The sequence below is a fragment of the Orbicella faveolata genome, unplaced genomic scaffold (assembly GCF_042242905.1).
Source record: "Orbicella faveolata isolate gen_17 unplaced genomic scaffold, um_ofav_v1 contig_13, whole genome shotgun sequence".
In the NCBI taxonomy this organism is placed as follows: Eukaryota; Metazoa; Cnidaria; class Anthozoa; order Scleractinia; family Merulinidae; genus Orbicella; species Orbicella faveolata.
This window is the reverse complement of record NW_028301540.1, coordinates 2,697,501-3,105,000: the sequence shown is the minus strand read 5'-3', so window position 1 is coordinate 3,105,000 and position 407,500 is coordinate 2,697,501. Positions and strand designations below refer to the sequence as shown.

The 407,500-nt window shown below is 38.7% G+C and overlaps 19 protein-coding genes, 2 long non-coding RNA genes and 2 pseudogenes across 37 annotated transcripts in view; 10 read left to right on the top strand and 13 right to left on the bottom strand.

Moving 5' to 3' along the window:
• Positions 1 to 33,200, bottom strand: part of LOC110069288 (uncharacterized) — an 83,465-nt gene extending 50,265 nt beyond the window's left edge. Inside the window, exons 1-24 of one of the 3 annotated variants that reach the window (XM_089284070.1) lie at positions 33,010 to 33,200; positions 26,897 to 27,028; positions 26,022 to 26,056; positions 23,421 to 23,459; positions 20,746 to 20,799; positions 19,480 to 19,623; positions 18,591 to 18,662; positions 17,905 to 17,949; positions 17,749 to 17,802; positions 16,909 to 16,962; positions 16,043 to 16,096; positions 14,257 to 14,310; positions 12,736 to 12,789; positions 11,538 to 11,582; positions 10,508 to 10,561; positions 9,383 to 9,427; positions 7,837 to 8,034; positions 6,397 to 6,450; positions 5,668 to 5,712; positions 4,382 to 4,435; positions 3,743 to 3,796; positions 2,766 to 2,819; positions 1,543 to 1,596; positions 980 to 1,033 (exon numbers count right to left, since the gene is read on the bottom strand). In XM_089284070.1, coding sequence (XP_089140196.1) covers positions 980 to 1,033; positions 1,543 to 1,596; positions 2,766 to 2,819; positions 3,743 to 3,796; positions 4,382 to 4,435; positions 5,668 to 5,712; positions 6,397 to 6,450; positions 7,837 to 8,034; positions 9,383 to 9,427; positions 10,508 to 10,561; positions 11,538 to 11,582; positions 12,736 to 12,789; positions 14,257 to 14,310; positions 16,043 to 16,096; positions 16,909 to 16,962; positions 17,749 to 17,802; positions 17,905 to 17,949; positions 18,591 to 18,662; positions 19,480 to 19,623; positions 20,746 to 20,799; positions 23,421 to 23,459; positions 26,022 to 26,056; positions 26,897 to 27,028; positions 33,010 to 33,079 — 1,572 coding nt within the window. In that variant the 5' untranslated portion in view covers positions 33,080 to 33,200. Of the gene's footprint in view, positions 1 to 979; positions 1,034 to 1,542; positions 1,597 to 2,765; positions 2,820 to 3,742; positions 3,797 to 4,381; positions 4,436 to 5,667; positions 5,713 to 6,396; positions 6,451 to 7,836; positions 8,035 to 9,382; positions 9,428 to 10,507; positions 10,562 to 11,537; positions 11,583 to 12,735; positions 12,790 to 14,256; positions 14,311 to 16,042; positions 16,097 to 16,908; positions 16,963 to 17,748; positions 17,803 to 17,904; positions 17,950 to 18,590; positions 18,663 to 19,479; positions 19,624 to 20,745; positions 20,800 to 23,420; positions 23,460 to 26,021; positions 26,057 to 26,896; positions 27,029 to 31,890; positions 32,015 to 33,009 lie in introns of those variants that run through there. The other 2 variants (XM_089284072.1, XM_089284071.1) reach the window with 2 other exon arrangements.
• A 20,637-nt stretch (positions 33,201 to 53,837) lies between these two features.
• LOC110053871 (cytosolic Fe-S cluster assembly factor NUBP2 homolog) lies at positions 53,838 to 58,656 on the bottom strand (annotated as a pseudogene). Its single transcript, XR_016205844.1, has 8 exons — positions 58,520 to 58,656; positions 57,507 to 57,638; positions 56,990 to 57,078; positions 56,362 to 56,495; positions 55,700 to 55,771; positions 55,150 to 55,240; positions 54,560 to 54,669; positions 53,838 to 53,924 (listed from the first exon to the last, which is right to left on the bottom strand). The product of XR_016205844.1 is annotated as a cytosolic Fe-S cluster assembly factor NUBP2 homolog (transcript).
• Positions 58,657 to 66,250: 7,594 nt separating this feature from the next.
• LOC110053903 (uncharacterized) lies at positions 66,251 to 80,040 on the top strand. Its single transcript, XM_020760212.2, has 12 exons — positions 66,251 to 66,696; positions 70,546 to 70,616; positions 71,127 to 71,213; positions 71,732 to 71,810; positions 73,176 to 73,255; positions 74,652 to 74,763; positions 75,539 to 75,597; positions 75,740 to 75,859; positions 76,779 to 76,864; positions 77,036 to 77,127; positions 77,289 to 77,375; positions 78,348 to 80,040. Exons 1-12 carry the CDS (start codon positions 66,600 to 66,602, stop codon positions 79,022 to 79,024), a joined length of 1,647 nt encoding a protein of 548 aa, XP_020615871.2. The 5' UTR covers positions 66,251 to 66,599; the 3' UTR covers positions 79,025 to 80,040.
• A 2,018-nt stretch (positions 80,041 to 82,058) lies between these two features.
• LOC110053883 (chondroitin polymerizing factor 2, non-catalytic subunit-like) lies at positions 82,059 to 94,788 on the top strand. Its single transcript, XM_020760194.2, has 8 exons — positions 82,059 to 83,476; positions 86,208 to 86,436; positions 89,238 to 89,371; positions 89,816 to 90,018; positions 90,749 to 91,012; positions 91,607 to 91,802; positions 92,734 to 92,949; positions 93,706 to 94,788. Exons 1-8 carry the CDS (start codon positions 82,466 to 82,468, stop codon positions 93,931 to 93,933), a joined length of 2,481 nt encoding a protein of 826 aa, XP_020615853.2. The 5' UTR covers positions 82,059 to 82,465; the 3' UTR covers positions 93,934 to 94,788.
• A 2,107-nt stretch (positions 94,789 to 96,895) lies between these two features.
• LOC110053876 (bromodomain adjacent to zinc finger domain protein 2B-like) lies at positions 96,896 to 121,592 on the bottom strand. Of its 6 annotated transcripts, XM_089284064.1 has the most exons (42): positions 121,336 to 121,591; positions 121,051 to 121,123; positions 120,590 to 120,699; positions 118,701 to 120,380; positions 117,275 to 117,338; positions 116,498 to 116,612; positions 115,400 to 115,492; positions 114,651 to 114,774; positions 113,552 to 113,644; positions 112,885 to 112,977; positions 112,257 to 112,331; positions 111,914 to 111,975; positions 111,404 to 111,469; positions 110,788 to 110,832; positions 110,529 to 110,594; positions 110,374 to 110,436; positions 110,138 to 110,215; positions 109,501 to 109,612; positions 108,506 to 108,639; positions 108,012 to 108,119; positions 107,444 to 107,556; positions 107,194 to 107,268; positions 106,542 to 106,797; positions 105,994 to 106,053; positions 104,751 to 105,843; positions 104,177 to 104,249; positions 103,961 to 104,043; positions 103,286 to 103,467; positions 102,838 to 102,892; positions 102,275 to 102,377; positions 101,879 to 101,937; positions 101,633 to 101,666; positions 100,991 to 101,129; positions 100,353 to 100,442; positions 100,047 to 100,103; positions 99,698 to 99,810; positions 99,397 to 99,436; positions 99,007 to 99,222; positions 98,486 to 98,559; positions 97,882 to 97,963; positions 97,668 to 97,756; positions 96,896 to 97,325 (listed from the first exon to the last, which is right to left on the bottom strand). In XM_089284064.1, the coding sequence occupies exons 3-41, from the start codon at positions 120,660 to 120,662 to the stop codon at positions 97,682 to 97,684; spliced, it is 6,216 nt and encodes a 2,071-aa protein (XP_089140190.1). In that variant the 5' UTR covers positions 120,663 to 120,699; positions 121,051 to 121,123; positions 121,336 to 121,591; the 3' UTR covers positions 96,896 to 97,325; positions 97,668 to 97,681. The 6 variants fall into 6 exon arrangements, with proteins under 6 accessions (XP_089140190.1, XP_020615842.2, XP_089140192.1 ...); XM_020760183.2 differs by having other exon boundaries at positions 107,444 to 107,553; positions 108,009 to 108,119; positions 121,051 to 121,591; XM_089284066.1 differs by having other exon boundaries at positions 107,444 to 107,553; positions 108,009 to 108,119; positions 120,596 to 120,699; positions 121,051 to 121,590.
• A 4,766-nt stretch (positions 121,593 to 126,358) lies between these two features.
• Positions 126,359 to 130,615, bottom strand: LOC110053938 (uncharacterized). The gene is made up of 5 exons (XM_020760254.2): positions 130,036 to 130,615; positions 129,835 to 129,887; positions 129,224 to 129,344; positions 128,244 to 128,492; positions 126,359 to 127,173 (listed from the first exon to the last, which is right to left on the bottom strand). The coding sequence occupies exons 1-5, from the start codon at positions 130,327 to 130,329 to the stop codon at positions 127,030 to 127,032; spliced, it is 861 nt and encodes a 286-aa protein (XP_020615913.2). The 5' UTR covers positions 130,330 to 130,615; the 3' UTR covers positions 126,359 to 127,029.
• Positions 130,616 to 131,907: 1,292 nt separating this feature from the next.
• On the bottom strand, positions 131,908 to 145,079 carry LOC110053881 (uncharacterized). 4 transcript variants are annotated; one of them, XM_020760191.2, is made up of 5 exons: positions 144,948 to 145,079; positions 141,340 to 141,454; positions 134,935 to 135,304; positions 134,454 to 134,518; positions 131,908 to 133,655 (listed from the first exon to the last, which is right to left on the bottom strand). In XM_020760191.2, the coding sequence occupies exons 3-5, from the start codon at positions 135,295 to 135,297 to the stop codon at positions 133,280 to 133,282; spliced, it is 804 nt and encodes a 267-aa protein (XP_020615850.2). In that variant the 5' UTR covers positions 135,298 to 135,304; positions 141,340 to 141,454; positions 144,948 to 145,079; the 3' UTR covers positions 131,908 to 133,279. The 4 variants fall into 4 exon arrangements, with proteins under 4 accessions (XP_020615850.2, XP_020615851.2, XP_089140188.1 ...); XM_020760192.2 differs by lacking the exon at positions 144,948 to 145,079 and adding an exon at positions 141,782 to 141,976; XM_089284062.1 differs by lacking the exon at positions 144,948 to 145,079 and adding an exon at positions 141,595 to 141,619.
• A 915-nt stretch (positions 145,080 to 145,994) lies between these two features.
• LOC110053882 (synaptotagmin-6-like) lies at positions 145,995 to 155,755 on the bottom strand. Of its 2 annotated transcripts, XM_089284061.1 has the most exons (6): positions 154,489 to 155,755; positions 151,523 to 151,777; positions 150,929 to 151,023; positions 149,574 to 149,928; positions 148,298 to 148,418; positions 145,995 to 147,650 (listed from the first exon to the last, which is right to left on the bottom strand). In XM_089284061.1, exons 2-6 carry the CDS (start codon positions 151,754 to 151,756, stop codon positions 147,346 to 147,348), a joined length of 1,110 nt encoding a protein of 369 aa, XP_089140187.1. In that variant the 5' UTR covers positions 151,757 to 151,777; positions 154,489 to 155,755; the 3' UTR covers positions 145,995 to 147,345. The 2 variants fall into 2 exon arrangements, with proteins under 2 accessions (XP_089140187.1, XP_089140186.1); XM_089284060.1 differs by lacking the exon at positions 154,489 to 155,755 and having other exon boundaries at positions 151,523 to 152,199.
• Positions 155,756 to 155,884: 129 nt separating this feature from the next.
• On the bottom strand, positions 155,885 to 163,949 carry LOC110053865 (proton-coupled zinc antiporter SLC30A8-like). The gene is made up of 7 exons (XM_020760171.2): positions 163,595 to 163,949; positions 161,977 to 162,123; positions 160,674 to 160,839; positions 159,185 to 159,332; positions 158,527 to 158,632; positions 157,491 to 157,625; positions 155,885 to 156,882 (listed from the first exon to the last, which is right to left on the bottom strand). The coding sequence occupies exons 1-7, from the start codon at positions 163,764 to 163,766 to the stop codon at positions 156,713 to 156,715; spliced, it is 1,044 nt and encodes a 347-aa protein (XP_020615830.1). The 5' UTR covers positions 163,767 to 163,949; the 3' UTR covers positions 155,885 to 156,712.
• Positions 163,950 to 165,565: 1,616 nt separating this feature from the next.
• On the bottom strand, positions 165,566 to 173,060 carry LOC110053940 (synaptotagmin-1-like). Its single transcript, XM_020760258.2, has 6 exons — positions 172,461 to 173,060; positions 170,754 to 171,022; positions 169,288 to 169,334; positions 168,425 to 168,779; positions 167,762 to 167,885; positions 165,566 to 167,529 (listed from the first exon to the last, which is right to left on the bottom strand). The coding sequence occupies exons 1-6, from the start codon at positions 172,537 to 172,539 to the stop codon at positions 167,033 to 167,035; spliced, it is 1,371 nt and encodes a 456-aa protein (XP_020615917.1). The 5' UTR covers positions 172,540 to 173,060; the 3' UTR covers positions 165,566 to 167,032.
• Positions 173,061 to 176,046: 2,986 nt separating this feature from the next.
• Positions 176,047 to 183,473, top strand: LOC110053875 (uncharacterized). Its single transcript, XM_020760182.2, has 4 exons — positions 176,047 to 176,385; positions 180,199 to 180,297; positions 180,846 to 181,079; positions 181,998 to 183,473. Exons 1-4 carry the CDS (start codon positions 176,323 to 176,325, stop codon positions 183,339 to 183,341), a joined length of 1,740 nt encoding a protein of 579 aa, XP_020615841.2. The 5' UTR covers positions 176,047 to 176,322; the 3' UTR covers positions 183,342 to 183,473.
• A 1,531-nt stretch (positions 183,474 to 185,004) lies between these two features.
• LOC110053877 (bone morphogenetic protein receptor type-2-like) lies at positions 185,005 to 194,901 on the top strand. Of its 2 annotated transcripts, none has more exons than XM_020760184.2 (9): positions 185,005 to 185,163; positions 185,705 to 185,792; positions 187,347 to 187,709; positions 188,015 to 188,370; positions 188,646 to 188,820; positions 189,578 to 189,735; positions 191,277 to 191,424; positions 191,945 to 192,081; positions 192,554 to 194,901. In XM_020760184.2, exons 2-9 carry the CDS (start codon positions 185,729 to 185,731, stop codon positions 192,848 to 192,850), a joined length of 1,698 nt encoding a protein of 565 aa, XP_020615843.1. In that variant the 5' UTR covers positions 185,005 to 185,163; positions 185,705 to 185,728; the 3' UTR covers positions 192,851 to 194,901. The 2 variants fall into 2 exon arrangements, with proteins under 2 accessions (XP_020615843.1, XP_020615845.1); XM_020760186.2 differs by lacking the exon at positions 185,005 to 185,163 and adding an exon at positions 185,170 to 185,300.
• Positions 194,902 to 195,581: 680 nt separating this feature from the next.
• On the bottom strand, positions 195,582 to 201,077 carry LOC110053878 (cyclin-dependent kinase 2-like). The gene is made up of 7 exons (XM_020760187.2): positions 200,561 to 201,077; positions 200,183 to 200,260; positions 198,611 to 198,731; positions 197,583 to 197,855; positions 197,414 to 197,475; positions 196,696 to 196,837; positions 195,582 to 196,283 (listed from the first exon to the last, which is right to left on the bottom strand). Exons 1-7 carry the CDS (start codon positions 200,674 to 200,676, stop codon positions 196,176 to 196,178), a joined length of 900 nt encoding a protein of 299 aa, XP_020615846.1. The 5' UTR covers positions 200,677 to 201,077; the 3' UTR covers positions 195,582 to 196,175.
• A 1,756-nt stretch (positions 201,078 to 202,833) lies between these two features.
• Positions 202,834 to 216,261, bottom strand: LOC110053918 (origin recognition complex subunit 4-like). Its single transcript, XM_020760230.2, has 13 exons — positions 215,997 to 216,261; positions 214,625 to 214,715; positions 213,699 to 213,774; positions 212,513 to 212,598; positions 212,179 to 212,227; positions 211,426 to 211,574; positions 210,884 to 210,987; positions 207,516 to 207,585; positions 207,183 to 207,269; positions 205,915 to 206,023; positions 205,123 to 205,218; positions 203,831 to 203,898; positions 202,834 to 203,186 (listed from the first exon to the last, which is right to left on the bottom strand). Exons 1-13 carry the CDS (start codon positions 216,137 to 216,139, stop codon positions 203,004 to 203,006), a joined length of 1,311 nt encoding a protein of 436 aa, XP_020615889.2. The 5' UTR covers positions 216,140 to 216,261; the 3' UTR covers positions 202,834 to 203,003.
• A 1,684-nt stretch (positions 216,262 to 217,945) lies between these two features.
• Positions 217,946 to 277,664, top strand: LOC110053899 (uncharacterized). Of its 2 annotated transcripts, none has more exons than XM_089284058.1 (67): positions 217,946 to 218,186; positions 222,527 to 222,552; positions 223,241 to 223,279; positions 224,807 to 224,860; positions 225,358 to 225,453; positions 226,190 to 226,252; positions 226,945 to 226,989; positions 227,282 to 227,335; positions 227,894 to 227,947; positions 228,582 to 228,635; positions 229,612 to 229,665; positions 230,056 to 230,109; positions 231,926 to 231,970; positions 232,264 to 232,362; positions 233,187 to 233,384; positions 234,522 to 234,575; positions 236,015 to 236,059; positions 236,594 to 236,647; positions 237,668 to 237,721; positions 238,196 to 238,249; positions 238,740 to 238,793; positions 239,530 to 239,583; positions 239,828 to 239,872; positions 240,436 to 240,489; positions 242,919 to 242,963; positions 243,683 to 243,736; positions 245,603 to 245,656; positions 246,510 to 246,563; positions 247,322 to 247,375; positions 247,811 to 247,864; positions 248,366 to 248,410; positions 248,632 to 248,676; positions 249,839 to 249,892; positions 250,566 to 250,619; positions 250,859 to 250,912; positions 251,144 to 251,197; positions 251,823 to 251,876; positions 252,138 to 252,191; positions 253,420 to 253,473; positions 254,781 to 254,834; positions 256,072 to 256,125; positions 256,764 to 256,817; positions 257,934 to 257,987; positions 258,658 to 258,711; positions 259,443 to 259,496; positions 259,646 to 259,699; positions 260,297 to 260,350; positions 261,035 to 261,142; positions 261,483 to 261,536; positions 262,292 to 262,345; positions 262,972 to 263,079; positions 264,917 to 264,970; positions 265,414 to 265,521; positions 266,660 to 266,713; positions 267,166 to 267,219; positions 268,174 to 268,209; positions 269,085 to 269,102; positions 269,639 to 269,656; positions 270,256 to 270,291; positions 270,832 to 270,861; positions 271,200 to 271,262; positions 271,907 to 271,930; positions 272,412 to 272,544; positions 273,894 to 273,997; positions 274,653 to 274,733; positions 275,945 to 276,151; positions 277,018 to 277,664. In XM_089284058.1, the coding sequence occupies exons 1-67, from the start codon at positions 218,117 to 218,119 to the stop codon at positions 277,174 to 277,176; spliced, it is 4,191 nt and encodes a 1,396-aa protein (XP_089140184.1). In that variant the 5' UTR covers positions 217,946 to 218,116; the 3' UTR covers positions 277,177 to 277,664. The 2 variants fall into 2 exon arrangements, with proteins under 2 accessions (XP_089140184.1, XP_089140185.1); XM_089284059.1 differs by having other exon boundaries at positions 269,639 to 269,657; positions 270,275 to 270,291.
• Positions 277,665 to 283,185: 5,521 nt separating this feature from the next.
• Positions 283,186 to 289,298, top strand: LOC110053869 (uncharacterized). Its single transcript, XM_020760176.2, has 3 exons — positions 283,186 to 283,609; positions 285,160 to 285,242; positions 286,644 to 289,298. The coding sequence occupies exons 1-3, from the start codon at positions 283,317 to 283,319 to the stop codon at positions 286,805 to 286,807; spliced, it is 540 nt and encodes a 179-aa protein (XP_020615835.2). The 5' UTR covers positions 283,186 to 283,316; the 3' UTR covers positions 286,808 to 289,298.
• On the bottom strand, positions 289,251 to 300,283 carry LOC110053885 (PTB domain-containing engulfment adapter protein 1-like). Its single transcript, XM_020760196.2, has 10 exons — positions 299,190 to 300,283; positions 299,000 to 299,073; positions 297,576 to 297,647; positions 296,291 to 296,401; positions 295,831 to 295,968; positions 294,448 to 294,666; positions 293,273 to 293,723; positions 292,831 to 292,985; positions 291,827 to 291,890; positions 289,251 to 291,143 (listed from the first exon to the last, which is right to left on the bottom strand). Exons 1-9 carry the CDS (start codon positions 299,242 to 299,244, stop codon positions 291,861 to 291,863), a joined length of 1,305 nt encoding a protein of 434 aa, XP_020615855.2. The 5' UTR covers positions 299,245 to 300,283; the 3' UTR covers positions 289,251 to 291,143; positions 291,827 to 291,860.
• A 4,551-nt stretch (positions 300,284 to 304,834) lies between these two features.
• Positions 304,835 to 318,287, top strand: LOC110053897 (deoxyribonuclease-1-like; annotated as a pseudogene). Its single transcript, XR_016205843.1, has 10 exons — positions 304,835 to 304,915; positions 305,886 to 306,003; positions 306,739 to 306,827; positions 308,310 to 308,399; positions 309,548 to 309,633; positions 314,747 to 314,776; positions 315,348 to 315,615; positions 316,523 to 316,619; positions 316,845 to 316,896; positions 317,486 to 318,287. The product of XR_016205843.1 is annotated as a deoxyribonuclease-1-like (transcript).
• Positions 310,138 to 314,224, top strand: LOC149114638 (uncharacterized). The gene is made up of 4 exons (XR_016205842.1): positions 310,138 to 310,384; positions 311,832 to 311,972; positions 312,887 to 312,955; positions 313,463 to 314,224. It is a non-coding gene; the product is annotated as an uncharacterized LOC149114638 (long non-coding RNA).
• Positions 318,288 to 320,379: 2,092 nt separating the features above from the next.
• On the bottom strand, positions 320,380 to 336,373 carry LOC110053880 (activin receptor type-2A-like). Of its 2 annotated transcripts, none has more exons than XM_020760189.2 (6): positions 336,234 to 336,373; positions 330,024 to 330,362; positions 327,324 to 328,048; positions 324,038 to 324,176; positions 323,067 to 323,197; positions 320,380 to 322,118 (listed from the first exon to the last, which is right to left on the bottom strand). In XM_020760189.2, the coding sequence occupies exons 1-6, from the start codon at positions 336,310 to 336,312 to the stop codon at positions 321,921 to 321,923; spliced, it is 1,611 nt and encodes a 536-aa protein (XP_020615848.1). In that variant the 5' UTR covers positions 336,313 to 336,373; the 3' UTR covers positions 320,380 to 321,920. The 2 variants fall into 2 exon arrangements, with proteins under 2 accessions (XP_020615848.1, XP_020615849.1); XM_020760190.2 differs by lacking the exon at positions 336,234 to 336,373 and adding an exon at positions 333,262 to 333,375 and having other exon boundaries at positions 320,384 to 322,118.
• Positions 336,374 to 351,260: 14,887 nt separating this feature from the next.
• LOC110053896 (TGF-beta receptor type-2-like) lies at positions 351,261 to 356,388 on the top strand. Its single transcript, XM_089283931.1, has 5 exons — positions 351,261 to 351,459; positions 351,905 to 352,671; positions 354,269 to 354,413; positions 354,886 to 355,013; positions 356,047 to 356,388. The coding sequence occupies exons 1-5, from the start codon at positions 351,261 to 351,263 to the stop codon at positions 356,161 to 356,163; spliced, it is 1,356 nt and encodes a 451-aa protein (XP_089140057.1). The 3' UTR covers positions 356,164 to 356,388.
• A 1,267-nt stretch (positions 356,389 to 357,655) lies between these two features.
• Positions 357,656 to 407,500, top strand: part of LOC110053893 (uncharacterized) — a 64,295-nt gene continuing 14,450 nt past the window's right edge. Inside the window, exons 1-54 of the mRNA XM_089284056.1 lie at positions 357,656 to 357,988; positions 359,752 to 360,315; positions 361,365 to 361,393; positions 361,701 to 361,739; positions 363,136 to 363,189; positions 364,282 to 364,425; positions 365,419 to 365,490; positions 367,129 to 367,173; positions 368,595 to 368,648; positions 370,351 to 370,404; positions 371,539 to 371,592; positions 372,621 to 372,674; positions 373,989 to 374,042; positions 374,613 to 374,657; positions 375,540 to 375,593; positions 377,270 to 377,314; positions 377,938 to 378,135; positions 379,688 to 379,741; positions 380,485 to 380,529; positions 381,355 to 381,408; positions 382,472 to 382,525; positions 382,602 to 382,655; positions 383,925 to 383,978; positions 384,261 to 384,314; positions 385,072 to 385,116; positions 385,427 to 385,480; positions 386,226 to 386,270; positions 386,985 to 387,038; positions 387,964 to 388,017; positions 388,286 to 388,339; positions 389,034 to 389,087; positions 390,745 to 390,798; positions 391,427 to 391,471; positions 391,975 to 392,019; positions 392,990 to 393,043; positions 393,140 to 393,193; positions 393,627 to 393,680; positions 394,466 to 394,519; positions 394,611 to 394,664; positions 395,201 to 395,254; positions 396,239 to 396,292; positions 397,236 to 397,289; positions 398,291 to 398,344; positions 399,277 to 399,330; positions 399,566 to 399,619; positions 400,758 to 400,811; positions 401,789 to 401,842; positions 402,819 to 402,872; positions 403,065 to 403,118; positions 403,642 to 403,695; positions 403,843 to 403,896; positions 404,631 to 404,684; positions 405,470 to 405,523; positions 406,287 to 406,394. Of these exons, the coding sequence (XP_089140182.1) occupies positions 357,865 to 357,988; positions 359,752 to 360,315; positions 361,365 to 361,393; positions 361,701 to 361,739; positions 363,136 to 363,189; positions 364,282 to 364,425; positions 365,419 to 365,490; positions 367,129 to 367,173; positions 368,595 to 368,648; positions 370,351 to 370,404; positions 371,539 to 371,592; positions 372,621 to 372,674; positions 373,989 to 374,042; positions 374,613 to 374,657; positions 375,540 to 375,593; positions 377,270 to 377,314; positions 377,938 to 378,135; positions 379,688 to 379,741; positions 380,485 to 380,529; positions 381,355 to 381,408; positions 382,472 to 382,525; positions 382,602 to 382,655; positions 383,925 to 383,978; positions 384,261 to 384,314; positions 385,072 to 385,116; positions 385,427 to 385,480; positions 386,226 to 386,270; positions 386,985 to 387,038; positions 387,964 to 388,017; positions 388,286 to 388,339; positions 389,034 to 389,087; positions 390,745 to 390,798; positions 391,427 to 391,471; positions 391,975 to 392,019; positions 392,990 to 393,043; positions 393,140 to 393,193; positions 393,627 to 393,680; positions 394,466 to 394,519; positions 394,611 to 394,664; positions 395,201 to 395,254; positions 396,239 to 396,292; positions 397,236 to 397,289; positions 398,291 to 398,344; positions 399,277 to 399,330; positions 399,566 to 399,619; positions 400,758 to 400,811; positions 401,789 to 401,842; positions 402,819 to 402,872; positions 403,065 to 403,118; positions 403,642 to 403,695; positions 403,843 to 403,896; positions 404,631 to 404,684; positions 405,470 to 405,523; positions 406,287 to 406,394 (3,690 nt within the window). The 5' untranslated portion in view covers positions 357,656 to 357,864. The remainder of the gene's footprint in view (positions 357,989 to 359,751; positions 360,316 to 361,364; positions 361,394 to 361,700; positions 361,740 to 363,135; positions 363,190 to 364,281; positions 364,426 to 365,418; positions 365,491 to 367,128; positions 367,174 to 368,594; positions 368,649 to 370,350; positions 370,405 to 371,538; positions 371,593 to 372,620; positions 372,675 to 373,988; positions 374,043 to 374,612; positions 374,658 to 375,539; positions 375,594 to 377,269; positions 377,315 to 377,937; positions 378,136 to 379,687; positions 379,742 to 380,484; positions 380,530 to 381,354; positions 381,409 to 382,471; positions 382,526 to 382,601; positions 382,656 to 383,924; positions 383,979 to 384,260; positions 384,315 to 385,071; positions 385,117 to 385,426; positions 385,481 to 386,225; positions 386,271 to 386,984; positions 387,039 to 387,963; positions 388,018 to 388,285; positions 388,340 to 389,033; positions 389,088 to 390,744; positions 390,799 to 391,426; positions 391,472 to 391,974; positions 392,020 to 392,989; positions 393,044 to 393,139; positions 393,194 to 393,626; positions 393,681 to 394,465; positions 394,520 to 394,610; positions 394,665 to 395,200; positions 395,255 to 396,238; positions 396,293 to 397,235; positions 397,290 to 398,290; positions 398,345 to 399,276; positions 399,331 to 399,565; positions 399,620 to 400,757; positions 400,812 to 401,788; positions 401,843 to 402,818; positions 402,873 to 403,064; positions 403,119 to 403,641; positions 403,696 to 403,842; positions 403,897 to 404,630; positions 404,685 to 405,469; positions 405,524 to 406,286; positions 406,395 to 407,500) is intronic.
• Positions 360,553 to 361,705, bottom strand: LOC149114637 (uncharacterized). Its single transcript, XR_016205841.1, has 2 exons — positions 361,628 to 361,705; positions 360,553 to 361,415 (listed from the first exon to the last, which is right to left on the bottom strand). It is a non-coding gene; the product is annotated as an uncharacterized LOC149114637 (long non-coding RNA).

Sequence of the window (407,500 nt, the reverse complement as noted above, 5' to 3'; positions counted from 1 at the left end):
TTCAATTTTCTGTGGACCCCTGTGCATAGAGATACAAGTACAGCCGAACCTGTCAAAACCAGCCACCTTGGGGACAGAGGGAAGAGTCTGTTGTAGAGAGGTGACCGTTATGGGGAGATAAGGGTGTAACATGACACCAGTAGGGTACCTTGCACGGTACAGATCAAGTTTCGTGACCTTTTACAATAACAACACGGTTTGTTTACACCTTTCGTCAGTCATTGTTTAACTGACCATTGTCGAGAGGTTATTTCAGTTGGAACACGTTTTAGTGGCCGCTGCCGTTGTGCAGAGGTGGCCGTTGTTGAGAGGATAAAATAAGAGTGTATGTATAAACTGTCCGCCAGGACCAAAATAAGTGGCCGTTGTAGAGAGGTGGCCATTGCATAGAGGTGGCTGTTAGTGGAAGTTCGACTGTATATCACTTGCACCAGGCAATTTCAAATTCTACTACATGTCTTAAAGTACATTAAGATACATACATGTATGAACTGTACGCGATAAAATAGACAGGAGTAGAGAGTTTTTGGTTTTTCAAAAGCATAAAGGCGTTCAGTCACGGTATTTTGAGTTATTTTGGCCATGTATAAAATTACCATTAAATTGAAAGAACCCTGAAAATAATAGTTTACCAAGATAGAAAAGCAACAAAGAGATAATAATATACCATAAAGGAACAAGGATGGTCGAGGATGGAGAAGATTAACACAGATTTCAAAAACTTAAAAACTTAACATTTAGGATAAATTTTTCAAGAAGCGCAAGCCATAGCGTGGCTCCTTTGATAACAGGCACATTTTGACGCATATATGGTCTACTCTGGGTTTACAATATAGGCAGTCGCACTAGGATCTGGGATGTCACTTTGCTCTCTAGCCTTAAGATAAATATATATTAAGCTGTTAATATACAGAAATTCTGGCCACTGCTAAGAGAAGCAACTATTATAAAGGGCAGCAGTGCCATACATTCCACACACCTGTTCTCCTTTTGCTCCATCGCGTCCAGCAGCTCCATTCTTCCCTGCATCCCCCTATGATCGTCCATAATTAAGAGATTAAATTACGAAATTTAAAGGACGTGGTTTAAAGAAGCAATTGCTAATTTTGGCCTCGATAGTTTCTTACTCTTTTTTGTGTGCAATGAGGGTCTGACTTTACATCTTTCTGATTTCATATATGGAACTTAAAATAACTGCATCTTTTTTTTCGCTCTCTCTAATTTCAAACAGTGCGGCTTCAACATTTTTCATCGTTAAGCAGAATGCGGGATGTAAAGCCACATATGAACCTACTACATGAACTTTACGGTCTGTCCGTTTCTTACTTTGTTACTTCCCTGGCCTGTCTGTCCATTTATTTTTCTGTTTCTGTTTGCTCGGCTGTACATAAACCTACTGGCTCGCGTTATGTTCTGTTGGTTTGCCGGCCTATTCCCTAATCTTTCTGTTTGTTCTTTCTTTGATCTTATTTATTTAATATCTATTTTTTTAACCCTGTTCGTTTGTCAATTGGACAGTTGCGCTGATCATATCATGCTCACCTTGATTCCTGGCTTTCCTTCTGCACCGTTGTATCCGCGAGCTCCAGATGGTCCCTACAGTGACAACAACAACAACTTTATTTTCTCAATATAAATATAAACAATTACTATCACGATTTTAGTTTTATTCTTAGATGAGGCAACTGTTATAATCTTGTTTGAATGAGACTGGAGGCTAAGTGAACCGTCAGGTTTTCGATTTCTTTTCAGGCAACAAATCTGTGGAAAGAACTTCCAACCCATTTCAATTTCAAAAATTTCATTTGTCCTTAAGTGGGGTTTGTGTAAATTTTGTGCAGCTGAAATTTGTGAAGTGAATTCATTTACTTTCAGCTGTAAATTATTCTTATTTGTCTTGCCACCTTTTAAAACATGCCTGTAATCTAAAAATGTATTTCAATCTCTATGTTTTTATTTTAATCTACATGGGACAGTTTTTTTTTTTATTTAATAGTATTTTGTAGAGCGCAATTGATCTTCCAAAGGAAGCTTGGCAAAATCTAGTCAATTCAAGTTACAAGATTAAATCGACCTCTACTGGTAACAGGAATTATAGTTGGAATCGCAAGTTGCATGTATCGTATTGCGGGTGACACCTTAGAGAACAACAGCAGTTAATAAGTATCTATTGGTATGAAGAAAAATGCAAGTTAACACTTGCTGCGTGGTTTTAAGCTTCCTTATTAAGCTCAGTGATCTAGTCATTTTAAGCTCACAACCAACTTACTACTGCAGACCCCATCAGCTATGAACTCGTAAATTACATGACTAGCTGGTTTTATGAAAACAGTTTTATAGCTAAGTTATTAACTAGAGTTTACAGAGTACCGTAAACTGCCATAAGTCGTGGGCTTATACAACTCTGTAAGGGCTTTTAGTTAGTCTTATAAACGGAGGGGCTAAATCCGAGAGGGGCAAATAGGTTTTTCATTTACTAGTAATTAAGCTTTAAAACATGATAATAAAACAAATTTAAAACAAGGAAAGCTAGAGGGGGGCTTATAACCAGATGTATGCAGGAAGACAGGCCTATAACCGGGGGGTTACAAGCGGGGGAGGGTTTATTATAAGAGGCAGGTTACAGCATGCATAACCTATCAATCTGTAAAATGTTCCAGTATCATACCGCTAGGAGTCTCGCACTCTGATATGATTGCAGAGCCATGATATTAACTCAGCAAACGCAGCACTAAGTTAAAGTTAAACACTGGAGATCAGCTTACCCTTGGACCAGGGGGACCTAGTCCACCAGGACTTCCTGTTCTACCGGATGGTCCCTAGGTAATGAAACAACAAACATTAATCTATACATATCTAAGTTGATCTCACACCTTAAGACCAAATCCGATAGGAAATCCTGCAATTTCAGCTTTTAGTGGACAAAAACCTTGTACCAGTATAATTTTTGGCACTTCACAGTCCTTCTTACATTTTCTGAAGCTGACATAACACCGGAAACAATTTCCCATGGGAACTTGAGAAAATAAATTTCAAAGTTAAGAGAATTTGTGAAAACACAGGTAAAATTTATTCATCAATTTCACTTCACCAGTAATTGAAGAGTTTCATATAAACTTCAAAATTTGTTTTCAACATTTGGTGTAGTTGGAAAAGATTTGTTTTAAGAAGATATTTAAAACAGAGGCACAGAAGTTTGCAAAGCGATGTAAATAAGCTTCGTACAAAGTTTTTGTCCACTTGTTACTCAAACTTCTGGTGGATTCCTTCTTAATGTTTTTTTATTCATGCTTGAGGGTCTGAGACTCGACTCAAATATTCCATATTTTATAATATTGAATTAGAAAAACAATTCCAAAGTTGTAGCTCTGCAGAGATCCAAATGTTGTCTTGAACTGGCTATTTTGTGTGTGGAATTCAAAATTCTGACAACTAACCAACACCAACTCTGCTTGGCTGCAGCTTCTTCGTCAGGACAGAAATTATGGGGCTGAATCTCAAACAGCTCAAAGGCTGCCAATGAAATTTTTTATTTAATTTATATCATTTATTTAGCCTAATTACAAAAAATGAAATTTATTTGCAAGTATACGGCTTTTCACATCGCCAATTCAATAAATTACTAGACATCTGCAGTTGGACTGTAGACGTGATAAAAATCTCTCAATGCTTCAACGCAATATATTTTCCTTGTTATTTGTCATCTGGGTAAAAATACCATTATTGAACTTATTGTAGTTACCCGTTTTCCACCAGGCCCAGGCTTTCCAGGTCCACCCGGGCTTCCACGCGTGCCCTGCGTATTGAAAGAGATAAAAACAAAAACTTCAGTACAATCAGAACAAAATTAGTCAGTTAAGATCATATACCTACATTTTACAGAGGTATGAAAATTCATCACCATCAGAGATTTGAAGCCAGCGTGACTCGCAAGGAGGTACATCGTACGTAGACACCACGAAAATATAATGCAGGGAAAATTCGTTGAAATATTGTTTCAAGCGAGATTTCTTCAAACCCCAAAATCCAAGACTTTTGTTGAAATTCACTTGCATTACTTTTGCGCAATACTGTAGTTTGCTGTGGTTCAAAGAGCATGTTTTCTGCATCGTTTGCATTGTTGGTTTGTTGGTTTTTCTTAAGGTTTGATCTTTTCTTTTTGATTGAAGAGGAGGGTAAAAACAAGCTAAATTGTGAACAATCGCCCTTTATTTCTGAGTTATTAACATCATAAAGAGTAACAACATTTCAGCATCTCTCTCCTCTGAGGGGTCGAGACGTCATGACTTTTTATCATTAATGTTTATTACAAACTCGATAAATTTCTAAGAAATTACTCACTATCAACATCATATAGTATTAAGTGACATTTTTAACAAACCCCAGATCCTTTGGCTCCCTCCAGACCTCTTCTGCCAGGTTTTCCGGGAGCTCCCTAGAAGATGATTGTATCAAAAGTAGCAAGTTCACGTATTTTAACTAATTCTTTGTTAAGTTTAATATCTGCTTTTATGCAGGTGCTGTAATAAAATAGTACCTTGAAGATTACAAAACGGGGTAAAGTACTTATATCTTAACTTGAGAGATCTACCCATCAGAGGAGTGTGCAGGCAGGTAGCTAAATGGTACTCAGTTTCAAGCGTCCCCATCAACTTATCTTCATTTGTTTAATTAAGAAGCCTAGAGCTAAGCCATGTTAAGTTTCTTGTCCACATATTTCAAAATCAAGATATTCTTCTAGCTATACACTTTATCTCTGAAACAAATTCGGTGAACCCCATTTTGTCTCTCATTTTTGACATTTATGTATAACCACAGTACACAAGTTTGAAACAATCTATATATCAGACAGTTTTCGTGCCAGTGTGCATGTCTTTAAGGTGGCCGAACACAGTTTTCGCGCGCACAAGGATTGCAAAGAGCGATCATTTCATTTACTCAACATCCGCACTATCTGTGCTATTTTTTCTCTATTATTGAACGCAGTGTATTGATGACTTTAGTCTTTTATTACAAAGATATGTTAAAAATGGTAACGACGCAAAGAAACCAGCAATTCTCAGCTTTCTCTTTGTTACCGAAAGAACCCAGTTAAATGCAGCGCATGCGCAGTTGCTCAAAAAATTGAGACCAATTGCTTTTGCAGAAACTTGCGGATTTCTGACGATCCAGTCGTTAGAATTTCAAGAAATTTAGCAAAAAAATAGTTCAGAAACCACGTGAATGATCTATCGCAAAAAATCTGAATTTTGACATGGGGAATTTTTAATAATACAGAACATGCGGTGAAAACGATTTACGGCGAATTACGAAAATCGCCTATGTCAAAATTTTATTAGAACAGTGTTGACAGAAGGGATTTAATGTCAATTCGTAGTGGGCAAAAGATGAAAAAAATCTAACAACTGGATTTTTTTAAAATAAACAAAAACCATTTTTTAAGCCTTGTTTTTAACCAGCCCCGTTGCCATGGCAACAGCACACACCTCAGGCAAAATGCGAGAATAAACTTTTCTGTGGTTAACCTTGACTCTTGCAAAAAACGAGCGCCAAAGCATCAATAGCTTAAAAGTAATGGTGAATTAAGCATAGGCTCTTGAAAACTGTGTTCGGCCACCTTAAATACAGTATTCTGCAACACTTGATTACTCATTTTTATTTACAGACCTGTTCGCCACGGCGACCAGGAGCACCAGGAATACCAGGACGACCCTTAAATAAAATAAAATAGACAGTCATACAGCTGGAAACAAACATAACTCATAAAATGTCCAAAAATGCACCATGGGTTTGGTATCATATACCGTACCAATGTGCGTTCACTGATCACACTTGAGTGTTTTTAAACATTTCTTGACTTTTCTTCAACAAAGTGTGTTTTGAGACATGTTCAGCATTTTCATTACATGTTTTATCTAATTATATAAATATACATCACATGCACATATGCACACAAGATTGTTTTTGTTTTGCTTTTTTATCTTTAAAAAAAAATCATAACTTCTGGTCATTCAGAACACAGAATCCAATCACTGTTAAAACTTACACCCTCCATACATTGTGTATCGTATTAACATAACAATAAAGCAGACGTCCTTACACCCAGTTTCAGCGATTCATTTCACGGCTTTTATAACAAATGAAGCAAACGCGCTCTTCATGCAACATCAAAAAACATCTCTGCATTTGTGTGTTATTGATTTGCATCGTATGTCGTAATAATTATTAAGCTAACTGTTCTTCCATACAGCTTCTTGCCGGGATTTGCTGCAACTATTTGTCATTATTTTGACTGATATAATGAACATTGTTGTTGTTGTTGCCACTGTCTTGTTGTTATTGTTGTTGCAGTACATTGTAGTTTGACATGAAATAGTAGCTAGCATTTTCACTTACATCTATTCCAGGATTTCCTATCCGGCCAGCTTCCCCCATAGCACCAGTTGAACCCTGACAGATTATGTTATTTAATAAACCAAGAGTCAAATGTCTCACACAGTACACATTTACTGCAAATTACCTTTCATGCAATAAGTAGTATATAATGGTAATACATTTAAATTAAGTTAGTTTTATTAACATAATACAACAATAATTATCCCTATAGGATTAAACTTTCTGTATTTTAGAACGAGCAATCTGTATTTTAATAACAAGCAACCTTTCATCGTCCTCATGACAGCATTGTCAAGTTCAAAATGTCTGGTGCGATGATATTTGTGAATAAGATTATACATGTAGATATAAGTGGCAGATAATTCATGGTAGGCCACATATAATCGCCTTCCCCTTTACTCCTTAAATGCTAACCACAAGCAAACAGCAGTAATTAAATGTTAACCGCAAGCAAACAGTAGTAAATAAATGCCAACTGCAATTTAACACAATATTTAAATGCTAACCGCAAGCAAACGGCAGTAAATAGAAGCAAACTGCAGGGAGACTATATGGGTGGCCTACCATGAATTATATCCCATATAACTTGAAAAATGCGGTTAAGTATTTATGAATGTAATTAAAATCAGAAGTACATTGTAAATTTGTAATGATGTAAATTTATAAGTAATTGTACATGTAGGTGTAATTCGTGCACAGCATTTAGAAAGAACATAACTTTTGTAATTTTTGACAAAGCAACCATTTGTAAATAAAATGTTCTAATCTCACCGTCACCCACTCTGATCCACAAACCCAAGTAATCATTATATTAATTAATAATTAACGCAAGTTACCATCATGCAGCCCAGACCCAAGTGGTGTGAGTTTTTTATTGTGCATGTCCTACTAATAATGAAGTATGAAGAGGGGCAGAACCCAAGGCTAATACCCATTAAGGCCCATGAGGCAATGTCTAATATGTCCAGTGATGTGAGCAGCTTAAAGGTGTCAAGGATTTACAGCATCTCTCATGAAATACACTGGGTGAAAAACTGGTCCATATATAACTCCACAAATTACCAGCAGATTTCCACAATAGTTAGTTATTACATTGTATCTTTGTTTATAAATCATATGGCCGCAGGCTATGAGATTAGTTGAAGCTAAATATGCTGTCCAGTGTATGAGCAGCAATTTAAAAATGCCTCCTCCCCTTTACCCACTAACCAGAGGCAGGCTCTTAGCTAGGATCTACTGAAATGACCAAGTTATAAAGCAAATATGAATAATTAAACAATTTTCTTTTAAAAGTGGGTGTCCACAGGACACCTGGATGTCCATCTGGCTAAACGCTTGACCAGAGGTTATCTTGACTAAGAATTGTTAGCTGATTCAGCCTTAGACCTCATCAACTAGAATCTCCTAGAAATCCCCAGCTCAATATTATCTAATTGTTACCTGTTCTCCTTTGAGGCCAGGAGGGCCAGTGGCACCATTAAGGCCAGGATTGCCTGGTTCACCACGTTGGCCACGTACACCATCGGGTCCTGGCTCGCCCCTGGATCCACGAGGGCCTGGTTCACCTTGAAAGCCATTGTTCCCTTTTGGTCCGATAGCTCCAGCAGCACCTTCAGCACCCTTTAGTCCAGGAAGACCCTAACACAGAGAAGTGTGACATTGTCAATTCTGCCAGGACAAACTGAATGCATTTTATAGGCCAGTCATTGTTATGAACATGTCTGTGGTTGACTTGTGTTACCACTGTCAGATTTTTACCACTTTACCACGATTTGTTGTTTACCACAATCTGTGGACTTGCTCGGCTGCGCCTCGTGAGTCCACAACATTTTGACCAACAATGTAATGATGCAAATCGTTGTGGTAAAATTGCTTTTGTAGACCACGCTAAACCACATTCAATTTGTTAAATGTGTCTGTCCTCTAAGTCTTATTGATGCTGACGACTTTAGGAATCTACAATGTACAAGTTATTTTCATTTTCTCCATAAGGAAAAACCTTTAAATTTAAAATTGTCATCAGCCTACATCGGTCTGCAGAGTCTATTAACAAATTGACGTCAGCTTTTTATGGTTCTGTCCTCTTATTGATAATAAATTGCGTCATAACATTGTCAAAGTGGCTGTGGAACCACGAGCCACAGGCGAGTGGTTCCGCAGTAAACTTTGACAAAGTTATGACGAAATTTATCATCAATAAGAAGACAGACACAAAAAACTGATGTCAATTTGTTTTTTACAATGACAAGACCCCAAAATGGTCAAATGTCACGAATAAATGAGGGAAAAAGACGCTGTAAACTTGCCGTAAACAAAGATAAGTGAATTTTATTCAAAATGACGCGAACATTGTCAATAGCTTTTCTCGCTTTTTGATTGCTACTTAAAAAAGTCCATAAAATCTTATTGTTTAAAAAGCTGACAGTTTGACAGCTGAAAATTAAACTCGAAAGCTTGCATAAATTAAAATTTTATCTGTCTGTACTCTTATTGATGATAAAAATGAGCCAATCAGCACACAAGAAATTAAACAGTTATTGTAAAATTTATAACTGAATTGCACATTGGGAACTTGTTTAGTGGTTGGAGGTACAGAGCCTGATACCTATTAGAATTTACCTGTTTGCACTACCGACATTAAGCAAAGGCATTTTATGATGAAATGGCACTTGACAATGTGGAATATGGTTAACCCATACAATTGTTGAGAGCTAGCCATCTTCAGGTCAGTGAAATTTAGGCCACGCTAAGCCCTACTTAGGCTAACTGGATTACCATTTAGGCTAACCTAAAGCACTATTTAGGCTAATAGGGGAGCTATCTGTGCCATCCATAGTGACAATTATTTTGTCATTTCAAGCATGCCCTTATCTTCTCAAAAAGAACTCTCGTGTGCTTACACAAGAACAGACTTGATCAATTAAAGTTGCATGAAAGTAAACCTGAATTGCAGTGTTCATTTTAATATATTGAATATTATACATACCGCTGGTCCCTCTGGTCCAGGTGATCCTGCAGGGCCAGCATTTCCCTTCAAGCATAAATCACAGTTTTTAATTTCAGAGACATATTTGTGAAGCCATGTTAAAAAGATTTTTAATTTTGATATGTTAATTTTCTTCTTTTGAATTTTTATTTTTACACCCCCCAACAAGCAAGGGGTTTAAATGAAGACCATCATCTTAAGTGTCAAGATATGTAAAACTCTTGCCAGGGTGGGGTAAATTAACCTAATCCAAATTGACTTAGATCTAGTGTGTCAACCCCTACCTGCATCCTTTGGTGGCAAAATATTGCTTATGTTTTATCCTGTAGCATCAAACGACTTCTCAATATAATTACAGGACTTATATACCATGCCATAGAAAATACAACCAATCAGAATACAGGAAGGCTGTTGTTTATTCAATGGTATTACATTCAACCTTCCCATCATGCGCCATGTGTATGTCCCTTTAATTGTGTTGCCCACTGTATTTTCTATGGCATGGTATAAAGTAGTTATGCAATGCTCTCTCGTGATATACCATGGAACATCCCACTTGTCACTTGCATCTTCTTGGTAAACACACTCCCCTAAAGGCTCATGTGAACAGCAAGAAAATTCAAGTGACTCATGGGTCAAATCATGGTTACATCACTTGAAAGCATTGCATAACTAGTACATACTCAGACATCTTAAGAATCCGACAGACAGCCTCCACCATTTTCAATGCCATCAAAATTATTGACATTGCATGGTGAAGCAAAATCTTATTGCTTTATTGTAAGTTGTGTTCCTGAAAGTATGTTTAATTATCTTTCGTAGTTTCACGGTGATTTCTTTCCTTTCGACATACTCCAAATAAAATATAATAGCCAAACTCTTTAAAGAAAGCTTTTTTGCATTTTCAAATTTCCAAGGATCTGGCATAATTTGAGTGTCACTTTTCCAACCCTGTGAAAACAATGATAACAGTGTCCTGATCAATGGTTTTAACATAAACCACTGTGCATGGTCTATAGCAGGGTAAGCCCAGGTAAGCAATCCTTGTTGTTGTTGTTTTTTTATCCTTCATCAATCTGTCCAAGTTGGACAGAACAGAACAAAAATGCGAATACTCATCCTTACAACTTGGCCAAAATCACCAGGATTTCCTTGTCGTCCACGCGGTCCTTGGTCTCCCTACAAAAAAAAAGCATTCAATAAATTTATACTTGACTCCTGACCCCTATCTAATAACTTAAATCTCGCACTCAACTCAAACCAAAATTGACTGAAAAACAACAGCATCCTTTATTTACCCTCGGCAGTGTTTATAGCACAAAGGCTAGTGGGGCCGAGCAAACAACTGAAACAAATAATTCAAATTGAACATAACACTGTCAAGAATCCCAACTGGTCGAAGGCAAACCAGTTGGCTACTTACAAGCGTGGCCAAGGATTTGTACTCGAGGCTACTGTGAGACAAATCCAGGTAGTTTTCAGAGCGGGACTTGAACCTAGGACCGCTGGATTGTAAGTCCGACGTGCTGACCACTCAGCCACTCTGCCTCCTGTGATTTCCCCTGGGTTTGGTTGCTACACTGTACATTTATTGCCATGTTACCAACAGTATCTAGAGCCTCTCACTGACTCAAAGTGAGTTTTTTAATCCATTCAGGTCATTTTCTCCCTTTGTTTACAGAAACCTCACATGATGACAAAGCATCATGAGTCTAAGTTCTCCAGAATCATTGACAGAAATAAATTGGCTGTTAAGCATCAGATCATTTCTGATCAGAATGAAAAGAATGGTACGTTGTTGAAACTATGCTCTGCAGTAGACCACTTAATTAAGTATTTGTATTCTTCTGCTGTTTTCCAATGCAAATTATTCCCTTCAGATCATGATATGATTTGCTATGTTGGCAAATATCATTTCAGGTTTTCTTTCTCTTTGGAATAAGCATGATCGAAATGCACACACCATTTTGTTCACTAATTTCTGGCCAGTAACATTCACATACATGCATCTCTACCACCTTTAACTACCACCTTTCTTCACTTCCCTAAGCATTACCAGAATTAAGCCAACTATATATTTATCATTGATAATCTAATAAAAGCTAACATGTGTACTTTATAGAGATACCAAATAGAAACGAAAATGAACACAAACCTTAATACCATCAATACCATCCCTTCCTGGTTCACCTGTTGGTCCCTAAATAACAAAACATCTCAACATTAAAAAGTGCTCTAGATACAGTTTACACATACCTAACTACATAAAATTTTTGCTACAACTTACAGGCAACAGGTATTTGTACTACACAAATTATTTCGTACTGATCGGATAAAATTGGTACTTGTGTCCACTTTTGCCTATGCTAATGGACCACGAGATGAGAGAGGTAATTCAAGCACGAGTGACAATTGAAACAGGCCTCAACAGGTACCAATTTTATCCAAACCATACCAAGAATCCTGTGTGGTCTAAGTGGGTCTTTAATTTCATGACAATGAATGGGCAATACTATTTCAATACATTTAAATCGACCAAGATTTAGAAAATTTGTTACAGTGCAACTACTCCAACAAAGGCCATCCCTGCAATTTTATTTATTTTTTATTTTTTTATAATTTTTTTGTTTTGTTTTGCAAAGAAATAAATATCAAAAGGCTCTTTAAACCAAGTCGTAACATTGGAAATGGACATGTTCATAAAGTAAGGGTCAGGTCAAATAGACTTTGAGGAGTTTGTATGCTGCATGCATCGCAGCATAAATTTTTCAAAAATCATTAAAATCTACAAATAATCATTAGGCTATTTTAGGCGGATGACTCAACCTGTTTTGATTGTACAAGTAATGATATTGAGTAATGAGTTCAAACAAAAAATTGAATGTGTTTTACATGTATACAGTACTTATTTGAAGGTAAATAACTTCAATCAACTTAATTTCTATCATGATCTCCTCAACTTAAAAGTTGCCAGCTAGTGAGTCAAGATATTTTCTAATACAGTGGAACCCTGCCTAATGACCACCCCGTGAATATGGCCACCTTGCTATTATGGCCACTTTATTCTGACCTCAACTAAAGCCCAGTCAGTCATATTCTTATTTAAAGAACCCCTCAAATACAGCCACCCTGTTAATACGGCTAGATTTTTGTGGCCCGCTGGTGACTGGATTAACAGGGTTCCACTGTATCTACTTATCTGTCCTTAGGACTTGAGTTGTGATAATTGTAATTAGTGAGTGTGTTCAAAATTCAACTGATTGTGTCAAACACAAACATACACCTCCATGTTGGAGATCATGTATCGTTCATGCACATGTTGTTGAACTTCTGGTGAATTGTCTTGTACTTACACTAACGCCAGGTTCTCCCTGGTCACCTTGGTCACCGCGCTGTCCTTGGGCTCCCTGTTGCATGAATAATACAATATGTTTAATTATAAATATCTGATATCCAGGTAGAAGGACCCAGCATCAAAAGTGGGTTGACTATGTGTTTGGTTCACATCCTTGCTCCAGGGGTTTTTCTCCAGCTCTTCCCACCCCAAAAACAAAACTCTTTGGCTTCCAATGACTTTGATCTAGAATGACTTCAAATCTAGACATGTTATGGATGTGCCACTCCTAATTCCCATTTATCAATTGTGTAATTAATTGCATGCAGTGATTGATTTATTTAAAACTAAAGTTTTTAAATTTTTTAGTGATTTAGACAAGACTGATCATAAATGCAGTGTTTAGATTATTCAATTTTTTTTTTTTTTAGTATTGTTTGATTGATTATTGTTTTTTACCATGTAATTTATAGATACTGATGATGGGTTTATACCAGCGTCTTCCTCCTGGACTTCGCTGATCGGTCTTTCAGTTTTAAATAAAGCTTTTATTACTGTTATTATTATTATTATTATTATTATTATTATTATTTAAATTTTTTAGTGATTTAGACAAGACTGATCATAAATGCAGTGTTTAGATTATTCTATTTTGTTTTTTTTAGTATTGTTTGATTGATTATTGTTTTTTACCATGTAATTTATAGATACTGATCATCGGTTTATACCAGCGTCTTCCTCCCCGACTTCGCTGATCGGTGTCCTGAGAATTTTTACAGTTGTAATTTTTTATAAGCCACTAATAAACATTATTATTATTATTATTATTAATTATTATTATTATTATTATTATTATTATTATTATTATTGTAAATTGATTATTGTAAACCGTTTATCGTTTTTTCCACTCTGTAATAATCTCCTTTTTCTGGCCTAGACATGTACTGAGCCATCTCCTCTCTGAAACCACCTCCCAATCTTTAACCTATAATGCATTTTCCTTCATCAATATCACAAACAGCAGGCTGTACTTTTATCATATCAGTCCAGGCAACACTTCATAAACAACACCAAAGACCTTTAGCAAATATTTACTGAAACTTAAACCTAATATTAATTGGAACCATCCCTATCCATAAAGCACCCCCCCCCTAATGTGATCAAAATAAGTAAGCACTATGCACCCCCCCCCCAAAAAAGAACACAGGCATTAATAACAGAAAAGTCATATGTGCTGACTTGAATGTTTTCATCTCATTGGTGTCATTTTCTCAGTCTACTTTGTAAGATACAGTTGACTGGGCCACTTGAACTATTTCCCACAGCACAAAACCCACAAACAAATTAATGTAGCAAAAAAAAAAAATCAGCTAGCTAAAACTAGACCATAAGAGGTATTTTCTTTTACCCTACAGTGCACAGGGACAAGCAACATTTGAGAGCTACTTGCCCAAAAGGTGAGCGGGAATTCAAATATTTTTCAAGCCCTGAGAAAGTTGACAAAACTACCCTAATGAACTGAACTATCAGAAATTCTTACCTGGTCACCCTTTACGCCACGAAGACCACGTACTCCAGGAATACCAGGAGATCCCTAAACAAGGTGGGGCATGGTTAATAACATATAAACATAGTAGTTAATACCATGGTTGGTAACTCAGGGCAGTTTTCATTGGAGTGTCATAATAAATTAAGCAAAACCAAAGTAGTCACTGACTGAAGAATACATCAGTGTTGCTACCATGAGCACAGGAAAATGCATGCAATTGTAAGAGAAGATTGGTTTTGGTTTTACTTCTAAGTGGATGACTAATTAAAGTGGCACAAGTTTATTTAAGCCATAATAATGAAAACTAAACAAATGCCAAAAACGTTTGTTTAACACTTAGTAAAAACCACTCTAACTTCTAACATATATCACAAAATCATAAAAATGCAAAACCCAGTCCTTTTTGTGGTTACTGGCTTTAGCCAGTCACCAGTATGTCTTTAGGTCTGTTAGCAAGCAAGTAAGGTAGTCTGCGACTTTTTGGAAGTTTTTGGAACATTATGAATCTCACGAATGTATCTGAGAGCGAAAACACATCAAGATTTAATAACTGGTTTTCGCCTTTTCAATGCAATTAGTTTAAATGAAAATAACTGCTTTTTGTCTACAGCTTAAAATTGTAATCCTTTTGTTCAATATCACATTTTGAGTAAAACAATTTCGAGTTCAGTGTTGAGTTAAGCAGAAACACCTGCTACAAACCTCTATGATCTCTCACAGCTGACTGCTACGATAGTCAAAACATAGGACATTGCAGACTCATTTTCCCACTCTCTGTGACATGACGTGACATTGTTTGGATAATCATATATGTTGCCAGTGAGTAGCCACAATGCTTTCTCAGTTTTCGATCTTTCTTTCTCATTAACTGGGCACAGCTTTCACTGAATGTGCAAAATTTTTTTTTTTGAAGAATCTTGCCGGAGTTTGAGCAGTTTCCGAAAAGTTTTGATTGGAAATACAATTGTTGCGGCATGTCCTAAAAGCAACTGTCCGTCAAATGAATGCACATTCTCAAGTTGATGTTTATTTCATTTTTCCATGCTACCCGGAACTTGATGTAAAGTTTGTTTTATTATTACTAGTTGTTTCAATTACAAATGGAAATTGAAATATTCTTCAACAGAACTATAAAACCCTCTGCTGGCAAAAAGCCATCTGAACCAAGTTGATAAGATCATCAGCATAATTTCTTCATGCGGAAATTCTGGATCCTTGTTTATTAAAATACTGACAGATCAGGGATGTTTGCTTCTTAGAAGCTTATATAAAGAAGAATAATTTCAGCCTTGTCTGTTCATCATCATCTAGGATAAGATTTATATTTCTGCCATCTCTAAAGGATGTCATTGGTTTTGTGAAAAGCTTTTATGTAGCTCAAGTCATCGAAGGCGTCGTCCTATACGCAAAATACAATATATTAAGCATTTTGTCTTTGGCAGCACAACAGGACTAGTACAAGTTTCCCGCATCCACTGCCATTTCTGTTCTGGCCGGTTCCCATCCAGACATTGCAAAAGAGGTATATTTTATCTGCTCTTAAGCTACATTCTGGGCATTACTAAATGGATTTTCAGGACAGTGGGGTTTTTTTTCTTCATTTCATTTTGCATTCCTTGTGTCTGATAATTACAGAAAGCTGCTCTGAAATACAGTAACCTGACTTACATGTAATAATATTATTAACTAGTGTGCCATCTCACAATGTGACCTAGTCCCTTTAAATGATTAGGGCACAGGTACAAGGTGCCACAGCTCATGATCAGTAATGACTTACCGGTTCGCCACTGGGTCCTGGATCACCAGGATCTCCTGTTGGCCCAGGTTGACCCTGGTGACAACAAAATGTAAAGTGAGATTAAAATACTCAAAGAAACAAAGGTCCATTTTGACCAAAATCCTTTATCACTTCAGTGAACAGGCAGGGTTCATTATTGCTTTAAGTTTCCCAGGGTTCAACCATCTAACTGTAAAGGTCACTTCACGATCATGTCAATGTAGCAGCTGGTTTAATTTTGAATTAACCTGGAGTTGTAAGGGGCAGGCATTCTTGCTAATAAACAGCATTCAAGCTACAGTAATCAGTCTTTGTGACTTTCCGACTCCTTATTTTTTAAGCATAATTGCTATTTCAGTTCAAATTTTGATTTAAGTCAAGTTTACTCCAAATTCTTTACTTTTCCCTTATATTGTTCATGATTCTTTTAATCAGTTTGAAACACTTTTGAAATCCAATCCATAATTTAAATTGTGGCATTCTGTGATAACAAATTAAACTGGACATGTAATTATCACTTATTAAGTAAACATGTTTTGATGCTTAATACTCTCCATATAAGTTTTATTTATTGGGTGAATTGTATCATTTCATTTAGAAGTAGGGTGAATATTCTTGGAGATACACAAGGGAGGAGGCAAAAGTGCCCCACCCCCAGCTTCATGAAAGAAATATCAGTGTACAACTGTACCTAGAAATTGTTTGAGCGGTTGTGATCATTCACCAGCCAACTCGTGCTTAGTTTCAGTACTGAAGTTCAGGGATGTCAAGGGAAAAAAGTTAAGATCTAATAATTCACAATCCTGGGTGTTTAACCAGTTCTCATGCCAGTATAATAGAAGATAATTTATGTAGTGCATGCTTACATCATTGCCGTCTGACCCTGCTTCACCAGGGGGGCCATTTGCACCTCGAATACCCTGCAGATCAAAAAATAAACTTTATCGAAATATATCAGAAATTATCCTTTAATTGACACAACCATTCCTGGAATTCTAGAATATTTGGAAGAGGCAAGAGGCCAACCAAAGAGCAAATTTATTCAGTTTCCAAAGGAATTGTTGTGCTGTGTCAGTTAAAAGCTCACATTTCTCGATGATTGTTAAGCTTTCATCAGATCTCTATCATGCAGGGCAAAAACGGAGGTCGCTTGAACCCAAAACCAGAGGGTATCTTTGCCATAAATTTCAATTCCAAAAAAAAAGGATAGAAATTTATAGCCATTCCTTGAATGAGAGCAGTACAGGATGGATCACACAGCCATCACTTTATACACATAGTCCTTAACAACGGCCATTCTTAAGTTTGTTAATCTAGAGAACTAAATAATGAGATCAGCAATTTAACAAATTGACGTCGGTTTTTCATGCACCTGTCCTGTTATTGACAATGAATTTTGCCATAACATTGTCAAAGTAGCTGTGGATCCACGAGGTGATAGCTGAGTGGATCCGCAGACTACTTTGACAATGTTGTGACAAAATTCATTGTCAGTAACAGGACAGAAGCATGATAAACTGATATCAATTTTTTTTTTTTTACGATAACAAATTGACAAATTGTCCGCTCTCGCTCATTGACGTATCACATAAATTATAAATTCATGTGCCTGTCCACTTATTGACAATGAAAATTAACCAATGAGCACACAAGAATTTCTGCAGTTATCATAGAAAGTCTATTTTAAAATGAAATTCAGAGCTTACCGGTGCACCAGCAGCCCCAACAAGACCTGCTTCACCCGGTTCTCCTTGCGATCCCTGCAAGTTAACATGACTTCAATTAAATATATTCTCAATGCACAGCCAATTACAAATCACATGTTCAACAAGCACAAAACAAAGCAAAAATGTTATTCCTACATCTGGTCCTCTGGGTCCTGGTATTCCAGCCTGTCCAGGTGGTCCCTGTTGCAACCAAAATAGAATGTATAAATAATATATTATATAATAATAAATAATAATATATTAAATAATATTAAGCATTTAAATATAAAAATAAATGCAAATAAAAATTCAAGAACAAAGCTAACCTGATATCAATAAAAGCTAACTTAAAACAATATGTCTTTTATACAAATACAGCTGCTTAAACCAATTAGCATCCGCCCCGTTCCTAACTTCTAAATGCAGTTGATTCCATATCCTCAGCGCTGCTACCGCAAATAATAATAAATATAACTATAATAACAAAAATTACGACTTTCCATCATATGATGAAGTACAATTTACATCATAAATTTACAATCATATGGTTTTTAAATATTACTAAAATAGACACAAAAATTCAATAAAAACTCAATCACCAAGCTAACCTCATATTCTCCTAGAGACTTTTTTCTTACATCCAGATGCTAATACCAATATTTAAATGGTAGTAAAAGCTGCACACCAACAAACTCGAAGATTCAAATCAATAAATTAAATTAAATTCTCACCTAAATTGACATCTACAATAACTTATGCTGATGATTTTCTTTATTCTTGTCACCTGAAGTGCTTGACAATAACTGACAAAATTAGGAGTAAAAAAGATGTTGATCACTTACAGCATCACCTTTCTCTCCCATAACCTCTCTTACTGCACTTGCTGGACCTTTAGAGTCACTAGGTCGTACGAGCTAAATAGGAGGGGAAAATGTTGTAAGGAAATAAAGTAACACCTGAACATAATTAGGTTTTAATTATATCGCTGCCCACTAGTTGAGGGATGAAAGACATGAAACACGTTGTTCTCAGGTTACTACAAAAACCACCAAACCATGGAATGGACCCAAATTTTTGTACAGTGACCACTCCCACTTTCTTTTGCTGACCCGCTGACTCCTTCGTGTTGTTGCGACTTGACTGTAAGAGAAGTTCAAACTAAAGGTGTGGAAAGGGAGAGAAGCAGGTAAATGTACTATAAATAAATGTCCATGTTGATCATACAGGAGACTGGAGGATTCAGTCAATCAGATGATCCAGGAGAGTAAGGATAGATAATTTCTGTAGAGCAATATTAACAGCATGGACATTTTCTGCTTTAATCTCTGATGTCAACTCAGGGGAAGAACTGCATGGAAAGATCGGTGTCCATTTACTCCAATCCCAACTAATGAAAATTTGAACTTTTGAATAGGTAACTATACTGTACATAAAAATCATCAACGAATTGAGTCTGAGAGCCAGCACCTTAAAAAAGTTTGGTGAAGCCAGGCAGCAATTGGGCATGACCCAATTAGCCTGGCCCTTAAGGAAACACCTACATATACTCAAAGGCCTGCAAGCAAAAAAGTGTGAATGCATTTGCATTAACCACAAGGTGCCCCTGACAAAGGGCTCAAAGGTCACATCTGAGCCAAGTAGGGGGTACCCTGCTGAACAGCATTGCCTTGACATTAACCTCGCCTAATTATATTTAGCCACATAATATATTACAAAAAAGCAGTTTCTTACCCTTCCAATCTCAAGAGGATCTGGTCCACCATCGGGTCCAGGGTCACCAGTTGGTACTGCAATAATATCCCCAGGGGGTCCAGGAGGCCCTGGCGGACCGGGAAGTCCTGCTGCTCCCTGTGCACCATTGTTTCCAGGAGTACCCTACAAAGGGACAACAAAGAGCTACACGTGATGCACACAGCAGAAAATGTACCTTTATTCTTTGAAAATCCTTCACTGAAGTTCTTTTAAAAGAGCTCATGATTAGGAAAGTTCAAGATGATTTCCACAGAACATTCGAGCAATAATGGCAAAAACGAAGTTACCAAAAAAAACCTCATGGCGTGGTAGTATTCTGAATACAATTAAGAAGACCTTATCGAGACTGTAGCTCTCAAGCTGACCCCACAAGAGAAAATTGAACTTGAAGTTATCGATATTTCAATTGAAACAGACATTTCATGTTAGTTATAAAAACACTTAAGCACACACTTATTTAACACTTAAGCATTCTTACGAGGTTTGACATTAACTTTCTGGAGAATGCTTGAGAGTTTAATCTCAGGGTCACTTAGAGAAATGAACTAAAGTGAGCTGTTTTAAATAGTATTGTGCAGTACCAGAAAATATCCATACTCCTCCCACAGAAGGGAATTGAATTTCCTGGGGGGGGTGGGGGTTCTTTAAGACTGTGGGGGAGGTATGGATATTTTCTGGAACTACACATTTCATTTTATTCATTCATGAGTACATTTTCAGTAAATGTTTGCACTTATGCCACAGCACTTAAATGAGTGTTCCAAAAATTGTCACACCATCTTAATAATGGGGTAATCTGTCATGCATGTTGCTTAAGATCATTTTTCGTGAACCAAAATAACAAATCACATTTTGCTTGCATAAATGACATCAGCAATTCAGAGATCAAACATGTTGGATAACAGACAATGAAAAAATAAATAGCAGTGTCAGCACAGATCTTAACTATACAGAGTTCATTGCAACCAATTCAACTTAATGGAAAAACAATAACATTAAATTCACAAAATTACAGAACTTGCATGTCTTTGCATTATCATTTTGGTATGCCACTTATAGGTATGACAAAATATAAAATTTATATGGCTGCCAAAAAGCTAACAGGAACATTCCAGAGGGCTGCTGCGACCAAGAGCAAAAAACTCCTCTGGGCAGGAGGAGGAGTATAGATATCCTGTTTCCTGAATGAATATGTCACATTTACATGTACTCTGGGTGTACAAAGTAGACACTATTTTTACTTACTGGCTCTCCACGGTTTCCGACTAATCCCACTACACCTGGAGGGCCAGGCTCACCCTGCAAACATCCAATTACCAAATAGGTCAATAACACATGAGAGAAAAATGGAATTTATCAAAGGACATCATAGTTTTGTGAAAACAGATCCAATATAAGTGTGCCAAAATGGGGGACATGTTGTCACTCGAGGACTAAATTTGTGTCTCTAGTTTCTGTAACTTGTTACTGCAGAATCGTGCATGACCTGCATAAATTTATTTTCTGAGAGACATTGCGGTGGTACAGTCTAGGCCTAGCCTGAAGAGCCTGGATGACCACACTAGCTTTTTGCACAAATTTTCGTAAACAATTTTTCATTATACATTTTACAGTTTATATGTTTAATACAGCTTCATGGACTTTGTAATCTCTATGAGGTGTTTGCAATGTTTCAAGGACACAGATGTAAGTTTTAAATATACTTTGAGTCATTTGTTTCCTGTATTCGTATCATTTTAGTTAGGACATTGTGCCCACTTTTAAAACACTAGCCTTAGCTTTTCTAGTTTTTGTTATCGCACCGATGCATTGACACACTGCATCGCACCTCATCATACCACACCTCACTTTATCTTATGTATGGTTCTACCAATGGTGTACGTAAACAAACTCGTAACGTTATAAGTTGACAGTTTTGCTATCATATGTGGCAAGGGCTTCAACACCTTGATTGGAATAACCTTTAATGACAATCACCTAGTACTGAGGTTTTGACTTTATGGACTGAGGTGATCGTCTGACCTCCCAGGTCTCATTTCCTATGCATATATTTACCATTAAGAAATGAAAATGTTGCACTTAAACAATGACCTAATAAATGTGGTTCCAGCTTAAACAGAAAGTTTGAGACAAAGTTGCCCTCTTCATCTTTGTCATATAAACTTTTGTAACATACCAAGATAAATCGTCTCTACTAAAGAATGTGTCATCAATTTTATTGTCAAAGGCATGGATTTATTTGTGGACGAATTTGAGATTATTTGGTGAATCCCTGGGTTTATTCCAAGTCATCTATACGAGAAACATGCTCACCTAAAAATTACCCAGCCCAGAAAAAAGGCCAATCTTGATTTTAAAAAAGGGTAGGAACTTTACATGTATACAGTACCGATCAGAAGAAACCTAACAGGGAATGCTTGACCGAACGCGTTCTGTTTCCGTTCCACACGCGTTCCCATTCCCGTTCTGTATCCATTCCGTATCCGTTCTGTATCCGTTCCGTATCCGTCCGTATCTGTTCCGTTCCCATTCTGTATCCGTTCTGTGCTGTTCTGTTCCTGTTCTGTCAGCATTCCATCAGTAAGCATTCTTGAAACTCGTTCAGAGGAATAAGGTTTCCAAGAACCCATTTAAAAGATTAGTAACACTCATTTGCATTTCATAGCATGGGTTAAAACTGTTGCCTTTATGCGAGAATACGGACAGTAAACTTAACTTTTCGTGGTGAGAATATCAGTCCAGTTCCTCGAAAAATACGGGAAGATGGTATTGTAACTTCAAGGCTAGTTTATAGTATGTCTTTTTCCAAAACGATACAAAGTGACTGGTAATCTGTGTGATTGCCCGAGGAAAGGAAGAAGTAACCCAGCTTGCCAAGCACTTTTAACGCCATCGATGAAAAAATTCAAGCAAAAGATGAACTTTCGGCTCTTGTATTTACACGAATACCTTTAGTGAGATTTAACTTCGAAGTATCGGCGAAAACTGTTCGGCAAATACAAATGCGGTAGAAACTTAGCTGGAGGATGCGAGCGGTGCAAAGTACTGACAAAAAGCCGAAGCAAGCATTTTGTGATACTTTCACTGATGTTATTTTCACAGGCAAATTTTCAGTTAAGACTGAACGTTATCCTCGCCGATCCTTCCGCAAAGTTGGTGAACAACACCGTAATAAAGGTCAACCAACACATGTTTTGTTTTGTTTCTCTCCACAAACAAACCTTTCAATCCCAGTCTAACTCGACTCATCCATCCATTTCCTTATTTGGACATAAGTTGAGCTTGTTGACAATAACAAAATGGCCGCGATGAACACAAAATAGACAAGAAGATGCAGGGAGGATGCTTGCTTAGTGCGTGTAAAAAGAAATCAAAAAAGACATAACATGATTCGTTCTGTCATTTTCTCAAGATCGCCGGGCTGGACAAAAATTGAACAAACGTGTATTTAAAGTTACATCATTTCCAAATCCTCGGTAAGCACTCTGATAGTGTAACTTACTACCGTGTGTTCTGAAGAACGCGTTCTCTTATAGTTTGCGTTCTGGAGAATGCTTTTTTCCATTTTTGTGATTTGTAACCGTTCCGTATCTGCTCCATTTCCATTCGGTATCCATTCTGTATCCATTCTGTATTCGTTCTGTATCCGTTCTGTACCCGTTCTGTATCCGTTCCATTCCCGTTCGCAAACGCGTTCCCTGTTAGTTTTCTTCTGATCGGTACTGTACAACTTGTATGTTGCACACACAGAGCTTGTTTTGCTTGTTTTGGCCAGTGTGGTTGTTTTGGGGCTTTTGTTTCAAACGTGTCAGTCAGTGGCTTCATTTCTGCCTCAGTCGTTCCATTTCATTCTTTCTGGTTTTGCTGGTACATGCCAAATATATACAAAGACATATCATTAGCCATGCATATATACACACCTTGTCTCCTTGTGGTCCAGGTTCTCCTGGGGGGCCAACCTATCATTCCAAGAAAATGAAATTCTATTTACAGATATGTATTAAACTAATTATAGTTTGTTAATATACAAGAGAATTCTTTAAATTTTTCTCCAGGCTACTAAAACTGAAACATGCTCAAAATCAGCACCTCCAGGATAACAATCAACTATTACATAACTATATTTTCTTGATTAAAAGCTGGGTCCCGAATAAATGCCAGGTCTTGTGATACATACGTAAATAAGACCCTCAATTTATTTGTATATTGATGTATAATAAACTTATAATTAGCTCGTAAATGTAATGAAAAAAAAGACTAATTAACTCCAGGATCGAATGAACTACAAAAGTCAAATAAGCACTGGATCAACAAAGCTGAATTTAAAATAAGTACAAGAGGCATTTAATTGAGACAATATATTTACTCGTTAACAAGTTTGGAGGGCTTTCAACAAAACACTGACCGCTGGTCAGCAGACCCCCTACTCACCCCCTACTGATGCCTTACTGACCCCCTACTGACCCCCCTACTGACCCCCTACTGACCCTCTTACTGACCCCCTATAAATCAATGGGAAAAAGAAAATTTAATTAATAAGCCCACATTTGAAACATAGAACAAGACGATGCCAAGACAGGAAGTATTTCTCCACTCCCTTGGTACAAATTTCCTCTATCGTGTAATGCACTCGTCATGGTATCTCCATATCAGCAGTATGGCTTATCATGCATCACGTTGTCCCTGCAATGCTAAGCTTTAGTTAAGAGTTCATATAAGATGGCCACACCAGCCTCTAAATATCGCGGCTAAATTCAGAGGTATAGCAGGCTTTCCCCTTGTCGCAGGATGCATTGATGGAACTCATATCCCTCTGAGCCCACCTCATAATAATGAAGAGGCCTACGTCAACCGTCATTATCCTAAATCTCTGAATGTCACCATGGTAGCACACCCCGATTACACCATCTACTTCTGTAGCAGTCAATGCCCTGGAAGATGGCATGATTCACGAGTGATTAAAGAAAGCACTCTGTGGACCACCTTTGGGCCACAGGGGCATAGACCATTTTCAGAAGCACTTATTCTAGGTGACTCTGCCTAAACCTGCAACAAGTGGTTGAACCCCCATTTCAGAGGAAATGTAGAAGGAGCTCACCTCAGGTTTAATAAGGCACATAAGAAAACATGTTGAAAGGGCATATGGCATTCTCAAGAAAAGGTTCCACGCTTTACAGATGGGAATGAGAGAGAGAAACATGAAAATAGTCGCCAAGCATGTCCAGCGTGCACATCACCTCTGCATTCTATTTAGTGACAACGGTGATGATTTGCTTGATGATTCAGATCTCAACATTGGTGATGATGAGCTGCATGGTAGGACAGACGGCAACAGCTGCTAAAACTCAAACTGTTTCAAAATCATTGACAGAGATCAGTCCACAGACAAAATACACCCCTTTTTTAGATAATTAATGCCGTGTTTTCACGAGAGAGGTTTACTACGGTTACTGCTTTCTGAGGTTTCGTAACTTAACTGCAGTTATTAGAGAAGCTGTTTACACGGAGCTAATTAACTAAAGTAGGCCGCATACAATGGACGGTTTGACGTTTTCTCGGAAAGCAAGTGCTGCAAAGTTGCACAGAAACTATTGGAAAATTATAAAATTTCTGACTTTACTCCAATGCCGAACGCAGGTCGTTGTCAGTTTGCTTGCAGTGATGTCAAGCCAAACTCTCCTTTAATGTTAAGCTTTGTAGATGAATAGTGGAAAGAAAATTTTGATATCTCGCTGGGTCTCTTCACACAAAAAAACCTGAAACGGCATCTGCCATGGAGCCCAGGCTACGTTAATGTTTACCGATACTTCTTCTTATTTGGGGCAGCCTAAATTTTAACATTTGCTTTTCTTCGCCATAGAGCACAATTATGATTTTTTCTTTCTCTATATATATTTGTGCTAGTTCGTCTTCTATTTGCACCTGCCTGTACACTGCTACTAAACTACTGAGCTTCTAACAAAGAGGAAACACTTACAGCACTTGATGAAGAACAGGAAACAGCAGTCCGGGATTTCTTTGCCTAAACATGAGTTTATTTAGCTTTTTTGCCCATTGACTTGAAACCTTCTTACATTAGGAGGAATCTTTGTCAATTTTTCTCTTCTTTATGCACTGAATGCGTGAACACTTGCTGCCAAGATATCCCAACGTCTGCTTTTCCTTGGTTATCGTCGGTTACTAAGCTAAACCATACCTGATGAGGCGTTCAACTGTCGACAAACCAAGGTTGGCTTACTTTTGATTTTGCCATCATTTACCGAGGTTTGCTACTGTTTCCACGTTTAAAAATTTCACCTCATAAAGTTAAAACAAAACCAAGGTAAACATCTCTCGTGAAAACACAGGCTTAGTTATCGGTGGCATGCCAGATTAATACACTATTTGTTACTCAATGACAATGTTCATTATATATGTGCATTGCACAAAGGGCACATCTACCTAACTTCAAAAGCAATCAGAGTTGAATGCTGATCACACACGTCTGAGGAGATTCAGTCATCGTAAAATTAAAAACTCACCCTTTGGGGAGGTGGCTCCTGAGGTGCGTCAGGTTCTATATGTGAATAAGGAAACCAAACAAACAATTTTACATAGCAGTCAACTCTCTCTAATAACCACTCTTGTAAGGGACTACTTCCTATAAGTGACCACTTTGTAACTAACCATTTTCAAATACAAAGCGTCTCTGTCAAATTCATTAAGTGACACAATAACCTTTTGAGGCAACAAATTCGACAAATTTGTTTCTTTGTGTTTCCACGTAAACCATAATGTGAAGAAGGAATCACCTATTAGTAATTATTTTGGGTTCCTTTTTATGATCCACTACAGGTTTTGTCAGTCTGATTGGACTTAGGTTTAGGTTTGGTCAGTCAAACAGGACTTGGTTTAGGTTTGGTCAGTCAAACAGGACTTGCTTTAGGTTTGGTCAGTCAAACAGGACTTGCTTTAGGTTTGGTCAGTCAAACAGGACTTGCTTTAGGTTTGGTCAGTCAAACAGGACTTGCGTTAGGTTTGGTCAGTCAAACAGGACTTGCTTTAGGTTTGGTCAGTCAAACAGGACTTGCTTTAGGTTTGGTCAGTCAAACAAGACTTGGTTTAGGTTTGTTCAGTCAAACAGGACTTTCTTTAGGTTTGGTCTGTCAAACAGGACTTGCTTTAGGTTTGGTCAGTCAAACTGGACTTGCTTCACAGTAACCGCGAGTCTCCCTTCAACATAGTCACTTAAAGCTTACAATGTTCATCATCTTGACTTGGAGTAAGTTGTGCATTCACGAGCAAACTAAAGAGAATTCATTAGACTTTTTAGCACCATTTTGACTTGCTTGTAACAAAATGCATGCACAGTTAATTGTTAATAACTCTTTAGTACAACCTAAAATTCTTAACTTACCTACACAATCCATTTCACAGCCAGTATCACAACATTTCAGCCCCTCTACACAGTTACTGTCATCGGTACAAAAGTTTTCAGCTTCCGCTGGACATTCAAAATCTGATCCAAAATCTGGACATGTGCCTGGTCCTGGAAACAGATTTTAAAACTCGCTTTATGTATGTGTCTAAACCTGTTGTAAGCATATTTACACTTGAACCCAGACAGTGTTCCTAATTAAATAAGGAGCAGTGTGGTAAATTTCTTTGTGATTGGGACCAAAAATGACCTCAAAAAGGAGGGTTGGATAAATGTAACAAAATTCACAAAATGTGGCATTGGTTTAAACCAGCAAGCTAGCCTGATCTGAGCATTGATAGGACGGTTTTAAGGTCATGTCACATTAACTTTATACAGTTTAACTGAATAATACATGTATGTTCCTCTCTTGGTTGGATAACCATACATTATATATAGAATAATTAATGTGGTTAAATGTAATTTAAGCTAAGTTAAATGCAAAACAATGCTGGTCAGCAGCCTTCCCCTGTTTTGGACATGCGCAGTGGTGTGGGGTCTGCTGGGGGGTCGTGTGGTTTTACAGTGTGGCTTTTGAGGTCAACTCATTCTCACGTGCATTTGTGCCATTTTGACTGTGCTATGTATGAGAAGGAATAAGCAGATTCTGGCCACCGTTTGACACTTTAAAAATATTTAAAGGAGAAGGTCACTCCAGAAAGCTTTCTTTTTTTCACCACCCAAAGCAAGTAAACATTGAGTTTTTCCACTCGCCAAAGTTTCGGCCTCTAAAGTGCCTGCTATCTTGGAGAAATTCGTCTTGAAAGGAGCCCAAAATTTGACTTTAGAGGCCACCATTATGAAACTGTACTTGGCAGCCAAGCCATGTTTATGTGACGTCATTCCATCAAACCTGCAAGGTCAGCAGAATGTATTTTTTTCAACTGATTATCCACTTCACTATCTTCACTGCTATCATTTTTGTCTTTGGAGCACATTTGGTTCGAAATATTACCACTCAAGAGCAGCTATAACCTAGAGAGGTAGTTTTAAAAAAGGCTTGTCGAAAGCCATGGACAAAATCCCTAGGACAGAATGACATCACAAAAACATGGCCTCGTTGTTCAAGAGTACTATACAAAATAGCACAACAATGTCGAATTTTGGGCTTCTTTAGAGGCAAAATTCATAAGGAAAACCTACACTTTAGAGGCTGAAACTTCGGTGAGTGGCTTAACACAGTGTGAGGTTTTTATTAGCATTGACAAAAAAAAATACATTTTTTGGAATGACATCCTCCTTCAACAAATGACAACTACACTCTGACGGTGTAATATAGTACATCCAAAGACATATCTTTTGATATAAGCAACATGGCAAGAAGACACAGGAATTATGGGAATTACATCACGAGTTACATCATGTTACGTCTGCCATCTTAGATTTTTTATGTCAGAAAACCTCTATAGACTTTGAAAAAGTAATCAACATCAATGGAACAAAGTTAAAAAGTCCTAAAAATGTAAAACAAATAACTGCATGAAAGTTAAATGTTGCTGACAAAACTGAAAAACCTCAAATATTTTAGGAAAACATGCCAGTCTAAGTCTGGCACCTTCCAAACAGTACAACATATTTATCTGAAAAACTAGCTGATATCTGTCAAAAATTATACTAAAATCGAACTGTAAACATGTACCTGCAGATGATGTAGTGCACGTGCAAAACAAGTGCAAGATACGCAAATGTTTTACTTACTGGGGAGGTGACAGGAAAGAATGTAACAGGCACCAAAACTTTTTAAAAAAGATGAATACATTTAAAAAATGCACAGTTACCCCTACATTTTATGCTATGAAATGGAGGTGCAAGCCTATATCTATTCAACAGATGATTAGTTTCTGATTGTGAACAAAAGATATTTTGACTGTATTTTAGCTGAACAAGAAGAAGGTTGTCAGAGACGCTAAAAGTGCTGTTGCAACGATTTTGTTATTAAAAACATACCAAAAATGGTTTTTATGTTGCCATTTACCATGTAGTTTTAAGATCTTAATTTATAAATGTGTTTGCTTTTCTGTATGTGAAGGCAAATTCTAAGGAAATCTGTGCAGAAATATCCTTTCCTTCTTTTCTAGAAAAATGCTGATGTAAGCATTTTTGCTAAGATTCAAGGCTAATTATCTCGAAAAAATGTGTGACTACCTCCATTTTTCTTTGTGGGTGCCAATAGCCCTTACAAAGATCTACTTTTTCCGCATGATCCCAACTGGGCGCAAAAACCTTTGTATTTAGTAGGCACCGTCCTTAAAACGACCCTCATGGTCAAACAAATACAAACACGTACGATAGTCCAAATGACTTGCTCATATTTTCTTGCAAAATTGTCGGTTTTACAAAGGCAACACTTGTAAGTAGTCGGTGTTTCTGTTGCTGTTGTTATTGCATAGGCTAACACTCATCGTTTGCCAAAAAAAAAAAATGGCCAAATTGCCATCTTTTTTAGTTAAAACCATTCATCAAATCAGTGCAAAGCGGATCGCTTTCCAGCAAAACTTGCCCAGAAAATTCCCACAAAATCGGCTGTTTTTTACCAATAGTTTTTCAGTGAAATTTGCCCCAAAAATTCCCATGAATTTCCCGCAAAATCGGTCATATTTCTGCGAATTCATCTCTGAAAATACTGCGAAATTTTATTTTTTTCTGCCACTTTTCAGAAGCCCTGCATAGTTTCTCTACGGTTTATCGTGTTTCAGAGCCATTATCAGAGGACACAAACTTTTCGAAACCGTACAAGTTGCATCATACAAACCAACCAGTTATCGTATATCTCTTCCCCGGGGAGGTATTCTGGGAATTTCTGGGTGGGGATGTGCTGCTGGGACCCTGGAATCCTTAGCCTATACCAGAGCTAGGTCAACTGAATTTTGCTACCCTATACTAGAGTAAACTTCCCAAATCCCCCCATCTATCGACACTATTGCAGCTAATTTGCGTAAATTTAAACTTGCCGATTTGATTTTTTTATATTTTTGAGTGGCAATTCCTGGTTTCCTTAGTCTAGACAAAATCTTCAACCAAATCGTCAGTTTTGGAAAAATGATACCCTATTCTAGACCCAAACGCTCTGATTTATATACCCTATCCTAGAGTAAACTGCTTGAAAACCATACCCTTCACAGCAGCACATACCTATATAGCCTATATATGGCAGTTCCTCCCCCTGGGATCTCTTCGTACGAGGTCAAGTAAGGTGCAAGTAACGTCGAGATACAAGCATTTACTGTTATACAAGCTCAAGTTTATATACCATCGCTTAGTTATCGTTCTCATCATAAGCTGTGGATATAGTCATCGAATTAAGTCTTTGATTCTGTACGCATCTTCGAACTGTGTCTTCCATGTGAGTAAAGCATAAAGGTAGTAGGGTTTTGTTTGTTTGCTTTGGATCGCTTTATGTACTCACACACTTTAATATTCAAATCCTGTGTTAGATCTCGATATAGTTGGTTTTCAGTGTCACGCAATTCAAAATAGATCAAAATCAAAATCAAAATCGGTCAATAGATAAAGTCCAGAATCTGGAAAATGAAAGAAGGTAAATCTCGCCAAAACTCTGGTCACAGCAATTTATCTTATGCGAGATATGCAGAGAAATTTTTTACCCAAATTTATAGAGATTTGCATGGAGACGCCATGCTGGTGCCCATCTGTATGGGCACCAACATGGCGGCCGGAAACCAGCAGAAACATCTGTCACTGAGTTTTGCTACAAAAGCATGAATTTATCCCTCGAGGAAATCTGAAACATTAAAATAATACTTTTCCTAAGACATGAACTGTTCAGATAGTGAAGTTCCCCGAAATAAGTCACTTTTTTTAACCATAATGACAGCTCTCTAGGCAGTCCAGTAAATGCCGCGTCACGCAAAAGCTTAGAAATTCAAGCGCAGTGTACCACAAAACCAAGAACCCATTCGGAGCGAAAATTTGTATGAATATTAGTTTCCAGCTGCTCTTATACATCATTTAAGTTAAATCCAGGAAGAACAATAGTTCTGTAGTTCGAATTTTAGTGACGTCATGTGAAAACCAACAATTCTGTCAGACTCAGTAATTTATGTCATTGGTTTGTTATTTAAAACTTATATTTCGTTTTCAGCTGGTGTCTTGCAAAAAAACTACAATTTAAAAACCAACCACTTGCTTCTCACAAATTACAAAATGGCTCCGAATTGATCGAACTACTCAGTAATCCTCCGTACGAAAAAAATATGGCGGCTCTACATTTCACCTCACACAGCCCATAAAGTACAAGGAAAGTCATATTTTTGCAATCTTTGTCCCTGTGCTAACGGTATTGTGCATACCAGGTTTGAGGATGTTAGAACTTTTTTGCACGTTTTCATTTGCGTTGTGAGAGTCTTGATGCGCTACCGGAGTTATGGGTAAGCTTAAAATGTACCCGAGTCGCCATCATTTTTCCGACTCAAGTTATTTTCCAAAATTATCTTCCCAAAGCGTCCAGTTCGTAACTTAAAGATTTAGCTGAACTGAACGAAGTCGAAATAACGTTTGGTCGGTAAAATTATACAGAGTTGACAATTAGGTAAGCCTAATATGTACCCTGCCTACCGGCCGTTGAGGGGCTAATCGACTTCTGCGCAACCGGCTTTCAAACTTTTCAACGGCCCCACGAACTTTGAGAAGTAAGCTTACGTTAATTAACATAAGATACAGCGCACTGGTTCCCCAACATGAAATTCCGTTTGAGCTAAAAAGTTTTTTCACGCAACAAGGTTTCTGGGTTTGATGTTGCCGCCTCCATGAAGAAAGCTGAAGAGATGATAATGGTTCCTGTGCATGTGACTCGTCTGCGTGAAAAACTCGCGACTTAGAATTTGCTAATAAAATGTCTTGACTACTTCGAAATGGTAACCATAAACGTAGCAGTATCGAAAAACAAGAATTACTTTCTTATAACAAAATCTTACCCGGCTGATTCTACAACAAACATTCTTTCACTGGTGATCAAAAGGTCGCAGTTCCTCCTCGAAGATTTTTCGTCTTCACAAGCATTCATGTGCGAAAACCTAACATTATACTATTATTCTTGACATAAATTTCAAACCACTAAAACAGCAATTCCATATACATACTCCGTTCTCTAAAACTGAACGGGTAACGAAAGAAGCATTCGTTTCCTTCGAAAAGGGTTCAAGTAACGTCGGCGAATGAATACCCTGTTGTTTTGTCACGCTGTATCTGTCGTGACAGCAAACCCAGATCCGAAAGCATTCCTGGTATGTCTAACAAGAAATCCTTCAAAATGAAACAAACCTTGAAGATCTCTGGTCTTTCGAACATTCAAAGCTTGAGAGTATTTTAGCTTTGCCATTTCAAGCCGAAAAAGTCATCTGAATAAGAATTTTAGCCTATGATCTTTTTACAATAGACAGTGTGAATAGTGAAGGGCTGACAAGTCACAAAGACGTATTGTTGTAGTCACGAATGCTCTTTTTGTTAGTGGAAAATAAAAAATGAGCTCTTCCAAACAGTCCTACTTTGCCTTTCTTGACGATTCTTTTGGAGACAAGGCTTTGTTTACTAAAATCGCCCTTACCCGGAGAGGAGCAACCGTTTATTATGTCAAACAGTCCCTGTGCTCTGTGTCGACGCAGCGACGGCTGTTTGCGTGCGTATTACCTGCTAGATATTTGGAGATTTACAGAAATGTTTTCACATTGGTAACTACCCCAATAATCTGCAAAATTAGTAAATATTTAAATTCCCCGAATAGTAATACTCAAACCTTGAACAAAATATCATGGTCCCATTAGGAACTAGAAATTGCCGACGTATAACCTTTGCAAAACCAGTGGACCTACGCTCAACTCAGTCTTGGACAATCCCAAACCTATTTTTGGATAGATACCACGCAAAATCTAACATCCAAGCAACAACAAGTCATTCTTGAAGATTGCTTCAGATCTAACATCTTTATACTAGCACAAAAGAGCAAAATACGAAGAAGAGACGAGGTAGAGCGAATGATCTAGTCGACGCCTTACACAATGAATTGATTATTGTTAAATAATTTGAAGCGTACTTACTCTGAGACAGTGCGAGACTCGCAAACAACAGCAATAACGGCAAAATGACTAACGTGCGGGTACGGGCCATGTTTGAAGGCTTTAAAAGGTCCGGCACTGTGCAAAATGCTTACAGCACTAACACACCAGTGATTGGACCTTACCTTGTGAGCGACCAGAAATTTGTCTTCGGTGCGCGTGTAAAGGCAGTTCTGATGGGAAGCGTATATCGAATGTCCATTGTTCGACCAATGAATAAAGCTTTTAACTTGACGAAATATGATAAGCAATCTTCCACTCACAGCCTACTGTGCGTGTGGTTTCAGAATTGTCTAGACAAGGTAACGCTTTCAAAATCCACTTCATTCTTCAGTGCGAACACTGAATCAAAGAGCTACAGTTAGTCGAAAGACTTCAGGTACCTTCTTGATTCGCAGTTAACATTTATTGATTTGGTATAACGTCGCTAATAGATTCTGGGATACTGGATCTGGCCTGTTTCAACTGTTCAATTCTAGGCGCCAAGTTTGATGATAGTTGGGTAGGTTATCATAACGCAGGAGACTTCCATGTCTTCTATCCAACGCAGAGACAATCTTCTCGTCCGTCACGCACTCCTCCGAACAGGTCTGACTGGCTAAGGGCTAAGAGTAAAGTTGTCGAGTGGAGAATGGGGTGAGGGTTTGGGCGTCTCCCCTCTTCCCTCTCCCCTCCCCTCTCTTCTAGCCTCTTTCTTCCCGATTTCTCTTCATCCCATCCTTGACTAGAGAGCCTGTCTACCGGGTACTATAGGGCGTAATCTGAAGCACCGCTCGAGCTACTAGACGCTGCACGGACCATTAGTTGAGGTACAGAAGAACGGCAGAAACGAACAGTTCTAACGTGACTGGTATTGTGAAATCTCTTTGTAAGCCAAAACAGACTGAAAGCATATAGATTGGAAGCCACGGCTACAGGTAGGCTAGAACTGCAGACGGCAAGTGAATCGAACTGAAAATACAAGTCATGCGTTCAGAGCAAGAGTGCAGAGGTGATGGTAAGTGTTTAAAATTAGTAATCGACAAATTGGAAAAACCCAAACCTGGATTTAGTTGGTGTAACTGAATGGGGCACAAGTCTCTCACACGCTTTCATTGAAAAAAATTTCTTCTCAGTTCGCTTGCGTAAACAAGCTTTTTAAACACTAACCAAGTCTCTCACACACGTCCATTAAAAATATTCTCCCATTCGTCTTGCGTAAACAGACTTTTTGATTAACAAGAATAACTTTATTTACAAGTACTTTTACAGTTTTTTTTTTTATATATCAGTGAAACGTAAAGACAAATAAAAAAGTGTACTATATGAGTCTGGAGACTGAAGTAACCAAGGTTTTTTTAGTCAGCCTCCAGTTATTATGTTTCTATGGAGATATAACCCTTTGAATACCACCTACGCATATATGCGTAATTAATGGTCGTGCTCTTTGTACCACTTGTGACGTCATCAATTTAAATGTCATCAGATATTCTTGATAAGCAGATAGTAGTGCTAGGCTAGCCCTTTCCGCACAATGGTCAGGTTTAGATGTCGACGACATTCCGACGTCGCAAATCGAAAAACAAGGTTATCAGTTTTGGTGCAAAAACGGTGGTAAAATGGTCCACAACGCCTATGATTGATCAAGGTCCATTTCTAGGCTTCGCCCGTAATTAACATCCAACTTAAGAACATACAACGCAAAAGGTAGCCAGTGTAAAAGGGCCGAGAGAAACAGAAAGGAAAGGGGGCAACAAACAAAATTGAGAACGGTTAATGGCAAAAAAAAAAAAGTCCAAATTTTGGCTTATGCGCATGCCCGGAATTGAAATTTTGCTCAATTTTGTGCCTAATCCTCGAAAAATCTCTCCTTTTGGTAAAAAAAAGCTTTCTTAGCACAACTTAGGCTTATTTAGCGTCATGGCAGCTAAAAAACCTGACTAAACGGTTAAAAACGGTATTTTTTGGCTAAAGTTTGGTATCCAAAGGGTTAACCGAAGAAAAAACAACCTCGTGCTCAACTCGAATATTTCACTTGACTCACTTCGCCATTCCAACACCTTTGCCACAACTTATCGTAAATTCAGGATACGGATTTACAAGCGTATGAGAGGCAACCTTGACACAATCTTTGACTAAATTGACTTTAAAGGATATAGTATCCAATGGAATTCTTAAAATGCCGATATGTCCTTTGAAAAGGGCCAGAGAAGCGAAATGAACCCGACATTGTTGCCACTACGGGAAAACATCCCGACTCACGTAGTCAGATTTCACGCTACGGCAATCTCGTTCCCAGAGTCTTCGTTCCCCTTGACCAGCGGTCGGAAAACGAGAGCTGTGGGAGCAACCATTTTGAAATAACCGACTGTCGAAATAACCGAATTCTGGTGATTATGCCTATCCGGTTTCACTGCGCAGTCTGCATCTACGGCGCATGCCTGAAATGGTTGCTCCCAGAGCTCTCGTTTTCCGATCACTGGTCAAGGGGAACGAAGACTCTGGGAACGAGATTGCGCTACGGCTGGATGCAACCGACGTACATGCGCAATGTCTCATTCTGGGGAACATTTACTCGCCGTATCAGCGCCAGCCGTAGCGATTTGCTTTAAGCCCCTAAATACTCCGTGTCCGGCAGTGAGACTTAGGAATTTTTTTCAGTGAGACTTAGGAATTTTTTTTTGTTGTTAAAGTAAAACAACGAACGTAGAATGAACGTTATGACAGGCGACCCCAAGAGGAATTGAACCCGCGTCGCCGGCCTGACGAGCGATACTAGTCTACGTTATAAATCCCGATATACCAGGTGCCGGGCTCACCAAAATTAGTATTCAGCCATATAAACAAGGATTTGACATTATTAACTGAAATTTTAAAAAAAATAATTTTGACTGCCGGACACGGAGTATTTTGAAAAACCTGTCCGGCTGCTGGACATAGAGACACAGCGTAACCGCCGGACATAGAGACAGCGTATTTTTTGGAAAAAAAATATCTCTTAGACCTCTCAGTCGGTGAGTCTGGGGTATGTTATTATCGGGTCAATAGGTCAATGGGTGAGTGAGAGATGTATGTATGTCACACCAATCAGATTGGAGCTACTATAAACAACCAATCAAATTGCCGCTTGTTAAGGTGAATCATGTGCGTGGAAATTTCCTCCTGATTTTAGGTCGGCCACCTTTGTTTTTCTACAAACAGAAGCAGGTATTCTTCTGACATTTCCGAGGTTACTATAGGTTGAGCCCAGAACTTTGTGGATGGGTTTCAAAAGAGTTCAGAATTACTCATTTAAAGTTCAGAATTCGATAATCAGCCGAAGAATCATAGTCTTTGGAATACACTAACTCGTCATCAAGGCTTTACCCCGGGAAATTTCGAATGAAATGAGTCTTGGCCGCTTGGTAACTTGGTGAATTCTAGGACAGGAACGATTGTTTTTAGTGCAAAGATTATCACTTCAAAACACTCCATGAAGATGAAATTCCGACAAATTCGTACACGTTTGAAACGAAACGAACGAATGCTTAGCGGCCAAGCTTTCAAACGTGGAGAGGAGTCTGGGTCTCGGCAAAACAACACAGAAGAGAACATGCAAAGATGCCATTACAATATTTATTCCACTAATTAGTATTACACCTCTAAAGGATAAGCGAATGATGTTTTTGCGAGTACAATCTCTAAAACTACTACTGTTCTTCGTGTGAACATCGAACATTTTCTTGGAGTAATAAAATTCTAATTAACAAATGTCTATTTACTACAACCAGGAGCCATAATCGGGGACGGAGACCGTAAGCGCGCGCCATTTCTAGTATTGGGGTTGTCCCCATGATATGGGACAATAATTCTATTTTTAGAACAAATTGCGCCATCGCCTGAGGCACACGCGCGTACATGCTGCGAGGATTTTTGCGGATGTCGCGCGGGGGAAATGGCGTCCGAAATTCCCGAAATTTTGTCATGTTTTTGGCCCACAACTCAACGCGTTTAGGTCTGTTGGAATTTTGCTTAAGTATTTTCGTCGTAAGCTGCTCCAGTTTGAGTGAAGTAAGGCAGTATCGAATTTAGGTATGTTCCGCTTTAAGCTTAGATATGGTATCGCTGACCAACTTGTGTTCCGACGGATGCTTCTTTTACATGAGCTGTACATTACTCCACTCTAAGTTTCACATATGTTGAAGATTAACAGCTCTTCGAAACCACAGCAGAAAACTAGTTGTATGTTTGGATATAGCAGCGTTTCCGGACTTCAAAGTTTCCCTCCTCTTGCCACAGGCTTGCGAGGATTTCGCCAGAGTCTATCTCGACCGAAAAGTAAAACAAAAAAAAGTAATTGCAAGTTTGAGTTTCGCCTGAATTGTAAGCAACGCTTCATGTTTTATCAAGGCCCAATAAGCGACAATAAAGTTTATGTCTGTAGATGCTGCTCAGTTTTGTTTGTGTAAAAATAATTGTCTGTTGTCGATGAATAAGAGCGCCCGCCGATGCGTGTTTTGTACAGTCAGTAAAACATGACAAATTGGACTTCCCACTTTTGTGAAAACGTACATCGAACTCATATAATATCTCTAGTTTTTAAATATGTTTAAGGTTGATAAATGTTTGAGAACATATTAAAAGCTTAGCTGAAAATATGTGAACACAGCAGAAACAATCAGCAAAATTACGACGACGCTTTCTTTAATCAACTCGAATAACGATTTTGATTTTTTTTTTGGTTGAGTTATCAATTTTCCTTGTTTCTTTTATTTTCGCCGCGCAAAATTTCACTATGTCAAAGAAACACACATGATAATATATAGATTTAGGCCAGCCTAAAAGCGTAGCTCCTGGGCCGGGTTGTTCAAAGCCCGATTAAGCTAACCCAGAAAAAGGTAGAATTTTGATTTGAGTTTTGTAACTTTGCGGTGAGGTTTCTGTATATTGTTTGGCCTTCTGTTTTGAGTTTTAATAATCACCATATACACAAAACAAAACAGCAAAACACATTTGTATAGAAGAAAAAGTTATAATTCGATTAACTTTTAATCCTGGGTTAGCGTAAACTGGCTTCCGAGCAATCCTGCCCTGTTTCCAACAAGCTAACCCAATATGAGCCCGCGATCCAATCGATAACCAGCGCTTAGTCAGCGGTCAACTTCAAGAAAACACGTAACCTCGAGGAGCTGTAAACCTGAGCCCGCGATATGGTCACGTGATACTGGTCAGCGGATACCTTGTATTGACAGGTGTCAATTGATCATAACATGGATGTCCAATATCAAGGAAGTACACGGTAAACCAAGGCTGCATGTCCTTGTCAACCTATTATTTGGAGTATGGCCGCCATGTTGGGCAACTCCGCCGTCGTCGTCGTCGTCGCGCGTACGCGCCCACGAGCAATACCGCTAGCCATGATAACCATGAGAAAATCAACTCATGGGTTTCCTTTTCTTTCCCATATGAGTATGGGGCTCCGCTTGGCGGCCCTTCGGGCCGCCGGAGCTCCGCTATTAGTGGCCTTTTGGCGTTCGTGAAAACTGTTGCAGCGTCTCGGCACAAAAGACCACGAAATAAATCTTTGTCAAGGTTTGTTGACAATTGAAAACAACGACTCGGACTTGAAAGAGCGCGCGCTGCACAATGCAAATGAGCTACTGAATGTACGCGTCAGACTTTCCTTTCAAAAACTTTTGCAAACTCGCCAAACAAACAGAAACCATAAGAAACTATCAAAAACAGGGTTTGGTTATGATTAAGCATTTTTGGGGAAACTCACAAATAAACTCGATACCAGAGTAAAGAGTTTTCTTACATAACTTTTCTTCACAGAACAAACGAAAAACTGACGCGTACAACTAGCGCGAGCAGATATTATTCATTCACAGCGCGAAAAAAAAAAAAAACTCACCTTTTCCATTAGCTCAGAGCATAAAACTACATTTAAGAGTCCTGGTTCTTATTCCCTGCCTTATTCCCTGCCATCGCTGTGAAAAAATCTGCAAGAGAATCTCGCAGCTCTCACCATTTGATCACTCAACGTGACAACATCCGCGCGAGAGCCCCCGACACGTGCGCGGATCCGCGCGGATATATGACGTCAGGATGGCGCAATTTGTTCTAAAAATAGAAAAATTGTCCCATATCATAGGTGCGCGCGGATCCCAAGACTTACGGTCTCCGTCCCCGATTATGGCTCCTGCTACAACTATATTTACAAGCGATCGGAAAGTGTTTGTCAAAGTTTATAAGAATGTTCGTCGTCTTAAAGCTTAAAATCCATGAAAGTCCTCACTATCACTATCTCCAAAGAGATTCTGATAGCCTTCTGGATCAATGTCTGCTTGCTCTCTCTCGCAACTGTCGGCGTAGTGCAAGTCTGCGTCATCGTCATCATCATTGATACCGGCGAATGGATCAGAGTCGTCGTCGTCTTCATCCCACATTTCATCATCCTCTGTGCCATCCAAGGCATTCGTAATGCAGCACTTACGAAAGGACTTCTTGATCAGCTGGATAGGGATGTCCTCCCAGGCCTCAACAATCCACTGGCAGATCTGATCCAGTTCCACTTTTCCAATGCGGCCGCTGGGGGTGAACGTGTGCTGATCAGCCAGCATCCAATCCTGCCACTTCTTCCTCATTCGATCTTTAAACGGTTTGTTGATCGCAACATCTAGGGGCTGCAACATGCTTGTCATTCCTCCAGGAATAACAACGGGCTCTGCATTCAGGGACTTCAGCGTGTTACGTATGGGTTTCGACAAATGTGCCCTAAACGAATCCCACACCAGCATGGATTTCTCCCTGGTCAGACCTCCAATCTTACTCCAGAGGGCCCTCAGCCAGTCCTGCACCAGTCCTTCGTCCATCCAGCCTTTCCCTTGGCACCTGACGATAACCCCTTTTGGGAAGTTCACCTTCTTTGGTAGTGTCTTTCGTTTAAATACAACGTACGGTGGGAGCTTCGTTCCGTCTCCGAGACAAGCAAGCATGACAGTGAACCTGTCCTTTTCGTGGCCCGTGGTTAAAATTGACACGCTCTTTACTCCCTTCTCTGATACTGTGGAACTGGTCGCAATGTCGAAGGTTTGTGGAGTTTGGTCTGCGTTTCCGATGTACTTAAGTTCAAAGTCATGTTTTTTCCTTTGTGCAATGACATAGCGCTGGAACTTGATCAGTTTCTCTTCGTAATCCTGGGGAAGTTTTTGGGCAATTGTTGTTCTTCGTCGTATGGAAAACCCGTAGCGTTCCATAAAACCATAACACCAGCGTTTAGAAGCTTTAAATGATTCTTCGGCAATACCAAATTTCTGCGCGACTGACTTTGCTTTGAGGCAGATGACATTAGTCGATACACCGATACCACCTTGGCGTTTCTCGGTTATCCACGCTGCAAGTTCCTTTTCGATGTCGGGAAACGCTGCAGGGCGATAACGTTGCGCTCGTTTGTTCCATGGAGTTTTTAGGAGACGTTCGCGTTGTAGTTTCCAGCGGCGGACACAACTTTCGTCTACAGAAAACTGTCTGCCGCTGTCGCTTGAAAGAACTGTTGGAGAACAAGATACGCCGGTGAATGTTTGAAGACACGAACACTGTACAAACGGCTCCTTTAGGAGCCACCACTCGTATAAAAGTCAATGAACAACATCAACATGCTTTCAGTTTGTGTGTATCTTTATTCAGTGACATCGTAGGACGTTTTTATGAATATTAATTAGGCTTTTAAGAACTCCAACCACAGATGTTTCCGTAGATAAGCCGCACCCCCGATTTTTGACTTAAATTTTGAGGAAAAAGGTGCGGCTTATACATGGAACTTAGTAACGCTGTTAACGGAGTAATACTGTCTTCTGACTCTTCTTGTTGAAACATTCCTTGAAATAATACTCATTTGAAGTGGTTTTCTCTGTCAAAACCAAATAAATTACGGACGGCTACTTATGAATGGGAACACTGCTGAGTTTTGAAATTTGTTTTTGCTGCAGATAAATGTAACAAGATATTTTTATTTGTTAGTTTCAAATGGTAACTTGACACTTTTGTTTTTCACGTACGAGTGGTTGCAATTAAGACTGACCAATCATTGACTCTTGTTCACCTGGTCAGAATAAACAAACAAGCAACCAATCTAACGACACATCCAGAAACTTTGGGTGCGTTCCTTTGGGATGATCTGGATCAGGAGCAGTGATCTAAGATCACTCGGATCATAGGGTGTGTTCCTTTGGGATAATCTGGATCAGGATCAGTGATCCAAGATCACGGCAGATCATGGTGCATCAAAGGAACCGATGAATCGGTGACCAGAATGGATTCGTCAGTTCCTTTGATGCTCCATGATCCGAGTGATCTTGGATCACTGATCCGGATCCAGATCAGCCCAAAGGAACGCACCCATAGTTCATCAGAGGAACCGATGAATCCGTGACCAGAGTGGATTCGTCGGTTCCTTTGATGCACCATGATCCAAGTGATCTTTTTTTATTTATTTATTTATTTATTCATTTTTTATTTTATTTTAATTAATTACTACTTACACTGCTTACAATACAATATTAATGTAGTTACTTACACTACTTACAAAAAACTTATTACTTACGCCACTTACGATACTAACACTTACTCTATATAATACGCATACTCACGCTACTAACAATACTAATACTTACACTGCTTACAATACAACATAATTAGATCACTTGCGCTACTTAATTACAATTCTAGCACAGCAAGATCATACCAGTTTACTCCTGTCAGTAATGTAAATTCCGAATTGCGAATTACAGAAAATATGTATGATATATATGCGCTGGTTTCTTTTCCTTTCATTTTTATTTTCGTTTTCAGAGGACTAGGGTCAAGCTGTCAAGTGATTACAAAAGAGGCAACAGAGGCTCCCAATTTTTTAAAACGATTGTAGTTGTATTTTTTTTTTCCATTTCATAGATATTTTTTAAATACAGTAAGAAATCATTTAGTTTTGGAGAACATTTTTTCTGTCTACATAGCCAAATGTAATATTTAGCATTTAAGCAGCAGAAGTTAATTTGGAGTTTATGTTTAGCGCTATCCGGCCTCAGACCCAGTGCTCTATCAGGTTCTAAGGATGTCTCTTTGGCAATGACTTGGCAAGACTGTAACCATACTTTAAAATTGGTCCAAAAATATTGAGTTTTTGGGCAAGCCCAAAATAAATATGCAAGTTTCTCTGTTTCTCTTTTGCAGAAAGTGTATTTCTCGCTATCGACAAGACCAATTTTTTTCAAGAAGTTGTTTGTTGATATTCTTCTATAAAGAAATTTAAAATTTAAAGTTATAAGTTTTGTGCTCTTTGTACATTGAAAAGCCATTTTGTAAACCTCTTTCCAGTTCAGCTCTTGTTTCGTTGTGAGAGTGACGTCTTCCTGTCACTTTTGTTGACTTTGGTTGGGTGGTTCACTTTTTCCTGATACAAGTTTCTTATATACTAGTCTACTAGGTTTTTTTGCTTTTTAAAAATTTTGACAAGAAACTTTCATGTTTAATAGAGGTTCTGATGTTATGGGGTATATATCTTTGAAGAAGTTTTATTGAAGAAATGATTCCAAGAAAGGTTAAAGGTCGGGCTGTCAGGTCATGTATAGTTTGGAAAGCAGTCAGCGAGAGAAACTTTCCGGAGTCATCCATTAAATGTTCTACTTTTGTTATTCCTTTGAGGAACCATTCTTTAAAAAACACTGGTCTATTCCCAACTCTTATAAGTGAATTATACCAGAAGGGCGCTGACCGAAAGTGATAATCTGATACAATCTTTTCTTCATAATTGGCTTCTGACCAGATTTCAAGAATTTCTTTGAAAAAAGGATCTGATACTTTAATAATGTTACGACTGTCTTCTATGTTTAGATTTCCAGTTAGTGTTACTTCACCTCCATATTTTTCAAGTTCTGAGTCAAAAATCTTTTCCAGCTTCCACAGTTTTCCTTATCTAGATACTTCTTTATCCATGTGGCTTTGAGAGATCTATTAAAGGAAGTTATATCAATCATTTTAAGTCCCCCTTCTGAGTAATCATTAATCATTACCTTTCTTTTTATTTTGTCGCCTCTGTCATTCTATAAGAAGCTGTAAAACATTACATTTATCTCCTTTATAGCTGTATGATTTGTTTGCAGAGGAGAAAAAATATATACCAGTTGTGAAGCTATGACGCTTTTTAAAACAGTAATTTTACCTAAAAGGCCAAGTCTGCGAAGTTTCCAGCATCCCAGAATCGATTTAATTTTTTCTATTTTATCTTTGTAATTCAAAGATATAGTTACATCGGGGTCTGTTGACAACCATACCCCTAACGCTCCGACTTTTTTTTTGGCCATTTGAAGTCTTTTTCAGGACAAAGTTTAAAATCCCAATCCGCACTCGCACCGATCCACAAAGCTTCTGTCTTTTTGCTGTTAAGTCTGAGGCCGGATATATCACCGAAATAGTCTTTTATCTTTAAAGATTCTAGAAAGGATTCTTCGAAGCCGTCTAAAATAAGGGTCGTGTCATCTGCATATTGGCTAAGTTTAATTTCTTTGTCCTTTACAATTATGCCACGAATTTCTTTTTTTTGGCGAATTGCATTGGCGAGTACTTCTACAGAGAGAATGAATAGATAAGGTGACAGAGGGCAACCTTGCCTAACTCCCCGGTTGAGCTGAAAGAAATTACTTGCCCATCCATTGTTTAAAATACAGCTTTCGCTATTGCAGTAAAATACTTTTAACCAGGTCAGCAATGATGGGCCGAAACCAAAGTATTGGAAGGTTTTACGAATAAAGGGCCACTCTAGGGTATCAAAGGCTTTTTCAAAATCAAGAAACTGAAAGGAGCAGTCCCGGCATATAGTTTGCTTTTGAAACTTTGATGACGCTGTCTATTAAACGAATGTTTTCTCCGATAAATCTGTCTTTAATGAAGCCGGTTTGATCGTCAGAAACAAACTTTGGCAGGAAAGTTTGCAATAGCTTTTGTTGCGACTTTGTAATCGCAATTCAAAAGCGTTAAAGGTCGCCAGTTCTTTATTGAATTAAGGTTAGCATCCTTTCTTGGTATGAGCTTAATGATGCCCCTCCTTTGTGATATTGAGAGCTTTCCAATTTCGTAGGAATAGTTAAAAGAGTGTATCAAAATTTCCGCCACGTCATTCCAAAACACTTTGTAGAATTCGCAGGGGAGACCATCGGTTCCTGGGGATTTATCTGTCACCATACTTTTCAGCGCTTCTAAACATTCATTCTTCCTAAATTCACCCTCACAGAGAGGTTGTTCATCGTTATTTAAAACCTTTTTGTTTTCTTGCTGTGGAAAGAAGAACGCCTCTTCTTGGTTGTCAGTAGCTACTTTAGAACTGTAAAGATTTTGGTAAAACGATTCACATTCTTTTAAGATCTCTTTGTCTGTACAAATGAGGTCGTTGTCATTGACTTTGAGCTGGGTTATTGTTCCTTGTTTACGATGTCTCTTTTCCAGATTGAGAAAGTATTTGGTATTTTTCTCACCTTCATTGCACCATTGAGATTTAGATCTTAAAATTGCTCCTTTTGTCCTGTATTGTATTATTGCCGCCAGTTCGCGTTTCTTTGTTTCGAGGTCCGACCACACCTGTTCTCGTCGAGTTTCGTCGCCATTAAATTCGGGTAACCCGAAAACACTGACCCCCCGTCCGTGGACCGCCACTACGGACCGGATCGGCGGACTACCTATCGACCGGTCCACGGACTACCCCAACAGACCCCTCTACGGACCACCCCAAAATAGTGTAAAAATAATAAATAAAGACTTCACTTATAGGTTGTCTAATAGATTACCCGTGTCAGTGAGTTTTCAAGTGTTACACTGTGCAAATGTAACAGACTTGGGTTTTGAAGAGCCCCCCACCCCCTTCCCCCCCCCCCCCAACAAAAAAATGCCTAAAAGCTCTTTTCAGCGTAAGGAGATGCCGATGGCAAAAATAAGGAAAGTTCGTACCTTCCATTCGTGGCTCAATCTGGCTATGGAAGATATAGTTTAGGCCTTTTATTCTTGTTTGCATCTGTTATTCCACTGAGCAAATTGTGAAGCCTGGAAGGAGTTCACGAATTAATCCACGGGAGAATGGGCTGAACAAAATGGCAGAGGGGAAAACGCACAAATTTCGAGGCTTCCCCGGGGGCTTCGTCTTTCATATACTTAATGGCCACAGCAAAGGAAATGGCAATGTGTAATGATAGAAATTGCACCCAGACCTGAATCCAGGTCTGTTACATTTGCACAATGTAATTTTCGAAATTTCGCCGTCACGAGTAATCTATTAGACAGCCCGTAACTGAAATATTTATTTATTATTTTTATTCTATTTTGTGGGGTGGTCCGTAGAGGGGGTCCGTAAGGGTAGTCCGTGGACCGGTCCATGGGTAGTCCGCGGACCGGGGATCAGTGTTTTCGGGTTACCCATTAAATCCAGGAAGACGTTTTTCAAGAGTTGCGATTGCTTGTTCTATTTCCTCTTTTCTCGCTAGTTTCTTTTTCTTAGAAGTTCCATATTTCAAGGACTCCTCCCTTGCTTTCAATTTAACCATTTCCCATAGTAAATTAGGGTTAGCAGTATCATCTTGCGCGTATTCAACCTTGATTACGTTTGTTTTATGATTGATTTTATCCGATTAACATACTCAATGTCATTTAAAAAAAGAGCTGTTAAGTTTCCAAAAGCCCCGCCCTCTGTTGTTAGAATGCAGCGAGATTTGTAATGTAATCATGGAACAAGACGCCTTGCTGCGTGTACCCAGGAAGTCGTTATACTGACAAGCAATGGCTGCGGCCGCACTAAGAGAGTTAATTGGTTTTTTTTTAGAAACCCGGTTAAAAATTCTAAGCAACCTAACTCGGTTAAAGGTTGGTTATAATAAAATAACGGGGTTATATTTTATGAGCGGCCGCACTGAAATGGGTTATGAAGTGGGTTAACTCAATTGACGTCATGAGATAAACCAACAAAATGGCAGACTTCGAGGACCATGTTGTAATATTCTCGATTCTTTTTCTTTGTTTTCGTTTCCTTTCTCTCCACTCACGGCTAAGGCAGTCTCTCTTCCTTCTAATGCGCACTACGCAAATTTCTAAGGCAGTTCTTTCAAACATGATGTTAATTTCGCGTAGACGTCAGAGTGTTCTCCATCGCCGTCGAATGAATCGTCCTCGAGTCTGGGTATATCCGAGAGACCAGCGATGGTTTGGGGAAATCCATAGGAATCCTGCCATGCATGGCTTTTTTACAGAGCACTTTCGAATGAGCTTCGACTCCTTTCAAGCCCTTTGTCGTATTCTGTCGCCATTTATGGCAAAAGGAAACACGCGCCGGACATTTCACACGCAGACCGTGATGATTGACACATTTTGCGAAAAAGCCAATGCACGGTGCTGATCAGACTGCTGATAAGAGACCACTGACCTGGGTTAAAGCACGGGAAAGGGTGGTTTAAAATTAACCTAACCCGGTTAAAAAATCTATTGTTCATCAATTAATTTCCATGGTAACCGTAAACCCGGTTTAAGTTCCACGAACAGCCGAAATTAGCGGACGCATTACGATTTTTCGGTAAGCCGGTTAACCGTAATTACTTAATTAGAAATAACCCGGTTAACTCTCTAGTGCGACCGCGGCCAATAGCTATCTTGCAATTGAGCTAAATGTTCTGCATTTGAAGTTGTACGAAATTCAATCGAATTGATGTGCTTAAGCTATTCTGCTTTTGATTGCATTTCTTGGAATCGATTAATAGCTTATTACTCGTTTGCAAGTCTTTAGGGTGTGAAATGACTCAAGGTCTTTATATCAACCTATAAACGTTTCAGTCTATTTTCCTTAGCCTTTGTCGTTGTTATTTGCGTTTCTTCAGCAAGCGAGACATTTTGAATGTCATTGTTATGGCGATGCGTGACATAGGCCTACGAACGCGGTTGTCGAAATCATATACTTATCTCGTGATTTTTAGCCCATTTAGAAGTTAAAGTATTAGGAAAAGTGCTTCTGTAAATGCTTGTTTGTTCAGTACAGATAATCAGTCGCCTAGATAGCCAAAGTAAGTTCCAGATGTTTACAATATTCTCCGGCCGCAATGTAGACGTACCGCGGAGGTACACCAACATGGCGGTTCCATATTGGTCTCTGTAAATTTGTGCAAAATATTTCGACGAATATCCCAGCTTGGGAAAACGCACAGACCTAAAAATTCGAAGAGTGTCATCTTTATTAATCTCCCGTAACATCACAATTTCTTGATTTTACCCACTAAATGGTTTTCGAATAAATTTTTTACTGCGTCAGGATTGCGTGACAGTGCAAGCCAAGAATTGTTTTGCTGGGGTCACTGACATACATTAGTTTCTTTCAGCTTAAATGTACAATAATTCGCTACATGAGTTTCACTCTTGTTAAGAAACATAACTCTGTTACAAGCAAATAATGAGAGAATATCGTTTAGTTCGAGATTTTACCTTTATTATACTTCACGAACTTTCTCAGAGCATTTTACTTAGGTGTACTCGAACAGATGAATTCGTGAACAAATTCTCTAACCTTTCTGCTCTTGTTGCTCAGACGTTCTTGAGCTCGTGCTGGGATTCTGCTTGGTTCTGAAGATGCTTTTTACCAAGTTGAAGAGTTGATAGCCCCGGTTGATGACTCCTTTGGTATAACATGATTCATGATTCACGCAAAATGTTCGCTCGTAAATTGATCTCTCGTAAGGCTTGCAGCGACCCGTTCCGAAAACGCTTAACGTTCTTTAGTGTTGGTCTACCTTGAACGGTGTGTTCGTTTGTATGTGATTTCATCGCCCTAGAAATCATCGAATCCGTGCTAACTTTCCTCGACGACAATCCCTGTAAATTCCATGTGCTGTTCGCATGCACAGGTGGCGCATGCGCTTTAGAGACCAGACGGCGATTTGTGACTGAACGCGGAAAAAAAGCAAGCCGAAATTTAAGCCCAGGCCTCACTGCCTGGGTAATGATCCGTTTTGTATCCTGGTAATACGTCCGCACTGACGGTGTTACAAAATGTGGTCTGATTTATTAGGAAAAAGTCGAGCCAACAGTGAACCTCAGGTTTCTTTTGTCGCCACGTGAATCTGAAACTCTCAGGGATTAAAACTCTCCATGCATCTATTAAGGTGGTCTTATACCTAAATTTTTTTTTTTTGCAAAACAACGCTGTGGAACAGTTTTGGTATTACGTTAAAGGACTTTGCATTCTGACTTCAAAAATGAGCTTTTCCAGCTCACGTGCCACGATAGTTAATGAGTAACTAGCTTCTTAGTGTTAAAAAGTGGTGTTCATTATAAACACGATAACGTAATAATGAATGGTTCGAGAAGTATGGAATTAAGTTCATCCTGTCCATAAGCAAGTTGTCCAGGAGACAAACCTCAGAAAACAGTGTTTTGAGGGGGGTTTTCTCGTGAAATGTTGAAAAAGTATATTAATATTAACTAATATTAACTATATTAACTAAATAACAGGAAAAAATTTCACAAATTGCAAATTTTGGAGGTTTAAGACCTAGATAATTGTGTCCTTCATCAATGTTGAAAATTTGACAACATTCGGTTAAAACCCAGTGGAGATATCGTGTGCGAGATATTGATGATCCGTCTATTTGGTCATTTTGAGAAATAAGGCTTTAAAGTTTTACTTCGGTCTCTGAGAACCCAGATTAGCCCTGTGAACTAGGGGGGGGGGAGGTTAGGGGAAGGGGGAGGGGTATATTTAAAGGTTTTACATAAATGTTTCATTGAACACCCGAATACACACCAGTCATAGAAATGTTAACCAAGTATAAGGAGCGTATAAGATGGTAGAAGAAATAATGTTCAGGACCATGATGCAAAATTCTCATAACTACACATCTTTAAAGCGTTTGTGTAAAGTATCATTAAAATGTACTGAATTGAATCCATTTTGTGAGTACTTTTAGACTGTAAACAATGGTTGCTATGGGTGTTGCTATGTTGAAATATAGCTAGAAGTGTTCAGATTTCTTAATTTAAACGTAAATTCGGGAGTAATTAGAGGAAAATCGTTTCAAAATACGATTTACAAATGGACAGGGATGTTGAATCTTCATGTTCCAAAAAAATGGTTTTCTGGAGAAAAATTTATATCTGAGAGTATAAGACCCCCTTAAATCCAGGTTTACAGAGAAATCGTTCATCACTTCCAGCGATTTTTTGTGGGATCTGGCAAGACCACCTTTTTTGTCCTTGTCAACATTCAGTACTAGGTTAAAGTCTCCACCAACAATTATCTCCTCGCATTTAAAGTCGAGTAGCTGATTGAAAACAGAGGTAAAGAAATTTGGATCATCTTCGTTTGGAGCGTATATATTTGCTAAGGTTATGTGTTTTCCCGGCGTGATCAATCGATGAAACCGATAATCGATAACAATCAATGGCAATCAATATCAATCGATAACAATTAATCGATTGATATCGGAAATCGATGACCAATCGATGGCCAAAAAATTTGTGTTTTTTAATTGCCATCGATTGTCATCGATTGTCATCAATTACCATATCTTTTGGGGAGGTAAAAAAATGATTTGACATGAGAAATATGGTGACATGTAATTGTGAAGATCATTGTTACCATCAACAACAGTAACAATAACTTTATTGATCTCTCTAAATGCGGGTATAATGCAAGAAAATTAACATTGTTAACACAAACTAAACTGGGATGAAAATATTCGTACTCTTTCAAGTTACAACAGAAACCTACGGTTTAAAGTTTTCTGGTTACTGGCAGTCCATGGGAAGAAAACGCTCATTGCCATCGTACAAAAATGAAACAAGATTAATACTTGCGAACATGAAGCTTGCAAATAACAATCTCAAGACGCGAGTCAGAACAAGTTAGAAATACACTGACCCTACCAGACACATTATGGCCCGTATTGACGTGACTACATAAAGATAGGTTAAAATATCAAGATACAAGCCAAGTATTTCTAGTTAGAACAACAGGTGAAGCAACAAATAATAAAACCTTTTCCATTTTTCGTCATCATAGTACGGACACCATACGAGCGCACTTTTCCGCAATTTCTCGTCGCACTGATCCATAGTGAAATGTGCACCAAAAGAGTGTGAATGTTTACTGGTCGTTGTATCCTCCATAGAACCGCTTCGATGGCAAACGATGACATTTGAGGACTCGAGCTTGTGATTATCGATTGGTCATCGATTGGCCGATAGCAATCGATAACAATTAACTAATTGTTATCGATTGATATCGATTGATCGATTGGTTTCCGATGATCGATGTTTTCCATCCGATGATCGACGATCGATGTTTTCCATCAGGGATAAGTTAATAAAGATGGTGAATTTTAAGCTCGGTAATGAAATGTGAAGGTGAATTAATCAACATGACACGAGCTTGGGACAAAGAAAAATTCTGAGTCCCCGACAGGAATCGAACCCATGACCTCCCGAACACCGGGCGGGCGCTCTATCCACTGAGTTACGAGAACTCATGGAGAGCAAGGTCATATAACTGAGTTCACATATGATAGGTGTCCTGCATACTGCTAGGATCAACGCTATCGAATTCATCCATGAGTTCTCGTAGCTCAGTGGATAGAGCGCCCGCCCGGTGTTCGGGAGGTCATGGGTTCGATTCCTGTCGGGGACTCAGAATTTTTCTTTGTCCCACGCTCGTGTTTTCCATTTGTAATCAGGTCACATATTATGAATCGTTCCTTGGGATCGGTGTAAGCTTTCAAGAGCTGAAAACTGAAATTATTGTTAAAAAGTATGGCTACACCTGCTTTGTTACTAGACTAACAGCTGACTAATGCCTGGTAACCCCATTCAGCTCTCCAATCATGGATATTGTCTTCCGTACAATGGGCTTCTTGGATGAGATATACCGACATTTTTTTACATTTGAGCCAGTTGAAAATTTCCCATCTCTTAAACTTTTCTCCTAGTTCCCGAGTATTAATCGATCCTATTCTGAGATCCATTTTTCTCACACATTTTGTTAAAAATAATTTGATGGAAGGCGCTCAAGTGCATTGCTGAAATAAACTTTGAAAGTGTAAGCTGGCAAAACAAATCAAAAATACGAATATTTTCATATCTACACATAAAAACACTTAAAATCAATAATATTAGAAGACTGCTGATGGAATACCAATCCTCCAAGTGATCTTGGATCATTGATCTTGATTCAGATCACCCCAAAGAAACACACCCTTGTCTTCAGCGGCATTTTAATATCTTCCGTTAATGGCATTCTTATGAACCACAAATTAATTAGATTGGACTTTGAGGTGCTTTCCGAACCTGAGTTCACTAATCTTCTACTATTTCCGCCATATTAAAGTGTTAATTCCCAAGGCCTCTTCTTTTAGCCGACTTCCAATCACTTCTATTTCCGGTTCCTCATCTTTTAGTTCTATCGCACATCTTTTAGTTGTATACGGTCACGCACAAATGATTCAGGAAAGCGCTATTTGCTGCACAACATCGATGTAAGACATTCAAAATCTCTGTATCCCATACAAAATTGATTTATGTTATTTTAAAATTTTGCATTATCACGCACAACAATAATTAATTTAACAAAACAATGATGTATTTTGTCCATAAAGCCCCATACGTGATTGTCCGTCCGTACGTCCGTACGCCCTGTCATGTAAATCAATGTGAAATGTCACTCTGCAACAACCTAGTTCCCAAGGCTTTTCCCTTGGAGATCGGGGGGGGGGGTGGGGGGGGTACAGCATACAACTTTGATATTGGGTATCCATGTTATGTTCAATTGACACCAGTCATAACTAGGTATCTGCTGACCAGTATCACTTAACCATATCTCAGGCTCATTTTTAGAGCTCGTCGGTGATGTTTTTTTTAAGTTGACCACTGCCCAGGTACAGGTTTTCAATTGGATCCCAGGTTCAAGCAAAGTTAACTTATTGTAGTTGTGAGCTCTGCTCCTAGACTTGGCTAGATCTATGTATCACTTAAATTGGTTCTCATTATAAAATGAGTCAGAACCATTATCCAGAATCAACACCAATCTGCTGTTTTTACAGACTGCATGATGTTTAGCTGTCTTGCTGGAAACAGTTCCATGTAGTCCTAATAAACAAAGTCACTGATCATGATCGCTTGTTAAAATCAAACCTCATAAAGTAGGCTTCCCGCGTTAATTTCTCCTACACGTAAAAGTAACTGAAATGTTGATTATTCATGCAATTCTTACAATCACAAAATACCATGCAGATAACTGAGGCAGTACCACTTGTATTTATTTCCATTTTTATTTTTTCATTGACCTTTCAGCTGTAACATTTTATGAGTTTCTGAACAAAGAATCTTAGGTATATTATTGGCCATGTAAAATTATGATTTAAAACTATTTGGATTAGGAAATGTCTCATTCAAATTGTTTTTCTGATCATAAATCATTTCCGCAACATCAGTCTGCTTGTCAAAATTAAAGTACAATCATTAAACGTCACCTTGATCACAAAAAACTGCATTCAAATCTTATTTTCAACACACAGTTACACTAATATATACAACTACAAAACTAGTTTCGTTTATGACCTCTTAATCTGGCCCCCATAACAGATTTAAATCCAAGGTGACCTCATGTAACCATGCATGAAACATAAACCTTGATACCGCAAGTATAACTATAAATAATTTTTATTTTTTATTTCAGTCTATGTATTTATTTATTTACTGGTTTAATTCTATCTTATTATTATTGTTTCTATCTGGTTATATTATTGTCAGTTGTTATTATTTGGTATCAAGTTATATTTTTCGTGCATGGTTACATGAAGTCATCCCAAATTCAAATCTTTACTGGTGACCAACTGAAGAGGTCACAGACTAAACAAGTCATGAAGTTGCATATACTATGTAACTATGTATCGAAGGAAAATTCGAATGAAGCTTTCCCCAAATCAAGATGCTGTTCAGTAATCATACTTCCTTGCTTTAGCAAGTAGAACTTTGTGAAGGAGGCTATTGTGCATGGTTTATATGCTCCCACAACAATGCAATGCTTGGTTTAAGTGAGTGGCAAAAGCGTCCATAGGAGTGAAGCCAAATTTTTCTATGTTTTCTTCTTTAATGACTAGAGCAGGGCTTGATTGATGATTGCCGTAATTCCCACCACTGGTTTGATTGATAAGAGACCGGCACTGTAAGGAGAAAACAGTGGTTGATCACTTGGCCATCTTAGTCACATTTGTCCAGCTGTATAAATGCCACATACTCAACAGCCATTTTTTGAAAAAAGAGTACTTGTTCCTTCAATCACTGATCTCCATTGCTTTCCATTTCTAACAGTTTGGAAGTGATTACGTTTACTCCATTTAGTGTTGGTGAGTTAGCAAACAAGTCAATAAAGGCTTGACCGTCTTCTGAGGATTGCGTTAGACTGGGATCCAGTGGAATAGAACCTACAAAGAAGGAAAAAATTATTCTTTCAAGAGCTGAAAGCAAGATATAGCTAGAAGACTCTCCTCTGTAAAAACTGACTGATATCAATGTCAAATTGAACACATTACATCAATGGGAATTTTCTGCAATTTGCAATGACCCCTAGGCGTAGACTAGTTCACAAACAACCTGTACTGCTCTTTGATAAGCTTGACACAACAAAAAATTTGATTGACATTCCTTAAGCTTCCAGCAAATGAGACCATTACATTTCCAGAAATATACTTCACTGCTTGATACTAAATTTAAATATAGACAAGTGCAATAAATGGTGAAAAGACCATTTTCCATGACACATGATCTAGATTGCCCCTCACCCCTCTATCCCCTTCCTGTGTAAAATAGAATGTCGCAGCTCTTTGCCAAGGCTTCACCTCCTCCTTTTGAAACACATTTGTGCATTCCTAAAAGAAAGAAAGTGGAATATTATTTCACACTGAGGATGAAGGTACACTAGAACAGTCAAAAATACAACAAGTCATACATGTAGTATATTAAATATTCTTTTCAATGTCATATAAAGGAATAGCCTGCTCCACACATGCATTTTGCATGGACCTGTCAGGCAGTGGTTCCTCCCAGATACCCATAGGTGTGCAGTGAAAGGTCTTAAAACCCTGACCGTATTTAAAGATGAAGCAAAAGATACTGATACCCTGTTTAAGGCCCGAAACAAGAAATTCAAGGAAAAAACAAAAACTATGAATGGCATGAACGGGTCAGCTGTATTTCACTTTTGTGACACTGGAAGTTTAAAAGCATCAAGTGTTGAAGTTATTTTCTGTTTAGCTGGGCATTAATACAAACTGCAATGTTAGCGGACACAATTTAGGTAGGTACCCTTTCTAAAGATCACACTGTCAATGCAATAAATGTCAACAAGGGAACAAATGATACACTATTTAAGGATTGAGAACCTCAAAAACTACACCCTATCCCATGACACAAACCGATATAGCCCACATATGGGAGTACCCCCCCCCCCCCCCCCTTTGGGTGTTTCCTCCAAAGAGCATCTGTCTAGGAGGCTAACACTTACAACACAATGAGGACAGACAAATCCACTCATGTTCTCCACCACTCTAGGATTGGGATTTTAGTTTTCTTGCAGAATGTCAGTTCTCTTCTGACCTCAGACACTGCCATACCCTGAGAAACAACAGAAATGTCATTCAAAAATCCATCAAAATACGAAGTATTACATACTAGTTCATTCTGGTAAATTTCTTGCAAATCTTTTATTAAGCAATTGAAGATGGAGAATTATTCCATGCCCATTAACAACTGCTGATATTTTTCTTTGAGAACAAAGGGAAAAAAAAGAGGATTAAAATTTCAAAACTGGAGACCAGTTTTGCCAATCAACTGATACTAAACTAATTTTAGGTTTAAGCCAAACAATGATTAGAGCGGATTCCACCTGAATTGATTGACTATTAAAAGGCTAGTAAATGCCTAAAAGAAAGGCTGGCCTTTCTTCAATGCTCTCAGGGCTAAATCAACAAAGTATTAGTCAGAATACACATATTTTAGCAAACGTAAACTTTCCAAAATCCAAATAAGGCTTACTAATAATTGACAACATTTATAGAAAGGTTATTATAAAATAAAATACTTTAATATGCATACCTAAGGGTTAGTGACAAAAATTGCTCCATCTAGATTGTAATGTCGCAGATTTTCTACTAACTGTAATCATTCATGTGCTCATCAGATGTTCCTGGATTGAACAAAACCAATCTTAGGACAGAGCAATAATGATAGGATTACACACTGCATAATGCAAAATGAATGTGCCCTATTGTACTATCAGCAAAGTCAACAATAATCTGATCCGATCAAGGGAGGTCAACTCCAGTCTCCTAGTATGGAGTATTGTTACCTCTCCCTTAAATGTTCTTAATGAGGAGCTAGCCTATTGCTGGATACCCCTTAGTATCCCCATATTTTTGCAGTTCAGGTTGGCCAACAACTTGTTAGTACTCATTTCTCCTCCTATGTGGTGAGAGGCATTGCAAGTCAAGCCTCTTACCTAAGTACACAGTACAAAGATCCATGAACAGGCCTTGAATCCAGACTTATTGGTCTATAGTGTATGATGTTAACCACTGGGCCACTGTACCTCACAAATTAGTACATCAAAAGCCTCTGAAAATAACATTTTATATAGTCATCATACCTGGAGGTGTATCAATAAGCTGGTAATCCAGGTCACCCCAGCACAGATCCGATAGAAACTTCTTGATCATTGCTAAAAAAAAAATCATACCGGTAACTGTCACTTGAAAACTCAAGGAAGTCTACTGGAACATCAAAATATTTGTAGCACTCTATGGAATTTGCTCCATTTCAAAAATCATTAATAAAAGCTCATGGCAGACAGTATGGTGCACTGGCCTGGAACAACGTTTTGCTGATTTCAAACATCTTCCTTTCATTCAAAAGCTCAGAAAAGCTACAGTGTTTCCGGAAGTAGCGGCATAACTTTTGTACAAATAGGGTGGTGTCACATAAAAAATTTTGTACTTTATATATCAACTAGACATAATACTGCCCCCAAAAAAGAAAATTAAGTATTGTTTGCTCACTATCAATAAAGCCTAATTATAGCTACCTTAAGTTAGAAAACATTTTTTTTTGAGGTTTCCTACATTTTAAACCACAGTAATTTTGTGCATTACAAAAAATGACTCAACATGTGGTGGCATAGCTCCTTGAAGTGATTTCAGTATAGTTTCACTAATGGTGAGACACTCAGATGTAGCTTTGATTAACAAGCTTGAACAGGTCAAGGTAAGTCAAAAAATATATATTAAGTAAAGAGCATAAAGGAATAAATACCATCTTTCTTAGGTCCTCTCCACAAGACGGCATCATCTCTGTTGTTTATTAAGAAACCAGTTGACATAACAGCCAGTTGTTGGTCCTTGTCTATGTAAACTGGAACCCAACGAAAAAGAAAGGTTCACAGTGATCTTTAGAAAATACTTGTAAACACCTTCGGCAAAGAACATAGGCAAACTTTGATGTCAATAACATAACAGCTGATCTTATAAAAAAAAGTTTAGAAAAAGAAGTATGAATATGAAAAGTATAATAATTAAAACACAGGTCTGGAGCATTTATACTGCAAATAATATAAATTTTGTGGATTAAAAAACTTCCCCAGATCAAGCAAGTTCACCCACAAAAGTTACAAGGACTTGAGGTAGTGGCCCCTGTCAGACCAGTATTTCATGTACAAGAAGCTGCAATACTTCAAGTCAGTATCTTGCTATCACACTGGAGAAAAGGAATTCTCCTGTAATGAGCCACTAAAGTTCATAGACACTCTTTTACTGTTACACATTAAACACAAGTGTGAGTGTTGTTACACTACATAGATTAAAGTATATTTTATATCCATTAAGTAGTGAATGGCTCCCACTGAAATTATGGCTTCAAGACAATCCTTTATATTATGACTTACCCAGCAGAACACTGGTGTATATCTTTTCCCTCTACATTCATCATCCTTGGAATACTTGGTCCACCTAAGTCAACATCCAGTACGCCAACCTAGAAGATAACAAGATAACACAAAGATTAGCCATTTATTGTGATCAAGGTAGTACTGCTGTAACAATACATTCTTGAAGACACTTCTCTGTTACCAGTGGCAGATCCACAAATGTTCACCGGGGTGACTCTGGGGTGGGATGGGGAAAAACAGAAGGTGCTGGGGGAAGGCAAAGTGAACAGTTTGAATCCTAGGCAGGATTTTTCCTAAAGTGTCACCAGTTCACATATCATGTGGCCAGTACTGTAAATATTCTGATAACAAATCTCTCTCCCAAACATAAAACACGAAAACAAGACCAATCCAAAACATAGAAAATCATCTGATAAAGCTTCTCCCCCACCTCCCAAGCCCCTCCCACTGTGTATGAATCAATGACTTAATGCGGGTAAAGGTAAGTCAACAGAACGCAAAGATTTCAGCTAACCTTCTTTCCTTTGTTGTAAAGAGTCCATGCTATCTGTGTCGTAAACAGTACTTTTACCAACTCCTCCTTTACCAACCAGAATCATGTGCTTGATAGATTTTAACATTTCTTCAAGAGTTTGCTCCAACTGACCTGAAATTTACAAACAAAAACCACATTGTAACTCAGTGAGAATTACAGCCAGTGCCTTCGCTGTACTTGCCTACTTGGACTCTAGAGAGACAGGACAGTTCCAACAATGTCACTAAGCATGCATCTTTAGCGGTGATGGACAAAACACTGACCCCCAGTCCATGGACCACCCCAATGGACTACCCTAAAATGAACTACCCTACAATGGACTAACTCTAAAAATAATAAAATAACACCAGCATAATATAATAATAATAAAGCCAGCAACCAGTGTTTTTCTCAAATGCATTGTAAACATTCAGATTCAGGCTGTTTGCTTGCAAATCATTTTGGAACAATTTAGATGGAAAGGAGCTGAATGTTCTGACTAGCTTGTTAATTTGTCATTGTTCCTGGAAGGTGTTATACTATTCAGTCCTTATTCTTGTCATCTCCTATCATGACATTTTTTAGCTTGTGCATGTGTAGTGGCTGACTGAATAGCATGGAATAAAATTGAAAATCACTGTGTGACATTTACATTTAGTAATGTGCTATTCCTTTAAGAAATAGAAAACATGTACCGTGTTTCTATCTAGTTTTAGTATAAATCTACTAGCTTTCTATCACGAATAACGTTCTCTGATTGGCCACGCTACTCACTATCTATTCTGTGATAGATAGTGAGTGAAGTTGCAGTGTACCCGTGTTAACAAAATGACGACCGCTTCTTGGCATTTTCGAAGTGTCTCTGAAGAGGATTTAGATAGCTGGAACTGTATTCGAAAAAAATTCCATAAAAGGACTTATACTTCGGTTAGTTTTACTTTAAAGAAAATAAATAAATACACCGTTTGTGCAAACAGCAATTTTTAACACATTCGTTGCACTACGGTACTCACCATCCGCCATCTTGAATTTGAGAAGGAAACTGCTGATCATCCTCTCGTACAGTCGGCTCAAGAAGCTTTCCTGCATGCTAGCTGAAAGGTCATCCTCGGAGACCCAGGGGCAGTTAGTCGGGACGACGCGATATTTTCGGGCCACGCAATATTTTTGGGCGAAAGTTTACTTGATGTAAACTTTCGTCCGAAAATATCGCGTGGCCCGAAAATATCGCGTCGTCCCGACTAACTGCCCCTGGGTCTCCGAGGATGCTGAAAGGTTGGCGTCAAATGTCAGTTATCTTCCGCCTTCAGCATAATCGCCCGGGGATTAAGCTGAGGGTGGGAGATTACTGGCATTTCAGGTTACTTAAAGATTTGTGCAAAACCACAAATGAAGTGAGGGACCGCGGAGGGGGAGGAAGGACTATAGCCCTACCGCTTACTTGCTTGGGTTGAACTGTTTAGGGCTCCAGTCCAGATGACATGAATAATGTACGAATTTTGCAACTGGAAAGTAATAAAACGGCGGAACAGTGATCCCTTATAGAATAGTTGTATCCCACGAGTCATTTGAATTTTTCGGTATAAACACAAGCCTTTAGGCGGTGAGTGTGTATACCAAGAAAATACAAATGTCTCGTGGGATATTCCGTGGTATACCATTCGAAAGCGACAGATAGTGCTCGACTTGCCGAAATAGTCAGATTACCGAAGATGTTCGAAAAAGTACGATTTTCCTAGAGGTTACCAAAGGTCACCGAAGATGCTCTATTTGCCGAATTAGTCGGATTTCTGAAGATGGTCTTCTTTGGCAGTAAATCGATTTTCCGAATCACTCGGATTTTCGTAGAGTTTACCGAAGGTTACCGAAGATGTTCTCTTTGCCGCATTAGTCGGATTTCCAAATGTTATTGACTTCTTGGACAATGTTCGATTTGCTATATAAGTCGTATTTCCGAAGCTATTCTGCGCATGATTTGACAGTGCTCGATTTGCCAAATTAGTCGGATTTCCGAAGATGTTCAGCAAAGATTACCGAAGATGCCCTTTTCGCCGAACTAGGCGGACTTCTTCGACAGTGCTCGATTTGCCGAATTAGTCGGATGACCGAAGATGTTCGACAACGTTCCAATTTTTTAGGAGGTCCGAAGTTTACCGAAGGTCACAAAAGATCGGACGAGTAAATAATGAATGATACCGTGAGTGAGTTCCTGTCTTCATTTCCAGTTCTACGATGCGTTTAGCTACAGTTCGGAGGATTTAAACACCGATAACCAGGCTTCGATTGACTCCGGAATAAACGTGGTATAAGCCCAATCAAAAGTTAGAAATAGTCATAGAGAACTATTTTCTCACGCATTCCAAGACTCTACAACCCTAAATTGCTTGACATAGCCACACATGGGCCTATATAGCTCTACATAACAATACATTTTCATACAATTGAGCTGATATAGCCCTACCGAGAGCCCTACATCTTCCTGATAGTAGCACAAAGTCCTTAGTAAACTCATGTATATAACCACATATAAGCAAACTTTGAGCTTGGTCAGTTACATTCCAGAAAATAACTTTAAAGTACAATGTCATTCAACACCTTACAAAGTCCTACAGAGCAATACGTAATTAGATATTCCCCATTGTTTTACATAGTCCAACATAGCATTACATATAGGTTATTGACTAAGCGTAAGGTCAAGAGAGCTGGATATTAGCCAAGTTCTTTGTTCGTTGAGGCCAAGAAATCGCACAGGCTTCGTCGTAGAGAACATCGCAAGGAAGCAGCAAGCAACTTTTTTCTGTCTTATGTAATTTATAACAAGTCAATAAACTGTTTAGAAACAACAAAAGAGAATAATTAGTAACTTCACCACAACCCCACAAATTTTAGAGCGTAACTTCAGCACTACCCATAAATTTTATTTTCATGAAGAAGTTCTTCTCATTCTCGATTTACCCAATAACTAAATATTTATTCTTCATGCAGAAACAGCAACAGGCAAACGCTGCTTAAGCACACTTGTCCACTTTGATGTAAGAAAGACTCCAAACCAGTCTTTATCCATGACATGCATTAGGTGAAGCATTAATTCGACATAACAGCTACTCCTGCCCTTGTAAGTGCTTCTAGAGATAAAAAATGTAATATCAATTCAATAGCCAATGGCGTTATTGCTGTATAGGAACATGAACTGCTTAAAGCTCAAAAAGCTAAACAGGAATAGAAGTTCATCTGCTCCAATTCGTAGTTCATCATACAATCCGGCGGATATTGTGTCCACATTTCTTTCTTCGTCCAAGTTATTTTGAAGACCAACTAGCTCTCGAAAAACCCACATCAAGTGTTTATTCATGCATTCTTTTAGAATTGTGACTGCAGGAAAAAAAAAAACAGAAACTGCAACCTGCAAACCCAGCTTGAAATACAGACACAGTCCTCGGGGGGTTCATATGAGCCAGAAGCGCTGAGGCAGTTCAGGCCCGGTCAGAAATCAACCACCCTATTCCGACACTCCACCCAGACTCATGTTTCCAGTGGATTGTCGCATGGTACTCATGATACCTGCGTGCTGTGCCCAACAGGATAGGTTTCCAACTTGCGAGCACGGAACTGGACTAGTCGACTTCTCGAATGCAACCACACCTCTGGACGTGAAAGTAAAACAAGCACTAAGAGGAGCGCGCGAAACTCTCCACCCAGCTTAGGAATGCGTGATTGCCGTCTGCGATCATTCCGATTTCAAAATGGACGTTTCATTAGCTCGTTTTAGCGCTGATCTCGGATTTTTGTAAGAAACAAGTCGATACCTGTGTCCTTATTTACCTATCCTATCGTTACCAGAATTGTCCACAGCCGAGTTGCTCTCAGGAAAGACTTTTCCGCTTTCCACTCCCACTGGAAGATTTTCTCAAATTTCCTGTTTCCCTGAATTCATCTGTTCGAGGCATTTCTCCGGCCAGGAATTACCCCAGTTCTTCCATGGTATGGATCCTTATAAGCCACAGCTGAACCAGGCTGATGATCAGTAGACTGCCGGGGTTGCGACACCGATATGCATGTGATGTACGTACTGCACAGTAATCAGCACTTCAAGGACTAATCTAGAGAAAAATAGGTGTTTAGATTGATAATTCACAAAGGAAAACTAAGTTTAAACGTTTCATAATTACATGTTGTCTTCGGTCTCTTCGGGTCTTATAACAAAGATTTTTTATCAAAATTTAAACTTATTTACAAAGAGTGTAAGGTTAAATGTGCGAGAGTCATCTCCTCGGATAACGTAACTACTTTCCATGCACTCGATTTCTAACTCAAGCATTTTAATATAATTTTCAGATCATTGTTCCACAGTACTGGTGTTGAAGCTTTTCTAGGAAAATTAAACATCGAGTTTTTGCTGGCACTGTGAATTGTTGCTGAGCCCGAAAGTCACTTTCCTAAGAGATTGTTTAGTCTTTTAAAATATCATATGACCAGTAAAATGTCCAGAAATGGTTCTAGAATAAAGTTCAGTCTATTTGCTGATTATATAGAATGAGAAACTCGTACTTACCTCTAAGAAGGCTTTTTCCATCGCCCTGCCTCTCTTATCTGTCTCCGCATACTTCAACATGGTGACTGTAGTCTAAATGTTTCACCGGTGAAGAAGAAATTAAGGCGGATTGCATCTTTCAGCATCGTTTATCCTGTTTGTCGGTTGCCACTAAAGATTAGTACAGTGCAGTCCTGAAATGTCCTAAGTGGTGAGAGCCACAGAGCCCAGCAATGCTTGAATGAAACCGTTTGAAGGATCGTTGCCATCTTGTCAAGCGAGCTTTCAGTCTCATGGCTTCAAGAAACTTGTTCACGTGAAATGAAATGCTCAATGTTTAAACAAAACTCGCTGTATCCTTTTAAAGGTTCGCTCGCATTGCTAAAAGTAGGCAAACCTGACGCGAAGTGGATACAGCTCAAACTGAACTAAACGTCGGTTGAGAAATTTGAAAATGAAATTTGGCTTAGGTGCGCATGGACAAAGGAAACTGCGTCGTTAAGTTTGAATTTCATTATCAAATGTGTGAATTTCTCGCGCATAGCAAGGAATTGATAATAAGTTTTGCAAAGTATCAAATCAGCGCATTTAAGTTTTCATTGCATCATTTGCATAACAGGCAAAGTATTACTTCAGAGACCACTGATTGCTTCTTAATTCTCTTGGCGTTAGTTTCTAAATGTACTGGTGCATTTTTCACCTCGCTTTTGGCCGCATCACATCCATTATGTTGACACTGAAAGCGCGGGAAAACGGGAGATGGAGTTGTTGCGTTGCCACAAGTGTTAGACTCACGTGGTCCAGCGTACGAAGATTCTACGAAGCCCCGAAATGCCCCGAAATCAAATGGCTCGACATTCGGCGAAAGCGATTTGATGGATCACGAAACAAAGAGACAGACACGTTCTTAACCACGATCAAGCGGTTAAATCTGATTCGAGTATGGAAACCGGCCATCAATAATTTAAGAACCCTAACTTCCAACGGGTTTTCCAAAAGACTATTTTAAGACACAAGATTGATGCATTGACCGACTGGACATTGTGCTATGAGCAGTCTTTGATCGCACACTGTATTACACTGAGTTACAAAAGGGTTAATAGTTAACTATTCTTACAGAATATGTTAGACCCTGCATGCTTAGAGCACAGGCAGACCACTCTATGTGTTCGTGATTACTAACCGTTTTTTTTTTTTTTTTTTTTTTTTCGGGCTTAAGGGCTCGCTTCGGTTGCCGGATTTCCCCCCCCCCCCCCCCCGCCGGATTTTTTTTCCCACCGTCGCTGGGAGCCTGTTCACAGGCTAATTCACTTTCTGTGCGTTCAGCCGTTCGAACGGATACCGTAAGGAACGTTTTCGCGTGAGAGGTCACATATTTGCCGATGCATTTTTGTGGTTGAATCGGCAAAGTTCTTCTTTTAACGACGCTTTTAGAGTCGAGAAAGTGAAATTGGCGATGTACTTACTTCTTTTTACGTGACGCGTGATTGGTGAATAAAATTCTCCGTGATGTGTAATTTAATAGGAAAATTCAGCGTGATGCGTGATTGGTAACCCACCTTTGCCACCCTCCAATTGTATGAGAAGCGAAGTACTCATTAAGAACCGCACTAGTTTCAGGAGCAATTGTGCCATTTTCAATCAAACAAATTTGACTTGAATTGTCACTGGACTTGCTATTTGGTTAAAGCGGTCACAGTTCAGTTTTTCCAGAATAAACCGACCGAGCCTCTGGAAGAAACAAACGCAGCTTCCGAACTGTGACCTTGTTTCTCTGCAAATGATTGTTGTTCCAGTTTTCACTCGTATTTTCCATACAAATGATTTCTGAAACGCATTTCTGTTTTGAATAGTCTGGTCAGTTAAGTTTGTCATCGATGGCCACTCCAAGTGATTTTGCGTTAGTGACCTGGCTAACTTGAAAGTCATTAATTGCAAGTGTCGGAGATTCTGTGATCATGAGAGTACTTAGCCTCTGCCTATATCCGAGAAGCATGAATTCGCTTTTAGTCGTATTTTAAGTGAGTTTGTTTGCTATCGGCCAATTGTGAACATTTTCTAAATCTTGATTTAGATGCCACAGTAAGACCAAGGACTTAACTAAACATGCCAGTTAAGTTAGCCTATCAGGAGACAAGCTATATTCTTCTTCTGCTCTTCTCTCCCTGTTTCAGGGCTGGTAAAAATTTGAGTTTTGATAGTTTGAACCGATTGTGCCTGCAAGTTTTTGGAGCAGAAACTGAGGGAGAATAAGCAATAAATAGGAGTTTTGGACAAAATGAAGCGTGAATTGCAGAGGCGAACAGTTTTCCGAGAGCGTAGCTCGAGCGGTGAAACTGTTAACCCTTTGAATACCAAACTTTCGCCAAAAAATACTGTTTTTAACCGTTTAGTCAGGTTTTTTAGCTGCCATGACGCTAAATAAGCCTAAGTTTTGCTAAGAAAGCTTTTTTTACTAAAAGGAGAGATTTTTCGATTATTAGGTACAAAATCGAGCAATATTTCAATTCCGGGCACGCGCATAAGCCAATTTTTTTTCCTTTTTTTTTTTTTTTGCCATTAACCGTTCTCAATTTTGTTTGTTGCCCCTTTCCTTTCTGTTTTTTCTCGGCCCTTTTACACTGGCTACCTTTTGCGTTGCATGTTCTTTCTGGTTGCCGTGAAAAGTTGGATGTTAATTACGGGCGAAGCCTAGAAATGGACCTCGATCAATCATAGGCGTAGTGGACCATTTTACCACCGTTTTTGCACCAAAACTGATAACGTTGTTTTTCGATTTGCGACGTCGGAATGTCGTCGATATCTAAACCTGACCATTGTATGGAAAGGCCTAGCCTAGTACTACTATCTGCTTTTCAAGAATATCTGATATAGTAATAATAATAATAATTAGTGAGGGAATCCAACTCGCCAAAGGCGGTTTTCAGTGGAGCCCTCCTAAATAAAAATCACCTAAAAATGACATAAATAAGAGTTATCTAATAAAATTACTACAAGCTAAAATAAATAAGAGTAAAAAGAGTTCGTATTAGTTTAAAAAATGATGACATTTAAATTGATGACGTCACAATTGGTACAAAGAGCACGACCATTAATTACGCATATATGCGTAATTGGTATTCAAAGGGTTAACCAAAAATGTATGAATTCCTTCGTTAATCTCGTTCGCAGATTCCTCTTCGCCCACAAGAGATCTGGGAACGAGATTATGAAACTGTGAGCTTCGAGGAGACGATTATGTCCAAGGACATATATCCGAGATCATAATCCATCAAATATTTTCGCTCGCGCGCGATTGGTCTAAACGCGTCACGTGACCGAATATTCCCCAGCTGAAACTGGGAAATATCCGAGAATATTCTCCAATTTTCGAAACTGCGCGTGTTGCGAAAAATATTTGAAGGGTAATAAACACAATAGCCTCCATTTGACTTTGAAAATATGCTCGGATATTTGTCCTTGGACATTATCTGTTCCTCGAAGCTCACAGTTTTCCTCGAGCTTCGCTCTCGGAAAATTGTTCGCTTTTCGGAACGGATAATGTTCAAGGACAAATATCCGAGCATACTTTCGCGGCAAATGGAGGCTATTGTTTATATATTTTCGCGCGCGCAACGTGCAACGTGCGCGCGCTGGATATGAGATGGTAGATAGCAACGAGCCGCGTAGCACCGAGTTGACAACAATCATCTCAGGCTTTAATTGAGTTTATTTTTAAGTACCAGAGACGGAGCAAATTAGAGCTGAGATTAAAAGTATAAGCGGTGGGGCCATGGAGAAATTTTTTGATTTGTGGGGATTTTTGTCTATGTTTTTCTTTCTTTTTTTTGGCGTTCATGCAACGCTTTTTATCTATATTTCGTTTTTTTCCGGTCGTTTTTAGAGTACAGTAATTTGAACCATCACCCACCCCTTTCTGGCCTGTGAGCAGGCTCTCAAGCTTTGCAGCACGAGCAAATGCGAAGGAATGAGAAATGAGTCGGCGCGCGAAACGGGCTGGTGAGGGCGGCACGAAAAGAGGCTCTCGTTTTCGCCGGCTCGCTTCCTTCGCCCACTCGTCTCTCGCAGCTTCGCGTGTGATGGTGCTGCGTGCATGAATGCGGTTTGAATGAGGTTTTTTCCTAAGATGACTAAGATCAGGAGCCCATTGCTAAGATAGACGGGGATCTTTCCCGCGGATCGACTGTGTCCCGAATATCGCTCGCAAAGACTTCTGGGTGATAAACGAAAAGACCTGTGTCTATTGGAATGACCACACTCTTAACAGCGGCGATCGATCGAAGTTCACTGTTTTGAGTTGGAAACGGAAAATCAAGTACACACCAATAAGCCATAAGAAAAGAAAATCCATTACCGCACACGTACATAAGCTGCAGTAATCTTGAACATGGCTTCATGGCGCAACTAAGCAAAGGAGTATTCCGTTCCATGGTCTGTCGACTTCACGTGAACTCTCGGTGCCATCATCGCACTGGTGATTAACTGCTCTTTTACAACTCTCTAAACTTCCTGATTTTCCGGCGGCGGGTTTTGATGTACTTCCAGAAAGCTTTTGTTTTGAGATGGAAAGAGTGCTGGATGTTCGTCGACCGCCAGAACAGAGTCAAACTGGGCTGTCCAGAGCATCGAAGATATTCTTTGGTTGCGACATTTTTCAAGGTAAAGTTTACATTTCAGATTCGTACATCTGGATGGGTAATTGATAAGCTAACTGGAAAATGAAATTCCTTCGACTCTGTCTGTTGCATGTAATTAGGCTGTTTTCTATCTTATTCTTTTCAAAACCAAAGGCTAGACTGTTTATTAACCTACTGTGCTGCTGCCAGCGTTGAATTTTAACTTTATAATTTTTTCTCTTTAGTAAACAAAGTTTGTTTCATTGATGATTGATATACGTATAAGTTACCTTCAAGAACTTCAATTCATTGGTTCGATTTAATATGTCACAACCATTAAAGCTGATGAAAGTTTTCATTAGAACACTTGACACACTTGTGTCGCTCTGCCGCATAATCCAACAGCACGTCTAATCTTCCGTTTGAATCGATAAAAGGGCACAATTTTCAGTTTCTCCTCTTCAGGTGTCCGGAGGTCATCAGAACTTTATGAAATACGAGAGATTTATTGCAAATCGACTTTTGAACTTCGGGCCAATGCGTAGCGATCGATATAAGCTTGGTTTCAGGTAGTTACGAAATGATATTCTTTTTGAAATAAGTTTTTATTATCATTACAATGGCTCTCCTTTAGTAGTTTACTCCAAAAAAAAAAAAAAAAAAGAAATCCGTCTTAGGGGTTCAGTAATTTTTTTTTTTCATTTTCGCTTCAAAATTTTAAAATTCGGCTAGAGAATTAAGAAAGAAAAGCACTCTTTCATCTTTGTTAGACCAGGTGAGCAATTAAAACCGCACAATATTTGTTTTTTGGCAAGCTTATTCACTGTGGTCCAGTTAATAAATAATTGTTTAATTGCCAGTTTTATGAAGCCAAGTTTAAAACAGTTTTGGCTTGCCTCAAAGTTGTCATAGCAAAACATTATTTTTGACTTAGTAATTGTTCCAAATTGTTTTGTAATGGAAATGCAGATATTTTCATCTGTACATAAAAGGTTTAATTATATGGGACTGACACAACACTTATATAATTATGCGTTATTGCAAACTTTCTGAATTTTCGAATCAGTAAAAATAGTGTTAATTCTGTACAATATGCTTTAAATTTTACTTTGAGTCTTTGGAGGTGATTGTTTTGATGGAGATAAGTGACAGCCAGAAATATGTCTGCCTTTGCAGACTGCAGTGAAAGTGGTAATTTAAATCTTTTTTGTTTGGTGGGACAGGTGTCCCATATTGTTTGCAAAAGGTGGCAGTATTTTCAAAAGTTTTTCAAAAGTTATTGTCTCAATGTTTTGTCTTATTAGTGATAGGGACAGAAAATTTCTATCATTATTGTATTGTTGAATTTGCACAATGTGCAATAATTCAGAAAACGTTTTTACAGGCAGAATCAATATTGTTTTATGTTGTATACATTTTTATTGAAAGTATTTAACAGTGTTCATTGCAGTGGCTGATATACTATTTCTTGAATGAGTAAAAGGTTCATATTAAATTTTCACATTTACATGTATCTAGCCTTACATGTATAACAATATATATATATTTTAGCAATTCTTAATTTGATTAAAAATTTAAGAAACTGATGAGCCCACTCAGTTATAATTTACTTTTTACAAGTGATGTTTTTATGTGCACTTTAGTGGTATTAAATCCTTGAAATGAGTGTTCTTTGTATAAACTGCATCTTTGTTGTATTTTTTAACTCATTCTTGAACACTTTGTCACTTTTCCGTTTGATTTTTTCAATGTTCTGGTCATTAATATTGGCAGTGGCAGATCTAGGGGAGGGGCTGGGGGAGCCTGACCCCCCCTATTTTGGGTACAAAAAAGAAGAAATCACAGAAGGAAGAAAAGCCCCTCTCACCCCCCCCCCCCCCCCCCGCCAGCTCAAGGTCTGGATCCACCACTGATTGGTGGGCAGTCTTAACATTTTTTCAGTTATAAATATAAACTTATATTTAAAAATAACTTTTTGTGGTATAATTTAGTTTCTTATTTCTTACAGTTTAAGAATTCTGCCTGTTACAGAGAGATTATAGAATGTCATTTTGATCTTGCAACATCTGTTTAGACACATACTTTTCTGCCATTCAGCAACCCAAATCTTAAAATTACGAACAATTACTTTTTTTCAAAGTCTGCAGAGTTCTTGAAAAATACAGATTTTGTTAGGTGGAGAAGATAAAGAGACACATCTGATTCAATAACAATACCGGTAGAACTAGGCTTGGACTTTTAATACAGCCATCTTCTTGAGTTGTGTTCTTAGAAGGAGCATGGGCACTGTATGTATCTGTTGTAGGTAATTTTTTTCTTCAGGTAAATTTGATTTTTACCTAGGTAATATTTTTTTAACTAGGTAATTTTAAAACAAATTTTTTTACCTGGATATTTTTAATCTGTTATGATGTTCTTCATTTTCACATAGTAGATCAACGGATATTGACAAAGCTGGAGTGCCGGTTAGCCAGATTTTACCCGTTAGCCCGTGTCGGTTAGGGGTGACACTATTTGGCGCAAAGACAGAATATCACTAGTTTGCTTGCGGTTTGCTTTCACTTCAGTTTGCTTGCGGTTAGCTTTTTTTAGGTAGTTTAGGCAATATTTAATATTATTGTTGTTCCGTCATTCCACCTCGAATGGGGTCACGTTTTGCATAAATTAAGTTTGGACCGAGGTGAGTCTGGGACCCAAAAAAGCAATAATTAGGAGAAAAAAAAGAAATTTTTTCAACTTAAGCTGTGTAGTCTAGTGGAGATCGAGATGGACATGTAATCTGAAGGTCTTGGGTTCAACACACGGTAGGTACTTGTATTTTCCTTCTTCCTTTGAAATTAATAATTAGATAGGAAAATAAGAAGAGGTAGGTGTAGAATAGGGAGATAGTGAAAGAGAAGAAGAAGTAGGTGGGAGCAGGGAGAGATGAAGAGAAGAGTAGGAAATGAGATTTTTCTCCTCCTTTTTACCTGGTTAAAAAAAAAAATACCTAGTTAAATAATAAATTTACCTAGTTAAAAAAAAATTACCTACTGAACATTTTTAACTGTCACATATCCATGACTGCAAGACATTGAGACTAACAAACTAATCTTTCCTTCAAGTCTGATATACTTTCTTATAGTTGAAAAGGTGACTGGCACTGATTTACTCCACTGGCAAATACAGTTAATCTGAAGCATAGGTGTAGGGGCACCTTCTGACTTGGGGGTTTGACCTTTTTGCCCGTAAATCAGGATACAAACGCACCCAAACTGCAGTAGCAACAAGAACGTTGTTCACAATTCGCGCGTCTAATGAAACTGTTATAATTCCAGAAATAGTTATGTATTTTGAAACCTCTAATACTCTTTGACCGCAATTAACAGCTTAATAAAATCAAAAACTTACAGAAGGAAAAGTTATTTCTTCCTCTTACAAAATGTAACGAAAAAATTTTAAAAAGCTCTTTGTGGAACTGTTCAAAATGACTCTTTTCAAAGCCTCCACATAGAAAGGTCTCTGGGCCTCATTTCTTTGATCCTTTTGTCGTTGTTTTGTTGATGGGAAATTGGGAAAGGAAATAACATCCATATCATGGATTTCCATGATACACATTTAACCAATATATGGCTTTTCCTAAAACAGAATGCCTTGATTCCTCATATCAATTGTAATGACTTTAAGTCTGTTTTGGCAAGGCAAACATCAGAGAGAGTAGCCCTTGAAACCTTGAAACTTTTTGGAATATTTTCTCCCAAGTCTTGTTGTGTCTTTTTCTAAAACCAGGGGGAGGGTGGCTGCAGCTTAAAAAACACAGACGAAAATCCTTCAACAGCTGGTGATGTGATACAGTACATGGCTTAGTTTTGTGTTTTTTTTTATAATAATATAGCTTGTTCTTTTTTTGTAGTCATTGCTGTAGTAGTGTTTCAAAGTTCAATGATTGCTCTTGGAGACTTCAGTGCCTACAATAATACCAAGGTAGTTTCTGTGATATATAAAAATAGATAATCCTAGTTTATTTTCCCTTATAGTCAATGTTCGTAGTACAAAGGGCATAGTGGCCTGGCTGAACTATTAAATGTTTAAAACAATTAATTCAAATTAAAAATAACAAAATGAAGGATGTAAATTGGTCAATAAAGGATAAAGACCATCAGATAAAACATCTTTGGGACAATTTCGGCAACTTAATTTTGTCTTTATGCATCTGAGTCACAAGATATGAAGGAAATGGCATTTCACAGAGTCAAACCTCAAATTTCCCTTCAGATCAGTAGCAGCATCATTCATTCTGTTGGAGAGTCATGACCCTGAGACATGATCCTTCCTGTGTTCTGACATTTAGTAATTTATTAACTCCTCCCTTTGATGGTCACATCAAGAACTTTGGAGGAGATTTATGTAACTCTATAGCCTTTTCTTATACTGGTCTAGTTATCTCAACTCATGCTGGCACATAATATGTATTGTTTGGGTCTATGTTATTAGCATCCTGGAATGGGACCAGGTCGCAGGATTTATATGGTAATCTACATGGGTGCTGTTTTTTACACATGTCTTCTCTGCTTATTTGCTGTAAGTCAAACTTTATAATTAAGTTATCAGATTTTTATTGTTTGTCTTAAATTTATATTGAGTGAATTAAATTGTAATTTACGGTTTCATGTGATAGATTTGTTTTAATTTTCATAAATTATTTGCCCAGAATAACTGACTTCTTGTAACCATTCTCATTTGCTCTGTTTAAACTCGCTCTCTCCGAAAACTTGTCTGTTTTTAATTATACCTTACTTTTTTTTATCTTATTTCACTTTAATCGTAATAAGGTTTGTTCATTTGTAGGTTTAGTATATCTATTAGTTTTATTATGTTCTCCGCTCCTTTCAGTGGTTCCTCACCTGTACCGAAAGTTAACTAATTTTGTAAAATTATATGGGGGCCAAGTAGAAAACCGAATGGTTTACTTAATGACCCCCATGCTCTCACTTTAACATCTAAAATGTATATTGTAAACATACGAATTTTATCTTTAAATCTAAACTGTGAGGAAATAAAGTATGTTATATTAATTAAGGTTATGTTGTCCTCAACAGGTTAAGCGACAGAACTTTATGGAAATTATAGCCTTTGATTTGCAAAACTTTGGATTTCTTGCATACAGCTTCATCCAACGTGAGTCATGTTTCCCCATATCTGTCTATTTCAGATATGTGTGTGTATGAGCATGAGGGCCATATTTGAGAAATATTGGTTGAGTTCTTTTTTTTGTGCATTAACTTGCAAAAAGTCCAATATTCTCCCATACTGACTGAACAAACTAGTTCAATACAGCGTTTATTATAAGGGCTCTTTTTAATCTGGTGATAATTTAATGCATCTGCACGATTCACTCTGAGTTTCTCTATAATAATTGTGAACAGTTAACTGAAATCGTTCTCCTAACATAAATGTAAAAAGTTTCCTACCTAATGAAACAATTTTTATTTTGTGCAATGAATTGAAAAAGCAATTTTCTAAAATTAATTCACGAGTGCTTCAAGTAAGCGCTCTGTAGTAAATTGCAATATTCGGACCACTAAGGGAACCAATCACAATTTTCCTTTTCATTGCTGACCAGTTAAGTCATATTATTATATGGCTAGCTCTGTGAGCGGGCAAGATGAATCAAATCCTGCACTGTGATTGGCTACCCGAGCAGCAAGATGGAGCTATCTTGCCTGCTCGGGACTACCCACCATGTCCCACAATAAAAATTTCCCCGAAAGCCATATAATAAATCCTTTATTGACCAAGCTTGTTTGGTCAAGATGGCTTGATATTGGCCTTGTTCTTTTTTTGCGAGTTTATGGACCAAGACAGAGTCAAGGTCCGTAAACAGACAAAAAGAAGAACTTGGCCAATATCCAGCTGTCTTGACCTCACACTTGGTCAATAACCCATACTTAATGCAGTTATGCTAACAGATATAAAATACATCTTTTGCTTTTATGTTCTTTCTAATAATTGAAAAATAATATTCCATTAGTATAGGTAATCATGCGGTTTTGAGTTCAGTTTGGAATTAATTTGCATGAGTGAGTTTTTCAAAAAGCTAAAATTGCATGAGCCGCTTCGGCAAGTGCAATTTAAGCTTTTTGAAAAACTCACAAGTGCTAATTAATTCCAAATTGAACGAGAAAAACTGTATGATTACTTATTAATGATATAAACATGAAAAAATTTGCATGGAGGAAGCCATTTCTTCTCAATTTCGAGAAAACTTTTTTCAAAGTTTCCGCACTAAATTTTCGTCATTATTTTATGTGATATCATTGGCTTAGAAAATTTCCTATTTTCTTTCAGCCAATCATAATCTAGAATTATGATGTGTAATTTGCACTGGTGTTACACTTTTTGCACTGATGTTACACTTTTTGCACCAGTGTTACACTTTTTGCATTGGTGTTACACTTGACCTGCACCACTCTCAGCCAATCAGAATCCAGTAATTTTTTCATGTATATTATTAACGAGTTAATTTGGCATTTCTTGTTTCAGTTTATCATGTGAGATTCAAGAAATATAACGGATTAAGAACCAGTGAGAGTGATGCTCTACCAAGGATTGTAATAGCCAATGTGAGTAAATTTTGCAGAAATGTTTGGCTTCATTGAGCCTTCTTGACAAGACAAAATATCCCAAAATATTCCAATCTTGATTTGTTCAGTTGATCAGTGAATTCTGATCAGGCTATCTGTAAAAATATAAAAATTATTGAAATAAAAAGTCTATAATTAAAAAAAATGTTATAGGCTTTTTAGAGTTCAAAGATGTAATGATGGGGAAAGGTTTCCCTTTTGCTATGGTAACAAATTTGCCAGTAGCAATCAATGTTAAAAAGTGAAGCCTTGGAGCCGACTGGGTCATAACTGCCAGAGCTTAGCCCAGTTTCTGTAGCATGAAGCGGTCAGGAGTGTTTCTGCTCCCTGCTCCCCTGGATGGGATGGTAGTCCATTGCTGGTACCCATTTGTACTCCTGGGTGGAGAGAGGCACTGTGAGAGTTAAGTGTCTTGCACGAGAACACAACACAGTGTCCCTGGTCAGGGCTCAAGCCCGGACCGCTCGATCCAGAAACAACCGCTCTAACCATGACGCCACCACAATGTTAAGTAAGACACTTAATGTTGCTGTGGACGTGATACTTGATTCTGGATTTAAAAATTGAGTTTCAGCGTGGCCTGTGACTTACTTTCAGAGTTACATGCATGTACTCTGTCCCCAGCCAGAGGAAATGAGTGCCAGCAAATTATTGTTTCAGGCTTACCACAGGTCAGGAAATGGTCAGGGAAGAAAATTCTTCAAGGTCAGGGAAATGTCAGGGAATTTTATTTTGAAGCAGGGGAAATTGACATTTTGAAGAAAAGCCAAGGAAATTTGAAATAATGTAATACACTGATTTAATACCATGGAAGGCTGTGAAGAAACATTTGGGATCACTGTGATCTCAACAGCGTTTTTCCATAAGGAAGAAGAAAAATTGTTGAAAATTTAATGCTCATAATGAATGGGTGGAAAGGATGGCTATAAGGGGAGGCTAGAAGCTGCTACTATATCTGACATTTGTATTTATTTGGTCAGTGAAATGTTATTGTTATCAAGGAAAAGTATGGTAATTTTGAAAAGTGATGTCTGTGTCAACCATGTGTTTGGGTATAGACTAGCGACACATAAGTAGCTTGCATCAAACTAATTGAAGGGGTTGGTCAAGAATCATGCTAAGTGCAAAATTTTTGTGGTTTTCAATTTAATAGAAAAACATTATTGCCTTGAAAATTTCCAGACTTTTTGAGACACATTTGAAAAAAAAAATCAGTTTTCCTAGCAGTATCTCTTGGTGAACTTTTTTTGCACAAGAAAAAAAGAAATCTTTTGTTTCCCCACCTGGGGGAAAGGAACTAAACTAAGCAGGTTGTCAATTTTTGGGGTAAAAATAGTTGATTTGCGTTTCATAACCAGGTGTTATTGTTTTACAGGCAATGACCCTTTTGATTCTTAATATTGTTTTTACGTACCTCTCATACAAACTGTACATGGAATTTGGATGGAAAATCTATAAAAGAGTGCGTTTTAACATCAGGCTGAGAGGTAGGAGGCAGTTATAAATAAGCTCTTTGCCTATGATTTTTTCTAAGTTATGAGGCACCATTATGTCAGCATAACATTTCAAATCTCCAACGTATAGTCAAGCCTTTGTCAAGCAGTTTCCCCATTAAACAGGCCAATTTTAAAGTTAGGTTGGAACTCTTCTTTGAGACAAACAAAGAATGGTCTGTAATAAGGGACTGTCCTTATTAATTAGGTTTACATAATGCATTGTTCCACTGTACTGTCAACTCTATACTGTATTAACTCAATCTAAAAATCACATCCTAGGTGATTCCTTATTTTAGCCGAGAAATTAAGCGTGAGAACTCATTTTTTGATGACCAGAATAAAGCTGTTGAATCCAAACTAACCAATAAAAAAAATGACAAAAGTTGCCTGAAAGGTCTCCAACGTGCTGTAAGTTTGATGGGTTACAAACTTGGTGGTAGAACCATCATCTGTTTTCTACAATATTATTGGTTCATTTGCAAAAAAAAAAAAAAAAATTGAAAAAAATATTGCTATCCTTTGTTTGCAATGTTATTAACCTTTTGATAACTGTTAACTTTATTCAATGTACCCAAGTTCAAGTAGTTGTGCTGTAATACAACTGCATTGTAAACGTTTGGCGGCGAAAACTTTCACAATATCTGACAGTTGAGCTACCAGGTAAAAAAAAATTTAATGTTTATTCCTATCTGTAGATTAATGCATGGCTATAAGTTAAAATTTGTTGGTATTTTTTTAACATGAGATTTTGTTAATATCTTCTCAGGAATTTATCAACTGTATGAACTTCTGTTTTGCCTTTTGAAAATGGAAATTCTTTACTGGGTGAGTAGTCTGAAAAGTTAGTTTATCATTTTCAGTTTTGTACATGTAATTATAGATCTTAGTTAGGTAAAATGATTCAAGCAGAGTAATTGTCATTACATTGTACTTAACAGCTTTTCTTTTTCATTCTTTCTTCAAACAGGGAATGTTTGCCATCGTTCACAGTTTTGTTTTGTTGCGGGACTCACATAACATTCTCTATTTCATGAGCCTGTCATTTATACCTTTAACATTAATGTATGCTGGTCTGGGCTACTATGCGGTGAGCATAACATGATGTCAACAATGGAAATTTAAAATGTGAAAAAAAAAATGATGTCAATTTTGTGGTAGTACTATAGATAGTTCTTTACCATCCCATAAATTATCAATATTTTTACATTTTGTTGAATTGAGTGGAATGCATAGTAAAAACTGTTTGCTTTCATCATTAAGATGATATCATGTAGACTACCTACATTTAGAAGAACAGTTTGAAATCACCGCACCAAATTGAATGATTCGGCCTAAATTCCTTGTCATCATTATATATCGGTTTTCAATTGCTGAGTTTCTTAACATCAAAGCCAAAGTAATATCACTCTGGCCAATCACAAGGATGCACACAATCCATTAAACCAATCAAATACAGGCAACTGATGCAAAGGAATGTGTGCGAGAAAGTCACAAAATTGTTTTGGTTTTACTTTTTATTGGATGACAAAGTAGCAAGAGTCTTTTTTTAAGCCAACTGTATTTTGAAGTTATGGCAAACGAAGCAAATATAAATAATATCACTTTCGACACTCAAGTGAAAACTACTCTAATACAAAGAATGATACACCGCAATCATTTGAAACATAATTATTCAATACTAAGTAATGTTAAACAAAGTCTGTGAAAAAAAAATGTTAAAAATGACGTTGCTGTAATTCATCTAAAAGTGCATTAATATGGGAAATGTGTACAATGAATTGAAAGTTAGACATTAATGATCAAATGAGGAAACTTGTAATTGTGAGAATGTCCAATTTCGATATATTGAATAAAATTCTAACTTGCATTGGCTTCAAGGCTTAATAGGTGATTGATTTGCGTGTTGAACTTCAACTTGTCTTGCACGCTCACGGAGCTAGCCATATAATAAACTAAAATGTTGGCCTATTGTAACGTGGCTCAAAACTTGTATTGTTTTTTATCAGGCACGGCGTGAGAACAGAGTGCTCATGATATTTTTCCTTACCTGGACCCTTGCTGGGATTGGTTACTTCTTGTACAAACTTTATGGGTCAGTATCTGTTCTTTTTAACTGTGAGTAATTTAAAATACGACACCTCTTAATTTACAATGCCAGTGCCTTGGAGTTTCTTGTGTTTAAAATGTTTACTTTTAACAAAGTTGTTTCAGCTGGTGCTTAACTTTATCAATTTGATCATGGATATTTTGTTGCGTGTGGCAGGTTTATTACTCGTACATGCAATGGCTGTGCTGAGTTTGAAGTCACTGGAAAAGATATCCCTTCTGAAGCTTTCATGCATTTTGTTTATTTAGGTAAGTTTGACATCAAAGTAACACTGTCAAAGCTCTGTTTATGTAAAAATTTTAACTTGTTAACTGACAATTAATAAATTTATACTATATTTGTTAACTTTTTTGATTTTGTTTTTTCAACTCCCCTATTTTTGTATTGCCTTGGTTTGTTTCTCATACAGGATCCATGAACCTTGTGGTTGCCATAATAATATTTGGCATTGCAGTAAAGGTATACCGTAATTTTGGTGGTGGATTAGCGCAGCATTGTAAGTACCAAAATTTTATTACATTTTCAAAATGAATGAAGTCTCAGGCATTGAAGTCAAATGAAATTCTCCCTTTCTGTCGTTTCCCTTCCATCTTCTTCCTGCCACATCTTCCTCCCTCGCTCCCTCTCTCCCTCTCTCCCTCTCTCCCTCTCTCCCTCTCTCCCTCTCTCCCTCTCTCCCTCTCTCCCTCTCTCCCTCTCTCCCTCTCTCCCTCTCTCCCTCTCTCCCTCTCTCCCTCTCTCCCTCTCTCCCTCTCTCCCTCTCTCCCTCTCTCCCTCTCTCCCTCTCTCCCTCTCTCCCTCTCTCCCTCTCTCCCTCTCTCCCTCTCTCCCTCTCTCCCTCTCTCCCTCTCTCCCTCTCTCCCTCTCTCCCTCTCTCCCTCTCTCCCTCTCTCCCTCTCTCCCTCTCTCCCTCTCTCCCTCTCTCCCTCTCTCCCTCTCTCCCTCTCTCCCTCTCTCCCTCCCTCCCTCTCTCCCTCCCTCCCTCCCTCCCTCCCTCCCTCCCTCTCTCCCTCCCTCCCTCTCTCCCTCTCTCCCTCTCTCCCTCTCTCCCTCTCTCCCTCTCTCCCTCTCTCCCTCTCTCCCTCTCTCCCTCTCTCCCTCTCTCCCTCTCTCCCTCTCTCCCTCTCTCCCTCTCTCCCTCTCTCCCTCTCTCCCTCTCTCCCTCTCTCCCTCTCTCCCTCTCTCCCTCTCTCCCTCTCTCCCTCTCTCCCTCTCCCTCTCTCTCTCTCTCTCTCTCTCTCCCTCTCTCCCTCTCTCCCTCTCTCCCTCCCTCCCTCCCTTCCTTGCTTCCTTCCTTCCTTCCTTCCTTCCTTCCTTCATTTCACCCTTTATCTTCTTTCGTTCGTTCGTTTCTTCCTTCCTTCTTCCCTCTCTTCCTCATTGCCTTCCTCTAAATTTCCTTTCACTGGGCTTTGTTTGAAATAGTGCCAGGCTGCTTGTGCTCCATCGTCTTTTCGTCTCTCGGTAGTTCGACAAAAGAAGAAACCTCAAGAAAAGTCTGCAGCTAGATTAAGCCTAGGACGAGGGAGTCATTGTTACACTGAAGAGAGTGTCGTTTCCGTGACGTCATACGACAGCGCATATGACGAGTTTGGGGAGAGCGTTAGGTTGGACCAAGGAATGTTACATCCTGTTCACACAGATCTGCCATTACTGACGGAAAACGGACACCTTCGAGTGGACAAACGAAGCTGTAGTTTGCCGAATTTGCTGTCAGACTCCTCGGCAAGGCCTGCTTGTTATCCGGACCGGCCATTGGATGGAGATGTTTCTTTATTGAGCGGTTGGCTGCAAGCGGACGAAGGGAAGCGAGACTCTGCAAACCTAGAAATCATCGCAGAAGAGCCAACAGTCGAAAATCCAGAAACATGTGAATCTGGAGCAAAACTAGCTCCCGATGAAACGCCTCTTCAGGCCGATGAGACTACACAAGGCTCCATATTCAATGCATTTACAAACGGTGTTCACACATCAAACAATAGCAATCTCTCTTCTTCTAACTTCCACGTACATGGTTGTGTGAATAACGCAACTGAACTGCTCGTATGTAGAGACACGCATCTGGTGCCTAAACATGGACAGAATGGCCATCTTCCCGGGAAAGCTCGCATGAAGCATGCCGGCACAAGCTTTGAAAATAGTTGAGGACTGCAAGTTGTAAATAGTTGTGACGGAAATGATGAACAAACTTCTTCTCAAAGCTCACCGCGCGATTTTAGTACAAGAAAACCATTAGATTTAAGTCAAAGAACAGCACATTTCGCTCAAGGGATTCTTTGACTGTGAAAGGATTCCGGTTGTGGTCATTTGCAATCGTTTCGCATTCAATTATCTGAAAATGTATTGGTGGGAACTCTGACCCGGCGGGGGAGGACCCCCGTTTAAAAAGGACAGGGACGATCGTCGTACCCTTAGGGGTTAAGAAGCGGGTTTGGTGCCTCTTGAGGTTTTCAGCATCAAAAGGTCCACAGGTGTTGAGCCGAAAAAAGTCAGTGTCAGTTAATGTGTTGTCTTGGAATAGACCATTTTAAAGTTGTCTGCTCAGTGACCTTTGCTGCCTTTGAATGGCAGCGAGGCTAGAGTTGATGTTGTTTTGATACAGACCTCACTGCTTTTGTCATGTAAATGCACCTAGTTAGCATCAGAACAACTTGTTTTACACAACAAAAGCAGTGAGGTCTGTATCAGAACAAGGTCAACTCCAGCCTCGCTGCCATCCAAAGGCCAGGTCACTGAGCAGACAACTGTAAAATGGTCTATTGGTACCTCTTAGGGGTGAAAAAATTTCAAGCCACGCCCACAAAACGAGATCTTGCTGCCTCTTGGGGGTTCTTTTCAAAATTTCCGACGAGCACCCCCGTCCTTTGTATATGGGTCCAACTGTATCACATATGTTCACCTTGGACAAAGCTGAAGCAAAAACCCAAAAGTCTCGTAAGTGCGTACTAAGACACGGTAAGATATATTTTGCACAATGTTCGTATTTCCCTGTAAATAACCCATCGCTTTCGTACATGTTTACGTGATCATTGCATACAGCCATGCACAATCAAACCTCGATGGTAGAAACTTCAAAGGGACAAAATTGCCTGTATTGGAGAATTAATCTGTAATAACGAGGGTTTTTATTATATAAAATAAAATGGAATTTATCAGTGGAATGTGGTGTCTCTGTGACTAAATCTGGTGGCTGCAATAACGAAGTCCGGCAACACGGATAAGCAAAGCCCAATAAGCCATTTCCCAGTTGCTTTTTACTTCTTGTTTCGTAACGAACCATGCTGCATGACCTGTCGTGTGGAAGTGAGATTGATTTGCAAGACAATGACCGTGCCAGAAAAACTCATTTCAATATGAACGGTTGTGCACCAAGACTCGTTTTGAAACAGAGGTAAGAGCAACTCTGAAATGATCATGAGCGTGATCTCACTTTCAATATGATCATGTGCAAAGAACTACAGTCAAACCTCTCCACAAAGACCACCTTGGGGACAGAGGAAAGTGGCCGTTGTAGAGAGGTGGCCGTTATGTGGAGGTAGGGGTAGCCTGTGTACAGCCGCCGCCCCCCCCCCCCCCCGCTCAAAAAAAATCGGGAAGGGGAGGGGCAGCTGTACACAGGCTAAGGTAGGGGCTGGGGATTGGGATGTAATATGACACCAGTTTTTTTCGGGGTGCAACATTTTTTTTCTTTTTAAAAAATGCTTAATTTAGCATGTCAATAAAAATATTTGGCGCACACAAGCAGTGTACAGTGATATACATGTGTCTTGTACAATGAGACGGTGGTACAATTCGGCGCTTTCTGTGACATCTTGTAGCTTGTATGAGTTCTACAAGAAAACAAAAATGATTATAGGACTACAAAAAGGATTGCAACAAAACTGCAAGTAACAGCCTACAACTTGTATGGCATCATCTCTTGATGGCATAGATTGCGCGAGAGGAGATTGTTTTGCCTTAATTAAATGCTATTATACTTGGAAGAGATTTGGAATCTGAGAAAACTCAGGTTCACGCAAAAAAAATACATGCGGAAACGATGTAAGGCACAAAATAAGATTTATAATTACAGTAAAAACAGAAAGACTGTGCAACAAAATACAAATTTATTCCCAACATTATAGCGGGCTTTGAAATCGGAAGAAATTTTATTGTAAATATGAAAGCCAATGGCTTCATCAGGTCCGGAGAGATTAGTGGGGAAAGCTGGAGATTAGTGAGGCATGCTTTTGAGGGCGGATAGGCGAAGGGGGATTATTGAAGTTTTACGGTATGAACCAACGATCTCGTATCTCTGGACAATAAAGCACAGCAAATTTTGAAGGGGAAGGGAAGTTTACAAGTTCTATAAGTGAGTTTGGTGCTCATATGGCGTTACAGCAATGGGAAACTAGCAGTGTCCCGTAAAACCTGTTACGAATCTCGCATGCCGATAAAAGCTGTTTCTGGTATACCGGCAATTTGATTTTAACCAAACTTTGACGTACTCAGGACGTCATATAGGCACCTGAAAGACATAAATCATGACGTGCTGAACACGTCATTTAGGTACTCAAATAGTTATAAAAGGGAGAAAATAGCCTCTGTCTTTCTGGATCACCTGCTGATCGCTTGTACGTTACCTCTTTGTGCTCATATTGCGTGACAATTCCAAAGAGCTTCTGCGCGGTGGACTAACTTTTACCTTTTCTCAAATCGCTAAAAATATTTTGGATTATAAAAAGTTAAGGGGGCTATGACTAACACGGTAAAGAGAACTGGAAAGTCTCAGCTAATAAACAATTAGATTATGAGCTCAAGATTTCTATCGCGTGATAGTTGACTCGGAGTGCGCCAACTAGCACGCGATAGAAATCTCGAACTCATCTTGCGCGACCACCTGCCCAGGGAAAGCAGCTAAATTTTATAACTGCCATTTATCGTATTCATTTTATTTACCGCTCTGTCTACTGTTCAAGCTGAGGCTTAGACTGTTCTCAGCCTTCTATTTTCCCATATTCTCTTTTCGATCCGGATCGTTGAACGCGCAGACAGCCGGATCGTTGAACGCGCAGACAGAATCGCGAGAGAACTGGACACCAGCGCAAAACGGGAGAATTGACGGGGTAGGGGGTGGGGCGTGCGTTGAATAGAGAGGTAGCTGACGGGACGTTTTCTCTGATTTTTTGCGTAAGACATGCGCGCGATAGCCCAGTCTGTCTCCTATATCCATCCGTCCTTAGGCTCTCGGCAGAGTTTCGAAGTGAATAACAGAAGAACCGAGTTCTTCTTTGTAAGAAAGAGGAGGTTATGGGCCACAACAACAAAACCCAAACAGCCAATATGTAAATTTCCTCGGTAACCACGAGTATCGATCGACACCTGAATCAACAACAAGCCGGAACAACAAAAGAGCAACAAATGGACAAGTGACTCATGAAATATTCATCAAAGCACGAGTACCAATGAAGCTCCGAGAATTGCTTCATAGCCGCTGCGAAAGAACAATAAGAAAGGGTTTCGATGATCTTAGGTAAATTGCTCAAATAATGTTGGAGGATAAATCGACAATTTTACTCGGCAAGGTCAGGTTCTCTAATAACCGTCATGGCAACATTTCACCGCAAAACTCACCCTCACGAAGCGTTGGATGGGGGTGTTAATCGTACCAGCGCATCTTTAGACGACAACAGTCGATATTTTTCAGGTTCAACTTCGTTCAGTCGGAAAATGAAGTCTGTTCGTGGAATGAGATTTCGTCCAGTTATACCGGCGATTATCGGCGTGAGCCTTGGGTTCGCTTTGTCTATGTTTTACATCCCTGTTGTGGAACAACAATGTTTGTACGATTTAGAAGAGTCGCAAGTTTTGATTTTGGGTCACCAAAAACAACCTGGCGACTTCGAATCAAGGAAGACAACAAGCGAGGAGTCTAAGCCGGTTGTACATAATACAGTGCCACCGAAAGTGACTCATTTCAGTTATGGTCTACGGCCTTTCTACGTTGCTAGTGAACTTGGTCATAGAGACAAATTACTTGTTGGTATTTTGACCTCTGAAGAAAACATTGACTCCTTAGTGCTCGCCGTAAATAACACATGGGCTCCACTTTTACCAAAAATTATATTCTTCACTCCTTTCTCTAGAGATGTTGACTTTTACGAGAAGTACAGCAAAGTGTTGGGTTTGCCGATTGTGCAATTGGCCGACGTAGAAGATGAGAATTTTTCGAAGACAAAAATGTCCTTTAAAATGTTAAAATATATGCATGATCATTATGCCAACAATTTTGAATGGTTTATGCGTGTGGAAGACGCGATGTACCTTAAGCCCGAGAAATTTGTGGAGCTGTTGAATAGCGTGAACAGTTCTAAAGATGTTTACCTCGGTAGACCCGGTTCATTCAGAGCTAACGGGGGGAATGGCGATGGCGATTTGTACACGCACGAGAAGTATTGTCAAGGTGGTGCAGGAGTTGCTTTGTCAAGAAGCGCGCTGATGAAGTTGGTCCCTCACTTGGACAGTTGTCTAGAAGACGCCTTGACCGAACATGAAGACGTAGAACTCGGGCGATGTTTATTCAAGAATGTCAGACTGCAGTGTACTTGGAGTTATGAGGTAAGGCCGGTGGGCAAAGGCGCAAACTTTTATTTACTTACAGTTTGAAGCTGTGAGTAGTATGGGAGCGATTTTACGATACCGGGCCACTTTATATCAACATATCTCTCAATGCTTCTAAGAACGAAACATATACGGATGCAAATGAGTGGCCCGGTATTATCTAGCCGTAGTCTGTTTGCGTGATCAACATTGTTGCTTTTCTTAGTCTTTGTTGTGTTTATAATTGATTCAGTTAATTGTGTTTTGCCCGCGAGAGTTTTTTTTTTTTCCCCGGCGGGCTTAAGGTGGTGGACTGGGGAGTTTCACCTCCTTAGGTAATTACAGACGCTGATGAGTTTGGGCCTTAAATCAACAAGAACTTGTTCTTTGTCGTACACTCATAGCTTAAAGACCTCAAACTTGATTCAATTCAATTCAATTCAATTCTTTTATTTCACTATATAGGGCATTTAGATACATTTTATAGGTAAAGTAATGAAAATAGTAAAAAAAAAAAAAAAAAAAGAAATATAAAGCCATAAGGAGATAAAATTTATACATTGAGCGGTGGCCGAAGTAGTTACCATGGTCAAGTAAATGGTAGCAAAAAAAAAAGTAATTCAGCTAAGGTACATGTAGATCTACATACACCATGTAACAACATACATACACTACATTCACTCTTGTATGAAAGTAAAATCAAAGACATGGCAGCAGCAAAATCAAGTTTGATTATTCAGAAGGTGGCATTTGTACTCTTTCTTAAAGATATAGCTAGACAAACACTTAATTCTGAGGGGTATAGGTCTATTGCAAAATCTTTGAGCCAGAAAACCCTTAGTTTGACTTACCAATATTAGTCGAGGTTACTAGCAAATCTCTTGTTATCTTTGTGACCATTGCTTGCTGGAGTCAGGACATCACCAGCACATTGGCTGTAGGCTATTTTGGCTAGAGAAAAAGATTTGGGTTAAGGTTTATAGCATGAAGCACAGCGAGGTCCCTTCCAAATGACTGATAACCAAGTATTTGCCGATCTTGCACAACCAAACTCAGTTTGTGAGCATTTTATCATACCACCTTTACTGAGGTTAATTTTTAGAACCCAAATGAAAATAAATAATAAATGACCTTTTATTTACCCTCGGCAGTGTTTATAGCACAAAGGCTAGTTGGTACCAGCTAGCTGGGCCGAGCAAACAACTGAAACAAATATTTCAAACTGAAGATAAAATTGTTAAGAATTCCAACTGGCAGGACGCCATGTGTCTTGTAATAGCAGGGGCATTCTTATTCTTGTAAAAGATCAGTTAGACTTCAAATTGTTGAAGTTGATTCGCCAGTTCACTATATTCTTCTTGAGACTATGATCCAGGACTTCCCATTTCTACTTTTTAACATCTGTGTGCCAAGTAAACTTGCCAAGTAAAGTGATTTTTTTCAAAACAATTTCTGAGGAGCTTAAAGGTTTGTTTACTCTCTCAGATTTTGCTGTGGTTGTTGGTGGAGATTTCAATGTGATTTTTGACCAAGACTTAGACGGGAGTGATGGTCTCAAGAAAACAAAAGACTAGCTCAAGGTTTTAGGAGATATTTGTTTGAAGTAGGATTTGATAGATATTTGGCATGTCAGGCATCCCAAAGAGAAACTTTTACACAATGTCAAAAAACTCAAATTATTCAGAGACAAGTAGACTTTTGGTTGAAAAGTGATGGTTTACAAGATGATGTCATTTCACAATATATAAAACCATCTATTAAATCCGTCACTCTGAGATAGTATTACTTATAAATGGTGTAGATGACAGCATCAATGTGGTCTAAGCTTTTGGAAATTTAATTCTACTTTAGTGAATGAAATCAATTATTGTGATCCTCTTGATGCAAATATTTAAAGTTGGCTGGAAGAATTTAAAGAGGTTGTTGATAAGTGGGTTGTTACGGATTTATTAAAATATGAAATTTGACAGCTAACTATCAATTATAGCAAAGCAAAAGCTCACAGTAGGAAAGCTAAGGTCAATGAGTTAGAAGAAAAATTACAGAACTGCTCAAAAAATGCAAATATGGCCCACTGAAAGAAAATGTTGAAGAGTTGGAATACTTTCAGGATGAATACAATGATATTTAGCCAAGCCTAAAAGCAGTGCTCCTGATTATATAAATTAAATGCTATTTTGAGACAGCAATACCACAATATATTAGTAGATAGTTAGATAAAAATATGTTCTCATATTGGGCTCTGTTGCTTCGCAACTCTATTTAATTTAATTTAAATCAATAAAAACTATAAAAAAAAACTGGCGGGAGGCAAACCAGTTGGCTTTTTACAAGCATGGCAAAGGATTTGAACTCAGGACTACTGTGAAACAAATCCAGGTAGTGGTCAGAGCAGAACTCAGGACCCAGGACTGCTGGAGTGCAAGTCCAATGCGCTGACCACCTGGCCTTGCTGCATTAGCCTATTTGTGCACATTGGCTTATGGTATTGTTTAGTCTGATACTTGTTGGTGGTAAAAAATATTCTGTGTTTCAATAAAATGGTGCTGGCAAAAAAACCAAGACATATATATTTCTATTGTAATAAATTTCAGTTATAAGAATATGTTTCATTAATATCATTTCTATTATTTTAAAGAAGTTTTTCTTTCTTCTCATTGCTTGTCTGCTTACCAGTGCATAAATTTCGAAATGAGAATTTAGATGTGTTCAGAATTTAGGTATTGATTTACTTTTTTATTTATTTCAGACATCAGAGCTATTTTACCATATTCCCAAAGACAGTGAATCTAATGACATAATAAATCTGATCAAAGAGAGAAGGATGTCTCGTGTTATAAGCTTGCACCCTGTTACAGATCCTCTGGTTATGTACAAAATGCACCGCTACTACACTGAACTGGAGCTTAATAGAACGTTTGTTGAGACAAGGACATTGCAGAATGTTATTAAAGACATGTTACCATATCTACCAGATGGTAAGTTAACAAGTTGCAGATTTACTTTGTCACACAGCTACCAAAGGGTAAATAATATTCATAAATATTGGCTTCTTTACTATAATATCACAGGTGACATATTACTCCTTAATTTTGCTGCGGAAGTTACAAAATTTCCATGGCAATGTTTGGCACAAAATTTCTTGCTACAATAAACATGTAAAAATCCCACAATTGTAAACGTAATTTGTCTCCTATGATATTGAAAGGTAACCAAATGACCAGTATACTCTTGAAATTAAGAAATAATTTCACTTGCATTTTTTAATATTAGAATTTTGACAAAATGCGCTTGAAATTGTTCCCTAATTTCACTCATCACCATTTGATTAATGGTGTTGATGACTCAATTTAGCACCTAGCTAGGTTAACAGAAGGAGTTAGCCTGCTTCTCAGCCTGCTTAGAATCATATTACAAGTAAATATGTGAAAGATCAGTTATTTATCAATTTAGATATATTTTTTAGAATCATATTATTATGATATAATTGATTTTTGGAGCCAGGGGTCTCTTGTTTGAGTCCATGCATGATGGGGTATTTATTTTTCTTTTTTTTAGCAGTAAATAAACTTTGATGTATAGGTGATGTATGATCATGAGCAATAAGTCTGCAATTAGCCACATCCTTAAAAAATATCCGCCAAAAACATGCATGATCAATATTGTAAAATGTTTTAGGAGGCGATTAACATTAGGAATGCTCTTAACATAAGGACACTTGTAGAACACTTAAAAAGGGGGCTAATATTGGAAGGAAGGCATTAAATTAAACATTAACATTATTTATGTTTGTTTATCCCATGTTCCAAAGACCACTATTTCTGCCATATTAATGTTTCCAGATCTGATAATTTAATGGTCTAAAAGAAAGTAGACATGTTGAAAGTAGGGAGTTTTTTCCCTCCTTTTTTTCTCTCCTATTTTTCCCCATCAAAATGGGCTTATATTCTACCTGAGAACGAAATATTGTTATTATAAGAGTGTTTAAGAGTTTCTTATATTTTGCAATTGTTTGGGTGTTAATTATCAAGGATTTTCATAGATATTGTACTACGACTATTTTAAGGGATGTTATTTTTACATATTTTGATATCCAGCTGAAGTGTTTTGACTGAAAATGGTATCCTGCTGCTCTCTCCCCTTGAAGGGAGGGAGCAGCTGTATACAGGCTGAAAATGACTGATATTACTCCAATATGTGGAAAAGATTCTTGTTTTCTCAAGTATCTCAGTGAACCTAGAATTTGATTGGCTAATTTCACAGGCATTTTTTCATGATACAGACCTCAAGTTACGGACTGCTCCACCTCACATCTCCTTGCTAGAAACGTAAGGTTTTGGCTCACTGTAAACTATTTAAGCTGGACATTTCATGAAATGAAAACTTAAAAAAAACTTACCCTGTATCAGTGAAAACGTTTCTCCTCACTCTTGAGTGTGTGCTGGCACTGAATGGCTCTTTTACTCTATGTATTCTCATGATTTCAAAATTTCTGGCTGTTGAAATTTTGCAAGTTTTATTAAAAGGAAAAAAAACCTGATATTTCCCAGAGAAAAACTTTGCCCTAATGCCCTAAAATGGCCTCGAGGCTGTACTCAAAACCTAAAGCAAGTTTTTTCTCCATATGGACTTCCCACTGGCAAATAACATTTATGTATTTTTCTGTGAACTATTCTATAATTTTACATAGCAAAGTAAACATTTGTATTATTTCCCTCTTTCAAGCGTAGTATTTGTTGATGTTGTTGTTGTTTCTTCAAATTAATTATTACACAGAATCTCAACCCTCAGAGCATTAGTTAAGGTCATTATCACCATTACCATCATATCTTTTTCCCCAACTAGGAAATGGGGCCTAAATCACAAACTCATATTGACACTAAGCTTAAATTAAGTTAAAGCTTAAGCTTAAGCTATATATTTTTGTCAATGACAGAGCAACTTAAAGGAGCTTAAATGTTTCAAGTTCCTCTTCTGTAATCCGTGTCAATCTTCTCCATCCTTGATCATCCTTGTTCCTTTATGGTTTATTGTTGTAAGTGCTTTTCTATCGTAGCAAACCATTATTTTCAAGTTTCCTTCAATTTAAAGGTAGTTTTGTACGTGGCCGAAATAACTCTAAATACGGGACACTGAAGTCACAATGCATTAGGTCCCAGGTGATTTGTGTTCTTCGTGCTCATTCGATCCATGGATAGTCAAGAGTCTTCTACTATCCATGTTCGATCACATCAAGATATTTGAGATACAAGATAAGATAATTACGATGAGCTGATAACCCTCTGAGTCTCATTTAAGCTTATCCAGGAATATTCAAACTGAAATGCTTTCACTAAAGAAATCGACAAATGAAATAAGCTTTAATAGAAATAGTCTTGCCTCCAAGAGGTGGATAGGTCGCTGGGTAGGAAGGCCATCTTTCCTCGGAATTGACCAAAAAGACTTACCTAATCTGTCTGCTCTCCTGTAAATTCCCTTGGCTTTCTTTCAGATTGTAATTGACAGTTTTTTTGAAAGATTTTCTTTCGATCATTTTGTAACTGCCTTCCTTGTCGTCACGAGAGATTCCAAAAAAGGAGATGGGAAGCCGCGCGCTTCTTTAATTTCGCGCCAAAATGTAAATTGCGCAAACTTGGGAATGAAAAGTATAATTTACTCGTGAGAACAAAATTTAAAAAAAACTGTATGCAAGCTTAGACGATAGACTGCTTGCAGCACTGCCCAAGGGAAATACACACTTATTTTTCTCTTTATTATACTGATCGCGATGTATTCTTAGGTGTTCCGGAAAAGAGACCTTCATGGCCTATCGGTTTCCGTCAACCTTTCAAACCTCAGTCTCGTTTCGAAGTGCTGCAGTGGGAATATTTTACAGATACTTCAAGTTATGGATTCACTGAAGTTAATCCCAAGGTACGTCACTTTTGTCGTAATTTGTGATTATTTCAGTGCTGAATGCTGACTTCCCAGTCTATCTTTCCGGTGAACGGAACGCGGGTAAAATGCAGACTCGGGGTAAAATGCAGACTGCAGACTGTGGACTTTTTAGCTGAATACCATTTCCATCATTGAGAGCTAATCGTAAACTGGCTAACCAGAGTGTTATTTAGGGTAACCTGAGTGATATTCAGGCTAACCTTAGTGATATTCAGTCTAACCGAAGTGAAATTCAGGCTAACCGGAGTGCAGACGTTTGCTGCGATCAGCCTGAATAACCTTGTTTACGGTCAGTACTCCATAGTGGAAATAACACGATAATACTTAAAAAGTCTGTAGTCTGCAGTCTTCGTTTTACACTGATCGTATATCTTCACTGTGTGTATGTCTTGTGTAGTTAACCTTAGATTCTTTTTCCAGGTTCCTTTGCGCGGTGACTACAAAAGAGACGTCGAAGATGTCAAGGAAACAGCAATTAAAATGTTATCACGAGAGTACAGCAGTGCACAGAAAGAGTTTCGCCTTATCAACGGCTACCGACGAGTTGATCCGAGACGAGGTGCTGAATATATCCTGGATATAGGAATCAAGAATACTGGAAGCAAGGAAGACTCGACTGTCAGGTGTGTTGCTGGTAAATGCCTCGCAAAAATATAGTTTACCTGGTAGTTTCCGCATCATTTACGTGTTAATTTCGTAAAAATATTTTTGCAAAGATGAAGCCCAAATGAAATTTCTTTTACGTTTAGCACCGATGTTTCAAGCTTTTGTAATACATAGATTTAACCATGCCTAAGAGCGGACCTCCTGGTTGCAATAATTAACCATAAAGGAAAAAGAGAATTTGTTTTTCTTGGATCAGAAACTCAAAAAATGATGTATTGTGAGCATGCAATTGTTCAGAGTGTAGTTTCACTATTTTTTCAGTTAAATTTTATCCAACTATACACAATAAGCGTACCCAATTTTTTCAAGATTGTAGAAATCATGTGCAACAACAACAGTTTTATTTCTACTACTGTAAACAACTAAAAGAATTTACAAGATTGTAATTATAAATATATAAATAAACAGTACAGTACATACAGTAGTGGGACACCCAAAATAACTAAAAAGCTAAACTAGTTGGGTGACCGTAATTATATTAATTAAAAATGTAAGAGTCAGGAAAGAGGCACAACAAATACATTGGTACACATAAGTATCACAAACTTGGTACAAGATTAAATATACAAAACAAAACAAAATAAATAGATATAAACCATCAAAATATCAGTAAAGATTAATAGAGACTAATGAAACAGGAATACGCAATATATCAGGAACTGAGCTCCTTTAAATATTTTCCTTCAGACGCGTTCATCTTCTGAGACCGTACACCAGGGTGGAAAGCATCCAGATGCCAACTGCCATTGAGCAGCGTGGAATACATCTTGTTCTTCCGGTCACAAGGGGAGACACGGACAAACTGGATGAATTTCTGCAGATGTATCAGAAAGTTTGTCTACAGACTGGTGAGAACGTCGTGTTACTTACTGTCTTTGTGAACGTTAGAGATGGAACCATTAAGAAAACCGGAGAAGACCCATTTGCGGGTGGGAAGGCCCTTATTGCACGGTAAGTAGTGATATACAGTTAAACCTCTCATCAACGGCCATCTTGAGAGCAATGGAAAGTGACTGTTGTAGAGAGGTGGTTGTTATGGGGAGGTGGGCTTGTAATACGACTAATGTTTTTTTTCGGAGGTGCAACAAATTTGTTTAAAAAAATGCTTGTTGTAGTGTATACATCCATAACACATTGAAAAGGTATCAATAAAACAGAAACAGGGACTAACGGCGGGTGGTACGGATCAAGTTTCGTAGACACCATTCGTCAGTCGTTTATTAACTGGCAGTTGCAAGAGGTTATTTTGGCAGTTAGGATGCGCTTTAGTGGCCGTTACCGTTGTGGAGAGGTGGCCGTTCCAGGCTCTCAGTAGTTAGGGCCGAGCGAAAAAAAGAGGGCGAGCGAGAGAAAAAAACGAGGGAGGACCTAACTACCGAGAGCCTGGAACAGGCTACCCAGGAGTGGATGGGCGGAGCTAGGAACTCTCCTAGTGTGTTCGCTCTACATGAAACAGTATTCAGCACCGGCAGTTGCGAAGACTTACCTCACCCCTGTAGTGATCTGTTAGACCCACTTCCCATTAATCCATGTCCTGATATCCAGGTACAAACAGAAGTACACGTGGGCTCAGTTGCCATGGATACAGATTGGAGTGAGGTACAATTCTGTGACGCTGCTAATGGACATAGTTACCATGAAGCTGCCTGCCAATGCTCTTATCTTCCTCACGGCTCTTAGAGTCGAGTTCAACGTCAACTTTTTAAACCGGTGTCGTGTTAACGCTCTCAGTGGTGAGCAGGTGAGTAAACTGGTAGCGTGGAAGTAAGTCCCTGCTGTCGCGGAGTTTCCGCGAATTTGAACTGTAGGAACTGGAAACTACCCAGAGGCCTGGTTGTAAGCCTGGAGGCCTAGCAAGCAAGCTCGCTAAGATCTCCCAAGAGGACGTGCAAGCAAGCTAATAATTTGTAGGAGTTTCATTAAGGGCAGGGCACTAGGCAAATTGACCAGTTGTGAGGACGATTTTTGCCCGGCTGGTTTAACCATCTACTGGAAAGGTTTTTCTTACAAACAAGTTCAGATCACATAATTTTGCCCTCCTGTTGCGAAAACGTTACTAAAGCACCTGAATTCAATTTATTTGCACGAAATTTGTACTTTTTCGTTCAAAGCTCTACGACCTTGAGCCTTCAGGAATTCTCTGAAAATGTAGCAAGTTTCTGAGCTAAACAAGTGTCAGACTCCCCAGGTCGCCCCAAGGCATCTTTTTCGAAAGTCTTGAGTTTGAAGTTACTGTAAAAGTTTTACTACATTGATCAGTTCGTCTCGAAAAGATACTTAAATAAAAGGATTCAACAATGGAAACTCATAACTTTCACCCCGAACCTTACATGTAATGATGGGAAAAGAGCCACGTTAGCCTTAGCAGATCGAAAAAGCTCTTTGGAAGCAGCTCTTTCCGCGGCCCAATTTTGTGCGGCTCGTACGGGAACGCTCGCAACACAGGCTAGGTCGAATTCGAATTTGGAGTTGTTTTGTTTTTTGTGGAGAGGGAAAACCGGGCAACCCAGAGAAAAACCCTCGGAGCAAGGCGAGAACCAACAACAAACTCAACCCACATATGACACCGGGACGGAATCCAACCCGGGCCAGGTTAGTGGGAGACGAGTGCTCTCACCACTGCGCCATCCCTGCTCCCCAGTGCGTTAATGCGTTTTGTAATCTTCATTTAGGTGTTCTTTCCCATTCCCTTCGCATACTACGATCCCAGTATTGTGTATCGTCAAAGGCCGGTCCCGGATGTGATTCCAGTGCACAGGGACACGGGACGCTGGGCCCAAGGACCAAGAGACATGGCCTGCTTTGATAACAAGGACTATAAAGACCTGAGAATGAGTAATGACGACTTCTTAAAAGAGCACAAAACACCAGCACTGGATTTAATGGAGGTAAAGATGAGAGTTGATTTATTGTGGTATAGCCCCCCTCGCAGACGCTCTTATAGCCTGCAGAGCAGGCGAGATTTTTTCGAGCGAGCGCTCACATCGTAAAAAGTTTAGCCGCCATCTTGAATTTTTCATGCAGTGGAAGACTGGGGAAAGAAAGAAAGTTTTACCAAGGGGGTGAATGACAGGGGAGGGGTGGAGCGAAGAAAATCTAGTCTTAGTTAGTCTTCTCATTTTTCCCCTCCCCCATCCCCCACCGTCTAACATGGCGGTCTAACATGGCGGTCTAAAAAGGCGGTCGCAAGGTTGTAACGCTAACTCGCCCCAATAAGACGCCTGCACTGCAGGCTAACGCTCTTAGGGATCGTCACGCGTTCTTTCCCACGTTCGTGGAGAGGAACGCGTGACGAGCCCTAAGAGCGTCTGCGTGGGAGACTAGGGTGGGTACTCCCATATGTAAGCTATGTGGGTATGTGCCGCTGTAAAGGATATGCTTTTTCACGCAGTTTATTTCTGGGTATAGAAATCAAGTAGAATAGAAATTATTTGGGCCAGGAAAGCCTTATAAACGACGATAGAAAGATGTAAATTACTTACAGGCGGCTTTCGACACAAGTCTCTGAAATGAAAGAAAAATTCGTGTCCCGAGCAGGATTCGAACCCGCGTCTCCCCGCATACTAGTCGCATTGTCGTGATAAACAAATCTTGATCGCAGATAATCTGGTATCATATCAAGCAATTTCCCTTTTCTTTTGCAGGTATTTTCCGCGAGTCCCTTGCATGTTTTCCAAGCTGTGGACATTGACTTAAGAAAACGATTTCAAAACGTCACGTGTGATCCGCATCTGAAGGAAGATGAGTACAACGAATGCCTCACAATCAAAGCAGAAGGAATGGCGTCTCGTTCCCAGCTCGCTCTCCTTATGTTCGAGATGGAACAGAAGATTCAGGGGAATGGGGCGACAGAAGTGCACCAATTACGTTAGTTAGTTAGTATCACTATTAGTCAAAGCAATAATTAACAGTATCTCCTTCACAACCTTTAAGAATCTTGAAAAAACACTTGCGTAACGACGCAATTAGTAGTAACCGTCTCCGGAGAGGGTCTTTGAACTTGTCACGCAATCTTTCCTGGAAAATCTGTGTACGTAGTTCTAATAATCGACAGTTAATATCTCAAATTTTTAATAGCAAGTCTCGCATGCGGGTCATGAAATGATAGAACTGGTCAACAGGAAAATTAAGTCTTACGTGTGACAAATGTTTACTGAGCAGCGATAATAATTTGTATCTTTGATTCTAAGGTTTCAGCGGTCAACAAATATTTCATTCCTCTTAATGCTCTTACATAAAAGCAAGTTGTTATTTAAAGATAAGCTTATGTCAACTTATTTAACAAGCTGTGTTCAATATTTAACCTCCCGAGGAGTGCTATTAAGTAAGGGATGCCACGTTCAGCAGATATTTGCGGTAACAGTATCAGCCCCTTGCCAAAGAAAATCCGAGAATGGATTGTAATTGTGATTTGTTTGGGGTTGGATCGCTCCTCCACAAAACGGAAAAAGTTCAAGTCTGAATGAATGTTGTTAGATTAGCATTCTCTCAATCATGTTTGTTTTTACTCCGAGTATTTGCTAGATGACAAACAGTATTTGTAGTTTTTACGATGAGAAGGAATCTGCCACATAACGAAAAGGCGACTAAGAAACTTTACAGTTTTTATTAGTCTAACAAATGGCTAACAATGAATGTTAACTTATAGGAATATGTAAGGAAAGATACGATAGATCTTCTAATTTTGTACAAGAAAATTACAATAAATGAGTTATCGGAGAAAGTGATAGTATCGAGAGTTTTTAATCTTTCCCTCAGATTATACGAGCCTTAAAGACCATTTTCGTATTCTCGATATTGGACTGGAACTAGCTTGGAACCGAGGCTAATGCGGGGAGTCTTCTCACATGCAAATGACTTCCATTTCTTTTTCATGATATTCCCCGCATCAGCCTCCATTACATGCTAGTTCCAGTCCAATACCGAGAATACGAATGTGGCCCATTGGCAAATCTTTTTTTTTTTTTTCAAAAGGAAAAAAATGCGTCAGAAACAGTAACGGGTAAAAGGGCTTTTTGAACTTCGTGTTAACTGGATTTTTTACCTCTTTGCGTGTAGTATTGAACGGATTATCAGATTTCAAAAACGGCAAAATTGCTGGATGTAACACCTTTTAATTATCCTAAACTTTTTTGTTTGAGTTTTAAATCCGTACGTAGCACAAAGAGTATTAAAATACATCGGGCTTAAATTTCTTTTCAATTAGCTCAAATTTTTCAAATTTCAAATTTCATTATTCAGAGTTGATACACGTAGCTTCTGAGGTAACGAGTGTAGTTTCTTGAGCCAGCGGTAAAAGACAAGAAGCAAATTCAGTGCATTTATAAACTCGCTTGGTCGCATGTTAGATGCGCGGTATGCTAATGAGGTAAATACCATAAACTGGGGTAACATAACCCAGTCATCATATGAACGTGCCGTACTTGGTTACGGTGTATTTTAAAGAACTACATGCAGACACAGCTAGCGTGAAGAGAACTTGACTGCTTGTGTTCAGTCTTGTTCGTATTACACTGATTAGGATTATTCTCATGTTTCTTGAACTTAGGCTGGCAGCATCGTCCGCAATCACGTGATTACATGACTGGTGATTCCAGATGACACGTGACTGGAAATGGCTCTTGGGTGAATGATGATGGGTTTCTTTCATAGTTAATAGAGGGGAATGGGAAGATTTTTGTTGTATGTTTTTGTTCGGGTTTTTGGCCTTGACCGTGCACAAAACACAATAGTTGTTTACTCCGTACTGAGGAACAAACCAATAGAAACGTTTTGGTTACGTAATTCATGCATAGTGTATGAGCGCAAAACAAAAACATGTGCACGGTCGTGGACCTTCCAACATAAATCTTGACATCTTTGTTTGCTCCTTTGATGTTTGGCGGGCTTCATAACCAGTCCCCTCTATTAACTATGGTTTTTGCCTGGGTTTTGCTACCAGCCGACTCTATAAATATCGCGTTCTTCGTCGAAGAATAGTGTGACAGTGTTCTATCAACTCGACTGAGATAGCAAAATATCAGGACTGGAGGGTGTGAGGACTGCACCAGACCAGCAGGCTCTAGATTGTTCAATAACAAGTACAGGAATGTGCGCGCGCGTTTGGAAATAAAAGGTGCGTTAACACAAGGCAATTTTTCCTTAGACGAAAGATACACTTGAACTGCCTATTGTAACACGCCGCGGACTGAACGTCTCGCCAAGTTTTCCTTGTGGCATTGAAAGCGCGAAGAGAAGTGGAGTTGATCGTTTGATCGCGGCAACGCTGCAACAAGGTTTTCTGATTTATCTCACAAGTTACTTTTTGTGAACAATTCAATGAGTATTCTTCATATTGGTGTTAGCCCCCGTCCACAATACACCGTAGGAGCTTTATTTCTCCGATTAGGCCTTCCGTCCTCCGGGGTTCCGTCTACACTAATCCGTCACGAAAACGTAGCTTTTCGAAAACGCTCTACAAACCGAAGAAATTCGAACACGCCGGTTTTACGTTTTATTGTGAACAGAAAACATTTTGAAAACGAGGCTTTTCGAAAACGATGACGTCACGATGATCATGATGTTTCCCTGACCGAGTGTTCCTCAAACACAAATCCAAAATGGCCGGCGATTATTGCGTTTTCAAATTCCTCCGGGGTAGTGTGGACGGAAATCAGCGTTTTCAAATTCCTCCGGGGTAGTGTGGACGGAAAACAGCGTTTTCAAATTCCTCCGGCGTAGTGTGGACGGAAAACAGCGTTTTCAAATTCTTTCGGCGTAGTGTGGATGAGGCACCAAACTTCCAAGTCACGCGCATGACAGTGGCAGACAGTTAATGGTCTCAGCCGAGAGCAGTTAAAAATAGCCAAAACATGTTTTTATTATTTCATCAAGCCTACAAGAGTAAAAATGTCATACAAAAGCGTTTACTTTAAAACTCCATTGACTGATCTCTGTGGGTACGAACGATTCCTAACTGGTTTAAATACGTATTGTCGGCTGATTAGTCAATCCTGTTATGTACAAGTTTTACAGGTTTCTGTTGATTGACAGATTACAACTGACGTGGCAGTTAGCGACTACATAGTTATTGATTATTCGGTACAAAACTCCAACAGTGACTTGCATTAACGAAAAAATTATCTCCATCCCCAAAATAACATCATGATCACGAAATTCTCACTTCATTCAAACTCTTAAACCTCTGCTTGTGATGCATTCAAAGAAAAAAAACAAAAGAAACTACTGAAACCACGTGCGTTATTCTCATTTCATCTCAGTAAATCTGTTGATGAAAAAAAAAGAAGAAAAAGACACACGTAAGTCAAAAAGGAAACTTCACCTGGGGAAGAAAGTTTGGTCGCGGATGAGAAGGTAGCCTGTAGAACAGGCGTTATTTTGGAACGGAACGCTCGATAAACCAGGTTCCCGATGCCGCCATCTTGGATTGTAATTGAATGCTAAACCGATAGAGGAATGGGGCTCACCTACTCCCTCGGCAAATTTTCTCTCGCCCCAACCCTCCACAGTTACCAAATCCAAGATGGCGGACTAATACTCGAGCGCCAAAAATACGCCTACCGAGCAGGCTTGTGGGAAGGCCAAGAAACTAAAAGCAAATTCGTACCTTCCCTCCCAACCTTAGTCGCTGTTTGGAGCCAGTTCCTCCCAGCGTCGCTCAAAGAATTGGAAAAGTCGTTTGCCAGCTTGACCAACCTAAAGAAATAAAAGAGAAACATTCGATCGTTAACGTATTAATCAAATGGACTTTAGTGTATCGAGGAATTTATCCAGCATTGAGCGCCGATGGCCACAGCTCCACTGCAAGTCACGTGACTCACCTCCGAGTCATCCTCGTTAAATTCTTCACAGTTTAAGAAAACTGTTCGTGCGTCATCCACAAAATCAGCGGGTCCTGGATACCTGTTGATAAGATTAGCCCGTGATTACAACTTTTAAAATATTTCAGCAGCATTTGAACAGTGGAGGAGGCAGCGTGACCGAGTGGTTAGGGCGACGGACTTGTAATCCGAAGGTCGCGGGTCCAAGTCCCTCTCTGACCACTAAGCTGGAGTTGTTTCTTGGTAGACCCCAGTTCAACTCCTCGGTCATATTGGTAAATAGCCACCTGGTCCGCCTCCCATCAGTTGAAATTTTAAGTATCTTATACTTAGTTGATATATTTGTTTCTTTCAGTTTAAGTGGCATGCTTGTGAACTAGCTAGGTGTAGCTAAGCACACTGACCGCTTTACACAGTCCACATTAAACAATAATGAAGAAATATGACCCATCTTGCTAAATCCGTCTCAATGTAGTTCCTTTTTGGTTTGGTTTGGTTTAAATTCATTTTTGGCGTTTTTGAACCCGGAAAAAACGTCACTTACGTTTTCTTCGATTTGAAGGAAATTCTAAACAATGCAGAAAGGGCCATACATAACACTTACTGACAGTCACGAAGCTTTATCTTCATTGTGTGGAAATCCATTGGTCTCCTTATTATCTTGTAATACTCTGGAAACTAAAGTAACACAAAGAGCATGTCAATTACTAGCGGCTTCAAAGATGTTAACGTGAGAATCTAAATACGATACAAAGAAGTCGATACAAAGACTGTGCTCTTAAGATTTTGGGCAAAAGCAGACGAACATACATTATTCCCTGTCTTTATTACTCTCTCCTTCTCTTCCCGCCCCTCCATTGTGAACAGTCTTCATTTTTTTCCCGACAAACTGCAATACTTGCTTGTGAAGCCGCCATATTGACTCACGCACTCATCCATCTCGTACCCAGTTCCTCGAGTATTTTCGTCATGGTATTCAAAATGGCGGCTCCCCTATCTGAGAAAATAGAGGGACGGCCAGTATACTCTCCCTCCCCTCTCCCTCTCTCCGCCGTCCACGAGTAAATTGAAATCAAGGGCTAACTTTTGACAAACAACTAGAAAACGCCTGATCATGGCTCTCACTTGTTTAGGGTTAACCGGAACCAGGAACGGCCAAGCATCCTCATGTTTCTCCATTTCCGCTAAGATCATGCGGCACGGTGCCATGTCTTTGGAAGCCTGTTTCCGGTTAGCATGTGGGCGTACTTCTTCCTTAGGGGGAGGGGTGAGAGGCCGGCTGTCGTCATTTTCGTCATCCTCTTCTTTGAACTTCCGCTTCCGGCGTGGCTTGCTTCGCTTCTACGGTTACAACAATAAGATCAAATTTTACCGAGCGGAAATTATTCAAGTTCGTCCTTTGTACTTCACTGTCAGTTTTTCCCCAGGAGAGCAGGGTTATATGAGCCTAAACTCGGCACCAAGAAAGAATAAAGAACTACAAGTACACAGATTTAAGAAAAACATTAAACTTACTCTTTTACAGTTTGGACAGGTCCATGATGCTCTCGGAACCCTACAAAGATAAGTTCATTAGGTAAGCAAAAAAAACAAACGGCTTAAGAAAGATCAAAACGTTTCCAGTTACCTTGTGTCTCTGTTTCAAAACGAGTCCGCGTAGAAAACCTTTCATATGAAAATGAGTTTGATTTGCATGAAAATGAACCTCTAGGCGGAACACATTTTCATCTGAATGGTTTCACACAGAGGTAAAAGGCAACACAGAGGTAAAAGGCAACTCGAAAATGGCCTATTGTTTCTTAACAGCAATCCGTACTTGCTAAGTGGCGGTTCAAGACACTGCAAGTGAAAGTTCCTTGGGCAGTTGTCACATTTGGCCATCTTGCCTGTTGCTCCGCCACACATACAGCAATTGTCACCCCCAGCGGCCTGAAATGACATCAGACAAATACAATGTGACCACCGAGACAAAATCCAACTCGTCAACACTAGAAACTACGTTGAAGAAATGTGACACTAGAAACTGCTTACACGTTTGCCCACGGGTTATGAAAACCTTATTTCATCTTACTTTATCAACGCACTACCAAGAAGCCAGGTTAGGAGAATACATGAGATAATCAACAAGGGAATGTTAACTGGCTTGATGTAACGCGCATACTCACCAGAACAATGCAGTCAGTGCAGTACCAGTCCCCCTCGGGTATCGACAACAGCTTGGGCTGTGGACAAACACAATGCAATTAATCGGAAACAGTCGTGGAGTCCACACAACATTAAACACTTCAAACTCAAACCAAATAACTATGAAATGACTGCAAAGAAAACAATATCTTGAAGGAATACCATGCTGCTATATGATTGTTGCAAGATGTCAAAGGAACTACGCTAAACTTCAAAAGTTTCAAAATTCTAAAAACAGAGAAGTCTACTATTTAAATTCTTAGCTTGAATGCTGTCACGCGACTCACCATGCAGCAGTACGTATGATAGCCTCTGTCACAGCCATCACACAGCAAAAGTAACTCCTCATTATCACCTTTGCGGCAAATCTGGCAGAACTTGAGGGAAAGTTGAAAACAAAAAAAGTTAAACAAGACACAAATTTGTTTGTATAGTTTCACTCTGCAAGCCTTGCTGCCTGGAAAGTATCATCAGTTTTCTCAAGTGCTGTTCTCCAAACCCACTACTCTCCAACACACAGAGCTCGCCTCGGCAGTCCATGCAAAGCCCAAGTAAACACACGTCTCGGGTGGTGCGCTCAATTTATCCCCCACCCCGCCCTTTCTGCTCAAGATTTGACCCGAAAAATTCCATAATTATGGCATAGCTCCGTAGAGTGCTATACGTCTGTTTATACAGGCCACATCATCATCATCATCACCATCATCATTAACATCATCATCGTCATCGTCATCGTCATCGTCATCGTCATCGTCATCGTCATCGTCATCGTCATCGTCATCATCATCATCACCATCATCATCATCAACATCAACATTATTGTCCTCATCATCATTATCGTCTCCTACACATGATGCACATCAAAAATAACACCCATGCCTCTAAACCCGGTGTTTTCAACACAAGTAGTTTTCAACACACTTACCACTTTCATGATGGACTTTTCCCAGGCTACACAGTCATACAGCATAAACAGGCACATGGCCAGCTGAGAGGCAGACTGTGACGTGACAACTGCATTACGCCATATCTTTAGTGCAGGGGTCATCATTTCCATATCAACCCTACAAATGATAACACCACTCTAAGTTTCAACAAATTTCAATTTGTTACACATTCCTACAACACTATATATTCCAATTTCCTCAACTTGAAACAATTTTCCAGGATTACCAGAACTAAAAGAAAGACTTTGGGCCCTTTCCATTTGATGAAAAATTCTCGTGTGAATTTACAGAAATTTCCTGTGGCAAATGGAACAGCATTTTCCGGAATTTCTGGAAAAGAAGATAACCTTTGCAAGGTACAGTTGTATATCCCAATTATTGTGAAATTTCATAAAAGTAGTTTCCATTCCATTTGATTTTAACCTGGAATTTCCAGAATTTTCGGTTGAATGGTTCGCTTTTCAGAAATTTCCGAATTTTCTGTAGAACTTTCCCAGAAAATTTCCGTACCATTTGTCCTTGTTTTAAAAATTTCGGAAATTTCCTTGAATGGAAAGCGCCCTATGTAAATACCGTGGAACATAGATTCAAAATCAAATACATAAATTAATGTCACTTACTCCATCTTTTCTGCTTCTTTTGGTTGCCCATCCTCTATAAAAATAAAACAAATGGAAAAACTATTCGCAAGTTGCTTGAAAAAATCTTATCACAATTTAAAAACAAAGAAAATAGTGGTGACCAAAATGTTACACCTAACAATTTTCCACAAGGGATAAACAAATAAATCAACCAGAACCAAGAAAACTCAAGTTTTCCCAACAAGACCCATGCAAAAAAACCATTGTTGACAGAAACAAACTTACCCGTAGGTACCTCCCCTGGGGCAGCTGCTGTACCAATATTTGCAGGAATGTGTAGTTTACTGGAAAAAATATACATTCACAACAGTTTAACACCTGAATTTGAAATTAATGTTCACATGTTAAATGGTACATTCAACCTTTAAATTCTATTAAATTCTAAACTCCTGCTGAAGATTAGACCATTTTCATATTCTCGGTATTGGACTGGAACTAGCTTGCAAATGAGGCTAATGCGGGGAGTCTTTTCACATGCAAATGACATTAATCTCTTTTTATTGATATTAGCCCCTTTTGAGCCTCCATTACAAGCTAGTTCCAGTTCAGTAATGGCCTATTTGACTTGCAGCCACAAATGTCTTGCTGATTACTGGATGGAATAAAGCAGCAGTGACTTACTCATTTCTCAGGGGATGCTTCAGATAGCGTCTCTCTATAGCCTGCTCCAATGCCAGCAGTCTTGTTATTGCAATTGCTAATGGATTGTCCTCAGAACTTGTTTCTATGTAAATTAAAAGGAAGTGTAATACTTAAAGCAAGAAGAAGGAAAACAATCTATTGTAAAAGATAAACATATGGAAAAGGTAATCTGTTCATGCCACAATTCTGCCAGTGCTTGAGAGGAACCACCACAAGGTGCTATGTACGTAGATCCAAAAAAGACATACATGTAATGAGGCTAACATTCTGCAACAGTTATTTTGCAAACTCACTCTATTTGCACCACCAAAGGGGCCAAAGTTTTAGCACTAGAGAATACTTGGTGTAGATCACCACAACTGAACATATATGTATAAATAATGATCATAAAACCAATTTTATTCCATGCAACATTACAAAAGTTACACAATCCTAATCAATACAAACACTGAATACCAATTTGGCAAATCCTTGAACAGTATATAAGCTATGATTTCTAAAACTTTTACCGGAAAACCTATAAAAGTGTATGATTCACTCACCAGACATTGGATTATGACTAAGGCCCTTTGAAGCTTTAGAAGGCAACCTCCAGCCCTGAAACAAAAAAGTTTCCTACTTTAGCTAAAACAACCTTACAGTAAAGAGAGAATCCGATGAGTGGACACCTCAACCATTCCAATTACAATCTGCTTGAATTTTCGCTTTTTCGTCAGTACTTCTTAATCGTGCTAACATTGCCATTGATACAGCAAAGCCAACTGAAACTGTTCAGGATCTACTTGACGATCAGTTGTACCAGACTTCATGTACATACCATATTGAGCTGGAAATACAATGCCAGAAGAACAGCAGTAAAACTGCCCAAAACATTTTAAAAACATTTTAACACCAAAAAGTCCCCTATAGAGCAAGATCTATTTACTTTATTTCTTTATATGTAAACAGGAGAGGTTCTGAAAGTTTCAGAAAAAAACTATTAAAAATTACCTTGACTTGCAAACTTGCTTGAAATACTTTCTCTTCCATTTCCTCAACTTCTCTAAGAATAGCTTTGTCAACCGCAAATGCTACCTCAGGAAACATTTTATCATCAATGGGATTGCCTTTGTTTTTCTCAGAACATGACAACTTCTCTGGTGTCTCATTGTCATCATCCGAATCACTCTCAACTTTAGTTTTCATGAAAAGAGAAACAAAAGATACTTGTTAATTGAAAATATTCAGTTATGAAATGATCAAGGAATTGAACTCAACTTTAATTAAATTGTTATGTCCATGCTTTTGTCTCGTATTTGTGGCAGCATGAAGGTATTGCATCATGACCCCCCACCCCCCCCCCCCCCTCTTTCAATTTCTGGTTGAGATCACCCCATCATCCCCAAAGAATTGTCTGGTTCCTCTTCAACAGGCATTTACTTTTCTACTCTTAGGTGGAGAGAAACAATGAAGAGTACAGTGCCTTGTTTAAGACCAAAGAACAATGAACTCTGCCAGAGTTTTATCCTGGACCTCTTGATCCAGAAAACAATGGAATAAGCAAGGCCACTTCACCTCATAGCAAATGTCACTGCAAGGTTTTAAAACAAAATTAACACAAGGCTTTGCACATGCCAGAGATAATCACAATTTACTGACATTTTTGTTACATTGAACTTTACGTACCTTGATCACCCTTTGTACATGAGCTGTTGGCATACTCTGAATACTTCTGGAAATTCTTTTGAAGAATCTTTTCTCTTATTCCTCTGCACAGCAAAACAATGCCAAACAAGATTGATTTAAAACTACCATAGCAGATTGTAAAAGAGGAGTTATAAGGTGGAAAATGAATGGTAAGTCATAAAAGGAATAAGAATTGAGCACGACTGTTTCACTTACCTTGAGTGTAGAATTTTAACAAGTTCCTTCAGTTGTGATGGTTCTGTTATTCTCCACCAGCCATGTTGCAACTCTAAACAAAGAACAAAACAACCAATAACACCTTCTCCTTCTAACTAACCTATTCACATGTCAAGGCAAAACATAATTTAGATTGGCTCACTATTGAAGGGCAGAGACTGGACAAACAGATAAAACTGAGTTCTCACCAGGAATCAAGGGTCAATTGCGGACTGGTCTTGTTATTGTGCCAATCCCTATTGTAGCAATTTTTATCCAATTACTTAAAAGATGTGCCACTAACAATATCTCCTTCCACTTTTGCTCATTGAGTTAGCACCATGAATATAGGATTTCAGCCGAGGACAGCAACATGTAGTAATATCATTTGTACACATGGTGTTTACCAATTACCAATGAGCAGTAATTTAACATCATGCTGTTCATTTCAAGTTTTCTTTAATTAAAAGTGTTGTTCTTTGGCACTCTCAGCACAAGAACAGGCTAAAGAGTAATATATTCAAGTTCCAAACTTAATTATTTTTACTAATAAAGTGTAAGTATAATCATTTACCAGGTGGAATTGGTGCAGGTTCCTGCATCAGGGACTCCAGTACATTCCTCTTCAACTCCTCAAATGACAGTGACATAGTTGAAGCTGACTGTGTGCTAAGTGCCAAGGTAGATGTCGGCATATTGCCCTGGGGATGCCCATCCACATACACCAAGTTCAAAGTTTGGTAAGATGACTTAGGTGGCCGTCCAGGGGGCCTCTTCATGGGTAGCTGAGGAAGAAACTGAATGGTGGCTGCTTGATGAACTACACCTTGTGACAAAGAGCTAGGGCCAGCTTGACGATTTGCACTTTCATAATTTGTATTGGAAATCCTAGGTGGTCGGCCAGGTGGTCGTTTCAATGGAGGCGCACTCATAATGTCTGTATCACCTCTCTTACTGTACGTGGGGACAAAGTGCCCACTGTTGTGGGTATGGGAAAGAGTCAGTGAAGATTCGTCGCAAGGCATGCGTGGAAGGAGACTAAACCAAGAATTTCTTTCCTGAGCTCGCTGTACATTAGAATGCTTTTGCTGAGTGAAGCCAGACTTAGAAGTTGATGCCTCATTTCTAAAGAGGTTTTCAATTCTCTGGATTTCCAAAGCGTTCCTATTTGCTGCAGATGTAATGTGTGTGTTGTGGAGCTTTGGCTGAGCGGGCTGGGTCTGTGAACCTCCGTGATGGTTATTTACCTCAACCTTGTTGTCGCCTGATGAGGCCATACCTGTATTATTGTCTGCTTTGAGAACACTTTCCGAGGAAGAACGAACAGGTGATTTAAGAGGAGATTTAAGTCCTGTTGGAGACTTCAAGCCTGCGTCAGCTCCTGTGTGATTTTCTGCCCCTGCATCTCTACATGGCTCTATTTTTTGTCCTTCCTTTACACCGTCAACCTGCATTCCTTCATGCTTGACCTCAGAGTGATTGATGTCTTCACCCTCGGGTTTCCAGTCGAGGACAATTTCTTTTTCAGCTGTGTCCATTCCCTCAACAAAGATTCCTCCTCCATGAGGCAGAATCCAGTAACGTCTCTTGTACCGATCCTGACCCAGACAAAGTGCTCGCAAGGCATGAGAGGAACCAAACAGTTTGGAACGAAACTTTGCATGTTTCTGTAAGGTAAGTTTTAAATTAAGTGTTATTTGCTTTATTTCAATGCAGCCAAGTTAAATTGTGGATTAAAAATAGAGTAATGCAAGAGGGGCATTTAACAAGAACATTTCACAAAAACTAAAAGTGGTCACTCTACATTCTTTTCTCACCTTCTCAAATTTCTTCAGCCTCCTTTCAAGTTCCTCTTGAGTTGTGGGCTCAGCTCCATCCTAAAAAATATAATTTCCTTTGCTTAAAATTTCTGTTTTTCTTTTAACTTTTTTCTTGTGCATATTCATAGTTTTGAGGTATAGAGTGGCATGGAAGCCTGAAGGTAGCCACACACAAAGGGACATGTTACTTTAACAGCAGAAAACCTCACATACACTCTATGTACTAAACACACAAGGAAATCTATCAGTTACATTTTGACACAACACATACCCTTGAGCCACAGGAAGTGTTGCTGCAACATATCGTTGCTACATTTTCCTTTGGTGTATGCAGTTGTGATTTTATCACTGTGACATGTCCCTTGGTGTATGTCAACCTTAATGAAAGTCATTAAGCCCTGGGTGTTCGGCAGCTGATTAATGTAACCTATCATGTGAGTTCTGGAGCGACAGCCTTCAGCAAGTGAAATATCCAATACAATAGTCTAGCAGAAAGCTCCTTCCTGACTCAACATTGATCACAATGACAACTCATCTTCACTCACATCATCTTCCTCAGACTCCTCACTGGACTGCGTTCCGTCACCACCTCCCTCCCCATCATCATCATCATCATCGTCCTCATCGTCCTCTTCTTCTTCCTCTTCCTCCTCATCTTCTTCATTCCCCTGCATACTGTCATCAGCTATGGAGTTGCTGTTCTCTCCCTCAGGGTCAGCAATGTTGACATCAGCTCTCGGACGGCCTGGAGGCTTCTTCACCTTTACAACTGGGTACTTTTCCGCTTGAACTGCTTTCAGCCTGAATCAGACAAGAAATCACAAGTTTCTCTCATTAATCTTAATATTAAGAGTTCTTACAGAACTATAGATTAGGACAAACAGTACCAAGCAGCCCTCCAGTAGACTTCGGAAGCCTTGTTTTCTAGAGAAAGTGATGGGCAGTTCTTGCTAATGATATTCCTCACATTATATTGGGGAAGTAGCATGTTAATTTAAGTTGTTCATGGTTTTATATCCATTGACTTCAAAGTTTTATTCTGGCAATCTGTAGAGCAAAAGATTAGAGATATGTAATACTGAGATACTCTTGTGGTAAAAAATACACCATCAAATGAGAGCTACTGTGTTCCCAAGTAATTCCTGCAAGTGAAATCATGAATAATTACTTCATTACATTAATACGTAAATGACTTACTTTCGTATTTTGCCTTCCACCACCCACTTTTCCCGCCGTAAATTGGACATGTGTTCGATGCTGCTTTCAATTTCCCTGAGAAATACATAGTAAAAATTCAACAACACTGACATTAACACTATTAGACACAATTAGACAGACTAAAACCAGTGACGGTAAATCTCTGATGCAGTACCTGTGTCAGAAACAGTAAATACAGCACTAACCTTAAATTATAGTACAGCAGAAGTAAAACTTATAATGAACATACCTGCAGATAGTTCTGCTACAAAGCAGCTCATTGCACAGGTAAGCCATAACTCCAGCCTTATCTGACATTGTTAGGGCTTGGAATGGGGTGCTCAGCAAAGCATCTGAGAGCTGGTAGATAGTATAACAGAATTAGTATCGCAGGGAATGTATGGACTGTCCACTGGGAGCATAAAGAAGTGGCCGTTAGTGGAGGTTCAACTGTATGACTTTCTTTTGCTGTCAATACCTTATAAATTTCTCTTATTCTTAGTTTGGATAATTATATCAAAACAAGCTGATGATTCTTTGTCATCCTTGTAACATGTTTCAGATAGACTATGTGTTGATATTTTTTGACATTTTATGTTTTTTTTTATCAGAATTTTCTTTGTAATTATATTGCAAAGCTCTGTAAAAAGAGCACAATAATGTGAAATGGACACTGTGGGTAACCAAGGATTTTATTATGTTATTATTTTATTTTATATTGAAAGCAGAAATCAGTTATATTCAAACATAATGTTTGCAAGTGTAAAAGAAAATACAAGCAGCTAAAAAAATTTTCAAGTAATGATGTTCCTCACCAGGTGTGGATCTCCAGCATTTCTTGACAATATAAAAAGTCTAAGAACTTCTGAGAAATTCGCCTCATTCAGCTCCACCTTGGCTAATGCAACCCCTAACGTTGTAAAAGACTGTTGAAAGATGACAAAAATGCCAGTCACAATTTAATACTGCATGTATTATGATGCTGCACTTGACAAATCCATGTTCACTTGGTAAGAGCCAATGCATTGACAACATTTTTTTACTAGTTGGTGATTTACAACTGTAGTATCTGTTAGTGCCTGTTAGAATAGATCCCATTTTGACATAAGGCAATATAATTTGACTGAACTTAAACATATTAACTAATCCAGAGTTACAAAAAGGAATATCGCTGAAATTGAGACATGTTAAAGACTTCAACGAAAGGGACAAGAAATACATTGCAGACCAAACTTTTTTTAACTCAACTGTTCTGGACAGAGTAAAGAAGACAACATGCACTTTTTTTGCCAAAAACTATTTTAATACTCACATTGGGTCCCTCACATCCTGGATCCTCTAAAGCAGAGATAAGTAGACTTTGACACAGAGGCACCAGAACATCCTCACTGCTGTCATTTAACAGGGATGATTGCATCTCCCACAAAGAAGGGATCTCAGAAGAATCTGAAGACAAAAATAAAATATTCAGGGCAACACTAATCATGGTGAGGGTGTAGGGAGTGGTTATCATTCTGGGGCAGATTTGGGGGGAGGGGGCAGATTGGGTGGCTAGCAACCCATTTTTGGAGAAGCAAAAATAAAACAAAATTGATTATGGCAGAAATAAAGGCAAACTCTCTGGACAGGTACCTCATTGTAATTTCTACTTTGTGGTATAGCTAGTATTTCTAGTGTAACAAGTTTTAACTAGGTTCCAATTCTCAAACTGAAACATTTGGAGAGCATGCGTCATTGATTCTGCAACCCCAAGGTACCAGCCATCACCCCCCTCCCCCTCCCCTCTTCCCCGCCCCCTTGTTAAATCCTGGATCTGCCCTTGTCATCTAATTCAACTGAGCTCTAAGGAGCTCAAATTTTCCTGGACTTACATTTGGTAATTAAGCTTGGCATATCATTTTTTTTTGTCAGTTCTAAGAATTTGGTCATGTTTCAATAAAAAGACAATCTCCCCCAACTGACAGAGGCAACCGACATACTGATTTGATGCAGCTGTTTTGTAATCCCTGGTTCATGACCTTCATCCTGAAACTTGCTGGAGTTGTTCTCGGCAGTCTCAAGTTCAACTTTGCAAAAAGCCAACTAGATAGCCTCCTAATATCTGAGATTGTTAACTATATTATGCTCAATTTATTTACTCTGTTTAAGGGTGCATCTGAAAACTAGCTTTAAGCTCAGTACATTTTCACTTCATTTGCATATTTCAATTTTTTCTTGACTTTCAAAATTCTTTTCACCTGTCTGTTTGACAATGCATTAGTAATGAAATGAGAAAGTAGCCATTGATCAGTCTCAATAAGTTCTTACCCAGATCTAAAGCTTCACCAAAATTGTGTACAAATTCTTGTACCATCAGTAAGTCTGCAAATGCACCTCCAGGTATCTGAAGACCTAAGACTCGTGCCAACTCAGGTAAGGCCTTAAGAAAAAAAAATTGAAAATTAATTTATTGTCTGTATAGTATATAGTGGAAAGCTGAATTTGTAAACTTAATGATAAATTGACAAACTGTGACAACTGTGAGAACACAAGTGAAACTGATGAACAGTACCATCCAGTTATAATAAAAAGGTAGTCTGTATTTGAGCCAAGTCGCCCATCAGGCCGGAGCTTATCTCGTCTTCTGTAGCATGAAGCAACTAGTCTCCCCCCTGGATGACATGCTAGTCCATCGCATGGTTACCCCCCTCCCCCAGCATTAAGTTCTCTGGTACCCATTTATACACCTGGTTGGAGAGAGGCATTGTGAGTGTCTTACCCAAGAACATATCACACAATGTTCCTGGCCAGGGCTTGAACCCAGATTGCTCGATCCAGAGTTGAACACACTAACCATGAAGCCACCACACCTTCCACACTCCAATTAGAGTTCAGAACTAGGGCACATTCGATATGCCCTCATGGCTTTACTTTATCTTCTTTCAGTTCAAAAATGAATTATTACCTTGCTATCCTTGAGTACCATGTCTTCTACTGGTTTCTTTAATTCACGAGCTAAGATCATTTCTCTTCTCTTTTGCTCCTATAAAAGATTGTTATCCAAACATGAGAAGAGGGTTTTATGTATGAAACAGATGACACAAATGTAGGTGGACAACAACCTCTACATTTATAGCAATAGAACAGCAAATTAAACAAAAAAGTGACTGGTGGTCAAGATATAACAATCACATTTCTTACAAGTTTTTTCTCTCTCAACAACTTCTTTTCCATCTTCTTCTCCTCCTTTAATCTCTCACGCTCCTGAAAACAAGCAGGACAGAGACTTACTTCTCAACTTTTTATTTGGTGTTGGTTTTTTTATAACATCAGGTAAATACATATGAATGTCACACCTCTTGTTTCCTTTGAGATTCAATTGCTCTTATCATCATTTGCTGCTGTTTCTTCTGTTCTTTTTCCTGTAGCAAAGATCAAGGCAAAGCTAAATCCAGTGAAAAACAACCTTACAGTAGAAGTACTATTAGAGAACTAAAAGTAAAGTTCTACATGATTGTATGCTAGTTTGTGTATGAAGTCTGCCCAAGCTTTATCTTATTGTGCCTCATTTCAGGCCAAACTATAAATAACATTTTTTAAAAGCATACTACATACCTGCTGCTTAAGTAGGACAGCCTGTTGTCGTTTAAGTTCCCTTTCCTGAATAAAAACAATGAAAATTAGAGACGCCATTTCAAACAAGGACACTTTCAGCAGAGAGGAAATATGACATGACATTCCATTACATTGTGTAATATGTCATATTTAGTTTCTGCTTCAAAGTCAAACCACAATCAAGTTATTAGGGAGCTTAAGAAAACCACGACGATGACAGCAACGAGAATGTCATGAAACAAAAGGTATAATGAGCAGAACAATGGCTGTGCATGTGCATTATAAATCTTTGTACATTTCTTGGCCGTCCTCTCCAAAACAAGAATATGAAATGACCAAGTTCTGCATAGTTTGAGAAACGCAAGCAGTGACATCTAATTTTTTATATTTCCATTTGGAATTGAACACTGTCATTGCTTATTAAGCCTGACCAGGTTTTTTAGAGCCATTGGCATACTGAACGGAACTAGACAATTGCAAATTTTGCTGGTAAACTATAAATTCATTTTGGACAAGGCATCATCCTCAGCATCTCTGTTGTTGTTGCTCAAGCTCCCTAATCTAAACAGAAAAGTTTGTTTTTCTAAAAGAACTAGACCCACAGCCTATTCTTTACCTTTGCCTTCTTCATGGCATCTTCATACTTGGCATTAGCTGCATCTTCCTTCTTTTTTCGACGAGCCTGATGAAATGATCAATTACCAGTCTGTATGACTACTAATGTTTACAGGGTGCAAAGGAAACCAATCTCCATGTTTGCCCTTCAAGAGTTAATTTGATAAACAAGCGTGCAAATCTTTCTCACTCGGCCCACCCTCCCCCCCCCCCCCCCCCCAAAAAAAATCTCTTAATTATACTTCCACAGACTTGCAAGTAATCTGAATGTCTTGAAAAACGTTCCCAAAAAAACCTTAGTTTACCCATCAGGACAGACCCACAAGACCAGCTATGAAATCCACCAGACCCTGGCTATTCAACACAAGTTTCTTTGCATTCTGGTTTTATAGTCACTGATATTTCTACCATGTCACCTAAGCATGCTATCTGATAAAAGTTTTAATTACATTAGGAGCTTTGCCAGTTGTGGAAACAAGCTAAACAGGAAGAATTATATGCAGTAGCTCACCAGCTGCCTCTGCTCTCTAGCCCTCTCTTTAGCGAGCCGCTTCTGTTCTGCAAGCATCCTCACTGAAAATAAAAAGAAGTAAACTCTGTCAGATCAGTCTGCTAAATACCATCGCTTCAAAAAGTATAAAAGATATGGCCACTTGGACTTAAGAGATTGCAGGGCAAGTAGCAATATACAGGTACACTCTTAACAACTGCCTCATAAAGTGGATGTTGGGTACCCGAGACACCCAGGAGTTTGCACTATTGGCAGCCAGCTCCTAGATGCTCCCATGGCTGGCAAATCCTGGCAACCCAACCATGAAAAATAAACAGCAAAGATCTATTTATGCATTATTTACCTCTCTCTTTTTTGGCTTCTCGTGCTGCTTGTAGAGCTTCTCGCTTCATTGCCTTATTACGCATCCTTGCCTCAGCTATGAGAAATCAAGCAGACGCGTCACATTTGTACCGTGATAAGGTTTTATTTTGTATCAATAACATTTATATTGTAACATGGAACATGATACGTCAACAAACACCACACAAGTCTCTTTCGTCAGATACATCTTGAAATGAAACAGGGAAGCTCATTTTACACCGCTGCATCCAAAGACACAGTTTGATGCCAGAGAAAAACCATTCTTGCATCAAACGAACAACATGACAAACCCAAACACTCTGAAGAATTCTGATGACACCAGCATCACTTGAAACATCATACAGTCGCTTGCTTCACAATAAACCATTGACGAGAATGACATACCAAACCTGTCTTAACTTGATGATGATTTCCAACAATTTTTAAATTTGGAATGATTAACATCACTGATCTGGGAGTGGTTTACAGTGACACAAGCACACAAAACAAAAATTATTCAATATTTTTACAATAATATTGCCATGCCTGCACAACAGTATTTTATTTAAAACTCTCAAAATTTTAAAAGCAATGCCAGCAAGCCATAAATACGTGAATTTAATAAACACCTCTCTCTCTTTTGGCCATCTTAACTGCTTCCAAAGCAGCTTCGCGTTGCACTTTTTCTAGTCGTTTAGCTGCAGCTGCTTTTTGGGCCATTTCTGAAATGAAATGGTCAGACATGGCCAAAAATGTAAAGTACAAGATTAAGTGGACAAGCATGTCTTAAGACAGGTGACACCGTCCTGATAAGACACACATGTTGGAATTATTTTGTGACGCACATACCATCACATTACATGATTGATGGCATATGCTTCTGTTAAATAACTAAGTTGGCATTAATCATATCAATAACAAAATTCTTGATTGTGATTGGTTCTCCACAGACCTGAATTGCTGTAAATTGGAGCACACACATCACAGGTGTCCAATTATAACTGCTGTAAATATTTCCATTGATTTGTTGGTTCTGTCAGTAGAACCAATGGAACATAACTAAGTTTTTTGGTAACGAAGGCTAATAAAGCATTCTTAGTCTTGAATTTTGTTAGTGATACGATTCATTGGCAATAGGACTTTGTGTCTTACAATTCAGGAATAATTGTACCAGCATTTTCAAATCAGCCTCCAAATTAACACCGGTTTGCTTTTAGTGTTACTTGTTGGGTTACTCCCTGAATTGCATCCACTCAGTTCTATTACCATTACAAATTAGCATTACTCTTAATTAACCTCTTTCTCTCTTGGCCATCTTAGCAGCATCCATGGCAGCTTGCCGTTGAGCCTTTCTTAAAAGTTTAGCTTCCGCAGCTTTCTGTACCATTTCTGCAGTGAAATTGAAATCACCTTCACTGAATCAAATTTGGAGCACAACTCAAACCTTTGCAAAAGTATGGAGCAAGTTTTTTGGCAGACAGCGCATGTCCAGTTTTCTCTCAAGGGAGTCAAAGCTTGAAGACAAATTTCATTTGTAGAGCCTCAGTAGCTTCGACTTGAAGGGTTTCATCTAAAGGTACTGAACATCAGCTTTACACTATCAAGAAACATGTAGAAGGTGTTTGGAGCCCTATTGAGGTAGATACAGCAGCATGTGCCAGTGAGAAATCCAACATTACACTTTTCTCATCAACTCAGTTATTAGTTTGATTCCTCAGAACAATCTGAACTGGGCAGTTAACTGTCAAAAAGATATTAAAAAACTTGGCAATCCCAGACGTACATCAACCAATCAGAAGGCTGGTAAACATTTGCAAAGTTTATCAGTATCACACAGATGGTAAATAATGGTGATCTCCTATCGTTTTCAGTATTCATTCTCGCAAACAAAGCAAGTGTGAATTCAAAGAAAAAATGCATAATTTGTAGGAAATATCATCAGTGTAATCTGCTTTATTCTCCTCAATTGATTAAGTGATATAAGTGATATCAACAATTCACCTTTACAGCTGCTTAAAATAACCAGAAATATTTCAGCTTTTTACTACACAAATTCAAAATACTTCACACCTAAGTAACACACTGTATTTCACAAAAGATCAAACTACATCACATCACCCTGTACTTGTAACATGTAAGCAGTTTACCTCAGCAAAACATCAATCAAAAGTTATGCATAAGTGTTCGACAGGCCAATTTCAAAATACTAAAATTTTTCTAACAAGGCTAAAAGGCTTAGAGGACTAAAGCTAAAGAAATCATGTTGAGGCTGAGGCATAAATAAAAATTTTCTTCTTTTGTTTTAACCCTCTAAGCCTCAGTGCTATCATTTTTATTAACATTTCAAAATTGGCCTATTTTATACTAAGAATTAACAAAGTACGTTAAATCATACCAGCTTGTTTTTGCTTCTTCTCTTGTTTTTTGTTTAGTTTTTCCATTTTGGCTCGGTTCTTTTCCTCTTCAGCCTGTTTTCTTCTGTGAACTTCCTCCTCCGGCAGAGGTTCAAAAACAGATCCCTGATAAGAAACAAGATAAAAATCCACTGAGTTTCAAGTGTATTCATCTCACATGTCTAACTTCTCCTTACAAGACACAGTGCTGTCAACAAGATAGGTGCTGAGAATAAACAAAACCATGAGCCTAGACCAAGAGAAGGGTGACCAGATGCAGAAGCAGATTCTCCAGATGAACTAACATAATAGTGAAGTGAGGAGAGTTAATATTTCAAGCTTGAGACCAGAAACGTTAAATCAACATTTAACAATGAACTATATGTCTAATTGTTTGACAAGTTCTTACAATAGCACCCAAAAAGGTAATTTCCGAGTTCCCTTCTGCCTCTGTTTCAAAACAAGTCTAAGTGCAAAACTATTCTTATGAAAATGATTTTGATTTATATGAAAATGAAATGGTAAGGAGAACTCATTTTTATATGAATGGTTTCGCACTTAGACTCGTGTTGATGCAGAGGCAAAAGGACACTTGGAAATGGCCTATTGCATTTGCCTGACTGATTGCAATCAACAAGGAACATGGCCATTGAAACACTCACACAAGAACCATATTTTAGTTTTTTAATGGAATAGTATAATGTGTTAGATACACTAAATGTGCACATGCATTAAAGCAAAACCAACAAACCTCTTTACATTCCAGAAACTCTCCAATATGGAGTTTTGTACTAAAACTGAAGTTTTCCAGAGTTACATCAGTGATGCCATTCTTGTTAAGGTACTATGGGAAAAAAAAACAATCTCTTTTTAATTCCTAAAGACTAACAACGATAGGCTCTTCCTGAGTTGGTTTTTACCTCCAATTCAGAAAAATGCCTGTTCAAAAATGATTATGGCTGGAAATTTTTGTTTTTAACACCTGAGTGACAGACAACCAGGAAGTAAATGTATGTATCAGTTGAAAGAACAAGATTGAGGCAAACCTATGCTAAAGCAATCAAAAAGTTTCTAACTTGGTAAATTTAGAAAGACAGAAATGGCAGCTTTGTCCAAGCTCCAATTTGGCTTGTACATGTAGGTTCTACATGTATTTCTTCTAGTCTCTTTAGCTTGTAAAAACAGCTATTCTTACAGTATTTGAAAAAATTCAAACTCGGCATACAGGTAGCTGCCATGTGATTCAAACTAAACACAAAGGTAAAGGTGAAATGTGGACAGCTTGAGTTTGTAATTGTTTTGAAGTCAACCTCTCTAATACCAAAAATTTAATAAACGTTTCAAGTCCAGATCTTAAGAGCAGTACCGAGGTATGCACAGAATACTACACCAAAACCTGACTAGTCAAAATTGTTTTGGCCAATAAAACCTGACATGTCAGCAGTCACTATGCCACCATATTAAATTGTTAGAAGTGAGTCTTGAGTACTGCTGGAATTTACCATGATCAGCTTTTATTTGTTTCCTCAACTGGCTTGATCATTGGCAGTGATAAAGAACATTGAACTCAGAACTTGAAAAAAAAATTGAATTCAGGCTTTCCCTTCACACAAGCAGCTCTCAAATTTTGCTTTCTCTACCAGGTCTTAGTTTACTTTTTTATTATTTTAGTTTTAGCAGATGACTTGCCTGAGCCGTTGTCCATCGAGCAAGTTAGAATGAAAAGTTACATGTACTTGCCAGCAGGAGAATCTACATGTCCTGGATGACCAGATAGTACTTTTTTTTGAGCCCTGAACATACTAAATCAAGTTCTCACTGGCAAAGTAGCTATACTCCCCATACTCACTCGGGTAACCTCGGGATATGTACGAAGTTTCTTCCCACAAGGAGCAAAATAGTACACATCGCCTCTTAGACCACCAGAAGCACCAACTTGACGAAGGCGGGTCTGACGTCGCCACCTACAAAACAAAACACAATTCCCACTTACCAAAGGAAGTCTGGATATCAATATGTTCTAGACAATAAATAAATATTCTGTCTCATGAACTTGAAAGATAAAACACGCATGGATATTCAAAATTAGACAAGATTAAAGCAAACTATTTAATATATATTAAATTCACTTCTGTGATCTGTTTAAAGCTAAGATTTATAGTTGATTAAATATCTCATTTCCATTTCTAATCTGCAAGGTTAGTAATTAAAGATAACAGAGAGAAATAAAAATAGAGTAGCTGAGCACTTTCAAAGTAAGATAAGCAGAACAAAAATGTTCAATTTGATTCAATAATAAACAGATTAAAGCTATTTAACAATCTAATACAAGTTTGAATATGACTGGTTTGGCATTTATCGTGAAATAAATGTTGCTCCTAGATAATCCTCTTGCTTACTTTGGGATTTTTCACTACATACTACAAGTCTCCTTAGAAGAGCACAATATACAATACCTTCTGCAGTCAGTAACAGAGAATAGTTAAAAATACCATGGAGTTGAAAAACTATGGAATTTTAAGTTTCTTAAATGATCATTCAAATAAGCATTAGTAGGAGTTAATTGACTTGATTATGTAAAGCTATTTTTAGAAAAACAATTTATGAAGCATTTTGTCACATGTACCCCTTAGCTAGAGGAATCTGGACTGCTTCTTCATCCACTGCTCGACGTCTTTTTCTAGGAGTCCCTACAACAAATTTTTTCAAGATGTAAATGAATGAACTGTTTTATTGAAAACTGGACACATGCATGCAGTTGCAATGTATCTAAATCAGGCAGATTAATACATTCTAAAGAGCTTAAGATAACAATTGAACTGCAATCCAATTACTGCATTCTACTGTTTCAGACAAAAATTTAAAGCGTTTAATCACAAGCAACGCCAGACATTTTGACATTATTTTTTAAGTGCATAAGATAGTGATTCCCAGTAAACTGCCAAGCAAATTCTTGCTGCTCCTACTGGAACAATCACATGTATGTATTTACATAAAGTTTAATTGTCTCAATTTAAAAAACCCTTCGATCCTTGACACCAAACACAATTACTTTTAAAGTTCAAGTGTAATCAATAAAATAAAATTCACCACTCGTAAAATTCATAGGAACCACATCCGGGACTCAGGCGTTGTATTTTCCATCTCCTCACTAGTAAAGATATTGATAACTTCACTGATGTCATGTTTGACCATTAAACTGTACTTAAATTTGTTCATGAATGATCAAAACATCTTCGGATCTTCCTTGAAAGTCTTTGGCAATCTTCCATTACCTTCAGAAATCTTTGGTAATCTTCTGAAATTTTCGGAAAATATTCAGAAACGCTGATGTGGGCTTTGGACAATTTTTTGGGAATCTTTGGAAATCTTCAGAAAGTGGTCAGAAATCTTCGGAGAATTGTCAAAAATGCTGTTACCGGTATGTTTATATAATAAACAAAATAATACATGGTTGCTTGAAGATATGGAAGATCTCTTCACAAGTTGAACTTTGTATCTCACTCATGTGTTGCGCTCACTCTGAGATATCGCATTGAACGTTCGAAGAGATATTCTGTATCTATACTTTCCCATGCATTTTCCTCTCTATACTGTTTAACTAGAAATTCATATTTAAATATCAGACAATGTAAGTGCAACTTTATAATCACAAGAAAAACATTTCTTGCTAAAAAGTTGTATCATGCAGCTTTAAATTTGTTTTCTGTATGAAATATTTCAAGCAAGTTTAGAGTCTCACTGTCTCATATTTATATTAGTAATAATCTGAAAAACAAGGAAAACAAACAACAAGCTGAACTTAAAACCAAAGCCAGTTATAAACCTCAGTCCTGCATGCGGTATACAACTTTAGCAATTTCATTAAACAGCAACATGTATGCTGCATTGCATCAGGTTCATGAAACATGACATTTTACATGTCCTTGATCCTTAACGTTCAAGAACTTTTTTTCTCGAGCGTTGCCCTTTTTAACAGCCAATCAGAGGAATCCCAGGTACTGTACATAACACTTTCAAGTTTACTGCGAAGTTAAATTGTGCTTAATTACCTGTAGAGCTTTGATCTGTTTTCCTTTTGCTTGAAGAATAAGGCATTTCCTCAAAAGATGCCCCACTTTCCTGGGTTTCCATAGTAACATCATCCTCATCCTCTTCATCATCGTCATCATCATGCTGTTCCCCTCCCTCTTCTTCCTCATCACTGCCATCACTGTCAGTGTCACTGCCGCTGCTGTCTACTTCATTTTCACCTTCCTCGCCTTCCTCACTTTCGTCATCACTGCCGCTTCCACTTTCACTGCCACTACTTACATTGCTGCTGTCAGTGTCGTCATCACTGCTATCCTCATTGTACTTTACATCGCGGAAGTGTGCTATTAAAGGTGGCTTACCTGATGGAACCTTTGGCTGTTTTGGAGCTGGGCCAGATGTCGGCTTTTCAACCCCAGGTAAACCTTTTGAGGAGCTTGCCAATTTCTGTTCTGAAAGTGTACTTTTTGACTTGCTCTGCACTTCACCAGAGACTGCGCTCTCTTTTGTATCTGCCTTCAATAGTACCTGTTTAGCCTTTGTCGAGTTTGTAACCACTTTTTTTGTAGGCTTCAACATTTCCTCTTTAAGTAAAGAGGAAATCGCTTTTCCTGCTTTAATGTGAGGTTCGGGTTTTGTGGGAACAATTCCTTCAGTTTTATTTAAAATTGAAGTTGGCACTTGCAGTCGAGGTGGGGGGCCAGATTTCACTTTTTGCAGTTTTGGAGGTGTTGGCAAAGACTTACTAGGTTCCGAAATCGAGGCAATACTTGGTGACAAGTGATCCGCTTCTGAAATTCTTGTTGTTGTCTTACTTTCATTCTTTTTCACTGACAAACTATTTTGATGAGTTTGAACACTGCTCTTTTCACTATGCTCAGAGTGATCCGACTGTTTTTGAATGTTTGAACTGTTTTTTTCTGAATTTCGTTCAGGCGGCAATTTATTTCCAGACCTTGTGTCTGTATTTTCAGAAATGTTGTTGGTGGCCATTGTTCTTTCAATTTTAGCATCTTTTGTTCTTTCTTTGTGATGTGATACCACATCACTTGGTCTCATTTCACTGTCTTTATCATTACCTTCTTCACTGCAGTTACTCAGTTTTCTGTTCAATCGTGGTATCATGTCCAGATCACGGCTGTCTCCCAGATCAAGAACGCCCTTTCCATCATGGTTGCCATGACTACTCCAATGTGATAGTCCACTTTTAGAGTTATTGGTTGTGGGACTAGCTTGATGAACAAAACTGTGCATAGACTGTGGACTTGTGGGTGGAGGGTAAAATATTCCCGAGCCACTTCCAAAAACACTAGAAGAATTAACACCATTCATCATAGTACTCCTGGACCTGGCCGATGGATATAAACATTCTTCAAGTCTGTCATGATTGGCAAGAGTACAGTCATGTTCGTGGGAAAGCCAACTTCCAGGGATGTGACTTGTGAAGTATTCCGGTGCAATTCCGTGGGCGTGAGGATGGGGCGGCATCCACCAACCAGCGCTGCCAGCACCACCAGTTAATGAACCATGCAGTGCTCCAGGGGAAGTCAGGCTGCTCTGGGAGCCCAATATTGGATCTAAAGACCCCCTAAAGTCTGGCAAACCTGGTCTTCTTCCCATCATAGAAAACGCACTGGGATGCATTCCATAAGAAGGATCGTGGGACAATGGGGGTGAACGAAGCACCGTGTTTGGATGGCCTACAACAAAAGATTCAAAAGACGAGTGACCAGTTTGCACCGAGAGACTAAACTACGAAAACTCTGAAACAAACCAGGCTAACTTTCAAGAAAGCATTCTTTGAAGAAAGATCACAAAACAACGAAAACGAAATCTCTACGAGGTTTGATTTGTAACGGCGAAATAACGCTAGGAAACCATTTGAACGAGACAGGACGTTAAAACACACCATCACCTGGATTGCCATCGAAAAAGCTGTGTGTATGTGCGGGACTGTGATTTGGGACATCTCGAGGATCCATTCCAGGGCTGCGAGGTATTAAGGACTTACAGCTATGCCTGAGGATTAGAAATACGATGTCAACGGACGAAACAATAGATTAAATAGGTATGTTGGTGGCCACGAAATGCGTGCTTACGCCGAATCAGGAATATCGAGCTATAAGGGACGTATTATGCGTTGTTAATACACATGTTTATTTACAACTGTTAGAAAAACTATTTTAGAGTATTGTTCGATCGACCAAAGTTGAAAAAACCGTCAAGATTCCACACCAAAGCGATTTGCTTCGCCGACTATTTCCCCGCCCTGAATTTAACGACAAAATTCAAGCGAAGTTCGCAGAGGAAAGTTACAAACTATTTGATAAGGATAGGAAGCCTGGAAATACATTAAAATCGAGTTCTTACCGGCAAAAGTTGTTCTTGATATGCTTCTAGCTTTTTCTGTAACTTCCAGCCTGTCCCCTACATATCATCTGGCCTTCGTCGGAGAAAGACAAAAACAGCCATTTTGGATGGCGTTTTGAGGGAATTTTAAGTCTCGAAAGCTCAAGAAACCTGCAAATCGAGCTCTGGAAATGCTGCAACACGTGTGCAAATCTAGTTTATGAACAACTTAAGAGTCTCCGAAGTTCGAAATACTATGGAGTATAGAAGAAAGCGGCGAAACTTGGAATCAACATGAAAATTTACCTTTTAGGGTTGTTTGGTGCGATATTGAGGAAAGAAGGGCGAAGGAAAGCATAAAGCGCATGTGGTACGTGACGTCACAGAATTGTAAAACAATGCCTCGTGAAATAATCAAAAGTAAACTGACTCGCTACGCCACGAGTTACGGTAAAGAATTACCACTTTCATCTCATTACTCCTCCCCTCGAATACTCGCCAGTCGGCGACCGGAAAAGCTTCGTAGACAACATTTTTGCTTATTTAGCATTCCTTGAGGGAATCTTTTGCGATCACGAACTTAAAGTTAGCCACGACAGCGAAAACACTTGCCTTGAAATTCGCCGGTTGGTAAAAATGGAGCCTGAAGGAAAACCCTTGGTTGTGACTATGTAAATTTGCCAAAATCAAACGTTTCAAAATTGAAAACTTTCAGTGGTATTCTTCTCCGTGTTTGCTGACGCGAGCGAAGTTATTTCGATTGTGTAATGATTTGGAGCGATCGGCCCGTAATCGGTGGTGTTTGAGGAACTTTATAATCGTACCCCGTCCGAGTGGTTTAGCCCGCTACGGTGGTCTAAAAATACACAAGATCACAGTATGGTGGGACGCAACTAGTGTGGAAATGATCTAAATATATAAGAGAACATTTCATACAGTTAGAAATGACGAATACACGGCGAAAATCAAACAGTCCATGTGAAATACCTTGAACATTACAGACTCCGCCACAGGACAGGAAAATGAAGTAGTTGTTTGCCCTCCAAATCTCAAATTACCGAGGAAAATATTGTCGCTTTAGGCGAATATAACACAAGTTTTGGTTTTCAAGATTCAAAGAAAACAGCGTAGACGTGTAACAATTAAAAAATGCGGCTTTTTCATTATTTAAACATATCAGTCAGGTAGGGTTTTATTGCGGAAATTTATTTCCTTTCGATGGCAGGAATTTTACAGGAACAGTATACAAACAGTAACAATAACTCAATGAGGCTATTTGCACCGTTTTCCGATCTTACAAAACATCCAGCCATCGATCGAACGCGAAAAGAATTTTTCTCCTGTCAGAGACGCCGCGCATTATTGGTTCCGCGAAATGAAAAGTTGATTTATGTAAAACACTCGAGAACATGAATTCTCTCAGGGATGTAAAAATATTACGAACTCGCGAGTCCGCGGCGACTGTTAAATAACAGAGTCATTACCCGTAAAACTATTGAATTCTCGTACGCTGATTGGTCAGAATTCAATACACGTATTTGCATTTTATGCACTTCGTTCATCAACTGTCAAAACGAGACAAAAACAGAATCCAGAAAACCCAAACAAAGCGGTTAATTGGAGCTCCATCGAGATCGGGTCGACAAAGCAAAGCCCTCGGCAAACCAGAAGTCGCTTACCCTTAGAAACGAACAGAAAAGGATTAAATAAGACACACAGCAAAGAAAAGAACCCTGTCTTTTTGGAAATGCAAATTTTGCCCAGGCTAAGTCAATTTCCTTTGAGATAGGTAAGCAAAATAAGGCAAATGGTCCAATAAAACGGGCGCACATGTAGTAAATTTGAATGCCGTGGTAGAAATTGATCAGACCGATTAAAAATAGCAAAATAGACATACTGCCATTCCCTTGGTAGATGTTTATTATTTTTCGGTTGAAAATTGTTTGCCAAAGGTAAAAATATTTTGTAGATAGCGCATACTATGCAATTCCTATTGTTTTCAAAATTGTATTTGTTATATATATATATATATTTTTTTTTTCATTCATTCATTTTTCTTCCTGCTCTGCGGGCGCTGGTACACTGCTCAAATTAATCACACATAACTGCTTGAAAACGTAAATCTCATATATTTCTAAACCTAACAAATAAGGAGAAAGATCTATTGTGGGAAAACTTGTTTTAGCACGTTTCTGAACGATGCTCTCATTTTATTATTCTGTACGTGCCGGTTTCATATTTCAAGTTACCTCAAATTTGTTCAAAGCGTGACTTGCGGTGCCTCTTAGAGAATGCGTGATATAAAGCTTTGTCGCGAATCAGGAGTCACGCGTCTGAAGTTATGATCCAAAGGGAAGTTTAGTAGGGATAAAGTTGTTGTTTCAATTATTTGATCCTTGATTTCCGGCTGAACCACCCCTACTTAGCGCGAAGGGAGTAAACCAGTTTAACCAGGCCGCTTTGTATAAACGTGTTGGGTTTGTTCCCAACTTAACACTGATTTAGACTGAATTCCATATTTTTATAAAAAAAAAAAAATGTCAGTGGTCATATATTAAAAGGTTGGTTAGATTATATGGGGCGCTGAGGTTTGCTTCGCCGGACGTTCAGAGATAGTTTGTCCGAAACATAGCAAAGCAATATTCGCGATTTTAGAAAGACTTTTTTCGTGAATATAATTTAATTTATTTGCGTAAGAAGACTATAGTCTAAAGGAAGGATTTCCGGTTTTAGCAAGCTGTGCTGCACGCGACAAAGTTGAACTATGTAGTCAAATCTGCCGCGTATATGGGGAGAATGAAGAGAGCTCGTCTGATTCTGAAGTGTTTTACAAGTAGAGCACTTTCGAGTAGGGAGAGAATTACGGAAATCGGAAAGGGATTCTCAACAACACTGTTTGAAACAGAGAATCGAGGATAAACCCGAGGGGGACAAAGGATGACACGTGATCAGGGCAAAAATTAATGTATGACGCGTCAAAAGACACTTTTTCTTTTATTTTTTCTTTTAAAGAAATACGTGATTCGTAAATTAAAGTATATGTGACGCGTGAATTTTGCTAAAATCGTGCGTGAAACAGGATCACGACCTACCCCCCCTCCCCGTCCTCCTCTCCTAACCCTTTTGGTCAGCTCTTGCCTGGTATTCTTTGCTTATTGCGTCCTCAGAGCCCGCGAATTTTCCCTACATGAGCGAAAGGAGCGCAATTTTACGGGTCACCAAGGAGAGAAAAAACTTACCACAAAGAATGATTTGGTTCTCTCTCGGATAGAGAAGGCCTATTGGCTAAGCCCTCCCCCCCCCCCCCCCCATTCCACCTGATGAGTCCAACTTTACACCTCTTTGCAACAAATGCATCAATGATTAATAGTGATATTTTTAATTTGAACTGGCAAAAAGTAGCGGCCCCTGTGAAATGGTAGAAATCAATGTAAATCGTCAGGGGCATATATATGCTACTAAACATAAACATTTTCAACACGGCGTCCTTCATGTCGTATACAGGATAATAAGTAATGCAAATTGTGTGTTTTTCTCTTATGGAGGCTGGGGACGCTTTCCATTCGACCAAAAATTCCGAAATTTTCGAAACGGGGACAAATGGCACGGAAATTTCCAGGGAAAAGTTCCAGAAAATCCGGAAATTGTTGAATTTCCGAAAAGCGGACCATTCAACCGAAAATTCTGGAAATGCCGGGATGAAAATCAAATGGAACAGAAATTTCCAGAAAAATATGTTCGAAAATTTGGGTATACCTCACGAGGTTGTCCTCTTTTTCGGAAATTATGCAAATTCGCTATTTCCTATTCATCAGCGCTAGTTCTTTTAGCCGCGATGACAGCGAGTTGACATCTCACGCAAGGATGACGACGACGGGTATTCGAAAATTGAAATACTTTACAATCTTTCCACTTATATGTCGATAAATACTAGCTACAGCTTAATTCGTGAAGAAAGCGTTTTTTAAAAATAATGCCCCTGTGGTGTACTCGTTTGTTTTGCATAGCTTGGCTAAGAAATGTAAGATTTATAACGCTCATTAAACCCTTTGTTTTGCGACGTTTTCGCTGCGCGCTGTTGTGGTCTATAAAAAGTCACGATGTCGACATATTAGTGTTCTGTTTGCTTCTATATTTGCGATTTAAACCTCGAAGTCATTGAAAAATTCCAAGCGAACAAAATTGCGCGGCTTGTCGTTTAATGCCCCCGTAGTGTACTTGTTTGTTTTACGTAGGCTGGCTAGGATATGTACAAAGAGTTATAACGCGTGCAGAACCATTGTACGACTCATTAAACCCTTTGTTTTGCGACTTTTTCGCTGCCGTTGTGGTTGGTATAAGGTCCCTGCTGTTGTGGTCTATAAAAAGTCACGATGTCGACATATTAGTATTCTGTTTACGTCTATATCTGCGATTTAAACCTCGAAGTCATTGAAAAATTCCAAGCGAACAAAACTGTGCGGCTTGTCGTTTTCCACACTGGAAAAGTCTGTACCATTCGCCAATGGAAATTTCGGGAAATTCCCACCGGAATTTTTGGTCGAATGGAAAGCGCCCTGACTCTCCATTCTCTGCTCTATAGCTATATAGGGGTTGACTGCGGGAGATGAGAAAGTGCAGGATAACTTGCACGCGCATGCTCAAAGCGAGCCAATCAGAGTGTGGTGTGTACGCGCGCGCATGGAGGCCGAACTCCTAACTCCGAAGCACTCTTCGAGAATTTAACCCAACCAGTCTAACCACACATGGCCAATTGATAACAAATAAATTTGCTGTCAGTTGTTTTCTATGGACGGCGTTGTATACGCGTGAAATACCAGTTATTTGAGCTCAAGAGAATAAGTAAGAACAAAGAACGACTTTTCACCGATTTCATCATGAAGTACGCTATCTGAAGGTACTGTAGTAGCTGATGATCACTGCATGCTGTTGGCTTTTAGCAGATAAGGGCTGCAATCATGGACAAAAGCAGTTGAGGCACTCCCCGAAAAAAAACCTGTTTCGTTGAACACGCGAGTTTTTCAGTCTCCAATTTCCACATTTCACCCCCTCTCCCTTTTTCAATGTTTTAACCACGTGACAGTGTCCACGGAGCGTATTTCAACATTGAAAAAGGGGATGGGGGATTTAACTATCGACAAAATTTTTTTTTCAATTACGGAAGGACGACGATAGAAAGCGCTTGGTTTGCTCAAACGTGTCAACACTTCTGTCCATGATTGTAGGTAAGATTTTTGACGTTTGTTCAGTTGTTTCTCCCTGTAATTGATATAGACGGTCACTAGGTGTGCGCGGTTCATAATGTTTTGTCATATATGTTTTTCCCCTGTTTTGGGGGAGAGAGGAAATGGCCGCGTCCTGAGCATGCGCATGCAAGTTAGCCTGAAATCTGCCGGGCTCATCTCTCATGAAGGGAGGGGAGGGAGAAATCAGGGACTGAACGACGTGGCCGAGTAAGTACATGAAAAACTAACTTGTTTTCCTTTTTTTAAACATAACAGTGCAGCCATGTTATTGCAAACACGTTGGTGTCACCCAGATCTTTAAAAAGTTATAAAACTTAATTTATCAAGTGGAAAAAAATAGTTCTCGGCTTAATTTACATCCAGATTTCTTCCCACTGTTGGGATGGATTGGATTCTCTACGGTTGCCAGCTTGACGAGTGTCGGGACGAAGAAAGTTCGTTCGAATAAGAAACGATGTTGTGTGACGGCCAATTAATAGATGCGAAGGAAGCTGTCTAGAGGGTGAGTGATTTTAGACTTGTATTCACGCAAACTCACTTCATAGAGCCTTCTAAGTAAACTTTTGAATTTGTTACCCATCCCGGCTCTTTGACCTCTTTTTTCTTTTTGGTTTTACTAGCACTTGTCTTTTAAAGGTTCATGCCCTTTATGTTGGTAGAATCATGCGATTGAAACTGTAACAATAATTTGAGCATTGTCAGGTCGATAGGCCCCAGGTTTCCTCTGGCGGGAAAGCTGTTATCGTGGTTTTGTTCAGGAAGCATAGCACTCAGTTTCCGTTGGTTGGCCGCTGTCCTTCGCAGGCTCAGCCTGACACTCTTCCTGTGAACGAGAGGGCTGTATGGTAGACAGATCCGGACCCGCAGCTGCCATTCTTTCACGTAATAATGATGAGTGCTAAAATATAACAAAACAGGCGAGGAAAATGAAGAAATCAGAACACCATATTCTAACACGAAAATAATTGTTTCGCAATGGTTTTAGTGGAACAAAGATCTAAAAGGCTTTTTGCTGTTTGTTTTTATATCTGAAAGCCTGAAGGACTCTGAAATAGGCTTTTATTTCGATGTTTTCACAACTAGTTTATCGTGGTCTTTTCTGCCATTTGTAATCAAGAATCTCGCTTTTATCTATTTATTTATTCATTTATTTATTTATTTTTCAACGTGTCTCTCTGTCCTGCTCAGTACCTGAATGCCCAGAGAAATTCAACTTCAAACATAAAAAATTTACTGTTGTGGATCACGTTTATTCAAACGAAACAGCAACCTTGATCCCAGGCTCTCTCTCCTGTGCCTCCTTTGTCGTTGAGGAGAGCTCCTCTTCTCAGCGACAAGGTAGGCAAAGAAGAGAGAGCCTGGAGATCAAACAGAGAACCGAATCGAAAATCGAATCGTCGAGGCTAACGAAACAAATTTGGCCATTTTACGTCATCAGAGACCTTTCGATTGTAGCACTCAATCACGTCCTTGTAGAATCTAATTTCGCAGAGGACGGCCAGGAAATGTACCAAGATGGAAAACGAACGTGCAAAGTTATTGAACTTGCTCGGTTGTTCTAAAGGTGGATAACACAATCCACCGACACGGATAAATCGCTATCCAGCAGATAGCCTGGTTTGCTTTGTTAACAATCATCCGCTAGATAGCGTTATCCAGCCTTTCAACAACTGGAGTCAGGGGCACGTTTTTCGAAGGTCCTGAAAAGTTTTCGCACCCGAAAAGCCGTAGCAAAACCTCAAACCTTATGATTACAGAGCTGTTCTTTTCGCATATTCTTAGTATAAGCAGAGGTTCCATTCCGTACAAGGAGTTTCAGGCGTATACACCATTCTGTCTTTAAAAAATACCGATCAACTTAAAATGGCTTTTCGGGACCGAAACGTTTCCGGGGCTTTCGAGAAACGGGCCCCTGGTCGTCTTTTGTTTGGCGACCTTTCTCGTTGCCTTTTTAGTTTTGTTATTTACCGGTTGACGGGTCTGTATGTCCCTCCACATGACGAGTTCCCTAGTAATATCAATTCCCTGGTTTGCAAGTTCAGCAAGTGGCAGTAACACATCACCGATGACCTTCTGTCTCGAGTACGCGTCATACCCCATGACGCAAAACTGCAATGTCCGCACTGTTAGTTCTTCATAGTCCATCTCAATCTCAAATGACCTGTGTCGACGGCGCCGGCGGCGAGACATCAAGCGTAACCGCTGTTTTGCCTTCTCCTGAAGAACAAAAATGATCAAATTCTTCTTTAAAAACGTTATTGGAGTTTTTTTTTTTAAAAAAGTTTTATACTGTACTGTAAATAGTTTGGACGGTTTTATTTTCGGACACTTTTTTATCCGCATTTAAAAATCGTGAAAAAGGACCCTCAGAAGCACAAAAAAAAAAAACAGCAAACAATATGAAGGTAAACAAAAAAATTGTTTAACCCAAGGAAGACCACTTTTAGTTGGATCACGAATGGCAAACCGTGAAAATTTGTTCCCTTCAAAATCTGCACTTTTTGTGACGAAGCTCTTTGAACTTTTACAACCATCTGCAAATACCAAGCACTGATGTAATTGAGGCCCTATTAGAGATTTTCGGGCATACGGGATATTTAGGTAAAAAAATTAACGGAATACAGGATCTTTGGGGGGAAAATAATAATACGGGATATCGAGTAGAAAAATCGTTAGTTTTTGCAATAAGCCCTTTGCACGAGCCGGTCACATGGTACGGAATTAATTATGCTGGGACGCAAGTTACACAGTGGGACTTTCAAAACAAAGGAAAGTCGGGCTGGACTGGTACGAGTTCCTTTGTTTGGAAGTCCCACTGTATAACTTGCGTCCCAGCATAATTAATTCCGTACCATGTGATCGGATCGTGCAAAGAGCCTATTGAATTAATGGGATGTGGAATTCTCAGATCCCTCTAATGGGATATCCACAATTCACCCCTCTCTAACCTGCTGAGTAAGTTGAACGTTGGCAAACAGGAACACCGAGGAATCATCTTCGACGAACTCCGCTTCCAGACTGCCCTCATAAAGGTTCTCTGTCTCCAGCAGTTGAATTTCCAGGAAGCCGCTGTTAATAATATATACTGGATCATTAGATAATGCAAATCAATAGTTTTCATTGGCTTATCCATCATGCATGAGCCATTATACCATGTTCTACAAATGTGGTAAGTGTGCGGGTAATTTGGGCGTTTTTATTTTTATTTTAGTTTAGTTTTCCATATTTTGCGTACGTTTTTTAATAAAACACTTATTCCACTCGCGCTTGTTGGATATTAGATGATTATCGCGAACTCGGCGCTGTATGCGCCTCATTGGCTATCTACCATCTCATATCCAACACACACTCGTTAAATATTGAGTAACCAAAGGAAATCACTTCAGTTAAGTGGAAAAAGAGAAGTTAGCCAATCAGATCGCAAACTTTGAAGCACACGCGGAAAGCGCGGGAAAACACGGCGGGAAAGCGCGGGAAGCCGTGACATTCGGCAGGCGCGGGAAAGTCATGCGAATCAAATCACGATCGATAACAATAAAGAAAGAACGCAACAACTTACCTAGCTTTGTGATACTGAACTGAAAACTTGAGCTTTGGGATTTGATCTTGATCCTACAAAAAAAAGTGGGATTGTCGTAAACTCTACCGCGTTACTGAACACTGATGAAGAAATCATAACGTCATTTGATTCATTCCTTAGTACTATGTTGCTGCCACAATATTTTCTCGATTGCACCTGACTGGTATACTAATTACGCACCACTTTGCCACCTCGTGGTTTTGGTGTAGAAAAGGTGATTGGCATCGCGAGGTGTGGCGAGGGCTGTATCTCAATGTCGATAAGTTCTCCTACTCTGCCGGGAACCCAAAATGGAGTGCTCTCAATCACAGGAATACCACTCTGCCTTAGCTCAGCTGAAGTCGGTTCTCGGCGACGCTTTTTCCGAAATCGTCCCAGGAGTCTCCTCCAGATGAGGACACTAGATGCTAAGCCACTCAACAGTAAGAACAGCACTATAAAAGGGATGACATAAGCGACCGCCGTAGTCGTCATCCGGACAGGAGACTGGTAGCTACGGTGCTGCCTTGGCCTTAGAAATGTGAGAATCTAGTGGCAACAAAATAACAGGGAATTTTAAATAACCCTACGTTCGAATACAAGGATTGGCGCGAAATGTGGTGACCGAAAGAATTAGCACTGTGTTTGAAAAGTCGCAGTAGTACTCCATCTCGCAATTGTAATCGGATCAAAACTTTCTTCCACATTACGCCGGTGAAAATTGAAAACGGAAGTTTCACTCTGAAAACGCATCAAATGTTTTCCGTCCACACTTGGCTGGAGAAATTTGAAAACGCAATAATAACCGTTCATTTTGGATTTGTGTTTGAGAAAACCTCGGGCAGTGAAATCGCATGATTATCGTGGTGTCACCTTTTTCGAAAAGCTCCGTTTTCAATTTTTTCCGTTCACACTAAGGCGCGTGGCAAGCGTTTTCAACTGAATTCCTCCGGTTTGAAGAGCGTTTTCGGAAAAGCTCCGTTTCCGTGACGGAATAGTGTGGACGGTAGTCTTAACCGCGCGTAGAAATTAAGCTACGTTTTCACATTTCTTCGGCGTAGTGTGAACGGAGCCTTAGTGTGGACGGGACCTAAATGGCACGAACGACGAAACCTCGTTCCCAGCGTCCTTTCTCTTCCTCTCTCGAGAGGACCTTGGGAACGAGATCGCGAATGGCAATGGTCAAGTGAAACGAAGTCCGTTTGTCATGAAATAAGAAGCATGTAACAGGGGTAAAGGAGGGGGGTTTCGCGAGGAAAAATGTGAACACCAATAGAGGAAATTCATATTAAAACGCAATATGCAAAGAAACCTTACATCAGCAACTTTAGACCACGCACGGACGTCAAATTATTGGCCAAGTCCAGTTTTAATCATATCACGAGTAACCTTTTGTCAATCACAAGCTTTGCGCATTCAAGCACAATTGCAACGCATGTAAATAAAGCCACAAAGCGTTAAAAGTTGAAAAAGATTATTTTCTACATAAGCAGCTACAGTGGACTTTTTAAAAACATTTTTGGGCAGAATTAATCTCATGCATCCCTGGCAACATCAGTTCTGAATTTAAGAATTATCGAGAAATAATTGTGTGTAGTTTCTTATTTCTTCAGGTTGTAGGGAGAGGAGAAGCGTCCCCTAGTTCAGTAACGAAAACTGTACGTGGTTTTAAGCAAAAAAATAAGCGCAAATTTAAAATATCATTTATCGCGACAAGCAATTCGATGGCGTACAATGCAACCACTTGCGGCAAATGCTTTCGCAAAGGCCAAATAATACAGAAAACAATTGTTATACAAAACACTTCTCACTAACCTGTGATTTCCAATAAAAGAATTTCACGGCCGACACCAGAAAAATTCCATCATCGAAAGGTGAAATTCTACAGAGAGTTATTTGTCCAACAACGTGGTCATCTACACAGGAATGAAGTTTTTACAAGTTTGCACGTGTACATCTGACGTGCGCGCAAATCTCATTGGTTAAATTATGCGTGAGTGTTTTGCGCCAATTGCAGTTTTACACAATGATCCTAATTCGACCTAATTCAGTCCCTTATAATTAGACACCAGGTTTTTCGTTGGATCGCATCATTTTATTTAACAAAAATAACAGAACTTCGATAATTGTTCACAACTCAAGCGCGTTTTACGCGCGAAATATTTTGAGTCCACACGTACCGGGATATTTCTTAAAACGGAGATTTTTTTCTCCGTTTTCAAAAAAAAAAAAAATACGCGTCCACCGTTGGAATGTTTTCGCCCGTCCACACGAAAAGGCTACAACGATGGAAATACGATAGCGACTTTATATTTATAAAGCTTGCGCGTTGCTAGCAATTTGGTCAACAAAGTTATCCCACGTGCACATGTTTGTCCTGGCGTGACCCAGAACTTATCTACGTGGTGTAGCAGGCCTTCTGGTCAATCGTTTTATAGCCCTTGTTCTCCACTCTGGAGAGCATTTTTCTCAAAAATTTATGTTTACGGTGCTCGAAAACGCCGTTTACGTGTGGAGGGAAGGCTAAAACGGAGAAAGAAATCTCCGTCTTCAAAATATCCGGATACATGTGGATGCGGCTTAAATTTTTTCTCTAACAATTATACAATTTATGATTGTGTCCCTTTTCAATCTATTTTTGGTGTATTTGTGTGAAAATATCTACAACTTGATATTATGATGTATCGTAAGTTAAAAAGCGATTTTCCCGTGGCTTGCAGAAACAATCATGGTTTCATTTTTGGCTCTTATAAAGACTCTGCACTGTGCAGAACGAAATACCCACTGGTACTGCCTGAGACTTTAAATCCTTAATTCCTTTCATGCAAACTTTGCTAAAACAAAGGCTAACCAACAACTCTCAAATAGTGCTCTTATAACAAAAATAAATTTTTACTAATTAGCTATGGTTCGAAAAGACGCAATGTGCTCTGACGTGACAGAACAAAAGTCTTTTCCGGCCAATCGGGTGCACTCGACTTGCAGCCGCGGCCGATGACAGGAGTTTCCGGCGCTTTTGCCTGTTATTCGTCACTTGAATTCTGATTGGCTTATTGCACAAAGGCAGGCCTGACGACAGGCTCATTTCTTTAATTTCACGTTCAAGATAGTCGCTGGAAAATCGCTTTCGTATATACATATATAAGGTAAACCTGCACCTAGATATCTGACAGAAAAAAACCTGAAAACAAGCAGGATATTACAAATATACATGTATTTACATTGTGGTGTAGTCGTCCCTGAACTGAGTAGAACCAGAACGTTTCCGCAAAACCACAGTGATAATAGTCAAATTCTCTCAAACAGACTCCCTCACTTGCGTGCTACTGGGTCCATATATTTCTACTTTATTGATGTTGGAACACTCTCTGAGTTATTTTGTAGTCGTTTAAAGATTCAGCCACGCGCACAAATAAAAATGTTTCACGTGAAAGATAAACAGACCTCAATAGACGCTGGCCGTTGATTTTCTCCGAGGCCTAGAAATATAGACACACAGAGATACCTCTCTTAAAATGTTAAATCCATGTGTACCCAATTCTGCCAAAAGAACGCTGACCTCGCCAACAGGCTTGTATCGAGACATGCAGTCATAGTCAAGGATTTGAAACAGCAGCTTCTGTTGTTGCAGTTCTTGATACTCGATGTCAAATTCGTAAGCCTCGTTAAACAGTGGATTCGAGCTTTCTCGGTGCACTTTTGAAATGTAAACTCGTTTGCGGCTTGGCACGAGTTGAGTTTTGACAAACACGTCCAGGAACTCCTCGTCATCTTTTGGCGGTAGGTCCTGGGCACTGATCAGCTTAACTAGCAGCACAGATCTAGGAGGATAACAAGTAGTAAAAATCGCTTTACATTGTCCATGGTCTTTAAGAACTCACACCACGTTACAGAAAGCTATGGCTAAAAGAAATTACACATTTTAGAACGGTTACTTGTAGACTACGAGTAGTCCCTCTTTCGCTCAGTCCGTCGAGAGTGACTATCAATAAACTTCGAGGAAAAAACGGCCGCGCGAAATCCTGGGGCGCGGAAATTTTTTGGGGGCTGTTTTCAGTCTTTTGCGTCACGCAAGACGGACCAAGCAAAAGAGAGACCACTCGTAGTCTGGGTTACTTGTAAACTATTACTTTCAAGGGTGATCCGACCTTAATTTCAAACCAGCCTCTCGTCAGTTTAATATGATGTTGTTCATATTTACTCCATTTTCACCCTTACCACCCTTAATTATTCATCTTCACTTTGTAATATAATCCTGTCATTTGTCTAGTACTGTTCTACAAAATCAAACCATTACTGTCGGGTTTCTTGTTTTCTAGCTATGATTTCTGTCTCCGTTTTCGAGTTAGTTCATATATAAGTGTAATCCATGCCCATCTTTGCTATCGTTAGTAATGCTCACTTTGCAGTTTGTTCTAGTCTATTGTCCAGTACTGTTCTACAAAAGCAAGCCAGTATTGATGGATTTTCTATGCCTAGATGTGTTTGTAGCATCTCCACATCACGCTAAAACATACGTTTTTTGATGTGGTTTATTTTTCTAAATTAAGAAAATATTCCGTACTTTTCTCACCAACTGCAGTCGTTCCATTATCGCAACAACAATGAAATCAACTTACGACTTGGATGCATACTGGTAGTGATAATGAAGTGTGAAAGTTAATCGGCCCCTTCCACCTTGTTCCTGGTGCAAATCAAACAAAAGAACTCAACACAAACTTCACCTTTTTAACTCTGATATAAATTTTAAGCAGTAATATAATGTGGTTAGGATCTGTAAATTTTATCTTTGTCTGCAAAGAGAAACAATGTCAAATAACTCTATCGCCTTAAATGAACGATAGCCTCAGTATTCAATTTTTTTCTTTGAAATGTTCTCGGTTAGTCCGTTAATAAAAAATCTTAATAAAAAACAAATAGTAAATACGCGGTTTGGCGAAAAAAAAATTCCTGTTTCCTTAACAGTGGTCTAAAAATCTGCTTAACGGGAAGCCACGATCCATCTAAGTCCGGAGAATCCATTTCGCGCTCGTCCTTGGATCACGCGAGGAAGAAGCAGCTTTACGTCAACGAATCGCGGTTATAGAACAGCTTACAAACCTTGTGTTGTTCCGGAACTGCAGGTTGAACCATTGTAGCCTGCATCATAGGCAAGCTTGTCTTCTTTTTCGGAAGCCACAAACTTTTTATCTCTCTTCGTTTCTCTTTCTTTTTTATTTTAGCCAGTTTTTCCTCTCTGTCTTTCGACGCAGCCCTCTCTCTTGCTGGCGAGTATAGTCTCCTTTTAGATTGTCCAGGACTGTCTGATGTAAGTATTATTCTCGGAGGACACAATCCTGTTGTTTCCGCGTCGCTGTTGTTTCGTCCTGCGTTTTTCTTGAAGATTCGTAACGCTAAATAGGCGAGGACCGCGAAGACACACCCACCCGCTATAACGGACGCAGCCACCACATATCCTTGCATTTTTCAGCTGAAAGAAATATTGTAAAACAACGTCTCAGCACGTTAGGGATCAATTTTAAGGCCTGATTATTCAAACTCAAATACGAATGAAATCTCCTTGTCTCTGCTTCCCTGACGTCTTGTTTACTAAGCACAGTTCTCGAACGAAACCTGACCACTGAAGATGAAAGAGCCAGCTGTCATCGTTACTTGGGTAGCACGGTTGCTAGGTAACTTGCTGTAGTCGAAACCCACAGAGGTTTGTTCAAGTTAACAATTTTTTGAGACAATATACTTGAACGCTTCACTACAAAACAAGGTTTTGCTCCAAAGTTAGTAAATGCATTTCAAACTATGATTTAGTCCAGTGAATTCGTACCTGGTTAGGCGGTATCACAACGCCACTGACCAACCCAATCACATACAAGGGAATTTAAGAAAACTACAACAGCAACGGCAACGGCGGGGAACGTCACTAAACAAAAAGTTGAGTGAGCAAAACAATAGCTGTGCACGTGCGTTATAAAGCTGTGTACATTTCTTGGCTGTCCTTTGCAAAACAAGAATGTAAAATGACCAAGTTTAAGCTCCCTAACAACGTGAAGTGACCAAATTCTGCGTTGCCTGGAGAACGTAAACCACGACGAAAAAAAATTAAAATTTATATTTCAAATCTAACACTGTGTTCCATGTTCAGTTTTGAGATAGTTTTGACAGAGAGAAACAAACTTAATAGAGAGATTCGTAGGTAAAATATAAATTAATTTTTTTACACGACGTTATCTTCGGCGTCACCGTCGTAGTTACTTAAACTCTCTAAAATCACTGTTACATTCTGTGAATCTGAATAAAAGTGGACCGTATCTTTATTTCTCGATTAGATATCGCTTATTACCCTACAACAATTGAGTTATAAGAGAAGGAACCTGGAGAACATGTTTAAAAATGCCAAGAAAACTAGGGAAGTGATAAATCATACAGAAATTCGTCGCAATTACCTTCCAACGAAATTTAAGCTTTGAGCTTCATTTTTAGGTTTCAACTCATTTTAAAATGTAAGTTTAATTTGCGTACAACTGATCAAACAGAAGACGTGGCAAGCAAATGCAGTTTCCTGTATAAAAGAGCATTTATATTAATTCAGTCGTTGAAATCGATTGAATATGCCATTTTGAGGATAGACTGAAAAGAACTTACACCGGCCCTACTGTACTAAGTTCAAATTACTTTAGCGGCGGCTCAGTCGAGAATTCTGCTCTGAAATTAATTGTCATTGAGAGTGGAGAATGGAAAGGGGTGTGAATTTAAAATGTTATGGCACTCTTAGCATTGTAAAAGAGTAACTGATTGTCGGTTGTACAAAAACTAACCTTGCTCACAACATTTTGTTTTCAAGCCACTTCAGCGAAGATCTCTCAGGGAACAGACAACAAACCTTGCTATTTCTATTAGCTTCTAATAGAGGCAATTTAATTGCAGCTAAGTCAATACTACTATACATATTTATTGGTTCAATGTGAATCAGTTAACAATTTATAATTCGAGGAAAAGGTTGTTGTTATTATAATTTATAATTCCCACTCAGTGTATTGTTTAACTGAGCAAGTGCTATCGTTCAGTTTCAAATGAGGGGAGACAAAGCTAAAATTCTTGAAGTCTTGTTCTCTCAGAGACTTTTGAGGAGTTAGATAAATTTCGCTGAACTCAGTCACTTCTCGAACGAACTCAGAATGCAGACAGCTTACACATGCAAATTTCTCATTACTTTTATTGCATTGCCAATTCAAATTTAGCTAAAACAATACGGTTAGTAGGTAATTTTCGATTCAAATGTAATTAACTTTTAACACCTTGTATGTATTTGATTTCAAGGCAAAAGTTAAAACTATATTCAACATGTCGCATTGATAGAGACAAGACTATTTTGTCCAGTGAAAAAAATTACTCTTCAAACGTTCAATGTTTATCACATACAACAATTCTTGCTATTTGGAATGTATTTTCAATTCAACTGTACCCAATAGTGCAAGAAAAAAAATCATTATTGATTCAGTGGAAATCAACTTTTCAGTCGTGTTCTTAAAGATACAAAAGTTCCAACCTAAAAATGCATTTGACGCATAAAGATAATCGTCCTACTTAAGCAAGGTAATAAATAAAGGTTTTCTCGCACGTTATCTTGCAATTTGTATCCGTCAGATTAGAAGGGAGAGTGTATCTAAACTAACAACACTGTGAAGCCGGCGCCGAACTACTCTCTTGTAATAAAATTTAATACAGGTACGACATAACCCAAATCGATTATAAATTAAAGAGATGCTTAAATTTGAAGAAAATCTTCAGTAGGTTCTGCGACTAAGAAGGTGCCGCATTGCTAAAAACTGATTATTTGCCGCCCAATAAATACCGCCACATCATTGCTGCACAAAACCAAATTGCCGAACGAACTGATTGATCTGTTTTGCCGCTCAGGTTTTCTGCAGCAGTTAATTCATCGTGTTTCAAACCACACCACTGAAGCAGCGTTTGGTCGGACCCGGGAAAAAACTTATTACTGATTCAAAGCAAATTAACTTTTAGTACTTTTTCTTTGTGGTCAATTTATTAAGGTATAAAAGTGGGAACACTTACAGCGAAATTATAAACGCTAATTAAACATGTTTTGAACCCCGACTAGCTTCACTTCATCTTTCAAACTGATCATCGCTGTAAAGACATGTTGGTCTGAATTTACAAGATTCCTTCGCGGAGTAACAAGAACAATTTGTGTGTGCGTTTCTTCTTTGTTAAAAAGTCAAAGATTTTTTAGATAAAGAGAAGTCATCAGAATTTGGGGCACTGTACAATTAAAAACATTTTAAGCCCGAACGGTTTTGCTTACATTCGGAGATTAATCTCGATATGTGGTCATTTTGACATGAAAGCGAATTTTATTCACAATATCAAAATAAATGACAACTAAAAACAGAATTGAGGCGCTTCATAAATACAGACATGCAATTCTGCGACTAGGTAACATCGGATTTCACATTTTTTGGTGCTATAAAAAATACTCGGACCAAAACTAGAACTTTATTACACATAAGGAGCGCACGAACTGCCAACTTTTTTTTTGCGTAGAGAGTTCTTTTTTTGTTACATTGCTATTCAATTTTGAAATTCAACGCACCGACCCCAGTGAAAAATAAAAATATTACACAGCCCTTATTTACATTGCAAGAAACTCGATTTCCAAGCTCGGAGAACATCTAAACGATATGGTACATCAGATTTGAGTCGAATTCCGTCGGATTAAAGCGCTATCGTCACTCAGTCATTTTCTCCAGCCTTAAACATCGGCTACATGTATTCCCCTTTATAAAAAAAATATGGCCTTTTTAAAACTTACTAAAATACTATTTTAAGGCGAGAGTTCTCCTTATTGAGATCATATTACTTACTGCAAACTATAACGCAAAATGATACAAAAACCATTGAATATAATTGAGGTTAAAAGCGAAACCAAAAACTGCTACACTTACAACTCCTTAGACAGCGGAAAAGAATATCTTCAATCTGTTAGCGACTAGCTTGGTCTAGCTTCTGGCGATTTCATCTTTCCTTTGAATTTTCCTTGAGCGGAAACAAACTCCATTCATTTTAAAAAGAAGTATTTTTGTTGATTATCTTTCCACAAGTTTTCAAAGCGTTCTTATTGACAACTCCTTTTTCGAGAAATTTCGGAGGGTAAATTATTTAATTATATCATATTGATTTAATTCTGTTCTAGGCCTTGCTGGGCTATTACGCAAAGTAGCCCAATGTTAAATAATTTACCAGAACCACTTTGCTTAACAATTTCACGATCAAACTTGAAGTGCGAATTTCCCTTTTAAGAACACAGTGACACCTCAAACAATTATGATGATGCAAGAGCAATAGTCCAGTACCTTACTCTCTCTTCCCCACTCCCCGCTCTATATAGGTGCTGAAGAGGGAAAGTTTAGGAACAAGAGTGGACTACAGGAGTGAACTACAGGAATGGACTAAACGACTGGACTACAGGACTGGACCACAGGACTGGACCACAGGACTGGACTACGGGACTGGACTACAGGAGAGCATGATAATCCTTCTGGCAAGGAGAGGTCAGATATTGACATGATATTCAATTTCTTTGAAACTATACACGTCATAAAAGTCCCAGTGTAGTACCTAGGACCTCCCTTCCTCGATTTGGCGGATTTTTTGAACGTCATAGAATGACATGCAACGCTAACTGCTGACGTACAACCTGCTTCCAGGCCCTTTTACTGTAAGGGCCTGAATTATTAAGCGAGCGAGAGCGCTCATTTAAGGTTACACAATACCTTGAGAGGGTTACTTTTGTCGCTATAAAATTGAACATTTCCGAAAAAATGGAAGTAAAATCTTAAGCCGCGCCCGAGTTATTTAGAAAAAAGGTTTTTTTTTTAAAAAAAGGTAATAAAACAGTTAGGTGTCATAATCCTCGTAGCGCGTCAACTTGGGAATGAGATTGATGCGGAATGGAAATTGAAGACGAACTCTGCTTGGAAAACGTACTGCGCAGCTTTCTCAACATCCCTAGCCTTACTTTCGGGCTCAGGTTAATATGCAAGCTGCAATAGTGGAAAGAACAGCGGACTGTAATAAGGTACGCGAGGATGTCGCTCGGTTGATTTAGTTACACGTGGGCAAGCATGAATTTTTTTTTGTACTTCACTGTTAAGAAAAGAAGGCTCCCCCTGCCTGCTGAGAGGCTCCCTTGCTTATATATTCAGTAGGTTGCTTATATTGATGCAATATGTAAAGAGTGTTTGTGGAAAAAGTGTCTTTGCACCGAAATTTATTGTATACCGCGGAAAAAGAAAAGGGTTCGGAAACCGTCTTTAGGTTAATTTTGTCCAAAAAAAATTATTCCCCGCGAAAACAATACACCAGCTTTCCATTAGTGACGTTAAAATGTTGCTGCTTACCAGAAAAATTGGAAAAGCATATAAAGTTCGTAACTTATTTTTGTTTACACGGTCAACGAAATTCCCGCCATTTTTTCAAAACATGGAGCCTGGCGCGTGGCCAAAACTCGCTGTACTATTCGTAGATTGGTGACGAAATTGGACAAAAAAAAAACTAGAATGCATACACAGCTGAACTAATGTAAAAGCAAGTTCACCCTTGAAATCTTTAAGTAAAGCAGAACAAAAACAGGAAGTTTTAAAGCAACTTTGCGAACACGGAAAAATGTTGCTGCGAACGCAGCACGGAGGAAATTTTCGGTTCCTTTCGCAGTTCTTTTCCATTTATATTTAAGTCATTTTTCAGTTCGGAGTTTCAATTCTTCTTGCTGATTTTTCTATATTTGTTTTCATTTCAGTTCGGAGAATTTGGAGATCTATCAAGAAGATTGATTATCTTTATTCGCGCTGATTATATGTAAACAGACACAAACTGTCTCAAGTAAAAGCATCAAGTGTAATCCAACTGGAACAACCTTCGCCCACAAACCATTCTCCACTTCAGAAAAACAGAGAAAAATAATCCCACTGCTTAATTTCTCAAACTATTTTATTTCGAAATTTTCACTAGTTATTAATACTACCTATTTTGTTTTTGTGGCATAACGCCAGCTGCTGCAAAAGGCCTAGGTAAAATGAAAACAGCTCCACGATGAAATTATTTGAGCATACGTGGTAATCATGTTGAGCGGTTTAAAACTTATTCCCTCGTTAAGAAGAGGAAAAAACTGCGCTTTTAATTAGATCGAAGTTTGAGTGAAGAATTAAAAGAAAAAAAAAGCAAGAATCAAGAACTCAGTAAGGAGCCCTGCAAACAAGTCAAACCCCACAGCATTTAAAAATTCCTTATTTACATGACTTAGTAAACACAATTCTCAGCATTTTAATTAATCCTAAGTGTGAAACCGTTTTGTTTCATTACTTTTAAATATTATTTCACTTTGTGTTAATTCAAACGTTTCTGAAATAGAGGGCGACTAAAACATCTATTAACCACGTTCAAAATAATCATGAGTGGAAAAAACCCGTCGCTGCTCAATTTACTCACCTGATTAATAGACAACTGTCTAGGATTTCAAAATTCCGCTTTCGATCTTCAAAATTTAGTTTCTCCGGCTTGGTTTGAGGTGAAAAGAACAAGATTTCTAGGTTTGATTCCACATCTGTTGGGAATAGAAACAATATATGTTGAATTGTCAGAAGTGTTGTTATTCCTAAAAATACAAGTGTATTTACATAAATGAGCTTTAAAAAAATTAATAAAGCCGTTGAAAATTACAAGCCTCACTAAGTCATACAAAACCTGTACGAAATGCGAGGTGCCGCGATTTTTTTTACTCCACCCCAAAGCTACGGAGAGATCTAGACACGGGTAGAAATCACATGACAGTGCATACGATAGCAAGATATTTTCAAAGCAAAATAATATCAACCTCATACCAAAGCTGTTTCAATTCCGTCACATACAACAGCCTGATAATTTGACTTACCAATTCTCGCAAGAGAATAAACCATTTTGAAGACATCTCTACCACAACTTTCTTATTCTCTTGCAATCATTTCAACTTCACATGGCGAATCTAAGTGACGTTTTCCACAGTGGATATCAGCTGGATTTTCAAACTTCCCGTTATTTTGCGATTTATACTAATGGGCCAACGGCTTCAAGACATGTTGACATTATTAGGCTAATTTGAATTGCAAAATAGTAACGTTTTCCCTAAGTTCGCTTGATTTGAACAAAGCGTAACGTAAACACCAATAAGATTACGCACGCAGCGCGTGTTCTAACCCGTCGGTCTTGCCAGAATGCGGAAAAATCACGAAGTCCTAGAAAATTCGTCCAGGGCAAGCAATTCGCTAAGAGAGGGATAAAAAACTTAAGTGAAACTACACTGATCGAAAAGAAACTGCTTTTTCAGAGAGAAAGCACAACTAATATTAATTAGGTTAGGCGAATGCAGTATAAATTAAGTGAAGTAAGATTAGCAAACAGCATTACGCAACACTGAAATTAAATTTTTGGCCTCCGGGTAAGATTTTTCATTAAAACGACGTATTCAATTTGAACTGAAAATAGAACTTCATATGAACAAAAGTTACCAAGTGACTAGAGAATGATAAGTCGATATTTAAATATTGTATTAGCGATTAAATATGTTATTCTATAGAAAACTCAACAATATAACTAAGATATCGGTTCGCAAGAACTAAGGCTGCGGGAGAGAATAATAAATAACAAAATAAGTCCAGAATAATTTTAACGGACAGTAGATAAACCGTTAAAAAGTTGATGCGACACTAATTTGTGAATGATAGTTTTTGGTGTTTTAATTCATATAAAGCCACAGCTATTTTGTAAATAGCGCTATTTGAACATAAAGCGAAAAATATCAAGATCTAAGATGAAACCAGAATTACGTCTTACATAAGGTACTGTTCACCTCAAATAAAATACCGCTGGTGCCTTATCCAACGGCAACAAGAACGCCATCAAAAGGTTTAATTGATGAGCAGAACGCTAGCTGTGCACGTGCGTTATAAACCTTTGCACATTTTTTTGCCGTCCTCTGCAAAACAACAACGTGAAATGACTAAGTTCTGCGTATTTTGGATAACGCAAACGGGGGCGGCTAATTTTTCGTCTTTTCATTTGGAATTAAACGCTGTTAAATTAATCAAGCTCTCTATTGTTTGGGAAAACGACGAAATGTGACATGTTTTTTAGAATCGAGAGACGTAGATCACCCTCCTTTCAGATATTGGAGGGTTTTTTTGTAGCACCACAAGGACTCGCTCGTCTTTTCACCTCATTTCCAATTATATCGGACAGAGGAAAGAAAATCTTAAGTTGGATAATCTCTTGATGAACCACGGAATTTTCAGAACCTACCGGCATTAAAACAAGCTACAACGAAATTAAGGCAGTCAGAAAGAATGTTACCCGTGAGCTTTTTGGAAGACGTGCAACCAATGGCGGGAAATTGTGCTCAAGGTATTGACGGTAATTACCGATCTGTTACATGTACACTAGTATAGGTAATCACATAAATGCGAGTAGAATTAAAGATTTACCCCACGAGTGATATTCAAAAATTCTCTCAAAATTGCGCGAGCTTTTAGGCAAGTGCAATTTGAAAGATTTTCAAATATCACGAGTAGTGGAAATCATAAATTGCTCGTCTAGCTTTTTTCAAATAATAACTCGTTTATTATACGACCGAGAAAATGTCGAATGCGCGCGCTTTTATTTGCACTGCATAGCAAATAAAAAGTTAGCTATAGATTTGCCTGCTTTCAGCCAATAACAATGAAGTAATTTTCTCGGTCATATAAATAACAGCGCTTTCAGTGGAAAATTATCTCGATATATTTACATTTTAACCTGCCAGCAAAGCTAAGGGAAATAACAGGGTGATGAGGTTGTTAGAGAAATCAGCAATTTGTTTTGTTTTATTCCACGAGTCTCTAGGCCAAAGTAGAATCTTGCCATTTTTAGATTGGCCTATTTAATAAGCCCCCAATTTAACACACCAACCCTCTTTTCCACCCAACCCAACACTACATTGGTCGGCCTCCGCAGTAATTGAAAGGCTGTTTAACCATACAGTACGAGCAGAGTCGGCCTTCGATTTCGAAGGAGACGCTGCTCGCAAATAGTAGAACCATGTCCAGCCTCAATAACCACCAATATGTTCTCTGTAAGACGTTCTCTTAGTGTCACAAGGGTCGTAGGAGTGCCGGCACGCTTTAAGCAAGGTGTTCGAGTTGGGATAAACGCACAGGCGCTTTCTGTTTGTGTTCTTTCTGCCCCAGCCACTCCTCCATAGTATTGTTGAGTGGATTGCAAACTCGGTCTATCATCTTGAACGGTTACTACACCTTTAACAATTTAGCTGAGAACGCATCAACTAATCGCTATCGCCACGAAAAAGAAAACGTGACTGTCACTAACTCCACACGAAACTTGATCGTAGAGAAAATAATAACCGTGTGTGTTCGTTTTCTCCGAAATAAAGTAAAATATTTTATCGCGTGCGGTCAGGACCTAATAAAAAACAAATGATATAGTAATTCTCGCTCATATCCACCTTCGTCTGGCATTTAGCCCATTCCAGTGGTCATTTAGGGATGTCAATGGTGATAAGAACGAGGGAATGCACTTCGCCTTTTCCATGTTTTCTTTCTAAGCAATCTAAACGCGCGCACAGAAAATATTAATTAATTCACTTTACGTTGTGATTCTTCGCGTGTAGCAAGTACTGAAACAACGCAGTTCTGCTATAATTTAGATAACATACTGAGAAATGACATTGAAGTAAAAGCAAGGCTATAATGTAGGCAAAATTCTGTAAATAGCAAATGAGTCAAAGAGTGAGAATTGTATCGCCAATGTATCGTCGACTGCTTTTTGCGCCATTGCAAAGATACCCAGTAAAAAATGATAACTATTCGTTAAATATGTAATGTTCAAATCGATGTGTTTTATATTTTAGGATGACTAAGGTAGATTTGTTTCAAAACGTAAAGAAATTAAACAATACAAATCTTTCCATCATGCTTTACGAAAGCAGTTTCCGCTGTTGTTTCGACTGAATCATACCGCACGAGTTTCATCCGCATTAAACTTTAAGTTAGAGGAAATGTCGACAGTACCTTGAAATGTTGAAATCTTCTAGTTGTTCTAAGGCAAATAACCAGAACACAGGGCACAAAATTCAAAACTACTTTTAAGATTGCCGTCGTCCTGTAAACGAGTGAAATACGAGAATGGTGCGTCTGTGTCAGATTACGATTACTGTGGGATGATGTGACGTGTATTATGTAAAATCAAAACATTGGGAATTGGCATGTTTTTGTTTCTATATCTGGAAAGGGCGCAGCGCGAAAAAAAGGGGTACGCCAACTTTCGCGCTGCGTGCCTCAACTAACTGAACGCCTGGAAGAGGCTTTAGCTAGTGATCATGAGAATACATCAGTGCCCAGAAGTTCTGAAAAATGACACCTTACACTGAAGCTGATCGACACACACTAGAGAGTGTTTTTCTTTTTTTTTAATGAAATCGGCTTGAACATTGATTAGCTGAGCTTTTTAGTTATGAAAGGGAGCTGGTAAACCTTTAATTTTTCAAAAAATCATTTGAAATAAATGTATATATATAAATTACTAAATGGAGTAAATAAAGTGTGTTGTTTAAGAATGTCAAAGGGGTCAAGGAAATAAGCCTTTTCGAAGAAAAATAAGGTAACATTACTGTACTGAATAGCAAATTGTCAACCAATAGGACGAAGGCGGAAAGGAAAATTCTTTATACCGCTTTTTGGGTAGTTAGAGGTTTTCAGAAAATTGCATCCCTCTGCCGTGGCCTCTTGAACAGTTCCCTTTCTCACTAAACCTTTCTCTTTTTTGTTGCATCTAGGGGAGACGTACATAAATCTTCTTCCACTCGTAGGTAAAGCTATTCTGGATGACCAAAGTGATGGAGCAGTTGTGAAATACTTCAAAAGTAAGATACAATGAAAGTCATCTTGCCGTAGTAAGTTAGCATAGATTTTTACAATTTTGTTTTTCCGTTTGTTTTTTCTCCTTCCGGCGTTCTTGTTTCCATTGAGAAGATATATTAAACACTCGAGACAGAGTTTGACCACATTTCCAGGCACCTCAACGTTACATAAACACTCCCCTAGGATAAGATAGACATATTTCTTTCAAAATTTTATTCTTTGAAATGCTGTAGAAATTTAAAAAAATGCAGGGTTATAACTCTTATCCGTTTCTCCCATTCAACGTTTTTAAGAACGGAATTCAAAATACATCGATTGGTATTGAAGAAATGTTGATCAGGAATAAAATAGACTAAGCTCTTCAATCTAAAACTAAAATTAAAAAACCTAACAGCAGCTTTTCAATTTCAATTCTTTTTTACTTGCCTCGGATTTTTTTTAATATCCGGTTATCCAAAAATTTGCATCGATGCAACACTTCAAGCAGAATCAAACGCTATATTTGCTTTTTACAAAACCCTGATTTAACTGGACACAAAACCATTGATGTCTAGTATGTAATATGTCTTGAGATTGTTGCCGTAAATGTGCTTTTGCTCCAGCTTTCCGCCTCATCCAGTTTGCTAAAACACTCAAGAATATAGCAAATGACAGTTTTCAGGAGGCGTCGCTCCAAATTTGAATTTTGGATTTAGCTTCAGTCCTGCGATGTATTAAATTTTTGCCACGGTAACCCATAACATTGTTTTGTTCCTCAGACATTATACACTGCGTAAAACGGAAGAAAACTGAGAAAGGTTAACTGTCTCTAACGTCCTTGTTTGAAAGTGAATATGAAGTGAAAACACGATTTGTATTCCTTCACTCACTTTTTTAAGCCTGCTTACAACAACAGGGTTCTCTTGAAATTCACTGAGCTCCCAGGTACAAACTATTTGACAATTTCTGAAGAAATCGATCAATTCTCATCTGATAAATGTGTATAACTCCCAGCTGATGGTATTTGCCCTTAACAACCTTAATGAATATGGGGATTCTGTGGAAAGTAGAGCAACTTTCTTACACGCCATGCAAATCCAACAGAACAAAATTTGAAGATATATATATGTACCCTATATGCTGAGGTGTTCTTTTGAAACATGGGTTGGTAAAGGAAAGAAATATAACTTGTCCACAGAAGAAGAAACTTGATAAAAGAAATTCAATAAACATATTACTTATCAAGCATGTGTCGCTGTAGCAATCGTAAACGACTCTAGTTAGCCTCCACCATTTTCGATGCCATCGAAATTATTGATATTGCTTGGTGAAGCGACATCTTATCGCTTTACTGTAAGTTGTGTTCCTGAAAGTATGTTTAACTAGCTTAGTAGTTTCCAATGACAGTGATTTCCTTCGTTTCAAAATGCTCCGAATGAAATATAATAGCCAAACTCTGGCATGTAAACAAAAACACGGAGGTGTGGCTGACTATGGTCTTTTAAGCATAAACAGCATCAATCTCTTGATGTTCATTCATTAGGAAAACCTATTTGAAACACTTAAGCTGTCAATCGAGCAGCTTATGCCAGCGGGCTATTGGCTTGCTGTTAATTCTCATCTCGTTCCAGTGATCAAACTGACTCCCGGTAGTTGCTGGTCCAAGAAAGACTCTCCCAAGTAACTTGTCCTCAGTCCCCTTTAGAACTGGGCTCTTCACGCACAACATGAAACTTGTTTGATGCAAGATCCCGACTGGGATGTGAAATGTAAGCGTTTCGTTGAACACTGGATTCCTGTTAGGCTCTTTGATATTTGTTTTCTTTTGCTTGAGTATTCCTCCTTCGTGTATCAAAGAGACTTCCACATAAACAGCTGTAAAAGAGGTAACAAAATCTCACATCAAAATGTTCGTGCTATCTCCGTTTTACTTAACACATGTAATAGAAAAATTGCCCCTTTTATACTTCAGAATGGCTTTGGGAGGCGTGGTGGCATAGTGGTTAGTGTGTTAGATTTCGAATCCAGTGGTCTGGGCTGGGATTATTGTGTTGTGTTTTTTTGGCAAGACTCTGGTTTTAAAATATCGGGGTGTTAACGAATTTAATGCCGGGGTAACGCTATGATAGACTAAGATCTCATCCAGGGTGGCGGGGGGGAGGGAGTAGAAATACTTCTAGTCACTTCATGCTACGAACACCAGAGATAAGCGGCAGTTCGATGGGCCACTGGGCTGGAACGTTGGCTTTACGAGTTTTATCAGGGCTAAATGAATTCGTGATGCAGACAGCAAACCCCTCATTAACTTTACCGACTAGTTCAACAAAGCCCAAATCTTAAAACAATAATCTTCCTAACCGATCACCATACATTTCTTTCCGGCAGTGCTACTTCTGAGAATTTGGAGGCAGATAAAGCTGATATTCCATGGTTGATAATTTCTTTATTATCGTCACCTGTCTCCTAGACATGTTTATAGAGAAGCTAGATCTCGATCACTGCTCTAACAGATCGTTACTTGCCTGGGTCTATTTGGTCCTCACTTCCAGCGAGGCTTCTTGCTCTGATTACCACAATTGTTAATCGCTCGGTGAGTCTAAGATATCCCAGGGAAATCATTAACTCCCCAAGAACACCCGTTGCCTAAAATAGAAAATAGAAGATAGAATTACATCAGACAGGTGCCCGTTGTGACTATTGTAGTCTACAAATCCTGAGAGCCTCCCAGGGGGGGTGGGTGGGGGGGAAAGGGAACATTATCATTTATTTCAAGACAACAAGAGATATTTTTGGGATTAATTTAAAGGAACAAGGAATATCTCTACTATCCACGGAAACTTTGGCGAGACGATTTTAGGGAACAGGGGAGAACATGAGAATCTTTCAAGGGATCAAGGAAACATGCATTCCCCCCCTGGGATTCCCTCAATCCTGGGATGTCTCCATTGAATGCCTGGCTCCCTATACCAGCTGATCTGGGACCGTTTACATCAGGGAATCGTGAATGATTCTTTAGCACAATGTAAGAGAAGGAGAAGATATTCGTTTTATTCCAGGTACTCTGCATACCTCAATACTTCTGGAGTAAGTCGAATGACTTGACTGCTATATTTTGTCTTGAGTTCGTCGAGTTCATCGAGTTCGTCGAACTTAGCAAAACATTAACCCGGCGCGTGAGAAATAAACGAGCCAAAACGCAAGGGATGGGGCTAGACAAAGACGCTCTCGCGCTCCGCGCACGCTCGACGAAAAATCGCAAAACAAAAACACGTCTGTGGACAGACTGCCCAACCAACCAATCATGGACTTTCCAGCGACCTTACCTTTTGAAGAATACAAAAGCAAAAACCGACATAACGTAGGATGATTTTTTGAAGGTGTACTATGTTTCGGCTGGCCAAACCAGCCTTCTTCAGGTACAATGAAAATTTTACATTGGGACGTGTTTTTATGTAGCCGATATTTACGTAATACCGGAAATACGTAAAAGTAATTGATAGTGTAAATTAAGGATAAGCATACGGTAAAATAAAATAACATAATAAAAGAAAACAAATGGAAACAATTAATATGTTTCTTCGCGGATGTTCAGACCATCAGGATCAATTGTTCTGCCTTTTTGAATTAAAAAAGCTTCCCTGACCTTACGGATAGAGTCTCGGTTCGAAAAGATTTTTTCGATGGGGATTAATTGCATGTCGTTAGTAGTGTGGTTAGGAGAGGACAGGAAATGTTCGGCGGCTGTAGTAGGTTTAAATTTGTTGTTAGGGTTATCTATGATACGGCGGTGTTCATTACCTTTTGAACCGTTTGTATATCACGAAACAGCAATATCTCCCTTGAAAGGCTGAGCCCGCGCGCCTCTAGATCAGCGAGATGCACTGTGTGGTCACCAAGAGGCTCGTGTTGTGAGAAGCGATCGAAACTACATAGTGTCACCTTCAAACTCTGCGCGTGAAGCTTTTCGTACGCCACTCGAAATTCAAACCGCTCCTTGAACTCGAGGCTTTTGCTTTTTTTGACGGCTTTGGTCTGGAATGAGCGGTGATTTTGTGGCAGGATTTTGAGAGTGACGTAATAGTTTTCGTCATCAGCCTTTGAGGATGGAATTTCTTGTAATTCAACCTTGTGTATGGTGGCCATTAGAGTAGACCTGGGAATGAATAAAAAGAAAAAATGGACGTTATTCACTGCTTTTGGTTTATTTATCGTTTTAGGCATAAATTCCGTAGAGCGAGAGCAAAAATCGCGACAAGCGCTAGCAAATTGGAGGACCTGAGAAACTTTGAACGGTAAACAATTGCAATTTACAATTACAGTCAAATCTCTATTAGCGGTCACCCTTCGGAAATATCCAGATGACCGTTCAATAGAGGCTGACTTTTTAAAAGAGGTGATCAAAATTTAGCGGCGCATTATAGAGCAAAAAATTGAACAAGAAAACAAAAGTAAGCGCGCACTCTACATTTATTGTGCTAACAACTGTAACGCTAAGTATATCTAAGGAGTCCGCGCACTAGTCAACAGATTTTATAGTAATTTCGTTCGTAAGGCAAGCGTCGAGCGTCTTTGCCTTAAAGCGGATCATTGGCAGTTTCGGCATCTCACTTAACATGAAGTGAAAAAATCACTTATGGTCGTCTGTGATTTAGGGTTGCATAATTTGGTGAAGCAAGTCACTGACTTTGTTCAGAGCCAATGAGAGTTCTTCGTGACCATAAAACTGCGCTCCAATTGACCACCGAATGTAACAAGTTGATCGTTCAACAGAGGGGAATTACAGTAAAATTAGCCAATCGGGAAGTCCAAACAGTGCCGCATCGAGATGTAAATACGTGAAGCGAATTTCGGGAATTTGAATGGTGATCTCTTAATAGAGGGTGACCACTTAACAGAGGGCCGCTTAATAGAAGTTTGACTGTACAAACTACAGTTTTGCTACCAATCAGAAATGAAATTATTTGTAAAATAATCAGGCTTTGATTCGTGCCATATCAAGTCGTTAAAGCCTGAGTCTGTTTTCCAAGGTCAAAATATTTCCCCATACATTTCTATTAATGTCCGTTTTGACTGCTGACTAGGCCATCAAGACAAATAAACCGTTTTTATGTAGCTGAGAAGAAGTGCTCTGTAGGTGTCTTGAACCCTATTACCTCATGGAGTCGTATTGCAACGAGAGTTTGATCTTGCCGGCGGTTTTTTCAGGTGAGTTGGTCATAGATCCTGTCTCCGTTAACTTCTCCTCGCTCTGCAAAGAATCTTCATACTCATCAATCCACATTATTGACATAAATTAACAGGAGCCCAGCTCTTGACATAAAGACGTGCAAGGGGTTGTTACAAATACGCCTTCAATGAAAGTCACCTTCACAATATCGATTCTCCTTACTCATTTTCACGCATTTCTTTTCACGTTAGTTCTAAGAATTTGATGTTCGATCAAGACAAAAACTTCAATCGCAAGTTGAAGACTATCCGTGAAATATAATCAGTTCATGATCTTTCTATGTGATTAGTGGTTTATATAAAAACCCTCATTGATTACGATTCCCCACATCCTTTCGTGAGCGAATTTCGTCCAAGTATCCTTTGAAAACTTGTCTTGAATTTAATAAAAGAGGGTAAATAAATTAAGAAAGAATGATCAAGTAACTGCAGCTAACCTCGCTCCCAGATCTCTCCCTTCGCAAGATATTTGTTAGCAGATCCTAGCCGCGCACTCATCAAAAAATACTTTTAGTTTTTACCTTTTTAAGTTCATCATACGTCCTGGGCTGTATAGGTACACATTTGGTATTTGCCACTCTAAAGGGATGCCACCCAGACATGCGCTCGATAAAAGAGGTCTGTGGGTCATTAGGAACGCTCTTCTCCTTCGCCTTCCTCATTACGAACTTCAATACCAGGGCAATGTATAAAACGATCACCAACGAAAGCACCAGGCTGACTATGATAATAAGAATCGCATCCACTCCTAACATGATCACGTGGTTTGAATCTCCCTGAGAGGAACGAATCAAGTGAGTTTCAGCCCCCGGGAGAACTCTGTACATAATTGGGCAGGGGTGTGCCGCTGGGACACTAAAATCAGCTTGATTTTGCCGCACTATTCTAGACTAGGCACCAAAAACCCTTAACCAAGCCCAGACTAGCTGTTTTCCAACAAGAAATTTATCACTATCGTAGTCTAACATACGTTAACTAAACCAATATCTTAAAAAGTCACTTTGGGTTTCAATTTCTATTATAGACCCCCGGGTAAAGGACGCTGTTCTAGACTAAATTATTTATACACTGGCCACGTCTCCGCTAAATTATACCCTATTCTTAAACAAAACTGTCTGACTTCCATACCCTATCCCAGACTAAATTGCCCGAAAACGATACCCTTCACAGCGGGACATACCAGAAAGCTTATATATAGGAGTGTCCCCCCACCCCCCCACCCCCCATCTCTTTCCATTTCAGCCCCCTTTCTACCAGACTCAAGGAAAGTCAAGAAAGGATAATAAACAAAGCGCAAAAGAGACAGAAAACCTAAGCTATCAAGGAGGGGACTCGCGGCCTAACGCTTGTGACGTTATGAACATTACATCCTCCGAACTTAAAATAACATCACAGGGATATTCATTCCAGCAAGAAACAGAAAAAGCAAAGAAAAATGAAGAAAGAAAAACAATCAATTGCAAGGCGGAGAAGATGCATAAGATGTAAGTTACATTTTCGTCTTAACTCTCCTTTTAACCCGCTCTCTGGCTATCTCTGTCAAGTTTCAGTGCTAAATTTTAAAGTTGTACTCACTGGTATTAATACAAACATAAGAATGAATCGGCCAATGAATGCATGTGTAATTATATTCCGAATTCATTTATCTTTTCTTTGTTCTGTTAACTTCGCGCCCGAAATAACTGACTTAAACTTAAATCGATTATCGCATAAATCTCCCGGTGAGAGATTTACAAAAAATAGACGATTTATATATAAAAGATTGATATAAAATAAGACGGGTTGCTGGTCGGAAATTTTGAAAAGAACTCCTAAGACGTACCAAGATTCGGTGTTGTGAACGTGGCTTGAAATGTTTTTCACCGCCAAGAGGTACCATTATCTCCTGGCATATTTTATTTGGCGCTATACCCTAAAAAGTATCGAGAAAGCTCCCACTGTGGACCTTTTGAGCATGAACACCCCAAGAGGTACCAAAATTGCCCTTTTGATCCCTAAAAGGTACGACGAACAACCCCGTCCGAAGTTCCCCCTCGGGATAAATCTCTTTATAACTCGGGAGTTAAAATATTAGAAAGTAAAGGTAGAGAATTAATTAAGCAGATCTAAATCGACACTTAATTACATTGTAAAATTCAGCTGTTAATCTTTCTTACGGAAACTAGAGATGACGCAAACTTCACAACCGGCAACCGAGAAATCAGTGTTCCTCACTTCAAACTCGAAATATGATCCAGTTGGTCTTGCTAGAGTCTCTAGACCGATCATAGCAACAAAAATTATTTTTATCTGCACCTTAAAGTTTTGGTTGAACTTTATTCTTTGGAATAGGGGAGTTAATTACAGTCTCAGTTGAGTGAATTTGGCGCAAAAAAACTTCTGTGTACGAGCTAAACAGCAGTGATTATGATTAGTCCTTTTCATTGTTACAAGTCCACAACTTCGTCAGAAAATATCCTCGATACTAGAGAAGAAGAATCGTACAGAGAAAGTTCTAGCACTTAACAAAGGCTAAGAGTAAAAGACTACACAGTTCCGGATTAACTGCACTTGATTTTACTACGCTCGAGTAATTGTTATTAATGAGGGAAATAATTATATTAGCATAGAAAGGTATACCCTGAGTACTGAATCACCTGAATGAAACAGAACAGTTCTGGTTCGACTCAAATGAAGTTTATTAAAAAGAGTATTTAAAAATCAAGGAGAAGGACAGAACGAAATCGAAAACTCTGTCTGGATTGCTAGTAATGCGATTGACACTTCAATGCACACAGTTGCCGCCAAATTTATAATTGGTAATCGTTGCGTGACATCATTATTAACATACTAATTAGGCACAAATCAGTATAACCAAATAGTTTTGAAATCCAGTACGGAATAAACTTAGCAATAAATTTTCTTTTAATGGTGACAGTGAATTCGATCTATTTGCCGTGTTTGTGCGGATTGCCCCTGAGCTGGCGCCAAAACACGAACCATTTTAGTAGTCCTTATTAATCAAAGGATGTATTTTTTTTTTTTTTCTGTTACTTCAGTAATTTCGTGGCTGACGAACTAGCAATATTCGAAAGAAGTAAGAACTCAAAATAAGCCCGGACTATCTGATAATAACATCCAAATAAAAGGAAGTACGCTATTTCACATGAACTACAGAAGACCTCTAGTGCATTTTTAGACTACAATTATAGAATCAACATTCTTTTGAAATAGTTCCGCAGTCTCTGTTACTTGCAACTGCTTAATAAGTCTTAAACTAATAAATCGTCGAAGTATCATTCTAAAAATTAAAAATACATCCTAATATTACTTTATTAGAAGGTACTTCGATCTATTTTCGGCAGAAAAACTTATAAATTAATATTCAAATTTAAGTGCTGCTTTCGAGACTCGGATTTTACCGTTAAAATTTTAAACTTGTTCACGTTGAGAGACTAGTCGATGTAAAACAACTACTAAACTTCCAAACAAACAGATAGCAACTTACCTGGTGCAATTTAAATCGGTATTTAACCTTCCAAGTCACCTTACGCGTTTCGTTTATTAGCTGGCTGACCAAATGATTCGACTTCAATACGCGATATTACGGAAACGCGCTCACCCAAGTTTCTGTAAAAATCCCTCCTTACAGTTAAACTAGCTTCCAAGCTTCGCCATATTCATGGCGAGCCTGGAAGCAAGCCATTTCCAAGGCCTCTATAAATCACTACATCTCTTTGGTCCATCAGTTGAGCGCGGTCTGTGATAATATAAATACAACAGAAAAAAAACCGCCAGTTTTTTGCTACCGTTAGAATAATTTCACTGTTGTATTATTCATATTTGCTGAAGCTCAATTGAGCGTGAATCTTCAATCTTTTGTTCTCTGAATAAACAATCCGTCTGAAAAACAGAAGAACACTGGCATGTTGTGTTGAACAAAGGAACTGTATATGACTAATCTATGCTGCTTTATTTACATGCATGCGAGGACTTTGAAAGATTTTTTTCAATTTATAGGTCAGCTTGAATTTTCATGTCCATTAAACTTAAAAGTTTCGGGAAACGCTTCCCAAAATGTAGCTGTTTTGCGTTTGATTCCGTTTTGACAGAACTTGTAATTTCAACTTCACGTGGAAAAGCAAACAGTGTTTGTTTTTAGTTTGCAGCCTTAATCATTTGTGCAAAAACGCGCAATTCATGAAATGAGTCATTGATCCAATCACAAAAAAGTTTACTAAATACTTCCAAAGGTGTACCAGACCCCTCTGAAACCAATCAAACTTTTGTACTGACGATCATACATGTATAAGGAAATGGCCAAAAACCCGGTATCGCCCAGTTTCAGAATGAACAGCTGAAGAACCGTGGCGCCCAGTTGTGATCAGTTGTTTGGTAGCCTGTTACAGGAGCCACATCACGGTTTGCGCGGAATCTTGAAAAGTTTAGCCTAAATGTTTCAAGTTCATGGTCTGTAATCCTTGTTAATCTTCTCCATCCTTAACCATCCTTGTTCCTTTATGATTTATTATTATCTCTTGGTGTTTTTCCCATCTTAGTAAACTACTATTTTCAGGTTTCCTTCAATTTAAAGGTTACGTTTTACCCGCCCAAAATACATGTAACCCCAAATACCATGACTAAGCTCCTTTGCGGATTATAAAAGTTAGACAGACGGTTAGTTTCTCGTGTACAGGAGTGTGTTAACTCATTTTGTTTGTCAGCTAGATTTGAGAATTGATCTACGTCAGAAAACGTGATGGACACAAAATATAAACAGAACGCTCGCTGAAAAGTAATAAACCTAAATTCAAATTCACCCTACTCTGGATTAGCCTCGGAAATCGTGCCAATGGAAGGGGTGGGTTCAGATCAGTAATATAACCTCTAACATGACGAGATGCTACAAACTACTCTCAGTATATTTCACAGGTTTTCGAAACGATATCAGAGAGTTACATGGGAGTGCTAAAATGCCACTTATGATAAAATTTCCGGCGATTTCTCATATCCGCTAACAAATCAAGCATATCTCAGATCCCAGTTACCATTTAAAAATTCGTTATTTCTCAGATGACAGTTGAAATTGTTGCCAGACAACTTTTTGCAAGAATCATTTTTCTATGAACATTTTTCAAAATAAAACAAAAACAGACAACACAGTTATAAACGCAAAATAACTTATATTAATGTCTTTGTTGGTACTTTGACTAAATAAAATCATTTTTTGTTTCATTTTTCGCAGGTAAGTTCATCGACCCACACTCGGGATAACTTAGAATTTCAAAGTTTATGGATGAGAAAGGATTTGAAAATTCTGTTTCGTTGTTTTTAAAACGTGCAGTGTATCTGCTCAATCTTTTTCAATCATATATTTGCGACGTCAATATTTTTTTCTCAGGAACTTAGCTGCAGTAGAAATCCATAGCTGAGATTGTAGGCTTGTAGCTAAATACACTTATAAATTATTTGTCAATAAAAGCTACTCTGAATACAGTTAAGGCACTCGAACCACGCACACTTGACGTTTTTTTGTTTTGGTACATTTTGTTAGTAACTATAAAATGAAAGCTCTTCATTTGGATGATGTACAAAACTGGTGTTTTTACAGTGTAAAAACGCGCTATAAATTCTCTTATAAGGGTTAGGGCAGTACGTAATCTCACGTAGAATATGTACAAAAAAAGATCAAGTGTTCACGGTTGGGGTGTACTCACTGCAATCAGGGATTCTTAATCGTCGTTGCTAAGATCAGGGATTTGTGCTGAGTTATTTTGGTGAAAATTAGTTCTGCGTTCTGTTGATCGAATTTCCAGCTGTAAACACGTGTGATAAAAGTGGTATTTGTCACACATCTTCTGAGTTGTGAGTGATAACAACGAGTTAACATCCGTTCTAGGATCTGTTGAAACAAAACGACGTATTTTTAGAAACTGGGTTAAATTATTATCGGTAATAAAAGGGAAAGAGCTTAGAGTGACCAAGTTGATAAGTCTCAAAAATCTGATTTGTTCAAAATTATAATTTCTTCTTATATGATGTCAGTATATGTGAGGAGAATTAGAAAATCATCAACTGCATGGGGGGAGTTGTATTGATTTGCCATCAAATTCTTAAAACTAACATTAAGAGGGTTGCCCATCTTCTTGAAAACCAAAACATATCTCCAGATATAAGCCCCCCTCTAGCTTTCCTTGTTTTGAATTCTTTTTATTATGTTTAGAAGCTCAATTACCAGTAAGTGAACTACCTATTTCGTTCAACACTGACATGTGCAGCTATAGTTCGTTTCGAAACGGTTTCTTTATTCCGGTTATAAGCCCCCCTCGGATATAAGCCCCTCCGTTTATAAGCCCGTCTAAAAGCCCTTACGAAGTTGTATAAGCCCAGGGCTTATAAGCGGCAGTGTACGATATATGACTTAAATGTTAAAATAAAGAAAACGTGCAGTCACATGAAAAACAATCATATAAGGACATATAAGGACATGAACATCACATATCAACGTACCTATGACCATATGAGCCGACAGCACTGTTTTGCCAGCGGTTAAAGACCAGACATGCACATTATGAACGCTTAACACGTGATCAGTACTCGTCAAATCTTTTCTTACGTCAGCTAGCCGTATGCTTGAAGGCACTCCTGAAATTAATGTTGGACAAATTAATACACAGTTTGATATTATTGAAAATTATTGTATGGCAAATTAGTCCACGACAAAAGGAGAATTCAGAGTGGTTCCCAGAGCGCTCCAAATTTTGCAATACGGACCGTTAAGACGGACCGCTTAGAAATAGTTTCAGCAAATTGATTTTCCGAAACATTGCACAAACAAAGTTCCCTTTATGCCTGGAGGATACTTTCAGTTAAACTTTCACGATAGCGGCCTGAAATATGCAAATATATGCTTAACTTTGGCGCGCGCTTACTGAGGATTGATGTATTAATTTATCAGCAAAATTTTAAAATCATGATAGCCATTATAAGAAATGCTTTATTGAACTAGCTTGTCCGGTTCGTATTGGGGAATATTGGTCTCGTTCTGCTTTCAGCGCAAGTTTATTCACCTCGCCTGCGGCGGGGTCCATAAAACTTGCAAACAAACAAAAAGACCAATATTTTTCCAATAGGGACCTCACGCGAGTTCAGTAACATAGATATCTATTCTACTTATTGATGGAGCTACCGTCTATGCGCACCATGTGCGATTAACACAAACTTAAAAATATAAGAATTCAAAAGAACAGCACATAATGCACCGTCTAAGATCAACAGAGTACAATGTATACTTTACAAAGACCTTCAATTAGGTTAAAAACTTCTAACTGACATTTGACCGTGGAGAAATTTGTGTTATGAAATTTCATCATTTTTGAGTGACTAACAACTAAATTAGGACAAGTTTAAGAAAAATAAGCGTTTAATTAAACGTCACCTCTACTTCGGATTGAATCTGAGAGACTTATTGTTGGGTTTATTACGAATTATAATGCAAAATTCCCTAATTATTCAAATAAAGAATAGCATAATTTATGTAAAATACCTTCTAGTAAGATATTAATAGAGTCTCTTAGAACACTGTAAGTGGACAAGAGAACCACACATGCGCCCACAAGGCTAATAATGGGGTCAGCGATTTCCCACGAGGGCTGCAAAGGAAAATCGACAGGTTATATAACAAAACAACAACAGAATGGCAAATGGATTTTCAGTACTTAATGTTTTGTCATTTGATTGGTTGAGAGACCAACACTGACCTCCTATTCAAACACTGTTTACAGTAAATTATTTCAATGAAGTTCACAGTCTGCCTCGAAAACGAGCGACTCTGTGTTTGAATGAGAAATCAACCAAGGGAATCAGATATAAAATAAACGATCTATTGATTTCTCACTGTATTCCAGATTCTTTTCGCCAATAAAAGCAACCGAAATCTTGTTTAACCTCGTTATAGGTAACCATGGTAACCGATGAAACCCATGACTACAGTTGCCTGTCATGCCTCCCGACTAGTATGACCCCGACTGCCAGCACCCGCATCGCCGTGTTGTCTTTCCTAAATTCGCAACCACACTCTTAGTCATAGTTACTTTCTCGTACGAATCGTGGGGTTGTTGGCAAGTTCATACAGATCTTTTGATTCTGACAGCAAGTTGACAATTAAGACTGAATAAATTTCTATCAATTTGACCTCAACTTACATTGATTTTGATGAGTATGGCACCAACAAGCACAGCAAAACTATGAAGAACATCACCAACAGTGTGAAGAATGGCGGCCTTGACTGTCATGCTTGTCTCATGATGGTGATCTCCGTGATGAGAATGAACGTTTAACAAGCAAATAATTCTACGAGTAAAGTAAAAGACAATTAGATGTTTTCAACGAAATGCATCATGTGCAAACCGAGGCCCTGTCCAAACTACGCCGGAGAGATCTGAAAACGGCGTTTTCACTCCAAAACGCATCAAATGTTTTCCGTCCACATTACACATTTGTGTTTGAGGAAAACTCAGTCAGGAAATCACGTGACTATCGTGACCTCATCGTTTTCGAAAAGCTTCGTTTTCAAAGTGTTTTTTTTCCACACTGAAAGGAAAAGCCGGCGTTTTCAAATTCTTCAGCGGTTTGAAGAGCGTTTGCGAAAAGCTCTGTTTTCGTGGCGGATTTGTGTGGACGCTAGGAATAACCGTAGAAATAAAGCTGCGTTTTCAAATTTCCCCGACATAGCGTGAACGCTGCCTGCGTTGTCTGACGCTCAAAACCTCTAGCTTCTTCCAAGCATTCAGTTAGTTGGGCGCAACATGAAAAAAAGGCGGAGCGAAATGAAGGAGAGGGAGGCTCAGTGTGCAGCGCTTCTAACTGAACGCCTGTTATCAAACCTCATCCATCAATGTAAAGGCTCGCTTTCTTACGGAAGAAACGCATACAAGAAGTGGCCAATCATGAGTTGGTTCTGTTCTCGTGGACCGGTACACAAGAACCGTTTGTTTACCAGTACACGAGAACACAGCCTTGTTTTGACAGCAAAGGAACTACGGCCATGTTTCTCTTGACATGTTTTCTTGACACATAGATGTATCTCTGGTATAGCTGAACAAATTTTCTTTAAGTTTTATTTGCTACACGGCGAAACAAAACTATCCTATGACAAGTGCCGCTGCAGCTGTCCTTGTATAGCTTAAAGCTGTTTTTCTAAGTCAGGTAGAGCTAGAATAAGGACAATCTTCATAAGGTGTCGAGTAAGCGGTAACAGGACAAACGACAGAGCGACCCTCAAAACAAAGTTTTTAGCGAAATAACTCATTCCAGTGGCGCTGAAAAAGAAACCTCAAACATGCACTTATTTTCCAAGGATTATAAACAGGAAAGGAAAACTAAGTTAATTTCTCTTTTGTCAATTACGTTCGCAGATATAAAATGAAATATCAAGACGAAAGGAGGCGTATAAATTAAAGTGAACAAAAGAAGGGTTTTTGGCCAGTTATGGAGTCTGGGGCCTGTTTTGCAAAAAGTTGGCGATTGCAGACGATGTTGAAAATCAGAATAAACATCATGGTTTGTAAACCATTTATTGAGTAGATGGGATTAGCTGATTTGTTTTAGCTCCCTGTAGCCCTTTTATCCCTCAGGGAAGACGTAAATGATTAAAGACATCGAAAGAAACATTCCAGTTATCTGCATACTTACGTTATATTGGCACAAAAAGCCAACGCCGCCGTCACTATCATTGCGTCAGAATTCACGTGACCGTGATGACCGCTTTGTCCTGAGGTTAGTCTAAGAATTGATTCATACGTGAGCACACCGGTCAGCAGCCATAACGTCGCTATCACAGCGCATGCACCAAGGATTTCTGCCAATTACAAAACAGTTGCAATCTGTAAGTACATCCATAATCCATTTCTTGGGTCATGCAACCTGTGACTTTACAAGAGGAGATAAAGAGTAAGGGAGTTAATCCCTCTCGAGCTATTTTTAGACATGGTATCCAGTCCTCTCATCGATAACTTTACCAAGCGTGTTGTGTGGAAGGTTTCGTTGAAAATGAAAATGCGCGTGTGAAACAGCTTGGGCTGTCTACGTGAGTAATGTATTGAGTAAAGTATGAATTAGTGAGAGGCGCGGTGGCCTCATGGTTAGTGCGCTCGTCTCCGGATCGAGCGGTCCGGGTTCGAACCCTGGCCGGGGACATTGTGTTGTGTTCTTGAGCAAGACAGTTTACTCTCACAGTGCCTCTGGGTACCGGCGAACTTAATGTTGGGGGTAACCCTGCGATGGACTAGCATCCCATCCAGGGGGGAGTAGAAATACTCCTAGTCGCTTCATGCTACAGAAACCGGGATAAGCTCCGGCCTGGTGGGCCACTTGGCTCGTATGCAGACTTTACCTTACCTACCATGAATTAGTCGAACAAGCAGGGCTTTCCACGTAAGTAATAAATTCGAGTCACTGAACCAGCTATTTTTAGACCCTCCTGGATTTCAGAAGCCGCGAGTGATCTTAAAATAACTGAGGGCGTATTACCTTGGAAATAAGGCCTACATGGGACATATGCTCTCTCAACCTTCATCTTCTCTTAGAGTGCGTTCCTTTGGGGTGATGTGGATCAGGATCAGTGATTCAAGATCACTCGGGTCATGGTGCATCAAAGGAACCGATGAATCCACGGATTCATCGGTTCCTTTGATGAACCATGATCTGAGTGATCTTGGATCACTGATCCTAATCCACATCACCCCAAAGGAACGCACCCTTAATGTATGCGAAGATATTATGTTGTTAGAAATATGTTTTATAACTTTTGATCAAAAGAGATTTGCTAAAGCAAAGACATGGAAAAAATTACTGAAAGATGTAATACTCGACGTTTCGGAATCATGATGACGCCATTATCAAGAGAAAATAAGTATATCAAAGCGAATATTTAAGAAGGTCAGTTAGAGCTGAAAATTAACATGCCTTATAACGAGTTAAAAAAAATATTTTTTACCAGCTCTGTAATATCCGAATGTTTTCTTTTCGTTTGGTTTCCACCGTGCAATCCATGAAGCAACCAGGCTCATCAGAAGTGAGTTGAGATCAAAAAAATGGTGCAGGGCGTCATTCATTACAGCGAGACTGTTGGCAAGAAACCCACCTGAAAGAAACGAGGGCACTGTTTGATATGTTTGTTATTGCCCGGGCTTTAGGTTCAGATATGAAAGGAGCTCAGTCGCGGTATTTTGAGTTATTTTGGCCACTTACAAAATTACCTTTAAATTGAACGAAACGTGAAAGTAGCAGTTTACTAAGTTAGTGAAAAACACCAAAGGTATAATAATAAACCACAAAGGAACATATTTCAAACGACAAACTTGAAAACTTTAGGCTAAATTTTTCAAGATACGCAAACTGAGACGTAGCTACCTTAAAACTCTAGATTTTCGTACAAGCCACTCTTAAAGTTTTGTCACTTATTTTCGATTTGTTTTTGTATTTGTTTTAGTTTTTGAATTTCAAGGCTCAATCCCAGTGTGGCTCTTCCTTTAGTGAGATCGCCGAGTCAGTGACAGACAAACAGTAGCCAATGTCTGTTCTAAAGATGGCCGAGATTTTCTCCCATTTGTACCGTTTGAGACTCAGGTCACGTATTACACGAAACGTTTTGTGAAACCGCTAAAAAAACGATATTCAATTAAATAATCGAAAAAAAATGGTCAAAAGGGCAAGGAAACCATTGTAATTTAAATTATATTTTTTCATTGGTAGAAACCACTAAAATGCAAAAGAGAAAAGCCATCTAAAGTCCTCAGTTCCATGGCTACTGAAATACCGATCAAAAAACCTTTTTAATAAACTAACCCGGCTGAACTATAAGAGAAAGCAAGCAAATAAAAACATATTTAGAACTTTAAACAAGAGGAACACACCCGGCCCAAAGTTTAAATGGCTTTTTATCACTAAATTGTCATAGCAAACAATGCTATGAATGCCGCATTGAAACCGCATGTGTATAGATCGAGGTTTAAATTCCAGTTCAGTGTTAATATAAATGAAAACTTTCAACATTAAATATAAATAATTTTTATGAAAGAAAAATAACAAGTAGAGCTCTTGTTTTGAGAATGAAATGATCAATGCGAGACCGTTGTCAAGAGATACCCCTCGTTATCATTACAATTTGTGAACCGCTTAACTTACGACGGATTTCAACTCTCCGTCAGTTTTAAGATATTTATGAACGATACAAATCCCAACTCGTTCAGTCCATCTGGGTTGAGATTGAGTATACTAATAAAAAAATATAATTTATGGCATGTTAGGAAATAATTCCTTACTTGTAGAATTAAGAGCCAAACCAAGAACTCTAAATTTGACAAATAAATTCTGCATAATTAACCCCTTATATTGACCAGAATATTCGTTTTTGGCGAATAAAAACTTTTTCTTGTTCAAAATGTTACGTATTTCTGCATGAATTGATTAAAACGTTGCTTTCGAAAAAAACGTATTCAATTCTGCAGTAAGAAATAAAACAGAGAATAAAGGTTTTTTAGTGCAGATATCTCGCATCATTTACTATTTGTTATTACAGCGGCTAGGACCGTATATCTGGAAGAGTTACTTACCTATAACTTCACATATGATGAAAACCGTGCAAAACACACACGCCGTGATCAAACGTCTTCTCGCATCATTTTCGTGACTTTGATTTTCTCGTCTGACAAACTCGCAGGCAATTTCTTCGTCACCTTGTGAAAGCTTCGAGTATTGATTTCCCGCCATGATATTCCTCCGCATTTTATTCCGCGGCTGGTAAATTTTGCTGACTGTCTTAATCGGACGTAATCTTTGCTAGTGACTGATCGCTACGCAATGGACGCGATAAAATGTGGACCAATCAGGTTCGACAACGCTTGCTGCCGAAACTACAGATGTATCAACAAACAGCATGAAAAGTAAACGAAGCTTAAAAGTCCCTGATATAGTAATTGAATTGTTCCCATTCAAAATTTGCATACAAAGCGAAGTGATATTCCAAAATATCCTAGTCAGACGTCTTTCTACCATTTTAACGTCCACAAGACTTGACTGAATAAAACTTTATCCTTGGTCGCGAGCGGGTTTTTATCATTGGTTGTTTAAGATGAGAAAAACTTTGAAACCACACTATCATTATATTACTACTGTTATTTAAAGAAAATAAAGCCTTATTATAGGCAAAATAAAATCGAGGATTTGTAACAAAATATATCATTTCCTATTCGTGAGGACTATTCGGTCCATTTCAATAACCTTGCGTATTTTGTTTCTATCACGTATTTGCAATTTGTTTTTGTTTTATTCTTCTAAAACAGGAATCCTGCCGTTCTAGTAAGAACTGACGATTCTACAGAAAAAATTGAGCAGCCGATATCATCAAACTTTCAGTCGGTAATGGGACAAAAGTTCCATTTCTTCAATAAATCAGGTTATAAAATGATCCCTCGATCCCATCTCTTTCCTCCGCTACAATTAGCTAAAAGACATTTTATTTCAGATAACAAGGGGAAGGGAAGCACTAATTGTTTATTCTATTTCACAACCAGTATTTGCCCTTATCATTTAAATGTCTCAGTGATATTGACAATCTCAAAGTTCAGCATGCGATTGAGATTTGCATAGATCAAAATGTTTACGGAGTTTTGTACATTTACTCCCGACAAGAAATCGACTCTGCAGTAAAAACCATTTTTGTTTGTATTAGCTAGCGCGATTGTATCACGGTTTCTTAAAAAACTGAATAAACTATGAAACCTTGGTATTGTAATTATTTTGCATCCAGGAGGTATCAATACGCGGGAAGTCAAGAGATATTTTCAAGAGAATGAATAATTGTTTTAAGAGTTTGTTTTTTCGACAGCTGTTTCAAGAAGCATATTCTCTCAGGAAATCTTGTTTCATTGTTATTCATATTTCAGGGAATTTTGATAAATTGAAACAATCTTACAAATCGCGCCAGCCAGAACTTACCACATCACAGGGAAGGAGAAAAGCTCTTCAACTAATGCCCATCACCTAATATGAAACCGGCCATGAGTTGTTTCGCTACGCCGGAGAAATTCGAAAACGGAGGTTTCACCCTGAAAACGCATCAATTGTTTTCGGTCCACACTACGCCGGAGGAATTTAAAAACGCAACAATCACCGCGCCATTTTGGAGTTGTGTTTGAGGAAAAGTCGGTCAGGGATACTCATTATCGTGACGCCGTCGTTTTCGAAAAGCTCCGTTTTCAAAATGTTTTCCGTCTACACGAAAACGAAAAGTCAGCGTTTTCAAATTCCTCCGGTTCGAAGAGCGTTTTCCAAAAGCTCCATTTTCGTGCCGGATTAGTGTGGACGGTAGGCCTAACCGTATAAACAATGCTGCGTTTTCAAATTTCTCTGGCTTAGTGTGGACGCTCCCCTAGCAAAAGCCATCTTTATGTTCAGGAATACTCTAAGGGGCCCAAACTTCCTTTCGAGACTAAGAAGTCAGTAACCTTTTCGCCTCAGGACAATTTCTAATATACTGGGAAGTGCTTTATCACGGTTCGAAGCCGTTTCCACAGCCGTAAAAATTGACTTCAATGGTTTTGACCGTTTATTTAGCAACCTTTTCGTAAATAAACATACAAAAACGAAGAAAAAATCTTAAATTAATTCATGTTCTTTTTTATTTTAGAAATACGTTTTTGATTTTTTTTTTTCATTTACTTGTAGCTTGTATAGAAACTCGTGCAAAACACAAATAAACGTGACATGTACAAAAAAAGGAGCAAATCTATTAATTTTTAAAATCATAAATTGCATTTATGATACTCATGATATTACGGTTAGAAATTATAGTTAAAAAAACGTGGGCTGTAGTTTACTCCTCAACCTTTGCTATAAGATATTGCCTATTCTATGCTACTTTTGCGTACGTTAAGGTGAGAGCATGCGAGAAGTAGGTAAGCTTGGACAAGAGATCATCAAGGTAAGAGAGTGAATCCCCCATATAGGTCCTTTATCTAAAGTAATCCCTCTTAAGTTATTTTTAAACATGGTACCCAGTTCTTCCGAGGATGTTACACGCGCGATGCCTGGACAGCCCAAGCGACTTTCTCGAAACTAAATGAAATGGCGGGAACTTCATTTTATACGTTTTGATTTCATTTCATAGCAGAGATGTTTTTTGCACTCTCAGCCGTCTTTTTGTTCGGCCGGGCCTTCGTTCGTTTTGTGCTCGTTTGGCTGTTCATTATTTGGCCGTTTATTCGGTTTTAGCGAGTTTAATTGAGCAAACTTTGAGGTTGTTCGGTAGTTAACCCAGCAAATCGACAGAGTTCAGCCAGTACGATGCGCAATATTCACATTCATGAAAAAGGTGAATGTAATAAGAATAAATTAGGATATCACACATACAAGAAGTAAAGTGGTAGCTATTTACAAACCTAAATAATATAATTTACGATTTTGAAACATTAAATTCCTGTAATTTCTACATTTCAGTTAAGTTTTTCATTTTGAGTTGAATTTGCACACGGCAGGTCCTTTCATTTTGGTGTCTCGCGTTCAACTAATTATGTTTTGTTGTTTATATTACTTATCGTAAAGAGCAACTACATCTTGCGGATGCCCAGCCAATGTATCTTTACTAAAATCCAGTCATGTTGAAGTCATATTTTATGGCCGACATAGCCCGGACTGTAAAATTTCATGTCTTACACTTTTCTTTCGATATCTTCAGCTTATTGCATGTGGTAAAGTTGCATCCTAATCGAGCACTGGCTCCGACGTCATATTTTGTGCAGGGAATCGTGCACTTAGCGAAATTAGTATAAATGTGCTAAAGATCTATCACAAATGCCGTTCTTCCATTAGCTACGTTACTCACTATCTATTCTGTTGTAGATAGTGAGTAGCCTAGCAGTGTGCAGTTAGTAACAAAATGGCAATGTCAGCATTATAAAAATCAAAAGGGGGACAAACAATAGCGTGTCAGTACTTTCAATACTTAAATTATTAAGAGCGTCAGTGTCTCCATAGTTTTGTCCATGAAGCGGTTAAAGCTTTGACTGTTTCTTGGATATTTTTGGTTTTTTCGGCTTCTTTGTTGCTTTACTGTCCTGAGCAGAAAACAAGCCGCCAGGCAATAACCCGGTAAACATTCCTTCTTCTTCCTCGCTTTCGTCTTCCGAAGTTGATTCCCACCCCTGTAATGTCGCCATAGTTGTCTGAAGATCGGTTTTGCCCGGTACTATATTCAACAGTTCAAGTTGGTGCCACATTGTGACTTCTTTCTCGACCATGAGCTGCCATTGGGCGAGAGCTTGACCGACTCCTTGGCAACCAATACAAAGCTCGCCCATCAAACGTTTTCGACCAATCAGCGGCTTGTCTTTGACGTGTATGACGAGGTTGACTTCGTCTAGGAGATCCTGCTCCACAATGAAGATCATTTCTTGTTCAAACTTTGGCTCAAGGTTTTTCTTGATCACTTTTGTTTTCTTTGTTGTAAAGACTTTTGAACCACGAACGAGGTGAAGCTTCACATATGAATCTGTGTTATAAGGTAATTTAAGGTAGAGTGTTCACATGTTAGCTGCAATAGCTAAATCCCTCCCGACACTTTAACAAAGTTTATTCATTTACTCAATCAGTCATTCATTCATTCTTTCATTCAAGACGAAAGGAAAGGAAACCAAGACGAAGAAGAAGAAGAACAACAACAACAACAAACAAACAAAAACAACAATACAGACAAGACCGGGAGAGTCATGTATTATACTTACTACAAGACACCTTCCCAGGGGAGGGTTGTAATCCTTTGCATTCCTTAACTTTGACAATAAGCTGACTATTTCCCTCAAAGTATCGCATTGATATTAGAATATCTCCTCGCTCAGCACCACGAACCTGCCAAGTAATAACAATTTTCCAAACTGTAACGCGCGTTTTATGAAGTTGCAGTACAATGTTTATCACCGCTGTTGGTGTTATATTTTTAATCAAACTTCGATGGCCCAAGAACAAGAGTTTATACAATTCAATTTGTTGTTGGTTGCTAAAATAGGTTTTGACTTTGTGAGGAGTTTTGGCGGGAAAGGGCTATATATAGCTAGCGCTGCGACCGACATGGACCGTTTCTGGCGGGAAAGCAACTGGAGGACGGATGGGGCGCATTATGGCGGGAAAAAGGCTAAAGCTGAGACAGACACAGTACGGTAGAAAAGGGACGTTGCGAAAGAAAGGTGGCATTATTATTATGTATGGCGAGAAACAACTGGGCATTGTGACACAGACAATGGGTGATATGGATGCCTTGCAGTGCAAGCCCTGAGATCCAAACACCTTAAACAAGCCGATTCACGACGATTTCCGGGAAGTTTTTTTAACAGCCATCATTTGAATCGTCACGAGACGACAATACAACAAAAAAATAGTGCGTGACTCACCGAATCAATCCATCTCAGATCTCCCTCGTACACAGTCTCCTTGCCTTTGCTCTTGAAGCTGACGTCATCGAGGTTTATCTTGTAAGAGCCAATCAAATCCCTGGTAGATATCTGATTGTAGTCACAGACGTGAAGATACATATTTTGATCGTCCACTTCTTCTTTTAGTATTTTGATGCAAACTTCATCGTTAAAGATTGGACTAAATTCATTTCTGATGTATTTTGTTCGCGGTTTACTTGAAGTCATGCGATGAAAAGGAAACATTTCTATTTCAACATACGTGTACACCGTTCCCCCGACAAACTTCATTGGAAGACTCTGACAGTGGTAAACTTTTACTCTTAGTTCAGATCTGCAAAAAGAAAAGAAGTAAATATACTTGATATACATCAGAGCGATGCTAACTTCTTGATCGATCGATTGAAAAAGTGGCTTTCGTTGGCAAGATGAAATGTTTTACAGATACTTACTTCTTATTAACCAAGTGTGAGGTCTTAACGGAAAAATCTCAAACCGAAACCTTGCGGTATTGACCGAGCGATGGCAAGGCCCAAAGTTTGAGAATTTCCCGTAAAGACCGAACGATCGAGCTTTATAAAGCTCAATAAGTTGTTTGTTATATGGCTTTTTGCTTTGTTTTTGCCGGTCCATAATCCGCCTCTGGGCATTACGGGGTAATAATTAGCCAATCAGAGCGCTAATTATATCGGCTACAAACGCAAGGCATAATAGTGAAGCTGCAAGTCCTATAACATATTCCAAAGTAGCAAACGTCTCAAACATTCGGTCGCATTGTTCTTCTAATCGAATTCTCAGTACATAAGTACACTTTGATTGTTACAGAAAACGTCGTCACTTACTGTTCTTCGTCGTAGGCAAGAGAAAACTTGATCTTTCCAAGATTTTCCTGCCAGAAATAAAATAATCTGTTAATTCGCTCACATACGGTTCGTAGAAACTGATGATCGTTCCGCTAATCTGTCCTCTAACCTTACACACACTACGAAAAAGGTTATCTCTTTCTATTTCGAGCATCTAGGGTTTAAGAATTTCTAGGTAAGTAGTTTATTGTTTAGAAACAAGCTGTAACGGTAAGTTAAAACTGAAATGATATACCTAATTCTTAGTTTCATCCGCAACACCAAACATTAAATACATGTAAACAGGGAGGGAAAGAAATCAGTATTGGTGTCTAAGAGCATGGCAGACGAGAGTAGGTCCGCAATTCGTGCTTTCTTTTGCTGTGTATTCTGGAAGATTTTTCTTTAGACTATACGGTTTCCTTGGCTGTTATTACGCACCAGTTTGTATGTCGCAAAGCAAACTTGAAAACGTCAGCTTATGTTATCAGCTTTGTTTTCTGAGTCTGAAATAATTTTAGAGATGAAAAGGATTGTTTTTGTAGGGTCTGGATAGAGCTGTGGTAATCTCGAGTGCAATTCCCCAGTCAACAGTTTCAGTCCATTATATTTCTCACCTAAGTTCTATGGAAAAAGGTTTGCCACTAACTCTTGATATTTTTCAACAAACGTTTCGGCTAATGCTTAAGCCTTCATCAGTGATATGAAGAACTTATGACATCTCCTGACCACACTTTTTCCATTTTTCAACATATTTCTCACCTATCAGAAACTTTTGCAGACCTCAGAGCTCCGCTATCACTTAACAGTTATTATTATACATTTTAGTCATCATCTGTCTTCTTATTGGCTAGAACCCTATAGTTAATTCTGGGAAACAGTGCAACCTACAGATTATTCCCTAATCTGCTGGCAGATTAGTGAATAATCTGTACGTTGCGCACGCAATTCCAAAACCAATGTCAAGTTCACGGACAGCGAAGTAAGAACATGGCTTTGTCGTTATTTTATTTAAAACATTTTGTAATAAAACAATTATTAGATTCGGTTTTTGTGATATTCGAAATAATCAAGGTCTCGGTTAGTGTTATCAGCCGAATCCGAAGGCTGAGGCTGGTAACACTTACCTCGACCTTGATTATTCCGGATATCACAAAAACCTCATCCAATAATTGTTTATTATTTTGACTGATTCTCGGGTATCAGTTAATCCCATCTACACCCTCGTCTTAGACCGGAGGAATTTAAAATCGCAACAATCACCGGTCATTTTGGATTTGTGTTCGAAAAAAAGCCGACGTTTTCAAATTCCTCCGGTTTGAGAAGCGTTTTTGAAAAGCTCCGTTTTCATGACGGATTAGTGTGGACTGTAGGCCTAACCGTAGAAATAAAGCCGCGTTTTCAAATTTCTCCGACGTAGTGTGAACGCTGCCTTAAGAACTTTACAATTGACATTAATTACTCACCAGTTTCTTTTTATCCCCCGTGGCCGGCTGGACCGCTGCTAACTCCATATCCAGCGCAGCATCGGGAAACTCCACGCTTTCCTCTTTCTTTATCAGAGCTCCAAGCTTGATCAAGGCTCTCTCCTTCGCTTCTTTGAGTCCCTTAATAGCTTGGCGGATACACAGTGCTATTATTATGACTATAACGATGGCAACCACGATTCCTACGATCATTCCAGTCTTACTTCCAGTGACAAAGGCTATTGCTGCGCCTCCGTACTTGTCGACCACTGCAAGAAAAAAAACGTATTCACTGATAAGCCATTAAGAATGAACCATGTGTTTTCCAAGGCTGTTCTATATTTAACTTGGCCATGTCGATATTTTAAAGGAGCTACGTCATGGTTTGCACATCTTGAAAAGTTTAGCCTAAATGTTTTGAGTTCGTTTGTAATCCGTGTCAATCTTCTCCATTCTTAAACCATCCTTGTTCCTTTATGATTTATTATTATCTCCTTAGTGTTTTGCTCTCTTAGTAAACAATTATTTTAAGGTTTCCTTCAATTTAAAAGTATTTTTGTACTTGGCTTGAATAACTCAAAATACCTTGACTGAGCTACACTAAAATTCTAGCTCTAATTCTAAGAACGTGTGACGTGAGTTTTGAAAATTAAATATTGGTTTTTCAAATAAGGTGGCTTTAGATTTCTTTCGACGTTTTTATTACTACATGTTCGCATTACGAGCACAAAAATATAAGCCAGAGAGTAAAGTATGCAAATAGTATGTCTCGACTCTTAAAACGCAATATCAAAGAACGTATTGTATACATTGTACAACACCTTTGAGAGATTATCACTCACAAAAGTCAACTAAGCAGTACAGTCTACCCTTGCACAAAAAGCCAAATACTAAAAAAACTCAGTGATTGTCATTTTCCATCCAAAGAAAATAAAAGTCATATTTCTTCTAATTAGCGCGAGTACAGACATCAAGTTCCTTCCTGCCAGGCGGGAAGGACATTGCACTTGAGAACGCAGACTGCTCCATAATATGATAATTAGATAAGATACCAAAATTGTAGCTCATAAACTTGAAAAATTATTTCAAATCCCTTTCAGAAGATATTGAAAGCGGGATAAGATAAACAAATTCATAATTTGCGCGCTAAAGAACAACTAGCACTGTTGTGCTAATTGGGGACACTGCTGGCAGGAGATCGGCCGCCTGGGAATTTACATTTTCGTGGCCGAGAGGTTGTAATCAAGATCACCAGGCTCGAATGAAAGATAACGGATGATATTGTGACGATAAAATCTTAAAGATTTCCTTAGCAGAATCTCTCTGATTTTAAGAAGAACTGGAAATGCTCTTGCTTAGTAAAGTGCACGTGTTCCATATTTCAAGCTATTGTTTGCAATGAGAAGGGTTCGACGCAATACTCCTTTTAACTCTAATTTGAATTCATTAAAGCCCAGCTCTGATTATCAGCTTGCAAAGGTGAACAATAGTAAATCCATTGCACTTTTGACTAAAACCATCCTCAGGCGAAACTATTCCAGGGTTTATTTCCGTTGTTTAGCTCTGAATTGTGGGTGATATGTTAAGGCAAAACGGAGTTAAGCACCAATTATTTTTTATCTAAACAGTTCCCGTCCGAGCCAACAGACTCAAAATCAACAAATTAATTTCGCTCTCAGCACAAAAGTAAAGCAATATTCAACTTACAAGTTCCATTTGTAGGGGTTAGCGTCGTTGAAAAGTTCCCCGAGACGGTCGTAGGTGATACAAGCGTGCTTTTCTCCATTTCCGCAGAAGGTATCGTCTCGTTCAGCTTGAAGTCAGTTTCCAAATTCTTGTGTTCTTGAAGCGCCTCTCGACGAACCCGCTGGCGCGTTTTTTTCTTTACACAAGAGTGCACTTCTCTGTCATTTGGAAAATTTTCACGAAACGTTTCAAAATTTTGCTGCCGTTCCTCAGCAAAGATTTCGTAGGTGAAACTGCTTTAAACACGGCGCAAAATACCAAATACTGGGTGAAGAAGCAGAATCTAAGCAACTGGAAACCTTTAGAAATATTTACGCCCCCAGGGAACTCTGACGAACGAACTTGCGCGAAAATGTAAAGTTGTTATATAGGAGGTTCAATAGGCAACTGTGTCAAAAGATAATCTCTTTTCTCTGCGGTTGGGGTCCTGCAAGATGTCGTGATAGAATCGAAAATGTTGCAGCAGGTTGTTTCTGCGTGTCTCCTGCAAGAGAAATTGATTTGAATTGAATGCAAATTTACCAGCGAGCACAGCAAAGACGACAGGAAATATATGCATGTTTTACACGCTTGATTTGTAGAACTGTCTTTGTTTTAATTAGTGTGATGTTTTATGTATAACACTTTCTAAATAAAAGACAGAATTTCAATTAAATCTTGTTTAAACAAGAAAAAAACAATACTTTTAAACTCGTGCTTAACAAACATATTTCAACACAAACGCGCTCATCTCTAAGAAGGGATATCATTTATTTATATTCTGCTTTCAAAAAAAAAAACACGAAAATAAAAACTGTGCTTCTTGATTGGCAGAAAGAACTAAAAGAATTACTTGCAAATGTTTATTCTAAAAACATTTCTTGTATTGCATTCCCTTAGCAATCAAGTAAAAATTACTAGTAATTAAAAAAAACTGTCGAATTTCATGTCCATAATCTAAAAAGTGCTATAAATGCATATAAGGCAACAGTTATTACTCAGGTTTCTCTCAGGAGGCAGGGCTTCTGTGGTCAATTGCAGTTCGGAAATCCATAGGTATTTCTACACAGAGATCGAGCATTCTCAGCAGATTCGAATGGACATTTCGCTGGAAAAATGGAAAGAATTTCTGAATGGCGGGTTTATATAGTTTTTTTTTTGTTTTTTTTTTAAAAACCGTGCCTGTCAGTCACACAACGTTCATCGGACAACTTGCAAACTCAAATCATTGAATAACATGATCGTGTGGTGTTTATGACCAAAGATCAAAATACTCAAATACTCTCGGGGGCTTTCAAATAATAACGATAATCTTTGTGGAAATTGATTATCCTTAACCGCCGGGTAGCTATTATTTGAACAACCTGCCGTGAGTCAAGATTTTTATAGTATGGCTAGGAGAATTCGTCCACTACAAAACCAAAACATTATTTAGAGTCGCTTGGCATTTCTGAAAAAATATTATCTTCATTGTGGACAAAATGTCAAAAATCGAGATTTTATAGTTTGTCTAAGCTAGTGCCTTGGACAAAAAATCGCGCGAATTTCAATATAAACTTCTCAACAGATGTCTTGCCACGAATGTCCTCCTTAGCAAAATTGGGATAATTCCATCTCCAGCTTGCCCTTTTTGTGGAGAAGCAGACGAATCTCTTGAACATCTTTTTGTAACTTGCCATTACACCAAGAAATTCTAGGCAGAAGTTATAAAATGGATGGGCAACCTAGATATTGAAATTAAACCTCTTTGTAATAGAGACATAATGTTTGGTATAATGGATTGTAAAAGAGATTTATTTGTAAACGATATTTTGTTGATTGCGAAAAAAAAATTTTTTTTCCTGCAGATGTAATAAAACCAAACCATCATTATAGTATTAAACGCTAGGATTAAGATGATTCACCGACTTGAAATGATGGTCACCAAATCTTGTAACAAGTTGCCCATCCATCTTAAAAAAATGGGGCAAGTATATTGAAAACTAATGCAATTATAATGTTGTACTGCGCTAGCTTGTCGTTATAATGTTAAAAAAGAGTGTGTGTAATATCTGTAAAGAGGTCCACTGTGTATTATATGTGTATGTTTTTGTAAGTGAGTATTGTAAGTAACTTCTAAGGTCAAATAAAAAAATTAAATTAATAATATAATAATTTCAGACTAAATAATATAATAATATAATAATTTCAGACTGCCAGGTATCTAGTATTAGTTTTCTGAAAACACTTCCCGGCTGCCGGGTATCTAGACACAATGTAAAGTTTTTTTGTGTGTTCGGTACACTTACTTGCGGTACGAAGCCTAAGTTAACACTCTTAGAGCGTCTAGTCATTGAAGATTATCTCAGTGGCGAAATAATACAAAATCATATGACGATTGTTTTATAATTACAGTAATGAAAGCAAGTTTTCTATAAAGCCCAACTACTGGGAATGAAAAAGTCTTGGGTGTCAGTTTTATTAAACTTTCTTGCAAACGGGCAAGATGGGGAAAATTAATGGCATTTTTGTTAAAGGACGTGCTAAAAACAGCATAAAAGGACAATGTTTTTAAAATTGAAACACATGTTTGGGTAAAACCTTCTGTTGTCGCTAGTTACAATGTTGGTAATTGTGAATTTTTCTTTTCCATAGCGTTTGACAATAGGTCTTACTTTTTCAATAGAGTAACTAACGTAACTGCGACGATGACAAACGCTAACAGCAAAAGAACAGTTACAAGACAGGTATAAGAACACAGGTATAAGAACACAGGAAGGCTTGGGAAAAACGTTTCAACACAAAGGGAACAAACACAATGTAATGGCTGGTCACGAAACAGTTTTCTCTCAATTAATTAAAACACTGTGGTGGCGTAGTGTAGGATAGTGAAAGACTCTGCAGAGCACTGATAAACTAGGACGTACCTCGGAACTTTAATAGCTGTCATCAGTTTTCCTTTGCTCTAAACTGATGTTATTATTCCGGTCATAGAAGACTTGATATTCTAATTTAAAAAGAAACACCCTTTGTCATACCGTTTCTCTCTATATTAAATATGTATAGAGATAAGGTCATGACATATTTGTGATAAATTTTGTTAGCTATGACTTCAAATTTAAACAACACTAGAACCGACAATGACAGAAGTTTCTGACCGAACATGTGTTTAAACGTGAAAAACGTGTGGGCCTTTGTGAACAATGTTATGACTATCCTTTCGACACTTGCTACTTTTCTGGTAAATACAGTTTTTCAAAATTTTTTCAACAAATTTAAATTAGAGCATTTTCACATTTGCCATTTAAATAAGTAGGGGGTTTCTAATAAAAAAGGAATACCTGTGTTTTGGGAAAAGAATAGAACTCATCTATCATTTTAAAATTCTTTCACCCGACTTTAATCAATTAATGTAATGGATTGGACAAGAATTCAGAGAATCGACAGGGTTAACGCTGAGAAACTTTACAGACTGAGTTGCGAAGCAACGAACACTACATGGGATCAGACCTGTTGTGAATACAAACCTTGGGCTCTATCCGATGGCCGACAGACAACAGTTTTTAAAAGAAAACACAACTGCGAAGATCATTTCTTGACTTCAGACTCTCTCCATGATCTCATCTCTTGCACAAGCCAAGAGGCCTGGTATCAAAGCGCTGTCAGGACCAATCACACCCTCCTATCTATCTTGCCGCGTGATTACTTAATCCACGCGAATAAATGAAATGTACTCGAGAAGTATAATGATTACAGAAACAGAATGAGAAGATAATGGACGTGACTTAAAACACAACATTACTACCCGATCTTGGAGGTATATTAGCTGTTTGTTCCTGGAATCTTCCAGACGAAGGCACAAATAATGTTGTGGAAGCTGGATGGAGTTTCTTTGGAAGACATCGTGCCTGTTCCAAAGGCACAGCCGGTAAGTTGATAAATACTTGTTCTTTGTGTACCGTAGCTTGACCGCTTGACAACCAAGTACTAACTTGAGATTTTTAGCAGAACCTTTCTGGTTCATGACGAAGCTACTTTTGCCGTTGAAGAACATTTCTAAGAGAAGGCCGGAAAGCGCTTGTGTGATATTTCTCCGTTAAAAAGGGCAAAATTTCACGTTCCTATTTTCAATTATTCGGCGGTCGTGATGTTCTTGCAAGCACTGAAAAGTCAACAAAGAACTCTATAAATCAACTGCTTCCACTTAGCAAGTAATCTTTGTTGATTAACTTTCAAAGCAAACATATTATCAGGGCAAGAACCATCATTTGAATCGTTTGTTTTATTTCTGTTTTGCAGTTTGAATTCTTTTGAATTCTTTTGATAGTTTCGACTTAAAGCACTCACCGCTATGGAGTCAAGCCAAAAGATTTGAGAGTGATCTTTGTATTCCAAGCGAGTAGTAGAAAGTTAACCAGTCCTTCAGAACTTGTGATAGAGCAATTAAGAATTTTGATCCTTTATATCAGTCAACATATCGGCAAGACTCATTAACACTAAAATAAAAGCGGACTTCTCTAAAGCGAATATTAGTGATAGGTCTTGGCAGTTGTAAATAAATTTCTGCATCTCTATTCGGGACGGACCCGGTAGCTGAAGCCCACAGTTGGAGTTGACCTGCACCAGTTGGATTTAGCGCTAAAACGATGGAAGCAGAAAGTAATAGAATAAGAAGCAACTTCGTTAATTAGTCATCTATCAGTCAGAAAAGACTTCAAAGACTAGGCAACCGCCCAGACTACGCTGGAGGAATTTGAAAACACAATATTCACCCTGAAAAAGCATCAAATGTTTTCGGTCCACACATTAAGCCGGAGAAATTTAAAAACGCAACAAGCTCCGGTCTTTTGGACTTGTGTTCGAGGAAAACTCTGTTAGGAAATTCACGTGATTATCGTGAGTACATCGTTTTCGAAAAGCTCCGTTTTCAAAATGTTTTCCGTCCACAAGAAAACGAAAAGCCGGCGTTTTCAAATTCCTCCGGTTTGAAGAGCGTTTTCGAAAAGCTCCATTTTCATGTGGACAGTATGCCAAACCGTAGAATTAAAGCTGCGTTTTCAAATTTCTCCGGCGTAGTGGGACGCTGCTTGAAGATACCGTACGTGGTTATAATCAGACCAAAAGCCTTGCTAAAATCGGAGTTCGCCCAATTATAGTTCAAGTTTTATGAACATGGTTTTGTTGTAGTTACATTGCTGAAATTCTAGCATTGCAAACCTGAGCTAGAACGAAGGAGTTGAATATCTACTGATTTTCAGTTTATACGAGGAAAAAGTAATACTTGAACCACGTCAACCAGCACTGTAAAAGATCTAGGCACAGTCTGCTGGATGGATTGTTCGAGACCTCTAATCGAATAATTTTTTCTTATAGAATTATCATGATTTTATGACGGCATTATCAAGGACCAGAATAAAAGTTAAGTTGTGTGGGGCGCTTCATATAACTTCTGCTTCTTGAATTCTCATCACAACACGCAAATTTCAAACTCAGTTCAATCATCTGTTTTTGCAAAGGACTAATCTCGCGGGAGGTTTTCTTTGACTTTTCAATTGCAATTTCTTATCATTGCTCTGAACTTTCTGTGAAACAATCTCTTGGGACCAATTTCCGAACAATTTGGCTTTCATTTGATGACGGCGCTTTGTTCACTTCTGTTTGCTTTTCAAAGTTTACGTTTTACTTCAAACAAAGATTTGTGTGATAGCGCTGTAGCGGATAATGTCTATGAAAAAAATTAACAAGCTACAAAACGGTAAATTCTGAACAAAAGTTACCCAAAGGTGAGTCATCTTTGGATGTCAAATCAGTAAGAATCGCCGACATGTGGAGATTTCAGACGTTCCTTTCACACTGAACTTTTATAATAAGCACGTTATAATTGAGTTAGCAGTGGTTTTTGCGCGTGTGGCGCGTAGCAAAGTGCCTTTTATTGTATAGGTTTGATTTTACTCTAACGCCCGGGTCAAACGCCGTACTTCACATGAGCCGAACCTAATTACAGTTTGGGTCGACTCAAATAATTAAAAGAACGCCTGTTTGAGTCAAACGTAGAACTTAATTCAGTCGAACCGAACTGTTACACCAGACAAATACCAAAAGCGGTCTTGTGGGTCAGTGGTTTTAAAGGTAAAGTCAAAATGGTGCCTTTAGACGTTTGGTTCGACTCATGTGAAGATCGGCGTTTGCATTAACTCAAAGTCGGTCTTCGTTCTTCGTGAAGAACGCCTCAGCCGATCCAACGCCGAACTTCACATGAGCCTAATTGGTTGAACTGGGTTCGGCTCATGTGAAGTACGGCGTTTGACCTGGCCCTTACAACTTGTCTCCTTTTTAATTTCACTTTTTGTTTCTCCTGTTGTTTTCACGCAAGTCCAGTGATAAAATTTTAAATGTAAAAATTTGACAAAATTGACGTCCGTCTTGAACTACTGGCTGTGTCCACAAATATATTTACATAATCTTACATCTGTAAACACATATGAGGTCTTTCGTCCACACGAGTTTAGCCATCGTTCACACGTAAACATCGCTCCAAAGAACGTTCAAGCAAATATACGTGTGAACGAAAGACGGAGCGAACTTAGGTAAAGGTAAAGTCTGCATGCGAGCCAAGTGGGCCATCAGGCCGGAGCTTATCCCGGTTTCTGTAGCATGAAGCGACTAGGAGTATTTCTACTCCCCCCTGGATGGGATGCTAGTTCATCGCAGGGTTACCCCCAGCATTAAGTTCGCCTGTACCCATTTATACACCTGGGTGGAGAGAGGCACTGTGAGAGTAAAGTGTCTTGCCCAAGAACACAACACAATGTCCCCAACCAGGGCTCGAACCCGGACCGCTCGATCCGGAGACGAGCGCACTAACCATGACGCCACCGCGCCTCCCACACGCAGCGAACTTACGTATAAAGAATTTGCCTTTCCAGAGTTAAGGAATACATGAGGATGTAGCGTATGTTGATGAACGCCGAGATTTGTTTACGAAACATTTCCTTAACGCAACAATGAACAGCTCTAGCTGATCATTGTTTACTTTGGAATTCTTCTTGTCACATCTTGCCTTTCAGTTACTGATAAAGCCGCTTTCTTTGATCGTGCGGTGAAGGATTCGTAAAGACAAAATATATTTGGAAATCTCAAGTAGGCTTAGAATATGTTTGGACTGGAAATCAATGAAACTATATTGAAAACCGTATTCCATGAACAGAAGTTCACTTGCAACCTATACTTGCAACATTGAAAGTTACTCAGTTGCTTTACTATAGTTGCTTGTTTAAAACGCAAACAAAAAGAATGTGGCACCTACAATCTTACTTCTTCAACTTCTTCAACCGCCGTCTGGTTAGCTCAGTTGGTAAAGCGCCAGACTGCTGTGCGGGAGTTCGAGGGTTCGAGCCCCAGACGGGACTAACACTCAGGGTCTTAAGATAATTGAGAAGAATATGCTGCCTTTTTTGTAATTATATCTGCAAATGTTTAGACGTTCAAGTCTTCTCGGATAAGGGCTATAAATTGTAGGCCCCGTCTCCTGCATCTTCACTGTTACATGGTTAGTAGGGGACATTAAAGGATCCACACCTCAAGAAAAATTGCTATGTCGTCCTTTCTCGTTTGCCTCAATGCTTAATTTTTTCACTGTAAGTCAAATACGCATAGGGTTAGACAGCAAACACACTATAAAGCTAGGGGTTAAGTCATTCTAAAGAAGATGATTACTAATAAGGCTTGGACATTATTTCAGGGTCGACATTTCAGCACTGGCCATCACATACTGGGCAACCTGTCTTCCACTTTAGATGCTAAATACGCTCAAATGACTTATGGCGAGCACTACAGAAAGGTGAGGAGTTTTTAAATGACAGTTTGATTTTCCTATAAACTAGTGAATTATTCACTCACCAGGTCTTCTTAAACTTCATTAAAGTTTTAATTGTTGAAGAACGCTGCTAGAACCTGGAAAAATTAGTTTCAAACTACAACATCTGAAAGTCGGAATACGGCCGGGGAATTTTCCAATTATCTTTGAAGTATACGACTTATATACATAAAGTCAAGTTGTGTGTATCGCTACTCTGGCTGAGGTATTTAGTGAAAAGATTAAAAATTTAACTCCGAAAAAGTATACAGTTTGTGAAAAGTACTAAGTCGAAAATCAAAAGTTTTGTCGCCTCGGTCGAGTCCACAAAGATCATAGTAAAATTTTTTTACACAATTACGCGTGAAGTTCTTACAATTTTTTATCTTCCCTGTCTGACACTTTATGACCACCCCGTTCGAACCTAGATTTTTCTCAGGCTTTAATTTCACAATTGTCTAAGTTGTGTATATAACTGCAATGATCAAGCATGTCTTCAAACATTTTCTGACTAAATTTCTGTCACTCACCAGAAAGTTGAAGCTGCTTTGGAACTTGAACGCCGGCGTTGTGCTGACCTTTTGGCCGAGCAGAAGAAAAAGGCCTCGGCGCAAAAAGTCTTAACACCACTAAAGAAGTCACCAGTCTCCCCACAAAGAAGACCTCGGCCTCGATATGATCTGAACGAGCTACGTCATCATCAGAGGAGATGCGCAGCCTTGCTGTTCGGGGCACGGGAACGAGGCGCGCACAAACTTCCAGTTTTGGTATTTTATAAAGTCTAGTTATTGCTATAATCTTGATCAGAATGAAATAAGAAATAAAACCACTCCTCCCCTCAAATCAATGATGAACCGGCGCTTAACCCAAAACGCGCCATTTTTTCTATCACTGAAATGGTGGTGGGGGGAGGGGTGGTCGTAATTTTCCATTCAAATGTCGAAGACCGGACTGTGCTAATTCGATAACTGGCTCTGTCAAACATGACCTTCCAAAACTTAAGATGAGTTTACTCTGGTCAGTACATTCACCGAACTCGATAACTGGGATTACTTGTACGTGGTGATAGTGCAACATGCGACATTTCCCGCGCTAATCGCCCGTATCTTATTCATTTTGCGTTTTTCTCTATTTCGACGAGCTCGATGTTTCCCCGCGCTTTCCGCTGGAAAAATCACAACGTTCCCAGTATTTTCGGCGTCCACTCTCTCGACTCACACCACATGAACAAATTTCTTCCGTCAAAAGTTTAAATATGCCTCATTTGTATTCTCGGTATTGGACTGGAACTAGCTTGCAATGGAGGCTCGTGCGGGGAATATCATGAAAAAGAGATTGATGTCATTTGCATTTGAAAAGACTCCGCGCATTAGCCTCCGTTGTAAAGCTAGTTCCAGCCCAATGCCGAGAATACGAAGATGGCCTATTGAAGATAGTGAAAGAAAGGCACCCGGAATCCTTCAGGCACAACTTGTAAATTTTAAGTCAGTATCAAACATCATTATATTAAGGAACGTTATTGCACAAACTTATTTGAACATTTCGTGTTTATACTGAACAGCTTTAGACTCTGACATGCATGGTCTGTAGCGAAAGCAAGACATTATTGCTTTAATCACTATTCAATTCTGTTCTTACTTTAACGCGTTTCAGTAAGCCTGATTTTGACACCGTTTTATTTACAGGTACAATGGGCTCCCAAGCGGCGAGAAAGTTACTATCTAATGAGCGAACGAGTGTACAATGATCGTGTATTGATGAAGATGAGAGCAGATGCAGGGGACAGCCCTCTGAACTTTGACTTCTCTAACACAGATGGCGACACGGACGATCTCCATGAGTTCCAGAAATTCGTTAACAAAACTTCCAAAGACATCAAACAGCTGAGTTTCGATACCAAATATAAAGATTACACTTACGACTTTGGGGAAGACGAAGGAAAACACGCTCAAGAAGAAGGCAAAAGAACAACTGAAGGTTATCAGACTACCGACAGCAATAAAGGGCGGCGAAAAGTAGTGTTTAGTGATCATGTGACGGAATCAGACACCGACGCCATTGACGCCAAGTCTCTCGCGCGCACAAAGCGAAGGCAGAAGGGACGATTGATCGAGAGACTGGATCCAAACGATATCGACTTGAGTTTTGATTCTGGAGACGAAATCCCGGATGGAGAGCATCAGACCGCGAGCGAAAGAAGGCCTGGTTCAGAGAAATCCAAAAAGAGACATTCAAAAGGTTCACGTAAAGGGTTGTCCAGCACTGATTTGTTGTCTCTTCTACAAGGAACTGACGAATATAGCAGTGATTTTACTTCTGAAGACGATTCAGATGCAAAACAGCCTGGTGACGAGAATAGCCAAGGATTGCCGTCTGGGCTTGGGCAAGAGTATTTACAGTCGCAAAGAGATGAGAAGAAGTTACACAGAAACAAATACTGCAAACATTCACTCAAACAGAAAACACAGGAATACTACAATAAACTTCCTAAATTACTCAAAACAGCCGAGCTTAGGGCTAAGCTACCTTCAAAATCTCGAGAAACACACCATGACTATCTCGGCATGGAAGCGAACCATCAATGCATGAAGCAACATAAAGTGGCTTACGACAGGGCCCTAACAGTAGCCAGATTCAGGTCTCTGCCCTTCAGCTACTCATTTTTATCTCGAAAAGTGAACGGTATGCATTCTTTCTCGTATTTTCCTGGCCTCCCTGGCAGCGAAAAAGTAACGGAGAAAGAGGAAGATCAAAACAGTTTAAAGAAGAAGAAACTAAAAGAGGTTTCGCCAGGCGGGCGAGAAGCAATTTTTGGCGAACTAGATATGGATGATTTTTACTCACAAGAAGACGAACTAATTTATTTTATCAATCCAGAAGAGTTAAAAAATGTCGTGGCTTCCACCACGTCAGGTGCTGAGAACAGTAGAAATGAAGAGGACATTTCGTCTCGATCAAACACCACGTATACTTCGAGGTCGAATACTGTGAAACCGTCCTCGCATGTCGAATCAGAAAATGAGCTCTGATGCCATTGGCGACCCTCTGAATTTGCCATTTGTCAATTTCCTTTCTTCAGGGAGTAAGGATTTGTAAGCTTTTCTGAAAATTTTGCCGTTTAACAGCACGAGAGAAATAAAATACTTTTCCTGATCAAAAAATTTTCGGATTATCTGGATGAAAGTCAAATTGGAAAGTAACATAGATTGTTGGACTTCCTTCAGAGGAACTCCTTTCTAGTTCTCCGTTCAGAACGAAAGGTCTAAAATATCCTTCTCCGTGTTGCCCCCTTAACCGTGGCCAATTATCTCCGGGGGGATACTCCCATATAAAAAGAACAGGGGGGCTCGTCGTACCTTCTAGGGGTTAAAAAGGCAGCTTTGTTACTTCTTAGGGTGTTCAGCATCAAACGGTCCACAGCAGGAGCTTTTGCGATACCTTTTAGTGTACTGAGCTGAAAAAATGTGAGAGGAGATAATGCGTTGTTTTAGAATTGGTACCTAGTAAGGGTGAAAAAATTTCAAGCCACGCCCACAAAGCAGGATCTTGGTACCTCTTAACGGGTTCTCTTCAAAATTTCAGACGAGCACCCCCGTGCATTTCATATGTTACCCCCGTGCACCCCCGTGCATTTCTTGTATTTCCAAGAAATTGAATTTTTCATGAACATCGCCATATTTTAGGGTACCATACCCCCTTAACAGGACAGACGCATGAAAAACTGACGCCAATTTGTTTTTTTACAATAACAAATTGTCAAATTGTCCGCTCTTGCTCGTCGCGTCAACATCGCATAAATAATTATAAATTCATGTGTCTGCCCGCTTATTGGCGAAGAAAGTTAGCCAGTGAGCGCGCGAGAATTTCTGCAGCTATTGTGTGGCTTGGTTAATCGATGTTTTTCACCTGGAGGGCTGTGAGTTGGAGCACTCTTCACCAGACTCCTTCCCGCCTGATCGCTTCGCTTTTCGCCGTTGAGCCTGCTCGCTGGCTAAATTCTTCCATTTTGATACGCTATTTATTTCACAGTGCAGTCTCTTCTTGCTCAACATTTAATTGCATAAGACGCGGCATGACTTCAGATGGCATTAATATTAGTCACATTTATGAGGTTTCCACGCGAAACTGTATACGCTTACTTGAAATTTTAATATAGCTAGCACATGGTAACTGACAAAGGCCTGCTTTATTTGGGTTTTGAAAGTCCTTTTTTCTGCACCGTACGCAACTAATTGAACTAATAATAGATTCCATGGCAATGTTTGTTTTTAAATGCAGTTTCGACAATGTTGACTTTGAATTGATCCAGACTTAAAGGAGCCATGGAATAAAAACATAATCTTTTAAATAACTTTGGATCGTCGGTGAGTCGGCCTGAATTTCACGCAAATAAAATAACTTCTACCTTGTCGGTCTTTTTTGGCCGAAATTACACCGTATTCAGATCGAAATATTGTCTACTGACAAAATTTCTGTATGTCTGTGACGTTTGGTGAACAGAGCAAATTGTCTGAAGGTTGTAAACGCCAAACAGCTGCAAGGATCTTTCCGATAGCGCATAGACAGACCTAGACACAACAAGAATGGAACAGTAATGGCGGCATAATAGAGGGTCGAATTTCGACAGCAGCGACATGAGATGAATTCTTTTGATTGACATCCACTGTTTCTTGGCCGCTGATTGGCTATTGGCGATATTCAATCCACAGACGAGAGAGATTAGTTGCCGAATGTCTGTAATGGTTGTGTCATGCTTCACACAGGAGCGGCGATTCCAAAGAAATATTTATCAGTTCAGACCTTTTCGTCGCGATTCTCGATGCCAAACGAATAACGGGTAATAAAGGAAAGGTGAGAGTTTTTCAACATTTGCCGAAACCTTGATTTTTCTGCTAGTAATCGTCCATTGTGCTGTGTGCTTTCGTGGCGACATGAAGACTACAGCTTCTTAAACTTCATACCTGTGATTTCTACCTTGGTCTATAGCAGTAAGTACTTCTTTCGTGCTTTTTGGAAAGCTGAGCTAAAGAATCTTTTTGAATTGTGCTTCCACCGGAATATATTGGAACGTTTTGTAAGGCTAACGCAAAGTTTACAAGCTCTTCCCTGTGTACGCTTTGTGTGTATGTTGACAAGTGAACGGACAGGAATGATGACCTGTTTAGACATAACCAATATCTAAAAGAATCTCCATGTTTCCTGCACTGTCCGCTGCCTTCCCTTGAGTTTCACAATAACCATTTTTTATTGTTCGCACGACTGTCTATCAATTGCCTTTGAAGGTGTTTCACTAACCTAAAAAAAAAATTGTACAACTTGAAATACTTTGTGCATGTGTGTCGGACACCTAAGCTTAATATTATTATAACGTACCGTTATTAAATTATTGCAGATCAGTATAAATTCCTTTGTGGATATGAGGGGTTACTGCTTCCTAGTGATCCTGCTGTCTACAACCACATTGATAAGCGTGAGGGAAGGTAAATGTCAGTGAGAATTAATAAGCTTAATGACATTGTTTCTATTGCAGGGCTATTTTAGAGGGGAAACATATGCAACGAAATCAGTGATGTATTATTGGCTTAAGGGCATGCATATAATTCCCTTTGCAACAGGCTATGATACCTGAGAGCCTGTGGTCTTGGTAGTATTTATCATTAAACAATATATGTAGTGTAAGCACCTTTCCCAGACCAGAAACCAAACTGATCATGCCTTCTGGACAATTAGGAACTGGTTTTTGCTTCTTGAGTATATATATAAAAAAATATACCTGCTATTTGGTTATAAAAAAATATATGTATGTTTTGGGAACTTGATCTCGAGCAAGAGAGAACCATAACAGGGTGGTAAAGGGGGATGTCTCGTTTCACAAAGTGGAAAAAGGGATCCTTTCACAATTTAAGGAAAATGAAATATCTTATTACATGAAATTTCACAACACATTAATTTCATGAATTTTGCTTTTCAAAAAAAAATGGCAAAATTAAAGTGACACAAATAATAGGTGTTGAGAACATAACATGATGCAAAAATTAAGTGACTCGCATTATGTTACTGTTGTAGTCTTGCCGTGGCATTTTTGTTAATTTTGACGTTACTGTAACTTTGATAAAGTCGGTTTACTAAATTCAAGGACATGTTTAAGTATAGGTAATATTGCCAAGGACATAAATTGTGTGTTACCCAAAAGCGTGAAGTTAAAGTGATTCAAAATTTTTGCAAACTTTCAGAATTTAAGTGTCACAAAATATGTACACCTCAAAATCATGAAATGAATGTTTCGTGAAAATTTCATGTAATAAGGTATTAAATATTTAAGTTAACACATTTCCAATTGAACTCGCAAAGTTAATGAGTTATTGAATTTTTATGTGTAAAGAACGACATTGTTCAACAGCATTGTCATTTCTCCACCTCTTTTTTACCACATGAGGTAAAAGGAAAACCGTGTTCCACTGAAGAGAAATGCAGAATGATCTAATGGATTACCTTTCACAGTTATGCCTTATGTTTATTACACTTTGACAGGTGTGGAAAAAAATAGAAAATGTAATCAAAATATGGGTGTGCGACAAAATGAACATTTATATCTCATATCACAGAAAATTATTTTGAAAATCATGGTAACTAAAGAGAGAGAAAAATAATGCCGTCCACAAATCATGAAAAAGAAAAATCATCCTCACAGCCTGGTTCCCGGTCCTTAATGAAACCCCTGCATTGTGTGGGTCTAGAAAATATCCTTGCCCACACCAAGGATGGTCACTAGAAATTCTGAGGTAAGGGGAGCAGTCTAAACAGCCAAATATTTAAAGGGAAAGTATAAAGCTAAACTGGAAATTCCAGGGGGGAGGGGGGTACAAACCAAATAACCATCCTTAGTGGAGATATGGAGATTTTCTGGAACCACTTGTCACCAATAACAATAAGTTATTGGATCCAAGGCCATAACAAGATTTGTTTAAAATTCTGTAAAATCTGAAATATAAATGATTGTCTGTAGGAAACTCTTCATGTTTCTCTTTTGCCAGGTTCTTGTCAAGAAGAGATAAATTTGGTGTGCGATTCTTACCACACAGATAGAGGAATTTTGAACGGGACTGAGAAATGCAAAAATAGTGATGATAGCTGTTTTGTTCTTTGGAGAGATGAGGTGAATGAAAGAAATGAAACCGTCCAGATAGTTCTTAAGAAAGGATGCTTTAAGGTCTCTGCGCATAATCCTTCTAGACGTTGTCAAGATGATTGCATTCAAAATCCAAACTATGATGCCTTCAAAAGCAAAAATGTGTCTGGCTTCTGTTGCTGCAAGATGGACATGTGTAACACGAACTTTACCTCAGTGTACTATGTGGAGCGTGAGTCTACTGTTGCACCAGCCTCAACTGCAGGGGGTAAGTTGATATAATTAGCTCAGAATGATAAATTGCATGTCAGTTTACGCACTCATTTCAATCTCATGCGAGAGTTGTTATATTCAGTGGTCTACAAAGATCTTTGAAGTATCTTGGAATCATTTGTTAATTATGGGCTCAAACCCCCAATACCTTTAAATTTTATTAATGTTGCGCATAGGCAGCTTATACTTGTGCCAATCTTTAAGGCTCTTGGGAGGCACCATTTAGAACTGCTTGGAGATTTTATACTTTATTAATAAACAAAATTTCTGGAATTTAGAAATGGTCATTTTCTTTTACAGAGTCCACCAGTCAACAATCAGACATGACTGTCACGGTTGTGATTGCTTGTGTGATGTTTGTTGTCCTGGCCATAATAATGACAGCAGTTGTTGTCTACATGTACAAAGTAAAATGTCACACTGCTAAGTCTACTGATAGAGGAGCTGAGGAGAGAGAACCTCTAGAGCTACCACTTGATCTTAGTGGGTTGCACTTTGAGGAGATGGTAGGCCAAGGCCGTTATGGCTCGGTGTGGCGATGTTTCTTTAAAGGTGAGGTTGTTGCTGTCAAAGTATTTCCGCCGGAGCACAGGGGCACGTGGGAAACTGAACGAGATGTATATGAAAGACATTTGTCACATCCAAGTATATTAAAGGTGAGATAACAGGAAGATCTCTTAATATACTTAAAATGATCAGTATCAAAAGTTTCCAGAAGTTTGCGAAGAAGCATGTTTTTTAAGGCATCTTTGACAGAAATGCTTATATACCGTAAATCCTTGAATTAGCGCCTCCCCTCAAATAAGCGCTCCTTTGAATGAGTGCCCCTCCTATGGGCCAAAACTTAAATTAAGCATCTCCCCTCAAATATGCGATTCGAGGGGAGGCATTAAGTGATTTGTCATTTCACTGCAGTGTTATTTTCTTGTAGTTCTTTTTTGCATCACAAAGAGAGAGTACTTATGGACCAGAATATTTGTTGGTGACGGAATACCACAGCAAAGGATCACTGATGCAATTTCTTAAGAGCAGTACAGTCACATGGCAAGAGATGTGCACTCTTAGTCATTCCCTGGCAGCTGGGCTGGCTTACTTACATAATGATGGTAAGCTCTAAAGAGGCTTTATGTCATTATTATATTATTGAACATAAGGTTTGTAATGGGGAAATATTGGTTGATGAATTGCTTTTTTGAAAGTTTATTGATCAAGGTGCAGGTGAGGTCCACAAACTTGTGGAAAAGGAAGGTGACCAATATTCCCAATACAGATGAACAACCTAGCTCAATTAAGTATTTACTTTATAGCAGGTTTTATACGGCTGTTGGAAAACCTGGAAAGTCATGGAATTTATTATTTCAATTTCCAGACCTGGAAAGTCATGGAATTTAAGTGAGGGTCACAGAAAGTCATGGAAAAGCAATATGCTTTCTGAGAATGAAAAAAATGCAAAAAGATAAAAAAGTCGGAAAAGAAAAAAAAACAAAAAAAAAAACACAATCACGCATTTTATGCATTATAATGCTGGAAAATACCTGAAATAAATTATTGTTTTGATACTACTGTGAGAACAGCTGCTTAATGTTTGTCATGGAAAACTCAGAAAGATCATGGAAAGTCAGGGAATTTTAAAAGCTTAAAAGACTACAAACCCTGTGTAATAATAATAATGGCTCTTGTAAAACTTTGCTGATTAATTAAGGCAGCCCTGTGAATCATTGATGGTTAAAGCACACCAGAGGACCAAGAGAAAAGAGATTTCTGCTTCACAGCGGACGGTTTTTTTTTTTTTTTGTGCTGTAATACTTTGAAAATGCAATTCAGCGAAATTAATTTCAGATTGTCTCTAATTGCTTTTGGCAGATGATAATGAGGGAAAGCCTTGCTTTGTTCACCGTGATCTAAGTAGCAGGAATGTGTTGGTCAGCCCAAATGTTACGTGTGTACTGTCAGACTTCGGCTTTGCTATGAAAATGCCAGAAATTGGATCGACAAAATCCACTGATGACATCATCACTGAGGTAGGATTGAATACTTGTTCTAATGCTATGGCTTCAGGAAAGATCCAGAATCAAGAGTAGGGTTCTTTAATTAAGAAATAGAAAACATCTACCTACTGGGTTTCTATCAAGTGATAGAAACACGAGTAGAAGTTTGGGAGAACAAGAAATGCTGTGGGAACATGAGCAGACAGGTGAGTGTTTCCACAGCTTTTTCAAGTTCTACTAAACTTCCACGAGTGTTTTTATAACTCAATAGAAACACAGAGAATATGTTTTCTATTTCTTTTAGAAAATACTGCATCAAAAAGAAAACAACTTGTTTACATGTACTTTGATCATCAAAATGTAAATTCCCTTTGTTTACGCCATAATTACGTCAACAGCTCATGCTGGTTCTGTGTTTCTATCAAGTTATAGAAACACGATTTTAAACCAATCAGCACACGTATAATCATAGGGATATTTTCTAAACGCTTTTGTCAAAGTTAAATGCCATTATATGTCTCACTAAATTTTTCTCTAGGGACATCCTTCTCTGTAACTCCCCTCTCTACACTCTGCCTTCTGGTATTTATGTTAGCGTGAAGAAAAAATTACTTTAATTTAGAACTTAATTACCAACACACATTATTATTATTATTATTATTATTATTATTATTATTATTATTATTATTATCACTATCACTATCACTATCACTATCATTTTCATTATCATTATCATTATCATTATCATTATTATTATTGTCCTCACGTAATGTTTGCTTATAGTCCTTAGGGCCGAGACCAAACCATGGTCCTGGGGCACTAGGGGATAGCCAGTTTTTAGCTTGATAGCACCCTCCTCAAAATGTGTGCTGTACCTAGCAAGGTTATCTTTTGTAGTTCACTGATGCTTAATTGGCCAGGAATTCTTCCAAGATAAGTTTCTAGTCCCTTTTTGATACCTCCAAGTGCTCCAACGATAACTGGTATTGTTTCCGTTCTCATGCCCCACATTCGGCTTGTTTCGATTTCCAAGTCCTTATATTTGGATAGTTTTTCAGTGACTTTCATTAGTTTTTCAGTGACTTTTATTATTATTATTATTATTATTATTATTATTATGATGATGATGATGATGATGATGATGATGATGATGTTATGATGATGATAGTAGTATTAGTTGTAGTAACCATATCATGATTAGATATGGAAACGTGTTTTACAGGTTTAACAGACATCAAATTAGGTAAATATTATAGCATTTTGTAAAGCTTAGCTCTAGTTTTTGTCACAATAAACACTTCTTTTTATAATTATTATTATTATTATTATTATTATTATTATTATTATTATTATTAAAGATTTGCACAGCTATTGATGATATTGAAGCTGGTTTTGTCATTGGCTCCTGGCAACAACAAGTTGCCGAGGGAAGCCAAGAAACACCCCTTGTTTGCTTTTTCTCTTCTTTCTACATCTCCAGCACCTTATTATTATTATTATTATTATTATTATTATTATTATTATTATTATTATTTTTGAATAAAGCTTTTGTTCTAAGTAGAGTTCACTTACAGGTTGGAACCTTGCGTTACATGGCACCTGAAGTCCTGGATGGAGCTGTGAATTTACGAGAGTGTGAGGCATCATTGAAAGAAATTGATGTTTATGCCATGTCAGTGGTGTTGTGGGAAATAGCAATGAGGTGTGCTGACATATATGGACGTAAGTGTGCAATACTAACATAGTGCTAGAGAATTTTGTTAACTATGAACAGTAAAATTCAGCAAAAGTGCCTTTTGTTCAGAATGTGCTTTTTGGTGGAGCTGCCAATTTTCTTGTAAGGGGGAGCTTACATGTATACGAGTACAACATGTTGCTAAAATCATCTTTAGAAACATAACAACTTTATAAAATCGGCAAAATTGACAAGTTTGTAAGATAATAATGTAAGCAAGGGAGAACACCCTGTAGGCAAGTTGTAGCTATTGGCATGTATTAATATCTAAAGGGCATTCTCCCTGGGCATGGCCTTATTTCATCTACAAATGAAAGGTTTAAAATGGATTGTGGCCATCAGGAAAGTGGTGGATAAAATCCTTTAGCCAAGCTGAAAATCCAAGTTGACTCTTGGCTGTCACAAAGGATTTTCTTTATACATAGTTGTTACTAAGTGGTAATGGTATTCAAATGCTATCAGGATTGTACTGTGAAGGTCTGACTGATTGGTGTTCTTTTCCATCAGGAGAGCCTGTACCAGGTTACAAACCACCATTTGAAACTGAGCTGGGAGAATCGATCACCAATGAAGCTATGCAAGAGTTCGTTGCTCGACAGAAGAGGAGGCCAGGTTTTCCTGATGTGTGGAAACACAACCATCCTGTAAGTGCTTTTTATTGTTTTCTTAAAGTAAACAGAAATGTGAGTAACTGTTGCTGGTGTTTCAGAATCCTGCATTTTCTTCTGGTGTCAACGGTCAGTCAGTATCCTTATTGAAGAACCTCCAATACAAGCACCCTGTTAACATAACCGTGTTAACAGGGTGCTTGCTTAAAAAGTGGTTCCACTCTATTTGGTGTCATTTTGGAACCCCTGTTTCAGTCCTTGTGGCTTGAAGAGGGTTTTCTTAACAGTGTAACCCAAGTCTTAATTGTAAACATTAGATTCCGCCCAGTTAAGACCGGGTGAGATGTTCAAGTTGACCTAAAATATACACCTTCAGAATTTTTTTTGACCAACTTAAGAGCTACATGTACAGGGAAAAGTGCTGTTACAGAACAATGCAGCTAACATTTTTAGCTCTAGACCTCACTAGCCATTATGAAATTATAATCATTTCTTTTGCTTTTCCAAGGGACTAAGAACATTGAGGGAGACGATAGAAGATTGCTGGGACCAAGATGGTGATGCACGCCTCTCTGCACTTTGTGTCAAAGAACGTTTCTCTGAGCTGTTGAAGGACTATCCTGATGGCCTAGCCACCATTCCAACAGTTAACCCTGTGCAAACAATTCTTCAGAATTATCCCATGTCTCATTCACAGAGTTTGTCAGGCATTTGTAGTCCTGTGTTAAGTGCCCCGCCCATTGTAGAAGCAAATCCCTGGGCTGAGCGTTCATCTAGTCAAGGCCTTACTATGACAACTGTATAACTGTCACCAGAGATTGGAGAAAGTACTGATTTATCAAAGTCTATCCATGAACAAACTGGATATTGCTAGCTTGTCCTGTAACAACTTGGTTTCTATAGGCATTGTTATTGTCTCATCAAAATACCAGTGCTGGGCAGTTCAATTTCTTGGTTATGATCCTGTGGTTCTGCTACAATTAACACTGACTGTAGCTTGAGTGTTTATTTACACTTAGAAGTCTGGCTGGAAAGGTTAGGCAGTTCACTGATTGGTTGGTAGAGCTGTTTCTTGGATCAGGACTGAGAAGATGTCTAGTTCTAGTGTATAAAATAGAAATTGAAGGGACTTTCTGTGGTGTAGTGGACATTCAGTACTGCAACAGCAATAATAATTACCGCAATAATAATAATTATATTAAAAAAAAAAACATTACTGAATAAGTTTAAGCTGTTGCAAAGATGACTGATGCTCGGTGAGAGTCAATTCTTTAATCTTGACTGGACCTGATAGATCATAAGCAGTTAGGGTAAGCCTCTGTCTTTACCTGCAATGTTAATATTGCTGCAATTATAAAATTAATGGAGTTTTGTAAAGGCAAGTGCTTTGCATTGTTGGTGGGCAAATGTGAAGTGTTTTTTTAGTTTGATGTACTAGGTAAATTGAAAAACTGAGCCCATAGTACCAGTGATCATCAGCAAATTGTGATGATGTAGGCTCAATAGTCAAACTAATCTTGCCAGGTTTCCCAGCACACTGACTGGGAAGTGAAGCTATTTTGAACAGTACTTTATTCATTCTTGTGAAAATTAGCAACCACAAATTCTTTTCCCCAGGGTTATCCTAGTCATTTTTAAAAAATGTTTCAAGTTGAAGCATACATTAATTAAATTTTTATCACTTCTAAGTGAAGTATTTTTTAAAGTATTAACCTGGTTATAACCGAGCACAAGGGCTGGTCTTGGCAGTATGGACCAAGCACCAATATTTCCCCAGTTCAGGTTATTATATGGCACTTGGGCCATTCTTGCTAACTTTTGAAAACAAGAATTACACATCTTAGAACCAATCAAAATGCTCGGATCTACCGCAAGAGTACCTGGCCATATAATAGTTAAACTTATTAACCTTAAGAAACTGTTGATGGGCTGAAATCATAATTTTTATATTAACACTTAAATGAAGATTAAATTTTGCCTGTACTAGGTGAACAAGTTAAAAAAAGCTTGAGCTTAATTGAATAAGGCTAGGAAATAAAATGAAAACTGGGGAAATTGTAATAGTATTGTAGATACTCAGAAATATCAAAGCCTTCATTTAGGAAAAACAACCAGAAAGATTTGTAAATATGTATTAATTTGTAGATCAAAAAGTTAAAAGTTGTTGAGATGTAGCAAAAAAAAAAAAAAAAAAAAACTAGAAAGAAGAGTTATTTTGTGTAAGGAAATTAATTTGGCTGAAGTACCAGAGAAGTGTCTTTTGAAAATGTCACTTTTTCCTCCCATGTATTCTTGGCAGAAGTAGTCATTATTGCCGGTAGTTAAATTAAAATCGCATTTATTTATACGCATGCTCAAGAAAATATCTGGTATGACAAAAAGCACATCAACTCGGCTGGTACAGAAAAGTGCTCTCTCAAATTTGACTGATGGAAAACACTAGACACTTTGATACCTGTAAAATCAACCTTGTCTGGTCTTCAAATGTTTAATCTACATGCAGGGAAGGAGATAACAGGCCCCACATCTTGTTTAATGAATGTAAGGCACCAAAGGCTCAAATTGTACAGTCTCTCTGTACAAGTTATTATTTTGATGTTGTGTGTTCGCTGAGTATAATTAAAAGCAATAGCTGTTATATGAAAGCAGGCTAATGTAGAAACCTAATGAAAGATTGTTTTCTTCAGAATGGTAGCCAAAATTTTCCAAATAAAGTTTAGAACTCAAACACATGAGAGAGGTATTACTTATAACATTACTTATTTGGAACTCTTGGTGTGTTATTTTTAATGTTAATAGAAGAAGAACACTTTCAGCATCAAGTGTTATACAAGAAATAAAACAAGTTTTTTAGTAGTTATGTGTTGTGTAATTTGCAATTAATATAATTATTTTTGCATGAGAGACTTGCCTGCTTACCAGTTTTTATACTGTTGCCGTAAAGTGAAGGCTTTTAAAAACAGAAAGTTATTTGGAGATGATCTGTGTAGTTTTTCAATGGAGGCCCTAAACAACCCATGATCTTCGAGATGATGGTGCATATTTATATCATGTTGTAGCAAGTACCCAGTGTTTTTAAAAATTCCTCCGAATGAATAAGTATCCAGATTTTTTTCAACACTACAAGTGTTGCAAAAAAATAACACGATAAGCCACACCCATTCGTCTCCATATTTCAAAGCATGGCCAGCAGAAGGGACACTGGGAAAAATAGAGTGATTCAAGGTCTAGTGTTCAACGCAAGAGACTCGCAATGCCTTTATCAACACAGGAGTACAAATGGGTAACGGCAAACTATCAGACAATCTGACAAAATGCATGAAGGGGTAACCTTTGATAAGTTGCCTTTCCTCTACATAGGGGGAGTAGCTCAATACTCCATTCACAAATAATGCTGCGGAAACTGCGATAAGCTGGGTGCTGTTACTGTCCTATGTAGAAAACTTCTATTTGCTCGTCATGCACTCCAAGTGAAGGATGCTAAGTTTTTCAGGTCACTCTGGCATTAGTGCAGACAAAAAGGGACAACAATTAAATTACTTCCAAAGTTTGTAATATTTAATTTGTTGTTATTTGTTGCATTTGTCACACTTGTTGTCAAGAATACTTTAATTAAATTAAGTAATACAAAAAGTTTTCGATATATTCCGTAAGAATTACATGTATCTACAATACAATGAAACACTTAAGTACAACTATTTACATTTATATATCAAGGCTACTTCTGAATTTTACAAAATTAGTAAATCTGACAGATGAGCTGTCCAAAGTGGCATAAAAATAAATCACTCAAGACGTTAAGGTTGCCCAATGGACTTTGATCACCTTGCAATTATTTAAACTGATGTCACAGTGAGAAAGGTATGTGAATATACATAATACGATTTTAAAAGGACCTTGTATTATTTTTTCATACCGGAATGTTTGTTATTTATGAAATATTTCATATGAAAATCATGCTGTGTGTTGGAGTGAAAGCATTACTGTTCTTATGTACTTTTCTGGAATGGCATAATTTGTCCATAGGACCAAAGGTTTATTTCTAAGTGTTTTTAACACCATATTTTTCTTGAAGCCTGGGAAGACTGTGCTTTAATAGTTAAACAATTAAAATTGTTCTCTTAGATATACTAAACTGTAAACTTGGGTATGCTTCTTCTGACATCACTGTCAAAGAACTGATGACTGAGAGCATTTCTTGCGGATATTCGACTAGTTGGTTCATAAACAAGCATTTGCTGTACAAGAAGAGTAAACAAAATAGCATGTACAGTATTAATAACTTATAAGAACTTTATTTTTAGCACCGATGTGCTTATTGGAGACATTGGACGCTAATGGAAGCTGAGGCTGCAGATCAGCCACCAGTTTCATTAGTATGTCCAAGATGATTACTGTTACACCAGATTAAATGGCCTACAGCAATGAGAGCCAATCTTTATACTAACAGTGATGTGCTTCCTAAACCACTAGAGCATCACTGAGCAGGCTTTTTTCTTTTCTTTTTTTTAAAAAGTTAGTTTCCAAAGAGCATTTTGGTAGAGAGCAACCAAGATACTAACTTTTTATAATCTACTTCTTCATTTGTTAACTGTGCATCTCTCAAGGTAAACCTTTGACTAGGTGTGGAAAACAGACTGTAATAAGTACCTGTAATAAGTCAGCGCCTGGTTGACTAAGGGCGGGTATAACTTGAAGAAGATTTTGTACCGGCCACTTTGGAAAGGAACTTTTATAATCAGGAAGTTCGGCTACTCCAGGCCATAACCTTTCATCTGGAGTCCCTAATGTTCTGTGAATAAAACAAAATGCACCATAATGCTTCCAAGCACTTAGTCTTGTTGAAACTAGGGGGTGAAGCTCTAGGCATGCTGTGTAGATTATGAAGAGGACGTAAACCTACAAAGGAGCCAGGTTCCTGTCTAGTTGTTTTGTTACATGTTCTTGAGTGAAAAGCATTTCTCTGATGACTACAATATAAGAATTATTTTTGGATAACCTGACAAACTGTTGGGAGGCAACCTGTGGTTTCTGTGGACTGGTATTTCACAAAGAATGCCCATAGCTACATGCCTGCTTCAAGGACTATAGACATATTATACACACATACATTGTGTGGCTCCTGGAAATAACCATATCCCCACCTCAAAAATGGCTATTACAATTCCTGCCAGGGAAAGTAATTTCAAAGGCTTAAACTGTCTAAAGAAATTATCAAATGAAGCTAAACTGGAATTTCTAGGAGGGTGGCATTGCATTCCAACCAGAATTCCTCTATGGGGGATACTGGTTACTTCTGGAGCAATGCAGTGAAGACATTTAACCATACCTTACATTACAGCAGCCTTGCATACTGTACATTCCTTACCTAAAAATTCTAAATAGCTGGTCAATTTCAGAATCCCCTGGGAAAAGGGCTCTTCTTGTTATCTAGGAAAAGCAAATAAAAGATTGCAAGTGATAGATACTAAGCAAAGCACTATGGTAAAAACATAAGTGAGAAATGTACAGTAACTATACAAAAGGCATCTACTGACCATTTCTGCAAATATGCAACCAATACTCCATACATCTACAGGTGTTGAATAATAACGACAACCCAAGAGAATTTCTGGTGCTCTGTACCATAAAGTTACAACTTCATGGGTGTATGATCTTACTGGAACCCCAAAAGCCCTAGCTAAACCAAAATCTGCCAGTTTTATGGACCCATGAGAGTCTATAAGGAGATTTTGTGGCTTAAGATCTCTGTGTAAAATTCTATGGGAGTGGCAAAAGGCTATGCCACTTAACAACTGGTACAGGTAGCTCTGTAGATGAAGAAAAGAATACAAATATCAATATTGGTGATGCTAGTGGTAATAGAGAATGCTATGTGCTTTCCTAGGGTAGAGTTAACTACAGAAACAACATTACAAGGGAAGAATGTTTTGGGTGTTTAACTGGTGATTATGTTATTTGCATTGAAGCTAAGTATCTAAAGTGAGAGACCAAGTGGCCAAATAGTTTGGCTGGCATGTTAGGCTCCAAATTGGGTTAATGTTGTGTCAAGCACTGAGTGATCTATTGTGTTGAGTTCTAGGGCAAGAAAATTGGTTAACATGGTGTCCTCTCTTGGGGGGGGGGGAGTGGAGGCAGGGGGTGGGGGTGGGGTCTTGTACTGGCAAACTGTTAGCAAACCTCAGTGGCAAATTGTTCAGGGCAGCCCATGAGGGGTGGTGGGGGTAACAATGCTGTTAGTTGCTCTATGTAACAGAAATGGGTCCACATAATCTCCTACACTGTATGCCACTTTGGTCCAAGAGCAGACTTATAGATCTGTAAAGCAATTACTCTGAACCTGTTGGCATAGATTTCATCAAGCAACATGGCATTGAAACAGCAACATGGAGGCCAACAACATCACGAGGGACTACAACGTTTTGAAATTCAGACATGTACAATGCTCCTAAACTTCTACATGATGGAGTTTGAAATCTGATTGAGAAATGCACAACCCCTTAACAGTCTTGTCACTTAGGTGACTTTCTTAGGGAGAGAAATTTAAATGAAATATTAAAATTACCTTAACTAGTGACAAAGAAATTCCACCAGCAGGTGCTGAGTCCATATACTTTTTAAGGTCTTTATCTAGGTACTCAAATACAAGGAACAGCTTTTTATCACTAGGAACCACATCTAGCAATCTGTGAAGTCAAATAAAAATACCAGTTAACCCAGAGATCTTCAGAGGCCTTGGCAGCCGCCAGCAAGACTAACAGTCTATCACTGTGAGACAAAAGAACTGGAAAAATGAGAGTTTTATCAGGGTACAACTCTGTCCACAATCAACCAAAATGTACCTGGTTCTCAAAAAACTGGAGGCTTCTTCTCGGTAACTTTTAATAACTTTCTCTTTCAACTTTAAAATATTTAGAAAATCCTGCATGGTTTCTGGCAAAATTTGGGGAAATTTTCAATTGAGATGTATTGTCTCTGATCTATTTCAAGAGAGCTAAGTAAAAATTTCAAAGGTTCCGCTAGGCTTTGTCTACCTGAATACCTGTGGTCGAAATGATTTTAGCTTGAAAGTTTTTCAAACCACATTATTTTTTTTTACATGTGGTCTGAAAACTGGTTAATATTTAGTCTGCCACAGAACCATTATAGATATCGTGGTCTATCAAATTCACCTAACCATTTTGATATCGGCAAATTTTCCATTCTTAGGGTTAATAGTGTCCAGTCATTATAAAGTTAGCTAACCAAGCATTGGCTTTTAATAAGCTATTAAACACTCTGAGTGCCAGCAATGCCACTATTGTCATTTCCGTCAACACGTGGACAATTGGTGGCAACGTAAATTTGAACAATGATTTTGTCGTGTTAGGCTTTGCCGAAACTCAGAATATACTCTAAGATGTAAAATCGTTTTCTTTCCATTACGCAAGGTCAAAATGTAAAGGCGACTGCAGTTGCGGAACGAACACTACTCTGAAGGCTAAGGCGAGAGCATTGTGAGCCTCAAACTCGGTATAATGGTTATACATGCAATACCTTCGGGACCACCAGCGCTTCAGTTCGAATATGAAGAACACTGGCTTTAGAATTTCCGAAAATATATAGTTGAAGCATAAATACAAGAGCATCGAGTAGCTGTATGACGTGGCGATGAGAAGCAGTTAAAATGTTGGGAAAACATTGAAATGAACACCTCGCTAATCAAATTAAGCTCAAGCAGCTTCGCTATAAATAATTTTTAAATTTGTTATGATGTAGCTGTGATTCTAATACTTTGGTGTAAGGAATTTGGTTGCATGCCAGGAGTATGTTAAAAGTCATAAAAATACAACCTATGGGCATTTTTTTTGCAGTCATCAGAAATCACTCAATTCGTTCGGTTCGTATGAGGTTTTATTCAAATCCTGTGCAAAACCAAAATTCCTTCAGAGCCCCCAATATTTCTTTGTTCGTCTCTCTGAGGCATGAGCTTTTCTTAACATCGTTTAGGTCGCAACCTTTAGTCGGAGAAAGTAAGAACGAGAGGAATTTGCCGCAAATACGCGATTATTGTCGTCGTTAATTGAACCAGTTCATGATGTTGAAGCCATCACACTGCTAAGCTCGCGTACTAGCCGAGAGCAACAGACGAACCTACCTAACCACATTGGGATGATTAAGCTCTTTGAGTAAAGAAATTTCCCTTATTGCTGTACTTGGCACGCCATCAGATTCTCTGAAAAATACAAAGTAACGCAATGGAGACTGAACTACGGCCTGATAAGCTTCAGTCTTACGTTTATACGTTTCCCAACAAAGTGGCTTGCGTTAGCAGTTTTTACGTTTGTTCTCAACAGTCTTATTCAAGCGTTGGTTCATTTCCCTCACTGCTAATAATCGACAAATAATTTGCTTGGTGTATTCCTTATTAAATTTCCCAGCGAAGCTGCCATAAGGTTGTCCAAATAATTTTTTTTATACCCAAGCAATAACGCCATAGTGAAGGTCACAAATTAAGCTTATGAATATCACTCACGTATCCAAGCGAATCTTTTTCAGCGCAACCGTTCGCCCTGAGCCTTTATCCTTTGCTTTATATACAACTCCATATGTTCCCTCTCCAATTTTCTCGAGCTTCTGGAAAGCGTCCATGAGGCAACTGAAAAAATTGGGCACTTTTTTCTAACCCTCTCGTGATAAAGTCGAAGTTTACGCTCATATATTTTCTTTCATACAAGCAAACAGAGTGCACAAGTTCCCGCTTGTTCGTTGCACCGGTGATTGGTTGGTGTTTCCCGCGCAATAATCTGATTGGCTTCTGCAAGAACTTTTCAGTAATTTGATTGGTCAAATGTTCACCTGAGCCCTAAAGCAGCGTTTGGTTGGGACAGTGATCATCCCCCATCACAACAAAATGGTGGACGAGGAGGACAGAAAAAGTTCTCAAACTTTCGGTTGTTTTCATCCGTTGCTCAAGCAATTATCTGTCATAAATTAGATTTAGATTTACGCCAGTTGACAAATCATGTGAGAAAGAAAAAGAAGTGGAAACACCTCACCCTTAACTTGTACCTCGCGAAACTACAGGGACCAAGACAGTGCGAGAGCACATTTTGGTCTCCACATAGGCATATGGAGGGTAACTTTTCTCAAGTTTATGTCCACCAAACTAAGGAACTTTTTAGCGCCATGAAATCTTACGATACAGTTGCTGTGGACAGGTTTCGTCGAATGGAAGAAGACTACCATAATGGCCGAAGGGGTGGGGGCACTCCCCAAAGTTTTTGGAGGGACTGTGTGGTCCAAACCTCAAAACCCTATTTCAGACCAAAATCTGTGATTTCCATACCCTTTTTCAGACCTGAGTGAAAAATTGAAAACCCATTTCAGACCTCTACAATTAGTACACGGCTCTAATATATGACCACAGCTAACCAGAATTGGCTTCCAATTGCCGCAACATTTGAGAAGAGCTACAAATTTGGGAATGTTGATGTGGAAAAAATAGTTCCTCATAAACAAAATACTCAACGCCAAGCTAGAGTGAAAAATATATCCTATTTCAGACCAAAACAATCTATACCCTTTTCAGACCGAAACCATTCAGAAGCCATAACCTTTGGGGCCGCACATACCTAAATAGCCCATAGCCCATATAGGAGAGTGCCCCCCCCCCCTCTCCCAGCTGGCGTAAGTATCCTAAATGACCAAAGAAGAAAGCTTTTGTCCCAAACAGAAAGCTTAGTTTGATTTAACTGCACAAACTATATTTCTCAAGCTTTACCCTACTGTGTGGGTGGATTTTCTGTAATATCGAAAGTAACAATCAGATTTTTTTAGCTTGCTGTTCACTTGGAATTAGTTTGGGGACAGGCCAAGGTGTGCATGGGATTTCAATACTGAATAAAAAAAAAAAAAAAGATATATAGCATACTTCACTTTCTGCCCAGACACTGATTTCTTTCTTTTTAATCTTCCAGTCCAGTATTTTATGCGGATACACACAAACCCCTCTTTCATTTGCACGGTGCATTTATCATTAAGCTTGCATTTATGTATGTCTTTCTTCTTTTATGATAATAACATCGTCTTCAATGTAAATATTAATTTAAATTAACTTAGCACACGGCCAACGCCAACTTATATCTGCATGACAGTGACCAACTCGAAAGCTCATTGGGTACTTTAGTCACTGTACACAATTAAATATTGTTTCTTCTAGTTTATTTCTATCTGTATTTATTTTTCCTATATCATTGTAAACCATCTTACGTTAAGTTGTTTTTCTGTAAATAGTGTGCAATAATAAAACTGTGCATATGCATGGTACTTACCAAGCTGATTAGTACTTTCTGTCTTGTGAGGCACAAGGTTGATTTTTCTACCTCACCTCAGCAAAATTAGAAGGCTCTGCCCAGTCGCTCATTAGCTGGGTAGGACTTTAAGCAGTTCTTAATCCAAATATCTCTGTTGTAAACTCCATCAAGACATTTCTCTATAGCAATGGCAGAGACCCACTGGGCATTGCTTGTTCAGAACTCATCATAGCGAATGTATTTTACCTAGGAGAGTTCCTATAATTCAGCTAAATTGGCTTTACATTGAGCACATCAGAAATGAATTTACGTAACAGATCAATTCCTTCCCAGCCGTCAAATGAACCACAAAGTTCTGGTAAATCTTGAAAATCTCTGTGGTGGGAACAGAGGAATAAAATCTCCTTGAGTCACAGGGAGGTGGAAAGGAGGAAGCTAAAGTATGCTTTTCCGGGATTAATAGGTATGACAGCACAATGAAATCAAAACAAAATTACAAATAAGATGTAACATTTATTTATAATCACAAAAATAAAGAGTACAAGAAAACATTTCTGTGACCGAAAAGAAGCTCACGTTTTACACCACATAACTTAATGTGTCTTTCTCATGGGCTGTTATGCAAATATATTATAAAATTCATGTCATAACCCACATGACAACTCAAACAATAGCACTCATTGCCCACTGCTTCACTTCTGTTGGACAATCTGGGTATCTCTGAAGTGCATCATTTATTTGTATTGGATCAATTAACAAGGTAACAAGTCGGTATTCTTTAGGAGTATTTTTTGCAATGCTGTCAATCGACTTCACAAACTCCAAAGCTGTTAGGTGTTCAAAGGCCTAAAAGTGAAATAAGAAAAAATAATCAATATGGACATATGACTAGACATGTTGAATATGGGATCATAGACCATAGAGCTTTTTTAATGTTCTTTTGGTTTTGGTTTCTTAGACAACGCACTCAAATCATCATTCATGTGGTGCCTCCTACCACATGGAATTAAAATATCGGTACCAGCAAATCATTTGCAATTGGATTACTTTGAAGACAGAGCTGCGATGATACAAGCTAAACTCCATGAATGATGAGCAAATGTCTGTGACTAAATTTCAAATCTTTTCAAGTTGCAATTTTGGAAGGTCCTTACATTCCTTTCACAATTTAGAAAACGTTGTGTCACTGCTCTATTTCCCTCCACTCCCTCCCAAGTCCAGGCTTTAAGTTAAGTAAGTCAAGTATGACATTCAACTTCATTTCGTCTGCCTACATGCTGCTGTTTCAAATTACGCAGCGCCACTTGCCAGAATTTTAGCCTGCACTGCCAGCAATCTACTGCAACAACATGTCTATGCCAAAAACGTATAACAGTGATCCTAGTCTAGCCACAGTTCAAACCTGGACCACTCGCACCAGAATCCAGCACAACAATTTGTCTAAAGGCCATGCCCATTCATGTACCTTCCCTAAAGATGTGAAAACCTACCTTTAAAACAACAGGTTTTTCAAAAGACTGAACAGTAAATCCTTTCTTTTGGGCAAATTTTTGATACTCTGTAAACAAATGGAACAAATGGCAAGTGTTATCTTTATTAAATGAATCAATGATAATTTTGACAAGTATACACTAAAATGGCACTACATTATTTTATTTTTTTAAAACAAATATTGACCAAAACAAAACAATTCATTCAAGAATGACATTGATCATTAAGTGACGCAAGCTTCTAAAAATCTGTGAACTCCCTGGACTACTTGTGCACCCATTAAAAGTCTCCTATCTCTTAGCTGTAGAGCATCCAACAAGTGAGTGTCAAAGTCATACATGTAAAGATGTAAGTCCTTGCAACTCCTTCTGGGAAAACTCAGACACATGTTCCTGAGTTTTTAGTGAATGGTGGGAGCATTTTAGGGAGCAGGGTGGGCTCAGTGGTGAGAGCGCTCGCCTCCCACCAATGTGGTGAGGTGGGGGTTTGATTCAGGCCCGGTGTCATATGTGGGTTGAGTTTGTTTTTGGTTCTCGTTTGGCTCAGGGGGGTTTTCTCTGGGTTCTCCAGTTTACCTCCCTCCACAAAAACCAACATCTTCAAATTCCAAATTTTTCAACCAGGATAGTTGAGAAGGTGAATTAATCAACATGACATGAGCGTGGGACAAAGAAAAATTCTGAGTCCCTGACAGGAATCGAACCCATGACCTCCTGAACACCGGGCGGGCGCTCTATCCACTGAGCTATGAGAACTCATGGAGAGCAAGGTCATTTAACTGAGTTCATATATGACATGACCTCCCAAACACCGGGCAGGCGCTCTATCCACTGAGCTACGAGAACTCATGGAGAGCAAGGTCATTTAACTGAGTTCATATATGATAGGTGTCCTGCATACTGCTAGGATCAACGCTATCGAATTCATCATGAGTAGTGATAAGTTAATAAACTTATTAACTATCATATATGAACTCAGTTAAATGACCTTGCTCTCCATGAGTTCTCGTAGCTCAGTGGATAGAGCGCCCGCCCAGTGTTCGAGAGGTCATGGGTTCGATTCCTGTCAGGGACTCAGAATTTTTCTTTGTCCCACGCTCGTGTCATGTTGATTAATTCATCTTCACATTTCATTACCGAGCTTAAAATTCACCATCTTTATTAACTTATCAGGATAGTTGAGCTTCACAAGAAGGTCATTTATTTACCAGAACAGATCACTGTAGCATAAATGTGACCACTGAGCCATTTAATAATCTTGATTATTTAATCCAAAAATTTATTGTCAATACCTTTGTACACCATCTCAAAGTTGAAAGGCTCTCCATCATATATTGTAATTAAATGTTTCATAGCAATGATTAGACATAGCTCCAAGACTGAAATACCTGAATACAAATTCCATGAGAGTACGGTTAAAATGTGCTGTAGAGGAAAACTGTTGTCATATCACACCCTTACCTCCTGTAACAGCTACCTCTCTACAAAGGCCACTTTCCCAACTGTCCCAAGCTGGCCATTGTGGAGAGGTTCAACTGTAATAGCAGGGTGATCTCCTTTATGATAACATCAGTATATACAAATCCCACTGAAAATCATGAGAAACTGGAAAACTACAGTTCATAAGAATTTGTGGATTACCCACACTTGCTGATGAGTCAAGATTGTTAGACAATGAGCATGCAAGAAATATGACAGCTGTTGCAAAACATATACAGTCAAACCTGTTTAATAAACACACCAAATAACGAGGCACATCTAAGTTTCTATACTATGGAGGTGGCCGTCTCAAAGAGGAGGACATCATAAGAATTCTGATATCGCTGGGATGAAGTTAACTGTTCTTAATATAGAGTTGTCTGTATCATGGAGGTGTCCCTAAGGAGTGGTTTGACTGTACTTAATGTGCCTATCATGTTATTTGAATGAGAGATGAGTTCATGTATTTATACTGTACAATCAAGTTTCTCTGCAACTAATTAATCGGCAGGTTGAGATTTTCAACCCATTAGCAACTGAAGGAAATAAGGAATATAAAAATTTTACAAAAAAATCAAACAACTCATAGAGAAAAGTTGCTGTACCACATAACATCGCTGCCTTGCAGTCAACACCAAGTTTTGTCTGTGCATCAACCAAGTCCTTGGGTTCTATGAAGGGATGATCTTGAGAAAGACTGCAAACTGGAATAGCCTGAAACATAAAAACAGGTTAGGTCGCCTTAAGGGCTGGTACCACACAAGCAAACGTCAAACAAAATTACTCTTTTAGCAGGGTTTGGAAGGGTATGCTTGGAATCTGGGATTTGACCAAAATATGGTATGGGATTTCGGAAAATGCAAAACATTTTGATGTGATTTGGGACTTGACTGCTACCCAAGAAGTGGGATTTGCCAAAGTTTGGGGAATTTGGGGATTTGTCATGACCTAAATAAATGTTTTTGCACCCAAATGAATCAACAAGGAGAGCACTATGTGGTGTCTCCTGTCAGTCCAAACTATAGAGTGTTCTACAGAGTCCTGTGCTCTAATCATTAGACTATGGGTCTGCTACTTTTAGCACAGGACTCAAGATCAAGCACTCCTGGATTAAGCCCTGGGCAAAGTCATTGTGTTATGTTATTGGTCAAGGTACCTAACAGTCTAACACTGCTTCTCTCCACCCAGGTCTATAAATGAGTGAATTTAATGTTAGGGGCTATTCCTATGATGGATTACCATCCCATCCACAGGGAGTAGGAATACTCCTGGTCACTTCATGCTATGAAAACCAGAGATAAGTGCTGGTCTGATGCACCAAGATTATGATCAAAAGCAGACTTTACCTATGTGGAACAAGTTAGTTAACGACTATTAAATAAGTCTCTGTGAGACAAAGAAACTAGGATCATCTCTACTACCTGTGGATGGTAAATGTGGCAGCTTAAAAATAATTAGAACATCTCCATCAATACTCGGTCAACACTCCATCAGTATCTTGGTTGGCAGTCAGTGGAGTGTCAACTAATTTTCACAGGCACGCCACAGAGTGTAGATTGATTCCTATGAGTCAGTTGACACTCTGCTGACCATCGACCAACTGTCAACTGAGTGTCTATTGAGTGCTGCTTGAGATGTCAATTGAGTGTCAATCTAGTCTTGACCTAATATCAATCAAGATGTCGATTGAGTGTCAGTCAAGATGTTGACTGAGAGTCAATCAAGATGTTGATTGAGTGTCAATCAAGATGTTGATCGAGTGTCAGTCGAGATGTTGATTTAGTGTTGAAAAGGGTCGATTGAGGGTATTGATCAACACTCGACCACAGATACCTTTGGTAGACATAATCCATACATTGTAGGCCAGACTTACCAGCAAACGGTGTAAGCTTCTAATGTCTTTTGTTATGCTGAATTGTTGTTTTAGAACAGCTTGAGCTTCCCTGTCTTCTAACAACTCCTAATGACACAATATTCAAAGATCTGCAGTTGGTAACACCAATATGGACGTATTGATTCATGGCAAACAGAAAGACTGAGCCAGATAATTTTTGGTTTGAGGTCATAGCAAGACCTTTCTTTCTCACTGTTGTAGAACAGCTCCTTCATTTGACTTCAAATATTAAGCTTTGCTGTGTATTGCATCAACTCTAAATGATTATATTTGGTGATTGGTAGTGGGTTGAAAAGATTCTAAGACCTTTACCTTGATATGAGAACTCCAGGTCTGAACAAAATGTCTGTCCTTGAAGTTTGACGGTAATGTCAATACAGACCTGAAACATTTGAGGAGAATTAGAGAATTGAACATTTTTGCAGCAGTAAATGGATCTACTTTGACTTACCAACAAAAGAAAAAAGTATTATTTTATCATATATATATATATATATATATATAAACGTTTGATAAAGCAAGGATGGACAACTTCTGACGGTAAAAAAAGTTAAAAAGTTAAAAATTTAATAGAAAAACGTTTTGGTCTTAGACCTTCATCAGTTACAAGAGAGAAAGGACGAAAACTAAGTTTAAATACGGTTACAGTGTGGGAGATTACGTAACGAAATGAAAAATACAATATTGTGCTATTAATACAACGTGATTAATACAATACAGGAAGAAAATACAAAACGAGAAATACAATGCTGTACTATAAATTGCGTCATACAGGGTGATAATTAATAGACCAAATGAAAAGAATACAATACTGTGCATGAATTACATTATAGAGCGTGATAATTGCAGAACTAGGTTAAATTCAACCTAAAAACTAAAAGAGTTAAAATAGATAAAACGGACTCTTGCAATGCGGTAAATATAACAGGAAAAATAGTTTGCAAAGATAAGCAGTTGAAAAAAAAAAAAAAGAAGAAAAAAAAAAAGAAACCTACGTTTACGTTGGACAAGGTAAATAACAAAATCCCAAATCGAGGCCTTTGGAGCATTAAAGGGTTGACAAACAACAAAATCCCTGGAGGGGCCCTTAAACAATAAGCTGTAATAAGATCCCAGGCAGGGCCTTTGAGCATACCTAACACCCAAAAAGCTGACAAAATCCAAGGAAGGGTCTTTGAACTGCCTTATGGCGCGAACGCAGATTTACACAAGAGAAAGTTAATTATAACAAATTCTGTTTTTGGAGTGAAATTCTTTTCTTTTATTTAAGCCATGGGGAGCCAAGGAGAACAGTTGAGCACTCCAATAAGCCTCTTTCGTAATTAAAAACCTATCGATCTCGTCTGAGTCATTAGGGGCCTGCACCTGATCAATGCATTGGAATTCAAAATCATCCAAGGAGTGTGGAATTTTATTGAAATGTACTGCTACCTCACAAGTGGTTTTGTTTGTGAGCATAGCAGACTTGTGGTTACGAAACCTAACCCGAAAATCGGTGGTAGTTGATCCTATGTACTGTAAACGACATTTCTTGCAGGAAACTAAATAGATCACGTTTTTAGAATCACAAGAAAGCCTTGAATGAATGGTGTATTTCCTGCCCGTTTTAAAACTTAGAAATGATTTAGATTGATTTAGATTAGCATTGATCAGGTGCAGGCCCCTAATGACTCAGACGAGATCGATAGGTTTTTAATTACGAAAGAGGCTTATTGGAGTGCTCAACTGTTCTCCTTGGCTCCCCATGGCTTAAATAAAAGAAAAGAATTTCACTCCAAAAACAGAATTTGTTATAATTAACTTTCTCTTGTGTAAATCTGCGTTCGCGCCATAAGGCAGTTCAAAGGCCCTTCCTTGGATTTTGTCAGCTTTTTGGGTGTTAGGTATGCTCAAAGGCCCTGCCTGGGATCTTATTACAGCTTATTGTTTAAGGGCCCCTCCAGGGATTTTGTTGTTTGTCAACCCTTTAATGCTCCAAAGGCCTCGATTTGGGATTTTGTTATTTACCTTGTCCAACGTAAACGTAGGTTTCTTTTCTTTTTTTTTTTTTCAACTGCTTATCTTTGCAAACTATTTTTCCCGTTATATTTACCGCATTGCAAGAGTCCGTTTTATCTATTTTAACTCTTTTAGTTTTTAGGTTGAATTTAACCTAGTTCTGCAATTATCACGCTCTATAATGTAATTCATGCACAGTATTGTATTCTTTTCGTTTGGTCTATTAATTATCACCTTGTATGACGCAATTTATAGTACAGCATTGTATTTCTCGTTTTGTATTTTCTTCCTGTATTGTATTAATCACCTTGTATCAAAAGCACAATATTGTATTTTTCATTTCGCTACGTAATCTCCCACACTGTAACCGTATTTAAACTCAGTTTTCGTCCTTTCTCTCTTGTAACTGATGAAGGTCTAAGACCGAAACGTTTTTCTATTAAATTTTTAACTTTTTAACTTTTTTTACCGTCAGAAGTTGTCCATCCTTGCTTTATCAAACGTTTTTAAATTCATTTTTGCGGTGAGGCTTGGACTGTGAATCTTCATTGATCCTCCTGACGCAGTGGCATTCTTTGTTGGCTTGAGGCATTTTATAACCGTTTACATATATATATATATATACATATATATATATATATATATATATATATATATATATATATATGTATGTATGTATGTATGTATGTATGTATGTATGTATGTATGTATGTATGTATGTATGTATGTATGTATGTATGTATGTATGTATATGTATATGTATATGTATATGTATATGTATATGTATATGTATATGTATATGTATATGTATATGTATATGTATATGTATATGTATATGTATATGTATATTGAATTCCTTCAACAGCAATGTGCCATTTTCCAGTTGGGACATTCCCATTCCCACCTAGCAAAGTCTGGCATAATTTTACTTCACAACATAATGCAAAGACACTACACAGTTACCACAAGCGCAGCAACTGAGCTGATTAAATGGTCCACCTGAAACAATGCCTGCTACTAGACTGGACTGTTCTTATCACTAAAATAACAGTCTTTAAAATGTCATTCAAACCATTTTCCTTAGCCAACTTTCAGCGTTCAGCCCAGATGTGGGTCAGGTGAGTGGGATACTCAGACATAACAGTAGCAAAGAGGTGGAAGGCCTTTCTGGGGTTTAAAATTTGTAATCTGGGGGCCTTTTTCTGCATCAGAATGTTGATTTGTGTTTAACAAAAGGCTTAATGCAGGGGCCAGACAAACTGGACGTATGCTGAATAGCATTCTAGGCTGTTTAAAAATATTATTTTTAATCGTTTTATCTGTTATTATTACATGGCTAGCTCCATGAGTAGGCAAGATGAATCAAATCCTGTGCTGTGATTGGCTACCCGAGCGGGCAAGATGGAGCTATTTTGCCCGCTCGAGACTACCCACCATGTCCCGCAAGAAAAATTTCCCTGAAAGCCATATAATAAATCCTTTATTGACCAAGCTTGTTCGGTCAAGATGGCTGGATATTGGTCTCATTCTTTCTTTGCGAGTTTATGGACGGAGACAGAGTCGAGGTCCATAAACTCGTAAAAAAAGAACTTGACCAATGGCCAGCCATCTTGACCTCACACTTGGTCAATAGCCCATATTTAACTGTAACACTTGATATTACACCAAAGAGAAATTAACACCTTACTACTTGCAAATAATCTTCAAAAGTCTCTGAATTGAAAAGATGGATCTGTCGATGAGAAAACCTTGACTTCACTCTTTTTTCAAGCAATTCTACAACATCCTGGAAACAAAAACAGTAGCTAACAGTCAAGGAAATATACATCACCTTATGTGGGAGTGGAACACATTTTTCCTGTGATGCGTTAGTTTTAAGCCCGCTCTCACACATTTTCATTTCAAAAATTAATCTCAAAGATAATATATAATATATATTTCCCTAGGTGCATATTACACATAAGTTAGTTACTCCCGAGCTGCAGGGAAGCAACTCTTTTATCCCAAAGGTGTCTATAGCTATCCAGGTATTTGTAGGCAGGTAAAGTCTACGTACAAGTTATCTATAAGTAGCCAATCAGGCCAACCCTTATCTCTGGTTTATGTGTCCCCTGCAGGATGGGATGCCGGTCCATTGTAGGGTTACCACCCCCAGCAATAAATTCGCTGGTACCCGTTCATATATATATAGGTGGAGAGCTAGCAATCCAGAGTCACATCTTACCAGCCTGCAAGTGAGTCCAACAACACATAGTGGTGTCTGGGCTGACTGTGACACATCAAATAAATTGTACAACAACGTCTGGTTCCTGTGGTTTGTAAACAGATCAAACTCATCCAGAATAAACAGGATTGACTGACTTTCCTGTCCACCTAAAGAAATAATAATCAATTTATCAGGGTTTTGAAGAGCTGGATAGAGGACCTGGCATGGGGGTGTTTGTATCAAAGGGGTTTGAGTGTCAAGGCTGTGGTCTAAGAAAAATTACACGGAGCCCAAACGTTCCTGACCACAAAATCCTGGGCGCCAAGCACTTAAGCTTATGTGAAAAATGTCAGTTTTTCCAGTTGTCCAAAGGCAAAAAAGTTAGTTGCCTGAGGCATCAGGGCACTTGTAGAACTTGCTTCCACAGCCTTGAATTGTATTTAAAATTCCGAAGAAAAACAATAACTGCAAAAAAAGTTATTGGATATTGTAAATTTGCCAACTTTTTAGATAACTTTTTGTGTTTACCTAGGGCATATCTAGGGGAGATTCGGGGGGTTGGCTGAACCCCTGAATTAAAAAAAAAATGAGGCAATAACACGCTGATGGACTCAGAATGTCAGGAATCCCATTTTGGAGGGCCTCAATTGTTAAAAAATTTCCAGAGGAGGATGCCCCTGACACCCCTATAGACAAATAGTGGACTGTGGTCTGTATCTTGAACTCCTTCTCTAAAATCCTCTGCCCACCCTAGTTTATAATTATACTCACCACTCTTGAGGGAATCAAGTAAAAAGGCAAGGTTTTCAGCAAAAGAGCCCTGAAAAATAAATATAAAACAACTTTTCTTTTTTCTAAATGGTTGATTATTTCACTCTCAGATGGACCTTTTTCAGAGTTGAACTTATTTATTAAAATGATAGCAAATATACAAACAACTAATCAAGCGAATAAATAATTAAATAAATAAATAAATGTCATGAAAAAATAAATTGAAAAGTGGGAAAAGCCATATCCTCTGACTGATGTAAGTTAGAGATATTTTTTGGTTAATTCATTGCTACTGATTCATTGTGAAAATTAATTAATGACAATTGATACTCACAAATACTTTGTCTCCTACTGTGTTTTCCAGCTGAAGTTGTCTTGTTATTTCTAATAAGGCTGACCGGTCGTCTGTTTGAGCCAGACCTGTCAATAACAATGAAAGAGTACTTCAGTCTGCAACTTTGAGCGAAGGTGTGGTGGCCTCATGGTTAGTGTGCTCATCCTGGATCGAGCAGTCTGGGTTCAAGCCCTGGCTGGGATCATTATGTTGTGTTTGTGGGCAAGACACTTTACTCTCACAGTGCCTCTCTCCACCCAGGTGTGTAAATGGGTACTAATGACCATAATGCTGGGGGTAACCCCGCGATGGACTAGCATCCCATCCAGGAGGGAGTTGAAATACCCCAATCACTTCATGCTACAGAATTCGGGATAAGCTCTGGTCTGATGGGCCACTTGGCTTGTATGCAGACTTAACCTTTTGTAATATTATAGTGATTGTATTGTAATTATATCTTAACCAAATAGCAGGTTGAAATCCTCATCGGCTATTAGAGTGCTCAATAGTTAGACTAGAGCAATAGAACAATAGAAGTAAAGAGCTGGATTAGTTAAACGTTGGTCCAAGACATTTACTTGCTACTCAGAGTTTCATGCTTCTTCTGAAGCAATCATCAGTTGCCTGATGATTGCTTAATGAGGGAGCTTCAGAAGAAGCATGAAACTCTGAGTAGCAAGTAAATGTCTTGGACCAACTAAACCAGCTTTTTTCTTCAGTTGTAATTTTATCACATACATTCTATTCTTATTTAGTATAAATCTACTAACATTCTATCATGAATGCCGATCTTATTGGCTATGCTACTCACTATCTATTCTGTGATGGACAGTGAGTAGTGTACCAATGTGCCCTTGTTCACAAAATCACAGCCCCTTTTTAGTGTTTTCAAAGTGTCTGTGAAAAGGATTAAGATTAAGTTTTGAATTACTAGTAGATTGATTTCTATTGCATGATGGTTGACTCCGGCCGTGCCCTTGTCAACTATCGCACAATAGAAATCTTGAGCTCATAATCTAATTGTTTAATATAAATTTTTTACAACCCATGAAGTCATAAAACACATAAAATTGTAGATAATATTTTCAATGTGTTGTCTTACAGTTATTTTATTTCTTTTTTTAACGATGAATCAAAGTGAAGGGAAGTCAAGAAGTGAATTATTTCATTATAATAATTTGCTTACCATTTAAATTCACTTCCAACATGTTTTGCCTCACTCCTTTTGTTTTAGATAATTCTTCAAGAATAGTTTTAACCAGCTGCAAGAGAACAAACTTGCAAACTAAGAAATTAAAAGCCACTTTAGTTGAAAACTTGAGGCAAACAGTGACTTTCTGAATGCAAACCAATGATCTTGGTATAAAATGTGATCATGGTGGTGTTCTGATAAAAACAAAAGGCTTCACTTCCTAGCTGATTTTGTTACTGTACTCTGAGGTTCACTACAAAGTTATCCTTGAGAGTTTTCCAAAATCATAGTTACATGTATTTCCTCATCTATTTTAACAATCAATCCTTTAAGGAAACTGAAAAGGTCTGTCTAGCCTATACTACATTTAAAAGGAGCTCAGTCACAGTGTTTTGTCTTTTTTTTTGGCGACGTACAAAATCTCCTTTAAATGGATGGAAACCTCAAAATAATAGTTTACTAAGAGAGAAAAACATCAAAGAGATAATAATAAACTATAAAGGAACAAGGATGGTCAAGGATGGCGAAGATTGTCACAGATTGCAAACGACGAATTTGAAAAAATTAGGCTAAACTTCTCAAATGTGCAACCGTGACTGAGCCCCTTTAAGTCAATTGACAAAAGAACCAATCACTTTGATCTGGGTATCCTTGGAAAGATCTTTGAATTAATGACCAGTGTTCATTCAAGTGAAATCTCATCTCCAAGTAATGGCCAATAAATCGTTCTTACATTTATTTAGAAATGAACATGAGATGTGTTTATTGAGTCACACTGGTTGGCTATATCACTGGTGGGGGTGGAGTCTTGGAAAAAAATCTCTTTCATGGGAAGCTATGGATATTATCTGGAACTACACATTTTACAGAACTATACTGAGACAAAAGGTAGCACAATTTGTTTGGTAACAAAAACATACCAGGGACTTTCCACTTCCTCTAGGACCAATTAACAACACAGAATTGCTTTCTCCATATTGCGCACATCTTTTGATAAGATCCAGCATTTCTCTGGTGATAAATATGGGTGACATTCATTAAAGGGTTTTCTTGGTTTCTTTAGGCTTAATTCGAATCAACAAATTTTTAGAAATGGATATCACTAAAAAAGTTAACCTTAAAAAACAACGACATTTCGACCACTCAACGGTCATTTTCAAGTTGAAAAGTAAAAGTTTTGCATGTGCCTAAGTCGAGTGGTGGAAACGTTGTTGCTTTTTAACGTTAACTTTTTTAGTGAAATCTTTAGACTTACTTTAAAAGTTTCATTGTACTGCTTTAATGACAAAATTTTGCATTTCTGTCTATGTATAACTGTTAGCTTGAACATATTCTGCTCATAAATTGGCCATATATGCCAGCGTATGACATTTGCAGACTGCAGGCTACATTGTATATTTAGGGCTCAAATAGCATTCTGGTTAGCCTGGATATCACTCAGGTTAGCCTGAATAATGCTCAGGTTAGCCTGTTTAGAGTTAGCTTTCAGTAATGTAAAACAGGAATGCAATATCATATAAAAAGTCTGCCGTCTGCAAATGTCAAACAAACATGACTTTTAGCACTTTTTGTAAGGGGCTGGACTTGAAATACAGTCTAACCTCCACCAATGGCCACCACTCTACCACGGTCGAACCTTCACAACAGCCACTTTTTCATGTCCCAGTGGATAAGGTCCATATATTTACTCTTACTTCAACCCCTCTACAATGGTCAGATCAAGCCACCTCTCCACAACAGCAATGGCCACTAAAATGAGTCCTACATGTAACTGCCAAAATAACATCCCGACCATGGCCAGTTTATCAACGACTGACAAATGGTATACATACAAACCCCATTTTTTAAATTGAAAAATGTCATGCAACTTGATCCGTTCCACTCGTGGTTGGTCTCTGTAACTTCTGTATGGTTTCTATTTTATTAACATATTTTCATTGCGTAACTATTTATATGCTGCAAATATGAGCATTTTAAAAATAAAGATGTTACACTCCGAAAAAGAACAGGTGTGATATTACACCCCTACCTCCCTATAACGGTTACCTCTCTACAACAGCCACTTTCCTCTGTCCCCAAGGTGGCTGACCCCCTGTTGTGAAAAGGTTCGACTGATTAAGCTTAATTTTTTTTGAAATTTGGTTTATTCCTACCTTACATATATTCTTTCATGTTTCAGCACGAAAGCTCAAGATTGTATTCGATAATATATTCGTTTGCGTGTTTTTCATGCTCAGTGCGAACAGATTAAGAGCTAGTCGTAAGCTTTTTGTTTCTACATAGCACACAAACCTCTTCTGCTCGTCCAAACCATGGAGTTCCGCAGGAACGTCTCCACGAAAAATTCTCCCTCGCAGCACGCTTTGCACTTCACCAATTAATTGAGGATCGGGAGTACAAGTAGTCCTCTTGGACTGTAATTTCGATTTCTTCATTTATATGGCTGACCTGTTAAGAGAACATATCGCTACTTACACTCTTACGACGACCGACTTAAATCTTCCGCCATTTTTGACTGCGGACCATATCAGAGATAGCAACCCTCATTTGGGGTAAGCCGCTGACAAATGAGACTGTGCTACTACGGCTCGGGGCTAGAAGCGGGTTTCTGCGGAAGTGGAAAGAAGAGCTTCTTGAGCTGTAATTTTATGACGAACTGGTTGTAAAAAGGCGGTGAAATGTGTAGGAGAATAACAAAATTAGCTTTTGTGATTTAACTTTTTTTGCGGTTTTTGTGGTTACTTACTGGCTTAAGCCAGTCATACTACTATGTCACTGGGTGTGTAAGTGAGATATATATACCCTCTGTGACTTTTCGGAAACTTTCGGAGAAATCTCAGTGAGACAGAAATACCTCGAGATTTTTACTCGAGTTCTTTTAATCGAAGTTTCCAAAAAGTTACCGAGCATCAGCCGGATTAGTAGATGCATGTATGTAGAAGAGAGACCAGAAGTCACTGTAATTTGACTGAGGGAGGAGTAGTCAACGCGGAGATATGGAGTGATCTTCGAGGAGACTTAGTTATTAGTTGCTCCATCTTCGCAAAAAAAAAAAAAAAAAAAGACTTTATAACCGATGGCTGGCCCCAGTTGTTCAAAGAGGGTGGATAACGCTATCCACTGTATAAATCGCTATCCAGTGGGTACGTGTTGGCAAAGCAAACTACACTATCCAGTACCCACCGGATAGTGATTGATTTATTCGGTGGATAGTGATCCACCCTTGGAACAATTGTGGCTTGGTACCCCTCTCAACCTGGGAGAGGACAGTTTCTTGACTCCCCCAATAACCGATGACCAAAACTAATAAGTCAAAAAACTCTCCTTCAAGCTGTTGTACTGGACAATTTTTCGCGGACACCCCGGCCTTGGGACAATGAGAATACAGAGAATAGTCCTGTTAATTCTTAGAAGTTTATTTATTTATTTATTTATTTTTTTTGGGGGGGAGGCGTGGTCGGCCAACAATTAGCTAGTCTCCTTCGTAGCTGCTCGCGCTCGGGCAAAGTCACGCATCGCTCCCCTTCCCGTGGGGACAGAAAGCTTTGCGTGACTTCGTCCCGAGCAGAGGTTTCCTCGACGATCCTTTAACCGTAATACTATCCTCGTCATTGGTCACAAAGGGGTTTTGATAACAACGTACAAGCGCATTTGTCTTGAGAAATTTAGCCTGAAAGCCTGGGCTGGAAGTGAATGGGCATTGAATAGAAGATGTTGAAATCCTATGTGCAAAGAAGTTACGGGAAACAGGAGTGTTAAATTCATGTGTCTTCCCAAGATTACATAAGTGCTTTAAAAATTCGCTTATAGGAAAGAAAACAGAGTTTTAGAAGCTTTGCAAAATATGTTTTAGGAGTTTTGAAAAACAAGTCCATTTAAAATCCCCAGGCATTATTGTTAGTCTCATCGGAAGCTATCACGCGCGCATGTGGTCACTCTGCAACAACTGTCACGCATTCTCGTCGAACATTGCTCAGTATTTTTGCAAGGATGTTTTTTTTTATTCTTGCTTGGCAAGTAAAAATATCGGAAAACGTTTGAAATGTGTTTTATATATTTAATTTTAAGGTTACCTCCATGAATAACGTACCTTTATCCTTTGTCTTCGGCCAGGCCGAAATGCGCAGTGGGATTAGAGAGATCAAAGGACCCCAGTATTGAGAAGAGAAAAGACAGTCTAGTCTGATCTGGCGTCTCAGATACAATAGAGGCGGTGTCAGTTTGCAGGGTCTCGAATGTCTCTGATCACCCGTCAGCCAAAAGCTTGACTGCCAACCGCGCCTCAAGCTACTGGCGGCCGCTTCCACCAAATTCGTCTTGTAGCTGCTTGTGTTAGGTCTCTTTGATTGGTGTGTGGTGCTAGGAAGCATTCTGCGCCAGCAAAGACCGCCTCAGAGCGATTTTCTGCCAAGATGTTTACCTCCGCCGCGGTTAGGACGCTTCTAATTGCAGTCTCATTATTTATTCTCGTAGAAGGACAAGGTAAGTGATAACGTGGCATGCTGGAATGCGTTCCTCTACTTACCTGAAGCGCATTATATCTTAGTTTTTATGTGTTTTGGTACACGATTTATGTTTTGCCTTGGATCTGATTAAGCATTGGTGGTATGTGGCAGCTTAGAATCGTATATTTATGTTGCAATTTTGCTCTGGGTTACAATTATTGCATGCTATCGGTACGCGTTTCTCCCTCACACAAGGGCTTTTTCATGATCGCTGAGCGGAGATCACGTATGCTTCATGGCCTGGTCTGGGGTAATTTTCGTGTTTTCTCCCCAGCTGTCTTCAAAATTATGTCCGATTCGTGCTACGAAAAATAAAATTAAGCAGAAGCGTTTTATGTTTTTGAGGCAGCAGATCCTCGCATTTACAACAAAGACTCGATTTTAGTGCATGTTCCGGGCGTATTGACGTAACATGCAGTGCGGTGGTGTAGATTCTTTGGGTTTAACAAGATATTTCTTTTAAAACTCATCGGTCATAGTGGAAAAACATCACCAAAAATCACCGTTAGGCTTGCTTGCCAGGTAGTTGTGTAGATCGATTGCCTTTCCTAGCAAATAATGAGGGCTTTTTTTTGTTGTCTTCTACGTCTGCGGTTGCTCTGCAGGGAATTTTAGCTCGGATGTTCTCCAATCAAATCACACTATGGAGAAGCATTTTGTAAAAGTGAAAATAAAGCACTTCTTTGTTCGTGTTATGTATGCGAGTGTTATTTCGGGTGAAAAGCTGTGGCAATTCTCCCATTAGCGCTTGCATTACCCGATGCCGACAAAGAGCTTTTGTTTGCGGACAGTACAGATGATTGCGATCTGTATTTTGTTGATAAGTTCACGAATCTTTGCAGGAATAGCGGCCTGTAAGCTGTTTTCAAAGATTAGTTCTAAAAATTTAAAAAATTATTATGTTCTCCCAGTGATCATATACGTATTTTGAAGATATTTCATAAAGAAACAAAAATGCGCAAAATGATTACAAAAACATAATTGTGTCCAAAATCTTGTTCAAATCTAGGCGTAAGAAGTAGCCTTAAGCCAGTGCACCTTGTTTTTGATATTCAGCAATGTGTCTTTGAGAATTTTGCATGAAAAGTACAAAAGATATTTGTGTGATTTCTTTCGTGATCATGAAGGATAATTTGAGGTCTGGACGAAATTCAATATCTCTGCAACTTCGCGTGGAATTTGACACAAAGGGGTATAGGGTGATCACTATCCAATTGCGTCACGCAAAGATTTTAGACTTTTAGAGGAAATTAAACATGTTTGTGAAAAGCTTGAAAATTACTCGATGGAAAATACCCGCTTTTATTCGTGCAGCAACAACAACTCAACCTGATTTCTTGGAAAATGAAGCGATTGTGCTTGAAAAACATGCGAAGTTCGAAGTCACGACAGACACTTTCAATGGCACTTCTGCAAGCATTTGACCTCATATTTCGTTACCTAATAAACAAAGGCGATTGAGAAATATTGATATGAAGCAAACCTTTATGTTTAGTTGTGATGAAGGCATTCAACAATAATTTGGTTTTTATGTTCTATGCATGTGGGATGTTAACACAGACAATAAAAAGGGAAAAACCGGAGAATTCTCCATGTACTACTTGGGTTTTGTCATGATTTGAAAACGAATTTTAATAAACGGGTGTACAAGCAATATTATGAGAAACTGATTATGATCCCCCCGTAATTTTCTGAAAGTAGAGCGTGGGATAGCGCGCCGTGGGAAGTCTGGGAACAAGGCTAGTAGAAGGCGCGCAATTTTTCCTTTCGCTCTGTGAAAATTCTTCAATTCCTCTGAGAAGACACAGATGTTTCTCGAGATTTGACAGGCTTGGAGAGGTCATGAAGATTTTCCAAAGCGCAGGAAACAGCTAATAACTCAGGTAAGCATACTGTTCTAACAAACGATAGTTAGACCCGCTTAAAAGTTTGAATTGAGTCTCATTCAGTCGCCATTGCTTTAGGTCATCTTCATGCCTTCACACTCCTTCCTACTTTAAATCTTTTACTGCATTGCAAGCTCACCTGTAATACGATTGTAACGCTTGTTGCATTCTCTTCCACGGTTATGCGTAATTGTGAATTGTGATCCATTGTGGTAACTTGTTCCAAATAAACAGCTGTTTCGATCAGCTGAATCAACCAATTAAGGAGTTCGGAGCAACTTCAGAATACCCGGCCACTTTATTTACATGTGCCGGTGTGCTTTCAAGAACGAGGTATATAACAATAGTTGCTATTCTTATTCAATGAGGTGCTAATAAGTGGCCGGGTATTCTGGAGTTTAGCTAGGAGTTCTTCGCAAACTAATTTGGAAGAAGGAAGACGCTACACCCTTATTGGTTACTTAATTATAGCAGAAGCATGTCACCTAATTATGGAGGGTCCCGTGGAATGTACTAACAAGTTACGCTTATCTGTATCATTTTGAATTGTGCCTTCAACGTAACATTAACTGAACTTATAAGAGTTTTGTCCGAGGCATTGTTTACAAAATGTAATGTAACTTTATTAAAACTGCTGTTTTTTTTCGTTTTGCTAGAAGATACTAATCCCGCAACTCTTCTTTTTTTGGTTCGTCCGTGTGAAAAATTCTGCTTAATGATTTGTTGGTAATGCCTATCTATCTAGCAATGTTCCCAGGCTTAATGATAAACTGGTAGTAGCTAAAATAAATCACTGAATAGAGAGAAGTAATTGCTGCTTGGCTCACTTAGGACACCATGATCTCATTACTTCTACTTTTACTTTGTACACACTGTGTTGAATTTTTCCAGAAAATATGCATACCCCCATGGTTTGAACCCCCCCCCCCCAATCCCCTCAGTTTTGGTTCCTATATTCCAGTAAAAATTTTGACGTTTGACACCCTCACTGCTCCTTATTGGAATTCCAATAACCACCCCTGGGGTGGATATGGATATTTTCTGGAACCACACATTTCACTAAATGATAAGTTTACAGGATGTGAATTTGAAAGGGAGATGTAGGATTATGGAAAATTAATTCCTTGGCTTACAGAACAATGCAAGGTACATTACAGTACATGGGCAAATTAAATTTCTTCAATCCTGTATCTCGGGAAAGTCTGTTCAGATATTTTTTAACTCCAAAAAAAGTGAAAAGATGGATGTAATCTGTAGGTTCCACAATCCTCCTCTCTGCCGCTAGATATACTTGTGCTCAGAGATCTCAAATTCAACTACTCCAGGTCTTGTAACTAGTCAACCTGCAACCACTTAGGATTTTTAACACGTTTTCAGTTCTATTTACAACGACTGAATCTGGATCTACTGTCTCCCTAATTAGCACAGCAGTCCTTAGTACCTTACGTATCATTTTATAGGATAATTTTAATTAGCGTTTATATCTAGTGAAAGGAGACGGAGAGGTTCTTGGGGTTTTATTATGCGAAACAGTCATGTTGAGCTTGAAATCAATTACAAAAGTAATCAACTTGTAGTTTCTCCTTAAAATATCAGGCATGTTTGTAAACATGCAGATGACGAGAATATAGCAGTTTGTTGTGTGGGACTAAAAGTTTAAATATCACAAAATACTCGGGATTGACCAATTTCGATCAGTATCTTGAGACCAAAGCAACACATCTACTAGTTTCTATATATAACAGAGGGAAAAATTAGGAGCCATATAATAATTATACTCATCTACACTTCTTCGGGGATCTTGTTTCACTATTTGTAATCATTTCTCATACTCTTGGCTTTCATACTTGTATGATCACTATATATTCTATGTTTCTGTTGACTTGGTTGAATAAATGTGCCTAAATTTGTATTTTTATTTGATATTCTACTTAAGGCTATGCTATTATTATTGACTAACTATTGTCAACTGTCTTTTTTTGCCAGGAAATAGCTACTGTCCAATTACAAAAAGTATCACATGTTCGTCTTTGCCAAATGACAATGAGTGTTTATTGGATCGCGACTGCCAGGCTGTTCCTAATCGTCCTACGCCTCTCTGCTGTTACAACGGATGTAGTTACTATTGTTTCACTGATTACAGTAAGTCGTCAAATGATTGTATAAGGCTTCTAAAAGCTCTCCAGCACAAAATAAAGGTATGGCTTGTTTCTCCCTCGATGAACAGGAATTCTGTGTAACCATGGTCTGTAATGTTCCAAAGGTTTCGGTTTTCTGTATGGCACAGTTACAAGTTCTTTTATTTTTCTAAGCTGCCACATACCTGCAAGTGCAATGATAATACAAGTATAGCCTTAGTGGACCCAATTTTATTGAGCAGATTGCTTTCGTTTAGCTAAATTATTAACTGTGTTATTTTGCTTCGAATTAGATCCACTGCCGACATATCCCCCAAAGGTGAGTGGAACCTCAATCAACACATCTTTGTGTGTTATTAGTAGAAAGCTGTTTTTTTGAGTGACTGTCAAAAATATAACCAAATTAATACCAAAATCAGTCATCTAGCCTGGACAAAAATTGTTTATTAAACAAATCAGCTGGCTGACAGAAGATATTTTAAGTGTTGTGTGTGAGAGAGGATTTGTGTAAGTGAGCAGTACTGTAGTCCACATTTGCAGTGTACTCTATTTTCTTGAAATAGCACTGTGCTTATTAAATTGAAAAAGTATGTTTTGATGTAGTGGCAGTTAAAGAGGATCCACTGGTAGTCCTTATTTGAATACAGTATTAAGTTTCCTAGTACATTGCATAACCAATAAATTTGTTATTAGATGGTTCTCTGATCTTGAGTTTTGGGATTTCAGACATGAGGTATTGAAACTGACACTCAACAATTAAGTGTGAACCAAGACATTTGAGTGAAGATTGCAGAAGCAGTAAGCTAAAACTGAGATAAAACCTGACTGTCAACTTACTTTTGATTAATACTGATGGTGTCTTAAAACATTTTCATTTCTAAGAGACAAAGAGGCACTCTGAACTAATTTTTTGCAGTCTGATTTTCAGGTTGACTGCATGTGTGAGTTTTATACCATGTTTTTCACTCAAATATTGATTTGCTAGTACATTATTTTTCATTGTATAGCGAGGAGATCCAGGATCTCGTGGTCCAAATGGTGACCCGGTAAGTGGCTGGTGTCCTAACAGATATTGTTTAAATCTTACTGATTAACATGCATTTCTTTTGAAGTTAGTTTGGAGGATTAAATTGTACATCATGACAAAATCTTAATTGCAGTGTTTTAAACTAAATTTTGACAGCACTTGCCTTTTGTGCGAGTTACTCTCAAAATGCACTCACTCGGTGTAATTTTCACTCGCCTAGAAAGATGCCACCCCACCTCCCCCTCCCCCCCAAAATATTTCTCAGTGATTCACAAAGTTTTTGAGTATCTCGTCATCATGGACACCAAGCTTGTCATTTTGTGTTGGCGTTCTTGTTCTGGTCCATTTACGAGATGTCTGCTTAGGATTGTGGACCAATTTTACTGTCTTATCCTGGTTTTTAGTATCAACTTTTGACTCTCCTTGGAAATGTTTCCTCATTTCAACAGTTTTAACTGTAAAACAGCTAAGGAACAGCTGGCACTACCAAATTTGCATACATCCCTAGAATCAAGACATTACAGTAAATGGGAGTAAACACCTTGTTGGCATGATAATGCACTAATTACTGCCGGCTTAACTACAGACCAGCAGTATCGCTACATACACATGTAACTGATATGCACATTGCCACCACGAGGAAGAGGTATCTCATTTTGTCCATAGTTTTATGAAAGACTAAATTATGTTAGACAATTAAAAGCACGTCAAAAGAACACTTGTAAGTTTACTTTTAGAGATATTCTTGCCAAAAGCGCAAATAAAAAGGAATGCTATCAATATTTAATTTAAATAATTTCCCAAAAATGAAATTTGTATGTGCCAAATGCGGGAGGATCAATGATTTGTACTTGCTAAAGCTACACTTTTCACATTTGCATTGGCGAGTGGGAGGGCAAGCACTAATTTCCAACACTGTAATTCGTAAATTCTGCTTTCTTTTGCCATCAGTTTGCTTCACTGAGGAAAAAGGAAATAAAGTTGTGACAGAAATGCAAGTCAGAACGATATATCCTTGCATTTGTGAAACAACTTAGTAAGCAGCCCAGTAACATTATACAGGGTTTAAGGTGATGTGAACTGCTGAACCTTGCAGAATCTCTACAGAATGAGCCATAGAACAGTTGGGAACACATCATTTAATATTTAATAACTTCTGTTACATGATCATACCACCATATAACCCCAGCGATGCAGTCCTGTTGAAAATAAAACTGCAAGGTACAGCATGTGGGGCCAGACGGGTTCTGGGAAAGCTGTCCAGCCTGGACACACCGCCATTCCATTTTGCAAGAGTAAATCAGAACAAATTCCAGTGCCTTAAATATGGTGTTTTGAAATATCAACATGTGTATTACTGGGTTGGGTTGGGGCCAGACAGAAAAGTTTTTGAATGTCCTTCATTTTGCACAGACTTACACTTACACTTATTCTGTGGGGTGGAAAAATATATTTTCTGCCTGGCCCTCTCATATAGGCAATAAGCTCATAGTTAAATAAGTTATTTTTTGGTGTACCACCAGTCTTATGAATTTTGTCTTGTCAGGGTGATCGTGGTGAGCCAGGAGCACAGGGAGCGCAAGGACCACAGGGATACCCGGTATGTATTGACACAAAGGAAGAATAATATTCTTATCTCAGAGGCTCAGTTAAGAGATAATTGTGTGATAGAGGGACATTATTACAGCAATTTCTTTAATTTTTGGTTAAAGGAGTGCTGAATACATGTACCTTCACTTGTACACAGAATGCTGCTGGAACACCGAGAAGTGAAATGAATTGTTGATCGGCAAGGAAATTGCATTAGTTTTAAGCAATTTTTCCAACATAAAATTATACGTGACAACTGAAAAAAGTCTGCTGGGATCTTTTAATTTGACATCATAACCTTGTATATGCCTAATCCATTAAATCGCCCTTTTAAACGCTTCAGGCAAATATTTTCAAACCAAATGGAAACTGGACCATTATATTTAGGATTCCATTTATTTAATGAATGCCTTGAGGTTTTCAATTTTTGTCATCATACTTACGACAGAGCCCCCTTAAGAGAGCTCTTGTGTTTGTTCTTGCTTATCGCTCTGACTTGCTTTGTAGGGTGCCACAGGGAACCCAGGCCCTAGAGGTGACCCTGGTGAACCAGGACTTCAAGGTGCAGCCGGCCCTCCTGGGGGTGGCGTTGGTGGACTGACGGTAAGCTTCCACAGAAGCAGCTCTTTGTTACTTTCAGGGCTGTCATTAAGTTTTTAAGCACCCATTGCCTTGGTCTTCACACCCATGACAAACTGAGCAAACACTTGTTACTTTTGGGGGAAATTTTTCAAAAACAGGAAAGCTCACCCATAACATCAAGGGTTCATCAAGGATGCTCAGCCATGACAGCTGGTACAGGTTACAGCCGTGTCTTTACAGGATTACTTAAGATGAAATGATATTGCTACTTTAAAATATGGTCAAATATGCCCTTGGCATGGAGTAAAATTTGATCTACCCTAGAAGTTGCTTGATGGTTCCAGTTGGTCTTGAAATGAAATTGTATTTACCTACATGACAAATAAAGTTTGTATGCATGTATGCATGTAGTTTAAGCATCTAGAAAAATTACTACTTCTGAGGGGGGGGGGGGGGGGGTCTTTCCACACCTAGTATTTCTTTTAGGCTGGGCAAAAAGAGATATTGTGAGAATTTATTGTCTATCCTAGCAATTTCAGTGATCCATAGTATGGAACTCCCAGAGAATAACTTGTCGTGAGTTCTAAGTAAGATTTGCTAGAATGACAGTTTGTAAGATCACTGCCCTAAATGGAAGCTTCCTTTTTTTATTAATATCTTTACGGGCAAATTTGGATTCATATATAATCTCCCATGTGTATCATGAATAAAAAAATATGAAATAGTGTGTTAAATTAGTGATTATGAATATTTTCAGAGTGGTGTGAAAGGACCAGATCCTGAAAGTGCTGGTGGCATCAAAGGAAACCAGGGTGCAGCGGTAAGACAAAATAAAACACATGCAAACAGACATAACATTATTTAACAAATTAACAAACGATATACTGTACACTTAATTGGAGTTATGATGCATACAAGAAGTTTGGAGGAAACAAACAAAGTGTAAGAGAACTTGCCCTTTTTAGTTTGGAGAAGTAATGAAAAGGTAACAAATTAGACTAATAAAACTTTTAAGTGCCTTTAATATTTGTAAGAGTTATTCTCGATCAAGTGTTGTGCTGTTTTAGTGGAACCACCTAAAACATCATCACTTTCCTCATTTGCATAATACAAAAACGTTATTACCTCTAACATCAAAAAAGATATTCCAAAAAGGAAAACGCCATTCTTCTTTACTTTGAAAAGCCTTTCAAATAAGCAGCAATTATTTTTTATTTGATAGGCACTTTAACATTGTTTCTTCTGGAAACTGTATCTTGAAAATTCTCAGGAGTGGCTGGCGCACCCAGCTCAACCAGGCAGGGATTTTCGCTGGTCGGTTGTGCCTATGGAGAACACTGAGATGATGTTTTTGGCATTAATTACAAAAAGTGCTTCATAGACATATGAAAATGTCTTAGCTATACCTATGTGTTTGTTCTTTGGTAACAAAATAATTACAATGGTTATATACTTTCACTGGTATTATACAAGACTAGATGTACTTTATCTCACAGAATGTTTTTCTTTTAGGGAGCAAGAGGTCCTCCAGGAAATCCTGGCAAGCGTGGACCACCTGTAAGTATTTAAAGATGTGTTACTTGATGGTTCATATTCATCATGGTACAGGCAAGTCCTATGGAAGCTGTTTTGCAGATAACTTCACCACATCCCGAGCAAGCTGACTGCTTGTAATTTATTCCAAAATATGTTTTTCACTGGTACATTTTTCAGACAAGGCTCCCATCTCGAGGAACAAGATTCTCAGGAATGAGATGAGATGTGGTAGTGGTACTGTAGCTTTTCCCTCTTTAGATTATAACATTACCATTGAATGCAAATTTAACTGGTATGTGTTGTTGACTGTCAGGGAACACCTGGTATCCGCGGATCACTAGGACGATCTGGTGAAGCAGGACCACCAGTAAGTATTTAATTATGAGGTTCGAAAATTCTGTGTTCAAAAATGTTCAAATGTAGTTGTTTATAGTGGTCAATGCGCTTAGCTACACCTAGTTAGCTCACAGGCAGGCCACGTAAACTAGATGAAACAAATACATCAACTAAACATAGTTGGTTTAAAAGTCCCAGCTGGCGGGAGGCGGGCTAGCTGGCTATTTGCAAGCATGGCCGAGAAGTTGAACTAGGGTCTACCGAGAAACAATTCCAGCTTAGTGGTCAGAATGGGATTTGAACCCGTGACCTCCAAATTTCAAGTGTGGCGCCCTAACCACTCGGCCACACTGGCACCGATACGCTGCCTCTGGTTATAATTGAGTTAAATAGAAGCTCATTTACAGAAGTTAGTTATCTTAATTATCTTTTTCAAACCCATGCACAAATATTCATTCCATATTAAGCTGTTGTTTTGTTATAATTATTATTCCCATTATAATGGTTTTCACTTTGTCCTAAAAACTTCTTAGCAGGTTTAGAAGTCTTAATCGTCCAATAACTAAAAACTGGTAATTGCATCTTGTAGGGGAAGCCTGGGCAGTCAGGCCCTCCTGGATTACCTGGAGTAGATGGGTCTGATGTAAGTTAAATTTGTAGATTACAAGTATGAACTTTCTTGATTTTATTCTAAGGCAAAGGTAAAGTTACTTTGTTTATCACCCATTTTGTAGCCTACATTTTACATTGGTATAATTTCCACTAGTATCACCGAACTAGTGGACTGATGCAAATCCTGTATTTTAATTGGCTATGCTACTAGACGACTAACTACAGTGTAATAGTCCTAGAGTAGCGAAATTGGCCCAATCGAGCGTAATGTTACAGTGTCGAACAGCAAAAGTAAGCCACAAAAGGCAGCCACGAAGGTGAAAGACAACAGTACACACAGTACACCTTTCAACACTCTCTTCCTGCGTTCACACTATTCCTGATGTATACTTTTACATGTACAACTGCTGTCCTAATATACTACATGTACAGATGCTTTCTTTCATTTTATTCCGAAATAAATATTTCTTCAACTTGCATTTGTTAACTTTATTATTGCCTTTTCTGTCTGACTAGTTGGGTGATACTAAAACAATTAGACCCCTCAGTTAATTTAAGCCAAATATCATCCTGTTTGGCCCTCTCTCATTAGGATTAAAAGTTTACATTGTGTGCACTCTCATGGAATATTGCTCTCAATCATAATTTTACTTAATGTGTCACAGGGAGAACCTGGCGAATCTGGATTGAGAGGACCTGCTGGTGCCCAGGGATCCCCGGCAAGTATTATCTTTTGTTACAACTTGAGTCTTTGTGACAAATATGTGTAACAACTATTATTGAGAACACTCACAGACAGAGCATTTGCCAGAATGTTTTGTTTGAAAATTGCATTAATGTGAGGCAATGAAAAGCGGAAGGTTAACTTGAAAATGTAATGGTTTCTTTGGCTCCCAGGCTCGATGGGAATAACTTGATTAAAAAATTTACTATACTGTAACTAAATGTCCTTTTATAATATATTGTACTGCCAATGCATGAAATTAAAGATATATAAAGTTTTACATGTATACAAAATAAAGAGTCAAAAAAGTTGCTGATGGATTTGCAGATGGTAGAATAAATTGCATGCTGTTTGGGTTCAAGGCAAACATCAAATTTTCAACCACAACATTGCTGTGCCTCTATGTCTGCCCAAAACATTATTTTCATTGAATGTTCAGCTGCATGACTAATTGTATCAATTCTATAGATTACAAAATTCTTGATCGTATTTATTCCTCAATCGCCCATGTGCCTATTTGTCACGTAATCGGCACACGATTATGTGGGTTTCCAATTACAGGTATCCATTTACAATGTTTTGTAACTGGATTCCTACAATATGGATACCTATGTGATGCATATGTCAGTTACGCAGTCCCTTTAATGGCTTCCCTCTCAATGTTTCCTATACAGTTTTAAACTTTTGGAAAGTCCTGCTTACTTTTTTGTCCAAAATAAGTTCTCAAAAGAGTTTCATTTTAAAATTTGTTGTTGGTATGATGAACTACTTTCTGTAGTACATGTTTACTCAATTGGACCTTGTGTGTACAATTCAGAGCACTCATGGTTGTAATTTCAAATTGGCCCCATGCTGTTTGCTTGTTTGATTTTGAAAATACTCAAGTGATCACTCCCTGAGCTGTACTCCACTTGGCCTAGTTACTAATAATAATTATTTGCTAAATGGATTTAGTTCTGTTTATACTTCAGGGTCCGGCTGGAAATCCTGGTCTGGCTGGTGAAGTGGGATTCAAAGGAGATAAGGTATGAGCAGTTTGTGTTTCGTTGCCAGTTTTAAAAAGCAGGCCAGTATTGGCAACAGCAGTGGATGGATATAACACATTCAAAATTGTGGACTGTTAGATAGCCTGTCACTCTGTTGGTTTTTTAACATGAAGATTTAGACACATCTCTTACCTGGTTTACTGATTTGACATCATCCAATCAGGAGTAAATCCAAAACCAACCATGTGTCACTCGAACATTTTCATGTGCTTCATGAAAATGTTTGTCTAAGTTGAATTATTGTAAGCCTTGATTGGTTTACTCAGGAATGTGATCTTCATATTGGTTTTACGACATTCAAGTGAAAGCTTTGGTTTTATGACACTCAAGTGAAAGCTGCTCTGAAGAGTTCAATTATTGTTCTTACAGGGGATTAGAGGGGCAAAAGGAAACAAGGGTAACCAAGGAACTCCTGGCGAAAGGGTATGAGCGCTATAGTTAACAACAACAGCAACAACAACAACTTTATTATGACTCACACATTTACAATTTTACAGAAATATATACACATTAAGTTAAAAAAGCTTGACAATTGCTGGTTTTCAGTGTCACGCAATTCAAAATAGATCAAAATAAAAATCAAAACCGGCCAATAGATAAAGTCCAGAATCTGGGAAATGAAAGAGGGTAAATATGCAAAGACTCTCACCAAAATTCTGGTCACAGTAATTTTTCTTATGCGAGATATGCAGAGAAATTTTTTACCCAAATTTATAGAGATTTGTATGGAGACGCCATGCTGGTGCCCATCCGTATGGGCACCAACATGGCGGCCGGAAACCAACAGAAACATCTGTCACTGAGTTTTGCTACAAAAGCGTGAATTCGTCCCTCAAGGAACTCTAAAACATTAAAATAATACTTTTTCTAAGACATGAACTGTTCAGATAGCCAAATTCCCCGAAATAAGTCACTTTTTTAACCATCATGACAGCTCTCTAGGCCATCATGTAAATGCTGCGTCATGCAAAAGCTTAGAAATTCAAGCGTAGTTTATCACAAAACCAAGAACCCATTCGGAGCAAAAATTTGTATGAATATTAGTTTTCAGCCGGTCTTATACATCATTTAAGTGAAATCTCAGGAAGATCAATAGTTTTGTAGGTCGAATTTTAGTGACATCATGTGAAAACCAACTATAGCAACAGCGTGAACCAGCAGGTAGCCTGGGCTAATCTAGGTGGGCCACATCTATATTTATATTAGCCCATTAATACATAAATAAGATTGTTATGCAACTACTTATAGAAGGATTTACAAAACCGTTTAATACAAGTACATTTACATATTTAGATTGACACTAGGAGCTAGGATTTACTAGAGATAAACTAAACTATAGATTGAAATTAATCAGGAACTAAATTTAACCCTTTACCCCCTAAGGCGAACGGCAGTTTTTCCCAAATCGGCAAATAAAGACACTCTGCCTGTGTACAATATGCCATTTGAAAGCCACTAATCAGCTTATTTAAGAATTGACATCAGCAGCTATGAAGGAGGAAGACATTTTGAGAGAAATTGCTTTAAAATGGGAAAATGAACGACTTCAAAAATGTATCAGTCTTATTTAAAATTTTATGACTTCAATGAGCAGATCTTCACAAGACAATTTTCATGGCAAAAATTCATAGAAATCTATCAAATATTCACAAAGTTATGACCTTGTGTGCCAATTTGCACTCTTAGAGTCTCAAATAAAAATCTACGAATTTTTTAATTGTTGTGTTCTACTCATGGCCCAGATGAACTGATGATGTGATACATGTATGATTGATTGTACAGAAGAATCTTAGCAAGATGTTTTTCTTCTGGACAGTATGGCATTCAAATAAATTAGTTATTTAAACTTCTCAAGCATACTGGTCATGTTTCATGTTATTTTATCACATGTTAAAAAATTGATTTAATCTTTTGTCCAATGCAAACTTGTATGCTCCAGATGTGAGAATGCTGACGTCACTCTTTTTTCGTTTATCAGGAATTGTGAATCTTGTAGACTAATCTTGTGCGCTCTCGATGTAAACATGTTGATCACGTTCTTTTTTTGTCCCAAAGTGGAGATTGTGTGGCTGACTAATTGCTAGCCCATTGGACTCCTGATTGAGTGGTCGGGGTTCGAGCCCTGGCTGGGAATACTGCGTTTTGTTTTAGGGCAAGACTCAACTCTCAGAGTTCCTAGCTTGGTTCATTGCATGGTTAGTTCTTTAAAATGTAAATAAGATCTTTGTGATCCTCTCAGGGTAATGTTGGTGAACCGGGAAAACCTGGCAATGATGGACAGCCTGTAAGTATTAATTAGAATTAATCCCTGTTTATGTACATGAGCAAATATTAGAAGATGTGCAACAGTTAAGCAGAAGTTCAAGCTTTAGCCTGTAAAACCAATATGCAAATTCAAATGTATGCGAGGAACTAAGCTCGTTTCAAATATGCCCTGTCTTTGTTTCTCATCATGCTACTTTTATCACAAAGGCTTTGTGCACCTCATGGTGTGATAAGGACTGATGATGATAATCACATATACCACAGGACTCTTAATTGGAATCTATGATTTTGTTAACTTTGTTGGGGTTTTAGGGAGAAACTGGACTAGTTGGTGCTCGTGGAAAGACTGGCAAACCAGGCCCTCAAGGGCAAAGAGGGCCAGAAGGATCTCCTGGATCACAGGGTCCCCAGGTACAACTGCTATGCTTAACTGTCAGTCAGTCTTTATCATATGCACAGTACAGTGGAACCCTACCAGTAATGGCTGTCCCATTCATGGAGCCACCTTGTTATTACAGTGACTTTATTCTGTCTTGAACGAAAACTAAGTCAGTCATTTTCTTATTTAAAAAAAACCCCTTTAATTGATAAGGCCACCTGATAATATGGCAAGATTTTTGTGGCTCATTGGTGACCAGATTAACGGGGTTAAAAATATTATAATTGTACCTGGCATTCAGGTGAATCACTCACAAGACAGTCAGCAAGCCACCAGGAAAGAAAATGGCCCGTTCTGTCTTCACTTATATAAACAATTTTAACCTGCGCAGTATACCCTTCATGTTGCCACACCAAAAATGTCTCTGAAATATATGCAATTGAGGTCTGGTCACAATCTAAGGTGTGTTTCTGTGGTCAGATAAATGGCTCTATTAAAATATAGGACAGTCCTCTAACTTGCACAGTACAATTAATTCTGCCATGCATTTAGGATTTATAATGGATAATAGAACTTTATGTCCTGTTCTATTGTATTTGTCAGACTGGACGGCTCAGTTAGTCGAATTTGAGAATTTCTGGGTGTCCCCATTTCATTTTTCATTTTTCTCTTCATGCATTTCTCTCTAGATTCCCAACCTCCTAGAACTTCTGCTTCCTGGCCTTTCTCCTCCTGCCACCCATATCAACCCCTATTCTCCTAGGCTCCAGCCTTCCCTGTCTCCCCCCCCCCCCCCCGCACGCACCCCACTTCAACTGAATACAAACTAACAGAACACTTTTCTTTTTCTCACCAGGGTCCAAGAGGTCAGACTGGGACTCCGGGAGCTGTGGGTCTTACTGGCGTTAAGGGTGATCGTGGAGAGCCAGGCATCTTAGGTGCTCCTGGGGAAGCAGGTGAACCAGGGCTAGGGGGAGAACAAGGCCCAAAGGGCGAGGCCGGAAGGGATGGAGCAGCAGGAAGAAGTGGCAGCCCTGGAGAGAAGGGAGGAATGGTATGTTAATGAATCTTGAGATAGATAGAGAGAGTTAAGCTTTTATTAAAATCACAGCTCTAGAGCTGAATTAGATAAAAACATTACAAATGAATTCAAATAATAAAGCTATGCTAAAATGTGATCCATGAAAACCACGAAATAAAATCATCTATAATTGCTGTAGAAAAAGCTATTCTTTAGTCTGTTTGTTTTACAAATATGAATGTGATATCTTAATTATTATTATTCAGATCTTGTTATTATTCAGTTCTTATTATTATCAGATTCTCTGATAAAAATCTGTATAATTTGTGATCAGGATTATTAATGATGTCCAGAAACACTTTGACTGTTCAAATGGGACTTTCTCAGATCAAACAGTGTCTCTAAACTAGTGAGTCCTTGTGCCTCGTGATAGGTGACATGATGGAAGATAATTCTCATAGTATGCCTCTGTAAGCCCTCCAGCTCATCTGACTTCTTTTCCCCAAATTCTTGCTAAGTTTAAAACAAGGAAAAAGCCTTTAAATGTCACTTCGCAAAATTTTCAAGTAAATGTTAGGTTTCATTTGAATGGTCGTGCAAAACACTAAGGGTTTCCTGCAGAGACTCAACAGTTAGCACATAAATGTATTACTCCTCGAGCTTTCATTTCAATTGTTGCATACCACCTTGTGCAAGAAACTAGATGCTCTAACAAGAGTTAAGCTTAGATATATTACTGCTCAGGTTGCTTCATTATCCTCTTTATCCAATTCCTTGTTGTTTGCCCCATCTTTGAAGTCCTGTTTACGACATTTCTTGAACTTGTACATGGCTCATTTGTTATCTTGTGAGAATGAGCCTGAACTTTGCTTATTTGTCAGGCTTTCAAGAAATGTAATTTGTGGACTGACCCTGACAACCTTACAAGGTTTACTCAATCTTTTAAAATTTTGCACCAGGAATTTCCATTCACTAATCTCTTTGTTCTCGGAGTGTCCTGCCTGGTATTTTTGTTTGAGTGTTCTGTATTTGGTAAATTCAACAATTATTCTTGGATTTCTGGAAAGTTTCCATTGATACTAGTTGTTTTCAATTAGAAAGTTATGGGATTTTTGGTGGAATGGATAGTGTGTGGTATCTCATATTTATTTTTTCATGCATTTATGCTAGGGTCTTCAAGGGTTACCTGGCCCTGCCGGCCAAGCTGGAGCCCCAGGAACTGCGGTAAGTACTGTTATAGGTACAACTCTTTTTTCCATTGTTCTCAAGATGATTTCCCACTGAACATTTGAACGATAATGGCAAAAATAAAGTTACCAAAAAATACTCACATCATGGTAATATTTTGAATACAGAAGTTATCAAGACTTAAGCTCTCAATCTGACCCTGCGAGAGAAAATTGAAGTTTCTCCATTCCATTTAAAATGGAGAATACAAGGTTTGGTATTAATTTTCTAGAGAATGCTTGAGAATTCAATTGTGGGGTCACTTAGAGAAATGAATTAAAGTGAGATATTTTAAACAGTATTCAAATAGTTACCATGCTATGAGTAGATTTTTAGTTGAAAACTTTTTGCATTTACTGCTTGAACTTCAAGGGTGTAGGCCATAAATCAGAGGGGAAAACTGGACAAACCAGTTACAATCATATCTTATTATCCAGGCCAAGTGCAGGGGCTGTTTTGGGAGAATATTAGCCTGAGGTCTTGATGGTGTAGACTGAGTGCAGTGAGGTCAGTGCAAAAAGACTGATACAGGGCCAATATTCTTCCAGTACAGTCCCAAGTACGCTTGGTAAATAATTGATTTATTTCATGCCTTGAATGAACATTTTTAGAAAAAAATGCCATGATCATGGACTGGAAAAACATTGCAAAAATTCAAGTGCACAATCCTGGTTGGGAGGACTTGAGGTACACTCGGGTCTGATGTGCAACAAAACAAAAGGGAAAGAAAGTATGGAAAGAAAAGAAAAAGAATCTTTTATGCAAGAGCGATTCCTTTCAGAAACTGAAGTCAGAAAACTACCAGAAAATCTTAAAGAGTGATTATGCAGGATCATTCAGGACAGTGCCTGGTCCAATACTTAGAGAATATTGGGCCAGTAATACCGACATGTGATTGGTTGATTTTCATATTGGCCCTCTCAACTAACTTAGTTGCATAATTAAGTAGAATATGGCCTGCTAATTTATTACTTGAGCACAGCACAAGAGCTTAGAGGCTTTGTACATGTGTGTACCCAGCATGAACTTGAAGCATGAACATGAACTTGCAGCCTCGATAGAATGTCATTACATATTCCTTTCATGTGCTTTCTTTAAACCTGCATCTTGCTGTTATTTTAAAGTAGGACTGAGTTTATCCAAGATGAGTGGAAATCACTTCTCCAATTTGTTTTTATCATAATATATTGAACCTTACATAAGGTCAAACTGTCAAAATGATCAGGAAAGGATTCTTTGAAATAACAATCTCTTGGTTCACTTAAACTCTGGGAAGAACATTTCGTTCATCGTACTACAAATAAACTTAAGTCAGTTAACTCTTATTCTCTGTTGAAATTTAACCAAGGTGTTTATTGATTCTGTGATTCCTTTTTTATAATATCTGATACTGAATCTCACATGATGTTATTACCATATTTTTTTTTTCCCTATAGGGTGTGCCTGGAGCTCAGGGAAGATCGGGTAGTCCTGGAGACAGAGTAGGTGTCAGTGCTGTCATAAAGTTTTGAGTTTCTTGCTGCCTTGATCTTCACACTTGTAACAAACTTGTTATGTTGTGGGTGAGCTATATCTCAACAACAGGAAAGTTCGCAAGTTCACCAGCAACTTCAAGGGTCCATTAAGTATAATTAGCAGTGACAGGCATTACAGGTTACGGCCCTTAATGCCAGGCTCAAGTATAAAACAAGTCTTTTAAGATTTAGCATTGCAGCAATAAACAGTTTCATCTTTAAATTATGGTTAGGTTGTTCAACTGTGGGTGTTGGTTTGCACTTTTGCCCTCAGTCAAAGGACTCGCATCCTAAGGTGACAATCCTAGCAGCCTTGTGCTCTAGAAACTGGAGTGGAACTCTACGCTGTCAGGCCACTAGTAACTCTACTTACCGTAGCAGAATTACAGGTGGAATTTTCTCAGCCATTTATTTTGTTGGAATGCTGTGGCACTCACAGAAGTATAAACTTAATAAGATTATTTTGAGCAGGATAATTAACCTAGTCCTCTTTCAATGCAGGGTCGACCAGGGCCTTCTGGATTACAAGGAATGAAAGGTGAAAAAGGCTCCCAGGTAAATAATAAACATTGGTACAGATATGCAGAGGATATTACACTGTGGTATGAAGATATGAATTTTCTTTCTGAGTAGTGAAAACAATATTTTATGAACGAAGGTAACAAGTGAGTTAAGTACATTGTATTTTTTTTTGGAACAAAAAAATCACATTTGTATCGTTTTGCCCTGTGTAAATTTGTTTTATCAATTTGCTTTTGACGGTAAGATTCAAGTTTATCTGTAGATACTTGAAAGTATTGTTCATTTTATATAATTTGGCAACCTGGATGGTGATGAAAAATGCCACTGCTATTGTCTCCCTGATTGGTCTTTATTTTGCAATGTGCTAACGTACATGAATTAATGAAATTTTTCGAACCCTTATGCCTCCTCTAAGATTTATACAGGATTGAATGATTGACAACCTTTAATTAAAGCAGTGTATGAAGAAGTACAATGTACACAGTTTCCTCAACTGTTATCATGATAATTTATTTAAAGTAATTCATGATCTGTTGTTAGCTAGGGAATTGGAGTTCCAGATAACTTGGGTCTCAGGTTAAAAACCTAACAAGGCCTGATACCTAACCCAACAAAGTAACAGGAAACGTCTGAGATTTAGTGAGGCTTTCAATCTATTGACCTGTTTTCATTTTCTCGTTGAAACTTTGCCTTTAAAAACGTATGTGAATGGAACTCTGGATATCAAAGCATGGCAAAAAGCATGGTTTCAAATTCAGAAGGAGGGCAACTGGTTTTCACAGGCAGGCAATACTTTTTGAACTGAAATTCTTCAGACAAAAAACTTACCCATAGATGGTTAAACCAGACAGGCAAAATCATCTGCCTAATCATCCTGGTCAGTTTGCCTGGTGACTGGCCCTTAATGAAATCTCTGAAAAAGTGGTTACACTTATGGCCTTGTTAGTACTTGCAGCTAACTTCATGCAACCAATCCCAAAATGGCAGCCTAAATTGTTCCAATCCTGCTGACTATGTATGCTGACTTCTAAGTTTGCTCTTGTTATGCTTCAGGGCGCACGTGGTCAACCTGGACCATCGGGACCTACAGGCCGGAGTGGAAAACGGGTAAAAACATCACAGTCATGTTACTGACAAAACGTTGTGACACATAACTGGGCTGTTTTGATTCTTTTGAATACTACTACCCCAAAACCAAGCTCAAATGCAACAAGCTCCATTAATTATCTCCCCCTGAAAAGTAGAGCCCATAAGCTTATTTTCTAATTGAGCCATAAAGGTCAATAATTTTTGTAAACCCCCCTACTATTCGCCTTGTCTTCCATTTCTATATTGCCCCAGTATAATCAGAGGTGTTGGATGTCATTTAAAGGAGCTCAGTCAGGGTTTGCGTATATTGAAAAGGAAATTTTGTATGAAGCCAAAATAAATCAAAATACTGTGACTGAACCTCTTTAAGAACTACAGGAGAAAAAGATTGAGGAAGATTCCCAGGTCAAACCTGATCAAACATTTTTGGTGCCAATTTGGTTGCTAATCTATGTCTTGATTGTCACTCAATGCTTGTTAATCATTTTTCAGGGTCGAACAGGAGCAGAAGGGCCGCCGGGACCTAGTGGCCCAATAGGAGCACAGGTGAGTTGTCAGTATGTGAACCTACAGCACTGTTTCAATAGGGCCATAGGTGAGTGGTTATTTGGTGGACCTACTGTTTCAATAGGGCCATAGGTGAGTAGTTAGTGTGTGACCTACTGTTTCATTAGGGCCATAGGTGAGTAGTTATTATGTGTGCCCACTGTGTTTTTTGTTGACAAACATATGGTTATATTTGGATTTTGAATTTCAAGGGAAAGTTTATTTACTGTCTGAACAACATTCTAAAAACTTGTATTGATGTTCTCCATTCTGTTATACCATATACAGATCTCTTCTCTTAAGAATTCTGTATGCTCTCAATATCTATAGACACCTTATACAATAAGTGGAGACTGACTAGCAAACTTTTGGGTTACTTTAGTTTCCAGACTCAAATGTACATTATTTTTCTGTCCTTTTATTTTTATGTAATTTTGTAATGCTGTAATTAATGTATGACCCAATAAAATTGCTGTTGTTTAATTGTTAGGGTCCTCCTGGTTTGCGTGGCGCACCTGGTGCAGATGGTCAGCCTGGCAGAAAGGTAACTTAATATAGGTTTTGCGACACTTCCTCTTTTTCCATGCATGTGAGGAAGTAGTGTCATGATGTCAAGGCAGAAAAATTGCTACTCTATGAACTTCTTGATCAACTTTTACGATAACTGCACAAATTCTTGCTCGCTTATTGGCTAATTTTCAAAGTCAATAAGCGGACAGACACGTGAATTAATAATTTATGCAATGCATCAACAAGCGAGAGCAGACAATTTGACAATTTGACAATTTGTTATCGTAAAAAACAAATTGATGTCAGTTTTTTGATGTGTCTGTCCTGTTATTGGCAATGAATTTTGTCACAACATTGTCAAAGTAGTCTGTGGATCCACTCAGCGATTGCCTTGTGGATCCACATTTACTTTGACAATGTTACGATGTAATGACTCACACAGAGTTTGTTATTCTTGAACAAGTACAGTATGAAAATTTGGAACAACCTGGAAAAAGTATTTCTGAGCTGTCAGTATCAACTGTTCAACTGCTGCATGAGATCTTTGTCAGCTAGTTGTGTTTCAGTAATCTCCCTCTTTGTCTTATAGGCAAAATGTTTAAACCCAGAATCCCATGAACTCTCTCCACCCAACCCCTGTTTGTCATTACTATGTCAGGTTTTTTGTGGACTCCCTGGTGGTGATTGTTTTCAGGAAAAAAATGTTAATAATGGTTTGGAAGAAGTATTTTACAATTGTGACAATTATGGTGAATTTATTTATCTTGTAGGGTTCACTAGGGGCTCCTGGAGCCAATGGCGCCAATGGAGCTAAGGGAGATAAGGTAAAGTGGTTACATACATGCATACATACGCACTTTATTGGAACTCCCTTTAACAGGGCTTTTCAGTCACAATAAACTAACTATTAAAAAAATACTAGAAATTAAAAAACTTATTTACAATAACAATTTAATTAAAAAGTAGTTAATATTACTTTGAATGCAAGGCTGGCATATATTCCTATTTATTATAATACGTTATTTGCTAATAAATAAATTAATCTTATTTTTTTCTCGACTTGCTTAGGGATCTGCTGGTGATCGTGGCCAGCCTGGTCGACAGGGTGCTAAGGTAAATACCTAATAATAAATTAATAATAAAATCGCAGCCAACTTGAGCATTGATCAATTTGCAGTTTAGAAATTTAGCTGAAACTTGCCATCTGAAACTTGACTACAGCAAAAACCTGTGTACAAGAGCCTACAATTTTTTTTGCAGTATGGCAAAATAGGTTCTTTTATTTTGGGGTAGGTATTGGTAATTTAGGCCAAGGAGGTTCTCAATTATTTTCTTAATTTCTAGGAAGGAGATATAGATTTTGATTATCAGAAAAAATAAAAATAAACTTGGATTTGATCCTTAAATGTGACAGTATTTATATGTGCAGCTGTATTTTGCTAAGCCTAATACAACTGATTTCAGAATTTATATGATGTATTGTTGCCTCTACATTAAGAGTTCATAATTTTATTTTAACTGTAACCCACATATTATTGATATAAGAACCTACTTGATCTTGCTTGGCTACTGGCAAGGTAGGAGGGTTCAACTGTAAGTTATTCATAGACTGACTGCCAAGTAAATGATTTTGTTCAAATTTAGTTATCACTTTACATGTCACATTTGTTATCTAGGGGCCTACTGGTCAGCCGGGAGTAGCTGGACGTGATGGCAAGACTGGTTCACCGGTATGTACAGTTCATTTACAGCCAGTTTAATTTAAAGATATTGTGGTTTTACTCTTTTGCGTAAGCTGCATATAAGTAATTGTGTTAAATTTAGAAACACAAACTTGTGGAAGCCTGGGAAGAATGATAAATAAATTTGTATTTTGGACCATCAGTGCATGGATAAACCAGGGTTTTCCCTTACGCGCATATGCGCGTCCGAGACACGCTGTTTGCCTGAAAAATGGAAAAGGGATGCAAAACGGCAAGGAGAACGGGTCCTCTCGGACGCACATGGTTCAGGATGGTAGTGTACTACTGACTTAATTTAAACCTGAATAGATCTGCGAAAAATTCTTTTGAGAATAAAATTAGAATTTGGAATCTTTGTCCTGTTTTCTTAGTCCATCTTTCAACTCCCAAATCTCGCAGATTCACTCCTTTGAATCGACTATTGCAGCGCCACCTTTTGTTTTTGTCGTTCTCAAGCTTGCTCTTGCTGCGAACTCCTCGCAGAGGCTTGAGAACTAATGCGCGATTGTGAGGCATTGTGGGGCACAATGCAAGATGGCAGATTTGGAATTACAGCCCGCGAAAAAAAAACCGCGTTTCTTGCCAGCTTGGATGGAAGAATTCATGTGGTTGAAAGAAGAAAACGAAGAAATGTATTGTGATATATGTAAGATGACAGGTAAGAAAAACACTTTCATAGCAACTGGCTATAACAATTATCAGAAGTTGGCCCTGGAAAGGCACCAAAATTCGAAAGATCACATTACGAGTATCAGTGACCTCAAGAGAAAAAGCTTTCAAGTGACAGTTGTAAATGCAAAGAATAACATTGAGTATGAAACATAGGAAATCACGAGAAGACACATTGTCCAGCTTAGAACAGTATATGTTATGACGAAGAACAACATTGCTTCTGATAACTTTATTCCAATAGTGGAACTTCAGGCTGCTAATGGATGTAGTGTCGATGCTTCTGTTTAGTTTCAGAAATGGAATCTGTTTTGGCCAAATGTGTTGAAGATATTTTGATAAAAAAACTATTTTATTTATTTTTTTTTTTTTTCTGATTCTCGCACACCTTTTATTGGACTGATGCTTCATGAAACATGTGCCATCTCCATTGAAAATAAATTAGCTATTTATGCCAAAAGTGAAAAGTTTTGAAGTTACTAAATTGTTTGCTGAACCTTGCACCCTGTTTTGAAAAGAGATGCTACTGGTACGGCTAAAGAGGCTACTAGACCAAATTTCAACTTATTTTTAGTAGCATACAAGTATGTTGAGTTAGCAGAATTTTCTGTTGTAGCTTATAACTTTCTGACTGAGTTTATAAATCAGTGAGAAATACCTTTAGAACTTTGTTCCTTTTTTAATGAGAAAACATAACAGAAACTGATTGAATAAAATATATGTTTATTTATTCTTGGTTGCCTCAATATTACTGTACAGCATATAATTAATTACCAGCCAAAAGATTAGATTGTTCTCCTGGAATTTAAAACTCTAACCGTGGTACCCCCACTTTTTTCTTCTGGACCCTCAACCTTAGGTTGAAGGAGTCCAAGGGACTCCCAAAGGAAAAATTGTAGGGAAAACCCTGGATAAACATTTTTAGAAAAAATGACAGTAGGTAGTTTTGGTAGTTTTAGTAATTTTAATAATTGTATATTTTATATTTTAGATCTGTGATACTTGTATTTCTTATTTTAGATTTTAATACTTTTTATTTTATAGAGGACCTCCTTGAAAACCACGTATTTACGTGACGGGCGCTTCCTCTTTAAAGATTGTTTTTATTATTATTATTGTTATTGTTATTGTTATTGTTATTGTTATTGTTATTGTTATTGTTATTGTTATTGTTATTGTTATTGTTATTGTTATTGTTATTATTATTATTATAAACCTCTAAGTTGTAGCCAGGGCTTGAGTAACTTTTTATTCTCACCTGCGCGATGGGCAAGGGATGAGGCAAGTTGTCTGCCAATTAAATCATTAAAAGAGCAAACTAAAACCTGCCCAGGGCAAGCGAAACTTGAGAGCTACTTGTCTCAAGGGAAAGCTGGACTTCACCTTTTTTTTTTGAGCCTTGGTTGTGTAATTGTTAAGTAGATCGTTACTCAGTGGTTTGTTTTAAGACGCAGTAACGCAATCTTGTACAAGAATAATGTTGAGTATAACAGAATCCTTTTGTTTGCATTTTCTAAAAGCTAGAGATAAAAATAATTGCCTGAAATAACACCAAAAACACAAGTTTCCCCATAGGAACTCGAGAAAATAAATTTCAAAGTTCAGAGAAATTGTGCAAACATAGGTAAAATTTCATCATCAGTTTTATTTCAGTTAAATTTCATTTGAAGGAAATAATCTTGGTTCAAAGTTTTTTGTCCGCTTGTTACTCAAACTTCTGGTGGATACCTTCTTAATATTTATTTTAGGGTGACCCAGGAGCTGATGGCAAACCAGGAGCTGCAGGACCTCAGGTATGACTGGTCAGCAGTTCATTTTGGAAGATAATATCCTTGATACCAAGATCTTCAGGCATGAAGTAATGTATCAAACATGAAAGACCATGTCTGACCACATGTCCAAACATTGAGAAGAAAGTTGAAAATAGGATGCTACCGGATTATTTTTGACAAACTTCAAGGTGTTTGGAAATCTTCTTAATTGAAACTAAAATTAAGGAGAAAACAGGGAGGTAAAATTGTAAAAATCTATGCTGATTAAGATAAGATATCCAAACACTGTCACTGTCATGATTTCCTTGATAAACTTGATAAACTTGATAAAATCAATTAATTGTTAATGAATTTGAGAACCACAATTTCCAGAATTTACATTGCAGTACTTTGAATTACTTATATGTTGACTAAAATGAATCAGAATCATTTAGTAGTTGCTTGCAATAGAGAAAACTTATTTCTATTGAAATCCCAAGAGTGGTCATGGTACTTTAGCAAGCTACATGTATAAGAAGTGGGAGCAGTTGCTTAAGAGAGATTTTAATTACGAAGTTTGAGAGTCTTGCAATTCAAATGAAGTTTCATAGTCACTGTAAATAGAGCTGTTAGCTTGCACAAGTTGCTGCAAGGAGACTGTAGAGGTACTATACAGCAGGGTATTGAATAGACCTGCTTTTGCAAAGGACATCTGATTGGTTTGAATTGATACAATACTTCAATATATTCTGTATAATCAGGGAGCACCTGGAAACCCCGGACCAAGCGGCTTAACAGGAGCAAAAGGAGCAATGGTTAGTAAAATAGAGAATAGGTCAAAATTTCCTAGGGATATTGCATGATTACTATTATTATAATTATAGGGCAGTGTGGCTGAGTGGCTAAGGTGCCAGACTTGAAATCCAAAGGGTCTTACTCTGACCACTAAGCTGGAGTTGTTTCTTGGTAGACCCTAGTTCGACTTATCAGTCATGTTTGTAAATAGCCAACTGGTCTGTCTCCCCCAGTTGAGATTTTTAAGCGTATTATGTTCATTTTAAATATTGTTTTATTCCAGTTTAAGTGGTATACCTGAGAACTAGCTAGGTGGGTGTAGCTAAATGCATGGACCATTACATGTATAAAAAACAACAATATTTGATCTGTTGAACTACTGGAAAAATGCTGAATAATTGTTATTGTATGGCAGCCGGGAATGAGCAAATCAATCAACCACAGGCTGCCTGCAAGTCAGTCTGTGTGATCTTGACCCTGACCAGGGTAAAACGTGACTGATTTGTCCGACAAGTTCATAACACCTTTTGCCCCAAATATCACAATTTGCATGTCATAACTCCTGGTTTTCATTACTTGGTTAATTAAGTCGCAACTCTTCTCTCTAGTTTCCTAAAATTGACATTCATTGGATTACAGGCCTCACTATTTTATGGTCTATACAGTATGGGGCCCAGTTCTCGGCCACAAAAAACATAAACTTGTATTTCTTACCTTAGAATAGCCGTAAGGACTTAAAATTTCACACATAACTAGCTTCAGCATTCAGTTTACACCTGTAGAGCTATCAACTGCTCAACGCTGTTTTCTCCTGAGTAATAATGAAAATGGCGGCTTCGTTCATGGGTCCAGTTATCGGTCAGTGGGCCCAGTTCTCGGCCACAAAAGAGTGCACGCAATTCCTCAGAATAAACAATGCTTTATTACCATTTTTTGTTGTTAAATCACTTATAAGGCTTGTGTTTTGATATTTCAATCACAAATTACCCTTAAAGAGCTTTGTTTCACATTAGAAGAGGAAGTTTTTTGCACACCTAGCTTTTCTCTTAAGTGCAGTCAAGCGAGGCTGAAAAAGAGTTGGGTATCTAAACCAGGGTTAAGTCAGAGCTCATAGTTTTCAGCATGCCACCCCATTACAGCTTTATTTTTACAGCCGACTTGACACGAATACTCCACACAAAACTATGAGCGCTTCTAGTGTTGTAGGCGAGCAGAGTGGCCGAGAATAGGCAAATACGCAAAAGTACTAAGGAAATATTGAGGAGTGAATTTAGGTCAAAGAATTAAACAGGCCAGGAAAGTTAATATTTAACAGATAGCTTTATCACTCTACATCCTTTATGCCAAGAATTGGCTCATTTGGGCTTTCTAGACAGACAAAATGTAAACTTGAATTAAACCATGTAATTTGAGTAGCCGTAAACAAACACGTTTTGGGGGAAACCAAATTCACCTACCTTCATGTCACCTCAACATGCTCACAGAAAAACTTGGCAGGACAAAACAAAACTCAGCAGAACGGAAGACAAGCAATCAAGCTACCTTTGGAAACAATTGCTTTTTATTCAGATTCATTTGTAGCATGAAAAATAAATGCTGAACAAAAAGTGGCTGAGAACTGGGCCCCACACTGTACTGTCATCAGCCATAGCTCTTGATCAATGACCACTCATAAATGGCATACGTTTAATTAAGAACTAAAAAACATTACTTTGATCACCAAAATGTGAACTCTCTTTGCTTGCACCATCATTATGTCAACAGCTTGTGCTAGTTCTGTGTTTCTATCGAGTTGTAGAAACATGATATCAAACCAATCAGCATGGGTATTTTCTTTGAGCTATTTTCTTAACTGTACTAATATAGTGCATGTTTTATTTTTTTAGGGAGAGCCTGGGGTAGCAGGTGAACCGGGACCTCCGGGAGCTCAAGGAGCAAAGGTAATGATAACACGTCAGCTGCAATGCAGTTATACGCAGCCACACCTTGATGTTTGTTTCCCATGAGGGACCTAACAGAAGTTTAGTTTAGGTTGTGTCACCAAGGCCTTCAAACCCTGGCCCTGTTCAAAACGAGATGCCTTGCCGTAAACTTCCTAAAATAATGACTTTTGGATGGTCACTACTTTTTTGGATTTATTAGGGGCCACAATTTTTTGAGGTTACTTTCAGGGATCGCTGATTTCAGGGGCTTGTTACTTTCAGACATTTATAGTATTTTGTAACCCCATGTAAGAAGCAGTCTAGTCATCACATACTGTTTTGAAGACTGCGATTTGAAAAAATATGTTGTGCTGTTATGCAACATTGAATGCCTTGTCACTGATTGAACTTGAATCACAAAGTAGGGTAACCTGCTTCTGACAAATATTATAGATGCTCACCTACACTTATTTAATGATTTTGATTGAGACACTAACTAAAAAACAATTAACAGTGAAATTGACCCTGTTTCAGGCAAAATGCCTCACAACACATATACCTCAGTTAGCATACATACCAACTTAGGTAAAGTGAGGTGATGACCCCTCCCCTCCATGGGGGTTTATTTACATTTAACTTGTTTTATTAGTATTTTTGGCCATTAGGGACCCACTGGGGTGTTGTCAGTAAGGTCATGGGGAGTTATTAACTTAAAATTTATTGATCAACTTTGATCTGTGGACTTGAGGACTACAGGAATGGTGTCTGCTTCTTTGGAAGATGGTCTCTTGATGTGGGCATGATGGCAATATTATCCTTGTATGTTCTGTGAGATAACCACTGGGTCTGTATCATTTTTGTGTCTCCTCAGGGTGAGACTGGAGCAGATGGAAGACGTGGACTTACTGGAATACCTGGGAAAATGGTATAACATGAGATAACTTACATTACCAGCGACTTGACTTGTAACAGCACCAGTGACCTGACTTATAACAGCATCAGTGATGTGACTTATTACTGCACCAGTGACTTCACTTATAACAGCATCAGACACTTGACTTATATCAGCGCTGGTTTCTTGACTTATAACAGCATCAGTGACTTGAATAATAACAGCACCAGTGACTTAACTAAGAACAGTACCAGTGACTTAACTAAGAACAGTACCAGTGACTTAACTTATAACAGCATCGCTTGTTGACTTATTCATTATGGAAAACTCACGCTCAAAGTCAACTTGAATGAAATATCTACAGTGTACCTTGGAGGTCTTGATAAAAGCGTTCCTTCTTTGGATAAATCTTTGCTACGTAATGCTTCTTCCAGATAGGCAATGATCAGGGTTCACATGCAGCTTGAAAGTCCATGAAAAGCACATCGTAGTGACTCTTTGAAAAACCTTGAAATTTGCAGTTTGATTGTTTGGCTAATGAGGCAAAATAATAATTATGATAATCGAAAAATGGTGTGCCTGCATGTAGTTCATTCAAAAACGAAACAATCTTAGCTCTTCACTATTGTCAGTAGTGGAAGAGTTTGAAAAGATAAGTTTATTGACTTGAAAAAATCTGGTAGGTGTATGTTAAAACCATTGTAGTGATATTTTTAGCAGATGGGATCCTTAAAAAATGGACTTGTGTCCTGGAAAAGTATGAACTCTGTATGATTGTTTTTGTTAAACAGGGCAGACAAGGTGAAAGAGGTGAACGAGGAGCATCAGGGCCACAGGGACTCCAGGTAAGTGATACCACGGGACTCCAAATCCTGATGTTGTTGTGGTGTTGCCAAAGACAGCTAAAAATTGATTTTAAAATTGATTTTTATAATTGTAGCATTTTGTAGTCCATGTTATGGAGGACAACATAATTTATCATTGTTGTAGGATGTTTAACATGTTACACAAGCAGCTAACATGTTGCAGTATTTGAAATGGAATTTAAGAAAAATCTGCAACAGTTTTACCTAACTTTTTTTGGAGTTACTCCAGGTAACATCTGTCACTGACTTAAAAAGCAATGTTGTTGTGCCTGGAAACTCTAAAAATTACCCTTTGTGTTTCTTGTAAAGAATAATGGAAACAGAAGGTGGACAGAGCTCTTTAATAAAAGGTTACAAGGATGTACTCTACTACAAAAGTTTTATCTACTTAAGGTTTTTCTTTTTATATTTTAGGGAGCCCCGGGCAGTCAGGGGCCAGCAGGTTTACCTGGAAAGCCAGGAGAAACAGTGAGTGGCATTGGATACAATGCCAGATAATTTAAAAGTCATTTTTGTTATTATGTTATGAAACCTATTATTAAGTTATGAGACCTCATTTTGGTAAATTTCTAACAGTGTCACGTCCACGACTGCTCAAAATAAACTGAATATTTTGGCCTGAAGTTTATTACTAGATTCCATGTAATTCTATTGCTATCCTTTTAAAAAGCCTAGAACTACAACTCCAGTCAATGAAGTTTTCCTTAGAATCAATTATTTACAACACTTTTTATCTGGGAAGGTTAAAGAATGGTGAAACAAAAATTGACCAAGACACCTAAAATACTGGAAAACTTATATGTGTTCTGGAAAAGACAAAATTGGAAAATTGCTCCTGAAAAAGAACAAAAACCCTAATTTTAAAACCCAGTATTAAAATATTGCTGGTTTATGAACTTGGATATTAAAATGTCTTCTCCAATTCCGTTCAGAGTAGCCTTATTAATCTGTGCTTGTTAAATCACTTAGGGATCACCAGGAGAAAGTGGAGCAGATGGCACTCCAGGAGCTAGGGTATGTATTTCTAGGGGTAGTCAATAAGAAAAAAAATTACTGATATCAGAAAACTGCCCAATAAGTCGATACTGATAACTAGTGTCACAAGTCATACTTGTATGCTGTTTGTAATGTTTTAGTGTCACCAACAGTATGTTTGATAGTATTTCATATTGTCAAGTCCTTCAGACAATGTTACAGCTCATTGATTGCCACCTATTTTTTTGTGCTATTGTTAGGGAGAACGAGGTGCTCCAGGAGAACGTGGAGCCTCTGGCATTGTTGTAAGTTTCCTCTGCACTAAGTAAAACAATAAACTTGAACATTTATTTTGATGAGTTCCCTTGGAAAGCTAAGTGAGGTACATGTATCACTTAAGAATGTGGGCATGATAGAGAGAGGGGATTGATTATCACATGTTTCCAAGTTGTGGTGTACTTCTCTTATTTCCCAGTCTGTTGGCTGTACTATTCTTGTGTGCTGAGTCTATGTCTTTCTGTTATGTCATGAGTTTGACTCAACTCCTTTAAATGTTGGGCTAAACATGCTTTCAGGTAACTTTCATCAACTTGCTACTTTCTTGTCTTTCTTTTTCGAATTTACACTTGCGCTGAGCAGCATTGATGCACTTTGGATGAAATCATTTTGTTGCTAGTGGACACAGGTTTTTCACTGTGTAAACTTAAGTTAATGTAAGTCTTGGAGGATTTAATTGTAGTAGGTGCTTATAGCCTTGAAATGTCATTTTTGTCAGTTTTCATGAACATGACTTGTAATTGTGACTCAACTAACAAATTCCTTTTCCCACCTGACAAGTTATTAATCAATTTTTTTGAAAACTTGTGTCCGGTGCATGCTTCTGTTTGTCAGAGCTGAAAAAAAGAACAGACAGACAGCCTTAATTATTTAGGCTGGATGAAAATTTTTTCAAGTTCTGCAACTTATGGGGTTGTGCTAAAACATTTTAAAACTAAAATTTGACAGCCATGTGTGCAGCAAGCTCTGAATGGATTTTTTAGTCCTAAGTATGCCATACTAAATGCAAATTAGCATTGATCTGTGAAGAAAAGTTGGCTTTGAATCGGTTGGAATTGACTTCAGGTATGTTATAATAACAATTATTCACTGGAGTGGAGGTGAATTCATAGTGGTGGATATTTACTGAGCCGACGTAGCAGCGAGGTAAATATCCACCACTTTCATGGACACTGAGATGAATATTTGTTTTAGTATATAATACCACACGAGTTAAATAATCAGCCAATTGTTGCCATTTTTGGTTACCAAAGCAAAACGGAAAGCCATTTTTTTCTCTGTTTCCTCAGGGGTGAATAGAACTTGCTATTCACCTCTGAGCTAGCCAATCAGAATGTGTGGAAAGCACTATTTTCTTGTGTGGTGTATACTAATTATAGTTATTTGATGTTAATTTCCTTTGTACTGTAGGGTGCACCCGGAGATCCAGGTGAACCTGGAGCTGCTGGTCTTGACGGCAAACCTGTAAGTTGCTAGTTATTTCTGTGGCATGGTTGCCATGGTTACCGATTTAGCTGCATGCTTCTTGTCCATATGTAACACGTTATTATAAGTTGTTTTTATTCATCAATGTGAAAAGTAGTCACTTGTAGAACACTTAATCTTCTCTAATGATGGTGATTATATAATTATTAAAGGGAGGGTTTCACAGTTCGATGCATGTCTGCATTATTCACTTGTGCATGCTTTTTAGCACAGGCCCAGTTTTTCCTTGTTTATGAACCAATGGTAAGCAAATCACCTAATTTTGCATGCAATTAGCTGTAAAATCATCAACCGTAGAATAAATACTAAATTCAATGGTCAACAGCTTTGGTAAAATCCACTGAAATCTTCTGCATTTTTCTGCCATGACTAACTATAGCATGTAATTACTAAACTGCATCTGAGTGGGGTTTTTAGAGCGATAACTTTGATAAGAAGCGAACAAAAGTATTTTGATTTATAGACATGCACACCGAACTGTGAAACCCTCCCTTTAAATGCTTGATGCCTGATTACACAATGGTATTTATTTTTGCCTATTACATGATGGCTTTAATGGTTTGACGACATTCTCTCGTGAGAAAGGGTGAAATAAATGCATCAGGCAACAAAGAAGAGCAACACTTATTCTCTGTTTTGCATTAATGTTTAGGGCGAGCGAGGTCTTGCTGGTCCACCAGGCCCGGTTGGCTCTCCTGGCCTTGCGGTAAGTGCTATAGTGTCGTTTGTAGATTGATCCATGCAGACTGAACAGTCTTGTTGTTCAACTGATCTCATGCATACCATCTTGGTGTGGTGTGTTGTCCATTTATTGAAAGTAGTTCGAGTTTTGTCGGAGTTTGACTTTTACTGATTAGTACTGGTATATCAACTGTTTAAGGAAATGCTTGAGTAATAATCATGTGAGATAGAAACTATGCTCAATTCACTGTTATTTTTCTTAAGGGTTTACCAGGACAGCAAGGACGAGTGGGACCTCCAGGTGCCAAAGGATCAAGGGTGTGTACATTACATTATAAATTTATTAAATAAAGAAATGGATTACTACACTGCCAGTAATAATTAATTTTGTAGCATTTGATGTTTTTCTCGTGGGTTAGGGTTATTAATTATGGGTAGTAATGTGTTGCCTGAAGTTTATCACTTTCTGGCTAATTTGTTTGCACTGAATTATTTTACTTTTTTGTGAAATGCGGCAAATAAAACTTTTTGTTTGTCGTAATTGTTTAGGGAGATCCAGGACCCTTTGGTGAACGTGGATATGACGGAAAGGATGGAGAGCCGGTAAGTTACACTGATTGAAGTGTTTCCATTTAGTTGATCCAGTTCACATACAGTCAAACCTCTACTAATGGCTACCTCTCTACAACAGCCAACTCTCTACAAAAGTCACTTCTTTTTTTCCGGCAGATGTCCATACATTCACCCTTATTTAAATCTCTCTACAACAGCCACCTCTCCCCTAAAGCACATCTCACCTGCCAAAATGTCCTCTTGACAACAGCCAGTTAATCAATAACTGACTCATGGTGTATATGAAACTCCATTTTTATTGTAAAAGGTCGTGAAACTTGATATGTACATGTGCCTTGCATCATTGGTGGCTGTTTCTGTTTGGTTTCTGTGTTACATGTACCTTGCATCATTGGTGGCTGTTTCTGTTTGGTTTCTGCGTTATTGATACTGACTTAGCAATTTAACATTACAACGTTGTATGTGTGTAACTTGTTATATCTCTCCTTTGCAAACTTCATTACAGTTATACACTAAGTTTTAACTAAACTAGACCATTTTATTTGGGTTTCCATCAACAGGAATATGTCTTTCAGGTTTTCACTTTTTGACACCATATACATGACATTGCCCCTTAAAGTAATGCTCCTTCTTTGTTTACGTCTCATTTCTACAGGGACAGGATGGAATGGCTGGGCCTCCAGGACAGTCAGGCCCACCAGGAGAAAAGGTTCTTCTGTAACACTAAATTTCTGTTCTTGTCACATGTCAGTTGGACAATCTTTGTTTACTGTTGCCTTTTTTATCTCCTCATTGACATAAATTTCTCAAAAACATTATATGTGGTGTAGCAAACAGATATGATTAATTAAAATAGTCAGTCTGATGTTGTTCATGTAGGCAACTGTTTTCTGTTGCTTTGACAAAAACCAACAATTTTTATTGTTAAAAATAAAACTTTGTTATTTGTTGTAATGTATTTTCATGTTAGGGTGAGGATGGTGTACCTGGATCAGATGGTACTCCTGGTAGCCGTGGTGACACTGTAAGTTGATAGACTCCATGTTACCGTATGTCTATTCACTAATAGATCACAAATGACATCAAAATGTGGTAAGAACAAAAAAGTGGCAAACAAGCCATTAGGCGAGTTAGTCACTGATGTTCTTACCACATTTTAATGTCTTCTGTGATCTATTACTGAACAGATGCATGGCAATACGGAATCTATTCATCTAATATAATATAGAAACCATAAAATTGTTATTGACATAATCTTTGCATCTGCCCTCCAGTAGATCATAAGTAGGAACCACTCAAACCCCAAGAATAATTTATCATGCAGGTGAACCTCCCTTTGCAACCACCTCTTGTAAATGACCATCTCACCTCAGTGACCAGTTTTCCAAAATACTAAAAGTTTCCAAGTCAAATCACTATATTTGGCACCTCTTGTAAGCGACCACTTCTTGTCCTAGCTTGATATTTTGGATGGTCCCTTATGGGAGGTTCGACTGTATTACATAAAGTATGATAGCAGGACACCAGATACATGTACATTGAACTTTTACAGGAGAAAATTGGTTGTAATTGAATGGTCCCAGCTGGACTGCTAAATTACCCTTCTGGTGGTTTGACTAGGTCAAGTCTCTCATGTTCCAACCTGAAACATGTACCTTTTGTATGATAAAACCACTAGGGATGGACTGGTCTCTGCTTAACTCACTGCAAGATGCAAGGTGCAAGCATGATTTGACATAATAGTACAGTGATTTTCTGGTCATTTCAATTGGAATCGAAAAAGGGTGTACATCATTTGGTGGATTTCCCTTTTTTAACACAAACTTTTCACTCAAATGAGCTACACCATGGAAGTGTTTGGTTAAAAATTTTGTTTGTTCTGGCAAATGGTAAATGTTTTAGATAGTTCAATTCGGACGAAGCACATTGCTCCAGTTCTTGGAAATATTAAATATTTTAATGTTGATGTGCATAATGGTGCAATGATGTATTTAAGACACCTTTATGTATATTTGTTTTTGGGGATGTTTTTTTTTTTTTTGCAGTGGGTTGAAAGTAGCATCAATGCCTGCCATCTTTGTTTCCAATGAAGTTAAGGTGTTACTCATTAAAACATTAATCGAGTACACTTGTGTTTTCTCAAGTTTGTTGGCAGGAGTCTAGCTTGCTTGTGAACTCTAAAAAGAATTTACAAGTCGACTTTGTTAGCCATGATTTGGAAAGGAGTTAGTGTATGGCTGTTTCTGTTGCAGGGTCCTCGTGGTTTACCAGGAACTCCTGGATTACCTGGCAGACCAGGGCAAATGGTATGTACACTTTTTTGGAGATGCAAGCTAAAAAAGGTAGCATGCTGCGCTACCATTGTTATTTTTTTAAAAAACTGAGAGAAACAATGTAGCAGGTTTTTTAACGTTTGCCACTTAAAGGCATGCTTGTAGCAAGTTGTAGGGTAAACACCTGCATATAAGAACAAGTGGATTAAGAACATCAGGCTAAAAGTTGGCCAATAAAGTACCATATATATAAGAACCAATTCAGCACGATAAGTAAAACATGTTCTTATGTAAAAAGAAAGAGGATGCCAGAATAAGAAATCACTTATAACTTAGGCATATTAAAGGACTATGGTGTGCTAGACCATACAAACTCTAAGAGCCATACTGTACCTGACAGAAAGGATAGGACTGTGGGATTATTACAGTTGACACCATTTTGCTGACCTTTACCAAGGGGATGATGCTGAGCTAAATTATACCTCTAGTATTGTATAATGTATAGTATTCCTGACACAAATTCTAAGAACATTTTCGGGCTGATTTCTCACTAAGCACCCAGTTAATTAGAACTTGATCAGCCTGAACCCCAAAATCATAGGTTCATATATGAGGATGTTCACTGTATTATTAAGGACAATCAATTTGTTTGAAAACATTTCTGTTGTGACAGAAGAATGAGCATTTTTTACCTGGCCACAACTGGATTGATTTGATTGTGTATTGACTAAAGGAGCTTAGTCGCATTATTTTTGAGTTATTTTTACCATGAACAACCTAACCCTACCCTTTCCTTTACTGAGATAGAAGATAGATTTGAGATCATCATAACCAGAGGTGAAGGAGTGTGGCTTTATTCACCTCCCAGTCCTTTGGCTGTTTCTCTAATCCAAATGTGAAGATATACTTAATATGCTCTCACCAAAAATATGCCTGTGCAGAAGAGCTTTGTTCTGGGGTGTATATTACGCCCTGTCATGGTTTAGTCAATTGAGAGTAGCCTGTGTTGCAGGAAAATATTTTCCCCTAAATAACTGGTGATATGTTAGCATCTGGGAAACAGGCTAGTTGAGGGGAGCTGAGTTTTGCTCTGTGTAGATGTTGCTGCCTCCTAGTCATCTGGACAGCTGTACTTGTCATGATCCATGTGTTCATTACGTTTTATCATAAGTAACTTTCATGGATGCTGAATTCATGATGAATACAAATCATAAATAAAACAGTTACTTACAAATATACGTTTGAAATGTTACTGTTTTAGGTTTTAAAATTTAAGTCATTCAGTGATTACTTGAGGAATTACACTTACTTTCTTGTAATAATTTAAAATAACATTTTAGGGACCTGCTGGCCCAATGGGAAGTGAAGGACCCCGTGGACCACGTGGAGAACCGGTGCTGAGTTGGTTTTTGTTTTGTTAGTAAGAAATCAGTGCAAAAGGGTATTTCACATCATCACAAGCTGGAAAAATCCATCCATCCATATTGCTGTATATTTTAATTCAGGGTTGTCACAGGTCAGGAAATGATCAGGGAAAAAACATTCTTCAAGGTCAGGGAAAAGTCAGGGAATTTTATTTTGAGTCCGGAAAATTGACATTTTGAAGAAAAGTCAGGGAAATTTGAAATAATTTAACACGGCTGTTTTAATACCATTGAGGGCTGGAGGAAACAATCAGGGTCACTGTGATCTCAACTATATTTTTCCTTAATGAAGAGGGAAAATTTGTTGAACACTTATCAGTCTTGATGAACGAGTAGAAAGGACAGCTGTAAGGGAAGGCTATTTTGTATTTATGTGTCAGGGAAATTTGATTTTTTTTTTTTATCAGGGAAAAGTCAGGGAATTTTGAAAAGTGATGTCTGTAGCTACCATGTCATTTGATAACATGTGGTATTTTAGAATAAAAAAATTCCATCCATCGTTCAGTCATCTGTCCATGTGATTTCTGAGAATAAAAATAATACAGAGAAACAAGCATGTGCTTAGTTTAAGTTGAACTATAAGCCAGTTTTTTTTTATCTCCATTATCAACAAGGTACAACTAAGTTGACTACTCCTCATTACAACAATGATGGCAAGTTTTCAAATTGTTTTAGAAGACACTACACAGTGTAGTGAAGGTTCCCTTTCTCCTGTTTTTCTCCTGGGTATAATTACACCTAGATTAACTATTATTAGGATAGTGATTATTTTTAAGTTGAACAATTATGAGCTTCTTTTAAGAATTTTTTTTTAAATATAGCTCAACATTTTCATGAAAAGTAGATAGTATAAATTACTGTTACATTACCATATCATACTGTATACGTGTATGTGACGGGCCAGATGATATGAGTTGGTCTGAAAAAAAAGCCACCTGACCACACACAAAAATTCATTTAGCATTACAAATGTTCACCAAGACACTAAATTATTCAAAACGTCTTGACAAAATCAAGTTCAGTAGTGGTGGTATGATAAAATATTTATTGACTGAGTCAGGTCGGGTCAGATGGGGAAGTATTTGCCTCTTCTTCCCTTTTGGACAGACCTTGTACACATGACATTTACATATCTGGCCCTCCCACTCAGTCGATAAGGTCATGTGCCTTTTGTAATGTGGCTGATGATCTTCTCTTCCTTACCAAGGGCGTCAAAGGACCTCCGGGCCCTCCAGGACGACCAGGTCCAACAGGAACTGCGGTATGTTATCCTGCTATTGTTATTTAGGAAACAGTGTTAAAAAAAAGAAACACTTTGCGTTGCAGTTTTTAGTAGTGTAAGAATTTATCAAGACTTCAGCTTTCAAGCTGACCCCGCAAAAGAAAATTGAATTTGAAATTATCAATATTTTAATCAAACTGGACGTTTCATGTAAGATACACATTTAAAAAAAATACACACACTCCTAAATTTGGAAGACATGTTTCAATCTCGTTCATACTGCTAACAAATTTTGGTAAAATAACACATGCTTTAAGCACTTTTTGGAGGTTTGACATTAACTTTCTCGAGAATGCATAAGTGTTAATCACGTGGTCACTGGGAGAAATTAATTTAGGTGAGATGTTTCAAGTAATATTCAAAAAAAATTACAGAGCTATAAGTAAATTTTTAGTAAAATAATAACTTTGGCACTTACTGCTCGACTTTGAATGGAATCCATTTTAATTGTTGATCTGTGTGCCATGAGCGTGGGAAAAGTAGGGAAAAAATCGAAAGCTCGTGATAGGTTTTGAACCTATGACTTCCTGGTATTGTGCCTCAAAATGAGTTCTCATTTCACACTAATTTGTAAGTAACCTTTGCAGTGATTTTATTTTCACTTTTTTATCCAACAGGGTCAGCTGGGTGTTCCTGGCATCAAGGGAGGCCAAGGCGAACAAGGAAGACCGGTAAAAAATGCCATTATTAACAAATTAATTGATAATAATTAAGACAGTTGTATTGTTTCCTTGTAAGAAAAATATGCATGGGGCAACACACTGGCCTGATTGTTAGGTGGCACGTTAGACTCAATGTCAAACAATCTGTGCCAGGGTCACTGTGTTGTGTTCCTGGGCAAGACCTAGAATTGACTCTCACAATGCAGTGTTATATTCAGAATTAGTATAAATCTACCAGTGTTCTGTCACAAATGCTGTTCTCTGATTGGCCATGCTATTCACTATCCACTCTGTTGTAGATAGTGAGTAGCTTAGCAGTGTGCGGTTGCTAACAAAGTAATTTATTGGCTGACTCTTTGTGTTTTCGAAGTGTCTGTGAAGAGGATTTAGGTAAAGTTTTGAACTACTAATAGATTTCTACTAAAACAATTAGATTATCGCCCCCCCCCCCCCCCCCAACTACTGTGCATGATAGTTGACTCAGGCAGTGCTGTCGCCAACTATCACGCTGTAGATGGGTGCCCGCAAATTGCTGACAAAATGCTGAAAGCAGCCTGAGACAGTCTAACATCACATTCAGCAGCAGTGGCAATATTCCAAGTCCCTTCATGCTATGGAGTAGTCTTAGTCAGGGTCACTGCATTCTGTTCTTGGGCAAGACACTTTAATTCCACTTTGCCTCGCTCCATCCAAAAAGGTACCAGTGAATGTAATAGCTGGGGGTAACTCCGCAATGAACTAGTATACTACCATCCAATGTGTCACGTTCTTGGTCACGCTCTGAAAAAAAGAAAACATTTTCTTTGACATTGATATTGTGGTAAAAAACAAATCGAATGTGGTTTAGCGTGGTCTGTACTCTTATCGACAACGATATGCATCATCACAGTGGTCAAAATTGTTGTGGACTCACTCGGCTGCGCCTCACAAGTCCAGAACATTTTGACTACTGTGATGACGCACATCGTTGTCGATAAGAGTACAGACAGCGCTAAACCACATTCAATTTGTTAAGTTTTCCTTTTGCTTTTGTAATGCATCTCGTCAGAGTTTGACATAAACCATATGTAACATTTACATGATTGTTTTGACACTGATATTGTTCTTTTAATTGTTGCTATCCAGGGCTTACCTGGAAATCAAGGATCTCCTGGAAAACCTGGCCAAGCTGGTCCTCCTGTAAGATGTCTTGCCTGAAAATGTATTCAGTATATACCTCTTATAAGTTACAGAATGACTTTAATCCCTTTTGATCTATGGTCCAAGAGTGGGGTTCACGGGCCATAAATCAAAAAGGGAAAAAAGTGAAGATCCATAACTGTCAGTACCAAGTGAGAAGACAACATTAGAAGGATATTAGTTATATCTCCATATGTGTGTTTGATGTAATATATTAAACACGAGGCAGTGTTTTGTCAGGATATCCAAACACCGAGAAGACAGTTGAAAATACGGTGTGCAGCGGAGTATTTTTGACAAAGTTCGAGGTGTTTGGATAGCCGATGAAACGATGTCTCGGGTGTTTGATATATCTTCTCAATCAAAACAAAAACTAAAGGGTAAACGGAGAAGTAAACTCGTCAAAATCTATGCTAATTAAGACCAGGTATCCAAACCTCCTTCACGTCTGTGATTTTCTTTGTTTTGACTTAATAAGTTATTAACGAGTTTGAGAGGGGTTCAGGGACAGCTTCAAATTCTAGCGGGCTGTACAGTAAGATATGGCCCACTGAATTGACCAATCAAAGTTCGCTTATTAACTTAGAGGTATAACAAAGTTATAACATGATGATTATTTGAACTCAACTACTGCCCTTCCTCATTTTTAAGTGGCTTCATTTGTTTTTAGGGACCCCCAGGACCGACAGGCCCTCCAGGCAGAGACGGAGCAGATGGACAAAAGGTGTCAATTGATAATAAGTAATAGTGTAGTGTGCAGTGGGGTTTTGAAGGAGCTCAGTCACGGTTTGCACATTTTGAAAAGTTAAGCCTAAATTTTTCAAACTCGTCGTTTACAATCCGTGTCAATCTTCGCCATCGTAGACCATCCTTGTTCCTTTATGGTTTATTACTATCTCTTTGATGTTTTTCTATCTTAGTAAACTATTATTTTCAGGTTTCCCTTCATTTAAAGGAGATTTTGTACGTGGCCGAAAACAAAACACCGTGACTGAGCTGCTTAAAGCTGAGAGTAGATTAGTCTTGTGAAATAGTATAAGCCATGTTGGAAGAGAACTGGGAACATGAGTGGAGCTTGTGTAGCGAGTTATTGTGATAGCTTGAGAGAGCAGTCAACAACGTCAACCTTTTAGAAAGCTCTATCATGGGTCCACTATTTTCTTTGTTTGGATCAGGTAACATTTCTAAATCTCTCTTTCAGTTAAAAGTTTCGTGTTAAAGCTGTTATTAATCAAGCTGTTTCAGGACCGTATACTGAGATTATCCGAAAATGCTTGTTGACCTGTTTAAGGTTAACTTAAACTGTCTTCAGTAACTTATAAAATTCTGATCAATAATACTTATTTATCTATAAAAGATTTTTCATTCTTTTTGTGCTAGGAACAAAATGGAACTGTTACGTGAGGAGACATTAAACAGTGTTTCGGATAATTATCTTTGCTTCATTTTGTGTAGGGTGCAGCTGGAGAACCAGGGCGACCAGGAAAGGATGGTCTTCCTGGACAACCCGTAAGTGCTAATTTTTTTTAATTTTTGTTCAATGTTCATATTATTTCTTAGGTATTAAGTATGGCGTAATGTTCTTTCAGTGTCTAGGACAGTCATGAGATTATTTTATGATTTGTCCAGTGATTTATGTTCCTCTCTGTCTTAATCAGGGTAAAAACGGCAAGGATGGCGAACCTGGCCCAGCGGGATCTGATGGCGGACCGGTGAGTGGTAATACTAGGAAAACATGATACGGCTGGCAATATCTGATAATGCAGGAAAAATATCCGAAAACAAGAAAAACATGATTCAACTGGAAATACCTGATGATACAGGAAAAATATAAAACAAGAAAAACCTGATAACACTGGAAAAACATGATTCAAGTGGAAGTACTTGATGTTACAGGGAAATTATCATAAAACAAGAAAAACTTCATAATACTGGAAAAACCTTGTTAGAAGCCCGAGAAAACGAGAGAAGACCTACTAACACATAAAACCTGATAAACAAGAGAAAACCTTGGACCATTCAATTCATGAAGAGGCAATTGAAAAGACTGATAAAAATTATCAACTTGAGGAACTTCTCTTCATTCACCACTAAAAAAATGGATTGCACGGCAGTAGTATTTCATGTTTGACAGCAAATGGGATGATACTGATCGTCATTGTTGGGAAATTGTTGGCCAACAGTTGGCCAACTGTCGGTGGACAGTGTACCAGCAGTCTGAGAGCTACTGTTTTGGGGGTTGCGTGACTTAAATCTGGTTTCAGCTTTCTGTTTTTTAAACTAACTCTCTCTTTTTCACCTTTTACTAGGGAGATATTGGACCTGCAGGACCTGCTGGCCCGAAAGGCGACAGAGGACCAAATGTACAGTAAACTCTTATTGTTATTATTAATATTTTTATCACTGCTAGTATTCTAATCTGGAAACTGAAAATACTAGGGTGTTTAGACTGTGTGTAATAATCAAATTTCCGTACAAGAAAGACTGGTAATTGTACAGAATATTAACTTAGGATACTTGAAAAAATCAGGTTTTCTAGAATTGACTTTGTCTAAACTAGCTGCTCAGAGATCTTCTCCAAATATATGTGTCATGAAGCCTGATGTGTAGACCTTGAGGGCGATGGTCCTGAAGCCAAGCAAACAGTGATCCTAAGATTCGTGCTGAAAAGTCCACAACTGTGCTATGTCTTAAGTTTTGTGTTCAACACACCAGCCGAATTACGTAACTTCAGTTTTTCCCCAAAAGCTCAGGAATTTCAAAACGGGGGCAAATGGTATAGAAATTTCTTGGGAAAGTTTCCAGAAAATCCAAAAATTGTTCAATTTCAGACTTGCGAACCATTCAGCTTAAATTTCTGGCAATTCTGAGAGCAAAATTAAATATAACAGGAATTCCCCGAAAGAGAGGTGCCCTTTTTGGAAATTCTGGAAGATACTGTTCCCTTCGTTACTGGAAGTTTTCCTGAAATAAAAATGTAATTTTGGGTTGAACGCAAAGTGCCCCTTGTTTGGTATAAGTATGCTGACCTGCTTTGTCATGTCCAGGGCCCAACTGGAGCCACAGGCCCGGCTGGAGCACCAGGCGCTGCGGGCCAAAAGGGAGACACTGGAGCACCAGGACAAGACGGACGCAGTGGTCAACCAGGATCACCGGTGAGCCTTTACTTAGACTGAAATATATCAAACACAAAAGACCGATTCTCGCCACATTTTCAAACACTGAGAAGAGAGTTGAAAATACGATTCAAAGCAGAATGTTTTTGACGAGCTTCTAGGTGTTTGGAAATGTGGTCAAACACTGTCTTGAGTGGTTAATAAAAAGAAATTGAAGCAGTGGTCCAGGTAGTAGGTTGTAACCATCAAAAGTCACCGGGTTTTGAAAGTTCTGTTCTTTTGGAAATTATAGTTCCTTGTATCTTGTTGTCCCTGCATCAGAATGAGAATATTCCTAAAGAATACACCTTTTGTATGTTGACTTGGTCATGTTTTATAGGGACCACGTGGTAAACCTGGACCAGCTGGCACTCCCGGAGCACCAGGGGCAGATGTAAGTTATAAGCAGTTAATTCGGATGTGCAGATGTCCTGGCTTGTGGAAGATAACGGAACTATTTTTTTTATTATAAGAGAAGTAGCATTCATTCTAGTGAGCCTCCTGAGGTGTGGTCCAGATTTTGCAATAATGACGACCTACCAATAAGTTTTAGTGATTATTATTTTGCTTTTTGGGAACATTCTACTCACCCTCTAAGTTTCTATTACTGTAAATGAAAACCTCTTTTAAGATATTTTTGGTTTACAGATGAGCTTCAACTTTTACAAGCGTGGCTTTAAATTAATAAGTGGATATGCGGAACATAGTAAAGTGCGAATGGTACAACCAGCATGTAGACATAACCAACACACAAAAAACTTGGGAATGCATGTGAAGTATCTGTCTAACTTGTTCATTTTCGTAGAAGAAACCTACTGGCCCAGTTGTTCAAAGGGTGGATAACGCTATCCGCCAAATAAATCACCATCTAGTGGTTAGTGTAGATTGTTTCGTCAATGCTTATCCACTAGATAGTGATTTATCCGGTTGATAGTGTTATCCACGCTTCAAACAACTGGCCCCTGTTATGTACTTTGTGTGATAGTTCTTGTGAAATATGAGCTACAAGATGATACCAACTCATAGAGTATTTCCAATGCAATTGAGACTTCCACTGTCATGTTCCGAATGGGCTTGCATTAGAAGATGAAATTCAATCATCTGTACTACAGTTAGAGCTCTCTACTCACATGTGTTTGTAATGTGTAGGGTTTCAATGGAACAAATGGTAATCCTGGTATTCCTGGACGCTCTGGGCTTAAGGTAAACAAAATTTAATTTTACTTTTCTAGTTCATCCTAACATGAGTTAAAATGGATCACTAACTACACAAGAAGGTTAGGAGGAAGTCTAATTAAAAATAAAACCATAAGATTATAACAACGTGTTTTTCACTTGCGCATTGAAAGAGAATGGCGATTGGTTTGGTTTTCGTTTTCTACCTTTAGCGATTGGCTTAAAAATCTCACGTCACTTTGTCAGCCAATCAGAAAAATGTATTCGCGCATGTTTTCGCGCGTTTCACGTTTACTACATGTAATTGACTTGAGTTTTGATTGGTTCCTTGGATTAGCCAGAGTGATTACTTTGGTTCTGGTTTTATGACACTCAGTATGAAGTCCTTTGACCACAAGTACTGGAAAACTATGTGTTTTCTTTTTATCTTCCTAACTGATGCAACTGCTATTTAAACCCCACTTTGTTTAAAAATTTAGATAACAAAGGAGACAGGAAATAAATTTTGGTAGCTGTGGTCAATCAACATTGTGCAAGTGTACCATTGAAGACCACTCCATTGAGCCTCCTTGGTACGATAATCTGCCGAGGAACACGAGGTTGTCACCAATTTAATTGGTCATCTCTTTCATCCAGCTGTGTTTAATTTTCAGGGAGAACGCGGCGCCCCAGGCGATCCCGGGAGTCCTGGCAAACCTGGCCCAGCGGGTGCCCCGGGCCCGAAAGGTGATGCTGGTCCACCTGGCATCCAAGGAGAAAAGGTGACGATCAACTGACGAAGTTCTGTAGCTACAATCGGGGACAAAAGTCTTCGGGACACGAATTATCTGTGTTTTACAACTGAAGTTTGAGAACAGTGCTGGTGTCCTTTTCAAAACGCGTTGCTTTTTCCCCTCCCCACCCAATACAATGGTGAAAATCAGAAGAAATTGCAGCTACTAGTTTTCAACATTGTATGTGGGGTGGGGAAGAGGTTCTGTATTCGTGTCTGGCATGTGTGCAAAAGCGCCAAAACTGCAACTTTGTCCCAAGACGTTTGTCCATGATTGTAGGTGTCTTTATCGGGGGCAAAGCTCAAGAGCGTGGTGCTCCAGCAGATAATTCACAGTAGTATATAGGGTGGGGAAAGTGGATAGTGTGAATACTGATCACAAGCCTGCAAAAGCAGTTGTTGAGGCGTGAAAGTGAGATGCTGGAGCACCTCTTATTCAAGGACAAAGGATGAAGATCAATTAACGAAGTCCTGTAGTTAGATGTCAAGGGGGGGGGGGGGGGGAAAGGAGGAGTGCTAAAGTAGATCATTCATTTTAGTATACAGGAGGGAGGTAGCAACTCGTTACCGTAAAACCTGGTTATGTAGGGAAGCTAGGGCAAGCTGCTTTGGAGGCATGGAGGTGAGATTCTGGACCCTCTCGTAGCCAAGGAGCAAAGGTGACAAATTTACAAGGTCGAGGGCCCAGTCAGTGGTAGTAAATATAATAATGTGGAGATAATAATAAGATGCTACTTTAGTTCGTGGTCCTGTAGAGAAGCCAGGGGGGGGGGAGAGGGGGGGCTGGTTCCAGGAAGACCAGAAAAGGTGACAAATTGACAAGGTTGAGGGTTCAGTCAGTGGTAGTAAATATAATAATGTGGAGATAATAATAAGATGCTACTTTAGTTCGTGGTCCTGTAGAGAAGCCAGGGGGGGGGGGAGGGGGGGCTGGTTCCAGGAAGACCAGAAAAGGTGACAAATTGACAAGGTTGAGGGTTCAGTCAGTGGTAGTAAATATAATAATGTGGAGATAATAATAAGATGCTACTTTAGTTCGTGGTCCTGTAGAGAAGCCAGGGGGGGGGAGGGGGGGGCTGGTTCCAGGAAGACCAGAAAAGGTGACAAATTGACAAGGTTGAGGGTTCAGTCAGTGGTAGTAAATATAATAATGTGGAGATAATAATAAGATGCTACTTTAGTTCGTGGTCCTGTAGAGAAGCCAGGGGGGGGGGAGGGGGGGGCTGGTTCCAGGAAGACCAGAAAAGGTGACAAATTGACAAGGTTGAGGATTCAGTCATTAGTGGTGTATAAGTTTCAATAGAAGATAGTCAGGTGCTACGTTAGTTCCTGGTCATGTAGGGAGGCCAGGAAAAGCTGGTTCTGGAGAGACCAAAGTGAGACACGACCACCTGCCATGCGAGGAAACTAGGTTATCAACCACAAACTGAGAGGTTCAAGGTTCAGTGCAGCAGTGTAGAGGGTGTAATGAGTTAGGCACTACTGTGCATCGTTTGCAGTTGTAGTTGTTAGTTACTGACTGACTTAGTGGTTATTGCAACATTAGATTTAGGGCAGACAGAATTAAAACCATGTTTAAATAAAGTTAATTCTTGTACACTATCCTGTCCTACTCTTGGTGCAACTGCCCAGCTAGCTCAGCTTGGTTGCTAGTTAGTGGTTATTACAACATAAGATTTATGGCCGAAGGAATTTAAACCATGTTTAAATAAAGTTAATTCTTGTGCCCTATCCTGTCCTGCTCTTGGTGCCACTGCTCAGCCAGCTCAGCTTGGAAACACAGTTGATTATATAGAGGTTAATCATGATTGTTTGCTCGTGTTCAGGGACGGCGTGGATTGGATGGTACTCCAGGAAGACCAGGAGAACCAGGAGTTCAGGTATGGACTAACAGTCGTGATATATGTGGGTTATTGACTAAGCGTGAGGTCAAGATGGCTGGATATTGGCCAAGTTCGTTTTTTTGCGTGTTCATGGACCTAGACGGAGTCAAGGTCCATAAACACGCAATAAAAGGAACGAAAAGAAATTCCCAAGTTCTAACAGGTATTGAAGTAATGACTCTCCGCACTCCAATTGAATGCATAAACGTTGACCTAGACGAGACGCACTCAAAAATAATAAGACACAGAGGAACTTGGCCAGGAAAAACTGAAGAAGAGAGTCTAACCATATTTAAGCTGGGCCATATTGGTTTAAGTATGGCAAACTGCCAGCATACAAAATATACTGCATCAATAATTTTTATCAATGAGTGACGATGCATGTAAACAAAATTGATCGTTCATTGTTGTTGTTTCTGTTTGTTTGTTGTTGTTGCTAGGGCCCGCCAGGACCCAGAGGTCAAAAAGGAGAAGTTGGACCTGCCGGAGAGAAAGGAGACAAGGGCTGGACTGGTAGACCTGGATTACAGGGACCCCAGGGTCCACAGGTATACCAATATTCATCTGCTTACACATGGTACTGCTCTTAGCTCTTTTCAGAGAATAGGCAATGAACAAAGTAGAGCCGTAGCTGGTAACGGAGTCATTTTTTTTTGTTTTTTGTTTTTTTATAGTCATCATAAAAACCCAATCTATCTAGGGAGAGCATTTAACCAATGACATTGCCTCAGTCATGATTTTGTTCTGGCTGCGATCCTGCAAGGTACCTCTATTGAAGCTGGTTAGGGATAGCACCAACAGCGTACCCCGGTTTTATATATTGTCCTGTTAATCTCATCGTCCATAATTCGTCCCCTTGTCCCTGTCGGTCTCACCCTTAATTGTGTGCACACTACGCAGTCTAAAAGTGGTCATTGCTTTAGCCACTGAAATGTTTAATGTTGCCATGATTGTGAGTTAAATACCAGCAGTGTGGCTTGTAGCAGACTTACTTTCACCTTAATTTTCCAATGCTCGCTTCTCACTTCTACATTATATTAATACAGTCAAACGTCTGTTAATTGGCCAACACCCATTTTCCGGAGGGTGGTTCTCTCCTTCGCAGCCGTTATTAGGGTCGTCACGTAACGCTTCTCCCCACTAGCTTAGCGGGGAGAAGCGTTGCGTGACGACCCTAATAACGGCTGTAAAGTAGACTAGGAGGGTGGCCGCCTAACAGGGGTTGGACTGTAACGATGATGCATTACTTGCAAAAAAATTCGGACGATTTTAATTTGAGACAACAGTGTCCGAAAATAAAACAGTCCGAAATATTTACACTGCATTATTTAGTTTTTAATTCCGTTAGTTTCCTTTATGGAGCGAACTCTCTTTAAGACACTGCTGGAGATACGTAACGGCTTAATAGAATTTTCCTTATTTTTCCGTCGATTTATGTGTAAAACCTTGAGGGTGTAGTAAAACTATCATTTTCACCTATTTTGTTTCAGTCTGAAACGTGTTTTGTAGGCGTTCATTTGCTGTAGCTGTGTTTCAGCAAATTGTCGGAAATGTTTGTCCAAAATTTGTCGGAAGTGAGAGAAAGTGTCCGAAAATAAAACGTGCGAAATTTTAACGTCCAAGATTTTTCGCAAGTAATGTAAATTGACTCATGATAATGACTATGACGGATTTGTTTTCACCTAGGGTGACAAGGGTCCCTCCGGAACAGACGGAGTGGACGGCCCTCCTGGACTTAGAGTGAGTACTTGGCGGCGATGATGCTCTGATTGCATTGCTGGTTGCTCAAGAGGGCATCGACAGTATTATGCTCTTCACTCGATTGAAAATCTTCACATAAACTGTTGTAACCTTGTTGAAAAAGGTCATATGGAGCAGTGAGAGCACTGGAAGTTAACATTGCACTCTTAAGACCTTTTTGCATGTCACATTTTCTTGGCTAAATCTGCTTGAGCGGTCTGTCAGGCCCGCCCTTCTTGTGCCTTTTGTAGACCCTTCTACAAGCTCTTAGTTGTCCAGTGATCCGTTATTCTAGGAAGACGAGTTTTGTTTTGACTTTCAAGACACAAGGGAAATCATCTGAGAAAGACATATATTGCTACTGTATACTCTCATTCCTTTCATAATTATTTATTGGTGATAGCGCCAGAGTTCTGCCAATTATTCTGATTTGTCTTTTGTTTACTCCATAGGGACCCCCAGGAGCCTCAGGGGACCCAGGCGCCCCAGGCAGAAATGGCTCCACGGTAAGGCAGCTTAGTCTGAGTTCTTACATCCACTATTATTGTTGGTCTGGGATGAAACTTCTTTTCCTTTTGCCGTAAAATGAGTCCCCGTCCACATTACCCCGGAGGAATTTGAAAAAGGAGGTTTCACTATGAAAACACATGAAATGTTTTCCGTCCACACTACACCGAAGGCATTTAAAAACGCGTCAATCACCGGCCATTTTGGATTTGTGTTTGGAAAAAAAAAAAGTCGGGCAGGGAAATCACCTTGTTTTCGTGACGTCATCGTTTTCAAAAAGCTCCGTTTTCAAAAAGTGTTTTCTGTCCACGCCAAAACGAAAAGCCGGCGTTTTCAAATTCTTCCGGTTTGAAGAGCGTTTTCGAAAAGCTCCGTTTTCGTGACGGATTAGTGTGGACGATAGGCCTAACCGTAGAAGTAAAGCTGCGTTTTCAAATTCTCCTGGCGTAGTGTGGATGGGGCCAGAATCAGAGAAATGCCCTGCACCAGTACTTTGTGTCAGCAGCTGCACTACTCCACCAAGCCAGCTACCCAGGCGAAGTCTTCGGTGGAATAGTGTATTATTCTACCGCGTGTATTGTTATCCATGATGTGGTTATAAGTTATGGGGAATGGCTCTGGCCTGGAACAAGCCTAACACCAGGCGAAAATAGAAGCGGACGGCTAGAACAAACCCGACTTACTCGTTGGGTGGGAGGGTGGGTCGCCAACCTCTTCGCTTTCGTGGCCTTGAGTAGCATAATCCCCATGGTATTAATTACCCATGCAAATTGAGTTTGCATAGAGCATACAATTCAGGCGAGTTGTAACACTTACATTAGTATCACATCACAATAACTGGAGTTCAGCACTGGCTTAAATGGGGCACTAGCAGGCTTGTGTTTTGTTTCCCTTGTGTGTTCCTGAACAGTTGTTGTGTCTACTTTACTTAATCCAGAACATTTCTCTTTTAGGGTGAGCCTGGAAACAAAGGACCTGACGGAGATCCCGTATGTATTATTCTTGGATTATTAAATATCGGAAATTTGCCAAGAAGTTGTTAATTTGTTGTCGCAGAGTAATCAAAAACAAGTGCTGGTGATTCAGCATGCGACACTGCAATATCTTTAACTCAATTTTTTTCAGTTTAGGAATAGGCTTGTAGCATTTTACGAGGCACGCATCTTGGTGTTGCCCCACTGGTATTCTACGGAAGTTGGATACGTTTTCTTTTCTAATAGTGTAATACCACTCACCAGAATCTGTCAAACGTGCATCTAATGCGAGTTGGAATATTTCAAGTTTAGCGAGCCAGATTTCTGCAATGGGTTCTGACAGCTTTCATTTCACATCAGTGTGCAGTGGAGTGTGTGTTTCCTAAGAATGTTTTATAGTTTTGAGTTAAGTTTAAGCATGTTAGGTCTTTGAGATATTTGAAGTGATACAGGGTTGCCACAGTTCAGGAAACGGTCAAGGAAAAATTTCTTTCAGGGTCAGGGAAAAGTTGGGGAATTCATGAGTCAGTGAAAATTGACATTTCACAAGTCAGGGAAATATGAATTTAGCACGGCTGATTTAATACCATTGAAGGCTGGAAGAAACATTTGGGGTAACTGTGATCTCAACGATATTTATTGAAAACTTATCAGTCTTATTGAACGAGTAGAAAGGATGGCTGTAAGTTCACCCCAGAAGCCGCAACTAGATCTGACATTTTGTATTTATTTGGTCTGGGAAATTTGATTTTTATCACGGAAAAGTCAGGGAATTTTGATAAGTGATGTCTGTGGCAACCATGTGATAGAACTCATATAAGGTTGCCCATTGCTTGTTTAATTATTTTGTATCAACTTTCACTGTTTACATTGTTTTTATTTGTTGACAGGGTAACGCAGGACCACAGGTAATTAATATTTTACTAAGAGACTACAAGCCAGAGCTCAACTGTTTTAGCACACACTGAAAGTTTTTCTTTGGAATAATTCGGATCAGGACAAACCGTGTTTTGATCCTGGATTCAAACAACGTAAGTTTGGTCTTGAATCAATGAGGGCACGTTTCTTTCGTGATCACTTGGATTACGGTGCATCAAAGGAACCGATGAATCTTTACCCAGCGTGGATTTATCGGTTGCTTTAATGCACCATGATCCGAGTGATCTTAGATCACTCATCCTGTCAATATCAACGCACACGCAATCGTGTTATATCGGCGAATAGACGACTGTGAGAGAATCAATCCAAATCGCAGATTTTCTGAATTTCTCTGATTAGAATTCTTCATTTAGGGTCTACAGTGTCAAATTTATTTCCGTCAAATTGCTCTTGAAATTTACAAATTATTCCTATTTTGGAACAGAACAAGTATTGCTTATTTTCGTGGTTTTAAAACATCAACTCAGTCTTATTTACTTACCTGTTTGCTCTTTATTTTCTATAGGGCCCTGATGGATACAAAGTAAGTATTTTATTGCTGTTTTACTATGGTATTGTTTGTCGAATTGGAATTTGTAGTGTTGGGTTTTTGTGGTGGTAGGAAAACCGGAAAACCCAGAGAAAAACCCTCGGAGCAAAGCGGCACCTGGTGGGAGGCGAGCGCTCTCACCACTGTGCCATCCTTGCTCCCCTGCTTTTGACTCTCTCTTTATAATATGTACCCACTCTGAGATGTAACTCAATTTTTAGCGTACTCAATCCATTGCTCCTAATCTAGATCACTGCCCTTTCTAATTGACGCCCCTCTGAAGTTGTTTTCGTGAATGGCCTGTTGTAGGTAATCTTGAGTTTATTAGTGGCAGGATTGTCACAGCAGAATGTTTTTTTTTTCCTTTTTTGATTTATTGTCTCAGCTGGTAAGGTCATCTGTACATGTGTGGTTGCATGGAATGCTCATTATGCTAACCTTGAATGTTCATGGAACAACAAGTCCGTGCCTCAACGTTCTTGATTACGAGTTGAGAGGCGGCGGGAGGGGGGGATTAGCATCAAAACGCCGTGTCTGTAATGACGAAGTTTTTTTGTTTTAGTTCTAATTATTGTTAATCATTTGATTTCAAGGGACCTCCTGGACCACCCGGACCTCCTGGACCCCCGGTAAGTGACACACTTTAAAGTTGTAGATCACACTAGCTGTGGCAATAATTAGGGGGAGGGGGGTGGGGCCTTTAACCTACAGTTCTTTATTAACTTATTTCATACAAACTTGTTTCTCCGCTTGTGCCCACGTCGGCATGTTCTAGAGTTAGTTAACAACTCTATTGTAGTGAACCATTTTCACATCACTTAATATTCTTTCCGTGAGAACCTTGAGCTTCTCATTTTCTGGGCCCGTATCTGTAATTGCAGCAACAGGGGTTAACACCCTTTACCATGGCTGCCTTTAAACGGATTCTGTGCCTCTATGGTTACCCTTAGCATTCTAGTTTGCCCTGCTTTTTAGGTGCTGATCTCTGTAGTTCTTTATACATTCATGTCACACACTTTTCTGTTTGCCTGAACGTTCTGTTCCTTAGCATGCTTTAGAGTTGTCTGAATGTGTGAAGATTAAAAGACTAATATTTGTCCAAAGGAATACCTGATGCAAATAAACTTGAAAGACCTAAAATGACGATGCTGGTCTTGTGTTTGTTTCAGGGTGAGCCTGGCATGTCTGAGATTGCTGGTGTAAGTCATAACTTTTCATGTTTTTAGTCTTTAAAACTTGCAGCCATCTATGGCGAGTTGTGATGTGACTATCGTTTTTCAGAATTATTTATCTTTTTTAAAACGTTTTGATGACATGTCTATGCTGATTGTGCTTAATAACTAATAAACCGTTAAAAACTGCAAGTGTATGGTCAAATTTCTACTATAAATAATATATTAATAATTATCATTTAAAATTACAATTATGAGATGTCTTATTAATAATTGGTAATTACAGATCATTAATTTTTGGATTAATTGCTTTAGAATATTAATTAATCGGGACATTTAGCTAACAGACACTTTCTTCGGTTTAGTATTTGACCACTGGAAACATTGAGAAAGGCCCCGGATTCCGGCTGTACTCAAGCAGTGGAAAGGTAAGGGAGTAGCAACGGCTGAAAAAAAACTGGAAGCTCTTTCAATTTACTACAAAGAGGAGTTGTAACGCTTATCAGTAGAATTCTACTCGTATACTAATGTAAATGCGAATTCGAAATTCGAATTCGAAATTGATTGTGTTGACGCCATGTCTATCATTGTTGGTTCTGTTTGGAAGCCGGAGAAGCAATTCATATTTGTAAGGTTCTGACCTATTGAGGAAGGGAGAGAAATCTGAATTCTATACGACATGCATTGTTGAAGTCCCATGTTTTTTATTACAAATGGTATTTAAGTCATAGTTAATAGAGGGAACTGGTGAGGAAACCTGGCAAAGTTCTTTGTAGTATGTTTTTGTCGGCTATTTTAATTGAGGGTTGACCCTGCACAAAAACCTGGCAAAATACAAAAGGTGGTTATGTGTGCTCATACAACTAACCAATAGAAGCATTCATGCATACTCTATGAGCAGAGCATAAAACAGAAGATGTTCAGAGTGAAGGACCTTTCGACATAAATCTTAGCCTGTTTGTTTGCTTCTTTGATGTTTACCGGCCTTCCTAACCATTGTTTAAGTCAAGTGTAAAGAATTGACAAAAAAGCTCCAAGTCTGTTAAATACTTTTACGTTGTCGTTGTTGCAGGAAATGAAAACTCGAGAAATAAAGGTAAGGATTGATCTGGACCAGCCTGTGTAACCACTTGAACTATTTCTCCCTCCTTACAAAACATAACAAAATGGAATCCTTCAGAAGTGAGGTTTGCTACCTACAAATAACGGCATTATCAAGTTTGAAGAAAAACCAGGTTCATGATTCAGTTGAATGGCAATACAGTCCATTAAAGGAGTTCAGTCACGGGGTTTTGAGTTATTTTGGTCACCTACAGAATTACCTTTAAATTAAAGAAAACCTGAAAATAATAGTTAACTTAAGATCGAAAAACACCAAAGAGATTCGCGGTATATTCAAACTGAAAATAGATCGGTCTGTGAAAACGCCGTGACAGGAATATGGGGTAGTTGCAGGCTCCTGTTGACGGGCTCCTGACTGCGTGCGGGCGCATACTAGTTTTTTGATATGCATTCTTTGTCAGAACCCTTGTGTTCTTTACAGGGCTTAACGGCTAACATAGTTTGTGTTGTTTCAGCCCGAAGACGTACTAAAAGGTTTAGACGAGAGAAGCCAAGACATCGAATCTCTAATTAGACCTGACGGGACGAAGAAATTCCCTGCCAAAACGTGTTACGATCTGTTCCTTGATCACAAAACCTTTAAGAGTGGTGAGTGATTACTTTACGATTCTATATCTTAATCGTATCTATAAGAAAATTCTCGATCGTGATTGGTTCTCCGCGGGTAATCAGTGCGTGATCACGTGGGTGTCCAATTACAGGTATCCAATTTCGACTTCTTGTGACTGGATACCTGTAATTGGATACGTTCGCCATTCGCACGTCAATTACGTGAGCTTAAATGACTCCTATGTTCGATGCAGTTTTTACAACTTAAGGAAAATACTACTCACTTTCCCGCTCAAAAGAAGTTCTCGAAAGACATTTTTTTTTTAATCTCGATATTTGTTATTGATACGTTTAATTAGGAATTGGACCTCATTACAATTCGGGGAGAAATCGTGCAAAAACGACACGAGACCGTGAAATCTTGCGCGTTTTAATTCCGGACAGTTAAGACCTTTTCACGGTTTCTGACCTCATCTTATTTGGGGGGGGGGGGGGGGGGGCAAACAAGGCAAAAATTACAGTTAATGTATGGGAACTTATAGAGAATCTAAAACTCACGGAAAGTTCGAGTTCTGAAGTGTTTATGAATTAAACACAAAAGAAACGAGGTAAAAGAATTTACCGATCACATTTGAGGGAATAATAATAATAATAATAATAATAATAATAATAATAATAATAATAATAATAATAACTTTATTTAAGTGTCAGGGTAGGTATTTAGCTTACAGAAGCTAATTGGGGACACTACTGCGTTACAATGTATTGAGATTTAAAATGTACTCATGTTAGAAAAGTGACAATTACAGTCTGTAAGGTTTTCATTTTCCCATACATTTATCTGTAAAACCAAGTCACAAATCTCTGGAAAATTTAGAGACATTTGTATGATAAATTAAAGGCGCAATCCCTCGCCTCGCAGCAAATCAATGTTCTTCAAATTTGATCCAAAAAACCTTCTGCTTAAGATCTGTTCCTTGTAACTCATGATATAGTAGAAAGGTCAATCACTCTCAACTTACCGGGCATCGAACTTTTAAATTTCCCCATACATTTACTACAGAAACCGTGAAAAAGTAATAATGATAACTTGATTTAAGTGTCAAATGTATTTAGCACTATTAAATGTGCTAACTGGGCACACTGTAAATAAATAAACAAATGTTTCAAATGTAGCATAAACTATTAAGAATCCCAACTGGTTGGAGGCTGACCAGTTGGCCATTTACACAACGCGGTCGAGGAGTTGAACTCGGGGCTACCGAGAACAAATCCAGATAGCTGTAGGGTGGAGGATTTGAACCAAACCACTCGCCGCCTCCTTAAAGTCCATTAACTAAGCAACCAGAGGTTTGCTGAGCTGTTATTTGAGGGTTATTTTGTTTCAGGTATGTACTGGATCGATCCTAACGGTGGAACAGTAAAGGACGCTATCTGGGTGTACTGCGAAAAAAACAAGAAGTCGTCATGTGTTTACCCCAAGTACTCACGGGTAATTGACAGCATTTTCTGTCTTTTCAAAACCCAGTACCAGCCGATAGTTTAAGTATATAGAGAATGAATGATAATCCGAGAATGTTCATAATTGTGTCGAAATTCAAACAACAATTGGCAAAACTGGAAGTTATATTTCGGTAAGAACTTTACCTTCAACAGACCAGAAAATACAAACAAGGCAGCTCTTAAATACAGTACGGTGCTAATAACAATGAAGAGACGAAACAAAAAGAAACACTTATGAGAAAAGGCAAAGTTCTCTGCTGAATTTGAGTCCTTTGTGGAGGGTAGGTGTCATTCATTCTCTTTCTGTTTAAATTGGAAAGTATTTACTTTCTCGTATTTTGCATGCACAGAAATGCTTGATATTCTTTTTAATTTACAGCTGAAGAGCGTCAGAAAACTAACATTAAATGACAGCTAATAAACAGCTTTTTGGAAAACTGGAGACCAAAAAAGACATGAAGTCTTGCATTTCACCCCGAAGCAAGCCGCGTCTGTTTTACATAAATTTCACAAAGCTGAGCCTGTTATCACTAACGCCGTCACAATTCTCCCTTAAATACCTCCCTCTGGGTTAGCCGAACATTATCGCACTCGAGTTTAGAGTCGCTTTGTAATGTTACGCTTTGTTACTTGTTCCATTTTAGATCTCCGACCTTGCACTCAAAGGAGATTATCAGGACATAGAAGACAAGTGGCTGAGTGAAGCGTTCGAGAAAGGAAAGGAGGTGAGAAGACCCGCCATCATGGAATTGTAATTAGTTGCGACAACAGCACTGATAACAACTCTAGTTAACTGAAGTACACTTGAAAATGCCTGTTACCTGTTAACTATCCTCCTCGTGCCTTATGGCACATAGGGCTTTAACAGTGATCCTCCACTTTTCTCGTTCTGCGGCGATTGTTCTCGTTTTCTCTCATGAGCTCCACCCTTTTTCTTTCCGTCCCTTTTCTACTGTTCGTCTTCGTGTTTTCTCGGGTACTTGAAAATACAGCGCATCATATATTGCTCTTTAACTTATCTATCATTCTTGGCCTCTTTTTGATGCTTTCAACTCTTCTTTTACTTCGTATTTTTGAGTAGATTGTTAATGAAAGTTTGATAATTTCCCCAGTAAAGGGTTGTTTACACTAATGTAAAAGAGTGGGCAATATTTTGAATGAGCCTGGAGGTTTTCTGTTGTCCGTTTATCGTCTATCCTTACCTCTGTGCGTATCTGTGAAATGTGTAGGAAGCTTTCCGTGATTACTAACAGGTATTATCCTTTGATTTCTTCCCCAAGTATCTTAAGGCTTTATTAGAGGAGCTCAGTCACGGTATTTTGAGTAATTTTGGCCACCTACAAAATTACCTTTAAATTGAAGGAAACCTGAAAATAACAGTTAAATAAGATAGAAAAACACCAAAGAGATAATGATAGACCATAAAGGAACAAGGATGGCTAAGGATGGAGAAGATTAACACGGATTGCAAACGACGAATATGAAAAATTAAGGCTGAACTTTTCAATAGGCGCAAAGCGTGACTGAGCTCCTTTAACTTTGCGTTCTACGGTCTACTCTGTCAGAGGAACTGATATATTTTCATTGTGTAAACTTGCTTTCACTTATGGTCGTCACTCTTTTAAGTATTTTGCATGCAAAACTTAGAACTCTTTACCTTAGAACAAACCGGTTTCAGACGCCTCGTGAAAACAGTGCCCTTTCAGGTCTCTGAGGCATGATTGCTGATGACTACACTAGGCCGTTTGAAAGTTGTTGTTGTTGTTGTTGTTTTTTTTTTAATGTAGACAAACGTAGTAGTTTATAGTAGTTCTTGTTGTTTTTGTATTTACAGTGTTTTTTTTTTTTTTGGTATTAACTTCTTAGCTACTCTGTAAATTCGGGGTAAAATAAAGTCATATACGTATGTATGATTGGACCTGTTACGTTTCTTTAGATTGAATACGATGCCCACTACACGCAGCTTAATTTCCTGAAGACGTTTAGCAATTTCGCCAATCAGAACATCACATACGCCTGCCGTAACTCCATGGCCTGGGAAGAAGGACAGCACTCCATCAAACTCAAGGGCTCCAACGAAATGGAATATCATGCCACCTCCAAGAACTCCCTCAGGCCTAAAGTCATCGCTAATGGCTGCATCGTAAGTAAAGCGCCATGACTGGTATTGTGTCTCTTCTGTCTCTCGCATTTTTGTACACCAGAAGCACTGAAGTAGTTATTGAGCGGCGGTATTTAGAACCAGGCAGTGGTTTCTGTCGGAGGCACGGTGGCCTCTTGGTTAGTGCGCTCGACTCCGGATCGAGCGGTCCGGGTTCGAGCCCTGGTCAGGGACATTGCGCTGTGTTGTTGGGCAAGACACTTTACTCTCACAGTGCCTGTCTTCACCCAGGTGTGCAAATGGGTACCGGCGAACTTACTGCTGGGGGTAACCCTGCGATGGACCAGCATCCCATCCAGGGGGGAGGGGGGGAGTTGATTAAAAATTAGGAATACTTCTTGTCGCTTCATGCTACAGAAACCGGGATAAACTCCGGCCTGATGAGCCACTTGGCTCGTATGCAGACTGTTTTTTAGTGGTCTCTCGATAGCTGATAGGCAATGAATAAATTTTCGTCATTGATTTTCCCGCTCTGATCAGACGTTTTCTGTCCATTGATTCCCGAGCGGATTTTTTATTATACCAAACTCGAGAGGTTGTTCGACCCTTGTGAGTTTCTGATACCCATTTTAAACTACTACCCCGTACTCAACAGCAGATGTAGAGCCGTCGTGTGCTAAATCATATTCTCAAACTCATTTTTAATATCAAGTTTAAACAAAGGAAATCTTGACGATGTTTGGATACCTGATCTAAATTAGCACAGACTTTTACGATCTTGTCTCTCCGTTTTCTCCTTAATTTTAGTTTCGATTGAGAAGATATGTCAAACACGGTCTTTCGTGCTTGATATATTACTGAACATTTCTCTGCTTACCTTAATTATTTCATTTTTACTACTATAACAGAACAGCGACAGTTCGAATAAATGGGAAAAGACAGTTCTAGAGATCGACACAAGAGAGAAGAGCCGACTACCGATCGTGGATATTTCTGCTTATGACATCGGTGGAAAAGACCAGGACTTTAAGATTGAAATTGGACCCGCCTGCTTCCATTACCTGTAGGGTTCCCACCCCACCCCCGGTCCGGCATAGTATTACATTGTCACTTGTATATTGTGTTTTAATATTAAGTCGTGTGTTGACAATGGCAGTCGACTGGAACTTAAGGGTTTTACTTTAGATAGACTAACTACATCAGGCCTACTATGGCACCACCTTTTGACCAATTACAATTTTTCCTTCAAGGTTAATAAAAGTTTGTCCATTTTAGTTGTTGTTTGGCGTTTATTGAGTTTGTTTGCTATGCCATTTTCGTTATTTTGCTATATATTTCTGTGTTGTTAGGATTGAATGTACTTCTTTATAAATAAAGATATAATAGAAGTTACAGTATAGTAGGAATTGTTTTCGCCAAAAAAGACAGTTACCTGATGCGATCATGTTTTAGTCGTTAGGAGAAATGTTAAATTAAGACAAATCGTCGAATTAACTTCAAGCTATGAAAATAAAAATGTGTAATGACTAAACAATAAAACAAATTGATGACCATACCAGTGAACCTTGATCTCGTTTGCACCCAAAAACCAGTACTTCTCTGCATACTTTCATATTTCGCTGAGCCTTGGGTCTCATTCCAGCCCTCTCACACGGTTTGGTTAGTGCGTTATTTTACAATTGGTAGTGTGGCAGCTTGTAATTCAATTTGTCGTCATTGCAGCAGCTGTTATTGTTTTGGGGCTAGAGGGCATTGTTTCTGTTGTTTGTTCTATTGTGCCCTCAAAGGGCTTCAAGCCATTCAAGTGAGACTTTACGCATTTTATAATCAATCAAATCTTTTCGTCCGCACGCAATTGGTGTAAACGCGTCACGTGACAGAATACTGGGGAATATCCGAGTGATATTCCCATATTTTCAAAAGATCCCACGTGTTGCGAAAAATTCTTGAAGGATGATAAACACAAAAGCTTCCATTTAACTTTATACAAATATGCTCGGATATTTCAGTTTGTCCTTGGAACATTACCCAGGGTTCGTACGGGTCATGGAAAGCCTGGAAAGTCAATTTTATAACTTCATTTTCAAACCCTGAGAAGTCCTGAAATTGACGTGTGGGTCATGGAAAAGCAATAAACGTTCTGAGAATGACCAGGCAGAGAAAATCAAAAGTTGAAAAAACAACAGACAAGTCAGAAAACCGGTTAATTCCAGTAACAAACACTAGCAAGCATTTTATGCGTCATGTAATGTGGGAAAATACCTTAACTAACAGATTGTTTTGACAATACTCGGAGAACAACTGTTTAACATAGGTCATGGAAAAGGTCATGGAAAGTCATGAAATTTCAAAAGCCCACAAGAGTACGAACCTTGTTTTCTGTTTTTTGAAGCTCAGAGTACAGTATACCGCGAGCTTCGCTCTCGGAAAACTCTTCGCTTTTCAGAATAGATCATGTCAGCGGACAATTTCGCGCCAAATGGAGCCCATTGTTTATATATTCTTTCTTGAAAGGGATTTAATAGGGAAAAACCTACTGCGATCAGTGAAAGGCAAGAAGAAGTTATGGTAAAGGGAGCTTTTGCTGCGTAATGGCCCACGTAGAATATTTTAAGTGTTGAAAGTCTGGGGTTAATCATAGTTGTTGAACGGAACTATTCACATATAGCATTGTGTCACCATTTAAAACAATTCCCGCGCCCTTCCCAGGCTAGTGGAGCTCGCGGACTGCCTGGGTCCGCTAAATATTGGCGTGTGTGCGTGTATGTGCGCAAGAACATATGCCAATGGACTACGTCAACGATGTGCAATATCAACAAATTTTCGTATTTTTCACAGAAAGAATCAAAAACATCATAACTCAATTGACCATGCCGACATTAGTAAATATGCGAAGTTTCATAACAACCGCTCGAAAGGCAAGGAAATCTTGGACCCCAAATTGCCAATTTTTACAAAGAAATGTAAGCCAGGGGGCAAGCGCTTGCCTCTGGGTTATCTAAATACCTGCTATGCCTTCACAAACATCCTAGCTGTGGCCAGTGAATTTATTCCGCAAGTAAATTGTAACTGGGTAGATCAAAATTTTTATGAGAGTGGCTCTCGATCAAAACCCCTAATAGTTTCCTAACAAAGACTTTACTAAAGACCCTCCCAGTTTTCGGGAGAGGGCGGCAAAGGTGGGGTACCAATCAAGCAGCACGCTGAATTTTTCTATTAAATCACGCATCACGGAGAATTTTTTAAAAAAGAAGTAAGTACATCGCCAATTTTACTTTCTCGACCCTAAAAGCGTCGTTAAAAGAAGAACTCTGTCGATTAAACCACAAAAATGCATCGGCAAATATGTGACCTCTCGCGCGAAAACGTTCCTTACGGTATCCGTTCGAACGGCTGAATGCAAGGCAAGTGAATGAATAATTTGAACAACGATAATCAATTTACTTGTTCCAAGATATCTGAAGACTACTTGGTTCTACATGAGTCGATAACCACTGAATACAATGAGTAATTAGTCTAGAAAAGATTTAATGAAATGCAAACTGTGAAGGTAAATGTGAGGGATTTATGAGATGTGGGCTGTGTAGGTATATGCGGGGGATTGATGAGATGTAGGCTGTCTAGGTATATTTAGGCAATTCATGAAATGTAGGATGTGTAGGTATATGTGGGGGATTAGTGAGATGCAGGCTGTGCAGGTATATGTAGGGGATTAATGAGATGTAGGCTGTGTAGGTATATGTAGGGGATTAATGAGATGTAGGCTGTGTAAGTATATGTAGGGGATTAATGAGATGTAGGCTGTGTAGGTATACGTAGGGGACTAATGAGAAGTAAGCTGTGTAGGTGTATATGGGGGATTAATGAGATGTAGACTGTGTAGGTATATGTGGGGGATTAATGAAATTTAGGCTGTATTGGTATATGTGGCGGATTAATGTGAAGAGGGCTGCGTAGGTATACGTAGGGGATTAATGAGATGTAGGGGATTAATGAAATGTAGGCTCTGTAGGTATATGTGGGGGATTAATGTGAGGTGGGCTGTGTAGGTTTATGTAGGGGATTGATAAGTGCAGGCTGTGACTGGATATTGGGGGGATATTAAGGGAGGTGGTTGAGGAAGAAAACTTGATTATATATACAGGAGGTTTTGTTTTAAGAGAGATTAAGAGAGATGTGTATATTGCGGTGGAGTTAACTGGCCGCCCAACCATCCGGATGGTGTCGCACTTATAAAACGAAAGAACAAAAGACTTGGCTGTGAGCCAATGAGAAAATACTGACGTCATAGCCAAACTGGACAAACGAGTTCCCGACACCGGCTGGATTTGATTATTCAAAATGGCGGACATACCTTAACTTAAGGCTATAATATGCTAATTTGCCAAACATTCTTTATATGCACGCTTATGTTCTGTAACGCCTTTGTAATTTATGCCATATATACAGTTATATATTAAAATACGGGTTCACCTCGTGTATCTTGAGTTACAGTAGCCAGATTAAGCCTTCACTGATGACGTTCGTTTAAGGTTCTCTCTGCCATCTAATATTACACGTTGCAGCGAAAGGGTAGTTCAATTCTTCGACAACGTCTACCGTCTACGAATGCCTACCAGCGAAAGCAACTGGCGGTGCCTCGCCGCCTAAAGCATCACAATTTTCAATGTTATTCCACCAGATATCATTGCCTAAGCAACATTTAGATTTGAGGTCAATTAAGTGGCGAGATCCCCGAGAACTGGAAGCTATGGAAAGAGAAATACTGGAATAATTACATGTTCAAGGACGTTATTGATGACGATGGCCTTTAAGTGTTCAAAGCCTTAAGCTATACTGAAGAAGAAGATGCAAACGATTGTCGTGTATTAATGGGGAAGATGAAAAGGACGTAAACGAAATTGTTTCAGCAGGAGGGAAAAACTTCCTACGGAAACGCTCGACAACTTAATCGCTGAATTAAAAGGAACCTTGGCAAAGAGCTGCAATTTATGTGATTTTTTACAGTTTTTACACAATACTCTTCTGCGTTCGACTGATCTTGGGACCACTTAGGATGACAGACCTCACGTTAAACAAGTGTATCAACCTTCCAGCATCCGAGAAGCAAATATAGGGATCTTAACAATGACGACGGCGACGCCGAGGACAACGCCTAGTAAAATTGAATTTGTCCAGGATGCCTATGGCTCTAAAACCTCCTTCAGGCTAAATATGTAATGACAGCGTTCAATTGTAAATGGAAGTACGAAAAATTAGCAGTTCGACTCATCGTTCGCGTTCGCGGTCATTTTTGCGTTGTTAGGGAGCTTAAGCACCGACAACGATAGCCTGCGTAGCAGTCTTCCATTTCCTCTAAGCGGGAGAAAGCGAGAGCCAAGGGGAAGTCGCGCGAACGCATGGGGCGAGAGCAAAAAGTTAGGAACAGGGGGGAAGGGGTAGGGTGCCCCTCCCCCCTGCCACTCGATGGTCCCCAGTCTAAGTCATAATGGCCTTGTCACATCCGTTGTTTTTCTCGACTTAGTTAAAGCTTTTGACACCATTGGTCATAATATTAATTATTCCAATAATTTCCCCCCGAAAATAAAAGTGGTGACCCGTACGGGAGACTGGGAGAGATTCGGTCTATATCCATAGCGGCAGGTTTCTTTCACAGGTCACAGGTCACAGGTCACAGGTCACAGGTCACAGTTCACCATCAAAAAGCACTCAGTAAAACTCGCGATGTAAATTTTACCCGAGATTTCCAAGAGGTTTATCGATGTTTCCATGCAACAAACCCTAACTCAAGACCGTATCAATCATATATGTACTGTAAATTAGGTTCAATTTTTTGCTTGTTTGTTTGTTGTTGTTCTTCTTCTTTTTAAATGCCTGTTTTTACATAATCTCCAGAATGGCTGTAATTTTTAATGTAAATGTTTAGTATTTAAAGTACAATTTTATGAATAGCTGTATTTTATATGTAAATGCTGATCGCCAGTTAATACCAGTTATCCAGTGATCACTGATTGGCCTTCCAGGTTAAATAAAGTCTTTTATTTTATTTATTTATTTATTTATTTATTTATTTATTTATTTATTTAACTAAAAATGTTTTACTGTATAATTTTAATGACAAAAATTTCTAGGGGTGATATATGTACGAAATGGGTTGAAATGTAGCTTTCAGACATGTTATGTTACATATATTTTATCGTAATAAGATAATTCATTATGATAGCAAATTGAACTGTTGTATTTCTATCTTTTTTTGAAATCTTTACAACGAGTAAGTACTAAAGAAACAAGAGGGTCCCCTATACCTCTTCTGAATACAATTTCACGCATAAGTAATTAGCCTTTTCACGCATCACAAAAAATTCGGAAAAAGCTTCACGTTCACAGAAAAAAAGAAGCAATCACTTTTCGCGTAAAAATGCAAAGGCTAAATGATGTGTTACATAAAAATACAAATTCTATCCACCTTTCGCAAAAGATACAGAACCCTCCATTTTGATGCATCAAAATGCCGTGTGTGACACATCGTGACAGACTAGATTCTAGGCCCCCCTGGTTCACTGTAAACATCAGTGTAAGCCTCTTTCGTTTTCATATTGTACTGAAAGGCTACAAAAAATTTATATTTTCAACAGAAATAACTCTCAGTGGCTTTCTTTGGATCAATTTTTTTTCAGTGCTACAGCTGATTTCCCCTATGCGTTTTTTTTTTTTCAGAAAAGAGCTGTTATAGTTACACTTGTATGCATCTGTTTTATGACATTTTGGCATATTTTTTGGTGACCTGTAACCTGTGACCTGTGACCTGTGAAAGAAACCTGCCGTATCCATGAGGCTCCTGGATAATCTGGGAGAGGTTTCACCGTCTGTGAACGGTGACATTAATAAGTGAAGGGGCTCCCGACAAGCGCAAAAAAAATAAAATAGGGCGAGCCTGAGCCCGGCGGGGCGGGATTTTTCTCTCTACAGACCACTTTCGGCTATCTCTGCCCCCTGTTTTTTCCTTCCGGGAGCCTGTTCACAAGCTAAGTTGGCAGAGGTTTTGCATACGAATTGAAAAGACGTCTACGCCACCTTTATTATGCCACCCCCTCGGGATAGTACATTCTGTTTCGCTTTACATGACAAGGAGACTAGAATAAAAATGGCGGGCTTCGATCAAGCGACAACATGAGCGACGATGTAAACATGGTAAATAAGCTTAATTATGGCTGACAAAGATAACAATTGGACTATACCAAGCAGTGATGGCGAAGAAGATAGTTCTGAGGCCTCGCAAAGTCAGGGGGAAGGAAAATGGGAAATTCCTTTAAAGGTTTTGCTACTTTACAGCGAAATCGAGAAAAACGGCTTTATAGAACTAAAAGTGAAAGAGTGTAGAAGCGGTGAAACGGTAAAAAAGCAAGAAATTCCAAAAGAGAGCGATGCAACCAAGGAAAACGCTAGTTCAGAAACTACTGGAAGTGATGAAACCGTACCTCAAAACCTAGACAAGGAAAAGTGAGTTCAATATGCCTAAAACTTCAGTAAAATATTTTGTGGTGAGTGCAAAACGCAGACTGCGGACTGGAGACTGCAGAACCGGGGGCAAAATGCAGACTGAAGGTAAAATGCAGACTGCAGACCAGGGGTAAAATGGAGACTGCAGACTCTTTCCATTATCGAGTGCTGACCGTAAACAAGGTTATTCAGGCCAATTGCAGTGAAAGTCTGCACTCCGCTTAGCCTGAATGTTACTCCAGTTAGCCTGAATATCACTCAGGTTAGATTGAATATCACTCTCAAGTTAGCCTGAATATCACTTCGGTTAGCCTGTTATGATGAGCTCTCAATGATAGATCGAGTGGTAACACAATTCAGTTAAAAATTCTACAATCTGCAGTCTTCATTTAACCCATAGTCTTAATTTTATCCTCAGTCTTCAGTCTGCAGTCTTTGTTTTAAACTGACCAAAACATTTGTTGCAGTTGAGTGTAGAAACTTAAACAAGTACTTTTATCAGATCTTGAAGTTGATGGGCATAAAATTATTACAAACATGAAATTCTGATAGTGAGCACTCATGACTGAGAGTCATGTATTTGGAGAGGTGAGATACAAAGAATATCCTCTTACAGGGAGGACATTGTGTTTACAACCAGAACAATCGAACCTCACTTGATGTTTTAAATGGTTTGATGCAAATTTTAGTTTTCCTGACTTACATGTACATGTAGTGCGATCAGGTTGAAGAGAAAACGATTTGCTTATTGGTCATTAAGTACAAGTTCCACAGTAATTGACTTACGGCCAGCTTAGGGTCTGTCCATGTTATAAAAAAACTGGGATCTCAGACTTGAAAATGTTGCCTAAGGCTGCACACCAAATGATTGATTCAAAGACCTCAGTCGCAGTTTTTCACTCTACAGACCTCCCAACATATGTTGTTTACTCCACCGTGAAAAGAGATAAATCAAATCCTCACTAGTGAGAATACGTGTATGGAAAATATGCTGCTCAGGGCCTAGATTTAGTTTCGTGGTGTGCATGTATTTTCCAGTAAAACTAGACAATGATTTGTATTAGGTACCATTACCAACATAAATTTGAGAGCTAACCTAAGAAGGCTAACCTGACCATTATTCAGACTAACTTGAAGTGTTCCGTATAAGAGAGGGGTCTCAGGTCAAAAACTCAACAAGATCGGTCATCTGACCAAACAACTTGAGAAAACTAGTGAAGATTTAGCAATGGTTATCTTTACTGACCCGTTGGAATTCTCTTTTTGCACCTTGCCATAAAAATTTATCTGGAACCTTATAAAAAAAACTGGAGGACTTTATTCAGGCTAACCAGAATCCCCTACGCTGCAGTCGGCAGGTTGTCACAGACTGCACAGTATCACTCAAGTACTCAAGATAGCCTGCTAAGGTTAGCACTCGGTAGTGGTAATGATACCATGATTAAAAAATTCTGCAAATGGCATACACCTCCATGCAGCCCTTCCACTCAGTTAGAAATCTTAACATAAAAATTATTTTATATCTGCACTTGTGTACATTTCTTTTATAGGACACTTGAACCATCAGCTTTTGATTACACAGAGGAATCCATTGATGAAACTTCACATATTACAAGAAAAATTCCTAAGACTGGTAGGGTAAAATATTATCTTATTGCATAAATTATAAAATCATGTGTCTGTCCGCTTATTGACAATGAAAATTAGTCAATGAGTGTGCGAGAAGTTTTGCAGTTATCGTAAAAATATCAATTGCAGATGTACAGTCTTGTAGTTTGTGAGTCAATAACTTCTTCAGTATCAGAAATGACATACAGCTGTGCCTGTTTCAATTCATTTACTCCTCCACAGAGGCTCCCTAGCAGGCTTTAAGCCAGGATTTGAAAAGTGGGTGTCCAAAATGTGTTATAGGGCCTGCTCAAATGAGCAATTTATAAGGCAACATATGGAAAATAAAACAGTTTTCTTTAAAAGTGTGGTCCACAGGATGCCTGGACACCTATCTGGCTAAAAGCCTGTTCCCAAGATAAGGGGAGGTGAAAAGGGGACTAGGAGAGCATGTGGGGAATGAGCAATGGGAAGAGTGAAAAAGTGCGAGCCAGGACCTCTCTTCTCTCTTTTCCTTTCCCAGCATTAATAGTGGTGAAGGGTCCTTCAAAACCTATGGGTCTCACAAAATTTTCATCAAATTTCATGGGTCTCACAGTCTGGATTTTGTCACAAAGCTGTCTTGCAGTCGCAATCATTTGCAAGGCTGAGAAAGTCTCTAAGTACCGATTTTTTTTTATGAGTGATGTCTGAACATCATAAAACCAGAATCTCTTGAGCTCACATTTAAAACACCTTTAAGTCTCAGTCTCACAATTGAAGAAATAAAAATGTCTCAGGCTCGCAAAGAAAAATGCTAGTTTCACATTCTCACAAAGTCTTGCATTTATCACCCACCACCCCCTTGTGAGGAGGTGTGGTGGCCTCATGTTTAGTTCGCTGGACTCCATATCAAGCAGTCTGGGTTTGAGCCCTGGCTGGGGACATTGTGTTGTGTTCTTGGGCAAGACACTTCACTCTCACAATGCCTCTCTCCACTCAGGTGTACAAATAAATGGGTACCAGCGAACTTAATGCTGGGGGTAACCCTGCGATAGACGAACCTCCCATCCAGGGGGGAGTAGAGATATTCCTAGTCACTCCATACTAGAGACATTGGGATAACCTCTGGCTTGATGGGCCCCTTTGCTTATATGTTGACGTTACCTACCCCTAGCATTCCCTGTGCCCTTCCTTTTTCTCTCTTCCCAGCCTCTGAACTGCCAGCCGACACAGTCAAGGCAGTACAAAAGAGATCTCTGCAGAGGAGAGAGACACTGAACCATAGCTTTGCACCTTGCAAAATGACAAAACTGGTGATGATAATAGTCACCCTTGGGCCATCTGTTTTACTGCAGGAAACTCAATTCTATTTATTTGTCAAGTGGAAACAAACAGCACACTATGATAGACTTAGTTTAATAGAATAATCATCTTTAATTTGCAGAACGGTTACAAAGAAAAAGAGTAGGGACATTAGAGAATGTTATTTCTGACTTGAAAAGGTTCAGAGACATGGATAATAAAGAATCTGTAGATCCTGAGAACAAAACGACCACTAAACCAGTGGAAGTTGATGCTGCAACAAAAGAGGAATCAACAGCACTATAAAATGACCAGAGAACTAGCAGTTAAAACAATGTAAATGATTAATAATTACACTGCCATGGGGCCGGGTTGTTGAAAGCCTGAGTAAACTAACCCAGGATTAGCAAGAATTTTTGATTTCAGTTTTGCAACTTTTCGGTTTATATTGTTTGTCCTTCAGTTTTGAGTTTGAATAATCTCAAACAACACAAAACGCAGTGAAACATATTTTTATACAAGAAATATTAATACTTTGGTCAACTTTTAATCCTGGGTTAGCATTAACCGGCTTTTGAATAGCCTGGCCCTGTTTGATAATTGAGCGAGAAGTGAAAAAAGTACATAAAACTAAGACTGAGGTGTGCTGGAAAGTATTCTCTCCTTGAATTTTTTCACGTCTTTTTATCATCTTAAAGTAGTGGTAAGTAAATCTTATTGTAAGTTCATCAGTTGCAGCCTGAGTGGGAAAGCCAAGATGTTTGGCGTAAGTGTTCTATAATTATTTGAACAAGGCAGAGACAAATTGGCAACCACTCACAAAATACTTGGTTGAGTAGTTATATGTGTCATTATTTTAAGTATTGCATTATCATAAGTTTTTAGTAGACTCTCTAAGGTATTGCAGTCCAAGTCCAAAAACCTTAATGTTCGGTATATTTAAGGAGGCTGGCAACAGTTTCCAGCACTTTTCTAACAGTTATACTTTGAAGGATGAATACTATCACTGTTTAACAAGTGATGCTACAATAATGGTACCATACAAATTCCCAGTAATGCTTTTTATATAACAGATTAAATTTTTGAAAATTTATGGTGGCTCTGAAGTCTCTTCACAGAATTATTTTAAAACTTGCAAAAAGTTGCATCTTATCATGCTGATTACAATTCGATAATAAAAAAATGGGGGTCACCGAGCTCGTTTTTGAGTTATAAGCACCTAATTAAAGCTAAAACTTAGGGTATTTTTAGCAGGTCATATTGTTACCATGGTAACCTATTGTGCCACAAAGTTGACAGCAACATGTTCACCACTAATTGGGCAGTTTTTTGATACCATGATTTTGGCATCAACCGATATAGAGTGGTTATAATGACCCCTCAAAGTCTGTGCCTTGGAAAGTACTGGAAATTGTTTCAAGCCAAAATCAAGAATAATTTTGCCTGTCACAAGCAACATGTGCACACTCTTGTTTTATCACTGATTGGCATAAATCTACTAGCGTTCTATCATGAATGCTGTTCTCTGATTGGCTACGCTACTATCCTGTTGTAGATAGTGAGTAGCATAGCAGTGTGCAGTTGTGAACAAAATGATGGCTGCTTCTTTGCATTAATTTTTTAAGGTGTCTGTGAAGAGGATTTAGATAAAGTTTCGAACAACTAGAAGATTTATACTAAGACAATTAGATTATTCGCTCTGGATTTCTATGCGTGATAGTTGACTCAGGCTTGCAGTGCCCTCAGCAACTATCACACAATAGAAATCTCAATTCCAAGATCTAATTGTTTAATATAAAATGAAGAGAAGTGAAATTATTTCTTGTGCTAGGCCGCTGGCCAGCTCCTTCTCCCATTGAATTGTCTCTCTTGTGGCTTCTTGACTCATACTGCAACACGTGAGAGCCTGTGAGGGTCACAGGCTAGAATTTTTTTTAAAGCATTTTTGTTCATTTAGATTTGCACTGATTTGATAAACATTGTTAAAATTTGTTATACCAGTAATCCATGATAAGATGTAAACAGGTAGTAACAATTATGTTCCAGAACAAACTATGTAATAGGTATAATTATTATTGTAATTAGTAATTTATAGTAATTGGACCAAGTGGAGTCCAATTTAGGGAGTAATCTCGCTTGTAATTTCAAAATCGGTTGACCGCAAAGCGCAAGGCCAATTAGAAATTACCAGCATGGTTACTCCCCGAATTGCACAAGAGTTTTGTTATAGATACGATTAGTACAGATAATTGTATGGATGCGAGTGTGATTAAGGATTTACACTACGAGTGTTATTTGAAAATTCTCTCAAAATTGCACAAGTCTTTGGGAGAATGCAATTTGAAAGAATTTCCAAATATCGCAAGTAGTGTAAATTCTTAATTGCTCAAGCTTTCATATGATTACTCATTTATTTTATAACTCACTAAGAAAATTGCAAACATGTGAAAGTTAATTTGCACTGGAGTGGAAATTAAGAATTAACCATAAATTGGTCTGTTCTCATCCAGTCACAATGAAGTAATTTTCTCAGTCATATGATTACAGAATTTCAAATTCTAAAATACTGTATGTAAATTCCAGAACTTGAAATTAGTTAGCATATAATGCAATTAGCAGTTCCTAATGTATCTGGATCTATCTGTGTTGGCTTTTGTTTACGAATAAGAGTCTCCAATTCTGAGAACTTTAATATTATGAGCTGCAATAAAATTGCCAGTGTATGGAGACCAAATTGGAACAACAAATAGTCAATACAGTATTTCACTTGTTTATTATTAAAATATTCTCAAGGCAATGATATACACTTACTGAAGTCTTCCAAATTTGGTTTTACAAGTTATACATCGTTAACTAATCAAGCTATCAAAATTCCCTGACTGTCTTTGTGCCAGACTGACTTGATGGGTATTTGTAAAACGCACTTTGTCAAGAGTGTTACAAACAGTTATCAATAATATATTACTCAATTTAAACTTGACATTACCGTTGCATTAAATAAATAATTTGTTTCATTTATAACTCAAATCAACTATGGTACTTTTTTTAAGTTGCCAAAACTGTACTTGAAGCACTAAGTCTTAAAAAATAAGTTTAAAAAAGAGATGAAAATTGATTGGCACTGCTATTTTTGTGGCTCAGTCAACCTAAACCTTACAAAATTGAACAATTTCTACAAAAAAATTACCTGTCAAATTAACCTCCCCCTTCCCTAGCATGCACAGTCAAACCTCATCTAACGGATACTAGCCACATACAAAACTACGCTTTAATCCTTTCATAAGTGGACACCTCACCCAAGCATACACTTATTCTAGTCAGTCCTAAGTGTGTAGCCTGTTTATGGAGCTTTGATTATATATTGTCAAAGCTGCAACATCAGCTCTAAATTCTTTTAACTTCTTCCCAGGACTACATTTCCTATCATTTTTTGAAGAGAACTTTGTTTTTCATCAAGATTATCTTCTGAACTGATCAGGATTGCATTTCTCATGCTATGCCCCCTTGAATTTGTTATAAGAAGTAAGAAGTAGTTAGAACTGATCACTTCTAAGGCACCATAAAGTTCCAAATCTGGGAGATAAAAGTGAACAGTTTACTAAATGATAGATCTTTTGCAGTTAATTGTGAAATTGAGCAAAATCCAACATGCCACATGACAAATGAATACAACATATCCTAAAACAAAGTGAATTGAACCAATGTTTAATAGACCATTTTCATATTCTCGGTACTGGACTGGAGTCAGCTTGCAAAGGAGGCTCATGCGGGGGAATATGATTAACATGAGATTAACACCATTTGCATCTGCAAAGACTCCCCGCATTAGCCTCGGTTGCAAGTTAGTTCCAGTCCAATACCGCAAATAAGAAAATGGTCTACTGGAGGACCAAATCAGATAGGAACAAGAGTTGACAAACATTGACCACAAAACTGGTCTTCAACTTCCACTGACCATATTCAGTTACTCTCATCCTTGATTGATCTACAGTAAAAGGAACAACGCCCCTCACCCATCCTGACTACTTAAACTAATACCATACTAGTAAAAGAAAACACGTACAGGTATATATATTCCAGAGCTCCAGCAACACCTCCATAATATATCAATCACCAAATTAACGATATCAATGGGGAACCAAAATTGCTCCAAGTATTTGAAAATATAATCCTAATTTCAGTCTGACAAATCTGTTGAACTTCAAGGTCTTGACTTATCTGGGAAAGCACCAGTTGTATAGTTTACCTTTTAATTTGGTTTCCATGGTAACCATTGCAAAAGCAACATATGTTAGCTTAGGAACATTCTACCAAATAACATTTGAAATGTAATTTTGCAGAAACAAGGGATGCAAGTAGAAAGATTTAATGCTTGAAAATATAAATTTTTCGTCCTGTTATTAATTTTCATCTCTCTATGATATTCTAAAGCTACTCTAATTTTAAATCATTTAAGATTATTCACAGCTTACATTAACATTATTAATTAAAAAGTCGCCTTCAGGTAAAAAAAAAATATATTTCTTGTCATTCCCAAGTGAAGGTTAGTGTAGATGTACTCATGAATAGGTCACTTCCTGAGTCCACTATGTGCACATTGTGAATTTGACATGTCCATTTGCACCAACTCTGAATGTTGACACTAACAAATGGAAGTGAAGTTATAAATTAAAAATGCATGTGACAACTTTCCATCAACTGGTTGTATTGGCAAGTCTAACATTAATTTACAAGGATAACATTACTTTATTACCATTCAGGTCAGATGGGATATCAATATAAAATAACGAAGGAAATTCTTACAAATGCATCAAACTGTAGTCTAACTGATCTTCACAATAAATTATATCCTACTGATTAGGAAAAACTGAAACTGCAATTGCGTTTGATACACATTAACACACTATGCATGTATGGAACTATAGACTGAAGTGGTTTCCTCTTTGACTTCATCCGTGAGTCGCATTTAAAAATCACAGTGGTCAATCTAAAAGGTCAATTCCATCACAGGGTACTCCCCCCAGTCTGTGTCCTCAGGCTGCTGTTAGCAATTTGTTACAACCTTGTGTACCCCTTCACAAAGTCATACCCTGGAGTAAAAGTAACTGCCTGTCAAGACCTTTCAATCCAGAGGCTGGTACAGTAGACCATTGGGTCATTACATCACCTCAATTAACAACAACTAATGAGCAAGTCCTTACATGTAGCTATTTTGTCTTGAAATAATAAACAGCCACACATGTTAATTATACTCTGCTTAAAACATATCGCTGAAAACAAACCCATAAAAATCCTTGCAAATTCCAAATTGCAAACAAAATTTACCTGCTTAGTTTTCTTTCAGCTGTGTTTCACTGTTCTAATGGAGGACTAAATCACTTGTAAAACCCTTGAAAACAAGAAAAACATGTTACAAAGATTGTCAATAGGCATAAGTAGTTTTACAATCTGGCTCTCCTTTGTAAATAATTTTTACAGAAAGAGTAGTAGTACAAACACAAACTGAAATCAGAAGACCACTTCAGTGGTTTCCCTGGGCTCTAAAACAAGTCAAACTGGGCTAAGTGTTACATCTAATTTGATGGTTTGAAAGTAAAGAACTAGCAATACAATATTTTTCCACTGTAGTATATTTCAGCCATGGAAAAATGCAAACTTGCAAGAGTTGAAATGTGCAAATTAAACCATTGGAAAAGGGATTTATTCATGACAACTGCTTTATTTCCTCGTATTTAAGCACCTTTTTTGCCTACATGTATTTCTTTACCAATTCAATCATTCTTCATTTGGTAGAGTTTCCATCCTGTATGCATACATGCACAATTTGCATTTGTTCTGTTCTAAAAAATTAGTTAATTAATGTTCAAACCAGTGTGATATAATGTACAGGGCCAACCCACACACGACCGCTCTCATGTGCCTTTGATAGCTCAGTTGGGAGAGCATTGCACCGGTATCGCAAAGGTTGTGGCTTTGAATCCCGTTCAAAGACTGAAAATTTTTTCAGGTCTTTTTTGCAGAAGTGTTAGGCTGCATTTGCATCTATCATCATGTCTACAAATAAATAATGTATAATGCTTGTGCAGGGGTTTCATTGAGAGCTGGGCGCTGGGCCAACTGACCAGCTGTGAGGCCAATTTTGCCTGCCTGGTTTAACCATGTGAAGGAATGTTTTTCTTATAACATGAATCAGCTCAAAAAGTTTTACCTGTCTGTGAAAACTAATTGCCTTCCTGTTAAAAATGTTAATGAGACCCAAAGTTGTGTAGTATTCTATTTAATCTTGATGCTAAGTACACAAGCTACAAATGCCTACATAAGAAACAAACCTGGATATTTTGATTGATCTCTTTACCACTGTCTAAAAAGGGATCCTTAGAGGCGAGTGGATCAAACACATGATCAGAAAACGGATTTGTACCATTAATACCACTAGAGAATGGGTTTTTACTGAATGCTGCACTGCCACCCAGCTGTAACAGATCTGATGCAAAGAAAGAAAGGACATGCTAGTTAAGTTATGCCACTTTGCAGTTTTGGTTGAAGCTTCAAAACATTTTGCAGAAAGTCTGTTGGAAGATCATTGGGGCTCTGAAACAGGTTCACTTAAGAGATACAAACTACATTCTGTACATCACAGGACTTCTGCTGCATTTTCAGTGAAATTAGTAGTCAGAGAAATTGTGTCTTAATTTTCAAAGTCATGCCCCTCTATACACAATTTTAACACTTACTTGATAACATGTACCTCCAAATGAACTATTTTCTTACCATCAGAATGGGCTGTTGGAGAGGTTGTTGGTGGTGGTGGTGATGGTGGTGATGGTGGTGATGGTGTTGTTGGTGGTGATGTCATTCCTGTAACATTTCCAGAGTTACTTTTCATGCGATTGGCTGCTTTTACGCTTTCTTTTGTTGGTGGAGGAGGGAGTAATCCCAACCCTTTGGCAGTTGGTCTGGGTGCTGGTTCAACCACAGGTTGCGGTGAAAACTCATTGAAGTCTGGTGACATAGGAGCAGCTGTTTGAGGCTGTGGTGGACTCTCAGCAAAAGGATCAAAGATCATATCTTGACCGGCTATCTCTTGAGGGAAAACGTCTGGCATATGAGAAGCGGTCTCTTGAGGGAGGACCTCTTGTGGCAGAGGGCCTGGCATTGTAGTGATGCTACCAAAGCTACCCAAGAGATCAAACTCATCTATATCTGATTGGCTTCTGCTACCCTAAAAAGAAGTGAGAAATTTGATAACATAAAAAACATGTAAAAGATTTCAAACTTCATTTTTCCTTGTTCCAAGAGAAGATCTGTGTAGAAAACTAAAAGCCATTAAAAATTACAACAAATTAATTTTCCTTACTAAGTGAATAAAGTGAAATCTCGATTTCTCAATTCAACTCAATTTTTTGATCCTCCAGATAACTCAAACTAAATGTTGTTCCCTCCCTTCAGCTCACACTGTAATTTTACCTCAATTCCCCAAACTGCCTGATTTTTCAAACCAATTTTTGTTTTCCCTGGGGAGCAGGGATGGCACAGTGGTGAGAGTGCTTGCTTTCCACCAATGCAGCCTGGGTTTGGTGCTGGCCTGGCACCATATGTGGGTTGAGTGTTTTGTTGGTTGTTGCCTTGCTCTGAGGGTTTTTCTCTGGTTTTCTCCCTCCACAATAACTACCTCTCCAAATTCCAATTTGACCAGGATAGAGAACCCACATGAAAACCAGCTAAGACTATAGCTTCCTCTCTAAATATATAATTGTAATTTTAAAGTTTACAAAAAAAAAAAAAAAAGATATTCCACTGTACATGCATGTAACTTGTAAAATTGGTGGTGCATCAAGATAGTATTCTTTCTAGCACTGATGAGCATTTTTATTCTCATTACCTCTTAGCTTGACAATGTACAGATAATGTAAAGAGAAACAAGAAATTGATGGTTCTTAGTTTACCTCATTACTCCCATTACTGGATGGGGGTCCTTGTCTTGCAGCTATCTCAAGTTCAGCAATCTTTTGTTTCAATGCCTCCTTCTCTTCCTCTGCGGTTTTGATTTTTTCTTCCATCTCAGTTAGCTTTTTACTCGAATTTTGATTAACAGCTTTCTTCTCCAGAAAACGACGATAAGCAAGATCAAATGCCTGCCCTACAGTTAAAGTAAGTTCTTCTGCCTTCAATAAAACAACAGAAGAAAATTCAGTTACATTATATTAACCTTAACTTTATGCCTAGCTTATTTTAAAATATTTTTCTTTTGCTTAAGAAACTTATATCTATATAAGGTGTTTTTTGTTGTAATAATTGTAAATAAAGCAATACAAATAAAAAATACACTGATAAAAAAGTGAGTGGACCTTAATTTCATGTTCGTGCGGTATAAATAAATGACACCCTGTCTTTTAAACAGACTCTGCAATTCCTAAATGTTAAGTCCTGTATTTGCCATAAAATCAGCCAGTATTATTTAAGCAGCACATCTACTTATTGAACTCCCATGGGTGTTCACTTAATACAAGTCATTATGTGAACAATGGCTGAAGTTATACTAGGGATGATTTATCTGTCTGTGACCAATTCACTACAGAAGACCAGTAATTCACCCGGCTGAGATGAATACATCATCCATTTGTAAATTCAGTTTATAGACATGGCTAGTTATGGTTTATGTAGCCAAATTTGTCTTTGCCTAATTTATCTGTCAGCATGTCTGCAAGATCCACTGACAGAGGAATCAGTTGAAGATGAATTTGGCTTCCTAATTCATTCAAACCCCGGTTTTTTTACCTACACGCATCATCAGTTTCAGATGAATAAATCATCTCAGATGGATAAATCATCTCTTAATATAAATTTGGTATCAAATAATGTGTAGTTTCAGAAAATATCCATACCTTTCCCACAGAAGGGATTTTTTTTGTAACACCTCCCCACCCCTCTGGAAATTCCAATTAAGCTTCATACATTTCTTTAAATTTTTTGGTCTTCCAGAAACCCCCACCCCCCAGGAAATTCCAATCCCTTCTGTGGGGGAGTATGGATATTTTCTGGAACTGCACAATTCATCTCTAGTATAAATTCAGCGAATATATAAAGGCGATTGTATGTTTGGGGCCGGCTCATGCCAGTTCATGCCAGCTCATGCCAGCTCATGCCAGTATGTATGTGCAGTCTCCTCACTCAAATCAGCTCCATGCACATGTACATGTGTGGTTTCCTTAAGGACTGCATCAGTGGGGCCATGTGTGTGTATTTTTATTTGATTAATTTGAAAGCCATGACCAGCATTATATCCAGCTAACCCAGTCACATTGATTTGAACAGAAATGTGTCCTCACCATTTTGTCACATTCAAAAACATAGCAGCTATGATGTTGTGCTCCAGAATCCTTGGCAATGAAAGCAAACAGCTTCTTGTCACGCTTGTCATCAGCACAGTAGGATATACGATGTAAAGGATATGAATACAGCAGCTCCTAACAACATGTTACATGTAAAGTCAAAAGGATGCAAATATATTGGATATGTCCAAACAGCTGTATCCTACATTGAAAAGTCAACTTCAATTTTCAATGATATTTCAAATTTGAGTGACTGACAAACAGACAGACAGACAGACAGGCAGGCAGATAGAGAAACAGACAGAAAGACAGACAGACAGACCTATATGCAGAAAAATAGACGGACAGACTAACTGCTAGATGGATGTATTTGCTGACTGACTGGATGACTGATTTTCAGTGATTGATAATTTCTACAAATCAAATCAAATCTGTTAAATCAGAAAAGCAAATGTACCTTCATTTTCGCATCTTCTACTTTTATGTTATCAATGGAAATCTTAATTTCAACCTTCTTCAGTTTACTGCCTTTTATACCAGTCTCACTCTTTTTAATATGGTTAGCAAACTAAAAAGAGATTTATAGAATATAATTATCAACCGTGAATTATTAAAGCAATGAAATGATACTTGAGGAAGATATTTTACTATCTCTGAGTTCCTTTCTCCACCAAGGGCCCAGCAAAATAAGCACTGTTCACTTTTTATTCACACGCAAGTTCTTAGGAATGATGCACTGGTCTGACAATTATACCATCTGCCACGCACTAGTACTTCTCTCCCCCCCCCCCCCTCCCCCCCCCCCCCTCTCTGAGATCAATGAGATCTGACCAAACATTGACACTCTCTGATTGGCTAAGTTCTATTTAACAAGTTTGCTGATGACTATGGTAAGATGTGCTGTACTGTAAAATCATCAACATCCTTAAATTTCATTCATGGTTACTTTGGTCATAGGGTAAATAACAAATATGACAATAGTTTAACAATGGCTTCACATGCAATTGCCTGGAAGCAAAAACTTTATCACTCCACCAATTTTATAAGTTATCCCGAGAATGTTCAGATGATTGCTGCAAACGATGCTGATCAAGTCAGTTTGATCACCACCCCTAGCCTTTGATTATTTTGATGTGGTTATACAAGTTCTGGTAAGACTGCCCACTCTCATGAAATATATCGATCAAAAATTACATGTACATCTGCAAAAAGGAAAGCATGATCAAGCTGATATGCAAGCATTTCTCGTCAAAGGTTAAGATTTTAAAAGGAAAGAATGAACTAAAACTTGAAATTTCCAGAGGGATTAGGGGAAAGGTTCAAAACCCAAAAAATATCCATGGTATGGGGAATGGATATGCTGCACACCACTTCACAGTTTAATTGTAGATCAAGAGGCACACTTGACTAATGATTATTACTGCTTTTGTTCACAAACAATGTTTTTTTTTTTCTGTATGCTATTTATAACCTGCTTTTGTACCCGATGTTGCTTCTTTGTAGGTTATACAGGTCAGTTCTTTGAAGCCACCAGTCTGTTTACTGTACATGTTCATACACACTGCAGCATGCTCCAAAACAACATGAGCAGGTACAATTTACCAGAGACTTAGGGTTCTGATTTGAAGAACACAGAAATATTAAAAGCTGATTGAAGCTCATGCAAGTCAAAAAGACATATTTGCTTTTTTTTGAGAATAACTGTATAATGTGTATAAGCCTTAATACATGTAATTCTTTACCTTGACTTTCTTTATGGCTTCTCTAACAATTTCTGTTCCTTTTGCTTGTGCTACATCTGTAAGACCTAGAAACTATTGACAGAGAACAAAAACAAAATAATGCAAATTGCTCTTCCTGCCAGACATGAAATCATAACCAACCGTAGGCTAATAATGCCTTCTTTTCAAAGAGAGTTTCTGATGCATAAAATTTTGTTACTTTAGAACTTATTAAGTAGCTACAATGTGTTTCTAGGACTAACTTGTGTTTTTTGGAGCGATTTGTTGAAAATAAAGAAATATGACATAGTTGAATGAAAACCAATGTACACAATGGCTGCAATAATAAGCGAATGTCATTAACATATCGAGCAAAATACCATTTTATTTTCCCTTTGATATCGTAAAATTGTAAACGAATGATTCAAAACCAAAACTTTTCGTGGCTTTTACTCTTTCAAGCGGCGTATATCGCGAAAGGGATATACATCTTTTTACAGGGATAAATTTCCCAATTCATTTCGGTGCTAAATTGTTCGTGCCTTTTCACGAGCCAGAGGAACAATCAAGCGCCCATCAGGGATATTGTTTTCGAAGAAGTTCATGTATAAATTCAAAGAATAGAAAGATCTAAATCTATTGTCACGCAGTGCAGTGTTAATGTTTTAATATTCAAAATAAACCAGCTGTTCGACATCTGAGATGACAAGTTATATATCACAATGTTTAGAAGTCGATACCAGGTTTAGATCAGGTTTATTTTGACCCACAGGCGTGAGAATTAGGTGGGGGAGTGTTATTGGCCTGGGAGAAATACATGTCTGTACCGATAAAGAAGAACCGCGAAGCTATTTTATTTGAGGGCTTCAAATTATGTTTTTTACCAGAAAGAGTTCCTTTCACCACGGCAACTGACTAGTAGCAATTTTTACTACATTACGTTCTTAATGGAAATTTGACCTACTAAATAAATGAGCTTCAAGTCAGGGCTCCGATGACATCGTGCGGTTAACCCAAATGGCAGTTCGGTTTTAGCCTTAGTAGTAGCTGCACTAACTTCCCAGGTCGCCTGACTAGCGTTCCAGTAACCGGAAAATCACTCTCCTTGGCATAAATACAAAGTGCTGACTCGAGAATGGTTAGTTATTCAATAAGGCACCGCAATTCCTGTGTTTACTTGCCCGTGATCGATCGATCGAAGCCTCGTGGTTCACAAGAGCGTAATAAATATTTTGAGCACCAACAGATTATTCGAGATAGCTATGTCAGATAGCTCGACGGTATTTAAGCTTACAAGTAAATGCACGGAATTTCTTAGATTCACAGAGAAATATCTCTACAAAATAGCTTTGCTGAGTTAGATATTAAATTCTTAATCCTCGCGAAAAACAAACGTAATAACCGACTTTGGGTGATACATCGTTCGGTGATCGCACAGACCGTACCTTGACAGAGTAAACAACAGAACTCTGCTGTAAAGATTCAGCTGGATGAAGCCATGTCTTTCCACTTCCACTCGCTGATAAAGGAAATTAAATATTAGTCTAAGCGTCTGAGTGATGTTCAATGAAAGCTGCACACCACAAAATTGTGCGATAAGCCGAGAAGAAGGAACATCACACGAGCTCGACATACCTTGGAACTGGGGTTTGCCACCTTTCTTTGAGCCCCATTTTAAAACAGAAGTCATCCTAGTCTCTTTCTTTTAAGGGACCAAGGCCGTAAAGTTCTCCTCAGACAAATATAAAAGGACCAAAAAACAGCAATTTGATATTCTGGACAAAACGACTTCTCACTTTAGCTTGTCAATCTCACAGTCAATATTATTTCTGCTGCTCTGCTCCAATCTGCCCCCTCACCGAGGACATCAGCGGTGGTACACAAAACAACAATATGGGAGTGTAAGCGTCATCAGAGCCTTCCTATTTCCTCCCAGACACAGGAAGTCTGCAAGGTCAAACTGCTTCCTCCTTTTTTTCAATTTCCTGTTTACCTGAATTCCGAGAGTCTACAGGACCAGCGTGATCCTGTTTCAAATACCGAGTTTTACATTTCCTTCTTGAACAAATTCGCAGAGTACGTAGGCGTCTGCGTAGGATCAGGATGGTTCTCTTTTAGACTCTTTTTTAAACTGACTTTGATTTGCACAAGCTAAAGTAGGCTAGTTCTCACAACTTTGGATTCGACAGTCTCTTGGAATCCACTCAACCTAAGGTACAAACGTCCCAGCCCAGCTGCTAATTTTAAGAATTGGATGATGAGGGTAAAGAATAGCCCGTGGGCAGTTGGTGTATTAAACATGTTAAATATTTCCTTTGTGTAAAGAAATAAGTACGCAGACTATCTTTGCGTAGAGGGCTATTCGATAAAACTATTAAAATCCCCACGGAGCTGAACTGAGAATGCGATTGCATTGCCTCTTTCCGGGTAATGCGATTACACCGCCTACAGTTTCATTCGAGCATCAGCTCCTGAATTCTAAAGCTACCAGCGCCAACACAACTGAATTATTTTTTGGTTTCCCTTTCGATCGTGCAATAAATACACCTTATTCGATGGTTTAGCATATAATACGCGCCGGTATTTTGCGAGCTGCGTAGTATTTCCAGGCGAGGAGTAATACGAGCAATGAGGTGTCTACGCGTAAGAATATTTCCATCATTGTGTCATGTTTCTAGTATTTCGACTTCTAGTTTTTCAAGCACATCCGGAGTCCAAATATCGTCCCGATCGCATAAAGCGCGTGTAAAATGAGTCCCAAATGATGAAAACAAAATATGACTCTACGGTGCAGAATGGTTCATATTTTGCGCTTCCTCTTGACCAAATATGGTAGAATGGCGTAAATAGTGAAATAAAAAATCTTGAATAATTAGCGACACAATAAAACGCATGGAGAGTTGCTTATATAACTAAACTTTACGCCAAGACAATTTCTCCTTAGTGATCAATTCCTATAGTCTCATCACTGCATGTTTGAATTCAATTTACGTTGAGATTTTGAGGAGAAACTGAAAACTACCCAGACTGTTTTTTTTCTTTATCTTGAAGACCTATCACGTTGTTATTTCTTGTCTGTCTTGGCAGTTTTCCAGCCTTTAGTCTTTTTTTTTTTTTTTTTACCTGGCCAAGGGAAAAAAAACCGCATTGCGCCTTAATATAGTTTTTCAATTAACTAGCGATATTAGTTCTTCTGTTTTTTTTTTTAAAAAACCCTCAATATCTGTATGTGTTAACTACCGATGAAGGATATGTAGCTAACACTGCTCAAAAATATATGATCTGCTTAGCGCTGCGCTTTTTATAACACTCAAATATTTATATGTTACCAGGAAGTAACGATCTGATTAATATTGATCGCAACGACAAGTTAAGTCTGCGTTGGGCCACGTGGTCCATACAGCCGAAGCTTATCCCGGTTCCTGTAGCACTAAGCAACTAGGAGTATTTATACTGAGAGTATTTCAGTCATGGTATTTTAAGTTATTTTGGCCTCGTGCAAAATTACCTTTAAATTGCAGGAAACCTGAAAATAATAGTTTACTAAGATAGAAAAACACCTAAGAGACAATGATAAACCATAAAGGAACAAGAATGATTAAGGATAGAGAAGATGTTGAAAAAAAAAAACTGAAACCTTTTTTCAGCATTATCATATAGGGTGGCGAGAGGTGTTGTGAGAGCAAAATGTCTTGCCCCAATAACATAACGCAATGTAACGCAAATGACCCTTGTGCCTCTGTTTCAAAACGAGGCCTCGTGCAAAACCTTTCTTATGAAAATAAGTTTGATTTTCGTGAAAATGAACCTGTAGGCGGAACACATTTTCATATGAATGGTTTCGCAATAAGACTCGTTTTGACACAGAGGCAACAGGCAACTCAGAAATGGTCCAATAGGCCACGTTCGATATATCAATATTCTAACATCGATCCGAGGCTTTCGGGACAAAATTGCAAATTTTTTAAGTTTCCTTTGTCTTTCAATTCCCAAAAGAGACTTGGATACAAAGAAAACACCACCAAACATAGAAGTTTGTCCTAAAAGCCTCGGAGCCATGTTAAAATGTTCATATATCGAACGTGGCCTATTGAACAAGACGACTTACAGGCAAGTCACCTATGTTATGAATATTGCAATCAATTAGGTCTACATTAACGAGAACATCTTTAACTCTCAGATTTTCCATGCTCTACTTCCGATGCTATCTTCAGTGCAAATCCTCAACTCCTTCTTGAGTGGTGATGCAAATGTTTTGCTTACGAAGAAAAAATAAAATGGTTAACACTCACTGCGTTTCGAGAACTTTCGACCCTTTCCTGGAGGACACGATTCTCTGATTGGATAATGATGCAGAAGCTTATTTTAAAATAATTTGCGATAAACTTGGGAAGTTCCGTAAGCTTATATCAACTGTTTGGGAATTTTGATATAATTTTTGGTTTATACTTAAGCATATTTAAGGCAAGCTTTTGCTAAGAAACTATTTGCATCCGAAATCGCGAGCAAAGTGTTTTTGCAGCTCTGAGATCGGACAGGAAAGCAATTTTCTCTTGACGAACATTTGGTCAGAGCTCATATTTGCTCACGCGTTAAAGCCGAAATGTGCATAGAGTAACCAGTTTCACAAGCGCTATTCTCCCATTTCTTCAATTCCAAACGGAAAACTTTTTCAACAGAAACTTGAGTTATGCCATAAACTTTCAATCTACTGATTTTTATTCTTCCATCGGAATTCAGCTCTAGAGTTTTTTTTAATGTTTTGCGCGAACAAACAAATCCTACTTAACTAAATATCTTTAAGTTTAGCTTTCCGCTACACAGTTGTGAACAAGATTTCAGTGTGCCTGAACAATTGTCAACATGGCCAATTCGTTTATGACATAACTAGCGGTTCTGAAATTAAGTAACTTTCCATCTGTCCGCGTAACCATCAAACAAAAAACAATTCCAAAACATAAGGAATTCATAGAGTATTTGCCTTGAAATTGTTTTCAATCATGCATTCCTGCCGAAACAAAGGAGACAAAGAAAAAAATGCTCAGTACCATGATCAAAAGTGGTGCAACTATGTATGAGGGGTAATTACCGCCAAAATTAAGTTTGGGTTTAAATTGGTTTTCAGAAGATAAATAGTTTTTCTGGTTTGTCGCTACGAATTCCTGACCAAAAGTCATTTTAGAGATGAGGTATAGAGTCACTTGAGAAGTTTTATCGAATGCCATGGGCTCTAGATGTGCTCATGGCATACTTAATGTTCTTCAATTAATGTTGTAAAATTAGTTGCCTTATTATCACCTTATTCAATGCAAACCATTAGCATTTGTATTCAGTTGGGGCCAATTATGCCAGGTTGCTGTTTAACTATGGCTAAACTTTTAATTGGCCGTTTTCAACTCAAAAATGTATGATGATTTCATAACAATCTTTTTCATTGGCACTCTGAAACTCAGTTAGAAGGCAAAACAAAGTGTTACAACGGTTTTCTACAAGACCGCTTCAACCAATCCGGACTTCAGTCATATTACCTTTACAGAGAGTGTTTAATAATACAGCTTATTATTTGGTACCAATTTATGTCTTTAGGATTGCCAATACGCAAACAGCTGAAACAGTTACTTGAAAGTCAAGGACGTTACAGACTGTAGTAGCTTGTTACATTAAAGTACTTACTGTTGATACGTTACAAATATACTGTGAAAACACTCCTATGGACAGCAAACTTAACAATTGGTATTTAAGGAGTAAACTCACTTTTCGCATCTCTAAACTGGCTGGGATAATACATTCACTGACACCTTTACGTATAATACGAGCTGTTAGAGATAAAAGGGAGTGAAATTAAAAAAAAAAATGGCGAATACTGATTGAGTCGGCGACCTATAGAAACACACAGAACTTTTGTATAACTCACTATCATTTATTCTTTATCTCTATTTAGACAGAAACAAAAATTCGAAGTTCGAAGTTCGAAGACCCCGAGACGGAATCGGGGGATTAATAATGGGTTTTTTTCTCGAAACAAAATAATTAGATATGAAAAGCCAGTATACATTATATTTATACATAGTTGCTCTTATTTCGCTGAACTGCGCCAAGTATTCAAGTTGTTATTTGCATAGCTTGTCAACAAAATTCAAATTTCGCGTTCCAGTATGTGATGTGGTTTAACGTGATGTTGCATTTGAGCCAAGAAAACTGCATGAAATGTTTCTCAGTTAATTATCTAAAGAACAACTCTCGATCTTTGAGATGTAGCTAAGTTAAAATAAATTGAACAGCGTCTTAAAAGGTTGAATGTTTTTACGTTAAACGCTAATTAAAAAATTTACATTTTGTAACTATGATTGATAAAGTGAACATGATGCAAATTATACTGATACTTATATCTATAATTATCATGTGACAATTGGCGGGGATTGTTTGAAGTTTCTAGTAAGCCCTTCTGTTCACACGCCGCAACCTGATATCGTCCCTAGCGGTTTTAAATTAGTTGTCTGTCATTCTCTCAAAAGCGTGTTTCACTAGCAATGTAAGTATTTCCGAATCCTAGGAACTAGAAGTATCTACATGCGTGTACGTTGTAAACACTTTGTGTACAGTAGCAGTTTATTCTCTACGGGACAAGTTTTGATGGTTGGCGTTTGGTACGACCATTACACCTTCTCGATCGGTTTATAGCTTGCGTCTACTTAAGAAAATGTGAAGTTGGACTGTTTCATGATCACGATATCAGCTCAACTCTACGTCCCTACTAGATGAGTTGTGTTGAATGATAGCAAATAAAGCACGCAAACATTGGTTAACAATTCTTGTTGCAGTAGCTGAAAATTTTTGGGTCACGTCAAGCATTACAAACAGTGGTCTTTTTTATATACAAAGGTTTATGGGTTGTGGGATCTTTAAGTGTCATTTGAAAGTGGTTCAGAATTGCGGTTTTTCTGTCTTGTATTAATGTCCATGAAACTTGAAATTTTCAGCGAAGCGGCTATGCTTGGTTGCGGTTTTTCCAGTGGACTGTAAGTCAGTGCACTAGCAAGCATTTCACTGTTGCATTTGTGCCATCCTAAAGCACGAGAAAGAGAATCAACTAGCGGAGAGAGATGAGTTGGTGACTGCCCCCTCATTTAAAAACACGTCTCAAAAACTATCCCAAATTCACGGTGATCGTCATATTTACGCAAAAGATTTATCAATGAAAAGGGGTTTGTCCATCGGGCGAACTCTGCTGCTGAATTGTTTATTCTACTTATGGATTTTATCCTTTGCTGTAGATCATCATTGCAAGCTATCTCTGGACTGAATATGTATAACACGATGTTATTGGCCTTGCTGGCTTTTGGAGTCTTACCAGTGTTATGGTAAGTGGGTTTCAAAAGGTTTGAAATCAGCTCGCGAACCGGATATTGTTGTACTGTTTTTAAGCAAAAGCGACTCCGCCACCGGTGACCTGAGAAAAGTTGCATTGTATATTGCTAGAAACAGCTGCGCCAAACATCTTTTGCTACACTCGTTTATTATCCATTGAATTTTATAGTGCATTAAATTTCTTTTCTTTCTCTTTTTTTTCGAAATCTCTTTTTCTTTTTTGGCAGAAACTGTTCTAATTCGCCGCCTTCATGTGCTCTCTGTGTTTTGTAAGGCACTGCTTTGCAAGAAATTATGTTTGCCTCGGCTACACATTTGTTGAGAAATAGGGGACTTTTGGTATCTGCAGTAAAAGAAAGACTGCCTTGTAAATGGTGTTCTGTTATTGACTTTCAAATTAATGTACATCTATTTCAATCTGATGTCTTTTATCTACTAATCAAACCTTTTTTTTGCAATATATTTCTTTACCTACTGTTATCTTAAAAATAATTATTTGTAGACGAAATTACAAGGAAACTATCGATTAAGACAAAAAAGGAAAAAGCAGTTTCAAAGTCTGTCGTAAACCTTACTCAATTCAAAATTTTTTCAACTAATTAGATATAGAATTGAGCTGACTTAAATTGGAGTAGTGTAGAGTAGAGTAGAGCAGAGTAGAGCAGAGTAGAGAAGAGTAGAGGAGAGAAAAGGAGAGGAAAGTAGAGGAGAGCAGAGCAGAGGAGAGGAGAGGAGAAGAGAGGATAGGGGAGTGGAGGAGAGGAGAGGAGACGAGAGTAGAGAAGAGTAGAGAGGGGTGGAGTGGATTGGCATGGAGTGGAGTGGAGTCGCGTTGCGTGGCGTGGCGTGGCATGGAGTGGCGTGAAGTGGAGTGGAGCGGAGTGGAGTGGAGTACGGTAAACCTATTCAAGATGTTCAGTGCTCGTTCCTGTTAATTACTTCCTTTCTTTTGTTTGATCTTAGCAAAACACTTCTTGACAGCAGACGAGGAGGAAACGCCTTGAAAATAGCATCTTTCAATGTTCAAATATTTGGAGCAAAGAAAATGGAAAACCAGATGGTTAAAGACGTTTTAATTAAGGTAGGCCTTGGAATTGCTGCGACGAGTATCTACTCCGTGTGTTTACTCTTTAGCTTGGATAACGTCTTTGCCCTATATATTTGCCTACAAAAAATGTCTTTCAGAATTAGTCTAGATTTATGAAAACAAACTACACTTGCGCGAAAGATTGAAAACTATAATAACGGCCTTGCGGCCTACTTGGATCAATCAATAAAGGTTGGTTGAGTTTTATCGTGTTTTACGGAAAATAATTTAAAAAACGGTTGGGAATCTGAATGCCCTTTCAGTGCACGAGGGAATGACTTACGGCGAATTCAAATACGATGAAAAAAAGATTGACTACGTGTGCACTAAGAAATTTTTTTGTGGATTTATGACGACTTTGGATTCATAATCGGCGCATTGCTTGCTAGAAATCTTACCGGAAGTCATTTGATCACCGTAAAACAGAATAAGCTTACAAGAGCAAAGACAAGGAACTGATTCGGAGTTTTTGTGATACATGAAAACATATGAAGGTTTTCTTAATGTTATGCCCTTGAGTTCACTGATTAGTGATTGTTATCGCTGAAAACGAAAAACTTGTTAACAATTTAAATTTGATAGATGTGCATGTGTGGGCAGCATAAATACATATGTTGAAATCCAGTTCAGTGCTTCAAGGATCAGTCAAACTTGGTGTTTCTGGCTATGGTTCAAAAAGGAGATTTAAATTTTAGTGTAATTTAAATTTTACTGTAATTTTTGTTCCAGGTTATTTTGAGGTATGATATCATATTGATCCAGGAAATTCGTTCCATTGACGACCAACCAATCAACGAGCTACTAGCGAGTGTTAACAGGTAAACTGATGCTTACTTGTCTCCAGACCCCTGTCATAAGCAGGCGATGAAGCCGTCTAAAAAGAAAGAGGAGCATAGGCGTACGAGCTGGGGCCGGGGCACGGAATTTACGCATTTTTTCGGGCAAAACGCTCATGATTCGGGCAACGACACTTGAGAGGAAGCATTACAAAATAATCTGTTGGCGTGATTTTCAAAACTCGTAAAAAAGTTTCTACTTTTTTATGAATCTCTGCGTGATTAGACGCCCGACCGGGAGTCTGTAGGCCGTCAAGTGACCTGAGGTTTTTTTGTTAGCTACAAGTCGCTCAAATGTGTATCGTGGATATCCACGATAAGGATATTATTTCCTTTCCCAATTTTCCATCAACAAAACAAGGACACGAATCAAAGCTAACTAAGACGAAGACTTTTGTTTTTGTGCATGGAAGCCCTGATAAGAGCCGTTTGCATGGAATGTCTTAACCGTGGGGTTTTTTAATTTCTTTCTTGAATAATTCTTTGGAGGTGTTTCTCTAGTAAGTCCATGTCGTTTACCATCATATTGACGTGGCTTCTGAATTCATGGAAGGCTTGAAGGTCTTCTAGCAATGCCTCATGTTGTTCTTTGAACGTCTCGAGTATGTCGAGACGCTCGTCTCGAATATAGGATAGCTTCTGTAACGGTCGTCCAAACAATGCATCTTGAAACACAAATGTCACTGTTGCTGAACTGCAGATCGCTGAACGAACGCCATGAAAGGAAGAACTTTTTCTTTTAATAAGTTTTAGATTTTACTCGATTGAGACTGTTCATAGAGGTCATTGAGTATGCAAGCTTTCAATATAACTATCTTTGAGAACGTTTTCGTTTTTCACACGTTTGCATCCCGATTTCAACACTCACACATTCGGGCATTGCTTAATTTTTTCGGGCAAGAAGGTCTCCGCCCCTTCAAGTCCGAAGACGCCCGTAAATTTTCCAATGTGTAGCTTCATAGCTCAGTTGGTAGAGCATCGCACCGGTATCGCGGAGGTCACGGGTTCGAATCCTGTTGAAGCCCTGATTTTTTTCAGGCTTCTTCTTTCCAATTGCTTAAATTGGAAAATTTACTGCGATGATCATTCTTCACTTTCATCTACAACCACAGTTCAGATATGAATAATTTCATATCTACTTCACAATGTGGAACACCAAAGCAAATTTCCTCTGACTCAGGACTCATGTTCAAAACGTCCGTTACGGTGGTTGATTTGCTTTATCAATTTCAAGTTGACAATTGCCATAAGTGTTTTTATAGCATTGTCACACTTGCTGAAAAAAGTAGAAACCAGTTGACCGCCTCGCAGGAAGAACAATAGAAATATCGGGAGCACGCCGTTTTAGTGCAACTTGTACCGCAGAATAACTGGGACAAAAGCTGCGGGAAACATTTCTTAAATTTATGTTCTGTAGGCGTAAGTGACCAGCTATATTTATGATTGTTTCCTGTTTCACGGCAGGTTTTCGTCTCCACCTGGCATCTACAAGATGGCGTTGAGTGTCAGGCTGGGCAGGACAGCTAGTAAGGAACAGTATGCATACTCCTACAGGTACATATCAGCAACAGAAGCCGTGATGTGTGCAACAACACAAAGCAAGGATTGCACGTCCGACAGGCCACACACCAGACTGATTCTCAGACGGTCCAGACCACACGCGGCCACGCACTCTCTCCAATCCCCAACGGCGCCGTGGCCGCGAGCAATCTGGACCAACATAGAATCACGCTAGCCACACCCTTACCCTGTACTTCTACAAATTGAATGGAGGGAAGGATGGAAAGAATTATTTATCATTTTCTAGAGCATTTTAAAAGAAATATTTCTATTTTCAGGAAGGTTACATTTTTTATTTTACAAAAAGGTTACATATTCTATTTTCAGTCTTTGTCATTCGGCATTTCTTATCAGGCACTGTTAAGTTTCAAGGTTAATTTAAGCGCAATCTTTTGCCTAAAAGCTCCCTAAATATATCCTACTAACCAAGCACATGGGTTTCGGGTGAATATCGACTATAGGTCTTGATAGAATGGAACCAGTGCAATAACGACCAAGGGCCGATGCTCTCTCAGTACTGTTCCGATCAAGATTGAGTAATAAGATATTACAATTATTAGACGAGTTTATGATTGTAAGAGAGTCTTAATTTACCGGCAACAAAAGTATTTCGAATAGCTGAACTTCTCAGCTCTCTTAAACATGCAATAAAAAGCTTTATAATATGGCTGAGCGGGTCCGCGATAAATTTAGGAGAATTCTGATAAGTTCCGTTAGCGGTCCGAATTTTGCATTACGGGACCGCTGAGATGAACCGCTTACAAATTAATTTCGGGGATTTGCTTTTTTAATTGATTGCATTAAATAAGCAGTTTGTTTTGTTAAGTAGAAATCTTTTCTCCTTCAAACGTACATAAATGCTTACCTTTCGCCCGCGCGTTCACCGAATGGGGAGACGAATCAATTTATGAGCAGATTGAAAAGCGCCATTATAATAAATACTTTTAAGTATTTATTATAATGGCTCCTTTCAATCTGCTAAAAGCTCCGTTCTTTTTTAGCAAGTTTATGGACCCCGTCTGCGGCTCGGTCTAAAACCTGAAAAAAAAAAAAAGAACTGGACCAATATTTTTCTAATACGGACGTCACGCTGGTTAGATAACATATATGTAATTTAAAACCAGTTTCGTTGTCGTCATTAGGAAAGACAAGATGACTCTTCAAGATAACTATGTCTTTGATGATGGTGACGAAAGCACAAACATGGATAAATTCCAACGTGAGCCATTCACACGGCACGAAAAATTGGATTTACTCTAAATTTGATCCTGATCAAAGTCGAGGTCAAATATGATCATAGCTTTGATCCAAACTTTGACGTGCGTCAAATGTATGTCAAAACTGTCATGGCTTTGCCGATACATTTGATCCATGACAAAGAAGAGGGCAAATGTGATGTTAACTTTGACTCCACCTTTGACCCATGTCAAAGGAGGAATCAAATATCTTATGGATTTGCTATACATTTGATCCCTGTTAAAGGTGAGGTCAAACATGTCAATAACTTTGACTACAGTTTTGACGCGCGTTAAAGGCGTTCAAAGACACCAAGGCTTTGCATACCTTTGATCTCTTATGTCAAAGGCGTTCAAAGGCGGCATGGCTTTGTACAACTTTGATCCTACGTCATGTCATGTCAAAGGCGAGGTCAAATATGGCCATATCTTGCGACTCCGCTTTTAACCCCCTAATAACCTGCGTTTTCTTATTTTTTGCTGTTTTAACCATAAAATGAAAGCTTGCTTTTTTGTCAATGTGTATTTTTTTAATAAAAAAGTTTTCACTTGACCTGGAGGTGGCACAAGGAAACAACTCGAAAACAGCGGGAAAACGCGGCTGCCAGCGGCTTCCCGCATTTTTCTGGCCAATCGGAATAAAGGTCAACGAAGTCGGCTGTGAGGAAAGCAGACATTTTTCTTCATTTGGCTTCATTATGGCGGCTTTGGTGAAATTTTCGTTGTGTTTTGGACCAGGAAAAGGTAAGTCTCTGAATTTCGTTCATTTGTTTTCAATGTTCAGAGAATAACGGAGTTTAAAAAGTAAATTAAACGCAGCAATGGCTACATAAAGAGCTGTGAATTGTGTATATTTATGGCAAGGCAGATCCTCGGCAGTGAAAACAATTTGGTCGAAGGTTAATTGCACTTGACTGAATCACAGTTGATCGGCAAAGCCCTTCGTTAAGAAAGACCAAACTTTATTTTCAATTCACATATACTTATTTACAAACGTTGACAAAGATTTTTTTTTTTCTCACTCAGTCAAGTCTTGTGCATTAAATTGAAGTGTCTGTCATAGCATAGATTTTAGCATGATCAGTGCTTGAAATAAACGTAACTTAATAATTAAGCTTAAACTTAACTTTATTTACGTATAAATGGTTGTGCACAATGCCTCTGGTAATTTCTGAGCTTAAACAATTCCCTCGAAAGAAAGCTCATGTAAATATAAAGGAAATTTGCATTGAAGGAAAAACTCAGTCAGCCATGCATGACAATCCATCACGACCTGACTTAATTATCATATTCATTATACCATTAAAAGAGTTGTTGACTCTGAAAATTTAATCTATGGATAAGTTTCTGCTTTTGTCTCTAGTTACCATTCTATTGAAAAAAAGCTCTGTTTGTTGCCACAGTTGAAATTATGATGATGTTTGTTCATTAATGTTGATAAATGACTTCACTGGGTTGAATTTAACAAATTGCATGTGGTTTAGTGTGGTCTGTACTCTTATCGACAATGATACGCACCATCACAGTGGTCAAAATGTTGTGGACTCACGAAGCGCAGCTGAGTGAGTCCACAACAAATTTTGACCACTGAGATAGCGAGATCAGTAGCAATTGTAATAAAAATATGTTTTGATATTTGTTGTATCAGGCTTATGGATCAGTCATTTGGAACTCCACTATCTCCTGCCCAACCATCCCCCCCGCCCCACCCCGAACCTGCCAGGCATTTGACATTTTGAACTGTCTCCTGGGCTAAGAATGGTGTCATACCAGGTGATCAAATGCACCTACCCTGTGACATTTGCAAAACTGAGTAATAGAAATGTAGATTGAGTGTCAACCGAGGTGTCAATGGAGTGTTGATTGAGTATCGATCGGGTGTTGATAGAGAGTCGATTTAGAGGATCGATCAAGGGTATCAATTGACACTCGACCACGGATGCCTTTAGTACACATAATCCAGCTTATCTGTTAGTAGGTGAAATTGTTACAATGTTTGATAAAAAATCAAACTTGCCATTAGTAGCAAGTTAAAAAGCTGACCCCATAATAATATTATTATGCGACCTCTCTGGACAATACCAGTAGTTTTAGAGTTTCATGTCTTGGTCTTTTGAGCAGTAGACAATTAAATGCCAATAAATATGTGACTAGTGGAAATTTGCTTATGAATGTTGTTTTTATCCTTCAGCTAGCCACTCTAGAAGAACTGAAGAAATTAACAGAATAAATTCTGGGAGAGGATACGATATACAACTCTGTAGCTCATAGTCAACTCAGATGCAGTTAAATCATGCAATGCTCCAAAGTGTGCAAACATCAGAACATTTTGGTAAGTAAAAGGCTGGAATATTCATTTGTTATTTCTATAAGTTGTAGCATAGACCATCTTATAATTTCTTCAGCCACAACTTTTAATATCTTTTTCCAGTAAAGAAAGGATATAAATAGATTTTGAAAACCTGGCTATAGCTTATTAATGTTATTTTAATTGATCATTTTTATTACAGTCTCACTCTGTGAAAAAAAAAGTTGTTTCTTTTTGGTTCATTTAAGGGCAAGTAAGGAAATGTTGTCTTTCTTAAGGGACAAATACATCAACTGGCTCACCTGGATGAAAATTAAGTAATTAAAATGTTATTGAAAACATGCAAGGGGTGGGAATCTTTTTGGTAAATGAATCAAAGTTGCAGAATGTTGCAAACCAGTCTCAGGAAATGTTGGTTTTTGACTGGTAAAAGCTGAGTTTTGAATCTAAATTTTGAGTGGTTGTCTGCAATATCGACTGTTTTGGTTTGGCCATCAGGTTTCCAAACCAAATTTTTCCAAGCAAAATTAATAATATGGTTAATTCATAACTATTGATGGGATCAGTAGAGAATTTAAGGCGTAGAGGATTTGATAATAACTTAGTAAAAGTAAATTGACAAAGACATTTATTTACTTTTACTCAATTGAAAATTTTGTTGGCAAATTTGACTGGATAATAGCCATTTCTCTCTATGAGATGCGGCTGCACTGGGAATCATAGTGGTTGTATTCATCATCTTGGACTGGATTTTTGTTTCAATGAATGAGCCATGCGATTCCATGCAGGCATGTCTCATGTTAAATTATTTAATTTCAGGAATTTTTTTCAGTGGAAAAAAGTGTACAAGTAGTTGCTAACTGTTTACTAATCAAATGTGCAATTATTTTGATATGTTTATATGCTCCTTTTCACATATGATCTACAATGAAAATAAGGAAAAAGATTACACTACTGAACATGAAGAGATCTGTGGAAATTACACAGGAGCAGCAATATTCCCAAAGGTGTGTGTATTCCTCATTTCTTGTCACAGTTTATGTCAGATTTGTTGATTTTTAGATTGCTATTCTGCAACCATAAAAGATCTTTGTTGTAAGAGGTCTGTAAGATGTCTTTAAGAGACAGGCAGACAGATGGACTGGTAAACTGGCTCTAGGCTTTTTGTTTATTTGTGCCAAGCTGTACACTTTTAAAATGACCCCAAGTCTTTGTTCTCTTATGAAATTCTAGCTGGGGATAACCCTTGTTCAGCTGGTGAAATTAGCTTGTTAAACTGGCTCTTAATGACATACCTGTGTGACCAAATCTCTGAGTAGAGTGGAGAGAAATACAAAAAAAAAGGCTACTATTGACAGAAGCACAAACTATTCGGAGGAGGAGTAATGATCTGATTGGTCACGTTTTATTAATGTGATATTAGCAAAAACTATAGGCAAACTTTAAGGAATAGAATGCCAAGATTCACCCTTAATATTCATTTCCAACGTTTTTGTCTGTTTGCTTCTGTTTAGACAAATGCGGACAAGCAGTGGTCGACAGGATGGACTTATCCAGTGAAGATGCATTGATTAATTTCGTCAACACCTTAGACTTTGTCAAAATGTGTCTTCCCTAGAAATCATGGGTATTTAGTTGGCATTGACCCCCAACAAGGCAGTTTAACCACTTTGATGAGAAAGAAGTGGAAAACACTGTGTTCCATTCCACTTATAATGCAAGAATGAGCAAGTGCAAGAAGCAGAAAAGGAGAACTGCCAAAACATAAGGAGTTCCATGCAACGGACTGTACGTGCCATCTGGAAAGGACGCTTATACACTAGTTGACTTTTGTGCGAAGTTTGCTATATCTTTCCCGAAATTTTGCGGTTGTCTTCCCTATTGTCTAGTCTGGTCTAGTAAATTTAAGGAACTGAGAATTTAGCCATAGTACTTCAATGTTAGATAAATGCACTTTGTACCATGGAAGATTTGTTGACTGTTGTTTTCACGATAGACAGAACAATGTTTTCCTTATGATCAGTCTCATTACGTGTAGTTTGAAACCAAGCCTGTAACGTGGCTTTTTGAAACCTGAAGCCCAAAACATTTATGTAAGGTACTTGAAGGTATTTACTCTTGATAAAAACGGGGAAAAAAATTGAAACTGAGATGAAATTGAACATATTTATTTTCTTAAAATTAGGCGCAATGATCTTTCCGGGCCGCTTTTCCGTTAACATTTGTCAATAGTTTGGTACAAAATAACCTTATTAAAGCTGATATATTCTTCAAAACTTGTCAGACATAAATCAAGAGTACGGATCTAATTGCATCTTTCGTATGCGGAGCTACAAAGCTAGTGTAGCAAGCAGAAAAAAGCGTATACGATGTGAATCGCGCGAAACGTGATCAACGGTCGCGCAGCGCGAAAGAGGAGCGCGAGCGAGAAGTTCGGGCGAGACGCGCGAGCGCGGAACGCGCAGAGTACCTTTGACAAACCTTTGGCCTGCGTCACAGGCATCTTCGACCACGTCTTTAGCAAACCTTTGACTCGAATCGCAGACAAATTTGATTACACTTTTGACCCGCCTTTGACAGTGCGCAAAGGCGTATCAAAGGATCACCTTTAACCCTAAAAACACAGGCGTTCAAAGGTGAGTAAAAACGGCCTTTCACGCCTTTGATTTGGTGGTAAAGGTTTATTCACAGATGATCTTTGATTCGCGTCACAGATCGTCAAAAGCGTGCAAAGGCGACCTTTACAAAACCTTTAACAACACATTTGACGCGCGGTAAAGGCGATTTTTCGTGCCGTGTCACTGTGCGCTTCAAGGCACACAGCACGTGTAAGTTGTCCTTTAATTAACGCGTTCCTTACTTTTGGAAAAACGTAGAACTATCATAGAGTTTCCAGTAGCCAAACAAAACATCACGCTGTATTCCCGTGTAAGCCTGGTAAGTAGTCAGAACGTTGTTACGTCAGCAAGGCGCCACGTGTACCTGGCTGCTTAGCAAAGTCTCTCACTATCGAGGGCGTGATTCTGAATAAAGGTACTCCCAGATGTTGCAAAGGTGTTGGTGAGTCACCCAAAAGGCAAGGCGACGGATCCTGAACGAAATGTACACCCAGAAAGCTCCCAAGGATTCGAGTCCTTTTGGGTTGGCGATATTGTGCAGCTGGCTGCTGGGCTGTCAGTAAAACTTTGCAAATTTTGAGTGGTGGATTTTGTTGTTATGTTTAGTGGATTTGCATTTTGCAATGGTAGTTAAATGACGGACGTGTTGGATTGTCAAAAATATTATCTACCCCATAAGAAAATAAGGGAAAAGTCAGAGAGTATTATACAGGGAATTTTAAAACGCGACTCACTAAAGTCCTCAATGTTAGCTTTAAATCATTCTTTGTCTTTCTTTTAGATGTTACGAACTTTGCAATGGCCGCCATGCACACATCTCCATCACAAGCAGTCTCCGAAATCGATCGTCTGGGTGACGTTTATGACGACATTGTACAACGATGGAACTTGAATGACGTCATCATCCTAGGTGACTTCAACGCCGGCTGCAGTTACGCAACCAAGTCCGCATGGAAGGGGATATGACTCGCAAAGGACAGACGATTTTATTGGCTGTTTTCTGATCAACTGGATACCACCGTGTCAAATTCTGATTGCCCGTATGACAGGTGTATAATCCTTGCGCCCCGAAACACGTGATGTGGCAACGCGTGTTTCGGGGCGCAAGTGAGTTCAAAGTACGGAACTTGATATAGTGAACGGGTCATTTTGCAATTTATGTGCGTTGGCTGTTGGGCTGGCGTTACATATCTTCGCTACACAGTGCTGACGAGCCCTAAGAAGGGCGAAACAGCTGTCCACTGTTGCGATCCTACTTTATCGGTTCTTGTCATGTTGGTGTCTCGAAACGTTTTTCACGTAGTATCAGCCTTGCAGTCTATTGTTTGTCTTGATAATAGGCCATTTTCGAGTTGTCTGTTGCCTCTGTTTCAAAACGAGTCTACGTGCAAGAACCTTTGATATGAAAATGAGTTTGATTTGTATAAAAATGAACCTGTAGGCGGAACTCGTTTCCATGTGAATGGTTTCGCGCGAAGACTCGTTTTGAAACAGGTAAAAGGCAACTCGAAAATGGCCTATTTACTCGACTGCAAGAGGACTACAAAAGTTTGTTTTCAGCTTTTCAGTATTAACAAATTGAATAGTAATTTTTCCCCGCTTTAGTTTCTTGTATGGTTATCTACCTTCCCCTGTTTCTTAGTTTAAAGACTAGGAAAGGTCGAGCCAATAAAAAACGAAGCTTGCTTGGAGGGGAGTTGACAGAGAAGAGTTTACCTGTTCTTTGGCCTTCGTTTTAAAAGTTTTTCACAGCTAGCGTTTGCATCTATTATATATGAGGAAAACTGGCTTTGAAATTGACTATTTGTTTTTTGGAAAAAGCGCAGTTTAAGTGTTAAATGTTATTATTATTATATGGCTTTATAGACTTGTTGAGTTGAGACGGCACATAAAGGCAGTTTATTTCAGAGTACCATCGCTGTAAAATCTTGAATTAAAAAGTTTTTTTTCCTGTAGGATAGTGGTCGCCGGGCACAATATGACAAGAGGGATTTTCGCTAACAGCGCAAATGTGTTTCGTTATGACGCCGCTAATGGACTTAATCAAGAACAGGTACACTTTCTTATCCCCACAGCATGAGGATTTTCCACTTGGGATAACCCATCTCAAATTCGCGTTTCTTTAAAAGTAACCTTTTTGGTATCCAGAGACTGGTTGGGGGTAGAGGGCTGTTAGATCTGGAATGGGGCATAGCCCCTTTAGGAGGGGGACATTTGTGAAGTCTGGTCTTGTTTATTTAAGTCACGAACTCACTGATGTTGTCGACATTTGTTGCAGGCTAAGGATGTGAGCGATCATTGGCCTATTGAAATAAAAATGAAAGAGTCTAGTAAGTATCGTAACTTAGATTAACATAATGCATTTACAAAAAAACCCCATAATTTACCGTTCCAGGCAAAGGTCCTTGTTAAATCAGTTCGTCTTTCTTTAACCAAATTCTCTGCATGTATGAAACCCAGTCAGGTTTTGTAAGGCTTATAGAACGCTTTTCCATTGCGCATCGTAAAAGCAAATTAAACCATAGTTAGTATTTGGCCATTCACAGAGAACGCACAAAAAGCCAATAAGGACTGGAAGCCAACAAAACTGGCGGGAAAATGCGGGTGAACGAGTCGCGCGTGTTTTTAATTTTACATCTGATTGGTTGACGGCGCCAGGGTTTTAAAACAATCACAAAGCGTAGTAGGACGGGTTTCATTTGAGTATCTTAAAACAAGAATAATCCTCTAACGGTTGGTCAGGTCACAATAGGTGGGAAACAAAGAGACAGGACTTAGGAGGCGTGGCTTGAACTATTTTTTGTTTGTTTGTTGACTAAGAAAAATAAGAGGACGGAGCGGTTCTGGATGAAAAATGGAAACGGAGTGGTGATTGCTGAGATGGTTAATTTATTTATTAACGATTGTTTTTTCTTTAAGCTCATAAAGATGAAGAAAAGTTCTTTCAAGAGACGATCACAATCACCATCAAGGATGAACGCATTCAGCCGGTGTCCAAATATAAAATTTTCTCAGTGCGCTGTGCTAGGAAAAACCCTTTTCTGTCAAACGGTTTCTCGTTGAAGACTACCTATACAGAAACTGGCAAAATTGACGAAATAATCCTTGGAAAAGTAACCAGTTCAACTGAAGTGGCAGTTGGTGCCATTGAGAGTTTTCGCAGGTATTACCCAACATTAGTTTCAGCATCTCAGGTGGTTGTGAGCAGAAGAAAAATCTTCAAGATAGCACATTCTCAACCAGGCAGTTGTGTTGCGCAAGAATGCGCGGAGACTGCGTACCAGATGCTTTCCGATATTTGTAATGATCTTAAGGCTCCAATGATTAGCGGAGTTCAGCTCGTCTGTAGCGCATCACTCTGCTCGTGTAAAATAAATATAATAGCGACTTAACAACAGAGTCTTCTTCTAAGAAGTGATTTCCATTGTCAAGTAGTTTTTGGTGTACGCGCACACACTCAAGACTGAGACTCGTGACGCAATCTTTCCTCCCTACAAAGGAGGACACGGTAGGGTCAGTAGCCTGTTTTACAACCGCCTTCCCTGAAATGATTTTGTTCTCTCGGGGAGGGCGGCTGTAACACAAGCTAGAGTAATGAAGTATTACGGGTTGCGAGGTTAACACGCACGTGAATTTTTAAGTTCGAGCTGAATGGGTTACATTAATGTATAGATAACGCCTAAAACTCGGCGTGTGTCCAATAAAGGAAAGTCTTCCACGGTATCCTACTACTCCGTCTATTTATGTTTTACTTTTCTATTTTATGTCCATGCATAAACCGCTTCAGTTCACTTCATATCTGAACAGGCCTGATAACTGAACGCACGAAGAATGCGGAATGTTGGGTGGGAGTGAGTTTCAGCGGCGGAGTAACCGACACGAACGAAGCCAAACTCGCGCGCAAAATCTCGACAGCTGCGCTGCAAAAAGATGCAAATAATTGGCGAAAGAAATTACTCTGCCAAACAGTTAGAGAGGATTAGGTTTTTAGCGATTAAAAAAAAATGGTGCGGTGTCTGGGGGAACAAATGAATTAACTGGTCCCGGTTCAGTTTCTGTACCCGACGTTTTCGGCGTCGGCCTGTGCCTCTTGGTCACCTTGAGATGGATGTTTTTATATATGGCCATATTCTTGAAATAGATTACTAGGCCATATTCGTATTCTCGGTATTGGACTGGAACTAGCTTGCAAATGAGGCTAATGCGGGGAGTCTTTTCAAATGCAAATCACATTAATCTCTTTTTAATGATATTCCCCGCATGAGCCTCCATTGCAAGCTAGTTCCAGTCCAATACCGAGAATACGAATATGGCCTATTATTGCAAGACTAATGCAGTGAGTTCATTCGAAATACACTAGATATTTTAGGGCTCTGAGTGTCTCATACCCCTTTAATTTGTGCCCCAGTTGAATATCCCGAATCTCGTTAATTCCGATTTCAAAAATTAACAATTTTCCTGCTCTTCGTCCCGGGGTATCTGGTCTTAATATCCCATATCCCATTTAGTTTTCCCAAAAATATCCTATCCCGTATCCCGAAACCCGTTACAGAGCCACAAAAATCCCGAAACGCTCTATGAGGACGCGTTTGTGCTTCCTTGCGACGTTCGTTGAGCGCGACTGTTTACAACCACCCAACCGATCATACGTCAGGTACATCCAGTGGAACCCCGTTAATACGACCACCTTCGGGCCACGGAAAATTGGTCGTATTAACGGGGTGGTCGTATCAAAGGGGTTCTTTAAATAGGACTGAGCTTTTTTTCGGGCCAGAATAAAGTGGCCGTAATAACGAGGTGGTCGTATTAACGGGGTGGTCGTGAGGCGGGGTTTCACTGTACTATTCTCCTCCTGTCTAGCTACTACATGTGTAGTGATTCGAAGGCGAAGCGTGATTGAAAAGGAGCGACTTCAAGCCGTCCAAGCAACCTGACAACCAATCAATTATGCGTTCAGCATAGAATTCATCGCGATTTTAAGACGTCTCTGGCTTCATAGTTCCGGTCAGGTTGAATAGGCCTTTTCCGAGTTGCCCTTCGCCTCTGTTTCAAAACGAGTCCTCGCGCAAAACTTTTCTTCCGAAAACGAGTTTGTTTGGCATGATAATGAACTTCCAGACGAAACGCATTTTCATATGAATGGTTTTGCACGAAGACTCGTTTCGTCACAGAGGCAAAGGGCGACTCGGAAGTGGCCTATTCAGAAGGCGAAGCGAGAACTTCGTTTACTTGTGCTTGCGTTACTTTATACTGCGAACTAGTTCCTAGGCCTGGGCATTTCGCCACCTTCAATCCGTTTCGGGTTACAATGTCCCGGGAGCGTGCGGTCCGCTTCCCAAATCCCTTACCCTATTTAAGACGAAACTCTGTCATTTATGACCCGACCAAAAATTCGATACCCTATTCTATGACCATACCCTGTTTCAGACCTGCCTTACAATTACTACCAATGCTAAATTGCAGGTAAAGATAATTTGTGAAGGGTTTTTGTTGGTCTCATCGATATCGATGAAAAAGTAGCTTCTTCTATGAAACATACCCAATGCAAGACTAGAGTGTAATTATGACCAAAATGGCCAAAATCGATTCCCTACTTATGACCAAAGCGGCTGAAAAACCATACCTATATAGCCCATATAAGGGAGTACCTCCCGGGCACAATGTCCCAGACCTTTTCCCGGCCGTTTGTTTCGGTTGCTAGGAATCGCCAAGATACGACACAAAGCCACAGGACTCTGACACCCTGTCTGATTGAGAATAGTAATGGGGAAAAGCTTTAAAAGCCCACTAAGTCTCTTTAACACAAGCGTTGGTACGTAGAAGTTTCAAGTTTAATAGCTAAACCTCTAGCTTATTCTCAAACATGATATGGCTCAATCTAATCTCGTACCCAGGCTCCTTTCTCCATGGGCAAGAAAGAGCTCTGGGCGAGGTTTGTTTAATTCTTACGCTCTGTGCGAGCTATAGGTAAAACTATTTACAGATAAATGCGTTAAATGTGTATGAAAGACCATCAAGTTCGTATTGTAAGATATGACAACATTGTGGTAATAGTAAAAATACTTAAAACTATTTACAGATTAAAAGAGGTCGTTCTCATGTCTGTACACTTGATTATGGAGTACATTGCTGGAAAAAAGGAAAGAGCACACCCTTTCCTGGTCACATTAATTAATGTTGTATTACAGACCTACTTGAGAATAATGTCTTGAATAGATACAGTTGAAATTTTTTTCTTGATTATGGACAATATATTACGAATATACAGAGGAAGATAATCTGTTAGGCGACGGTATTCATTCCCTCACTACCGTTCAGTACTGGGAGAAACTGTTAGAGATAAACTGTTCTGGCTTAATTAGTGCAGCAATTTCTGCTTTTAAATAGTAGCAAATCAGATTATTTGAGTGGAAAGAACATGAATGCCTTCAACCCTCAAAACGACAGCAGATATCACAGCAACAGGTCAATGTCTAAACTACAGTGTCAGGATACGACATGAATTCCAGATTGTCCATTTCATTCCCTCATTCCCAAGAGTGTTCAAGGTTAAAAATAATTACTTTTTTTCCGCAAAATATTAAAAATAAAAAAAAGGAAAAACAAACAGTACCTATGAAAGTACTGCTCAATAGCTTTCATTTATGGTCACATAGTGGGGATACATACCTACAATGTAACATACACCCCCATGCCATTTTACTCAGGGATACACCTGGTAAATGAAAGCTGTTCTGCCCCTTGGCTCTTTGAATACTACATGCACTTCACTGAGAGTACCATCCATATCACCGAGTATAGATCATTAGGATCATCTACGTTTAAAGTGATAAATATAACACTTGGGGTAAATAAAATAAATGTATCTACATATGGTAAGTAAATAACAATGGTAAAAGTACAGTACAACAGTAATAAGTACCTGTTTTAACTGAGAAGGTGATTTTGAAACCTAAACCATACACCATGTTTATAACACAGAGTGCTTGGATATGTGGAAGTTTTTAATTTCTGCACTTGACTCCCATCAATTTCACTTCGCATTTGCATTGCAAAAGAAACTGTGCCAAGACAGCTTCATGCAAAACAACTGCGAAACTGATCAGGATGAACATAAATTTGAACTTTTATAAAAGTTGTTACCAGGACACATTCACTGATCAGTGAAAGACACACAGTGCCCTTTCCTTGGATAAAAAACGTAGAAGCATATTGCCTTGTCTTGTGTCCATTTGCTGCTTCATACACAAATTTCGCTTGACAATCTGCATGACCTTGAGCTCCCGACTGTGCGGCAATCATGTCAGATTGTCCGGTCACTACACAAGCTTTGGATTGCAATATTCACTTGTGTTTATATTGTAGACTCTTTTGAGGATGGAGAAATGTTGGTGTTGTTTACCACTGTCGTCACAATAGGAGAATGTTCTGATCCACAATTTGAAAGTGAGTGGAACTGATCAACTCGCTCTGCAACACACTGTGCAGTCAACCTTGCCTCTGCATCTTGATCCCAACACTCCTCAATTGTTTGAACCAAACCGGCCATACCCTGTGTAATAAATACAGAGTGATAAACATACATCAGAGCTTAAAAAAAAAACAGGTCTGATTGGTGGGGTGAGAAAATTTTGAACTTACTCCAAAATTAAGACTGCAACATTAGCAAAACAGTGAGTTGAAATCATGGATTAGTTAAAAATCCAAGCATACTTTGTTCATATTCCTTCTCTAATCACAATATTTATTAAAGTGGAGGCAAGCGAAAACTGAAATTTACTGACCCACGGGGATTTCAAAATTTTTTCCTGCCCTGTACACATGCACTAACGTACATTGTGTACCTCTGTATTTAGCTTTCTTTTGTTCATTTATTGAACTGTTACACACTAGGGTTTTGTCCACTGCCACATGTAATGTAAAGTAACCTCCACCTTATACAGCATAATGACCAGAAAACCAAATGAAAAATGACTTGAATGACTTTCATTTGAATAAATGGCGACCTACTACAATAAGTAGAAAAGAACAGCTTGGCAACTTTTATTTCAGTCACACACTAAGGTTTCATCCAAACCATTCAAAGAAAAATTCACCCTGTACAGCATGAAAACAACATCACATGAAACACCATGCATGTACAACTAAATACCTTTCAATTGAATCGTCACTTAAGACAGATCAGAGTAACGGTAGACATTTAGCAAATTCCGACTAATTTACTATCTTCATAGTGTAGCTACAGAGTTTAGCTAAGGACTACGAAGAACAAATCCAGCCAGTGGTAGAGGATGGGAGTGTAGACCAGTTCATAATTTACAAAGCATATTACTACCAAGTTGAACTCAGGACTACCAAGAACAAATCCAGCCAGTGACAGAAGGAGGGGACTGTGGTGGAATACCAGGCTAACAGAGCCAATGCCACAATTACCGGCCTCTTTCCTCTCTATAGCACCAAGAGGTTACGAATAATGAGTTTATGTAATAGTATATCTTACCGTGTGTACAAACCAGTCTGGTCTAAACTTTGGCCTGATCTTTTTGTGTACTACAGCCTGTTGCATGTCCTCTAACGATGGATGAGATCCTACTTCTTCTTCAAATGGCAACCTGTATTCATCCACTGGGCCTGAGGAAAGAAAGGTTGTATGTTGTCTTCATTTTGATGCTTGATTCACAGCCTACAGTGAGAATTGCCAGTCTAGGCCAATGAAGGTTATTCATATTGCAAATGCTCACCCAATTAGCCTCTCTACCACTTAATCTATCACCATTAACAGCTTCACTCCCCCCCCCCCCCCAACCCCGTCAGTGCCAACTTACACACATGATACGCATGTTGTACTTTCATTTAAGATTACATGTATATTCTTAACCTCATTGAACAACTTCCAACTTCCAACTTCCAACTTCCAACTTCCAACTTCCAACTTCCAACTTCCAACTTCCAATTTCACGTCAAACAGTTTTAATAGTACTTTCTTGGTTTCAGGGAGTAGGGGAACAACCAAAGAGTTATACATGTATGTGTCTTAGTCGAGAGTAAAAACAAAAAAAAAGAAAAAAAAAAGAGCAAAACGAAACAAACAAAACCCAAAAGCCCAACATCATGACTCCTGAGCCAGTACTAAGACCTTAATTGTCTGATGTACACACTACATGATTGGATCCACACTGATTTCCACCGTTTTACAGAAATCAGCCAGATTTTCAGAATTACAGTATACCCAGAAACCCCAAAAGGGTACTTGAAGGAAAAAAAAATCCAGAACATTTCCTAGGAGAGCATGGCCCTGGACCCCCCTAGAAGGCACTCGTTGTTTCGGAAATCAGTCACCATTTATCCTAGATCCACGCCTGCACTAACACACTCCTTGTCCAATACACTAACTACATGTATTAGCCCACTGGATATGTCTCCCACAGTTATACCGTCATGTACATAATCTGCAGTTTTGGACAAACTCACCATCAGCAGCAGAACATCTTGAGGCCAATTCCCAGAGAACAAGGGCAAATGCATATACATCAATGTGCAGAAATGATTCTCGTGTGAAGCTGATGGCTCCTTCAAGCACTTCAGGCGCCATGTAACGTCTTGTACCCACCTAAAGGCAAACAACACTTCTGATTAATTTCTTACCAAATTTGCTCTATTCAGATTCATTAATAAGGTCCTATAGCAATATATTTTTTTCAACTGTTTCTGACACCATCTTTCTTGGGGGAGGAGGGGGGTGGGGGGCAAACACGGCAATTACAGTTTTTGTAATGAAAAAGTCACAAGTTTGATGCCCAATGAGAGTGATAATACTCAGCTCCAAAGAATTTGGTCATTTCACGTTTTTAATTGCCAAGAACACCTTTAAATGTACCACAATGCATCAAATGCTTATAGAGAGACACTGAACTGTCCACTAAAATTTTCGCATACCAGAAAATGTTCTTGATTCAATTTGTTCAAGCTCTCTTACAAATTACCGGTATTTCAAGTTGTTATTGTGTGATTAACCTGGCATACATGTCACATTTAGTGCATGTAGAAAATGTTCTAAGCCATTTCAAGCTGTGGACACAAGTGTGGAGTACCAGCTGGTACTTTGCTTGTTAGTAGAAATCAAAGGACTTTGCTTTCCTGATGATGTATCTGCTGCTCTTTCAGAACTATATTGTCCTGAATTCAAATTTTTGCATAATGGTGCTGCTGATAATACTGTAGGTTCGCAGTATCTAAATTACTAAGTTTAGATCAGTCACATTTATGCAAAGAATTTAACAAGAACTGATACATGTATTTACATTAATATAGATTGTTGCTGGCAGATTACCCATCTTTATAGTGAAGTTTTCATTCACACCACAAAACATGACGTGAACTACAGACTAATTTTATAAAAATCATTGATAGTGCTAAACATTTTTGTTACTAAAATCTTTAGTGATTTACATGTAGATTCCACAGAACCTATTATGTGCAGTGAACAATGATTTGGTTTCCAAAATGTTGTCAATATTATTTTGACTTCAAAACTCATAGTTACCATTAATTTATAATGTAGCTTGAAACTATTTTTCAAAAGTTATCACTTTACAAAGCCAGAACAACATGTAGATTTTCTCTTCAATGAATCAATAATCTGGAAATCTTGTTTTTAGTTCATCAGAGAATTGCCATTTGTGGATGTACAACATTTCAGACCTAATGCCAGTGGTTTTACAGTTCTTTCAATAACATTGGAATAACAATTTCAAAACGATATTAGCAAGCATTCCAACTGATCTATCCTGCCAGAATGGCACGCACCTGTGAATATTGATTAAAAACTGTTTGTTGTGTTCTTTTTAATCTCATGGGACGCAATCACTTTAAAATTACATTTGTAAAATTCCTTACACTCCGACCTATGTGCAGAGTATGTGCAAAATGTCTTCACTGCAATAGAAACAAAACAAAACATGCTACACAAACAGGAGATATTGGTGTAAACTAAAAGAATTTACTCTAATTGTCAGATAATATTAATATGTGCACACCTGTGAATGCTGTAATGTTTGGAAATTTTTTGTTTGGAAAATTAGGTAACAGCTTTAATCGCTTTCCCATTTCTTATAAGGCAGACATGCCCCCTATTTGAGGCAATTTTGTTTTTATTTGATTACCAAAATAAACATGTGGGTATATTGAAATGTCTAAGAACCTTCTTGAAATTTGTCAGTCTGTCAACTACTGCCATTAAAGCATAATTACATGTAATATGGTTGTCTCCTTGACAATTTATTGCCAGCCTGTGAGAATGTCTCTCGAAGACACCTTTGGTGTTGGAATATAAGTATGTAATTAGAAGACACATTTACTTACATGATCTAAAAAATGTGGTGTTTGAATGACTATGACCTTGAATGAGTGGCACCCTCCACTGGAGGTGGTACATGCAGTATTAAGCAGAAGTCAAACAGTACAAACTGCTAAAGTGTCTACAAGATCTCTCAGCCATAAAGTCTCACTAGCAATTGATGATTTTCCTTAAAAAGACAGTTGTAGCCCTACTTCAAATTTTGCAAAATTCCTAAATTTGACTCAAAATCTAATGAAAATTTTGAAATCCTAATGCAATTTTGCATAATCGCCACTCTGAATAAGTAAACACATGTACGCGTTGTGGCAGAAAAGTGAATTTAATAAAAAAAGATCACCAGTTGACAATGTTAGACGAAAGTGATTAAAATATGGCCACACTGTCTGAAAGATGCAAATTCAGTGATGACGTGACAGGCCTTGCTCAAGCGTTGAGACAACAATACCATGCAACTAGCCAAAGAAGTGCTAGACACTGATATCTATTCCTACAGTACAATATGCCAAAAGCCCGGAATGATGTATCATACAAATGGATCACTTCAGATAATGAACTAAGATATCTTTTGACTTTTTATAACCGAGGGTTCAAATGATCCTTGATATCCTGGTAAGGGCTTTAAGGTGGTTTGCACCTTTTGTTACCTTCCATCTTTACTGACACATGTCACAATGTCATGCTACCTAATGCGTTACTGAAAACGTGCAAGCAATTTTCCTCATGTTAAGGTCTGGTGTCACAAATACAACGATGTTCGGTTATCTCTAAGCGGTGCTGCACACCATGTGCCAAAAGCACACAAAGAAATAGATACAACTAAAGATTGCCATACCAGTGACCCTGTCTTCTTTTCATAGATCACTTCCTTTATTGATTCTCTCCATTTTAACAACATTTTTTCCTCTCACATGCAATCCAACTGTAGGTAACATTTCTGAGTCACTCGTTTGGCTTACAATGACCCTTCTGTAGAAAGTTAAATCTGAGTGAAATAATGATGTAAGCTGGAAAATATTGCTGCTACCATTGTGCATAGGCCCATTCTTGTTGAATTAAGCACATACAACCTTACATGTATATAGAGAAGTCCATTCTGATTAGCTGATCCATGCTAGCATTAGGAACAAGAATTTTCCTATTATAATCATGCTGAATTGGTTGGGTCAATCAGATTTCCCATGCCAATTTCCTCTACAAGATGCACCTGCAGGGAATCATGGTAGTTGTATTTGTCATCTTGGACTGGAGATTTGTTTTGATGAATACAACTACAGATTCCCTTCAGGCCATCTCATACAGGGAACAGGCCATTATGAAATCTCAATTAATTCCCAACACTACCCAATTATATAATGGCAAAGCTCTTAAGATGTTAAGAAGTTACAGTGTATACTGCACCTGGCCATGTGTCTCTCCAGGATCCCCGCCTGATTGAAATGTCATCGCTAGGCCAAAGTCAGACAAGCAACAGCTAAGGTCTTTCTTGACAAGGATGTTTTTACTTTTGAAATCCCTGTGTGCTACGACTGGTTTAAAGAAAGCCCCAGGTATTTCAGTGTGCAGGTATGAAAGACCACTGGCCATGCTTCCAGCCATATCACACAGCTGTGGCCAGTTTAGTACGTGGCTCTTCAGGTAATCGGCCAGCGAACCATTCTCTTGGTACTCTGTTATCAACCACAGTTCAGAATACAAACCATCAGTGTGTTTCTCTACTCCGACAAATTTAAGAATGTTTTCGTGCTTCATGTTGCAAGATGTGTAGATGTCCTTCTCACAGACCCAAGCTGATTTGTGGGAAATAGGAAAAACTTTAACTGCAACTTCATCTTCTAGATAGTTTGCCTTCCATACCGTACCAAACTGTCCCTGAGAAATAACTTCGACTAATTGAATGGGTCTAACACTAAGTTCTGGCGATGGAGGTATTGTGTGTAGCGGTTCTTCTTCACGACTGACACGAGTTGGAAATGTAGTTTTATGTCTATGGTACATAAAAAAGCCAAACACCAGAACAACAGCCAGTCCAAATATTGGCACCACTGAGTACAACAAGGTATGTATTGTCTTGTTTTTAGTTGTTGTCGGGGGATCTCTGGTTGTTGAACTGGTGCTAGTCACAGCTGCAGTAGATAAAATAAAAAAAAAACTTACTCAATAAAAATTAAATGAATAAAAATCAATCAATCCTCCTTATTAACAAATTTGCACATGCAGAAAAAATAGCAGTAAACTAGGACAATTCCGATATATTAAAATTCTAACTTGGCTCTGAAGCTTAGGGGAATAAAACAAAAGCAATCACATCCAGGATTAGGGATGAATAATTATTTCTTTTGTTTTAGTCCCCTAAGCCTTGGAGCCAAGTTAGAATTTTAATATATCGGAATTGGCCTATTGGACGATTATCAACTGTGAATAAAATGAGTCACACACATTTGTGCCAATACAAAGTTTTTCAGGTTCGCATCTCTGCATACATGTAGCTAAAATTGGTATAAATTTAGCATAGTCTACTGTGAATCCCTGAATTTGGTTGGCTTGATTAACTGTTTTCTATCTGCTGAAAGAAAACAGTTTTACACATCCTTTACTCCTTTACGAAAGCTTGGTCACCAGGTTTCAACATATTATGTTGTTGTCACAGGCAACTGGCTCCGTTTCCAGTGGCAACTTGTCGGGCTTTGATGTCATTAACAGCAAGCGCATGGAATTGTAGGCGGTGCACGGCTGTCGATATTGTTACCAATAGCCCATTGCAAAATCGTGAGAGGACTGGGATGAGTTTCTTATCTTGATTAGATTGAAAATCTAAACAGTTCAACTGAAATGCTACTGAATGAAAAGCTACCCAGTCAAGTTTGGGAGCCTTGCAAAAGTGGCAAAATTCTATACAAACCCTTACAATTTTGTGGCCTGTCAGTACCCAATCCATACAAACTCTATATTTTAGGTGATAATTGAAGAGCTATGATTTTGCCATTTTCCTGCTCTAAATACTTCTATTCTTGCTTAAGACTCTCAAATTTAGTCGATCTTTCATTTGAATATCTTAGTTTTTCAAACAAATGGAAAACAACCATACTCTTTCCTAGTCCTCTCACGTTTTTGCAATGGGCTATGGAAGCAATGTAAGTTGCCTGTGACAACACTTTAATCTTAAGGCTAAAACTTTGTCACCAAACTTCTGTCATGCTTTACTCAACTGAAAATCATAGTAAATGTGATTTTTTCACAACAAGCAACATTGCACTAGATTCTAGCGTAATGTTTGAGACCCTTTGAATTGCCTGAAGTAACACAATAAATCAATAATTTCTTTATGCAGAGACTATCAATGGTAAATTTATACTGAATTATTAAACTATTCTCCCCAGTTTCCTACATGCCATGGCCAACTCGGCTGCACCTCGATGACTACCTGCTCCTGGAAAACTTGGGCTTGTAGTCTAATAATTATTGTTAATAATTATTACCATGCGAAACCAAATAGGTACAAATGAAGACACCTTAGCGCCTTAGCTACAACAATCTCTGACATATTCTTGGACAACTTATTCTATTATCCATGACTTGATAATGGTAACATGACACTGCCAAAACACTGTCCAATTTAGATAAGAGTCCATCCATTTCCCTAGTACAATGGTTTAAACGAAATGAAATGAAATACAACAAACGTGGCCTGACTAATTACGCTCTACAATTTTACCACTATTTTTGCTTCTTTGTGCAAATACATGTAAATACAAGAGGTACTGTGGCCTCATGGTGAGTGCACTCGTCTCTAGATCGAGCCGTCCAGGTTTGAGCCCTGGCTGGGGACATTGTGTTCTTGGGCAAGACCCTTTACTCTCTAACAGTGCCTCTCTCCGCCCAGGTGTATAAATGGGTACCGGCGAATTTAATGCTGGGGGTAACCCTGCGATGATCATGGACTAGCACCTTATCCAGGGGGTATAGGAAAAACTCCTATTCACTTCATGCTACAGAAACTGGGATATGCTGCGGCCTGATGGGCTTCTTGGCTCATATGCAGACTTTTATACAAATCAATACATCTATTAAGTAGATAAATGAAGTCTAAGAAACACTTACCTGGATCACGAGTTGGTGCTGTGGCATCAATCGGAGACTCAGTGGTTGCCACACTCAACTCAAGATTACAAAAGCTTGCATTGCAACAGCAGAAAAATGCAGTCTTGTTTTTCTTGTTAACTTTCCTTCCCACACAAGATGATGTCTCACAGTCGTCATTTTGATCCCAACAGCCTGCGTTTGATACCACCACTCCATTGCTGTCATTAGTCCAGAATGCAAAACAGTATTTATGATGTACACCGCATGTTGCATTCACCGAATTACAAGCCTCTCCTCTTGTGGAGTTACACAGGCGACATACTTGAGGGGCGACTGATGAGCCACTAGTGGATAGTACTGAAAAAAACAAAAACAAAACAAAACAAAAACAGATGAGGCTTGAATTTGTGACAGTCTTACCAATAACTGTTAGTAATTACTACAGTCCTAACAGTAATTATGCATTTTTAATATTAGAGCAGTTTTAATTTGAGTGTTGAAAGTAATCAGTCAATTACTTTGGTTTTGGTTAAAAGTACAGTTTGAGATTGGCTTAATAGTCTAATTGCCAAGTAATTGGTTTGATTTTGATTTTACGACACTCATTTGAAAACCACTCTATTCATTGTAATTTATTTTATTTCTTATTTATGTCGTGACTAGACCTGTAAAGTAGCTCTATGTAGCTAAGAGTCAGTCACTTCAACAAAGTGTTACTCATTTACTTACTTACTTTATATTACAAAAAGAAAGAATCAATTGAAATGTAATCTGTTATAAAATTTTCAGTCCAGTATTCCAGTATATACATTTTCAGCTTGGGCGGTTTGTTTTGCCATCACAGACCACATGATATTCTCTCATGAAATTTGTTCTTTTATCCATCTAAAAATTATTCATTCACATACATGCCACTAATTGAAAAATTGAGAGCAGGACTTCTCAAGAGCATCATCACATGGTCTGAAATGGGGTAACAAACCACCCAAGCTAAAAAGGTCTACTGGAATTTAAAGATTTGTTTTCTTCTAATATTTATTATATTTATTTCATTTAAATAGAGCACTAACAAAAAGGAAAATAATGGTAAATAATGATACATGAAACAATGAAAAAAAAAACAAAAAAAAACCAGCACTACAAAATGTTATGTAATAGGCTTAAGAGAGCACAACACGTATTGCACAACATAAGCTACACATAAGACCTATCTGATTTATTTTATTTATTACGTACCGTTGTGAATTCTATTAATAGGTTACTGCTTGAAGAGTTTTTGTGACTGTTGAATTGCTCAAAAGTATCTGCAGTTTGTTTATTTCGGGGCTATTTATAACTTGGATCCATACGTCAGTAAAGCCATGTTCGAACAATGCAATGTTGCATCAGTTTACTGTCCATACAAGTATATCATTTTTCATATTCAGAAAAAATGAATAACATCCACAAAAATGTGCAGTAATATTAGCAATGGTAAGTTTAGTCCTTTCGAAGTATAATTAACAATAATCATTACAAGGAAAAGAACGTTAAATTTTGAGGAAAATAATGACTCGCGTATTTCTGTTATATGTTCAAAACACTACAAAGTTCCACGCTCAATACAGCGCTCACATTCCATCTAAAGCTATCTTTATATTGCTGAATGTTTTTTTACTCCACACCTTAGCTATTTAAAGGTGTGTACACAGAGCACTAAACAGGGGTCAGAAAACCTGCCCTTCTCAATCTTTCGCGTGAGCGATATCTTCTTAAAACATCATCGCATGTTTAGTTTAAACCGCAATAATAAGTATATAGCTGGGATTACCAATAACTATAGAGAAAGTTGACATGTGTAGAACTCCTGACGTGGTAGTGAAGACCTGTTTTTAGGAGTCGAAAACAGTACGATCGAAATTTAAAACCGTGGTAAAGTAGACTCCACATGTATGCGGACTAACACATGTATGCAACTGTAACTAAAAGGTTTTAGTTATTAAACATTGCGACTTGTGTCGAGGGAACAATCGGTCAACATTTTCCGTATCTAGCAAATTAAGACAAACTCTGAGGAACAACACGCGAACCTTGTAAAATCTCATGCAATGAAAGGCGCATTTCGTTTTATTCTTAAGTCAATATTGTTAACTGCTATAACTTACCGCTCCACCAACTTTAGAGAAAGTCACGTTTACCGGACAACTCGTTTAACAGGAAACCGAGCAATTGTTGTCGAAAAATCTAGCATAATGTACTTATTTACATGTGGTTTTATAAATGGTTGCTCAGCTTGTTGGTGGAAATAAACACGATATTAAAATAGAACCAAATTCATACGAGCAATTGTTTATGGAATCAACGCGAATTTTGAAAAACAAACAAAATCTACAATCACTTTTTATTAGAAATTGGTGCGATGGAACTAGACCAACCAAACTTTCATCACGTCTCGCAAAAGAATACAATTTATCTTTTAAAAGGCCGGACGTGATGTAAAACCACCGCTCACAACTTTTGTTTTCTGAATTCATTAACAGTGACCTTCGATTCGAATACACGGGGAATTACTATTTTACTAGTTGAAACTTGGGGCTTTAAAAAAGATACACAGACCTGTTAAATAGCTAAGTTAAGACGAGGATTTAACGAAAAATGAGACATAATCGGGTGCGATTGAAAACCATTAAAAACCTCGCAGGCTAGCGAATTTAATTGAAGTTTCCCTGTACATAGATGTCAAACACTCGTCACAACATTTAACCCCTAGTTTGGCCCGTACTTCAGAGAAACACATGTTTCTACATATTTAAAACTATTCAAAACTTTTGTAAATCATTCCTTAATTAAAAAGAAAAATTATTTAGCTGGGAAGAGGAAGACATGCATTCAATAAGAAGATCGTATCATTTGTGAAACATGTAAACAACTGGGAACTTGGTCATTTCCAAAGCGTGTCACGAAGGACTACACTCTAGTCAGTACACCAAAACAAAGCTTGTACGAGACTAAATTTTCCACTCCGAGAGTCCAAAACAGCAAACAGAACCCTGGAGGCGCATGTGTTTACCTTAACTGACGGCCAGTGAGTGTGTAGTTATGATCTACTAAGAACTGGGATAACATTTCAGAGATGTGTCCGTGTGGACAAAAAGGCATAGATTTCTGTTCGACCGCTCATATATCAGGGACGTTTAGCAAACTTAGCATTCCAAATCAGATTTAATCTGACAATGTAGGACTTAACGCAATCCCTTTAGAAACCCTCTTTACCTACCTAAGCAGCAAACAGCCAACGACGACACCAAAAACGCTACAAAATCGCCAACACTCATAGCTCCACATAACTCTCTCGGCCCGAAACTATCTTTTAGCGTGGAGAAACCAAAAACCCCGTATGCACTTCTTGTGGCGCTTTGATTGACAGCTTTAATCACGTGTTGCCATTAGCTGGTTTCTTATGCACATCATTGGTTATTCGCTTGTACAGCGTTAATTACGGAATACGGTTGAGTGACATTTGATTTAACTCTCACTACGAGATTGGTCAGATTGGGTAATAACAAACTGTTTGAGAAACGCCGACTATGGTTTCTCAAAAGGGCGCGTAAAAATTACGGTCGATAGATTTCGCTAGAGCCTAGCGATCACGCATTCTTTAACCACAGTAGCTCTTGCCTCAAATATCCCAAATTCGTCGTCAAACGACTACGGAAGCAATTATGCGATTCAGCTGTAAAGGGTAATACATTATTCTTCCTTTATTTACATTTGACCGAAATGGAAACGTGCTCTGTAAAATTTGGCGCGAGATCGATCCGGATTTTATCAATCAACAGAAATCTTGTTACGAAACGGAGTCATATAAAACTGTTTAATGAAAGAAGCCAGAAACTTAATTTACAATGTCATATTGTAAATTTTCGTTCTAATATTTTAACAGAAAAATTGCCTCGAGAATTTTAAAAGAGCGCTAAAAAATAAATGAATCGAGAGTGGAAATCATTCAGAAATTGTCAGCCGCATTTTGACTCTCCGTTCCAGGCTCCACCTCTTACTCAAGCAAGAACAAAAAGCCTGGAGCCAAGAGATATTCAAATGGCTCGTTACTTAGCAGGTCTTGTATTGGAACCAAAAAAATGATTGACTTCATAATGTGCAATGCTTATGGAACCCCTTGTTTATCTCCTCGATGTCTGGCACCTCTAAAATATCTAATGTGATGATTTCTGCTGTGTGGAAGACGTGCAAATTGTATTACCGCAACTCTGTTAATCTCTCTCTTTGCCTCAAGCGAAGAGCCGCAATCTAAAGCCGCAAACGGTATCTCAAGTCATACCGCAACCTACAGCGTGTCCTGCCCTGAGGCGAGAGATTTGCTTTGCAGGGGTTAGATTTTCGCGTGACTGGGTCTGCCGGAGTGAAGACACAGGCAATTTGGCAAAATAGGCTTTGAGTACAAGCCACGCCTAAATATATTTTCTCGAGCACTATGGCAACCGGGCACTAGTCTTGAGAACGTTAACTGATAGAACTCTTTCGTTATCAAATTAGGTTGCAAAATAGAATTAAAAAATTTCCTTGGCTTCCTTTCTTTGGCTTGGTAGAATTCAAAAATTTCCTTGGCTTATTCCAGGGAGTTTTCGACGAGAAACAGCTAGGGATCTCGGTGTGAAAGGCATTCGGCATTTCACGAAAAAGTTCTTTACTCACAGAGGCAGCTCCCTAGCAGTGATATATCGTGTGTCAGTTTCCCCTCACTTTCTCTTGGTATGTCTTGAAGCTATAAACTTGCAACTGACGAAGAAGTGGCAAAGGCAAAGAAATGTGAACTTAAAAGGAAAAAAAAATGACTGAAAGTGGTTCAAAATTGAAACAAAATGTTAATTCTGATTTCTTATCATCATGTTCTGACAAAATCATAAATTTGATGAATTGTAATCCACTTTCTTTTGGTATATGTAAGCCCGTACTTCTTCTCAAAGGCCGGGCTATTTTCGTTTTGCTATTTAGAATTTTTTTATCCAATTTATTTGTATATTTATTTGATGGGATTAGGCAATGTAATATGCGAAATAGGAGAGAGAACTTTCGATGATCAGACATCAAGGGTCCGTTTACACTTCAGGGTATTGCGTCAGTCTGTTGACGGCGTGCGGCGTTCATTCAATGCGAAGGCGTCGCCAGTAAAAAAAAAATTAAATTTTTTTTTTTATATAGATAGTCCAGCCGTTGTTTTCTAGGTTGCTCTTGTAAACACTGGGCTATTGATCGGCATGAGAGCCAGACTCGTTAGATGTCATATTCGCTTCATATAGTTCTATTGCAAGAAAAAATTGATTGCCGTAAACGCACTGTGCGGTCTCTAAGATTTTTTCAAATCCGGCTTTATTTGTGTCAAATATTTAATGACCGTAAATCATTTAATCTAGGGGCAATTAAGAGCCTAAGCCCTATTTACGTGCCGGCCTTCATGAAGTGGATTATAAAAAGTCTTTTATATAAAACATACATGCTCCCTAGCACGCACGTTGCTGACTGAGACGTCAAGCTGATGTGACGGATTCCGAACTATGAAGGGGATGTTACCGGAACCACTGGGTGGCGACTGCCTCGCAGGTCATGAGTTAATTTAAAAAAATGCAATTCAACAATAACTAAACCTTTCTTTGAAGAATTTGGTTCTTTACTAACAGGCTAACCAAACATTTCAAGCCACAGCGCTTATTTTTGAGTAGGCAAGAGAGTGTGATTCGTGCGGGACCAGACCGATGACGCTTGCCTGCCTCAATGTATTTTGCCGCGGTCAATCATTTCGGGTCACGTGGTCCGGGGCGAAAAGAGCGGCGTTCGTCTGGGATACGTCACCGAAATCAATCTGACCGCGAAGACCTAGGAGAAAGCCGCCGTACAGGAACTAGGCAACGATGACGTTATGTTTCTTTCGGAATTGTCATCTGCTAATACGTTGACACGCTAAATTTAATCAACACTTCGAAAAGTCGGAAATCATTTGTAAAATCCTCGGGTATAATTCTATTAGACGACTTATGGAAAGATATGACTGGATCACGCTACTACGTCTCCGACCGGAACTTACAGATTTGTTATTCGGTTAGGAAAGTCGTTTACAATATCTTTCTCGTGACCGTCTCTAGTCAGTGTGCATAAATATTTCTCACAGAGCAATTCATTAAGAAATTGGGCAACATTAGATTTCAACTTCTTATTTCCTTTACAAACACTCACCCTTGTACAACGACCTCACTCGAAATGGTACCCAATTCTTCTCTAAAGGGCTTGCCAGTGGACCATCTCTAAAAGACATATGTTGGCGAACTACTTCTTCAGCTACCTGCTCTTAGAAATAAGCACTAGGCTGTAACCTGGTGTCTAGAAAATGAACCACTTTCTCCTCACAGCAGGTAATCGCGAGCAGAATGCTGTCCGAAGGGTCACCCAGCGTCACATAGATCAGGCTGTTAGGCTTCCATACCTCGTATAGAACGACCTGCAAGATTTGCTTGTTTCAAGATGAAAACCAGCTAAATGCATGCGCATTAGTACCAGATGACAGGACAAAGGAATGCCATCCGTCACTCATCCACGTGATACCATCTAGATCTAATCGCAATAGGCTTTAAGGTCCGGGCTACGTCTTTTTTGAACAAAAACGTTCTGACAGTGTTTCTGAAAGTTCCACCTCTCGTTTTGTATAAAAAAGCTGTCCTTTCGATGGTTCTGAGGGTAAATGACTATGAAATTCCAACTTTGTGGCTTTTACGTGTGGGAGCCTAGCTCAATAACGGTTTCCGAAAATGCGAAAAGAGAGAGTGTGACAGCTGTGATTAAGGCTGGCTCACCTATGGCAAGCTGTTTGTAGCAAAATTTAATCCTTGCGATATATGTTTAATCCTTTCAATAACGGTTTTATTTAAAGATAGAAAAAGGCATTCAATCCAATGGTAAATAAAATTTTTGGTTCAATTCAATCTTTTAATTTTCACGATTCAATCCAATACCTGGAATATTGATTCAATCCAATACCTGGAATATTGATTCAATGTAATACCTAAAATATTGATTCAATCCAACACCTGGAATATTGATTCAATCCAATACCTGGAATATTGATTCAATCCAATACCTCGAATATTGGTGCAATCCAATACCTCAAATATTGATGCAATCCAGTACCTCAAATATTGATTCAATCCAATACCTCAAATATTGATGCAATCTTCCTGGGCCGAGCGCGGCCAACAGGAACGAGGGTAACTGAGCACTAGAGAGCACTGTAAAACATGGCGGGCGAAGGAGAACTAAATTAGAAGTTGAGTTTCCTAAGTTTCTTGCAGACATCTTGGATAAAACGGAAATAATTTTTGAGAACTTTGACTCAGAAGTTGGAATCATGGAAGACCATTTCTTAAAATTCCTGTTGAGGTGCTCGAGGAACTTTGAGGACTAGGATTCATCTGGACAACGATAACAAAGATGATTGGAGTTTGGAGATGGACAATTCACAGAAGATTGACAGAGTATGGCTGAGAAGATATGAGGGGTTTCAACAACTTACCTGATAAGGAACCGAAATCATTCAAGAGTATGGATATAATTTCATTGCAGGTTTCTTTAAGTCCATTGGGTTATGGGTTCAACGGAGAAGAATAAGAGAAAGGTTAGCAAAATTAGATCCCCAAAATACTGTCTAGAGATGGGGTGCGTAAATTCGCTTTGGCATCTGGATGGACATCACTCTCTGATCCTATGGAAAATACTAATTCGGCTGTATAGACGGATTTTCTCGGAGAATAATGTTTTTGAAATGTAGTGCCAACAATAAAGCAGAAACAGTTCTTGAATTGTTTCTGGATGCCGTTAAGAGAGACGGAGAATTTTGGCCTTCGAGAGTACGAGTAGATCGTGGTGTTGAAAACGTTGGTGTGTGCGATACAATGGAGCAGGTTAGAAGAGAGGAGAGGGGCAGCTTCACTGCAGGGCCATCAACACAACCAACGAATTGAAAGATTGTGGAGGGATGTTTCCGTTGTGCTTCCCACTTGTACTTTTACACTTTTCAGTTGTAGTATGGAATTGTCAGGCATCCTGGACATTGATGATTCTGTGCATCTTTCCACCTTACACTTAGTTTTTCAACCAAGGATAAACCTTGCTCTTTGCCAGTTCACTGAAGCTTTCAACCACCAAAATGTAAGAACAGAAAAAAAACTGGTTGCCATACCAAATGTGGCTTAATCATATGATGCAGCCTGAAAACCCCCTTTCAAATGGAAAGTCATTTGATTTTGAATACTATGGTGATGATCCTGATGGTCCAACTCCATTGGACAGTGATAAAAATGTTGTAGTTGAAGAAATTGACCTGGGACAACATGATCCAGTGCAGTCATTTGTATTGGAAAGGCTAGATACCTTAAGATAATCAAGTCAAATGGGAGTAGACATCTTCCAAGAGGCTCTAGAACTAGCGACAGTTAAACTTGGGCAACTGACAATTGCATAATACTACATGTGTGTGGGCTGGGTAAAGGAGATTATGGCCCTTAAAGTATTTTTGCAACTCAATTCACAACAGAAAACGTCACCCTGTATCAAGTAAATTATTTTCTCATCTTCCTTTTCATTGATATACAAAACTGATGTACAGAATGCCTAACTTCTAGAAACAACTAAACTGAAGAGAAATCAGGGCATTTGATAACTGCCATGTGCACTACTCTGCCTTGTAGATTTTTCAGGTGCTTATCAAAACAGATGTTAAAATATTGCAAGGTTAATTTGTTATCTTATTTTCAAAAGTACCCAGGAGACAAGACTAACCTCTCGGTGCACTGGCGTAATGGCTACTAACAGGACTCATGTCACAAGCCAAAACTAACTTTGCACCAGCCAGCCTTTCTCATACACAGCTTCACTGACTTTTTTATAAGAGTGGTTAATCTTGGACATTTCTTGTTGCATCTAAAATGTTAATAATAATCACTAAGAAAATTTCACTCCCACAAACACGAATCCTGCTTTTCTTGAATATGCTTATGTTCAATCTCTGATGTACTTTTATCAATGTTGCCATTTTCTTTTATCTCCCTTTAATAGTTAAATATTTATCATATGCTTATTAAGGCAATTATTTCCATGAAATCCACTCATAGTTTCCCTGTTTTCATTAGTTTCTATTCTCTTCAGTTTTACTTTGTCAGGATAATTCTCAATTTTGTTTTCATCCAGTAGACCAGTACTCCATTCCATCATGATTGTCACAATGGCTAGTGAAAGTGAAAAATCTACTATTCAAAACTGAAATGTGTGGCTAGTTGGTAGTAGTGTTCGCCTTGAGCCCTAGGTACCCGATAATATTCACAACAAATTGGTGCCATGTTTGTCATAGAATATCAAGAAAAACATCGTTTTTAGGAAAGAAGTACCACATGTGGGTTAAATAATGCAAAACATGAGACAACAACATTGAAAAACTTAAAAACACATCCCAATGTTCAATGATTGTTGTCTTGTAAAATGTAAAGGTTGTTATTTCAAAACTAGCTTAAAGCCAGGTTTACACAAGCAGTTTTTATGAGAAACATGTTTGACTGTGCACACGACACAGCAAAAATTTTGTTTACAGTTCAAAGTTTAGTGTGCCAGTAATGATTGGACAGCAGAAATATGCACAATACCAAAGACCAATGTGGTAGCAAAATTTGCCACAGTTTATGTTATTTGCCACAAAAAGCTAGCACACACAGCTTTTAATAAACAAATATGTTTGTCACATAAAAATTGGTTAACTTACATCTAGAAAAGCGGCAGTAATGGAATCTAAATTTTCCGTGTCCCTTGTGTCTCGGTTGTAGCAACGTCTCATTTACCTAAGCAGACTAATGGTTTGATCAAGAACTTCGGCGTGCACTTCTGCAACTTCTGAGTCAAAATTCTCAAAAATTATTTCCGTTTTATCCAAGATGTCTGCAAGAAACTTAGGAAACTAGTTCTCCTTCGCCTGCCATGTTTTCAGTGCTCTCTAGTGCTCAGTTACTCTCGTTCCTGTTGGCCGCGCTCGGCCCAGGAAGATTGCATCAATATTTGAGGTATTGGATTGAATCAATATTTGAGGTATTGGATTGCACCAATATTCGAGGTATTGGATTGAATCAATATTCCAGGTATTGGATTGAATCAATATTTTAGGTATTGGATTGAATCAATATTCCAGATATTGGATTGAATCAATATTTTAGGTATTGCATTGAATCAATATTCCAGGTATTGGATTGAATCGTGAAAATGAAAAGATTGAATTGAACCAAAAATTTCCTTTACCATTGGATTGAATGCCTTTTTCTATCTTTAAATAAAACCGTTATTTAAAGGATTAAACATATATCGCAAGGATTAAATTTTGCTACAAACGGCTTGCCATACTCACCTTCTGATTTCTCCCGGAGGCCTCTGCGAACAAGATTGACGAAACGTTTTAAGTTTAGGCCTTGCGCATGAGCAAATTATTACAACACCCCTTAACAGCTTCAGCGCACATGTATAGGTTTCCATCAGTGGAAATGTCTCTAGAGTTTTAACGTTTCGAAAACATACTCGTGAAAGTGGTCCCCTGTAAACATGGTAAAAACACCGATGTTCTGAAGTAACAGTGTCTTAATCTAGGTACAAATGAAAGTTAACTAATTGGAGAACATGAAATATAGTACAATCAAATTAAAAAAATTACTCATTGCTAACCATAAACCCTCCTGTACCCTAGCATTGGTTCGCCACATTAGTTACTCCACATAAAACGCAACTAAGTGCTTACAGTAATTAAGCCATGGCCATTGTTAACTTAGATTCCTATGCATGTATATCAGGTTAACGCCACTTAACACATTTTGCTCAGCCCCAGAGTTGATATTTCTAACCGGCGACTCTACCTCGTAACCTAACTCCACCTTAATTAGAGCTGGTTATTCTGAAGAGAAACTAGTTGTATAACTATCTCCCGTGGATGTAACTTAGTTATGAACAGGAATAGCCGGGGCGACAATGCAGGAAACCGGACACACTTATTAGCCAAACACACGATTTAAAGTGTATATGACACGAAAAATATTTTTTGCTTATTTGAAAGGCCCTTCAAAATACAGAAGAATGACGTTTTTCTTTTTGAAATATCTTTTTTCGTTTTAGAAATATTGACGTTTTTCTATTATGCAAATTAGATCAGTGATGACGTCATATTGTTTGCAACTAAAAATGGTAAAATACTGAATAAACGATATCTCTAGGAATATTGAAGCAGTGTTCTTGAAACTTGGCACCACAAATGTAAATCACAAAAGAAACAAAATGACACCCTTAGTGATGTTGCCATAGCAACTCTTTCGGCTCCAGTCTCTTTCTGTCAAAAAAATAAACATCACCATTTGCAACCTCGAAAGTGAGACAAAGGGTTCTACTTGGAACAGACATATTTCCCATATTGTCTTAACACCCATCATTACATTGGGTGGGGTAGATGGTTCTTGGTTTAAGTGAAAAACTGAGAATTTCAGTTTTTATTAAGACAGCTCCAGCGGCAAAACTGTTGTCATGGCAACAGCACTAAGGGCGTCATTTTGTTTCTTTTGTGATTTACATTTGTGGTGCCAAGTTTCGAGAACACTTCTTCAATATTTCTAGAGATATTGTTTATTCAGTATTTTACCATTTTTAGTTGCAAACAATATGACGTCATCACTGATCTAATTTGCATAATAGAAAAACGTCAATATCTCTAAAACGAAAAAAGATATTTCAAAAAGAAAAACGCCATTCTTCTGTATTTTGAAAGGCCTTTCAAATAAGCAAAAAATATTTTTCATGTTATATGCACTTTAAGAAACATGTGATTCTGTTGCATATGGTAGCCTAATAACTAAGAATATATACGCAAGCGATAGAGCGAGCACATTTGAAAATAACGATGCTGAATACATGCACTCCTTTAACGGCACAGGTTCGATTTGAAAGGTGAATTGTGGTATCACCAAGCATTCAGCTATTTTTGGTTGTTTTGCGGGAAGCTTTATGATGTTTTTAAGTATCATGAAGTCTGACAGAGTTTCAACCTTGAAAAGAAATGGAAATACTTAAAAACCATGAATTGCCCTTGAAAATTAAGAGTCGAGTCTTTCAGTTTCACATGAAAACGGAGTGGAAATTTCGGTTAGAACTGAATGGAACAATTGAGCTAAAATCAAAACTACAGTAGCAACTAAGGGTCTCGTTCTTACATTTTTAAGATCTCTGCCAATGGCTGTAGGAATGGCACTGCTCGAAGTCTTTTCACCAGCTTATTTAGCTTTGTTCAGGTTAATTACACTTCACACAACCGCGTGTACGTACAAAGGCTAGAAATCCTTACCTTTAGCATTCTCAGCGCGGTCTTGAGTATTATATTTGCTCTGTTCACTCTTATCAACCCATTTTCCGACACATGAAGTTTCGTTTTGAGTTTCTTTTCTTCTACTCTGATCGCTCAAACACCTTATCTCAGAGAGACTGATTTATTAAACTGATAAACTGCTCGGTGATTGTCAGCGTTCGACAATGAAGGCAAGAGTTGTCTCATGGCATCGAACTTAACCATACCACTCATACTTTGAAAACTGATTTAATCCTTGTATAGATACATACGGGCTGCCTTCATATATATTGACTTCAATGTGAATTAAATGCACATAGTTATTTCAAGAGGCTATGGTACGCTTACGTTAGAGAGTTTCCTTCACTAAAACACGCGCTGAAAGAATTAACACGGTAAAACTGTACAATGGAAAAATTGAAGTCAGAAAACCGATCCGAAAAATCTTTTTAACTCAAGTTGTTCCGCTCGCAGAAGGCGATTTAATGGATTAAACGCCAAACCAGATGAAATATTTCATTCAGTCGGCATCAAGACACATCAATCTTTTAAAGTGCTGAGGATTTTTATTATTATTTTTTTTGTATTTTCTTATTGGTTGTCTGTTTATTCATTCGACAAGTTCGAGGACTGTTAAATGGAAAAATCAACCACTGGAAAAAAATATAAATATCCTAAAATCCCGCAAGAACTTTACTGGTTTCGGCGTGAGCACAAGTTACACGGAATCCATCGTACAACACTACATCACTACATCTACCCTAGAGAATGTTGGGTAATTCTGTCCAGATCTCTTACGGCCAGGTTAGGATGGTCTGGAGTCGAGGCTGAGGATATACAGTCGCCTTGCATACACATTAGAGATATGCAAATATCGGAGAGGCAATCACTTTTAAACAAAATTAAAAGGTTTGTTCTCTCGGATTTAGTAAACAGACGATATGCACCGTGATTCGAAAGCGGACATTGTCTTGATACAGATATAATGAAACGGCTGAATTTGGCTGCTCGTAGGCCAGGTGAATTTCGAATATTTAGTCAGAGAAATTCCAACCTCGTTTACTCCGTGATATAGTTGGGAATAGACCATATTCGTATTCCTGGTATTGAACTGGAACTAGCTTGTAATTGAAGCTAATGCGGGAAGTCTTTTCAAATGCAAATGACATCAATCTCTTATTATTGATATTTCCCCGCATGAGCCACCTGTTCAATACCAATACCAATATGGCTTACTGGTTCTGCGGAGCAAACAAAAGTTAACAAGCACGCACCATATGGAGAAGTAGAAATAGTTTGTGAAGATAATAGTAAGTGGCCTACTTCTTAGCTGAGGGAATTAAAGATGTTGCTTGTGAATTTTGAGAAATTAAAGCATCCAAGACGTGTTCCTCAGCGGTAATACCGTAAACTGCCGCTTATAAGCCCTGGGCTTAACAACTTCGTAAGGATTTTTAGATGGGCTCATATCTGAGGGGGCTTATATCCGAGGGAACTTATAATCGGAATAAAAAAAAAAGCGTTTCGAAACGAGCTACAGCAGCACATGCTGATCGAAAAAGGTTTTTCATTTACTGGTAATTAAGGATCAAAATATCACAATAAAACGAGTTCAAAACAAGGAAAGCTAAGGGGGGGGGATTGTATACGAGGGGGGAGGGGGGCGGGGGTTATAACCGGATGTATTTTTTGGTTTACAGATAGATGGACCTATAACCGTAGGGGCCTATAAGCGGCAGACTCTGTTTAGTGATACCCTGACTCAAAACGAACTGTAGAAGAACGACTTTGGTGATGAATTTGGGGCGAGAGCATAAGAAGCGGCATTCATTTGCGTTGAACTTACAGCGCTACTATCAGCCCTACAATGTTCCTGATAAGAATGTCAAAATTCCAATGTCCCTCAAATATCTGGAACGAAATCTCCAGTAAGGCACCACATAGCCCGGTGTGGGGATACGTTTGCGAAGGAGGCAACGGGTCGAGATTTTCTTTGAGTGATAACGTCGATAAGTTATCTGCTCGGCAATTTTTTTTTTCAAGATTTCTAATCGCTAACTTGCCTTTCATGATCTCTGTACCTCGCATATGGAGATATCTGCTGCACCTACCTGTAGATTTCATTTGTTTTGGACGATTGTGATGTTCCATTTGTTTACGTTCAATCCTTGTTATTTTATAAAACATGAATAAACAAAAATGTTGTTTTTTTTATATTCTATAAAAGAACGAGGCAGCCATCCTTCGTTGTTGCCACGGAGTTGGGGTAAGCCGCTGGCAGAAAAAAATCGAAAGCAGTCGTCGCTTTTTGCACCTGCAGCTCTCTTGTTTTAACAGCTTGTTCTAGTTTCCCAAAACATTCGCTCGTGTTACCAGAACTTAATGAAAACGTGAAAAATATTTTCCATTTGATTTAAGACTTCCTTTTCTTAGACCGTTTCATCAAAAGACACCCACGAACTGCACGGAATTTTCCTACCACGCGCTGAGCGAGTCGCAGCGCGCTAACGAGACGTTTCACTGAGTGACGAGTTTTTCTTTCCATACAGAGTTACAAATGTCCCCTAACTCTCTGTGAGCAATGGATCGAGAAATGTCTCCCTTTTCTAGCTTTCATATTTCCTTACTAAACTGATGACGAAAGGAAATTACTGACCTTCATTGCTGAGCAGCTCAATAATGTTCAGTCAGATGTGGTCATGAATCAGCAGCATTCTAAACTGGCTTCCTACCGCTATACCTTTCGCCGCCCTTCTGAACTTCTGTACCGTCCGTATCACTTTGCCTGTTTCTGGCCAAAGGCTGATCGATGACAGCTGAGTTTCCGTACGGTCTCCTCGGCCATCGCCTTCAATCCTTGAAGATATCACCTCGGCGGTCGGTGGAAATTGTAGTTTTATTTTGTCAGCTTACAGACTAAATGACAAACAAGTAGATGACGCATGTTGGCGTGTTGTGTCTAGCTGTCAATTGTGTAAGGTTTTTATCTTCTAATTTCAAGATCGTCTGTTTCTCTGAGCTGTTATTAGTGAACACAGTGGACACGTGGCGTGCGGGTCAGCTGAATTAAACTAAACATCTCAAAACAATGCAATCATAGCGCACTGAAACGTTGATGTGGAAAGTTTAGTTTTGACAGGGCTTATTTCGTCATGTACACAGCTGTTTATATCAAAATGAAATTAAAACAGCATGTGGTTTTGTATTGTAGCCTTCGAAATAAGACCGATTTTCCGGCAAGTTTTTTTCACGGTCATTAAACGAGTCGGAAATTTCGGCTGCGTCTGCAGGCTAAACGAACTTGGCGCAAGTATAAATAAAAGATCGAAACAGTATAACCTTCCAAAAATACTGCTTATAATATATCATGACAAGCAAAGAAATCTTGTACGCAAAACATCATACGAAACAAAATTGATTTCTTCAAACCGAAAATAAAAGGGCCCCTGCTTGACATCAGAAACCACTAAATAATTCGTTACTTTGAGATTTTACCATGATTTATTTTATACTTGTTTGTACCTTGGATTTTACGGTACAAGATATCCTCCAAATCTGGCCGAGTGGAAACTTAACCACTTTTATAGCGCAAAACATGATGTCCCTCAAAAATTAGCTCCGCTTTTTTTAACATAAATCTCTCAGGGGTTCATTTTGAGACGGTAAAAGTTTCACAACACTTGCAGTTTAGTTTCCGATTTATAAAGATACACAAGGTCAAGTCTGCATTCGAGCCAAGTGGCCCACCAGGCCGGAGCTTATCCCAGTTTCTGTAGCATGAAGCATATGGATCTAGGAGTATTTCTTTTCCCCCATGGATGGGATGCTAGTCTATCGCAAGGTTACCTCCAGAATTTGGATTTCAGTTTTGCAACTTCTTGGTGAATCCTCGAATAAGCGCCCACTTCAAATAAGCGCCCCTCCTATCAGCCGAAATTTAAAATAAGCGCCCAAGCGCCCCCTCCCCTCCCCCCATTTTGTGGACGAGTAATGAGACAACAAAGGATGTATAGTTTTCGTCATGTAGTATTAGATTTGTACATTATTCAGTTTGTGAACACGTTGAGTGAACACGTTGAACGCGTTAAGTACTAACGGTGCCACGATTTAAACTTTAGGATCAGCTTTTTATGTCGATAAACAGCTTGTGTTGTTGTTTACACGCAGTTGGGGATTTGGAAAAATTAAATAAGCGGCCCCCCTCGAATAAGCGCATCCCCGTCTTCTCCTCAATTTGAAACAAGCGCCCCGGGCGGATTTACGCTGTACAGTTTGTCCTTCATTTTTGAGCTTGACTAAGCTCAAACTACACAAAATGTAAGCAGTAAAAAAATTTTTATACAAGAAAAATTAATATTTCGGTTAACTTTTAACCCTGGGTTAGCGTTAACCGACTTTCGAAAAACCCGGCCCTGAGGCCCGTTTCCCGAAAGCCATTTTTATATATTAGTTAATCGGTATTTAAAGACACAGAGATGTACACGCCTGAAACTTCTTGCATGAAGAGAACGTCTGCTCATATTACGAATATGTGCATAAAACAGCTCTAAAGGTTTGAGATTTTGCTACGTCTTTTCGGGTGCGAAAGCTTTTTAGGACCTTCGGAAACGGGCCCCTGGGTAGAGGAGATACCACGAGATTAGACAAGCACACCACCAGGAGCCATAATCGGGGACGGAGACCGTAAGCGCGCGCCATTTCAAGTATTGGGGTTGTCCCCATGATATGGGACAATAATTCTATTTTTAGAACAAATTGCGCCATCACCTGCGGCACACGCGCGTGCATGGTGCGAGGATTTTTGCGGATGTCGCGCGGGGGAAATGGCGTCCGAAATTCCCGAAATGTTTCATGTTTTTGCCCCACAAGTCAACGCGTTTACGTCTGTTGGAGTTTTGCTTAAGTATTTTCGTCGTAAGCTGCTCCAGTTTGAGTGAAGTAAGACAGTGTCGAATTTAGGTATGTTCCGCTGTAAGCTTATATATATCGCTGACCAAGTTGTGTTCCGACTGATGCTTCTTTTACATGAGCTGTACATTACTCCACTTTAAATTTCACATATGTTGAAGATTAACAGCTTTTCCATTACACAGCAAAAAACTAGCTGGATATATTCAGATATAGCAGAACTTCAGGTCTTCATAGTTTCATAGCTCCTCTTGCCACACGCTTGCGAGGAATTTGTCAGTCTATCGCGACCGAAAAGTAAAACAAAATAATTGCTAGTTTGAGTTTCGCTTGAATTGTAAGCAACGCTTGATGTTTCATCGAGGCTTAATAACTTTATGTCCATAGATACTGCTCAGTTTTATTCGTGTAAAAATCCAGTAAATTCTCTGTTGTCGATGAATGAGAGCGCCCGCCGATGCGTGTTTTGTACAGTCAGTAAACATGACAAATTGTACTTCCGCCGCACTTTCGTGTGAAAGCGTACATCGAACTCCAACAATAGCTCTATAGTTTTTAAATATGTTTAAGATTGATAAATGTTTTAGAACATATTAAAAGCTAAGCTGAAAATATGTGAATAAAGCAGAAACAATCAGCAAAGTTACGATGACGCTTTCTTTAATCAACTTGGAATAACGATTTCGATTTTGTTGATCGAGTTATAAAAACTCCTTGTCTATTTTCATTTTCGCAGTGTAAAACTTCACTATGCTTATGTTGAAGAAACACACATGATGTTAGTAGCCTTTTTTGCATTCGTGAAATTTGTTGCAGCATCTCAACACAAAAGATAACGAAAGAAATCTTTGTCAAGATTTGTTGACAATTGAAAACACCGACTCGGACTTGAAAGTGCACGAGCTGCACTATGCAAATGAGCTAATTGTACGCGTCAGACTTTCCTTTCAAAAACCTTTGCAAATTCACCAAACAAGCAGAGACAATAAGAAACCATCAAAACAGGTTTTGGTTATGATTAAACATTGTCTGAGAAACTCACAAATTAACTCGATACCAGAGTAGAGAGTTTTCTTGCTATATTCTTAAGCATACGCGTGAGCTTACAACTAGCGTGAGCAGATCTTATTATGCATTCCCAGCGCGAGATTGAAGTCTTGTTTTCGACCCTGAAAAACCCACCTTTTCTGTTAGCTCAGAGCATTAAACTACATATAAGCGCCCTGGTTCGTATTCCCTGCCTTATTCCCTACCATCGCTGTGAAAAATACGTAAGAGAATCTCTAACTCTCACCATTTGATCACGCAACGTGACAACATCCACGCGAGAGCCCCTGACATGTGCGTGAATACACGCGGATATATGACGTCAGGATGGCGCAATTTGTTCTAAAAATAGAAAAATTGTCCCATATCATAGGTGCGCGCGAATCCCGAGACTTACGGTCTCCGTCCCCGATTATGGCTCCTGCACACCACGCAATGTCACCGGCCAGGGCTCGAACCCAGACCGCTTGATCCGGAGTCAAGTGCACCAACCGTGAGACCACCGCACCTCCACAAGTTACACAAACAAACAAAGCTACACAAACAAACAAAGCCACCAACGCTAGATAAGGTTATTCATCCTGTATTCTTGGATATTTTGATCTATTTTGGCTTTCCAAATCAATTTTTTTTATCTTCAGCATTGATTCCCTGCATGTGAAATATGTTGATTAAAAAGAACAAATATCTGCTGGTCGTCTTTCGATCAACCGTGGTTATTGTTCAGAAATCACTTAAATTTGTGTCGCTGACGACACGTGTTCCGTAAGACCCTCTCTTTGTTCGCAAACAAACTTAACATTACTAACATAATTGCTCTTCGATCATGGTTAGCGAGACTAATATAATTAATTTAACCGTTGTAGTCTCTTAGCTGCAGAATGATTTCTTTTTACGACCGTTAGCTTTGAAAGAGGAGTTTTTTTTTTGCGAGCAAACAGGTACGTGAAGGAGTTGGCACGCAAAGTTGCTGCTTTTTACGCTCATTAACACTTTCACGTTTGTTAATTGTTCAAGTCAATATCCAATTACAAGTGGACATGCGCCCCTATTTGATACACAAAGGGCGTAATTTCTTTCCTTAATAGCAAGTGTAGACTAAACGAGGTGTTTTTGTATACAAAAACGTGTAACTCTTTCGCTTTTATGTCTGTTATTAGACGCACATTACAAGTGAATTGAACTCAAAGTGCACACGCTCATAAGACAGTGTACTTAACCTCAACAGGTCTTGTCTGTTCTTGAAGTATGACAGGGACGGTTAACGTGAACACTCGTTTAGCCAGGAAAATCACATTGATGATAATCGTCCTGGCTCTAGGTAAGTTAATTCATGGAGGTTTTTGGATTTATATTTTGTTAGTCGGTTGGCACTACGCATCAAATTTACCATGTTATCCCCTGCTAGTTAAAACTGATGCTAATTTTTATCTGTAGAGCAAAAGACATATCTCATGTTATGAGCGATACTTTTTATTACCAAGCCCTAGTTGTTCGAAGGGTAGGAAACGCTATCCACCGGAGAAATCGCTATCAAGTTCATAAGTGTTAAGAAAACAAACCGCGCTATCCACTAGATAGTGATTTATCCGGTGGAAAGCATTATCTGAACAACCCGAGCCAGTCTGCCTGGTCAAAAATACTGCTAACAGTACTTTGATTAACAGTATCAGCACGGGAAGTGCATTAGAAGGAAGAACACAGGAGGAAGAAAGATAAGTGATGGGCCGAATAACAAGAGAAATGGATAAAAATAAATAGAGGAAGTAACTGTTTGGCTCCACCTTATATTACGCCCAAGGAAGCGAGTTTCACGCCAACGAAGTGGAAGTGATCGAATCTGTCACAATAAATAGTCTCGTTTGTTGGATCAATTTCAGTGTACACGGTGGCAAGCGACCCTGAATTAACCTGTGTGAAAAGTGATTATACTTGAAGTGATAAGAAGATAACCCAGTTTGATTCGATCTGTGTAATAGCCACATCTACATTTACAGGGATAAACTAACTATGGATGCACGGCATTTCGAGTCGGATTTCTTGTCAGGATCTTGAATTAGGATTATATTTTGGGAACAGAGTGAGACCGTCCCCGTTCACAGTGTACCATGACATCTATGTGATTTTTACACAAAATTTACATGTAATAATTCTGAGACTATGAGCTCGAGATTTCTAGATAGTTGACGAGGGCGCAGCCTGAGTTAACTATCACGCGATAGAAATGTCGAGCAGATAATCTAATTGTTTTAGTATCAATCTAGTAGTCGTTCAAACTTTATCTAAATCACAGACACCTCGAAAACGAGAAGAAGCGGCCGCTTTTTAACAACCACACAATGCTAGGCTACTCACTGTCTACAATAGAATAGATAGTGAGAAGCGTAGCCAATAAGAGAGCGGCATTCGTGATAAACGCTAGTGGATTTATAATTAATAGTATAAAATGTATATACATACATAGCATTGCTGTAACTAATGAAATCTAACCGGAACCAAACCAGAGAAACAGTTAACCGTAGCAATCCGAAGTGAACGCTGACCGCAAATTAACCGGAGTGAAAGCTAGATGTGAGCAATTCGGAGAGGAACCTAACTTAACAGCAAGCAACAAAGACTGAAAGCCAACTGATCCTCGTCTAAAATCCTGGCTCGAAATCCTAACTCGCGATCCTGACTTGAGTTCTCACTTGAAATCCTGGTTCGATGTAGTTTTCCTCGTATTTTCAGATATAACGCACACACAGTGCAGTCGATCATGTGCGTCCTGCCGGGAATCATTTGCACACTGCAGCAAATCAACTGGTGTTTGCCAAAGCAACTGTCGCCGAACGAAACTCTGTAAAAGAAACAATGATCTTTGCCTGGCCACATGGCGCTGGAAAAACAACAGGGTGGTAATGTTCACAAGCTGTTTTCGTCTTCCTCCATTCTCCAACTCTTCTCATTACAACTCAAAGTGTCAAGCCACAGTTCTAAATGGAACAAGAACCTGTCTTTGCCAGGGCACTGGCTGTAATAGAAAGCCCATTGAACCAGTCAAAGAAGACTGGAAACAAGCCCTTAGCAGTGAAAACCCGAAACGGCTTCGTCAGAAACGTAAGTACTGTACATTACTGCCTTCCGTTTTTCATGCGTCTGTCCTGTTATTGATCATGAATTTCGTCATAACATTGTCAAAGTAGCTGTGGATCCATTTATTGAGTTAATTCTCTGATTTCCAGCATGCGAAGTCATTGATGTGTAGACTATGTCAGGCGTCTGTCGAAGGGAATTAATTTTGCACTGTCTTCTTCCTCTTTATGTGAATTTGCCTGGTACACACCAAACCACATTTCCATTTTTTGTGTACCGTAGGTAATTTTTTTTTTGTTAATAATTTCAATTTACAAAACACAGTTCTACAATACTTACTTACGTTACTTACAATACGGGTTACTTATGCTGCCGATACAACACTCAATACAGTTCCTTACAGAAAATACAATTACTTGCAATACGGGCTGCTTACACTGCTAACAATATAATACTCTACTTACCGTAGGTAATGTCACTGAGAATTCCTCAAGGACAGAAGAAAAAGAGCCCACAGCTGTGATGCCAGCTGATAAACAATCCAGCAGGGTGTTCACCATCGTGTGGATCAGTTTAGCTGCGGTCCCGTTACCGTTACTTATTGCCGGGCTGATAGCTCGACTTCGCAGATGCAGCAACGGCCACTTGGAAACAAAACTGTTTGAGGTCGTCGAAGATTCTTTTACAAGTGAATTCAATAGTGATCATGAAAGAATCATTCAGGATGCTGAACTAAACAAATTTGTAGCGCTGGAGACAGTGCTTTCTCAAGGACGATGTGCTACTGTTTGGAAGGGTCGTTTTACGGGACAACTCGTTGCGGTGAAGATCTTTCCAATAACATCCATCTCGGCCTGGCAGAAAGAGCGCAACATATATGAACTTTTGTCAGTAGGACATTCAAATATTCCAAAGCTAACAACCTTGAGGGAGGCTCGTAACCAAGACAACGATCCCTTATGGTTCATAATGGAGTATTGCGAGAATGGATCTCTTCGGGAGTATCTGGAGAAGAAAGTTCTGAGTTGGAGTGAAGCTATGGTATTAGCGAGTGGTATCACAAGTGCCGTTGCATTCCTTCACTCCGAGAGTTTTCAAGCTGGTGGTACAAAAGTTGCTGTTGCTCATCGAGATTTAAAAAGCACCAACGTGCTTGTGAGAAAAGATGGCACCAGTGTTATTTCAGATTTCGGCCTAGCAGTGCTCTTGAATTCTGTTGAAGACGAAAGCAAAAACGTAAGTCAATTCTAAATTGTATTTCAACGGCGAGGTACTGGGCGACTTATCATCTTGTTCAGTCATGTTTAAGATCTTTTTTTTTTCCTGTGTTTATGAACTGAGTTGCAGTCGAGATCGATAAACAGGCAAACCGATAAACAGGCAGACCGAGGCTACTATCCAGTCATCTTAAAGGGACACTGCCACAAATTTTAGCATGATTTTGGAAATCTCGAAAACATATATCGATCTTTGGAAGCTGAACAATAATGGTTTTATTTTGTAGGGCAGTACTCGACAAATAATTTGAACCCATTAGGAAGTGAGGATGGCTAACGATGGCGAGGGTAGAAACGCATTATGATATGGATTTTTGAAAAAGCGTCTGCATGTCAGTTTTTCAAAGCTTCAAGTTTGGCTCGAAAATCGTTGAAATTTTGCAAAAATGTTGCTGCAGTGTGGACTTTCTTCAAGAAATTGCTTTTAATCATTTAGTTAGAGCTAATTAAGTTGTTATTAGATAAATTTAGGAACCATTTCGTGAATTTATAACAGTTTTAAGCAAATATATCGTGACAGTGTCCCTTTAAGTCGAGGGTACACATGAAAATTAACCCTTACCCTTGGTTAATAGCAGGTTTATTATATAGCATACAGGACAGCATTTTCTATCGGAATACCGCGGAAAATCTCGACCCGCTTGGGTCGCCAATCATAGCGTAGAATTTGGTTCATCTTGTAAAAGTCCAATAAAGGTAAAAGGTTAAGTTTGCATACGAGCCAAGTGGCCCATCGGCCGGAGCTTATCCCGGTTTCTGTAGCATGAAGCGACTACAAATATTTCCACTCCCCCCTGGATGGGATGCGAGTGCATCGCACGGTTACCCCCAGCATTAAGTTCGCCTGTACCTATTTGTACACCTGGGCGGTGAAAGGTACTGTGAAAGTGTCTTGCACAAGGACACAACACAATGTCCCCGGCCAGGACTCGAACCCGGCCCGGGGGACCGCTCGATCCTGAGTCGAGAGCACTAAGCATGAGTCCACCGTTGTTGATTGATGATGAGGCCAACGCTGTTGATTCCGCTGAGGTCTGGTCACTCTAGCGACATAAGGACATAATGAATTACGACAAAATATATCGCTTATATCGGTAATGAGAACCAGGAAGAGATCGGTTTTTGTATGTGCATGTCGTTATGTTCATGCTGTTATGTTGCTAATATGTCATTATGTCAGCATGTTCACTCCGCAAACATAACTACAAAACGTCCTTCTTATGTCGTTATGTTGCAAGTGTGACAGAACCAGGTCCAAGGAGGGGGGTCTCCCATGTAAAAAGGAAGGGGGTGTTCGTCGGAAATTTTGAAAAGAGCTCCTAAAAGGCACCATAATCCTGTTTTGTGGGCGTGGCTTGGATTTTTTTACCCTCAAGAGGTACCAATTCTAAAACAACACATTATCTCCTGTCATTTGTTTCGGTTCAACCTCCTAAAAGATACCACAGGACTCCCGCTGTGGACCTGAACACCCTAAGAGGTAGCAAAACCGCTCTTTTCACCCCCCCCCCCCCCCCCCCAGGAACCAGGCTTGACTAGGCGTCTGATCTCAACAGATACAGGTGGGAACATATAGATACATGTCTCCTGAGGAGCTGCTTGCAACTGCGGACCTGGGCAGCACGGACGCCTTTAAGCAAATGGATATCTACTCAATGGCCTTGGTGCTCTGGGAGATCATTTCACGTTGCGAGGTTGCAGGTAAATACGGCACTGTCACCCTCTCACTTGCTCAGTGAAGCAAAAAGGTTAATAATAGCCGTATTTCCCTTGGAAGACGAACGATACGTCGCAGACGTATAACGCATCTAACTTTTGCAGTGTCTTAGCAAACATAACAAGCAAAAACTCTTACAAACCCTTTGTGAGATGGACTGTTTGGTCCCTTGATTGCAAATTTTAATATTGAGAGGATTCACAGTTCGAATAAGGTAAAGAAAGGTAAAGTCTGCATACGAGCCAAGGAGTGGCCCATAAGACCGGAGCTTATGGAGAAAAGACAAAGATTGGCCCTGTTCATTTAGCTGGCCCTTCCTTTGAGCACATCTCTACCCGACACTTTCGTTACTTAAGAAAATAAATAAATAAATAAATAAATAAATAAATAAATAAATAAATAAATAAATGTAAAGGACTTCTGAGCGAGAAGAGCGAATTAATGTTTTGTTTTCAGATGCGCGTCTCGATGAGTATCACCTACCTTTTGCAGAGACGGTTGGCACTGATGTGACATTGAACAATATGATTGAAGTTGTTGCACTAAAGCAGTGTAGACCTCACCTGCCAGGAACTGAGCATGAGGTAACTTTACCCGGGGAACGAACCTTGTAGGATGAAAAAAAAAAAAAAAAAACGCCAGTAACTATTAACGTATTCATGCTTTCAGTGAAAATGGTACTGTACAGTCACACAACCCGTCTGTGTTATTTGTGGAATGACCGATTCCGTCCAATTATCCAAGTGGATTACGGCTTTTCAATGGCATTGAAAAAAGATAACCATTCATAGTTATACATGCGAGACGATTGAAAGGAGAAATTATAAAGCCTGGTTTTCACTAAGGACGCAAGCACAAGCGCAAGCAAAAGAATAGGGATGACCCAAGTTAAACGAAATTCGACGCAAACACAAGCTTAAGCACAAGCAAAGCAAAGCACAAGCAAAGCAGGTAATCTGGATACAGTGTTTTCACTGGCCAAACATAACCACGTGTGGTAAATATCCTTGTGTTTTTATTATGCCTGAGCGGTATTTCATTTTCACTTGTTGCAGGGCAAACGCAAGCATAAGTGCAGGCACAAGAAAAAGAAAATTTTGTTCCTTGTGCTTGTGCTTGCGCTCATGCCTGTGTCAAGACCGTTTTTACGGTGAAATAAGAATTATTGTGTTTGCACTTGTGCTTGCGCTTGTGCTTGCGTCGCTAGTTAAAACCAGGCTTAAGATAGTAGCTTACTGTCTGGCTCTAAAGGTTTTCACCAGGAATAAAAGTATAGGTTAGGCAAGGAATACTGAATGTAAAGAACAGGTTGACAGCATCAACCTGCCTTGTGAGAACGAAAGATAGCAAACTGTCTTTATTGAAGATCAATATACGTAACGCACAAACTAAATGGTGGCCATTCCACTGGTAAAAAGATAAACCCAAACCTTTTTGTACACGCTAGTTCGCTTTAATTTATATTTAATTTTGCTTCTGTAAGTTGCATGAACTCACCCACAATCCTTGATCACGGCAAAATACTGGATAATATAGAACTAGAAATTTATCTCAGTATATTTTCTACTTTGAAATGATAACAACAACGGAGAGTTTTTTGTTTTGCTCTCGCTACAGGGCGTGAAACTGATTTGTCAGACAGTGCAGGAATGCTGGGATCCAGACCCCGAGGCTCGACTAACGGCCGACTGCGCTCAACTGAGACTCAAAGAACTGTTGACGAAGACGCAGTGATCTCCCAGAATAATCCACTTGGTGCCAGCGTAAATGGTCCTTTTATCGGGCCTCTACCTTGACAGACCTCCCCATGTTCCTCTGCCATGAACTACTGGGCTTTGTAGCCAGGCAAATAAGAAATGTCTAGAGCTTGCTCAAGCTAAATATGTAACGCCAGCGTTCAATTAAAAATGAAAATACATTTGCATTTGATTCGGTCCATGTGAAGTACGGCGTCTGAACTTGGCCTAAGGCACCGTCCACACTATACTGAAGGAATTTAAAAACGGAGGTTCCACTTTTTAAACGCATCAAATGGTTTCCGTCCACACCACGCCGGAGGAATTTTAAAACGCAACCATTACCGGTCATTTTGGATTTGTGTTTGAGGAAAACTCGGTCAGGGAAATCACATGACTATCGTGATGTCATCGTTTTCGAAAAGCTCCGTTTTCAAAATGTTTTCCGTCCACACGAAAACGCGAAGACGGCGTTTTCGAATTCCTCCGGTTTGAAGCGGCGTTTTCGAAAAGCTCCGTTTTCAAAATGTTTTCCGTCCACACTAAAGCGCAAAGCCGGCGTTTTCAAAGTCCTTCAGTTTGAATAGTGTTTACGATAAGCCCCGTTTTCGTGACGTGTTAGTGTGGGCGGTAGACCTAACCGTTGGAATAAAGCTGCGTTTTCAAATTTCTCCGGCGTAGTGCGGACGCAACGTGAGATGTTTCCTCTTTTTCTAACGAATTTTTTCAATTATTTAAGGTGATGGAAACTTCGTTTACTAATTCAATACTTTGTCAACAAAAAGATCTGATATTATTTGTACATGCTGTAATAAATACTTAAAAATACTTACAATCGACAGACAGTGTTGCATTGCATTATTTACAATAACATATGTGGGTCAAGGTGCGTGACGTGTGTTGTGGCACGCCAGACAGTCACGCAAGCCCGTGTGAGCTTCCGAATGCCATAAAAAATTTCTGTTATCAATAAATCACGCAAATCCATCAAATCTACCAGTCTGAAAATGCCAAGAAAGATGTAGGTAGAAGATTTAATGGTTCCAGTTAAGACATTATATAGCTTTTACTTTTATCAAATCTGGTTGTAGTAATGGCCAACCGAATATTAAGTGTACAAAAAGCAAAAAGATGTTTAGCAGCTGCGTGACCTTGCTATCAAGGAATTTTCGAAGCACTTCACAATGACAAAGCCATGTTGTTTCGTCGCCTGATTTGTGACATGATGTTTGCCTCGTTTATACAATGTGAACAGCAATGCGGGAAGCTACGAAAAACTGTGGCTCTAAGTGTCTCTCGTTGAAAAAAAGGCGTGATTTATCCATGGGCTGATTGGGTTTGTCGTGACAACGAAGACCATTCTTTCGAATGACATCTGCATCGTAACAGAAATCTTGACATAACAAAATATGTACGTATTAAAAGCCCCTACACTGAGAATCCCTGTATCTGGCGCGCGTCACAAGCAACAGAGAACAATACCGCGTTATTCACATACGCGCTTTACAGACAATTGACCCCAACATATGAATGCAGCTCACAATTTTATAGTACACGTATTTTGTTTCAAAGGTGCAGACAGACCACTTTCTTTCGTCTTCTGTAGCCATTGGGTCGTTGTAAGGTCTCTTGCTGGCGTTGTGTACTTGTACGCATTTTGCGCCAAGGAGGGCCTGTTTACGACGCTTTGCTATCAAACATGGTCTCCTCCAACAACTCTTTAATGCCTCTGCGCCTGTTAGCGGTAGTCTGTCTTCTTCTTAGTGCGGCGTACGCCCAAGAGGAAGGCGGAGAAGGTGAAGGAGGCGAAGAGGAAGGAAACGGTAGGGACAAAAAAATTTAAGATAATCGATACAATGTGAAACAGTTGTAAACCTTTCTGCGCAACCCCTCGTGTATATAAACGACATTGCAAACCCGTCGCGTGTCTTTAGAGCACGTCGTGTGCGTGAGACGATAGTAGTCAGATCGACAGTGTACCCCAAGCTCGTACAAGTTACTCCACTATTAAATCGAGTTAACAGTTTAAGCCAAGGGAAACGGTATAACTGATATTTCGCCTGCCAGCTGTTATGTGTAAATTCTACATGAAGTTGGCAAAGTATAGAAAATTAAATAAACCCGAGAATTAAACTTAACTATATTCAAACGCAAATTATGATTATTGACTTAAATGCCCCTTTTGTATACCAAAGACGTGTATGGGCTGTAAGAGGTACTTAGTGTTGCTGAAAAGTTCTTTAAATAAGACATTCTCTGAGAAAAGGTAGCAGTAGGTCTTCAGACACATGCCTGCGTGATCATAAATTCAAAGACAACAGATATTGTTATCACAAGGAAAGCCATTCCGGTGCTCAACGGAAAATCTGCCAGTAATCACTTTAAGACATCGAACATATTAACATTTACATCACCAGAAAAGTTAAGAATAAGATATTTTGATCATAAATGACTGAAGGCGAAAAAAATTTCATGCTTGATGGTAAAATTTGGAAAACGAAGATTAGAACCGCAACAGGCCGATCTTGTGGTTTCCCGGGGTTTGGAACTCACGTAACGTGTTATCTCACGAATGTTTAGCACGCCAGTTTTCGTTCATATTGTAGAACTACGAAGAACAAGGAGGGAAACTCCCGTATGCTTCAAACAACTGAAAAAAAAAAAGCTCTTTTTGTGTTAAGTTCTGGTCATTGGGTGCAAAAAGCGAACTATGATGACCGTTGTTTTATAATCTGAAGACGATAACCGATACGATAGGCCACTGCACGACACAGGAATGCTGAAATAGAGGGGTTTTGTCTTATAGTTTCATTGTGTGACAGTGTAACTCAAACCATACAAAGATCGCCCAGTTCGCCACCTTTTTGAATAAGAACGACAAATCTGCCGCGAAATACAGTTCGTATGAAACAAATACTGCAAAATGTTGAATTCGAAATGCTGACTTTATACGATTTCATGGAAAGTCGCGCTATCTAAATTTTTATCAATACAGTATTATTATTACTATTAATATTATATTGTTACATTATTTTCCTCTCACAAGCTAGATTTATTGCCAGCCGATTTATATGTTAAATTATGCAAATAAGTTCCTCGGCTAGTGTATCTTCTTTGTTGCATGCAGTATACTTTATATATCTTCATGTTTAGTTATGCTTTCTTAGAAACGGTAATAAAACTTCTCATATTCTTCATCAGGGCAAGTGTTATAATACTACAGACTTCAGCTTGACAAACTTGTTACTGTGGTAGTTAACTATCTAGCCTGCAGAACAGGCGTACGTCATTTTCAAGTTGACAACGAGCTGAGTATACCTCAAGTAGTTTCAAGTGAAAGAGGGAAAAGAATTACAGTTGAACCACACTATTTCGAACTCTCAGGGGAAATAAAAAATAGCTCGAAATGGCGGGAGTTTGAAATAGCCGATAGTAAACTGACTGAAGGGCAAATCCAAGAGAAATGGTTTGAGTTTGAAATAACGGGGGTTCGAAAAAACAGAGTTTGAATTAGCCAGGTACAACAGTATTTATAAATAAAGAATTAATTATCCATCAAACTCAGGTTGTTACTTTACCTCAACAGTGTGTGACAAAGACTTTGATCTGACATTTTTGATTGACGGCAGTGGAAGTATCAGGCAAGCTGGAGCAGGAAACTTCGACCTGATGAAGACCTTTATAAAAAGGGTGATTGATGGATTCAATGTAGGTTTTGACAATACCCATGTAGGTGCAATTATATACTCGTCTTCGTCGTATGTTAAACCGGTGTTTGGTTTGGGGACTTACTTCAACAAAAAAAACATCGACAAAGCCATTGACGACATGCAATACCCCTCTGGCGGAACATCCACAGGAAAAGCACTTGAAAAAGCAAGGACTCAGTTGTATACGCCAGCGCAAGACAGAGAAGATAAACCCAATGTTTGTATTGTCATCACAGATGGAAAGGCAGATGATTCAGTTGAGCAACCGGCAAATGAATTACGTACATTAAAAGAAGCTACCATATTTGCTATAGGTGTTGGAAAGAATTTCGATAACGCTGAGTTGGAGAAGATGGCGGGAAATACAAGAAATGTGTACACTGCTGATTTCAATGATTTGGAAAATGTCATAGAACAGATAAAGTTATCTGCTTGCCAAGGTTCGCTTTAGTTCTTAATTTAGAATGGTTTAATTAATTCTTATATGTGGACTAATCTGAATGAATGAGTTAACAATTACTGGATGAGGGTGAAAAAAACATTGTGATTTTGTCAGTGCCGAGCAGATCAATTATTTGCCAAAGCTGAAGGATGAGACATTAATAATTGATCTGCACAACACTGACAAATCATGATATCTTAGGATAACTGAGTTCAATAATTTTTTTATCATTCGATCACCAACTGTGTTTTTTTTTAATGTAAATCACTCTCTGGTATTGTCATACATTGTAAACAGGTTAATAGCTAGTAAGAAACAAGATACCAAAGCTTTTTGTCCTGTGAGCATGGCTGAACCAAGTCACATGCCAAAACATCCCCGTATAGGGCTGGAAGTTCAAATCCATGGTCTCAATTGAGCGTCAGGAGGAGGAGAATTTATGAGGCCTTGGAAATTCTGCTCCAGTCCCTGACACTCAATCAAAACCATGTATTTGAATTTCCAGCCCTATACATGGATGTTTTGGCCCATTCCTTGGTTGACCCAAGCTCATGTGACAAACAGATTTCCGCCACATTCAATTGAGAAAGATGTGCCTGAGCTGTGACAGGGTGGAAAGTTTATGATCGCTAAAACATTAACTCTGCTTTGGCAACTTGTACAGAATTTTTTCAACCTATACAAAAATTTGTATGTTATCCTTCTTATCATAATTTTCTAAATGTCTTACAAGTTGTTCTCTGGTCAAGGATTAGTTTAGTTCCATAAACAAGCGAGAAAAAAAAAAAAAGAAAAAAAAAAGAAAGAAAGAAAAAGGAATGATGCCAAAATCCACCCATCTGGACTGAACAAGCATGGTCAACAGATCAATATAGAGTTCATTACCCTTGGGTAGCTGAATAACTGCGCAAGGATTTAGTTCACTTCTGCCAGCTGCTTGTCTCAAGCAAGTCACATAAAACGGATATATGTAGAGTGGTCTGAGAGTAAAAAAACAAAAACATTTTCATTTAACTGGTACTCACACTTATTGTTCCCTTTTCATAGCCGAACAGCGACCACCACCTCCACGAAGGGTAAATATTGTTGTGTTACATGCTGTGATATAAGAATGCAAATGTTGAACTTGTTGTTGTGGTCAGTCATTATTTCTGATAATCAGCTGAAAACTGGGAAAAAAGTCTCGGAAAGCATGATTAAATGAGTATGACTGAGATGAAATGGGCCAGTAAAACATGCATTCCAAAATTAAGCTTAAAACAAACGGCCAAGATCAATATTATTGACACAAAATGGCAAAAATAATTCACCTTAGGTCGCTTGACTGCCATCTCAATAAACTCTGAAAATAACACTAACTCCTTTTATCTTTTTATACTTCAGGTAGGGCCGCCTGGCGATCCTGGCCCGAGAGGCGATAAGGTATTTCACAAAAACTCCATATTAAAAAGTTTTTTTTAAAAATAGGTTTACCTTTGTGCAGGCTCACAAATGTTCAGCAGCTACTTACTGACTTCATAGGAGTACGTTGTGTAAGACAACTTACAGTGTGTGTAAAATGTGGAAGTAGAATCAGTCGGGTACACTTAGAGTGGAGACAACTCAAAGGTCTTAATTTTAGGTAAGGTTATGAACTAAGGCCTTTTTTGTTTGCCTTTTGACATTAACGTTTTTGTTGGCTCCACAATCATCTACAGTTGCCTATCTTTTTTTTTTAAACAATTACTTCCACACTCACAGACAAAACTACTTACAATGCAAACTACTTACAGACACTGCTTACAATGCAATACATTAAGCTTAATACATTAATTACCTACATTAAGATAGTTACACGAAATACCCAACTTACATAACGTTACATTCCTTACTTTACGGTATTTACGCCACAGTTACAAATCATACAATTTTTATATACTACTGGCTTGGCTATACTTACATCACGGTACTTCCACCTCCCCCCTCCCACTGTTGTATATTAATTTTAATTAGACAAGATTAAACTCCTTCCTACAGCTGCCATCCTCTTCCTGATCTTTGTGTCAGGATTTATTTTAAGAACCACCATTGTATGCTACCACTTTAGCTAAAAAAACTTTTAGTAAAAGACCATGAAAAGAAGTTTTTGTATTTTCTGGTTTTTGTTGTTTTGCTACAGATATTTGCCCACGTATGATCAACGAATGAAATAAATCTAAGCACGGACACATAAGTCTGTTAACTTTTTGTGCATCCGACCACTTTTATTGCTTTTGAAATCTAATAATAACTTGTAATTAATTTATAGTTTTTACTGCACCTGTTTATTTCTTTTTAGTTTTCAAAACCTGTGATGTTACATGCATGGTTTCACTTCCAACATTCAATGTTAAAGCCTCATTTGCATTGCTTTAATGAACTTTGTTTACACTTTTTTCATCAAACCTATTGAAGCATGTAAAGTTCAGTTCTGTGAGACACATTATTAACACCATGTGGTGTCAATAATGTGACTCAGAGAACAGACTCGGGGGGGGGGGGGAACAGACTCTTGGGGGCAGAGGTAGGGGTGAATGATATGGTAAAAGCATGAATTTAGTTTGTACTGAACCCTGTCGTGCACTAGAAATTTTAATTTCAGAGCGTATGTGTAGGTATGATGTATTTTTGTCGGTTTTTTTTTCTCTGCTTATTAAATGTGCATGAATGCATAAGTGCATGAATTTTTTTGGTACAAATATGCTTGTAGGATATTTTTTTTTTCAAAATCACCTTCTCTCTCCATCAAAAGTGAAATGGCCTACCACTAAGATTAATTTATTTCAATCTATATTTTTAGGGAGCCACAGGGCCTATTGGTGTTGATGGACCTGTCGGGCTCAGAGGGATAACGGTAGGTTTCTGAAATGCTTTCCCTCTGAAGTTGAATGGCCGACTTCTAATGCCATTTAAGCTTAAATTTAAGTCAGCTCAAACTCTAGGTGACTCTAGCCTAGATTAACAGCTGCTGTTCAGACAAGGAGCCTGCACTTCTTTTCCAAACTTCTACTCCAGTGCACAATTGATTATTTGCTAATTTTGCAATTTGTCTGGATTATACGTACAGTGTTTAAATTTATGGCGAGTAATTTGTACAGTTCTGTTTTGAAGTAATGAAATTCAAAAAGTTCCTTTGACTGCCTGTAGCTTCATCCAATTTTTGGTAATCCTGGGAATTTTTTTCCATCTGATTATTTCCAAATTGGATCATGAGGTAGTCCTATTTCATATACAAATATTAACGCGGCTGTTGATGAACCTGAGCTGACATTACTTGTGTAGTTCAATTGGTCTGCATGAACATGTAGTTCCATGCAGGAACTGAACAATGCTGCAGGAATTTTTACCAAATTTATGCCAGAAAAGTGCTTTAAGAAAAGCATGAGGCATGGTTGAATAAGTTCTTCTTGAGTATTCTAAAACTATTCAGAAGTGCTTGCTTATATAACTCAATATTGCATGAGGAACTAAGCTTTTAAAATATACTGTCTAGCTATTTCCTTTAAAAAACGTGTTAACTTGTGTGTGCTCAAACTTGTAAATGTATAGTTGGCCCTGTGTATTAAACTTTAATTGGTAAAGCATGTGAGTGATGTACAGACTGTGCATGTGCGTTGTGTTTTTAAATTGTGCTAAAATGAAATTTCTTAACTATTGCACCCGCCTGGGCCACAACATAATTCCAGAGGTGAAGAATGGTAACTTTGAGACTTTGCAAGCTGGTGAGAGTTAGTAATCGAGAGAATGTAAGACTGGGGAAAATTTTAAGATGGTAAGACTCAAAAAATATGTCTATTAGTAAACTTCTGCATTAGGCAGGTCACCAGTCAAATGTTTTAAGGGACCAATGATTAGCTGCTCCTTACTAATACACTGTACGTAGTACTTCTATGTAGGTTTTGCAAAATAGTTTTGTGTTCTGAATGCAAATTTCCTTCTTGGTCAGGGTGAAGATGGTTCACCTGGACCCAAGGGATTGCCTGGATCACCTGGCCTTCCTGGACGGCCTGGCCCTCCTGGCCCATTTGTGTTGGTTCCTCCTGGTGGAGGACCAGATGAAGGAGGTCCTGATCCACTCACAATTTCTGAGGTAACCCTGTTGGTAACCTGTTACAATAATTGTGATTGCTGTCACAAGTGAGACTTGAAATGATTAGGCTAGCATTCTGGGGACTGTCTTTAACTTGTTTCGCTGTGCAGACTACATATCAAATTGACAGTTAAAGACGGATGTTTTTAAGGACGGAGCTGAGGTATTAATGAAAGGGTGTTTTTAAAACACAAAATGGAGGAATGGCACCACGGTTAGCCTAAATAGCGCTCTGGTTAGCCTAAATATCACTGACCCGAAAGTGGCTAGTTCTCAATAATAGTGACAGTTACCGTAGCCTTACAGACATCCTTATCCCACATTGACTCTTACTTGTAGTGCTATTTCCTCAATATTTTCAAGTTTTAAAGACACCATTAATCAAACTCAAATCTATTTGGTGACTAGTGATGAACATTGTTGTAGAGATGAATAATTAACTTAGAAAAATCCAAATCTGGAAGATCAGGAGGTTTCCCTTGTGCTCAAACCCCAAAAAGAAAAATGAAAGAATTTGGATAAAGTCTCCAGCCATTCAACTATTTGAATAAACTATGTACATGTGTACTCAGTTTACTTTTTGTTATAATTATATGGATCCCAGAAACTCTGAGAGATTCCATGCCCTTCAAGAGTCTGGCAAGTGTCTTATACTAAGTGTTATGCACATGTACTTTTATCTTCATTCTTTATTTTAAGTTTGTGTTTCTTTCTGGTTACAACATTGGTTGGGGGGGGGGGGGGGGATAGAGGGCCAGAGCCTGAGAGAATAGGTGGCGGGAGGCAGGAGATAAAGGTACCAGAAGCAGGTGAGCAGGGTACGGGATGCGGGAGTTTCTGACCTCCCCTTCCCCCCTACAGTGGCCAGTTTTATGGCGTACGTTTACACCACTTCCTTCCCTTGAATTTCTTGTTCAGAGTCTTGGCAACATTTGGTCAGTAATATTTAAGCCTGATCGAAGTTGTAATATTAGTTTCATTTTGTGTTTAAAGATTCGTTCTCAGGATTCAAAGGGCCCTGGTGCATCAAGAATCCAGACTGTCAGGGGACCTCCTGGGGAAGCTGTAAGTTCTGGGCCCTTAGTACTGGTTGCAGAGTTACTACTAACATTATTTAAATTAATAAGTATTAATTATGTCTAGCTAAGTAAATAATAGTATGGTGTTAAGGAATGTCTTAAAGGCCAAATTATTTTGGCAAGAAGTACAAGATTGCAGATAGAAGTGGATTGCATTTAAGAAATAGAAGACAGGAGTGGATCGTAGCTTGGGAGAATAAGAAATACTGTGGGAACACAAGCCAATAGATGAATGTTTTCACAGCTTTTTCAAATTCTCCCAAACTTTCTTGAGTGCTTTTATAACTCGCCTGGAACATGAAGAAAATTTTTATCTTATTTAGAAAACAGTTCAAAGAAAATAACAAACAAAGTGACTGTGAGAACTTTTCTGTGGTTCATCAAGTTATAAAAACATGATTTTTAACAAAGCGCGCATACATGTATTTTCTTTGAGGTATTAGCTAATTGATTTTGTGACAAGATTCCAAGCCAAAATTGAAATAAGTTTTTTCATTTTGGCTAATATTTCTTTGAGCACCTTCACCTTTTTTCAGCATTGATTTTCTCTTTAACTGCCAGAATTATAATGCCCCAATTAGGGGCTACTGGAATACAGAATATTTACAGTAGCAAAAACATTCATGGGGCACAGGATATTTGGGAGTAAAATTAATGGAAGTGGGACAATTAGAACAGATATCCTGGGATATCAAGTAGGGAATTGTTAATTTCTGAAATTGGAATAATTGGGTACGTCAAAAATTAACAGGATATATGTACTGGATACTCACATTTCCCTTAAAGGTCATGGCCTCAAGCTTCCAGGGTGGCCATACCCATATTACAACACAAAATTTTATATCAGCTGGAATATGCTTTCCCTTTAAGCCAGACTCAAATTGACGATGAGTTACTTTTTAAAATTGTTTACTGTCAAATCTCTTTAAAAATATCTAACCTTAAGGTAGTTAATGGCCGTTGCATATATAACAGTAGCCATTACAGTGGAGCTCTTGGGCACCAAAGGGATGTGTCAGTAGAGCCCCATTACTTAGAAAATTTGGTAACCCATCAAGCTAAAAACTGTTGGTTGTCACATGATTGTCCGTCCCTCTATCCATACGCCCCCTCATGAAAATCAATGTGAAATGTCATCCTGCAACAACCTCATTCCTTGGGCTTTTCTGTTAGAGGTTTGGAGTGGCGGGTTTATAGTGTGCATCTTTGTTGTTGGACATCCATGTTACAATATGTTCAATTGAAACCTGTCAAGACAAGGTATCAGCTCACCATTATCATGTGGCCATATTACAGGCTCGTGCTTAGAGGTCAATTGAGGTCACATCCTTTTTTGAAGTTGACCTCTGCTCAGGTACAGGTTTTTGACTGGATCACAGGCTCAACCCAGGATAAACTTATTGTAACCAGGAGCTCCACTTTTAGGCTTGGCTAAATCTATATAGTGTATATTTCATTATATTTATGGCAGGTATCATTTTTTAAAGAGCATGGATGATAAAAGGAATGATCAGGATAAAACATCTTGACCATTCATACTGCTTGGTGTTACTGGATGATACACTGTTAGTAGTATTATTCATTCATTCATTAATTATTTATTTATTATTTATTTTATTTCCAGGGTTCTCCTGGGAGGTCAGGACCTCCTGGTACAAGAGGACAGGAGGTTAGTTTAAACATGGTGTTTTAATAACTGATTTGTGAATTCCAAATTTGAATCTGTGTTAATTGCATTCACACTGTACACACTTCTTTAAGACGATTTCTTAGTATTGCATTGCGCAACCCTACTGCGCACGATTTTCACGTCATCAGGAGCGCGTACATGAGCGTGTGCTCGTACAAGACTTAAGAGATTTCCCTCAAACTAAGCTCGATAGCGAAATAAATGCTCCTTTTCTCTTAAATGAGCACGGTGACCCCTGATTTTTTTTGAGGTATTTGCTAAGAACAGTCTAATAAAGAACATATTTGAAGAAGAAAAAAAGTTTGATGGTGGAACATGATTTTTTTTGGGAAAATAGTTCTGTACTGGGTGTATTTTGGCCAAGGCAAGGACTTCAAGCTAACCAAGGAACTGTGAAGTGGAAGGATAAATAGGAAGTGCAATATTCCCACAACCAGGCAATCAAAAACGGCTTAGAGGAAGCAATATTGCACGCTTATGTGAATAGAAGAAGCTTTACTTTTGAGATAAAATTTTGTGTCTTTCAAGTGACCAAGACTTAACAGGCTGTATGAAGGTCATTCGCATTTTTAACGCCCAACCAGTAAAAATGCCCCATTTTAAGAGCCTGGTGACGCGTAAACAAGCACGGTGTCCCCATTTTTTTATAGCATTTTTAATGTTCTTATCATGAATGTTAATTATGCCATTTCAAAAAAGTTTGATAGTAGAACAATTTCAACAGAATTACCTTAAGCCACTTAAACGTGCATGCATACTTTTAGAGCACCTTAAATAGATGCATCTCATGTCCAAGCGAATATGCAAATTGTAAATCTACATATTTTCTTAGTTCTTTGGTTTCAGAAACTGAGGGACAAATTAAATGAGCAAAAAACAAAATTTGTGTGATTTAGCACTATTCAACAACAATTTCTACTTCTTTGACTGCATGCAACCCCTAAAAATATTACCTTAATTGATGAGTAAAAACATTTTAAGTATACTACTCACACCAGCCTACATGTAAGTGGTTACCAAAATCTATAATTTACACCTCTGAAGGGAAGCAATCTTGGCTGTTACACTAAAGAGTCTCTCTCTCCTTGGAGTTGGCAACCTACTTTTATATATCTATATTTTTATTTTTGTATACATCCTATTATTGTGTAATTTATGGTAGGTAAATAGCTTCAGGGTTCCTATTGATGGCAGAGATGCTTTGTAAGCCTGATCATGAATGAAGAGACTACCCTGAAATTACCCGGCTTCAGATTTTTACTTTTAAATAAAAGTGTCTATCTATCTACCTGAACCTCTAGTGTTCCTAAATGCAGTTGGTTTGTACTCTTTCATCCTCGCCAGCTGTCTTAAATTTAGTTACCTACAGTAAATGTGTTTTTTTTTTCCCTTTGTGACAGGGAGAACGTGGCGAAACTGGTGAAACAGGTCTTCGTGGAGACACTGGAACAGCGGTAAGAATTAGACAAGTTTTATTCAACTTGCATTAATGGCATTGATTCTGACCTGGAGCATAGTATGTGACACAACTAGATAAAAATAAGTAATTAAACTTTAAATTTTCAAACCCTCATCTTGATAAATTTCCTGGGTCCACAGCCATTTTATATACATGTAATAACGTTGAACCGGTGGACGGAATGTGTAACATACCACTATTATCGTGCTGTTTGATGTTTGAAACATGTTAGATTTACATGTACATGTAACTTAATATAAAACTTTTTTAATGCCACGCTTAGAACTGGCTCTAGGATTTTGTTTTCTTTCAACTTTAAATTTTGGCTCCAGTGGTTAATTTCTCTTACATTCTGATTCAATTAAAAGGAATTATGATTGTAACATTAAGCAGTGTTTTACTCTTTCTGTCAAAAATTGGTGCAATTTTGTAAAGTTACACTTACCCAAGGATTAACAAATAAATTAGAAATAATAATAAATTATAGTAATTAATCTGCAAATTCATAAATTAGAGTACTTATAAGTTACTTAATGTCTCGGGTACCAATTTATTAGAGATCTTAAGTCTTAAGTCTTAACCAAAGCTTGTAATTCCCACAAAAGACAATCTACTGAGTCTTCTTTGGTAATAGCAGTTATAATAATAACAACAATAACAATAACAATAACAATAAGGATAATGATAATGATAACGATAACAATAATGATAATGTGAAAATGTGACAAAAAATTAGCCTAATAAAAAACTTGCTTTATAAGTGGTCTTAACACTTCTTGGCTCAGTATTCCTGGCTTTGGCTGGAGTTCTATAGTAATAATAATAACAACAACAACAATAAGAAGAAGAAGAAGAAGAAGAAGAAGAAGAAGAAGAAGAAGAAGAACATGAACATGAACACAAACACAAACACAAACACAAACACGAACACGAACATGAGCACACACACGCACACGAACAAGAACAAGAATAAGAACAAGAACAAGAACAAAAATGGGAACAGGAACAGGAGCGGGAGCAGAAGCAGGAGTGAGAACAAGAATAAGAATAAAATAATTATTTGTAGAGCGCCAAACCCACTAATAGTCCATGGTGCTTTACATTAATTGATGAAATCATGCAAACTTGATGCACTTCCTGCATCTGTTTTAAAGCCCTGCTTTAATTTCCTGTCATCTTACCCACTTTAACTTCGATAATAAACATGTCCCTCATGAAGGGCATGATGCCACATGCTATGAAAGTTGCTGTATTAAAATTTGTATCATTGATTGTTTGCAAGGGAACATTTTACGTTTTCCAATCAGATGTAATTGAATGAGACTTGGCTAGTGTTTAAAATATCCTACATTAGCTGGGTATATGCATTTAAAATCGTAATGAAAGATTGGTGAATAATCTAGTGAGAGCCAGAGTTTAAAACAATTATAAGGCCACTTCCAAGTTGCCTTTTGCCTCTAGGTCAAAATGAGTCTTCTTGCGACACCATTCATATGAAAACGTGTTCTGTCTACATATTCAGTTTAATTAATCGTATGAAAGGTTACACACAAAGACTTGTTTTGAAACAGAGGCACAAAGTAACTAGGAAATGGCCTATTTACAGTTCATTTCAATATATAATGATAATTAATAATTTTTATAATAATTACATTTGTATTTTTAATTAAATTAAATTGATTTTTTGTTATTTACAGGGAGCTCCGGGCTCTCCAGGCTCACCTGGTGAGGCAGGACGGAATGGAGGCGATGTATGTATCGCACAAATCAGGATTTTCAAATTTAAATACAGTAGGAGGAGGAAATCATAAAGAAGGCAATATAGTACATTTGGGCCACATTTAAGGTGGCCATGTGGGGAAGAGTGCTGGCAGGAGTGGGTTACGCCTTATACCTGAGAGAGATGGGTAAAGCTGGCTCTAGAAGATTTTGAAAATCTGGGTGCCTTGATCATGAGGTGCCTTCTGGTGCATTTTTAGCACCCAAAAGTGATTTTGTTGGACATGAATGCTTTGGCTGTTCCCCAGGAGTACGGGCCACTCATTTCAACTTCTGCAGCATTGACCACTTCATGTTGTTATTCTGTATCTCTTCAGTCCGCTTGTCAGCTGGGCAAGTTTTCATACCTGGAATAGAGTCCTCACATTCCAACAGTCAATCCTTGTTACGGACTTGGGTGATTGGCCTTTGGGTGCCCAGTTGGGTTTGACTTGAAGGCTTTGACAATTCATTTTTGTCGTTGAGGGGTGGCCTGCCCCACTCTGATCCACGTCTGCTATACTGGTTTCGGTTTCTGGCATACAATTTTTTTATAGGGTAAGGTTGTTGGCCTTACGCCCAACTCCCAACCAAGAGGACCAGGGGATTGCTCTTTTTCTGACCTCCACCCTTCAGCCTTTATCTGGCATGGGTGACCCTAGCAGGAGTTTAGAACTCCCTGCAGCATAGCTTGAGGGGTCACTGAGACATGCAAGTCACCCCACCATGCCCTACAAGGTGATGATCCCGACGTGGTGAGCAGGCACTTAATGAGTAATTATAGTTATAACGGAGACTGAGTTAGAGTGGTGCACTGTGAGAGAGTGAGAGGAGTTGTCCCAGCTGGGACATATTCAGGAGGAAAAGAAGGGGATGTTTCATCTTTGCTGCTCGCATTACACAGCTTCATTACTTATGAAGCACTTAATGACTGGCCCCAAGGGAAACAGTGAGTTTTGTTATCCCGAGACCCATGTTCTCTCAAGCAAAGCCAAGGGGAACCTTGAGAATGGAACAAACTGCAAAAATTTATTTGCTCTATGTTGGCTGGTATACACATAAACTTTTACCACTGAGCTGGCCTGATTGACGTTTAACTTGTCATGTGTTTTTAATTCTATACCCAGGGTTTGCCTGGTCCTCCAGGAGAAAGTGGTGACCCTGGGCCTCCCGGAGAACCGGTAACATTTATATTTTATATTCCAATTATCTTTAATAGTTAATCTATCTTGAGTTATTTATCACATATGGTTTCAGCACACTACTCTGGGATTCCTGTGTATCTGTTGGTTGGCCTGTGTTATAATATAAGCGGTTTAGATTAAACAAATATCTGCACGTGCATTGTACAAATGTGTACAATTATGACTAACTAAATGTTATTTGGGTACGATTGTGTGAATTAGTTCCATTTATTGAACACATTCCACACATGCAGTAGACATGTACCATTGTTTGTATAGCATTGTTTGGGAGATATAGAAAGTACATCTGATACATGGTATAATTGTACCATTTAGTACAAATCACACCATTACATGCATTACATTATTTAGAACATAACATGTAAATGTACATGGTAAGGGTATGTAGCATGCAAAGAAAGTGGGGGCTTAGTGGATTTTGTTGTGAGGCTTAAAGGAGCTCAGTCACGGTTTGTGCATGTTGAAAAGTTTAGCCTCAATTTTTTAAAATTTGTCGTGTGCAATCCGTGTTAATCTTCTCCATCCTTGGCCATCCTTGTGCCTTTATGGTTTATCATTATCTCATTGGTGTTTTTCTATCTTATTAAACTGTTATTTTCAGGTTTCCTACCATTTAAAGGTAATTTTGAACGTGGCCCAAATAACTCAAAATACCGTGACTGAGCCCCTTTAAGTGGACTCTGTCCTCTTCAGGTTGTCTGACAAACAAAGTGAAGTTTGTTTTGGGTAACTCTAGTTTTGAAGAAATTCAAATTACAGATTAAAGTACCATAAAAGATGAAGTTATTGTGTTAATTTAAATTATTTGCAATTAATTTTAATAAGCCTAATCATGCAAGCTCATGTAGCAGGCATGGAGGAGGAGGGGGAGGGTTAAGTGGGAATGATGTTCAGGTTAGTAGTCTACATGTACATCACAGTTACAGTTTGTTACAGGACATTGTTCAGGCTTGAAAATGTTTTTCAGTCAGCACCTTGACATGTCAATCTTATAAACCTTTTAGGGCCCATCAGGTGCTCCTGGTAGACGCGGCCTTAGTGGTGTGAAAGGAGATAGGGTAAGCAATTTGTTAAATGTACATGAAACTGTGCCTTCTGTTTCAATCTTATAATTTTTTGCATTACTACCTAGTCACTTAAAATGACTGTTATCCCTTTCAAAGAGATAGTGTAGATGTTAACTGAGAACATTCCCATAAGTCTCAATTGAAGCATAGGACACAAAATTGTGTTTATTAAACTTGCAGTCTGCTTACATTGGTTGCGTACAAGGTAATATTCTAAGCAACATTTCAAAAATCATGAGAGCTGCATGCAGTGCAATCTGTTGCTTGTTGTATAAAAATAATTATAATTCTTACCCTCTCCACAGAAGGTTTTTTTTGGCTAGAACAGTATGTGAAATCCCCAGGTGGCTGCCCCTCTTTAAATTCCAGTTTAGCCTTGTGCTATTCCTTTTGAATTTTTTGGCTTTCGAGCTCTTGATCCCCCTCTTGGAATTACCAGTGACTTTCCATGGGGTGGATATATGCACTGTTTTTTGCACAATTATGAGCTGTTAAATTAGCTAAAAGCATTTGGCATACATCGTACAACAAACTAAGTGCACCAGCTAAATTAGGTGAGACTGGGGTGGGAAGTGGGTGGGGGGGGGGGGGGGGGGGGGGAGCGGGGGTGTTATCCCCTATAATGGCCTATAACATGAGGCTCTGCCCAAAAGCGGTACCTTTCTCAGGCTCTAGTTATATAAAAGGGTAGAGATTTCACAAGTTGAGGCATATGAAAGGTAGGGAAATCTATCCCTTAGTTTTTTAAGAGGGTTTCTATTAAAATATTTCTAACAGATGCACCTTATGGCTGTATTATTTAGTTTATTAAGCACTACATGAAAATGACAAGAAGATTGATTCCTTTTTTGGCGATTTATTCATAATATGGGCTGGTTATGAAAACATTTGAAAAGGGTATCTTTTTCAATTAAAGGCGTGTGAAAGGGGAACCTTTTCTGTCAAAATGATGCTGTATACAAAAAGGTAAGGGATTGGACCCTGGGGTGGAACCTCTCTGTGTAAGGCTTTGTAGAGTACCCTTCCCCCACCCTGGGGGTCAGATGTCATAGCTGCCATTGTCAATGAATGTTTCTCAAATTCATTGATAATTCACCAGCTTTAAGATAACAATTGAGAGCAATTCCTAATTGTGATTAAATGTTCAATATCTGATCTAAATTAGCTGATAGATTTTATGATTTTATTTGTCTATACAGTGTTTTCTCCTATGTTAGTTTTGTTTGGAAATTGTGGCAAAATGCAGTCTCTCATGCTGTTGGACTGTGACATGAAATAACATCCAGTCTGATCTATTTCCGCCAGGGCGACCAAGGTGAACAAGGTCAACGAGGTGACCAGGGAAGTCCTGGTGCAACGGTAATCAACATCAAAACTTTTTTTTCATACAGTGTTCATTTGGCACCTTTGGTAGATTTGCCTGATAACTTACATCTCTAAGGACAGGCAGGTGGATTGAAATGCTCCTGAAGCTACAACTTTGAAAGGGGTGCTGGGTACAAGAAGTGTAGCACAGTTGTAAGCCTGGCCATTATAAATTAAAGGTGCATGTCTAGCTCTGTGTGCGTGTGTGTGCAAGATGAACCAAATCAGGCAGTGTACTTTCATTGGCTGCCAAAGGAGGTGAAATTAGAATGGGGCTATCTTGCCTACTTGGGATTGCCCATTCATTGACAGTATCCCACAAAAAGAAATGTTCTGTGTAATAAATTCTTAATTGACCGAGTGCAAGCTCGTCTGGTTAAATCAGCTGGGCATATCATGGCCTTCTTTTTGCATGTTAAAGGACTTCTACTGCATCTTGTTCTACAAACAAAAAATATCTTGGCCAATGTCCATTCATCTTGATCTCGAACTTGGTCAATAACCCATAGTTGGTGGCTTGAAATGCAATTAATATTTACTGATGTATGAATGTTGTAATTGCAGGGATTTGGTGGTGCACCTGGCAGAGAGGGTTCAGATGGAACTCCGGTAATCCCCTTGCTTTTGTAATAAGACACAAGTAGCTTTAACCAAGACTAATTGTCCCAGGGAGGTGGGGGTACTCCCTTATATGCGCTGTATAGGTATGTGCGGCCCCAAAGGGTATGGTATTTCAGCCGTTTTGGTCATAAATAAGGTATCGATTTTAGCTGATTTTAGCCATCTTGGTCATAAATAGGGTATGGTTTTTGCACTCTAGCCTTGATATGGGTATGTTTTTAAGAAGAAGCCACTTTTTTGTCATTATCGAAAAGAAAATCAACCAAAGCCCCTCACAAATCCTGTTTACGGTAATTTAGCATTGGTCTGAACTGGGGACGTAATTATAATGCAGGTCTGAAAAAGGGTTTTGATTTAAGGGTCAGGTCATAAAAAGGGTTCCGAATTTTTGGTCAGGTCATAAATAGGGTAGGGAATATCGCAGATTTTGGTCATAAATAGAGTAATGGTTTTGGGAAGCAGGCCGCACACCCCCACCAAATCTTTCTGAGAGTACCCCCCGGGAATTGTCCTTTGTGGCAGGTAATGTTCTGATCAAAGGGTTATTCTCAAGGGAGCAGAGTATGCAACACCATATGGGAGATTTCCTATTGCAAGCTAAGTGGGTATCATCTAGTTAAGATATGTTCTCTCGATTTGCTAGGTGATCCCTTATAGAAGGTGTCCCTTGCTTACAAATGTTAAACCTTAGGCGTTCCCCAGCAGAGACATATATATGCACCACTTTTGTTAGTTATAGGAGTCATCTTTTTGTGGAGGCTGATCAACCCCTACAGGAGTTGTCCTGTAGTTTTCTTGAAGGTATCTTGTTGAGAAGGTGTCCCTTTTGTTGAAGATGATCAATGTACTAATCTGGATTACAATCACTAGGGTGCACAAGGACCACGAGGAAGATCTGGTGAACCTGGAGCAGGTGGACCGATTGTAAGTCATTTAAAATGAGTATATCCATCCACAGTGAGAGGTGCGGTGGTCTCATGGTCTATGCACTTGTCTCCGGATTGAGTGGTCCGGGTTCAAGCACTGGCCGGGGACCTTGCGTTGTGTTCTTCGGCAAGATACTTTACTCTCACAGTGCCTCTCTCCACCCAGGTGTACTAATTGGTACCGGTGAACTTAATGCTGACGGTAACGCTGCAATGACCAAGCATTCCATCCGGGGGGCAGTAGAAATACTCCTAGGATAAGTTCCGCCCTGATGGGCCACTTGGCTAGTATGCAGACTACATGTATATTCATCCACATGGTCTGTAAGAGGTGCACTGAATGGTAAAATCCAAGACTCGCCAAGACGACAAGACCCTTAATTGAAAATCCAAGACTGTGACTTAAATGAATCCAAGATTGGAAACGAAATACTCACAAATGAGATTTTTTGACTCAGCAAAAGGATCCCAAGATCAGGTCCACTTTCTCGAGATCTATGACTTTATATGTACCATTCACTGGCCCTTGTAAGCAAAGCTTGCTTCTTCTCAAAAAAAGTATAGGAAAAAGAGAAAGATGCTTGTGTATTGAAAATATGGAATCTCGAAACGGAACCAGAAAGAGTTTAATGGACAAAAAAGCAGCGCCAAAAAGAAAATAAATAAATAAATAAATAAATAAATAAATAAATATATATATATTTTATAAAGTTAGCTTTTAATTACCAGTTTGTGAAATTTAACGGTCATTCGTTGATATTGCCTGATGAGTGTGGTCATCCTTTGACCATACGAAACAGCGTTGTCGCAATAAAACGATGAATTGAAGTCTTGCTACCATTGTTTATTATATATATATATATTTTTTTTTTTTTCTTTTTTTTTTCGTAAAAAAAGACCAAAACACAAAAAACAAAAAAACAAAACAAAGAAAATAAATGTAACATATAGAGATGAAATTATTGTCAGTAACAACATCAAATCTCAATATCGTCTGGGTCTGATTCCAGTTCTGGTTGTTGATCCGTTTCCTTTTCTGGAGTCTGTGTTTTCCGTATGCCAGTTTACAGATGTTGGTATGTTTTGGACTAGGAATTCATGAATTGGAATGACAGCTGGTGATCTAAATTTTTTTGAGCTTTGTGAGGCATTGACTTGTTACTTGCTGTCAAGGCCATTCAAAAGTCTGCACCATACTCTCTTCACAACAACCACCTTGCCATTGAATGTCTTGTTTTGTTTGAATGAGAGTAGCTAAAATAATTGATGATATTCCCAATTTATAAACTCTGCAACCCCATAATACTTAAGTGGGCGTGTTTAGAAGATGAAATGGGGAACTGTCACTATGTTTAGCTTCAGTAGCGCTCCGATTGACATAATGAGCGCTCAGGTTAGGCTAAATCTCACTGACTTGAAGATGGTTAGCTCTCAATAACTGTATGTGTTAACGGTATCCCACATTGATTCTAGGCAGTTAACTGCCATTTCGTCATTTTGCCATTTCGTGTTTTAACACGTTCTCGAGCAGCTGCCATTTTGGATACCTTCAGTGCAGTTGTCGTTGGGCTACACTGCCAGAACTGGATATAACTGGAACGTTCATGTACCAAGGAGTAAGGAGTGTAATTGGGTAAATACTGTTGTTTATTTTTGTGTACATGTGTTTTCTAGGGTGCGCCAGGACCTACTGGTTCTGTTGGAGCAGAGGGACCTGCAGTAAGTTAATTTACCTACGTACAGTAGTGTTGATTATACTAGTTATCCTTCTAGAACCTCAAGTCATTTTACAACACGATTTTACAAACTTTTTATTACTTGTCATATTAAGTGTAACCGTCATTTTATGCATTGATGTTCACTTAGAACTTTATTATAAATGCGTTACTAGTCCATTCTTAATTGAGTCTCAAAGTCTTAATAAGCTTTGTTTCTCAGGAAAATATAAATTAAACCATCACAATTAAGCTAAGCTTTTGTCCATGGTTTGTAAACGTTAGCTAGTTAGTTTTACCGGGATTTGATCAACTGTGACTCCATCAATCTCCTTAAATTAGAATTCAGCTCTCCAGAGATTAGTTCCTGATGGGTGATAGTTAAAACCTTCCGCTGTTTGCATTAAGATAGGGTTTGTAGGCTTGTTAAATCATCTTTGACAATCAACCATCAGGGTGTTGGCCTATTATTGTTTAACATCAGTATTATCTTTGAAACATAACACTATCATCTTCTGTCAACATCAGCATCAATTCTTTTGTAAGATTTCTTTGAAGTTCATTAAACAGCCTGCAAAGTTTTTCGCCTGCAACAATACCCAAGGGTTCCTTTTATTTACTCCGCAGGGTCTACCCGGTGAGACCGGAGATACTGGGGGAAACGGGGCTCCTGGGGGCAAGGGAGAACAGGGAGCCATGGGCTCCCCAGGCCCTCGAGGAAGGCCCGGCCCAGCAGGGCCAGTGGGACAACCAGGTGACAAAGGAGATGCTGGCGCAACCGGCAGACGTGGAGTCAATGGACGATCAGGCTACAAGGGTGACACGGTAATTCAAGCTGTAGTGGTTGTTTAGTTTTAGATTGAGAAGATAATTATATCAAACACTGGGACAATATTTTACCACATTTTCATTTTTGGTGGACTTCGTATAAGTTATTCTATTGTTGTAATGTTTGGAGCAACACCACTGAGGATAACCTGAATAGGATTCAAACTGTGCAGAATTTTGCGGCCGCATCATCAATAACACAGGGAAGTACGGCCATGTCTCCCCCATTCTTAAACATCCAGAGTGATTATCAGTGAGACTCACTGTCTGTCTGTCTTTCTGTCTGTCTGTCTGTCTTATTAAGCATCTACAGAACTGTTAAATTTGGAATTCCTTAGACTCTGCGTTAAAGTTAAATCCCTCACGAAAGGACTTCAAACATTGTTTAAGAAAACATTTAATCTCCAAATCTCTAGAGTCTTGAACTCACTGATGTATTTCGTTTATATATATCTTTTTATTTATCTTTTCTCATTTAGTGCTCATTGCACTGTAATGATCACACTATCACTTCTGGAACCCAGCTATTTGCACCTTGTGACAAAGTGTTATGGGGATGAAAGTGATGTTTGGATGTAATATATCAAACACGAGAGTGTTTCATCGGGATATCCAAACACCGAGAAGAGAGTTGAAAATACAACGCGCAGCGGAGTATTTTTGACGAAATTGGAGGTGTTTGGATACTTGATGAAACACTGTCTCGAGTGTTTGATATATCTTCTCAATCGAAACAAAACTAAGGAGTAAACGGAGAAGTAAAATCCTCAAAATCTATCCTAATTAAGACCGGGTATCCAAACCTCCTACACGGTAGTGATTTTCTTTATGGCCTTGATGGATGAGCAGACATAGGCTTAAAGTGGCTCCCTATAGCTTTACGATAGCACGCGCGCTGAGAACAAAAGCTTATAAATAAGTCATCTCTGCGCTCTCGAAGGAAAACGTGAGTGGTTTTCGATATTTTATGATGTCAATATGGGCACAAAAAGCAAAACTGACAGTGAATTATCCCAGGTTTCCTTCTGTGAAATTCCTTAAAATTTGGCAGACGGGTAATAAATGTTTTGCTTTAGTTGGAGCCCGTTTTTCAGGGAAATCAATTTGACCAGTTTTTCCGCAGCGGTAAAAGACATAAATTTGCAAAAATCGAATAAACTGCCTGCACAAACTCTACTGTTTTCGTGTTTAAAATTCGTATCACGCCGGATGTGATGTACTGTGAAAATTGTAGAAGATTTCACGAAACGGGAAATTCAAGAAATCACAAATACAGCCATGTAAACGGTAAAAATATCCCATTTGTTTGGACATTTATGATTCAAGACTAAAAACCAAAATTTTAACAGAGATGATAGTAAAACACTATTTCATCATTGTTCATTACCTGTAATTAGCTGGAGAGGACTGGGTACAAAAATGAAAGCTAAAACAGCATTCAAATCGTAATACCAGCGCGCGCAATGCCAGGAGCAGACAGATGTGCAAAAGACAAATACTTAGATTATAAAAGTACATGGACATGTAATTAATGAGAACTTTTTTGCAGGGCATTCCAGGACCTATGGGACCTCCAGGTGACCCTGGAAAAGAGGGAACACCCGTATGTACTTCAAATTCAATTTCTAGTCCTTGTTCAGTTCAATGGCTCAAATCAAATGAAACTTTGTGACACGCAGAAATGCGGAAACAAATGTATAAAATTTTCAGAGAACATTAATGTCAAGCGGCAGCAGTATGTGTACATGCATATGTTAAATATGTTTGTCTGCACAAACCTTTTTACTACCGGATGATCAGCTTTGTTTTATCATTGAATCATTGATGAAGTCAGGGATGCAAGCAACTGGGCCCGGTTGTTTGAAAGCCGATTAACGCTAATCCGGGATTAAAAGTTAATCAAAGTTCTTATTTCTCTTGAATAAAAAGTGTTTTCACTGTCCATGTTTCCTGGAGTTTGACATTGGTCAAAGCCAAAATTGAACGATAAAAAATTTAAACAGAAACCTTCACTGAAAAGTTACAAAATTGAAATAAAAATTTACGCTAATCCTGGATTAGCTGAATCGTGCTTTGAACAGCCCGACACTGGGTTATAGGAGACTGGTAAGAGCTAATGGTTTATGCACGTCACGACAGTCATCTTCTTTATTATATCCAAACTTCGATGCAGCCCAGACCAGCTTTCAAAGGTGCCAATTGAAAAACATAATTTATAAGAAGACCTTAACAGTCTTAAAATAATTATTATAGATTTACCATTTCAGTGTGGCATTAGATTGGATTTACCTTAAATGCAACATTATAAAGGCGAACCCTATACTCTCTCGCTTGATATCTTTGTAGGGAAATCCTGGCTTACCTGGACAAGATGGGAGGCAGGGAGAAGCGGTAATTAGTATCGTTTTTAATATGTACTATTTAGATCCATGTTAACGTGTGTTTGGTCTTAGTCTGAGAAATAGACGCCTTTTAGAGTGCACGTGTCTAATTCTTCCTATGTGAGAAGCACATTGCAGATTTGACCAAAAATCCGTGATGGTGCCACTGATCCGTGTTGTGTGCATGCATTTGCATGCAAAAACGCAAAACTAAGCAACAATTAAGTTACGTCAGATGGAATCTCGGACACCTCTGAGCATATCCTTGGAAATCGGAGAAATTAATGGGAATTAAGTGCATTTGTGCATTGTACTTTGGAATCAGAAGTCAAGAGTCTTAGCTAGAATACTGTCTTCATGAGGTGCCCTAGTTGGCCAAAAAGCTTCGATAGCGAGCTTAAGCAATGACGGCGGTGACCCCAAGAACAACGCCTAGTAAAAAATGAATTTATATTTTACCTCCGAATTTCGCAATTGTCTAGATCTGTTCAGTGCGCCTATTGATTTCAGAACTTGCTCAAGCTAAGTGTGTAGCACAAGCGTTCAATTCCAAATATTAATGCGATGAATTAGCCTCCGTCGTTCGCGTTCTCCAAAATTTCAAGTTGTTGTTTTGCAGAGGACGGCAAAGAAATGGACAAAGATTTAAAACGCACGTGCACAGCCATTATTCTACCCACTAAGCCTTTTGTTTGGTGGCGTTCTCGTTGCCGTTGAGATTTTCTTAAACTCTCTAATAGGGAAACCACGACGGCAACGGGAATGCGAACACCACCAAACGAAAGCCTCAAGTTTAGGCATGCGCGCCACGTTTCTGTTTTTTTTATGTCTACAGGGAGCTCCAGGACGACCAGGAAAACGAGGATCGGCAGGTGCAAAGGGGTCGGCGGTAAGTCACTTAATTTGGTCAGGGAGCGGGGTGGGGAGGGTGGGGTCAAAATTCTCCAACCGATATGATGTCACACCACCAGATTGCATACACCCTGCCACTGTTACAATACCAACTCTGAAGGTAACGCATTTCGTGCGGTGTCAGGAGCCCGTCACTAGGAGCGTGCAACTCCCATACCAAGCCTGTCGCGGCATTTTTACAGACTGGTCTATTTTTAGGATTCTTTCCCTCTCTATTTTTAAGTCTGTGCTTGTGATTGGTCACTGAGGGTCCTGCGGGGGGTCTGAGTTCGCGGTAAACTCAGATTAAAAATAGATCGGTCTGTGAAAACGCCGTGACAGGATGGGGTAGTTGCACGTTCCTAGTGATGGGCTCCTGGCGGTGTTTATACCCGTTCGCACGTTCGCTCGTACTTAAAAATAGGCACTCTGATTGTCTTTTTAAATATTTAATACCAATCTTTGCCGAAAGTTGTTGAAAATTCAGAATTACGAAGAAGACATAAAATTTATTTTATTTGTGTATTCATTTATGATTATTACGCCAAATTTGAAAAGAACTGATCTGAAGAAAACGTGCTCTAAACGCTGTATTCAAAATTTGCAACATTTACAGACGTTGATATCTGCTGTATGACAGCTTTTGCCACCGAAGCACACCGACAACTGTCAATTTCGCAAATAATTCGGAAGGCGGCAAAAAGATTGCTAATTTGTTCAAAATGGTCAGTATTCTTCAGTTTAACAATTTAGTTAGGATGTAAACTGAACATGCGAACGTAAAACACAAATTTTGAAAACCGAGTAATATCACTTGCATTGGGGTATACCATCTGATATTCACCCGTTTTGGCTAAAAAAAATGTCTTGTATAGACCAATCATGTATTCTTCACACATATGGCAATTTATTGGACTTAAAAGTGGCTTCAAGGTTGTAACACAAGTCAAGTCTTACACACTGATTAAATATGGCGAAAATAAACTTCGGTGAAAATTTTTTCTCTTCACATGACTTGTGTTCCCTGCACTGAAAACTAATTTGTTGTTTCTTTTTCACAGGGAGATGCTGGCCCTGCAGGATCCCAAGGAGATCGAGGATTAGCTGGAAAAAGGGTAGGATTCGTTTACACTGAGAACTGGTCAACTTCTCATTCATTCAACTAAAGTTTGATTTGGCTATTTATCCTAGGGCAGACAAGGAAAACCAGGCAAACGTGGAAAAATTGGTGAACCAGGACCAACGGTAAAGAGTCATATGATATATACTTCCTACTGCCAGGCTTCCTACATCTTTGAGAGAAGCTTGGGTGAACGCAAAAGAGCGATGAGATGTGATGTCAGCAATCACATTGCTGAACGTTAACTTACAGACTGAAGAATTGACTGGGACTCTGCGCAATGCTCAACGTACAGTACAAACTGTTTTCAACAACTGACTATGGAAAGCTGGTACACTAACTTACCACAAACGCCTCTAATCAGATGTCAGCAACTACCTGCACCTTACAGACAAATGGCCAGTGACTGTTGACAAACTTCCAATGAGTCATACAGGCAATTTACTATCATGGCTAAATTGGCCAATTAGCTGCAAAGGACCAGCTTTATAACACCATCCATTGACGAACACTATTCATTTGTCTCTGAAGGTGACTTCCACTCAGCTTGTGGAAACATTAGTCACCAAGAACAGTTCTTTGCGGGACTACACTCACCAGTTGATCCACTAACTAGTCCCCTCCACTAACTATGGTTGATCACACTAGTCAAACATGCTTCAATCCAGGAGGCAGCGTGCCCGAGTGGTCAGCGCGTCGGACTCGTAATCCAGCGGTCCTGGGTTCGAGTCCCGCTCTGACTACTACCTGGATTTGTTGTTTCATAGTAACCCCGCATTCAAATCCTCGTCCTCGCTTGTAACTAGCGAACCGGTTTGCCTCCGGCCAGTTGGGATTCTTAACAATGTCATGTTCAATTTGAATTATTTGTTCCAGTTGTTTGTTCGGCCCCACTAGCCTTTGTGCTATAAACACTGCTCATGGTAAATAAAGGTTATTTATTTTTATATTTTTATGTATAATTCTTGTCACTTATACAGGACTTGAACTTACGGCCTGCCAATGGTCAATATTCGGCCAGAGATGGCTACTTATAAGTCATGATCAGTTTCCAGGGTTGCTGATCATCTTGTCTGGCCATTTGAACTTGTAAAAGAAAATTTAAAATTTTGAAGTAGCTTGAAATTACATTGGAAATTATTTGATGTGTTTCAAGACAGATAAGTTTGAGACTTGCTTAATATGGGATTACTATCGCTAGTGTTCAGAATTGATGTTCCAATGTTTCATCGGCCTAAAACGGATTGTGTCCGAACAAAAATTCTTTTTCTTGGCAATGTTACCGGTGTCCGCGCGTTACTTATTTCAAGCACTGGGTCTGCCGCATTACAGAGGTTTATTACGATGTGTGTGATAATGTGCACATGATTAAGTACCAGGGTTTTTTCTCAAAGGGCTCCCAAGGAGATCCTGGGTATAGAGGAGCAGAGGGAAGAGCAGGAGTAAAGGTGAGCAAGTTTATTTGCACTTTTTTTGCAGAGAACACTTCGTTAGGCTTAATTGTGTGGGTTTTACGAAGAAAAGTAACGAAGTCAAGCTAGTCATAACAATAAATCAAAGTAAAAGAAAACAAGGGAAGATCGATGCTTGCCTTCTAGTCTCAAGCATGCAGGATGGAGTTAAAATTAAAGGCAACAGTTGGCTAGGTTTTGTCCTGGTTGCATTGTTGTCATTGTTGAAAACTGCAATATTGCATCTTTCCAAATATTTATCAGTGCATTATATTACAGGGCCAGCAAGGAAAACCAGGCATTGATGGTTTACCAGGAGCAAAAGGAGATCAGGTCTGTTTAACAACATTGGTTGAATTTTTCAGTAGAACTTATAATTGTCATTAGCCCTTTCATTGACTGAAATTTGATGTCATTTGTCGCTTCAAACTTCACCTGACGATTTAAGTATTCAAAACGGGACTCGATCATAACCTTGAATACAAACTGGATTAATGTCTAACGAATTCATCACTCCAAGAGAACTCAAGCACCACATCTCTTTAAAATTGTTGTTCTTGGCTCGTTTCCTCCAAACGTGAAGAGCGTTGAGGTGGTGCTTGACATCTTGGGAACCAGCAACTGATGAGTGGGATGCTGGGGGGAGGGGTTTGTAGCTGAACACTGCAGTACCGCCAAAAATTAGGAAAAATACCGCAGTATCGCAATTAAAGATTAATATTACTGACTGAATGACAAATTGTTGAATACCGCAAACCCTAGTTTACCCATCCTGAACCTGTGATCAGCGCTACTGGTATAAATGAATTATGTGATAAATCATCAAGAAAAAGAGAGATGTCTGTTTTTGTTATGAATATAACCAGTTTTGGAATATCTTGAGATATCTTGAAAGGTTTAAATAGCCGCCAACAAAATATTCAAATTTCAGACTTGTGCTTTACATTTTATACTATTATTGTTATTTTAAAATAAACACTTTATATGCTCTTCGTGACACATATTTTTAGAGTCACTAGAATATCAGGGATTGAAACAGAGCGAGTTGCTTTTTAGTAACTATACGTTTTAATGGCTTTGAAATATACAGGGAAGCCCAGGTGAAATTGGTGAAACTGGAAGGCCGGGACCGAAGGTATGTTGAAATGTAAATTGTTAATTGTCTCTGTCAGATGTTAAGGAGGCACAGTATCACTTTGATTCTTATTATGATATTAAAACTCAAGGACGTGTACCGCGCGAGCCTCTCAAGAGGAACATTTGTACAGTAACTTCGTGGCTTGGCGTGTAAAGACCTTTATGCACAAATTAGTCTGATATAATGCAAAGTCGTTTCTTTCCAAAGTACAATCGTAGATAATTCACGGATTGAATCAAATATTCACAAAACTGGAAAACAGTTAATTTGATTCGTTATTCATTCAGTTGATGTCTTTCCTTCACAGGGAGCCCAAGGTGCACGAGGTAAATCAGGAAGAACTGGTAGCCCTGGATTGCAGGTATTCCATTGCGTTTTTGATGAACAATGCAATGCAATGCAATACAATACTCGTTTAATGTGAATATACGCTTAGCTATGATGATGCACTATAATAGTTCACCAGCTAGTTTACAGGTATATCACTAGAAAAGAAATATTAAGATATAATGAATATGACGTGACAAAGATTGGCTAAATTTTAGGTCGAGTTCACTACATTGCAGTGTTTTCAAAAGTGTATTTTTCAAATCCTTGTAGTATTTGTGGTTCTTTGGTTGGAAGTTCCTGCCTGCACGTCGAGTGAATGGCAAATCTTGAATGAAGAAAGGCGTAACTTTTCCAAGTTCTTTACTTAAAATTACTCTCAACTTTTCACAAACTTAACTTCGGTAGTTTCTTTTATTTTAAATAGCCCTCGACTCGCTAGTGTAATTTCAAAGGCGACGAGACGTAAAATTAAATGTCAATTTGGCCTCATTTGATAGAAATTAAGTTCATTATGAAGTACTGTGAACATGTATGTAACACAGTCCGTTTTTTTAAATTAATGATTGTTTTCAGTAAAGTTTATGCTGTGCCACTTATCATACAAACTTCTGAAAATCTTTTTGACCCCTTTAAAATATCTCGAGCTGGCTTCAAAGCCATTTTGATCTTTATTGCTTTGTGTTTGGTGTTTGTGCTTAGGTTAGGTTCAAAATCAAGTTTGTGTGTGGAGACCCTACGTTGTAAACCAGTTGGGTAATTGTTTTTGCTGTTTTCAGGGCCAACCTGGTGATGATGGTCGACCTGGCTCTGCCGGGATGGCTGTAAGTATTATACAAGCAGCTGTCACTCATGCATCCCTTATACCGTAAACGACCGCTTATTGCCCCCCCTCCCCCCCTCGGTTATAGGCCTAGCTACCTGTAAACAAAATATTACGCCCGATTACATGTATAAGTCTTCCCGGATATAAAACCCCCTCTAGTTTAAGATGAAATGAATTCAATATATTATGATGTTTTAAAGCTTAAAGGGGCTCAGTCGCGGTATTTTGAGTTATTTTGGCCACATACAAAATTAACTTTTGAATGGTAGGAAACCTGAAAATAGCAGTTTTATAAGATAGAAAAACACCAAGGAGATAATAATAAACCATAAAGGAACAAGGATGGCTAAGGATGGAGAAGATTGACACGGATTAAAAACGACTAATTTGAAATATTGAGGCTGAACTTTTCAAGATGCGCAAACCGTGATTGAGCTCCTTTAATTGAAAACCAGTAGGTGAAAACGTATCTCGATCAACACTGCTATAGTTCATTTTGAAACGTTTGGTTTTTTATTCCGCTAAGAAGCCCCTTGGATATAAGACCATCTAGAAGCCCTTACAAAGTTGTATAAGCCCTGGGCTTATAAGCGGTAGTTTATGGGTAGTGTGTTAGACTGTGTCGCAAGCAGAGCTTGCCATCTTTTCGTGATTTAATATCAATCCTGTTTCTATTTTCATGTGATGCTAAACTTGTTTAATATCATGACAGGGACAACAAGGCCAACCGGGCGCTATGGGATTCAGTGGCGCTAGAGGAGCTGTGGTAAATAGTTCAAATAGCTGAAGCCTGTGTAGATGGAGGGATTTGTTTCTCAGGAGAGGAGTATCTAATGAGTAGGGGTGGGCAAGTTCAAATGTCCTCAAGTGTTCATAGCTCCTCCACCAAAACAAACCATTCGAGTACAAAATCCTGCCAGCTACATAGGTTTAAGAGCTACAGTTTCTCCGACTAAAAGCTTGAAGCGGATCCTTTCATTTGTTTGTCGTCTTGAAAGCATGCTAACATCAGTAAAGTGATGGCTTAAGCCTGTCAGTTTTGAACTTGGTGCTTCCTGCTCCCACGTTTTGCATCTACATATTATCTTTATATTACTTAGTAGGAAAATATGTAACAGGGGAGAGTTTGAAAGGTGAATTGATCAACATGACACGAGCATGGGACAAAGAAAAAATCTGAGTTCCCGACAGAATTTTTTTCTTTGTTCCACGCTCGTGTCATGTTGATCAGATCATCTTTCACATTTCATTACCACGCTTAAAATTCACCATCTTTCAGTTCACTTATCAGTAGAGAGTTTGTTGTTGCAATGTTCATGGTTCCCAAACAATAGGTTATTTTTATTTCAAAAATGAAATCATTTTCCAAAGGACATGAATTCCATTGTTTCGGGATACCAATATTGCTTCCACGACATCATGTAGAAACGTTCTATATACGTATTTAACAGATAGATTCCATGTTAGCCGAGTGCGTCACTGATGTTCTTACTACATTTTGACGTCTGCTGTGATATATTACTGAACAGACGCACGGCAAGGTGGAATCTATTTGTTTTATGTAATAACTGAAAAAACAAAAACAAAATGCTTACGTCGTCATCTATGCGTCTGTCCTCCAATAGACCATAAGTAAGAACCAATCAAACTGCGAGAACAAATATCCATGCAATTTCGTGTTTTATTCTCAGGGTGCCCCAGGTCAAGACGGCGCACCAGGAGAACGCGGAGCAAGAGGAGACAAGGTGTGAATACCTATCGTAATACAATAGTCCCAGGGGTACCCGCTTATATGGGGCTCTATAGGTATGAGGGGCCCCTAAGAGTATGGTTTTTGAGCGGTTTTGGTCTGAAATTGGGCATCGATTTTGGCCATTTTGGTCTGAAATAAGGTAGGATTTGTGTGTAAAATGGGCTTAACCGTTTTCTTTTGATTTTTGGTCTCTTAACCTTTCTCCTACCAAATAAAAGCATACATACATTGCCTTTATTAATCGGATATTTTGTTACCAGGGGAATCGTGGCAACAGAGGCCAGCAGGGTAAGACGGGTTCCCCAGGCAGAGAGGTATGTTTATGTTAACAAGTTTACACAACTGAAATAACCATTCTGTACCCTTGGCCAGTGGTTATAAAACATGCCCTAGCTTTAAAAGTGTCTTCTCATTATAAACCATCTAGCTTGTAATATAACGCGGGTTCCGTGTGGGACCGCTAACGCTTAGCCACAACAGATGTCGATCCCCAAACCCTTAAACAAGTGTAATTCCTTGATCCCTCGAAATCGATAGATACTGATAATGAAATCTTTTTCCAAGTATATTTCTATTAGTATTTTTCGTTATGTATCTAGTAGTTTGTCCATCTTCATTTCTAACCTCATGTCTTATTATCTTAGGGTGTATGGATGTAATTCGTTGTCTTCCATGTACCTTGTATCTTGTTATGTATGTGTCGATTGTTCATAAGAGGTGGACACATTATCACACCTTTGAAACTATGTTGAGCTCCTTTACTCGGTTGAAATGTCACTGAACATGAACCTTACGTTATCACACGCTGTTGCAATACCGTGCTCTACCAGCCGAGCCATATTTGCTATTATGTCTCTTGAACACTCTCTTCAGTCGACGTTTTCTTTAGCTGTGCCTTTGTAGCATTAGCTGATCAACATTTTATCAAGCTGCTATAGCAGAGAGGCCTCTGACTGTCTAGCTGATTGATAGTTTTCAAAATGAAATCCAAGTTTTATTCTGCTACAGGGGCGTCGAGGTGAAAGAGGTGAAACTGGCCTTCAAGGAGCCATGGGATTAACGGTAAGTTGTTATACCACCATTAATTATTATTGTAACTGTATCACAAAAAATGAAGAAACATGAAGAGACTGACTCGGACGCATCAAACACCCAACTATTACCAACAAACCTTGTATAAAAGGAGTCATTTTTAACAACGTTAAGGGGACTTTTTTATTTATGTTTTACAACGCTCTCCTCACACATCACTGGGAGCCATGACAAGACGACCGCAGCAAACCTGAGCTTGATTCTCAGATCAACTCCATAAATCATACACAGTCTTGAGGGAAAAAGATCGAACTAATGCAAAATGATACAGTCACAATCTCGAAAGCATTGCCGAAGAATACTAAAAATTCTAAAGGGTGGGTGGGTGGGGAGGTCAGACTATGGCGCACAGCAACAAGAACTACCCACCTTACACGTTACTTGTTTATTAGTCTCAGGTCCTAGCGGTGTGTGAGAAAAACATTTTCCACCTGTTCCACTTTACTCAGCCAGTGGAAAATTAAACTTACAAGCTTTTTATTCTCACGTGAGGGGTCAAAGATTGTCCAAAAGGGTAATTAGTACAAACGCTTCTTTCTCTGGATATTAGTGGCATCTTTGTGAAATTAGCGTGCGTAACATTTTCTCGCGCTGATGTAGGAAACAGGAGGTTTAATAGTGAATTATTAAACCACAGAAACGACATGGTACAAGGGCGCATTTTTGGTACCATTCTGCGGCTAAAACACTTTGGAATATATACATTTCCTTATTCTGGCAAATGGAAAGCAAGCACTACATATATCACACCCATAAGCAATAACTTTTATATTGTTTTTCGATTGTTTTTTTGTTTTATTTGACAGAATACTTTCTCGTCTTTCTCGGAGTAATTTCTCACCTGTAAGGATAAGACTACTCGTCAGGGGTTTCAGTTAACAGCACACTTTGTGAATCCGTTTCATGATAAGGAATATCCTAGAAAACTTCATCAGTTTTAAGGAGCTCAGTCACGTTATTTTGAGTTCTTTTGGCCACGTACAAATATACCTTAAATTGAAGGAAACCTGAAAATAACAGTTTGTTAAGATAGAAAAACACCAAAGAGATAGTGATAAACCGTATAGGATGGTTTAGGTTGGAGAACATTCAGAACATTGACACGGATTACAAACGATGAACTTCAAAAATATAGGCTAAGCATTTGATTTCAAGATGTTCAAACCTTGATTTAGCTCCTTGAAATCAATGTGTTAGTGGTGTGCCACATACTAATAGAAAGTAGACAAGGGTAGTTTACCAGTACGTCCAGAAACTTAGACAATACTAGCTTTCTGGAAATACAGGAATATTTGATAGGGAAACTCGAGCAATTGTTCTGATTGACTGATTGTGAAATCATGCTTGTTTTTCCAATCGAAAACGTTTACTTTAACGGGTGGAATCTTGACTCTCAACAGTCACTTACCTGTAATTTTGCTAGTCTTCTCTGCTGCGAACTACTAATGCTTGTAATTGAATTATGTAAAAATAAAGTTACTGTTACTGTAACTGTTAATGTCACACAACGCTCCCCCAAACGCAGCGTTGCGTGACATCCCCAAAAACGGCTGCGAAGGAGACTATCATTTTGCCGGTTATCAGCAAGAATAGCGAGTTGTACCTTATTTGGTTTATTCTAATGCAGGGATCTCCAGGGCCAGTTGGAGCTCCAGGTCTACCTGGAAGTACTGGAAATCCGGTGAGTTGTATATACTCTGCAGTGCTCATGGCGTTTTAACTCGACAACATATGTAATTTTGGTGCCTTTGTTTTTGGAATGTAGCTCCATTAAGTGATTGAACCGGCAATTTTTTGGCCAGCGACGTTGGTAACTTTGTTGAGGGAATTTTGCTCCATTAATTGATTGAGCCGGCAATAGCCCTTTTCACGGTTACCTGTGCTCATTTGCATTGCAATAAAATCTAGCATGTATGTGAGGCAATTTCGGGCTATTTGTAGTTTTAGCCCGAAATTGCCTCGTACCCACGTTGGATTACATTGTAATGCAAATGAGAAAAATTAACCGTGAAAAGGGCTATTGTTTAGGGAGCAACATTGGCAACAAGTAAAATGGTGTATTCCTATCGCAACATGTTTGTGTGACAACGTTTGGAATGCTCCTGGAGGGCTCATCGATATTTTTAACATAATTGGAAGATAATTATCGGCAACCATTGAAATTGTCCTCAAAAATAAAAATATGCCTCTAATCATTCATGACTTATTGACCATCCCCACTGTGATCTAGTGTTATTAAATAGATAATACTCTCTTATTTTGTTGTTTATCTTGTTATTTTGTTAACAAAGCGTTATCTTGTATACCAGGGTTTACGAGGCGAGAGAGGTAAAGATGGACGACCAGGCGAAGTGGTGAGACCTCGTATATTAATAAGAATAAAAAATAAACTACCTTCTGTTATTTTGGGGTTTTGCAGCGACTCGCCCTTAAGTAGAAGAAACACACGAGTCAAACACGAGTGACCGTGTTTTACCATATTTCCAAACAGAGAAGAGAGTCAAAATACGACGCGCAGGAGAGTATTTTTGACGAGCTTCGAGGTGTTTGGAAATGTGGTGAATTACTTTCTTGAGTGTTTGATATATCTTCTCAATCGAAACTAAAACTAAGGAGAAAACGGAGAGATAAAATCGTAGAAATTTATGCTAATTAAGATCAGATATCCAAACACCGTCACAGTTGCGGTTTCCTTTGTTTAAACTTGATTCATTATAAATGAGTTTCCGAAATCGCTTTCATAGTTTTCCAGCAGTCATCAAAAACCGCACAATCACACATGAAATCACACATGAAAGAAGTTACGATTTAAGAGCGTAATTCCAATTAAACAGTAGTTACACGTATCTCCTTGCAGGGTAATCGTGGACCTGTCGGAGAGGCGGGGCCTGTGGGAGCACCGGTAAAGTAACTGAAATAAAGATCATTACACTCACTCATGTTTTTGATGGCCGAGTGGCACAGAAGGCCTCACAGTTCATTAGTTTAAGCTATCAGCTAGTGTTGTGGTATAATGTTTGGCTTACTTCACCATAGAAAACACGTATTGAAATGATTGTAATGTTTCATTTCCGTTTCTGTTTTATTCACGACCATTATTTCAATGGAGTTAATAAACCAAGAGAAGCCCTGGCCAAACAGACTCGCAAGTAGACGCAAGTTGAAAACTTGGGTCTACTTTCTACTCTGTTTGGCCGCCTCCTTGCCTGCACTTGCGTCGACTTGCGATGACTTGCGCTCCCTTTGGTCGAGATCAAATTTGCCGCAATTCGACCCAAGTCCTTGAAGTGTTTTTTGCGTGTACTTGCGAGGAAACTTGCGAGTCCGTTTGGCCACCCAACTTAAGTCTCTACGAAAGTTCAACTTGCGGCTACTTGCGACTACTTGGGAGGCTGTTTAACCAGGGTAAAGACCAAGACTAAGACCAATTTCTTGATTGAAACACAGCAGTAGAAAAAGATTTAGCAGGGATATGCCCATTCTCATCCCCAGAGTCTCCGTTTCTTTTGGTCACGTGGTCGGAGAAACGGAGGAGAAACGTCAATGACATTTTAAGACGAGTAGCACTGGGGACGAGAATGGGATATGCCAGTTCAGAATAAGTACATGCGCAACACAGTTGTCAGTAGCAAGAAAAGGTTATTTGTCGGAAAGGTGAAAGGTGAGGTTCTACTACAAACATTGTTGATCCGAGGTGGTACTGAATGCGATGTCTGTCGTTGTTATTGCGTTAGGGTCCTGTAGTGCCGAATGTGATCATTGTTGTTTTAATTGGATTAGGGCTCTGTGAAACTAAATTTGGTGTCTGTTGTTTGTATTGTGTTAGGGCCCTGTGGTACTGATTTTGATCTGTGTTGTTTTAATTGTGTTAGGGCCCTGTGGGACTTGCTGGTGATGATGGGCCACCTGGAGATGACGGAATAACGGTATGTGGCAATCCTTCGTTTTACGAGTGAATGTTAACACTTCTATTGTATTTCCTTTGATCTAATACACTGCGCACTTGATTCAATCCTCTGTAGGGAGATAGAGGACCTGAAGGGAAGCGTGGATTAACTGGATCAGCTGGAGTACCGGTATGTCTGTCTGTCTGTCTGTTAGTCAGTCAGTCAGTCTTAATCAGTTAGTCTGTGAGTGCAACAGTCAGTCAGTCAGTCAGTCAGTTAGTCAGTCAGACAGACAGTCAGTCTGTTAATCAGTTAGTCTGTCGGTCCGTCCGTCCGTCGCTCAGCCAGTCATTCTGTTAGTCAGTCTGTCTGTCTGTCTTTCAGTCCGTCTGTTAGTGTGTCATATTTTCAGTCAGCCAGTCAGTCTGTCATGTTGTCAGTTTGTCATTCAGTCAGCCAGTCAGTCTGTCTGTTAGTAAGCCAGGCAGGAAACATGAGAGCAAAATGTGAACAGACAAGTGGGAGAACTAACTGTGTAGCAAAATTCAAATAACAAGTGCCAAAATCAGTATTTAGAAAGACAGCAAATTCAGTTATTATTTTTGTTCTTATGTTTTAATAGGGTGTCCCGGGACTCCCAGGCCGCCCTGGCAGAGCTGGCAGTAAGGGAGAGCCAGTAAGTGATTTCAGTCAAGATTTGTTCTTTATTGTTATTAAGGATGTGTTGTATCAGGATTAGCCTTGTATCAACGTAGCCTTGTATCAACGTAGCCTCGTTATGGTTTTTGGCGTCTTATGGTTCTTGTTCACGGGAGAGTGAACATGTATTTTACACTCTGAGGGTCACATTAAGTATTTTAAGCTCAAAGACGTTTAACATTCATTCATTTACACTGGAACCCCGCCTTACGGTCACCGCGTTAATACGGTCAGCTCTTTGTTATGGCCCTCTTTTGTCTTGGCGAAACGCCCATACATTTCTTCTAAGAAAACCCGTTAATACGGTCACCCTGTTAATACGCCCAAAGTCCACATTCTGAAATCCCAGCCTGAGTAATCGTTTATAGTTTTACTCCGTTATTACGGCCACTCGAACCAAATACGCATTCATTATTGACCTTTGTTTTGAGAAGGATTATATAGCCCAGTTTATTCTCGTTTCTTGTTTTGAATCCTGATAATATTGAATGTACTGATTAAAGTTTTATATATTTAACATTGTCTCAACACTCTGGATGCTTATTAGAGAACATCTGTGTAGAAGTGCAACTGTGATATGACTGTCAAGACGTCACTTAAAAAAGACCAGCCATCATGTTAGGAACCTTTGGGCTCCTCGTAATTTTTCTTAGATCACAGCCTTGTCATGGCCCGCTGAAATCAACAGGTTTCCACTTTACTACTTATTTATATTCTGTGACTTCTATCTTTTGCTTATTTCTGTTGAATATGCTTACATAGGGAAGTCGTGGACCTGTTGGACTTCCTGGATCAGATGGAAAAGATGGTCAATCGGTAGGATAACGTTACCATTTGAGACTTTTAAATCACTGTTTTCTATGTTAAAGACGTTCATCAACTGATAAGTTCTTTTGTTTGTCATAAGGGTTCTGATGGTGTACCTGGAAGCGTTGGACCTCCCGGTTTACCTGGACCAAAGGTACACCATAATAGATAAATTTCATACAGCCATTGAGTTTACATTTTTGTTATTAAGGTCATGTTTAAACCGTTCAGTATTTCCTTTAATTGATTTTTAACAGTTTAGTCCAATTTGAAACACACCAAAATTGAATGGATTTGTGGCAAAACATGTATAAAATAGGTTCCGGTGTCCATGTTAGGAATGTCTCGCTAAACAACAATTCTACACAGTAGAAAAATCGTCAGGAGTATTGATTTATGCCTGCCTTACCTTCATTCCTTTAATCCACAGCTCATTGAGAGTGTTTGCAGTATCAAGGAGTTCAGATTGTGTCAAAACGTTAGACTCTTTTGCAGAGCTTATATACACACCATAGCTTCTTTCAAACTATCGGCTAAATATACACACACATGGTAGTTTGACCATACCAATTCGATGCGTAATACTCAGCCTTCGGCATTTCCCGTTCTTGATTTGCTGTAGGAGTAGAAATGTAAAAGAACAAACAACAACCGCCAACCTTAAACCATACCCATCCATCTGTCTCCTAGGGACAAGATGGTAGTCCCGGAATCCCTGGACGACGAGGCAAACAAGGTGAACAGGTGAGGAGATCTTGCTGGCAAGCAAGTCTGCATGTAACTACCTTTTCAGTACAACTCCTGTCTCTTAGAATTGGTTGAGTCTGTGGCTCAGTCCGGCTGTGGCAAAGACTTTGCTAAGTCACTTATAGACTAAAACGGATGACATCGAGCCAATGTTGCAATTTTTCAAGGAGTCATGATTGACTAGCCAAATCACTTTGGTGTTTTTGTGAAAGAGTATTATACAGTTGATCGACTGACAGGGTAATAGAAAATCATGTTCGTAGCTTACTAATTAAAGGAGCTCTCAGTCACGGTATTTTGAGTTATTTTGGCCATGTACAAAATTACCTTTACATCGAAGGAAACCTGAAAATAGTAGTTTACTAAACTAGAAAAACACCAAAGAGATAATAATGAACCATACAGGAACAAGGATGGTTGAGGATGGAGAAGATTGACACGGATTACACTTGTTACGTCAGCAATCCTCTGCAGGAAAAAAATGGCGACTGGTACATTTACCCATACTTCTTAGCGCACGGAAACCTTAACAACACTCGTAAAATCGCGCAGAAAAGTTAGCATGCACAATGTCGTTAGCACAGGAACAAAGATTGCAGAAATATGGCTTTCCTCGTGACCAATGAACTGTGCTAGTTTCGCAGCTAGTCCGGATTTAGATCCTCGCAATCAAAGTAATGATAAAGACCTCGCAACAATTTGGATCATTTTCTTTTTTCCTTGGAGCGACTGATGTGTGAATAAATACCTTCCTTTCACCAAGGCAATACTGCAAGAGGCGACAAAGATGATATTTATTCCCCAGTTTTTCAATCACTTTTAAAATCGTCGTTGTACATGTAAAACGCATTTTGTTTATAGCGACTGAATTGTACCAAGGGCAAAAGCTCACCGCATCGGTGTAAATCTAGACTGACGCCACTTAACCTCAAATGAATCACGTGTGATTACTAATTCAGTTGTCTGTTGTTCATCCTGCAGGGATCTCGCGGCGCCACTGGCTCCCCAGGCACCCCAGGACAGCTTGGAGCTCCGGTACGTACTGTTTGTGAGCATTCGAGCAATAAAGGCCAAAATAAAGTTACCAAAAAATTTCATAGCATGGTAGACAACAATTTGAATACAGTTAAGAAGAACTTATCGAGACTTTAGCTCTCCAGCTAACCTTGGGAGAGAAAATTGAATTTGAAGTTATCCGTATTTTAATTACTACGGACGTTTTTACGTCAGTTCAGAACAAAATAACACACGCTTTGGGCACTTTTCCGAGGTTTGACATTAATTTTAGCGAGAATGCTTGAGATTTTAATCGCAGGGTTACTAAAAGAAAAGAATTAAAGTGAGATCTTTCAAATAGTGTTCGAAATGTTACCTACATAAAAGCAGCTTCAGCTGCAAGGACAGAGAAGACTGGAGGCAGGGAACCTGCGGGCAAATTCTCCACTAGGGGAACGGACAAATGATGATCAAAGTCCCTGGTTATTGCTCCATGTTGTTTCCTTTGGCAGAACATTCCACTGTCGCATTTAACGTCTTTCTTACCTTACCAACGGTCAGTAATGGGGCCACATTCCGTTAAAATTGTAAGGCCTTCATCGTCCAAAGGAAAAAAAGGAAAAAAAGCAAAAACATTAATGTTCGTATGACTACCCACTCGGAAATAGACTTGATACTAACCTCTTACTAACCGAACGCGAGGGCCGTTTTGGGGAATATTGACCTGAGGCCGTAGCAGAAAACGACCAAGTTCCAATATTCCCCAGTACGGTTTGAGCAAGCTAGGTTAAGTAAGTAGGTTGTTATATGGCACTTGGGGTAAAATACACACATAGCAAAATCCCGACCGAGAAAGAACCAATCAAACGCTCGGATTTATCTCAAGACTATCTTGCCATATAATAATATTTGATATTATTCATTCGTGCCATTCAGGATTGAAACTAATATTTCAAGCTTTTTTTCTTCGTGTTTATTTTAGGGGCCCACAGGACCGCGTGGATTACAAGGCCCTAAAGGGAATACCGGCGAGAAGGTAGCTATTACCACGTGGAGTTTCTCCCCAAAAAGACGAGCTTTGTTTTCATTATAATGCTTTTTTACATGACAATTCTTTATTCACTGTCGAACCATTTTTTAAGCGGCACTCTCGGGGAAATGGGTAGTAAATGGAAAGTTAATCAATTTAGATTCAGAAATTTACAAGACACTCACTTTTGGGCCTGATTTTAGTTTCTTAACACTAAACTTTCAGTGAAGACTTAAAAGTGACGTCATCATAGTGAACTCTCCATTACGGACACTTCGCTCCTCGCTCTGTCCCTTCGGTGTCCGTATTAGAGAGGTGTGTCGTTCACTGTATCTGACGACTTCTCTTCACGGAGGACACCAGTTAAACGCGCCAAAATTAAGGAGTAACAGACCTATAACAGGCCTAATCACCGGGTTTTCGACGCCATCTTGACGGGTAGGCAAAGCGGTCAGAAATTACAGTGTTTGTATGGGAATCCGATGGCAAATAACTTTTTCAGATATTGAATTTTCACAATTTGTGAATTGTATTCACCAAGTTTGAGGGATTAATTTTAATTTAATTTTGATATTAAAAATGACCAATCCTTCTTAAGTTTTAGTTTCATCAAATAGGAGACCCTCTAAGAACTTGACGTTTTACTACGTTTACGCTCCACAGGGTTCCTCATTTTGTTATAGAGGACGTTTGAATTTCCAAGTTTTTGCGTTGCGGGACATTAAAATGGCGGCCCGAGAGGGCTTTCGCATAGGTCAAAGGGAGTTAGGCTCCCGTTTTTGCTAAATGAACAGTTCTTGCCATAGAAGAATTTTTACTTTCAATGTGTCGGAACTCTAGAGTACGATGAACTAACATCCCATCCAGCGCCAGGGGAAGTAGCCATAATCTTAGCCTCTTGCAAAGAGGCAGCTCTTCCTACTTCGTACGAAGTGACTCTGATATTAAGTTGTATCATGTAAAAATTTGGAATAACCTGATGCATGTGTGTATTTTATTTTTTGTAGGGGCGCACAGGAGAAGAGGGGCCATTTGGGAGTAAGGGAGACGTCGGGGGCCTGGTATGAGTGGCATTTTAATCCCATGATGCTCGTGTCTTCTGTTAGTGTAGTTACTAAGGTGGAAAGTAAGATATCAAACACGGGAGACCGTGTTTTACCACAAGAGGAGAGTTAAAAACACAACGTGTAGCCTAGCGGAGTGTTTATGTAACTTTGAGGTGCCTGGAAATGTGGTCAAACTCTGTCTCGAGTGTTAATTATTCTTCTCAATGGAAACAAGAACGAAGGAGAAAAAAAACAAACGGAAAAACATAATTGTAAACATCTTTGTCAACTTACTCCGGTAAGATGATTAGCTCACTAAGTTCAAATTTTTAAACACCGTGGCTGTTATGATTTTCTTCGTTTAAACATGGTTAACTGAGTTAGTGAGTTACGAGTTAATAGTTACGAAGATCGCGGACCACTGTTTATTTCAGAAGTCGCGCCAATCAAAAGTTTTGGCCAGTCGTATTCCCATTTAAGCTCGATTACCAGTCGCATTTAGGGAGAAACGTAGACCGGACACGAAAGAGCGGCGGAAATCGAACCTAATTCCCATTACGATATGATTTTCCCATTACGTATCAGACTCTAGTTTTGATTTAGAATAAAGTTATTAAGTACAAACAGTAAGTTCACCCAAAGCATGTTTCCAATATATCAAAATATACATTCGTAATAATAATATAATATAATAATAAAAACAATCTTTAAAGAGGAAGCGCCCGTCACGTAAATACGTGGTTTTCAGGGAGGTCCTCTATAAAATAAAAAGTGTTAAAATCTGAAATAAGAAATACAAGTATCACAGATCTAAAATATAAAATATACAATAATTAAAACTACTAAAACCACCAAAACTACCTACTGTCATTTTCTAAAAATGTTTATCCATTAAGAACCTTATAAGATTTTTCTTGAAAGGTTCGTGTTTTGTTTGCGTTCCATAGGGGGATGAAGGCCCAGTGGGCGTCAAAGGAGATCCCGGACCGGAAGGCTACCCGGTAAGTAATTTTGGATTTAATAAAATGTCACTGAACTGTCAACCGTTGAAGTACAATTCTCTGAAGTTCTTAATTTGTATTTTTGTGTGTATTAAACTGTAGTAATTTCTAGCGTGGCACTCTCGGAAACCAATTCACTGTAACTGAAGAAATTTTGTGTTGAAATAAAACTATCTGTCTGTCTGTCTGTCTGTCTGTCTGTCTTGTTCGCTTTTAACCGACTCCTTTTTTATAGGGTTTTAGAGGCCCCTCTGGAACAGCTGGCCAGGCAGGAGCCCAGGGACCCCCTGTGAGTAACTATAGTAGCCGTTCTTTGTGTTATGACATTTACTAGTGAAAAGTGGTCTAAGAAATGAAGTTGGTGCACGACGCCGTAGTTGATTGCGGGAATGGTAATGAAGCCCGGCAAACATCAAAGAAGTAAACAAAAATGCCAAGATTTATGTTGGAAGGTCCACGACCGTGCACAATCTTTTGTTTTGCGTTCATACACTATGCATGAATCACGTAACCTAAACGTTTCTTTTGGTTAGGTCCTCAGTCAGTACTAAACAACAATTGTGTTTTGTGCACAGTGGAGGCCAAAAAAGAGAACAAAAACATACAGCAGGGAACTTTGTCAGGTTTCATAACCAGCCACTTCTATTAACTATGACAACACCAACAGCAAACAGCTGCTTCTTTCGTTAACCCTAAAGGGCAAGTTGTAATTTGTTAAGTTTCAAAAAACGATAGTGAACGCAGTTTTCTCTCGCCCTTCGCTGAATAAACTTTAACATAAGAAAGCGTACCACTCGCGAGCTGTCATTCTAAGGAAGTTTCAGGTCACTGTGGACAATGAGGAGCTAATATTTGAAAATACAGTAATTCTGAAATACTGCAAGTTAATATAGCTCATTAGCTTCAATATGTAATAATTTTAGAGACTCTTCACTCCATGATTATACGAGTATATGGGGTTTCATTGTATGGCTAGCTCCGCAAGTTGCGAGATGTAACAGATCCTGCCATGTGATTGGCCACCCGAACGTGGCGCTCGGGATAACCCGCTGCATGTCCCGCAAGAAAATGCTATCTTTTTGTCATAAAGCAAGCTTGTTCGGTCCAGATGGCTGGATTTCCTTTTGTTTCGCGTATATATGGACCTTGATTGCGTCTTAATCGTAAGCAAGCAAAAAATAAAAGTAAAAGCAGAGACTCACGCAAAGAAAAACCCACAACCAACAACCACAAAAAAACGCCTTGATCTTACGTTTTTTCAAAACCCCCATATATATCATATCAAGTTTCTATTTTATACTCAAACAAGATAATTCCGACATTTGGTATTTTTCAAAATTTCAACTTTGGGTTTGTCCAGTATAATACAGAGATGAGAACTGTGTTGCAGTCCACTGCTCATGCGCAGGTTTATTTTGTTTCTCTAGGGACCGGTCGGGCCAACCGGACATCCGGGACAACCGGGCATTCCCGGTGTAAAGGTATGGTATTTTTGTTATTTGTTCTTTCACGGTGATTTTTTTAACAAACAGTTAAGGGCTGTGTCACGCAGCGTTAAGCGGTTTAAGCACTGACTAACTGGTCAAAGAGTTTAGAAGAGATCCGATAGGAAATCGAGCAATTTTAGTTTTTAGTCGGCAAAAATCTTGTACCAGAATAATGTTAAGTATATTAGAATTCTTTTTGCATTTTCTAAAAGCTAAAGCTATAAATAATTGGCTGGAATAAGACCGAAAACAGTTTCCCATAGAAACTCAGAGAAATTGTGCAAACACAGGTAAAATTTCATCGTCAGTGTCATTTCACCTATACTCTGTTTCAAGTGTTTCATATGAACTTCAAAATTTGTTTTCGACATTTGGTGTTGTTAGAAATGATTTCTTTTGAGAAGATATTTAAAACAGTCGCACAGAAGTTTCCAATACGATGTAAATGATCTTGGTGCAAAGTTTTTGTCCGCTTGTTACTCGAACGTCTGGTGGATTCCCTCTTGACTGAAATATCACATGAAAAAAAAAAAAAACTGTCGAAGAACTTAAAGAAACATAGGAAAACCAAAAAGGGGCGTGGATGAGCAAAATTGGACAGGATTAAAACGAATGCATTTGGTTTATCTTGTAGAACATTAGCCCGCTTTTTTTGAAGTTAATCTCAATTTATGTCATTACCAGTGTCATAACCACCGGTTGGAAGTCACCCTTGTGTGTTCTGTGGCCGGGATTTTGCCAATAAAAGACACTCTGGAAACTTGAAGTTTAGAGCTCGTAATTAACGACAATTTCCCGAATTGCTTAAAATACCATGACTTAGCCCCTAAAAGTTGAAGTCATTCCAGGGCCTCCTTGAAAACCGCTGCGGCACGTGCAGCTTCCTGGCTAAATATCATTAGTTATCATTATTATGAATGATTATTATTATTGTTGTTTAGTCATAATTCTGTGATGTATCAATACTTCAGGGTGCTCGTGGAATTCCCGGAAAAAGTGGCTTGCCTGGACTCCCCGGTATTCCGGTAAGAACGTGTAACAAACATGTCATCGTATGCTTTAAATCATAAAGCCGAAGCTAGGTAAAAGTATTTCGTTTCGTCGAGGTTACCGTATACCTTTAGAGGTGTCTGTAGCGTGTTCGGTTTAAACTGCCGGTAGGTACCTAAACCCCTATATCAAATTAAAAACTACAGAGCTGGCTATCAAACTACACCAAGAATAAAATGAATTGTCGAATTTTTCATGACCTCAAAATGTGAGCGTCCGAATCACCTTTTGAAAGCTAGAAGTCATAGCGAATTTTGTTTTTCGCTTATTAATTTGTTCCTCTGGGCACGCTCATCGCTTAGACGTGAGACACCTCTAAAGGTATACGTTAACCTTAGAAGCCAACTGTTTTTGACACCATGCCATAAAAGATGCAAGAACTAACAAGGAATGATGTCTTTCATGATCTCAGAATATATTTTTGGTCATTACAATGTGTTTTTTTTTTCTTCCTAAAACTAAACTGTAAACTGCAAATTCTTCTTTTATCTCTCCTGGGGCCTGTTTCTCGAAAGCCCCGGAAACTTTAATCGGTATTTAAATAACGAGAGGTGTATACGCCTGAAACGTCTTGTACGGAATGGGACCTCTGTTTATATTAAGAATATGTGAATAAAACAGCTCTGTAATCACAAGGTTTGAGATTTTGCTATGGCTCTCCGGGTGCGGAAACTTTTCGGGACCTCCGAGAAACGGGCCCCTGTCCTACAATTAGACATAACAGGGCTGCATCGGAGGGTAACTCGGAAACTGTTCATTATGCCTCCAGTCCCATTAAAAACAAGCGATTAAATAATTACCTTATTTGAACAACCTGTGCTGAATTAAAATTTACTGTTGTAACTGTGATCTTATTTGTAATGAGAAACAAAGATTTGTTATTTCTGTTGTTGTTGTTGTTGTTCAGTTTACAAGCTAGTTCATAAGTTGTCTTCATATATTACTTTTTAGGGCGTCTCAGGCAGAGATGGCCTGTCTGGAATCCCTGGTGGAGATGGACGAGTGGTAAGTCTTATCCTAACCATGATCAATGCCTTCTTTCTCCTCACAATTTCAGTCTGTTGTCAAGCATGCAGTTGATGAGAATAACGGAAATCATCACTTAGTAGCTACTGTCTTGATGTATGTAGCGTTAGACCAAAGCTGCTACCAGTTACAGCGTTTAACAGTCTGTTATTCTGTGCGTTTGTTCATCAGGGAAATCCTGGACCAACTGGACCGCCTGGGCCTAAAGGAGATCGTGGTCGCCAGGTTAGTCCAGACCAACAAACCAAGGTCTTTTTCAGTCATTGGGCTGCGGAAAATAACTGAATCTTGAGCAGTTGAGACCTGTTAAGACCCTTATTCTTCGCTGTCCGTACCCAACAACTGTCCAAAAATACATGTATCCGATACAATAAGTGGCAATGTCAGGAATGATTTTACCACAAACAGCCTTGACATTGTATGATCCACTGAAGAAGGACTAAGCCATAAATGTCTGAACTTTGTTATGAGCTTTTGACACCTTTGTTGGCTATTACCTCAGTGCAAGTCTTACCAGTAAGTGGTTGCCTGTGGAACACAGGAACGACACGAAAGCGGCGTTGATATTGTTTTGCTCTATTTTACCTATCATCCATTCGTCGGCCAGGATATGATAAGGCGGATTCCTATATTTGTAAACTGTTTTTTTGTGTGTGTGTGTAACGTTGTTGTTTTTGTCACAAGCTTTCTGTGTATCAATTTCTTTCTTTTTTGTTTCCTTTTTTTTGTTTTTTTTTCGCATATTTAGGGTGCACCAGGAACTCCCGGCCGAACTGGACCAGAAGGCCCGGTCGGTGAACCGGTAAGAAGCCGTGAATTGCATTTATATAAACAATGTTCAGGTTAGCTCAGTTGGTAGAGCGCCAGACTGCTGTGCGGGAGGTCGAGGACTTGAGCCCCAGAACCAACACTCAAGGTCTTAATACGATTGTTTGTCTTTACACTCTAGGGTTTTGCAGGCGTCCCGGGCTTAAACGGATTTGCTGGCAAAGATGGCAGCAGGGTAAGTGTTAAACCTTGTCTTAGACTACCTGAGTTCCTCGTAATGATTTTGAACAATTATTGGCCATTTTCACACCAGAAGACCGACAAGTCGTCGGACGATTTGTTCGTCTGACGCGTTCAAGACGGACAACTCATCTTGTGTTGGTCATCGTAAATTCTTATCTCCACGAACAAACAGACGATTTAAAAGCAGGGGGTCTGGCACTAACAGGCTTGGTGACCTTGCTTTTAGAAAAGATGGCTTTCGCCGCCGTCTTTCCACCCGCCATGTAACAAATTGACGTCAGTTTTTCATGCGTCTGTCCTGTTATTGCTCATGAATTTCGTCATAACATTGTCAAAGTAGCTGTGGATCCACGAGGCGATAGCCAAGTGGATCCACAGACTACTTTGACAATGTTTTGAGGAAATTTGAAAAATGGTCCTAGGAGACGGACAAATTGATGGACAAATATAAACGACTTTTTACGACCAAAACTTTGTTCATTCCGTGTTCACACCAAGATGACTTGTCTATCGCAGACGACATTTCCGTCCAAACAATATGTCCGTCTCTGGAGTGGAAACGGCTGTTGATTTTCACATCTTCGTCAAACTAGTTCGCAGGGCTTTTCCCTTGAAATTGAAAGGCGAAGCCCTGGGAACGAGGTTGCAACTTGGTAAGCAGACCATGAATGTTAGAAGATAGATCGGTTTTGTTTTTTGTTTAATTTTTTCCAATTTCGTAAACAGGGCTACCAAGGTGCGCCTGGAAAACCTGGAGTAGATGGACTGAAAGGACAACCTGTGAGTGCCCTGTATTACCTTTTACTGGTATCACGCTATAGAAATACAGCCAATCAGAATACAGGAAAGCCATTGTTTATTGTACGGTGTTACACCCAACCTTCCCATCGTGCGCTGCGAACTTATTCCTTCCTAAATTTAGAAAACGGCCCCATTTCCAGTTTCTTTCAGCTATTGTTTGGGCCAGTTTAGAACCAAATTTTTTCCTCGACTTCAATTTTGAGGTCGAAAACGCAGGAGAAACAGAGGTTTAGGAATGTTGTCGAGATCGTAGATAATAGGAAGCGAGTTAACAGCCATTGAAAATGAAGTGGTTACTGTATTGTCTGTGGCATGGATATTGCATGGTATACCACGAGGAAATGTTGTATAACTTATGAAAACGGTGTTAAAGAAATCGCGTCGGCGTCCTGCTCAAGGATTTTTTCCTCTAAAGTGGACGATATAAAAATTAAAAGGAAGATCAGCCTTTTTTCCCACTCTCTTATCTTCCTTTTCTTGCTATTCTCTCTCTATTGTTTTCATCGCTTGGAATGATTTTAAGACCTTTAGGAGTCGTGAAATCAAAGTGTATATGAATGATTTGGTGCAAAGTATTGTCACGGTTTTCATAAATCCAGCCATATATATGTAGTATACATTTGTGTACACTTCATCTATCACTATAGTAAGAGAGAATCAGATATCTACTTGATTGTCAGTCAATATGTGGATACGTCGCTCGTGAGCATGCTAAAAGTGTGTGTGTTTTTAATATACATTACAACTTTTTTGTCATGAATTAGGGTCCTGACGGTTCAAATGGAGACGATGGCGAGCCAGGAGTAACTGGAGATGAAGTAAGAAGATACATTGTCATAATTAAACACAGCCACCGTGAATGACGTAAAACTTATTTTACGCATCGCAGAGCTGATAGATAAAAACACCCAGTATAAATCATGATTTACACCGACTTAACCATATCACTCTAAGAGGGTTAGAGTTGTATCTGGATTGCATTTTACATCAGGTAATAAAAATCACTTGAAACTCATTGGTGGAAATACCTTTCTGATCCAAAACACTGCAGGCACAGAGACGCATCGTCAGAAGAATACTATAACATCACATTCAGTTACAATCGGACCTCCCGTGAGCGAACATCCTTAGGACCTCGAGGTTTTGTCCACTTAAATTTTGCGCTAAGTGACCGTAAGGGGAGTCGCGACTGAAATTTATCTGTGCGAGTTACACAATCTCTTCACCTTTGTAAGTCCAATGATAACTACCAGAGTTGAAGTATGATTAATGGGACAGTGTTTTTGCAAGGCAGTATGATAGGTACACTCCCCTAGTTATCAGCTCCTTATATCACGTGAATCCTGGATCATCGTTTTTATCGTTTCACCATTGGTTTCTCCACATTCGTGGCGTTTAGTATTCCAGTCAGCCATGTTATTTGCCATCAAGTTTAATCTGTTTGCTGTGACGTTTAGCATCTAGTCAGCCTTGTTATTTACCATCAAATTTAACTTGTTTGTTGCGGCGTTTAGTTGTCCAGTCAGTCATTTTATATACCATCATGTTTAACTGTTTGTTGTGGTGTGTCATTTCTTGTAGGGGGACCAGGGCGAGCGAGGCTCTCCGGGAACTGATGGGGTAGGGGGACCCGTAGGATTGGTTGGGTCTACCGGTGACCCGGGCGAAGCTGGATTAACTGGCGAAGAGGTAAGGAATACAACTGAACACGAACCAACAAAACCTGATCAATGAATTTTGAAAGAGTAAAACTGCTTTGAACTAGCATCACATCAAGAGGGACTAGTGAGAAACTGGCGTCATTAAGAGCTTCAATGATGCCATCCATAAATATTTTCGCCTTTCTTACTCCGTTGACGACAAACGAAAGAATAAGCCAAAGCTAGGATCTCCCAGAATGGCAACTTTTCTTGCGGTTGACGAAGCGAGTTATCAACTGGTTGTTGAAAGTCTTCTATTGTTAACATTATGCCAATAAGCCAAAGGGAGACAGCGTTATTGTTGGAGGAGCACTTCCTAAGAATCAACTCCTTGTTCAGCATTGTTCATCGAGTTTTTCTGCTCGTCGCTTGACATTGATGGCAGCAGATTTCAAATGGCTTAAGGATTGACCATTCACTCTCTGAATAGAAAATTACGCAAATATTGTGGGTCTTCAGTTAGTGTGGGTCATGGATGAAACGGTCAAATGAAAAGTACCGAGCCGTGCCTTCATGAGGTTGTGTTGAGAACTTTATTATCCTGTACGAGATAGTTCATAACTTCGAACTTTTTTTTTCTTTCTTTTCAAACTTTTTTTCAAACTGGTTTACGAGATAGTTTTAGAAACTTTTTTCAGGCTTTAATTTCACAACTGCTTAAGTTGTGTGTATAACTGCGATGATCAATCTTGTCTTCATATTTTTCTCCGCAGTTCAAACATATGATGTTTTATATATTCACTTCTATAGCTCAAACTGTTAGGTCTGTGAATGAAACCCTTTGAGCGGAAATTCCATGTTTTGTGACTTCTTTTAAGAAGTTTGGAAACTAAATTTGGTGTTTTTGAATTTGGACCGTTAGCCTCGTTGCGTTTAAAATTATGCAGGGTTACCAATTCGTGAAACGTATTTCTAATATTTAAGAAATGGCTTGGCAAAATTTAGTCGGTATTGGGCTCTAAATAAGTGAAGTTTACCGCGTACATATTTGATATTGGACATCCGTGTTATGGTCAATTGGCATCTGCCAAAACAGAGTATTCGCTTACCAGTATCACGTGACCATTTCGGGGGCTCGGGTTTAGAGCTAATATA

Bases quoted from the DNA above. Each gene is read 5' to 3' on its own strand.
- LOC110053903 (XM_020760212.2), top strand. From the start codon at position 66,600: ATGGAAAGAGTGCTGGATGTTCGTCGACCGCCAGAACAGAGTCAAACT. The intron at 70,617-71,126 runs GTAGTTTCTGTG...CTATGTTATTAG, and splicing joins GTGCCTACAATAATACCAAG to CATCCTGGAATGGGACCAGG. The intron at 71,214-71,731 runs GTAAGTCAAACT...TGTCCTCAACAG, and splicing joins GTCTTCTCTGCTTATTTGCT to GTTAAGCGACAGAACTTTAT.
- LOC110053883 (XM_020760194.2), top strand. From the start codon at position 82,466: ATGGCAACATTTCACCGCAAAACTCACCCTCACGAAGCGTTGGATGGG. The intron at 91,013-91,606 runs GTAAGTAGTGAT...CCTGATATCCAG, and splicing joins GGGAAGGCCCTTATTGCACG to GTACAAACAGAAGTACACGT. The intron at 91,803-92,733 runs GTGAGTAAACTG...ATCTTCATTTAG, and splicing joins ACGCTCTCAGTGGTGAGCAG to GTGTTCTTTCCCATTCCCTT.
- LOC110053876 (XM_020760183.2), bottom strand. From the start codon at position 120,662: ATGGATCCTCGAGATGTCCCAAATCACAGTCCCGCACATACACACAGC. The intron at 107,269-107,443 runs GTATGTTCATTA...TGTATTTCTCAG, and splicing joins TGTAGCAGAACTATCTGCAG to GGAAATTGAAAGCAGCATCG. The intron at 101,667-101,878 runs GTAAGTTTGTTT...TTATTTTTATAG, and splicing joins CCCAGGGGAGGTACCTACGG to AGGATGGGCAACCAAAAGAA.
- LOC110053938 (XM_020760254.2), bottom strand. From the start codon at position 130,329: ATGACGACTACGGCGGTCGCTTATGTCATCCCTTTTATAGTGCTGTTC. The intron at 129,888-130,035 runs GTGCGTAATTAG...TTTTTTTTGTAG, and splicing joins AACCACGAGGTGGCAAAGTG to GATCAAGATCAAATCCCAAA. The intron at 128,493-129,223 runs GTTAGAGAGGGG...TTTGTTCTTCAG, and splicing joins ACGTTCAACTTACTCAGCAG to GAGAAGGCAAAACAGCGGTT.
- LOC110053881 (XM_020760191.2), bottom strand. From the start codon at position 135,297: ATGCAAGGATATGTGGTGGCTGCGTCCGTTATAGCGGGTGGGTGTGTC. The intron at 134,519-134,934 runs GTTTGTAAGCTG...GATTTGCACCAG, and splicing joins CAGTTCCGGAACAACACAAG to GAACAAGGTGGAAGGGGCCG. The intron at 133,656-134,453 runs GTAAGTTGATTT...TTATCCTCCTAG, and splicing joins TACCAGTATGCATCCAAGTC to ATCTGTGCTGCTAGTTAAGC.
- LOC110053882 (XM_089284060.1), bottom strand. From the start codon at position 151,828: ATGTACAGAGTTCTCCCGGGGGCTGAAACTCACTTGATTCGTTCCTCT. The intron at 151,024-151,522 runs GTAAAAACTAAA...GATTCTTTGCAG, and splicing joins CGTATGATGAACTTAAAAAG to AGCGAGGAGAAGTTAACGGA. The intron at 148,419-149,573 runs GTAATGAACACC...TTTCTATTTTAG, and splicing joins ATATACAAACGGTTCAAAAG to GCAACGGGTGTTCTTGGGGA.
- LOC110053865 (XM_020760171.2), bottom strand. From the start codon at position 163,766: ATGCGGAGGAATATCATGGCGGGAAATCAATACTCGAAGCTTTCACAA. The intron at 160,840-161,976 runs GTAAAAAATATT...TGTAATTGGCAG, and splicing joins ATTCGGATATTACAGAGCTG to AAATCCTTGGTGCATGCGCT. The intron at 158,633-159,184 runs GTAAGTTGAGGT...TTTCCTTTGCAG, and splicing joins CCATACTCATCAAAATCAAT to CCCTCGTGGGAAATCGCTGA.
- LOC110053940 (XM_020760258.2), bottom strand. From the start codon at position 172,539: ATGGAGAAAAGCACGCTTGTATCACCTACGACCGTCTCGGGGAACTTT. The intron at 167,886-168,424 runs GTGAGTCACGCA...ATTACTTGGCAG, and splicing joins ATCTGAGATGGATTGATTCG to GTTCGTGGTGCTGAGCGAGG. The intron at 167,530-167,761 runs GTAAGTATAATA...CTTATAACACAG, and splicing joins CCCTGGGAAGGTGTCTTGTA to ATTCATATGTGAAGCTTCAC.
- LOC110053875 (XM_020760182.2), top strand. From the start codon at position 176,323: ATGTTGTGGAAGCTGGATGGAGTTTCTTTGGAAGACATCGTGCCTGTT. The intron at 180,298-180,845 runs GTGAGGAGTTTT...GTCACTCACCAG, and splicing joins ATGGCGAGCACTACAGAAAG to AAAGTTGAAGCTGCTTTGGA. The intron at 181,080-181,997 runs GTATTTTATAAA...TTTTATTTACAG, and splicing joins CGCACAAACTTCCAGTTTTG to GTACAATGGGCTCCCAAGCG.
- LOC110053877 (XM_020760184.2), top strand. From the start codon at position 185,729: ATGAGGGGTTACTGCTTCCTAGTGATCCTGCTGTCTACAACCACATTG. The intron at 188,371-188,645 runs GTGAGATAACAG...ATTTTCTTGTAG, and splicing joins CACATCCAAGTATATTAAAG to TTCTTTTTTGCATCACAAAG. The intron at 191,425-191,944 runs GTAAGTGTGCAA...CTTTTCCATCAG, and splicing joins GTGTGCTGACATATATGGAC to GAGAGCCTGTACCAGGTTAC.
- LOC110053878 (XM_020760187.2), bottom strand. From the start codon at position 200,676: ATGGACGCTTTCCAGAAGCTCGAGAAAATTGGAGAGGGAACATATGGA. The intron at 197,476-197,582 runs GTCAGTAGATGC...TGCTTTTCCTAG, and splicing joins GTTGCATATTTGCAGAAATG to ATAACAAGAAGAGCCCTTTT. The intron at 196,838-197,413 runs GTAAGGAATGTA...TTTTATTCACAG, and splicing joins CAGCTATTTAGAATTTTTAG to AACATTAGGGACTCCAGATG.
- LOC110053918 (XM_020760230.2), bottom strand. From the start codon at position 216,139: ATGAAGAAATCGAAATTACAGTCCAAGAGGACTACTTGTACTCCCGAT. The intron at 212,599-213,698 runs GTAAGCAAATTA...TGTTATTGACAG, and splicing joins GTTGGAAGTGAATTTAAATG to GTCTGGCTCAAACAGACGAC. The intron at 211,575-212,178 runs GTGAGTATAATT...TTATTTCTTTAG, and splicing joins ACTTGATTCCCTCAAGAGTG to GTGGACAGGAAAGTCAGTCA.
- LOC110053899 (XM_089284058.1), top strand. From the start codon at position 218,117: ATGTTTACCTCCGCCGCGGTTAGGACGCTTCTAATTGCAGTCTCATTA. The intron at 227,948-228,581 runs GTAAGTTAAATT...AATGTGTCACAG, and splicing joins CTGGAGTAGATGGGTCTGAT to GGAGAACCTGGCGAATCTGG. The intron at 261,143-261,482 runs GTGAGCCTTTAC...CATGTTTTATAG, and splicing joins GTGGTCAACCAGGATCACCG to GGACCACGTGGTAAACCTGG.
- LOC110053869 (XM_020760176.2), top strand. From the start codon at position 283,317: ATGGCTGACAAAGATAACAATTGGACTATACCAAGCAGTGATGGCGAA. The intron at 283,610-285,159 runs GTGAGTTCAATA...TTTCTTTTATAG, and splicing joins CAAAACCTAGACAAGGAAAA to GACACTTGAACCATCAGCTT. The intron at 285,243-286,643 runs GTAGGGTAAAAT...TTTAATTTGCAG, and splicing joins AAGAAAAATTCCTAAGACTG to AACGGTTACAAAGAAAAAGA.
- LOC110053885 (XM_020760196.2), bottom strand. From the start codon at position 299,244: ATGACTTCTGTTTTAAAATGGGGCTCAAAGAAAGGTGGCAAACCCCAG. The intron at 295,969-296,290 runs GTACATTTGCTT...ACATGTTGTTAG, and splicing joins TAGAAGATGCGAAAATGAAG to GAGCTGCTGTATTCATATCC. The intron at 291,891-292,830 runs GTTTGTTTCTTA...CTTGTTTTCAAG, and splicing joins AGATCAATCAAAATATCCAG to GGTTTTACAAGTGATTTAGT.
- LOC110053880 (XM_020760189.2), bottom strand. From the start codon at position 336,312: ATGTCTTTTAGAGATGGTCCACTGGCAAGCCCTTTAGAGAAGAATTGG. The intron at 323,198-324,037 runs GTGAGTTTGTCC...TTCTTTCCTCAG, and splicing joins AAGATGTTCTGCTGCTGATG to GCCCAGTGGATGAATACAGG. The intron at 322,119-323,066 runs GTAAGATATACT...TTTATTACACAG, and splicing joins CAGACTGGTTTGTACACACG to GGTATGGCCGGTTTGGTTCA.
- LOC110053896 (XM_089283931.1), top strand. From the start codon at position 351,261: ATGTTCACAAGCTGTTTTCGTCTTCCTCCATTCTCCAACTCTTCTCAT. The intron at 351,460-351,904 runs GTAAGTACTGTA...TACTTACCGTAG, and splicing joins GAAACGGCTTCGTCAGAAAC to GTAATGTCACTGAGAATTCC. The intron at 352,672-354,268 runs GTAAGTCAATTC...TGATCTCAACAG, and splicing joins TTGAAGACGAAAGCAAAAAC to ATACAGGTGGGAACATATAG.